Genomic DNA, 572,934 nt, shown 5'->3' on the forward strand with positions numbered 1-572,934 from the left:
AGTGGCCAGAGCTGGTCACTCCCAGTTTCCAGGGGGAGGCAGCAGGACTGGTTCTTCAAACAGCAACCCAGGGAAGTTATTTTCCGTTTAGGTGATGCTGATAAGGGGGGAAAGGCACCGGTATGGCGCAGTCCTCAGCTGGTGAGGATGCTCTGACCTCCTGCACAAGCCACAGGTGGGAACTGCCCTGGGGACTGGGAGAACTGGGAGAGCTGGGAGCAGCCCCAGTCCAGCCTTGGTGATCAGGGGTGGATTTAGTGGGTCCAGGAAGGAGCACCCGTCTCCATGGGGAGCAACTGGTGGGACTGGGAGTGCCCCAGTGCCCCCCTGCCCTGGGGAGAGCAGAGATTGTGGGGAGCACTCCCTGGAATTGGGAGGTTGTGGGGAGAATTCCCTTGGCTTTTGGAGATCATAGGGAGAGCTCCCTTGGCTTTTCCACACTGGAGGCAGGTGCTCTAAAAACACAAAAAAACCCCCAGACAAATTAAATGGAAAAAAAAAAATCAGTTTATTAATACTTTTGAATAATTGAAATTACTCGCTGGGTAAGGCCCAGAGGCTTTCCAATAATGGCAATCTGCATACTGTTAATTATTTATAATGTTCATTTGGGCTAAGTCATTGCTAACATGAATAGCTCTTGGAGAGCTCCATGAATCATCATCCTCGTGGTGTGACAGCAGTGTGGTTCTGTCACAGAGCTGTGTTTTGTTAACTTCACATGGAATACAAAACTCATGAAAAAACACTGCTTTTCCCCCTCCTCTGTTTCAGAGGAGAGGGATTTTTTACAGTAGCCTTCAGGAGGAAAAATTAACTCTAGAAGGAGTATTTAAATAAGCATTTTTAATAGATCAAATATCCCCGTGCTCGCAGACGCTGCTTAATGAGAAAACAAATTGTGTGGGAGCTACAGATTCTCTTTTTTTAATATTTATGTGCAAATGATTCCCTCTCCTTTCCTTTTGCTTCCCTCCCTGCAGCTGAGTGCACGGATACACCACGGCAGAGCCAGGACCTGGGGGAGCTGGTGGAGGGTAGGAAGGATAATGATCCATAATTTGGTGGCAGAAAAATCAGATTCAACAGAGTTGGAGCTGTTTGGTTTTTTTTTTTCCTTTTTTTTTTTCTTTTTTCCTTTGCTTTATTTTCCTTCTTTTTCCCTTTGCATTGTTTTCCTGCTTTTTCCTCCCTTCTTCTCTCCTTTTCTTCCCTTCTTTCCTCATTTCCTTTCCCTTTTTCCTTCTTTTTTTCCCTTTCTTTTTTTTCCTGGCTGGGAATGTGTGATAAGGAGAAGGAAAGGAGGTCTGATGTCAGATCTGAGATTCCCTGGAATTCAGGCCGTTGGGGTGTGAATGGAGGTCACAGAGATTTGGGGATAATCCCCTGTGTCCCAGTCCTGTTTTATCCACGGCCTCCTCATCCTGGGAAAGTGCAGATGGAACACAGGGGCAGAGCAATGATGGGTCCATCAAGGGGGTCTAGAAGGTACATTGAAAACATCAGAAATGCCATTAAAAATTTTTAACTCATTATTTTCATTTTATTCCTGCACTCTGTCAGCTGGACTGGCTATGATCATCAAAAATCACATTTTGGGGGACAAAACCACGCTCAGCCCATCCTTCCCCTTTCTATTCCAGCTTTCTCTCCAGCTTTACCCTGGAATGATTTCTCCTCAGTGCAGAGGAATGCTTCAGCTCGGTGATTAATTAGTATTGCTATTAATACAAGATGCAATTGCATTGGATTAATCTATCTTATTGGTCAGGCTTTAATTAATTAGGTAATAAAAGCAACCCTTAAAAAGCCCCTTTGAACGCTGGTTAATGAAACCCATGGATCTACTTATTAAGAATTAAAACCTTTCTCTCTTTGATACTTCTCTGCTTTATTAAACTCTGCTTTGCGTGGTTTGTCCCATCAATAACGAGGCTCTTTCTTCTGAATTGCTTGGTGCGAGCCAAGAAATCCCCTATTATCTAATTGGGGACAGCTCTGCCTGCTCAATAAATGCAGCAGCAGCAAAAGCCATTTGTTCCAGGCATTTTGTGTTGTTATTGTTATTAAAAAGCTCCGGTCTCGTACACCCCACACCCGTTTCCACATTAAAAAATCTTCTCTGCAGATGAAGAACTGGTTGCACCCCCGGGCTGGGAAGCCTGGGGCAGCTGCAGGCCCCGGTGGGACACAGCCTGCCTCGATCCCAAAGTGCTGGAGGAGAACGCCCTTCTGGGGAGTTTGCTCCGTTTGGATGCATCCATCCCCTCCCTCCTCTGCATTCTCTGCTCCACCACTATTTTGGTCCCAACAGGTTGTGAGCAGTGGATGGAGCTGTGCTGCCTCCTGTGTTCCAGGAGGGGTGGGATAAAACCATAAACCAGGCTCCTGCTTTGTTTCCTGCCATTGCCTTGCCTTCCTCCTGCCCAGGGATTCCACTGGCATTCGCTGTGAGGAAAGCTCAGGGAATTCTCCTGCAGGGGCAGCTTGGAGGTTTTTAATGCTGGAAGAACCCAGAGGTTCTCTGTTTGTGTTTCACCCTCTGTGTCAAAACATTTCTGGTTGTAGCGTGGAAGGAGCTGGAATTCCATGATTTCTGGCTGTATCCTCAGTGATTCGCTCCAGTTGTTCCCCTGCCTGGCTTCTCCAGCTTTTCCAGCTGATTTAGCCTGTAAATCCATGGTTTTCCAAGGCAGAGTCAACCCCATGCTTTGCCCATTAGGACAGATGGCAACAGGGGGTGCAGGAAAGCTTTTTCTAAGAAACAACGAATTTAGAGAAAGCCAAGGAGGCACAAAGTGATTCTCAAGATCTAATTATTCCAGGGAATGAAAGCCAGCCAGGCTGCTTGAACTTGCCTGCTCAGGGTTATATTAATATGAAGCGTTCAATCATTAGGGAGATGGAATTAGTTCACCCAAATTGATCTCTAAGCTGAGCTGGAAAGTTGGACACAGTAATAATTCCATAAACTTCCTCAGAATAATAATTTTCCTGGACAATTATGCTGAAGGACATCACCTTGAGGGGCTCTGGTATCCACGTGTGCTGCACCTGGGAAGAGAGATGGCAAATGGAGCTGCTGGTTTTGAGAGAAAAGAATGGGAATGTTTTGTCTCCCATGCTGAGGCTCAGACCTCGTGGGGAGTTCTCCTGGATTTTCAACGTTTCTGCCTTTTTTTTTGTTGTTTTTAATTGAAGGTTTGGTTGGGGAATATTTAAGGGAAGTGTCTTTCATCTCTCAGTTTTTAATTTCCAGGCAGGAATTGTGATTTTAGCAGCTCCTCTTCAGCTTCTAATCCCAAGTGTAGTCGGGTTCAGCTGCCAGAATTTGTCTGAAGGATGGAAAAAATCGGGATAATAATTGAAGAAAATTGTTGGAAGTTTTTACAATGAAATAATGAGAACCAGGAGACTGTGATTAACAAGTAATTATCAGAAGGTCTTTGCAGGTGGTCAGGACCTGCCCTTCCAGATTCTCTTGGCTTTGAGGGACTTTTTATAAAGCCTTTTTGGGTGAGATGTTGTAAAACTGCCCCTCGCCACTGCTGCTTGTTGCCATCCATCTGATACAGGTAGACTTGGCTGGACTCTGGTTTTCCCCACCTAAAATTTGGGAATATTACTCTGAGCACGGCAGATTTCAGAGCCTTTTACTGGCTTCAGTGGTTGAAATGGTGGGGAGGAGGTGGTGAGAATGGTTTGGAAAGGTGGTGGTCAGACAAAGGCTGGACTCGATGCTCTTGGAAGTGTTTTCCAGCTCAGTGAAATGAGAAGTGGTGCTGTCCATCAGCCAGACCTGGTGTTTGTGATCCAGGGTCCAGATCCTCACTGGCAAGGACAAGGACTGGAATTCAGGGCTGGACCCACCTGTGTGCTCTGTGGATCAGGAGAGGGCGACTGGGAGCCACCCAGTCTGCCAGTGGCCCATTAGGAGCAGAGCCTGTTGGTTACCTGACTTACTGAAGTGGTTTTCAGACTTCTCAAATGTGGAGATGTTCGGTTTTTCCTTGTTCAGTATAAGGGAAAAAAAAGTCATTTATAACCTAAAAATGACTCAAAGTTTTAAACAATGAATACAGGAGAATGCAAACCAGAGCTGGAAAATAAGGGATGCTGTTGCTTGCCGGGATCCCTTCAGGAGAGAACAGCTGTGCAATCTGCAGCAGCAGCCAAAATGGACCCCAGGTGATGCTCTGGAAGAGTTTCATTGCCACAGCGAGTGAGTTCAGGGAAAAAGGGAATGGTGGAGACAGAGCCAGGCACCTGGGTCGGAGGAGGCAGCCCCGGTGAGTGTTCCAGGGGATGTTCTTGTGTGGAGCTTTCTGGAGCAAACAAAGGAAGTCTGTAGCTGGCTATTGCCAGATGACTCAGGGTAATGACAGTGGGAGCAGTAAACAGTTTTAATTTATACAGGTGACATTTAAAATGCAAATCAGACCTTAAGATAATTGCTGGAAATAAGGCAGCCTCTGTTGGTTTAGGGAATATTTCCAGTTTCTATGGAAATTATTTATAATGCAGTGAGATCAATGAAGGAGCCTGTGCCTCACAGGGCTTGGCTGGAGCTGCTCCTCCGTGGAGTCACAGGATTTGTTCAAGGGGAATGCCTGGGGACAGGAGGGGGTCAAGGGAGTTTCTGGGGTAAAAATACTCAAATCTGTTGAAAAAAGATAATTTTTTTTCCTCTTGATGATGCTGATGGACCAAAGTGAGGTGATGTCACCACAGATGTGAGTGCCTAAAGCTGCTCCTGGAGTCTCAAATGTGTACCAGGGCTGGAGGGACAGGACAGGGGAACAGCTTCCCCCTGCCAGAGGGCAGGGTTAGGTGGGATACTGGGAAGGAATTCTGCCCTGGGAGGGAACCCTGAGTGGTTTTTGCTGTTTAGTGGATTATTTGAGAGCTCTGCCCTGACCTCTTCCAGAGCAATCATTTCAGTGAATGCCACCAGAGCATCTCCTGGGGACCTCAGCATCTTTATCTGATTTACAGGGGATTTCTGCTCTCTTTACAACCCCCAATCTTGTTTTCTGCTCTGATTCCACCTTCCTCTCCTGGAGCTGGACTTCGAACCAGAGGCTCTGAGGATTTTTTGATGGGAATTATCTGAGTGCTTTTTTCCCCCCGATTAACCTCCCACAAACCCTTTAATTTACCTGCTATTAATCCCCCTTTGTACTCAGCTTCCAGGTCTGTTATTCCCTGTTCCTGCACACTCACCCAGCTGCCTGTGAGATGCAATCTTCTCCTTCCCATCTGAGCGGTTTCCGTGGGTGTAACAACGGGTCTGGGGCTGCTCCCACCCCTGTGGGTGTAAAAAGAAACCTGTTGGCTGGAGGGAATGGATACAAATGCAATTCTGGGTTGCAAAAGGACGCCTGAGGTGATTTGGGGTTGCAGTTTGGGGTGTGCTCAGTGTGTTTGGGAAGTGAGGGGCAGCTGTGAGCGCACATGGAGCGGTGCCAGGGCACCTCCTGCATTCCCTGCAGGGGACAGGGATTATCCTGCTAGGGTTCCACAAGTGGCTGAATGATGCCAGCCTCGGGTCTTCCTCCTCCGCCTAAGCCCGTGCTCCCAGCTGGCTGCTCTGTGTCCCTGGAGTCCCTCTGGGGTGGCAGTGCCAAGGACACAAAGGCACTGGGAGCTGCAGCTGCCGCCCAAGGAGGATGTGCTGGGTGAGCCCAGCAGGGGCAGAGGGACCCGCCCGTGTGCCCACGGGGCTGCGGGACACTGTGCTACTCCAGTGAGGCCTTTATAGTCGAATTCCCTGTAAAAACCCATTCTTTTCCCTAATTATTCCTTTCCCAGCTGCTGTTGTATAAGGAAACGAACCGGTCCTTTTCCCTTGTTCCTGTGCTTGTGTTCCTCTCCACGGCCACTGACACAACAGGTTCCCCTGGATGTCACCCCCTGGATGTCCCCCCTGCCCCTTTTCCCACCTGGAAGCTGCAGCTCAGCTCCCACCTGTGGCTCTGCCTGACCTGAGCCCTCCCTCACAGCTCCTCCATCCCCCCAGCACTCCCTCAAGTTCTCTGCATCTCTCTGGGGCCAAGCCCCCTCTCAAAGGTGTGAATTGATGCAATTCCTTAGATTTAGTTTGGCTGCCAGCCAGTGTGGGCTGGAACCTGGCAAGTGCAAGAGGTTCTTGATATGTTATTAATTTTAATGTTATATTTAATTCTTTGACTCACCTATCCCGGAACTACAGCACAAGCTCTTATGACTTCTCTATCTTTAATTGGGCCTTCTTAGGAGGTTTGAATAGGTTTTCATATTCAGGTTAATAACCTGCAGTTGCACTTCACTTGGATGTTTTTATTCAGTGATCAGTTGTTGGTGAAGGTTTGAGGACTCAGCAAATCCATAAGTTATTTATAATAAACCCTGTAACCACCTGATAGCTATAACAGACTCTTTAAAATTAATGCCACCCTCATTTGCTGCTGTTTGTGCCAGACTCAAGTCCTTAACCACTGATAAATAATGCATAAAAAGCAGTGTAAGGAGCATATTGGTGTCTTTATGCACCTCTTCATGGCAGCCTGTGCTGGGGGCTGTGGCAAAGGTGGGGCTGGTGGGAGAAAGGCTCTCCTGCCCCTCGGTGCCAGGGAGGGGCTGGTTGGTGTCCCTGTCACCCACATGGGATGGTGCAGTGGCTGCAGAGCCTCCCTGGCGGCCTCAGCACGGGCACAGCTCACAAGGGCAAGGGTGTTAAACTTTGATGTGAACTTTTTACAGTGAGGGTGGGCAGGCCCTGGCACAGGGTGCCCAGAGCAGTGCCAGGGGCTGCCCCTGGATCCCTGGCAGTGCCCAAGGCCAGGCTGGACATTGGGGCTTGGAGCAGCCTGGGATGGTGGAAGGTCCCTGTCCGTGGCAGGGGTGGGGCAGCCTCTGGCCCTTCTCTCAGCACCTCTCATGGGCTGCGTGTCCGAGTTTCTCCCCACCTGAGCAAAGCCTGGATAAAAATTCCCAGGGCTGGAGTAGGGAATGCAGCTGTCCCTGGCTGGGTTTGGTGGCCCTGGCACAGGTGAGCAGCTCTTGGGAGCAGAAAGTGGAGCTGGCTGGGAGCTGCAGATGAGCAGGGGGTCAGGAGCTGAGCCCCAGCCCCAGCTGAGCCCCCCTGCCCCTGCAGGAGCTGCCAGGGCAGCACTCAGGGCCAGGGCCTCCAACACCTCCATTGTTCCTCTCAGCTGAGCACACACACTGCAAAAGTAATTTAATTCAGGCGTGGCAATTAAGGAAACAATTATCTCTTGTGTCTTGGGCTGATCTCCGGGTCATCCTAGCATTATCCCTTTTGATCTCATTATGAATTTAAAATATGTAATAAATTGGCTCTTAATTCTGAGGGAAAGGTCAGGCTTGCTTTCTACAGGAGACAGGGGTGGATTTAATGGGAAGATCTCAAGGACAAGGGAAACATTTGTTCAGGACTGAGGGAATGAGCACCAGCCCTCCCCCCCCCCCCCCAGGAGTGTTGTGCAGGACCTCTGCAGGTGCTCAACCTTTCCATGGGCAAATCCTGCCTCAAGACATTCCCAGGAGGTAAAATCTGCCCCAGGTGGCATCTAAAGGTTTGTGCTTCATCAGAAGTTCCTCTTTGGTGATCCAGTATTGGGGCAGCCTGATTGGGTCCAAAACGGGGACTTGGGACTGAAGAACCTCAGCACTTCATTCCCTCAGAGATTTTTGGCAGCCTGCTGGGGAAAGTGGGTGAACAGGTGGGTAACAGCTCATTTAGTGGTCATTTTAAGGTTCCCAACAGACTTGGCAGGTGCAGGAGATTCCACTGCACCCATCTGAGCTACACTGACTTACCCGTGTTGAATTCTGATTCATGCAGGTTTTGTTTGGGTTTTTTTCACATATTTATACCATTATGTCAAAATCAAAGCATCCACTCAAAGAAAGCCCCGTATAAGCTATAAACAACTGTGTAACTCTGGTTTCCTCTCTCAGATGTGTAATTACAGCAGAGCTGCAGTGCTGGGCAGGAATGGGAGGGCTGTGGCAGCACCCATGGCATCCCCACCTGGCAGTGGCATCTCTGTGAGTAAAGCAGGTGAGACAGATTTGATTCTCCACCTGGGGGATGCAGAGCACAGACTGTGGCTGCCCCTGGATCCCTGGCAGTGCCCAAGGCCAGGCTGGACATTGGAGCTTGGAGCAGCCTGGGACAGTGGGAGGTGTCCCTGCCCATGGCAGGGGTGGCACTGGATGGGCTTTCAGGTCCCTTCCAACCCAAATCATTCTACAATTGGTAGAACGTTTAATCATTTCATCAATTGTGTTTCTCAGGATGGGATGCAGGGAAGAAAATGGTCTGGTCAAAGCTGAGGTTGTTAAAATCATCTGTAGGGCTTGGTGGCTGCTGGTCTCCCTTGCTCTGGCTCCCAAGCAGAAAATACATTATAAAGAAAACCACACCAAGAAAGATTCTCTGGTTTATTCCTGCAAATGGAATTAGTTAATAATAAATCCCACTGATCAAGGTTTTAGTGTGAGCATAAAACCCCTTTGATGTGTAAAAGGTGCTGCTAAAATGCTGCATTTGTGTAACTGAGGTGAACTTCAATTTGAAGGAAAGAAGATGAGAATTTTTATCTTTTACTGGTTATTCTATTCACTTCTAGTTCTTTATGCTTTCCAGGAGGTAAAAAATAATTCAAAACTGGACTTACTGCAGAATTCTCTATTCAAACATTTTAATATACATTGCCTGGCACTGCAGAGGACAGATAATTACGGAGGCCTGCTTTTCTGCAGAAATGGATTGTTTGGGTGCATGTTTTAAAAAGCACAGAGCACACAAAATCTGGTGGGTGTGAGGAGCTGGGAGCATCCATCCCTTCCCAGGCCTGGCTGATGCTGGCTCTCCGTGGCTGAGCACAGTATTGATGGTGCCAAAGGTGTTTAGACAATTCTCTCTGGGGACAAACTGCTTTAAGGGAGTTAAAAATTAAACCACAGCATTTTTAAAAGGTTCACTTTTAGCCACCTTTTACATAAAACCTTGATGCATTTCCCCAAAGATGGGGTTGAGCCACCACTGTCCTTCAGGGGTGGAAGGAGGTTGGGCCACAGCCAGAGGGATCTGCTCTGTGCCAGCTCCACAACCCCCTTTCCATAAATTCTTTTGAAACCTAATAATAATGAACAAACTTATTCAGGAGATGTTTCACCAAGCTGAAAGCAAGGGAAAGCAGAGATGTGTTCCTACAGTGAGCCAGCCTTAAACCCTGCAGAGACCCTGGGATTTTTATTTTTCAGTAGTTTTTCTCTTTTCTAAAAAAAAAAAATCTAAATTCCTAACAAGCTGCAAAGATGAAAAGCTTTCAACCCCCATATATTTATCTGGAGAAATGCTCCGTGAGAGAAATGAACCGGAACATGCTCATGGACTCAGTTAGCATTTTCTGCTGATAAATATATTTATTGGCTGTGCCTGTGGGGGCCGGAGCACCTCTTGCTGCTGCAGAGGGCTCAGGGGGCTCTTGGCGGGCGTTTGGCTCCATGACCACGCCAGGCTGCTGCTCCGAGCTGCTCTGACAGCGGCTGTGCTTTACCCGCAGCCCCGGGCTGCTCCCGAGCTGAGCCGCTCTGGGGGCCGGGCTGTCGCTGGATGTTTGCTGTGATGAAAGGCAGCCAAGTGAGGAGTTTGCTGGGTGCTCCAGAGGGGAATGTTCTGGTTCCAGGCGGTGGAGCTGGATGTGGGATCATCCAACACCGAGGGATGCGGCCGAGCATCCTCCTGGTGCAGCCGCTGAGCCCCTCGGTGCCCAGAGCCCATTCCTGGGAACTCCAGGGTGGGAAAAGCCGGCACGAACGAGGGGTTTGATAGAACAGAAACACTGAACAGAGTAGGCAAAGCCTGCAGTGTTCTCCTTGTGGTTTCCAGGGCAAAAGGCAGGCGGGTCCTTCCCTCCTGCTGGGGAATGGAGCAGGAACTGGGCATTCTGGGAGGCCATTCCCGTGGGGGTGCAGCCACCAGCCAAAGCCTGGATTGCTTTGAAATTAGGGAGAAGGGTCTGCCCTGCGGGGTACCCCAGCCCTGTGGGAGCAAGGGTCTTGTACTGGAAGGGGGTCAGCTCCAGGAGGCTGCTGGTTTCCAGCTCTGGGACTGTGGCTCTGAATTCCTTGGCCTTGGTCACATTTCTGCTCTGGAAATCAGAGAGCACAAATTTGTTACTGTTCTCAATAGGGTAAGAAAAGTGGGCTTGCTCAGACCTCCAAGGGGCCCTCTAGGGTAAGGTGTCATTTATGTTAATGCAGAAAAATGTATTTATAATTTAAAATAATTTAGATATATTTTAGGCTCATACAGCAAATCACCCTGTTAAAGGTGGGGTTTGTTTTGCACCTGTTTAGCTTCCACAGAACTTCTGCCCCTCCTTTTGAACAAAATTAATTTTATTTTGTTGCTTTTTTAACAGACTTGTTGCCTCATCCTCACTTCAAACCACTCCTGACTCCTGATCACCTGGTGATCCTCAGGTGAATTTGGTGCTCTGTTTGTGCTGGAAATATTGCTCCCTCCATTCCTGTCCCCTTCCAGTGGAAAAACAGGAATGTTGGCAGTAAGAAGGAGAGAGAGCTCTGACATTTCGCCATAAACCCCCTGGAATTGTTTAGAGCCACAGCCCTGCACCAAAATGCCACAGGAAAATGAGAGCAGCAGTGGGTGACAAATATGAGATGCCTCTGTCCCACAGAGCTGATGGAAGGAGGATGCTGCCAGTAATTAGAGCCTCTCTGGCTGCTGCCTGGTGATCTGTGAGCCAGGGTTCCTGGCTGGGCTCTGCAGGGAAAATGGGAAGTTCAGCGTTCTGGTGCAAATCCTGGACACCAGACCTGAGGAACTGGGCTGGGAAACAGCACCTCAGGGAGGGCTTTTTTCACTCCATCTGCTTTCCTTGCTCTGCTGGCAGCGGCTGTCCCAGGGCTTGGCAGAGCAGGGCAGGAGGAGAGCTCAGACCCAACTTTGTGATGGATGAAGTTCTGCCTTCCTGCCATAATTCCAGAGGTTTCAGGGCATTTTGGGGTGGTCTCCTGGCTCCCACAAATGAATGTGCTGCTGAGTTTCTGCCTGTTCCTCATGGGTCTCAGTTCCTGGTGGGAATGAAGGGCCATGGCACCTTCCAGAGGGTAGCAAATATAGGAGAAGTCCAGGTAATTTCCATTCCAAGTAATCTCCATCCTCTTCCTAAAATGCTCTGGGGCACATTTAAGCAGTGCCCCATCTGTCAGGAAAATCCACCAGCGCCAGAGGTTTATGTCCAAAAAGGAGACAGAGGAGTCCTTCAGCTTTATTCCAATAAAGGGAGAGGCCACAGGGGCACAGCCCACGGGCTTTTCTCTCTGAGGTTTCCGAGGGCACAGCCTCCCTTTTATCCCAAACTCCTCTTGCACTCCTCCTTCCCCACTGCTGAGGTGCTGGGAAGGTGCAGCCTTCCCAATCCACCCACCCCATATCCCCCCTTGAAACTGGCATTTTCCCCCAAAGTTCAGAAGTTCAGGCTTGTGCAGACCCTTGTCTGGGCTCTGCAACCAACCTGCTCCCCAAAGGCACTGGGGACAGACAGACCATTCCAAAGACCTTAACATCCACGGAATTGTTTGTAAAGGCATCAGCACACATCTTTCCTCTCAATCCCTCCTCTTCTCAGTTCTCAAGCTGTCTTTACAAACCCACGTTGTTATTAACTTCACCCTTTTTAACAACCTGCAACACCTGAAGCAGCCCCTCCCCACTGTTCCACAGCTGGTCCCTGCCCCGGGGGTGCCAAGGAAACACAGAGAAGCAGAGAATACAGGAAATACAGAGAACAAGGTAGACAATGCCAGTTCATGCTAGCCCATCAATCACTGGAGCTCCTTGTACATCATCTGTGGCTACTGAGAGCTGAGGGCTCCCATGTTTCCTTCCAGCTGAAAAGTCCAGAGCTCCAGGGTTTTAGAGGCCTTGACCCAAGTGTGGTGGGTCCATCCGTGTCCAGCTGTCCTGGCTGCTGTTCCTGCAGTCCTGGTTGGATGTTCTGGACAGCAGAGTCCAAAGGCAGCATCCGTGCTAACGGGGCTTCCTGGTCATGTAACCCCAAATGACCTCAAGTAACCCCTGGATCAATTAAAAAATACTCAAATGACCTCAAGTAACCCCAATCAGGGACTGAAATGACCTCAAATAACTCCTATGACCTCAAGTAACCCTGATCAGGGACTCAAATGACCTAAAGTAACCCCAAGTAACTCCAATCAGAGACTCAAATGACCTCAAGTAACCCCAGTGTCCTCATTTGACCTCTGGATCAATTAACAGAGACTCAAATGACCTCAAGTAACCCCTATGACCTCAAGTAACCCTGATCAGGGACTGAAATGACCTAAAGTAACCCTGAACACAGCCTCAAATGACCTCAAGTAACCCCAAGTAGCCTAGATCAGAGACTCAAATGACCTAAAGTAACCCCAGTGTCCTCATTTGACCCCAGATCAATTAACGGAGACTCAAATGACCTCAAGTAACCCCGATCAGGGACACAAATGACCTAAAGTAACTCCAATCAGAGACTCAAATGACCTCAAGTAACCCCAGTGTCCTCATTTGACCCCAGATCAATTAACAGAGACTCAAATGACCTCAAGTAAGCCCTGTGACCTCAAGTAACCCCAACCAGGGACAAAAATGACCTCAAATGACCCCATGACCTCAAGTAACCCTGATCAGGGACACAAATGACCTAAAGTAACCCTGAACACAGCCTCAAATGACCTAAAGTAACCCCAAGTAGCCTAGATCAGAGACCCAAATGACCTCAAGTAACCCCAGTGTCTTCATTTGACCCCAGATCAATTAACGGAGACTCAAATGACCTCAAGTAACCCCAATCAGGGACTCAAATGACCTCGAGTAACCCCGAATGACCCCAAGTAACCATTTCCTTCCTCCCCTTTGTCAGGAGGATCCACAAATGCCAGAGGTTTATGTCCAAAAAGGAGACAGAGCAGTCCTGCAACTTTATTCCAATAAAGGGAGAGAGGCCATGGGGCAGTAGAGACAGTTAGACCATTCCAAAGATGTTCACACCCACACTTTCATCCACGGAATTGTTTGTAAAGGCATCAGCACACATCTTTCCTCTCAATCCCTCCTCTTCTCAGTTCTCAAGCTGTCTTTACAAACCCAAGTTATTATTAACTTCACCCTTTTTAACAACCTGCAAGACCTGAAGCAGCCCCTCCCCACTGTTCCACAGCTGGTCCCTGCCCCGGGGGTGCCAAGGAAACACAGAGAAGCAGAGAATACAGGAAATACAGAGAACAAGGTAGACAATGCCAGTTCATGCTAGCCCATCAACCACTGGAGCTCCTTGTAGATCATCTGTGGCTACTGAGAGCTGAGGGCTCCCATGTTTCCTTCCAGCTGAAAAGTCCAGAGCTCCAGGGTTTTAGAGGCCTTGACCCAAGTGTGGTGGGTCCATCCGTGTCCAGCTGTCCTGGCTGCTGTTCCTGCAGCCCTGGTTGGATGTTCTGGACAGCAGAGTCCAAAGGCAGTGTCTGTGCTCACTGGGGTCCCTGTCAAAGAGATTTCACAAGACACAGTATCCTGGCCACAGACTGGTTTAAATATACATCACTTATCTCCAACCCCCCACCACGCTGAGAATGTTAACAGGGTAAGGAATCCCAAACATTTGTTCAAAGGGAGATAACTGGATATCCTCTCTGAATCTAGCTCTTACTCTTGCCAGAGCTAATGGCAAAAGCCGTACCCATGGCATCTTAGTTTCTGTCACCAGCTTCAAAGGGTGTTTCTTTATTCCTCCATTCATCCTTTCTACTTGACCTGAATTCCCAGGGTGCTGGGGGTGTGGAGGTCCCACTAAATTCTCAAAGCAGCCACAATCCCTTGAAGGATCCCCCTGTAAAATGAGTTCCCCTGTCCAAGTCCACTGCCTCCACAATCCCATATTCAGGAATCATTTGTTAACTGATCAAACAGCTGCTGAAGCGACTAGAAACGCCTCTGGCCACCCTGCCAGCCAGCACACCACTACCAGAGGATATCTAAGCCCTCTCACCCGGGGCATCTCGGCAAAATACACCCGACATCCTCGGGAAGGATGTATAGCCCGAGGTCACTCCCCTGCCTTGCAGGCTCCTCTGCAGTCTGGCTATTGACTTTAGCCAGGCACCCCTCAGTAGCTCATTCTGCTAAAACAAAAAGACCCGAGGCAGCACATCTTGAGGAAGGTCTCTGCCAATCCCTGAGAGCCCCAGTGACTCCCCTCATGGAGTTAACATTTGCAGGGGCAAAGCTCCTGGCATCCACTATTTACTGCCCTCTGTAAATCAATTCTCCCCTCGTTCTTCTGCCCCACCGCCTTTAATCATCTCCAGCTCCTCTGGTGGGAAAGACAGCAGCCCTCCCCCGGCAATGGCTGAGCAAAGGGAGGATCCCCGAGGCCTCTGGCAGAAGTGCTGCTTTCTGACCCTCTCCACTGGCCAGTTGATCGCCTATGGTCTCTTCTGAGTACCCTGCCTGATGTCCCCTCACATGGATTATTTCTGCCTCTTTTGGTAAATTCACCACCTCCAACAGGTGAGTAACTGAGCTCTCGTGAGCGAATGTTTTCCCTGCAGGTTAACAAACTTCTCCCAGCTTTCTAAACTCATGAACCACCCCCCACACATACTCTGCACCTGTAAATATTCACCACCTTTCCTTGATACACTTGGCAGGCTTTTTTGAAGGCACACAGTTCTGTGGTTTGTGCTGACCAAATGACAGTAGCTTCTCCCCTTCTTGCAATTCCCTTCCCTCTACTACAGTATAACTGGTAACTTGTTTTCCTCCTACTATCCTTGAAGATCCATCAATAAACACCTTTTCCCCATTTGGCAGAGGGGTCCTGTAAATCTTCCCTAGCTCCAGTCTGGAGATCTGTTACCTGGATACAGCCACGAGCCTCCTTTAAGGCTCCTTCCTTGGGGCCAGTTAAACAGGCGGCTGGGTTCTCAATTCCGAATGCTCCTGTTCCATTTCACACTCTAACAGCCTAGTGCTGGTCACCCAGCTAGAACTTGGTGCCAGACCTGAACAATCCTGCCATCAGTTACCACCAAAGCCGTGGCTGCACACCTCTGCCAACAACAGAGCCTCAGGTAGCGTTAGACAAACAGTGGGGCCACCCCCTCACTTTGTGGCTCTTTTAGCACCAGAGTTCCTTCGGCACAGCCCTGCACCAGAGGACCACACTGCTTATTACAATTCTGGCTACCTTCGGCACAACCCACAGTTAGCAGAAATAGCCTGTGCATTTCCTCTGCTCAGCAAATTCCTGCACCCTTCCTGAGTTTGGGCATGGGATCACCAGAAAAGCAGTATTTCCAAAGAGTATTTCCACATTCATGAGTGATTCACACAGGAGAAATCAGTCCTTGCAACCAGTCCACATACAATTCCAATTCCTTTTCCGGGCCTGGGAGAGATAAAGCTGGGGCATTAGTCAACCTTTCTTTTAATTTTCTTGTAATACCCTATTAATCCTAGAAATTGTCCCATTTCCCGTTCAGTCCTGGGCAACGGCACCTCCAAGATTCCCTGGACTCCCTCTGGGCTAACACACCCCAAACCTTTAGTCCAAAATGCACCCCAAACATTCAACCTTTCTCTCCATACCCATGCCTTCCCTTCAGACACTCCAAGCCTCCCTTCCAGCCAGAAAACAGAACAATTTCACAGTGGCTTCGCCTACCCCCTCCTCCCGTTCTCCCGACTGCAGCAAGTCCTTCACGGGCAGCAATAACCGGATTCCTGGGGACGGAGTAAATTCCCTTCACGCCTTGCCCGAACGATCCCTTCTCCCTCTCGCTCCCAGCCAAAGGCAGGTGCTGTTCCCGATCTCCGGCAGCCCCAGCGCGCGGCCCTGCAACCAAGCGGGAGCGGGGCGAGGAGGGAACCCGGCCCAGGACGGTGCACGGCTCTGGGACCGCGCAGTGCCTGCGGTGAACTTCCCACCTGCTATTCCATAGGGAGGCTGTCCGTCCTTCTGTCCATCCGTCCTTCCTTTCTTCTGTCCTTCCTTCCGTCCATCCGTCCTTCCGTCCTTCCATCCTTCCGTCCGTCCTTCTGTCCTTCCGTCCTTCCTTCCATGTGTGCTTTCTTCCTTCTATCCTTCCTTCTGTCCTTCCATCCTTCCTTCCTTCCATCCATCCTTCTGTCCTTCCATCCATCCTCCCTTCCTTCCTTCCACCCTTCCATCCATCCTTCTGTCCTTCCTTCCATGTGTGCTTTCTTCCTTCCTTCCTTCCTTCTGTCCGTCCTTCTGTCCTTCCGTCCTTCCTTCCATGTGTGCTTTCTTCCTTCTATCCTTCCTTCTGTCCTTCCTTCCTTGCTTCCGTTTTTCCATCCTTCCTTCCATCCATCCTTCCTTCCTTCTTTCTGTCTGTCCTTCCTTCCTTCCGTTTGTCTGTCCTTCCTTCCGTCCATCCTTCCTTCCGTCCTTCCTCCCTTCCGTCCTTCCTTCCTTACCTCCATCCTTCCTTCCATCCGTCCTTCCTTCCTTCCGTCCTTCCTTCCTTCCATCCTTCTGTTCTTCCTTCCTTCTGTCCGTCCTTCGTTCTGTCCGTCCTTCCTTCCTTCTGTCCTTCCTTCCTTCCTTCCTTCCTTCCTTCCTTCCTTCCTTCCCTCCGTTCTCCCTCCCTCCCTCTCATGACAGAGGGTATGGCTTTTTAGACACCATGTTGTTCAGGTCACCTCAGAGTAGTGTCAAGAGGCTCCATATTCAGTTTGCCACATTCCCCTGGGACCGCCCACACCTCTGGGCTCACTCCAGCACTCACAACAGTGCCAGCCTCCCCATTACCCCCACAACACCAACTCGCCCAGCCATCAAATCCCCTCCCAGGAAACCACAATCACCAGAAACTCAGGCTTTTCAAACCCATCTCATACATTCAGCAGATGCTCACGGGTGTCCCCGTTTCACTTTCACACTGTTTATATACGTTCAAATTAACACACACATTCACCAGTAGTGGTTGAGTACAACACTCCTGCTCATCTTTCCCGCTCATGAAAAGAACATTTGAACAATTGTTCCCCCTTTGGCATAAAATTCAAATCAGACAGAGAAGTTCCCATGTCTACTAGGAAACACACTTCTCAGTCCAGCAGTGTGCTGAGCCCCCGTACAACAGCACATCCTGACACCCTTCACAATCCGTTCCTAATATTTTGTTTTACAAGTGGCGCATTGGTTCCTTCCCAATCGCTGTCCTGGCAGCCTCCCCCTTCCCTTTGGCCCTGTGGTTCCCTGCACCTTTTCCTGTCAGGGGTTGTAAAAACTGTGCCATTATCCTTGCCTGTAGCTTTACCTTCTCCTCATCCCTTCTTTCACATCTTTCATACACCTGATGTGCCTTCTAACCAGCTCCTGCAAGGGCCCACCCTGCCACCTCTCCAGCCCCTGCTCCCACTGCCTGTGGGCTCTCACCCTCCCACAGCCACCAAACAAAATCCCTTCATGGATCAGGCCAGGCTTTGGTGACACATTGTCTCTCATACCGTATACCAAAGCCAGTCCCTGTACCTTACACAGCACACCAGAGTTGGTTTTCCCTGTCCTGGAAGTCAGGAATCCAAAAGACTTGCAGCTGACCCTGTATTAGACTGCAGATTTTGAAGATAAGGCCAGTCCTCACTGTTCTTTACTGATCACGTAGCCTCCTGCTGCTATTTGCCTTAACCATATTTCTCCACACCCCCCTTTGACCAGTCCTTTCCCAAACCAACACCACACTGCCCATTCTGGGTGCCCATGTTCCCCACACTGCCCGCTCGGAGTGTCCATGTTCCCCACACTGCCCGCTCGGGGTGTCCATGTTCCCCACACTGCCCGCTCTGGCCATGGATTGCCGAGACCCTTTCTTGGTGCCTCTTATCTCTGGGCGTCCGTGTCCTTAACTGGCTCTGGGACAATGTGCAAACCATCTCAACATTCTCCCAAAGGACCCTCCAGAGGTATTTTGGGATCACCATCCCTACAGTCAAGGCCCATTTTTGACTTTCCTTTGCTGCCCACCCTGGGCTCCTGGCATGTGTTACTGCCCGAAGCTGTACTCACCGGTGAGATTTGCAGAGACGCTTCTGGACTTTCCCTTACTGCCTGCTCTGGGTGTCCATGTCCAATGGTCCTTTGCTATGGGCTCTTCACAGATTTGGATTTGTTCTGGGGTGTTTGTGGAGTGTCATCCCAGCCTTCTCCACCTGGATTTGGCTGAAAAACAGGATGGAAACCCTCTTATCTCTGATACCGATCCAATTTTTAATGCCTAACCCCAAACTTCCCTTCACTGTCTATCCCCCATGTAGCACGACCTGCCCTATATTAAGGCACTAATTAAAACAACTTGTGCAGCAATTTGGCAGAGCAGCGTTGATGGGCATCTATTTAGTGAAGAGCTCCAGTGTTTTCTCAACATTAATGAGTGATGGGAGACTCTTTGTGCCCTTTTCACAAAGGTCCTGCTCAAATCACTGCATTATCAGCCTTAATTACAGCGAGTTAATTTGCTGTTCCCTGCTTCCCAGATGTGTAGGCAAACATTCCATAGCTCACGGATTGGTGAGGGAGCCTCTGCAGCTGGCCAAGGGTGAGGGGACAGCAGTGCTGATGAATGGTTTTGCAGGGCCTTGCCAGCCAAATCCATCAGTGATTTGTGAATCCTCGTCCCCAGCTCTGTCATGGCCGTGTGTGCTTCTAGAAAAAAAAACCAAACCAAAACAACAACAATAATACTGATAATGATGAAGAAAAAATCCTACCACCGCACAGGATGTGTTCTTTACCAGTCCTGTGGCCCTGATGTGTCTTTGGGGATTCCTGCCAATGCAGAAAGACCTTCCAGCTATTTCTTGGTCCTGTCCAGCTAAATCATTCCCCATTCCAGTTCTGCTGTGTGAGATCCCACACATTTTCCATCTTTTCTTGTCCTTTCTGTGCCCTGGCTAACAGCAAATGGCATTGTGGAAAATCACAGGATCCCAGAATGGTTTGGGTGGGAAGGACCTTAAAACTCATCTTGTTTCACCCCCTGCCATGGGCAGGGACACCTCCCACTGTCCCAGGCTGCTCCAAGCCCCAGTGTCCAGCCTGGCCTCGGGCACTGCCAGGGATCCAGGGGTAGCCCCAGCTGCTCTGGGCACCCTGTGCCAGGGCCTGCCCACCCTCCCAGGGAAGGATTTCTTTCCAATATCCCATCTAAACCAACTCTGACAGTTTGAAGCCATTCCCCCTTGTCCTGGCACTCCAGGCCCTTGTCCAAACTCCTTCTCCATCATTCTTGTGGCTCCCTTCAGGAAAATCTCAAGTCCAGTTCACCTTGGGAGAAGGAAACCCCGCTGAGACATTTCGTGTTGTAAGTTCAGTGATTGTTTGATGAATTCCCTCCTGGGAGGGAGCAGAGCCCTCCTGGAATCACCTCCCTGTGGGGACAGTGACCCTGCCTCTGGTGCACAGCCACCCACCCAGGAGGAATTTTTAGGGTTGGTTTTTCGCTGTGGTGGGAGGAAGATGCTCACCTCTCCAGGCCAGGGAGATGCTGTGCTTTGCTGGGGGCAGAGCGGCCACAGCTCCAGAGCAACCCCAGCTCCCGAGCTGCAACATGGAGCTCACACCTCGGGGAAAATCCAGCCCTGCCACGAGGAGCCAAAGGTGCCACGTGCTGCCCCTGCCCTGTGCAGCACCTCCTACAGGGAGCTCAGGCTGACAAAAGTCCAATAATTCACATTTATAGTCACTTTCCATTCCCTATTTGCAAGCCCCAAAGTATCTGTACGCTGAATTAATGGGCAATAAATGGCAGATGTGTTGCTGCAGGGCCCAGGGCTGCGGCTTGAAGGGGCTTTTCCCCAGGCTCTGGGTGTCAGGCAGGCAGGGGGTGGAAAGCTGAGGGAACAATGACAACTGGCTGCTTTTTCCTGTTTTCCCCCTGTTCTGGCAAGAAGTCCTCTACATCTTGTAAGTATTCCCAGGGGAGAGGATGAGTGCTGTAGTCAGATTAAGTCAGCATGAGGAGAATCACATTTTCCGAGGGGTTCTGGGAGGCTGTAGCTTATTATAATTATCCAGAGGACACAGCCAAATTGTTTAAACACCCTGTGAGTGTCAGAGAATGAGCTGCGAACTCAAAACATGAAGACACAAATAGTGATAGCAGGCTATTCCAGACTTTTTCCAGAAATGGATGCCCCGGTTTTGGAAAGGGGCTTTGTAAGGCTTTCATAAACCTTATTTAAAAGTGAATTTTGAAAATGCTTTCAAATAGTCACTGAGACTCATCTATTGATAATCATGCTAGTGAAAAATGAGAATCAGAAGAAATCGGAGTTTTCCTGTGCTCTGGGAAGGGTGTAGGGAGGAGGTGGAAGGGATCCTCGCACTGTAGCCTGATTGGGAAACCACGAAGTACTTACCAAGGTGATAACAAAAACAAAGGAAAAGGGCTCGCAAGCTGTGCAGGCTCTCATCTTCTCCCTTTCATGAAGCGCAGAGAAGGAGCAGAGCAGAAAGGTTGCAGGCTTCAGTAAATCCTAATTATCCCTTGATCATGCCCGCAGCAGGGATGAAGTTTTCAAAAGTGCAGTTTCTGCAGTAATTCCGGAAATCTGGCTCTGTGGTTCCCCGGCCGCGGGGCCAGACTCAGGGCTCCAGAGATGTGCAGTGCCTGAAAAGCCAGATTGTACCGAAAATCTGCTCCGATTTCTGCCACTCCTTGAGCTGGAGGAAAGCTTTTTTCGCCTCCCTTTTCTGCCCTGCCCCAGGCAGGAAACCTGTTCAGTGCAGGCAGTGTCAATAATCCTGTTTATTTAGCCTGGGATATAAAACTCCTCATTATTTCTGGTTTTCCTTTTTTTCTTTCTTTTTTTTTTCCTTTTTTTTTTTTTTTAATCCTCCTCCTTTCTTTAGCATTCAGGAAACTCAAGAGCAATTTAGAACAAACTCCGACATTTCTGTCAGAGGACTGAAGCTCTGAACTCTTCGTCTCTTTCTCCAGGTACTTGAATTCTCTGGGAATCAGCGCCCATTGCCTGTAAAATGGATGTTTCATGGGTTCGACTGCAGTTCCCTCTGTTCTGGGTGGTTCAGCTGCCCCAAGTGCTCCGTGTTCGCAGCAATGTGGATTTTAGGAGGAACGGGGAGATGAGAGATTCGCTGTGCTCGGGCAGCCGAGGCAGGGATGGAATTCCCTGAGCTCTCCCTGCTGGAGCCCTTGGATTTCTGGCTTCGTGGTGCTTATTCCCAGGCAAAAGGCACTGAGACCCAGGCATCCTCTGCCGTCCTCGCCATCCTCTTCAAAGATCAGCTGCTCAGGCACACGGAACGTTCTCTCTTTGTATTAAAAAGAGAAAGTTTTTTATTAGAAAAAGCAAGTGGTTTATATGAATTTGATTCCCCAGGTTGCCCACAGAACGCAGCTGACTGAGATAAAAGTGCATCCTCCGTGCCCCCAGGGCCCACATCCCTCTGCCCAGCTCCGGTAAGGAATAGCCCATAAAAATAATGGCATTGGCATATTTTTTACAGTAGGAATTGCACAGAGTGGTGGATTGGGCTGGCTCCAGGAGCGCTGGATACTGTTCCCCATCTCCACTGGTTTCTTGCTTTGTTAGGCACCTCGGTTCCATGGGATTCCTGTGGCAGGAGTAAGATCGTGCCCAGTCTGGCAGCACCAGTTCCAGCACTAATGGGAGCAGTGCTCTGTGCAGGGCTCTTGATGAGGTTGGGTTTATTTACAGTCAGTGAAGATGGAAACAAACTGAAAAACCTCCTGGCACTCTTTCCACAGGGTTAAATAAATACATTCACTGCACACTTAAATGCAATAAACACGTACAAACACAGTTAACACATGGGATAAATACGAATTATCTCTGTCCACTGACTCCTTGGATGTCCAGGGAGTGCAGGCAGCTACTCAGGGAGCATCAGCACAAATAATACAAGTATTATTATAATTATTAGAGCAAATAATTACAAGGGCAGCGAGAGGACAAGGGAGAAAGGTCTCAAACTGACAGAGGGCAGGGTTAGATGGGATACTGGGGAGAAATTGGGTTGGATGAAACAACCAGCAGCAGTGCCAGCTCCTGGGCTGCCTGGAGAGGGAGGCACAGCCTCAGGAACAGCAGAGCCTGCGGAGGCAGGAGCCGAGCCCTTTCCCAAATCTCTGGGATGAGATTTGTGTGGCCGAAAGAGCCTGTTGTGGGTACTCACCTCAGGCAGGGCGTGTGCAATCCCTTCCCTCTGCCCACCCCTGGGACTCCACACCATGCAGGCTGATTCTGGCCAGTTTCCCCCTATCCAGCTAAAACAGGTGCTGGAATTGTAGGAATTGCCCCCTTTTCTCCACAGTGACCAGTTCTGACCAGTTCAGCCGTTTTAAGGTTGTTCTCCAGAGCTGTGACAGCAGAGCTGAGCAAGGAACATCCTCACCCCAGCTCTGCCTCCGGTGTCCACAGCTGCAGCCAGAGGGAACGAGATGAGATGAGATTCGTGGGCAGCAAGGTGAGGGAGGTTTGTGAGGGCAACTTAATGGAAAAAATCAGTGCTCCGTGTGTGGTTATGTCCTGCTGGTCCTTTGATAATAAAAGGAAAAAGCAGAGCTTTTACATGGAGAAGGAAAAGGAAATGAAGGCAGGTTTGAGCAGTAAAGATGACTTTTTAAAATAAAAAAATTTGTTGAGATCAAAATATTTTTGCTCAGTAATTAGAAATTTCATTTTTCCTGTAGCTAATGGTGTTTGCGAGGCAGTGCCTTGCTGGGTGATTTTTAATTAAAGGCTAGGACATGGAATCAAGCTCCAAAACTATCTTCTGTTTATGCCCATCCATTTTCTTGAGTCTTTCTGGAGATAATGAATCCTGCCTCCCTTCCTCACTGTCAAATTTGAGTTCAACCTTTTTGCTTGTAAATAGATTAGAAAAAATTAATCCCAGGCTGTAATAAGGTCTTTCATTATGCTGTGGGGAAGGTTATTCATGCTTTTAAGGCTTGTTCCAACCTAATAGGTGTGAAAGGAAGAGCACTTAAGCTCTCCACTGCTGACAAGGATGTTGCATCTGAGAAATGAAAGTCATGGTGGGTTCATCTCGCCGCTGTTATTTAAGATGAATATCGGCACCACATGCATGAACTGGAAGATATATCTTTAAAGATAAAGGAAGCAGGTTTTCCACTGGTTCAGACAGAATTACAGCTGCACATAATGGAGGGTGAGGAAAAGTGGGGAATTGGGAGTTTCCTTCCCAGCCGGCTTCTGGCAGCTGATGCAACCAGCTGGTGGGTGCCTGTTTGCAGCAGCTCAGCTTCTTGTGTCATTTCCCCCAAAATAAGTTAAAGGATCTCTCTAATCTCAGCTGATCAGAGTGATTAAAGCTGAAGGTGAGAGACGCTGGTCCGTCCCTCTGCAGAAACCAGCGCTGGATGGGGAAAGGGAGCGATGGGCACAGGAAAACAGGGAAAGTCCCAAAGGGCAGCGTGGGCTCGTGGCCACCCTGAACCGGGGGAGATCTGGTTTTCGTGGAGTGGGAAATGTCTGTGTGCTTGGGAAAGGGGAGCGCGAATCTTTTAGAGAGGACACCTTGCACTGGGAGGGCAGCACCGGCTTTTGGCTTCCGGATTCTGCAGTAAAAGCCTGGCTTGGGGTGCAGAATGGACTGATGGTGTCACCCCTGCTACAGTAACTTATAAAAGCCGGTAAAGCCAATTGCTGCCCCAGGGCAGGGGGAAGCTGAGAGGAGTGGAAGAATTAGTGACAAATGTGAAAAAACCGTAGCCTGGCTAAGCCTGGCTTGGTTTGGTCATTGTGACTTCCACCAGCACTTCTTGTTTCCTTCACAACTGTTCTTTTAAAAAAGATAATCGTCCTAAACTGTCTCCTCGAAGGAAAAAGGAAAGGCGCCCTTAACATAAACGTGATCTTGTCTCCCAAAACAAACCCCAGGTTCTCAATGAAAGCCATCAGTGGCCACTCACCACCCATTTAACCCCTTTTGTTGGGATCTCTCTGGGGGAAGCTGCAAAGTGTCTTTGGAAAGGTGAAGTCTCTGCTGACTCGGCTGCTCGGTGTGTTTTAAATTGGTGTGAGACGGTGCCTCCGCTGCTTCGGGGATGAGCCTCGTGTGCTTTGCTGGGGATTAATAACGTCACTGCCCAGGGAGAGGAAAAAACACGCCCTGCTTTATCTGGGGTAAGAAATGTATTTACGTCTTAACTGAGTTGTTTGGGTGTTGCTTAAATTATAATGAGTAAATTGAGGGTGCTTTATTAATATAATTGATGTCACCAAGTGGAATTTACAGTTACTGAAGCAGTGATAAGAAGTAACTTATAAAAACCAGACAATACTATATAACCTTTGAGATTAGATGGGCTTTAATGTCGCTTCCAACCCCAACCGTTCTACGATTCTCTAACCTTTGAGTGATTTGCTGACAATTTGCAGGCATGCCACCCTCTGGATAACCGAGATGTGCAGTCCTCGGACAGGAACAAACCCTGTGGAAGTCAGAGCTCCCAGGACAGGCTGGCTGCCGCCCCCGCCCTGTGTTTGTCTCAGCTTACACAAACATTCTGGCTCCCAACTGCGCCCGGGTTGTTGCTGTCTGTACCACCCTTGCAGCTGCGGACAATGAGCCCCAATTAGGCTTCTACCCCAGGGCAAAGCCTGAGGGGTGGCTGAGCCCAGACTTGAGCCCAGCTGGGCTCGACCCAAAGTCCAGCTTGTCCTCTGCTCCTGTTCTCCTCGCTCCACACTGCGGCTGGGTTCTATTTATACCCACATTACTTGATTCATTACGAAATTTCTTCCCTGGCAGGGTAGGCATCTATCATTAAATCAAAATCTGTCTTGAAACAGAGACTCCAACTTCAAAGCCTGCGACTGCTTTCCGTGGAGCTCTCCTTGCTGGTTGCCTGGGAGGCTTATTTGAAATTATGCACGGAGACGGGCAGAGAGGAATGAGTTCCAAAGTCGTCATAATTATGCCCTTGAGTGGGCGAGACTTGGAAACGCTCGGGTGCAGGAGGCAGCAGGGAGAGGAGAAACTCCACCCCTGCGCCGCCAGCACCCCCGGGGAGAACCAAAACCCCCAGGGATGCTCCAAACCCTCTGTGGACACTTCCCACCCTCTCTGTCTGCAGACCACCCAACAAGCCCTTGCTTTGTATCAGCTTTCCTTATCATCTCTCGCTGATTGGAGAAGGCCGGTGGGTACAGAGATAACAAAACAGTGCTGACAGAGTGCCCTTTACAGCCCTTTGCCAAAAACCTCCTTGCTTTGTTACTACAGCCTGGAATCTCAGCCACGCGGTGCTTAAAAATACTATTAAAAGGCCATTTTGCCTTGAAACATTGTCACTTTTATAGCCTTAAACATCCAGGTCTGTGCGTTTCGGTTCACGTAATCACGACGCAAGGAAATGGAAAGTGATTAAGCCTGAGACAGACAGACAGAGAGTTTTCCAGCGTCTGGGAGAATTCGGTGCCTGGGTAAATGCAGCTCAAAACCCCATCGGGTGGGGCTTGGGTCAGGAGGGTTTATTCCGAACAAGCTTTACGGAGCACGGGAGCTCTGCTGTGTGCTCCAAGGCTTTTTCTCTGGGATAACGGGGGTTGGCTGCCAGGAGCCGGTCCTGATGTGCTCTGTGTGTGTTTCTGAAGGGATGACGCTCCTGACTGGGGGGATTTGTTGGGGAAGTGTTGGTCCATCGGATGCGAACCAGAGACTTCCCGTGGCTCAGCGGGAGCTCAGAGGCAGCGTTTGGTTCAAGGTTCAAGTCCATTCCTCTCCCTGCTGCGGCGCCTGGGAAGCTCTGCACAAAAGCAGCTCCAGGTTTTGTTGTTGGGACATTGATCCTCAGCTCCCTGCCGCGGGGCTGGCGGTGCCAGGGGATGTTGGCAGCTTTGGGTGCTTCTTTTGTGCTTCTGAGCTTGCTGTGGGAGCAGCGATGTGAGGGGAGATGGGCAGGTTTGGGGACTTCCGAGGTGTTTTAAAAGAACCATTAATGCTGTGCAGAACAGCGCCGTGGCTGGGGACCGTGACACTGAGTGAGTGCCCGTTATCTCCCAGAAAAAAAAGCACCACAGACCACTCCTGTCAGGGGTTTTTGATCCAGCCCAGCCTGCAAATCCTGCAAGCTCCTGATGCCATGAAGATTTTTTGCCTTTTCTTTTATGCCGGTTATACCTTTCACAACTTCTATATTCTTAGTGCTCTTTGCCTGCATTCTTGGACTTGGTTGTTCAGCCAGGAGACTCAACATCTTAGAAGCTTCCTAGTTAGGGATCAGTGTGCCCCAGACCCCAAGGTCCTCTCCAGAACACATCCTGGAAACTAAGATAGAACCATCCAGGAGAAGGCTCCTTGGGGAGGGGGGCTCACTTGAGCCTCTCATTGGGGAATCTTTGATAGATCTGCTAATTAGTAACACCTATAATGACATACCCGATCTTTTGGGGTGGGCGTTTGGCGGGCTGCATTTCGGTGCATTTGACCTGGACGTGTGCACCTAAGGATCCTTAAAATAAATACCAAGGTAAAATCCCTTTTCCCTTCTAACAGTGTTTGACTCTTGATTTTAAGACCAGGAAAAGGCATCACTCCGTGTAGAAGGGAAATGCTGTGAAATCTCTCCTTAGGCCAGCAAAGGGGTTGTAGCTTGCTGATACAACATGAACCTTCTCTGTACCTGTGCTTTCCTGTTCACAATACACCTGTGCCAGCACAGAGGTTAACAATGGCTCTGGATCATAATGGAGGGCACTGCTGGGTGCCTTCCCCTCACTGATCTGCTCCCTCTCCTTGTGGAACTGGGGAACTGTTCACAGATATCAAGGGCTCATTAATTTAACCAGTGATCCAAAATGTATTTTTTAACGTATACAAGCCTTTATGTGTATTGTTAACTGCCTGCTGTAACTGTGTGTGTACACGTTTAATTTGGTTTCCATGGAATCACAGAATGTCCTGAGTCCAGGGTCAGGGTCACAGGGCCCATGGAAGCAGTTCCACGATTTTGCTGGGAGTTTGTGTTGCTGATAAACATTGGGTTTCCTGCAGCAGTGTGGCAAAAAATGGAATGGCTCTATCATATTTTCAGAGACTAATACACAGTCAGACACTGTCATCTAATTAATGTCTACTTAATTAGGCTCAAGTGAATGATTTCAGGCCATGAAGCCCAGTGGAGGTAGAGTTGATAACAGAGTTGTTTAGAAAATCCAGGGTGTCCGAGTTTGCCTGACTCCATCTCCTCACAGCACAGATCCATGAAATCACTCTCCATAGGCAGGGATAAGGAGTGCCTGGCTCCTTCAAATGATCCCTGCTGATTCATGAGTCAATTCTCAGCTAATACTAAAGTTATAAGATATTTATTCACTCCTGGCTACTTGGGCTGTCCCCAAAGTTCACCTTGGGGGATTGTGCTCTCACTGAAGGCTTTGATAAAAAATTGAAATGCCCTTTTTGTTGTCCTGCAAGTCATTATGTTCACCTGATAAAAATGATTTCAGACCTAACTCCACCCATTAATCAAAAAGGTCAGTACAATAAATAGTTTTCATCTTGCCTGCCAGAAACCTTTCTTCCCCGTGGTCTTAGGAGCTGAGTGCAAGAGAAGATGTAGACGAAGAATAGGATCTCAAAGAGTGGCTGATCAATGCCATCCAGAGACATGAATTATTGTTGAGAACTTAGGGGAGAAATGGAGTGCTCTGATGCCAGGGAGAGGCAATATTGCCTGAGTTTTCAACCTCCAGGCACTAAAGGGGAATGAAGTAGCTTCATTCATCTTAATAAATTTATGTCCAGCATCTGGTTCTGAATGAGATGGATTTTGCTTTTCTGGAGATCTATAGGAGTGAGAATATAGAGATATAAAATATGTATATATCCCCCACACCATTGCTTTCATAAACCTGACACTCCTGACTTTCTCCAGTGTGTCTGGTTGCAAAGCTGGGCTCAAGATGGAGTTTTTGCTCCTGGGCTTTGCACTGATTATCCTGCTCAGTGCTGACTGAAACCCTCCCAGTCCCAGAGCTGCTGCAGCCCCTGGTTTACAGCAGGGTTTGGCAGGGATGTGTTCCTGGGACATCTGACACTGCTGGAAACATGGAATTGGCTTCCCTGGGAATCTGCACCTCCTCCTCCTCCTTCTTCTGTGGGCTTTGTCCTGTGCTTCTTTAATGTTTGCTCATCTGCAGTGACCCGCCCCCCCCCCCTCCATTTCCCCGGAATTCCTGGAAGGCTTTAGCAGTTTGGATATGCAGAATACCCAGCCGTGGCTGCCCTGATGGGACGTGTGAGCTGGAGGAAGAACGAGCTACTGCAAATGTCATGAGAAGATAAAATCCCTCGAGTGGCATTTACCTTTGTGATTATTCCCTCTCACCCCTGGCGCGGGGTGGACGTTTCCATTACGGGTCTGTGTGTGACAAAGAGGAGTTAGATTTGCACTGCAAATGAATTTTCAAATGTCCCCACATCCTCTCCAGGAGCGGCTGTGCTCTCCCGACGCGGTGCCTGCCACCCCTCCTGGAGCACCACCTGCAGCCTCTCCTCTCTGCTCAAATGCCTCTCCAAATATCTGCTCTGCATCCTAAATCCTGAGGAACAGCAGCAAAACCGAGGCCACCCACAATATCTGAGGCAGATCTCAGCCTTCCTCGCCCGGCTGGGTGTCCCTTCATCCCCTAACAGGGTAACAAATCCAGTGCTGTGCTTAGGGCTCCAGCACGGAGTAACTTACTCAGAGCAGAGGAATCAGGATGTGTGCAGGTGTCCTGATGGATGCAGCGCTGCTGTGGCTGTACCCAGGTTATCTGAGAGCAGCTTTCTGCTGTGAATGTAAAACACCAGCTTGCACTGAGCTGTTGAGGAACAGATGGGGTTTTTGCCATGTGACGCAGCCTAGAAAACAGATTTGATTTAGTGCACCATGCCTGTCTGACTTTTAAACTTGTATTAACAGGATTTCAGGAAGGAAGACTCCACATAATACCCTCAGCTAACAGAGCACTGGGCAGGAGGTTACGGAGCTCTGAAAATTATCAATTAATTCTACTTTCATTCCAGAGGGGCAGATGGGGATGAATATTTATTTACTTTGACAGCTTTTATTAGAGGGGAAAAAGGTCTTCATTATGTGTTTTGATTTCACAGCACAATCAAGGAAATTAGTACAATGTATAAAACAGTAATTAAGGCCGTTAGATTTCTGAACTCACACTGACACGGGAGATCTTCCCCCTGTGCGAAGCTGCTGCTTTTCCTTGCAGTGCTCCTGGCATTCAGGCACCGAGATTATTATGTAATGTCAGTTCATCTCTCTTCAAAATGGATTTTGCAGGTTTAACCACTTATGAGCCATCTGCAGGTACCCCGGCCTTGCAGCCTTGGGAAAGGCTCCATGCTCTGCACTAATTACCTGAGTTTTGGGAGCTCTGTCCAGACCTGCCAGAATAATGGCCAGTTTACAGATGTTTGATGTGGGGAGGCCAGTGGGTTTTTACATCGAGGGCTGATCCAGCTGGGCTGAGATAAATGGAGGGATTGCCCCTGCCTTTGCCTGAGATGCTCGTTTATTGGGTTTTTTGGGGATCCCTGTGGTTCCTGGGCTTGTTTTGCAGACCTCATGTGAGAAATTCCTATGTGGTTACACAGGCACTGCTCAAAGGGCTTCAGACCCAGCTGAATACGTGGTAAATATATTAAGGTAGACAATCTATATTAATTATCTAATATATTATGTATATATTTATTAATTAGATAGCTTCCCAACAGGAAAAATGGTGTTTTAGCAATAATGTTGGCAGCTGGAATCAGACAAAATAGGAAATTATCACTGTAAAAAAGAGAGAGTCGAGACCAGATCCTTTATTCTTTTGGACAGTGTCACATTGGGAATGCACCGTATGTGGTTTTTAATGTTGCAGTGAAGTGGGAGAGAAGAGGAAGAGTGGATTGCCCTCGATTTGGCAAATCACAGGGCACCAGCATGACCTGTTTTTACAGCTGAGAACCTTCGGCCTGCAAAGTTCTTGTTTAAAGACTTTATCTCACTGACCAGATGGTGCAATTTGTCTGCCACGGACATTTGGGAATATCTGCTGAATTTTGCATAAGGACAAGTGTTTTAATCATCCAGTGTCTTGCTGTGCAAATCTCATTTGTCTGCAGTGACCAACTCTTCTCTCATCCCTGGCAATCCTGGACCTGTTCTGTGGGGGCTTTTGTACAAGCCCTTCCCATCCCTGTTTTCTTATTGTCTGTCCCTTGGGAATTTCTTTGGGTTTAACTCCTGCTGAGGTGGAATGAAACACTATGGAAAATAAAGCAGATGTGTAGGAGCCTGGGATATTTAAAACCTCTCTCCCAAGTTAATCCTTTCATCAGAAGAAATTCTCTTAGAGATGGAAGCAGTAGAGAAGATTAGGGCAGAGGAGGAGCTGGGAAGCTCCTGGATACAGATGAGGTGGGAGCTGGAGCATGACCAGTGCCCCTGGTCAGGAAGGATGGAAAACAAATATTTGGAGAAATATAAAAAAGCAGCACTGTGAGAGATAAAAGTCATTGACCTTCTAAGCATTATCTGAAGGAAAAAACTCCTAGTGAAGTGTCTGGTGCTTTCCCAGCTGTGGGAGGCTGCAGCTGCGTGGATGGGAATGCAGGAATGGAAGGGCTGGAGCTGTGAGCATCCCCTGCCCTCGGTGACACTCCCAGAGCCGTGTGTGGGGACAGCTGTGTCCCGGTCACACAGTGACCCTCAGCCCCCTCCTCCTCACCTGCCCATCTCTGTGTCCCCCAGAGATAAAGGGAAAAGCAGCTTTGCCCCACAGCCCCCTGTGCTGCCCACGCTGACCCATCTTGCCTTGGAATGCATGTTCCAGTTTCATTTAGGAGGTTCGGGATCAGGTTTGAGCTTCGTTGCAGTTTTAATTGCTGGGATTGCCTGGAGCAATTCTTGTGGATTGATACAGCACAGGAAAGTGCCACCCCTTAGAGCAAACCTCCTTGCCCCTGATTACAGTGGGAAGGTTTATTATTTATTATTATTTAATATTTAGGCTGTATTTGTGGTCATGCAAGGCAGGGAATCCTCTGGCTCCTGCTGCCACACCCCAGGGCAGCTCCATGCATGCCATGGGCAGTGGGGCTTGTGGAGCACCCATGAGGGACACAAAACATGGGCTGTGCTGGTGCTGGGGTGTTAAAGCAGCTCTCTCTGTGCAAAAGCCATGGAATGTCATGGCTGAGGATGTGTTTAATGCGGTGTTACCACTGGAAACTGTGATGGATTATGTGCAACAACTCTGGTGCACAACTGAACAAGCAGGCAGTTAATTACTGCAATGATAACACGTTATGGAAAGGAATTGCACTCGTGGCCATTCATTATGATGATGAATTTCCCACAGTTCCTTACTGGTCATCTGCACCACTTGCATGACAAATGGGCAGAGTCCCACGCAGAAGGAAATCCCTCCCCTTCCCTTCCCCCTTCCATGGAGGAGATGGTGTTGTTAATGTGACAGTGCCTAATTGCTCTGGCGCCCAAGCTCAATATTTATATTCATTTGTACATATTATTCACATCAGAGTGTGCTGTGACACACTGCAGAGCTGGCTTTTAGAGATGAATTTATTCCGGGCTTTCTCTGACCAGTTAAATACATAAACCACTGGTCTGAAATCTGGGGAGGGCCGAGGGAGGGAGAGGTTGGGGCAAATTGCATGGAGCAAGCGAAATGACAGGGATTGGGAGGTGGGAGTATTGCTTGGTACAAGATCCTTGGCTCTTGCTGAGTGATAAATTTTCCAGCACTAAACAGCTGGCACGTTACGTTACACGGGGTCGATGGGTGCAAATTATTGGTGAGATTGTTTGGAGACGGAATGCCATTAACTGGAGGGGAAGGTGGCACGGGGGAACCTCTGGGTACCTTGTGCTGGACTGCAAAAGCAATTGTGTGTGTTCCTGTTGGCATCCACACCAGCCAAGGCACCACCAAAGCTATACTGAAAGGGAAGAAATTGAGCTTTTTCCAATAAGGACCCTGATCACAGGTAGAATATCAGAATGCCTCGTTAATTACAAACAGCCTGTAATCAATAGCTCAGTTTCCTGCTGCGCTGAGGTCCTGGTGCTCAAAAAAAGGGCTGCAATGATGTGATACGAAAACCTAAAGGGATAAATATTTTAGAGAGGATATTGAGCTCTGTGGTTTGACCAGTCTGTGAAAAATCAAGGTGAGACCTCCTCAAATGCTTGGCTGACCCCCTGGCCTCCTCATCCTTTGGAGATCCCTGCACCTCCTCTCCACGTGCTGGATGCCTCCCAGGAGCTGGTGCTGGGCCAGTGCCGTGGCTGAGCTGGCTGCTCATGTTTCCCTTTCTTGCAGTGACCTCCAGAAGGTGCAGCCTTCCCCAGCTCATCCACACACAGAGCCCATTCTCACGGTAATTTATTTTTGGCAGCCAGTGTGCAGAAATTCTGAACCCAAAAGATTAGCTCAAAAACGCCCGTAGTGTGAATAATCAGCAACAGAAAATTTTCCCTGTTCTCCTCCAAGCTGAAGAACGTGGGAAGTCACTGGATTTTCTCACTCCTGCACACAACCCCAGGTCTGTCCTCATTTCTGAAGGTCGGTGCCTCTAGCCCCGAGCAGGTTATTATCCCAGGGATGTTTTATTCATGCTAATGCTGCCAAATGGAAATTATCTTTTTCATGTTAATGAGGAGTAATTTGAGAAATTGGAAAAATCCTGGAGCCCTTTGGAGATGGAAAAAAGTATCAAGAAAGAAGAAAACGTGTCCCAAATGAGGGAGTCGCTGTTCCATGGATCAGTGGTTATTCAGTGGCGTGGGCCACCTTTCCAGGGCCCAGGGATCCAGGACGGGCAGCTCCAGCTGCTCCCAGCACAGGAGGATGCTCTGCACTGTGCCTGCCCAGGGACGAGCAGCTCCAGGCTCCATGTGGGTTGGAAAAGAGACCGAGGCCACTTTTTCCTGACTCTCCTGGATGTGTTGTGCCAAAGGCACTGAAAGTGCACTCTGGGATGAATGTCCTGGTATCTCCTGAGTGCTAGAGGTTCATATTTATCAGTCTGCAGTCAGTCCACGCTTGGGAAGTGGCTCTGGGGTCTGATCTGTGCAAGGGGACAGGAGTGCTCAGTGTGAGCCTGGCTCCTCTTCCCACTCCAGGGCTTTGCTCTGTGCCCATCCCCCTTCCCAGGGCCGACTCTGATGCTTCCCTGTGCAGGTTTTCTCCTTCCCAAATAATGCTGGCTCAGCTTCAGATGAATTATTAACTACAGAGCACGGTGGGCACTGGTAAAATGGATGGTTTTCTTCCCAGGAGGAAGCAGAGCTGCAGCATCCTTAGGCTCCCCTTGGACTGAGGAATGCTGCTGGGACTGGGGTCTCTGCTGCAGGACCTGCTGCTCTGCCGAGCCCTAATTGCTGCGGCCATTTGGATTTTAAATAGACATTTGAAATGGATCATAGGATTCACAATTAAAGCCCCTCATTTTCCAGAGTGCTTGTGGGAATCACAACATTCCATTGGCGAAGGAATGGGCATGGAAGGAATGGAGCCAATGGGTCTCTTGCCCAGTGATGTCAGCAGTGACCAGCTGGATCCCGGGGAGCACACCTGAGGGTTTGCGCCTCCCTCAGACCTGGAATGGAGCAAGGATCCACAGAAATCCTCTGGAGATGGAAATGAAGCCTTAAGGTGGCAGCAGAAGATGCAGCTGGAACAGGGCAGGTGCTCACGGCGTGGGGTTCTCCAGGGGATGGTACAAGGTGGGTGTGCAGGAAAGAGCAGGATGGGGGAAACCTCCTGTGAGTGCTCTGTGTCAGTATATCAAAACTATAAAATCTATCCACAGATATAAAGTACCTGGGAGTGACTCTGTGCAAAGCCAGAGGAGTGAGGAGCTCTCCAAGTGCTCCACGTCCCGTCTGGGACAGTCTCTGAGAATCTGTGTCCCCTTGTTGGATTAACAGAGACGGTGACTCCGCCTGGCCCCATGGCCGGTGCCCCACTGCTCCCAAGGCCAGCAGCAGCAGAGCTGTGGCTCAGCAGCCCCTGAGGAGAATTCTCCTGGGGTTCCTCAGGCAGCAGACAGGAATTCAGCAGTGGGAGTGGTTGCTCAGAGGATGTCACCCCTCAGCCTGGTGCCAGCGGCGCTGGGCTGTGCCCTCAGACACCTCCTGGCAGAGCAGAAAACCTCAGCCCTGTGTGCTTGTGCCAGGCTGCAGTGCTGGTGTTCAAAGCAGTCAGGCAAACACTGACTGGCGTCAGTGAAGTCTGGGCTCGCTCCGTTTGCACACGGGGAGTTGGCCACGGCCGCTCCTCGGTGCCACCAGCACTGCACAAATGCTCAGACGCTGCATTGGCTCTGACAGAACTTCAGAGATCATTTTTCATCTCTACACTCACTGCCTTGGGAAATCTCTGGAGCTGCTCAGACTTCCTGCATTAACACTCTGTGCTGCAGGAATTGCACAGGAGTTGGCTTTCCTGGGAAGAAGGCTGGGTAATGGCTCTGTGCAAAACATCTTTGGGGCTTGAGGAAAAGTGGCTATAAAATCCTTTCCTGCTGCTACAGCAACTCACAGCCACGCTCCTCACTTCCAGGTTTTTAAATTGTTTCAATAATAACGATGTTTAATGTTTTATTTTTCATTTCTTCTGTCTGTTGCACCGTGTGAACATGTGTTGCTGTTTGCAGCGAAATTCAGTGTAAATCTCTGTGACAGAGCATCACCGCTCTGCTCCTCTCTGCTGAGACAACCCCACCATGGCATGAAGGGACTGGAGCAGCTCTTTACCTGCCCCAGGTGGGTAAAGCCCACCAGGGTTACTCCAGCTCACACCCAGGTGAGGAGGGCTGTGTCACACACCTGGGTGCTCCCTCTGGTCACTGCTCCAGGCCAGCTCCCCTTGGGTGGTGTTTTCCCTACACAACCCACTAATGGTTAAATAATTCCCTCTTTTTCTGCATTTATTCCATGGGTGGAGCAGCTCTGGAGCTGCCTGGAGCAGAGCAGGACTTGGCTCTGCCCTTAGTTCTCACCCCTCCCTGGTGCCAGGACCCACAGGGCCACTCAAGGCCACCAGTGAAGGGTTAATTACTGCTCAGACTAATTACTATGGGCAATGTGCATTCTGTTAATACCAAACAGAACTATAGAGGCTTTGCCGCAGGAACATTGCTTATGGCTCTTGTAAAAGGCAGCCTGTCTGCTGCATTAATTCCCCAATGGCACATTAATTCCCTTCCTTTATCATAATTACAGCCCTGTGCTCTGGGACTGTACAATTCATTTGGTCTCTCACTCCACGCCATGGAAAACTGCTGTGTGACCTGCAGGCTCCATCGGCTCCAAGTGTCTCACAACTATTTCAGAGTTATAAACACAGAACTCAATTTATTGTTTTATTCCCCTCCCCCCCCCCAGTTGAAATAGGAAAGGTGAATGGCAAATTAGGAGATTTTCTTCGTCCAGCATCTTATTTTGGTACCTAGACAGAAATTTAAGATTATGAAATTTCTTGGTCAGAAAAAGAACTGTAGGTGCCCAGCCATCATAATATAAATATAAAATACATCCATATTAAAAAAAAAAAAAATATAAATGTATAAAAAAATATATCCATATGTATGTGCAGGTGTCAAGCTGAGGCTTTGGAAATGCCCAGGCTGTAGGACAGAGGCTGATTTATCCCCCCTGTGATTGACACAGGTTTGGAATTTATATAAAAACCACCTCAAATGTTTATACAGAATGTGTTAGAGAAGTCTCTCTGGGAGTACTGAAGGTTTTCCAGCCTTACTGGGAAAAGTAAAGCTTTATTTAGTAAGTCCTAAAGTGGGATGGTGTCCCACATGGGTGTGGTCTGAGGCCACTCCTGAGAGAAGTGACACCTCTGGGCAGGGCCAGGCTCTTTTTGCCAGACTTCATATCCTGAAAAATTGGCTGGGTTAGGTCTTTACCTGAAAATTGTTATGGTTTGAATGTTATTAGTAGAAATAAATCTCTCTGTTGGCATGAATGAGGTGTCTGTTATCAGGAACTCCTTAGGAGAGCAGGTGGAATTGATGCCATGAAGATTTTTTGCCTTTTCTTTTATACCCCTGTTATACCTTTTACAACTTCTGTATTCTCAGTGCTTTTTGCCTGCATTCTTGGACTTGGTTGTCAGTCTGAGAGACTAAACATTTTAGAAGCTTCCTAGTTAGGGATCAATGTGCCCCAGACCCCAAGGTCCTCTCCAGAACACATTCTGTAAACTAAGATAGAACCATCCAGGGGAAGGCTCCCTGGGGAGGGGGGCTCACTTGAGCCTCTCATTGGGGAATCTTTGATAGATCTGCTAATTAGTAACACCTATAATGACATACCCGATCTTTTGGGGTGGGCTTTTGGCGGGGTGCATTTCGGTGCATATGAGCTGGACGTGTGCACCTAAGGATCCTTACAATAAATACCAAGGTAAAATCCCTTTTCCCCTTCTAACCGTGTTTGACTCTTGATTTTAAGACCAGGAAAAGGCATCAGAATATCAGAGTGTGTCTGCAGCTTTTGTTTTACGGCAGAGCCATGGTTGGTGCAAACAAACCTCGGCTGTGCTTCATGGGGTGGGCAAATGGCCAGAGGGAGGAGCTGGTCCTCACCGTGAGTGCACTGGCTTATGTGGGCAATAGAGCTTTCCTCCCGGTGCTCTGACACAGCATGTGCATCTCCTCGAGGGAAACAGGAGCACGCAGCACAGAACTCCTGGAGGGTTTGGAAAAGACCTCCGATACCACCAAGTCCAAGTTTTGCCCTAATACCTGCCCAAAACGCACAGGTATTTGTATTCACTGTGACAATTTCCATCAGGTGTGGTGACACCCCGGTGGTGTAGGGGGGACTGTGTACAGGCAGGTACATTTTGCTTTCGTTAACCCACTTTAAAAGGGGTGACACAGACAATTTGAAGTTCATACCAATGAATGGCCCCAGAGCTGGCTTCCCGGAGCTCTGGCATGACTCACTGTGCACTGCCTTAAAAGAAATAACAAGTGCAGTATCATTCATTCCCTCTGCTATTTTAATTATGTGGGGGAAAAGCCCTCATCTCAAACCTGCTGAAGTGGATGGGATGACTTCATTAATTTAAGGCAATTTCATTCTGTATTTCAGGGCTTTACGTAAGAGCTGCCTACGGGCTCCCCCTCTCTGAACAGCTGGAGCCTGACTGAGCACGGGCTCCCCTCGTGTCTCCTCTGGGTGAGAGGAGGGAATGAAGAGTTGGTGAATCCATCCTTTGGCTGAGAAAGGTTGGGTGCGTCACTGACAGGAGAGAGAGCAGTGGGTGACACCTCACTGGGTCATGCCAGGCTGGGAGAGCTGGGGGTGCTCACTTGGAGAGGAGAAGGCTCCAGGGAGAGCTCAGAGCCCCTTGCAGGGCCTAAAGGGGCTCCAGGAGAACTGGAGAAAGACTGGGGACAAGGGCTGGAGGGACAGGACCCAGGGAATGGCTGTAAGCTGAAAGAGCAGGTTTAGATTGGTGTTAGGAAGAAATTCTTTACTGAGGGAGTGGGCAGGCCCTGGCACAGGGTGCCCAGAGCAGCTGTGGCTGCCCCTGGATCCCTGGCAGTGCCCAAGGCCAGGCTGGACATTGGGGCTTGGAGCAGCCTGGGACAGTGGGAGGAGTCCCTGTCCACGGCAGGGGTGGCACTGGATGGGCTTTCAGGTCTCTTCCAACCCAAACCTTTCTGGGATTCTGCAATTCCAGAAGTTTTGCTGGTTCCAGATGAATACAGAGGACACGGTATTTTCCACATTTTTCAGAAATCTGACCTTTCAGAATCCATCCAAAGAAATGTTCTGCCTTTGATCTCTCCTTGTCCAGAGTAAGAGGGAATTTCTGCAGCTTTTAATGCGTTTTATTCCTCATGCTTATAAATGGAAAAAAAAAAAAAAAATTGAAGCCTTTTGAACTCGTTGTTTGAAGAGTGAGGTTCATTTAAAAAATGACTGAGATTAAAACAGAGACAAAAACCTTGTGGGCATGATTCTGAGCCTACTGCAGAGTGGGGGGATTTAAAAGCCGTGTGGATGTGGCACTTGGGGACATGGGCCAGTGGTAACCTTGGCAGGATTTGATCTTAAAGGTCTTCTCTAACTGAAATGATTCGATTCCATGGCTTTATGATCCATCAAAAGAGTCCTGCCAGTCTTGCAGGGCTGTGGGAGATGGGATTGTGTCTGCCCGTGCTGATGTCTCGGGTGCTGGACTGCCCAGGGACACGTCCTGGCCCCGGGACACTCGCAGCCAGCAGAGCTGGCCTGGCTTTGCAGCCACGGTTCCTGCGCTGGTGCCCCTGAGGAGTTTTGCAGTCAGAGCCTCAGCAGGGCTGTGCCATGAATTCCTTCTGATGCAGGAGGTATTTTTCAGCATTCCTCACGTGTAAACAGCTCCCCTGCTCCTGCCTCCGAGGCAGAGGGGATACTGCTGCCTGGGAGGCACAGAGAGAGGCTCGGGATGACTTCCACGTGAGAGATCCACTTGGATGGTTGCTGAGGTGGTTTCTAAATTCTGACTTTGTTTTCCACAAGTTTGCTATTCCCCTGCTCTAATTTCTTCCCTTTTCTTGGTAAATACAGATTGACATCTGCAAACTTTCTGCCTATGAAAATTGTGCCTCCATCAGCATCTCCTTCTGCAGGAACTTTGGTAATTTCTGTAAGCTTTTTGTCTTCCCCAAGTCTAATCTTAGACAATAAACAAAGCCAGACAAACACTTTTTCAGTCTGGAAAGGCACAAATAAGCAACCTGTACTTGTTAAATTAGGCACTATGAAAATGCTGAGCTTTAAATCATTGTCGCAGTAATTATTGTCATCATTGTCGTTATTAGATGACATAAGATTTTATTGCTGATAATTCGGAGGCTTGGATACATTTATTTGAACTGACTGCTCCTTTGGCTAAGAATAATTGCTTAAATTTCTCTCTTGGGTTTTTGCTTCTATAAAAAGATTGTTGACCTTGAAGCTTTTGCTTTATTTTGGATTCTTGTTCAAATGCAAATACTGAGAAAATACCTAGAGACAAAATGTAACTCAGCAAGCAGAACATGGAATTTGGGGACCTTGGAGAGAGAAGTCAGCTTTTGGGTTGCCAGAGACCCCCAGCTTCTCTCTTAATCCTTTTTATTATTATTTTAAGAGTAGAAAGTGAGGTTTGCTTTTCCATAAGCAGGTGTTGATGTGTTTGAGTGCTTTGACTGCTGAAGGTTTGCACTGGGGGGGTGATGAAGTTGATGGATCTTTTGTGGAGCTGCTCATGGGAAGAGTCCATGGCCAGGAACCTGCCCCAGCCCAGCTGTTTGCCCAGGAAATGCTGTGTTTGGGGGATGCACCTATTCAGCTGTGGTAAGAACAAAGAATGAGTAAGGAAATAAATTAAGGAGAGAAAAAGAGCCAGGAAACAGCAACTAACGGTGCCAGGCAGGGTGACAGACTCTGGAGAGCTCCGAAATGTCATGGTTTCATGCAGTGTGCAAATAAGGATGAAATTGAAAACCAGCTCTTTTAGGAGAGGTAACTCTTAATTTGCATGAAATAATAATCAAATCATTATCAGACCACCTTAAACTGCCACACTGAAGGTCACTTAACTGCACAGAGAGACACCACACAACAAGGTCTGTCTGGCATCCGTTTGGAAGGAGAAGGATAATTACCCGTGAGATTTGTTAATTTTTGTGTCGATTAATCAGGTGTGTGTTTCCAGCTAATAACTGACTTTAGTCTGCAAACAACGACAATTCTTTGACTCTCAGGAGGCTTTGTAGGACTGAACGATGTCTTAGCCTGAAAGAAACTGAGGCAAAGTGTGAATGGCACCTGAAATTCTTCAATCTTTTTAATCAGATGAGTGAAGATTAGAGAGCCCAAAGACAGAGACACTCCTTGTGGATAAAAGGCCAGATGAGTCAAAGACCTCCCATCCATAATTTTAAAATTCTCCATTTTTGTGGAAAAGGGAAGAGGGCACCTTTGCTGCAGAGAGCTGAAGTGTTGAGAATTGAGGAGAGGCTTCCCGAGGGCCGTTCTCAGAGCTGTCAGCGATGACATTCTCACTGAGCTCCTGCTTCCCTGGCCAGGAAAAGGTTGCAATCTTGGCAGCACACAGAAATAATCATGTCTGGTCAAGTGTGGCACAAAGGAGTTGAACTCCAACAAAGGGGAAAGCCACCTGTTTTTGGATGATTTATAGCAATGGCAGGAGAGGGTCAGGCTCAGCTCCGGAATCAAAACTGGAATAAGCACTAACCAAATGTTTTCTGTTTGTATTCACTGATTTAAACTACAATCCTTTATTAGGCTCAGACAGAAATGTGAGTGCTATCCTGGTAATATGGTCTAAGCAGTACATTTTCACTGTTATTCTTCCTATTCATGCCTCATATGATTTTTCTATTGGGTTAATGGCAAATACTCTTGGATAATAACTGGGGTGCAGGTTAATTATTCAGTAAGTGCTGCTAAAGACAGCAGTGTTTCCTCTCCTGCTACAAAAAGGCTTCATTTCCCACCATGTCATTAAACAACCTCACTTAAGAGGCTTGAGAATGAAACATTGCCTCTGATTTAGGATCATCAAAAAGCACATAGCTGCTGCCTTTATTTAATTGACTTGTGATTTAATGGAATTCACGTATCCCTGCTCTTAGATGTTAAAATGGAGCTTGTCTGGGTGATCTCTGAGCCAGTGGAACCCAGCTGGGGTTGGGTATCTCTGTTGGTGGCGATGTCCCACACAAATCCCAGGTGCCAGAGTGCCCTGAGAGCAGCACACTGAGGTGCACAATAAAGCCCATCCCTGTGCAGGTGTTAATTAAAAATCCCTGCATCCCTTCAGCTGTTCATGTTCAAAATCTGTATTTGGTTTGGTCAGCTAAAGGAAGAGCTGCTGTGTCAGGGTGCTAAAAGGTTGGACTTGATTATCTCAGAGGTGTTTTCCAGCCTTAATGATTCCATGACTCTGTGAAATGTGGTTCTCCTGTGCTGACCAAGTCCCTGGTGCCCATCAGTGCCTGGCTGTGTGCCTCTGGAGGGTGGGAGGCGTGGGGATCCTGGAGCACGGGCAGAGCAAAAGCTGTCCTGGGCCAGCTCCTGTGGCATGGGAGGTCTTGGCATGGTGGGGATGTTGGATGGTGAGCCAGGATCAGCGTTCTGTGGCAGAGGGGCAGTGTAGAGTTTGGGAGGAGCTTTGGAGTGAAGAAGTGGGAAATTTGGAAGAGAGAGAACTATTTGCAGCTCAGAAAAATGAATCAGTAAAACAAGAATGCAGTGGAAGTTCAAAGCAAGGTGTTCCCCCATCTCCCAAGGGTGAATTGTGCTCCTCAGCCCCACCACTGCTGACAGGGGGCACGAGGGGCTGTTCCATGACTTCCTTTGCCTTTCCTCCTCCTGGTGTCTACACAAAATTCAGAGGCTGCAGGAGTGCAACAGGGATTCTTCCCTTCCAGGGCCAGGCATTCGTAGCACTGTTTAATTAACAGTAACAGTGATAATAGTAATAGTAATAATAATAATAACGGTAATGCTAATGGTAATGCTAATAGTTTTTAAAAATCCTCTCAACCCGCCTGTCTTCCACAGCTTAGCTGAGCATTATCCCACAGCCAGACGGGGCACTGGGGTTAATGAACATGCTCTGGGCTGGTGCTCGAGCCAGAAGGGATCTTCTGTCACCATTCCTCACAGGCCTGGTGAACAGTGACCAGTGGCATCTCCAGCTCAGCCCCATTCCATCCCCAAACCATCCCATGGCTATGTCTGGAGTGGATGACATTCCATGGGATGACGATTTCTGTTTCCTCCCCTGAGTTATTATCAAAGTGCAACATTTGTTCAGATTAACATCTCAACCCCCTCTTCTATTCTGGGGGGCTCTGAAAGCTTGGGTGATACATCAATGACCAAATGTAATTGCTTTCTCTAAAATATGGCTTTCTAAAAGGAAATCTGACTGGGATGCACATAGTGAAGAATTTAATTTATGTAGAAGCAATGGGTCTGAAAAAGGAGGAGGAGGAAAAGTTGTGATATGGAGGCTGAATTCATCTTTGGTTATGAATAACAGATGATTCACTTGGGAATATTTTTTGCTAGATTTAAATGAAATCTCATCAAAAACATGATAATTAAATGTATTTATAAACCTGCACAGCCCACTCAAGGGGGTTTTAGTAATATTGTCAATACTAGAGGTTAACCATAAAACCAGTCAGAATTTATTGTTGCAAGGAGTTGTACCCAGCCGTGATGGTAATTCCTTGTAGGAATCCCTGGAAACTGAGGGTTTAACAGACTTCCTCATTCCGTATTTCTAAATTGTCTCCCAGAAATTAGGAAGCGCTTCTTGGCTCAAAGTTGGGAAAACTTGATGAAGTTGGCCAACAGATTCAGATGTTTGTCATATTTGCCCTTCTGATCAGGGAAAACCATCGATCTGAAAACACTTCCCCTGTGAGGGCGGGAAGGGTCTGGGATGGAATTCCCAGAGAGGCTGTGGCTGCCCCTGGATCCCTGGCAGTGCCCAAGGCCAGGTTGGACAGGGCTTGGAGCAGCCTGGGACAGTGGAAGGTGTCCCTGCCCACTGGAAACAGGATGAGCTCTGAGGCCTTTCCAACCCAAACCGTTCCAGGGTTCCATGACTTCAGCGTTCTGCTCCTGCCAGCAATGAGCTGCTGTGGTGTCCAGAAGGCCAGAGAAGAGAGAACAAAAGATTGATCTCAGCTTTCAACCTCAAGCACTGATCCTTCCAATGTTTTGTCCCAGGTTTTCTACGGAATCTCTTCCCCAAGTGGTACAGGATGTCCCACATCTGCCCCTGTTGCATTTTCCAGAAGAGAGTGATGGATATTTCAATGTGGTCTACAAACCTCTGGTTCTGTTAATTTGGCCTCTCTAGGTCACGTTTGCCTCATCTGCATGCAGAGAGGCACCTCCTCCTTGGTGTAAGGGCTGTAACATTCTCTGCTGATGAAAACACTTTGATAGAGGTTTTTTTTTTTCCCCTCACAAATTATCAGGTCATTTAAAAAAATGAGCTCATTTTAATCTAATTCTGCATGTGCAACTGTCTGGAGAGTTATTTTCAGCTCCAGTAGTTGCAGCTTGCAATTATTCTGCTTCCTTTAAGAAAAGAAAAGTAACAGCTCTATATTTTATGCAAATTACTGGCGATCTCTCAGAGCAACTTGTGTTTAGGATAAGTAATAGGAAAAATAAGAGGCCCAATGGATGGTAATGTGGATTTGAAAAAGCACAGGGGAAGCAGGGAAATATGTAAAGATCACTAAAATATTAACATTCGACCACTTAGGCAGGAATATTTCAATTAAAAGCTATGTAATTCTTATTGAAGTGAAATGAACAGTTCCTAACTAACTGTGGCTTCTGGTGGTGAAAAAGCAGCTTTTTTATTTCATTTCCTTAATTGCTGTGGTTCACATGTGCACTCAGACATTCCTGCATCTCCCACAGAGGTCACGGAGTTGAAGTGGGGTGTCAAGGAGTGCCTCAAGTAGCTTCATCCATTCCCAGCAGGGGTGTGGAGGTGGGAATTGGTATTTTCCTGTATTTACATCCACGTTTTGAGCCCTCTTTGAGTACAAGCTGCCAGTTTGTGTGCCTTGTCCACGTGCTGCCAGTACAGGCACGGCTGAAGGTCATGTCCAGTTTCAATGTGCTTTAAATTTGATGCTTATTTTGTGCATTTCCATGGAACCTGCACTGATTTGAACACAATTCAGCAGCATTTTGTTGGTTGATTTACTGGAAAAAAGCTGGTGACTGGAATATGTCCTTAAGGCTGCCTTACATGTCACAATTGTTGTTTAAAGGGAAAAATCAGCTTTTCTGTCCCTTGTAGAAAAAGGTTCCTCCAATAATTTTTCCCTTGGATCCATGGTTGACCTCTGTGCCTGTTGGTGGTTCTGGCACAGGTGCCCAGAGCAGCTGGGGCTGCCCCTGGATCCCTGGCAGTGCCCAAGGCCAGGCTGGACACTGGGGCTTGGAGCAGCCTGGGACGGTGGGAGGTGTCCGTGCCCATGGCAGGGGCTGGGATGGGATGATCTTTAAGGTCCTTTCCAAACCAAACCACTCTGGGATTCTATAATTCCATGATTCCATGATGGAAGCCTCATCCATCAAGCAGCAGCAGCAAATCTCCTGCCAGGGGCCAGTTGTCACCTCCAAAGGCTGAGGAATCACCCTCCAAACAAGCCCCATGGCACTGATACTGCAGAGAAACCTCTGGAGCATCTGCCCCAAGCTGTTGGAACACTCTCTTGCAGAGCCAGCTCCTGCCTTGCCCGGCTTTCCTCCCCCCAGCCCCGGGAACAGGGAGAGAAGGGACGTGAACACGAGGAATTAGGAGGCTTGGAAAGAAGGGAATGAGACTTTAAAGACTTGGGAGGTTTGGGGCTGCCACTGGAGGGGTTGAGTGCTGCAAACACAGGCAGTAAATACTTCTGGTTGCTCTGATGAGATTTAAGATTTACCGAGGAGGATTTTTTAAAATGTTTTCTGTGGTGGTAAGGCAGAGATTTTTGATAGCAAAGAGGTACTTTGGGAAATTTAATGCCCATTGTCACCAATCTGTCTGTGTTTAGCAGAGGGAGCGGGTTAATCCAGGGAGGACGAGACAGGAATGTGGGATGGGAAGTCCCAGAGCTGAGGGAGCGATGCAGAGCAGCTCTGGGAAGCAGAGGAGGCAGGGAAAGGCTTTTCTGTAGCTTTGCACGGGATTTTGTGGGTTTGCTGAGCCTGGGTAAAGCAGGTACCTGTTCCCTGGAATCCCTCTGGTGCCTGGTTGGAATGTGTGTCTCTGAACTTCATTCCTGCTCCTGGATTCTGGTGCAAAGCAGGAGTTCTGGTGTAGAACTCCCCAAAAGCTTGGCTGCACAGGGCTCTGTGCTCTGAAAACAACCTTACTGTCATCTCAGCCTGAGAATTATCCCCCCAACTCAGCCATAACTAAGTCTATTTTTCCTGCACCTCATCCCTATTTTCCTGCACCCAATCCCCCTGAGTTTGGAGCAGCAGGGCCTGAGAGGAGGCTGGACATCCCAAAAATGAGAGGAAACTCCAGGTGTGACCCTGCAGGCACCACTCACCGGAGATCTCCTCATACACTTCGTGTGAGCAGCAGTACAAATGAGCTGATGGTTTCTTAATTAGATTTGAGCATTCCGTTGTTAATTAATTTACTGGAATGTTTCAGGATGTTTTCCCCCCACATCCCTCTCCCTGAGGAGCAGCCAGCAGCAGTGCCACATAGCACAAATTAATCTTTACAACTGCCACATGTCATTCCCCCAGTTGAGGAACAGAAGCCACCATGGAATATTTGTTCCCTACAAAACACAAAGCAACGGAACATCTTCCTTAACAAATGAATAATCAAGTTTAAATAACAATGTCAAAATACCCTTTTGAAAAATTTCTATTTGCATGTCTAATGGTTGTAAATTTAGTGCTTTAGTATTTAGTTTTCCTGATGAGGAACTGGTTTTTGGGAGGTCATACAAGATCCCAAAGGTCTGATTTGGTTTTGGCAGGTGTGGAAGTTTTCCCCCATGGCAGGGGTTTGGAATGAGATGTTTTTAAGGTCCCTTCCAACCCAAACCATTCTGGGATTCTGTGATCTTGGAGGGTTTTGTCATCTTTCAGGAGTCACTGCTTCAATGAAATGGAGTCTACAAGTCTCCTGAGCATCTCCTCATATGACAAAATCCAACATGAAAGTGTTCCCAGGAAGGAATTTCCCAGAGTTTCTGAGAGGATTTCTGGAAAGCCACTGTTCATTGCCCTCATTATTCCGACTCCAGTTGAAAATCAGGGCCATGCACTCCAGTGTAGGAATGGGAAGTGAAATATTTAAAGGCCCTTTCTCTTGTGAAAGTTCCTGCTAAATCACCTCCTTGAAATGCAAAGACACTAATGGGCATTGAAACTCCTGCCCTATTTGTTGGATTTTCCTGTGTTCTTTTAGGCATGTGGCAAAATGAAAGGGTTTCAGGCAGGCAGCTCATACACTCATAGAATGAGTAGTTTGTTCTCTTGAGCTCTCCTTCCTTATCAGAAATTCCTGTGATAAGGAGAAATCCACCACCTTTATCTTTTGGGGAGCTGTTCTGCTTGTAGGAAGGGGTGAGGATGAGGAGAGAGGACCCTTGCAGGAACCCATTTAGTTATGGGTGGTTGGAACTGGCACAGCTGAAGGGTTTGTTTGAGGCTTAAAAGGCAAAAGTTAAAGACACTGAAACTTCAGGATGCCACGGGACCTCAGGGGTGAGGATTTGGGAGCCTTTGGGTAAGGTTTGGTCTGGAATCCCAAATGCAGGGGAAGGAGGAAGTTTCATGGGGTCCAGCACTGTGACAAGTGAAAGGTTTTAGGTCTGAGTTCCTGAGTTATGGCAACCTGCAATTAATTGTGAACTTCTATTTTAATTTACAAAAAACCCCAAACCAGTATTTTACAGCAGCAAGAACAATCAGAGAAAGGAAAAGCCCAGGTTTGGTTTAGGATGACAATGGACAAGAAATAAGCAATTTGTGGAATTCTAAATGGAGGAGCCTTGAGGAGGGGGCAAGAAAATGCTAGAAAGGAAGAGGCTTTAGGCAAAGGAGATAATTGAACTGCGATGGATATGGGATTTTTTGTGTATGTATCCAGGCAACTGTTTGCTTTAGCTGTAATGACTGCTATAAATCACAGAGTGAAGGCTCTCACCCCACAACGAGTCTGGGACAGAGCCGCTGACGCTGCCAGCTAATGGAGCAGATCCCTTGCAGGAACAAGAGTGCCCTCTCATTGTCACTCACCCGGTGGCACAGTGACAGATCATGCAGGGCAGCGTTCAGGACACCTGGGAGCAGCTGCACTTCCCTGCCATAAACACCAAAAAGCTGAAGGAACCCTATGACATCATCAAACAAATTCTGTCGCCTACCCTGCGACCTCCAGGATTTGTGAGGGGTGGCTGGAGCCCGTTCTCTGTCCCAGTGCTTCGGTCTGGGCTCCCATTCCCCCGGAGTGAGTGAGGGATCCAGAGGCTGCTCCACATGGACTGCAGCGGGAGGGGGGCGAGCGAGGCCTGAAGATGAAGGTTCTGGAAGAGAGGTGCAGCTACACTCCTGAACTTGTGTATTTTCTGTTATTATCAGGCCTTAACTCTCAGACCTGGATTGCTCCCTGGGTTCCTGGATTGCTGTGTGGCTTTGGGGGAGCCAAGCCATGCGACAAGAGGTGATGGATGCACGGGAAGCTCCACCTGGACACGAGGTGGAACTTCCCTGTGCAGTGACTGAGCACTGAGCAGGCTGCCCAGGGAAGCTGTGGAGTCTCCTCACTGGGAATATTCCAGAAGCCCCTGGATGCAATCCTGTGCCTTGTGCTCTGGGATGAGCACGGGGTTTGGACCAGGTGGCCCCCTGTGGTCCCTTCCAACCTGACCCACTCTGGAATTCTGTGAACTTCCCTAGGGCTATCAGAATTTTAGGATTTCAGAGTTTCCTTTTTGGCACTGTGCTCTGCCTGAATTTAAAAGACAAACAGCAGGCTCTGTGGCTACTCATAAAAAATATAATGTTCCTTTTCTTCCTTTTGTGTGTGAAAAATGAGTTACCCATTGAAAGAATAGCCTGTTCCACACCACTACATGTGTTTCATACATATTCACAAAGAAGCAGTTTTGAAAAATACACTGCTGTGCTCTTGCTGCTGGAGATAGAGGAGAAAATTACAAATTCCAGTTTTTCCCTACTGCTTCACTTCTGCCACTGTGTAAACACCGAGTGTTTGTTGTGCTGGTGGGATTAACTGGTGTTTGTTTAAGGTGGGAGAGGTGTTTTTAGAAAACAGATGGATTTGGACTGTTTGTTTCCCCCAGGAACTGGAGGAATGGAAGCTCATTTAGAATTGTTCTCTGTAATTTTTGCTGTTGGCTCTGAGGAAATGCTGAGAGTCTGCATTTACCTCTGTCCTCTCCACCTCCCCTGCCTCAGCTACAACTCCTGCCTGCTGCACGCTGCTTGTGGGGCACTAGAGAATGGTAAATACTCTGGAAATATGCTGAGACCTCAGACACCTCAGCCAGCTTGGGGGCATTTTTGATCTTTTATTCTGGGCTTTGGTGGGGAGAATAATACTACCTCAGCACACAGGGCAGTTGCACAGATAAATGCACTGAAGGCATATGAAGCACTGAGATAACGCCCTGACTGATGGCACAGGAAAAGGTCCACAGGGAAATTCCTCATTCAGAGCATGGCCAGAACATGAGGAAAGCTCTGGAGCAGGTGCTGAGCTGTGAGGATGCAGCAGGACTTGGCATCTCTGTGCTCGGCTGCCTTTGATTTCCAGTCCCCAGGTGTGCTGATCACCGCAGGTGTAACAGCAGCAGCATTGCCCGGGCTGCAGTCCAGGCGGAAAGAGCTCATTTTAAAGTTTAGTGCCCAAAACTCAGTGTTTGACTGACCACAGAGCTCGGAGAAAAACCTTCAGAGCTCTGTTGTTAATGTGCATCCACTGCCCTTTGGAGTCTTTAGGGGCCCCTTGGAGTTTTCCAGAGGTAAATCCACGTGTGAGATTAGGAACAAAAGGCCCTTTGTTAACTCATTTGTAGCAAAGTATTGAAAATATCCATGGTTTAAGGAAAAATTCCTTTCCAATGGACTAGGAGGGGAAAGCCCCTATTTGCTGTTTATTTTAATTATCAGGACACGGAGGGTGGTGTTGGGATTAACAGTCACATGAGAAGCCCACAAATCTCATCCCATCCTCTCCATTTCCAGTACAAACAATGAAGAAAGCGAAGAAATAAAATTCCAGGTTTCAGCAGAGGACACTCCAAGTGTCTCCTCTGTTGTGCTTTGGTTCTGCTCTGCCAAACGAAACAGCTCCTCCTCCTGCAGAGAGGGGTTGAGGGATGCTGCACATCAGTTCTGGGGGAAAAGAGAGAGAAGTCATTAACAGCAGAGCGAGGGAAAGTGCCCAGAACTGCGTAACTTCTTCCAGCTTACAGATACAAAAAAAAAGAGCTTCTTGGAGATTGATGGGGTTTGGATTGTCCCTGGGGATTTATTTGATGTATGATGTGACTGGGAGCAGGCAGGTACAGAGCAACACGGTAGATTTCGAGGGCAGTGGAGCATAGCCCAATAATTCATGAGAAGTTTAACCCTAATGGGAGTTGGGAAGTTGCAGGAGGGGCATGAGCTGGGATCCCTGTGGGTGTCGGAGGTTTCATTTCCAAGCCTGGAGCTGTGCTGCTCGGGCCATCGTCCCTGTGGGGCTGGAAGGGCTCTGTGCTCCGCAGGACTCTGCTCAACCTCCCCTGTGACCCGGCTGGCTGTGACCCAGACCTGCTGCCAGGTGTGGTCACCATCCCTCCCTGTGCCACTGGGCTTGGGGAGCTCCTGCAGGTGGCCAGAGGAGGCAGAAACGCTGAGTTAATTGATGTGTGGCACCTTGGCAGCCCCAGGGTCAATTATCAGCACTGCCATGCAATGGCCCTTTGATTTTCCTTGCTTTTCCTGGAAGCTTTGCACAGGCTGAGAAGATTTGCTGCCATGTTATTGATTGAAAAATTGTTTATCAAAATTTATCACCTGGGCTGGGACAAGAGTGCCCATGAAGACTTGAGGGGTGTCAGTTCAGCTCAGCACCGCCCTGAGACTCAGGCCTACAATTTTCAAGGAAACTTCCTGACTCCTGGATAATCTGGGATAATTGTTCTGTGTTATCACCCAGAAGTGATCAGGAGGGAAGGGTTTGCCCGAGGAGCTGATTTGTGGCTGCTCTGAGCTCCAGCACAGCCCAGCAGTTCCCATTTCAATTGCAGGGAAGTTAAGAATGGATCATCACATCTGTTTAAACTCCGAGCTCTTTGAGGCACAGAAATATTTATGTTACATCTACATCCTGAGAGAGCAGGGAACAAGTCTTGACTGAGATTCCAGGGACTGTTCAGGAGATATGACTGAAAACCAGGTTTAAGGGAAATATTGCCACGGGATTATAGGCCAAGAAATTGAAGGCTTTAGAATTGCTTGGATTTTTTTTTATGAGAGCTTGCTAAGAAAATGGCACAAAAGAGTGCAAAATCCTGTCTTTATTGTGAAGAGAAGGAACATGTATTTTAAGGTGCAATAAGTATATTCAGACAATTCTGACTTTCTGAAATAATCATGTTACACTGGAGTGCCAGCCACCTGCATTTCAGAATTGTGTGTGGGGTATCAGAGCTGGTGAGAAGTTTAGAACATTTATATTTCTGTGCTCAAACAAGAAGATATTTTTAGAAGCAGGAGGGGGAAGGACTTTGTCCCTGTTTGGCTCAAGGACCATACATTAGACAGATATAATTGTGCTCCTTCATTTAGACATGACAGCAATGCTGCTCTCACACTACTAAAAAAACCTTTTTTATTTAAATGAACAAAATAAAATTTAAATGGAGGAATTTTTCCCCAATATTTCTTTTTTCTTGGAGAAAACAATAATTCTAAATCTATCCTGATATTCAGCCAAGTTTCTCTTCCTTCTCTCCCATTTCAGCAGAGCAGGGGACTACAAAGCTCAGAGAGAGGCACTTCTTTGATCACAAATACGAAGATGGTGCATGACAGTAATTAAATTTTTCCTCTCAACTAATTTAATTTGTTAGCCAAAGAGGGGGAAAGGCTTTATTGAAAATGGGAAGAGGCAGCTTCTTCCACCTGACTTTACTTGTACTTGACTAACTACTTCATTAGAACCCAGGCAAGTCCAGTGACAGATCATTAATTTCCAGGGCTGTAATCTGGGAAGCCAAGATTAGTTGAGAGCTGCTCTGCCAAACCCAGCCTAACTGCATTAATGCTTATTAAAGCTAAGTCTTAAGTCTGCTTTCATGCTGCCTCTGTCATGTTACGGATTAATTGAATATATTAAGACAGCAAATGCAAAGAGAAGAGATCACTTTGGGTTATAATCAGAAGGATGTGGTTTCCTACTGGAAGAGGTGATGTCTGCTAAAAAGTGGGGCCATTGCTGATGGGGGTCTGGGCAAAAGCAATTTTACGTTGTGTTATTTGGCCTCCATCAAGGTGTTTTTATGCCCTTGCATCCAAGTTCCCATCCCTGGAGGGGTTTAAAGCTGTGTGGATGTGGCACTTGGGGACATGGACTCATGGTGGCCTTGGCAGTGCTGGGAAATGGTTGGATTCATGATCTCAGTGGGTTTTGGAGGCCCCACCCTCTGGGTTATTGCCTTTTATCACTGATTCCAACCCAAGCTCCTGCAGGATGTGATACCTCACTGACGTCACAGAAACCTGTGTAAGAATGAACAACTGTATTTAAAACTGGACATATTTATTCAAGACTGGACATAACATTTCCTCAGCCATCAGATCACTGGAGCCTTTGCTTGTTTGTTTTATTGCAGATCCATTATTGCAAGCTGGGAAATTGGTGCTGGCACAACCCTTCTCTGCAGTTACCTGTTGCTACAACCCTTTTTATTTCAGTTTGAAACTGTTTTTTCTCCGCCTTTATTGCCTGTGCAAGGATCCACTGCAGCTGCCAATAAACCCCTCAGTCGGCAGCGTTGAAAGGTTGTTTGCACAGAAGAGAGCACTCTGCCCAAACATGCTGTAAAATTAGGACAGATGCATTGTTTCCTGAAACACACAGACATGAAATTTGATGGCAGCACTTCCAGCTTCATTAAGTTCTTTCCAGGGTCTGATAAAAGTGGCATTCATGGAAAATGCTTTTGGAGGAGGTCTCATTGTTTGTTTCAGTGGGAGCAGTGTTAGAGCGGGGTAGCAGGGGCACAGCAAGAAGAAAATAACATTATTTCATGCACAGGCAATGGGTGAGGCTCTTTAACGTGAGGCACAGGAAACAGGGAGCATTTTGCAGGATTTTTACATCTCACAAGCCTTGCCAGCTATTCACACATTCAAAACCTAAAAAGCTTTACAGATTTTTGATGTTCATTGATTTAGGCAAAGTTACAAAGGCCAGGAGAGGAAAATGTGAATCACTGGGGATTCAGAGAGCTTCCATTATTTCCACAGTCATGCAAACCATAAACTCATGGAGAATCCGACAGGTTTCGAGGTCTCTCACCAGTGGGAGGGTGGCTTAAGTGCTTTACAAGATTGCTCTCAAAACTGTTATAAGATTATGTGTGATAGAAGCAAATCTGGTGCCCCCAAAGACTGGGGGTAGTAAACGTAATTATGTTTAGTGTTCTGCAGCTTCACAAAAGGATTTGTTGATTCCCTCAGTGGTTACATTGATTTTATACCTTTCTGAGCACACAAAATAGCAATTAGTCAATGCTGTACATTGTGTTTCTGACAGGTATAAAATTATAGTGCCAATTATTTTGCACAAGTTGATGAACAGCAGTAGAGGCTTCTGAACAGTCTCTAAGACAGTGCTGGCAGAGAAATCTGTCACTTTAGTGTTTGAAAGGTGCGACTGTAATTTCCAATAAAATTGAATAAAAATCTTTGTGATGTGTACATGCTGTACAGTTGTTATTATAATGGTGGCCACTTCTTTGCTGACACATAATAACATTTGTTAAATCTTAACCACTGCAGAGTAATTTAGTAGTGACTGCGGTCTCTCTGACTTTCCCCTTCCCAGAGGAATAATGTCGAGAGTTCTGAGCTTCCTCTTTAACGACAATAAATCTGTATCACCTGAGCACAGAAAATCTTTACCCATTTGTGGCACTTATCTCACTTCCAGGCAGCTGAAGCAGAACATTTTGCTCCAGGACAAGTGGAATTTCATGCCTCCAAAAAGGTGGGGTTTGCATAGAGGCTCAGTTTAACTTTAATCTTTATTTAATTTGAATTATTTCATCTCTTTGTCAAACGAATAAATGATGAGTCCAACAAGCTCTGCCACTTGCTTGGGTTGCTGAAAGACAGCTCACGAGTTATGCTCCATCCTTCAAGGGAAAGTGGCATTTTCCAAGCAGGAATGCATTGCACGGGAAGCTGCTGAACTCACACACCTCTCATTGTAAAGTTCCATCAATTACAGCAATTTTGGGAATTGCCTATTTCGGAGACTCCCCTGCAAGTTTGCTGCTCTGAGAGCAGGGTTTGACAGAACACCGAGTTCTGCAGGGCTAAGCTCTGGCTCTGAGAAAAGCATGCGAGTAACAGACACGTGCTAAAACGTGATTTCCCAGAGAATGTGGGGAATTGCCTTTATTTCTCCTGAGGAAGTGAGACACAACCGGGTGTGGTGGCAGAACAGCACTGGAGAAAGCTCCTGAGGTCTTTCTGCTGTGGGGTTGTCCCAGTACAGGGCACTGAGAATTCCCTGCACGGATGTGACCCAGAGCAGGAAGGAAAATCCTGCCACAGCTGTGGGATGTCTTACCCAGCGGGGGGAAACGCAGGTGGTGTTTCTGCGTTCTTCATTGCTCAGGACCTTGATTTGAGCCCCCTGAATTCCTCTGTCCCTGGAATCCTCACCCAGCTGGGCACGAACTGTCCAGCAGAAGGTGGGGCTGGATCTCACGCGGAGCTTTAGGTTGGGGCAACTGCCTGTTCTGAGTTCCAGGAGAGGAATGGAGCATGTTCCTGCCCTTTTTCCTGCCCAGGCCCCACGTGAAAGGCGTCTTGTGGTCGGAGAAATGAATTGGCAAAAATATTTGTGGTAAAAAATACAGAACATGCCATTTTCAGGAATAATTTCTCTCCTAAGGTTAAGCTCGGTTTTACCACCACAGCTGCTAAGGGCAGAGAACTTCGTTGCCTTTAAAGCGTCCGATTTTGTTACTGAGGCTTTTGAGTGCTCAGGATAGAACTACCCCACAAATGGTATCGTTTCCTTTTTGCAAACAAGCAAGGCCATTAGAGGCAGGATTCGGGATTACTCCAGAGGGTTTCCCTGGCTGGAATTTCTAACCACAATGCCCAATCCTGATAAACTTCATTAGATTATAATTAATGCACGTGTGGGGCGGAGCGACAAGGGATGTCTGAGTTCTCATTCTCAGCTGTGCGTGTTTATGAAGGAGAATTTCCCTGGCATGGCAGAGATCCCGAGGAGCAGCAGCGATCCCGCGGGGCAGGGCTTGCTCATCAAGGCGTCATTAACGCTAATGACGTTTAGGTGAAGGCAGTTTTAACAGCAGCCTCTGAAGGTGCTGGAAATGGGGGAAAAATTCCTGCCTGGTCTCTGACAGACCCTCTGGGACATCCCACGCACTCCCAGGTGTTGCCCATTCCCTTGATTGTCCTCACGGGATGATCCCTCCCAGGGGTGGAGGCAGAGCCAGTTTCAGGCTCCTAGTTTCCTCTTTCTCATTCTGGATTGGGACCTTGTTTGCTTCTTCCCTCTAGCTAAAGACCTCATCCACCTTCTTCCAAAGGTAATTTTTTAGGTCTTGGGTTGTGTCAGCCAACCCAAGTTCCAGCGTGGAATTATTTAACCCAAACTGAACAACAGCATTTAATTTCTGTGCCTTCAAAATCCATTTTTACAGCCTGAGGTTTACCTACTTTGCCACCCTGCAAGCAGCTCTGTGGTATAGGTCACCCTTCAGGGAAAAGCAGAAGAGGTCCTAAAACTTTCTTCTTTCTTGATGGAGTGTTAATAATTTGATAAAAATGTATTAGGTGGGGAATTTAGGCTGAAAATAGAGATGTTTTCTAAATGAAAGCTTTTTATAAATGTTTAAAAACCTGAACTATGCCTGTCACCTTTTGGTTAAGGGGAAAGTTTCTCTTGTGCCAATGAAAGTAAATTCTCTTTATTCCTTTCACCTTTACACTCCTTATTTTAGGAACTGTATTTAGCAGCTTGTTGAGTCTGTTGAGTTTTCTTAAAATCATTATTTTATTGTTCCTTTCGCTTTGGGAGCGTTGGGATTTTTGGGAAGAAATCTGCGTACTTTTGGCCTCGAATGGTTGAATCGGGTCCTGAATGAGGTTGTGCAAGGTTTGGTTGCGTTCAGGGTGGGCTAAATTTGACCCCATTTGTCCGTTCCCAACTGGGGACCCTGGCGATGGGGCTCCTCCTCCCCTCCAAGGGGAGGGATGAGATGGGATGTTCCCTTCCCTCCCTGGGGAAGAGCTGCTGGCATCGCCCTGGGCTGCTGAGATGGGCATTTTAAATCCGATATAAACCAGCAAAAGATCTATGTGAAAAATAAACCCCTATGAAGGAAATGATCATTTAGAGATAAACAATACTCTGATTTTTGCTGTTGTTCTCCCGCTGCATTGATAACGTGACGCTCGATCCAATGCAAGCCCCAGCTATTGTTTTTCAGATCAACTTCTGATTTTAATGAAGTGGAATAAATGGCTTTGAATCGGTTAGCACGCTAAAGAAAGAAAGGACATGGAAGTATTGAGTCGATTTGACGGGTCAGGTGAAATATTTCACAAATTAGCAGCACATTTAACTCTAAGGAGAGATGATGAGTGAAATTTTCCCTGCGTGATGTTGTCAGCTGGAAGGGAATTACACCAGCAGCACTGGCAGAGGAAGGCGGCAGAAGCTGTAGCCTGAAGTTCTTGTAGGAGCAGAATAGAAAAGCCAGGTGCAGAAAGAGACTTTCCTGAATTAAAAATGAACCTGCTCAGTCTGGGAGATCTTAGCACATCTGGCTGTGGGATCGTTCGGAGCTGCAGCTGAGCGTGGTGAGGGCAAATGTCTGTGATTCCTTTCCTTTTGCGGTACTCGGGACAGAAATGAAGGAATTGGGGATGTGGTGTGAAGTGCTTTGTTAACTCGAGCAATTTGCAAGTGCAGCCACCGGGGCCTTGCGTGGCTTCTGTGTGAAATCTTAGTACTTGATCGTTTTTCTACATTAACTGCAAAGACGTTTCTCACGGAGCTTTGTTCTCACAATGTCTTTTGCCAAAACAAAATCTTGGTGGGGAACCACTCAACGGGGTTCTTTTACCACTTAATGTATTTATTTGTATTTCTTTGTGTGTAACAACCCGTGGCAACACCTGTGCTTTGTCCTTGCAGCAGCAAAGGAAGAAGAGAATTGGCAGGTTGTTCCCTACCAACCCTGCCAGAAATGCAGAGTGTGGTGGGCACTTCGCTGCTCTCTCCAGCCACCAGATTCACCCTGGTTATGGATGTTCTTCAGCCTCCTTAGCTGTATCATTTATTTAGAAGTTTCTCCTTTAGGCAGCTGCTGCTTTATTGCTGAAAAAGCGTTTGTTTAGATGCCCGGTAATCTGTTAAATATTGTCCTCCTTATCCTCTGTAGGGAATCCAGAGTCTGGGTTCGCAATTCACATGAAATACTAGGGTTGGTGTGAAGAGAAACCGACCCAGGGACAGGCAGGGGGGTCTCTGACTGCAGCACCACATTCCCGGTGAGGAGGGTCCCGAGTGCTCTGTTCCCTCTGGGGCGGGAAGGCCAGGAGAGGGATGTGTGATGTGGGTGTTTTTGCTGGCTTCCATCAGAACTCTCTGCTTTTACTGCATCAGATGGAATCCTTCCCTTTTGTTTGCTGGGTCCCAGCAGTTCAATGTAAACAGCCTGTTCTTATTTTCTTAACAAAAACAATTTGAGGCACTTCCCAGAAGTTAGGGATCATTAATAATGAAAGATTTTATTTTTAATTTCCAAAACAAAATAAGGGTATAAAATGGTTAGAAAAACACTTGAATCCAATTAGGAAACAACTCTTTGAAGAAGAAAACCTTGACACTTATTTTGAGTATTTGATTCCCTACAATATCAATTTAAATGTAAATTGTGCTTTGGAGAAGAATGCTTCCATCAGGGGCTAAAAGCATGCGGTTTATGCTCAGTGTTTTACAACTGGATTATCTCAGACCTGGCTTTATAGTTACTGCCTGTGGGCAGAATTCCACCTTAGCACTTAGAGCACAGGCAGTAATACACTTGTGCATCTATTTTTCTGCAGATTGGTGATAGAATTGTGTGATTAAATAAGAAATTTTATTCTTTCTTTTGCCGTGGTAGATTGCAATCGGTATATTTAGGTTTGATTTTGGCTATAAAATTTGTAGCCTGAGAAGAAGTGGGATAAGAAGTTGTAGCTTGAATTGTTACTGGCAGAACTGAAGTGCTGAGATCTCAAATATTTAAAGATTAAAGGTCTCGGGGGAGCCTTGAACCGTGTTTAGTGCAGGTGATGAGGTGTGTTCATGGCTGTGTTTTATCATCTCAGAACTGGGCTCTGTCCAGCTTGACCCATCTGAAAAATTCAGTGTCCAGTGTTCTTCATGGTGGCTGCCTGAGATCCCCCTCAGGTGCTTTAGGTACCAGCAACAGCCCTAAAACTGCTCCAGCTCCTGCCTGGAGATCAGAGCAACCTCCAGGTAATTTGTGTTGTGAGAAATGTCAGAATGACTGCTAAGAGGTGCTGTGCATAATCCCAGGAGCACGTGGTGTAGCTGGAGATGGAAGAAATGTCAAATAAAATGACATTGACTGTTATTCCCAGAATCTAACGAGGTTTTTTAAAAGTATTTCGAGTGTTTGAATGCGTTTCAGACAAGCTGTTAGTGCAGGGCTTGTATCTCTTCAAATGCAGGTCTCTCACAAGCCTGCCTGGGCCTGGGTGTTTTGGCTTTCAGTGGGCTCATGCAAATATTAAAGGTAATAAAAGCTCCTGTGTAGCTGCACTTGAAAATAATCTTTTAAAGCAGTGAAAATATGAAGTTTCAATAGTTGATATTTCGTGTTTCTGATGTGAAATCTGAGTAGGTAATGCCATGGCAGGACAGGGTGGCAACCTCTGCCATGAACTGAGCAGCACCAGCCTGGAAATCTCCTTACCATGGACGTGTCTCGTGGACTCAGAGGAGATGTAGTTCTTCATATTTTCTTCTTTTTTTTTTTTTTGTAATCAGTGCTTTAAGCCTCGGTTTTCCTTGTATTTTCCTTAACGCCCCTGTGGCTGTTGGACAAAGGCACGGGTGGAGCTAAACGGGCTGGTTTAGAGCTGTTTTACAGTTCAGGCATTGCCTTGTGCTGCCCTGCAAACAGGAATTTGTCCCTTCTTATTTCCAACGTGAGTTTGTTGTGCCTTGGATTGATGTGTCAGGGCTTTTTCTTTTCCTTCAGAAACTTTTCTATCTTGGCATTTGGCAACTTCGCACTTCAGCCTTGTTGTTCTGCTCTGTTCGTATTTTTAAAATGTGTGCTCTACATCCAGAAAATAAATTCCGAGGTGGAGGGCACCCGTGTGGAACAGCCCCGTGTCAGAGGCAGATAAAAAAATCTCCCACTCACTGACAGCATTAGATTTTTGTCACCCTGTTAATGCTGGTTCCATATCACTCAGGAGGAGAAACACTTTGCTTCTTGATTTATGGGCCCTGACAGGGAAGTGTCCAGGATGATTAATTACAACCCTAAATGACAGTGCCCTCATTCACACCTCCCTGGCCCGGATGATTGAAATTAATAAATATATCTGTATGGGTGTGGAATTTGCCATTGCCTGTTCAAATATTTATATACTTGACATTCTGGGAAGGGATTTAGCGGAGGCAAAGCCTTGTAATCAGTACCTTGCTACATTTAATAGCAGTGTGTAGGGAGGGAAAGATGCAGAAGATTCTGGAACTGATTGGAAGGTTATGAATAATTTTTGGAGAAAATGTTATGACATTTCTTTGGCAGTTTAAGCCATCACTTTCTGCAAGCATTCTGAGGATTTTGTCTTTATATTTGTCATTTATTTTTGAAAACATTGGCTTTTAAAGTCTATAAATTACCTTGAGAACTGTATTTTCGGGGACTGTGTCCGGCACATTGGGACTCTCACAAAACTCTGCCTTGCCAAGAGGAGAGCACAGTTACTGGAGCATCCGGAATTATCTGTTCCTTGTCTAAACACCACCAGACACCTCCATTTACCCTTGTTTGGGCGACACTGTCGAGATTCACCTGTCCCAATGAATTTGGATGTGAGAAGGCTCTCAGTGCATGAAGAAGGAACAGAATTGTGTTTGGTGACAGAGCTGGGGAATTTGTAATGACACTCAGGGGGCTGTTCACAGCCGGGAAGAAGTGCAGCCCCACCTCAGGAGTTATGTTTGGCTCCATTTTTCCAGCTCTTCCAGGTTATTCTTGGAGCAGCTCTTGCCCATGCTGGGTAAAGATTCAAACTCCTGAAAATTTGCAATTTGCACATAAAATTGTTTGTTTTTCACCAACAACACCGGGGTCAGTCAGATGGTACCTCTGCCATCCTCTTGATTGCACCAGGGCTGGGAAGGTTCTATCAGCCTCTTTACTCTGGTGATGAAAACATGGGAAAGCTGAGGTGTGGTGATCCCGTCAAAGCATGGGAGCTCTGGAATGGAGCCTCCTCAGGGGTGTAACAGGTGCTCAGTGGATCGCTTGATTACCTGAACTTGGAGACCGAAGTTTGCTTCTTTATCAACACTGAAACCTTTAGCTTAGATCCCTTAACGTTGCTTTTTTGGGCCTGCTTCACTTCAAATTCCAGCTGTGCATGGGAAGCCCTGCATGGAACATCCAATGCATGGCTGGTTTTGACTGCTCTGAACCAAACTCAGAGTTTTCCAGCTGGAACTGTTAATCCAAGCCTTCAAAGAGTCAATGGAAGTTTTCTGTGTTCAGCCTGGTTTTTCCAGCGTTCACCTGGAGCCTGTGCCCTTGTGAGAGGCAGTGCTGCCTTTTGGAGCTTGTTTAAACCACAATATTTTTGTGGAGTTTATGGCCAGCTTTCCTTTCAACTTGAACTCTCTGCCTCAGCCCCCTGCGTGTGAAGTGGAGATAATTCTGCTGCCTTACCTTGTCAGTTTAATTAATGCTGTGGAGCATTCAGATAGCGACAAACAGCCGAGAGAAGCCCAAAGGAAATGAAAAATTCTTTCTTCGGAGCAGTGTTTGGACAGTCGGCAGGAGATAAGGCTCAGACACACACTGAAAAATGAGGCAACCCCAAAATATTAAATCCAGGCTCGTTTAGGAGGAAGGATTGAACTCGGTGTGCTCAGGGAGCAGACACAGGTGGGGAAGGGCTGATGATGTAATTAAAGACCTGTAAATCAAGGAGATGCAGGTGGGGCTGACAATGGAAAGACAAAGTTAAGCCACATCACTAATTTCTGTAATTATTGAGGGCCTTAAACGAGATGTTCTGGCTGGTTTTGCCCTGAGCTTGTACTAAAATCACTAAAAACACAAACAGTTTTATTTTTAAGAAAATTAGTCACTTTAACTTCAATTAGAAAAAATATTTTCCCATGAAACTCAATCTATTTTCTTATTATTTCTGTGTGGCTTCTGATAGGAAAATGTCTGACAGATTACAGGGCCAGGTGTTTTATGGGAAAAAAATACATGGTTTCTTCTCAATTTAATCTTTAAAGAGAAAAAGCAATGTAGACAGGCATTAAACCTGGGGCTTTTGATTGGATTTTCTTTTTATTAATATGAAAATATCCCCTGATGTGCCTGAAAACCCACATGCTTCAGGATGAATTAATCGGCCATGATTTTGTGCCAGTGACATCAGGGAAATGGTGTTCAGTACTCTGTGGCTTTCAGGAGGATTCCAGCAGCTGGGAGGTGATGGGATGAGTGGCTACCACATGTGTTAATTCCTTCCTTTTATTGTCTGCTGGAGCTTCTGGAAGCAGCTGACAGCTTCGTTTAGACGACTGGGCGGGGGAATTGCAGCATGATTAGGTACAGGTCGTCTGTTGCAGTGAGCCATGGCTCTTGCCAGGGCGTCCTGGGCCCCGCTGGACAAAAGGTCCAGTGGTTTAATTCTCAGGAGGCCCAGGAACCCTAAGACAGACAGCCGCCCGCCACAACACGGACACCTCAGGCTGCCTGGCGGGAAAGTGCGGCGGCCAAGGCGGGAAAGACGTGACACCCTGCGCGTCTGCAATGGCCGCCGCTCCCCTCCCCTGGTCACCGCCTCACTCGGCCATTGGGCCGTGCTCGCCCTCTCCGCCCACCTCTCTCCCCATGTGTTGTGTGTGTCCCCGCCTATGTAACGCCCTTTGTCTGTTCTGTTCTGTTCTTGGATGTTCTATGATTGCTCCGCCCTCAGCAGTGGGGTAGAAAACCACCTGTTAGAGACTTTTCTTCGCTCTTCTCGGCCCCTCTCTGCGTGGTTTCAATAAACTTGTTCCTGTCCTCCCGAGAAGTATCCCGCGTTGCTTCGTCTCTCCTTGCGCCTTTTCCATCGGCGTGGGATAAACAGAATTGCCCAGTCAAAATTTATAAAGAAATAACATTTATTATGCGACCGAAATACCAGTTTCAAAAGCCACAATCGAGAAAAGCAGCCCCGAGCCCGGCGTCGGAGCTGGGTGAACACGCACAGATCTGATCTCTGTCGCACCAGACCTCCCAAGTTCATGACTGCTGCTTCCGCTGGTCTCTTCTTATACAGTTTTTGGGCAGAGTCCAAATTAATTCTATCCTTCTCGTAATTTTAGCATATTCCTGAAGTTTTCTTGTCCCGGAGTTGGGCTGCCCAAAGCCTTTCCTGGGTCTGATCAATTGTCCATCCCGGGTGATGAGTGGGCCATTTCTGGTGATGGATGGGCCATCTCTGGTTCCTGGAACAGTTATTTTTAGTTCCTGGAATGTCCTATTCCTTATCGGATAAGATGTAGGTATCAGAAGGTGGTAATCAAGTCGTCATGGTGCAAATGTCCCGGTGATAAGATCCAACCCCACCTAGGTGGAATCCTCACTTATTGTGAGAGAACTACTTTTAGTGTTGTGAAATTTTTCTCTCAGCCACGCTGGTGGAGGGATTTTGAAACTCTGTCTCTCCATCGTCTGATTACATTCCAGTTTTATACATAATAGCACGAATTACATACTTTATTTATAACAGGTGGCTACAGCGAGCCTTGCCTGGACCTCGCTTAGCGTCCCACTATCCCTCGGCACCCGTCCTATGCTACTGTGGCAGGCAGGGCTATTGCCCGGTGCCCGGCCCCGAGCTAGCCACCCGGCCCCCCGAGCTAGCCACCCGGCGGGCACCGTGGCAGTCGTCAGAGGGTAAAACTGAACATCGAAGTTCATGTAAGGAGTCCTTGGTGTGGTAAAATACACACCCAGAGCCGTTGTCCTTCATCAGGGCCCTCCAATGCACAGGGCTTCTCCTGGAGTGGAAAAACCCCTGAGATTAATTGCAAATTCCATTCACATCGCTCCCCAAATGATTTTTAATTTTCCTTGAATGACAGGCAATTACGGTCTTTTTTTTAGGGGCTGCCATCGGGAGATAAAATGTCTCTCAAATTCTTTCAGGTATATATATTGTTAAACTGTGTTCATAATTGAGGGCTACAGGAATAAGTGTGAAGTCTAATTGTGAGTAAAGAATAAAATGAAAGATGCTGTTAAGCATCAGAGCTGTTGTTGAATTATGTGGGTTTAAATAGTGTGTGGCACTTTCCCTCAAGAACTTGGGAAAATAATATGGGAGAGACTGTAAACTGTGGAGGAATGGAATGAGGTTGTGTGGGGTGGTTTACATTTGTCTTATGGGTCTTGGAAAAGACAAAATTTGAATAAAATCTCTTGCTGAATCTCCTCTTTCTTCCGGGAGCCTTCCTGCTGCTCTTGCCTCCACCAGCTTTAATTCCAAGCAGAGGCTGGTTCAGCAATGTGTGTGGGACAACATAAAGCAATTGGCCATCTTCGAGATCTCCAGGATTTGGGGTTGGAGGGCCCTGTGCTGATAAAATAACCCTTTTCTAACAGCAGCAACTGTCTGAACCCTCTGTCGTTCTCAGCACTTCTCATTTGCATCTAGACACGAAAGGTGATAAATGCCAGGAGCCCAGTGTGGGATTGCTGTCACAGGAAAAGGAATGCTCTGTTTAGAGAATAGATCTGAAACGCTGGGTAAAAATCCCTATAAATCTGTACCTGTTCAAATGCACCACCGTGAAGTGACAGACGGCAGGGAGGGTAATTTAAATACTGGGTACATCCATATGAATGGACTCATTTACATCGTGCTCTGAAGTAATAAATTGTTACAGCACTCCCAGTCCCACTGCCTTTGTGTGCTTGCCAGCAGATCTAAGGGAAGGAACACAGCAGCCTCTGGATTGACTTAGGGAATGAGGGCTTTCATTGGAATAATGAGGAAATCACCCAGGAGGGGCTAAGGAAGGAGTTAATGGTGGCTCCATTCTACGGTGAAACTCTTTGGTGAATGGTGTTCACTGAATGAATTTTTATGCCTTTAGGTGCTGTGATCAGTGAGATCTACTCTGATGTGATTTGTGAACTGCCTGAGTCAGTGAAGGTGTTCTCCCTTGACAGAAATACAACCTCAAGGAATCTTTTCAGGCAATGCCTGTTACTCCTCATTTATCCTCGTGTGGGACCATTTGATCAGCAGAGGTCGGATTCCACTGTAAATTATGATTCCTCAGGCACACCAAGTCTGATCTGTGGTGTCTGCACATGGCTTCTGCTCCTCACAGTGCCTGTTCTGCCCCACTGAGGAGGCTGAACTCCCTCCAAAAATGCTTCACCTTGGCCTGAACAGAGGGCTCTGCTCACAGCCCAGCTCCAGCACACAGTGACCCATCCTTCAGCAGAGGAGAGCAGTGCAGGGAGCAGGGTCCTGGATTTCCTGCAGCTTGCTCTTCTCTTGGCTGTCCAGTGCTGGCATCCCTGCTCCTGCCAGTGATGTGCCTGGAATGAGCCCAACAGGCTGCACCCAAAGCACCCAAACCCTCCTGGCCCAGAGGAGTCCCTGTGCAGGAATTGTCTACCTGTAATTCCTGGGATATTGGGAAATTTGATAATTTCCCAAGAGCTGGAGGAAAACAGGGTTATCAGCCACTGCCCCTATCCTGTGCTTGGGAACTGCTGCTGGGATAAGCAGGAATTCTGACCGCTGCCTGGTTTGAAGGGGTAGGGGAGGTATTTTCTGTAACTTCTGGTACACGATAAATTGTGCTCCAAGGGTGCCTAGAGAGCAAGTGAAAGAGGGGAAATGGAGGTTATATCTATGAAAGGAATTCCTCCCTCTGAGGGTGGGCAGGCCCTGGCACAGGGTGCCCAGAGCAGCTGTGGCTGCCCCTGGATCTCTGGCAGTGTCCAGGGCCAGGCTGGACATTGGGGCTTGGAGCAGCCTGGGACAGTGGGAGGTGTCCCTGCCCATGGCAGGGGTGGCACTGGATGGGCTTTAAGGTTCCTTCCAACCTAAGCTATTTATGATTCTAAATAGAACTTCTTGCTTTCCCTGTCAGTGCTTTCACATGTTTGACAAACAGCTCAGCACCCTAATTCTTATTTTTACAGTTTGCTGCTGTTTCATACTGACAGTATCCATCTCTCCCTCCCTTTACACTGAACCTTTCATTGATTTATTGTGATGGTTCTGTAAATCCCTTGTGAAAGAACAAATAATCTCTTGGCATTTCACACACCTTTTAATTATAAATAAGTTAAAGAATGGAAAATCCCTCAGAAGCAAAAAAACCCAAACAAAAACTATAGTTCCATCTTTTAGAAGAGAAAAAGTAATTGAAAAGAAGAGTCTGTAGGATCGTAAAGGAGCTTACTCTGACTTGTTTATTCCCTTCTGTGCCTGATGTGATGTGTCAGTGAAGCTGAACTCGACATTTTATGGATCTCCTCCCCTGGATTGTCTGAGACACATGTCCATAAAACCCTGCTGTGTTACAGAAGTCTGAAGAACATCAATCCTGTTGTTCTGCAACTTTTAAATTCCCTAGTTCCTCTGTACAAACCAGCATCACCTGTGGTTTGTGCCTTTGGATGGAGGTGGGAGCTGGAGCCAGGCCCTTCCAGGGATGGAACTGAGCCAGGGATCATAGAATATGGAATATCCTGAGCTGGAAGGGACCCAATAGAATCATGGAAGGTGCAGCTGAAAGAGGTCCATAAAAGTAATACCAGCCATAACTGCCCATTATTTAGCCCTGAGCTGATATGCAGGGAGCTGGCAACCAAATGCAATTACAAATTCAGCTTGCCCATAGTTACAGAGTACAGCTCAGTGCTGCTCACGGTGCTCGAATGAGCTCTGCTGCAGGATAGATGAGGCTCTCCCCTGCCGAGACAACATTTGAGCCTCTTAATTGTCCTTTTAGAAACAAATTTCCTTGCTGTTACTCACCACTACTCCCAGTTATCCTGTGCACGTTCCTGGATGGATGGGAAGTCTCCTGCTTCAGTGTGATGTCTGCTGTTAGATCAGCACCTGCTCTCTTTTCAGGGAAATCATGGGGAATTTCTCTCTGGTGATTTGATATTTTCCTGAAAAATCTGCACATTAGGAGAGAGAAAAGAGCCCTGCTATAACTGGTTAACAGGTGCCTCACAAAATAATTCCTAGAACTTCTCTGTTTCCATCAGGAAATTGCTCTCAAGGAAGTTACCAGTGAGGCAGAGTGCCCTTGATGCTTCCATGAGCAAAGGGGCCTCAACATCTCCCAAGAATTCTGACTGAAGAGGCAGTGGGAGGGGGTGCTCTGGGCCTGCAGAAGGAATTATAGCAGAAGTTATGGAGAATGTAAGGAATGGAGCCTTCCAGCTGGGAATGGGGCCTTCCAGGTGGAGGTGGCAGGGAATGTGATGGGAGAGGGAGTGCAGGGGGATGAGTGGGATAAAGCAGTATAGGAGGGATCCACAAGGAATTTCAGGGATGTCCCGTCACCAGCCCCTTAATGCTGGATGAAATCCTGCCCTGCCCAGCTCTGGGAGCCATTTGATGAGAAATGTGCCCCCACACTGGGGCTGAGATGCTGCATTTCGTAGCCTGGCCCAAGCTGACATGTAGCAAAGCAATTAAAAAGGATGTAAGTGAGAATGACCTGTCCCCTAGAGCTGTGGGATGGGATCAGAGAACAACCAGCCAGAATCTCTGCCAGCTGAGCTTTTCCCTTCTGCTGAACAGGTATTATCCCATAAACAGCCCAGGGCTGAGCACTCCTAGGTGTCCGTGGTGCCTTCATTAGGATTTTGGCTGATCTCTAGGCTTTGTTACACCCCTGCCTTTCTGCAGAGGTAAAATGGACAAGTAATTCCTTCCAAAACCTTGCTTAGGTATTTGATCTCTCTGCTGTTCCTGACTGCACAGGGTCACTCTGTCAGATGTGAGGTTCTCCAGCATTTCCTATCTGTAATTTGGAGTCAAACTGAAATTTAGAAACTTGTGTTGTTGCTTGGATGAGTTTCTCTCTCCTAAGCAGCAGGTTTTAATCCCAGCCCTGCAGAGACAGGCACAGTTTTGCTGTGTAAATAAATCCGTGGGAAATCCCAAAAGTCCACAAAGTCCTGTCCATCTGGAGAGCCCAAATCCTGGATCACAAATCCCTGGGATCCCTCCCGTGCCTCAGTTTCCCCTAATACATTTACCTACCCCTGTGCTTGGGAGGTGAAGCTCAGCACGGTTTCCAAACAGTTTGGGACTCATTCACCGAGATAAATGAGCTCCTATAAAAATAACCCTGGTAAAATGAATCGTGCCTGGGAGGTCCACAAAAATCTTTATAGACATACAAGGTAATTAATTAGAAATAGTCCATTACTGGGGAGTTGGTTTAGGATTCAATTTTTAATTTAGTATTAAATTGCTCAGGGACTATTTTCTTTTACATTTTCCTTGTATCCTTAGCTTAGTCCATGGTTTTGGTACTCTGCTATCCTGCCATTGGAGAGCAGCCCCAAGCCTTGGACTCCCAATATGGGAACAAATCGGATCCTTCCTTCTGGAATTGCTCTGGGCTCCTTAAATGTCTCAGTGAAATACAAAGGGAGAGCTGCGGATTCTCCAAGGTCTTTCTAGAGCTTGCAAAAGACAAAGCTCGGTTTTTAAACAAAAAGGGATGGTTTTCCTGAAAATTAGCTGAGATAGCAGGGCATCCCTGAGGTTTCAGGCTGTGTTGGTCCAAAGAAAATGTAACTTGGTAGAGTCTTCTTTGTGTAATAAGTTTGACTCCCTTGCAGTTAAATCAATGTATAATTAAGATGACCCCTGTTCTCATTAATTATCTCTGCTCTAGGTTGTTACAGGGGAAGAACTCACAAGGACCTGGCTGCTCAGTCAGTTTAAATCACTTCTTGGTATGAGGGAAGATGGCAGAGAGCTGGAGCAAATATTTTCCCATTTAATTGTGCACCAGAGCACAGAGGGAGAGGAATTTCCAGCTCAAGTGAGTCAGGCTCCATCGCAGGCAGCAGCCTCCCTCTCCGGGGGATCCCGCTGGAAACCAAACACTCCATGCCCTTTTCCTGCAGCGCTCACTGCCTGAGGGTCAGGTGTGCATGGGCAGGGAACAGCATCCAGGGGGATGCCAACACTCCTGCAGTTGGCTTTTGGAGGAATATAAGCTGGGAATTTTCACCTTTGGTGTCAGCTGTGGGTGTGCTTTGTGAGCTGGAGAGGCTGCAGAAACCAAAGGTGATCGTGGTGTCACTCAGCCGGTGCCACCAGGTCATCCCAGCTGAGGGATGAGGTCACGTCTGCTCAGGGGTGGGAAATGCTGCTGTTCTGGAAGCTCTGCAACAACATAAAGATCCAACAGAATGTTTAAGAGAAGCAAAAGTCCATCTCTGTTTCCTTAAGGGGTTTTCTGTTAGAAAATTTAAACAGCTGGACACGATTTAAAAAAACCCTCAGCAAAACAACCTTGATTAATTTGTGTGGGTTTTAACACTATCATGGGCATGTTTATAACAATTAGAGTGATAAACTTGGCTAAAATATCACTTTTCACTCCCACCAGTTGCTGACTGACCTCATGTGACATCTCACTGCTGCAGTTCATGGTTGCATTTTTGCCAGCCACTGATGGTGCAATTGAAACACCGGACTTTTCTGCTTTGGACATTTATATTATAAAGGACATTCATAGCTGCTGCTTCGTGTATTTGCTTCTATTTATTTCTCTGTGACAGAGGGGAAAATCTTTCCTTCTCTTTGTGCGTCTCTCCCAGGTGAAAAGGAGGGATAGTAGTGGATAATGAGCATAAAGCTGCTTTATTTTTCTCAAATGGTCAGGGGTTAATGTGTTGGTAGTGTCTGCTAAACAGAAAAATACTGAAGTTTGGTCTAGGCTTAAAAGTTCTCCCAGTATGGGAGAGCTCTTAACTGGGAATTAAGATTATAATGAGGATAGCAGTGATGCTGTGTTTTGCATTTCTATGAGTGGAATTTATGCCACCAAAATAATTGTGTGTGTGGGACTAAAGAGGATTTAATGGAATACCCCAAAATACACATTCTAAGTGTAGACAGACTGTCCCACTGTAAAGATTTTGTCACTTTTTTTGTGCTCTGGGCACGTGGCTGGGCAGGTGCTGCTCTGGGACCCCCTCTCAGAGTGTAAAATGCATCCCTGAGACGCCTCAGGCTGAACATTCCACAGATTTGTGGGTCCAGAATCATGATTATATTTGAGCTAGAAACTGCTCTGCTCGTTTATTTCTGGGTGATACTGTAATTCTGGAGGTACAGCACCATTAATATTTCCTACAGATCCCCTTTCTAATCCGGAGGAGCAATAAATGTGGTCATGAGCTTTCCTCAAGATGAGGTATTCCACGGGATATAATTGCATGAAGCTGAGTGTCTGGATAAGCCGATCATGTGCTGAGACAGGGCAAATATTTGGATAATTGCTGAGAGGGGCACTGGGCTCCTCCACCTGAGTTTGTGTGGGGCCTTCAGAGAGGCCCAGGCAGCTCTGGGAGAAGCAGTAAAAGGGAATTACTCCCGGCTGGGGATTTGGAGTCACACCTCGTTAAATTCTCGGGTGTAGTACAAGTCATTGTTTCATTGTGTGAGGCCCAGGCAGTGCCTTGCTGGGGCTGGCTCATGTGGCACATGCAGCTTATCCCAAGATTTCCCTTTGGAAACACCTGCTCAAAGCTGCCAGGGGTGCTGAGGGGGCTTTGGAAGTTATTATGCAACACCAGAACTTACAGAATTATTCTCCTTTGTTTTCCCCCTCCGTATTGTGCATTATTGTCATTAATAAACGGATTGATGTTTTCCTGGAAAGATTGATGAATGTGGCTGGGATTTAACTGTAGGTTTTAATGCAGTTGTAAAGCCATACAAAGGTTTGGTTTGGAAGGGACCTAAAAGATCCCCTAATTCCAGCCCCCAATAAACACAGGTATTGTGTTCTGGCTTTTATGACAAACCACCAGATTCGCGACTCCTCCCCAGACTCCACTCCCCTTCCCTGGGGAGGACTAACAAGGTGATAGCTGTAGTTTTACTGTGTGCATTATATTTCCTGATATAAAGCTTATAAAAAACTCAAGATCTCCTGGCACAGTGACTGCACAGGTGCCACCTGGGGCTGCTGGCTGATTCCTCAGCCTGGGGCTGGGGACTGCTTGGGCTGAGTTTAACTGATCACAGCCCAGCTCGAGGGTAGCACAGCTGAGCAGTTTTCCTGTTTAAAACATTGATTTTTCTTTCCTGGAGCACCCACAAAGGGAGTCTCAGCATCCAAAGTTCTGCGGGATCCACTCTGTGAGTGATAAGCAAATGTTCAGTGGAGGTGAACAATTAATTTATTACATGGGAAACCCCTAACTTGGGAGATGGGATTTCTCAGGAGAATGAGAATCATGGAATGATTTTCACACCCTGTGGCAATTCCAGCTCTGAAATCTGCCACTGTGGCCTGTTGCAGGTTAAATCTAAGGTGCTTTTTTTCGGTGAGTCTTTAGTAGCAGGTTGATGTGATGCTTCTCAATTCCCAAATACTGAAAAAAAACAAAGCCCAAACCTTACCAGCAGAGTTTGTACATAACTGTTATTGGCAGGGCTGGAGTTGGCAGAGCAGTTTTAAATTCAGATGTTTTATTTAATATAAAAGCTATTTCTAAAGCATCAACAGAGCCACAAGCAGAACAATCCAGCATTCCTAAGGAATCCTAGTTCTAAGTACAGATTGAAACTTTGGGAGGGAGGCAGACACAGCTCTGTGTACATAGAGACAAATTCTTCTCTTCTGCCATTGGGAGCCAATTGCTGATTATTTGGGGTTGTTGCTATTTCTGTCCCCTTGTTCCATCATTAGTTAACTGACAGAAAATTGCCTGCTCTGTCTTCATCTTTTCGTAATTTTAACTGCTTGGATGAAGCTGATTCCAACCCTTTTTATCAAGGCTTTTCCTTCAGTTCTTGAGGAAGACTAAACCCCAGACACTGCTTTGAACCATCAGCTTCATCCTAAATTGCAGTTCTACGTGGGGATAGAAATAACAAGAACAATCTACCAAAGAGGCAAATCCGAAATTCAGCATTATTTCCACACCCTGGATTTATATTTTGTACATAATGTAATTTAGAGTGCAGCTCATTTAAACTGTAGAACACACATGGGAGCTGCTTAACACTTGATTGGGTTTTGAGATCAACTGAAGGAGTAAAACGGAACAAATAGTGACATTTTGGGTCGGGAGAGTGGCAGGGTGATGTTGCCTGTGCTGCTCAAGGATACAGAACTTCAGCATTAATAATACATACCAGGCAGCTCTAGGAATAAATCCCTTTATGCTGTTCAGTTCGGTGGCTCCTCAGCCTGAGCAGATTAGCTCTGTAAAGGTGTTCTGCAGCGGCGTGGAAATGATTACCTTTGGAGTGCAGTCCATTTACTGGGAGCACTGGGCAGGGCCAGGCTGGGCTCTGGCAATAGAGGAGAGCTGGAGGCACAGGACACGTTATCCTGCTGCCACAGCTCCCAAAATGAATACAAATTGCAGAGGAGCCCATTACTGTAATGGAGCCCATCCGTGGATCCTGTCGGACTGGGCAATAACAGCACAAAGTACCTTATTCCTTGTTCTGCTTCATGCTCCTCTGAGCAATGGAGATGGGCTGAATTTGCACTCCTTGCTGGGATATTGATACAAGCTGCTAAAACGTTTTCTCTGTGTTTTATTCAAGGAGCAGCAGCACGTTTTGGGAGGGGTTTGTGTGAGGGGATCTCTTAATGAATCCCTTCTGAAGAGATAATCAATGATTTCTGAAAAATCAGCGGATGGAGCGGTCACGCAGCGCTTAGGGGATGGAGCTGCGATCTCTCCCGGGCACAAATAAATCACCAGCAGTGCTCTTAATAAAGCTGGATTGTGCTTGGCAGCGTCCCCTCAGACAGGGCTCAGCTCCTCTGCTGGCTTTCTGTGGGAGCCACGGAGGACTCACAGGGAATGGGGCTCCTGGGACAGGTGATGATGGAAGGATGGATTCTATTCTCCATGGAAGTCGTGAGGTGCCCACGGGGGTCACAGCAAGGGTTGTCCTGCCCCATGGTTTGGTGTGGCAGTGCCACCTGTGGGAGCTGGGAGAGCAGGGGAGGAGGAAGAAATGTCCTCTCCAATCTCTCTGCCTCCTGCCACTTCCAGCTCAGTGACTTCCAAAGCTGGATCCATATGGATTCAGGGATGCTTTGGACAGCAAGGAAATCCCCTCCCACAAACCTCCCCTCTGTCCTGTGTGGCTCAGCAGGGGCTGGACTTGCACATCAACCACTGAAGTTCATCCCTTAAAACGGGATGATAGAAAATGTTTGGCAAACCCTTGTTCCAGCGGGATTTTCCACCATCCAGATGAAGCTGGGGTGTAAACTGCCCTTAAATAAACTCTGAGCCAGGGGCTGGCAGCTCCTGTGGGAGCAGGGGCAGGACCTCATCTCCAGCCCTTTGGTGTCCCAGCGTCTGGGATTGCCAGAGTCTGGATCTGATGCTTGGAAACCTTCCTGCTGTTCCCTGGCCCTGGGATAGCCCAGCAGCTGCCATAGCCAGGACTCCAGCTCTGCTTCTGTAAGGGAATTTGGAAACATGGAGATGAGTTTACTGTTTTCTGAACTCGTTTAGAAACGGAGATTTCTCTTTTTTTAAATTTTCTTTGAAATGCCGTAGTTCTCTCCTGGTCTCAGTTCTTGCTTGTGAGCTGCAGCAATTCCAGGGGAATGTTTTATTGGTGATGCTGTGGTGACCAGCAGATTCTCATGGGGGTCCAAAGGCCACTGCTACATCCCAATAATGTGGTTTGCTTTGCTGCTCTCCTGAGTCTTTCAGGCCCAGCCTTCTCCCTGTTGTGTCCCCAGTGCTTTCCCTCCCCCTACTCTGAGCGCCTCATGCTCTGCTCTTCTCCTAAAACACAGGGCACACCTATTCCCATGTTGTTTATCTTGGGGATTGGAATTCCAGTTATTATTTAATGACCTCTCTACCAGTCAGACCCATTTTTGGTAAGGTTTAGAGTGTTCAGAGCGAACCAGTGTCATTGACAGGTGGGATAGACTGAGGGGAGGTGTGGGCTGAAATGCCAAACATCCTTACAAATACAACCTTTGAACTCCCTGTGCTAAAGAATTCCTACCACAGTGTTCTGCACAACCTGCTGATGCCAGGGGGCACTGAAAGGCCCTTCTGGAAAAGTTACTCAGGGTAGAGCCAAAGAGCATGAAAATGTTTTGGAAAGAGCATTGCAAAACACAACAATCTGATTTATGAATCAGTGGAAATGGAAGTGATAGGCCATATTTTCACTGAGAAATATCATAACTGTCAGAGAACAAAATTGTCTTTTGATTGTAGCAATATGCATTGAAATCACTGGTAGGGAAGTTAATCTCCTCAAGGTTATGAAATATTTTTTTGGCTGAGGAGATGCTTCTAAAAGTTGTGTTTTTGTTGGGGTTTTTTCCCCATCTAAATTATTTAGGAGTGAAACGAAAGGACAGAGACCCGGGTGCCCTGGTGAGGTGTTCCTCCAGGAGCAGCAGGAGAGAGGGCAGGCTGGATAACGACCCCTCTGCCTGTTCCCTGTAAATCCTTGGATCTGGGAACTTGTTTATATCCTGTTATCTCCATACTGGAGAGTCAGGAGAGCAAAACATGCAGTGGTTTGTGTTGAACAGACTGATCCTTGTAGGTTTTCTTGCAGGACTCCTCTGCAGGGGCTTAAAGGCCTCGGGGATGTGGCACCTGGGGACATGGTCAGTGGTGGGATTGGCGGTGCTGGGGATGGCTGGAATTGATGGCCTTGATAATGTGCAGGGGAGCTTATTTTTAATAGAAAAAACTTATTTATATGCTTAGTTTGTTTATCACCCTGTACTTTAGGAGACTCTTAACCAGCTGAACTCTGAGAAATTCGTGTTCACCTGGCTTTGGAGGGCTTTTCCAACCTCAGTGATTATTCCATGCCCAGGAGCAGTTCCCTTCAGGACTGTGGGGGAAGTCCTGCAGCACCTGGTTTTACAGGGGTTGTTTCTGGAGGCCAGGGCAGAGCTGAGGATGTCCCAGCGCACACGAGAGGGATTTGTCCCCTTCCAGCCCATGCTGCTGCCTCGTCCCAGCCTGGGGCACAGGGAGAGGTTCCAGTATTCCATTCTGTGCATCCCTGGCCGAGTCAGGACTGGCTGACTGATATTCAACATGGAAATTGGATTTCCGAGTATCTTCAGGAGTGTTGCAAGGAGGCAGCTGGGCTGATGGGGAGATAATTCTGTGATACCAGTGCATGATGGAGCTAATGAATTAGATCCAACCACCTGCAGTTAGATCTGTTTGCTGTGTACAAAAATGAACAGGAAAATGAGGTTTTTATTAAAAATATCATAACTATTTTTTTTTCCCTTCAGCCAGAAAATGCAGCACATCAATACATCACCCATGCAGTTGTAAGGGTGAGGCTGTTACACCACAGACATTTCATCTAAATAACAAAGTTAATACTGAAATACTACTTTTACCAATGACAGGATGTTTTTAAACAGTCCATTGGTATCAAATCATATGAACAGTGTCCAATCCAGCTCCATTTTTCACCCCTTCAGGCAGGTGGGGAATTGTCAGCCTTCCCTTCAGGATCTCTCCTTCCCAGACAGGGATGGGCCATCGGGTCTCCTTTCCTCCTGGATCCCCATCTGCTGGGTGTCAGGAATGCAGGGGGATCCTGGCAGTGCCATTAAACCTCTCACTCTCTGTCTGGGTTTCAGAAGTGGGAAATTAAATATATAAAGGCAACTGAGACCTTTGCGTGTTCCTGGCGAGGCAGGGAAGCTGTCAGGGAGGCAGGAACTGGGCTTGGCTGGATGCAGGGGAGCTGGAATGTTGCTGTGAAGCAGAATCCACACATCAGGGGGAAGCTGGAGAATCCAAACAGGGCTGGCTGGGATGAGATTTGTCCAATAACCACTCACAATTATATTCCCATTCATGAAACCTCCACTGGGAGTGAAGACAATGATGCTGCAGGGGCTGTAGGGCTGTGAACACGGTACACAGGATACCCAGCAATCCCAAACGGGTTTCAGAGGCTGACATCAGGACTTGAGCTCTCACATGGGCAATACCAGGAATGTTTCCTTTGGAATCAGCAGTGTTGGAGGAATTGAAGGTTGAGAGAGCAAAGCAAGCAATGGAATGAATTTTTTTTTTTTTACAAGAGGCAATGCAGGGTGAAAGAATTCTTTTGCTCTCAGTAAAATTTCATTTGCTTATGGTATATTTTGCTGGAATAATCACTGTGGGTTCCTGATATATATATATATATATATATATATATGTATTTTTTTTTTTCTCAGCCTCAGTGACAGAACAGCAACCCAAAACATCTGGATGTAAACAATTGTTTTCCTGAACAGTTCTGCTGTGAGCTTTTAAGGTGTGATCAGACCTATTTGTGTTGTATTTTATAAACAAACGGCTGTGTGGGACACTTTGTTTCTGTGTTTTGTTCTACTGTGAGGAGTAAAACAATTATTTTGCTGTCAAGGACTTATTTCCTGGGCACATTTTATATTAATGTGACCATACCCACAAACATCCACTGTCAGCTCACCACTGGCTTTTTCCAGTGCCTTTGGCCACTGTGTTCAAGGGGGATATTGGAGGAGATTTGGGTGCTTGTCCCATAATGTGCTGGGGAGCTTATTTGTAATAGCAATAACTTATTTATATGCTTAGGTTGTTTATCACTCTGGGTTTTAGGAGACTGTTACCCCTGAGTTTCCTCTTAACCAGCTGAACTCTGAGAAATTCATGTTCACCTGGGCCCCAGCCAGGTGAGAATTCTCCTGTCTCACGTTATCCTGCTCAGAAACATCTCCTGACAGCATTTCACGGTCTCCATCTTCGTGTGGTTGCATGGAGGTGACAGATGGGCTTTGCCTGGAGGCTGGGCATGAGGCTGGGGACAAACCTCAGCGTGGCCTCCAGCAGGACGTGTCCCTCCGAGAAGGTGTCCTCTCCTCAAAGAGGTCTTTCCATCGCTGCCCAGTACCAAGTGCAGATGAGAAGAGCCTTCAGAAGGTTCTTTATTCCACTCCAGCAGTGCAGTTTGTTTCAGGGAGGGTTATTTACTGTTGAACAGCAGCAGCAGAGCTTCCTTTCTAATTAACCTGGGGACCAGGAGATTTGCCTTTATCTCTCCCCAGACAGGTGCTGAGACCCCCAGTTCCTCTCTGCCAGGAAAGGTGTGCAAGTGGGGACGCCAAATAGCCAGAGAAGCCTCTGACTTATTAAAATTCCAGCAGAGGCCTTGGTGGAACAAGCTTTTGATCAGATAACAATCTATTCTCAAGCTCAGTCTAATATCCCTTGATGGCAGCTTTTTCTTAACTCTCTTTTGGTTTTTTTTTTTTCCCCCTCTCTTATTTTATCAGGCAGTTTTCTCATAAATTTTCTCTTTTCTCCCTGCAGGACCTTAAACATGGAGAGGTTTTGTTACAGTGATGATCTTAAATAGGGAGCTGGGGAAGCAGCAGTGCCAGAGGAGGAATTTTAACTCATCCTGGAGCTCAGCCTGCAGCAGCTCTGTCCCTGCTGCCTCTCACAAATGCACTGACTGGGTGTTCTGGAGATGCAAAGCCTTTCCACCTCCCAGAGGTCTCCAGACCTTTGCTTTGTACCTGTGCAGCTCTACCACATCCAGCTGAAGTTCACGGTCTCAAAAGCAGGGAGTGATTTTGCCCAGTGTTTGAATTTTATCCGACATCCCTGCCTGGTGGTGTTCCCTCAAACTGCTCCTTCTGATCCAAAGGTCCTGGTGCATCCAGAGGGACAGGCTGGTGGGTACGTAGACAAGGCAAGTGTGTGGCTGCCATGGAAACGGACTGAAATTAGGGAATCAATTAAAGCTGAAAAAAGTGTTATCACTTTGGGAGACTAAATGCTTTTCTGTATCTTTTCTCTCTCTGTAGCATCTCCATTTTGACTTGCAGGTAATTGAAGTTTTAATTTGTTACCGTGTTCAGGTTAATGACAGAAGTTCTAAATGAACTGAATTCCCTCGTGTCCCCCGCGGTGAGTGCGTGCGGCAGTGGAGAGCTCCAGCTGCTTTGGGAAAGGCTGTTCTGGCACAATCCCCTTCCTGTGTGTCTGAATTCCTGGAAAATTTAGCCTCGAGGGCTGACTTTTGAAATGAACCTGGGAAAAATGCTCATTACCAGGCAGGCAAAGGGCATCCATGGCCTGTTAACAGCTCGGTCAGTCTGCAGAACAGTTTGGGATAAAAGAGGAATTTTCTGTTTCTGCTGATTTAAGGAAAGGAAGCACATGCTCAGCAATGGCAGTAATTGGCTGTAAGCAGGCAGTGATTCATTTATGACCTGTCTGGGTGTGGAGTGTGGAGCACAGGGAGCCCAGCTGGGATTACCCCGAGGTGCAGCTGCTGCTGCCCTGGGATGCATCTCTCATCCCTCCCTCCCTCGCTCCTGCTCCCTTTGGCACTGCTCTGTCTCACTGCCCACACCTGCACAACGGGAGCCTGCAGCAGCAGCCTCCTGGTTATCCTTTTTCAGTGGGTTAACAAACCCACTGGCAGATATTCCTGTTTCAAAGAGCAGTTTTAAATTAATGCAGGAGCTGGAATGTTTGATGAGCCTGCAGGTACTGAAGGGCAGGTCCAGGTGTAACTGTGGCATTCAAACCTCAGCCAAAAGTTGCTCCTCTTTGGCTTCTTTATTGGCATTCAGAATGGGATTTTCACCTGTCCCGGGAGATCAAGTTCTACTGACTTTTACACTCCTAATGACTGAAACACCCTCAGAAATCCCATCTTTAGGGCTCTAATGACTCTCATTTTCAGAAGTACTCGGTGGCTGTGGCTGGAAGCTTCTCACGTCTGCCTGAGCCTTTCTAACTCTGCTCCTTTAAAGGTGAGGAGAGTGCTGGGAGCTGTGCTTAGGGCACACCTTTGGGGGGGTTTAAACTACGTTTCTAAAACACTTGATAAAAACCTAGAGCGTAGAGATGGAGCTTTGCATTATTCCCCCATCCCTCTTTGTCAAGTTCTCAATTCCCTGTTTGATCTCCAGGATCTAAATAAATCAGCATGTTTGCCTGCCTTGTCCAGTGTCTAATTAAATATGGAGATTGCAGATAAGCTTGAACTGAACAATGAATACTTGATATATTTTCCTTGAGATCTGGGGTTATAATGAAATTATTTATTACTTCCAAATTAGAAGCATTAGAAAAAGTCACAGTGTTTGTGTTTGCTACAAACTGCTTGTATTTGGCATCTCATTTTTTTATGCCAATGCCTTCCGCCTTTGGTCAGAGACTGCTCTGACATGATGATGTTGCCCCTTTTTTGACTGAACCTTTTTCAGAGAGAGCAGTGCCTCAGGGAGAGGCTGAGCTTTAATCTCTCACATTTCTGGTTCCAGTAGCTGAACTCAATCTAAGGCTTGGAATGCCACAGTAAAAATAACATTTGGGGCTGCTACAGCTCTTTTCTTGCCTATAGTTTTAACTTTGGCTGACTTCCATAAACTTAATTTAACATCAGTATTTAGTAGGATATTTTTTCAGGAGTATTTTTCAGTTGTTCCATAGCTTTAGAAAGTGTGTGGAAGCCATAAATGAGGTTCTTCCCTCCCCACAGAGTTGCTGAGGTGATTATGATGAAATGATAAACTCGGTCATAAATCACAATTTATCCTCATGGCAGTGAGATCACCAGGGCAGAGGGATGGGACCAGAGGCTCTTTAAGGTCCCTTTCATCCTAAGCCATTCTGTGATTCTGAGAAGAAAAAAATACATCTGAACACTGATGGGGAGAACCCTTGTGCTGCTCACCTGGAATGGAGAGCTCAGAAGAGCTGAGTGTGAGTGTGAGCGTGGCCAGGATGTGGAGCTTTATTGCTTGGAGAAATTCAGGATTGCAGAAGAGGAAGACAAGGCTGTCCTGTGGGAGCAGGAGGAGTCCCTGCCTTGCAGTTCTTCGCATTATTCTGAGGCTTTTTCCCCTCAAAATGAGACCTCCTATGAAATAAATCTTAAAATTACCAGCATTAGGAGAGACTGCAGTCAGTTCTGTCCTGACTTCCATGTGTTATTTGCAATGTATACTGGATTGCTGACAAATGAAATAAAAAAAAAACCTTTTTAATTTAATTAAAACCCATATAAATTGTGGAATATATTAGTGAAAAACAGTCTTTGTTGTCTTTGCTTTGGGTTTCCCATGATCTGACAGAAAAATAATGTGTAATGTAAATGTTTATACCTTGGTGGATCTCGTTAAGCCATTTAAAGTTAAGTAATGTTTGCCTGTTTCTAAACTTTAATTAGCATTTAACAAGAAAGCAACAGTCTAGCCAATTAGAGATTTAAGCAATAACACACACTCACTTCCATTTTCTAGCAATTAATTGATAACTAGTTTACTGTGGGCTAATAATTAAATGAGGAAACATTCCGAGCAATTTGAAAGCATTGATGCAAATGAGTTCTGCATTTCTTCTTTTCAAATTCACTGACCACGGTATCTAATCTGCCGTGAACAGAGGAAGGCTGAATCATCCCAAATACACGCTCAGGCTGGCTAACCAACCCTTAAAGAGACATCAGGCACTTTGGGGGAGCTTTAATTGCTTTGCTGAGGGAGTCTTGGAGCAGAGCTGGAGTTGGCCATGTGGTGTAGAGGCATGGGCTGGCTGGGCTCTGGCTGCTGGCAGTGGGCTCCTGTCCCTGTGCTGGGGAGCAGGGCAGGGGGCACACGCCGTGGGGCTGCTGGGGCTCTGCACCCACCTGTCCCACCTGGGGTGTTCCCGAGGGAAGCTCAGCTGTGCCTGAGTCCAAGCGGTCGCGGTTCTGCTGTGAGCAGCAGGCCCGGCTCTCGCTCCTCCACCGACGGCAAGAGGAATGGAATGTTTAACAAAGAGGGATCTGAGTTGGCAAAATCACTTGGTACATTCTGGCCGTGGAAATTGAAGGCATTTTTCTCCGGAATGTGGCGGTGATCACTGGGAATAGCTCCTTACAAACAGGAAATGTCCCTGGCTCCCGCACTCGAGGTGCAGCAATCTCCCTGGATGGAGGAAAAGGTCTCATTTTGTCTCAGAGCTCACCCATTTATGAGCTCTTCCTCATCTGGACGGGCAGTGAGGTGAAATTGCTTGAGCTCTATTAAGCTTTAAACACGAGCCATCCATCCCAAGAAAACACTCCTCAAAGGATTGTGCTTCTCAATTCCACTGCTGCCTGTTGCCCACCTGCCACGTCAATGTGTAGAGAATAAACCCAGACCATTTCCACTGCTTTTCCAGCATGGTGGGGCTGTAAAACTGGGAGGTGATACCAGCAGTTCTATGGACTTCCCCCTGCGAAATCCCCGTTTGGTTATCTCCTCTAAGTTAGGAGCTGCTGTTTGTCCAGTGGGAACTCAGTGTATGGGACCTCCTGGCAGTACTTAGAATACAGTCAAAAAAAATCTTTAATCTAAACAAGTATTGCCCAAAATACTCATTTGTGTTCACATTTTAATGTATTGTGTTTAATATCTTGTGTTTTCTCTCACTAGACTGGAGATGATGGAGAAGTAAGAATGTCAACTCTGTCTAATGCCACGTTTGAGACCTTGTGTCCTTCTGCTTTCCCTGTGAACAGAGCCTGGGGAGAGGAGCTGAGGAGCAGCCCTGGGGGTGCCCATGGGAGGATGATGAGCTGAAGGCCTGCTGTGAGTGACCATCACCTGATTCCCCCAGGTACCTTCCCCTCGGGATGGGCTCCCCTTTGCTGGCTGTTTAATCCCCAGAGAGCTCATCCCCAGCTTTTCTCTCGACTGCTGTAAATACAGTTTCTCCAAAGGCTGCTGTGGCCATTCCTAGATGGGCTGAGGGATGGCCTGTCCCTTCCCAGTTATTTAATAACCAGCATTTACTGGGATCCCCAGTAAGAGTCTCTGGCTCTCCCTGAAATGCTTTCTGAGCTGAAAACCAGATAATACTGGAACTAACTCAGACATTTTGGGATATTTCATGTCACAGAAATAGGGTAGAATTACACAAAAAGTATTGATTCCCATTTATCACTGCTTCATAATACTTTTTTATTAAACTTTATTTAATCCTTGCTTTCCAACTCATTCCATTGTCGCCGGCTGTGCCAGACATTGATGATTTATTATGTCCTCTTAATAGATATACATTTGGAGTTCCAGAGGGGAGAGCCATATTAGTTCCTTCAATCTTTTCGAGTGCCCAGAGAGGATTGCTTTGGGAAACACTTGCTTAAAAAGCCTTCCTAAAGCTCATTTCCAGTTGGAAGTAACTCCAGTGATGGGTTCAAAGCAACTTGAGCCAGGGTTTGAAGAAAAGGTTCCTGTTTGGGAGCCTGGATAAGTGGAGATTTTAGAATATTTTGTTTCCTCTTCCTCCAGAGTGTCACATCCCATAGGATCAGGGGCTATGGGGTTGTTTTATGTGGAAATAAGGACAAAGCAAACCTCATCCTTACAGTTTTTCCCTTCTTCCCAGCAGCTGTTGGGAACACAAATATTACCCTGCTGTATATGCACAGCTATAATTTGAAATTATAAATAGTGCCTAATTTTCCTGGTATTTACTCCACAGACATAAATAGAGCTCAAACTAACTGGAAAATAAAAATAAAAGAGCACTTCTATCTCATGGAGATGTCAGTGCTAGCTTGAATTTACTTTGATCTGATTAAGTATTGCATATAATTTTTCATCACACTGTATATTTAACAAAATCAGTCTGTGATTTAATGTTTAGAAGAAAAATAGTGACAAATATAAATGCTATTTATTAAGCAGCAAATAACCATGGCCTGTCAGCAAAAGGGTTGCTTTTTATAGTAAGTGAGTGTCAAAGTAATTCAAATGGTTGGATATTTCAGGTCAAAATGTGTTGTTTTTTTTTTTTTTTTTTTTTTTTAATGGGCAGATTGAAAATTCCGAAATTTAGCAAAATAATTATTAGCCATAATGCTCAAGAAGCAATTTATTCAAGAAGTAGAGCTCCCTATTTGTGGAGTTTTGAAACATTTCTTGCATTTATTCCTATATTACAACTTACTTATGATTTATTCAGACTTGTCCTCTCTGTGGAATGAAAGGGTGTTGTGCCACTGCCATGTGCAGTGGAGACTTCCCCCAAAATCATCTGTGTTGGATTCATTTATTGATGTGATAGCCCCTGAATGCATTTGCTCTTATATTTTAAACTTACTCATTTCTCCTGGAGACACAACTGAGGTTTGTGATAGTCATCACCCAGACTGCAGCGTTTTCCAACCCAAAACACGTCCTCCAATCATTTCAGGGAGCAACTGAGACAGTTTGTTAACGAGCTGATGTCTGGAGTGGCTCCTCATATTGAGTAGCACCCTAGAGCATGGAAATTTTCTTTATTCCTGGCTGTTAATAAGTTATTATTCCCCCATTATCGTCACTATTATTTATTAATGGCTGTTCCAGTGCTTTGGTCATGCTCATCATCCTGGTTTCCAGCAGCAATTCCGGGATGTTGACGCTGTCCCACTTTCCCTCGGTGCCAGTAGGACTCTGCTGCAAAGACACCCAGAGGTTACTCTGCTGCGAGCGAGGAGAAAATCCTGGCTTTGATCCTGGCAACTTCTGGGGAGTGGAATTTCCTGGGAGGCACGGTCTGATCCACTGCTGGGTAGTTGGAGTTGCTCCTTAAATTCCAGAGGGCTGGTGAAAGCTTGGAATCCCCCAGAACCAGCTTTAGCTCCTGGAGCTGTTCCTGGTCTGTTCCTGGAGCTGTTGGTGAGAAATGGCACAAGGTTTTAAAGGCTCTTGGGGAGAAGACACGGAAATACAGAAGGGATGAAGGTTTTTTGTGCTTCTGCACCTCCTTTCTGGTTTTTATCACTCAGGAAAGGTTTGATCAGCTCCTGCCCCTCGCTGTGTGCTGACTAAGGTGGGTCCTGCTTCAGGTTTTGGGTGAATGCTTTAGGAAGGCAGCACTTGGAGCTGGAAGGATGGACCAGCTTTGCTCCAGCCAGCAGGGCTCAGGGGGTGCTGCCTGTGGCTCACGTGAGGGGGAGTTGCTCCACTGGCATCACCTTCCTTGGTGCCTCCAGCATTTCTCACCACTCTCCAGGATTTCTCCTCTCCTTCCAGCAGAGTGCATTGCAGCAGTGCTGTTCAGCTTTCCTAACCCTGCTCTCCCTCGTTTGCTCAGTGCTCTGTTGTTGATTTTATTTTTTATGTATTTTTTTAAAATTTCCAGTGGATTGCTTTCAGAGAAATGTTCACCAAACACACAAAGAGCCGTGGGGCTGTCCCTCCCATAAGATGTGCACAGCACCAGCTCCAGCTGAGATGTAATGAGCAGAAGCTGCTGCTGCCTCAGACAGAAAGAGCCTCTTTCATTCCACCTGTGGGAATCATTTCTCATGGTGCATTACGAGGCTGTGCCCATCTGGGCATGGGGACAGGGAACAGGGATGGGGGAAAAGGGAGCAGGATGTGGGGGCTGCTCTCAGAAACCCCTCTGCTTCCAGAGCAGATGGACAGCTGGCAAATCAAACAGGGTCCCAGATGTGGTGAGTTCCTATTTACGTTTATAAAAATTCCCCACTCTTCTGCCTTCTGCTGGAAATTCTCTCGGTAACTCAAAGCTTTTGGTGAAACTGCTGAGGTTCCACATAACCAGAGCTCCAGGGGTGGCTATCCCCTCCTGCCCAGCCTTGGATGCCATCACTCTGCCTTTCCAACCAGAAATATTTGTTTAAATAGCTTGATTTGTTTCTGCTGACTCACAGCTTAATGGGATTTTAAATCTGTTTGTCTCAGTGCCTCGTTCCAGTCTCTGGGTGTTCCCTGGGACAACTCCATCATCTCCCAGGGCATCCAACCCAAAGGGCAGGTCAAGGTCCATGGGCAAGAACCCAGGCTGCAGGGGGGAGCAAGGGCATGGATGGGGGGAAGAGAGCATGGATGGTTTGTGCTCTGCAGGAACCTTTGCAAGGCAGGAGATCTTCTCCCAGGTTTTTTCCTCTTGACTGCACTGGTTTTGTATGGAGGGGAAAAAACCCAAGGGCTTTTCTATGTTCTGTGTTAGTTTTTAATAGCTCAACACTCGCTGGATCTTTGCAGTGTTCAAGACCTCATGAATTTTTAAAAGAAACCCAACTGAAAACACAAACAGAACATGTTTGTACCCGGGAGGAGCTTTCACACCTTTTCTGGCTGTTCTGTGAGTTCCTTGGGGTCACGGCTCCTCCTGCAAGGCTGGAGTGCTCCCTGTAAATCCCTGGGACATATCCGTGGTGGTTTGGGCTGTCCCAGGAGTGTGGCATCACTGGCTTTCACCTTGCTGATGTGAAAACTCAACGTGGAGTACTTGGGACTTGCCAGCAAAGCTGGGATTTGCTGGGGGCCACTGAGGGTCCCTCTGAGGGACACCCCAAGGCTGTCATCCATAGGCACCCTGCTGGGCCAGCACTGCCAAGCACACAGGAGCAAGGAATGTTTCTTCCCATTAACCAACCTTGGTTCCAGTAACAATTTTGGTGGTTTCCTCCAAGGGAACTTGGGTTCAAAGGAGTTAGTGGTCTGTTCAAAGGGTTTCATGTTATGTGAGGCCCTGGCACAGGGTGCCCAGAGCAGCTGGGGCTGCCCCTGGATCCCTGGCAGTGTCCAAGGCCAGGCTGGACATTGGGGCTGGGAGCAGCCTGGGACAGTGGAAGGTGTCCCTGCCCATGGCAGGGGTGGCACTGGGTGGGATTTAAGGTTCTGTCCTATGATTCAAGGTTCTCCAAGGTTGTACCTGCACCAGGCAACTCCAAGGCCTCTCCTTTCCCTGAAGCAGTTCCCAATATTTCTGCCTTATATTACCATTCTTCAGTGGAGAACATTTTCTCTTTTCAGCAGTCTTTCTGATATGTTTTTTTTTTTCCGTTCCGTTCTGGTCCATTTTGTGAGAAAATTGAAGCACGTTTCAGGACATGTTGCTTCAGTGGAAGGGAAATAACCCTTTTCTTCCCTGGTGGAAGCAGCACTGTCCAAACTGGTGAGGTTCTTTCCCTCCCAGACATTTCTGTGCTCCCGGAAGGGAAGCTGGGCAGTCATTCTTTTGCCACATGGAAAATGAGAGTTCTGGTGTTGGATTTTAAAGCAAGAACAGCATGTAGATGCCTACATGCCATGGGAAAACAGTATTGCAAAATCTGCTACAAAAAGCATTTCGGGAAAAATTGCCCATGACAAAGGACAGGCACTTTTAATCTCATTTTCAGAATTTACAGAAAATCTGTTGTGTGCCTTAACTGGCTTCTTGGAATACATTGTCTTGTGCCAGAGTCAGGGAGAGTGTAGGAAGGAGGAGGGGCTAAGTGAGAGGTGCTCTGAAATGCAGCAGTTCAGCTTCTCTTTGGGTCTCTGGATCTTCAGAGATTGTCATCTTCTGAGCCAGATTCCTGCGGTGGAAGTTAGAGGATGCTGGGCACTGCCCAGGCTCCCCAGGCCATGGTCACAACCCCAAGGTTGCCAGAGCTCCAAGAGCATTTGGACAATTGGGGTTGCTGGGGTGTCTCTGCAGGGCCAGGAGCTGGACTGGATGATCCTTGTGGGTCCCTTCCATCCCAGGATATTCTGTGATTCCAAACCTTTCCCAGTTCTCCCTCCATCAGTAATTCTCTGTAGGAAAGAGTAAAATACTGCACTGATTTCAGGTGAGGTGATTTTTTCCCCTAAATATCCCCAAATCTTGCACCAGACACAGGGCAAACCTTGTCCCAGTGCAGCAGCAAGTCCTGTCTCTGTCAGGTGTGTGGATGTGCCTTGCTCCTGTCCCTGGGCTGTGCCAGTGGCTCCCCGGGGATGACACAAAGCTGCTCCTCAGTTGTTCCCTTCAGGGAGCCCTGCACTCCTTGTTTCTCTCATCCTGGGACTGCACAGCCCCTGGAGCCACGTGCCAAGAGCAGCAAGTAGGACTGGAGAGTTCTCATTCTTAAGCAATTTAATCCTACAGGCTAGAAACTCCTTGGGATAGCAAAATCCAGGAAAAATACAGCTTTTATGGCCTTTAAATCAAAGATTCCTGACAGGCTAATAATGGGCTGCTGTGCTCTTGGTGACAAGGATTTTGCAGTGGCAGCGTTAGGAATTGCCTTTGTCATTGCTCCTGGCTGGACATGGACTGGTTTATATATGGATCCTTCCCAGGGGTGGTGCAGAGCGGGAGGAGCAGGAATGCTGGTTAAATAAATCCAACCTCCATGCCTGGGCTGGAGTTGGGAGCTGTGGAGCCTTGGACAGGGTAATTACAAGGCAGGGCATTGCAGAAGTGTTGAGCAGCAGCTCATTAGCACAAGGGCTATATGTCTGTAGTGTAATGTGAGTTAAGTTCTCCTCCTTGCCAGGACTAATTGCTGAGTATTTCGATAAACATTAGCTCTGCAGAAGGAAAGGGGTCAGGAGCAGCTCTTCAGGGAGATGTTATGTTAGGAAGCTGCTTTAACAGGCTCCCTTGTACTTCTGAGGCTTCATAAGGAAAGGCTGGGGATACTTCAGCCTTGATCTCCTAAACCGCTTTGTAGTCCTGTTTACAGTGGCATTATTTGTGTGCTGGAAATGATGTGTGTGCTGAAGTGCTCTGCTGGACTGGGGCAATGGGATCTTGACAGGGAGAGGCTCCCTTTTCCCAGCAGCTTCTAAGTTGTTTTTATCAGCTCCCAAAGAGAATCTTGGTGAAAAGCTCTTGAATTTTCGCTGGCTGGGAAACAAACAAACATATATTTAGAATATATGGTGCTGTTGAAGGGGGTGAAAGGAGGGGATTCAGAATTTGCGTTTTGGCCCAGCCTCTGTGTGTGGGAAGGGCCATGTGTGGATGGGAAGGAGTGAGAAAGTGCCTCAGCCAGGTGTGTTTTCCAGGCCAACTTTGGAAAGTCTCCCAAGCAAACTCATTTATCCCATCCCATTGTATTTCTATTTCAGTGTGCACTGGAGGTGACGTCAGGTATACATCAAGCAAATGGCTCAGGAGAAGGAAACTGTCGGGCAGCCATAAATTAAAGAGAGTTATGGGCGAGTTTGTGGGTTCTCAACTCTTAATACACCTTGCAGCTTTAGCATAGCAGTTGAGCTCACAGTGAGACAAGAGTTGACAGGATTATATTTTATTTTAAGAAGTTTATATTTTAAGAAGCCCATTTGCTGCTTTCTTCCTCTCCTACTTCAGTTTTTGTCTTGGAAACAAACGATTATGGAACTTGGGCTTCCTTGTCACTGTCTGAAGTGCCCCCTCAGGTCACTTTTTTTTGGTCTTCCCTCTTTTCCTGCACATTTAGGAGCATCTGGTCCAGAAGATGAAGTGTGGGGTTTTGTGGGTGCTGTGTGGGATGCTGGGGCTGGAGCTGGCCTTGCCCTCTCCCATGTACCTGCAGTGTGGAAGGAGGGCATGGAACAGCTCAGACCTGAAGTTAAATGTGTGCCCCACGGCATCTTCACAGGATAAATTGAAGTATCTAAATGGCTTCATGATGTATTCCAAAATAGATGTCTATAAATATCTTCATTTTTTTATATATGCATAGATGGAGGGAGGTCCGCCCCTCTGCTCCACTCCAAGGACTGCTTGCAGCTTTTCATTTTTTCTGAGGAGAAGGGGCAGAGCAGGACAGGGCCTTGTCCCAGGGGATCCCTTCTCTGCTGGTGCCTGCAGGTGTGCAGGGCTGCTGGGGCCTGGGGCAGGGATGGCTCCCAGCCCACCACTTGTCTCCTGACAGGCAGAGATTTGGCACTCTGCTCTCATGGCAGGCTCCAGCTTCATTTGCCTGTGCTTTCAGCCACTTCTGACTCACTGGAACATCCTGAACAGCAGCAAAAGTGACAAAAAAAAGGACAGAACCCAAGGACTGTGTGTGGTTATTTACCCCAGTCTGTGCCTGGGGCCCCAAAGAACTCCAGCTTTCCTTGTTTTCCTTCAGCTGGGCCAGCTCCTTGCCCCTGGCACAGGTGAGAGAGGGCAGACCTGGGGTGAACCCTGTGCTGGGGGATGTGCTGGCCCCGAGCACGGGCTGACCCCTGGGGACACAGTTTAGCAGCTGCTGTGAGCAGGTCTGCCCGTGGCTGCTGGCAGATCTGCCAGAACCAGGAAAGCCTCTTTGCTGCTGCCTTTCTCTCTGCAGTACTCTGCTCCTCACTGCCAAGAAATGCAGTCCATTTTTACAGAAATTGTTTTGAGCCATAACAATATCCTGTAGAACAGCAAGCTCTTGGAGGTAGAGAGAAAGCAGCATTTAAAATAAAAAAAAAATGTATTCAACTAGAACAGTTGATGGTTTTCACATTCATTTATAATAGAGCAAAAGGAAAACCCCATGAATTCACCTTTCTGTGTATTCCTGCAAATTGGAATGCCTCGTGCCTTGTTTATTTGCAATTCTCCCCACATTTTTGCAGGATAAATCAGCTTGGATGCAACAAGAACCAGCCTTGTTCCTGCCAAACCCTCAGGGACCTGAGGACAACTAAACCGAGCTGGATCCTGCAGGATGGGCAGAATTTAGAGGCAGAACTTTGGTCCTGCTGTGCAGCCCAGCCCAGGGTAAGTCAAATGTTGATGTGGTCCAGCTCTAGCTGGGAACAGATCTGATCTGTCCTCACTCACTCACTCACTCACTCACTCACGGCTGGTCCTGTTTCCCTGCTCCCTTCCCTGCTGTGGACAATCCCGGGAGTGCTGCAGTGGGATTTGGCAGTGGAGGAGCTGCTCCTACAGGGCTGGTGTGAGTCACTCCCTTCTAAGAGACCTCCAGAGTGGTGCCAAATCCCTGAGCCAGGCTCTGGGGCTGCTAGAGCTGAGCTGCCCCATCCAGCATTAGATGGAAGGTTGGGGTAGTGGTGCCTTCAGCCCGGCCCCTTGCATAGCTCCTGGTCCCTTCCAGTCCTTCCCAAAGGGTTCTGACCATGCAGGCTGTGGGGCTGGCCCTTGCAGGCTGACCCAGCCCTGCCTTCAGTCCCCTTACACTCAAATTTTGTGCTGTAAATGATGTGTAAATAATTACCCAGAAATGCAGCTGCTCTGAGTTACAAATGGGAACTTCAGCAGGTCCCTGGTCCCAGGTGAAGCTTCTGAGCAGTGCTCTGGTAAAACCAAGGAGCAGTGCAGGAGCAGAGGGTTCCTCATCTTCAATATCACACTGGCTGGTGACCTTTTTCTGCCACTCCACGAGTGAGGGATGCTGCCAGTTCCCAAATAAAGCACTCTACAAGTGGATTTGCAGTCAGGAATGAACAGGGAATGTGTTAGAGGCCTGTCAGTGCAGCTGTGTGGTTTCTGTGGAGAAAGCACCGGGTAATGTGTTAATTATCCCATTTTTATCCTGTGTGGCCTAATGCCATTCAGAAAAATAAAATCCTGTAAGGGGAAAAGAGCCCATGGAGAACAGTGTGTGAAACATCCCCATTTAATGTATGGCCCAGCACAGCCGAGGGGAATGTTCTTGTTTGGTACTGGGCACGATAACGATGATTACCTGGGTGAGAGAAGCAGGAGCTGCTCCTTTAGCCTGTGTTTGCTGCCCGCCCTGAGTTTGAGGGAGGAGCTGAGCCCTTCCCAGCGTTTCTTTGCTGCTGGGTACAAATAAAAACTGAATTAATGGCAGAGCCTTCCCCAGCAGCTCCCATTTGTGAGGATGTCTTTGGGAACTCAACGGTAAATCAGTAATTGTGTGTTGGGAAATGGCAGAGACAAGTTCATACACATTTGTTATGTAGAGAGACCTCTCCAGGTGCTCCTCTGCTCTGCCATTACTGTAATACATGGTTTATTTTACCAGCTTGTGTATCTCACTGAGAAATGGATCTATCAATTTATGTGGGCATTGTGGTCCTCTTTCCATTCCTGTAATAGCTGCTGTATTTCAGCCATTTATGTACTGCACTAAACTCTTTTTTTTGTTCAGAAAATATTTTTGCCTTAAAACACAAGTTGCAGCAGATACAGTTATAGAAATGCCCCATTCTCTGGGAGCTTTCTTGGGAGTAAAAAGCTCATTTTAGCTCATATTTTTTAAGAAGTCTCTGAAGGCAATTAAAAAAGCAAACCCTAAAATTCTATGGAGTTCTGAGTGCCCACAGTGGGGGTTAAAGTGATTTTTAGCTGTGCCTGGGGTTTTTCTTACCTAGGGGTATGATTGCCTGATTTTCCTGTCTAGTCAGGTCTGATGCTGGTGGGTCTGAAGTGCCCAAGGCCCTTGGGGAGGTTCAGCCCTGGTGCCCCTTAGACTGACCACATTTCTCCCATTGAATTTTTCCATTTCAAATTTTTCTAGGCCCATCCCAGCACAACCCTGGGACTTATTTTGCTCCAATGACAGGCACAGTTGTAGAAAAGTCTTTAGAAATTGAGCTAGAGATGTACAAAACTAAGGTCAAAAGGATTTTGGTGGAAAAGTGGGATGTTGGAGTCCTTTAAAGAGAGCCCTGAGAAAAGATGGTCTGCCCAGACTTCGTTTGTTGTCTGTCTAGACTTTGCAGCCCTCAGGATGTTTTTGTTTCTGCAGCTCTGAATTGTGAATGGCCTTTAATTTTTCTACCTCACAATTCAACAAAAGAGCAGGAGGAATAAAACAGAAGGAGGAGTAATGGCAGTGGGAACAGGTAGAATTGTGGCATTCAGGGGGTGTGACAATCCATCGAGGACGTTTCTATTGTCTCCAGTGAGTTACTTCTAAGGAGACAAAGCACGGGTGCAGGCAGTGACTCCAGGCTGTCCAGCCCCCTCTGGATGCATCCCTTCCCTCCAGGTGCATCCCTTCCTTCCAGCACCACCCACCTTGGTGTCCTGGGACACCTGGAGAGGGTGCCTTGATCCCACAGTCTGTGTCCCTGTGGAAGATGTCAAACAGCGTCAGTCCCGATCCCAAGGAACATCCCTGGTCACTGCTCTCCCTGCACATGGACAGCACCTGGAGCAGACAATTCCTTATCCCTGAGTTGTCCATCCACCAAATCCAGTCTCTCCAGTCTGGAGACAAGGATGTCACGTGGGCAGCATCCAGTGCTTTGCACAAGTCCAGGTAGCTGACGTCAGTCGCTCTTCCCTTCTCCACCAACGCTGTGACTCTGTCCCAGAAGGCCACCAAATTTGTCAGGTCTGATTAACCTCCTGTCTCCTTCTTTAATCTCCCCCAAACAGTTTTGGGATAAAAGATGTGCTCAAGATGAAAGAAAGAGCACCACTACACAAAGGCATTAATGCTCACAGAGCTCAGCAAGAGAAATGGAATCTTTTATCCCAGCTGGAGCATTTCTCCGAGTGAAGAAGTGACAAACTCATGATCCACTCCAGCACCATCCCTGAGGAGCTGGCCAAGCTGGCTGCAGCCATCCCAAGCCAGTCACTTGGACCAGTTTGGGTTTGGCTACTTCGTGAAATGCAGTAAAATGACAATAAAGTGGCTGTTGCAGGAACTTGAAGCAATTCCCAGGGGATCTCTTTAGAGGCTGCAGCTCGATCCCAGGTGAACAGGGCTGAGCTGACAGAGCCCTTCCCCTCCGTGGAGCACTTGTGCCTTGCCCTGCTGCACTTCAGGAATTCTCTGTCTGCAATTGCTGCTGCTTCTTCACCTTTGGGCACACCCAGCGCTGCTGGGATGCTCCACTCACCACAGTTGTTGCTTTGAGGTCTTCCCCTTTCCCAGTAAATCCCTACAGTACCAGTGCTCATCTTTGCCCCATTAGCTGTTCAAAAAGGAAGCGTGATCCTTGGAAAATGGGGAATGTGGAGTTGTTGGTGTTAGAACTGGGGCTGGAAGTGAATGCCAGTGTCCCCCCATCAGGCAGGAGCTGTATCCAGACACAGCTGTCCAGCAAACCCCTGGAATTGCAGGAGATGGGGAGAGGTTTGGAACAGTCACTGTGGTAACAGCAGGGACTCAGGATTCAGCTGGAATAAAAGGTGTGTTTAAGCCAGGGAAGTGGATCACTGTCTTACACCAATATTTAACTAGAGAAATAGATTCCTTCAGGAATGTGTGTAACTCAGAGCTGTCTGACAACATTACAGAGCTGAGGGATCCAAAAGCTTCAAAAATCTCTATATAAATAGTGTTAAATAGCGAGGTTTTTTCTGTAAATTTAACTGATTTTTTTTTCCTTTGAAATTAGGGGATGTTCACAAGGCCATGCACAAAATAAGTATGAAAATTGTGGATATTTCAGATGAAAATCATGGAGATACTTTCTCAATGTGGAAGTGGTGCCTTGAAAACTATTTGGGAAAGTTCCTGCTCGCTCTCCATGGAGGATTTTGGCTGCTGTGCTTAAGAGTGAGTAGAGCTGCTTTGCCAGTTCATTCTGAGTTTTAACATGGCGGTGAAAAAATGTTTTGAATGATAACATTCTCTGATGGGGTCTTAACTTCCTTTGTATTGTTAACCAAAATTAAAATCTGCATTTTTATGCCAGCAAAGTCTCCACAGGTAAAACTTTAATGTACAACATATGGCATATGTATTTTAATAATTCAGTGCAATTGTGATGGAAAAGAAACCATTGGTGCTGGTATTTGAGCCTTAATGAACATTGTGGCGCCTTTAATCACCTTGATCTCGTTGGCATTTCAGAAGAGCTGGGTCTGGAAGAGGTGATGATAATATTTTAATATTAACATCAAATATTCATGAAGCAACAGCAGTAGTTAGTTCTCACATATTACAACTTTGGTATTGTTTTAGTACTTACTCCATTGCTCTGGAGGTGGCGATGGTTGGACTCATGATCTTAAAGGCCTTTTCCAATCTTAATAATTCCATGATTTATGACACCTTCTAAAGCACTGCCCTGATCCCTTCACTCAGTTCTAACAGTCCCAATGATATCTGTGGATGAAGTTGATTTATGTTTGAGTGCGGGGTCAAAGAGCAATCAAACAGATCCTAAATAGTGATCAGTTACTCAAGAAATACCCATGGGTAAATAATAATAAATAAATTAATAACTGGTTGTTTTAATCTTATTCTCAGGTAGAAACCAGTTATTCTTTATGGCTCATGAAACAAATGTGGCTCAAAAAACCTCAAACACTTGGTATAAAAAAAAATATATTTCACTGATTAAAGAAGAATTAAATTATAATTTGATTCTTTTGGACTTTGTGTGCTGTGCTACAGGTGTAAGACTAGGAGCTCCTTAGTTTACATTTGTACCTCTCACATTGACTCTTGGCTTCTGAGATGACTTTGTTATTCAGAACTGCTCCAATCAGTTCCTGATTTTACTGTCAGCCTGAAAGGAGCATATTTGAACTTCAAAAAGAAGAGTTGAGGGGGGGGAAAAAGATTCAAAAATAGATTCCTGCAGAAAGTATAATCAGGAGTAATTTTCTTTTTGCAGAAATACTGCAAAACAGACTCTGCTTGTTCTAAAGCAAGGGAAATATTGGAAGATCACTCTCTAGTGGTAGCAGCCAAATAGGTTTTTGAAAGTGTAGTGAGTCCACAGCAATTTTACATCTAATTCTGTGTTTTCCTCATAACAATTTACTGTTTGTTTTCCCCATATTTTCAGTGTCACTTGCAGGGCTTGGTGGAGCAATTTTCCCTTAAACAACAGTGGGATTGTGGTGCATGTCAAAGGGAAAGGAGGGCTCCGGGGGAAGTTTTGATCTCCAGAGCGAGCTCTGCTCCCTGGGATCAGCTCCTGCCAGGGAGAGCTGACACCCCCCGAGAGCCTCTGGGGCAGGAGCTCTCTGAGGGGGAGCAGACTCACAGAACAGCAAGGAGATGCTCTGAGCCTTCTCTTTGAAGCCATTGCTCTCAGGTTTCATTTTATTAATTCATTCTATTACTTACTAATAAAGTGATCTTCCATTGGAAGGTGGAGGGAAGGTGTTTATTCCGTGGGGGTGGATCCTGAGTCTTGTTCCAGAGCTGGCTCTTGTGGGAACGTGTTGTGCTTGCTGCCAAATTTGGGGGGTCAGCACTCCATCTCCTCCAAAGTGACATTCAGGGGTGCTGATTTAAACCAGCCAAAGCTCCAATAGTCTTCAGTCAAATGTGATTTTAATTTGCTGTGCCAGGCTGCCTCCTTGGGAGGCGTTAATTGCTGTATTTGGCCTGTGAATTCTGCCTGGGTGGATAATGGGAACTGATGTTGGTCACTGTGAGTGAAACTGAGAAAAGATCTTTTCTGACACGGCTCAGTCCATGCCTAACATTGCTGATGGAAATTTAAAGGAAGTCATCAAGGATTCCCAGTGCAATGAGAGAAATGCAGGAAACTCTGGCCACAATTAGGCTGGGATGGCAAAAGAGTTGGAGCCAGAAGAGACAACCTGTTTCCTAAGCACAGAAGGACTTTTTCCAGGTATAAATTCTGAATTTAAACTGTAATATTTAAAGCAGTTTAGTCCTGGTGAGGAGCAGTTTAGTCTGGGAGGAGATTTAGATTGAACTAAAAGTTACTGCATTCATCAAACCAGCTCCAGCAGACTTGTTTTTAAAGGCACCAAATATAATTTCCAGAAGTGTTTATCTAATCACATCAACGGGATAAGTGCTTGGGCACTTCTCAAAATACCACTGGGAACTTCAGGAAAAATCTGAACTGTCTGGAGCATGGATAGCTGTGGTTTTTTATGGTCATTAATATTGGGTTTCATACCACAGGAGCTGCTGGCATTGCTGATTTGTCACAATGTCACATTCTTGTTGTACCCAGAATATTTAAGGTTTGTGCCAGTGTCATTGTGGACACCTCAGTTTGCAACCTCATTTCAGATTCCCTTTGTCCAGTGCCCGTCAGTGAAACATCTGCTGCTCATATGAAATGATTCAGTCACTTAATCACCCCAGAGCATTGATCTGTCTATAACCTTTTTTAGAATAAAGATTTAATGTCACTCTTGGAGGTTGTAGCTGATACCTCCAGTCTGGTCTTGCTGCAGTTTAGGAAAGCTGTTAACACATTCTTATCTTTTGAGAGTTCTTTTTTAAATACGAAAGGTGAGCAAAAATATCTTTTATCTCCATTGTCTTAGCAAGTGTTTAACTTGCTGTTGAGTATTTCAGGAAAAAGGAGTCAGATATTATGTTGAAGACACTGATCTGCTTTTAAGACACAAAACTGAGTAAAGAAAGATGGTCAAACACCCAGAGCAGATCCTGACCCTTTCTAACCAGTGAGGAGGTGAAGTAACAGCATTCCCATTTCCCTCATTTTCCCTGGAGCTGCTGCAGGTTTGGGATCAGGATGGTCCCCAGCACTGGACTAAAAGGGTTTTGTGGAAGGCTCCAGTTAATCACTGGGATCTAGGGCATGCTTTTCAAGGCTCTGCAGCCTGGGAGAATCACCTGCATTCATCTCTGTCTCAATAAGGTTTGGATGGCAGAATTGCTCTGCTGCCCTGCAATTGAGTTAACTTGACAGCCAGAGTCTCATTGTTATTGGCCAATACCATTAATTTTGATGTGACATATTTCTTGCTAATGGGAACATTCATATTATCAGTATTTTCAAAAGGCAGGAGGAAGGAAAAAAGCTCTCCCACAACACTATCAATATTTCCCGGGCAGGCAGTGCAGGAGGGAACATTCTGCTTTCTAGAGCCTTGCTTTTATTGATTGCTAGAGGTCTTAAAAACATTTTCACCTTTTTTTCTGCATACTTTTCCCCTTCAGAGGCTGCAAGTGCACGTGAAGAGGAAAACTAACATAAACAGGTAAAAAAACATGGAAAAGCAAAAGCAACTGTGTTTCTGTGAGGAATCCTGAAATACCAGATCTGTTTGGGCAAAGGGAGCACTGTGCAATAGAAACAGCTCAGTGGGGAAGTGAAGTTTAAAGCAGACTAAGGAATAACTCCTGGACACAGGAGTTATCTGGATTTGTAATGGGTTGGAGTCCTGCTTTTCCTTGATTCTTGTGTGCTGGGAATAACTGGGCTGGTTTCTGTGGGGTGGCAGGGGCTGCTGTAGAGATGAGCACAGCTGGGAATTTAAACCCCAGAGCTGCACAGGAACTGTGGTTCCATGAAAGACCAAAGCAAACTTTCCTGCTGCTGCCAGGCAGGGGCTGGGGTGGGCCTGATGTTTATTCAGCTCCCAGGAGCATCCAAGCAGGAATTCTGCTTCAGAATGCCCTGGCAGGTTTGTGAGCTGATCGTGTGTCCTTCCCCCTGAAAGCTCTTCCGTTAACCTGGGCAATGGATTTGTTCTCTGCTCTTGTCTCTCCTAAATCAGAGTGGAGGTGACCTGGGAAACACCAGAAGAGGCTGGTGAGTCACAGCAAGGAAAATGGGAACAGAGCTGGTGTGTGGGGCTGGGAGGTTCAAAGGAGCAGCTGAGTGAGGTTGTAAGTTGTGCTCTCCATCCTCAAATAGAAGGGAAAGGAAACTTCAATACTGAAAGAAAGCAAATTGACTGAAAAGGGAAAACAAAAAAAGGCTGTGCTAGGAAATACCCCAGGGAGCAAGCCTGTGGTGTTCTCTGGTGGTGGGGAAGACAGAGGCTTTTTCTGGACAGAGGTTTGCTCTGGGACCAGGTAATATGGTCACTGGTATGGGTCTGATTTTTAAAGAATTAGTGCACCTGCCCCACATCAACTGGATCTGATTTCCCAGCTCTGGACTAGCTCTTCTTAAAATCAGGTAATAACAAAGCAGCAAACTTTGAGTAAGAAGAGTAATAAAGTAGTAAGCAGGCAAAGTGAAGGAGCAAGGTGACTTTGGAGCAGTGTGAGAACAGCTCTTTCCCTGCTTCCTTCAAAGGAAGTGCTGTGTTTTGGTGAACAAAGTTTATGAAAAGAAGATAGGTTTGAAAGACACCTAGAAGTCCTAAAAGGCAAGGAGACTGATTTTTTAGTTATTTTTATTATTTTCTCTATTTATAAAATTGGTGGTGGCTGATTTTCTGGATTGATAAATCTTCATAATGATCTTAGAAAATAGATAAACAGACTTTCTCTGCCCAGTACATTTTAATTTTGCAAGTACTACTAAAGTTCCAAATTTAGGCTGACTTTAGAGGCCCAACTTCCCTGAAATAAGCCATGACAAAAAGTTAACACAATCCAGCCAATCTCATACAAAACACCTCATCTGGGCTGATTTCACAAAGCTGAAGGAGGGAATAATTCAGTCCTGTGGGTGGGTTTGGGCAGAGATTTCGCTGTTATTTCAGCCTGTTATTTCTACCTCAGGTTTTCAGATTTGCAGTTACTTTATGCCAGTGTGAGACAGGCACATTTATTGCAACTGAATGGCCCCTGACTCTGCTGTGTCCCCGTGCCACACCCAGGGATGCTGAGCTCTGGCTCCCAATCTCCTCGGAACAGCGTGGGAGCGCTCTGTGCTCTGGGAATGAAAGGCTTTGGCAGGGCCACGTGAAATCAGAGCACTTCATGTCATGCTGGTGGAGAGGATTGTTATTTTATGAAAGGAAAACCCATTTCTCAGCAGAATTAAAGTTAACGTGTGACGCCAGAAAAGCCATGGTGGAGTTCTGCGTTGTAGTTCGCTTTCAGAATGAGATTTTCTAGGAAACATCAGTAGATGTCAAAGCTGTAGAACAAAAGGCCCTTCAGATGGGCACCTCCACACGTGTCAGGAAAAGCATCAGGCAGGTCTGGAAAATGTTGGAGAAGCCCCCAGGCCTTGCAGTAGGTCAGCCCCCACAGGTTGAGGGTCTGTGCCCCGACTGCCTCTGCTCAGGTCGTGCTTTGAGCTAAGAATCTTTAAATGCTTCAGCAAATTTTGTTCCATATATAAGATATTGTGTGTCTTGAAGCTCCTTTATGAGACAAGAAAATACTGAAATACCCAGGGATGACCTTCAGTAGCTCAGCCACAAATGTATTTAAAATGCCCAGACACCACTGCAGAAGGGCCAGCACTTTCCCAGCATCATCTGATTCGTTCCTAACCTTCGGCAGCCCCTGCATTGCTCTGGTGTGAAAACATTTTATATACTCAGCTTTTCCTAATGCACTGCCTTAGCTGGCCAGGAGAGAACATGGAGTGGACTCTCATGGAAAACAAACTCCCAAATATACGCAGGGCATCCCACGTCTGTCCTTTGTGGGAGTAGGGTTTGGGATGTGGGACTGCACTTTGCCCTCACTGCTCCTAGGGGTTAATCTGCCTTTGTTTTAAAGCCTAGCTTTAGGCGTTCCAGCACCTCCTCATGCTGGTCCCACACATGGAATGACAGCACTCCTGGTACCTGTTCCCTACAAAACTGTGTGTTGTGAAAACCTTCTAAGGATTATGATTTACCCTTTGATTTTTTTCTCCAGTGACAGCTCATCTAACTTTGTTTTCATTAAATAACATGATTCCGTGAAGTGCCTGGGAATATTATTTTTGAGAGACTGCAGGTTAATTATTGAAAATTTCAAAAAGGAAATATTAAGCTAATTATTAAATTAGAGTTGATTATTAATCCGGGAGAGATAATTACCAAGGCCTGAGGCAATTTGTCTTCTGTTTGAAATAGATTCTCCCTTGATTAAGTTGTATTTGTCACTTAGTCCCATAGTTGTTACTGCAAAGGACTTTATTATCCTGCAAAGTAGAAAACACTTCTCTGAAGTTGACCCAAAATATTTGGGCAACTTTTGAGCTGAATTCTGTGCAAGGGCACACCAGCATTGGGGAATAATCTGTCCTTGCTCCCCTCAAAGGCAAACTGCTTCTGAGTGAGTAGGAATTCTACCACAGCAGCAAAAAAGAACAATTTATATATGTAAAAACGCATAAAATGTGATTTTGTTTCAGAAACCCACAGGTAATATTGAGCATTAAATGCACATCTTGTAGTGTAATCAAATGATTGTAGTGAGACTTAAAATCTGCACTGGTAAGAGACAAGATAAGTGATGTTTGCTCTGAGGCACCATTAATATTCTGTGCTTGAGTAATGCAGTGGCTGAAGATGTTTTAACCCTTCAACCCATAAACTGGGAATCCCAGTACATTAAATGGATTTGACTGCATTATTCTGGATTTTGTGTTGGTTGGACTGTGTCACGCTAAATATAAGGGGTCTGGGAATGTTCTGAATGTTTGTGCTTAGATGTGGGTTTAAATCACTTGTGAAACAGCTTTTCTGGATGTTTGAGTTGTAAATCTCAATTTGGTTGCTGTGGAAATGATGGTGAAGCACTTTAGAGCTACGTGGCTCCAGGAGGGCAGAGCCTGTGGGTGCCTGGAAGATTTTCTGTGCTGTGGCAGCCCATGGGTTTTTGAGGAGGACTGCAGAGGACAATGAGGGTATTTTCTCTTTCCTATTTCTCTAGCAAGGTGAAAATGTACCCATGTTTTCCCTAAAGATGAGTTTTTCAGTGCATCCAGCACAGAGAGGATGAATGTTCTCTGCTTCCTTTCCTGAAAGAATCAGCTTCACAGAAGAATCATGATTCTTGTGCTCAGTGACTTTTCATCCTGGAATTCAAAGAGCATTATTCATAACCCCCTTCTGGAAATTCACCAAAAAGTGCTTCATTTTCTCCTCAGCTTAATTTATTTTGCTGTACGTACAGAAACAGTGAGGATGCTCAATGTCCATTGTGTCCTGTCCCTGCCATCCCTCCCCAAACCTGAGAGGAGAAACATTTCCCTCTGGGATCTGTAACAAATGCTGTTTGTTAGCTCAGATTGAGCAAATCCAGGTTTCTCTCCATGGACAGCATTTGTGAGGAAGTGCTGCAGTGGAGAAATGAGGTGCCAAGAAGGCTTAGATGGACAGGTTAGAGGAAAAATGGAAAAGAGTATTTTACTAAAGAAAGCAGAGTGCTGTTTATAAGGATTCTGGCCTGACTTTACCTTTCTGTGTTGGGAGCGAGCAGCATTCCTGCCAACAGGACAAGAGGAAACAGCCTCCAGCTGTGCCAGGGGAGGCTCAGGTTGGACATCAGCAGGAATTTCTCCATGGAAAGGGTGGTCAGGGTTTGGAAGGGACTGCCCAGGGAGGTTCGGAGTCCCCATCCCTGGAGGTGGCACTCAGTGCTCTGGGCTGGCGACAAAGTGGACATTGGGCACAGCTTGGACTCCATGGCCTTGGAGGGCTTTTCCATCCTTAATAATTCTGGGATTCTGTGATTTCTAGATTAAAAAAACCCCTAATCTAGAGCTTACCTTCCATTCAAGGACATCTGGCACTCAGGGCAATGTGCCCTTGACTCCTTTACGTGTCTATATTGTGGTAAATTCATCTTCATTTTCTTCGTGTGATGACACCACCGAACCCCTTTTCCATGATTTAACAGTCCTGGATTAGGGAACCTCCCAGCAGCCATTTGGAGCACAGTTTACCTGAGCTTTGCATTTACTGCTGTGCTGCTCCTCCACTCCAAGGCGATTCCACACTTGGCATTCCCACAGCCAGCCAACAGGCTTGAGCTTATTAAACCTCCCCCCAGCTGTGGGAGGGAGGCAAATATTTATTGTCTCATTTCGTGGCTAAGGCAACACGAGCAAAGACAACATAATGATAAATGATGAGCAGACCTGATGTGGTACCTGGCCAAAATACAGCCAAGCCAAGGAACTGGCAAAGCTCCCACTGAGCCTGAACTGTGCAGAATCAGAGCCCTGCAAAGGGCTTGTTCTCCTCAAGAGATTCTCATCAGGTGTTTTAAGTCCTCCCTGCATGGGTCTCAAACAAGATTTGGAGAACAACATACCTATTTTTTTATACTTTACAGACATTGAAAACCTGTTGGTTGGTTTGTTGTTTTTTTTTTTTTTTTACTTTGCTGCTTCATTCTGCTGTAGTAAGGATTTTATATCTTGGATCTTCCCAGATGTAACTACACCTGATATAGTCTGAATCAATCCTTAGAGGAGCAGTTTTGATGCCCTACGGGGCTGGGCCTGGGCACGACAGGAGCTGTTTGTCCCTCGTGTGCCAGCAAACACAAGGCACCCATGGGAGCAGCCGGGACAGGGCCGGGTGGGAGCTGGCAGCTTTTCCCTCTCAGAGATAGCAGCGGTGCTGTTGTTAATAAACCTGCCCTGCAAACCTGCTCTGAAGGGAGAGCAGAGCTTTGTTCATCAGCATTTATTGCCCCAGGCAGCGCTGTGTCCCCACGGACACTTTGTGCTTTCCTGGGGAGAGCACACCGAGCCCAAATTGCCGCCGAGCTCCCGTGGGACGGAGCCGCGGGCCTGGGCTGTGCTTCGGCTGCTCTCAGCTGCCAGCTCGTGAAAAATAACAACACAAGCAGCCAGGCTGGGGAAACAAATAGGATATTATAGAGTTTATTCCTGTGTGCTGCTTCCACCCCATTTGTCAGCATTTCATCCCACCTGCTGCTGGAAAGGATTCTGCTGCTCGGAGATGCCTGCGAGGCGTTGTCGGCATCTCGTACTACACGAGAATATCAATATCTGCTTTGAATAACCTCAATGTATTTTAAACAAGACATTTCCAAATGGTTGCTCTGTAGCTGTGCGTGAGCTCTGTGGAGCTCCAATTAAGAGTCTGTCAGCATTTGCAATGTGATCCATTGTGAAAATTTATTCTGGGTGGAAATTTGGCATGTAATAACCCAGACCTGGAATTCTCTTTTCCCCTTTCTTCCCTGTTTCACTGGTTTTCTTCCTTTTCTGTGTTGGAAAACAATATCTGATGCTGTGAGTGCTAAATAATGGAGATAAAAAATTGCTCTGCATGAGAGGCCAGAGCAAGGCACGGGAGTGGCTGGTCCAGGGGTTCTTTGACTCAGTGCAGTGAGGCAGAATGGAAAGGTGGTGTTTGAATATAAAAAGTTTCTTATGAAGTAACAAATAATGGCTTTAAGCTGAAGGAGGGTAGATTTAGATGGGATATTGGGAATTAATTCTTTTCTGTGAGGGTGATGAGGCCCTGGCACAGGGTGCCCAGAGCAGCTGGGGCTGCCCCTGGATCCCTGGCAGTGCCCAAGGCCAGGTTGGACATTGGGGCTTGCGGCAGCCTGGGACAGTGGGAGGTGTCCCTGCCTGGGGCAGGGGTGGTGCTGGATGGGTTTGAGGTCCCTCCCAACGCAGCCATTGTGGGATTCCATGTTTCTAAGTTAGCACATAACAGTTGGAGCAGCAGAGGCGCCTGCTGCTGAAGCAGAGCATCAGAGGTGATGCATGATTGCTGCTTAATGATCAGACTGTGCTGGTGTGAGTGGGACAGGCCACAATGGGACATGCACTTGGTGAAGTGCAGCTGGAGTTGGATCCCCAGCCCTGTTGGGTGCTGTGCCAGGCTGTGCTGCTTCTCCTGGGGGAGCTGAGTGCTGGGCTTCATCTCAGCTCTGTACTAAGCCATGATCTGTTGTAAAAAACTTAAAAACTGGAGCTGATCTCACTTGAAGATGTGAACTTTTCCTTCAAGGAGCCCATGTGATGCTCCCCTGGGATTGTCTGGCTGCAGAGGAGGATGGATCCCAGTGCCAGCCTTTTTGGGATGGTTGAATGGCCTCCAGTCTGCTTTGTGTGAAGACTCTGCTCCCTTCCAGCTCGTACTGTGCCAAGTCCATTATCCACCTTGGATGGCACTTTGCAAACTGCAGCCACCCGTTATCCCAAAATGTTGTTGCTGGATTTTTCCAGGTTCTCATCACTGGTGAGCACTTACAGAACATCTGCAAACAGCAGGAGCTGGCACAATGTGTTCCACTGGCAGATGACATCTGTAACGCTGGCACAGGAGAGCTGTGCTGAGCTCCTGGACAGCATCCAGAGAGCGGAATTCAGAGAGATCACCTCTAAAATTCAGCCAGGGTGCCACAAGGAGAAAGGAAATCCTGAAGAGAGCTGGCCTGCAGCAAGGTAGGACAAACATATTTCAAATGAACGAGGTCTTTTTCTCCAGCAGCAGCAGCAGCAAAATGGGAAGGTGTTGGAGAGAGGGAGTGCACATGGAGCTGCTGCAGTTGGGTCTCTTCATGGCCTCCAGTGCATCTGCAGTAAATGTTTGATCTGTGTTGTTAGAGGAGTGCTGTGAATCTTAGTATGCACCTCAGAACTGAGCTCAGCTCTGAAATTTGCAGTGAAGAGTCCCTGATTTCCTCCACATTCAAAAATTAATTTGCTTGCATGCTGTGCTTTTAGATGTGGTAGATCTCTGTGGGGGTGGGAATAATTCTGCGTCTGAGAATGGAATGGGCATGAAATGGGAAACTCGTGTTGAAAAACTACAGTGTACTCCTTTATACCCCAAGTTCCTGTTTGCTGCAATCATGGCTGCGTGGAGGTCAATGGGTACTGACCTCAGTACAGGACTAGGGCTGGTGATGTCTGGTTTTAACTTCTCATCGCTTAAACGATAATTGGCATTTCTTATCAAAATTGTAACAGCTGTGGAGGGGTGTCACAGTCAGGGTTTTTGCAGGTATTCTTTAATATATCTGAAATCTCTCTTCTTGTTACAGCTCCTTCCATTCTGTCCTTGTGTGTGCTCCTTTGGAGACCTGCGATACGCAAAGGATGCCCAGCGCTTTGTGTGTCTCAGGGTGGTTTGGAGTGCTGGGATTTATGGCTGTTGGCTGCCAGTGCTTTGCCCCACCAAAGAGCTCTGTCAGGAAGCTGTTCACATCAGGCAGCTCTTCTTTTCTGTGGCTCTCCAATCTCAGCTGAGCAAATTGCTGAGAGAAACAGCTCTGTGCTCCTGGGCTGCCCAAGGACAGGGTGGTCCTCTCAACTGGACTCTGCACGAGGGGCTGCTGCTGACCACACCTTCTGGGTGGTCACTTCCCTGGTCTCAAATTGGCTTTGTGAGTTGTAAAATAATCCCTTTGTGTTTTTCTTCCTGACATACTTGGTATGGTGTTTCATTCCATGAGGTAAATGGATCAGGAATCTGCTGCCTGTCATGGCTGAAAATCCAGTTTTACTCCCTCAAGGTAACTTCACAGGTTTTAGAAATACATTTTATACAAGGGAGCTCTGAATCTCTTGACTGTTTTCTCTGAGGTTTGTCATGCTGAAAGCTGCCATGGCACCATATCTCTATGGTCTATTTGAGGACAATTCCCATCCTGTGTTTCTGGGAGAAGGAAGGCAGAGGTCTCATGTGAGCATGGCAGGTTCAGTGATGGCACAACTCAGGGCTGAGCTGCTGCAGGGACTGGGCTGGTCTTAGGGGTGCAATTCCTCCTAGAGCTCTTTTACTCTGCAGTTCTGCTCTTATGAAACCAAAAATTCTCATAAAATAATTTTCAGACATTTGTCTGTGGGGAAAATGTACAACAGCAGGTGGTCATGGAGAGCTGAGTTAAATGTCATGGATTTTGCAGAGAAGACAATGAGATTTTAATGCCGTTTCCTGGTTATTATTTTTATGATTTAGATTTCAGATTGAATAAAGGAAAATTGTGGAGGAAGATAAGGATGCAGACCTCTAAGGATGTGGTAAACATCTAGAAGAATTTATTGTATCTAATGACTTGAAAATTATTTAATGCACTAAAAAGGCAAAGGAAAACCAAGTTAGAGAGAAAGGCAACAGAGCATTTACTACAGAAAACTTTGTGTAATGTATCTACAGGCACAAGTTTCAATAACCTTAAGGTAGAAGAAGAATTTACTGGTGTTTTTAATCCTATGTAACCTTCTGACTCTGAGCTTGGCACTATTTAAAAAGTCCAAAATTTCATGTTGTTAGAAAATTTGTGTGTCTGTCACAAATATATTTACAGGCGTGCTTGGCTTCCTTTTTCCCTTTTTAGCTCTCAGGGCACTGAGGGAGTTTTTGTCCCTTGCAGTAATTGTTTAGGGCAAAGTTAGATCTGCAATTTGTTTAGGGCAAACTTAAATACAGGTTGTGTAAGTAGAAGGAAAACGGAAAAACAACTCAACCTCAGCCTCTCCTCACAGCGAGGATGCTCAGAAAAGGAACAGTTCTCAGCTCCTCTGTTGTCTGGAGCCAGAGGTGCTAAATCGTGTCCTTGTCCCTTGGAAGGCCGGGCAGAGGGATGGCCTGGCAGAAATATGGCCCAAGTAGGCTCCTGAATCTCTAATTTGTGTCTCCTGGAGGCATCAGCCTCATGCTGTAAAATCCTTGTCGTCGTCCCTTGCCTGCGGGGACCTGGGAGTGCAGCGAGGCTGGCTGAGCCCTGCGAGGGGAGAGCAACCATAAATCTCTGCAGAGACGTCCTAAATGTAAAAATCCCTTCCCTGCAGCTGGAGAGAGGCGCAGCAGGATTATGTAGGAGCAAATGCGAGGCGCTGGTGGAAGTGACAGCAGGAAGCAGAGAGCCTGACCTGCTGTGGCTGGAAATTCATCACGGCCTGAAGGCGCCTCCGCTTTCATTTCTCATCGCTGCTGGCTCTGGCCTTTGTGGGGCAATGCTGCTCAGCATCAAACGGCGTTTGCTGAGCCCAAATGTGGTGCAGGCTCAGCACAGCAGGGAGGCTGTGCTGCTGGAACTTGGAAATGGGAACTTGGCACTCGTTCGGCTCTGGGGAAGTGAGGGCAGGTCCTGCCTGCTCCAGGTGAGATGCACCTGAGTACCTCTGATTAAGGAGTGAAAACAGAGGGTGGAACACTCCAATCTGCTTTCATGCTGGCTGAAATACCCCTAGTGACATCCCCCAGGGGAAAAACACATCCCAGTGCTACTTTTGAGACTTTTCTGTCGATCAGCAGGAGACTGAATTCAGAGGTTTATCTGCTGTAACTCCGAGAGCAGCAGCACATGTCTCTGCCCCAGCACTGTGTCCATGAGCAGAGCCAGGACTGTGTGCATGGAGATGGATTCTGATCCATGTGTTTATCTGATCTCTTCCTTAGCCAAGGTGAGCCCTGTGGTGGTCACTAAGAGATGAGTAAACCCCTTGTCCAGCATCCCAACCCAAACCAGCATCCTTTCAAATAAATGGCAGAAACCAGAGGGGTGGCTGAGCTGCAGCCAGCAGGGCTGGGCTCCAGCTGGGGATCCTGAGGGTGTCCAGCAGCTTGGCTCTCCCCAGCCTGGCTGGCCCCAGGTCAGGTGCTGGCATCTGCAGCACTTGAGTTTTCATCAACTTCTGTTAAGTACTCTTAGCTTAGACAGTTTCTGGGGAGAAGCCATTTGGACATCAGCAATCTGGACACAGAAGTTTGCAGTTCTCATCCCTGGAAGAAGATGCCAGGAATGCCCAAAGCGAGCTCATTAAATTTTTCATGTTACTGATGGGCCCTCAGTGGCCTGTTCTTTATAAGCAGCTGGTGGCTCCCAAAATCAGCTGGAAGACTTGGCTAGGTTTGGTTGCTTGGCTTCGAGGATATTTAGATCAGACTGATGCACTTTTGTTGCAATCCAGTGCTTTTGATTTCTCTTGGATTCTTATTTATTTCCTCTTATTAATATATGTTTCAAAAATTGTAGCCAGCATCCCTCTGTGCCTGTGGCTGACACAGGCTCTGTGTGTGTCCCTACACTGATGTCTGGGTACAGCTCACCACAAAGACCCCCAGAACCTCAGACTGGTCTGGGTTGGAAGGGACCTTAAGGATCTACCCCCTGCCATGGCAGGGACACTATCCCAGGCTGCTCCAAGCCCCATCCAGCCTGGCCTTGGGCACTTCCAGGGATCCAGGGGCAGCCCCAGCTGCTCTGGGCACCCTGTGCCAGGGCCTGCCCACCCTCTCAGGGAACAATTCCTTTATAGAATCCAATCCAAACTTACTGTCTTTCAGTTTAAAGCTATAAAACCATTTTCTTTTTTTTATTTCCTGATGCCATGTTTCAAAGTATAATCTAAAGCAGCAAAGGTTTTTTATTTGCATTTTGAATATTTGTGGGAGTGCTTGTTTTCCCAGAACACAATGTCCCACTGGGAGCAGCACAGGTGTCTCAGAGAAGAACAGAGAAACCCACTTTAAGTGCAGTTAGTCCAAGGAGAAGAGGAAACTGTTGCCTCTGCATAATTCCATTATTCACTATGCTGAGTAATACTTCATTATGAGAGGCTGTCCAGCATCCCTGGGGGTGTAATGGTATTATCAGCTTAAAGGAACTATAGGAATAATAGCTTACCTTACATTTATAGAATGCTTTCATTTGCAAATGCCTTGCAAACATCAGTTCCTCTTCTCCTGCCATCTGGAATGCAGATAAAGGTTATTGGATCTATAAAGCAGCGGAGGAAGAAAGAGGGAAATGTTGAGCTTTATTTAATATTAAATACAATGTGCACAATCTCAAATCTGCTGTTATTCCTCAGAGCTATTCATGTCCAAGACCAGGTTTTATGTCACAGTGGAAGGCTGAGATCAATGATGATACAACAGCAGAGTTTCAAAAGTGCCCAGATGTCTGTGCAATCACATGGAATTTCTCCCCCAGTGCACAAACCCCTTTGAAGAAGGGGATGTAACTCTTGCTGCAATTGTTAAAAATTTATGTATAGCCTTCACATTAGGTACATTTCATTTGGAATTCCAGAGGTAAACTTTGGTTGCACTTAGCAGAGCAGTACTTGCATGTGTAGCTGCAAATTCAGCTTGACCCAGTGTTTGAGTTCCAAAACTCTTGGGCCCCTCTCTCTCTCAGGTGTGCTGAGTGATCCCTGGGAAGCTGCTGCTCCGATGCTGTGTCAAAGCTCCTTCCCAAGGAACAAGTCAGGAACTCCTCAGCAGTGCCTTGCATGAAGAAGGAGTGATGTGAAGGGCTCAGGCCTTACACCACCATGCCCTATAATCCTGTCTGGCTGCATTTCCCTGAGCAAATGCTCCTCGGGAAGGCTGGGGCTGTGCCAGGTCACAGAGCTCTGGAATTGCAGAGGTCTAATCCATAAAATGTCCTAAGTGCTTCCTGAGGGGAGAACAGGACTCAGGCCTGGGGTGTCCAGTGCCTAGACACGTTTCTGAGCAACTCCCCCAGTGAAGAAAGCAATATTTTAATCAAGTTAAATTTAAGATATTGCAAATTAATACATCAGGATTTTATGAGCTGGCTTCCAGGCACTTGGGAATTTCTGTATTATGAGAGAGACACTTCTTGTGATACAGCTATTTATGTGTATGTCTATGTACATAAATGCATTTTTAAATATGTATATGGTGTGCCCTATCACACAGTCCTGCAGTGACAGGACAGAGGGGAATGGCCTGAAGCTGATGGAGACATAGATTTAGATTTTGGTGTCATTTCTGTCTCACTGAGAGTTGGTGACTTTTCCTTGTTAAAGCACAAAAGAGGAGGGGGCTGGTTGTTGTCTTGTGTTAGGTTTTGTGTGCACTGAATTGAGTGGTAGCTCAATAAAAACCAGGAATACTTCTGAGCTAGCAGCAGGTGTGTCTTCCAGGGACACCATTATATTTTGCAAGTCTCATTACCCTGGCACTAATTCTGCAATTAGCAGCCATTAGTAAATATTACATATTATTCATAGAATCCAGCCCTTCCATGCTGGCAGGAATGTTTTCAGGAAAGCCGTTCAGCACCATGGGGGATGCTCAGTTATCCGTGGGTGGAACAAGGACTCAGTGGTGTCACCAGCTCGGTCTCCAGCACCCCTGTGTGTTTTTTCCCCTCTGACCCCAGCTCTATTTGCCAGCCTGTTTGGAGGATGGCTTGCATGGTTTGGATCCAGCCTTTAGCCAAGGTCAGGCCTGAGCGCCAGCCCAGCTCCCTCAGATCCTGGCCAGCTCCAGGGAAAAACAGATTCCTGGTGGGGCACAAAGCTCAGGGCTGTAGAGGAACAGCCCAGCACAGCCAGACCCAGCTCTTTTAGTGCCTGTGAACACTCATATCTCACACAGTGTTTGTGCAGCTTTGCAGCATTTTAGCCCACTTTGAGGGTCCCACTCTGTTTCCTTCAGTTGACAGCCGAAGTTTCCAGGAATTCCCTTTGCCAATGCCCTGATAATTTGAATTACCTGAATAATCTGAGCAAGCATTTGTTTTGAAAGCCAATATTTAGACAGAGAGCTGCTCGTTTGGATTTTTTTCCCCCTGAGACCTCGGATGGGTTTGTTTGTCCCAGAACTCAGCCCACACCCTTTGTCCTTGTCCTTTGCTGCTGCTAATCCTCAGCCCTGGGACCCTGGAAGCTGGGAATAAACAAACTCAGTAAGTGCAAGCAGTGTTTGCAAGGTATTTCCTTCTGTATTTACCTTCTGCAGGACATTAAATAAGCCTGCAGTTCTTCACTGTCAGACACCTGTGTGAGATTTAAAGGTGTGAGACTGTGACTGCCTGGAAAATAGAAGGCTCCAGGGAGACCTTGGAGCCCCTTCCAGGAGTTAAAGGGGGCTTGGAAAAAAGAAGGAGAACATTTTTTTTCACAGGTAGAGAGTGACAGGACAAGGGGGGATGGTTTTAAGCTAAAAGAGGGTGAAAGGGAATGTCAGCAGGTATCAGCATTTGTCCAAAAAAGCACTTACCTCATGAGAAATAAAGACTGGCAGGAAGGTATTTGGGAGCTCAAATTGAAATCATTATGAGTTAAGAGTGAAATTGTTGCTTGTCAAGATTAATTAGTTAATGCAATTCCTAGAAGACTATTACAGATTCCCTTTTCCTAACATTTTCTCTCTCTGATAGTTACACATTAATTTTAATGACCATAATGAGAGTATAATGCAGAAAAATAGTTTTTCCAGTGTGATCTGGAGATGTGATGAATGCTCAAGGTGCTTTTAGTTTTTGTCCATTTCAGGTGAAGTTTACCATGTATGTTTGCTATGAAGGCAGAACTCCTACTTAATTTGCATGTTTTTAATTTACCAGTGTTTAATGCACTTTATTCAAACTTCAAAATTTTAATTCAGTTTATTTTTGGAACCTCATTAAGTAGATAATCTTGGCATGGTGTGTTACTTCTGGAACACTTCTCCCAGTGCCTAAATGCCTAATTTCAACACTTTTAAGATTCCTATCCAAAACCACATTTAGTTTCTCCAGTTTCATAAATAAAACCGTGTATCCAAGACTTTCTTTTTCTCAGCACTTTGTAAAGTAAACTTTGAATATTTTCTTTAGTTCTTTATGGGTTTTTTTGAGTTGCCTGGTGAGAAGATGCAAATGTGGCACATATAAAAGATCTTCCATTTTAATTTAATTGCTGAACATTTTCACTACAGTGCAGCCATTACCAGTTTGGCTTTTATTGCCTTCTCCAGCAACTTCCACCAGTGAGTCAGCGAGCCCATAACAACAGCAGGAATTATATCCCTGCCTGTCCCCTGGGCGTGCTCCCGGATCTGAGCTCGGCGTGTTCATGGAGCTGATGGAGAGCTTTAAGCACCATAAAAGGGGGTGTTAGAGAAAGGATTTTTTTATATTTTTTGTTTTTCTTTTAAAGAAAATAGAAAAATTTTTTTAGATGTTCTGAAAGCGGGAGTGAAGAGTTCACTGTCCCTACAGAATAAAAATGCCTCCAGCTTCACTGAGGGCTCCTGGCTGGGGAAACAGGGGTGAAATGCCTGGATTCTGCACCCAGCTGGGCAATCCAGGGATTTAAATATCAGATTTAAACATCCCAGAATATCCTGAGTTGGAAGGGACCCACAGGCATCCTCCAATTCCCACTCCTGGCCCTGCACAGGACACCCCAAGCACTTGCAGCTTAAATCCACTGACATCAGACACGAACAATTGTCTCCATCAGATGTTTGCTGGAAAATAAATGTGCTCAAAAGTAATGAAAAGAAATTTCCTTTTTTTTGGAGCAGTACTTGGGCTTGGTCCTGATGGCTCTTTTCCCCTTAAAGCCTGAGCTTTGTTTCAGCCAGTAAGAGAAATTGTGCTGAAACATTGCAGGCAGCTGAGATTGTTCTTCACAAACCAGTGCAGAGAGCCCCGTGTCTCTGTTGTCCTCCTCTTTTTACCAAACTGATTAATTAATATATATTTATTCATTTACAGGCACAGAATGGATAGTAAAAATCAAGAAATCCCTCCTCTTCCTTGGCTTGGAGTTGGCTGTGTTTATCTTCAGTTTTCAAGGGGAAAAAAACCCCAACCCATGGATTTTGTGCCTTTCTAAACCATTCCTTTGTGTGGTGATTTCACACCAGAGCAGATCCTGTTTCTCCAAAGGGGCAGGAGCAGGAATTGCTGGTCTGCAGGAAATTTGGGTGAGTACCCAGTGAGTACCCAGTGATACACGGCCCTCCCTGGGCTGGAGTGAGTCTTTTCACAATTTCCTTGGCAAAGTGTTGCAGTTTGGGGGAGTGAGTGATGTCTGGGGGTTAGAATATTATATCTGATACTTAGGCTAGGTTGGACAGGGCTTGGAGCAACCTGGTTTAGTGGGAGGTGTCCCTGCCCATGGCAGGGAATTGGAATTAGATAATTTTTAATGTCCCTTCCAGCCCAAACCATTCTATGATTCTGTTATTCTATAATTTTCCTGTTTGCTGTTCCCACCTGCCCTTGTTAAGGGAGACCAATATAAATTCCAGTGAATTCCAGTAATAATTTGTAGTTTTGTGGCGGTTTTATTTTTATGCCCTGTCCCTGAGCAGTTGCCAAGCACTTGGCACATCAGTGCAGGCCTTCAGGAGGTGCCCTTGGTGACAAATGAATGCCCAGTAACTCCTGGTTGGAGCAGTGTGGGGTTTTGGTGGTTGCCCAACCTCAAATACACATTCTCTGATCCCATAAGAAAGTCTCTGGTGACTAAAATGTTCTTGGGGTTTTGCTTCCTGCGGTGTTGGAATCCCCAGCTGGATTTGGGACAGTTTGGAAGGGGTTATTCCAGACAGGGCTGAGTTCACACACAGTTTTCCCGTGGCTTCAACAGGTTATGGGTGCTCTTAAATCAAACCCCAGTGACTTGCACAGCCTTGCAAGGGTTCTGTAAATTACAGCGGCACTGGGAGGAAACTCTGACTGTGGGCTTTTATACCTGATTTATTGCCCTCCTCAGGAGAGCACAATGAGGACAATGACTTTCACATGCTGAGTCAAACAAGAAACAGCCCAAACTTTGAATTGTTTTGCTCTTTGGCTACTCCAGAAAATCACAGCACATATTTAGGACCTGTCTGGGGTTCATATCTCTTACCTGATAGATGTTATCGGGTGAGAAATGATGTTCTGATTCAATAATGACTGGAAATTCTGGGCTGAGCCCACTCTGAGCCCACTCTGAGCCCACTCTGAGCCCCTGCTCTCTGCAGGGTAGTGTTTTGATTTGCTTTTTTAAGCTGAAGCTGCTTCCACTTGTGATGTCCTGTCCTGGCTCCAGCAGCATCCCTTGTCCCCAGGTGCTTCCCCTGACCTTCCAAATATTTTATGGAATATAAAATACATTTCTGTAATGTAGAGCTATTTTAGAAGGTTTATTAACATTTTATATAGTGTACAATGTATGAAAGTAATGGTCCAATTATTTATGTGACAAGATGTCCCTGAAAATGTTCCTATCTGTGCTGTTTTAACAAGGCACAAAAAAATACCACAACCCTCTGCTGCTAATGCCTCTCTGGGTAACAGCCCTCAGTTACAGCCACGCTGCAGTTTCATTTAACATCTGTACTACATCTATTTTGTTAAGGTTTTAAGAAATAATCTTAATGCAATTAAATAGCAACATTAAATCACAGGGACTTTTTTTTTTACACCCTCTCCCAGTGAGAAGTGCAGTAACACAGCAGAGAATGACAGGGACATGCTGCTGGTAACACTCCATGTATAACACCTCTGACAAGTGTATTTATCCAGGGGAGTGAGGACATTCAGGATCAGGGTCATTTGGAGCATGTGTGGCTCAAATTGGTGGAGTCCCCATCCCTGAGGGTGGCAAAGAAGGGACTGGAGGTGGCACTCAGTGCTCTGGGCTGGTGACAAGGTGGGAACTTGATGGTCTTGGAGGTCTTTCCAACCTCAATGATTCTGGGATTGTATTCAGGGCATTTTCACTAGAAAAGGTATCAGGTGATATCAAAGGTCAGATTTTTGGCCTGCTGCTCACATTATGTTGCAAAAATATCACTATTGTTTTTTAAAAAAGCCTTTTTTCCAGCATCTTCAGCAATTTGGAAGTTGCGTTATAACATTTTTCCTCAGGCAGTAATGGGTATGTTTGTTTATTTCATGCACAGTTGGATAAGTACCTTCCACCTGGCCAGAGGAGATAAATGCAGGCGTTTTTGTCTGAAAGTCTGAACATATTAACCATGAGAAACACCACGTGGAAAACTGAGGAAATCATTTTAAGTTTGTCCTTATAAATGCAGAAGACTGTGAAGGTGCATTTGTTTGACAGTGAGGAGATGAATAAATAAATGAAATGTAGTGGGTACTGATGGTGGATGATGAAATGATTTTGAAATTCTCTGAAAGGGATTCCTTTAAGCTCCAGCTTTAAAAATAAAGTGAGGAAAACTTTTTTTTTTTAATATATTGTGGGGTAAAAAAAAAAGAAAGAAGCAATAGCTATTAAGTGCTGGCAGATAGCTGGTGGGCTTGTGTTCAGGAATCAATCTGGATATCTCAGACAAAAATGAGCTCTGAAGTTATTCTCTTTAATGGATATTGGCAAAATCTGCAGCAGTTTTATATCACTGATAAAGGCAAAGTAAATGAAACACCTACAGCTCAATTAGCTATGAAAGGGTCTCCTGCACTGGCAGGAGGAATTGGCTCTGAAGAAAGTGATTGCAAAGTTAGTGATTGGCCTCTTGCCTTTGGTTTTTGGCATTGTCCCACTGGGCAGAGGGACCTGGCAGAGCTTCTGCTCCGTCTGGGAAGGGCCTGGACCTAAAGTGGGGGAGAAGGGAGGGAAGTAAGAGAGACTTGCTGCTGTCTGCTGCCCTCAGGGGAGGAGATTGGCATTTCTCTGTCTGTGAGAAAGGAGGAAACACTCCCAGAATGGTTGGGTTGGAAGGGACCTTAAAGCCCACCCAGTGCCACCCCTGCCAGGGCAGGGACACCTCCCACTGTCCCAGGCTGCTCCAAGCCCCAGTGTCCAGCCTGGCCTTGGGCACTGCCAGGGATCCAGGGGCAGCCCCAGCTGCTCTGGGAATTCCATGCCAGCCCCTGCCCACCCTCACAATCCCTTCCCAGTATCCCATCTAACCCTGCCCTCTGGCACTGGGAAGCCGTTCTCAGGAAATCTGAGGATGTGGGAGATGGGAACAGTTTTCCCTGCTCACTCCTGGCCTCCCTGTGGTCTGAGAAACATCTCTCAGAAACAGGAGGGCAGCACAAATTTTCCCCAGTCTGGAAGGGGCTCTGCACCAATCCCAAGGCCATTTTAATCTCGCGTGCAGGAAGCCTTTCCGGGCTCTGAGCAGCACCAGGGGATGCTCATCCCTGCCTGCAGCCCTGGCAAGAAGGTGAGACAGGAATAACAGCCAGGCTGCTGCTGTAGCACCGAGCTCTTCCTTCCCTGGCTGAGCCGTGCTCCTTTAGCGCTGCCTGGTGCCAGGCACCGAGGAGAAAGCAAAGAGTCCCGCTCCACTTCCTACAAAACCTCATTGTGCGCACGGCTAATTAGCCTCATCCTGGATTTACTCTCCTTTACTGCCATTAGTGAGCCTGCCTAGGAAAGAGGAAAATCAAAGTCCATCTCACCATTCTGGGGCCGTACTAAGCAGTGGAATTAACTGTGAACAGGAGTTTTAGTGTCTGATCCAAATCACTTTTAAAATTTAATGAGCTCGCAGCTGTCCCACCCATATGCTTGAGCACTTTTCCCTTCCACAAGTTATTTTTGTCCTCAGAGTCTGGTCAGGGAACAGCTGCAGGAGTGGTATCTCTGCACTGAAATACCTGAAAGCTGGAATTTTAGCAATATTTAACTGAGGATATTGGGGAGACACTTCTGAAGGTTTCAGTGTTTAATAAAGAACTACTGAATTTAGGATTGCACAGTGAATTTTTTTTTTTTTCCCCTCTGGAGGTTGTTGTGAAAATCTGATCCTGAAGTAATTTGAGTGGTTGTTGTAAACACCGTAATTCCATGTACGATGGTTAATGTGAGTATCTGAGGTAAGTCCATAATTCTGGTTATTATGGGAAAGTAGTGCAGGTAAGAAGTATTTAAATGAGACAGGTAGAAGGACAAATGCTAAATTTAATCAGTTAGAAAAAAGTAAAGACATGAAAGGGAGTTAATATGAAGTCCTGGCTGGTCTAAATGCAGTAAATCTTATTCTGAGGGGAAAAGCTGATTCTCTGAATGAGGGGCATGAACTAAGGCAGCTGAGTAAGAGCTAAATAAGAACCCATTTTCCTGCTTATAATTTGAGTAAATTCTGCAGTGTTTTCTTCGTGTGGGAACACAGGAACATCTCTGGGTGCCTGACACACACACACACAAAATTCACAGGAGTATTTGTGGCAGCAAATGAGGATTTCTGTGGGACACACTGGGTTTGAAGCTAAAATGGATTTTTCTGTGGTGATCCAAGGCACTACTGGTGTTAGAATAATAAAAGGACACGCCTGTGAGTCGCCAATAAGTTTAAATTTACCTAAGGGGAGAAAATGAGAAGTTACAATGTTATGGGAAGGGATTTTCCCTCTCTGTTCCTGTGCAGTAATGTGCAAATGGGAGCTGGCACTGGGGACAGGACACAGAACATCTCAGCAGGCACTGGGAAGGTTTGGCAGCTGTAAGAGCTGAACCTTGGGTGACTCGGAGCACTCTGCAAGTTTAAGTTTAACACAATTTTGGAGAAGTGTTACGTTGGCTGTGAGTTTGTGACCTTCACCTGCAGGTTTTGGCTCCAAACCAAATGCTCTGATTTCCGTGGCTTTACAATAAATCAGCACAAATGCAGTCAGACCATATCACAGCTGTTTAGAAACCTGATAATTCTATAATATTATCTGGTTGCACATAAGAATAGAATATTTTGAATGTAGTGTTTTGACACTGGAATCTGTTACATTTCTCTTGTAAATTATCATCCACCTGGCTGCTTTACATAGCAGTAATTTCGTTATTACTGGATTATCGATGATATTCTTCCCTTCATTTCAACCATGACATTGACCATAAAGAAAAGCCCAAATCAATTATTTGAAATGACTCTGAAATACTTACAGTGCATTTGTTAGGATGTTTCTGAGACCCTTTTTGTGGGCTTGAATGAGATGTCCTAACCACTAATAAAGTGTGTTTTCCCAGAAGATATCACAGCAAAAAAAGCAGCTTGGTGTGGAAAAGTATCATCTCTGGTGGAACACTGGGAAGCTAACGTGTTTAAAATTGTGCAGCAATTTAAAATCAAGTTACAAGTTAATCAGGTAACATCAGCTTTGCCTCATTTCAGTCCTGGAACAAGCACTAAATTGTGGATTTGAAACAAATGCAAGCACACGTCTGCAGCAGGTAATGTCCAACCTGGACATGTGTTCTTTGGCTCCATAAAACTTTCGTAATTTCCACCTGGATGTTGTTTTTATTGGAGCTCTCCCAGTTTCAGTTTGCTGGCTCCATAAGGGGGGCTGATTGATTTTTATGCTAATCCTAGGTGAAAAGCAGCTGTTGTAGCCACGGCTTGCACTCAGCTAATCCGGCTCATCAGGGCTGTAAACAGCCAGATAAAGCAGGGCTGCTGAGAGGGGATTTCAGTCTGTAAGGTGCTTATATCCCTTCGATCTGGGGGCTTTCCCTGGTGTTCACCTTAGCAGGGATTTGCACCAGTTTGGCCGGGCTGGGATGGGGCCCTGCTCAATGTCCCGGTGCTGATGAAGGATGGAGAGAAACGATGGAAGGGCTTTCCCACCCCAGCTCTTGCAAAGGAGGAGAATTCCAGTGGGATGGGAGGGAAGCACCCTGTTCTTTGTGCTCCCTGGCTGGAATTGCTGCTGGATTCCTGCTTTTTTGGGGGTGTCCCTCCTGGCCCTCTTTCCCCAGCCAGAGCAGAACGATGCCATAACGAGGGAGGGATTTACACCCGCTCTAAATTTGATTTGATACCACAAACATTGTATAAAGAGGAGCTTGTTCTTTTATTAAATACTCCCAGCCTGAGGGCACAGTTTATACAACATCATTACACCTGGTAGGAATGAGTCAGTCCTGTTCCCTTTCAAGTGATGGATGGCAGGGGGGGTGTGTATCCAGGAGAAAAGGGTTGTGCTGTTCATTCATCCACCAGCTAATGAGCACTAGTGGATTTTTTATATAGATATATAAATAAATACATAATTTGGTGATATTTAACCTGGTCTAGTGGAACATTCCCTGAGCGTGGAATGGGGTTGGAACTAAATGGTCTTTAAAGTGCCTTCCAATCCAGTCCTTCCTGTGATTCCATGATTTTCTCTGTGCCAGACTCATGGATGTATCCCCACACCCCCTCCTCTCCCCTCCGCTTAATTACCTCTGCATTCACTCACCACCTCTAAACTGCCACACACAACACTGAACGCAGAATTAACTTCCTTTAGTGCCTACAACAGAATTAAACCCCAGCTTAAGCAGGGCAGACTTCAGTTATTAATCCTCCCATGAGCAACTATAATTATTTTTGCCAGCACTAATTTCATTTGCATATGTATTGTTAAGTTGCAGATCACAGGGAAGCAAGGGGGGCTTTGGGTGCTTTGCTGAATGGAGCAGTTCTGTCAAAGCACAGAAGCTGGGGGGAATGAAGTGCTGATTTAAAGGAGGGGAAAAGCAGCAATGCACTGACATAAAAAGGTAGATTAACAGCTCTGAGTGTTTCTGATCTCTCTGTTTGTGAGAGGATTCCTGGGAGAGGTTGTTGTCCTACATCTGTCAGGAGTGACTGAGTTTGACAGTGAAGGTGACAGGGTGGTGGGGCTGAACAAACACAGCTCGGTGTCTGCCTTCAAACCAGCAAAAAGAATCACAAACCACTTCAGTTGCAGGTGGAAAATCAGTTTTATTGGGCTTGGCCTCGCATCGTGTGTGCCCAGAGTTCTGAGGTGATCCAAACACCTGGTTGTTGGCCAAAGGACTGGAGCAAAATTTCATTTGGGCCAGTGGATGTGCCACAGTTTTTTCCTTCACAAATTTTGAGGAAACTTCAATCTATGTCACTTTGCTTTGTTTTGCAGGTTGTTGTGGCCTTGGCTGTCAGAGCGTGGGGGTTTGTTGGTGATAATTCCTGTTCCAAGCCGAAAAAAGCGCTCACGTAAGTCAGCTCAGATGGTTCTTCCTCTCCCTCCTTTTTCGCAACTTATTTTTGGGTGCTAAAGTTGTCACTACCAGTTGGATGGGACAACACAGGCTTTGCATTTTCCTTGTGCTGTGGTAGGAGAAGTGATTTCCGTACTTTTTGCTGGGATTTGCCTGGAAAATTATTCTGTGACAGCTGATGAAGGAAGAGTTTGGAAAGGACATGGGTTGGCTGATGTGTGTCCGCCCTTGCCTCTGTGGGCTGTACAGCAAATAACCAGGTCCTCCTTTTCCCTGGAGCCCTGAGATTCATGGCTGTCTCTCCAGTTCTTGCTGATAGTTATTTCTGGCAAACAATCTCAGCACCAAGCTCAGTCTTTTGTGCTCAGGGGTGACCTCGAGGATCAAAAATGTGAGAAAAGAAGCTGCAAATGCAACGGTGCTCACTCACCAAACCTCTGCAGGGCACCCAGTGAGCACTGTGACACTGAGACACTGTAAAAATATTATAAAAATAGGCATGTTAATAAGGGAGAAGTTGCCAAGAACTTGGGAGGAGAAGTGGGGAGCAGCAGTATCTCAAAGCCACAGCTGGGAGTTGCACAAAGCTTTTTTCTTGCTCAACAGGCAGAGTGAAATAAATTTATTTTATTAATGGAAATCTCTTTTTCCAATAAGAGAGCTCAGAAGGCGGAGGGCAAGAAAAGGGAACGGTCAACTTAAGTTCTTAATGCATAGCATTTTAAACTCCTTCCTTTTTACGAATGTTTAATTCATCGCTAAATGTTCCTCTATTTAGTGCTGCTGAAATGGAGTCAGAAGTAAGAAATCCTCGAAGAGCTTGGTCCATGCAGTCATAAATGTTCCACATGATTTCTGTTTAAATCTTCAGTGCTGGACAACTTTGGACATTTAATATTGAACTCTTGATTTTTCAGGTTGTTTCCTAAACTGCACATTATTTTTAACAATTATCAGGTGGAGGTAATTTCCACAGGGGTGGGAAAGGCCCTCTTGTCCTGGGAAGAAAAATGTTACCTAAGGATGAGAAAACAGTTGTTGGAGGTGCTGGTCTAGCGAGCATGGGAACAATTTAATGGGTCAGATGAAGTCATGGAATGGTTAGGGTTGGAAAAGCCCCCAGGGCCATTGAGTCCAGGTGTTATCCCAGCACTGCTGTGGAAGTCGTGGCCCTGCCTGGCCCAGCAGCCAGCAGGAGTCATCCTGGGAAATGGAAAAGCTTCCAAGTGTCCTCTGGCAGCCTCCAGGCAGCTGGTTCTGAATTTCTGTGGACTGAGGGTTTCAGGCTCTTTATTTCCTCAGAGCACTTCCCTGCCGGGGTGAGCAGCCCAGCCCAGCCTGCTGGGAGCAGGAGGGGAAGGATGGCCACTAAATCTGTTGGGTTGTGAGCAGGCCCAGGAGTTGTCACGGGGACACAGAGTGTGTGAGCAACTGCAGCTCCAGCAGAATCGGCTCCAGCGCTCCCGAGGCGCCACCTGAGGATGGCATCTGTCAGGGCTGGAAGGGATTGAGGAGCAGGAACGGGCACTGGCTCTGCTCCCTCACATCCCAGATCAGCTGTGCTCTGCACTGCACAACTTCCCTGCTCTTTTTTCATCCAGCAGTGGCCTCACCTCCTCCAGCACTAACTCTGTGAGGAGGGAAACAAATGGGGCAGGAGCTGACTCAGGTGCACCAGGACAACTTTAATACTTCTGAGTGTTTTTATACCTTTCTGTGCCAACAAGAAAGAATATCAATGAAAGCTATGACTTGCAGGTGCCTGGAAGTGGCTTTGACATAGATATTCCAGAGTAAACACAGCTGGGATGTTTGCAATACAGAAATCTGTCCTAGCTGGGAACAGATGCGGTGCTACAGGCACCTTGTAGAGAGAATCAGGCGTAGGTGGCACAAGGTGAGACCCCACTACAAATACAGGGGGCAGAGAGATTTGTCACATTCAGGGCAGCTGAGCTCAACTCACATGTGTTTTGTGCCTAAAAAACAATTCCATTTTTTGCTCAGACTATTCTATCCATCTCCACAGTGGGAGAACAACAAGGGGAGGAGCAGCCCTTGGGAAGGTCCCTGTCCACTACTAGAGAAGGTTCGTGTAGCTTGAAATGAAGGGAAAAAACATCGTGGATGCCCTGGTCCAGGCATATGTGAGATCCCTGGAGATCTGGGGCCATCCCCCATGAAATGTTCCCTCTCTGAGGACCTGTAGCATTCCCAGCCCAGCTCCTTTCTGTCTCAGCCCATCCTGCACATTTTCCAATGGCCTCTTTCTTTCAGTCCTTGTTCCCACTTGGATTTATCCCTAGCTCTGTGGGCAGCAGCTCAGTACAAATATCCAACAATTCCTCCTTTTACCTGCTCTGCTTAGATGGGGAGTGAGTGTGATTCCAGCAAGGATGGGAGCTGTTCCTAAATAACCCAATCTCCTGGCTTGCAGCTGTTTGAAGTGACAGACTTGGTATTTGTGTCACTGTGGGGTGGGTAACGCTCGGAGTGCTTTGGTTCAGCTCTGACAAGACAAATCTGAACATCATTTTTCACTGGACATTTTCTGCACAAATCATCTTCTGTGAATTCCCTGCATGCTCTGGGATGACAAGAACGCTGTCACGATCCCCAGGATGTGTTCTGGAACAAAATTCTTCCAAAATCTCAAACACGACATGACAGAATACAATAGTGGTGATTTCAAACCTCTGTTACCAGCTGCTGCTCTCATGAGGCTGATGGAACAAGAATCCTTCAGGTAGAAGTTCTTCCTGGAAAGGGCTGTCAGGCATGGGAAAGAGCTGCCCAGTCCCCATCCCTGGAGGTGCCCAAGGAAGGCCTGGATGTGGCACTCAGTGCTCTGGGCTGGGGACAAGGTGGGCATCAGTCGAAGTCTGGACTTGATGGCCTTGAAGGGCTTTTCCAACCATAATTCCATTAGATATTTGGGTTTATGTATCACTCCAGTTCTCCCACACTGGGTCTAAGTTTATCCAGTTAATTTGCTCAAAGCAAAATGTTCAGTGTCTGGAGAGGTCCTGTTATTTAATTGAACACCTCCCTTCTATATTGCTGCTCGTAAAGTGAATTTAACATTAAAGCAAGGACCACCTTATTTTTGTCCCAAGAGCTCTCAGTGGTTTCTAGAGCTTCTGTGTCTGCAGTCACTGTGGAACCAATTAAAACACAATTAACCCATTTGTCTCGGGTTCAAACGCAGACCTGGTGTGGGCCCCGAATGCTGGGGTGGAAGCAGCTGGTGATGTGAAGGGAAAAGGGGAGAGGAGGGTTGGGCAAGGGGAAACAATGACAATAATATTGTGCAGTAAGATGTTAATGAATTTCAGGTGATGTTTACCATGTTTGCCATGACTGGCTTTGGCTCTGGGATGGGTTTCCATCTTCCAAGAAAACAGCCAACAATTCTGCTGGCCCATCCCTCACGGATGATTGACTGTAAAACGGATGTCGTCCCAGCTTTTATACCCCAGAGCTGCTTGCTAAGTGGGGAATTGTTCTCAGGCTGAGGAATTAATAGCAAAGTTTCCCTGGCAGGAAGAGCCAGGCATTCATCCCACAGCAATTGTTCCCAGAACTGGCAAATACAAATTAAGGCACTTTGCTGCTGCATTTGTTTTTTCTGTGGAGGTCTTTATTTATGACATTTGCTGTTTAGGTTTGAAATCTCAGCCCTATATAGAGTTACACACAAATTACACAGGAAAGCAGAATGTGACTGGAGACAAGAATAAACATTACCACCAAGAGAAATGATTGTTTTCAGAAATACATCCAACCCTACCCCTTTTTCTTGTATAAAACCTGATTTTTACTCCTCAGGACCTTTGTCAGACTAAGTAAAATTATGTTCTGCATTAACTCTTTTATGCTGAGGTTTTTTCCTGTTCTTAAGGGAGGCAAGAGGCTGCACCCTGAACATCTCCAGAGAGCCACACGCCTTGAGGGCCAGTGCTGGCGTGTGGAGCACCATCCCCGCTGTCTGAAGAGGGCACAGGGAGACTCTCACCATTAATAAAGGGTTCTTTGGAAACCTCTCCAACACAGCTGAAGTCCAAAAATTACTTAAAGTGCTCCGAAACGCCACTTAAGGGGCCATAACTCAGCTGAGACTGAGAGCTCCTGGTTTCTCCACAGTAGCTGGGAGTTGTTCGATCCCACCACTTTTAATGACTTCAGAGTAAAAGGAAAGTTACTTTAAAGTAAGAAAATCATTCTCCCCAGTGGGAAGCTTCCTGGCAAGGTCTAATTCATGGTTTGAATGAGCTCTCTAGACCAGAGCTCGTTGAGGTGTCTGCTGGGTGAGGGGAGAGGGGAACAGCTTTGACCTGGAAATAGCTGAACTTTGGTATCAAATCTGTATTTGCTGTTGCCTTCTGTTGAACTTCAGTGTGTGCCAGGCTTGGAGGGGCACTGGAAATAGAAACATACATCTGAAACCAGCAAATATTAAAGGTAACAATGCATTAAAATAATAACAGGTAAACACTGTGCAGGAGGAGGAGATCCCTGCACCAGGGACTGAATCACTTCTGACGAGGTTAAAACAGAACAACTGACAGGAGCTAAACATTGTCATTCCTTGTTCTTCAGTGACAGAGGCATTTGTTTAATTTTGGACCTGAAGTAACAATTAAATAAGCTTTTCTAGTTTTTGCAGGAGTCAGTTTTTCAAGTCATTTAAATTAATGTTTATTTGTCTAAAAGTCCCAAAGCCTGGCAAGGATCTGGCCATGCTAAACCACCTTTCTTATTTCCTTAACTCGAGGTGTAGAGGCAGCAGAGAGAACCTGTCTGTCCTGGTTAGGCTGATCTAACACCAGGAATCTGAATTTAGCTGACACACAGATGACACCCACACCCAGCTCATCCCTTCCCCACAGTGCTTTTTTCCATCTGTTTCTGAGGAGAGGAAAAGCAAATCAGGTGCTGGGTTGGTTTTGTTGCTGTTTTGTTCGGGAGAGAGCAGGCTCTGCTTCCTCCAGGTGCAACATTCATTTGCCAAAGCAGACAAAATTTATATTCTTTTTCAACATTTAGAATTTAATGTGGGGTTAGAGGCAGAATTTCATCCCTGTAGTGCTGTAGTTGTGGGAGCAGGAGCTGCACAGGGGTTTCAGCATCCCCTGCTGGAAATTCTTTATGAATATCCAGGTTCAGGTACATGTGGATGGTGGCTTGGCCACATCTGGACATGTCACCTTCACCTGCTCAGGCCTGAGGAGCATCAGTTGGTCATGGGTTTAGCAGAAACACAAAACAGCCCAAAATAAAGGGATTTCCAGGAGCCAGGGTGGCCCTGCAGCACCCAGCTCCCCCTGTCCCCTGCACAACCTCAATGTGAGACTTGGGAGAGCAAATACGAGGAGAGGCTTGTGAATATCTCACTGAAATTCCTCTCTGTTGATCCCCAAATTTCCAGTTCTGGTTATGCAGCACAGGGAAAATCACAGCCTTTATGCAGCACTGAAGAAAATAAGCAAACTTTTATATTCCTAAGCTGTTAAAGTAAGAGGTGGAAATCCTGGATGTGCTCCATACACTCAGAAAATCCAGGGTTCCATTTCTGTATTTTTTCTGATTGGTGCTGCACTTTCAGATGCTCTCATTTCACACGTGGAAATTGGTGATGAGCAGATTAAGGGATTTCCTACCACCTGTGGAGTTACTAGAAAAAGCAGGTGCTGGTTATGCTGGAAATAGAATTCTACCTTGGAATTTAGACTTCTTTTATTTGCACACTTCTGAGAAATGAAACATATGTGACTCCTAATGATCTAAGTTATTAGAGAGAAAAAGAAAGCTTTAAGGGATCTGGCCCCAAGACTGTGTCCTATTAATTGTAAATGTAAAATAATTTCTCTGATGACAATGGAAAACTGCACAGTAATTACAGTGGCCCAAGAGAAGAAATTACTGTGGAGTCTCAAGTTATGAAACAGCTCCAACCTTTTTTAATATCACAGAAATGCTCAGACTTCATGCAAGAAAAGCAAAATACCCCAAGGTAGTCTAATTTAATCTCCCAGCAAACAGAAATCCTTTTTTCTCTATATGCAAATCCATTTTTATTGCAGCAAAGAGCAATGTGTACTTCGTTTTTTTTCTTTTAGCTCATTGGAAACACAGCTGATGTAATTGGACAATTGATGTAATTGCAAACGCAATTGCAGTAATTGCACATGCAAATAAGGGATTATTCTCAGGGCTATAAAACTTTTGGGAGCAGGTACAATGTACTCCTGCATTGCTTGGCACATAATTGTATGGGTATTTTGCACCAAGGTTTTTATGCAGCTCCTGCCTCCTTATTTATTTGGGAACAGCTCCGTTCCCTAAATATGAAATATCCTTTACACAGCAAGCAATAAAAATAATGGGTTCCCCGTAATACTCAGGGCTGGGAATGCATTATTTCTAAACTGTGGTGCCTTTTACTTTATGGAGAGTGAAATAAACACTTATGGGAGATAAAACCTCATTTAAGCTCCACAGCCACGGGGACCATCGGGAATGTTTGCTGGTCCTGATGGCAGTGGAAAGGGGACATGGCAGGCAATCATTTATGATGTTTTTTTAAACCTGTTGTTGCTAATGATAACATTTTAAATGTAATAACTTTTCCTTTCACTCCTTATCTTTCCGTTTCCTTGTGTCAGGAGCTGCTCTGTGGTAAAATCCTCGTTTGTGTGTGAGGAAAAGCCATGCATTAGTGCAGCCCAGGTGTTTCATAGCTCTGCTTCCGAGCTGCTGGAGTTCAGCATGGAGCTGTGCATGCTCAGGTCGTTCCTTGGCATTGGATAATACCTCTTTTCCTTGTTTTCCCCTCCTTTTTTACCCCCTGACTGCAGTGGAGGCACCAGCAGAGTGTTCCAACAGCACCAGGCTTTAAGGGAGCTGGTAGAGCCAGATCCAGGTAACATGGGCTGAGTACATTGAATTTATTACTTTTATTGTCTTCTATTCCAGAGCAGGAGTGTCTGCAAGCTCCACATCTGCTATTAAAGGAAACTTTGAATTTATGAGGCAAGTAAAACTCCAGACTGGGATATCATTGTTGGTAAAAGCCAGTGGCACTACAGGAATAAAGTAGAAACGCTAGTGATGCCTCCTGACATTGGAGAGGGCCAGGCAGGTTTCTGTTGTGGACAGGAACATCCAGGCAGGTGTGGCAGAAAGGCAGGAAGGGAACAGTACCTGAGGGAGAACAGGGCCATGTTCTCAGCTGTGAGGATCAATAGAGATCAGTTTCAGTGTACAGGAAATGCTTTTCCATACAATCACAGAAATATCTCCCCCAATATGTATTTAAAGCCAGAGGGATCCCTAGGAAGAGCTACAACACTTTATTTCCAAGAGTTTCCTGGGCCAAGAAAGGGGCAGGAAAATGCACTTTCCCATTCATATAATTTTGGCCCAAGGAATGAATTTTTCAGATCAAGCCATTGTTTTTATTGTGGTTCTGTGGTGCTGTGGTTCCCAGAATAGCTCCAGGACTGACCCAGGGGTGATGTGAGCCCACTTCCTCCTCACTGTGAGGCCAATTCCTGTATTTGTCCATGTTCCTGCCTCAAACTCCATGTTCCTCATCACTCTCTGAACACTGGAGTGACTCTCTTGGGAGAATGGTAAAGAAGAGGGAATTGGATTCCCAAAGGCTTGTGCTTCCTCATAAATTCCTCTCTGTATAGGGTGGTGTCTGTATGAAAATTATGGATTTTTGCTTTGCAGAAGTACTGGTGGCCTGACACTGCCAGAGTCTGGGTTATTCACACTTTTACCTCAATGCAGTCTGACAGTTCTTGTTCCAAAGCCACGCTCTGCAAACACAGAGGTGCCCAGAGCCCCGAGGTTTGCCCTGCACAGACACAGGGGCATGATCCACAGGGCAAGTAATCCTGGGAATTGCCTGTCTCGGGTGGCCAGCTCCAGCTCTGGACAAGGGAAGGGTTGTGGCACTGCCCTGTCTGCAAGAATTAAATTTGAGAACAGGATTATTTGCAGGTTCTTGCTGTTTAATCTCCCTGAGAAGGCCCTGCCGTGCTTTGTTGAACAAACACTTACGTGAGATGGGAGCTTGATCTTCACATGACGTTTGTAGCTTGATAGGAAGAACCTCTGGCTTAATCTGTTCTACTAAGAGATGGGGATTTATTTTATTTATCAAATTCAAGTATGATCTTAGGGTTAGTTCTTCAGCTGATGTGCTCCAGTGTAGAATAGTGTTGGATCTGGTGGAGAAATTCTAATGCAAGTAAAGGCTTTATGCTTCCCTCATTTCACCTTCTCTCATTTTCTTCGTCTTAATTCCAGTAGAAAGACATTCTGTTTTACCTTGGTTCGTGTTTATTCTCAGAGTAAGAGCTTTCACTGCTCGCCCACTGCTGTCCATGGATTGGGAATGCAGTTCCTCTGGATCCAGGGTATCTTCACACTCCTGATGGGCAGGTGAGCTCATATTTCCATAGAAAAACTGAATGGCAGAATGGTTTGGGTTGGAATAGACCTTAAAGATAATCCACCCCTGTCCTGGGCAGGGACACCTTCCACAGAGCAGGTGACAAGATGAGGGAATAGAAGTCAGTGACAGCAGTCCTTCACCTGGAGCAGAACTGATGTTCCAAATCCACAGAGCTGTGTGTCACACAAACAGATGAAACACAGGTTTAGCAGTAAGTGCAGATTGTTAAAGGGGAAGGTGATTCGAGCCCTTTGTGGGACAGAGCTGTTTCTGTGTCACAGTTCCCAGTGTTGTTCCCCTCCTGGGCTGTCCTGCAGGGAGGGCCCTCTCGTTCCAGAGGCTGGGCTGAGGCTCCACGAAGGTCTATTTGCAAAACCCCAAACAAAGCCTTGTATTAAAACCAATCCCCCATATGGTGGCAGCCTTTTGAAAGAGATGGGGGAAAACTCCTTCCATTGAATGTTTGTTTTAATGCAGTCAGAAAGAAAAACAGATCATGTGGAATGGCTCCTCTCAATTCCATGGGGAAAAATGGGCATCTCTGAAGCACTTCCACGGAAACCTGAGAGAGGAAGAGGCTGCCTAATTCCTTGCTAACAAGATTATTTCGATTCTTGACCTTATATCAAGACAGGAGTGGTTTTAATCATTTCCATCACTTCTCAAGTGCTTATAACAGTCATAGTCTTAGATAAATATAATTCTTGCCTTTGTATAATCTTCTCTATTTTCATAGAATAAAACTACATTTTAGGCTAAAAAAAAGGTGGAATTTCAAATGGACAGTGCAAACGTGCAATTTTAATGTACTGAGAGATAGAAGGATGTAAACCCATAAATATATCACTAAAATCAACCATGTGTCCTCATGGCACAGACATGAAAAATGTCAGCTTCATTAGCAAGGTGAAGGCTTTGTGTGATTCCCCCTGGAGAGCTGCCAATATAACTAAATACAGTCAATGGTATAAATATAGGTCCCAATATAAAAAACAGAGGTCCCACTTCTGCTATCTGTGTTGTTGTGAATGCCTCAGCAGAGGCTGCACAGTGACTTGGTAGAGTTTGTTCCTCTTCCCTGAGACATTTCTGCTGGTGTTCAGCAAATTCCAAAATTAGGTGTTCAGCAGCATCCTCCTCGTTCCCAGCAGCTTTTCAAGAGCAGCGAGCCCTGTGCTGGCAGCTCCTCTGCTCTCTGCTGCTCCTGGCAGGGAGCTGTGGGTAGGGCAAATCTGTTTGCCAGAGATTTAAGTCCTGTAAAGCAGGGCCATGAACTGGAAAGCACGCCAGGGAAAGTGGGGCTAATTCCTTTAACTGCCCCGTTAGGCTTTGCTCCTCACTCCTCCAAGGATCCGACTGCTGAGGAAAAGCTGTTTCCTGGGAAGCTCTGCCACCACTGGAGGCTTTGGGGCTTTCCAAAGGGCCTGTTTGGCAGCAGTGCTGCGAGGGAGGAAAGGCTTCAATCTGAAGTGACTCAGTGCAAGGAAGAGCTTTTTTTTTGCCTCCTTTTCCCTTTGTTCCGTGGCTGCTGCCTGCCAGAAGCACTCGGCTCAGACAAGCAGAGGCGTTTGGGAGGCAGGAAAATCCCAACACCACAGCAGAGTGACACTGTTTGCCCCCAGCTGTGGCAGGGAAGAGCAGCCTCTCTGTGCTGTGGCATCCAGGCAAAGCACCAGGAGAGCTTTTTTTGGGGGGCAGGTTTAGAACCGTGGTAGCTGTGACAGTGTTTTGCCTTTCTCACTGCTCCGAGTGAGGCTGCTGTGCTGCCCTCAAATGACCTGCTCCTGCAAGCTTTCATCCCCCAGTGAAAATAAAAAGAAGGACAGGAATGCACCAGTGACCCACAGGTGTGAGGAGCTCTGAGGGGATCTGCAGTACCAGCTCCACCTGCCTGGCACCCTGGTCCTGCAGGAACTGTTTTCCCAACAGCAGCTGTGAAGGCAGGGCAGGATTTAAAATACAGTTCAGGAAAGAATGGAGAAATCCAGGAAAGATGGAGAAGGACTTTTTACAAAAACATGGAGTGACAGGAAAGGGGCAGATGGTTTGGAGATGAAAGTAGTAGGTTTAGATTGAATGTTAGGAAGAAATCCTTCCCTGTGAGGGTGGGCAGGCCCTGGCACAGGGTGCCCAGAGCAGCTGGGGCTGCCCCTGGATCCCTGGCAGTGCCCAAGGTCAGGCTGGACATTGGGGCTGGGAGCAGCCTGGGATAGTGGAAGGTGTCCCTGCAGGGGTGGGATGGGATGGGCTTTAAGGTCCTTCCAACTCAAACCATCCTGGGATTCTATGAATAACCTGAGTTGAAAGGAACTCCCAGGGATCACCAGCAGTGATGGGCCCCCCACCCAGGTAATGATTCTTGTCCTGGACCCCTCTGCCCCTCTTTGTGCTCAGCCCAAAGTCCCCTTTGTGCTCAGGGGAAGGGACTTGGTTTCTTGGCCTCTCTCCACCCCTGGCTCATGGAAATGCAGTGTCTGTGCTGACTGGCAGCTCGGAGAGTCACAGCCTGCTTATTGTTTTAGAAATAAAGATATTAGCATGCAAATGACTCTGGGAGGTGTTTCTTCTCATTAGAGAATGGAGATCATTTGATAAAAGATGCAGAGCACTTCATCTGTAAAAGGGTTCAGCAAATTTGTCTTGTCTCCACGGCTCTCTCACCATGAGAGCTCGGGGAGTGCAGCGGGGAAAGCTCGGGAGACAAATGGTTTATGACACTCAGGTTACCTTTACTGTGCAAGGTGGGCGTGAAATGTTTTATGGGGAGACAAAAAAGATGATGGGCAATTAACTACAAACTCATGCAGCAGGTTTATCATATGCTCAGCTCATCCATCTGTGTCTCAGTCTCCAGCAGACTCATGAGTTTCATCAAGAAAACCATTTTCAAACTGGCAGAGCAAAACCGATCGGTTTTGCCTCTGAGCTCCATGGAGGTTTGCAGTGCTTTTATCATACATTTATGGTTTACAGATGCAAAATACACATGTAAGGGAAAAGAGGGGGGCAGATGCTTCTCCCCTTGCAGGGGGCACGTTTTGAAATATTTCTCACCCAGGGACCAGTTCTGCAAAAGCTTGTGTGCATGTGAATGGCTTTACTCAGATTAATGGAATCCTTTGGGTTGAGATGCTAAACACGGTGTGTAACTGCATTTAAATTCCAGCCCCTGTCCTGTGATACTGAAAGAATGGCTCAGGGAATGAGGAGAGGAAGGATGAGCTGGTGGTTAATGACTGAATTGTTCTGGAAAATGTTGGTGCTGGTTTTGCCTCTGCTGCAGATGGTCTGTGTGACCCTGGGTCAATCACTTGGTCTGGATGTAACTCAGTTTTGGTCTGTAAAGTCACAGAATCATGGAATGAGTTGGATTGGGAGGGATCTCAAAGCCCATCCAGTGCCACCCCTGCCATGGGCAGGGACACCTCCCACTGTCCCAGGCTGCTCCAAGCCCCAATGTCCAGCCTGGCCTTGGGCACTGCCAGGGATCCAGGGGCAGCCCCAGCTGCTCTGGGCACCCTGTGCCAGGGCCTCCCCACTCTTAAAGAATTTATTCATAATTTCTAATCCAAACCCACCCCCATCAGCTCAAGGCCATTCCCTGTGTCCTGTCCCTCCATGCCCTTGTCCCAAGTCCCTCTCCAGCTCTCTTGGACCCTTTAGGCACTGGAAGGGGGCTCTAAGGTCTACCTAGAGCCTCACAGGGAACAACTCCCTCCCAAAATCCCATCTATCCCTGCCCCTGTCACTGTGAAGCTGTTCTCTCTTGTCCTGTCACTCCATGCTCTTGTAAAAAGTCTCTCTCCAGCTCTTGCTGACTCCCTTCAAGTCAGGATAGTTGTTGTCTTTTCCGTCTGTTTGTGCCAAATCAGTTAATACTTCACAATTGCCCTTCTCAGTATTATGCCAATGAATATCTTATTGAGACATTTAAGTACTAATCTTACATAAATAATTTTTTCCTTAACTAATTAGCTGGACACAGTCTTGCCAGATTGTTTAAAAAAGAAATTGATTTTTGGAATCAAAGGTAATTATTTTTATCCTCTGAATCTTCAAGGGCCTCTTCTCTTTTCAGCCTCTAAATGTAACTGCTCCACAAAAAGCACACAGCTCTTCCCTGGAGACCAGGCTGGGGAGGGGGTCAATAAAGTGGGAGTTTGGGACTAATCAGTGAGTGCCACAAAGCCCTGGGATGATCTCTCTCTCTCTCACCCTGCATTAGGGGAGCCCAGGTCACTTGGGAATAACCCTAATAAGTTTGATAAAGAATTAAGTGGTGCAGGTCCCTGGGTCTGCCACGGGGTCACAGGTGCACAAACGCCTCCCTGTGTGCTTCCAGCTGTACTTTCCCATGCCATGCTCCACTTTCCTTACAGGAAAACCGCTTGAACAAAGCAGTGCCCTAATTTTTTATTAATTTGCCGAATCAATGTGCATTCTTTATTGCTTTAGAAGACTGCTGTTGATGGAACACTGTGCAGCAGCGAGGGAAATGCTGCCTTTAAATTCCCTCCCTCGCCACTCGACGCCGCTGGAGGAAGGGAACTCCTGGAGAAAGATGTTGGCCTTGTGGACTTTACTGACAGTCCATAAATCGTAGTTTTGTCAGCCCAAAGAGGTGCCATAAAGGGAGCAGATTAGAAGAGATTAGTTCTGCCAGGTGGCCTGAAGGGAGAATTTACAGCTCCCCTCTGCCTGCCCGGGGAGCTGCGTGATATGGGGGCTCAGAGGTCGGGAGAATCCTCCTGCTCCTCTCACACCAACAGGAGAGCTGCTGTCCTGGGGGAAGGGGAAAGGAGGGATCAGGAGAGGCTGGGGGTTATTTTTCCCTCTCTCTATTATTTTTGGAAGAGGCTCATTTCTGATTTTTGTCACAATGTTTGTACTTGATAGAACCAAACACTGCTGGGATGAGATGGGTTGGGAGGGGAGGGACCTTAAAGCTGATCCCATTCCACCCTGCCCTGGCAGGGACACCTCCCTCCATGTGAAATGTGCCCAGGTGATGCTGATTGATCCCTCAGGACACTCATGGGATGCCCAGAAGAGTGAGGGGAGGATGTGAAGGCAGAGGAGGAGAGCTCCCCAACAACCACCAGCTCAGCTATCAGTCGTCAATGGGATTTAGCTTAAAACATCCCAGAATCAGTGCTGCAGTTGGTTGTTGCGGTACCCTGGAATCTGGGCACCAAAAAAGTTTTGGAAAATTGAAATTCACTTTGGGAATGATAATGGGGCATTGTCCCTGGATTTCTGCTGGCTCATAAAAGCTTCAGGAGCCTGGCTTTCACGGCTTAAACCCTGGATTCAAACAGGAGCACCTGGGAAGTGTGGCTCCTGCCAGAAAACACCTGGGGTAAAATAGTCAGGAATTCTGAAGGAATGAGGGAAGGGAAAGCTTTTACTGCAGAGTCCAAGAGGGAGTGAGGGCTATCACAGATTTGCTGGGTTGAAAGTGCTTTTAGCTCTGGCAGAGCAGAGGGGCTTTAATCCCTTGGCTGGGACAGGGAGTGAAGAGCCATTAACTCATGGAGCCATTCCCAGCTCAGGTAACACAAGATGTGCCTTTCTTCCCTCCCTGCTCCACAGAAAGGCAGGAAAACCTCGTCCTTTGATGGCCAGATTTTAATCACGCCTTGTATGATGCACCAGGAATCCGAGCTGTTTGTCTGCATTCCTAAACAGTGAAATAAATGTATCTGCTGTAATTTCACCTGAATTTGCATGGGTAAAATGCCTTCCATCTCAGTTTTTCTCCCTCATTTTCAACAGCTGTTTCCTATTTTCCAATAGAAATGCGGATATTTTAGAAGTCCTTATAATGTGATCCTGCAAATCTGTCACAGTAATGAGTTCTCTGCAGTCTGGAGGTGCCTCTGTGGTTCTTATTTTGATCACGGGATGCTACAGAGAGAAAACCTGCTGGAAAAAGGCACTGTGAGCCTGTGGGAGAGCACCTTTTCCATTTTCCTGCTCCCTCCAATGTTTTTTGTAAATTCTTTGGAAAATCCTGTTTCACATTATTTTAGAAAGGGATACAAGGTGAGGGCATGGAAGTTTAAATGCTTGTTGTTAATAAATAAACATGAAAATCAGAATTTAAAGAGAAATATCATTGTGTATCTTATCATTTCAAAAAGCCAGTTTATTTCTACAGTCACTCTGGAATAGTTTGAGATAGTTTTCCTTTAATATTTTCCATTTCTAGTCTATCATAACCATGAGAATGGTTTGATAACCTGAATTTCCCTGTGGTTTATTTATCTGTGGAGGAACTGGTCTGGAGAGAACAAGTTCATCTAGAAGTGCCTATTTTACTTGATGGGACATTTGCTCCCTCCCAGAGATGGAATATTCTGTCCCCGTTTTGTTCACTGAAGAAAACAAAATGCAAAATAAGCAGGGAGAGGGGAGCTGTGCTGATAAAATATGAGACATTTGTTAATGTGCATCATGCACATGTTCAGAGCCTTCAAATGGGGCCCTAAAATTTATCTTAGTTCTGCAGTCAGTGCTCCCTCATTCCTAAGGAATAACAGCCTGTGCCGAGCCAGCAACACAGAGTAAGGTGGGAAAGGTTCCCTCTGTGCAGGCAGGGCTGCTGGGAACAGAAATGTGACTTTTGGATGCAAACTCAGAGGGGCAGGGCTGGGATTATCCTTGAGCAGCACATGGCCCCTGCTCCGTGCCTTTGGGGTGTTCTGGGCAGTGCTGGCACAGGATGGGGAGTTTCCTTTTATCAGGAGTGCAGGGAGCGGCCTCGTGCCCAGGAGCACCAGTACCTGGCACTGGGGATGGTTCAATTGTTTAAAATTCAAAATAAGCAATCAACCCATTGTCAAGTGGTCAGGTGAATGTATTTTAAAGTACTTAATTGCTGGTTAATTGCCATGCAGGTTACTATGCTGGCCAATAAAATTCCTGGGTACGTCTGTTGCCACGATGTGAGTTTTTGTGTCTGGACTGACAATCCTAAGGCAGCTGCACAGCTTCTGCCTGGTGTACAGATCTCAAAGAGGTGCTCATCAATTTTTTAAAACATGAGCTGGCACTGGTTCAGTAAAAGAATTGAATTGAATGAAAATCATGAAATTGGGAAGCTTAATTAAAATAGCTGCTGATATAAAGTGCTAAGGGATAAGACCTGTCATGATGACAATAAAAAAATTAGAAGTCTGTAAAAGAAACTTTCCATCTTGCTGGCCACTGGCTTTTCCACGGTCACTCCAGCTCTGGGAATATGTCACTGAGTGTTTGGGCTCTGGTAGCCGTGCTGGAATAACTCTAAAAGAGCCTTCTTCAAGATGTGACAAACCCCTGATGTTTCAAACTCCTCCTGAAGCCAGGAACTGCTCCCCAGGGAAACTCTGCTGACACCCGAGGAGCTTCTGGATGGAGAAGACCACGGTGGAGCTCCAGGGTGTGAGCCTGGGCTCCAGCACAGGTAAAATCCAGTCTTCCCTCTGGGATGGAGCCTTGGCATAGGGAGGAGCTGTGCTCTGCCTGGGGAACATTGAGAAAAAGAGTGCAGACATTTTAAAGCCAATTCTGGTTGTTTTTCAAACCTGAGCTGTGCTTTTGTATGTCCTTGGATATTTGAAAAGCCTAAATTAGCATTCAGAGAGCTGTTGGCAATTTGGGGGCCAGATTTTGCTCTTATTTCCCTTTCTACAAAGCAGGAATGTGTAAAGAGGAATTGGCAGCGCACCCAGGACAGATTTGAGCTTGTTTAAACTGAGTTTCTAGAATTGCTTTGCTCTTCTTCAGGCTGTGTGAGCTTCCAAGCCGGTGCTTCACTGGGGGAGCGATGGCTCCTCTGGGCCCTGCTCTGAGCACATCCCCAGCCCAGCTCCCGGTGACTTCCAGGGTGAAATCCTCGCTCCTCTCGCCGAGTCCAGCCCTGCGTTCCTGCCAGTGATCCGGTGTTTAATGCTCCCCTCGCTGCTGCCGGCTGGGATGGATTCCAGGTATTCCTGTGCCTCCTGCCAGCTTTCCAAGCCGTTGCTGAGGGCACAGCAGCATCCCTTTGATGAGCTGCTGCAGGGCAGTGCTGGCAGTGCCGCGCTGTCCGGAGGCTCCCGCGAGCTTTTCCTGGGCTGGGCTTGTTCATTCTGTGTTTGGGCTGGAAAACAGAGAGAGGCTTTAGAAGCGAACTAAATTGCTGCAGCAGAAGGGAAATGGTGGAAGTTTCCAGCACCTCCATCCCTGGCAGTGTCCAAGGCCAGGCTGGACGGGGCTTGGAGCAGCCTGGGATAGGGGAAAGTGTCCCTGCCCGTGGGTGTGGGACTGGATGGGCTTTAAGGTTCCTTCCAACCCAAACCATTTTGGGATTCTATGATTCTATAAAATCAAAAATTGCAGGTTGTTGAGCTTTTTGGCACCTCCTTTGTGTCTTTTCCTTTCCTGTTTTGCTGCAAAAAGGATGGAGGATTTGTAGCCGCTCCAGGCGGAGGGGCCAGTGTGGAAGGGATGGGCTGCAGTTTGGCTCCAGGCTCCGGGGAGGCTGTCACTCACTGGCAGTTGCACAGATTTGCAATTATTTTGGAAAATGTTTGGGTTCTGAGACCCAAACCTAACAGACCGAAAGCCTGTGGGACATGGAATGAATTCAGAGCCCCTGAGCTGCCGTGGGCAGTGCCAGCACTCCCCAGCCTGCCTGCAGGGAACAGCCAGAAACGCTTTGTTCCTCAGGTTCCCCATCAGGAGTTAGAAACATTCCTCCTTTACAAGTTAATTTCCATTGTTCACAAGAAAGTGGTTAAATGTTAAGTTCATTACCATTGACATTCATCTGAAATGGCTTTAAAAATGCACATCTAGAACCAAAATGGAACTAAGGAAGTTTGTGTTCAGGTCTGGATCATTTCTAATAATGGAAGGGATAAATAGATACTTTCAGTGAAAATATTTCAAAATTAATGTTGATTTGGACACTTTCCCTATATCAAAGAGCCCCCAGAAGAAAATGTTGCTTGATTTGGTTTTTTTTCTGATGGATTTAACAGGTATTTAACAAATTGAAGCCGTTCTCCATACTGTGATACCTTCTGAAGCATCCCATATGCAACTCTCAGTAAGGCTTGGCTGTGTTTAACATAATTCACATTTTCAAGACACAAGGTTCTGAGGTAAATGTTTATTTTGATTTTCCCTCCTCACTCTGCAGCTTCTAGAATATGACAGGAATTAGCCCAGACCCCACCTAAGTGGAGCAAAAGGCAGAGCCATTCTGTTTGATGTCCGTGACAAAAAACCTGGGATGGAGGACAAAACTATCAAAAATCAATACTTCAAAATCTCTGTCTTTCAGAGAAGATTTAAAAGCCTCTTCCTCGGAGGCTTTCCTGAAAGGCTTTGTTTCAGGGGATGCCATTTTCAACGAGGGGCAGGAGAAAGCTGGGAGAAAAAAAATTAAATTGTTTTCCCAGTTCAGTCATCCTGGAGAGGAGCTCTGTGAGGAAACTCTGCCTTCAAAGGCCAGGGGGAAGCAGGACAAGTAAAAGCATTTGTTTTCCCCCATAAAGGCACCTGTTGGTGAAAACATTGACATATTTTGTTTAAATTTAAATACTTCTTTGGAGCTTTGGGATTGTGGGCAGAGTTTTAACCCCCTGCCTTGGCTCATGAGGTGCAGTAACTGAAGCTCTGCCTCTAATTTGTGTGGTGTTTAATTGAGGAGTGAATGGAGGAATTTCTTTGCCTTCTTAACTCAGCCTGCCTTGCATTTGCATGTTTTCCCCCAGGAACTGCCCATCTTGCACAAAAAAGGACAAGGAGAAATGTCATTGCAATGGGAATAAATGGGAAATGGTGGCATGAAAAGGGGCCTGCCATGAACTGCTCGTGATGTCACCTGAGACTTTTCAAAGGAGTGGCTTGAAAATAACGACTTTCACCAGAAAATGTGTATCAAAATGCAACCTGAAAAGTGTATCAAAGAAGAAAATGTAATTGCTGGGAGTGAGCTGCGCAGAGAGACCTCCTACAAGAGAGAAATGTGAGCTGGAACATGCAGGAGAAGCCAGGAGTTAGTCTCAGGGAAGTTTTAATCCTTTTGTGGATGCATTTTCTCCCTGGCTGCCTGCAAAGCCGAGGCTGGTGCCCTGGCACGGTGTCAGAATGGAAGAGCTGCGAGCAGAACTGAGCATTCCCAATGTGCAGAGTTACTCCTGGTTTACTCCTTTAGTAGGGACCCTCTGCCACCTGCCCTTCACCACTGCTTGTGCCACGTGGCCCTGGGCAGTCACTTCACCTGTCCTGCCTTAAATCCACCCCTCCTGAGGGAGGGAGTGACAGGGCTGGGCACCTCCAGGTGGGAATTGTTCCAAAGTGCCAGATAGGATTAAAGGAAAGAACAACCTGTGGTGGTTTGGAGGTAAAGCTTCTCCCTGGGTGTGCATCCATGTGCCAGTTCTCAGTCTAAAGCAAACATTTCAGGTGGTGGGGAAGGTCCCCCTTTCATGTTCCCTGCCTGAAGCCCCCAGGCTGGGAACAGTTCCTCTGGAAAGATCTGCAGGGTCTGGATGCCCACAGAGCATTAGGGCTGGAAAAGCCCTCCAGGATCATCCATTGGCTGTACAGAGAAAAGGAACTGGGGATCTCCAGGGGGTTTTATTTTCCTCTAGTTTTTGCCCCTTTATTGTGTTCTGACCTTGCAAAGTAGGGATTGTCCTGCAGCAAAAGTCACCTTTTTATCAGAGCCTCATGTGAAGCATTTCCCTCACTGCAGACCCAGGGCTCGCGTTCGAGGGCTGGGGGCACTCCCAAAGCGAGTCCTAAACCAAGAATTAGTGCAAGAAATGGATCATTCTTTGGTTTAATGCTAATAGAGGTTCTGGCTCCTCTGGGTTGTCATAAAGTGCAGTGACTGAGTTACACCCTTTCCTATAGTTTGATTAATTCTGGATCAATTGCTGCTGGGTTTGTATCTGTAGCAGCTTTCACTGGAGGCAGGAGGTTGGGGAAATACTATTGTTCAAACAGTTTAGGATTAAAATGGGATGAATAACTTTTATGGGAGAAGAATAATACATTTAATTTTGAATTTGTTATTCCTTGGGCTTCCTGCAGCCTGCTCTGCTTTCCTCCTGGGTTTCGTGGGAGAGGGAGACAAGAACTGCAATATCTGTTATGATTAATGGCCTGGAGGAACCTAATGGTTATGGAATTACTGCATGTTTGAAGGGTCTGACATGGCAGATAATTTCTCCCTGCTCCCCTTGCCCTGGCAACACAAGATTTAGACTTGCTGATGCTCCCGAGGAGCTGTCCCAGCCCCAGCTGCAGAGCTGAGGCCCAGAGATGGTGGGGATAAGGTAAATAACCTCTCTGGCCACGGGCAGCTTATCTAAATGAAAACCCAGCTCAACCCCCTCGGAATCTCTGCCATCACTCCTGCAAAAGCCCATATTTAAAATAGAAAATGAAATGTTGGAGTTTTCAAATTCAAGTGGGTGCAAGTATTTCAGTTCCAAAAAAATAAAAATTAGATGGCAGATTGTGAAAAAAATAAATGCTGCAGTGTCCAAAAATGACAGAGTGCAAAATCCCACATTTTATTCAGAGCAAACAAAACCAATCAAGGCCTTTCACAGGACATGAATGGAAGGGACCCGCCAGGAGCTCTGAGTCCAACTCAGCCTGCACAGAACCAGCTCTGGAGTTCCACCAGCACCTTTGTGGTAGGAAATGTCAGAAATACCATTAAAGATGTTCATTCCCAGCTCCCTGTTTTCCCTGGGATGCTCCCCAATTTCCTTTTCCCCACAGCAGCAGCAGGGTGAACCAGGTATCCCCAGCTCCCACGAGGGAAATAATTGAAGAATGGATTTTTAACCTGAATCAAACTTCTGTTATTTCCAGACTTGTCTGGGGCATAAATTGGAAATCAAACACCCAACAAGTTCCTTCCATCCCTGCTGAAAGGCTCCAGGCTTCATTTAGTCAAGGCTCAGAATTAATTTTCCTATTAAATGAATGCTTTCTTAAAACGAAGGGGGAAAATGTTTTCACTGATAAGATTGTTCTGTGAACCATTCCTAATGAGCTGCTGTGTCATTCCCTTCTGCCTCCTATTTATCTTGTTTAGATCTCTTCAATTTGAAGTATTCCAGTCCTTTGCTGCCTGCTAAGAGTTTGTTTTGTTTTATTTTAACTGGGAGCTTCAAATAATTTTTAAAAGCTATTAGAAAGTTCAATATTTTATTTATTTCTTTATATTGGCTTTTTTTTTTCAGGTGAGTGGCTATAACGTGTATATTATATATATATATATATATTAACTTTTTATCTATTTCTGTAAGGTTTATAATCTAAGTTTCCTTTTTAATACATAGCCTTGATTATTTCCCAAGCACATTTTCCTTCTTGCCCTGGGAAAGTGCTTGAACTCTGCAAGGATTTTGGAGGCCTGGCAGCTGTAGGACCACTTGTGGGGCTGCCTTTAAGGTGATTTTTATATAAACAAGTGGTTTTTGCCCAGCAGAGGCAGGTTTTTACCTGTTGTTCAGGAGGAGCTGTGTGGTGAAGGGTCTCTGGCATCACCACCACCCAGCAGTGGGGTTTGGCAGCTCTGCATTCCTTTCACATGGTAAAACATTCTTGTGGATAAAAAAATATACTTATGACTTCTGAGAAAATGTTTTTGGAGGTGCCTTTAAAACAGGAGAGATGAACACTGAGGGGGAAAAGAAATCCCTCAAGATCAAATCGAGTCATTTTAAAACACTGCAGGCCAAAACACGGCTTTTATTTTGTGACTGGCTAATTCAAGGTGACTCCCAGGGCCCTGAGCACCTTCAGACACTGCTGGGATTGGGATTTCTTTTGGACCGGGGATATTTTGTGAGTATTTTGGGGGATTCACATGGCCAGGTTCTGTTGTAGGGGGAGTACTGCTATTTATCCCTGTTTGTCCAGGCCAGTGCACCCATTTCCCATTCTGTGGGAAGAGCTCAGGGCTGTTGGTGTTTATTGGATACCACAGCATCTCCTCCCTCTCTTTTAATCCCAAGTTCTGCATGAAGCAGCTGTTCCACAGTTCCCACAGGGGCCCGTGGGTGCAGGGGGGGATCACCTGCGGGGTCCCTGGGTGGTGAAGCCCAGACTGGCTGGGGGACCACCAACAGCAGCTTCTACCTCACTGAGACTCCTTTCTGCCTCCATAAATTTCAGTCAGAGGTTTTCAGCTTCCCAGTGTATTTTAAGGAATTGAGCAAATTAGAAAAACTATTGAAGCAAGAGCTTCCCTCTGCCTCTGTCAGGTGACACCACACTCGGAATTTATCTGAGGAAAGAAGAACTTTCACAACCCAGTGATTCCACTTTTTATTCTTTCTACACTGTGAAGTATCATAATATTCTTTAATAGTGTCATACTTATATTTCACGGTCTAATCCACTTTTCTTCTCCATTCCCATTGTATTTTATCCAGTTGGAAGTCTGGAGCGTGCTCACGATCAGCTGCTCCCGGCGCCACGGGGCTGAAGCGCGCTCAGCCTTTCATCAGGAATTGTCCCCTTTTTATACACTGAAACACTGCAAACTTTGTGCTGGAAAGAATTATAATGTCCTGTGCATAATGTACATTTTCTTTGCCTTTTCCATTATCTACCTCACAGCAGAGCACATTTGTCACTGGTTTTCTTTCCTTGTGCCTTAATGACAGTCTCAGGTTTGGGAATGTGCTGGGTCTGTCCTTTGTGTCTAATCTGTGCCCTCTATTTCTCTCCCCCTCTTGGAGATAAAAGTGCATTTTGCTGCTGTTGCAGTTCCAGATGAATTTGATCAAGATAGAGGAACTGACTCATCACCTTTTCCTGAATCTTTAGGAACTGCTCTGGCACACGTGGTCTGGAGGAGCCGGATCAGCACCGGGCAGCGTCTGCCGTGGCTGCTGATGGGGAACAAGAGGCTTTATTGTTGTTTTCACCCACAATAAGTCTCCTTTGGATCCTGGCTCCCTTGATTTTATCTTTTATAAATGGAGAAGGAGGGAAAAAGCTGAGCTGATGGCTGGGAGAAGGACATAAAGTGTAAAGCTTCCTCCAGTGTTTTCCGAGCCTAATGGGCTGGGACAGCAGTGGCTCTCTCCAGGGAACTGTGCTGGGAGCTGTGCTTAATTCTCTGTCCCAGGCAATGCTGGATCCTTCACAGGAGCTGCTGCAGGCACTGCTTTTCTTCTGGCATCACAACAGGGCTCATAACTCCAGCTTCATCATTCCCTCACAACTCAGCTGGGATCGGTGGGAAGTTTCTAAAGGCCACTCAGTCACTCCAGGGCACGGGGAAGTGGATTTAAACAGAAATTTAAATCAGAGTGTTAACCTAAGGAGGTGCTGCTTAGCAAGCAGAGCCACTTCTCTGCTGCAAAGCCATCTCTGCGTGCAGGAGGGGGTGGCAGAGGTCAGCGTGGATTGCCAGGGAATTGGGACTTGGATTTCGGCAGAGATTGTTTTTGAGCACAGCTCCACAGCAAACAGCTCCTTTTATAGCCTGTAAACAACACATTCCCCTCTCGTTCTCAGCAGCAGCTCCTGGCTGGGATTTCCTGGGGGTCTCGTTGGCCCTTTCCTGGGGGTCAGGAATGGGGGAGTTTCCTGCAGGAGCGCAGAGTGGTGGAGCTGCTTTGGGCCAGCCCCTCCAGCAAGGAGGAGAATTGAGTCTTATGCAGGCCTGCAGGGATGATTTGCTGTAGAGCAGAGGTGTGTTAGCTTTGGGGAGCGTTCACATGTCCATGGACTGCAAGGAGAGGGTTTTAGAGCCCTTTTTACATTATTGTACAGCCAAGCATTTCCCCTCCCTTCACTCCCCTGAGCTCTGGGTCTGTGGGCTGCCCCAAGCAGTGATCCCGGAGAACGCCAGGACATGGCATCACACAGCCATCCAAGAGTTTGGGTTGGAAGGGAAAGTTTTAACTTGTTTGGATTCTGATCTTCCCAAGCTAACTGCTGAGTTTAAATGCATATAACTGGAATCTGGCTTTAGTGGGTCCATAATTTGATTTTTTTATCCCATGTCCCATTTGTTTTCCTGCTCCCCACAATGGGTATTTTCCTGTACTGCCATGGCACTGGGTTTGTGTCTTCTTTTTTTACTTTATTCCTTTATTCCTTTAAACCTCATCCCTGCTGCTCTAATTTTATAAATTACTGAAATGATATTTTCTGTACCCAGTGCCGGGGCAGGAGGAGTTTCTGAGCACGATGATGTTTTTCTGTGGAGATGAAGATCCCATGTTTTAATTACTGCTCAGGCCAGGTAAGCTGATTTGGGGTTTTTCCCAGGAAAACAGCCTTGGCTCTGGCAGTGCTGCTCTGCTCCCCGCCGTTGCTATGCAGCACCCTCCACCTCAGATGTTTTCTGATTTTATTTTGGGCAAACTCCATGAAATCCAGAGATTTTCCTTCAGTTTGTTTTTCTTTGCTGGGTCAGGGTTTATTGCTGCAATCTCTGCTACTGCAGGGAAATTAAAATGGGGGTTTTCCCTCCTCCTGCAAAAATCCTGTAAAAGAAAGTGTCTGTGTGGAGGGGAATTTGGAAAGGGAAAGGAAAAGCTGTTGTGTTGCAGAAGAATTTCCTTGTTTCTTTTAACTGCCTCTTGAGATTAGAATTCTCTGCCTTTATTTTTAGCAGTCAGGCTGGTGGCAGGAACAATTCTTTCCCTTGGCTTTGTCAGTAGGTAAATACCATTTTTATTTTATTTAAAGCAAAATCTGTATGCATAGGAAATGCACCAGTCCTCTGAGGAAGGCATGGAGAGCTGGAAATGCAGGAACAGCTTTCCTGCACTCATAATATTGCCATTAACACTGAATTCCTGAATGCCATTTTATTTAACAGTAACTTTGTGTTTGAACAGATGGGGCTGTGTAATGTAAAGACAATCAATTCTCATACAAAAATGATAAATGAAGAACAGAAAAGCGTGTCATATTTAGAAGAAGTTTTAACATATTTATCTCTGTAACAATGCAGGTTCTTCTAATGAATAATTGCAGATTAAAGCAGGTTTTATCACAAGTGAACTGTTTTCCTCCCTTTCCTCTCCAATAGGTAGAGAAATGTTCTTTTAGTTTTGATTTGTCCTTTTCTAACCCACCAAATCCCACTTGTGACTTGTGCTTTTGCTGAAGTAGAAAAGGATTAAGTGACATGGTGGAGCTTTAGATGTGCACCAAATCACACTGTCACAAACTGGAATAAAAACTCCCAGGAATGTGAATTTACATGGAGTTGGAGAGAGCTCTTTTGGGTTTCAGGGTTTAAATATGATTATGAAAGGGGGTGGAGAGAGGCAGAAAGAAAGAAGAGAATCAGAGGAATGCTGGGATTTAAATTTGGGTTATTTTCTATTTAAATCTGCAGGCAGATTCTCCTGAAGGAGAGCCCAGGCAACTCTGGCTGAGCCCATATGGAAACACTTCTTTTTCCTCCCCACGGGAATGTGCTCTCCAGCAATTCCCAATATTTATTGCCAGCACTGAGGGAATGAGTACAGGTTAAATCAGGCCATGGTTTCTCAGGCAGCTCCTGCAAGGAGGAGGAGGAGGAGAAGGTCCCGGCCCCAGGAGTGCCCAGGGTGCTCCCAACATGCTCTGAGGGGACAGGAGGTGACAATCTGGGAATGGGGGCAGGAAAAGGTTGGGATGCACCAGAGCAGCTTGGGCTGAGCATGGTCTGTCTTGCTGAAATGTGAAAGCAAACCACTCAGCAGGGCAAACGTGGTGCTCTCCCTGAATATTGATGATGCCTTTGTCCCACTCGCAGGAGGGAAAAGCGTTGGAAGGAAATTCCCTGCCGAGGTCACAGCAAATGTCAGCCCTGTGTGTGATGTCCAAGTGCCTCCAGCACAAGGAACAATAAAATGCAGGGTCTGGAAACTCCATTGCCAGTGCCATTGGTGCCATGGGCACCTGGAGCTGGGGAATGCATTCCTGCTGAAAGGCTGCACCTGGTGAACCCAAGCTGATCCCAAGTTTTCCTATTAACTTTTGCCTCACCTTTGCAAAAATATTGATTACCTGGGCACACCTGACCTTGCTTTGCACTTGGTGTCTGAAATTTAGAGTTCATACCCAGCTGCATCACAGAATTGTGACAAAAGGGATGAAGGTTTCAGTGGTGGTATAAAATCCTTCGAAATGTGTGGAGCCTCCACTGGCAAGCTAAATTCAAGTCAACATCCCAGTGTCTTATTAATCAAACAATTTCAGCTCCCAGCTCTTTCCATTGGGTTGGTTTTGTGGAGGCTGAGAAGACAGAATTGGAAATTACACCTAATTCCCCCCATTTTGTAAAATAAACAAGCAGATCCCTTGGATGTGATGCTGTGTGTCACATCCTGGTCTCAGCTCGACCTCCTCGGGGTGGGGACCCTTTGATGTTGTTCTGGATTGTTCCTCTCACACAGCTTTGTCTGGGAGGGGAATTCCTGCCTGACAGCCACTCACACTCCCACATATCCACGCTGTCAAAATATTACATTCTGCCCTAAATTATTTGGTAGCAGTGGGGAAAACACCTGCTTGCTGAGAATGCTTCTCCCTTTTAATTATCCGCAGGAATTTGGGGGAGATGCATTATTTAAAAGGGTAATGACAGCCCTGTGCAGGAGCAGGTAATTTCTGATTCTTCTTGTTCCACTCCTTGACATTGGTGTGCTTTTTTCTGATTCCCTTTTCATCGTGTGGGAGCAGCTTCCCGAGGGGAAGGAGGTGTATCCTGTTATTTATCCATTACATCTCCATAGCATATGATGCACAGAACCTTTTTGGGCTAGCTGTGCAGCAAAGGCTGCGTTTTAATTATAAATACACATCAAATATGCAGGAAGGCAAAACTGACAGGAGCAAAAGGAGAGCAGGAACAGGAGGAATGTCTGGGAACCACTGTGCTGTGGGAATTTTGGAAAATTAGTGTTATAATATTCAGAGGTGTGTTTTAATTTGATTGAAAAATGTGACATTTCGATTGACAGGCAGTGCTATTCTGAAAAGGCATTTTTCTGTCTGACTGTCTAAACAGTTGCTATGTAATATTTATATTTGTCATGTGTTTTTCTAGATACAGGGGTTCTTTAGATACTTAAATTTATCACAAGAAAACCCTCTTAAAATTCTTATATGTAGGTTTCAATAGTATTTGGTGATTTATAGGGTTGGTTGGGGGTTTTTTAGATGATTTTTTACAATATGATGGTGTCTGGAAAGTGAAATACACAAACAGTGGCACTCTCCTGCTTTCCTTGCAGATCCAATCCAAGGGAGGAGCTGAACTGGCCATGGAGCTTTTTCCATGGCTGTGTTGGGGATGTCAGGCAGAGTGTTCCTGCCAGGATGATGGTCCTGGGTGGGTGGGAAGGGTGGGAATGGGGGGCATGCTCAGCATGGAGCTGCCTCCTGTCACCCCACGGAGCGTCCTCTGTCCAGCTGAGAGTGACCACGGCAGGACAAGGAGGGTCAGGGTGGCCTTGGAGCTGCCCAGGCCGGGGTCAGACACACGTGGGCTGATCTCCAGGGCTGTCAGCAGCTGGAGAGGGGACCAGGACAGAAGTGGCTTGGCCAAACCCCAGCAGAGAGGGAGCAGCTCATGTCCCTGTGCCACCCCCAGCTCAGCTGCGACAGGCCGGGCCCACGTGGGGACACCGAGGTGCTGGACAGCTTCCCATGCTGGGAGACACTTCCACTCCTTGTTTCTCCCAGCCCGAGTGACATTCCATTATCCGCAGAGCTCTCCCTGTCCAGGACGAGAGCGGCTCAAAGCAGAGCCTGGAGTGAGGGGTGGGAGCAGCTCCCGCTGGCGAGTGGCAATGGAGATGTTTTTATGACATCTGGTGGCCATAAAATCTCAACTCCTTTGAGTAAAAATGGCACTTCAAAGCCTGTGGAGAAAGGAATTCCTTGTAGGACACAAATAAATGTATATCTGGATATGCAGCTTTCATTTACACACACATATAGGTATTTATTGTATTGGACTTTAACATTCCCCCCTTCTATTGCTTCAGGACTTTTGCATATTTATTATCTGCCGGTAAAAATGAGCATATTAGTAAAAAAAAAAAATCTATAAAATATTAAAGATGTGGAAAAAGGAATATTTACTTAGCCAGGGGATTTATTCAGTGCTAATGTGAAATATATGTCAGCACAAAGATGAAGTTATTTGGCCCCTGTTCAACAACACTTGAGGTTACACCACCAATTTTCACTGCCAGCATTGGCTGCATTCAGCCCCAAAGCAGGAGTCACGCTGCTCTTGTGCCTTTGGAGTCGTTATTTGAGGAGTTTCAAACCAGAAGGGGATTTTGATGCAGGCTGCAGGCCCTGGGAGGGGATGTGGCAGGGTGGGTTTGGTTTATTCCTGGCCCCAGGAAATGCAGATTTGCTGCTGCCTGATCTGATGCTGTGTAACAGTGATTTGGATATGGGGACAATTAGCTGTGGTAATTAAAAATGCTTCTAAGGCTTCATCAGGCTGAAATAAATGGAAATATTGGGCCAATAATTGACTTGAGCTGGATTGGGCCCATTGTTCACTGCAGTTATTACAAAATACCTACTCCAAACCTAAAGGCTTTGTAATGCTCATCACAAGGGGTTTGTAGGCAAATGATATTGTTGGTTCTTGCCTGACCTAAATTATTCTGATAGCAAGAAATGCAAAAACCCAAGTTAAATTACTCTTTAGCAGAAATTTCAGGCAATGGACACTTTTCCATGAATATTTCATGGCAAGCTATAAATAATTCTGTTGGATTTGGAAGATCAGAAAGTGACTACTCGGATGATGTAGGGCATTTATGTAAGGCTGATCGCCTCGTGCCTGCTGCAAGAGACAGATCCATTCATGGAATTCAAGTCATGTGTGGGCAAATTGGACATTTTTCCCTAAATTTCTTTGCAACTGCTCTTTGTTTCAATTTTTAAGACTGGAACAGACAAACACAGCCCTGTCATTCACCTCTGATGGTACCTGAGAGCAAACAGAGATGTTTCCACAAAGCTTTTCGTTTCAAGAATGTTTTATTCAATATTCCAGTGCTGAATATATTGTGCTGATAAAATACAAGTTTGGTGCGTACTGAGGTGTCGGTGCCTCTGAACCTTCACTCACATGTAAAAATCAACCCCGCTTGATGGAATGATCTTCCTTGGGAATGGTTTGGATGGGTTTTTTTCTGTAAATGCTGGGGATCTCTTCATGCCAACCAGGGGAAAAAAGAGAAGAATTAGAATTGTTTCTTCCATATGTCACAGGATGGATCTTATGCAAACAAACAAAGAAATCAAAATATTTTATCAGTTAGGGTGGAAAGGGCCTCTAAGATTTGAGTCCAACCAGCCCTGCCAAGGCCACCACTGCCCCATGTCCCCAAGTGCCACATCCACACAGCTTTGAAACCCCTCCAGGGATGGGGACTCCAGCACTGCCCTGGGGAGCCTGGACAACCCTTTGGTGAAGACACACAGTTTAATCCTTCTGATCTCCTTCTGGTACGTATGATTTGTTCCTGCTGAATTTTCCAGGAATCACAACGCTCATCCAGTTCACTTTTCCTCTGCTTAAAATCTTGCCCTGGTAAAACAAGGCTCCTTTATCCAATTTCCAAGCTATATTTAATTCCCCTTTTTCACAATCTATATGATCCCTTTTGTAATGCCAAAAGTGCTGCTTGTCCATGAGAAATCTGGAGAGCAGCAAAGAACTTTCCTGTCTCTCATCTGTTCAGGAAGAGCCTGGAGCGCGTCGGGCCTCGCATACAGATTCAGTGGATACGGAAAAACAGGAGAGAGGAGCAGGAAATCAAGAGGAGATTTTATATCAAACAGAAATTCAAATAGCTGGGAAAGCACATGGGGATGCAAGAAAACCTTCCAGGAGGAGTCTGGATGGAACCCTGAGCTCAGGTGGGAAGGATCCCTCCCCTGCCAGCTCCTCCCAAGGTGACAAGAGGAAAGCAGGAACACTGATGTGCTGGGATCGGCATCCCTGGGATTAAATTCTTTTCCATTCTTTGCTGTTGCCATTCAAGCTTCCCCTCTGCTCCTTTTGCAGCTGGGGTGTATTTGCCTGGCATTAGAGTTTGCCCAAATTCCGGTTTTTCCAGAGTTTTTCTGTTTTATTTAGAGCTTTTCCCAGCGGTTCCTTGTAGATGTGGAGCGCTTAAATGCTGATAATCCTCTCCATCAGCCTTGGGAGACGGTGACTATTCCTGCCACTGTGTGACTGAAACACCAGGCTGAAAGGCAGGAATAACTCTGGGACCAAAGCACAGTGGATGTGTTCTGGATCTTCTTTAGGGAGTACAGAAGGAGTTAAATAAACCAGAGCTGGAAGGACATTTCCAAATCCATAATGCACAAGATTGGCATTCTGTCTGCATACAAATAACTTGGATTAGCAGGATGTGCCATTGCTTTCACCATAAAAATACCCACTCTCACATTATTTTAAGATACTTTCAAAATAGAGTGGAGTTAAAATATTTGTTTTAAACTATCCAGGGATCCCTGCACAGTCTTTTTGATTGCTTTTTATAGCCCTTCTCCACCCTGAGTCATTTAGCAGTTCCCTTTCCCAAAATACCAGTGGTAACTCTCTCTCCAGTCTCTGTGATGGATGTTTGTGTGAATTCATTTCCCTCCTCAGAGTGAAGTCTTTCAGCAGTGCCTCGCCAGTTTGGGACAAATGCAGCCTGAACAGGGGATTTTAGACAAAATATTGGGGCAAAAAGGTTATCCAAGGCAACTGAGGCTGCCTCTGGATCCCTGGCAGTGCCCAAGGCCAGGCTGGACATTGGGGCTTGGAGCAGCCTGGGACAGTGGGAGGTGTCCCTGCCCATGGCAGGGGTGGCACTGGATGGGCTTTAGGGTCCTTCCCAACCCAACCCATTTGGGATTCCCTGATCATTCGCTGTGGGAGGTTTTTAATTTACCACATTTCACGTTCCACACCCTTTCTTTTGGACCTTGGCATTTAACTACTGATGCAAAGGGCTTTGAGTGGCAGGAGGGACTGAATGAAGCTCTTTCCATGTCACTCATAAAAAGTGGGAGCGTGTTTGGGAGCTGCTCCTCTGTACCTGGCCCTGTTCCCATTTCTGTCATAGCCAAAGGTAACATTGCAATGTGTTCTCTTCTTGCTTTTATAAATTGAATATCCAGTTCTCCCCTGCCTTCCCTCAGGAGCATCTGAGTGAAATTGTTTTCCTGTCCTGCAAAACACTTCAGAAACTTTCCCTCCCCAAACTGAGGCTTTATTGCTGCTTCTCCTGCAAGCAATAGGCTCAATTTGCTGGGCATTTCAGGGCACTTTGATCTGTATCAACTCTGAATTTTAACTTTCTTTCTTTCTATTTTGGAATGAAATGAATTTTTCAGCTTTGTGTTCTGCCAGTTCAGGACTTTTTGCATCAGCCCTTTCCCACAAACAACATTGGTTTGTGCATGTTGGATTTTTAAATGAAAATATTGGGTTGAAATTGTCACAGGTGTTTTTTGTACTTAACCCCTCCCTGGCAGGTGAGGGCCAGAGTATCTCCAGCTGTGGGGATCTTTTCCTTGGAATCTCAAGGATTTCCAGCTGATTTTGACCTCTAAAATAGTTTCAAGTTCCCTTCACACTCTTATTTTTTCCCTTTTGTCTCTTCCTGTTCTCCTGAATTTCACTTCTGTGCATTTTCTGGATTTCCCTCTTGTCCAGGGTTGTTTTCCATCTCTTTCTGACACATGGAGCTCTGGTAAGAGGTTGATAAACTCTTTAAACAGCTCAAAGAAATTACCACTTTTCCCTGCTTTCCATCATCTCTTAAATCTTTACCTTTTGAGCAGTGTAGAATTTTCTCCTCCACCTGTCAGGCTGTGTGTAATTAATGCTGTGCTCCTGTTCTCCAGCTCCCACATCCCTTCCCTCCCATCTCTCCATGGCTCTGTTTCCTTTGCCAGTTTTAAGACACCGATTATTCTGCCTAAGAGGCACAAGGAGTTCAAACTGTTTTTCATGTGACAGCAGCAACATCAGCTGAGTTTTGCTTGAAAAATGCTGCAATATTGCCTGAGAATGGATGGAAACTTTTCCATTCCAGTCCTCTCTGGGAGATGGACCTGGAAGGTGTCCATGGCATGGGGTTGGAATGAGATGGGCTGTAAGGGCCCTTCCAACCCAAACCACTCTGGGATTGTGGGATTCTGGGATTCTGGGATTTTGGACCCTGCTCCTGGAGGGAAATGCAGCCCCAGCCTGGTCCCTGGAGGTGGGGACAGTGCCCACTTCCCTGCTGCTCTCCTGCAGAACCCAGCTCACATTCCAGAGTATTTTGGGATTTGGAATAAACTTGCAGGTGCTGAGTGATGAGGGGTAGTAACAAATCTTCCTTTGCAGTATTTATATGAAATTACTGCAGTCCAAGGGGCAGGGAGCTGAAGCTGGGAGTTGGTTTCAGCTTTAGGCTTCTGAAAGAGTTTTTATTTCATTTTTTTATTTTTAAGAAGTCCACAAAAATAAGAATATTTGGTTTTTACTTTTAACATGGGTGTTAAAGACTTAGAGCAGGGAACCCATTTCTTTGTGAATCCCACAGTCAGGAGCTGCTGTGGCACTCAGACTGTGCAAACCCCAAGGTTCTTCACTCATCTGCCATCGCTGCCGAGGGTGGGGGGTGCCGCTCTGCAGTGGGATGGAAAAGGAAAATCTCTTGGCAAGAGCAGGCTTTTTCCTTATGTTTTCTGGTTTTCCAATATGTTCTCCGAGTGTTTCCAAGTAAAACACCTCCTGACATGTCTTCCAGCAAGCAGCAGAAAGGACGTGTGCTTTCAGTGCACGTGAGGATCAGGCTTGGGGGGAGATGCCAACCCCAGCAACAAAGGCAGAGTTGGGCACTCAGGTAATAAATTCTCATTGGTTGTAGTGTGATCATGGCTCCAGGAGCACTTGGACAACGCCTCAGGACAGGGTGGGATTGTTGGGGTGTTGGATTCTGATCCCTGTGGGTCCCTTCCTGTGGGGTGTGCCCAACCCCTGCCCTGGAGGGATCTCTGCTGAGAGAAAAGACTTTGCAATCGCCCAGCAGGACTCCCTAGAAAGGCAACCACTTCTGTGGTCACGGCGAGAAAAGACAGACCCACAATCCTTTAGGAGACCCTATGCAGATCCTTCGTAACCCATTGGCCTTCACCCATCCCCTGTATCCTTATAAAAGCACGCCCTCTGCCCCTGTGCAGAGAGAGCTGTCGTCCCTGGCTTTCCCCTTTGCCGGAGGGGACCAACAATAAAGCTCCTTGTGTGGAACCAGCCACACGAGCCTCTCGTCTCTCTCTCTGGTCTGGTTTTGGCCTGGAGGCTGCCCTGCAGAGCTGAGCTGGAATCACGAGCTGATAATCACTAAAGAGCTGACAGCCTCTGCAAGGGCCCCTCTGCCAGCAGCTGAGAGGAAGACACCGGGCCTCGGGAAGGCAATTCCTTTTGGGACCGTCTCCCTGGACCGGTCATCTCTTCCTGGGTCAGAGCTACTGACCCCATCACCAGCTGTAATACCTTCCCACTCAGGATATTCCCTAATTCTAGGAAAGACTGCTTGCATAACTTGCACCTCACTCCTGAGTTTAATCCACCTGACTCAGCTGCAGATAGCAGTCGTCCTGGTGTCTCCACATTCCTGGTCGTCCTGGACATATTGGGAACACTTGGTTACTTACTTTGTTCTATTAATAAACATAATTCTTGCCTGTGTGAGCAAAAATATGTATAAAAGCCCAAGCAAGAGCTGCCCCCTTGGCTGGACTCCACATGGATCAGCTGTGGGGGTGCAGCCAAATCCTGCTCTGTGTCAGCACCCAGGGCTTCAGGCAGGGATGGGAATTCTCTTCCCTGCACATTTTGGTGCTGGTGAATGAGATTTGTGGTTCATGACAGTGGGAGGTGTCTGGGGTGGGCCTCAAAGTCCCTTCTGCCCCAGACCATCCTGGGATTCTGCTATAAAACCATTATTTTGCAAAGAAAAGGTGACTTAATTCCCTTGCTGGAAAGAGGGGAAGAGGAGAGCAGAGCAATCTGCCAAATATTTTTTCATCAATTGTTTGCTCTGGTTCTGCTTTCCTGGACAGCATTGGTTACAGTCCTGGGATAACAAAGGGGGCAGCAGCTGCAGGGGTGCACAGGCATTAAAACGGCTCAGAGGAGAGCAAAGTACACAGAAGATTTTGGAAGGGCACTGGGGAATGTTATTTTCTGCATGGACAGAAGAACAAAGGCCTTGAACAGTAAATGCTGGTGACAAGAGCTCACAGGACAGGAGGTGCTGCACTCCTTTGGTACCTCTGCTCTCTGCTGCATCCCTTGAGTGACACTGGTAACCCATCACCCTAAAGTTGTGCCCAGCCCCAGCTCAATGCCAAGCAGAAATAATAAAAGCAGAAACAAACAGGCTGGAGTTTAGTGAGGAGGGAAAACCTAATTATATGAAGATATTTAATTTATAAATGCAACATCAAGGTAGCAGACACTCTGCTTCTATCAATGCAGAGTTTGGTATCAGCTCTTATTTCTGAGCACTGAGTGCCTTTGCCAGGGCTGCCCTTTATTTGCCGGGGGTTTGCACCAGTTGTGTTTGAATTAAAGATGAAAATAAATTATAACCTGGGTTTTTGAGAATCTTGTCCTCTTGAAAAGCAACAGAGAGCAAATCCCCATGCAGGCAGAAGGAGTAAGGCTTGAGTAAGAGTCAAGTGCTGTGTTCTCCAAGAGCCTGGCAGCGGATCAGTATTGATTAGGGCAAGGTGACCTATTCCAGCACAATACAGTTCTCAGGAGCTCAAAATAAAATTAGATTAATAGAACCAATTTGCTGCTGTCCAGTAACACTGTCATACAGATTCCCAGGATGGGGTTCACACTGGAAAATAAAGGAATAAACCACCAGGAGAGCACAGAGAGGAATTTCCAGAGCAATGCCACCCTCGAGTTCTTCACTGATGGGAGGTTACAAACCCCACCAGCAGCTGATCCCAAGTGATCCCATGTGGTTCTACAACATTTAAAGAGCTGCCACAGACTCTTCTGAGAGTTCAGTGTGTTCCAGGTGCTCTTTCACTTTTGATTTCTGCATCTGTTGCTCAGTTTGCCTTTGGTCAACTTCTGCCCACATAAACATCCTCACACCCACTGGGTATAAAATCAAAATCTCTCTGGTAATTCTTCGGAGAGAAGAATACATTTTGACAAGTCAAAGGGGGAATGGCTTCAAACTGCCAGAGAGTAGGTTTAGATGGGATATTAGGAAAAAATCTTTTATCATGAGGGTGGGCAGGCCCTGGCACAGGGTGCCCAGAGCAGCTGGGGCTGCTCCTGGATCCCTGGCAGTGCCCAAGGCCAGGCTGGACATTGGGGCTTGGAGCAGCCTGGGACAGTGGGAGGTGTCCCTGCCATGGCAGGGGTGGCACTGGATGGGCTTTAATGTCCCTCCCAACCCAAACCAGTCTGGGATTCTATTCTATGATAAGAAAGACAAAATGAGAGGTTAATGGTGTGTTGTGATGAATTTCCAGCATCTGAGAGATGAATTTACCAGGAGAGATTTTTATTCTTGTTAATTTGAACAAAACAGAGAACTTGTGGTGCTCTCATGCTTTAGTAGTTAATATAACCCCACTTGGCAAAAAAAGGCACTCTCTATCTTCTTAGAACCCTCTTATTTTTAATCTTATGTAACCTGCTCTCATTTCCCTGTGTTTTACACCCATTTCCTCTACTCTACCAGATTTCACTACCTCCCCTGTTCATGGCCTCTGGAGTGACGTCCACAGCTCATCAAGCAGCAAATGATGTTCTCTGAAAAAAGGGAAGAGAGCTCCTTATGTCTAATTACCTTCAGTGGAGCCTGTTGGACAGGCAGGGAAGGTGACCTGCGGTGTCCAGGGCAGGGCTGGGCCACGCCGAACCTCTCCCACACGGCTGCTTTGGATGAGCAAACAAAGAGGGTCGGCCAAGGTGGTGGTAAACAGAAGAGCTGAGGGATGCTGCGCCTGGGTAAACACGGGATCAGCTGGGCACTGCTCATCCCCTCACCTGCAGACCGCTCGAATTACCCTGGTATTTAAACCTACACAGCTCAGGGAAATGCTTATTGACGTTCCCCTCGGGAGAGCCGGATCGGAGCGAATCACTGCTGGATTTCAGGGGCCAGGCTCAGGCTGTGCGTGCCCGGAGCCGGGGTGAGCCCAGCCCTGGCACCGCGGGCCGGCTGCTCTGCCCCGCTCCGCTGGGATGGCACTGCCCTGGCTAACCTGGCCAAGGGAACGTGAGTCACACGTGAGCAGGGAAGGTGCTGTGCCAGCTCTCAGCCTTATTCAGGCGAGGCTTTTAGGCTCAGCTTTTAAGCTCCTGAAGCGGAGAAAGGATCCCTTGAAGCCTCTCATGCTGTGATTGCCTCTTGTTTCCCTCTGCTCCAGCCCTGCAAAGAGGCACCAAGTGACACCAGCCCCAAGGCTTCTGCCAGTGCTTCACCTTAAAACTGCAGCTTTCCTCCCCCTTTGAGGTGTTTGTCTATTCCTGTCAGTTTGGGAGAGATGCAGACTCCGGGGAGTGATGTACACACGTGGCACAGTGAGGAGTCACTGTGATGGGCACTCACACATCAGGCCTCTCCCAAGCAGATCCTGCTGCTGGGATTTTATTCCCTGACACATTCGTGTTTTATCTGTTTGCTTGGAAAGGTGACAGACAAAAGGGAGGGAGAGGGAGACAGAAATTTAAATAAATGCAGGTTATCTAGAAGACATTATTTCATATTCACTTCAAGCATATCAAGATGTTCCAGAGCTGAGAAGAGTACAAAGAAAGATGTGAGTGTTAGGAGCACTGATAAATTAATTGTACACAGCACTGAACCCAGCTCTTCAGCTGATTTTTTCTGTAATTCATGTTCTACAAGCACTGGGAGAACCATGAGAACTGCTGCTGGAGCCTGAAAGAGCAGTGAATTCTCCTGTAGCAGCAAGTTTGTTATGTATGGAATCTCCTCAGTGCAGGAATCATCTGTTACATCGCATTTGGCCCCAAAGGAGCTGCCAGCAAAGTATGACACCAGAATCTCCCCTGCAAAGGCTGCTGTGGACTAAATAACAACGCTGTGATTTAGGGCCTGTGCTGTGCTCGTGGTGTCCAGAGCACAAACAAGGCTGAAGTGCTTTGGGCACGGTAATTACCTCCTTTGTCTCGGCGTTGCCGGAGCTGGGAGAGGATTTTGTGTGGCTGGAGTTCATAAATCATTCCCGGGGAGTGTGGAGCTCTGCTCCCTGCACAACATCATTAACAGCCTCACCTGTGCCTGCAGCAGGCCTGGCTGCACGCACAGGGCCTTAATTAAAAGCAGGATGCTTCCAGTGGCTCTGAACTGTTTAGGTTACAATTCTAAGCATTTGCATCCTGGAAGGTTAATTTGGACTCTATAAACTGGAAGTCTTCAGGGGGATCACAAAGTCCTGTATCCTGAGGCAGAAATGAGGGATCTGCTTGGACTCCCGTGGAATTTTGTACTTCTGAGCATGATTTTATATCCCAGTTCAGCGTGTGTGGGGAGAAGAGGAAAAAGTATCAGTGGAGTTCTGTACTGAAGCCTTGATGTCACAGAATCATGGAGTGGGTTGGGTTGGGTTGGGAGGGACCTCAAAGCCCATCCAGTGCCACCCCTGCCATGGCAGGGACACCTCCCACTGTCCCAGGCTGCTCCAAGCCCCAATGTCCAGCCTGGCCTTGGACACTGCCAGGGATCCAGGGGCAGCCCCAGCTGCTCTGGGCACCCTGTGCCAGGGCCTGCCCACCCTCCCAGGGAACAATTCCTTCCAATATCCCATCCATCCTTGCCCTATGGCAGTGGGAAGCCATTGAAGTGATACTGCAGAATATTGCTCTATTTTATGAACAATTTCTATTCAAATGCTGGTTTATTGGACACAGCAAAAATGGGGTTTATGTGTTAAATTTATCCAGGGCTCTCTGCTATGGATGACTGATTTTTTTTAACAAAAATCGCTCTCTTGTGTTTTCCTGCCCTCTGCCTCCGTGTCCCTGCTCTCCCACTGTAATTACTCCGTTACTGACTCTGCACATCAGGTGTTTCATGTGGGGGAGGAGGGGGCCGAACAGTTCAATTAATTAAGGCAAGTTGTAGCAGATCATCATCATTTTTCAAGATGTCAGTTGAGAGATCTCTGGGAGAGATGCAGATGAGCTGGGACCACCTGGGAATTCAGGCTCAGTTCCCATCACAGCATTTCCCAGCCCGTGGAAATACTTGTCAGAGCTTCAAGTTAACCCCACAGTAGCTATAAAGGATATTTGCAGGAGTGTCCTAAAAGTCTTCATTTCCATCCCTGTAACACAGAAAAGCCCCAGTTAACCCCAGAATTCTTTGCTGTTGTGCAGAGAGGATTCTTGTGGGGCTTTGGAAAAGTCAGATGTAAACTAAAAATTTTAGCAGTAATTAAACCATGGGATGCTGCAGTTGCAGCAGGAAAGGAGGGGAAGGCAGTAAAGCAAATATCTCATCTTTATCTCATAGAGATAAATGTGAATTCTGTGGGGTTTTTTATGTGTAAGAAAACTCTCAGGGTTTCTGCCCAGCTCGATTAATATGAAGCCATACAAATTTCTGGTTTGCATCTATGCTTTATCACACCTGAAACCAGTCTGGACCCCAGTCAGTACTTGCTGGCTTCTAAACAGCAGCAACAGAGGCATTTCAAGCCCTGTGGCTCTGGAACTGGAGAGCTTTTATGAGGTGGCTGAGTGCTCACACCTTGGAGTGCCCAGAGAGCTGAGGGACACACGCATCCCCTGCCTGGGCACACCTCGTGTCTGCCTTTGGTGTGTTAAGGACTGGAAAGATCCTTAATTCATCCCAGAAGCACATGGGAAGCTCTATAATCTGTAAGGTTCAGCTCTGCTCCCTTTATGGAATGTTTCTGCACAGCTGTTTTTGACTATTTTGTAAATAAAATGTTATTTTATTGTTTATTTCTGTCTGCGAACGCTGGGAGTTCCCGCAGCCCCCGAGGCAGCCCTTTCTCTGTGGGTTGCACATCTCTGTGACACGGTGCTTACTGAGTTTATTGCTCTATCACCACTTACCCTGCAGCTGTTCGTGGCTTTAGCACCATTTATTCTGCAGCTGTTGGGTGGCAAATCAGGGGCTGGCAGGGCTGAGAGGTGGGGCTGGGGTCTGCTCACCTGGGAGGAGGGTGGGGCAGCCCAGGGATGCTCAGCTGGAGTTTGGAATCTCTCTGCAGTGAGGAGGGCTCTGACCAACACCCCGAGGTCACAAAAGAGACTTTCCTGGGCCTCTGGAGGCTGCTGGAATGAGCAGACAGCATGAGGAGAATGAAGATAACAAGCAGGTAGGTTTATTTATATGTTTTAAATATATTTTATCTTAGTAGAGTGCATTTTTTCCTCTTTGGAGAGTTCTGTTGCGGTGGTTTTCTGTCTTAACAGAAGAGACAGGAATGTCTTTGATGTCTTTCTATAAAGTTTTATCTCTGTGCCCTGGCTGACTCAGAGTCTTGTCACAGTGACTTTTATTTTGATTAACCCAGTATAGAAAGATTGGTTTCCACATCCTGAGGAGAGCAGGGCTTCCTGGCCGGGGGCTGCTTTAGCAGGATCAGAATTTGTTAAACTGCACCCCACTGGGTCTGAGCATCGCCTGCTCCTGGCTGGGGCTGTTTATCTGATCCCTGGTACCAGGTGTTCCTGCCTTTTAGGGCTGGGTTTTTCCAGATATGACACATTTTATCAAAGCCTTTTTAATTCGTGGGCTGTTTTCTGGTTTCAGCATTTCTCCTGCCTGGGCTGGGCTGTGTTTGTGTGTTTGTGTCTGCACCGACCTCCGGGAGCAAACAAGGAGTTCAAGGGGAGGCATTAAAAGGCCATAATCCTCCAGGTTTGCAGAGATTCTGTGTGTGCAGACAGCAGAAATGCAGGAGTGAAGTAAGGGGGTGACCAATGGAGCCTGGTCACAGAACTTCTTCACTCCTTTCCTCCTCCCCACAATGTGACGTTTACTCCAGAACTTAATTTTTGCCATTGTTAAAAACCTTGAGTTTTCACCCTTGGTTCTCAGCCAGTTCACTTCTCCTTTGTGTAACTTTGTCTTACAGTAGAACTGTTTCTTCCCTCTTCCTTATTTATTTACTGGCACAAGATCCAGCTAATTTCCTAGGCTAAATAAGCAATTTTGTTTTAATCTCATCCTCTGTTCCCACTTCTTGATCATCCATGCAGTCCTTGTATACACTGCAATTCATCTGTCTTGAGCAAAGACGTACAAAATTATACATGAGATTGAAAATTGAGTTCTTTGTGTTTCTGCCTATTGGAAAAAATGATGTGTAATAGGATTTAACTTTTTTAATTGCAAATTCCCATTCTATGTAAAGCACGCTTGGTTTCCTCTTCTTTTACTTCTAAGTTCCTGGTATTTAACAGAAATTCTTGTTGCCTCCAAAGAGCAGCATCTTTCACTGAGCTGCAGACAGGTTTTTGTGTCTCCACACAGAGCAGTAAAACTGAGTCACTCTGTGGCTTGGCATTGTGGGGTTTGAATTGGATTACTCGGGTTTGGAGAGGAATATTCTAATTGGATTTGAGGAAAATCTCATTTCTGCTGATTGCTGCTGCTAACCTGGTGACTGCAGGGTTTGTGCTGGGTGGGGAGAGGGTTCTGCATTTGGGGTGGGCCTTTTCAGGGAAGTGTGGAGTCTGTAAGAGCACAGGAGCTTCTGGGCTGGAATCATAGCATTCTAAAGGTTGGAAAAGAGAAATGCAGGATGTTTACAAAAGAGAAGAGCTCTTCCAGTATCCCAAGCAGCTTTGGTTTCTTGCCTTCTGGAAAAGGCGTAAACCAGCACCTACATTAAGCATTTAACAAAGGTTTAGTTCCTCCTGTGTGATCTCCTGTTCCCTCCTGGGCCAGACCCTGCTCTGCTCACCAGCCCAAGGACCAGCTAAGCCTGGCTCAGGCTCCAGGACTGTCCCCTGGAGTGTTACCAACACATTTTCTGTCTCCTCCTTCCCAGCCCAGGGGATAAGAGCTCACCTGTTTTGTAAACATCTTGCATTTCTCTTTTTATTTGCAAACGGTGCTGCTCAGTCACTCCCTGAGCGCTCAGTGCCACCAGCTCCCTCCTCAGAGAGGTGGAAATCTGCTCATCTTGCATCTGCAAAGGTGTCACCTCAACCCTGAAAGGGATTTTGCTGTGATTATTCTCCATGACAGACTTGTGAAGGAGTCCCTTGGCCTGTGACTCAGGAGGATCTGCTCTGCTTCAGCCATGGGTTTATTTGCTGCCTGGCAGTTTTTCACCTTTAATATTCTATTGTCTAATTGTGGTTCTTAATCTTGCTCATTACCTTAAATCATGCTCTGCCAGCCATCCTTGCCTTCAGTGGCAGTAAGGGGTTTTTTTTCTCCTTGGAAGGTGCTTGTAGTTGAGTGTCAGTGTCTCAGTAATGAAGATTTATTGGCTCAGGCCACACAGGGCTGTGTGGCTCTGTGGGAAAGCAACACCCAGGGTTATAAAAGCAGGGAGAGAAAAGTCAAGGCCTGTAAAACACTTCAATGATGGGGATGGCAGTCAGTAGAACTTTAAATTTCTGCCTAAATCAGAAATTGGTTGGGGGTAAGCCCTTAAATGAAAGGCATGAAGGGCTGTTGCTGGTACCTGGCTGAAAGGGGGAGCAGCAATTACACATCCAGTGCTGTGTTTGGCTCCTCCAAGGCCCTCCCACAGCAGTCAAACCTTCCAGGACTTCCCATCCTGAACACTTTGATGTCATTGCTGATCAGCTGGCCCATCACCATATTTATTAACGTGTATCAGCCTGGTCAAACGGGGTTCCAAGCCTTGTGTTAAACGGGGGGGATGTGAGGCTCTCCAGGTGAATCTGTTCTGGCCCAGCACAGCATTCCTGCAGGCTTTGGGATCTGAACAGCACCTGCACGGGTGTTTTTGTACTTGTGGTGGCACAGCTGGCTCTGAGGGTTCAGGTAATTCCCATGAAGTAGAAAATATTTGTGTTTAGAGCAGATACTGAATGGGCACACGCTGCAGAATGCAGATTTGCCTTGGGAAGATGAGAAGAAAGAATTGAGAAGTCACTGAAAACAGAGTCAGGCTGTGATGGGACAAGTTAGCAGCAATGGGACTTGTGAGGAGATGGCCGAATTCTCTCTTTGGTCATTAAAAGTGAGTGTATAACTGCTGGAGTTGTAATCCCTATCGCTGACGCTCCACATTGTGGCACAAATCACAGCTGTCTTTTGCATGTTGGAGAAATAGTTAGGTTTTACTCAAAGAATTAACATTTCTGTCCTGTTTTATGAGGATTTCAGTTCCTTTGGATAAAAGCCATGTCCACCTTGAACCTTTGCTTTCTGGTGAATGGATCTATCTGCTCTTCCTTCTGGAGTTTCTTGTTCCCACACGCCCCAGTTTGTGCACCCAAATTTGTTTTTCTGGCTCCTGGCTCGCTTTGGGCAAATACTCTTGTTCAGTGCATAAATAAGCAGAGATATGGAAACTTCCCTGTGCTGGAGCTGTGGCTGCCCTGCCTGGGGAGGGACAGATTGACAGGGGCACTGACATTTGGGTTAATTTGTCTTCAGGACCTTTGATCGTTACAGGCTCAACCTGTGTTAAATGTGACTTTTTGACTCAGGGAGAGGCTGAGAGAGGGAGCCATGGATAAGGGAAAGCTGCTGGTTGGAGCACAGGCCTTTCCCCTCAAACCACTGAGGAGATGATTTGGGGAACTCTGGATTCCCCAGGACTTAAAAGCTTTTTCCCTCTTCATTTATTCGTTTTCCCAACACCTTCCACTCTGGATAAAAATCTGTTTCTGCATTCATTATTTTATCATCCAGCCGGAAAACTGCTCAAAATCTTCAGTCCTCAAAAATCACTAAGTCTTGAGGAATTTCCAGAACAGTCAGTTTTATCTGTTTTCACTTAGTTGCAGAACCTCTGAAAGAAATGTGTTGTTTCAGAAAATGCCTACATATTTATAGTAATAGGAAATGGTGTTGGGAGGAGCACAGGGACCATGGAGAGCCTGCCTTGACTTGCTGGAGGGCACAATATGGCACTGGAGTAAAAAACAAAAAGAAATCTAATTGTTAAGTGCAGCTAAGACAAGGCTTTGTCTGCTTCTTAAACTAAGAAAAATTAGTTGAACCCACAGCAAATATTGAGGTTTAAGTGAAGTTGAGTCAGGAGACTTCCCCAAAGAAAGATCAACTTTTATTTTTGGAAGTATCTTGAATTCTTATTGAAGATGGGGGTGAATCCCTTGAGATTAAATATAATTTGTGTTAGTCCCAAACTAATAAACAGCTACAGATTTGAGCAAGAACTTGGGTATTGTAGACCCTGAATACTCCTCTGCCAGTTGGGAAGGTGCTGAGCTCCCTGGCAACCTCTGCAGCCAGTGCTGCCCTTTGGTTCTTCCACACTTCTGGACATTTGCTCACCTCGTGGTTCTGCATTATGAACACTTTGTCAATAACTTTTTTGACTCTGTGCAAAATGAATCTCCTAAATTACAGGGCTCTGGTAGAGTTTTCAATTAGACATTACACAAAAGCTAACAGCTCGCTCCTGTGATCCTCTGCATCCTCTCTCCTCATAAATCCTGGGATCCGACATGTCCTTGTGCAGACACTCTGCTGTTTCTGAGCAGGAATGATGTAATGGGGTTACTAAAAAGGGAAATAATATAGATTTTCTTTAGCCATTGTGTCATCAGAGGAGTGTAAATCTGACCAGTTTGAAAAATCCAAATCAATTTATTGTGCATTATGAAAATTCCCTGATATATTTTCTGTATTGCAGAACATTGTTGCTTCCAAGTACCCTGCTTTGAAAAACAGAGCTGTTCCTTGTGAAGAGATTTTCCTAAATCAAAGAATGGCCATAAAAAACAGAAGGTGGCAAAGGATATAATTTCCCCCCCAATTTTGGATCAGACATCTTGTGTTTTAAGAAAAGGAGACAGTGGAGAAATGTTTCCCCAGCGGTGATACCCATAAATTCTCCAGGAGTTATGTGATACTTGACTAAAATTATTACTTTGGATGACCAAAAAGAATCATTGCAAATCTCAGTGCATCTTGTGTTACATGGTCAGAACCCTGTGGCAGATTGTGGAGCCTTCAGAAAATGTCATTTTCACTTTCCAGGGTGGATTGGGATAAAATACACCATGTGAGGAGTGTGTGGCTCTGCAGGTGTAACAGGGGTGATGTGGGGACAGCCCTGTGGCACCAGGAGGTGCAGCCCCTGTGAACCCTCAATAATCCAAGTGTGGCTGAGTTCCCTTTGTCCCTGAGATGTGCTGGCTGGGACAGAGCAGCTGGATCCTTCCTCTCTTCCCCTCTCTCCATGTCCCTTCCCCCCTCAATGCTGGCTGGATGAGTAGGGCAGTGAGTGGAGATTACCCAGAATTAAGATATTTTGATATTTGGTCTGAGGAAGGAACTTGAAGTACAGTCAGGAGTGTTTGTGGTGTTTACGGAGTCTGGACAATCGAGTTTTCCTGGCTTTTTGCATTTCCTCTCCCACAGCTTTGCAGCTGCCCTTGTTCTGTGCTGTTTTCTGGGGCAGTCAGTGGTGACTGAGCTGAGGCACAAAGGATAATTTGCTTGGCATCCTCAGAAGGTGGGAGAGGAGAAGTCAAAGCCATGGGCTGGCTGGAAGTGTCTGTGAGAGGAGCTGAAGAGCCCAGGAATGGCCAGGATTTTGTCGCTCTTAAGCTCCAAATGACCAAATTGCCCTGGAAATAACAAAGTAATGGAGCCAGCCCAATGCCAGACGTGTGGAGGCTGATCACAAGCTCCTGTTTCCTCCTATGGGTTCCAGCAGCCATTGGGTTTCTTTTTGCACCAAGTTAAAGTTCCAGTCCAGCAAATGCTCAGGTGTGGCAGGAGACTCACAACACCGAAGCGTGACATCATCCTTTACTCGGGGTAAAGGTCTTAGTCTAGTTAATACAGGAATTTCAAAATAGGCAGAGTTGTGAATGTTATTTAGAATTTTCCAACAATAAAAACGTAGTTTTGATATATGGAAAATCCTGGCAGTAATTTACAGCATCACCATTGTAACAGTGATGTTACTGCAGTAATATTGAGGCAGCTGAGAACCCAGTTCAGCAGTAGGTAGGACTAATGAGCAAAAGCCTGGATATTTATCCATAAATTCTGTGACAGCATTTCCAGCATTACTTGTCTCAGAGATTCCTAAATGAATATTGATTTTTATTGCCCAGGAGTGTGTTGGTTGTTAGCTGTGGCTCCTTTCACAGCGTGTTGACAGAGTCTCAGCGGGCTGTGGGAGTGGAGCTGGGCTGGCCTGCGTGCAGGGTTTGGCAGTTTGAGGCTTTATAGGAGCTTTATAAATTCTCTTCTGACGGCGCACTGAGCCTTGGCCCCGCTGGAGGCGGCTCTGGTGATTTCCCTTGGAGTGCTGGCCTGGAGCTCAGGGATCTCCCCTGCTCCAGGTGCTGCAGCCTCCTCCCAGCAGAGGAACAGTGCTGGGAGCATCAGCCGTGACCATGAGGGGCAGCGGATTAAAACAATGCACTTTTGAGTAGAAATTATGGTGTTTCTGTGAGTTGTTCCTGTACCAAGTCCCCGTTCCTGGAGGGATTTGGAAGCTGGGTGGAGGTGGCCTTGGCACTGTTGCGTTAATGACTGGATTCCATCTTAAAACGATCCCAACTCAAATGATTCCACGATCCTCTGGAAGCACCGGTTCAGGAAGTTCTGCTCCCAGTGAAAATCCTTTAGAAATGAGATTTGTGAATCCCGGGGTGGGGGGGGTTTATTGCATGCTGGGGAACTGAAGGTTTTGAGGAATAATTGAATTTCACTCCTGGCTTCCCATCTCAGAACCAAAACCATCCAAGAATCGAGTGGTGATTTCTGGTTGGATGGGTGCCCATCTCACAGCTCCATCTTTTCACTTTAATATATCTGCTTTCTCTTCTGCTGTGTTCTGCACACTGGAAAAAATGGGATAGGGAAAAAAGTTTCCAAGCTGTCTTCTTAGGTGAACTCCTGAATGTTTTTTTTTTTTTTTCAGAAGATTAGCAAAATAGGTTAATTCCAAGAGTTGCTAACTGCTCAGCAGCTTTTATTGACAATTTTTAAATTTTTCAACTGTTTTGACTACCAGGCTTTTCCATTCCTCTGCTGTTTGAAATTATTTTATAAGGTATCTACTTAGGTGATTACTATAAGCTAATAGTTATTATGAACTGTTTACAATTCAGATTTCAAGGCTTGCAGATGGAATTTGAATTAAGCGATGAAGGATTTCTACCATGTAAGGATAATGGGGGGGGGGGGGGGGGGGGGGGGGGGCAAGAAAAAAACCTAGACCCATCAAATGAGATATTAATTGCAAATTATTAACTCAGATTTAATCAAAAAGGATTTTTTAATATCGGAAGAAGAAAGTATATTAATCTAGTTTTTAAAACTGTCTTATGGAAATGAATACAGAAATACGTTCTCAATGGGAAATTGTAATGTTTCAAGAATACTGTGTTGAGAGAGTAATGAATACATTATGAAAGAGTAATTGCATATTTTAAAGGAATTATCCAACTAATCATAAAATTCCTGTTGGAAAGAGTGATTAGGACAATGTTTAGATTTATTTAAGTACAGAAATTGCAAACTGACAGCAAAGGTCAGAATCCCCTGTAATGAGGAATATTTGACTGGTGGGTGACCCTTAGGGTTCCATAAGTAACTTTTAAGACTTCTTGTGGTTGAAGATGGAAACTGAAGAATCCATTTCCTTCTGTCTGGCACAGCCTGTGAGCTGCACTTGAAAGGTGAGGGAGGGATGAACTGGCAATTTCCTTGGGAAAATGTCAGTGCCCAGCCCAGGCTGAGCCTGCCTGGGATGTGCTTTGCCCTACTTCCAGTTGAAGATCCTGTTTTCATGTTCAATTACCTCCTCTAAGATGGAGATAATTTCCAGCCCCTGATTGCAGTGAAGGGCCTGGCACAGAGTTCTGTTCCCCTGGCACTGAACCAGGGCTCTCCTGGAGCTCTCAGTGCAGATGCTCCAAAACCTTTCATGGAACTGCTCTGGAATTTGGGGAAATTATGTGTCATTTTCTGCCCTAATGGTTTAATTGCCTGCTGGTGGCTGCTGTGATGGGCAGGTAAATAACCTGTAATTTTTGCTTAAAGAGCTGTTTTAAAAGCACGTTCTGTGTGTATTATGTGTGTATGTCACTTGTGCGTGGTTCATCTGCATGTGCTCCCTAAAACCATTCTGTGTCCCTCCCTCACCCCACCCAGTGGGAGTGGAAATGAGGTGTTTAAACATCAGGGTCAGGCCATCTGAAAGAAAAGGAGGTAAAAAAAAGGGAAGGGGGAGAACAGGGCTCACACCCCCAAAAGAATATTGAGTATTGATTTTTAATTGAATTTTTTTAGTGAACTTTGGCTACTTCTCCATGAGTGGATCACTCAGGAGAGGATCAGAAGATGAAATTCAGGAGTATCCATCTACAGTGCTCATAGAATAGATTTTTCTGCACACATTGTACAATTTGGCCCCAGGACCAAGCTCCAGATGTAGTTCAGAGCTGTCAGAAAACCCAGGAATTAGCTGGGATCATATTCACTTGGCTCTTATCTACAGCTTTAATATGGTCCAAAGTAACCCATTTTTTTAGCACTTTTGGAATGAAGATTCTAATTTAATTTCCTCTTCAAGAAGTCGAGTTGGTGTTCACCAAAACTGCTCTGCGCCTTGCATTAATGCCTGGTAATTGGGATTGATGAGAGGATTTGTTTCTAATCCACTCTGGCTCTCTAATCACAGCCCTGGTGCATAATGAGCCTCATCAGCTGCCACCGAGGTGCTCCCGATGAAAGACAAAGTAATGGTTGTGGGTAGTGCTGGGATTTCCTCAGGTCAAATTAAACCACCACGTTTTGAGATGACAACTCACAATATTAAAGAGGTTTAGCAGAGGACTGTGCAGTGCATTAATTGTGATATTAGAAAGCATTGTCCCCACATGGCTCAGGCAGTGGTGCCACTTCTCACACTGCATTGGCTGCTGAGAGCCTCCCCTGGCTGGGCTCTGGGCGAGCTCCTGGGTGTTCTCAGGGGCATTCCCAGGAAATACGGGCTCAGGAACGAGGTCGTGGAAGGGAATCTCATCTTCCTTTGCCACAGTGTGTCCCCACAGAGGGTTTTTATTTTTCATTCTTCCTCCTGTGACCTGGAGACCTGATCCAGGGTGCTTTGTCACTCTTAGTGTGGGTGACAGGCTGGGTGTGGGGGTGGCTCTGGGGCACCAGTGCAGGGATTGCCATGGTGATGGTCCCCACCGTGGCTGTTGGATATAACATCCAAGCCCGTGGGACTTTTTTAAGCCTTTGTATTTGCAGGATATTTTGGGAAGCATCACTTAACACCTTTCCCTCCTGTGGTCTGATGGTTGGAATTTTAGCTTGGATGGAGCTCTGAGCACCCTGGGACAGTGGAAGGTGTCCCTGCCCATGGCAGGGGGTGGGATGGGATGAGCTTTAAGGTCCTTCCAAGCCAATGCATTCCATGATTCTGTCTACACTGGGCCTTGCTCATCCCCAGAATTAACCAAATTCCGTGGTAGGCCTGAGTTTGCCCACGTAGCATTGTGTCATGGTTCTCTTTTCATTCCAGGCTGGAATTTGATCTCTCTTTCCCTAAAGTGAATTATTCAGCACTGTCTCCTGAAGCTCAGCAGTGTGTGCTGCTGTGTGCTCAGCGCTCTCATCTGAGAAATGCCGTGGCATTGTGGAATAGGCAAGTTAGGAGAAATCCTTTGATCAGACAGCTTTGTTGCTGAGACAAGAGAGCAGGGTAAATGCAGAGTAAAATAACTTTTTTTTCCCTAAAAATTTGCTGTCTTTCCAGATAAATTTAAATAACTCATTGCAGTTTGCTGTAGATTTTTATTTAGAACTAATTAGAATCACTGTTTCCTCACATGTGCTCTACCTCAGAACAGTTTCACCTTCTTCATGAGATATTTTTATATGAGTATTTTTGGCCTGTAATTAATGTGGATTTTAAAAATATTCACTTTTATATTCTCTGGGTAAAGCTTTAAAAAAATGGGTGGTTTTTGTCCCCAGGGACTCAGTGCTGTGAATCAGGAGCAGCATTCATTGGTGAAAGGTTAAAGCCTTTAAAGCTGTTCATGGGAACCTCTGGGACACCTCTGTAGTCCTCAAAGTGTCTATTTCTGTACTCGCCTCTTGTGACATGAATTTGTTAGAGCAGGCTGAGTTAATAACCTCCCAAAGCAGCCTCATTTGCTGAGCAGTACATCCTGACACATTTTTATCAGCAAAAGCAACACTTCAGCCTTGTTTGTTTGCACATCGTTGTCCTATTTCAAACACCGCTTTGCGCGCACCGTTGGTGCTTCCGTGACTGAGTTATTTCCTGCAGCTCTTGGAATCTGGAATACCAGAGCTGGGGCTGTGGTTGGGGCTGGGGAGGTGCATGAGGGGCTGCTCTGTGTGGCACTGCCATGGTTGTGTCCTGCCCTCCTCTCTCAAAGGATGGTGGAGCCAGGTGGGAATCGCGCTCTGCTCCAAGTCACCAGCAATGGGACAAAAGGGAACAGCCTCAAACTGTGCCAGGGAAGTTTCAGTGGGACATTAGGAAACATTTCTTCATGGAAAACCTTGTAAAACACTGGCACAGCTACCCAGAGCAATGTGGAGTCCCCATGTGGGTGTGGCACCTGGGGACACAGGTCAGTGGTGGCTTTGGCAGTGCTAGGGAATGGTTGAGCTCAGAGGGCTTTTCCAGCCTCAATGATCCTGTGATTCCAAGACTCTCTTGGGTTGGGTGTTGCTGGTTTTATTGTTAGGTACTGTCTGGGAGTCCAGCTGAAATTCCTAACTCCTCCTGAATTCTGATAAACCCATGTAATGCATTTATTCATTTAATGTATTTATTTAGCTTAGTCTTCTTGGTAGCATGGGATGAGCTCTGGTGTCTAGGTCTTTATTGTCCTTATAAAAGTAATGTTCACTCAGTCAAAAATAGGAGAGTCGTGTTGAATAGAATTTGCTTCTCAAATCAAAGAGCAAATGATAAAAAGGGAGCCTGTTCTATCACCCTTTTTCATTGCTGTCCCTGTGCAGTAGGAGGTATTTCCCCACTTTACTCCCTTTTTAACAATTATTGGAGTATAAACCTCGGGCTCAATGCCGGATGTGCTGCCTGGGTGCAGGAGCCTTTGGATTCTTGGATAAAAGCAGAATTCCATCAATGTGCATTTCCCCCGTGTGAGACTGGTGCCGCTGAACAACAATAATCCACTTTCATGGCCAGCAGTAGAACAATGAAACTGTTCTATTAAGTTTATTCAAGCGTAAGAACTCCTGCTAATAAATTAGAAAAGGAAAACGAAAAGGCTCTCGTGGAGGATGTCCAGTGGAACCGAGGCCAGCCATGTCTGAGGTTCTTATGGGCTGTGAACTGTGGGGTTTTCAGGATAAACTATTTAGTTAAACTGCTGAAGTCTGGACTGAAAATGAAAAAGATTTGAGCATCACCCTGGATTTTTATTTAGAGATGGGTGGAAACTTCCCCTGAGCACTAATCACAGGATGGCAGCCCATAATGTATGTGGTGGATTACTCAATTTATTCAGTATTCCCTGGATAAGGAAACGTTTCCAACTCGGAACTTCAAACAGCCAAGTTAAGGCCCAAGATGTTTTGTAGTGTTTATGGACTTAGCAAGATTTTTCTGTGGCTCACCAAGTGTTATCTTGGTTTGTATCATTTATACCTTAATGACCAACTCACCGGTGTTGTAGCTCTAACCTTTGATGGTGTCCTGGTGAGACAATCTGAGATAACACCTGCTATGATTTATTTCCTCCTGTCTGGTTATCATACTCTAATTCAGGTACCTCTTAATGTATAGATTTTGCTTCAGGAAACTACAGAAATTTTAGGGGGAAATTACCTGCCAGAAAGGCAGGGAAATTCCAGGGGACACCTGTCCTCTCCCTCAACTGGGTGACTAAGGTTCAAGAGTTTTCATCTGGTTATGAAATAAAGCAGCCATCTCCAAAGGGAGAACACTTAATGGATGTTGGGGTTTGTAATTTTTTTCCCCCTTTTTTCCTGTTCTCTTGTTTGTACTTGATTGGGAAAAGTGCCTTGAAAAAGTAGACCTCCATAACTTAGATTGGATTGCTCGTCCTCTAGCAAAGAATGTGCTCTGCAGCTCCCCGGGGCATTAAACAAATAAATAGAGAAAGATTAACACCAGCTTGTGTGGCTACCAAGAAGTTAAAGCATTACTTAAAGCAGTAAAAAGGATGTGAAGATTTAGTGCTGCGGTGCAGTGCCCTAAATAACAGCAAATTAACTCATAAAACATGTCAGGACTTGGTACTTCAGCCACTCCATCCGTGTGGAGCTGCCCCTGCAGCCAGGCCCCGGGAACGTGGCTGGAGGCACCTTGGGAGGAACTGCTCAGAGAGGCAAAGTGTTTGTAGGAGACTTACGTAAGGCAGAGATGGAGTAACTGTAAAGGACTTACTCCTTTTTACTTTTTAAATTTTTTAATGACCTTACTTTAACTGGAAGTGTCTGTTCTCCATGAGAAAGATTCTTAAATCAGGACTGGGAGAAGGAAAGAGCAGGAAAACACTGCTCATGTCAACTTGAGGTTTGTTGTATAAATCCAGCTCCTTGGCAGGTTGTTAAACACCAAAGTGATGGCTGTGGCTACTCCTACAAGAGCTGTTTAGGGTGTTTGGAAACTTTCACTGTAGTGTAGTTTTTCTAAAGTATTTTCAGGCTTTGGGCAGCAACCTAGCTGCTCTTCCCCTCTCCTGCCTGCCCTGGTGCTGTCTGAGGTCTGCAGTAACTGCAGCAAGTGTGTTATGGCTGAATTTATGTGTATTTTTCACAGTATTTTAGTGGCTCTCCGTGGCACAGTATGAGAGGGGATGCTGTTGGCTTTATCTTCTTTTCTGAGCCACCATGATCCTTCTCCTTTTGCTCCAGTTCTTGTACTCAGTGTGCTTCTTGTGCTGTGCCTTCCAAGCCCTGATTCAGGAGCCTCTGGTGCACAGAGGATCGTAACCCTCATCTCCAGCATGGACTTTCCTTCCACCTGGAACATGGACTGGAATGTTTGTGAAATATCCTGTGGCTACCTCTGGATCCCTGGCGTGTCCCAGGCCAGGCTGGACGGGGCTTGGAGCAGCCTGGGACAGTGGAAGGTGTCCCTGCCCACTGCTCTGGATGGGCTTTAAGGTCCCTTCAACCCAAAGCAGTCTGAGATTGTTTGATTTTCTCAGTGTCACATCAGGGCTGAGAAATGTTTTTATTTCTGTTGTGCTGAGCAATTTGACCCACGGGAAGAGGTGTTTGTGCAGGCTCCAGCTGCACCCACGAAGAGCTTGGCTTGTCCTTGGCAATGGCAGGTGGAAGGCGGCTCCTGGCTGGGATGGCCGTGTCAGGCAGCCTGGCCCCCACAGGGACAGGGCGAGCACTCAGCGTTCCTGTGCCACAGTTACTCGGGGAACTCCGCTCCAGGTGGGCAGAAAAGGGTGGGAATTGTTGGGATGTAGTCTCAAATTGTGTGTTCATTTGATGTCCATGTTGGTGTGAGCCCCGTGCTCTGCAGGAGCAAATAACAGGGAGGGTGTTTGTGCTTCACCTCAGAGAAGCTGATTCACCCGAGTAATGAGATTATTAATTCCCTACCAACTGGAGGTTATTTTGTTCAGCCAACTGTGGCCACTTGTGTGAACTCATTCTCTTGTCTGTGAATGTAAACACTCTTCTGTCATTAAATAATCCTGAAGTATTTTTGTGGTGATAAATTTTATTTAGGGCCAAAGGCAAACTTCACAGACACTTTGAGTTCATGATTTTCAATGTTTTGAGTTTATTTGTGGTTGGGTAGAGAAGCTGTGAAGGATCTTTGCTGCATTTTAGGATGGTTTATTTGCTGTTGGAGCACAGAGGAGATGGTCTGAGTGACCTGGTAGACCTTTCATCTCCTGCATGGGGACAAATTTGTCCCAGACCATCCCACCTCAGAGTCCTAAAGATCAAGGCAGTGAAGCTTTCATGGGAGTCTTGAGTTTGCTCAAGGCTTCGTGGCTCCCTGTTTAAAATTCTGGAGCTTTGCTGTTTTTCTCCATGGGATGTCAGATCCTATTAATGTTGTATCTGAGCATCTTATTAAGAAAGTAATTCCCGGTGTCTGTGTGGCACCACAGCTGTCCTCACAGCACCCTGGCAGGGCACTGCTGTGGCAGCTGGGGGAACTGGAATAGGAAGGGTTGGTGACAAAAGGATTTTGGGGGCCATGTGTGCCTCTGTGCCCAAAGTTGTGATTATAAAAATCCCTTCCTGGAGGGGCCTGAATTTGTGAATTCCTTCAGCCTCAGAGGTCCTTGTGTGCCTCCAGCTCTTCTTCTCCCTGCCCTGACCAGGTCAGTGTGGACACCGGGGCTTGGGCAGTGGGGCTGAGATATTGCAGTGCCTGCTGAGGACTGGGCTTCAGGCACAAAGCAAGGGGGATTTTCTCTTCTTTTAACCAAGCCCACAGGTCTGAGCGGGCTCCTGGCGATGCTGCTGGGACGGGTCCCTGCTCCTGCCTGCCTTGGCCACCTCCCTGGGGAGCACCAGGCCCGGGGCTCATGGGGCCCTGCTCAGAAGGATGTGGAGGGCTTTCTCCACTCCACAGGCAATTATATTCTAGATAGGAGCGAGCTTCCAGTCTCCATCCATTCTGTTCCCTGGGGTTTCAACTGAACGGGAAGAAGGATAAATTATTTAAAAACTGAAGAAGTTTATCTATGACATTTAATTAGTGTAAAGGGACTTCTCCTGATCCATGAAATTCCCAGTGCAGCATAAGCATATCCAGCCCTCATCGATGATGAGGTGATCCGTCAGCCCGCAGACTCTTTTCTATTACCAGAAGTTTATCCTGAAATCTGGCAAAGGCCATTCATAAATTCATTTGAGAGGAGTGTTGTTTGGAGCTGCTATTATCCTGTGTAATTCCACAGCTCCAAATCAAGCTGTGATAACAGCTCTCTATCTGACAGACCAAGCTTTCAATCACACTTTATCACCAGTGCAGATGTCTGTACAGGAACAGGTTTTTCTCAGAAACAATAGAGATAAGCAAAGGTGGCTGAGGAGTCATTTAGAGAGGGAAGAGCCTGGGAGACATTTCCATTTCAGTATCCAGAGTGAGGAAAAGCACACAAACCCCTCATATTAGAAATGGCTCGGAATAACTCAATAAGATGATTTTCAATCCCTTGGTTGTTTGCTCCAAAGTAGAAATAAAGGAATTAATGCCGTGTCAGTCTCTTGCAGAGGGACCTGCTGCGAGGGTTGGGGAAGGGAAAAATCTCCCTTTTCCATTCTGGAGAAAGAGATGCTCCAAGGGAAAGCAAAATGTGGGTCTCCAAAAGCAAAGAAGGGTTTTATTAACCTGGGCTGACCCCCAAGGGCTGCACTCTCCGGTCACTAACCTGCATGCCCCTCCTGTCACAGCTGCTCCCTTGGGACTGTCACTATTTGTGCTTCCCATTTGCTCCACGTCTATGGAGGTTTGTGGGTGCTGAAGTTGGCAAAGGAAATAAATCCCCCCTTATTTTGTTCTGTTAGAAAAGCAACTTTGAACAGAGTCAAATCTTTAAATAGACATGGAACAATTTCTGAGGCCTTTTTTTCCTTAAGTCTTGAACTGGAGTTTGAAATAATGCAGAATTTTTATTGCTCTAAATTAATGCTGTTGGTAGGTTGAGCCCTGGGTTTCCAGTGTAAATTTTAATCCTTCTGAGGTGCCTGTGTCAGTTAAGCTGAAACTGTCCTGGGTTCTTCCCATGACCCTGGGGCTCCTCAGTTTGCATGTGCCTGGGGCTGTGGGTTTTGGGGCTTTGATTTTGTGATGGATCATTTTGCAGGCAGAACCACCTTTACTAGGTCTGCAGCAGTTGTGCTGCATTTAAATCTGGTCTTGTGGGACCCCTGGGTTGTACTTGGAGTCCAAAGAGCCACTCAGGAAATTGTCTCTATTGCTGAAAAGTGAACCCAGCCCTATTTTTTGTTTGTTTATTGGAGTCTGAGGACCAGTTCAGCTCCAGCTACAGTATCTGAGAATTACAGTGTGGTAGGGTTGCCTCCTTATAGAGGAAGGAAAATATACAACAATTGGAAATGTATGGATCTGCTGGGAAGGGAAGCCCTGGAATTTCTCTAATAGAGCCCAGAAAATCCCATACCTGTGTCAGCAGATGAGGCAACAGGACATTGTCCAGGGCTTAATGCTGGCAGCTGTTGGGTCTGGAGCCATAGGCTTTCCCAGGAATCTGAATTCAGGCCTGATTTTTCAAGTAAAAAATGCCAATTTTTTGAGAATTGAATGTACGCTGCTCAATACTCCAGCATTCCTGGGTCACTGAAACTTCTCTAATGAGAAATTAAGAGTGAAGCAGCCCCTGGAAGTGAAAGAAATGTGGTTTATACCTCAGGAGGGTGAGTCAATATCCCTGGCTGAAATATGGACACATGCTGTTAGTGCCCATCACTGCAGACCTGGGCTTGGCCCTGAGAAAGAGACCTGCCAATGCACTGCCCCGGCCTTGGGGTTTCTTAATAAGAAAGGCAAAATTTATAAATCACATCCTGTGGAGAACAAAAGCAGAACTGGTTGCAGAGCCTGAATCAGAGCAGCATTGCCAGGTCACCTGCTTAAAAAAAGAGGTGGTTTCATGGCAAATGTGTATTTGCACAGAATCACTTCAAAGTGCTTTTCAGGAGAAATTTAACTTCTGTATAATTTAAACAGGGAGCTTTCCTTGGACTTAAATAGGAATTGAATAATGCCACGGGCACTTCTGTATTCATACATGATTTAAGAGTTATTAAGATGGATTAACACCTTTACAAATGCTGGTAAGAGGTGCCCAAGTCACGAGTAATCATCACTGGCACACAGAGCTCTGTAATTGATTTCTAATTATTGATCAGAGCAGAGCTCCTTTTATACCGTAGCAACAAATGTTAGAGGATAATTTCTATTTAGAGGATAATTATTGCCCAAACCAATGCTGGTGTGTATACAAATATAATCTGTTTAAACCCCTTTGTGCTTTACAGAGTGGAGAATATTTCTGAGGTGCTTGAATGTGGTCTTGTCTTGATCAGAACCAGCAGCTGTTCAGATGCTTTAGTGTGGCTAAACAATGATATCTCAGTTTTCCATATTGGGTTGATTTTGGGGCTAGATGTTGTGTATTCACCTGACCTGATGGCTGCAGTCTCAATTGCTGATGAGGCTGTTTTGGGGTTGTTTTTTAAGCTCACTTGGTGCAGGACTCTCAGCCCAGCAGGGCAGGATCAGTCCTCTCACCATTGCCCAGGCTGTGTTGTCTTTCTGGGCAGAGCCAGTTCCATCTTCCCTCCCTCTCCCCCATTGTCAGAGAGACCTGGGAGAGCAGAAGGATGATTCTGGAATATTTTTCTCCTGATTTCCTGCTTGCTGTCTGAAAAAAAAAAAAATTATTGTCTTATTGTAGAAAAGGTCATCACAATGCTGAGAAATTGCAGAAATGTTTGATCCTTTCTGTGAAGAAGGACAGAGCTGGATGGGAGGGAAGAGGAAAGGGGGAAATTCCCATCGCCTGTGTGGGAATCGAGACAAGCTGATTGAGGGGGAGAGAATGGAAAACAGGGTGGATCTGGGAGCTGCTGGAGCTTAGAACTGAGCTAAGAAAGAAGCGTTGGAATGGAGGTGTTGGACTGGCAGGAGCCCATCTGGAAGTGGCTCGGTGGCGGCAGGGCCGGGGGCATCCCCGCGGGGGCTCCCCGCACCTCCCACGCCGCTGCCGGCTCCTTTTCCAACCGGACCCGGGGGAGGAATTTTCCTGGAGCGTGGCTTCCAGCTGGCTGTGGGAGGTGGTGCTGCATCGCCATCTGCTCAGGAGGTGGGAGAGAACAGAAAGGGCTTTTTCCCTGTGCTATTTCAAGAAAGGAAAAAAAGGAATTCATGTGTTTCTGTGTCAGAGTTTGCAGCTTTCAGTAATCACAGCAAAACCCCGTGGAACAGCTGAAGAAGTTCTCATGTAATGGGAAATAATTATTACAGTCAATTCTTTCCAAGGTTATTGTAGCAGCATTTTCTTTTCTCCCAGAGCAATGCTCTGTTATGGATAAAGAGTTAAAAGTCGATTCTGGGCTCCTATACTAAAAATTCATTATTATTGCTATTATTATTATTGTTACTACTTTGAATTGGAATTGTTGAGCCACAACATAAAGGAAATGGCAAACAATCAGTCAGTGCTGCTCCCAGGCAAAGGCAACGAGTCCTGTAGTGAAGGGATTCATCCTTCCAGTGTTGGAAAGGGGGGAAGCAGAGAGGGAATCTTCACCAGGAACTGTGGAGACAGGACATGGAATAATGGGGGAAGCTGAAAGAGGGGAAATTTATGTTGAATATAAAAGATAAATCCTTCCCTGGGAGGGTGGGCAGGCCCTGGCACAGGGTGCCCAGAGCAGCTGGGGCTGCCCCTGGATCCCTGGCAGTGCCCAAGGCCAGGCTGGACATTGGGGCTGGGAGCAGCCTGGGACAGTGGGAGGTGTCCCTGCCCATGGCAGGGTGGAACAAATGATCTTTAAGGTCCCTTCTGATCCAAACACATTCACAGAAGCTGGGTCTTTCCTTCCATGGCCACCAGAGCCAATGGTGACCAATATATTCCATTAAAAAGTCACACACTGTTTATCTGCTCCTAACTGGTCTCTGAAAATCTGGTCATTGAGGCTACCCAAAACTTCATTGAAACCATTTTGGGTTTGTTTCTGCGCTTGTTTTTGCGTAGATGGTTTGACACAGTGAAAATTATTTCTGCCTCAGTACAACTGGTAATATTTGGAATGATTTTTCATGCTTTTACTAAGTCCTGGTTCAGCAAGACTTTTCTGGAGAAGGGACTAGAACAGAGGTTTGGCTTAAGCGCAGAGTGGTGATGATGATGTTAATGCCCTTCACTTTTTATTTTCTAATCCTAGCATCATTTTGGGTACCCAGATAATGGCTGGATATGCTTTTCCTGGCAGCACATTTGCAGTGCTCCATTGTAATGTTCTCATTTCAAGGTGACTATTCCCCTGAAATGCAGCACTCCGTGATGCCCATCTCCCCTGGCTCAGCCCTGCTTGCAGTGGACTCTCATTTCAAACCCAGGGAACCGGGGACTGAGCTGCTGAGCCCGCTCCAGGCAGCAGCGTGACACCACCCGAGTGGCCTCGGTGACACTGCCCCTCTGGGAGGGGCGGGCAGCTCAGTCGCCGGCTCCCTGCGGCTCCCAGTCAGCTGTGCGACCCCGGTGCGATGGAGCGGTGCCGGGCGTGACCCCGGTGCGATGGAGCGGTGCGGGCGTGACCCCGGTGCGATGGAGCGGTGCCGGGCGTGACCCCGGTGCGATGGAGCGGTGCCGGGCGTGACCCCGGTGCGATGGAGCGGTGCCGGGCGTGACCCCGGTGCGATGGAGCGGTGCCGGGCGTGACCCCGGTGCGATGGAGCGGTGCCGGGCGTGACCCCGGTGCGATGGAGCGGTGCCGGGCGTGACCCCGGTGCGATGGAGCGGTGCCGGGCGTGACCCCGGTGCGATGGAGCGGTGCCGGGCGTGACCCCGGTGCGATGGAGCGGTGCTGGGCGTGACCCCCGGTGCGATGGAGCGGTGCCGGGCGTGACCCCGGAGCGAATGGAGCGGTGCCGGGCGTGACCCCGGTGCGATGGAGCGGTGCCGGGCGTGACCCCGGTGCGATGGAGCGGTGCCGGGCGTGACCCCGGTGCGATGGAGCGGTGCTGGGCGTGACCCCGGTGCGATGGAGCGGTGCCGGGCGTGACCCCGGTGCGATGGAGCGGTGCCGGGCGTGACCCCGGTGCGATGGAGCGGTGCCGGGCGTGACCCCGGTGCGATGGAGCGGTGCTGGGCGTGACCCCGGTGCGATGGAGCGGTGCCGGGCGTGACCCCGGTGCGATGGAGCGGTGCTGGGCGTGACCCCGGTGCGATGGAGCGGTGCCGGGCGTGACCCCGGTGCGATGGAGCGGTGCTGGGCGTGGTTCCGGTGCGGATGACGCGGGCGCTCCCCGCCAGCCCGGGGGAAGCTCCTCTCTTCGGGGTGTTAGAGCTCTGCAGGTGTTTGAATCCCTCTGGGAACATTCCCGGTGCCGTGCTCGCGGCTCGGGCTGCCGGGGGCAGGGCTGGCAGCCGGGTTTGTGCGGGGCTCTGTGTCAGTAGGTGTCACCATCCGGTTGCTGTGCGCTGGAGCGCTGCTGGCACCGCGCCCGCGGAGCTCCTGCCAGCCGCTCCCAAGCCCTGCCCCGGGACAGGATCAGCCAGCCAGAAGCTTCTCGACACGCAAAGAGGAAAAGATACTCAAAGCTTTACTCGCTGTCCAGAGTGATGCTCTGCAAAGGTGAGCACCTGGCTCTGCCGCCTGGCACAGGTGCCAGTGCCACCAGTCCCGGCCACAGAGCTGGGGCTCGGCTTAGCAGGAATCAGCTCCCGTTACCTCCTTCCCCTTGGAGAGCGGAGCTAACTCCCGGCTGAGCTTCTGGGATAAATCTTTGCCCAGAGCTGCAGCTCCCGTGGCTGAGCCTCTCTTTGCAACCACGCTCCCTGGGCTGGTAAACCCGGCTTAGAGCTCGGCTGATGGGCTGGGGAATTAACGAGGGCGGGAGCTGGAACCGCCTTCCCTGGGGATGCTGCAATCCCATTAGGGCAGTGAGGAGACTTCCAGAAGGGGTTTGGAGGGGCTTCTGAGCAGACACTGTCTGGGAGAGTGCAGGGGCAGGATTATTGCTGTCCTTGCTGCTCTGCCCACTCATCTGCAGCAAATCCGAGCGAATTCCTGCTCCAAGGAAGAGGAGGACTCTGTGCTGCAGAGCCTCAGCTTGGGCCCCTTTGAGCAAGGGAACCCCATGGTCCCGTAATGACCCTGGAAATGACACAGGTACAGGGCGAGCTCTGCTGGCAGCCCAAGTGACACAGAGAAGCTCTTCTGCGTAACTGTGCAGAGTGTGAGCTGGGGTTTCACAGGTGTGCAGCTGTTAATGCCCTTAAATCACCATCCTGATGCTGTGTCTGTGACTGTGCAAATGCCCAGTCCTTGGTAAAAGCTCCAGCCGTGACCCAGGATCCTCACCTGCATGGCAATTTGGTGGAACTGATTAATTTTCCCTGTGTAAGTGGCTTTGTGAGGAGCAGAGGAGTCATCCAAACTCAGCTCCAGTGCAGCCACTTTCATATCCACCCTAATACTGTTTCCTCCAGTAGAAGTGGAGATTTAAGCTAAATCAGAAAGGCTCAGATATGCTTATACTTTCTATTCCTTCCCTCCTCTCTCTGTTCCCATTCCCTGTAACTGCTGACATTAGTTGAAACAGCAGGTAATACTTTTTCCACAGAACTGGTGTGCAAATGACACGGGATTTATAAACCTGAAGAGGGTTTGCTGGCCTTCCCAGGCTTGCAAACTCAGAAAAAATTCACCTCAGCTGCAAAATACCACTGCAAGAGGGGTATGTATCCAGAGGATGGTGCAGTGCTTGGACCGCCCCCGGTGGTGGCTGCTCCTCTGCCTGGCCCTGGAAGTGGACGAGACCTCACGTTGGGCAGCAGAGCCCAAGGCAGTGGCCCTCAAGCTTTAAGGTTTATGGTCCAATTGAGTGAATTCAGGATATTTTTGTATCTTTTCTCAGGAAAAGATCCTGGACTGGGAATCACTTTTCTGCCCCTTTATTCCCAGTGCTAAGGTGGATTTGCATGTCAAGAAATTCCAGCCTTGAGGGATTACCCCAAGTACATCCCCTGCCCTTGCCCTCCCAGCTCTGTTGGGGATGCAGCCTCATCCCATCAACCCCAGTCCCACGAAGAATTTGGTTGTCATGCAGGTAAAATGTGAGGGCAAAAAGTGGAGTTAATCGTGCAGCAGAGGTGAGGCAGTGCAGGGATTCTCATCATCATTACTCATTTACAAGATTGGTGAAGAACAAAATAATTACCAAACCATCCTGCTGCAAGAATGGAGCTGGTGCTGGCAACTAATGTGCTTGTAGGCTTTTGTGAAAAATGCAGGATTATCCCCTTCGTTTCACCCGCTCAGCTCGTTTCTAACTCATTTTGCTTTGCTGTTTCTCTAAAGAATGCCAATTGTGGTTCATGGCTCCATCCCTTCCTGGCTGACACATTGATCCTTCCTCAGGAGGCTCCATAGCCTGTTCCTCAGTAGCTCAATGTTATATTTTAACCTCAGTCTAATGATTTCATTTAAAACACTGAGACCTTCTCCTGCTGCATACTTGAAACCTGTGACACTTGGCTGTGGTGCTGCTTTGCCCTGAGCAGCCCAGGGCAAGCTCAGGTGGCTTGGGAACGTGTGCAGGATGAAGTCTGAATGGAACCAGTATTTTTAGGAGGGAACACAACAGTGGTGTGTCCTGCTGCATCTGGACTTTTCCATTGAGCTCCCTTTCTTAAGTACCCTCCAAGGAAGAGGAGAGAAGGGCCCCGTGAGCACAGAGATGGGAGGGGTGTTTGCCAGATTTAAGAGGCTTTGTGTCCCACTGTGGACTGTGCTTTAATGAGTGTGAAGACACTCCTGACTCCCTGCCTGAGGATCAGAGGTGTGTGCCAGGTTGCAGCTGTGAATGGCAACGTGGTTTTGGTAACAATCCACCAGTTTTGGCAAACGCTTTGTGATTAAATTGTTTATCACACAATAAAACCAAAGTCATGTGCAACTGAACATGAGGAAGTCAAAGCTTTGAAAGGAGGTGTGGGTTATGATTTGGATTCTCCATTTTTTTCAATCTCAAATTGGTTTATTTATGCTTTTATTTATTTATCCCTTGTTTGGCAATTACAGCTGAATCAAACAAGTGCTCTGTTTGTGGGGTTTTTTCCCTTTCTCCCTTATTTTCACTCAGTGAGAACTGGGAACTGGGCTGGGTTCTTCCCCTGCTGGGTGATGCCCCCTGGGCTCACTCTCCTTGCAGGGATGGATTCCACCTTTGGGAAGGACAATCACTGACCTTCAAACCTGTAGTAAATGGAACCAAGCCTTGGTTATAACCAACTTCACAGAACTGGAGAGGAGTTGCTGCTGTGTTTCCTTCTCCAGAACCCCAGAGTCCCTCAAGGTTCCTCAGCAGCTCTTCTGCTGCTCCTTAAAACACATCACTTCTGTGATATGCTGGTAAATCAAAAGAAAACTGAACAGGGACCTAAGAGCGAGCTCTTGTGGCATTTCCTCTTTTCCTCCCTCCTTCAGTGTTTTGGTTGTTGATAATTTTTGTGCTTTCCTCACCTTGCACAAATGCTGATGGTGCCTCGGGTTGGTGCTTCTGCATTGTTATTTCATCCTGTGCTCCTCCTTTCCACAAGCAATTTGCTGGCACGTGATGATTTGCTTTTCCTGGCACCCCACTTACATTTCACTTCTCTTATCAGTTGATTTACTGCCTCTAGACAGAAGATGAATAGTTTGCACTTTGTACTCTTAAATCAAAATGGAATGGGAAAGACTGGTTTAATCATATTTTATTCCTACCCCACTTATCTGTATCACCTATTGCTTAGCCCTGTCAGGAGTGATATGTCTGCAATTTCCTATCTTTGCTGCTGGCTCGGCACAGGACCAAGGCTCTGCTTATTCATGGCTCCAGCATTGTTCTATTCCAAAACTGGGAGAGGCTCTGAGCAGCTCCACGTGACCCCCATGGCTCAAACAGTGAGGCAGGGCAAAACCAGCCCAAAAATGGTTAATTTTGCCATTGAAACCACATTTGGAACAGGGCCTGTAAGCTGGGGCTTAGTTCAGCCTGACATTTATATCTGGGCTTCACATTAGACTTATTCCAAGAATTCCAGCCGCATCTCTTGTTTTACACAGAGGAGGAGCAGCCAATGTACCTGAAGGAGTAAAGTCCACTAAGCATTGGCCTAATGGTCATTTCACTGTGGCCTGATGTAACTTGTGCAATCTGGGGCTAAGTGCATGAAGCACTTCTGATTTCTGGTTTGAGGTTTATTTGTTTATTATAAGAGTCAAAAATTAAAGCAGCTTGGTTAAAATATTTTAACTGTATATAACACACCTATTTAATGCACCTTTTTTGGTGATGTAGTATTTTGTTCTTAAAAAAAAATGTTTGGACTGTTTTTTCAATGGACTTTGAATTTCATGGTTCAAGCTTTGTGGATACACCTCCCAAATGCTTGGCTAATGCATGTGGAAACAAGCAATGCATTGCTTTCATGGTCAAAAATAAATCATTAAAACGATTCCCTGTAGCCTGGTGATGCAAAATGGCTTAAATCTCAAAATACTGCAAGGTGAAAAAATTAGATTTGAAAATTCAGTCCTGGAGTGAGTAAGTTTCTCTCCATACCTCCTGTATTTGTGTGTATGTGGAGCATTCCAAGGAGTTGTATTCCAAGGGGAATCTGCTGGGGGCAGGATGGGTTTTGCTGCTTTTCTCTTGAGCTGGATGGGAGCTGACGGGGTGTGTGAGGAGTTGCTGACCTTTTCACGGGGCTGCTTTTCCACCTGAAGCACCTGACGGTTTCTGCTGGGCTGTGCTGAGCTCTGCTGTTACCACAGAGCAATTAAAGGTATCCTTCAGTTGATATCTGGGTGCAGTTTTCATTTTCCTCCTCGCCCGTTGCCAGAATCCAGAATGATTTATATGGCTGGAGCAGAACCACGTGTGCTGTGAGCAGTTTATTCAGAATTTCCCATTGCTTCCCCTGGAGTGGGGCTGCATAAATGATACTTTGTGGTTTTAACCTGTTTGCTACTTTATTGGCCGGGAATCAAATGACAGAACAGCTTTTGCCTTCGGCTTCCAGGGCTTGGGCTCAGGACAGGCTCTGGGTCATCACTTAAGGCTGTGCCCCTTTTAGGGGACCAAGCTCAAGTGAATTGTATCTTCTACAAGGCTAAAGCTAAAACCCAGAGTCCTGGCTGAACAAGGCTTCTCCAAGTTATGCAGTTCACTGTTTTGGTTTTTTTAAAATTTAATAGTATCTTTACAGCTTTTTCCACAGTCCAGTTAAAAATCCCATTTCTATTTCATGTTGTTATGTACAAATTCCTTTTCAGCTGCCAAAGGAAGTTATTGTAGTCCAATGATTATAAATGATCACAGTGCATTATGGAGATAAAATCCAACTTCCAGCTCAGGGAGGCCCAGTGAGACATTGCCCCCCTCAGCCTGGGGGCTGTGGGGAGATCCAGGAGGAGCTGAGGGGTGAGGAGAGGCAGCTGGAGGATGCCCAGCTTCTGAGCAGCTGATACTGATTTGAACCGAGTGCAGAAGCTTGTTTTCATCCCAGGTCTTGGCTTGCCCCATCAATAACATCCCTTTCCCTTATTTTTTAACATTCTTGGGCTTTACTCAGCCTGAATTTGCGTTTGGAGCCGGGGGGCTGCCGAGGCTGCGATCCCACTGCTCCGCTCAGTGCCCACACTCCAAGCCAGGCAGGGCAACCCGAGGTGTTTTCCTCTCCTGAATCAGTTAAAAGGTTCTAAAGCACACCCAGCCACCCTGGCAGCCTTTGGGAAGAGCCCCTGGGCTGTGCAGAGGGCAGGGCTGACCAGCCTGGTGTGCAGGTGCTGTTTGGAGGGACAGAGGGCAGGGCTTGGACCACCCAAAGCTCTGCTCAGGGGATGCTTCTGGCAGGGGAAACTGAGGCTGCTGGATGGACTGGGCTGCTTGTGCACCCTGAGTGTGGTCCCTGTAATGTGTAGGAGCACCCAGTGTCCCCCTGGAAGCACCAGCACAGCAGGAGCTGTGGCTGCTGGGACAGGACAAAGTTCAGGGCATCGACAGGCATCTCCTGTGTCCTCACTCTCACCATGGACCTGAGCTGCTGCTCTTCCCTTGCTGGTTGTCTCACTGGATTTGCTACTTTGAAGATTGATGTGGCACCGTGTCTTACCTGGGTGTATCAGGGAGATCTTACTGAGTGCTTCAAAATGGGGCTCATCCTTTTGGGCCGAGCTTTGCTTGGGCTCCCTTGGTGATAAATGAGGGAAATGTCCCCTGGTGGGGCTTGCCTTCCTTGGGAATATCAGCCTGATGGTGCTTCAGCAGCTGATTGGGGTGAAAAACGTCCTCCCTGCCCAAAGGCCACAGCTGGGAACTGAGAGTGGTGGAATCGCAGATGGCCCTGGGAATTATTCAGCCCAGGGAAGAAATCTTCCTAATTTGCATCAATTCCAGTCACTCTTGCTTTCTTCTTTATCGGGAAAGCAACAGTAGCTGCAGGATCCATGGCTGGTTTGTGCTTGCTGTCTCTGGAAATAATAGAGGACTTATGGAAATCTCAGTTAGGAAAGTGGCAGTTTTGAAGTGAATCCCTTCGATTCAGTTTCTTGCAGAACACATTTAAAGAACTCTCAGTGATCATTTTCATGCTAAAGCTCAAATTGTCTTGTTAGATTGTTGCTTTTGAGTGGAGAAATGGATTGACATTGATTTTTTTTTTTTCCCCCCCTTTTACACTGATATTCAAGTTTTTTGTGTCAGTCTGATTTGACAGAAACTGAGATCTGTCTTTATTATTTTTAGGCTACTGACAGCTCAGTGTTTTTGACAGATAGAAGGATATTTTACACCCTTCTGATAGGGATTACCCTGCTTAACATTCGCTCTTCCCCGCATTTCTCTTGAATGCATTACAGAGTTGCCCAGCTGGATCCTGGTTAAGACATGCAGAGCTTTAATACATTTATTTATTAATTATCCCCGTGATTTCTGGGGTTCAGGCACCACACCCCTGACCTTCCCCAGCCATGGCCACAGCACCACCACATTCCCCAAGCCCCTGCTGCTCCTGCTGCTCCTCGGTGCTGTTGGGACCATGGACACCGAAATTCCTGCCAGTGTACACTGCCAGTGCCCTGGAGCTGCAATCTTTTCTACATCAAAAAGTGAAGGCGAGGATCCCAGGCCCTCAGCACAGATGCATCTCTTGCAGTAAATGTGTCCCAAATGGGGTAAGAGCTTTGCTGGTAGGTTTTAATTTTCTCTGCAGGTAAAAGCCATTTCTGTGCTGCTTTGGAATGAAACCAAAAAGAAATCGTGCCTGAATAAGCTTTCCCTGTTAGAGCACAGCTCTGGCTGACAGAGACCTGAGGAACTGGAGGGAGCTGAAGCTACACAGATATTTTTTCTGGGTTTTTTTGGTTGGTTGGTTTTTTGGTGGTTTTGGGTTGGTTGGTTGGTTGTTTTTTTCTTTTGGCTTTTTTTTTTTTTTTTTTTTTTTTTGTTGGTTGGGTTTTTTTTGTAATTCTTTTTCTTTAGAGTTATTGAGATTAACTTGTGGACTTGCTGTGGTCCCTCAGACTGACCCAGCTCTGTCTCTGTTCCAGTTCCATGTCCTGTAACTCAGCAGGGGCTAAAGCAGCCACAGCTTTGCTCTGGGTTTGGCAGGGTTGGGATGTCAGCTGTCCCCCATCTGAGGGCAAAGCCAGGTGGCCCCACTGCCCAGAGCACTGGGGTGGGAACCAGTTAGTCCATGGGAAGTGACTTCTGAGCAGCCTTGAGGATGTGACTGTTTTGCAGTGTGAAAATGGTTTGATTATCCCAGCACTTTGCACTCCCTGTGAATGAGTATTTACAGTTAAATGGAGATGTACACTCAGTGTGTGACTGCCCAATAACACTCAGTGCAGTTCCCTTTTAATTTAAATATCTTCTGTCACCCTGGCCTTGCTGCATCTCCAGTGGGGTTACTCTGGAAAGCTCAGGTGATTTGCTGAAATTACTTTTGCCATCTGTATCACTCTTTCTTTCACCATTATAAAGGCTCTGCTACCTCTAATGTTTGACTTTGCCATTGCCTGTCTCCCTCTCTTTAAGATGCAGTTACTACAGACTATTTCAGATTCCTCAGTGTGAGTTTGGAAGTACAGGGGAAGTGTAAATGTGATTTAAACTGCATTCCTGTGGTGTTCGTTGGAAATTGGGATGTCAATTTTTCACTAGTCCCAAAACAAGCAAACAAAAGCTTTCAGCTGGTTCTTATTCCCATGCTTGGTGCAGAGACATTTTGATTTCAATTCTCAGTTTGTCTGGTGTTGCCCAGACACTGAGGTTTCCATTGAAAACACCAGGCTTTCCTACCACTTCATGCACCCTGGTTTATGTATGTACTTATAGGAACTTTAGTTATATACGTTTAGATATTGGGGATAAATCCTTCCCTGGGAGGCTGGGCAGGCCCTGGCACAGGGTGCCCAGAGCAGCTGTGGCTGCCCCTGGATCCCTGGCAGTGTCCAAGGCCAGGCTGGACATTGGGGCTTGGAGCAGCCTGGGACAGTGGGAGGTGTCCCTGCCCATGGCAGGGGTGGCACTGGATGGGCTTTAAGGTCCTTCCAACACAAACCATCCTGGGATTCTTCATTTGCTTTGTCTAGGAGCCCTTTAAAGCACCCAACCCCTCATGGACAAACTTGCCACAGAAAATTGGCAATGTCCTCTTTGACTGAATTTTTAATGCTTTTCCTTGGCTTTTATGCAGTGGCTGAACGTCTGTCTTGAAGCAGGGAGAAGGGGATGAGTCTGTTTGCAGGGAGATGCAGACGAGGCCTTGGGGTGTTAATTAGAAGAAGGCTGTCACTGCAGAGTCGTGGGCTCTCCCTGCCTCCAGCCACGGCAGCTCTGGGATTTCCCAGCCCTTTATCCTCTCTTTCAGTGCTCCACTTAGAACAGCTGGGCTCATTGCCCTTACTCCTGCACCTTGATCTTGACCCAGAAAGACAATTACTGAAAATTCCAGGGATCTGTTAACCTCTGCGCCCTCCTGCAGGCCAGGAGCTGGAACTCAGCCATCTGTCCTGTAGGAAATGCTCAGGAAACCAAAGGGCACCAGTGGATGGGGAGCCAGGAGTGATTCATGGAGCTATTTCTGCACTTGAGGTCTCCTTTCAGCAGGGCCGATGCCTTGGGAAACATGTCTGGGAGTTTGTGTGCTTTTCGTCCCAGCCTTGGTCGTGGAATATCTCAGGTATAAATCCAATCCAGCCTTTTAGTGACTGGTTTGACATCTGGGGTTGGTGTTAATCCATGCCATAAAATGCTGTCTGTCTGTGCAAGGAGCTGTTCCCTTGTCTGGTAGTCCAGCTCTGCCTCAGTCTGATCCGAGTTACATCAAAACCTGTCAGTGTTAGCTCTTCTTTTATGGAAAAGTGCACTGTTTCCTGTTCCATTTTATTTTTCCCTTTCTAGACCAGACTGAAAGATGTATTTGACCACCAGAAGTTAATTATTAAAGAAGGAAGGGAAGATTCATTCCAAAAGTGGATGGTTCTTAACGCTCCTGGCGAACTGGCAGCGAGTGAGTTTTCCTCAGTCTCACTGGACCTCCATCCAAATATAGCTAAATAACAAATGAAAGGAAGAATGGAAAGAAAGTTACCTTAACTATTTTATTTTCTGAGGTGGTAATACGGCCTTTTTTTGCCATCCCTTTAAGGAAGTTTTGGGATCCCTTTCTAGATCTGTGTCCTTCACTGATTTCCAAGCCCCGTTGCATCCATTCATCAAATTCAAGCCATTCCCATAGGGAATAATGCAAATCAGTATAGCAGAGAGCAAAATTTACCAAACCCAGGTATTTTGTGCAAGACAGCAACATATGTAAGTTAGTAAACATAGGTGAAATATTCCTTGAAAGAATAGAGTGATCTACTAGTACTTTGCTTATGGAAACTGTATTTAGTGTAGGGGGAAATAAATAATCTTGACTAAATGTGCCCCTTACTGTGCTTGTGCTGGGAGTCTTTGATAGGCTTTGGATAAAACTCCCAATTCACTGCACTCCAGATGAGTTTTGAGTCTTTCAGGCTTTCACTTAAAAGACTCATTAAGAAATATCCATTCCAGGCAGAGCTCCAACTAGCCGGAATGTTGGCTGCCAACCCTCCCAGAAACAGGATTTAAGGCCTCTCATGTGTTTGCAAACCAACAGCTCCAGATCTGTGGACTTTCCTTCCCTCCCCCTCCCATCCCACCTTAGGCATAAAAATATCAGCTATTCAATCCTAAAAAATACTGAGGCATTTTGAATTCTTGCTTCAAACTCCCTTTTCCTGGGAGAGCAGCAGAAGGAATGGGTGCCCCCATTGCTGGTGCAGTTCATGGGTGGCACCTGCAGAAAGGTCCAGCCTGGGCTGAATTCCAACCAGGCACTGCACTTCAGCAATAAATACAATTCCCACCTTGTTAAATACCCATCTTGAGTTCAGCTCATGTTTATACATATATGGGACACTTAAATGTTAAGTGGGATTAATTAAAACTGGAAGTGTTTCTGTCATAGGCAGAGATATAATAAATAAAGGGTTGCATCTGCTTTCAATATTGTAACTATCTCACTTCCTTTTAGAATTTGGGGAATCTCCCAGGGGAAAAGTGTGTCAAAGCCATGACAGTTCTGCACAACCAAATATTTCCACCTGATAGTAATACCCATGGAATCTAAGGTATGTGGCAGAGATGTCCCTAATGCAGAAGTTTTCTGCATGTGAACTTCGAGTCAGGTTCAATGTGTGGACTGGAATTCTGGTTGTTTTAGTGGCTGTTTTCTAAGGTAGCAGAGGCTGTACAGAGAGTTATTGTGCCCAGCTTCTGTGCCCATGAGTCACTGTGGGTTTGCCTCCATGCCCCCAGCACAGTGGAGCATTTGGAGAGGAGCTGTTTGGGAAGTGTGATCCCAAAAGCTCCATCCTGGCTACAGAAAGGGATAATTCATATTTAACAGCGTGGAGACAGAGCTGGTGTTCACTCAGACAATTAAAGAGGCTGAAAACTCTCTGCCAGCCCCAGTCCTTAAAACGCTTCCGTGTGCCGGCTCCGTCCTGTGCTGTGTCAGGCAGGTCTCAGAAGGAAGAGGGGAGGGAAATCTTCTCCTGTTTGTTTTTCCTGTCTTTTAGACCAGAGAGGGTTTTTGTTCCATTTCTGTCAGCCCCTGACAAGTGTTCTTCCCGCAGCCCTTCAGAAGTGCTTTGGAACATCTGTGCACTGTTGCCTTCCCTGGTATTTTCCTTTAAAGTTTTAATTTAATTGGGGTCCCGTGGACACAGGTTCAGTACTGAGCAGAGTATTCCTGCCCTGGATGTGCACTCAGGACAAGACTCCAGGACAGGGAGGTGTGCTGGAGACCCCTGCCAATCACAGGGAATTTCCCTTTAAATCCCTTTATTTGCAGCTCGGTGAGGGATGTGTGGAACCCGTGCCCTCTGTGGCTCCTGCACTGACAGCAATCGAGCTCCTCTGCCAGGTAACTCTGCCCCGTGGGGCCGTCTCACAGAGAATTTTCAGCTTCAAAGGCTCTGCTGTACCTTTAGAAGTGTAGTTTGCACTAATTTGCAAGAAATATTTGAACTCTCTTCCACGAGTTAAATTTTTGAAGCCAAAAATTGGGAAAGTCTGCTCAGAGTTATCAATGAAGTCGTTTCTGATTGATCACACAGATGTGCTCCCAGCCAATGCCTGTGCAAAGAAGGTGCCTCAGTTTGGGGTGATTTATTCTATTCAATAAAAGCTTTACAAGTAGCTTTAAGGATCAAGCAGCTTTAAAGATCATGTTAGCTGATAACTGTTGTGTTATTGTGTCAGAATTAGGACATAAAATCATTTAATTGCCCTATTCTGTGTGTTCAGCTCCTCAGGATGTTTTCCCTCTCCACCTCAGGAATCAGCACATTCCCAGGTGGATTACAAGGTATAAAATATAAAATATCCCTGTCAGAGGTGAGGGGCCTCAGGGGGCAGGAGAGGATTTTGGGTGGGAGGGGGCAAACAAAAACCCAAAGTAGAATTTGCTGTTTCTCTTTCTTTAAATTTGTCTTCTTCGAAGCCAATTCATTTATGAGGCAGAACCCTTGTGGAGACAGGTAATGAAGGTAATGAAGAATATTCATGGAAAGTGAGTTTTAAATTCAAACACGAATATAAATGTTGGAAAGTTGAATAAGTGAGTGGTTGGTGTTTAGTTTTTGTTATTTTGGGGTTTTTTGCTAACGAAGATACAGCAAACATTCTACTGCAACCTAAACCCAACTCTGTGCAGCAAAACTGAACCCCACTGTGAGATGGGAGAACAAATATTTGCATTTTAACTGCTCATAAACCATGGCTGCCATTTGGTAATGGTAGTTAAATCCACATACTGCCTAGTAAATCATACATTTAATCATTTTTACATGAGGCAGGGAACTCGAGGAGGGAAAAGGATTGCTCATACACTACTGGTAATCAAATTCATTATTATTTCACTCAAATAAGAGCTATATTTTTCTGTCCCATACAACTTCCATGGCTGTCCATATTTATTCCAGCTGTCTGTGCAAACAAAAATAACTGGTTTAATCCAGTGCAAACAGATTTGGGGCTTATTTGGTAGCTTTTTTAAAACTTTACAAATGGAGTCACACAATTCCAGGCTGGTTTGGGATGGAAGGACCCTCAAAGCCCCACCCAGTGCCACCCCGCCACGGGCAGGGACATCTTCCACTGTCCCAGGCTGCTCCAAGCCCCTCCAGCCTGGCTTTGGAGCTGTTGAAATGTGATATATGCAATTAGACCAAAAAATGAGCCAAATCTCTTGTTGGTCCTTCAAATGGAGGCTTAAGAGAGGAAATTTGGTCTGTGGAAAAATGATTTAGATTTGAGTTAAGAAAGGGGGAATGGATTGGTAACAAGTCCAGCAGCCGCTCCTTCCTTTGGTTTGTTTTGTTTTAAGGGCTGCTCCTTTGGGAGCTGGGGTGACATTTCAGGGTGATAAAATCACTTGGTCAGGAAAATTCCAAAGCCTTTGTGCAGGCAGCCTGGCCTCCTGCCCCTGCCCCACCACGGAGCTCACAGGAAGAGCCTCTCGGTTCCTCTTGACAGCTCTGGGGCTTTTGTCTGTCTGATTTTTGACACAGTCAGGATCCGTGTTCCACCACACTTCCTCATGTCTCAGAGCCTTCTCCAGGGACTGCTCTGGCATCCAGCAAGGTGGATGATTTATTTTTATCAATAAGCAACTAGAACTTTCAGCAGCATTTTTCCTTCAGCAAAAAATAACTGCCTCAGTCTTGTGCTGCTGTGAGGAGAGCTGGGACTCCAAAGCTTGTCATGGATCATCCAATATTTTCAGGAGTTCTTGGGGAATAGGGGGGCCCTTGTAGTTTTTGACCTCTGAGCATCCAGGAGCTGGGTCCTGCCATGTGAATTATGGGGATAAAGCCACAATTTAGCACCAGGCTGTTTCCACAAACTGCTTTGGGAATTCAAATTCATTTTTCACTATGGAAAACAGCCCAGCCAGCAGTGGGTGGAAGGAGAATGATCCTTTCCTGCAGCTGCAAATGTTTCTTGCTTTGAGTATCTCGGGGATACACAAAACCATGGAGGTGCCCAAGTGTCCAGGTGAGAGTGTGCAGGGACTCTGTGTGTGCTGGGGTTTGCTGTGTGCCCTGCCCTTGCACCTTTGCACACTTGAGATGGTTTGGAATGCATCCTGCTGCTTCCCAGGCTGGCTCCTGAACATTCCATGGCAATTTCAAAGGTGGTCAGACGTTCCAGGCCACACACAGACAGCCCATGTTCAGATGTATTTTTACCTAATAAATACATTTGCCTTTGGTCAGTGGAGTTGGCAATTGGGGCTCACCAGAGTGCCTGAAAGAAAACTCTCAGCAGCAGCGGTGGAAAAGTGATTTTATAGCACAGATGGGCTTGCTGGGACTGAGAGAGCATTTGGATTGTTATTTTCTCAGTGGAATAGACTGATGTGACACCTGAAATGACAGTCAGGAATAGATTCTGAACTGCCACCTTCATCTCTTAATTAGTACAAGTAATTCTTTTGAACAAAATATGGTTATCATCAAGTTCATCCTGTCCCAGTGAGATTAAAGAGTGCTTGAAAGTCACTTTTTTTTGTCCCAGGGGTGGGATAATCCCTGTAATTACCTCATATTATCCACTGATATTCATGTATCATCTCCAGTGATACTGGGATCTTCTGCAGATCACTTTGAATATTCAAACAAGTCATGCTGAGACACTTCTCTTTCAACAGCTGAAGATTCCTCTGGTGGAAATGGTGACTGATATGAAACTCCTCTCACTGCTTGTTAAAAACATGAAAACGTTGTTAAATGTTCGGTTTTAAACTCATTATATTCAAAATATTTTAAGTACCGGGATTTCAGTGTGTATAAAAAATTGTACCTATTTGTTGCTCCCATTTTGAATTTAGTGGTGCACACGAAGAAGTCTTTTCACAGTGGGCTTTAATGAGAGGAAGAAGAGAAGGGAATAAAGAGATTTTCATTATTTCAGGAAGACCAGGGAAAGGCTGCTTTGTTTCATGTATGGCCAGGAGATTTTCACCTTTGTAGAGAGAGAAAACAGAAAATGTCATATATGCATGAATTTCAACAAATATTTCTCTCTGAAACCATCGTGTTCTTCTCACAGTGGGTGTCATGTGAATTCCTCAGGAAGGGCTGGAAGTGTTAAGCTCATTTCATGCTGGTGAAATGTCAACATGTTCAAACTAATAAATCCAATATGTCCAGTCCAGACATGGGGACTGTGGTGGATGAAGAGGTCGAGCTGCTTCCTGAGGATTTGAAGGTGTGTTTTGTGTTGGAAGTGCTCTCATTTTTTTTCTCCAAGTTCTGTTTCTGACCTGCCAGGTCTGGGTTTCCCCCAGGCCCATCACTCGCTGGGAATGGGGCTGTGGATGTGCAGATAACAATTCTCAGCTGTTTGTCAGCCTGGCTTGTCCTGCACATCCATCACCAAAGGCTGGGGGAGCTGGGCTTTGCTCTGGGGTGTAACCTTGCTTTGCTGTCCACACAGTCAGAATGGATCTTCTAAACTCAGGGAGAAGGATCACGCTCCTGTACCGTGATGGCAGCCCAGGAGAGGCACCCTGGGACAGGAAATTCATTCCTCAGAGGTATTTTTGCACTGTGAAATGGGATTTTCCTGTGATGGATCCTGTATGAAAACCAAATCTCTCTGAAGGCAGAATGGAACGGTACCCAGGAGTGGGAGGGTTGTGGGGGCTGTGGGTGGTGCAAGGAGGAGCTGGAGCAGGGCTGGAGCTCTGGGGAGCAGAGTGGGGTGCCCTTGCCTGAGTTCCCAGCTTTCTGGAGGTCCCAGTTCCCAGGAGGAGGCTGCACACCCAGCATGGATGCACACAGGACTATTTTCCAAGTTGTGGTGTTTTCCACGGGGCACATGAAGGGATTAACGCCTGAGAATCCTCTTTAGCTGCTCTGGGGATCACAGCTTTCAGAGGGCTGCTGGAATTTCTCAAAACCTGTGATCAAGTGCCAAAGAAACGTGCTGGGAAGTTGTCGGGCTCTGCTGGCCGTTCAGGAGGGAAGTTTGCAAGGCAGCTCAAGAAGCTCTGAGGGATGGTGTCACTGCTCCAAGGGAGCTGCCAGGGCCTGCTGCTCTCCTCAGAAAGGACTGGAAATCTCCTCCTGAGACAGCAGCAATCAGAGTGTGATGGGCTGGGCCATCCCTGTTTGGTGCCTCATGGGGCTTGGAGGGCAGCAGGCAAACCTCCAGTGCTGCTGCATCAAACAGGGAGGGAAGAGCTGTTCTACCGATGCCAGGAGAGATGCCAGTGGTTCCAGGGCTCCCTCCCGTTCTGCAGGGGAGGGGATTGGCCATTTCCAGCTGCTGCAGGAATGTCGGAGCAACCTCGCCCCCCCAGCAGGGGATAAATCAGCACTTTGTGCCCTGCCGAGCTGACCCGTGTCAGTGGGTAACACACTGGTTTGGAGGGAATTTATCACACACAGGGGAAGGATGAGGGGATAATCTTGGACAGAGGTTTCACCTGTGCTGCAAATTAGTAAAATTTCAGGCTGGAAATTTGATAGTGACCCTGCCACCCCCAACTGAGTAAAAGGGATCTATTAAAATAAATGGGATTTAAGGCTGTCAGCACAACAGGCACTCGAGGATCCCCCCAGCCCTGGCACAGCTGGAGCTTCCACACTTTCCAGCCTTCTCCAGCAGTGTCTTTTCTTCCCCCTTCTCGAGCTGCCAGAGATTCCATCCAGTTCCACCCATCCCCTCAGCACTGAGCAGGGATGGGGGCAGAAATGAACTTCATCCAAAGGCTCCAGCTCTGCTGTGTCCCTTGAATTCCCAAAGGAAGCCACAGCACAGAGAGGCCCCTGTGAGCACTTCCCACTGCATGTCTGGGATGGACCTGGGGATTATCCATAGATCTGAGGGCTCCTTGGGCCTTCTGGGGCAGCAGATGCACGTGGAAGCGTCTGCAGGAGTGTCCCTAATGTGGGGTCAGGAGTAACTCACCCTGCTGGGGATGGGGTGACCCAAATCCTGCAGGGAGGGCAGCTCTGGGGTCAGAGCTCTGTGAGCTGTGCTGGGCACCTCCCATCAAAGGCAGCCACAGATGTCACAGGTTACTATAATTAGGCAAATGTTAAAATAACTCCTTCCCCCTCCTGGAATTAGCCTGGCTGCTTTTAAAGGATGGTTAGATAAGAGTGCAAGTCACAGAGACTCTTCGTACGCAGTCGCGGCTGCAGAGTTCAAAGAGCTCTGTCAAAAATGGGATGCCCAAAATTATGACCTACCTTTCCTTCTGTTTCACATTTCCAGGGAGTTGTTAAAAATTAAAGATGCCTTTAAGGAGCTTCCCAGAAAACTGTGAAAATGTAGGACATAGTGTACTAGTGGGTTACAGAATGAAGCAACTTTTATGCAATACATTGTGCTGCAAAGCAATTTGCTTCCAAGTGTCTCAAGTATTTCAATTAAGAAAAATAACGATCAAGGACAAACAACATTTTAGTAGGAGGGGATTGGATTATTTCTATGGTTACAGTGCTGGAGCTGCAATTGGAATCGAAGTTTTAAGATCCAGGTTACATTTATGTTTCTTAAAATATTGATGTTTATGGCTATTTTTTTACATACACAAAAAACTTTGGGTTTTTGTTTATTGTGGGTTTTTTTAAGGGTGGACAGCTCAAGCTATGAATTAACTTTTTTGGTTTAAAGTTTCACTGCTTTAGCATCAAACAAAGGGAAGAATTTTGATTATTCCACTCTTCTAAATTAACACATTTAAATTGTGATCGTACACCATTGTTTCGTTGTTTTTTTCTCATTGAAGTGAAACCCCAAAGAGCAAAGAAGGATAAAAGAAATGCATTCATCTACCCTCCTCCTGAACCCTTGCATGAGGGCTTTGAGGGTTGTTTGGCTGCGTGGGGGAAGGATGTTTGTTCCTTTTAAAGCTCCCTCTCCGAGCATCGCTGCCCCCGCTCGCAGGAGGGTCAGGAACGGGGTGGGTTTGCTTTCCTTCCTGCAGCAGCCAGGCAGCAGTGCCAGAACCCATCCCCAGGTAAGCCAAAAATGCTGCTTTGGCCTTATTTCAGCAGGGGAATCAGAATTGCTGTGCAAGTGGGTCTTGCAGCACCTCGAGGAAGCTGCTGCCTCTCCTAAAAGCAGATTTATCTGTTGGAACAGAACAAGGTGAAGCAAATTGGGGTGGATTTAAAACACTTGTGGGTTTCTGCAGTCGCCCAGACTGCCAGTCTGCCAGGAAATGGCTTTTCAAAGCCACGGGCTCCTCTCCCCACGTGTTTTCCCAGAGCTGTGGTGGAGTAACCACGATTAATAGAGGGGCATTGCCAGTAAATGGTTGTTTCTTTTTAGGGGCTGGGGGTGGACATGGCTGCAACAGCTGTGCTGGAAAATATCTGAAAAAGAATACAAAATAGGTAAAATTCTTGCAGACTGTAAGGAAAGCATTTTAGCGACGTCCTTATTCCTCACCTCTCCCTGTCTGTGGGATTTACAGCAGGAACTGCATAGGTGCAACACTGGAAATAACCAGAGCTCCCACGCTCTTTGTGAACAGAGGAAATTCCCTGGGCTGGGGGCTGCTCTTGTGCTAAACGAGCAGGGGCACAGGATGGAGAGCACAGAGGAACAGGGAGTGTCTCTGTGTGCTGCTCACCCAGCGCCTGCGCTTGGGCTCAGCTGCTGGGGGGACGAGCTGGGCTCCAGTCTGGACTCACTGCCCCTCCTTGGGTGGTCAGGGCACTGCTGAAGGTTTTACCTCAGTCAGCAGGAGCAGCCTTTGCCTGGCACAAAGGCAGAAAAGATACAGAACAAAAATTTAAGAAAAAAAGAAAAGAAAAAAGAAAATGGAAGGATAAAAGAAGGGGGAAGAACAGAGGAGCCCAGATCTTTCCCTCAGGCACTTGTCAGCTCTCAGCAAGGTGGTGATACAAGGACAGCAAAGTCCACTTTCTTCTCCTGCTCTATTAAAAGTTTGAGGGACAACATTTGTTTTCAGGTGTTTTTTTAGGAGAGGTACTGAAGTGTGGTATTGGTGTAGCAGCATTGCCTTGAGGTTTAGATGACTCTGCTTGGGTTTGGCAACGATTTCCTGAGATTTTCTGTCTCCTCAAGCCTAAGAAGGTCTCAAGGTCTCATTGCTCTTGCCCCAGTGTAGCCCAGCCTCAGCAGGAAAGAGCCAGGAGTTCTGCCCTGACAGCATTGCACATTCAGATTAACTTCATTAGAACAGGGCGTTGTTTTTACTGAGCTGCTGGAATTCATCCATTTCTTTCTGCCCCTCTTCCACAATTTAAAATTAAAAACATTTTCTTGCAATTACCACACCTGATTTGCAGCTTAATGTGCAGCTTTAGGTTGCCACAGCCCGGCCAGAAGCTTCAAGGCAGGCTCAGCTTCCCCGGTCTGGGATTAGGGCGTTTGACTGAATTAGAACTGGTACTAATTCCATATTTACCCAAGCACAATCCTCGTGGAACCATCAGCTCCAAAGGGAAAAAGGGAATGGGGCTGGAAGCCACCCTGGACTGGGAGGGTGGGCCTGGGGAGGTGGGGACAGCTCTCTCACCTCCAGGGCTTGGGGACCCTCATGACTGATGAAGTTGAATGTGGTGCCCTTTGCTCTGAGGGTGACCGTGACCTGATGGAGAATTTTTGGTACCCAGGGTGTGGGACTTGTTCTGCAGGTTTTCTGTGGGAATTTTTCCCAAAAGGGATTGGGAAAACCTGGTTCCCTCCAAACTGGCGAGCTCTGCTTGTATTTTGACAGTTTGTTTATTGTGGATGCTCAGACTTGTCACAGAGACTCAGGCAATGTTTCTTCTCTCTTGTCTGGCTACGAAAATTATTTGGATAGGATATTTGGGGGTTGGGGTTTTTTAGTATTCTAGTCAAACTAAAATAAATAAATAAAAAAGAAATTATAACAAACTAGGGGATTAGAAGATGTTCTTTGGAAGGTTTAGATAAGAAGTGGCAATTTCTGCCTTGCTGCAGTAGCTGCACCTTCCAGAGCACGCTTTCCCTACCCTGGGAAAACAAGAAATGGTGTCATCATCCCTGCACAGTTCCATTACTGAATTGTCAGAGCAGCGTCAGATTCCTGCCAGCAATGATCCAACTCCATTTTCGCTTCCCCACGGCTCAGCGGCGACCTTGATGTTCTTGGGCACTGCTCGTGTGGAGCTGGCTGGGCCGGCGCAGGTGCCAGGCTGTGGCAGATAATTCCCTGACCAAGTCTGGGATCTGGGTGTGGAATTGGCTGCTGCTCTGCCCAGCACAGCTACCGGGGCCTTGGCTGAGCCTCCCAGCTGGGAGTTTTTAATGACCAGCAAGCCCTGGGCCATCTGTTCGTGCAGAGCTGTTGTTGAACACAACTGTTGCTGGTTTATACACTTCGGGTGGTCCTCTCAGAAGTGCTTTAAGTGAGACCTATTATCTAATTTTTCAAATGGACTGTCAGACAAAGATGTATTTTAATTAGTGGCAAAGGTGGGATCATTATCATGCAAGAGAACAGTAAAAGGCAGAATTGCCTGGGCAGAGTCCAGCAGAGCAATCTGTACCCACGAGTGGTGCTGGAGCTCCCTGGGGATGCAGGGATGGAGATTAGGGATCTCCCTCTCTCCTTGCCCTTGCTGCTCCCTCCATTAATGCCTGGGCTGCTGCCTGTGGGGCCATTAATGCCTTTCCCAGGGAGGTGTGCTGGAAAGGAGCAGAATGATGGAATCATTAAGGCAGGAAAAGACCTCTGAGATCACCAAGTCCAACCCAGCAGCACCATGGTCAGCACTAACCCATGTCCTCAGATGTCGTATCCATGTGGCTTTTAGGGTAACACAGTCTGCAGAGTCTGGCTTTTAAAGTCTTTTTTTTTCTGTTCAATTTCTTCAACTTGTTCATGAAGTTGTCACTCCCCATGTCCTGGGCATAGAGGGAAATCTGGGGGGCATGTGAGATGTGTTCATTTTTTATTCTCCCAGTGCAGAGATGTCACAAATGCACGAGCCAGAGAGGACCAGGATTCACTGTCTGTCAGTGTGTGAACAGTTCCTTTGCTGGATGTCTTATTAATTACACAGGGCTTTCAAAAGCCATCTTTGACTGGTGTAATTCAGGTGTGGGACAATGATTCATGGACTCCTCCCAGAAACAGCCACTAATAAGATAATCACACGTGTGCCAGCTTGGCTTCCCCTCCTGCTCCCCGTGGTTTTCCTCCACGGTGTGAGGAATTCATCTCCCGCAGGCAGCAGAGTGTTCCTCACAAGGGCAGCTTGGGGCTCTGGGTGATGGGAGCAGCTGAATGCCCTGAAAGATCTTTGCCGCATTGAAGTGATATTTCCATCTACTACCGCAGGTGTTTGATAGTAAAGCTGGGCTCTGCTCTGTTTTCATTGGGATCTATAAAACAAAGTGAAACAAATCCAGCAGTTTACTGATCAGAGCTGGAGCCCTTTCTGGGTGCTCCTGGCAGTTACTGCCTCCTGTTCCCATCCCAGACATGAGCTGCTCTATCTCAATAACAGACATGGCTGCGCTCTTTAGTTAAAGTTATCGTTTCAGAGCCATTACTGCAAGCATCCCTCTCTGCTTCTCACTGCCAGGGACGGCCTTACAGGGGCAGATATCACTGAGGACTGGTGCCTGCACACGGTGATTCAGCAGCAAATTAAACCTTAGAACACTTAAACAGCTGTTTCTTTGTCAATTCCATACACTTGGGATGGTGATTTCTTTCCTTCACCGAGGACCTGCAGTAAGAGAATTCCATACCCAAAACCTGTGTTCTGGGTTTTCCGGTTTTCTTTGTTGGTGGTGACACAGGGAGCTGCAGGTGAGCCCTGAGGCCTGAAATCAGCCCCTGATGCAGAAGCTTTTGTTGTTTGGTGGTTTCTTGGTCTTGTGGAACCAGCTCCTAATCTCTCACCATCATTTAAAAGGGTCACACCTCACGAGTGACCGCTTAATTTCTAACACAAATAAAGTGCAAGTGTTACCCAATTAGTGCACAAGAGCTGCATACAGTAATGTTTATTTTCCCCTCTGGTGCATGTGCAGAAATACTGATCTGTTTGTGAATCCCTTTAACCCTCAGGTGCAGCAGCAGCTTTCTGTGCCCCAGGGGATGCTCTGAAGTACTTCAGGCTTTTTTGGAGGATGGGATTCTCTGGAGCAGACAGGCAAAACCAGGATCAGCTTCCTCCTCCACCCTCTGCACTGGAAGTGGCTCCCCATTTCCCATCAGCCGGTGGAACTGGAGTGAGACAAGGCAGGTACATGGGGTTTAAGTGTGCTTTTCATTTTAGGTTCTGGAAAATTCCCTGCGAGCAGCTGCAGCTGTGGCCGTGCTCAGTGGCCAGAGCTGAGCCCGAGTCACTGTGATGTTCTTTTCCCTCTGAGCTACCAGTTATGCAAAGTGAAGCTTTACCTGAGCAGGGATAAAGGTTTTCCATGTTTAGCTCAAAGCATTTAATGGAAAGTGATCTATCTGGGGAGAAAGGAGGAGGAGAAAGCACAATCAAACCCCCCTCAAACACAAGCATCTTATTTTAGTGCTGTGTCTTTCATAAATCCTAAAGGTTGTTTTGTTTCTGCCAACAGTGTTTTGTTTAAAATCAGCTTATGTTTAGAGTACAAGAAGGAGGAGAAAGAAGAACCACATTCAATAATTTTCTTCTGCTTCTGGTAGTTGTTCCTCACTTGATTACTTGCCAAAGTGCCAGAACTGACAAACTATGCAATGCCACAGAAGTGAAGGCAGTGCTGCAGCCGCTGTAAAGCTGCATTAGTTTATAAAGTGTCCGTGTTGTGCTTCAGAAAATGAATAGCAGGCATTCAGCAAACCTGTTGCAGGTCCTTTTCCCCTTTCTTCCTCTTTCTTCCTTTGCTTTTGGGCACTAAAAGGAGCGGAAAGTTACACATTTATTTACTTGTCAGCAGAGAGGAAGTCCTTCAAAAAGAAAAATTATGTGCTACCAAAACCATTTCAGGATGGGGAAGGGGATACATTGGATTTCCAGCCTGCCTGGTGCTCCTTTGGGGAGCTGATTTCCTGGGGTGAGGGGGCAAAGGGCTTGGAGGCTGGGGATGTTCAATACAGGCATTATTTTCCAGAGGATAACACCGAGATTTACTCAGTGGATTATTAAGTATTATATCCTGAATTATAACGAGCAGCTGATTTCATACTAAGCCTAGAATGTGCCGAGGGCTGCTGCAGGAAAACACAATGCATCAGAGCTGGTAGCTGAGGTTTGCCAGCGCTTTCTGCTTGTTTTTATTCGTATTTTCTCTGCTGTCCCCTGCGCGGAGGTGTGCGGGTCTGATGTGCCCTCCGGTGCCGCACAGCACGCCCGGGAAGAGCAGCATTCCCGAGGAAACCGCGGCCCGTGGGGGAATCCCAGCCCTGAGCCGCAGGAGGAGCTTTTGGGATCTTTTATGTTTTGCTAACTTCGCGTTTGAGGGAGGCTGAGCCGCTCCACAGGGAGCACGGAGAGAGCCTCAGTGGTGCGGGGAGGGAGCAGCATTCACTGCTGCTTTTGCAGCAATAAATGCATCAACATCGATGCACGTGGGAAGCACAGCTCCAGAGCAGGGCTGCACCTCTGCAGATGGAGAGAGGCTGTGAGAAACCCCAGAGCTGCGTTCTGCTCCCAGCAAAGGCAGCCTCGTGCTGGCCCAGCACTCTGCAGCTGAATAGTTACGCAAGATCTTGTGGCGTGGATACCAGCAGGAAAGAGCAAGAGCAGGTCATGGGGAAAGCACACGGAAAGCTGCATTTATCACACAATCTCAGAATGGGTTGGGCTGGAAGGGGTATTAAAGATATTTCATTCCCCCTCTGCCACAGGCAGGGACACCTTCCACTGTCCCAGGCTGCTCCAAGCCCCAATGTCCAGCCTGGCCTTGGACACTGCCAGGGATCCGGGGGCAGCCACAGCTGCTCTGGGCACCCTGTGCCAGGGCCTGCCCACCCTCCCAGGGAACAATTCCCTCCCAATATCCCATCCATCCTTGCCCTGTGGCAGTGGGAAGCCATTCCCTGTGTCCGGTCCCTCCAGGCCTTCCTCCATGCCCTTGAACGAGTGAATTGAAGCTGCTGCACCGTGTGCCACTGAAGGCTCACCCAGATCTTTGCCTGTCCCTCCCTGGGTGTTGTTCCCACCTGTGAGTGACACTTTGCAGTGCCACCAATGTGCCAGGTCACCCCTGAGTGCTTTTATGTGTGTGCCTACATAACAAGGCACCCAAATTAATGCTCAATGTGCTTGCTTACAAAGGAGCAGCATCGAAGGGTTGTTAATTAATCGGCCCATATCAGCTGGAATGTCCTGGTGTGCAACAAAATTAATTGGCCGAGTTACTCCAGGAACTGAGCCCACACGGTGATGGAGCTGTGAGAGCTGCCAGGGCCACCCTGCAGCCTGCCAGCACCTCCAGCACGGGCAGCTCCAGGCTAATTCCTTCTCCAGGAGCTGCAGAACCCAGGCAGGGTCAAAACAGAGAGAAGCCCTCAGTCGTTATCCTCAGTCATTTATATTTAGCACCTCTTTGGAAGACGGGGGAGACAGGCACGGTGTAATTAGGTGTGGTTTATGCTAAAAGCAGAGCTGCACTGTAGGGCTGGAGTTATTAGAGCTCATTAGGAAGGGCTGGGAGGCTGGCAATGAGCTGATGGAACCTGCAGTGCCACAGAAGCTGTGAGGAATTGCTGGTGCAGGGGAGGTTTGGTGGATGGGAGGAAGGATTTGACTGGGAGGGCTGTAGTAATGAAAATAGGATGGATAACAGTAAAAAGGACAAGATTACGTCCTTAGAAACTTAAAAATGACAAAATTCTGCCCTAGCTGGAAAATTACAGTTTTAGATGAGAGAGGAAGAGAAGGACTTTAATGTCCTTGTAGATCTTGCCTTATAAACCAGAACTCGGAGCAGCTCTGCCAACCCCAGCATGGAGAATGTGGTTTAACACTCTGGGCACAGCAGTTCAAAGTGAATGTTAATTAGAACAGGTGTGGAAAAAGCCTTTCTATTCTCCTCATCGGCATCACAGCCTGGCTTTCCTCAGGATTCCGAAAGGAGTTGGTTAAAACAGCCCAGCAGGACAAGAATCCCAGGATGGTTTGGGTTGGGAGGGACCTTAAAGCTCATCCAGTGCCACCCCTGCCATGGCAGGGACACCTCCCACTGTCCCAGGCTGCTCCAAGCCCCAGTGTCCAGCCTGGCCTTGGACACTGCCAGGGATCCAGGGGCAATCCACACCCCCAGGAAAACTCTCCAGAGATCAATTTCTTTTCTGCAGATGAATCAGGATGGAACAGCAGAAGTGACTCCAAAACCGCAGGGATGGTAACAAGCACAAATGTCTCCTGGGGGAATGGAGACCAAAATTCCCAGAGGATGAGGACCTGGCAGCCCCATTCTGTGGGAACAGACTGTGCCAGGTCTGCTGTGCCCTTTTGGGGGCTTCCAGCTCTGCCTGCCTGTCTGTCCCCTTTGTTAGCAGCAGAGATGTTCGTATTTAGGAGAGGTGTGGTCTGTTTTCTCCACATGGATCGAAAAGCAGGCAAGACAGACGTGAATAGAAAATCCCCAGGTGTCTCCAGGGACTGTGGCACTGGAAGGGGAGGGAAAAGCATCAGTTTTTGGGTTTTTTGGGATGTGATGCATTTCCAGCACTGGCATGGCTGAGTCCCTGAGGAGAACATCAGGCAGGTGAGGGTATTTTGGGGCTGTGTGAGAGCCACCACGTCCCAGGGCTCTGGGAAGAAATCAAGGAGGCGCTGGCTGACGATAGCTTGGCAAGTGAGCAGAAATTTTAAAAAGTTCCCTTTTAAATCTGTGCAAGGCTGGAGCTGCCCCTCAAAGCGGCCCCGACCCACAAGGAAATCTCCCATTTTCTCCTCACCATGTAATTTCCCAGCAGGCTGATTGCTCCTCCACAGCATTTTCATCACGCTGGACGAGAAAGGGGAAAATTACTGACAATTAGCTGAACTCTTCAGGCTTCACTCAAGCAGAATCCCATTGCCTGCAACTGGGAACGCTTCCCAGGACTGGATTCCAACTTTTCCCCCTCTCATCATTTAGGAGAGGGCTGAAGAGAACCCCTGCAGGGCCCAGCACAGTGCTGGAAGAAAAGATCTTTTCCTTCTTGTTACTGGATGCACTGAGAAATATTTCTGGAGAATGTGGTGTTTTGATCAGGGAGTCTATCACACCTGTGAATAGGTGTGATTAAAGCAGGATTTACCCTCAGCAATGATCTGGAGAGGCAGATGTGGGAGCAGCACCCCATGAGTGATTGGGAAGATCATTTCACTGGAGGTTTTCACTTTTCCAGTAGTTTTTTTGCGGAGTGTCTTTCAATGCATAATGTGAAGAAAGCACTGAATCAACCAGCACTGCTTAATTCAACTAAGAAAGTTGTAATGTGAAGGAGAAACAAACACACCTGGTGGAAAAGAGGATGGGATTTATTCTGCTACTGTGTAGTCAGAGCCAAATGCTTTGAGAGAACCTGGTTGTAAAGCACTTGAAAAGCGTTCATCCAATAAACCTCTGAGTGACAGCTTCCCACATCCTGATGCCTGATGCATTTGGGATTTCTTGTCCACAGGGATTTCTGTAGGTTAAGTAAATCCTCTGTGATAACTTCTGAAGAGGGAAGTACCTGAACTCCTCAAGGAACAAACAGAAGAGCCTGGGCAGGTATCAAATAATAACATTTTCTGAAATATCAGGAGTCCTGCATCCTGGGAGGGCTCGGAGGGGGACCCTGCATGCCCAGAACAGGGCTCATTCCATCCCAGAAGTGTCTGTAAGGCTGTCCCCTCCCCAGGGAATTGGAGCCAGCTCCATTTCAAGCCCTGACCCCGGTTTTACCCTTGCCCTGGGGAGCAGAGCTGCCCATCTGGCAGAGCTGCCAAGGTGAGCGGGATTTTCTCCATGTGTGGATCCCACTGCCCCCGTGCCAAGGGCCTGGGGATGAACCAAGGCAGCTCCTGATGCTGTGAGGCCCCCCAGGAGTGGGAGCAGCTGCCTCAGTCCAGGCTCTTCCTGGCACAGCGGGGAGCTTTGGCAGGCTCGGGTTGTGCCAACACCGCCGTGCAGCCCTGGCAGAGGCTCAGGGAGGTGCTATGGGGAGTGAGCGACGGTTCCTACCCCAATTCTTGAAACAATTGTGTTCAACAAGGTCCCAGTGGGCTCCTGACTCAGCTGACTCATCCCTGTCGCTCTCCAAACCTTTTGGAGTCCCCAGGGTGGGTGCAGTTCAGAGGAGCCTGCGAGCTGCCAGCGTGGGTGCCACGGGACCAGAGGGGAGTTTGGGACAGGTGAGTCCCCCTTTGGTGCAGTGCTGCTGCTCTGATCCCCTGCCAGCTCCCAGGGACAGCGACAGCCGTGTGTGCACAGCTGGGGCTGCTGGCTGGGGCACAGGTTTGCGTTTGGGAGGGCACCCACGGTCATCTGTTTACAGGAGCTTGCTCTGGGGTTCAGATGCTCAGCCCTGTTTGACCATGTGGTGGAGTGCCCATCCCTGGGGGGGCTGTAAGCCCCAGTGGGGACATGGGGTAGTGGTGGCCTTGGCACTGGAGATAGAACATTTGGACTTGATGGTCTTAAAGGTCGTTTCCAGCCTGACTGGTTCTGTGGTCCCTGATGGCTGGGGCACACTGGGGTGGTGTCCCCACACCGGGCAGGGCTGTCTGGGGGAGCTTTGTACAATTGCCTGATTAACTCTGGTGCTCTCTGCCCTCAGCCTGGAGCCCTTGTCCCTGTGCCTGCCCTTTACCCCGTCCCTCACCCTCCAGCCAGTTCTCCCCAAGATACTTCTCATGGCTCTTGCAGACAAATGAAATTTGTCTCTTCCCCCTCCATCTCCCCCCTCTTCCTGGTGCTGGGGCAGGCTGAGCTGGGCTCTTCCCTGAGCTGAGCTCAGCTGGGCCGAGGCCATGGACAACAAGCACATCCTTCAAACTGCAGCAAGGAGCATCCAGCCCTTCGCAGGCAGGCACAGAGCACTGGGTCAGCTCTGCTGAGGGGCAGCAGCGCTGCTCCGGGAGGTGCCAGTGCAGCTGCGCTCCCAGTTTAACCTCTACTGAGCAATGGGGAACAGAGTCTGTTACAGTAAATCTCTGTCACTAAAAAAACCCCAGAGCCTGTTCTGCTTTGTCTTCAGACAGAATGAACTGTTTCTGTCACAGGAGATGTTGCCTCACCCCTGCCAGTTAGAACATATTTGACTTTTCATTAATTTAAACTTAGAGGAAGAAAAATCTCTTTGCTAAGCAAAGAGGAATTTGCAAACGTGGGCATTTACAAACAGCTCCTCTTGCCTGCTCCAGAGCTCTGTGGTTTTTTCCTTTCTCTGTTTTCGAGTAAAAATGACAGGAAGGTCGCCGTGACCGTGGCTTAACAATTGGGCCTGTGAATTTGACAAATGCTGCAGCCTCACATGATTTTGCTTCCATGAGTAATTTTTTTCTTCCACCAAGAGCTCCTCTGGAGGAGGAGAAGGAGGAGGCTGACCCCGGAGCCCTCCCAAAGGCGCTCTGATACCTCCTGGTTTTCCCCTTCAGCAGGGCCATTTGTCTGGGTGCTTGACATTTGTCCTACGTTTTTGTGCCACCTACTCCAGCTGCCTCTGATTGAATCACTGCTGCTGTTATTATTTCTCTGTTCCTTGACTTTTGCTAGTGAACTGAAAATACTTCCATTCTTGTTTGCTATTGATCAGATAATTCACAGGTCTGAGCTGCTCTGACGTGGCCAGGACTGCGACTTCATGTGTTGGAAAATAAATACATATAAGGAGTAGTTTACACTTCTGTCCCTGTTCTTACACCGTGTTTTAATATTTGCAGTATGTTTTGGATGTGTTACAATTGGCAGTAATTCCATTACAAGGCATTTATTGTGTGTTTCCAGGAGGGGAATTGTACCTGGGAAAACAAAACAACTCAAAATTCTTTTGAAATTACTCAGCTCTGCTTTTATTTTAACTTTTTCTCCTTAAAAAAAAAAACCTGTTGTAGATGAAATAATTGCAACTGGTGCTTGCCTGAAAATTCACCAAGGCTTGGGAGTGTTTGCTCCTGTCCTCCTGCCCTGCTCAGCAGGGACTCCTCAGGAGCTGCTCCCACTCCCCCTGGAGTCCCTGGGAGCAGTGGGATTACCTTGACCTTAGAATTTGGGCTATTGATTAAACCAGGTGTCCATGCAAAGCAGTCTCTGAGTTATTTATCTCAGAGATCACAAATAACAGGATAATCCATAACCTATTCCACTTTTTCACGCATCTTCAACCAGGACACAAATATTTCTTTTTGCCTCCACCATTATTCCCACTCAGATGACTGCAGGGATACAGAATTGTACAACTATTTGCTTCTCCAATCGTGCTGCGTTTTTCCAATGTGATTTATAGACCTGTGACGAGGAGACCTTTCCCTAATAATGGATTTTTCCAAATGAATTTGCGTCGTTTTCATAGATCATACTCCTCACTTCAGTTCCTTTGCCTGTCATTTGCTCTGGCTGTTAAACAGCTTTAAAATTCAAATGTGATTATTCAGAAATCACTTCATAAAACATTATATGCCAGGAGTCACCGGGCTCTCCCTTCTGTCTCACCCGAGGAAAGAGAAGCTGCTGAGTTTGAATGAGCAGTGGAAAGTTCATTAGGGATAATTGTTGATGAGATAGGGAAGTGAATTACAGAAATGAGATCAGAAACATGTAATTGTCTCCACCGTGGGCAGGATGCTCTACAGAGGGGAGGATGTGCAGCTCCAGGGTTGTGGAGGCTCTGGGACTGGGGAGGGACCTCTGGCTAGTGCAGCCTGGCAAAGACGGGACAAATCGGGGACATTTCCCTCTGTTCGAAGCGTGGTCCCTGGGCTCAGGCCCTGGGAGGGAAGGAATCAATGGGAAATGGTGGATTTGAAAGACAAAGAGGTGTTGGTGAGGCCGCAGGGAGTGCTCTGAGGAGGAGCAAAGTGGGGCTTTGGCTGTCACAGATTCCCAGAAGGGTTTGGTTTGGAAGGGACCTTAAGGGTCACCTCATCCCACCCTGCCATGGGCAGGGACACCTTCCACTATCCCAGGCTGCTCCCAGCCCCAATGTCCAGCCTGGCCTTGGACACTGCCAGGGATCCAGGGGCAGCCCCAGCTGCTCTGGGCACCCTGTGCCAGGGCCTGCCCACCCTCACAGGGAAGGATTTCTTCCTAATATCCAGCCCAAACCTGTTTTCTTCCCATTTGAAGCCATTCCCTGTTGCCCTGACACTCCATGCCCTCTAAAAAGTCCCCCTGTGTGGATAAACAGGTTTAAATCATTCCTCTGACATTTCCTTCTCCAGGCTGGTCTGACACTGTTGGTGTGATGATGCGCCCCAGGTGAGGGACAGGGGCAGATTCCACACACAGATCCCAAATGGGGCTGGCTTGTGGGAAGTGCTTTTATGGACCAGGAGATTGTAGTTACCAGTGTCTGTTTTCCTCAGAATAATGAAATGCTAAAATAACAGCACCAGTCCTGGCTCTCAGTGTCACTATTATTTGTTTTGCTTTGAGCACAAATAGTGGAGTATGAGATGGCATTTTCTTATCTGAGGGGAGTCAAAGGGTGAGAAACGGATCTGGGAAAGGATTTTTTTATTTGGAGTTGAATGGTAGCGGATGGAAGAAAAAGGAAGGAATCAGAAGCAATACTTGCAGTTAGGGGAGAAGGAAAAAACCTCATTTCTGTGCCTTTATGTAACTGAGGTACTGAAATGAAGCATTCAGTAAGAAGTGATGAGGGATATTGGGAGCTGGAAAAGAGGCCAGGTCCTCCAGAGCATGGAAATCGGGAAAGGAATGGCCAGCCAGTAAAAGAGTGGAAATACTGATAAACTAAAGGTGTCTGTGGGGGCTGCAGAGTTAACCTTGAGGAGGGAACGTTCTGCTGGAGCTCTGTGCAAGGTTAAACCTGGACATATTTTTCTTGCCCCAAAGTCTGCTCTTTCCAAGCCTCATTAACCATTTTGCTGAACATTACAATCATTTCTCTTCTGCCAGGTTAGATCACATTTTTCAACCTTTTAGGTACAAGACCTTAGAATTATTGATCCAATGAATCATACTGGCTTAGGTGCTGGCTGCTGCTGCAAGCTCCTGGAGAAACCAGGATGTTGGCTAAATACTGAACAGATTTCTCTGAAACTCTTCACGTTGGGGGATGTTTTTCCATGTGGAAGAAGCAGCAGCACAGGGACATCACCTCTTTGCAGTTCTTAGGGTGCTGCATGATGTTTAAGGCTCCTAATGATGTCCAAAGACCAAATGAAAAACCCAAACAGGGATATTTTCTTTGTTATTATGAGGTCTTTGTACCACTGAGGCATTCTGAGCATGGGGATGTTATTTTGGTTTTTATTTGACATCTGGGTTCACTGGGTGTGCAGTGGGATGGGAAGGAGCAGGTTTGACTTCTTGGGTCTGCAACCTTCAGCCAGAGAGGGTTTATAAGGAAGAAATCTTCCCTGTGAGGGTGGGCAGGCCCTGGCACAGGGTGCCCAGAGCAGCTGGGGCTGCCCCTGGATCCCTGGCAGTGTCCAAGGCCAGGCTGGACATTGGGGCTTGGAGCAGCCTGGGACAGTGGGAGGTGTCCCTGCCCATGGCAGAGGTGGCACTGGATGGGCTTTGAGGTCCTTCCAAACCATTCTGGGATTCTAAGAATTTTCTTTCCAGTGTTTCAGGATCTGCAGGACCAGCAGGGATTGCAGCTTTTGGGGAGGGCAGAACCAACCATCTCATCCTTGGAAGAGCCCCAAAGCCAGGCAAGGCTGGGGAAGCAGGGAATGCTGCCTGCCCTGCCTGTGTTTGAAATGCCACAGGGAATTCCTGCCAGGGATAAGAACAGGACATCCCAAGCCTCAGACTTGTACTTGAACATCAGGTTCTTGTCTTCCAGCTCAAGTACTTCACGTTTGCTTTCTTTAAAAAAGCTTCTTAAAACTGCCAGAAAAATCCCACCTGGCATCCCAAGTGCTTCAGCATTAGACAGGAATTTTGAGTATTCCCCAAATAACAGAAATGAAATACAGTCTCTTAATTAGATAAAACATAATGATGTTTGTAAATACCAAATCATTATGCCAATATCTATTGGTAAAAATACTATTACTAATTGTATTTCCTTTGGTGTTTACAGAAGGAAATGCATCATTCATGAGCCTCACACCAAACTGGGATTACAAAGCTGCACGTGGATATTTAGTTTACCACAAAATACACACTGGCAACAAACTTAAGGCAACGCATCCTGCCAGGTCTGAGCTGCTCTCTGTAAGCTTCGAGAGAAATGAGCTGTGTGATTTAATTTGTAGAAAAGTGTTTTGGTAGAATTTGATAATCAAGGGTGGACTTGGAGATTTTGGAGGCCTTTTCCATCCGTAATGATTCTATAATACTGAACAGAAATTCCCAATTCACTTCTCTGTTTTGTAGGCCTAAGGAGATGGAAATAGTTAATAATTTTGAATAAAACCAACTTTCCTTTAGCAAAGCAAACAGCAACAAAAAGCTGTGGTAATTCTCCTGCAGCCTTCCAAAGCAATTATGCTGTAATGACTGCTGAAGAGATTTTCATGTTGTTTCAAACACTGGTTGGAACAACTGGAAGCTACAAATTTTTTCTCATTGTGACTTTATTATCTGAAAGGAAATGACTAATTTGGAGTTGGTTATTATTGTTTTATAGCCCATGAAATATAAGTATCTAAGTAAACATTTCCATGAATTTAAATATATAATACACATAATGTGAAATACATAAGCCCTCGGCTTCTGGGCCAGATTTTACTGTATTATTATTATTATATTTATGCCAGAAAATAAATGTTCTCTCTTCCTAGGCCCGTTTTTCACAGTCACTTCTTCCCTGAGGTCAGATGTGTGGTGAGCAGAGGAGAGCAGCACAGAGAATCGTGGAATCCCAGAGAGCTTGGGTTGGAAGGGACGTTAAAGGAGGGCTCATTGCATCTCCCACCTCTGCCTCCTCCGGCCATGAGCTGCCCCTGGAGCAAAGGTGTCCCTGGGGTGAAGCTGCTGGCAGAGAAAGCACTGGGCAGGTGCTGTGCAGGTAACACATTTTATAAAGCTGGCCACCACCAGTGCTGGTTCCTCCTGAAAAACACATCTGTGAAACACTACAAAGGCCCTGTCATTCATTCCAAGCCGCCCTGCGTTTGGGGATTGCTGGTGCTGCCTTCCAGCGAGGCAGCTCCCCGGTGCCTTCCTGCTCGGTGGGTGAGGGACGCTGCCGTGCGGGGGAGGCAGCGCTGTCCTCGCCTCGGCTCTTGGACAAAGCCCATCCATCCTCTCGCAGCGCCGCAACGAGGAGCGCTCCTGCCCGGCTGGCTCCTCTGGCCCGTGAAGAGCTCTGCATTTACAGCACAGCCTGTTCCCCCTGGAAATGCCGATATGACCCTGCTCCTTTGCGTTCAGCTCCAGCCCGGCCCCTCCACGGCATCCCCGATCCCTTCCCTGCCTCCCCTGCAGCTGCACTGCCCAGGTCGTCCCTGCCCACAGCCACCCCAGGTCCCTTCCTGGCATTCCCCTTCTCCTCCCTCACTGCCCGTGCTGCTGGCCCTGAGCTCTGCTCCACAGGGGCTTTTCCAGGCTGTTTTGGCCCTCATCCAGACCATGTGGGTTTCCGTCCCTTCTGAGCACAGTAAATCTGTCACTGGAAGTAGCCATCCATCCCTGTCGATCCAAAGCCCCATTTTCTCTGGAAAAGCTGGAAGAACATTCTCTCCATCCCATGTCCTGCTCTGCCAGTGCTTCCCCTCAGCCCTGGGCCTGCCTCCCTCAGCTCCCTTTATTCCCTCGTGCACAGGCAAAAGAATTCCCGTCACTTTTGTGACCTGCTCTGTCACCCTTGGCATTCCTTTGGGAATCTCTGCGTGCCCTGATGGCTGCAGCTCATCCCTCCTTAGGGAAATGACAGGCTCCAGCTCCTGTTCCCTCTCTGTTCCCTGTCCTGTCTCCCAACCTTTGCCATGCTCTGCTTTTCCCTCCTGACTATCCCAGGTTATTTGCTCACCACCTGTCTCCTCTGCTCTATTCCTTACAGTGCCAAGAAAAGTGGGATCCTGACTCCTAATTTCTAGGCTGGACCACAAAGAATCAGGATTATGATCATTGGTGCCATTCTGATTTATTCTGTACCAATATCTGTTTATAACACAGGAGCTTCATTGTGTGTAACAATGGAGATAAATTTTGGCCCCTTATTTTTCACAGCCATTTTCCAGCTGTATATCATCAATTTGCCTCTCATTTAGATACTTGCTCCTACTTCAGGAAAAATAAAAATATCCCAGTTGTGTAGGTAATAAAGCTGGGGAAACAAACTCGGAAGGGCATTTTACAATGGAATTTGATTGTGATAATTTTTCATGTGTTAAAAAAGGAGCACGCTGGCTTTCTCTGGGAACTGTTTGGGTTTATGCTTTGTTGGGATTTTTTTTCCATCCCCAGCTTGTAGTCACGTGGAAAATCTTTTTTTTTCCCAAGGGAACAGAGAAGCATCTCTGCATTTATTAGCTGAGTTCATTGAAGGACTGTATTTTATAATTTAATGAGGCTCAAAGTTGCATGGGTATCAGCTGAAACAAAAACTTCAGGCAGTGTGAATTCAGATTTTGGAAGTGCACCTCCCTGCAAGTCTGTTGTAAATATCTACAAAAAATACTGCAGGTGAATGGCTTGGCTCTCATTCGTTTTTGTGCCACAGAAATTCCCTGGTTCCTTTGGCAAGTTGGAGTGGGGGATCAGCAAAATTCTTAGAATCCGAGAATGGTTTGGCTTGGAAGGACCTTAACGTTCATCCCATTCCACCTTCCACTGTCCCAGGCTGCTCCAAGCCCCAGTGTCCAACCTGGCCTTGGACACTGCCAGGGATCCAGGGGCAGCCCCAGCTGCTCTGGGCACCCTGTGCCAGGGCCTGCCCACCCTCACAGAAAAGGATTTATCCCCAAGATCCCATCTAAACCTACTTCTGTCACTATGAAGCCATTCCCCCTTGTCCTGTCCCTCCATCCCGTGTAAACTGTCTCTCTCCATCTTTCCTGCGCCCGCTTCAGGTCCGGCAAGGCCACAATGAGGTCACGGCAAAGCTTCTCCTCTCCAGGCTGAACAATCCCAGCTCTCCCAGCCTTCCCTCCCTCTCCATCCCTCTGATCCCCCTGGAGCCTCCTCTGGGCTCTCTCCAGCAGCTCCAGGTCCTCCCAGTGCTGGGCCCCGGGGCTGGGGCAGCTCTGCAGGTGGGGCCTCACCTGAGCACAGGGGCAGAGGGGCAGAACCCCCCTGTCCTGCTGCCCCTGTTCAAACGATCCTGTCAGATATCCCTGAGGAATATCCTGTGGCTCCCCTTTCCTCACCTCCTCTTACCTCTCCTTTCCCAGTCAGTTTACCTGAATTTACCAACAAAATACTCTGAGTTTTATTTACTTTGTATGAGAGCCAGGAAATTGAAGAACTATTCAGATAAGCTGGAAAGGGCCCTGTTGCACAAGTGCTGGAAATGATCTGTGTGGTGGCTCTGGGATATTGTTCCTCAGCTGCAGTCCTTGGGAGCTCGGCACAATTGTTCCCATTCAAACAAAAGCAGCCTAATGAAAGTATTTTAATTTGCTGATCATCTATTCAGAGTGAAAGGAACGGCCCTGCAAGGTGTCCTTGGAGACTGGAAGTGAGTGTGGCAGTGGGAATCACACTATTCATACTGATTTACACTTCTCAGCGAGCTTCTGTGTGGGTAATGTTGCTGGAGGTTTCCTCAGCCTCACATTTCCTTCCCTCCACCTCACAGAGCCTTTTCCCTGGGCTTTTTGAAGGCCTCCAGGTTTAGTGGTGCTGCTGGTCCCGATGTCCCCGACCAGGAGGCTCCCTAAGCTCCCTGTGTAGCTCAGAGTGAGAGGATCTGCTGGAGAGTCATTCCAAGAAATTTAGATGCCTGATTTGCTAGTCGGAGAACCTTTCTGTTGGTGCAGCTTTTTTAAAAAGGATTTGTTTAAAGAGCTTCATTTCTGATGGGAATCCACATTTCAGGTGTTTTTTGGTAAGACCCCCTAGCGCACAGCTCCCAGCAGTTTGTGTCAGGGCAGCCAAAAACCAGGACAAAAACTCCTTTAGGAACACTGAGGGCAAATCCTCTGCTCCTTCCTGCCATGGAATGAGGATGCCTTGGGTGTGGGAACCACACGAGGGGAGATGAGGAGTGGATGTGGTTGCCTGAAGATAAGGAGAGGGTTGATCCAGCTTTGAGGTGGTTTTCAGCTGTACAAATCCATCAGTAATCAGAGTTATATTAGTTAAGAGCAATTAGCTTCACCCACATGTTCATAGCAACAGTAAGGGAAGAAGGTTTAGGGAACAAGACAAAGTATAAGACAAAAAGATTATATTGAATTTCTGTTCCATGTTGTGATTAGAAAGATGAAATATTTTTCACTGCATTTATTTTCTTACCAAAATTATATATTTTTAAAAATCTTTTTAAAACAAATATACAAACCAATTTCAAGTAAAGTCCCACCATCACATCAGACTTTGAAGGTGATGCCAGAAGAACTGACAATAACATCTTTTGCTGATATGATTTCATCCACATGTCAAAGTACAACAGAGCATGTAGAACTCGAAATTAAGACAAGCTGAGTCTTGTTGAGCACTTTCATTTCTGTGTCATTCCTCCCCCCAGTGCCCTTCCTGCAGTGCCAGAGCTGCTGAGCTGTTGCACCAAATGGCCGGGCAATATCACTTTACCCGAGGAACACGAGGTACTTACAGGAAGGAAGATATTTTTCTTTTGCTGAAATAGATCCTTAAAAAATATATTCTGAAATAAGTGAAAAGAAAGGACACACACTGCAAGAAAATGTCCATATTGAGGATGTAGATTCTGTTCCTGCTTTGTCCCTGTAATGCCTGAAGTCCTTGTGCTGCTGTTTGTGGTAAATTATATATCACCTCTTTCCTGACTCTTTTTATTAAACTCCTGTTACCTATTCTTCCTTACCCTACTCATCATCTTCCCTCCTCTTCATAAAATGTTCTGAAAGAGAAAATTACCAAGCTGGAGGGTCAGATGAGAAGAAAATTATGAGCTGTTGGTCTGTGTGCTCAGCCTTCACTTGTGATTGCATCTGCTGCAGGTGAGGCCAGTAATTCTGGGAGCCCTGGAACAGCTGCCCCAGAGGGAATTAGTTCTGATGGATGGTAAATACTTTGCCGGTCATTTTGACATTATTTTCAAAATTCTGGGTCAATTAATACTTCTTGAATGGATCGGAAAAAGAGCCACAGAACTCCTGGCGTTGTTTATTCTGTGTATGTCTCCCTCTACATATTGTGGAATATGGAGAGCTGGGGTTTGTTCATTTTCTTTAACAAGGAAATAAGATGGGTTCTGTTTCCCCAGTGGGGAGGATGTCTGGAGCTGCTGTTGTGCTGCTGGGGCCTGGCTGTGCCTGTGGTACTCTCAGGGCTGAATTCCAGCACTGCCCAGACCCCACGGGGGACAGCTGGGCCAGCACCCCAGAGCCAACACAGCCCCTGTGATCATCCAGAGACTGGAACGTCTGTGGGCAGGATGCTCTTGTAGCCATTTGAGGTGATGGTGCTGATGAACTCCAGGAGATGGAGAGCAGCAGCTCCTGAGTTTGCTCTGACAACCCCTTGCAAGTCCACAGCTGAGGGGGTCTCACTCCTCTTCAAGCTCATGCACCAACATTTCATGTCAGAGATATGAAGTGTCTCCTGTCTTTCCCTTTTAGAGAAGCACCAAATGCTGTAGCAGGGTTTCCATCGGGACATCAGAGGGGTAATTAGGGACACAGCCCTGTGGAGTGGGAGCCCTGGCACTGGAGAACCCGTGGGGAGAGGCTGCATATCCCTCAGCAGGAGGAACCATCCCGTGGTTCCCGAGCACAGAACTCCCACAGTGCCCCAGAGACATTTGCTAGATGTGTGTAATGGTGGTGGAGCTGGGGTGAGTTTCAGGCTGCACTCTTTCTCCCCTGGTAGAATAAATGAGAGTTATTTTTTGGGACCCTGCTGGGTGTTGGTGTGGCAGCAAACCCTATTGATTGAAAAACAGGTTGTGTAGTGAGTGCTGGGGCTTGATTTGACTCTCAAATAACACAAAATAAGCTGTGTCTTTCCTTAGAGCATCTCAGACTGGAAGGGTTAAGAGTGAATTATGTGCTTTTAAAGGGATGTTAACTTGAGATAATGTACCTTCATTGAGAATCCTTGGAATACCCTTTATACAGATTTTGTGCTTGGTAGCAGTCTCAACTGTATCTCATTACAAGTGAATTGAAAAGAAAACTCCTGTATCCTCACTGGAATGCCCACTGGAGCGTGGCACAGGAATATTGCTGCTTGTGGAGCAGTTGCTGCCTGCAGCCTCTTCCTGAGGCAGAGACACCAACCTGGGGATGGCTCAGTCAGAGTCCCAGGATGCCCATGTGGGATCTCTCTCCTTCCAGGGCTGCAGACCCCAAAACCACCCAGAAAAGTTCTTTCCATGGTGAGTGCATTAAGCCCCTCCTGTTTGCTGAGGATCACTGGATTGTTGCATGATTTGGGGTGAAGGGACCTCAAAGCCCATCCAGTGCCACCCCTGCCATGGCAGGGACACCTCCCACTGTCCCAGGCTGCTCCAAGCCCCAGTGTCCAGCCTGGCCTTGGGCACTGCCAGGGATCATCCAGGGGCAGCCCCAGCTGCTCTGGGCACCCTGTGCCAGGGCCTGCCCACCCTTCCAGGGAACAATTCCTTCCCAATATCCCATCTAACCCTGCCCTCTGGCAGTGGGAAGCCATTCCCTGTGTCCTGTCCCTCCAGCCCTTGTCCCCGGTCTCTCTCCAGCTCTCCTGGATCCCCTTTGGGCCCTGGAAGGGGCTCTGAGCTCTCCCTGGAGCTTTCTCCTCTTGAGGTGAACATTCCTATGTAATTAACATTGTTTGCAGGTGGAAGAGTGTTTTTGGGATTTGATTACACACCTGTGATCCCAGCCTCACCACGGACAGCAGGAGCACTCCCTGAGCTTTGCTCTCTCCCTGAGTTGCGCTGTTTGCTGTGGCTGCTCTGCATTTCTGCCTCTGTAACACAGCACGACCCCCTCCTCACCTCTGTGCCTTCACCCTCTTAGCTTTACTATTTGGGGTACTGGAGACTTTGTTTTTTCCTTGGGAGTATCCAGTGCGTGAAGGAAAGGCACCAAAAAAGATGCTATAAAAAGAAAAGAGTGAAAAAAAAGAAGACAATAACTCCGGAGATCTGTTTTTCCTATTGAAACACTGCCCGTTTCACGGCCTGACTGAATTCATCGTCTCAGGTAGCATGTTCTGTGCTGTACAGGAGGCGACAGCCGTGCTCTCCCCAGCTCCCCGAGGTAAGGGTTTGTGAGAGCTGTCACAGCACATCGCGTGGGGAGCCGCTGCCCGCGGCGCTGGCGCGGCACGCGGAGAGCCACCAGCCTGTGCCAGGTCCCGCCGTGCCTCGTGCCACCGAGGCTGCTGCTCCTGGCCATGGGGACAGCAGCAAGGCAGCAGAACCTCCTCAGGGTCACCGCAGAGCTCGGGGAGGGGGGGAGGAGCAGCTCGGTTTGTTATTCCTTCGGGCTGTTTCAGGAGAGGCGCAGTTTTTCCAGAAACCCCAGGAAATGTGCGCAGGGGGTGTTCCTCAGGATTCCTGGGCTATGTGTGTCGTTCCTGCTGCTCCCAGAGGGTCATCCCGGCCCTTGTGGCCTCAGCGGTGCTGGGAAGGGGCAGTGTGTGCTCCAGGCAGGAGGGATCACCTGCTGGGAGCCCTTCTCCTGTGCTGAGAAAAGGGAGAGGAGTCTGCAGCCATGAGAGGAGCCAATGATTCCATGTGCTCTGGGCCCTGCCAGGGCTACATCAAACACGGCTGCTCTGGATCAAAGCGCGGCTCCGGGAGGGATCTGTCCCCGAGTCAGAGCCATGGCCTGGGATGACCTCTGCTCTCCTTGGGAAATGGGGGGGTCCTTCACCTTCCTGGAAATATTCCAGAACTGGCTTTACTGGGACAAATCACAGGGCCACAGAATTGCTGATGTTGGACAAGGCCTCCGAGGTCACCAACTCCAATTATTCCCCAGCACTGCCAAGGCCACCACTGACCCCTGTCCCCAAGTGTTGCATCCACACAGCTTTTACATCCCTCCAGGGTTGGGGACTCCTCCATGGCCCTGGGCAGCTGTGCCAGGGCTGCACAGTCCTTTGGGTGCAGAAATGTTCTCAATATCCAACCTAAACCTCCCCTGGCACAGCTTGAGGCCATTTCCTCTTGTCTCTTGTTCCCTGGAAGAAGAGATGGACCCCTGGCTGCCCCCTTCTGTCAGGGATTTGTGAGAGTGAGAGGTCCCCCGAGCCTCTCTTCTCCAGGTTAAACACCCCCTGTCCCCCCCCACCCTGTTAGGTTTTCTTTTGTTCTACTCTAGTAGGAATTTAAACAATGCCTCACACCCACAAATTCGGGGCTTTTACATATTCCAGGCTCAAGTTCATCGCTGTTTAGGCTGAACACAGAACAAATAGAGAGAAGTGACTTCATTACTTGCACTCTGGAAGAGACTTGACAGCCATTTAGAAAAATACTTAACATTCACCAATTTCCTTGGTTGCTCCTGTCCCCCAGGAGCAGGCTGGGAACAGATCCATCTATCTCCGTCCCACCCGGCACCCCGGAGGCAGCTGCGGTGCCTGGGATTGGATTCCTGCAGTCAATAATCCCAAGGCTCTCCCTGCGAGGATGGACAGCGTGGGGACCCAGGGGCTGAGGGCTGGGGCTGTGCCCGGGATTGGATTCCTGCAATCAATAATCCCAAGGCTCTCCCTGAGAGGATGGACAGTGTGGGGACCCAGGGGCTGAGGGCTGGGGCTGTGCGTGGCAGAGTGCCTGGGCTACAACTTGTGTTGTCAAACAAAGCCTCCAGAGTGCAACCAGCTGATAAACAGACTTTTAGTTTGCATTTCTTAAATCTTTGCGTGAAAGTTGACCTTATTCTCAGTGGGAAATCTGGTCTGGTGCTGCATGAACAGAAATAGGTTTAAGCTGTGATTTATTTAGGTCTTTTAGCCTCCTTCAGAGAGAAGTTTATATTTGTTCATTCATTTCCTGGCTGTTGGTTGGTGGAGGGTCTCGTCCAACCATGGGATTCCTCCAGCCCTTTGGCCCTGCTCCTCCAGCCAGCAGTGGCTCTAGGGAGCCCCACTCCTGTGGCCCTAAAGAATCCCAGGATGGTTTGGGTTGAAAGGACCTTAATATATTATATTTTATATATTACAATATTAAATTTACATCTTTTGTGCTGGCATATCCCATTTTACAGCTCTAAGATAACACTGCAAGATGATTTTGCACCACAATTTGGAGTCCCGCTAATTTTAAACACCTTTGCAGCCATGCAGTTTATGGAAAAAAGAAGAGGTTTTTACTGCCTTACGCTTTCTGTGCATGAAAGCTTTGAATTAGCGTCAGACCCTGGTGCAGCGCTTCTCCCCAGCCTGGATTTAGTGCCTGCTGACAGCTGGTGCCCAGGGCTGCTGTCCCTGCCAGCCTTCCTGCAGCCACTGGGCTCCGGTGACTTGAAGTAAGTGCTGACAGATTGAATTCCTTCCTGGAAGCTGCTTCCTTGTAATGCTCTCCCAAGCAATCCTTGGATACACTGGAGGTCCCTTACATTTCTATTTGCACTTCAGGTGGTAGTAAAATAAATCATCTGTGGCTGCTGGCAGTGCCAGCAGTGAGGGATGCTCTGCTCTGGGGCTGTGCTGGAGACTCTTGGTCCCAGCAGAACAGGAGTGCCGTGAGCCCAGGGCCTGCCACGTGAGCTCCTCCTGTTCAGATGGAGTTATCCTGCCTGCCTGGGAGCCGAGGATCCCTGAGGTCTTTTCCAACATAAATAAGTCTGTGATTTCATGGGTTCTACCCTCACCTCCAAGGAAAAGAGGCGATTTCCTCTCCTGGGCAGCTGAACAAACCAATGTGTGTCAAACACTGCTTCACACGAGACAGCTGGGCTTTGAAACGTGGAGATTGGCTCTGCCCTGACTTCCAGGAGCATCCCAGTGCTCGCACTGCCCTGCCCTCACCGTGGTGGGGCTGATGCCCTGGCTCCTCTTCTGCTGTGCTTTCAACAGATAAAAGGAAGGGATTATTAAGATGTTAAAGGCTGGGATTTCTCTGTAGCCACTGACTGGCTGGTTTGGCGAGTGTTGCTTTATCTGGCAGCAGAATCCTCAGCGTCCCAACGCCTTCCTCGGGCACGGGCAGCACCCAGGGAAGAGGGCACGGAGATACCCAAGGTTTGCTTTGTGGGAACAAACAGAGCAGGCTGCACCCTGCCTTTCTGCTGCGAGCACGAATAAAGGTTAATTGCCACGTTCTCATGTTTCCCTTTGTTAATTAAGTGTTGAGCCTTCAGTGCTTTTCACCACAGCTCCTGGTAGCTGAAGTTAGTCTTTTTAATCACTGCAGGAGAGGGCAGGAACTCCAGGACAGATCCTGCACAAAACACAGGGCTTTTCTTCTCTGGGAGCGTGTCTGAAGCCAGGAAAAGCTGCAACAGTGTATTTGGAGGAGATGCATTCTCAAAACAGCAGTTTCCATTTTGGTTTCTCAGAGATTTGGTTAAAAGTTCTGGGAACGTGAGGTGATTCCAGCTGAGGCTGTCAGGGGGGAAGCAGTGGTTACATCCCAAGCTGCACAGAAATTGTGTTCTCAGAGATTTTATTATTATGGCCTGCTGTGTTTGCTGCTGTTTCTCTCTGTTTCATGTCTTTATTGTATTAAGAAATTTCCCTCTTTCTCCTTCATGCAACAAAAACTCAACCAGATCTACATCAGTGAAAGAAATTGGGTTTTTTCCGACTCTCCCACGCAGTGCCTGCTCTGGGGGAGCTGGGTGGGGAAAGCAACAACTCTTCTGAGAGCTGGGGGCCTGGGGACAGCAGCAGCCAGCAAAGCGTGGGGCCACGAGGGCATCGTCCACCTCAACAGCTTCATAGTGCCCAGACAGTGAGCAATAATTGCCATGACTTCACTGGGCTGGATCACGCTGGCTTGTACATTAGCACAGTGAGAACACGCTTTGTTGTGTTAATAAATAACTGTTAAGTTTAAGAAATGAATTCACATGGAAGGATTTATTGTGGTCTACAATTAGGGCAAGAAAAATGACAAATTTGTTCCTTAGAGTGCCTTGAAATAATTTCTATCTCATCTGATTAGGAGAAAAGGCTGCTTTGTCTTCTTAAATTATTTTTTCTCTATTTAAATAAATCTGAACTGCTTGCATGCCTGCAAGAATTACAAACGGCTGCTCAGACCTAAATCAAGTGTTGCAGGGTTGCTGCATGAATCTTCCAAGGCAATAAACTTTGGGTACCTTTGACAAGTTTTATGATCCCAGATAGGTGCACTGTGCTAAGGGCCATATTTCACAGCAACGCCTCTGAATAGATCATATCAGTTTTTATATGCTAATAATTTGTTTTGGTAGTTTAATACCAAGAGCTATAATTCATATCTATGGCTTGCCCTAGACTGTGGGTAATTTGAGTAACGGTTTGGGAAAATCACTTTAGGAACACTTTCAGGATTGCACTTTCCCATTGAGCCATTAAGGCAAGAATAGACCAGGCTGGAAATGTATAAAAAAATAAAATGTGTTGAAGCTCATCAGCTCCTGCTCAGGGTCATTCCCCCTGAAGTTTCCCTCTCCCTCAGTCACTGCATTTTCAGTTTGCTGAGTGTCTGGGCTCTTTTCCATTTCCTCTTGGGCTGGCAAATCAATCTTGTTATTTAGTCACTCTTTTTGCCTAGAACTAAAATCTAAATGTTTTTTTCCCTAAATTCCCTTCCAACTCCCGCTGATTTTCATGGTGTATTGCAAATTTCACCTGTTCTAGTCCGTGATGTGTTGTGGGAGCAGCTGAAACTCAATTTTGCTGTTGCAAACCACCCAATGCTGGCAGCAGGAGCAGTGTGGGAACGGTGGGAATGCTGTGGCAGTGCTGGAAAGCTGTTAAGCCAATTGGGAACTAGTTGGAGGGCGGGCAGGCACTCCCCAAACCCAGTCTCATCTCTGTAGTTTTGTAGCTACTCAAAATTCCTCTTTCTAAACACAAGATGTGCAAATGGAAGGGCTGGAGCCTCCCCTAGGCTGTCTAGGGACAGTAGGGACCCCCATCCTCCCCCTGGAGCCAGCAGGATCTGTGGAGACTTTGCTGTAGCTGCTCATGCTTTGGGGTAAGTGTTCCAGTCCTGCATTTAAGGCAGGCTGTGAAATAGTGTAAATTGGCTGTTATTTGGTTTTCTGCAGCTCGATAATTGAAACTAATAGAAGTAAATAGGTAATATTTCCTGGTGGGATGACCTTGGGAGCAGGAGAGCAGCTCCTTGTGTCTTCCTCCAGGGAAGAAAGTTAGAGGAATTACTGCCAAATAATAATAATAGCAGCAGCAGCACGGGCTGTAATTCTCCACTCTCCTACTCCAGCAACACCTGAACAGCAGCGGGAGGAAAACAAGTCATTTATCAGGGATAATTCCGGGTGTGTGGAGCAGGGCTGGGGAGAAATGGGCAGAGCCTCCTTCTCATCCCAGCCATTAAGGATCTTGTATCTAATTTTCCCATTTTGGCAATCTCTGCTTGCTCAGGCCCAGTGTGGCTGTGGACTAATCTGAGTTGTGAAGGGAGACGTCCCCGTTTCCTTTTTCAGGCTCTCTGAGGTGTGAGATCTGCTGCAGCCACCCCCACTTCCTAATGAGGGATCCGACCCCGTCGCTCTTCCCGTTCCCTGTGCCTCTGCTCCCCCAAATCACCCACCCCAGCTCACATTCTGTGCTATTTCCTCAGGAAAGCGAGGTTCATGTGATACCCACAGAAATGCTGAGCATTCTGCAGCTATTTTGGTCTCTGGAAAATCAAGGAGATTTGACAGAGGGAGAGAAAACTCAGAGATAATGAAATACTAAAACTCTCAGTAAATGGAATTGGTTAAAGGAAAGGGCTGTCCTAAAGCAAAGCAGGAGAGAAAGTGGGCATCAGCAACTGTTTGGCAGCAGCACCTGGCCAGGAAAGCAGCAGGGGGAGAAATCAGGGCATCAGGCACATCATAAGCACAGCTGGTGTGAGGGGGGGTTGTTAATTGTGGGGCTTATGGAAAAAAGTGGTTTGGACTCCATTCCATACAGAGAGTGCTGGAGGAAGAGGAATGGACTGAGGAGTTGGGCAGAAACCCCTCAGCAAGGGAGAAAGAAGCGAGTGGGTGAGAGGCACCAGGTGATTTCTGGGTGATAGGAGAGCGTTCCTTGCTAAAAGAGGGAATTCTGCCACAAATGAAGTGAGCTTGGTGTGTTGCTGTCTGAAGAAGGGGACTAAGAGCCAGAAGGTTATGCTGGTTTCTGGGGAAGGAAAGCAGCGAAATCCTGGGATGGCTGCACCTGCAGGGATGTGGGGGATGTGACTCCCAGCTGTGACACCACGGCTCGGCCTGGGAGAGGGAGAAAAGGTGAGCAGGAGCATCCCAACAAACAGAACAGGGAGCTGCTGGCACACACGGAAAGGGGCTGAGTGGGTCTGGAAGCTGCAGAGCTGCAGGTCGACTCCTCACCTGTAGGACAGAACAGTCTGCACCAAGCCATAAACCCTGTAAACCTGTGATTAAAACCACTGAAGCGATCTCGGCTGCGATCTCGGCTGAGCAGGGCAGCAGGAATGAGCTTGGCACAGGAGTTGGGCTGCCCTGCTCCTGCCAGCTGGGAAGATTTTTCACAGCCCCCTGAATTCCCACAGCTTGAGTGCTGTGCAGGAAAAATATTAGGGAAAAAATAAGAGTAAAAAATTGTCAAATGAGAATAAAGACAAAATAAGAGCAAAGGAAAGGATGAAATCAAATAAGAACAAGGGAGCCTGGTCCCTCATTATTAATCTACAAGCTGGAGAATATAAATAGCAAATGAAGGTATTTTTGTGGATTTGGTCCTGATGCCAAACTTGTATGAGATGGGCTCTAGGGAGTTCCTCTTGATTAGGGGAAGGATTAATGTAAAAGGTAGGGAAGTAGGGGCAAATCCTGTGTGAACAGCTGCCTTGTGCAGCAGAGTAATTAAATAAGATATTCCCAATGTATTTGTTGCAGTGGTTCAGTCATGGAACTGCTCAGTGGATGAGGTTTGTGCAGAACCCACACGAGGGATGGTTGTTTCTACATGGATTGCCTGTGAGTTTGTGATGTATCTCCAGAATGGCTGATAAGGGGCTGAGGTGGCTGTCACAAGTTTAAAATGCCTTTGGACTTAACAGCTTTGCCACTGGACTCAGCATTTTCTCCTACAAGTGGGAGCTGTTAAAGGCCTGAGAGGGCAGCACAACCTGGCTTGGTGGGAGTCAGACAGACCAAGGCTTGGAGGGAAAAGCAGGAGCCGTAAATGCAATTTCTCCTTGAAATCTTTATCCGGGACCAGTCCATCCAAGCAAGCTGAGACCGTGTGGGCCAAAGCTTGGAGTTCCCAAGGCTCTGGGCAGGAGTTTGCATCCCTGATGCAGCAGGATGTGGCTGTGCCACACTCACAATTGCAGCTGGGAAGCACAAGAGTTTAAACCATCGTGAGGACAAGGCTGGCTTTGGACATGAGTGGTTTTATCCTAATTTTAAAGCTCTGAAGGAGGGGATGTTGTTCTCAGGTACCTCTGAGAGCTGTTGTTCCCAGCAACCTCCCCGTGGTCGGGGGACAAGGCGGGGCTGTGACGGTGCCCGTTGGATCCATGGAGCAGAGAGGGGCTTCCAAAGGCGCTGAGGGAATCAGCCACTCAATCCCCACCCATAAATGAACAGCAGCCTTGCAAATATCCCTTCCCACAGCTGAGTAAGTCTCGGGTGAGGTTTATTGTGCCACAACACCCCCCTGAAGGGAGAATGTTCTGCAGGAAGTTTCCTGTGCTCCTATTCTGGAGGAGCTGTGTCTGCTGGGAAAAATAAATCCCCCAGGACCTTCTCAGGCTCCTCCTGCTCTGCTTGAGGCATTTGGTGCTCCCTGAGCCAGGGGCTCCTCTGTGCTGGAGCTGAGGGGTATGGCTGAAGGTTGGAAAAGCCTTCCCAGTCCATGGAGTCCCAGCTGTGCCAATCCCACCTTATCCCCAGCCCAGAGCACCAATTGCCACCTCCAGCCCTTCCTTGGGCACCTCCAGGGATGGGCACTCCAAACCTCCCTGGGCAGCCCCTGCCAAGGCCTGAGCACCCTTTCCATGGGGAAATTCCTGCTGATGCCCACCCTGAGCCTCTGTGCAGGGTGCTGATCTCTCCTGGGGAGGGCTGAACCCCTCTCCTGTGCTGGGCTGATGAGTGTCCCCAGGGCTCATTGCTCCCCAGCTACTCATCCCAGGATTTCTGTCTTGGTCCATTTCCCGAGCTGAGCAATTGGAATAAATCATTTAGCAGGAGCTGGGAAGTAAATCAGCTGGCACTGAGCACTGTGCTGTTTGTCACCTCCCCTCTGCTTCTCCTGAAGAAACACCAGATTCTCACCTTCACCAAGTCCTGTCTATTAAAATCTAGAGCTGAGTGATCACATGAAGGAGTCCAGGCCCTACAACGATGAAATGAATGTCTGGAGAAGCCAGTTGGTGACCTTTCCCTCTCAGCTTTCCTAGTGATTCACAGGTTTTATTTTTTGCTAAGCACAAAAGCATTTTCCCTGGCAAACACTCCTTTGCTGAAGGTGAAAATGAATAAAATAAGCCCACAACACCCTGAGGGGAGGGTTGGGTCTTTTCACAGCTCTCACTATTTATAACAGCCCCAGCTGAAGTGTGCTGAGCTGTCTGGAGCAATGCAGGCGATTCCCTGCTCCAGCCCAATTCCCCAGGTAATTCCTGTGTTAACCATTGTTTGGTGAGTCCTGTGTTTTCAGCAGGAAGCTTGGGGAATCTGGGAACTTCACAGCCTGAGATAGCAATGTGATCACTTTAAATGATAGGTCTGCTCCTGGAGGGCATTTGGCACTTGACTCTATTAAAAAATTCATCCAGAATTGATATACTGCATTTTTCATTTCAAAAATCGCAATCAGGTAGCAAAGTCTGAGTATTCAGACGAGAGTAATATCTTTTCAACGTTCATTAATCTGAGTCAGTAATGAACTGCAGGTAAAATGGAGGGATAATTCAGAACAAGTAATTTATTTGGTTATTTTTCTTATCTTCCCTATTATTAAATAGCCATGAACAGTTTAATTGACCTTCCTGAATTTTTCATGCCACATTCCAAGCTTTTGTTGGTAGGTGGTTTGCAGGTGTTGAGGGGTCAGTGTCAGCTCCTGACCGGGCAGAGTGGGCAGTGGTGGTGGGGTCCCTGTGTCTGGAGCAGTGCTGGTCACTCACAGCTCTGCCCACGGCCTGGGGGGCTCCCTGGGATTTATCCTTCATCTTCCTCCCTCAAGTCATGCCCGATGGGGAGAACAGTTCATTGTTTTGTCTTTACTGTTACCTTGACTTTATTTTCAGTTTCTAAGCTCTCTCCTCAGTGTCTGGTTTAAGGCTCAGTTCCCCAGCTTTGCTTCATCCACTGGGGATGTTTCCCAGACCTCTGATCTCCTTCCTTGCCCTCCTTTGATTCCCTTCACTTGCTCCACAAGTTCACTAGCACAGAGTGTATAAAGCAGATTATATTTCTCCAGTTAGGACTTAGTGGGGCTGAACCCAGGAGAAGGATTATTTCCCGAATTTTGATGGTCACAATTCCGTTTGCTGTGCCAGAGCGATGGCCTCTCATCCTCAGCTCCCTTCCCCACCCTGGAATGACACCATTGATTATTTCTGCCCAGGTGTGGGGTCTGCTTTGTCTCTCTTGAACAACAGGCATTCTTTGAAGGTGATTTCTGCAATGGCAAGACTTTTCTGGATTTTAATTCCGTGCTCTCGTGTGCTCGCAGTCCTTCCCTGTGCAGTGCCAGCAGCCAATTTAACCAGCACATCCCTCCTCTGTCATGCAAGTCATTAATGAAGGAATTAATAATGCTGAGCTCAAGGCAGGTCTCTCAGCAACTTGATTCATCTCTTCATTTTCAGCAGAGCTGTTTCTGGAAAGGAATGGTCTCCCAGTGGCTCTGTGAGCTGTGGAGATGGCACCACAGGCCAGGGTGGTACAGAAGGCTAAAGCCAAGCTCTGAATGTGTAGTGTCCTGTGGGAGGAGGTGCAGTTGGGATGGTGCAGTCCAGCAGTGCTCTTTGCAGCTGCCCACAATTTTGGTGTCTTGTTGCTTTTATGGAAAGTTAGTTTTTCTGGGAATGGATGCCTTTTGAGCTGGGATGTAAAGCAATATCCTTTCCTTTTCTGGAGAGAGACTACTAACAAGAGCATGAGTGCCAGGACAAGGGGCAATGGCTTCACAGTGACAGAAGGAGGTTTGGATTAGAGATCAGGAAGGAATTGTTCCTTGTGAGGGTGGGGAGGCCCTGGCACAGGGTGCCCAGCTGGGCTTGTCCCTGGATCCCTGGAAGTGTCCAAGGTCAGGTTGGAATTTGGGGCTTGGAGCAGCCTGGGACAGTGGGAGGTGTCCCTCCCCATGGCAGGGGAACAAGATGAACTTTAAGGTCCTTCCAACCCCAACCATTGGTGATTCTACAGATGTGGTTCCTTTTTCCCCGTCTTTTCCTCTCCGGCCTTCCCCAATAACAGTTAAAACACTGATATTGATTCAGACAGTCCTTTAAGTATGCAAAGATAAAGTTCATCAGCATAACCAATTTGCAAACATCTAAATTAGCCAGGCACTCTCCCTGCTGCCTTTGGAGGAGATTATAAACTTCCCTCTTTGTTCCAGCATTATTGTGCCGACCATCTGCTCTCAGTTAGCCTTTTCATGAAGATTGAAGCAAGGAAAGCTTATTAAACACTCAACTTCCTTGGTTAATGGCTTTCCCTCTCCTTTTTCAGTTTTCCTTTATTACTGATGCACTTATGGAATGATCTCCTGTTAATTGCCCCCCGCTTTGTCCCTGACCTCTCCGCCCCTGTGGCTGCACAGCTCTGGGGAGGAAACACTCACTGAAGGCTTTAAATGCTGGAGCTCGGGCTGTGCCTGAAATTCCTGCACAGGAAATCCATGGAGAACCCAGAACCAGTTCCCACCCTCCAGTGGCACTCGTGGGTCAGGACTCCCATGTGACAGAGCAGGGGTGGCAGGGTCCTGACCGCGCACCCAGTTGGGATCGATAGGTGAGAGAAGGCAAAGCAAAGTTGTGGAGATCAGAAATTCTTTCAATAGGCAATTTGTTCCAATTTCATTAACTTTCTTCCCAGATTCTCCTCTCCTGACTCACCCTGTTCTTGGTGCATCATCTACATTATTTCGAAGTTCTTTAGAGTTCTCTGGGGATTCCCCCTTCCTGATCCCCAGTCCACAAGTAATTGTTCTCCTCCCTGATCCCTTTAAAACAGCTGCTGCAGCAAGTTTCACCTTTGGATGTGTGTGACCTCGAAGGCACAAGAAAAATCCTTCTCAATTACACTGGACAGCTTCTAAACAGATTTCCAAATGATTCCAGCCCCGTGTACACACACCAGGGCTTGAAAAACCCAGCAGTCCTGGTCCCCGAGCTATAGATCAAGAGAGGCTTCTGGGCTGAATCCGCTCGTGGCACAGCAATTTAGATAATAGGATGGGGAACATAATAACATAACAGTTCAGCCTTGCAACTATATTTTTTTTGCTCTCACACCAGAGACTGAGGCAATGAAGAGAGCTCTGATTTGCAAAGCTGAATAAAACAAAAGCACAGAGGAACCTGGCTGGGCGTGCTGACCTTCTTTTCAGTTTTCAAGCAACTCGAAACTGAATCTTGCTCAGAACTGGCCATTATCCTTGTTTCCTCATGCAGAGCCATTAACCTCTAACTTACAGCAGCCAGCAAACTGTTATTTGCTGGTATAAAAAAACCCCTGGCCTTCCTCATTTTCTCCTGAGACATCTGAAAATGGGTAAGCTTTGGCAGATCCTAATAGTTCCAACCTGCCCTGGATACTGGGAGAAAATCAAAATGCATGCTGGGGGTTGCATAATGCAAAATGGCTGAAATGCAGCAGAAATTTGGACTCTTGTCTAAATCCTTGGCAGCTGGAAACAGGAGTGTTGCTTGCAGGGTGCTGCCTTTTTTGGGGGAGGGTTGTTGGCCTCATCCCAGCCCTCAGGTAACGATGTTTGGAGGCAGCTCTGGGCAGTGCTCAGGTAAAAACGGGGTTGTCATTACTTCCACTAAATTAAATGGAAATAATTTTTGCTTGCAAGCATTTCCCTTGTGTGGGGCAGTTCCTCACTGCATGTGATGCTTACATTGTGTGCAGCACCTTCAGGCAGGGTGGGGTTTTGGGGTTGCCCTGTGCAGAGCCAGGAGTTGGACTCAGTCCTTGTGGCTCCCTCCTGCCCAGGGCAGGGGTTCAGTCCCCGTCCCTGGAGGGTTTAAAAGCCCAGTGGATGTGGCACTTGGGGACAGGGGGCAGTGGTGGCCTTGGCAGGGCTGGAGCAGGGTTGGACTCGATGTCTCCACGGGCTTTTCCAACCTAAACCTCCTGCTGTGTCTCCTCCCTGCTCTCCAGTGCCCCGCTCCAATATTCAGATATTGGATGATCCCAATATTCAGATCCGAGCTGTGCGAAGGACAGCAGGGAAGGAGGAACTGGGGACCAAAGGTAACATTCTTAGCTGCAGCTCCCACAAGAAATCTTCCCTTCCAGCGCTGCCCACGGCTCCAGCCACTTGTAGCTTTTTCTTTCCCTGGCTCTTTCTTTGTCGCTCTTTGGTGGAGGAGAAGAAATGCAAAGCTTGGTCTGGAATCCCTAATGGTGAGCCAGGTGCCTGCGGGTAGAGTGCTCCTGATCGATGCTGTGGAGATGAGTGGATTTGCCAGACTGTTTCAGAGGGAGACGTTTGGGTAAGAACTGCAGCCAGTGCACTGCAAATTTCTGCCCAGGGGGAGCAGCACTTAGGGGGCTCTGAGAAAGAGGAATCCACGGAGAAATCAGGTGGTGTTTTTTCAGCAAGTCTCTTTTTTGACAGAGAATTGAAATACTGAGCCAATTAAAATGCCAAGGACTTTTCAAAACATAGACTTAACAGAGAAAATATGACTTTAGCAGTAGATGATGTAAGCAAATAAAAAATCCTGTTCACTGGCATTAACTAAAAGTGGTTATAGATGAGCAGGGTTTTCCTCCTTCTTATCCATGGCTTCAAGCAGCCACTTGATAAAAATGTAACTTCCAGCTCAGTGATAAAGGGTTTAAGGTCTGTGTGTGGTGGTGGAAGGGGCAGCTTGGATGCTCCAATACCTCGTGGTATTTTCTCATATATAAACTGAAGAGCCAAAAGACAGGTGGTGGTCTAAAGGTCAGCACAATAAAATAGCAGGATTTACTGATTCCCCTCAGCGCTTATGATCCGAGGAAGATCTCTTGTTTCAATTGATAAGAGTTCCAAAAAGCTGCATTAAACTTTGAGGGAAGAGGAGGTCGCTGCGGGGTCAGGCGTGGTGCGATCCATCCGCCGCTTCCTCCGAGCTGGGAGAAATAATTAACCCAAGTCTGGGGTTTTTTTGTGGGAACTCATTCAGGGTCAGGAGGAAAATGATTTTTTCTCCTCCCCACAGTGTGTCACTGGGGATATTTGCAGGCAGTGCAGCTTTCCACCTCCAGCCCAGCACCGTGGAAATGCCACCGTGGGCGCCCCAGCGCCCGGGCTGTGACGAGACACGTCCTGTGCCAGACAAATGTTGTGGAGCCCTCACAGCAGAAACGCTTCTGAGTTGTCATTTGCCCTTCTCACCCTAGAAAAATAAAGACCTTTGAGTTATTTTAGTTACTGAATTGGAAACTGTTAAATTGTGCTGAGGCATTGCTTGAAGCAGGAGGAAAAAAATGGTTGGGAAAGTGGTTTGCTCAGTAATCACCCGAGCTGGAGCTGCCTGTTCTCTGCATCCACCGTGGCCACCAGCCATCGAGAGGTTTTTCCTCCTGAAGGTCAATAAAAAAACCCTCACCTTTTTGCCAATTTTTAGTTTTATGTGATATTAGAAAAGCTGAATCATGGTTTAGTTCCAAAAAATCTTATTTAACATCTTTTGACAGGCACTTAAGGCCTCCTTCCACCCCATTGCTACGGGCCCTGGGTTTTTATCACATTTCTGCTGCCTCTGTTAAAGTCTTGTTCTCCAGGTGCAGGGGCTGCATGGAGAAGCAGAATGAGGTTTGTTTTCTTGTTTCCCTTGCTGCTAATGTTTTTACAAAGCTGTTGAACTACACTTGCTGGGTTTTACCTTGACACTTTCATTTGGAGGCAATCTAATCTGTTCTGACTGGAAATTTGAAAGTGGAAGTCCCAGTGCACGGCAGAAGCAAGGCATAAATTTCATCATTCGTGACCCATTATCAGTTTTTTTTTTTAATCTGCCACTTTAGAAACCGTGTGTTGTTCCACTCCAGGTGTTTTAACAGCTCATTTTCCTTTGGCTGACATTGCTGTGTCACGGTTCATGTCTTTTCTGACATGAAGCTATCAGGTTCCTCCATTTACTCTTCCATTTTATCCCTGCTTACAAATGAGGTTTAGAGAAGCTAAAACCCCTCTGTGTCTGAGGTCTCTCATTTGAGCAGTGTTGCCCTTTGCATTTTATAGTTGCTGCTGTACAGCTTCACTTGAAGGACTGAACATCCTGTAAAATACTCTGAATAATTACTGCTTTAAATAAATACTAGAAAGCCAAAGCTGTCTCAAATACATCAATGAGCCTTTCATAGATTTATAAATTCCTGCAAAGTGAAAATATTTCAAAATTTCTCGGTGTTCCTGTTATCTCCCAGTGCTCTTTGCCAGATTGGCTTCAAAGCTAGACCAGAATTTGGCCTGTCTGTGGTTTTTTAGATGCTCCTGGTGTTTCCTGGTGTGTCCCCTGCCCTTCCCACCCTCTGCTAAAGGCAGGGCAGGAACCAGGTGCCCAAAGGCCAGGCTGGCAGCTCTGCTGGTGCCTTCTCCAGGCAGCACAAAAACTGGAGGTGTCACTGTCTGCATTAATATCCCCTCATCCTTGTGTGCAATCATCTGGTGTTTTTCACAAAACTCACATACATCTTATTTTAAAATGTGGCAGGAGCATGTTTTTCTCTCTCTGCACCCATAAATAGAGCGGGGGGGCTGGAGCTGTGCCCCCTCTCTGACTGATGCACCGTGCCACGGGCTGCGGAGGAAATGCAGCACTTTGTCACTTCAGCCGGTGACAGCGTGAGTCACCGAGGGCCAGGCTCCCCTCCACGAGGGAGGTGTTGGGCAGCCCAGCCCACGGCGGCAACTGGGACCACTGGGGGGAAAGGCTGACGTCACTGGAGAGAGAGCCCTGCTCCGGGAAATATTCCAACATTGCGTGTTTCTGAATGCGGCCCTGTCTGCCAGGCGCCGGGGAAGAGCGGCCACGCGGACCCAGAGGTGGCCGCGAGTGGTCACCCCAGCCCTGCATGGATGCCACTCAGCACAGCTGAACTGGGCCCAGCACAGCTGAACTGGGCTCAGCAGAGCTGAACTGGGCCCAGCACAGCTGAACTGGGCCCCAGCACAGCTGAACTGGGCCCCAGCATGGCTGAACTGGGCCCAGCAGAGCTGAACTGGGTCCCAGCAGAGCTGAACTGGGCCCAGCAGAGCTGAAGTGGGTCTCAGCACAGCTGAAGTGGGGCCCAGCAGAGCTGAAGTGGGTCTCAGCACAGCTGAAGTGGGGCCCAGCAGAGCTGAACTGTGTCCCAGCCCCTGTCCCTGCAGGTCACCAGCCCTGGGGAGCTGCAGGAGCTCAGCTCCAGAGGTGGCTTCACAACTCTGCCTTGGTTTCCTTCCCTCCCAGATCCTCACAATTATTCCTGTTGTTAAAGTCCTTGTGAGAACAACTGGATTTTCTTTCTGTGCTCCAGAGAAGTGGTTTATGAGACAAACAGAGAATTTGCACCTCGTGTGGTTCTGGAAAACCTCATTCCCTTCACATCACCAGGAGCTGCAGACACAGAGGATCGAGGACACAAAGCAGGTTGGGGTAATTTGATAGTAAAGGTGTTGTAGGAATGTACAATACATCATAACGTGTTCTCCCAGGAAACAAGTGACAGGATGAGAGGACAAAACCTCCAGCTGTGCCAGGGGAGCCTCAGATTGGACAGCAGCAGGAATTTTCCATGGAAAGGGTGGTCAGGGCTTGGCAGGGGCTGCCCAGGGAGGTTTGGAGTGCCCATCCCTGGAGGTGCCCAAGGAAGGGCTGGAGGTGCCCAAGGAAGGGCTGGGGGTGGCACTCAGAGCTCTGGGCTGGGGACAAGGTGGGATGGGGCACAGGTTGGACTCGATGGGCTGGGAGGGCCTTTCCAGCCTCAGTGACTCCGTGATGTGTGCTGTGGTTTTCCTCTCACAGGACAAACTCTCCATGGGATACAGGTGCAATACCAAGTCCCAGTGTGGGAAAGAGCTGAGAACTTGGCCAGGCTGCTGCTATGGGGGAATTTCCCCTAAAAGCCCAAGGTGAGACATTCCTTGGCCCTTCTGAGCTCCTCACCGGTGCCAGAGAGGCCTGGCCCCCATTTCCATGCTGCACCTCAAACTGCACCAGGAGTTACACTGTCGTTAATGAAATAAAATAATTTTATTTTGAATTATGAATATTATAGACGTTGTCTCTTGTCCTGTTTCTTTTTTTTCTTTTCATTTCTGTGAATAATCTGTTTGCTGACAGTGTTTGATGATCCTGTTTGCCTGCAGCTGGCTGTGCTCTCAGTGCTGGTAGGTTTTCCCTGGGAATTAGATATCACTGAGATATACAAGTGCTGCTCCAGCCAGTCCTGCCTCTGACAACGGAACAGGAATGTAATGGAGTTTTTCAGTGTTCTATTATAACTCTACCATATATTACTTATACAGTACCTACCTGGGAGTAATATATTTATTTTATTCCCTGGCAATTCGAAATTGCCTGGGGAAGAAAAAAAAAGCTTTGTTTAAAGCAAAAATGATAAAAAATTGTTATTTCATCCCAGAATCAACAAAGTAACCAATTTGACCTCCCGTTAGATATTTCATTTTAGTTGCTAAGTAATTTACTATTTTTTAACACAGAAAAACATTCAAAATGAAATATTTGACACGAAGTATTTTGATGAGAAAGAAAAGTTACTTAAGTACTAAAAAATTAAGACAACTTGTGGCAATTGATGGACAGCTGTGCAGGATTTGTCAGCCTGCAACGGAGTTTTTTCCAAAAGAAGTTTTTTAACAAACTTTTCCCCAGCTCAAGGTCAGCCCAGCCACACACATATACCATGCTGAGCGTTCAGTCAGACCTGCAGAGATTTATGGGCTTAAGAGAGGAAATTTATCCTCAGTGCCTGCACTCCCTAAAATGTAGTAAATAGTAACCCCTGAGGGAGAGCTGCTGGGTGAAGCTCCAGAGGTGGAGACGTGATTTCCATCCCACCACCACCCCCAGCCACAGTTGTTCTTTATTTCATTTGTCATCAAAACATTGCTGTGTTTCCTTGGGGTTTTTTATGATCACAGAATCCCAGAATGATTTAGATCTTAAATTCTACCCCGTGCCACCCCTGCCGTGGGCAGGGACACCTTCCACTGTCCCAGGCTGCTCCAAGCCCCAATGTCCAGCCTGGCCTTGGACACTGCCAGGGATCCAGGGGCAGCTTCTCTGGGCTCCTTGGCTCTGTCTCCAGGTAGATTTACACCCTTTTTTCTCCCCTTTCAGCTGAGCCCTCTCCCCACCACGATGCAAATGAACACATTTGTGTGACCTCATCCATCAGGAGAGCGCTGATGTCGCCTCTCAGATGCCCCAAATTAAAACAATCCATTTCTGTGGCTGTGAATCCTCACCCAGCGTGCCAGGGAGGGCAGCTGGGGGGGAGGGACGTCCAACCCCCTGAATGGGATGTTTTGAAAGAGCCATCATTAAAATTGCAGCAAGTTGTGCTTCTCTCATGGCTGGGAGCTGGGACATGGTGACACCCTTAAAAGGAATTATTTTTCAGTGCTTGGGTATTTTAATCCTTTCTTTACATTTCCTTTTAAAACTGTATTTATAATTTAAAGCCCACCTCTGTGTGCCTTAATCCGAGACTCTCATTTGATTTTATTTTATATCTGTGATATAAATCTTTGATCCTTATTTTAGCTTTGTCTGGAATGCAACCACTAAGGAACATGCTAAAGATGTCTCTGATTTTCTGTCAGGATCAGGATTTTCACAGAATTCAGTGTAAGGTAATGCTTCTTCAGTCTAGTTCTCACATTTTAAGAATAAAAGTCAATGAAATGCCACTACAGATATATTTTTTTGGTGCTGTAAATTGCATTTTGATGAATCTTCACTCCTGAACCAGCCCTCCTTCAGCACTGCCAGGAAGCCTCTCTTGTTGCTTCTAGCAAGAATTGTCATGGTGATGCATTCTGTTGACCACATTTTTGAAACACAGATTGTTTCTAATTTTGTTTCTCCAGTTTACTCTGGGTACTGCACCATCTCTGTTTCTGTCCTCACTCTCTGTTCTTTGGAAGATTTTTATCACGACAAACCGTGAAAATCCACCCAGGAGGATCTGCCCTCGCCCTTTCACGTGTGCCAAACGTGTGGCTGGGGAAGGCTCTGCACAGCCACCCATGTGAGGAGCGGCTGAGGGAGCTGGAAAGGGGCTCAGCCTGGAGCAAAGGAGGCTCAGGGGGGACCTTGTGGCTCTGCACAAGTCCCTGACAGGAGGGGGCAGCCGGGGGGGTCGGGCTCTGCTCCCAGGGAACAGGGCCAGGAGGAGAGGGAACGGCCTCAGGCTGTGCCAGGGGAGGCTCAGGGTGGACAGCAGCAGGAATTTCTCCATGGAAAGGGTGCTCAGGCCTTGGCAGGGGCTGCCCAGGGAGGTTTGGAGTGCCCATCCCTGGAGGTGTCCAAGGAAGGGCTGGAGGTGGCAATTGGTGCTCTGGGCAGGGGACAAGGTGGGGGTCAGGCACAGCTTGGACTTGATCATCTTGGAGGGCTTTTCCAACCTCAGCGATTCTGGGATTGCAGAGGGTCCCTGCGTGCTCCCCTTGCAGGAGGGTGACTCTGCAGCCACTACAGAAGATGTACTTGAGATGGTGAATTGCTCTCTGAACGCAGGAGGAGAGGGGGACAGACCAACAAGGTGGGGAGTGCAGAGCTCCTTGGCCTTCCAGGGCAGGTTGTGCCTCTTGGGGAGAGGCCAGGCCGTGCCCTGAGGAGCTCTCAGCCCTCAGAAAGGCTGGCAAGCTTTTCAGTGAGATGAGAGCTCCACGAAAAAATTAAATTTGGCAGTGACAGTGCAGTACTTAGGTTCCTCTCAAGTAGTCTTGAGATATAAAAGCGTTTCTGTGGGAGTTCTTGGCTGAGTGAGAAGGCTGAGAGCGGAGTCCAGCAGCCTGTGGAGTGCTGCTGCTGTATTTGTTGCATCCTTGTGTTGATGGCTCGAAGAGGAAAGGGTGGCCTGAATTTGTGTCTGGGCATTTCTTGTGCATCCACTCACAGAGCAGGGGTTCTCCTGAGGGGCTGCTCTGGAGCTGGGAAGGGAGCCTGGAGCTGCCAACAAAGCCCTGAATGCAGAGGGAAACTGGGTGCACTGGGTGCTAAATCAGCAGAACTTCTGTTGGTGCTTCTGTCTTCCTCCTCCACAGCCCCAGACCTTTGGGATGGAGCATTTCCCATCCTGTCCTGATGGCTGGGATGGATGGGCACTGTGTCATGGAATCCTGGAATGGGTGGGGTTGGGAGGGACCTTAGAGACCAATTCACTGCACCCCCTGCCTCGGGCAGGGGCACCAGGCCAGGTTTTTAAGGAATGGGTAAATCAGATCATCTGGGCTCCAGGAAAGAGCTGCCCCAGGTCCCTGGGGATGGGGAGCAGGGAACAAGGGGAAATTTGGACAGCTTCCCATGGGTTAGGATGTGCTTCTCACATCCCTGTCTCCACATGGCTGTTAAGGAATGTGCTGTGTCCAGCCATGGACAGAAACAGTGGAACACCTGGGACAGCATTTGTGGATGTTGCTGAGAAAAACAGCTTTATTTCTGCATAGGGAATGTTATTTCTGCTCTCCCTAATCTCCAAAGGCGAAGCTGTCTGTGTTTTTCAAATAATAAACCCAAGCATATTTTGCATATTATATACCCAAGAATATTATGTTTTCTTCTGTTGTTCAAGCAATAACAAATTGAATTTGAGGAATGCTGTTCGTTTTGGCACAGTTTCAGAGAGAACATTCCAAAGGAAAGGAAATCCTTCAAGGAGAAGTGGAAGAGGATGAAAGCTGCTGGGTGCTTCTCCCCATTTCCACGTGCAGAGGTGTCCTTGCTCAGGGACATGCAGGGGACAAACCCCAGGGAGTCGGGAAGGCTGAGCTCCAGCTGCACGACAGGTAAAGCCAGGCTGTATGGAAACATAAATATTTTCTATGTGAATAGAAAAATTGAAGGGAAATCTAAGAATATGTGGGAGCAAAGGCTTGAAAGACATCTCAGTGGAAACTCAGCTCATCCGCAGGCTGAAGAACAAGCACAGAACATGAGGAATAATGTCCCAGGTTATGGAGGAAATCTGGATTTAGAAGAGGTGGCAATCCCCTATAGTTTATACAAATGTCACCAAGTTTTTTAAAAGTTAGGACATTTTGGCATCAGCTTGACAGAAATAGAAATTATTCCATCATTAATGCACAGCCTGGTTTGCCAGCAAAGAGGAGTCCGGAGGAGCTCCGTGTCCCCCTGAGCTCCTGGAGTGGTGACACGAAGTTCTGTGGTTTTATTGCAGGAACGGTAAATTGCAGGAGTCCTCTCGATGGGAACCTGCGGACTCTGTGGCTGCGTTCCCTGTTTTCTCCATCCCAGTGAGGGCTGTGCCTTCACGCACACCCTGTAGGAGCAGTACGAACTCTGCCAAGGCCCCGAGGTGCCAGCAGCGTGCGTGCTGGGAGCAGGAGCAGTGCGGGTCTGTCCTGCCCAGCCGTGCCAGCGCTGCCAGCATTCCCTGCTGGGTGAGGCGGGAGCTGGGAGCGCTGGAGCAGCAGAGCTGCGTTTCCAGAGAGGAGAGGAGGCAGCCCTGGTGCTCCGCTGTCATGGCAACGAGGCCGGGAACGCCGGGGATCAACTGCATCCGAACATCCCAGCCCTCACTTTGCGCTGGGATGTGCTGCTCACTGGGATGGCCTCAGCTGGGAACTGGGCTGGGTGCCAGCGCTCCCCGCCACGGAAAGGACACTGCTGGCAGCAGAGCTTTGGAGGGGAGTTGATGGCAGGGCTCTGCTCACCAGAGAGGAGAGGTACCGAACGCGCGGAGGGGACTGCTGCTCATCTGGGACCAGCCGCGAGCTCCCACCACCCTTCTGGCCATCACCAAACGTTCAAAACCACCTGAAACCCGGGATTGTTAATGCTGGGTGCTCCTGTTCGGAGGTTCCTCCTTGGATCCTCCTGCAGCTGTGCCCAGCTGTGCCCCAGCCGCCCCGGGCACCCCTCACCATCCCGGCTGGCGTGGAGGTCAGGAACTGGGAATTGCAGGAGCTGCTGGGGGTGGAGGGGGTGTCACTGGGACGAGTCCTGGCTGCCACAGAGGAAAACCTGACCCATCCTTGGGCTGATCTGGGTGGGCCTGCCTGGAAATCCCCGGAAATGGAGAATTAACTGGCAATTCCATCCCTTGGGAGTGCTGGGCTTTGCACCTCAAAGCTCTTTTCTCCACACTCTGCTGCTGAACTCTCCTAGATAAACACTACCATTAGGTAGTCCTTTAAAACCTGGTTTGGGAGCATTTTTTGTGATTCAAATAATTCTGAAGGACAATTTTTTATATATGGCATTGGTCAGCTTGTGGATGTGACAGCTTTTTTAGCAAGAATGACTTTTAAATTGAAAATATTGAAATGTTTGAGCAGTTGAATAATGGTCATAGTTTTCCACACCTGGTTTTTCCTTTGATCTCACACCCTGTCCTTAGAAAAGGGTTTAACACATTTTATTTTCTTTTTAAATATAAGGGGTTTTGATGAAGAGAGCATCTTAAATACGTCCCAGTGGTGAGGTGTGAGACCTCTGTGGCTGAATTTGACCACCCACACCCCCAAATCCCACCCTGGTTTCAGTTCCATCTTCATTCAGTGTGAGAGTACACTTGGATTTATGTGACACCCCTGAAAAAATGGGTTTATAGTGAGCACAAACAGAAACTCATCAGGAATTGATCCTTTCATCCAGAGCAGTCAAATCTTTTTCTCCTCTTTGCCTATTTTCACACCTTTCTCAGCTCAGAATCGAGGGAACCAATCTAAGCCAACCCAGACTGCCTCAGAACAAATGGCTTTTGTTGTCTCCAAGTCCTTTAAACCCAATTTCTAAAGCTGTTTTTTAATTTAGTTCGAAGCTGTTTTCCAAAAAAAAGGGATGTTTTAGGAAACTCCTGCAGATATTGAGAAAGGAAGATTTTCACATAGTTGGATTTTACATCTAGATTGGATTTTATTGGATAACCACTATCTTTCCTAGAAAACATCCCTGCCTTGTCCTTGTTTCCTGGTTTGGATTTTCTCACCTGTTGAGAAAGGAGTTGATGAAAAAATGTCAATATTTTAATTGTCAAAAGAGAAGAATCGGAAGTTTGTTGGGAGATATTTAGCACTTGCTGGGATGTTTTTTATTTGCTGGATGTTTCTATTGCTCTGTAAAGAAATTCCTGTTGGAGAGGTAACTCTGCAGAAGTGTGAGGAGCTAATTCACACGGTGATAAAATAGTTATGGAAATGAGATGGGGAGGGCTCATTTATCTGAAAGATTACTCGGGAATGGCATCAATCACCAGGATTGGATAATGAAGCCCTACTGGAAAAGCAATGCTGTGGCCCCTCATACCTGAGCACAGAGAAGGGGATTTACCAGCTTCCTGTGGGGATTTTATATCTGCTATAAATAGATGGCACCAATATTATTTTGCAGTTAGCTTTGCCTTTGTGCAGCATGGGCAAATGATTGGGTTTGCTGGCAAAGCTCGGTGCTCTGGAAAGGTCAGGACAACAACAAAAAAACCCCAAAAATTTGGCATGGAATTAAAAATAATATAAAGTAATATTTTAAGATTGAACATAATATGTATAATATGCAACAAGTAAATTAGTAACTCTGAGATGTAAATAGCACAGAGTGCCAGGACGGTTTGTGTGGGAAGGGACCTTAAAGATCCTCACGTCCCTCTACACTTCCACAGCTCACTGAGCAAAAATTGGATGGCAAAGGCCTGGAGCCTGGCCCTGATTTAGCTTTAGCCCATCCATCTTTGCCTACAAACCAAAGCAAAACTTGCTCCATGTTTTTCATGACAAGGGCAGAAGCCCTGAGCTGGCAGTGGGGACCAGTACAGCTTTTCTTTGGGATGGGGAGAGGCTCCAGCTGTGGGGCTGTGCTGCCTCCATCCCTCCAGAGCACAGGAATGAATCCTCTGGCAGCGAAATGCAGCCAGAGGCAGCAGCCAGAGCTGTGGTTAGAGGGAGGATCCTGCCCCTGGCTGCAGAGCCTGGAAACCACAAAACTCAGTAGAACTCCCCTCCTCCTCAGAGTGTGGCAAAAACACTCGAGGGGAGATTTAGATTGGAGATTGGGAAGAAATCCTTCCCTGGGAGGGTGGGCAGGCCCTGGCACAGGGTGCCCAGAGCAGCTGGGGCTGCCCCTGGATCCCTGGCAGTGCCCAAGGCCAGGCTGGACATTGGGGCTTGGAGCAGCCTGGGACAGTGGGAGGTGTCCCTGCCATGGCAGGGGTGGCACTGGATGGGCTTTGAGGTCCCTCCCACCCAAACCGTTCTGGGATTCTGGGAAGTCTTTGTCTATCAATCAGGTACACAAACATCAAGGGATGGCAATAAATCACACCAAACCTGTGAAGAGTAGATGGGATGTGCAGGACAGACCCAGCTGATGCACATGGTGTTTATTCAGCCAGTCATTAAACATCTGCCCCAGAGCAGCTCTGCAATACATCCTTCCTGCAGGCTGACCCACAAGATTAGCTCCAATTGCCTCTCTCTATTGTTTTTAAGCATCCCCCCCCCTTTAATTTCACATTGTTATGGGTTTAATAATTTTAAATTTAAATTTTAAATAGGTTTAATAATTGGTTTAATTAGTTACACCTCTCCAGCTGTAGAGAGAGGGAGATATGTGATTTTTCATTTTGTGCCATGCCGTGCTCTCAGGACAGTCTGAGTGCTGAGGAGAGACTCCTCAGAGATTGTTCTTTTGATTTTAATGCAAAACTCTGTGCTCACGTCACTGAGGAGCAAGTCTCCATAGCAAGGAGCTGTGCTGGCTCAGATCCCCTCTGCAGACGGCTTCAGGTGGAAAACAAGGCAGATGATCTAAATTGGAAGTAATAGGTAGGAATGTGGGATGCAAGAAGATTGCAGATGCACCCTGAACCTGCAGGATTAATGAGTTTGTGCAGCTGCAAAATTCTGCCTGGGAGAGCTGCTAAAAGCTCAGGCAATGAAAAGCACAGGTACTTGACCTTTAGGACCCCCTATTAGGTTGTAGCATTTTTAACGAGAGGGTTAAAAATGCTTATTTGTAGGCTGGGGGAATTTTGGCCTGAGATCTGAGAGACTTTCCTGGGAGGCCTGTGACAGCCTTTTCCCTTCTCCGCTCTGCACAGAACCCTTGCTGAAGCTGTTCAATTCAGGCAGCCATACATCCTTCCTCAGTCTCTTCTTTAGAAGGTAGGTGAACTTTAATATTTAAACTTACAGGTATCTTGCAAAATTCAGACTTTCCTTTTTATGGCAGGGGAATCCCAGAATCCCAGAGCATGGGTGGCCATCAAGCAAACCAAGGCAGTGTTCTGATTAAATCCCAAATCCCCCGAGTGCCCCTGCCCAGCCCCGGGCTCCTCCTGTGGCTGGGAGCCTCTCCCTGTTCCCTGTGAGGTGGGAAATTCTCCTTCTCACCTTTCTCCACGTAGGCCTTATTGATACCTGGCTGTTTGCAGCCCCATAATTTATGGCAAGCGGAGCACTCTGCTGGAAAGCCAAACACACAAACGCCGGCACGCCGGGCCCCGCTTCAGATGTTTTGCAAATACAGATGAGGTAAGGAAAGCCATAAAAGCTTCTGAGGCCCCTTAATTTTTCTCCTTTGAATCATCTATCATAAAACCTCGCCGGAGATGGGATGTGCTCACTCAGAGGTAGAGCTAATGTGCTCTTTGATGCTGGTGTTTGCGAAATCTCTGCCTTATTAGCAATAAATTCCGGGGCTGTGGCTGGCCTGGAGGAACGGAGACTTTTGCCAGCCTGTACATTGTAGGTGGCACTTGATAAATGCTGCCCTCGGCTTTGGGAAATGCAGGAATGCTCTGGAAGTGGTTGGGTGCTGAGCTTGAGGAGAGGAATCACCAAAAACTCGGATTTTGGGAGACAGAGTCTATCACAACAAAGCAGGGAACGCGCTGCTGGCATGCAGCTCCTGCCAAGTATAAGCTGAAACCAAACTGGCAGAAACACCAGGGATTAATTTTTTTTCAAAAAAAGCTCCACTCTTTGGGTGTAAAAACCTAGAAAATCTGTTTTTCTTGCTGTTTCCTGTTCATGGGACCTGCCAGGCTGCTCCTAAACGCGTGTGACACTTTTCCAGCCATGGGCGAGGTGTGATCCCGAGCTCACGTTTGGTTGTGCAGTGCAAACAGGGCCACAAGATTTCCTCCCACACAAATCTCTCCGGCTTTTGCTGTTCCTGAGCTTTTCCCAGCAGCATTTAACAACTGTGCAACGTCCCTGAAGCTACAGGGATTGAGATCCTCAATGTGGTGGAAGTCTTTCAGGGAGGGATGGAAGGGCCGGGCATCCCAGCAGTCTGAGATAGCTCAGGACAAGTAAATGAAGAGTTTTCCTCACTTCTTGCCACCCAGGCGGTTTTTGGCAGCTCTCAGCATCCCCTCACAGTGGGGGAACGTGACAGGGTGTTCTACCCCAGCGGTGGATGTTTCTCCTTGTGCAAAATCCGGGAGAATTAAGGTGAGAACGTCGTGCCTGACATTGAAGGGACACTCAGTCTATACTAACTGCATTCCTGGAGGTGTCATTTGGGAATAAAAAGTATAAATTGGCTGATAAATAGTGATGCATTCTCAAAAAAAAGAAAAATCATACTTTTCTTGATTCAGCTCTTGGAATTTTTGGTTGATATCTGAGCTCCATGGTCTGATCTATCTCCGATTCATCCTTTCTTGTCTAGATGGTTTTATTAATTGCAACATTCTCAGCTGTTGTTCTGTTTAGGCAATAGAGAATAATTCAGCCTGAAGAAAATTAATTTTCCTGTTTCACGTGGTTTTGTGTCTCTTTTTTTGTTTGTTTGTTTGTTTCTTGTAGTTTTTAAATGAATTCTAGAAAATAGCAATGAAAATATGGGAGGGAAGTCTGAGGTAAACATTGATTTTTACAGTGCAATAATTTATGGTACCAACTTAATAAGTGGTGTGACACGAGCAGCTCACCCCCCATTTATCATGCATTGATAGTTTGATTCCAGAACTTTTAACACCACTGCTCGCTGTGACATAATAAAGGACCTGCCAACATTCCCATTAAAACCATGAGATTTTAGGAGTTCTGCTTCAGCTATAAATATCAGTATTTGGAATCTATGAATTATTTTGCAGAGTAACAACCTCGGAATTACTTGTTCCAGCAACTATGAAGAAATAGGACTTTGACATTTTTGAACTTCAGGAGGACATCTCCCCCTTCCCAGAAGAAAAGGCTCAGGGTTGCTTTTCATTATGTCCACCAGCAAAAGTTTACCAACTCGGAGACAGCTCCTGAGCTAAAATAAATCACTTTAATTCCACAGATGGCAAGGAGGAGACAGCAATTTACATTAAAAGGTCCTGATGAGAGCTGTCTGGAGCTGGGGCTGGCTGGCATAATGGCTCCAGGCTAATCACACACCTCCAGGAGCCGTGCTGTGGTTCTGGGCAGGGAAGGGAAGGGCCAGAAATAGCAGCTGACTCCCAGGTCTGCTCTCCATGGCCCAGCTCAAGGACTTCCCAGACATTCTGGTCAGCAAGGTCACATGGGAGCCTGGTGACTGCCAGTCTCTCTGCAGATCAGGATGTCAAGTCCAACTATTTCTGCCTCTCACATCCCTTTCTGCTTCTGTAAGGGATGCTGTGGAGCAGAAGAGCCCCCCTGACACTCGGGGCTGGCTGCCCTCCCTGGGCTGTGCCTGGAAAGCCTGGCTGGCACACTCAGCCCTGCTCCAAAGGTTCTGGGGGATAGCCAGGTGCTCCACACCTGCTTTTCCCGGGGAAACCCACTCCAGGTAAGCTGGGTGTTAATAATTCCGGACACAGGGCTGGGTTAGAGCCCAAGGGCTGAGACTGCTTCACCTTCTGCAGAATCCCACTGGGACAGGGTCCTGTAAGCTCAGTGCTCGTTTCTCATGGAATCATGGACTTGCTAAGGCTGGAAAAGGCCTCTGAGATCAAGTCCAACTGTTGATCATCAATCCAGCTGTTGGGCAGCCGTGGCCATCCTGGTACCTGTGGGATTTGGTGGGGAAGTGTGAGGAGGTGGGGCTGTTGTTCTCACCCAATGGTTTCCCATTAAAACAGTTTGTTTCCATGGAAATTCCTATGGGAGAAGATGCATTTGTTCCCAGAGCCAGCCCACAGAAATGAGGTGCCCCCGGGTCCTTCCAAGGTGGGGCTGTGCTGGTTCATTGGCTCCTCACACTGTGGCTGTGGGGTCCACACGTGGCACAAATGCTCCCACAGGAAGGGGACATTCCTGGAAATCCACAGTGCTTCAGAGCACCAGGCTCTCCTGCCAGCATTCACCAGCAGCACCATGGAATATTTCCTCTCCTTTGGCCTCGGACCTTGGTACTCAGGAGAACATGTAATAATAAAGGAGCTCTTCAGCCCAAAACCCATGTCCTCCCTTCCATTCCTTCTGGAAAATCCAGAAATTCCTCTCATGACTGAGGGCTCAAACAGCTCCACCTGCCAGGTTTGTTGGTTCAGGAACCCCTCAAAAGGGATACATGGAAAACAGAACTTGTGGGTAATGGGATAATAATGAAAAATAAGTGAACTGGTGAGCTAAATTCTATTTATAGCCAGAGTTTCTAAAGAATTGTAATAAAAAGGGTGTGTGATTGTTTGTCTTAGCTTAGGCTGTAGGGATTTAATGTACATTCTAGAAGTCATTAAACAATTTTGTTGGGGCACTTGATCTCCATGTTGATACTTTATTACCACAGATCACTTGGAAATGGGAAAGAGACCTATGAAATTGGAAAACAAATTACAGTTTGTTGGGTTTTTTTCAGTAACTAGCTCATTTTAAACCCCATTTTTAGCAAGAAATAATGACTTGCTTTATTTAGAGACTATTTAAAATGCTCTCGAGGTATCTATTGAATATCTTGACATCACAGATAAATCAGGAGCAGACTCAAAATTAGCCCTGCACTGTTCTATATTACAGTATGTTCTGTATTACAGTTACATTATCCAGCCCTTGTACAACGCACCTCAGAGATGGCAGCAGAGACGGGGTCTGTTCCCAAAGCTCTTTCTAACGTATGGTCATCCTTACCCCTGAAAACCTGCCAGGATTTGTCTCTGAGGCACAGAGTTGGACATCTGTGTGTGAGGGGGTCTCCAGCAGGCTGAAGGTGCTGGGGTTTGCGGTGTTTTCTGGTTTGGTGTTGTCAGTGCATTATTTATATATCCAAAAGTAGCCAGGAGAGAGGTGGATGCTCATCTGAATTTTAGGGTAATTGAACTGACCTAATTCCTGTCAAAAATAATCAGGATAAAACCTGCACTATTCCAAGATGGAAAACTGGGCACCAGGGTCTGGTTGTTGGGGCTGCTCCAGGTGCTGCTCCTGTGACCTGGGGAGGCTGGTGGAGGGTCAGGACTTGCTTTGTGATGCCAGAACCGTTGAGCTGCTTCCTTGGTTAATTAAAATATGCACCATTAACAGTTGACTTTGTGCCTTCCCAGACTAGGCAGGTCCTTACTGGGATGAACAGGGTCCTTACTGGGGTGAACAGGAGCCTTTCCATCACTCCAGTGTCTGCTTCAGCTCTCGCTTCTCCCCTTTTCCTGCCTGTGATCCCTCATCTCCTCCAGGCTCTGGTGAGATTCCCCAACCCAGGGAACTGCACAGCCTTTGGGATGGCAGGGAACTTCGCAGGGCGTGGGTTTCCCAGCGATGGGCATTCACTACGGCTCTCCCCCGGCCAGCGCTTGTCCGAGAGCTGCGCCTTGGCTTCCCGAGCAGCTCGGCTTAGGCTGGGCTGAAGCAGCTCCCCCCGAGCAGGCCTGCAGGGTTAATCCGAGCAGCTGACTCCGGCAGGAATTCTCGAGCGCTCCTCGTGTTTGCTGCTGGAGAACATCGGTAGTGCCGTGTTAAACACGGAGGGGAGCGGGAGCAGCCGGGCTGGCCCTGCTGGGCTGGCAGCACCAGGCTCCGCTGCCGGCATTCAGCACCAGCACCACGGAATATTTCCTCTCCTTTGGCCTTGGACCTTGTTACTCAGGAGAACATGTAATAATAAAGGAGCATTTTGAGTGATTTAGTTAGAAATCCATCAGACTGTCAGACAGTCTGGTGGCATCAATAATTCCCTATTAAGCCCTCTACACCCATTATGGTTTGTGCTTTTCCTTTTCTTTTTTTTTTCGAAGTTAGTTTCCAGGCAACCAGTAAGAACTGAATTGCATTAAGCTATTAATTCAGCCTTGCACGCCAGCTCCAGCTTCTGCAGCCCAGTTCTTCCTCTCCTGTACAAGTTTCCTCCTAAAACCCTTTTCATTGGTTTAACCTTCAGTGGTGCCCAGCCCAGAGAACTGGTGTTGAAATGGCAGGGTCTGGGTTGGGTTTGGGTTTCAATACTGGCTGGTGGGGGGTGGTTTTGAGCAGAGTTCTGAGGTAGGTTGGTGTTGGTCACCATAAAATACACCATGATCCCCTGGTGTGTTCTTCATCACCACATCAGAGATGGCCTCAGTAAGGTCTGAATTAAGAAGATTCTTGGGATTTGAGGGTGGAGAGGCCCTGGCACAGGGTGCCCAGAGCAGCTGTGGCTGTCCCTGGCAGTGTCCAAGGCCAGGTTGGACACTGGGGCTTGGAGCAGCCTGGGACAGTGGAAGGTGTGGGATGGGATGGGATGAGCAGAAGCAGAGTCTCATTTTTGTAATTTGTAATTTGAACACAGGCAGATGTTATGTCAGAGATCCCTTCCTTTCAGGGGAACACGTGGATTTAAGAACGTGATTTATTAATTAAGCCTTGTATGGGCAGTGCCTGTGCAGCAACAGTGGAACAGTAAAGAAGCAGCAGTAATGAGATGGAACCACCCCGAGCGTGACATGAAAATCCTCGCAGAAGCTAAAAGGAGTAATTTGGGTGTTGTGCTGCAGAGTTAATGAATGTAGTGCTGGAGAAAGGAGCTGCACTGGCAGCTTGGGAATGAACTTCCCTGCTCATTCCCTGAAGCAGGGCAGGGAGGCTGAGCCCATTGGTTTTCCTTCCAGGCTCAGCTGACAGGAAGCTGCAGAAGTGGGATGGAGATCTGGGCTGCACTTGCAGTTGTGGCTGATAATTACAATGATGAGCTATGAAATCCAACCTGGACTGAGCTGTGCTGCGCGGTCAGAAAGGTCCTTCACCATTCCCCAACCTGTGAGCTTTGTCTCAGGCTTTCTACTGGGGTCAGTGACTTGTGGAAGTCACTGGAGGAGTTGTGCTGGGGATTTTTGATGGGGCTACAATTAGAAAAATCAATCTTAAGTAAAAGAATTTGTCTTTATTCACAGCCAAAAAATAACAAAGAAATTTAATAAATAAATGTAATACTCAAAAAAACTGAAAGTGAAGCACCAAGAAAAAGCCATTTCAGATCAAGCTGCCACAGCTTTTTAAAAATAGTTGACTTGGGATAGAATTTTAAAAAGTGATTTAAAAAGAAAAATTACTAAAAAAATAAACTACAGTTTTGAGCTCTTTCCAATTTCTGTCATTAGAGATCTCTGATATAATTCTGAATCACAGAGGTGACAAATCCAGGCCCCAAAAGGAAACCATATCTTCATCAAACTTCGCTGGAGAAACGAAATTATTAAAGGTCTGCTGATTATCAGCAAAGCACATAATAAATGCTCTTCCCTGCAGCAGCCATAAGAACTTGGATAGTTAAAAAGGGGTTTCATGCCACACTGGTTGCTCAGATTTTTTGGGACAATTACAATCACCAGTGTTTTCCCCTTACATTTATCACTAGGACAGGGATGTGTTGCCATCCTCAAGGGCTGTGGCTCTATCAGCAGATCCAAAAAACCCCTGTGGTCAAGATGCTGAATCTAATCCCATTCTCCATTTCTGGGCCATATTTTATTAAACATTTTCATCACTTTCAACTGTGCATTCATACCTCACCAGATTTATATCTGTAATTAGGGGATCGTTATTTACCAGCTGGTAAAAAGACACCTTTCAGCAACATAATTCAAATGTCAGGAGTTACTGCCAGTTCCAGATTAGTACTACAGTTATTTCTTTGGCTACAGGTTAGGAACGTGGCTGCTGTCAGAAACCTTTGGCAATGGTTCAGAAATACTGGGAAACAAATACTGGGAAACAACTATTTGTGTTTTTCTGAAGAAAATCAGTTGTATGTGAAAGAAGGTGCTCCTTCTCCAAGACCTAAGTTCGGTAATGAGTTGTTTTTATTTAACAAAGTCTCTAACAGATGGTGTTGCTAAATTTTGAATATTAGGGCTGCTTTTGCAAGAGGCCTCCACACAGGCTGATGTAGCACAGAGGAGGTTTCACACTTCAGCTCGAGCTCAGGGCTGATCCTGTGGTCACTCCTGGGGTTGGAGCCACCCCCGGGTGACCCCCCTGTGTCTGCAGCCACTACCACCCAAAGCACTGCCCCGGGAGGGGACCCTGGTAGTGACCCCAGGAAGACGGGGGTGCTTCAAAAACAAATATTTATTGTGTGTGCTCTGTAGGAGGAATCACAGAGTGATGGAATGGGTTGGGTTGGGAGGGACCTTAAAGGCTGCCATGGGCAGGGACACCTCCCACTGTCCCAGGCTGCTCCAAGCCCCAATGTCCAGCCTGGCCTGGGACACAGCCAGGGATCCAGGGGCAGCCACAGCTGCTCTGGGAAATCCATTCCAGGGCCTCCCCACCCTCACAGTGGCTGAGCTTTGTGGATCAGAGCAGTTTCTGGGTTATCTGAAGTTATTTTGCAGTTGGATTCTGGAAGGTCTGTGCTCAACACCACCTTTATGGTCAGTCCTCTAATCCCACCAAAAAACCCATTACATTGAGACACTGTGTTTTCCATAAATCCACATTTCCTGGACAATAAGAAGCAAACAGTGGTGCTGCCAGCTGAGTCTAACCAACATCCTTCTTGTTCCCTAGGGCTGAAATCCTGGAAACAACCAATCTCTCACCAAATCCAGCATCATCGGTGTCACCCCAGCACGGCCACTTTACAGATGTCACCCTTTGGTCACCTGCCCATGCCTTTGGTGCTCCAGCAGGAAGGTTTGGGCTGATGATGGTGAGACACTTCCCAGGCTTGTTCAAACCCAATTTATACCCTTTCTTTGGTTGGTACCACTGCTCAAACTCTTTGTTGTGCTTCTATAAATGCTCTGATCCTTTTGAAATGGGGGTCAGACATTTGCTTGGTTTCATTCCTGCAAAGCTCTCCCGGTATCAGAGGTCATCCCTGGCTGTTCAGTCATTCCATGCACTCAGAACTCACAGAAGGACAAAACCTTCATCATTAAAATTATTTTCTCCATAAGCAACACAAGATGGTGGGGTTTTTCCAACGTGGGAATGCAACTGATGGAAATGAAGGGTGACTGTGCACGTGTAATTCAAGGGAGTAGCTTTGGGGAAACATCAGCCAGGGGAAAAAGGAAAAGAAATTTGAATTCAATTGGATTTTAGTAACTTCAGCTTGGGTTTGAATCATATTTACATGCTTTTCCCTCTCTCCTCTGTTTGCAAGTTTTATTGCTATGGTTCTCATGTCTTGGAGCGATGTGAATTAGTGGGTTTGTTATTGCTGAGAGGGAGGGGAACTGCAGCAGCAAGAAATGAGATCGTTCCCTGGAGTCCTACACAGGAAAAGTGTGGAAAACCTGGAGCTGAACCCAGATCCCAGGAGACACTGAATGGCCCCAAAACGTATGGTGTGGTGGGCCAGGAGCTGCCAACAGGAAGCTCAAGTCAAGGTTTAAAACTCAATTAGCATGAAGGATGTGATGGAAATGGGGACATTTAGGGCAAATCCTCCCTGCCTCGCACGGAGACCCAGGAGCTTTGCAGCTTTCCTGTTTTTGCCTTCAGCGGTGCCCAAATGTGAGAATTTTGTGCAGTTTCAGAGCGAGGATGAAAGTGAGAAATCATTTAACAGCCAGAGCTCCAATGGGAGCATCAGCAGGAGCTGGATTGATGGAAATGCCCCAAATTGAGGGTGGTTTCAGGGTGATTGTTTTTACTGTTGGTTGCAAGCTTTCGGTGAAAGCTTTTCTGAGTGAGTATTTTGGGACAAGGCAAAGACTTCTTGCAGGGTGAACCAAATATGAAATTACAGTTCTTTAACAGTAACTGCACTCGTAAATGAAAAATATGATGTGGCACAGTAAAAATAAGACCATTGTCCTGAAGTCTTTGTCTGTGTCCTTTAAAGTGTACTTTGGGGATTAATCATCAAACAATTGTGTCACAGCAATTCAGCTCAAGTGGGCTTTTGCTTATATTGCAGCCTTAGATTACACACTCATTGTCAACTAAATAGTTTTAAATAATGCAGCTGTTTAACTTGCCTGGTTTGGCTCTTGGCTGGCCGGTGTTTGCTGGGTAATCTTTGCTTCTTCACCATCCTGTTCACATCCACGTTCTCTGGAGGCCTCTACAAGAGAGGTGCAGATTCTTCCTCTCTTTGTAAACACATGGAATCCAGCCCATTTCCATCTTCTCCAGACCCCAGTCCCACACTCCCACTGCATTTGTGGTCTGGAGCACTCTCAACACACAGCAAAATGACCAGGGAAAGGCACTGACTAAAGAAGGACTTGAGAGCCAACGTGGAGCCCTTGAGCACCAAGGACAGTGGTGGAGCTGGAACAGGTCTGCTTCCCACAGGGAATGTACTAATGGTCATTTTTCCCATCTCCTGATTTTTAAGACTGTGTTCATAGAATGATCAAAGTTGAAAAAGACCTCCAAGATCATCAAGTCCAACCTTAAGTGTTCCTGAGATATGAACGATGCCACAATTTTATTGGTATAGAAATGGAAAATGAACTCCAAAACACTCTGATCTAGAGAATTCCAGCCGAGTTCGGGTGGGAATTAAGCAGGAGAAGTTTCAAGTAATTCATGTTTGAAACGCCTTCATAACTTTTGCTTCATAAAAACAGAAAGGGACATAAAGTGATGGTAAAAATTCCCATTTTGGAGGGGGAAATTCTGCTTCCTGGCAGTGAGGATAAAGGAAATTTGCTGTGTTTGAAAAGGATTGTCAGTGGTTACTTTGATTTCAAATGTCAACTCAGGGCATCTTAATCCTGCCCACTCTAGAGCATTGCTTTGATGGGAAGCTGGTGATTTATGGGATTGAATTAGAGCTCCTGTTTAGAATTAATGTCTTGGTTAGAAGCACTAAAACCTCCTGCAAACTCCTGTGGTTCCCCAGAGCCAAGGCTGGGCAGGCTCTGCCCTCTGGAAGTGCAGGGAGCTGGGAGCTGCCTCTGGTGGCCTGGGGCTGCCTTATGTAACCCCTGCTGCTGGAGTTACCGAGTGTAAATGGAAAAGTTGCAGAGGAAACACAAGAAACACAAGAGATTTTTTTCCTCCGGAAGTGCTCTCACGGGTTTGCCTGTCTTTTACTTGTTCCTCCTTCTCCAAAATTCCATTTTTCTCTCTTTTTTCCCCCCTCAAAGAACATGAAAAGGAAAATTGCTAATGAGTCCAACCACCAGAAAAGTTAAGGGATGTGTTGAGGACATGGGTTTTTCTCCGTGGTTGTGGCAGAGCTGGAGCCCACACGGAGTCTCCAGCCAGCACTGCCCTGCACTTATCAGCCCTCTCTCTAATTAAATTAACTGTCTGCAATTAACACACAGTCCAGCATCACTCTTTTAATGCATCTTCTGGTTCCCCAAACTGAATTGCTTTTAATAAAAACCTTATAAAAAGCAAATTTATTCTTGTCTACTCACGCCAACCCTGAGCCACCATTGGTGTGTCTTAAATATTCAGTTTGATTTAGGCAGAGTTGGGCCCTGAGCTAATGGAGGAACCAGAGTGGGAATAGAAGACAACTTCTAAACTTAGAGATAATGCAGAGCACCATCAAGGTGGGTAATTAAAGAGGAAGGAGAGAAACTCTCCAAGTTTAATACAAAAATAAATGATGGGTTTAGCACTGCTTCATGAACATTGCATTTCCCAGTAGTAAAAGCTTCTTTGTATCTGGGTCAAGAGAAAAAAAAAAGTAGCTAAAATTAAGAAACACTTCTAAGTTTGGGGTTATTAGAAGTAAGAGAGGTTCAGTGAGAAATTCTGGATTGTCAGTGGTGCAAATGAGGTTTTCCTGATGGGCTGGTGAGTTTGTGTTGGACTTTTTTCTTAAATACTTGCAAGAAAATTAAGGGCAGCACCTTGGTTCTGCAAATATGGACATCGGGTTTTCCTCTTTCATTAGCAGGACCAATATTTGCTGAACTGAACCTGTGACCCCCAGGGGAATTCACAGAGAGAAGGGCCAGGGATCTTCCACTGCAGCGAGGGTTCAAACTGGGGAGAGTGGGAGCTCTGCACTGGGTGCTCTTAACAGAGCTAACGGGGGGAAATTATTGAATTGGGGACCTTTTCTATTAAAATACACCAGTGTTTGAGGCAGAATGTGTGTTTCACCCACGGAGCTCCTGACTGTGGCTTTCTGGCTGACATGGGTCTTGTTTCTCCTCCTGTCTGCCTCTGCTTTGGTGCTCTCAAGGGCTCCTGTTGCTTTTGCTGTTCAAGCCTGGTGCTGTGCCCCTTGCTAGCATTGCTCAGCTTTATATTTGGAATTTGATATCCATGGAAATATGTGGAAATCCTTCTAATTTTTGCAAGCCCTTATTTAAATGATAAGTAATTAATTCTCCACTGTGGCAAAGCTCAGCATCCCTTCCTAAAGGTGTTGCATGTGCCTCTGAGGGACATTCCTTACTTCAAAATTCCATAACCCAGAGGAAACACTGCACCTAAATTTGAGGGTTGGATTTGGTTGGTCTGTGAGCTGTAAATTCCCCATTACCATGTCCACAGATGGCATGAGTCACAGGCCTGGCTTTTCCAAGAAATTCCATGTTTCCCACCTGATGGAAAGCAGGGAGAACAATTCAGAGTGATTCTCAAAAGCCCCTACATGGACCAGTTCCCTTGGTTTGGAAGGGTTCTGTGTGATTTATTAGTCAGAAATTCCATCATATTTTGTACCATCCTTCACAAATCTCAGCTCCAATTTCTTCCCTTCTCAGAGCTGTCTTGTGAATAACAAACCCCACATTGTTCTTGTGTGTGTTCTTCTGAATTTATTTCATATCATCTTCTTACAGGAAAGGAAAAAAAAAAGCAGCTCCTCTCACTTAGCCCCCTTTGGGACAGCAGCCACAGATGAAGAGCAAGCAATCAACATGTCAGGATAAAATTAGATTGCCACGGAGTACAAGGTTTGATCCAATATCTGTATCAGATTTGGGTTTCAGCTCTGCATATCACAATAAAACAATCCTTGCTGAAGGTGCTCGGCACAAAGCAGCTCCTTTCACATCTGGGGAAAGCTGGGAAAGGGGCAGGCTGAAATTGCCTGTTTGACACTATTGCCTCAGTATTTAATTGTGGTTATAAACGAGGAATGGCTGCAGGAGGCCCCTCTTGCTGTGTTCTCAGGGTGAGCCCAGCTCTGGCTTCAGGGTAGGGCAGAGATGGAGCCAGACCAGGGCCTGCAGCAGCACCAGGAGCTCGGGGAGCATTTCCTGCACAAATCCCCCCAAATCCCCCTTTCCCGTGCTCTGCTTTTCACTGGGGGCTCATTTTGAAGCAAGGAAAATGGATTTATTTCAGATAACTGAGACGGGAGATGGGTCTGGCAGCATCCCTAACATGATCCATCATCCAGTCCGGAGCAGAGCCAGCCCAGAGCAAACCTTAGGGCTGTGTCCAGCTGGATGCTGGGTCCTGAGCCAGGCCCTTCACTCTGCAGCTCAGCCCCTGCTTGGTGACACGGCCACAGCCCTTGGGGACAGCTCCAGGAGGGCCAGGGGCTGCATTACAGCTTGCACAGAAAAGAGCAACATTCTGACACAGGTTTTCAACAAAATGCTAAGTAGTAATTCCAAGAAATTATAATACTTGTTTCCATTTAATTGGAAATTTAAAATATTCATTCAAATATGTTTGGTTTGGGTCAGACAAAGTGTTTTGGCTCCCCTGAAGGACCTAAAAGAAGCCAAGTGCCAACAAATTGGAGAATGAGAGCTCTGTGCAGACATAGCCACCTCTGTCCATGCTGTATTTCATAAAAGCCTTTTTCTAACTCTTTGTGCCTCTTCCACCAGGTTTGTGGTTAACAATAATTGCCTCCCAAAGGGAGTCATGAGCATGGCTGTGGTTTGGATGGAATTTTTGGGAGGGTATTGAGGCAGTTCCACTCTTTAACCCTCAGGCATTGCGATTTGTACCGCGGCGAATCCTGAGCCATCAGAACGCACTGCTAAGGGCAGTCCTCGATTTGGACTAATTGAGGATAAAATCCATTTTCTCTGGGTGTAAAAATATTGATACACACACACAGAGCCTGTTTGTAACCCTTGTGGCCCACTTAATCTCCTGTGTAAGGAATTTGACCTGGTTCCGCTTGTCCCCAGCGCCAGGATCCATGTGAGGAGACGGCCAGGATGTCCTCTGTCCTCGTGTTCTTTAATTCTCCACACTGGCTCCCCCTGCTCTGCCAACAGATTTCGAATTAAGGCTCCAATCTTTGAAATTAATGAGTTTTCATCGACCTCAGTGGAAGTGGATCAGCTTTGAGACTGGCAGCCCACCCCGCCGGTGCTTCACTAAAAGTAGTTCACCTACTTTCAGACAATTCCTGCACCTGGGAGCGCCTCCTCTGAAGCCCAGTCCTTTGGAGCTCATTAAAGCCTCCATCAGTGCCCTGCTGCTCCCGACAAAGAGGGTTAAATAATGACAGTTTTGATTTTGTCCTGCAGTAACTCCAGGTTATTTTGAGTTCCTTTCTCTACTCCTTTAGCTCAAGCAACCAGTCTAGAAAGCTCTTATTAGCCCAGAATTTCCTGAGAGAGGAAATTCAACACCTGCATTTCCCAAAGCCCTAAATGGGGCTTGAAAAATCTGATTTCAGTCATTACAATAAGGAGGCATCTCAAACAGAACAACATTATTCGAGCAGCTCATAGGCGATGGAGATGTTCCCAGTCCCTGTACATTGCTTTTTCTTTCTGTGGAAAACACAGTGAGTCTTGGAGAGTCAAACATTGCTGGGTAGACCCTGAGCTCAACCCTGTGCTCCCACACCACGTTCCCACCCACACCTTGGAGAGGCTTTTCCATGGCCCCACACGGTGTGGTTGGATGGAACAAGAGCCATCAAGGACCCAGCTGTCCTGTGCCCCAGCAACCTGGGGGTGATGCAGCATGGCACAGCATGATCCAGTGCTGCCTTCCCCAGAGATGAGCACCAGGATCTAGAGGCCCACAAGGTGAGCACTGAGAGAGGTGAAGCCAGGGAAAAATTCATTTCATGGAGTATAATGGGCATGGGCATGGAAGAAAGCCATGGTTAAGTACCAGAAAATGGGCAAAAGTCATGATTGTCTGATATTCAATTTATCAAAGCAAGTGAATAAAGGTAAAAATCTGTACCCTAAACCCACATCAACAGAAAGGAGCTGTTAGCATTACCTGGGGAGACAGGGCTGTCGATGTATTTTGCCTGAGTTTGCTGTTGTTGTACACAGGGGTAAAACCTTGCACGGACCAGGCTTGCTACAAAATGAATGAGGAAGGACATCGAGGGAATAAACAAAAGACATGAGGAGAAGATCTGCACTGGTACAAAATGTGCACAACCATGACGAGTCCTTAAAGAAAAAAAAGTGAAAACTTCATTTACAAAGAGCTCTCCTGACTTCTGTCATAAAATGTTCCAAAACAATCTCATGACTCAATTCCTGCAGCCATTGAAGTAGGAAGAATTACATAAGATCCTTGCTGTTTGCTTTATTTCATGCTTAACTCATATTCCCAATGATTCATTATCAAGGTTTGTCAGGATTAATTAAGCAGAGTGCCAGCTGTGATAGGATTGGCTACCACGGCACCTTCCTGGGTGGGGACTCCACCAGCATCGCTGCTCCTGGAGAATTAGGGAATAGCAGCCAGAGTTTAGTGCTTTGGGGCTAACTGGGCTGGGCTGGTCCAAAGGGGAATGTCTTCAGTGCCTAAGTTCCTCCTTAGCAGGAACCGGAGTTTTCTGTAACTCCATTACAGCAAACAACAAAATCTGTGAAGTTCCCAGGATGATTTTATTTCTCTGGTAAAAGCAACCTCTCTTCAGTTCAACAAAAATCATTAAATTCCCAAAAGGATACAGTCTGAAAGTCAGGAAGGTGTGAGTGTGGAAATGTGTGGTTATGGAAGGTGTCCTGTGGAAGATGTGCCTGCCATGGCAGAGGGTTTGGAATTGGATGGGCTTTAGAGTCCCTTCCATCCCAAACCAGTCTGGGATTCCATGGTTCTGTGACTTCGTGTCCAAGCTTTTAATGCTGATATGAAATGAGCAGTGGGCTCATAAACTCTGGAAGTAGTTTCCAAACCAAACCTTTCTGACCTGTATTTGGTACAAGCAAAGTCATCCCTCAGAGAATCCCTGTGCTGTTGAGCACACCATGCTATTAAAAAAAGAGTAATTAAGAGTAATTAATTTCTGGGCAGCAATGGCAAAATATCAAGGACTCCTTTACAGGGATGTGAGCCAGGGGGGTCCATTGGCACTGCAGTGACTGCAGCTCTGCCCATCCCAACGGGATCCTCTTTGGCAGTGTCCAGGCTGCAGCACGGGATGTGGGGGAGCAGAACTGGCCCAGGAACAATTCCAGCTTGGTGCTGTCCGTGCTGGGCTCTGCAGGATGGATGGTCCTTTCCAAGGAGGCACTGGGGCTATTTCAGGGGAATCCCATCCAGAGGCTGGCAGGAGGAGGATGCCTGAAGCTTCACAAGGGTGTGTTGTGTGTCCATCTCCTCTGAAGGGGACCAAGTGCCATGCCCTAATCAGGGGCTGGGACAGATGTCACCAGTTAAAGGCGTTTTTCAGGAATATAGAAAGCATTTTCTGTCTGACTTCTTTGGGGGAAAAAAATCTGTCAAATATTTTCAAAGTGTTTTGCTTAAAATCTGGCAAAGCTGTGAAGGACAGAAAAGGGGCGCTCATGGCTGGGAGGGAAAAGCCTCTCAAGAGCATCCTGAGTGATTCCACCAGCTTTAATGACACTTTGTCCCTTAGAAAAGTCCAGGCAGCACAGCCAGAAGGGGAGGAGGAAACCTGCCTGTGCTGGCTGGGCCCATTTATTGTCTGACATTACAACACTATTATTATTTGGAGAAAGCTGTCTTATTTAATTATCCTGAATGTGCAATTCCATCATTTCCAATTCAGCATTGGAGGAAGATGTTCCAAGCATCAAGCGAACCAAAATATTCTTAGTAAATAAGTAGCTGAGAGAATAATAAGTGTTTGGAAAGAAGAAGTTATTGTTCCCTGTGAGTGGCAGCGAGCTTAATGATTTGGCTGGAGTGCCCATCTAATAGAGCTGCCTGCTTGAAAGATTTGTGATCTCCAAGGAATGGTTTGAAAGTGTCTCCTGTGCAATTGATTGATCCATTCCTCTCAAATGCTTGGATGGCTTTCAGAGCCCGGGACAGGGATTGATGGGGCTGCAGGGGGTGGGAGCTCTCTGTGGGCTGGTGGGAAACGCCGCGAGTCTCCTGTCCCCGAGGCAGAGGTGACCAGAGTGACCTGAGCTCCTGTCCAGAAAGGGGGAATTGCTGAGAGCTCACCCAAAACTTCCTCTTGGGAAGAGCAAGGGCCTTCCTCCCCTGCCATTTGGATCTTCCCCTGGTGGTACCTGACCCCTGCACTGGGACTCTTTTGTCTAACACAGAGCCACAAAATCATTGAGATCTAGGTTCAGATCATCAATCCAATGGTAAACCTGGCTGCCAAGCCCAGATTGGATGTTTTGGTTTCCAAAACATGTTTTTGGCTTTAAAACTGATATTTACGAAATTTTTGATTTGATTCTGAATTTGTTTTTGGTCATTTCTGAAATGGTCTTGTTGATGGAGACAGTTATGGTTTGAAAACCAAAACAAATTAATGAAGAACCCAGGACTTGTTGACAATGTTCTCCCCTGGTTATGCTGCAGGTTCTGTGTAGGTCTGGTGGTATTTTACATAAATAACCTGCATTGAAATTACAAAATTCACCATCTCTGCACTTGCAAAAGCTTAGAGTGTGGGGTTCTTTTATTATTATCAAAAATTCCTTTTCCAGGGTGCCGAGCTCCTCATGCACAGGATACGACAGAACAGAGAATAATTTACAGTAAAGATCAGAGCAGTGGCACCTTCTGCCCCAGCTGCTCCTTTAGCACAGAGCCTGCTCCCATGGACAGACAGCTCTTGGAAGGTTCATCCCTTGGCAGCTTGGCCTGGTCCCATCGTCACCAGCTTGGTCTGGTCCCAGTGCCACCAGCCTGGCCTCAGCTCACAGCCAAGGGCTGCTCCTCCTCTTCCCAGAGCCTTTTGCTTCCCAAAGCAGCAGCAGCCAGGGCACAGAAGGCAGCAGTCGGGAGGTGCCTGGAAATGGAAAACAACTCTGTGTGTGATGTTGTGGGCCTTTGAGAGCATCAAATGAAGGGAAATGTTTCTCTCCATGGGATGGCTGAGGTTGGCTCTCAGAGCTGCTTTGGTCTTCCACAGGGTCACACCAGTGTTGCAACAGAGAATTAGGCCTGGAGACTTCATTTAGCACAACGTGTTCATTGCAGTTTTTTCTTGGAAACAATCCATAACGTCTTGTAGGTTTAATAGCTTCATATATTTTATAAATTACAATCTATTTATAATTTTAATATACTTTAATATTTTAATATTTTATAATTCAATAAGCTACAAATACAAAAATAATGTTTCTCTTACATAAATAAGGATCTAGCAAGGTATCTAAGCGACCATATCCTTGAAGGGAATTTGCTGTCCCCTGTCCTCCCTGGAAACCAGAGCCTCACTGACACCTTCTCTTTGTAAACAGCGACAACAAAGCCCCAAGTTAAGGATCTGAGCTTTTTGCTGGCCTCTGCTCCAAAAATCCATTATTTTCTGAACACCAGATAAGCAGGAGCTCTGGCTGCTTTCCCGAGCCTGACTTCACCCAACAAATTAATTGCTTGTACCACGTCCATTACAGTTGTCCAAGCTGACCTCTGCCTGCGCGGCAGCCTCCGCCACATCTCCAATATTTGAAAGATTGTTTTATTCCTCCTTCCTGCTGCTCCATCACTCTTTGGGCTGCTTCCACTGGTCGGCCGTAACAGGATTTTGTGTTTGCTCTGCCAGCTGCCCAGATAAAAGCAATGTTTAATTATACAGCAGCTCTGACAGGAGATCCTCCTGCGATGGAGATCACGCCACACCCCGAAGGATGCCAGCGACGAGGCTGCTTCCTTCCTGGCAAAGTCTGCTTATCCAGTAGCAATTTGGCTGAATCCATGATCTTATTTGACAGGCAAGTTAAGAAATGGTTGTGAATATTCTCTTGGATGTGTTTAACCAACATTTACTTCTAAACAAATTCTCTTGCTAAAAAGAATAGGCTTGGGTTGGGTTTGTTTGTTGGGTTTGGTTTATTTTTCTGGTGAATTTTTGGTTTGTTCTGTGGTTTTTAGAGTTTTTTTGGTGAAGGAAATCTCCACAGGGGACATGGAGTGTGTCCCCAGCATTGCAAAGCCTCAGGCAATGGGAGGGTGCTGCGGGTGGAGAGACACAGGTGGGACTTTGGTTCTGGGTGCCTGGGCCTACCTGGAGTGGTAGCAGTGCATCAAACCCCAGTGCTGAGCTCCCTGCAGTGTCGTTCTTTGGGTGAGAAAAGCAGAATTGCTTCACTCGTGTGCCAGGAGGTCTCCAGCCCATGCAGGTGTGAGGACAGAGCTCCCAAGGCTGAAGGTGAGGAATGTGTTCAGTCTCCTGTGCTGGGAGCTGGGTCTGGCACACGAGTGACTCACAGTGAAGTGAAACACAAACGTCACACTGCAATGACGTTCCCCATTTCCATATGCTTCTGTCAATATTCTCATTAAAGACATAAAATGCTGCTTTACTGCACAGCATCCCCTCCTGAGCTGTTCAGGATCACGGCTGCAGCTTTCCTGGGAGCATGTCATACGTGGAAACACTGCTGGCTCTGAGAGTGGCAGGGCTCAGGCTGGAGTGGACATGACTCAGTTTTCCTCAGGAACTGCTGGTTGAATGCTCTGAGTGTGGCTGCTGGGCTGGGCTGGGGGGGAGGGGAGGAATTCTTTAGCTGCAGTGGGACAGGGGATGTGGCTCAGCACAGGTGTGACACACTCACTGCTGGGTTTAGTCAGTGCTGCCTCACCCCAGGTATTCAGCAATCCCAATTAAATCGCAGAATGACAGAATCATTTTGGTTGGAAAAGGCCTTTCAGATCATGCAGTCTGATACCTCTCTCAAGGAAAACAGCAGTGAGAGATGCATAGGCTGTTATTATATTTAACTTCCTGTTGGAGAGGGCCAGATTGGGTGTAGGTAGCTCAGAGCACAGAGTGGATGGAGCTCAGGTACAATGAGAGGAAGAGTATTGCCAATTTGAAGAGTTCAACTTAAAAGGTAGGAAATTGAAAACTGATAAACAGGATTTTCCAGGAGATGCCCAGTGGTCCTTGTTAGCACAGCAGCCAAGTCCTCAGCAAGAGTGGGAGAGGGACTGGGTACTTTTATGGATATCAGGAGTATCCAGAGTAATGATTACCGTATCAATTTTTGTAATGTAATTAGAATAATCTTCAATGCTTCAGGGTTTAAAGAGATAAAACCAGGAAGAGATTAAAGATATCTGCATACTGCAAAACTTTGTCCTTTTCTTCTGATACCTCTGCTCCTAATCCAAGACAAGCTGCTGGGCTGGGCTGGACCCTGGGTCTGCCTTGATCAGCTGTGGCAGTCCCTGTGCTCCTTAGGGAATCTGGAGACTGGTTCTTTGGGTAAACCAAGGTGTGAGGAAGAGCAGGATGAAGTAGAGAGCAGATGGGTTTTCTGTGGCTTTGGGAGGACAGAAGTTTATGTGATTATATATGAGTAACTGCAGATTTGCCCAAAGGGAAAAAAAAACAACACAAACCAGGAAGCTTTCAAAATCATGGGGCGACTTTCTGCAAAACAGTGAGATTTATTAGAAGAAGTGATTTATCTCCACATCCTTTCTGAACTGGAGCACTTAAGGCAAACTTGAGGCTCCAGAGTCAGAATCTTTCATAATAACAAACAGAGGTAAGATTCTGATTGAGGACCTTTAAGTGTGCAAGAGGTAAATAAGCATAAAGAGCTCTCCCTGAGTGTGCACATTGAGATGGAAAAGAGGATGGAGCTGGTGTAACAAGGAAGAACTGGGAAGGAAATCCTACTGTGCAGCAGATGAAGTGATGTGAGGAGTTGGGATGTGTGTGCAAGGCATGGGGATGGGTGCTGCTTCAGCTGGGCTGAACCCTGCTGGCTGGGAGAGGAGTGGGAGTCTGAGAGCACTATGGAAAATCTCCGAGGAACTGGGTGGTCCTTAGGGTCCCTTCCAGCCCAACCCATTCTGTGGCTGCCAATGTAAAGGGAATCACCTTTTTAAGATGTGTGGGTGATTTGAGGGTGGGGAGGCCCTGGCACAGATTCCCAGAGAGGCTGTGGGCTGCCCCTGGATCCCTGGCAGTGCCCAAGGCCAGGCTGGACAGGGCTTGGAGCAGCCTGGGACAGTGGGAGGTGTCCCTGCCCATGGCAGGGGGTGGAATGAGACAATCATTAAGGTCCCTTCCAATGCAAACCACTCTGTGATTCTGTGACTGGGCTGTTATGACACATGGGGTGCTGCTGGCCCAGAGTGTGTTAGGGGCCAAATGATGAACTGCAGCTACATCTGGTCTGGTATTTATGAAGGAGGAGTTGAAGGTTGTCTCCAAAAAATGTGCTTGGTCTGATGGGAGCATCTGAGAGATGCATCCTGCATTAGTCTGGAATTGGGAATGTGGCAGGGTATGGATTGGCCAGTCAGAAGGGAATGGCAACAGGTGGTGTCCCTTTGGGTGCTACAGTTTCGGGGTGAAGGGAACAAAACCAGGATGTTCCAGCATCCTCGAGATCTGGGTGTGCAGAAGAAAAATGGGTCTGGAGATCTTAAAATAGAACGAGATCAGCTGCATTAATTCGGGTTTGGGAGTACGGGGTTACATCCAACATCCAAACTCCTCCTCCTCCCCACCGGCTCCACTGGCACCCACCTCGGCGGGCGGAGGTTCTCGTTCCCATGTCACAATCCAGATTGCTGCTTTGGATGCCCTGGGCTGGCTGGATGCTCCCGCTGTCCCCGGCTGTCCCCGAGCCCCGCGGTGGCACTGCCGGGCTCCGCGAGCGGGGGAGCCCGCGGCGCTCCGCTCCCCGCCGGGAGAGCGAGGCGGAGGAAGATGCTGCTGCTGCTGCTGCTGCTGCTTCTCCAGTGGGGCTGAGCGAGCATCCCCCACGCAGCGCCTTTGGCGGGCGCTCCCGAGCCGCGCCGCCCCGAGCCCCGCGTCCCCAGCGCCGGGGGTCCGGCTGCACCTGTAAACCCCGACCCGGCGGGGCGGGCGCAGGGGCCGGGACCACCCGGTTCCATCTCCATCCCCATCCCGGTTCCGGTCCCCATCCCCATCCCCGTGGTGCCCACCCCCGTGCCCGTGCCCACCGGAGCCGGCCCGGGGCGGTGCGCCGGGCGCTGCGCAGCGGCGGCGGCGGGGCGGGCGGGCGGGGCGGGGGCGGGCGGCCCCGGCCGTTTAAAGCGGCAGCGGCAGCGGCGCGCTCCCCAGTGCCGGTGCCGGGAGCGCGGCGGGCACGGCAGGGCAGGGCAGGGCGGGCGGCAGCGGCCGAACCCGCAGCCCTCCCCCGGCCATCCCGGCCGGCCCGGCCCCCGGGGAGCGCGGGGGCAGCGCCCGGGGGCGGCGGCGGCATCACCATGGGCCGGCCGGGCAGGGTGCTGCGGCTGCTGGCGCTGCTGGAGCTGCCCTGCTGCCTGCTGGAGCTGCTGCTCGGGGAGGCGGCCCGCGGGCAGGAGATGTACGCGCCCCACTCCATCCGGCTGGAGGGGGACATCACCCTGGGCGGCCTCTTCCCCGTGCACGCCAAGGGCCCCCCGGGCTCCCCCTGCGGGGACATCAAGAAGGAGAACGGCATCCACAGGCTGGAGGCGATGCTCTACGCCCTGGACCAGATCAACAGCGATCCGGACCTGCTGCCCAACGTCACGCTGGGCGCCCGCATCCTGGACACCTGCTCCCGGGACACCTACGCGCTGGAGCAGTCCCTCACCTTCGTCCAGGCGCTCATCCAAAAGGACACCTCCGACGTGAGGTGCACCAACGGCGAGCCGCCCGTCTTCGTCAAGCCGGAGAAAGTAGTTGGAGTGATCGGGGCGTCGGGAAGTTCCGTGTCCATTATGGTGGCCAACATCCTCCGGCTGTTCCAGGTAGGGCCGTGCCGCGGGGCTCCGCCGCTCCGGCTCCCCTCGTGCCTCTCCAGGTGCTCCATCCGCCTCCCTCCGGAGCAGCTGCTTCCCCTCCCCGCCGCCCTCCCCGTCTCCCTTCTCCTCGGTGCGTGGCGCTTTCTGGATTTATCGCCCCATTTGCACGAAGCAATGCCTGAGGGAAAGGAGGGAAAAAAAAAAAAAAAAAAAAGGAAGAGGAGAGGCGCTGGTTGCGCTGGGTTTGCGTTAGAGAGAGCCATGGCTCGGCGGGGATGGATGCGGGCACACGGCTGGGACGGCTCCGCGCACGGAATCCCGGCGGTGCGGGCAGAGCTGGCGGGGCCGCGGCCGCCCCGGCCCGGGGTCGCGGGGGTCAGGAGGGGCTTTCTCCGGCGGAGTCGGGGCTGTACGGGGCAGCCCCAGCACACAGCCCCTGCCCGGATCGGGTCCCGGCTCCCTCCCGAGCCCGGCCGGCCGGAACGGGGGAGACCGGGGCGGCTGCAGCCCGGGAGAGCCGCTCCGCGCCGCCCCAGGCTCCGGCGGCTCCGGGAGGAGCCGAGGGATGAGCAGAGCCGGAGGATTGAAGAAGCGTGTGTGTGTGCGCGGGGGAGATGCGCTGCAGCGCCTGCCCGTTCTCGCCCTCCTCGCCTCTCCCCTGTTTGCGCTGCGATCGCGCCCCTCTCGCCCCCGGCGCCGAACCTCGGTGGGTGTCGGGGCACGGAGACTTGGCACCCCCGTTGCGTCCTCCTGCCCCCGGTCCGTGCGAGGGCATCTGTCCGGCTCTGAGCAGCGTTGGATGCCCGGGGCGTGGGGGTGTCCCCCGGGGGCGGGATGTCTCCCCGGGGCGCTGCTGCAGCCGCCGGGCCCCGCAGCGAGCGCCGGGTGCCCCTCGGCTGCGATCGCGGGTGCGATGACAGTGACAGAAGCGCCACCAGATGCATCGTGAGCAGCGGAGTTCCTCGCTCCCTGTCCTACGCCTTCGCATGCGGAAGGTGGTGGAGGGATTTTTTTATTTCTGTGCAGCGGGCGGAGAGATCCCCCGCTTTTCCCAGCTGGAAACTTGTGAGGTTTTCACGGCAGATCCACTCGGTGCTGTCAGCAGCCGCCGAGCCTCCTCATTCCCATCTGGCTGCTGGTGCCATCTCCGGCCGCTGCATCCGAGGCGAGCGGGGCGATGCCGCCCTCGCTCCTCGCTGCCCTTTGCTCTGCCCGGCCGGGCTCTGCCCTGGCCATTTACCCGAAAGAACACCAAGGAGCTGCTTCTTTTCCTTGCTCGCCTCCCCTCTTGGCAGATTCAAACGCATCGCTGCCGGATTCAGCGCTGTGCCGAATCTCCCACAGTTTCTGTGGCTCCATCGTGCAGCTCCTCGTGTGGCAGCGCCAGCCCCGCTCGTGCCCGGCGCCCTCCTGCTCCAGCTCCCCGGGCTGCAAACCAGATGAGCTCATGTTCTGCATGAGCCCAGCAGCTCGGAGGGACGTGAGCGGTGCTGAAGTTGTGCTCAAGTACTGGTTCAGCAGCTGCTCGGGGCTCGAGCAGCCAGCAGGGTGGGATGAGGCAGCTCTTCCTCTCCAGTTCTCATCCCAAAGCAAGTCCTGGGCACTCCCTACCCAGATCCAGTTCAGAAGGGAAACTGAGGCATCAGGAGCGCTTTGGATAATGCCACAATACCTGCAAGGTCTTTGGTGATCCGTTACGTAATGGAGTTGGCAGAAAATAAGATATTTGGGCAGTTTGTCCATGTAGATATATTTATATAAACTAAATATTTTAATGTATTGTGACTAAGCATCTGTTCAAAACTGCAGTTTAGCCAAATCATCCAGAAAGCAGGAACTGGCCTGTACTGAGGGATTTTACTGAATATATATTTTGCAGCTTGGATGAGCTGCCTTGAAGCAGATCTTCCATGCCATAAAGCTGTTCCCTACTGTCCTCTCCTCCTTCAAAACACAGTTCAGAACATGTTCAGCCAAAGAGAAATAGAAAGGAACTATTTTAGGAGGAGAAGTGGACCTGTTCAACAACTAAGTGCCATTGTGTGTGGGTGGATGAGAAGCTCTAAGTTAGTGGAAGGAAGAAAACCAAGTACCAATCACAAAAAATCTTGTTAACCTCAGTACTCTCTGAAATTCCTGAGTGTGGCAGCCAGCTTCTTTCTCAGGGCTCGCTGTGGGTTTTACTGCCTGGGGTGAGGGGTGGGAGGATGGCTCTTGAACGCTTATTTGCATGCCCAAACTGGCTTTTCCTTCATGTCTGGTAGATATAAAACTCTCTCCATCTGTGGAAGCCCCTGCAAAGAGATCTTACTGGAGCCTCTGCTTCTCTGACAATATCTTGGAAGAGAAGTATTTGTGCTGTGCCTTAATGTAGGGAGAAAATCTGTGTGTATGTATATTTATAGATATATATATATCCCATCCAGAGCACAGCAGGGCTTCCTCAGCCAGCTCCTGGTGCTTCAGGCACTTCCTCCCCAGGAGGGGCACGATCCAGGCTGTTCATCTTCCGCTCTGCATGGGAGGTTCTGTTATCTCTGCCTGCAGCTCACCCATCCCCAATGCAGCACAGAGGGCTGGGAACATCCTCAGCTAAAGCCAACAGGTGGATCAGCAGGGAGAGGTAGTGCTGGGGTCCTCTGGCTGGGGTTCATCCATGTAATTACTGCTGGAAGTCTTGTAGGAGCTTTCCTGGGGTGAAAAAAATGGTGGGAGGGATCTTCATGACACTTGGGGTTTTCGCTGTGTGATCGGAGTGCCTCCCCTGGCTTTGTACCTCTCTCCTCACTTTTCCCTGAGTTGCTTCTTGGATAAAAGAGGATGGGATGGGAATAGTTGGGGTGGGAGGGTTCCTCCAGGAGCGTGGGGAAGGCATGGAGTCCTGCTAGAGCCCAGGGAAGCTGTAACCCTGCCTCTCCCTTTCTCCAGCTGAAGGGTTTGTGCTGATGGAGCCTAGCTGAGACTTCGGGGTGGTCGCTGCTCCTGCTGGGTCACACAGGATGTGTGGACACGGGGATGGTGGGCACAGGAATTGCTGGTGGGGACAGATGCCTCATCAGGCCCTGGGCAGGAGGGTTCCAGAATGAACTGAGGAGGGATGGATGTGCCCTGGGCAAGTGCAGGCTCTGAGGGAGGGGAGGCTGCACCCCCGGGTTCAGTGTCTGCTACTGCCAGGGACTTCGTGGGACCTTCTGGGTTAAACTGATGAGTGAGGAGCATCAACAGTGCCTGGTCAGGAGCAGGGCAGAGCCCACCCTGGGCAGGGTGGAGCAGGGCTGGATGTCTGAGTGCACAGGAGCTTCTCCAGCTTGGCCATGGCTTCCCTCGGAAGGGGTGGAGGCGGGAGGTGCCTCGGGCTGGATTCTGTATTTTCCATCGCTGTTCTTTACCTTCATCCCATCCAGCAGGATGAGTGCCCTGGCAGGAGTTACACTGACACAGCCCTCTGTGTCTGCATCCCTCGGGGCTGTGTCCCATCCCCATCCAGCTGGGAAGGGCTGCTCAGGCAGGAATCTGGGGAGGAGGGCAGGTGTGTGCCCAGCCCTGGGGGCATGTCTGTGCTGCAGCATTCGGGTTACAGGAGGGATCAGCCTCGGGTGGTGGAGTGTGGAGATGGCCCTGCACCAATAGTCAAGTGTGCCCAAGACAGGGACTTCTTCAAAACACAATTCTATCAGTGCACACCAGTAAATAGCAGGTCATAAATTAAATATCTCTCCTAAAAATAACACCGAAATAATTTGGAAAGCTGCTTCCAAATGCACCGGGGACTTCAGGCAGGATGTTTTTAGGCTGCTGGTTTTGCTTTGGAAGAAATGCTGTTCCTTTGCAGGGTCGTAGCTTTCCTTACAAATGGAACTCCATGACAAAACCATTGCCAGGTTGTTTCATATTTTCTGGGAGTAGACCCATGCCATATGGGGAATATCAGCACCCTGATTTCTTTTTTAGTGCTGGAAATCTGATTTTTGTGCTCCCTTAGAACTGCAGACTTCTCATGACAAGCTTTAATAATAAACAAATTACTGCTTCAGGCTCGTGTCCTCTGTGGATGCAATTTGAAAGAATCAATCAGCAATAGTTTTGTTCTTGTCTAAATCCCGGTGAGATTTTATCAGGGGTGGCTCTTGTGGCCCAAAGGAGGCTGTTCCTGAGCCCCTCCAGGGAACTTTGCAGCAAAGTGGGCTAAAGGAGTCAGTGAGACTGGGAGTGTAAATTGGAACATCCCTGATCTCCCTGGGGGTGTTGGCTGCCTTTCCTTCCTGCCGAAGGAGGCCGATGACAGTTGCAGTCCTGCCTTCTGCTCCAGACACAGTAATCACAAAAATGAGATTATTTGGAAAGGAAGGGAGCTTAAAAGTGCAGCTCTGAGTTGGATGCTGCTCTTTTCTCGGAAAATGCACACGCTTTTCCCAGGCTCTCCGGGGGAGGTTGTTGGGCTGGGACTGCTGGGGATGGGGATGGGGATGGGGCTCAGCTGCTCCAGGGAAGGAGGGGAGCACTGGAGGCTGCTCCTGCTGGGAATACCCCTCGGGCACAGGGAAGAAGGGCAGGGCTGTGGGAGAATGGCTGTACAGAACCATGTGTGATCCCATGGTTCCAACAGATCCTTTGGGAGTGTTTGGTTTCTAGTGAATTTCATGCTGTTGATCTGACCAGTTTCTAGAAACTCCTTTAATTCCCAGGAAAATGTCTGCAAACTGGTTGTTCCTCCCTCTCTTAGTTCAAGTTTCCTGAAGGAATGTGGGATATAGGCCCATCCCATGGGATAGAATTTTCATTCCAAAGCCTCGTGTTGAGCCCCTCCTGCTGACTTTGCCCCCATGAGGAAGTTTAATTGGTGGAACATACCTGGGCTCTCACAGAGGTTGGGAAGAAAACTGCCACACTTCAGCAGTATTTTTCTCTGGATGCTAATTTGTTGTGAACTCCTGACATGATTCCTGCATCTTCTTCTCCTCACTTTAAACAAGACAATAGTTTTTAGGCAATGGAGTAATGATTCATTTCAGAGAAGACATTTCAGGAGAACTCCACATTTTTCAGTTTCTCCCATAGAGAATGGAACAAAAAGCTGAATATAGGAAACAGCAAACTTTAATTCTTTGCCTCCTCTTAAAAAAAAAAGGGGGTTTTGTGTTCCTTAACGAGCTTTCATTTCAGCAGCCTCTCAATACTTGTTGTTAGTGAGGCCCTAATGAGTGTGAGCACCCTGAGCCACGCAGGTCTGATGTGCTGTGCCTCAGCTGTGAGGCTGCACCGAAGAGATGTGGAATCCCATTTTCCCTGTATAAATAAAAGGCCAGGAAAAGCCTCACTTCAAGAATTCCACATGGGGAGTCACTAATGAGAGGCTGGAGGTGCTGTGAATGTATTTTTCTGGAATGCTGTGTTTTGGAGGTAAAATTCATTTTCTTGACAAGGCAAAATTCAATTTCAGCAATAATCTTGGCTCTTAATCTGTTTTCAAGTGTCTCTCTTGAGGCAGAAGGGACTGCAAAGGGTCATTTGGAAGGAGACTGGTTCTGCCAGGAGAGGGATGCTCATCCATGGAGAGGGACAGGGAAGGATGCTGGGCAGAGGATTCAGGGATAACTGGGGCTGGCACAAGGGGTGCAGGAATGGGGAGAGCAGATATTCAGCAAGTTCACTTGTGTGATTCCCAATTTACTCTTTGAAACAAAATAAGGTGACCTCTCTGGAATGACAAATGCAGGGATCATTTCAAGGCATTAATTTTTATGAAAGAATTATTGATCTGCTTTGGAATCTCATAACAGTAATATTACAAAACTACATGTACTCTATTCCATATTTTATTCTATTAAATGAGTTTTGCTTGGAGGCATTAAAACCATCCAGCACAATACTCTGTTTCATAAGATCAGATGTTGTTATTTCTATTTATAGTCATATTCAAATTAATCTCAATGAGTGACAATGCTGACTGTCCCAGACGTTGGACTATGATGAATTTTATCATAATGTTGGGAGATACGAAGCATGTAATTAAGGCTGTTTGGAGAGCATGGAATCCAATATAGTCAGGTCATTAGTGTGGTGGAGAGGGTACCCAGGCAGAGAGAAATCTAAAGGAGAACAAGGATTTCCAAAGCTTTGCTTGTTACTGATGATTCACGAGGTCCTACCAGGCCCTTTTGCTGAAGGCAGTGCAGTTGTTCTGAACCATCACCAATTTAATGGGAATAAAGCCTGGTCCTATTCTGGACCAGGAAAAGGTGGTGGCCCTGCCCCACGTGAGGCCACAGGTCCTTCCTGGGCAGTCCCCTCGTGCTTCCCCCGGCTGGAGTGAGCCCAGCCCTCAGAGCTTGCAGAGCTCTCCAGCCCCAGGGGCTGCACCAGGAGCAGAGACTCTGACAGCAATTGGTGTCGGGGTGGGCTGGAGCTTTTTGACGTCCCCGTGTCCCCAGGGCCACCATGGGGTGTGTGTGACCAGTATTTTGGCAGTTCAGGGCATGCTGGGTCGGGTGCAGGGGGTGTCCAGCTCCATGGGCTGTGTTTTGGAGCAAAGCCTTTTGCAGCAGAGCCAGTGTGAGGTGCAGGATGGGGCACCCCGAGCACACCAGACCCTCCCACAGGGATCTCACTCCCTCTGTGGGGACAAAGCGCCCCTGGCTGACAGAGAGCCCAGCAGTGCTGCCCAAGGTCCCTTGGCTGAGGCCGTGGTGCTGAGGACACTTTTGCTGTGTCATTTGGGATCTGGAGAGCATTAAGATGCTGTGTGAGTGCTGGGCATTCTCTTATCCCTCGGCTGACGGTGCCGCCGGTCAGTGCCTCCCTTCCCAGTCCTTCTAAATGAGCTTGGCAAGTGTTCCCAAAGCCCTGGGACGTGCTCCTGACTGGAGATCAGCTCTCTGTGCCTTGGGATTGGTGAAGCACTTGGGCTCCCTGGCCTCTGACTGACACTGGGAAGAGGAGGAAGCTTGGAGACCTCTCCTTCCCAAGGCCCTGCACTGCCTGGGTGGTGCAGGTCCAATGATTTGACATTCAGGGCACATCCAACAGCTCTATTTTGGTCTGGGTTTTTGGGAAAAGGATTGCCTGAGCTGTAGGGGTGGAGGGCAGGGTTTGGAGCAGTCATAGGTCACAAGATTTCATCCTGATAATGGTTCTGCTTAATGCCTCTGAGCATGGTTGTGTATGTGGGTGTTTTTATATATAAATAGATACACAAAAATATTACTGTCGGTATATGCTTATGTTGTAAATGTGAGCTGTTTCTTTAAGGTCTTGCTCAGGGATTGGGCTGGGAAGGGGAGAGCAGGCTCCAGTGTGGGGCTGTGCTGGGTGAGGAGAGGATGGAGCACCTCTGTGTCCCTGTGTGACAGCCCTGTCACCTGCCTGTTTGGCTTTTGGATCCTGCCTGTCTCACATTAGGATGATGTTAGGGCTCAGAACAATCAATCATGGGTGATACATAGAGAAAAGATGTGGTATAGGAATACTGAGCCACCTCAGAGGCTTTAGCAGCACCAGCAACAGGTTGTGTTTGTGCTTGGCTGCTCCTGTGTGGGGAGTGAGAGAAGGGAGGAGAGGCCGAAACTGATGGAAAACAGGGCAGAGCATGGAGAGGTTGGTGTGTGGCTGTGCAGGGTGAGAGGATGCTGGCAGGAGGATGCTCTGTGGGAACAGCTCTCCTCTGTCACACCAGCAGAGCCTCAGGTCACCCCCTGACAGCAGCTGGAGCCCAGCGTGGGCACAGGGGATGGGCTGTGGTGGCTCCTCCCTTTGGGGCAGCTCCTGGCCATGCTCCGGCCACCTTGGTCTGTGCCCAGAGGCTGCTCATGGATCAAAGGCAGGGGCAAGGGCAGGGAGCTGAGAGCGGTCACTGTGCAGGGACAGCACTGGTCACTGTGCAGGGACGGCCATGGTCACTGTGCAGGGATGGTGGTGGTCACTGTGCAGGGACAGCACTGGTCACTGTGCAGGGACGGCCATGGTCACTGTGCAGGGATGGTGGTGGTCACTGTGCAGGGACAGCACTGGTCACTGTGCAGGGACGGCCATGGTCACTGTGCAGGGATGGTGGTGGTCACTGTGCAGGGACAGCACTGGTCACTGTGCAGGGACGGCCATGGTCACTGTGCAGGGACGGCTGTGGTCACTGTGCAGGGACAGCACTGGTCACTGTGCAGCCATGGCTGTGGTCACTGTGCAGGGATGGTGGTGGTCACTGTGCAGGGACAGCACTGGTCACTGCGCAGCCATGGCCGTGGTCACTGTGCAGGGACAGCAGTGGTCACTGTGCAGCCATGGCTGTGGTCACTGTGCAGGGACAGCACTGGTCACTGTGCAGCCATGGCTGTGGTCACTGTGCAGGGATGGTGGTGGTCACTGTGCAGGGACAGCACTGGTCACTGCGCAGCCATGGCCGTGGTCACTGTGCAGGGATGGCTGTGGTCACTGTGCAGGGACGGTGGTGGTCACTGTGCAGGGACAGCACTGGTCACTGTGCAGGGATGGCTGTGGTCACTGTGCAGGGACAGCACTGGTCACTGTGCAGCCATGGCTGTGGTCACTGTGCAGGGACGGTGGTGGTCACTGTGCAGGGATGTGGTGGTCACGGTGCAGGGACAGCACTGGTCACTGCGCAGCCATGGCCGTGGTCACTGTGCAGGGATGGTGGTGGTCACTGTGCAGGGACAGCACTGGTCACTGCGCAGCCATGGCTGTGGTCACTGTGCAGGGATGGTGGTGGTCACTGTGCAGGGACAGCACTGGTCACTGTGCAGCCATGGCCGTGGTCGCTGTGCAGCCAGAGCTGGGTCGGTGCCGGCAGGGCCGGGGGTGACAGAAGTCCCAGGGAGGGCACAGCCCAGGCAGCTGGCACGCTGCTGTGGCCCAGGGGCAGTGCCCTGCTGCAGTTCTGTGCTGCTGCCAGTTCACAGGCTGGATAAGCTGGACCCGGCTCGGTGTGATCCTGGAGCTCCCCTGCTGCCGCAGCTCTCCCTCAGATCCTGCTCTCGCACTGTTACAGCTGTTGTAGCTCTTCACTCGCAGGTAAAACAACTGCTGACAAAGCCAGAACTGGGCTGGAGCTGTGCTGAGAATGACTCAGGTCCAGGCTCCCCTCAGGTGGCTGACACAAACCCGGCTCTCAGCTCCCTCTGTCAGAGCTGTCCCATTCCCGTGGCTGCCACAGGGATGCACCAACAGCCCAGCACTGCTCCAGAGCCGTGGGGTCTGGCCACGGAGTCCAGGGGTGCTGCGGCCCTCCAGGACCTCTAAGACTCCCTGGCCCTGGGAATGTGGGACAGGTGATGATAATGTGGCAGTAGGGGCTATCAGGGCCAGCTGCACCAGCCGTCCTTCTGTCCCAGCCCCAGTTCCAGTTCCAGCAGGGCTGCTGTGACAGCGGCTGTTGGTCCCTGCAGGTGGCTTTATAGCAGCCAGTTATTCCTGTCCTGCACAAAGGCCCCAATCCCAGCTTTCCCTGGATGAATGTCCACATGGAAACAGGACAGGAAATGTAAAGGTGGTACAGGATGGAAACACACACCTGTCTGAGCACAGTTCTCCAGCGTTTCCTTTGGATGCTGCAACAGTGGCTGGGGTTGGTGGGAAGGCAGCAAGCTGGACAGGGAGCTGGCTCATTCCCTGGGACAGTTTCAGGCATCTTTAGGCCGGGTACCATCCCCTCAGCCTCCTTCCAGGCATCCAGGGGCAGCCACAGCTTCTGTGGGAACCTGTGCCTGGGCCTCCCCACCCTCACAGGGAACAATTCCTTCCCGTTGGATGGCACCCGTGGAGCCAGGCTGGTCCTAGCAGATGCCTAAGCTCTCCTGTAAACTTTCTGGGGAATGTTCTACAGCCTTCAAAAAAGACCTTTTTTTCCTCTTAACACTCAGCTTTTATCCTCTTTGCTAGAAGTTTTCCTGGTTTGTTCTGGCTCTATTTTCACAGCAGGCTTTGAGGCTTGAGTGCAACACCAAATGCAATAGAGATGTTCCTACTTTTGCTCTCCCCTTGATACTCGAAGATAGATCCAAAAAGCAGAGGTTTGGAGCTGAAGGTGCACTGAGGTGGTACTTGTGGAACTCCACCTCTGCATGAGCCAGGCTCAAGGTGTCAGCCCACATTTCCAGTGCTGTGGGTACCCGTGGTTATTTTAAATTCTATCTCATCTCAGTGGTGCATTTCCAGTCTGGACTACTTGTGTTCAAAACCAATCCAACAAAAGTCCCACAAGAAGTTTGCTCCCACAATAGCCCTTCTTTAAAGAACCAAAGGTTTTCCAAATTAAGAAAATAATAAAATTCCAGTTCTCTCTCTGCAGTATCTTTGATGACAAGGACAGAGGGATCTATGTCCCTACGCTGTCTCAGGTGGAAATGCCCAGGTTTGATGCCTTGCAAGTTTGTTTTCTCTCCTGCCATTTTAGGATTTGTGTAGAGCACAGCAAGCCCATACACCACAGATGTCCTAATAAATTCCTTATTTCATAAATATTTTAATACTGTTAATTATGCATTCAGCAGAATGGAGATTTGTTTCATGTCATTAAACTCAGCCTCATAATTCCATGCATGTGGTATTTCTGCACCCAGAACAGGCTGAGTGCCAGTGCCTTGTACAGCACTGGTGACACAGGAGGAATCTGCCCCTTTGCAGGATTGGCCTCAGGAGGCTCAGGGATGGAGCAGTGGGACAGCAGGAGTTCTTCCTCTCTGTGAGTGCAGGATTTGAGCCTCAGGAATGCAGCAGGTTCTGTTTGCAGTCACAACCACCCCTGGGGTTCCTGGTGTGAGATCTCAGATCAGATGCAGGTGGGGGGTGCAGCACTGGGGGGCTCTGGGACCCCTCTCTGCACCCCATGGCACCCCCTGTTTATGGGGCCATCAACATGGCACCAATCTACTTCGAAAAGAAATTTATAAATATGTGTTGTGGTCCATCAGAACTTTCTAAATGCACATTTATTTTGGCTATCTTGAGAGAAACCCAGGTTAGTTAATGTAAGTTCATGGGCAAGGAAAGCTTGGCTTGACTGACTCCAGGTGTCAGAGCAGAGTCCTTTTTCCCCATGGATGTGGCCTGGTGTCCTGGGACAGCATTTGCTGGTTTAGAAACAGCTCGTGATACCCCCAGCTTGGTGCTGAAATAATAAGATCCAGGTAAATCTAATGGATGGCTGCAATTTACCACTGGGATTTAATGACAGCTCCTAAGAGCCCAGACAGTATCTCCCCAGGCAGAGACAGGACTGAGTGCCTGGAGTTGTTCCCCATGTTGATCCCATCAAAACCAAGTCCTAATGGATAGGATCAAGGCCAAATTCCATTTAATAAAAAATGGCAGGAATAACTACAAAAAAAAGACAAACTGTCAGCTCAGATTTGGCAGGAAGTTGTTATTTTTGCAGGAATAAAATCCAGCACTAATAGAGATGGGTTAGTGATTTTTAAAGCAGGTAATTTTGTGGCAGGGCTTGAATGCACAGAAATTATATTGACAATAAAAATTAATTAAATGACTTTTTGTGGGTTTGTAGTTTTTCTATCTGACAGCAGTGCAGAGAACCTCCGAGTAACTGGATGATCCTTAAGGTCCCTTCCAACCCACTCCCTTCTATGGATGGTGATGCAAAGGAAATTATCTTTTGGAGATGTGTCTGCTACAGCTATAGTGGAGGATTTTCAAACGAGGAAATGGTGTTTTGATTGCCCAGCAAGCCTTGGACAACTGGAATGGACAATTGGCAGGGGCTGCCCAGGGAGGTTTGGAGTGCCCATCCCTGGAGGTGCCCAAGGAAGGGCTGGAGGTGGCACTCAGTGCTCTGGGCTGGGGACAAGGTGGGCATCGGGCACAGCTTGGATTCCATGGGCTGGGAGGGCTTTTCCAGCCTCAGTGATCCTGGGATTCTGTGAACTGGGAGCTCATTGCCTGTTCCAGTGCTTGACAACATCTCGTGCAGCAGAACGTTGGCGTCCCAGTGAAGGGATTTTGCACTTCACAGGATTTTGGAAGCTGACACAAAAAGATGCATTTTCCATCTGCCTGCAGCGCCCAGGGTGGCACAGCCCTGAGGGAGTGACAGCTCGTTTGCTCTTGTTTGGCTAAACTGCAAATGAGGAATGGCCTGGGTTTTTCCAGCCCTAGGGAGGAGGCCCAGGGCAGCTGCACAAGTCCTGTAACACACCAGGATCCCCAACAGCCTCAGTGTGAGACAGGAGCAGAGCAGAGGTACTGGAGTCCCTGGGAAAGCCACTTTCCTTCTTCAGGAATATTTTAGTGACATGGTAAACTGTGAAGAGCATTCAATCCATGAAGAAATGAAATAAATCCCAAATACAGATTTTCCCACCTGTGAAAAGTTTATTTTGCTGGGGAACCGAGCTGTTGTTAAAAAAAGCCTCCCCCCCCCATGCTTATTTTCTCAGGAAGAACCTCCTTGCATTTCAGAAGAGAATGAAATAACTCTGAGCACAAAAGCATCGAGGAATGGGGCTGAGAACTCATCTGTGAAATGTCCTGCTTGAGCCCAGCCAAGCTTGTGCTGCTCCATCTGGCAGTGAAACGCTGCTGGTGCTTCCTCAGCTGTGCCTCCCATGGCTCTGCTCGGAGAAATGTGGGCATGGAAGCACAGCCCGGGGTGTTCCTGGGTGTGCACCTCTGCTGGAGCCCTGAAGTTCAGATTTAAATGTGTAATGGCTCCTTCCTGAGTATCAGAACCCAGGAGCTGAGCCTGGCTCCAAACTCTGCTCAACACCACGTGCAGAACTGGGGTGGGGCCGTTCCTTGGAATCATGGAATCACTGAGGTTGGAAAAGACCTCCAGGATCAAGTGCAGCCTTTGGGGTGGATCTGGGGTTCCTCTGACCCCGAACAGGGCACTTTGTGTGTCAGCAAGGACAGGCTGCAGGAGGAGCTGAGATGTTTCTAAACTAGGAAGAAGTTGCAGCAGTTTATTACAAATACCAACAGTTCCTTGGGGCAGAGTCGCTGATTTGTGGGACCTCTGTGCAGCAGATGATGGGGCAGACTGCAGGCTATGCTTTACTGATAAATACTGCTTTGTTCTGCCCTTTGCTGCTTTCTCACGATGAATTTTTTAGCAATGAACGTGTGTGCTGTGTGTGCTTCTCCCTCTTCCCAGAGCAGCTGTGGCTGCCCCTGGATCCCTGGCAGTGCCCAAGGCCAGGCTGGACACTGGGGCTTGGAGCAGCCTGGGACAGTGGGAGGTGTCCCTGCCCATGGCAGGGGCGGCACTGGATGGGCTTTAATTCCTTCCCAACCCAAATAATTCCAGGACCCAGTGGCTGCACTGCAGAGCTCCCTCTTGCCTTGCAGGGAGCCTGGAAGGGAAGTATCCAAGTGCTGGGTGATTCCCTGGGATGCTGAGCACAGGGAAGGGGCAGGTTTGGGGAAGTGACAGCCTGTCACTGCACAGAACAAAACACTCTCAGGAGCTACAGCGATTTTAAAAATAGAAAGCAGGGAGCAAATGGCCTGGCAGGGAGAGGCAGCACTTGCAGAGATGGAACTGGCCCTAATGGGCTCAGGCTGTGCTGGGAATGGAGGGCTGCGAGCTGCAGGTGGGAGCACCGGGACTGCTCCCTCCTGACCCCCTTTGCAAAGTTATTTTGATTCTTAATTTGGACAGAGAACTTCTCAGACTTGTCTGGGTGCCATGAGGGGCTGCTGGTGCCCGGCCGGCTGCTGCTTCTCCTGGAGGTGCTGGGGAACCAACTGCAAACCCAGGGCTGCTCTAGAACTTGCCTTATATTGCAAAATCTCGTATCCTAGGAAATCTGTCAGGCCTGGATTAGATAATCCTGGATTTCCAAAAGCAATACCTGACCTGACTCCTGCCTGCAGCAGGTGACTGCTTGGTGTAAGCCCAGGGACGCAGAGAGGTGATTTTTATCTGATTTTTATCCTACTCCTTGCTCTCAGTCCCATGAGCTTCCCAAATGAATCCCAGCATCCCCACAGACCCTGCTGGTACCCAGGGACAGCCCAGTGGCTTCTCAGTGCCCAGGGATCCTCCGTGGGTGCTGGCCCAGGGATGTGCAGCAGATCCCCAGGAGCAGGGTCTGGCTGTGCCAGTGCTCAGCCGTGGGAGAGCTCCTGCAGCCTCTCAGACTTGGCAGGTTCATGAGCAGAACAGCAAAACAAGGTAAAAAAAAATTTTTTTTGCTTTCCAGGTTATTTTTTCCCCCTCATCCTTCTCCCAGTGCTCACATAAATCAAGCAAAATGTGGTACAACTGGAATCTGTTTTCCTTAACAGTTGGCAAAGTGGTGTCTGTGCTATTGAACCTGAATCCTTTGGCAGATGCCAAACCCACAGAGCCCTTCCCGTTTTATTTTAAAGCCATGCTGCTCATCCTCATTTCGGGCGTCACAGATACAAGAGATATATTTGGAAGACATTGTTTGGGGTTTTTTGATCCATAAAATACATCCTGCCATAGAAATGGGTGTAACTCAGCAGAATTCGGGTGCCATGTATAAATCCTTCACCATGAGGACTATGCTAAGGATTTGTGTTGGGAAAGATGACCAGGAAGGGTTTGACCTCAACCAGGGCTTCTACCTGCCAATATAACAGTAAAAATATACAAATTATTGTAGTGACAGTGCATAAAGAGCTGGGTTTTGCCTGGCATGGATTTGTCAGCACAATGGCAGGGCCATTACCTCGAGGTTTCTCTTGTATTCTTTCAGAGACAAACACAAAGTCTACCTGGAAATAACCAGCCCCACATTTTCATCCAGAGCTTTGGAAAGAGAAATTCTGTTAGACTTCTGGCAGTGTTAATAAAGTGTCTCCTCCTGCACAAGAGAACCCTGCCCGCTTTTCACAGGCATTATCTCTGGCTGCCAGCATTGCTGAGTTTCCAGTCCCATCCCCTGGCTGGGGAGTCCCAGGGGATGGGGAGAATGTGCCCAGTATTTTGGCAATGAAATAATGTTGGGTTTGGTCAGGTGGATGTGCTGGTGTTGCCAACAGCATCAAGGGAACAGGATCCGGGAATGCTTGAGGTGAAATCTGGTTTGTGCTCTGTCAGAACAGAATCTCTGCTGGGCCTGGCCCTGGACAGGAGCCAAAAGAGGCTGAGCAGAGCTGAGAGAATCCCACACCTGGCCGAGGATTAGAGCCTTTCCCTGGCAGTACAAAGGGGATCAATGAGATCTTTAATGTCTGCCTGACAAACCTGATCCCGCCGTGGCAGCAGGAAAGTCCTGCTCGAGCAGCTTCACAGAGCCTTGTGCTGGAGCCTCTTAGGCCTAGCTCACTGATGTCAACTTGAACTGCTGAGCCAAAACCCAGCCCAGCAGGATTTTGGGCATTGCTGGGATGGATCCCGAGAGCAGACAAATATATCCCAGTATTATTGGGTTTTCTTTGTGTTAGAATGAATTTCTCAGGTTAATGAGTTGATTTCCCCCTCCCACTTCGCACTTTATCATTCTGTCTCTTCAAATGGGATTTCAAATTCACACCTTGCTGACAGGAACATAATTCTGGGGATTGGAGATCACAGCCTGGCTGGTGACTGTGACCAGCAGCACCTCTGAGGTCCTGGGAGACAGCAGCCAAAAGCCACAAATAGAGAGATCCAGGAAAAGGGAGGAATGGGACCATGTGCTTGATTTCAGAGGTGATCCCACTTTTTGGACTTCGAGAACTGGCATTTTTTGTTAAAAAGCCCCCTACCCTGATAGAAAAAAAATACTTTAAAATACAAACTTCTTAAAACCTTGCAGACATAGACCTGCCTCAAACCCCAAAACACAAACCCGTGGTTGAACAGTTATTTTAATAAGAGTGGAGGTTCTCATGGTAACTCCTGGCTACAGGAGCTGGGACATTTAAAGTCACACAAATACTACAGCAGTAAAATGTGCTCTGAGATGCTCAGGACATTTCCCATGCCTTTCTCCAGTCAAGGAAAGAACCTAAGCTTGTGAACCGTATATTTTATAGGCAATTTTAAAATATCCATTCATTTTGGTGCTTTGAGAAGTGAAGGGAGACACGTTAAAAGTAAAGAGGTTTCCTGCTCTCTGATGTAAAAATACTCATTGATACAAAAAGCTGATGAATAAAACCTTAAGTGGTAAAAAGTGATACTTGTGTGCTGCATGAAGTAAAGCATGGAAAGATAATTCCCTGTGCTGGAGACCATGCCCGATCTCAGCTGGGGCCTGTGCCCCCATCCCGTGGGTGGTTTGGCACTTCCCAACCCTCTCTTGTGTTTATTCCCTAATCCAGCCTCTTGGCTGGTTATTTTGGCATCCCAAGTGCTTGATCCTCTTCCCAGAGTTTGCCATCCTCTCCGTGCATTAATTCCTCCCTGGCATTGTGGTGATAAGGTATTGATGTGAACATTTAGGAGATTAGGGCTGGAGCTGAGCGAGGGGAGGAGCAGCCTCAGTTAATGTGTGTTGCTGGTCCTTGTTCGTCAGTTCATCTGCTCTTAATGAACGTCCTTAAAGGGACATTAGGTTAGGGATAGGTGATTATGGACTTGTTTAGAACGCAGGGAGGTGCTGGGAGGCTCTGGGATGCAGCAGGAGCAGAGCAGCAGTGCCAGGTCTGGAGAGGGATCTGCACCCCAGCACAGCCCAGGTGGCACCGCATCTCCCCCTCGGGGGGAAACCCAACCTGAGCCCAGCCTGGGAACCCTTCCCAGCTCTCCCATGTTATTGCCTCTGGAATTGCCCTCATGAGACACTGCAGTTCAGTTGTCTCGTCTCTCCCACCCATGATTTTTTCTTTAGCTTTTCTCAAAGTTGATTTTTTTCCCATGTGCTGTTCTCACACGTGGTTCTTTACATTAACAATTGGGAGACAACAGTTCTTCTATATCTTTTTTAAAATGTTCCCAGGGGAATTGTACTTCAACCAGGGAAATTGGATGTTTCATTATCAAAAAGGTTTCAGGCTTTATCAGAGTCTTTTTGTTATAGTTGTCATGGAGGTTTTTATTATTATTGTTAAATTGAATAATGGGGAGGAACCCGTTCTTAAGCCTTTGCACAAGAACTAAAATTTAAATCCAGATAAATCTGCTCTGTTTGTAAAAGTGACTTTTTAAGGTTAACTGCATTTAGTTCCAATCACTGGAAGTGCAGCTTTGTTACTTTATCTGCATTAGGTAGAGAGGGGTTTTGCAGCTGTAATAAGGGAAGATTGAACTTGACTTTTAAATGCAGATGGAATGTCTGGGAGTTATTTTTCAGGGCTTGATTTCTTGGTAATCACAAGAAACCCTCCATGAGGCCTTGCAGGGCTGCTACAGGAGCCCAGCAGGGCTGGAGCCTTTTGGAAGTTACAGGGAAAGAGATCTCAGAACCATGGGATGGTTTGGGTTGGGAGGGACCATAAATCCCACCCAGTGCCACCCCTGCCATGGGCAGGGACACCTCCCACTGTCCCAGGCTGCTCCAAGCCCCAATGTCCAGCCTGGCCTTGGACACTGCCAGGGGCAGCCCCAGCTGCTCTGGGCTGCTTCAAACAGGGCTGGAGGCGGATTTTGTTTGTAGTAAGCAGCAAATGCTCCCATGTGGGTGGGACTGAGGTGCTCCCAGCAGGAGCAGGCTGGGCATGTGCCCGTATCCCATCCCTCAGCAAGGACAGGCTGAGCCCATGGCACTGGCACTGCTCATTCCCAGAACTCCATGGTTTGACCCAGGTAACTGTGGGCTCCTTCCTCTGGCTCTACCTGGCTGCTCCATCTGCATCCTCACCTGCATCCCGTGTTCCCAGAAAGCAGCACCCCCAGGGCAGGCTCTGCACCCCTGGAGCTGCCAGGCTGGGGACAGCCCTGCCCTGGTTGTTATTTTGCATTAAGGCAGCGTTACCAGAGCCATCAAAGATCCCTGGGATCCAACAGCTCCCGGATTCTTGGGGCTGGGATGAAACCTGAATGAGCAATAAGGAGATGAAAAACGTGGCTGTGAGCGAGCTCCTGCAGCTGGGAGTCACCACAGCAAAAGCAGCAGAGTGGAACCTCTTTGAAATGTGGGTCAGATCCAGCAAAGGGGCTTGAAGGAGTTTTGTCTAAAGGAGAAAAATAAAGAAGAGGAGTAGTTTGAAAATGTCAATAAAATAATAATTCATCTCAGCATATTCAGGCTGCTAGACTTCAGGGAGCTCCCAGTTCAGAGAAAGCATGAAATGTAAATATTTTATATAATGTTGACTGTGACCATCAGCCTCATTATGTCTCTGAAATTCATCATTTTTGCCTTTGGATGCTGAAATTGGTTGACAATCAGGAGGAAGAGGAGTCCCCCCGGATTGTTGTGGTGCGGTGCTGTGGGAACTTTCCGTCTAATTATGGCAGGAATGCAAATTGGAGGAGGCTTTTTAAAATAACAAGTGAAGATAGTGACCTTTTTTACAAAGGCTTTGATGAGAGATGTGAAAAATGGAATTCATTAGAATATTTCTAATTTTCTGACATTCAAATAGGAGAGACTTTCTCAATGTGCATCTACTCAAACATTTATTGTTAAATGTCGTCGCTTAACAAAGGTCCCTGGACTCTTTGCATGCCAGTGAACCCCACGATTGAATTTAGAAATACAAACTCTACAGAAGGAGAGAATTTCTGTGCCTACACTGCTGTCCTACAATTCATTACTGTGGTGTAAATGCCTGAATGAGTTCAGTCTAAAGGTGCATAAATGCATTTAAATGAATTTAAAATTAGGACTATTAAAATAACAGTGCAAATCCCATAAGGGCATTTTGGGACAAAATTAAATTCAGGGCACACATAAAATATATTAGAAAATAAATATATATATATAAATGAATGATTGTATGTGATTGCAACATTACCAGGTTTGGGGTCTGAAATTCATAAGGAAGCACAAAAATAAATCTTGAGCCATTTTCCTGGAGCACAGGGAAGGTAAACAGCAGCATCTGAGAGTTTGTTCTGAGGGGAACAGGCACCCTTCTGGTTTGGTGCCAGCTGGGTTGGGGTTTGTGGGCGGTGGTTTGGGGGGTTTCGTTTGACTGGAACCCAACCCCATTGTTCGGGGCTTTAGGGACACAATGGGCCCGTCCCTGCGCTGAAGGATTCCCGGGTAAGAAGGAAAAACAAAGGGATTGGGCAAGATGCGTTATCTGCCTCCTGCAGATGGAACTCGGAGAGGAGAGCAGATTAAGGGAATCGCCTCCTGCGGCTCAGACAAGCTGGGAGGGAACTTCCAGAGTGGGAATCCCTGGGAGAGCCACACAACATCCTTCCCCAGCTGGATGTGGGGACGCTTTCTTTTCCTCCTTCCTTGTTACCAAGGCTTGATATCCTTGCCCTGTTCTCCTTGGCAGGCTCCCAGCATCTCTGGAGCAGAAGTTTTCTCCTTGGAGGAGCAGTGGGTTGTGACAGCAGCTCCTGCTTGTTTTCCCAGCATGTTGGGATGCCTGGTGCCAGGTCCTTGTGTTGGGATAACGAGTAATGGGACTTCTTGATCACCTGTTGGTGTTTACTGACAAAACTGGGCTTCAAACTGAAAGGTTCAAAATACCAGTATAGGAGGAAATAAGGGAAGGGAAGGGAAGGGAAGGGAAGGGAAGGGAAGGGAAGGGAAGGGAAGGGAGACATAGCAATGTCCCCAGGCAGCCCCAGCGTGTCCAGGGAGGGAGCACAGAAAGGCAGCTGGGGAATGGAGCTGAGTGGGGCAGTCATGACAGGGGTGGGCTCAATTAGGGGGCTAATGAGGGAGGGGATAAATGAGAGAGGAGAGGGGTGGGGGAAGTGGTGAGAGGGGAAGAGCAGTTTAGGGGAAGGAATGTCCTTGGTGCAGGAAAGAATGAGTCCAGCTGGTCTGGGGTGGTTGTTGCTGGTGCAAGATGGGTTTTCAGCTGTTGTAATGTCTGTGCTTTTGGAATTTGTTCTTTGAATTGAATCTCAGCATGTTATTTCAAGAAAAAAACCCTTTAGCTTTCCTCTCCAGGGGTACTGCCAGTGCTTTTACATGGTTCAAAGTTCCCAAGGAATGTTTCTCTCCTGCTGTGAAGTGTCTGAGGCCTGACTTTGTCCCCAGTAATTACCATCTTTGCCCTCCAGATCCTCAGACCCCACAAATCTGTTAACAGCCCCTTGGATTGGAAGAAGGAATTTTTAGTCATCTCCTGCTCACTGATGTGAGGCTTTGCCAGGACCTTGCTCTGGGTCTCGGCAGCTGAGTAGAACTTTTGCCATTAATGAATTTAAATTTGTAGAAGCAACAGAAATCCAGGTGCTGCTTATTTTATTAGTGGAGTATGAAGTGTATTGCATACACATTGGAAAAGGTTTTCACTTCAGAGGAGGGAAAGCAGCACTTTGGAGTTCATGCTGTGAATTTTCTACAGAGAATGACTCTAAATGCACTTCTTGTAATGCATGACTTTGTTTATTTTAAAAAAGGGCTGCATTATTAAATTTGGTTTTGTCTGCGCGAACAAATGTGAATTATTTTGCCAGCTCAAGTGTTTTCTCAGTCACCCATAAATAAGAAATTGACTTGAAAGTACAATTGATCAGAAATGAGGCATTGGGTGTTTCCCTACAAGGAGGGCATTGAGTTGGGACTTCTGTCAGGTCATGGATTCCTCCCTCATCCACAGAATGCCTTTCTCCTTCAAATCTGCATTTCATGACAGTATCTTTGTTTTCCATGAGTGATGTGATAATTCAGATAAATCTGTGCTGGTTGAGAAAAAATAGGAATGAATTGTTGTGACACAGAGAGAGTTTTTGTTCTGAGGGAAGAGGTCAGTGGGGCTGAGGGCCAGCTGGTGACTCCTCCCAGGTGGAAAAGGGGCTGTTTGGGGTGTGCTGGGCAGGTCACGAATCTTTCCAAGGAGGCTAAAAATGAGCTGAGGTGGTCCTGGAGAGGAACATCAGGGATGCTCTTGTCCTTTTTTCCCTTTCAGCCCTCCTGAGGATTTGGGTTGATGCCCCCAGTGAGGACGCTGGGCTGCTGCTGTGCTGCTCCCACCTCTCCAGGGGAAGGTGCTGGGCTGGATCCTCAGCTCAGCTGCTTGTCCAGGCTGGGAAATGGGATGGATGGATGGATGGGTTCATGCTCAAGCATAGCCCAGCAGCAGCAGGGGAAGGCAGAGATGTGCCTCCTTTGGGCCCTTCTGTCCTCAAAGCGAGTTGGGGGCAGATTTTGTTGAAAACCACTTGTGTTTGCTTGAGCAGTGGTGTTGGCTTGCTGCTGCCCAGAGTACGTTCCTTTCCGAGCAAGGTGTGCAGGGCGCGGGCTGTGCCAGCTGGGCTGGCAGGGCCTCAGCCAGCTCCCCCAGTGCCAGGGCCCGCGGGGTGCCCTGGCTGCCGAGCTCCTCTGCCAGCCAGGCTTTTGGCTGCCCTAAGCAGCGCTTCAGCTCCGTTGCCTTCAGCAGTGAGCCAGCCAAGCATCGCTGCGGCTCCGTTCCACCCTGCAAGGGCAGAGCTCCAGGCGGAGCTGGTGCTGCCAGGGCCTGCTCCCCACTCCTGCTCTGTGCCCCCTGCCATCGTCTGAGGGGCTGGGGGCTGGCATTGGGAGCACCCAGGTGATTCTGGCAGGATCAGGTGTGCATCTCTAAGGAGATTACGAGATGTTGGCTGTGAAACCCGAGTTTGGGAAATGTGTCGGCCTCGCTCCTGTTGGGAGAGCCCTGGTGGCCCTGCCAGCTCCCTGGGCTGGGACAGGTGCACCCAAAGGGACGGGACCTGTGTGCCCTACATAGGCACCCCGGGTGCAAATAATGAGCAGTAAACAACAAGATCAGCCTGCATTACAGCAGGTCCTATTTTTGTCCTATTTTTTTTCCCTGCCTGGAGAATATTAATTTACAAATCAAAGGAATGTACTTAAAAGTGTTTGAAATAACCAGCCTTGTTAGGGAAAGAAGAGGGAAGGGTTTGTCATTATGAAATACAAAAGATCAGGATGATCCTGACACAGGGAAGGGGAAAACAAGGAAGAAGAGATTCCAGTGACCTCTCCTTTCCTAAAGGAAGGAGCAAACCCTTTGGATGGCTGCTCCAGCCCCAGAGCACCTGCACAGCAGGAAAATGTGCCTTTGAGTTGGTACTGAAAGATGTGGTTACCCATCTCAGCTAGGTTTTAAATGGTGTAAGGTGGAATAATTATCAAAGTAACAGGGGATTCTTAAAGTGAATTGCTGTCCAGGGGTTGTTCTGCTGTGAAGGTCTCCCAGGCTGCAAGGACCTGTAGCATCTGATTTACTGACTCCTTTTGCTCTGAGGGAGAAGAAAGTTAAAAATGCGATTTCAGTGTTCCCAGATTGGTTTATTTCTCAGGTTTCTGTGATTCTGTGACTCCTCTGACAGTTGCCATGCTGGGATGTGATGAGCTCATTCCCTACACCCCTTGGGTTTCTATTTCTGTGCTCAGAGATGCTCCCTCCCTTTCCCATGTTTGTGCTGCTCTCCCCCCACCCCATCTCCCCACCAGTCCAGGGCAAGGAGGAGGAATTCCCAAGATGTTGCCTCTTAAGGATCTCTGTTCATCCACTTTGCAGAGGATCTGGCTGAATGTTTTCTAGAGACTTCAGCATTTCTGCCTTCACAATTTTCTCTGCACGGAGAAGCTCCACTGTAAGATCTTTCTAATCTCTCAGGTTTCAAAGCTAATGGCACCAGGCTAAAATTACCCCATTAAATATCAATTAACATAAATCATCGCAAGATGCTGCTCAGATTAAATATGCTCCTACTGGGTCTTTCTGTCTGGAAATATAACTGAGTGAAGAAATGTTAAAATGAACTGACTTGGATGCTCCAAGGGGGTTTTTTTGGGTCTTGGCTGAATTTGGGGGTGTTTGCATTAAAATAAAATAACCCCTCACTGTTGCCTGTTCCAGGGGATGGGCTCAGACTAAAACACAATTTACAGGTAATAATTAATCCTGGGTCAGATAATTAAACCACATTGGCTCTTTGTGTGGGAGAGCTGACTGAGGTTTGGTTAAGTTCACTCTGGAAGTGGATTAAGCCTGATCCAGCCTTGTTCTGAGTGAGTGTTTATATAAAAGGCTGAATTGAGGTAGTTTCATTTCATAATTGACAGAATTAGGATTTGAAATTTTGCCATGTGAGCAAGTCCTGGATGGTTTTGGGGATTCCAGGACCACAACAGAAGAGTTGCTGTTGCATGTGTGTGTTTAATTCTGCAAAACAACTTCTAGTGTCTTAAGATGTGAAAGAAACTCATGTTAGAAAGTGAAGGAGAGCAATGGAGGGAGAAATTAATCTTTTTGTTTTCTTTTTTCTTCACTGGTAGCTGTTTCACCCATGTCTGGCAGCAGAAGCAACGATGAATACATGTCATGTTTTCCAGCTAATTTCTGGGTCACTTCTCCCATGGCTGCTGGAAATGACTAAGCAGTATTTAATCTGGTTTTACAGATATGCAAAGCAGGGATGCTGCTCTCCATGAAGCAGGGCTGGGCACACATCCCAGCTTTGCTGGGCTGCTCCTTCTCCACGTGTGTGACCCACGGGAGCCCAGGGCAGCCGCTGGAGGCTTGGGAAGCTCGAGGGGAAGCAGCTGTGCTGGAACCCCCAGGCACATCCTATTGGGGGGGTGGTAGAGACTGGGGGACGGCTGGATCATAATCTTGTCAAAATTTATTGCCAGTCATGGAACCCCAGAATGGGTTGGGTTGGATGGAACCTCAAAGCCCATCCAGTGCCACCCCTGCCATGGCAGGGACACCTCCCACTGTCCCAGGCTGCTCCAAGCCCCAATGTCCAGCCTGGCCTTGGGCACTGCCAGGGATCCAGGGGCAGCCCCAGCTGCTCTGGGCACCCTGTGCCAGGGCCTGCTCACCCTCCCAGGGAACAATTCCTTCCCAATATCCCATCCATCCCTGCCCTCTGTATCAGTGTCTGCTCAGGGAATTTGGAATGCCCTGACTGTGCCATGGGCCCCTGGTACAGCGCTGGGCTGGCAGCCGAGGCCCTGCTGACACAGTCTGTGCCTTTTTGGGGTGCTTTGTGCTCTGATAACAATCACCACATGCAGCTGCAGTGCTGGGGGAGCCTCAGCCACATCTGCCCCCTTGGCTGCTGCTCAGCCAGGCGTGTCCATGGGTTCTGAGCAGGCTGGGCTGCACAAAGGCTGACTGACCCCACTGGGCACTGTTCTTCTGTGTGACTCATCCCTGAGTAATTGGTGCCAGCATGAAGGGATTGTGAGCCCCTTGCAGTCCGTATAAACACGGCTGGGCTGGGACAGGAGCAGGCCATGAGAGGGACGTGCTGCTGCTCACAGCCTGCCAGGAGCCTCTGCAGCTACTGGGGTACCTCAGCTAAAAGGCACTCCTGAGACAAATGTTAGTCAGTGATTACAGAACAACAGCAAATTAATAAATACAAGGAAGGCACACACTGTTTTTATTGTCCATGCATTAATAATGCAGCAGCCTGTGCTTTTCAGAGGACGTGGCTGGGATGTTCAGGTGGCTCCAGTGACAGTAGCACAGACTTGGCACTGAGCAGGATGTAGACTCAGACTTCAAATTGCAAAAAGGAGGGGACTGGACCTCCGTGGCTGGAATTTTCCTCTGCTTGACTGAGTATTATGGTCTTTATCTTTGCATTAGTAGCTTACTGTGACTCTGCACCAAGGTTGCCTTGGGCAAATCTGTCTGGGAGTGAGTAAGAGGTCAGATGTTCCTCAGTTTGGATCTGTATCACTGCCTGGGATCTGAGCAACCCTGGAACAGGTACCAAGGGGGGAGATGTTTGTAGGGTTGGGTTTCTCCTTGCCTGAAGTCAGTGAGTTGATATCTGAAGGTCTGATGTAAATGCAGGTGAAACCAGGAAATGTCAGACTCCTCTCCTGGGCTTGGGCTCGTTCCCTCCCTGTCTGTTCCAGTAACAGAGCAGGGACAGGAGGGTTTGGATTGGAATTAAAGCCCATCCAGTGCCACCCCTGCCATGGGCAGGGACACCTCCCACTGTCCCAGGCTGCTCCAAGCCCCAGTGTCCAACCTGGCCTTGGGCACTGCCAGGGATCCAGGGGCAGCCACAGCTTCTCTGGGAATCTGTGCCAGTGCTGTTCCATTATAAGACACTTCTAATAATTGCAGGGGACTGAAAAAGAAAATACAGGGGAAAAAAAGACAAACCAGGTGAACGAGGACACATTGGAGCATGATTCACTTCTCGAAGACCTTTGGTGAGAGGCCAGGGCTCATCCTGCTTTGAGCAGGTTCGATGAGAGAGAGCTGCTTTCATCTCTATTAATCATGTAGTGGTTGGTTAGGTCACGGACCAGTCATTCCAGGATCTGTTATTTTCTGGAGGTGATAATTCAGAAAAGTGAACTGAACCCTTGCTCCCCACTGCTCCTGTGTCAGGCTCAGGTGGATCCAGGCTGGAGCTGGGAGTTCTGGGAGCAGCTTGCTGTGCAGCTTTAGGGATCTTGGCTGTGTGTTTGCACATTTTGTGCTTTGCACATTGGTTCAAATAACGTCAATTCTCACTCGGGTGCTTTTGGGATGGATGTTTCTGCTGGTTCCTGCTGTGCAAGGTGGGCAGTGCAGGTGTTGGCAGGTCCAGGCAGGCAGGAGATTCCTGGTGTGATCACACCAGTGCTCCAAGGAGCTCCACCTGCCCACGGGGAGCACTGGGGATGGAGCATTTCTCCTGCTGTTGTCCTGGAAAACAATTTTGCTTTATTTTTCCAAGGCAGAACTCAGCACTCAGCTTCTGTTCAGGTCGTTTCACACGCAAACTCCTTTTATTTCAGAGAAGCTGTAACTTTTATGAACTTCTGTGGGTGATGTAGAATATTATCACAGCTCAGTTATTTTCTTTCCTCAGTTAGGTGGGAAACCAGAGTTCAGCTGGCTTGGTGATGCATCCCTGTTATTTTGTGGTTTATTTTTTTTCCAAATCCCATGAGATTTGTGTTAAAAGACTTATTTGGTGAAATCTGCTGCATCACAGGCTTGATGCTGCTCAACAGGTCAGGCCAGATAAGTGCAATATCTCCTGAAACTCGGTTCCTTCCCCCCTCAATCTCTCCAGTCGTGTTTTCCATGCCCTGACATTTTTGTGGGGGTGAATCCATCACTGGTGTCGCTGCACTTGCTTCGTGTGTGGGGTGGATTTCTGGTGTCTGATGCGATGTCACGGAGGCACAACTGGGGGCCTTTTGCATCCCAGTTTTCTATCACATCTGAGTATTCGATTTCACAGCCACGTAAGATTAAGGCCGTCTCAGTAATACCCTTTAATTCTGCCTTATGATTGAGCTCATGCTCTGCTGTGATACAGATGCTGACTAATTTGCAATATTGTCTGAAGGAAAGATGAGGCAGAACAGGATCTGCAGGCATTCAGGAGAGTGTACACACTGATTTTATTTTGGTTCTCTCTTTCACAGTGCTGGAGATGACTTAAGAAAAAAAAAAAAAACGAGGACATGTATTTTGCTTGCTGTAAATGTAAATATAAATCCTCATCAGCAACTGTGTAATCCGGCAATGATCTCTCTTAAATTGAAACAAATAATAAATTTTGTGAATAGAGCCGAGGATTGATGGTGTCATCCTTGCAGGCAGTTTAGATGTAAAGAGTTTTATATTGACTATGCAAATCAACGTTGAAATAACACCAGAAGGGAGCCAAAGATAAAAGAGCTGTTAAACCTTCCTGTGAATTCTTGCAAATCAGCTCCTGAGCCTGCAGTAGCTCCTCGTGCTCTCCACCTTGGAGGGCTGGCTCTGCACGCTGCTTTTCCCTCTGCTCGGGCAGTTGGAAAGGCTCTGGAGCAGCTCCATGAGGATGGAATATAGGTCAGTGTTGTCCTTCATGCAGTGCTTATTTACCCAGAACGTCCTGAAAGGCCTCCCCAGCTCCCAGAACACACCCAGCGGTCCCTCTGTGCAGCTGTGCTCAGTCTGGCAGCAGCGGAGCAGCCCCTGGCCCTGCTTGCGAATGAGGGGCCCTGTCCTGTGAGCAGCCAGCAGCCACCCCACGCTCCTGTGCTCAGGGACGTGCACGTGGCTCCACTTCAGCTCTGCTTTCCCTGCCACTGAGTCTCAGAGAACAGCCCAGGCCAGGCTGGCTCTCTGATAAAAGGATTTCGTCATCCCTCGGCGTGTGCAAGAAAAGGACCTGGCGGTCCTGGCTGCTGGCAGGTGGAACAGGAGCCAGCAGTGCCCTGGCAGCCAGGGGGACATCCCTGTCCTGGGGGGATTAGGAACAGCATCCAGGGAGGGGACTCTGCTCTGCACTGGGGTGGCCTCACCCCCAGTCCTGGGGGCGGTTTGGACACCACAATATAAAAAAGACCTGGAGCCATTGGAGAGTGGCCACAGGAAGCCGTGGAGATGGGGAAGGGTCGGGGGGGCCAAATGAGGAGCGGCTGAGGGCACCTGGCTGGAGAGAGGAGACTGAGGGGAGACTCATCAGGGGCTGCAGCTCTGATCTCTGGGACAGGGACAGGACCCAAGGAACGGCTGGAGCTGTTCCAGGAGAGTTTGGGATGGAGATCAGGGAAGGTTCTTCCCCCAGAGGGTGCTGGGCACTGCCCAGGCTCCCCAAGGAATGGGCACGGCCCCGAGGCTGCCAGAGCTGCAGGAGCGTTTGGACAGCGCTGCCAGGGATGGCCAGGGTGGGGGTGTTGGGGGGTCTGGGCAGGGCCAGGGGTTGGACTGGGTGATCCCTGTGGGTCCCTTCCCACTCAGGATATTCCATGATTCCAAGAGTAATTGGTGCAGGCTTTGCCTTGCAGATCTGTGGTTGACTTGGGATCCAGCCGTGCCTGCTGCATCTGTTAATGTGGCTCAGCATAAAAAACCCACTCAGTTTTGTTTAAGATCTTGCTTTTGGTTCAAAACCAAATGATACAGCATGAAATGCACATGTGGGTTGGTCCCCTGATGATCCTTCAAGTAAATTAATCTGAAAAAATAAGGAAAAAAACTTGAAAAGACCCTTAAACCATCTACATCCCAAAGCACATTATAATGAGTCTTTCTCAAGCACAAACAACAGAAACCCAACTCCACCCTCTGCTCTTTTTACAAGAAAAGCAACATCAAAGCAGAGGAGAAAATGTCACCGCAATTACCGGCAGTGTCGTGGCTGGGGGGAGTTGTGCTCCTGGAGGAGTTTGGATTTGGGAGCAGGGGCCCGCTGAGGTTTGTGTGTCTGTGGTACCTCCCTGAAGGGGTTGCTGTGTTCCTAAACTGATGAGTCCTGAGTTTGAGTAGGAAAGGGATGGATTTGGAGCAAGGATTAGTCCTTCCCTTCCTTGATGGGCCCCGCTGTACCTGACCTGGAGCATCCTCCCCGACCGACAAAGGGCAAGAGCTGTTATTTTGGGCAGGGCTGAAAATGAAATCCAAGGGAATGCTGCAAATTACAGAGCTCCCGAGTGTCGGAATCTGGGTTACTGCACTCTCCAGGGGTGGGGTGGGGTTTTATTTGCCATGGACACTTTTTGACTGCTGTGTGCTACATCAGGGGGTGCCTTCTGGGTTCTCAGCGTGGTGTTTGGGGTGCAGTCTGGAGTATTGAGTAGCAGATCCCCAGGGCAATGGTGAAGTCCCCATGCCTGGAGGGATTGAAAAGCCGTGTGGATGTGGCACTTGGGGACATGGGTTAATGGTGGCTTTGGCAGTGCTGGGGTAATAATTGTACGTGGTGATCTTTAAGGGCTTTTCCAACCTCAAAGATTCCATGACTCTGTGAAGCTGGAATGAGAGATGTCTTTGGCCCAGGTGTACCAGGAGGGTGTCTCGAGCTCAGGTGAGGGTGAGCTGGGTGCTAAGAGGACATCTGCCTCCCCCACAGCCCTGGCCCTCCTTGTAAGGAAGCAGGGAAAGGGATTTAGCAGCCTCTGGGTTTGATGCCTGAGGTCGTTTCTGAATAGCCCAGTTCTTGTGTAATTACTGGGGGAGCACTGGCTACCTCCTGGTGGGGAGGCAGAACTCAAACCCCCCAGGCTGTGTGTGCCAACGGGCACAAGGGTTGGTGACAAACCCATGGTGGACCAGGTCAGTTGTGGGGTGCCACTGACCTCCCCAGGCCCGGCTCTGCCACCCATCATTGCTGGCGTTCACGGTGGGAGAAATCCTGGAGCAGTTGGCAGGATTATTTGTAGAGTTAGCTGCTGTTCAGAGTAAATAACTTCTGAAATCTGGCCCGATGTTATCAAAGAGGAGATTTCAAAGTGGTATTTATAGATTCCAAGTATTATCTGAGCAAACGTGTCGTCTGCGCCCCGCTCGCACCGTGAGCCTCTGCCACTGCCGGCAGGAAAAGTACCAGGCAGAAAATTCCCAGGTAAATGAGGATTTGCTAATGGAAGTGTGGGTTTTCAATAGGCCTCTCTGTATGTTGGAAATGTGCAACTAATGCTGGGATTGAAGTGACCCCCAGGGAGAAAAAGCTGATTTTAATGGGACAGAAATTACACTGTGAAACCTTTTTCTTGCCGCATTTCTGCAGTGCCCAGCCGCGGGATTTCCCTCATTTCAGTGTTCAGGGCCCTGCCCTCCTCTTCCTCGTGTGGAGAGCTCTTAACTGAAGCACAAGTGCCAGCACAGGGGTGGGTCACTCTACCCAGATAGAATAAATCAGGTGTTAGATCTTTGTTTCTCAGATCTTTTCACTAAAGAAGCCTAATTAATCAGCCCAGCAGAATGACTGAAAGGCAATTTCCTGGGCTGAATAACTGAATTTCTGTGGCACAGGCCTCCAAGGGAAAACGCTGCCAAACCTGGTGACTTTAAGTGAGACTGTCACACCAAGCACGGTGATATTTTAGCCTTAGTCCCTCTCCTGCCTGCGGAATAGAGATGCTCATGCATCCTCATCCATCAGCTGACAGCTTCCTGCTTACGGAAATGGTGATGATTTGCCATCAGACCACTTAAATTTCCTTAGTGGCTGGGCTGAAAACCTCTCACATTTTTCACCACTCTGCTGCATCTTTCTCGCTTTTTTTTTCCCCCCTCAACAAGACCGATACTGAATCCCACTGCAGTGAATAGAAGTGCACCAAGCTGGACAGCACATAAGAGAAGATATGCGCTGGTGCTTCCTAAATGACGTGGGGGGGGAGGGTGGGGAATGCAGGAAAAGAGAGGAGATGTGAGTAGAAGTAGCTGTAATCACTGAGTAACTCGGGTGGGAAGGTCTGGAGGTCTCTGTTCCAGAGGCCAGACCAGATTGCTCAGGGATTTATCTGTTTCAGTCCCAAAAACTTCCAAGGATGGTGTCTGAAAAGGTTTTCCTTAATGTCTCTATAGCTTTGCCCATGAATTTACACCCAGCCAGCATTTCTGGGGCACACTGTGGTATGAAGCTGCTCCCTTTGGGACTGTGAGAGCTGAGGGAAGGGCTATTTTTAGACAGAGGTGGATTTTTTGAATCAAGCCCTTTGCATTAGGCAGTTTCTTTGCTGTGCCTCACTGTGTGCCAGCACCCAGGGGACAGAAGGGGTGCAGGGCCACCAGCCCACCCTGAGAGGGCTGGGAAAGGCAGGCTGGCAATTAAACACTTACTGGCAAAGGGCTGAACTGGGGGGGACGCTGGATGGCTGTGGGAAACATAAAAGTTAATGGAAAGTAATTTGGCAACTTCATCTGCAGGTTGGCAGGGATCCAAGGGGATCATAATTGGATTTCAGCTGCTTTTGTGTACTCAGTCATTGAGATACCCTGCAGAAAGTCAGAAAGTCACCCTTGGCTCACACGAAGGGAGCAGCTCGTGTGTGGGGCTGGGGGGTTTGTGGGGCCAACACTTGGAGCAGTTATCAGGGGAACAAATGGAAGCTGGATGGGATTCATGGTGGTGTATGGGTATAAATCCTACTTTGCAGGGATGTTTGGTTCCCTGTTGTCCCCTTGTTGTGGCAGCTGGGGATGTGTCTCTTCCCTGTTTCGAGTGGGGTTTGTCAGAGCACTGTGCCCCCTCTGAGTGCCATCCCCACCAAGAGAATGACACAAGTCTGACCCAGCCATTCCTACACATAACACAAACTTAATCAAACTCCCAGCCTTGGGAATACACTGAGCCCTCTCACAGTGCAATTAAATTCTGAGGGTGCAATTGTTTTGCCCTTTCTTCAAGCTTGTGTCAGCATCCTTGCTGCAGGGTTTGGTGCTGTGTCACATGGCTCTGCCGTTGTGGTGCTGTTATGTTTTCACCAGGGATGGAGATTGCCTGGGTCAGGATGTGCTGAGGATGTGAACATCACCTGGGCTGCTCAGCTACACCTCACTGTGGTGTCCATCCCTTGTGTTGAGGTGCTTCTCTTATCTGTTCACAAACCCCAGCATGGGACACTGGCAGTGATGGAAAATACTAATTTTAGATATAATTTTGTCTTTAAAAGCATTTTTGTAGTACTGTTGTAATTAAGGCTCTTCCCATGTAATTTCAAGAGTTTCTTTACCATGTGTGGGCAGTTTATGGCTGGATTTATTTTCTTTATGTAATTGTTCATTCAAGTGAGTCCTGTGTACATGGACCCTGAAGAATCCAGTTGAATAAGTGGATGGAGATGACTGGTCAGCTCCTAACGTAGGTTTTCTAAGTCAGGTTTAATTTAGATATTGGGAACAAATTCCTGAGTAGGGATGGGCAGGCCCTGGCACTGGGTGCCCAGAGAAGCTGTGGCTGCCCCTGGATCCCTGGAAATGTCCAAGGCCAGGTTGGACGGGGCTTGGAGCAGCCTGGGACAGTTCCACAGACACATTCCACACATTGCTGGAGCCACCTAGCACAGAACTGCAGACAAATGGCTAAGAGAGGCTGTGGTGCTCCTAATTGTTTATTATATGTTTTATGGAGCCCTCTGCCTGCCCAATATAATGTCATTGGTAAGATAAGAAGGAAGGAAATATTAAGAAATAGGCTCTCCCTGCTCCTAATGTGCCTCTTCATGCTTTATGTGCCTCTCTCTCACTCCTGATTTCCTTGGCATCAAATTGCCCTTCACCGTGGTGAGTGATGCTGGGTGCTGAGGGAAATGTGGCTGTGGAGAGGGAAAATAAAGTGTCAGGAGTGAAATAGTGCCCTCATTGTAATGTATTATCTAATTAGTGGAACTGGCTGCAAACTTCCCTGTCTCAGCTGCACGGCTCTCAAACGAGCCTCCCCTCAGCTCTTATCTCAGCAGTGGAGTTATTTAATATAAATATAGCAGGACTGGCAGGCTGGGAGTGACTCAGGCTCCGTTTGGGATGTGCAGCACAGCCCTGGCTGGGGCTGAGCTCTGTCAGCAGTGCCACCGCCCTGGAGAGTGGGAAAGGCTCTGATGCCACTGCTGAACTTCGGAGAGGAGGAGTGTGCACAGTTCAGAGACTAATTAGTGCAGCTGGGTTAATTAATAATGGGCCCTGCTGCTGTGAGGGCAGTAGCAGTGGGTGTAAATGCCTTGCAGCACTCCCAAGGGAGGCTCTTTGCCCCACGAGCCAGGATCGTGCCTGGGCAGCTCAGCAAAGAGCAGTTATTTTATTCGCCAGGACTCCACCTTCTGAAGCAAGGCAGAGGGAGAGTGGCATTGCCTTTCTCAGTGGTCTGAAGATTAAACCTTTCTCTAAGACCCGAGGCAGCTCTTGCAGAATGCAGGGCAGTGAAAAGCTCCTGGTAAGGAGCTTAGGCTGTAATGCCAGACGGAGGCTGATAAGGGAAGCAGTGATCAAAGCACTACCACTCTTTCAGGCCTGTATTTACCAAGCTCCTCTGGCACCAGGCACAGTTTCCCCTGTATTTTGTATTTCTGTGGAATGAAAAAAAAAAAAAAAAGCAGGATACAGCCTTTAATTGTGAAGTTTTAATGCCCCCCATCAGTTAAACTTGAAATTGTAGAGAGGTGCTTGTCTTGTCCCACAAAGCCAGTGCTCCAGGAAGGTTTTCCCTGCCATTTAATGCAGCTACAACAGCTGTGGTGGCATCCCTAACACAGCAAGGAGGGGCCAGTGTGGCTCCCAGCACGCCTCGGGCTTGGAGCCAAAACAAACAATCCCGTAAACTTCTTAAATCCATTTCTTCAGGCTATAGAGGGAGCATAATCATTCAGATTTAAACTGTTTCCTTCTCTTTTGCAGTCATTAGTTGCAGTAGTACATTCCCAAGGTTAAGTGTAGAGGAAAAGAAATAAATGCAGTTATCAAAACTCCTGTGGTGTGAGCGCACTTATTTTTGCATCTTTTATGGATAAATCTCGGAATGTCTTTCATTAAGAGGACACTGTTCATCCATGTAGGTTATCATTGTTCTGTTGAATATAAAGCCCCTGAAAGTTTTGGAGACAGCAACAGAAATACGATCTCTGATGTGCCAAAAATAAAGATGTGACAGTGTTTGCCATCAGTGTTTGAGGTGTTGGTCCTGCAGCCCAAGAGCTGCTGGGACTCAGCTCTGGCAGGAGCACAAGCACCCTCGAGTGACAGCAATTTCTATGAGGAAAAGCAGCCAAGAGCTCTGGTCAAGTGTTTCTGCCAATATTATGTTTATAGATGGAGAAAAAAAATCCGTTATACTTAAAAATGGGGGGGAAGTCAGGTGGAGCAGGGGACGAAGCAGAACTGCAGCTCCTGCAGGCAGAGTTTGTGAGGAAGGGTGTTTGTGATCCAGGAATAAGAAAGAATAAGAAGCCATTCTCCCTTTGAACTGAGGAGCTGCATGAGAGTCAATGAACATCAAAAATCATTGTGCTCTTCCCGGCCGCTGTGGCTCCTGAAGCGCTGGCTGATGAATGGGAGATTATTTTTTGGCCATCCTGAGTTTCTTGCTCTGTGAAATCCATACTGATGATAAAGTGTCACATAACTCTCCCTGCTGTCGAGCGCTTGAGGCAACAGCCATAGATTCATCCCATCTATCATTCTTTGGGATCTGGAAAGCAGATCTGGAAGCCAGCAGGTGGGAGGCTGCACAGCCCCTTCCCACCCTCCCTCCCTGGGGATGGGATTCTCATCCCAGTCACTGTCAGACCCCAGGGCTGCTGTGTTTTGCCAGCCAGGCAGCTCAGCAGCTGCCTTGCCCTGCACTTGAAACCAGTACAGAGCAAACAGTGCTGTATTTTATGTGTGAGAGGTGTCTGCCTGTGCCCGTCCCCAGCTGATGCTGCTCACTTCAGCTCTGCACATCCACTGCCATCCTCCCTCCCTGCCCAAGGAGAGGGCGGCTCTGAAGCCAGGCAGCTTTTGTTGGTTTTGTCGGCCCTGTTTAGCCCGACTGCTTTGGATGGAGCAGGGAAATGTTCACAGCTGTAGTGCTGGTGACTGCACATCTCCATGGCAAACCAGCACAGACAGAGAGGCTTTTAAAGGCCAGGCTGATGCTGTAATCTCTCATACGATCCCGGGAGTCATTCAAGGCTCCTTGGCTGCTCTCTGAGGAGCAGATGTGTTTACTGGAGTCTCAGCTCTCTGCACCAAGTTTCCCTGTGAATCCTGTTTGATGTGTGTGTGGAAGCTGGGCGTTGGAAGTTGTTCTCTCAGTCTGAGGGGAGCTGCACTGCCTCGGTTTGGGGGAAGCAATCTGTCCATGAGTGTCTCCTCTCCTGCATTGTAGTTCTTTAGTGTTGGCAAAGCACTCCGAGGTGCCTCTGCTGAAGAGACTATTAGATCTAAAATGCATTATTGCTCACTTCTGTAACCGACACAAATCCAAAGTGCTGCTTTGGCAGGAAGAGCACTTGGAAATATTAGATTTATTGAGAATTGTGTCCTCCCAGTCAGTCAGTTGTAGCAATGAAGTCTGTTTGCATTATCCTTCCTGCAGGCTGAGTGCTAAATGGGGCTGTGCTGCCTGGAAAAGCAATTCCCTGGTGACAGGAGGCTGACTGGGTGTCCTGTGCTGTGGGGCAGCTCTGAGGAAAGGTTCAGTTGTTGCTGATGATAAACCAAGTTCAGGAGCTCTGTCCAGCACTGGAGTCTCTCTTCCTGTCCCTCCTCTTTCTGCCTTTTGCCTGCTTGCTGTGTCTCCAATCAGCCTCACTGGATAAATCTGATTCTTCCAAAGGGGAATTATTGTCTCTGCTCAGGGTGGGCAGCCAGGGACTGGTAGTTGGGTCCTGCCAGCTGGGTTTGGATCCTGGGAACAGCTTTACCGCGTGGAGCAAGTTCACTGTGATGCTCTCAGGATTTTGTGAGCAGGATTTAAGGCAAACCATTTTAATTTCAGTCAGGAAGTTTATAATTTCCATATTGTGCTGGAGTTACATCTGGGAGTCATGGTATCAGGTGCACAAAGTACTCGTGTATTGCATTCATCAGGTTTCAGAGCAGACATCATTCAGACTACCCGCTTTGGAAAGATAATTTTGGAGAAGAACCTTATTGATTTTGCATAATGTTACGGAAAAGTGACTTGTCTCTTTCCAGAGTGACTTACACTCTAACTGACTCCAGCATTGGATACTCTGTAATCTCTTCTTTCCCCATGGAATCAGAGACTGGGAAATCAGGAGTGTCGGGGAGCATGCTCTGGCTATTTCCCCCAGACGCTGGCCAGGATCTGTGCAAATATTAGGCCACATTTAGTCTTTGCCAATTAGGAGATTTGGGAGGGCTGGCTGGTTTCCTGAGGAGCAGGAAGGGCTGGTGTTTGCTTGGCTTGCTGCTCCCCTGGCTGTCAGAGCGTGCTGTGAAGGCAGAGCTGTGTGGGAGCTGTGCAGGACAGGGCAGTGATGGTCCAGCAGAGCTGACAGGAGCTGTTGTGTAACACATCCTGAGCTCTGCTGTGTCACAAGTCCATGTGTCAGCTCCGCTTATTCTCAGGCCTCCTGGCTTCCACTGTGAATTAATATGCACAGGGCTTTGGGTTGCCTGAAATATTCCTCCTCTGAACTCCTGGGTGGGAGCCTTGGCTCTTTGTTGGACCTGGGCTTGGGAATGTCTGCTTTGCTTCCTCCAAGATTTCAGTGTGTGCAGCCAGGTGTTTGTGGGAGCACAGGTGGCCTGGAGCAGGCTGCATTTGGGCAGGATTGCTGACAAACACATGTGTTCCTGGCAGGTTTCACCCATGGCAGTGTGGGGCAGGGCTGCAAAGCTGCCCCAGGTGCTCCCTCAGCCCCTCCTGGCTCCTGTTCTAATGCTGCTGCTGCTCGGTCGTGCCCAGCTGTGTTGGTTCCTCTGGAAGCCTGGGCCACCAGTGGCTGCAGCTGAAAGTGTCCCCAGGCACTGCTGGGGACATGGGCAGCACCCATGGGTGAGCCCAGGGGCACGAGGCAGGGCTGTGGGCAAAACCCTCCTGTGAAACTGCAGGAATTACTCCAAGCTGCGTGAAAGGGGGGGAAGAATATCTTCTGGGATAGTCAGTACAACCTCCTCCTGCTGAGGCTGTCAGTGGCTTTCACGTCAGCCCCTCTCATGTTCCAGCTGGGTTGCTGTTCTATATTTTTGTGTGTGCCTTGTCTCACAGTAAACTCCTCATCACCACGAGCCCTGCACTGCCCCAGACTGTAAGGAGCTCTCTGCTGGAGGCTGGTCAGGCTTTGGAACTGCCCAGGGAGGTTTGGAGTGCCCATCCCTGGAGGTGTCCAAGGAAGGGCTGGACATGGCACTCAGTGCTCTGGGCTGGGGACAAGGTGGGACTCCATGGCCTTGGAGGGCTTTTCCAGATGAAATGACCCTGTGACTGTCTTTTGGGATGGCAAAACCCATGTTCACCCTGGGTGACCAGGGCCTGACAGGGCTGGAGCAGGACTTTGGGGTGCCCCCTTGAAGACTGGGATTTCACCTGTTTATTGGCTTCAGTGAGAGCAGAGCAGACCCGGTCTGCTCACATATATTTGATTTACTGATGTCATTTCCAGGTCTGGTAGAAACCTCCTGCCTTGAAGCTCATCTTGCTCTGGCTCTCAGGACTTGTGGCAGCTCCTTGTGCTAAAGTTGTGCTGAAAGAATAAAATGAAATTTATTGCATATTTAATTGGAATTTCACTGCTCCTGTCCACCTGATAATGAATTGGTTTTCAGCACAGGGAAAAACTAAAACTAGAAGAGATTCTCTTGCAGAAGGCAGTTATTGCTGGGGGTAATTACAGGCTGTATATCCAGCTAATGGGAGCTGGGGCTGTGTTGGGAAGTTCACAGCTTGAGAGAGGTGTTTTGCACACGCAGGGAAAGAGCCCTGAGGTAATTTTTGGACTTAAAGGCTCCTGAGGTTTTAGCCAGAAAATCGTGGTCAGTGCCTGGAGGTATTGGGGGAGGGTGGCACTGTGCCCCAGGAGGGGCTGGGAGGGTGACTCTGTGTCCCACCAGACACTGTGGGAGGGCAGGGGAATGTTCTGGGCTTTGGGAGGAGCAGCTGCCCCGCTCTCAGCCGGGAGGGTGGTGGAGAAGGGCTCTGAGTTGGCTCTGGAGCAGATGCAGATGTGGCAATCCCTGCTGAGGACAGGTGACACCCTGTGACCCCTGGGCACAGGCAGCTGTGGTGTGCAAACACTGAATGCCAGGGGTTGAATATTCCAGCAGCATCTGGAATAAAACCTGGTCATACTAATGTGAGTTATAAATGCCCCTGCATGGCAGTGCCAGCATGTCTCTGTTAGAAATGACCTGATGGTCTCACAGCTTGTGGGGACTGCATTTACCTCCTTTTCCTGCTAGCTGCTGTCCCCGGGGGCACAGGGACATCCTGGCCAGCACATGGAGCTCATGTGCTCTACTTGTGCTAAATGGATAGAACCAAACTGAATGTAAAAGGTGTCCAGATGAGATGTGAGGCACTTTTAAGCCATTTTTATAGCTGAGTGTGGGTATTTGTGTGTTGGCACTGCTGCATGGGTTGTAAGTCCACTCCCAGCAGCAGAGGGTGGTAACTTCATGCAGTACTGACAACTAAATTATTTTTAACAGTCTTTTGGTTCAGTGAGAGAGATTTTTCAGGCTTAGCTGGTAGCTTTTCATCATCTTTTCTGAATTTTAGATACTCTCTAGTCACAAAACAAGGAAACAAGTAATTATGATCAAGTCAGGGGGTTAGTTTTGTTTATCCTTGTGTGAATTATATCTGGCAAATCTCTCTTGGGAAGCAGCTGACCAGCAATAACCCACAGTAGGATAAAATCTCTTGGGGTTATTTTAACAGAGTAGAGAAAATGAAGAGTTGGGAAGTGCTTTCCTTCTGTGGCTAATGCAGAGTCCTTTCAGGTGCTCACTTGTGGGGTCAGCCTGGAGCTGGATGAGATGCTGTGTGTGGTGACCTGGGGTCCTGGGGCTTCCCCACGGGGGAATTTTGTGGGATCCCATGGCTGCACGTTGTCCCTGGAATATGTGACAGGCACAGAGTGTCACTGAAGCCAGCACAGAGCCACTGACACCGGCAGAAGGGGACTTTCTGCCTCTGTCTTGCCCTTCTCATCCATCTGAGCAATAGAAAAATAAGTGTCAGGACAGGTCCAGCTTCATCTAATTAAATCCCATGTGCTCCATCAGCCTCAGGAGCCGAATCCCGAGTTCTCAGTGTGTCAGACCTGGCAAAGGGATGAGCTGTGGTAGGCACAGGGCTGGGTGCTGAGATCACTCCATCGAAGGCAATGTCTTCAGCTTGAAAAATTTACACCAATCGTGCCCTATGACTCATCAATTTAAATCAATTTCCAGAGGAACATCTACAGGAATTAAAGGATTATAAAAATGAATGAGTAATTTTTCTCAACCTTTTGTTGGTGTGACTGGAAAAGGGGGGATGATTTACTCCCTGGCAATCTGTAATTCTGCAGGTTAGTAGGCTGGGTGAAATCCTTCATATTTATGACAAGGGATTACAGGACTCTGCAGTGAATTAGCACAAACCCCAAATGAATCTATGGCAGCACAGATGAGGATTTATGAGGATCTGATCAAGGAATTTTCTGCCAAGATTTGCAATGACGCACTTGAGTTTGTGCCTATTTCCCTAAACTTCTGTTTAAAATAATGCTGATATAAATGTATTGACAGTTGTTATATTCATGGGAAGGGTGTGGAAATACTGATACTGAGAATGGTGCAACGCCTTTGAGTAAATTAATGAGACCAATGTATTAATTAAGGCCAGCTTTAACTGTTGCTGTTTGTTGGGCAGACTCAAAGAGGAGACAGAAGTTTGTGGAAGAGGGAGTTGTCACCATGAGTTAATTATGCACCATGGCAGAGGGAGAACATCTTCCAAGGATGAGGGATCATCAAGGCAGGCTTTGATTTATGATTAAAAACATGAAGGAGTTTGGGGAAATTAGCAGGTGTCTAAGAAGGGAAAGAAACAATGATCAAAACACAGAGGGGAGCAAAACCAGATTGCCCCAGGGGGCTCCACAGACTTGATGTGCTGCCTGTCCCCAGAGTGGCTGAGAAACAACCAGAGGTGGAAAAGAGATGGTGAGGGGAGTGAATGGTGGATGGATGGAGGCTGAGCAGGAACAGCCTCGCTGGGGCAGAAGGCATGGAGCAGCCCTGTAAAAGTGACCAGCTGCAGTGAGAGAAAAGAGAAAATGGCCATGAATTATTGGTTTGAAAAGGCAAAATGTTGGATGAGTTTATCTGTGTGCAGATGACCTGGGTTTGCTGGGAAGGGAATGGCCCCAACAGTCCCAGCAGCTTCCCTGGAGCCTTGTTCTGCCTGGGCTTGTCTGGGCCAAGGCCAAGGGGGGCCTGAAAACCTTTGCAATGGATTGAGGGAGGTTCCCTGCTGGAAGGGATCTGCTGCTGGAATGGGATTGGGGAAAGCATCCACACACACTTGGATATGCAGACATACCCAATCCTGGAACTGTTTGGGTTTGGAAGGGACCATAAATCCCATCCCATCCCACCCCTGCCATGGCAGGGACACCTTCCACTGTCCCAGGCTGCTCCAAGCCCCAATGTCCAGCCTGGCCTTGGGCACTGCCAGGGATCCAGGGGCAGCCCCAGCTGCTCTGGGCACCCTGTGCCAGGGCCTCCCCAGCCAGGAATTCCATCCCAATATCCCGATGTCTCTTCAGAAATGTGGCTGTGATTCCTGTGCACATTGCCTATAAAGGGTAATTTAATTGTCCAGCTGTAGAACGTGGAGGATGGAGAGTGTCTTCATAAAATAACAATGGTTCTGGAAAGCAATTAGAGAATTTGCTGATGTCTTAAACTGCAGAAGCACAATTTAAGATTTTTTATGAGTTGTAGGAAAAAGGAAAACAGATTAAATTGTACACTGCTCATATTTAATTTGGGACCCTTTAGCTTTAGTTACAATGCACTCAGCTTTTTTTGTAGCTTCATTGCCAACTTTGTCATCAGGGGACAAAGATGAGGACAATGCAGAAAGCTTTCAGTGAGGGGGGGAGGACAACAAATGGCACATACCTGACTCAGTTTTGCTTAGAAATTGTCATAATTTTCCAGGATGGGGCAATATCCTGAACAGAATTTGCTGTGTCTCACACACACTTTGTGAGGATAAAGGGAGGAGGTGGTGACATCTGCTTGGGGTTTGAACTCAGAGGAATAAATACAGGGAACATTTAAATACAGGGAAAATTTAGGTTGGATAGAGGGAATGACTTCTTCCCTGAGAGGTGGGGGAGGCCCTGGCACAGGCTCTAAGTGTGTTCACACCTAACTGAAAGGAGTGAGGAGCAGAGAAGGCACCTGGGTCATCCCTGAGAAGCTGCAGCCGCTTGGGTTGTAAAGAAAAGCTTTTCCAAACTACAGCGGGGTTTGGCAGCTCTGGAATGATCAGATCTGGCACCCACAGAGGATTTGGAGGTGGGGGAAGGAGTTTCTTTGGCTAAAGCAGAGCAGGAGCAGGGTGCATCCCCGTCTGGCACAGGCCTGCGCCGGTGCTCTGGGCTGGGCTCTGCTCTTTGTGTCACTCGTTACCCAAAGCAAGATGTACAGGCAGATCCTCGGGCCAGGCCAGCCTCTGAACTGGTCCTGTGTGGCACTCAGACTGGCAGTGCAAACTCTGAGGCACTGCTAACTGGGCAGGACCTGTTGCTGCTCCAGGAGTTATGGCTGCAGATTCCAGAGCTGTGGCAGGGCTCCCTGCGGGATGGATATTGATGGAAAATTCTGCTGAATTAGACCGAGTGTGAACACTCATCTTTCTGCAGGAGGAAGCATCCCATTCAAGCTTCATGTTATTGCTTTTTATGGAAAAAGAAGTCCATAAATGTAGATGTATTCCTGGAGCAAGCAGCATCTTTACGCTGCCTCCTTTGGATTTGGTTTGGTGCCGGGAGAGGAGCTGAGTCCTGAGCGGACAAAGCCACATCCCTGCAGTGCACAGCTGAGCCCTGGGCCACAGCCCCACTGGCACAGCCCAGGGGACATCACAGCCATCCTTGGGGCAGGGGCATGGCTGGGAGCACGGAGCATCCCAGAGAGCCCTGGGTTTGTGACAGGGAATGCTGAGCAGGGGCAGGGAGGGCTCTGCACAGGGATGATTCCAGCTGACCGTGAGTGTCACCGTGAGTGTCACCGTGAGTGTCACCGTGGTTTCCTTCCTGGAGAGTATGGAGGGCTCTGCCTGTGTGACTCATTCTGTCACGAACCTGCAGCAGTCCTTCCTGAAGCTGCACGCTGCCTTTCCTCACAATAGTGCCGTGGTGGGTTCTTTTTCCTTTTAGTGTTAGTTTGTGTTTTCAGGATTTGCTGAGCAATAGCTCAGCTTGGGGGTTTTGTAAGAAAACTCAGATTTCTGCAGAAGCTGTGGCTGCCCCTGGATCCCTGGCAGTGCCCAGGTTGGACATTGGGGCTTGGAGCAGCCTGGGACAGTGGAAGGTGTCCCTGCCCATGGCAGGGGTGGGATGGGATGAACTTTAGTGTCCCTTCAAACCCAAACCAGTGTGGGATTCCACAACAGCAGGCTCAGGGTCAGAGGGACACCAGAAGCTGCACCCACAGTGTCACCAAAACTGGGAGAACAACAAAAACCCTCCAACAACATTATTAATGTTAGCGAGTCAAGGCATTACTTTATTCTCTGGCCAGGATCTACCACAGAAATCATCTCATCCACACATAGCCTGGGTGTGCAGAGAGAATCATTCCATGACACATGACCTTTACTAGAATTTTCAGATCTTTTATACAGTCAAGAGTCATAGAAATGAATTGGGTCAGTGTTCATTGGTCTCAAGTTGTGTAGTTCTTAGTAATTGGTCTCCTATTGGATCCGGATTTCTTTGCTTCTGATGTTAATTAGATCTTCATTCCTTGATTTCCTTACCAGTCTTTTCCGGAGGAGATGTTCCCGACTCTGGCGGAGGCAGAGTCTGGGGTAGATGTGCACAGATGGCCGCTGATGTTCTGTTGATGTTCGGTCCTGCCCTCATCTCGCTGGGGCTGCTCCCAGTCTGTGGAAGTGCTGAGCCCATCAGGCCTCACCTAGAGAAACAATGCCCTGGAAAGAAGCTTCAGTTCCCTTCCCCCGGGGCAACGGTGAACAACCCTGGCTAAAGTTGTAAATAAAAAATTTCTAAACTGGTATGCTTTCCAACAACAGCACCAAGTTACTGCCTCCCACAAAACCCAGGTGCTCATGCACTTCCTACTGCACTTAGCAACAAAACAAGTTCATTGCTGGTTTCCTGGCAGTTGTTTGGTTTTTGTGACCTGCTTTGCCCGTCAGCATCTCTGGCCCGCAGTGTTACAGGCCCTTCCAAGGGTTTTAGCTTAAATGTAGTGTAAGGCATTTCATAACCTTTGGACTCTCCCGAATTGATAGAGCATCACTTTATATCCTATTGAATGTTCCTTGAGGCTTTAGGATGAGGCAGAGGGCACTTAATGCTTTCACCAGGTTTGGGAGAGATGAGGGCTCCTTATCAGCAAACAAACCCTCGAGGGATAAAGATGGGGCATTGTAGCAGAATCCTCAGTTTTGGAAAAGACAGAAAGCAGTTTTCTTGTACATCCATGGTGGGAATTGCAATCCATTATAAGAATGGGAGGTAGTAAAACACCAATGGTAATCACTGTGTGTAAATTCCGTGCTTTAATTTTGTGCATAATGGGCAATACAAGGCAGTACCAATTATCCTGTATTCTCCATTTGCAGAGGTAGCACTAAAGATAATGTTCCTCATTGCAAATTCTGTTATCTCGAAAAAGAAACAGTTAATTAACCCCATAAAGCCATTAGTAGATCATTCTTAGTATTTAACAGACATCTGGGTTCTGGGGGAGAGCCTTCTGCCAGTAAAGCCAGTGAGATGAGCCCAAGGTTGCCCAGAGAACGTGGATTCATGAGGGCAAATGGTAAATAAGAAATAAATAATGTGTTAATGATCAGTGTTAGGTGGGAAGGGAGCTCTGTGAAGATGCAGGTCCGACCAAGAATCTCAAAAAGTGGAACTCATTTTACTGGTGTGGTGCTGGATCTCTGCTGAATTTCCATGCAAGTTGGTGCCCCTTTGGAATAACACACTCCTCTGACAGGAAACCATCTTGCAGTCAACATGAATGATACCAGCACTGAATGCTGGATGTTTCTCAACAGTGTGGAGGGGAAGGCTCCTTGTGCTTAATCACCCCCTGCAGGAAGAATTTTATGTGTGGTGTAACTTCACTGTTGTATAAACAGATGCTTCATCTTAAGGGTTAATTCATGTCAGGCAGACAGAGAGGATTTCAGAGTTGTTTCTTTTTGCCGAGGAATAAAAGTGCCCAGAAAAGGTCTCTGTCAGAGAAGGGAAAGGCAAACTCTAAAATTCTACTGGGCAATGCTGATTATATGAGAAAACAGAAGCAGACACTGCCTATTTCTTGTGGACTGTACTCACAGCTCTCTCAAAGAGCAATTTAAGGATCCCATGGTGGGCCTGGGCTCTCTGTGCTGCTGCTCTGGTACAACAATGCTGGGCTCCCAGGGAGGTGCCCCTGGATTCTCACTGGATGCCCCAGTGAGCCCAGTTCCCCCAAAGGAACTGGTGGATCAACCCTCAAGGTTGGACTGGATGATCTTGGAGATCTTTTCCCACTGAAATGATTCTGTGAGAGCAGCCCCAGCCTGGCTCCCCTCAGCCCGTGCTGTTGATCCCATTAAGTTTCTCTCCATGGACAGTGAGGCTTTGAGATGTCAATTTGAACTGATTTTTCTTTTCTTTTTATTTTCTAAAGCTGCTATCAGCTATTTATAAATGATTACAGAGATGCTGGAGGAAATTAATCTGCTAACCAGATAAAGAGAGTAATATGTGCCTCATTTACTCTGCTCTTTCCTGGCTTTCTCCAAAATCAATTGGACTCTGCCTACTGATGCCTGCTTAATTCCCAGACATTTCTGAGTGGATCAGATATGTCACTCAGAAGTTATTACAATCCATCCAAAAAAAAGATGCAATTTCTCAAGGTTAGATGATCACTAAGGCCTGACTTGACTGAAACTTTCTGTAGCAGAAAGTGATTTTCTAAGGGATTTGAAAAGTTACTGTGTTTAGTGCATTTTGGGAAAAGATGTTGGATTTCTGTAGAATAGAGATCTCAAATCTGTAAATGAATCTCCCACCTTGTGTGTAGTGCCTGCTCTCCCAGGAACTCCAGATCTGTAGGTTTTTAGGGTAACACACAGAATAGGTTCAGGGGGTTTCTGTTTCTTGACTACATCTCTTTAAATTTTCGAGGTTTTGCACTTAATTCTGTGTCCCTCCTCATGGGCCTTCCTCATGCCCTCCCAGGCTCTGCATCTGCCACTGAGCCCTTGTCCCTGGGTCACTGCTGCTTTGTTGCTTCTCCCTATCATTGGAATTCAATTCAGTTTAGTGTCAGTCACTTCTCCTTGAGGAGGAGTCTGGACTTGGTGTGTTCAGCCTTGACCCCTCTCCGTGTGGATTCAATCTTCCTTTCCATGAACAACCTGCCAGGCTTAACAGAACAGGAATCCTGCGTTCAGAAACAGCTGCTCCAACAACCCTGACTGTCTGTCCCCTGCTCAGAGCAGTGCAAAAACATTTATTTATTTATGTATTTATTTATCACCTTTCCTTTGGCTGTTTGCCTTCAAGGTGCTTCTCAGTGTAGCTCCTTTCACTTTCCCTTTTCCTCCACTGCCCCAGGTTTGAGTGTCCCCTCCATTTTTCCTGGATTGGGCCAGGCTTGGTCAGATTGAAGGAGATGCAAGCCAAGATTTTCAAGTTCATCAAACCATTATCCCAAATGACTGGTAACTATCCAAAGTCACAAAAAATGTAAAAATCAGGGATTTACAGGTGTTCACAGGGAATGGCTCGGACCTGAGAGACAAGGGGGTGCCAGAGGAGAGAGAGGCAGCAATGAGGATGAGGGAATAATCCCAGGTCAGCACAAATCCTTGTCCTGTATCCACCCCTTTTCCCTGCACAGACACATCCCAGGGAGCTGGAACAGGACGTGCTGATCCCACCCATCTGCTTGAGGATATTATAAAACTCTTCCTCCTACACAGGGAGAGGGAAAAAATTGATCAAGGGCTGATGGAAGGAGGAGAAGCTGAATGTGAGCGGGGAAAGGGTTCTGGGGCAGGGTGGTGCCGCTGGGGCTGTCCCAGCCATGGATGCAGCACCTGGAGGGAGAAGTTCTCCCCTGGATCCGCTGGGATCCTCTCTGAGGACAAGGACTCACCCTGACAGGAGCTGTGGCTTTTACTGATGCTCTCAGAGTCTCTGATGTCACAGGCACTGGCTGAGCTGGAGATACCATCACATTTTTATCAGCAATAATAATGTTTATTTATTGAAAAGCTGCCTGCTGTAGCCAGACTGGAGATTTCTGCCACTGCATTTTCAGGGAGGATTTTCACGTTATTTGGGCTTTAATCTATTAACTTTGTCTTTGGGGTGCTGGCCTGTGTATTCCATCCAATTTATGTTGAAAGAGCCCTTCAAAAATTAAAATAATGCTTAAAAATGAGAATCACAAGCAGTAGGGAAAAAAAGGAATATTACCAGAAAAGAATAACCATCTGGATATTTCTGCTCTACCACCTGTGTGTGATTTATGTGGCCTGCTCAGTAGAAAAAGGCCATTTGTGTCTTTTCCCACTTCAAGATGATGGAAAAAACCTGTTTACATCCAATGTTTACTTTCCTGCAGAAAGTTTAGAAATAAATGACTGTTTTAGTATCGAGTAACATGCTCTGTTATAGTTGCAAAGCAGAAATATCCATGCACGGAATGACTTGAGTTGTGCTGAGCACTTGTTGGAGTGTCTCTGATGAGAAAAGCATTTGGGAAGGCACTGGAGGGACATTTTTTCCTCTCTTTTTGCTAATCTGGAGGAAGGAATCCAGTGTGTCAAATTTTACGGGCCAGGTTTTGGGAGAGGGATCCCATATGGGGACAGAGGTCATGGGAGCTGCTCTGCAGGGAATTGTGCTGGTCAATAGAAGGTTTTTAGGTGGATCAGGTGATGGCAGCTGGGGTCTGGCCCTGCCACAGCAGAGCCCAGAATGGGGACAGGCATCAAGTCACTCCAGCCCATTCCAAATGGGAATTAATGGAAATCATTGGCTTCAACAGAGATATAATGTGTTCAGTTTACATGCGTCTTAATGGGAATTGATGATCCTCATTTTGGATTTAATGGAATTCCCGCAGTCTTATTGCAATGTAATAGAAAATAATATTCAGTAATTGCAAATCAATTCAGGTAATTCCTATTAATAATTAACACTCCTATCTCAGAATTGTCTAACATCTGTAATTTAGTGCAGGGGGAAGAAGTGCATCTGACAGGGAGGAGAGGCTCAGCTTTGGGTTTCAGATGTTCAATTTGCTGAGAAAAGAGCAAATTTGGGAGCGGGGGTGGGAGGGAGCAGCTCCGTGCTGCAGTCACTGGCTCTGAGTTGTTTTCCTGGCTGCTCCTGGAGTTGCATCTACCTTTTGCCCTGTGACATTAATAAAATCAAGTGTGTTTGGATGGGATGTGCACTGAGGTGCTGGATCAGGGGAAGCCCACTCAGAGCTGCTTGACCCCAGTGCTTAATCTGGACACGGCCTGCATGAACCGAATTAATCGTGGCTCTGAATGAGGGGTGTGTGAAGGTGCCTCTTACTGTGCACAATCCCACCATTACCAGCAGGCAGACCCTGCTTATCTCTCTCGTGGGTGCCTTGAGGCCCAGGCTCCCACTGCTGGGGGTCCCTGGGGTGCTGGGTGGGCTGGGCTCACCAAGCCAAGCAGCAGGAAGAGAGCAAGGACTTCTCCCTACGTGTGCTTTTCGTGGCTTTGGAAGGATGATGTTCCCCTGCTCTGGGGGGAGGATGGCTCTGGATCCCCTGTCCCAGCTCCAGGGAAGGTCCCTCAGGGCAGGTGTCTGCACCAGACAAATTTAACACCACTGAGCCCGTCCCAGCCCCCGTCTCGCTCCTGCCTCTCCTGGCAGCTGCTCCAGGTGTGAAAAGCCATTGGCTTTCTCCAGAGAGGTGGCAGTGCCAGCACATGCTGCTACCTTCCTGTCCCCAGGACACAGCCTCGCCACCTCTCCCAGGGACTGTCAGGAAGGGCACCCCTTACTTAAGGTAGGATTTGATTTCAGAGTACTGGAGGAAAAGCCTCTCTGGCCTTTCTGACTTTCCTCCTCTCTGAGGCCCACTGTTGTGCTTGACTCCTGCTCTGGAAACAACATGTTATAAAAAGAACAAAATTCTTCCATTTCCCACCACCAGTTCATTCTTTCCAGCTCATATTGGTGGGGCAGAGGATGCATGTGATGGTCCAGATGAAAAACGCAGCTCTTTGGAGCATTACACAAAGCCCAGGGAAGCCCTGGGACCTGGTCCTGTAGGAGGAGAGAGCCCAGCAATTCATGGACCTGGCTCTTAATTTCCCAATTCATGAACAATGGTGTTCCCAAAGAGAATGGCAGCACAAAAATGCATTTCAGCTGATAAGTAATGGCACTGTATTGCAAGTATTTTAAATGAGAAGCCTTTTTGTTCAGGAGCCTTGTACATTAGTGCGGTTTAACAGCACAAGCACCCATTTTCCTTTCATTTTCCAACTACCAATTCAAAATAATTAAAAAATAATTCCCCTGAACACAACTTTTCTCTGTTTTTACAATGAGATTATTAAGCAGTGTCACTTCAACAGCAGCTCCCTTCCTCATTATTCATTCAGGTTCACAGAAATCCTCCATTCTTTTTAATTACTCTTTGACATTTGCTCTACAGAATTTCATAGCTACCAGTCCTTGGTTGTGCTTTTTTTCCCCCATTTCCTTCATTAAGCTGAAAGACTGAATTGCTGCTGTCAGAAACTTTCAGTGTTCTTGACTTTTAGAATGGCAAAATCTCTGTTGTTACTCTTGAGCTGGAGAGGGGGCTCAAATCCTGAGTAGCCAAGGCTGGGGAACTCTTGGTTCTTCTGAGGGTGAAGTTGGTTTCCATCCTCTGGGCTGCTCTATCAAGGGAAGAATCATGGAATCTTGGAATCCCTGGATGGTTTGGGTTGGGAGGGACCTCAAAGATCACCTGTCCCACCCCTGCCATGGACAGGGACACTTTCCACTATCCCAGGGTGCTCCAAATCCTGTCCAGCCTGGCCTTGGACGATTCCAGGGATGCAGGGGCAGCCACAGCCTTGCTGTGGTATTTAGTTATCGAGGTGCCTCTTTGGTACCTGAAGACCACTGAAGTTTTGCTTTGTATTTTTAAAGCACTTAAGATTTAAATTTAAAGGAATTTACCAAGAGCTTTCTGGTGAGCTTGCTGGTGTCAGGGAAGGGTTCATGAATTCCAAGTTAAATGTTCCTTCTGCATCCCCAGACAGGTATTTCACATGCACCTTTTCCTGTTTCAAACAGCAAATGGCTTTAATTTCATCTTGAGAGCTCAATTCCAGCAGGTACTACTTAGCAGAGTTGGTTGTTTTCAAATAAATAAGGTGCATTATCCGTTTGATCAGCAGGAGGAAGGATGTGATTTTAATCAATGAGATAATTTGAGGTTTCTTGCCCCAGCTGATGGGGATAATTTTGTCAGTCTGAAACGTGTGCCCTGTTTGGAATTGTTTCACCACTTGTTTCGTTCCAAGGCACCCAGACATTACAGAGAACATTTTTGCATGTGTGTGCTTAATATAGTCTGTGTAAGACAGCCTCAAAGTAGGGCAGCATCAAACACTGGGGAGGGTGTGATGAGCCTGCTCCAGACTAGCAGCCCTATAATATCCCTAAAAGCTTATCTGAAACCATAAAATAAACCGTTCTGAGGCGAAAACTGACATTCCCTGAAAAACAGAGGGGAAAAGAAGAGAATAATTGAAATGAAAGCGTAACGTCTGCTTTGAAATGTTCACCACAGTGACAGGGAGAGGAAACTTCAGAGGGAGATGACTCAGGAGGAAGTTTCAAAGTCTCTGGTAGATGGTGAAGTTATAAACCCCTTCCCTCGAGGATGCTGCTGAGCTGCCAGCCCTGATCACTTCTGTTGTGCACTGTGGCTGTGTGTGGTTACACATGAGGTTTGCATCCACACCGATATTTTCAGTGATAGATGTGGGCAGTGAGCTGATCTGGGATCTATCTGCTGTTCCTCATGCATCACATATTCATGTTGCATATTTCAGAATGCTGGAGATGATTTCTAAGCCCACACATTCCTGCACTGCCTTTCATCTCAGGTCATCCCCGGGAGTGTTCACAGAACAGGTACAGGGAGCTTTGGGATGGGGTTTAGTGGCCAGTATGAGGTGGCACTTGATGATCTTGGAGGTCTTTCCCAACACTGCTGATCCCTGTGATCCACCAACAGTGCATGTGGATGAGGAACCAGGCTTGATTTGTCTCCTAAAATGTGTTTACCAGTGGTAGAGAGAACAGCCAGAGCCAGGATCCAACACTCTGCAATGCAATGGGGCAGCTCCACTTCTGCCCACCAGGGAGCTGCTGCTTCAGGAGGGTTAAATCGTCCACAAAAGCAAACAGAAATAACTTAAATGTGGTTGTTCATAGAGCTTGGGAAGCCTCAGCTGATGAAGGCCCTCTCCAGGGACTGATTCTTGCTGCCTGTGGGGAGCTGTGACCCAGGGGCTGCACAGGGGCCCTGTGGTGACAGTGCCAAGCTGCTGGTTCTCCATTCAGGCTGTGCCCTCTCCCTCTCCAGCCTGGAGTGGAGGAGCTGGGTCTTCACCTGGCCAAACCCTGGAGTCCCAGCTCTCCAGGTGGGATCAGTATCTGGATGCACCCAGGAATTTTTACAAGGAATGCTGTGAGTGCAGCCCTGGTGAGCTGCTGTGGCCGTGGGACCAGGGCAGGGCCATCATGTGCTGTCATCTTTAAAGCAAATTAATGCCTTGGGCACAGAGTACAGTAGGAAGCAACTGATTTAATTTCGAGTGAGCTGTTTTTATAGGGGTTTGGAGTACACATTTTCTAGCAAAACACAGCTGAGATGAAAAGTGCCATTTTTGATACTGTTCTTTCTGAAGTGGGTTCAGGTACAGAAAAACCTTCATTATCATGCGAGTTGTAATAACATTTCCTCTTCAGGCTGGGCTGAGCTGCAGTGAATAATAATCCTGCGAGGTGGGAACGCTCATCCCTGGGTAGGGAAAATCAGTTACATTCTTATTTATAGTAACATTTTATGTTCAAGCTGCAAAGTGCAGTGAGGGGTCAGTGAGCCCAAATGAGCTCATTATTGAGAACGCACTGACCTGGTTTTTGTGGAATCACAGAATCATTAAGGTTGGAAAAGACCTCCAAGATAAAGTCCAACCTTTTTGCTGGTGCAAGAAGAAAGGAAGGAACAGCATCATCTGCCCTGCTCTGGGCTGGTAAACAGGAGAGCTGGAGAGGGACTTGTGAGGGGACAAGGGATGGACACAGGGAATGGCTTCCCAGTGCCAGAGGGCAGGGATAGATGGGAGATTGGGAAGGAATTGTTCCCTGGGAGGGTGGGCAGGCCCTGGCACAGGGTGCCCAGAGCAGCTGGGGCTGCCCCTGGATCCCTGGCAGTGCCCAAGGCCGGGTTGGACATTGGGGCTTGGAGCAGCCTGGGACAGTGGGAGGTGTCCCTGCCCATGGCAGAGGTGGCACTGGATGGGCTTTCATGTCCTTGCCATCCCAAACCAGTCTGGGATTCCTTGAACAGGGCTCAGCTGGGCACCAGCTCTCTCTAGCCATGGCAGGTGCATCCCACAGCCCTCAGGGGGTGCTGGAATCTGGGGGCACCAGGAGGAGGTGATGACACAAGCAGGGGTTAACAAATAAAAGTGTCAGTTCAGAACCTTCCACTTTTCTCCCAGGAAAAGTCAGTTAACACAATCAGAGGAGCTGCTATTAGATTCAGTCCCAGTCGCTGTGACTGTGATAGTCCTACTGGGAGCATGCAGGGGGAGGGAATAAATAAATAGCTAATTTTTTACCCACTTAGCTGCCAGCCCTGGCAATGCCTGCCCAGCAAGACACAAGAGATTGAAATATATGAACCTGTGGCAGCGCTTCTTTAATATTCCCAGAGCCCAGCTCAGGAGCTCTGCTGCTCCTGGGGTGACAGATCCATCATAGGCAGCAAAATGCAATTTAAATACTCTCGTGGCAGGAAAGTTATACACTCTGAAACTTCAGTGTTTGTGAGTTACCTTTTCTTAATCACATTTTTAAAGCTCTGAAGAATATCTGCGTTATTGTTTGGAAGCTGAAGGACTGAGAAAGGCCTGAGGATGCACAGCAGAGGAAGGCTTGGGGGAGATGCCTCACAGGGAATAATTGCATCCCAATATCCCATCTAGCCCTGGGAAGCTGTTCCCCCTGTCCTGTCCCTCCATCTGCAGCCACTGCCCCTCTTCAGGGATGAATCCATAAAAGCATCAATGCAAAATGCTCTGATTTTCTCATCCGTGGTTATTGATTGCTGGGGGATTGCAGCAGGATTAGAGCATCCATGGATGAGCCTGGCGCTCAGGGATGCACAGCCCAGGGACCTTCCCTAGCAAGGAAAAATGCCCTCCCCGTAATCTCCAGCAGGAATTGTTTCCTTCCTTCCCTCTCATCTGCCAGATCTCCTCGGAGCTGCCTGTGGCCTGCATTCCCAAGCATGTAACCTTTTATTTTCACTTTTAAAATTCAAATTAGTCATTCTTGAGCATCTCCAAGCTGAATGATGACTCACCAGCTCCTGCACTGCTCTGAGCTGTCAAACAGAGCTGCTCTTGTTGAGGCCTGATTTGGGAGATGCATTCTTTCCCACATAATTATCATGTTGGAGAGATTTCCCCCTTTCTCTGGGAAATGTCATGCTTCTGCAGACTAATCCACTCTTAGTTGAGAACTGTTTAAAACCCCATCAGAATGGGGACAAATCCAACGACCAAAAACCTGGGCTGTGTTCTGGTTTGGAAATGCAAAAGCCTTGGAGCGATTTATCATCTTCTTTATGGGAAAAAAGTTACTGTGGGGAATGAAACGAGGAGAGGGTGCAAATTGCAGATGTTTTGGTCAGTATTTCCATATCCATATGTCCCATTTTTCACGACTGGGATGTTTTCTTGGTGCTCTGGGTAAGATTCACCCCGGGGTTAAAGCTTCCCTTTGGGAACATTTCCACATCACTGTTTTTTCCCTTTGCAAGTGTAACTATTGATTTTGGACTGAATAATATTTTTAAAAAGGCTTCTAGGGGCGTAATAAACCAGGAAGGAGCTTTGCTGTGATATATCAACCTGTAATCTGTAAATCAATGAGAAACTTTATTTAACGGTCTCAGAACTAAATGAATTCAATGTAATTAGTGCTGCAAGCTGTAAAAGATATTTATGAGTATTAAATTTTAATATGTATTTCCTGAAGGCACCATAAAGCTGCTTCTCCCTTAAACAAAGGTGGCATCCCCTGTTTGTTTGTCCCCCAGCTCTGGGAGGGGGGGAAGGAGCAGAGTGGGGACAGATCTGTCAGGATTTCTGTGATCCCAGCTTCCCTCTCCACCCCAGCACTGTGGTGTTCTCAGAAGGATGGTTTCTGCTATTGATATTCTCAACAAGAGGTCCTGAGCTTCCAGGGAAATATATTTTAATATAATACATTGTCTTCTTTCTCCTGGAATTTTTCCCATCTCTACAGCACCAGGGAAACTCCTTCCCTTTGCTCCTGGCCTCAGTGCACACCTCCCACTATCCCAGCTTGTTCCAAGCCCCACCCAGCCTGGCCTTGACCAGGATCAGACCTTGGCACCCGTCTGGGCAGAGGGAGGAAGGGAGGGAGGGAAGGGTCCCCTCAAAGCTGTTCATTTGTCCTGCTTTGTTGGCTCTCCTGCCTGGATTGCTGCTTCTGTTTGACCCTGCTTGTTTGGGGTTTGTGGGAGTTGGTTCAAAACACTTATTTGATGTTGGAAAATACTCTGATGAATTCCATCAGTGCTTTGAGAACTGTAAATGAGGAGCATTGCTCAACAGCAGAATTATTTTATTGTCCGAGTTTCAGAGGAAAAGCTTCATTAGTGAAAAAAAAATGGACAACAAGAATTGATGCAGTTCAATTTTTACTGCAAAATTTGTCTAGAAAAAGATCCCAGCAATTCAGAGGAGCTTTTCTTTCTGGGTGTATGTGCTGCAGAGCAGTGAGGAGGGGACGGAGGGGGCATCATAATTAGGGTTTAATTGGAATAATTGGGGTTGGAAAACACCTCTAAGAACATCAAGTCCAACCTTTGACCGATACTGCTGTGTCCACTGGACCAGATCACAGAGTGTCTGCTCATTGCTTGAAGCTTCCAGGGCTGGTGCCTCCACCCCCTCCCTGGGCAGCCTGTGCCAGTGCTGGGCCACTCGTTCAGGGAAGAAATTTCTCCTGATGCCCAGCCTGAGTTCCCACAACCAAACCTGGAACAAGCATTACCTCCCTGTGGCTCTGTTCTGCTTCTCTTTTTTTTCTTTTTTATCTTTTCATCCTGGTGTGCTTTGAAAACATCCCCGCTGATCCTGCCTCTTCCCCAGCTGTGAAGGCTCTGAGCTTCCCAGGCTGCACACCTTGCCCAGCTCAGTCAGAGCTCCTTCCACTTCAAGATTTCAGTTCCATGTTTGAAGTGCTGTCTGAAGGACTCAGGTGGGGGAAGATGTGCAGTCCTTGGCATTTCTCAGAGTTCTCCGAGCTGAATCTCTCATCTCCGTTCTTCCTTGGGTTGCTTTTGGGCTTTCTTTGAGTTTAGCAATTAAATATATATCAAAAGCCTCTTGGTACTCTGACATCTCTCAGAGCTGGTGTGCTCAAGCATTCCTGCTTTCCCTGGAGGCTGCTGGATTCAGCCCTGGCTTTGGGAAGCAGTTCAGCACTCTGCGTGTCCCGTGCTGGGTGTTCTGCAGCAGCAGGAGCCCGGGGGCTCCGTGAGCATCAGCCCTGCACCCCTGGGGAGGGATGGGGACTGCAGTGGGACCAGCACAGCCCTGCTCCTGGGCATCTGTGCCAGGCTCAGCCTGGAGCAAAGGAGCTCAGGGGGCACCTTGTGGCTCTGCACAAGTCCCTGACAGGAGGGGGCAGCCAGGGGGGGTCGGGCTCTGCTGCCAGGGAACAGGGACAGGAGGAGAGGGAACGGCCTCAGGTTGTGCTAGGGAGGTTTAAGTTGAATATTAGGAACAGTTTCTTCCTGGAAAGGGCTGTCCAGCCCTGGCACAGCTGCCCAGGTGGCGGAGTCGCCATCCCTGGAAGTGTTCAAAACCTGTGGATGTGGCACTTGCTTGTCATGGTTTAGTGGTACACACAGCAGTGCTGCCGGCTTGACAGGGATCTTGGAGATCTTTTTCATCCTTACCAATTCCATGGTTTTATTGCTCACTGGTGTCTGATTTTCCCCCAGGAGTAGCAGGACAGTGGCACCCTGGGCTGTGCGTGCTGTTAACTTTGAAAATTGTATTTCTACTCCTGCTCAGCTTTCCCCCAGCCACCATAGACTGAGGTAGCTGCTGGTTTTCTATAGCACACCTGGGGCACAGTAACCAGATCCCTGATATTTGTGGCTGTGGGTTTGGGTCAGTCAGGTAGCTGAGCACATTTAATTTGGGGTGATCTGTGTCACAGACTCCCAGAGTGGTTTCGGTTGAAAGGGACCTCAGAGATCACCTTGTTCCATGGCAGGAACACCTTCTCCTGGACATGGCCTTCAGTGGGATTTTTGTGGGCCAGCCCTGGTTCCTCAAGGTGCTTCAGGTGCAGAAGGACTCTGGGCATTAGTTGTGTTTCTGGTCCTTCAGTGACAGCAGGGAATTTTGAAGGAACAATTCAGCCACCATATGGACAGAATAAATTTGATAACATAATTTTTATGTATTGGAATTATTTTAAGATTTCTGCTTAATCTAAACCTGGGCTGGCAGTGACTGAATGTGGAGCTGGTGCCTGGTGCAGCTTATGGGGAACTCACACCTGGCTGGGTTTGGAGGCAGACTGTGGTGTGAGGCTGCAATAAAAGAGGTTTATTGGCTTATGAAACTTATGGAGCGGGGAGAATCGGTACCAAACAGAGATTTTTGGCAAGTCACCTTGCAAACTTTGTGTGTTCCTTTGTTTGCAGAGGAGCAAGTGATGTGTTTGCAAATGCAGTAGATTACTTACCCTGCAGGGAGAGTTTAGGGGACAGAGAGTCCTGAGCTGCTGTGGGATGAGGAGAAAAACGCTGCTTAACCTGGGCAGTTTGTGTATTTCCCGTGAGCCACGACGTGGTGGGAAGCTGCAGATCACGGGCACGATGTGGAACAAAGTCATGGTGTTTGTGGGCAGCAAAAGCTGACTTGCATTTTCTTTATATTGAACCTATAAACCTTCATGATGAGCCTCAGCCCAGCGCTTCCAGTGCCACTTCCTGAGCCTGGCACATTCCAGGGAGCCCTGAGCCTGCTCTGGGGTGTCCCAGCCCCTGTGGCTGGGCTTTCCCTGGGCCTGCAGTGGGAACATCTCACACCTTTTGCCAAAGGGGTTTGTGGCACCTCCTGAGGGTGCCCTTTGCTGGGTTCAGAGGTGCAGCCTCCCCTTCCCTTCCCCCCGTGCTCCCTGTGCCCATGGCCCCATGCCAGTGGGGCACCTGCCCTTTTTTGGGACACAGAGAGCCTGGACTGCAGCCTGCAGAATGGGACAGCCTGCCTGAAACCTCCCTTCAGTCTGGCTGGCTGTGAATAACCCAGCTTTGATGGTCTTTCTATCAAAGACATGTTTTGTTTTAAGTGGTGGTTTTGTTTAAAAAATGCAGTTTAGCGATAAGTAAATCGCTCTCATTTTCTCCTAATGATAGAGTACAGTAATATTGTTAAATTTGCTTTTCCATTTATGCACCATCATTTTGAAATCAGATCTGAAAACATCTTTTACCTTCAAACCTCTATTTTGCCTTCCCTTTGATTCCTGGTTTTTATTATCCGTATCATTTAATTACACGTGAGGCACTTTGCGACAGAACTTCTGTGAAGGAGGGGTTTTACAGCAGCTTTGGCTTGGGCTCTACCCGAATTGTGATTTTCTCTTCTCAAAGCTTAATTCAGCATTTAAATGCACGAGGGCTCGTTCTCACTCCTGCACAATTACCTGCTGCCTGCAGATGCAGCTTTTATGGGATTTGATAGGATCAGTCTCCGTGTGCCTGGGGCGTGAGGGCTGCTCCGGGAGGGACAGGGCTTCCCATTCGCTGTGCTCTGCTGGCACTGCGGGGTCCCACTGTGCCCATGGCCCTGTCCACTCTGGGCACTGCCAGGCTCGTTCCAGGTGCCACATTTCCCTTTGTTTGCTGATCAAACTCCTGTTCCTGGCTAGGACAGATGGCAAATGGGTGGCTCTGGAAGATGAGCAGGAGGCTGAATAAATTCCCAGCGTGTTCTTGGCCAGGAGGTTTTGCTCTGTCCTGGAAGGGGGGCTCACCCCCAGGCTCCTGCCAGGGGTGAGGGGCTGGCATCTGCCCAGTGCCACTTGCCAGTTGTCACAGGGCACTTCTGAGGACAAGGGGTCAGTGCCAGTGTGGGAGCCCAGGGTGGGGTGGGCTGGGCTGGGCTGGGCTGGGCTGGCTCCACAGCTGCTGCCCCAGGGTCCTGTGGCCACTCCAAGCCTGGGATAAATACTGATTGACTTAATGAGAATTGCTCCAGTGGCTGTAAAGGGCTTGTCCCCAGCTGTGAGGGTGGGCAGGTGTGGGTGGATGCTGGAGGGAATGAGGGTCTGACCTCCTGGTGCTCCAGAACATTCCTCTGGGAGCTGCAGCTCCTGAATCCGTCCTGGCAGCAGAGGGACTGGGCGTGGGTGTGAGCAGGGGAATCTCCCTGCATCCTTTGAATGCTGCTCATTTTCCCTCTGACTTTACTCTCTCTGTGGTCCTTTAAAAGAGAGCAAATGCTCTTTAAGGCTCCCAGCCACTGAAACCCCTCGGCTGTGTGACGAGGGTGCATCCATAGCTGTGTTCTGGCAGAGCTCCCATGAGGGCTCGGTGCTGCAGGACTATCCCAGAGGGGCACAGTTCTGGGGAAACCTGCAGGGTCCTGATTGCCTGGGAAATCTCACCCTGCTGGGCTCCTGCTCAGCCTGGATATCCCAGCTGGCACCAACCCACTTGGAATCAAAGCCCTTGAGGATGCTCCTGTGAAGGTGGAGCACTCCATCCTCCTCAGCATCCGAGGTGCAGCCTGAAACCATCTGCAGATTAACTCAGCCTCTGTTCCAGTTACAGAATTGTTTTTTATGAGGAGTTGAAAAATCAGCAGCACTTGAAGCACCGTAGGCTCGGGTTGGCTCTTTGGTAAGAGGTTTGCATTTAAAAGTGGGAAGGATGAGGAGTTTGATCGATATTTATTGCAGCACACAGGAAGGCAGATCAATGCTGCAGCACACCCTCGCTATGCCCAGGAGCCAGGCTGGGAGTCTGGCTTGAATTACTGATGGAGCTTCCCAGGAATGATCGGCAATAATCGGGGAGATGAAAAGAAAACAGAGAGAGAACAGACGTAGCTCAGTAAAGCCAAGCTGAATCTGCTGAGTAGGCAGTGGTGAGCGTGGAGCTGAAGTTTGTGACTGATGCCTCTGATAATTAAATATTCTTGGATCTCTGTGAGTGTTGCCATTGATAATTAAATATTCTTGGGTGTTTGTGCGTAAGTGTCGTGCCAGCAGCTTCGGAGGTGGTTAAAGATGTGTAAGTCCAAGAGCTCCTCAGCATCCCTGGGACGTGTCCAGGAAGGTTGGAGGCAGGCAGGAGGGGCTGAGGCTTGGGCTGAGCGTCCCCAGAGGAGGTGACGCCCCATCCTGGCGGTGCCTTGAGCTCCTGCTCCTCCCGGCAGCACCAGGGACAGCTCGAGGGGAGCTACTGCCTCAGCCCTGCACTTGAGGGATGCTAAAAATAGGGGAGGGTCCCTGTGACACCCACAGGAGCTGTGTCAGGGATGGGGGACCCACCTGCTGGGTGGCACCTGGGCCTTCTGGCAGTGGATGTGGTGAAGGAGAAAACAACAGAGACAGAGAGAGACGGTGGCAGCAGAGGATGGGAGAGCAGATGGGATTTTGTTTGTAGGGGAGGGAGGATGTGCCACGGATTGGGAATGAGGAAGACGGGAACTGCCCAGGAGCCCTTGGTGGCTGTGCCTAGAGCCTCCCAAAGAGCTGTGACAGCCCCAGTCCAAGTGCTCCATCCTCCAGCAGAGCTGGGAACGCTCCTTGGTGAAGAGGGCAGGAGGGTCTGGCAACTCCCTCCTTCCCCATCAGTGCAGAAGGTGGAAGAGACATTGTTTAAAGCATCTGCTTCAGTATTTCTGAAGCTGTTGCTGGATTCATTCCAGATGAATCTAAATTGGAAGGTGTTGCAAGTGCCAGATGGAGCAGGGATATGTAAAAGAGAAGTATGAAAGGCTTGGAAACACAGGCAGTGTCTTTGAAGAGAGCCAGGAAAAGAAAAGCTTAGCAGGCCTTGAGGGGCAGGAACCAAAGTCCTGGTCCTTGGTGGGAAAGAGGGACATGAAAGGAGCCGTGACAAAGGACGCAGGCAGCTGCAAGGCAGGTCAGAACAATTTCAGTGCTGGTTTTGGTCTGGATGTGGCTGGTTTATTGTTCTTGAGCACTTTTGTTCAATTTTAGCCTATTAGCCCTGCTGCAGCTTTGATAATCAAGAAGAGGGAGAAACAAATCCACTTTTCTGCCTCAGCCCTGGCCTGGGAAGCTCCGCTTCTCATCCTTTCCTCTTCCTGCTCCTCCTTGCTTGTTCCAAATCATGGAATCCTTTTGGCTGGAAAAGCCCTCTAAGACAGAGTCCAGCCATCAGCCCACCACTAACCATGTCCCCAGGTGCCACATCCACATGATTTTTGAACGCTTCCAGGGATGGTGATTCCACCACTTCCCTGGGCAGCTGTGCCAGGGCTCGACAAACTTTTTGTGAAGAAATTTTTCCTAATGTCCAATCTGAACATCCCCTGGCACAGCTGGAGGCTGTTTCCCATTGTCCCATTGATCAGACAGTTTAGGGAGTACCATCCAGGGTTTCACCTGCTGCTGCCCCTGCTCAGCTGTGTCTGTTGGAAACCTGGTCTTTGGACAGAATTCCTTGGGAGAAGGTGTGAAGGATCTCGTGTTGTTGGATGACAGGAGAATTCCAGTTTCTGTGAAAACCATCCCTGACCTTTATGTGAGTGATGATAAATTGGACCTGTGGGTGCACATCTGATTTAGGCACTTGAGTGCACATCACAACAGAACCGGCTTCTAATGCGATGTTCATCCTGAAGGAAAGTCATTAATAGCAATTATCTCAAGGAACAGCTTCCATGAGCCTCTTCCAATTTTCAGTCAGTGTCTCTTCTGGAAAAATAAATCTTCTGAAATATAGTGAGACCGCTTTTCACCCCCAAAATCGTTATTTGTTAAATTCTTCTTTGTTGGCATTACCACAGTAATGATGGTGCTGCATTCCACGAGGCTGCATTTCAGTTTTACTTTCTGTTTCTATCATGTGTCCAGCATTTGCACGGGGATTTGTCAACACCACCACCAACGGAGTAAATGTGTCATTATTCAGACAATAATTGTAAACCATGACACTGGGACTGCGTTTACAGAAAGTCAAGAGCTGCTCCGTGTCCCACTGTGCTGCTCTGGGAATGTCCCAGAGCTCCAGTGCAGCCCCTGGGCTTTGGCCACGGGCACAGGTTTAACTCGCCCGCAGTGCCGATCCCGGGTGAATTGAGGGTGGTCTGACCAGCAGGTGGAAGCAGAGAAAAAAAACCTCTCAAAGGCTCCCGTGTGTGCACGCTGCTCCTAGAGAAGCTGGTGTTTAACACTGCAGCCCGTGGCAAATCCTGTAGCATTTCCTGAGCTTTGCACCCGCTCCAGCACAGCCTCGTGGGTGTGGTTTTGAACGTGATTTTTAAATCTTCCTCTGTCATTGATCATCACCAGAGGGCTTTTTGCTTCGTTTAGTTTTTCCCTACTTCTGTACATCGTAAGCACCAGGAAAGCAAATTTGTGCTAAGCCCCTGTGTTTGTGTTGTTGTTTATTATGTTGTGCTGTTTCCCTGGAGCATAAAAATCTTTGAGAAGCATGAGGCCCAGGGTTATTGCAGGTGCTCAGTGTTCAGTCAGGTCTAGGGGTAGAACAAGGTGGCAGGATCAAAGCCAGGTTTGGTTGTTTCAGGAGCCAGGGGTATCACTGAAAGCTGGTTTTTAGTAGGCACTTGACTATAAACTAAAACACAACAAGTTCCACCTCAGCATGAGGAAGAACTTCTTTCCATGATGGGGCAGAGCCCTGGAGCATCTGCCCAGGGAACCATGGAGTCTCCCTCTCTGGAGACATCCCAAACCCACCTGGACACATCCCTGTGTCACCTGCTCCAGGTGACCCTGCCTGGCAGGGGGTTGGACTGGGTGGTCTCCAGAGGTCCCTTCCAACCCCAAATATTCCGGAATTCTGTGGTTTGTCTACTGGAAAAGTGAGGTTGCCTTGTCCTGCTCACTGCTCCCTTTAATCTTAATCTTTCCCTTTGAATTAAGAAAGATGAGTGTTTGCCTCGGTGTGAGGGTGTGGTGTGAAGGCTTGCAGAGGTTGTGGTCACTGGGCCTGAGGTGGCCTTTGGGTTGTGGTCATGGCCAGTCAGAACTGGGAGTTCATCTCCATAACCATCCATGTGTTTGTTTTCTTTGCTGAGAGTTCAACTCTTGCTGCTCTGACTGGGCTGAGACACTTGGTGATGTCTCGCAGGGCTGTGAATGGGATCAGTTCTGTGTACCTATAGGCACTGCTTAATTAAATCATAGTGGACATCAAGCATTGATCATCTTCAGGAGCAGAAGGGACGTTTTACCCTTGTTCTGAATCAGTATCACTCAATCATGTATCTAAATGTATATCATGGTTCCTTTTCCTCAGGAAAAGGTTTAATTTCTTTGTCATTGCAGTTTTTAGCTTTATCGTTTCCAAGTATTGGCAGTATTTGCAGAGGGGTAAAAAAGCATTGCAAAAGGAGATAAATACAAAAGAGTAATGCTTTATGCATAATAAAAGTGCATTTAAGCTCTAACATGAGATATAATCATTCAGCCATGTCACAGCCTGATGAATTCCTGAGCTCAGACACTTCAAAGGGGAGTATCAGTGTGGAATCTGGAATAAAGATCCAAACCAGGAGCCAGCTCATTGGTTTAATGGCTCTTTCTGTCTCTCTCAGTGTTCAATGCTCCATGCTTGGGAGTTCAGGAGATCACAAACTTCCCTGAGCTCGAGCTGTGGTGGAGGAAGCTCCGTGCGGATTTTATAGCAGAAGATTTATACCAGGAGGGAAAGGCTTATTGTATTTTAAAATATTTGCAGATTTCTATTATTTTCTACAGGGGAAAAATTAACCTTGTTAGTGTCAGCCAAGGCATGGTAGAGCTCTCCAGCAGTTGTTCTCACTCCCTTATTAGGGAGATCTTCATATCAGTCCCGGGTTTATGGATTGTAATGGAGCTGCTGTAACAGCAGTAATTGGGGAAATTAGTTTGGACGGTGGCATTAATATTCATGCATCCCTGCAACAGCTCCCTGCTAATTAGTGTCTCTTCCTGCTCGATTACGGTGGCAGAATGGGATGGGATAAATCTCTGGGGTTAACTGGTGCTCAGAGTGGCCACAAGTGTGAGCTGCAGGATGCTGGGGACGCGTCATTCCCGGAAGGAGCAGGGCTGGGGCATCCCATCCCAGTGCGATTCTGTGGAGCCCCAGAGCCCATGGGGCTGGGAAGGCTGGCAGGTTTGCTCAGGGGGAAACAGGAGTCACGTTGTTGGCTGTAATTATTCCGCAGGAAGCGGGAGAGCGGCCGGGATCTGCCGGGAATACTCCTCCGCGCTGGCCTAGATCTGGGAGAGGTGGTCGGAGAGAGTTTTCTCCATCTCTCATTTCCATAGCCCTGCAGGGTACCAGTGGGACAATCCTGCCTATTTAATGAGCTTTGCTGGGATATTTTTTTCTCTTCTCATTGAGAGCTGTAAAATGAGCATGGTGAGGTTGGTGCCTTCAGTGTGGGGACAGCAGAGAGAGGACAGTTGTCCCTCCCTCCCTCAGGATGTTGTTGCTGTGTCCTGCTGGGTTTGTGATGGATCTGTAGCTGTGGAGCTCTGACACAGAGGATTTGGGGGCATCTTGTTTGTACACCAAGGCTGTGGGGTTCAGAGGGTCCCCCCTGGAGGCAGCCATGCACCAGTGTCTCACTGAGCCCCCTGGCTGGGTTTTTCCCCTGGGAACGGGCCAGTCCCACTGTCCCCCTGGCACATGTGCTCCACTGATCGCCTCCGCGTTCCTGAGGGCTGGGGTTGTGTCAGGGACACCTTCAGGATGCTGGAGGGATGGAGAGGAACTTGTCAAGAGATCTGCACAGCTCTTGCTGTCTCATTAAACAAAAAACTTGTTGAGAGGGATGGTAAAAGAGCAAACACAGATAATTCCCATAATACCCTGATCTGTTTCTCTAACTGGGGAAACAGAAGGTGGTGGAGTGGGGAAGGAAGGGAATCTAAAGACCATTTGTCTCTTTAGTGCTGTGCTGTGCCAGGCACCTTTCTTGGGGTGATGGAGGGATTTGCCATTTCCCTGTGGCTGGGATCCCTGGGCCAGCAGGGCCCCTCTCCCCTGGCCTGGGGGCTGTGCCAGCCTCGCTCTCCGGTGTGCAGGTGATTAGAAAAATGCAGCAGCATTGCAGTGACTCTTCCCCGAGCCTGGATGTCTGCACTAATTAATCCAGGCTCTCCATAGGATTGCTCTCAATTACACAGTGCTCCTTCCCTTCTGTCTCCGTGTCTCCCATCCCACCTGGCACATGGTGCCGCAGTCTGGAGCTGGAGTGGGGTGAGGAACCAGCCCCCAGGGATGTGTGAGCACCCACAGGTGCTGGGACCCTACAGCAACACAGACAATCCTTTTAAATGCCTTTCCACTGCCCCTCGTTTTTCTTTCCCTTTCCTTGGCAGAAAGGTAAGTGATGTGCTTCGCTCAGCCTCTTTCACAAACAAAGGAATAAATAAAATAAAGCCGTAAAGGATTCCAGCATGCTTCTTGAAAGCCTGGAAGGAAGAAATAAGGAGAAAATGCTATTAGTTCTATTTTTAAAGAGTTGAGAGCTCTGGGATGCCATGGTGATAGAATTGGTGTAAGCACCGGGATAGATACAAATCTCCTGCATGTCTGGGATAATGCAGATGGACCAGGACAGTATGGAAGTGGAAAGGATTTCTGTTTATCGAGTTTCCCTGTCAGCTTTCTGTTATTAAACATGGTGATTTCTAAGCTGTCAGAATGGATGTTAAAATCTTCTGGCATTTCTGCCTATGGAAAAGTCTGCAGGAAGACAAACCCCACAAATGGTGTGGCTCCACATTTGTTCCCAAGGGCCGAGTGGGGAGCACGGGGAGTGGGGCAGGGACCCCACCAGCTGCCAGCTGTGCAGCCGAGGGTGTGTGGCACCTGTGCCACTCCGGGGAGGTCCTGCCTGTGCCCACAGGTGTCACCTACTGCCCGAGGAGTGTCTGGGGTAGGTGCTGTGATAGTGGAGAGGGGCTCACACCCGTTCTGCAGCTCCAGAAAAGCCCCGTGAGCAGCTGGGTGAGGGATGTGGGGGGATCGGTGAAGGTTTGGAGCCCAGGGAGGTGGCAGCACCCTGGGCAATGGGGGAATGGCTGCTGGGGCACGGGGCAGAGCTGCTGCCCCCACACTGCCACTGCCACTCCCCGGCCAGGGACAGTGATGCTCCTGCTCTTTAGTGCTGGCAGCAAGGCTCAGCTAACTCAGGGCACTCCCGGAGCTCTGGTGTTTAGGAGCGGGGGGAAGAGAAAGAGGCTTGAGTCACTCGGCTGTGACCATATAATGACTCTGTATACAAATTAGATGGATTCACATGGTGCTTATCTAAATGAGGTTGCCATTTTACAATGCTAATTTTCCTGTTGGTTGCTTGTGATACCAGAACACAGCGTTTCAAAAAACCATTCCTGTGCTCCTGGGCTCCAGAGCCGGCATGCTGCAGAGCCTGGGCAAACTGCAGGGTTAGCACAACCTGCCGAGCTCCATCCTCCGAGCCGAGGCAGGGCAGAGCTGCCACTGCAGTAATTAGCAGCGAGTCTGCAGATCTTGATGAAGAATGCACAGGGGGCTCGTTCCTCTGCGCCGTGCTTTTGCCCTCCAGAGGAATAAATAACTGGAGGGAAGGGAGTTGAAAAAAGATGTAATGAAGGAGAAGGAAAGAAACCCCGTGTGCTCATTTCTAAAGCTGGCAGCGAGGGCTCTGACAGACACTCGTGAGATCTGAGGGTAAGGGGGTGGCATTTCAAAAGCCTCCAGCATGCCCATAAAATGCTGTTGTGCCACGGAGGGGGAGCGGGAGGTGCAAAACGTGTGCCAAGCGTTTGGAGCAATGTCTGGGGTTTCATTTGTCACTTGGGTTTGATTCTGGCTATCACAGCGAGATGAGACAGCCCCGGCTTGCCTGGGAAAGCTCACACTAGCATTTAGCGTTCCTGGAGGTGCTGCTTTCTTTCAAATTCTCAAAATATTTTCAAGTGGAGAGTAAAGACCCCTTCTCACTCCCCCTTCTCCCCGTCCTCTCCTCTCCCCCCTCTCCCGGGTTTGTGGAATGGGGCCGAAGGGCCAATCTGTTCTTGCAGGGAGCTGCAGCCCTGCGGTGGCTCCAGGCTCCTGTAAGCCGGGTCGTGGGGCTTGGCTGATTCCCGTCAGCGAGGCTGCTGTGCTGGGATGGCCCTGCTGGTCAGGGACTGATGGGGGACATCCCATCCCATCACCGCATCCCAACGAGCGCCCTTCCCACGGCTCTTCCGGCACGGCTCCATTTGTTCAGGGAGAGCTGATGAGGACCTGTTAGAGTCAGTTGTTCAAAATGATCCGACACCCGACATTCTGCATAAACTTCCTTTCAGAAATAGCTATTCAGTGAGAAGTAAAAAAAAAAAAAAAGCGGTGATTTAGGGTCTAAACTGCGCATGCATAAACATGAGGTGATCTCCAGAGCCATGGTGCTCATTCTAATGTGATAAATACAGATGCAGGAGTGTTTGCAGAGCCATTCATTGCCGTGTTAATTTTGTGCATCAGCTCTTCCAGCTGTGGGATGTTGTGGAGCTCCATTGAGGCCCATGGCAGTTGGCACCAGCTGAGGATGTGATGCTCCACGTACAGTTTTCTTTCATGAAAGGAAAGCACATGATCTCACATCATCCCTTCTTGCCTGCAGCTGCTGCTGGGCTCTGCCTCCATCGCTGCCTCGCTTCATGTGGCTCCTGAAGGTAAACAGGTTGTTCTGCTCTGCTGGCTCCGTGCACAAGCCCCTTGCAGGATCAATCCCTCAGCAGTTCCAAGCACTCCCAGCATTAGCAGCCTTTACACAGAGCAGGGATCTTGAAATATTTAGTGCTTTCCAGAAATGGGTTCTGTACGTTTTATCTTCAGGGCTTTCCAGGGTCAGAGCAATCGCTTTCATCTGCCCTGTGCATGGACCAGCTGGAGAACCTGATGGAGCTCCAGACAGAGCTGCCAGCAAAATCCTCGGCACTGGGAGTCAGACATGGGAAGGAAGGTTAGGGAAGCAGGGCTGCCAGGGAACCCTTTAGTTTGATCTCTTGGAGCTGGAAGCCAGCTTGTAGGTGCTGCCGAGAGAGCCACAGAGCCCAGGTCCTCAGGCTGTTGAGGACAAAGCTGTTCCAGATTTTGATGGGAGGCTCCTCCAGCTGCCATTCACATTTCCAGAGCACCTGGATTTTTTTTTTTTTCTGCTAAAGGAATTGCAGGGAGAAACCATCAAGTTTGGTTTGAATGTGTTTTGGAACCTGAGTGCGAGTGGCTTCATTTGCTCTTTATTTTCTACTCTTTTCACTTCAAGCGATAAATGAGGCCAGCTCTGTGCACCATGGCAGGTATAACAGGTTAGGTCTGCAGTAACAGTTCTGCTCTCAGGAGAGAAAACAACACACACCTGGTTTACTTGAGGTGTGCACCAAGCCCAGATGTTTTCTTTGATGAACAGTTGAACATCCCATTTACTGAACACTGACAGCAATTTACACCACGTTTGACACATGGAACTTCCAAAGGACACTTGATGGAGAATTGTGAGCCTCTTTTAGTGACTGAAAATTGAGCTAATGATGAAATAACATTGCAAAAGTAAGAGGAAGGCAGGTGAGGATGGGAAAGGTTGGTTCAGTCAGTGGAAGTGGCTGTTGGTGTGGCTTAGGATCAGTTTTATCATGGACACGGGCTGTGGGCTGGGGTCGGTGCTGTTGGTGAAATCAGCACTCGACACTTTTCTCTTTTAAGGAAGACCCTGATCAGGCTGGGCAGCTTTTCCTGCAGGTTTCCTGTTGGTCAGGATTCATGGGGCTCCTCTCCTGGCTCTGGGCTGGCCCCAGGCAAGGGAAGGAGCTGCTCTGGTGTGGTATTCATCAGGGTGCTGAAGAACTGAGCTGTTAGAGACCTTTAGAAAAATAAAAATATTTCTATATCTGGCTGTTCCTGCATGAGTCTAATAACATGGCCCTTAGAAAGTAATTTGGATTAATTAGAATGTCTGGGCACTTTTGTGATAAAGACATGCAGAGTAATTATCCAGTGTCCAGAATAATCTATTGAGCTTGTGAAGTTTAAGTCTGAAAATTATTCTCCCCTAAGTATTCATCTTTCTGGCTGTATTTCTGTTATTAAATTTGTTTTCCCACAAGTTAGATAAGAAGAAATGTAATTATTTAGCTGGCAAGCTTAATGTTGAGGTGAAGAAAACCAGGAAGGTAAAAGTGTGATTGCCTTGTGTTTTTTCCTGTAATAATGCAGAAATATTTAGATATCTGTAGAATTACATGGTGATAATGCACTTTGTAAAAGGCCAGAGATGAAATATAAGGAAATAAAAGGTATAGATATTCACTGGAACTTCATTATACCCTATAACTTTTGGATATGTAGTGGAAGAAATGTCAAATGCAGATTTCTCCCATAATGACAATCCATTCTCCCTCACATCTCTCCTCACTGCATTTTCTCACTCTCCTTTATACCCAGAGTCTGTGTCCTGAAGGACCTTGTTCTGTTTCTGATGCTCGAGGACACAACAGGCCTTTTTACTTGTGATAATGTTTATTTTGGATTAAAGAAATATGAAATCAAAGGCAGTCTAAATATAATCCCTCAGTGTCCCTGGTGAAACCATCCCCACGCCCGGGTCAGCTGTGCCTCCCACATGTTCTGAAGGAATATTAAATGCCTGGGATCCAAAGGAGGAAATTTTTGACCTTGCAGATGATGAAGGGGAAGTGGAACAATTTGTCCTCTCTGAGCCCCTCCTGGCAGTCGCTGCTTCTCCCTCGGTGCAAGGGAGACCTGGAGGGGCTGGAGCGTGTCCAGGGAAGGGAATGGAGCTGGGGAGGGGCTGGAGAATTCCTGAGGGAGCTGGGGAAGGGGCTGAGTCTGGAGCAAAGGAGGCTCAGGGGGGACCTTGTGGCTCTGCACAAGTCCCTGACAGGAGGGGGCAGCCGGGGGGGTCGGGCTCTGCTCCCAGGGAACAGGGACAGGAGGAGAGGGAACGGCCTCAGGCTGGGCCAGAGTGGGTCAGGTGGAACATCAGGAGGAATTTCTCCGTGGCAAGGGCTGTCCAGCCCTGGCACAGCTGCCCAGGGCAGGGGTGGAGTCCCCATCCCTGGAGGGCTTTAAAAGCTGTGTGGATGTGGCACTTGGGGACATGGGGCAGTGATGGCCTTGGCAGGGCTGGGGAAGGGTTGGGCTTGGTCTTAGAGTGTTTTTCCAGCCCCAGTGGTGTTTCTCTGGTGGAGTCATCCTTGTTGCAGCAGGTGGTAACTTTGACTAGAGAGAGACAGACAACATGCCAGGGGTGTAGTTGGAGAAGTGAACTCCAATATTCTGGAGTGTGGCTGCAGCAGCAATGAACACCTCAACTAAAGGCTGTTCTTACCTGAAGCAAATAGTTTTTTATCTGAGAACACGATTGTGTCGTGTGTTTGCTCAAATTCCATATAGGAACTTGCTGTTGAGCACATGAGTTGTGGTGATTATGAGGTAAAAACACCCAGCTGGGCCCTTGTCCACACAGTGGTTTTCCCTCGCTGTAGGACAGAGCTCTGTGCTGGATGTGCTGCCTCAGTGCAGCACAGATGCTCTGAAATGCTGTTCTGCGTTTCATCATGTAAAAGAAGATGATTTGTGTTGGTAGAAAAAGGAAAATAAGAATGCATGATGTAGATTTTATCCTTGAGTTCATTTAGGCTGTGCCACGTCTCTGGAATCAGTTTACACCAGGAAGTCAAACTCGCCTGTCTACGCAGACCCAGGATAATCAGCTCTGTGCATTGTCCCACCCGGACTGATGACAGTATCACACACCTGGATGATGTTCAAGCTGTTAATCTATAGCTGTGACAGGTTTCTGGCCCCCCTCGTTCCCACACGTGGCTCTCTGCAGGTCCCACCCTCCCTGCCAGCGTGTGCAGCGTCACGGGCCCATCAGGAGGCCTCGGGCTCAGGGGGAATTTATCTCCTTGACGTCACTGGGATGCTGGCAGCAGTGATGCTGTTCCCGTAAGGGCAGGCTGAGGAGGTTTGTGGCTCTGCTCATAAATTTGGATTAATTTTATAGCTCCTGGTTCGTCATCTCCAGCTGGAGTTACGTGACCACGTCTCACCCTGAGCTTCAGCCGCCGGATGCAGAAAGACCTCAGGGTGGAAGGAAGAGGTGGGACAACCTGTTGAGGCTCGTAGGTGTGAGTGACCAGGGCTGCAGGGAGGTCAGACAGCAGCTTACACATATTCTTTATAATTCACAGCTTTCCCCTTGCCTCAAGCTTTTAATAAAGTGCCAATCTGAACCAAGACAGTTTAAGCTCAAGCAGAACCGTTCAGTCAACCACAGTGTGTGAGCACATTAAAAACCCAGGGGTTTTTATTATTTGACACATTTTTAAAGTCAGAAATACTTCCAATATTGCACGGAGGGAAATGAGCTCCAGAAACCCTGTTTAAAACATCATTTACTGCTTGAAATGCAGCTGGTACTCTTGGGGGTGTTAGAGGATCCAGGGAGGGGAGCTGGAGGAGATCACATTATCTGAGCCTCTCCCTTAACGTGAGACCTCTTGGGACATTTTAATGAGAACAGACTCCTACTTTTGCAATATCTGTTCAGTGGAAGTCGTTCACAGGAACTCAGTTTTGCTCCTTGTGGTATTGAGCTGCTTGCCCAAAGTTTAACTTTACACTGAAATTAGAAATAACCGCTTCATGTAGCTAAATCTGTATTTCCAGATTTTGAATGTGTTACTCTGTCAGGGCAGGATGGCCAGAGGCTTTATTCTCCTTGGCTGTCAGACTCCTGGCTATATTAAAAATTTAGGAATAAATATTCAAATCACAGCCTTATTTTCCACAACATAAACATGGATGCCCTCCTAGAAATGCAATTATGAGATATGCTCAAACCCGAGCTTGACAGCTCTCATTTAGCCCAATAACTCGGCTCAGAGGGATGATTGTTTCCCCTTGTACCACACTGCAATTTGTTTCTGCTGGGTTTGCGTGTCTGTGGATTACTTTCACAAAACTGTGTTCTGCCACCGAGAACATTTTCTGTCTCAGCCTGGCTGCTGAATAAGTCGTTACTGGTGGTGTCTTTATCAGGCTACTTTCAAAATCCATGAGATTTATACTTGCAGATTAAAAACCTTTTAAAATATGCATAGACAATGTAAGGTTCAATTATCTGTTTGGGATGAATGGAGCAATGTGTACACATAAATAAAACATAAAAGCTGCTTCACTCTGTTTATATTCTGCTTCTGATTTATTTTCAGAAGAATTAGAATTGGTGAGTCCATATTTGGATGTGGAAGCTCCAATTGCTGCAAGAACATTTGTGCTTCTGTGTGTGTTTGGTGTCCATACATTGCTTCTCTGCCTCCTCACAGAGAGTGGCTTCTCAGGTTTTGGGAATGCAGGTAGGGATATGGGAATGGTGCACGTGGAAGGAGATGAAAACAAATCTACCCAGTGCTACCAGTCCCGTAACTGAGTGTATGGACCCTGATTCTGTGTTCAGCACTTTGGAAGGTGACAGGACCCTGCTGAGAATGCCCTGATTGGTGTAACTCTGAACACCAGAGAATGGGAATATTTTTTGGCATCCAGAAGACATTGCAGGGTGTGTTCAGGCCGTGGGAGAGGCAGATGTGCCCTTCATGTCCCTCCATTGTGCGTAGAATGGTCACAGAATCCCAGACTGGTTTGGGTTGGAGGGGACCTCAAAGCCCACCCAGTGCCACCCCTGCCATGGGCAGGGACACCTCCCACTGTCCCAGGCTGCTCCAAGCCCCAATGTCCAGCCTGGCCTTGGGCACTGCCAGGGATCCAGGGGCAGCCCCAGCTGCTCTGGGCACCCTGTGCCAGGGCCTCACCATCTAAATCTGCCACCTCTCAGCTTAAAGCTCTTCTTGTCCTGTCAAGGACATGGGGATGGAGGGAGCAACACAAGGACGAGACTGTCCATATGTGAAAATCCTTATGTCAGCCCTTCTAAAATGGGACCACAACATCCTTTCCATTCCCAAGCCCTGAGGGTGCTGGGCAACCATTAATCTTGGTCTTAGCAGTGGGCTGCAAATACAGCTGCATTTTTGCATTTTTGGCACAAGTTCTTTGGTTTTCTGTAGCATTGGGTGGCCAGACCTTGGTTTGTTCCCTTCTAAATCCCACTGTCTGTTCTGTCTGCTGGAGGTGGTGCCTGTGCTTCCTCAGGTTGTGGTAGGAGGCAACAGCCCCAGAGGTAGATTTGGGCTCAGCACAAACTCCGAGAACACAGAACGTGTCTCTCTTGTTCCTTCTCTCCTCCATACAATATCTCTGTGATTCTGTGACCTTGTGCTGTGTCATGGGATCAGAGTGACAGAATATCCCTGTGTGTTATTCGTAGGCTGGATCTGAGTCCGAGCAGGAGGCTGAGCAGAGCCTTGCTGCATAAGCAGCCTGGGTGCAGCACCTGATCCCAAAAGCAGGCCCATTAAAGGGCTGCAGGGTCCCCGTGCTCTCATCACCTTACACGAGTTCAGCTCAAAATTGGCTTCAAGAATTGGCTCCTAATAGCCAAGATCCTTTGAAGCTTTGTTAAGATTTCAATTTGCCTCTAGCAAAGTACCATCTATTAGTTTAATATCACTCTCCAGCTCTCAGTCTATCAGGGCTGGAGCTAAAATACGAAGAGCTGTGCATTCTTGCATTGCAGTGGATGGGCCATCAGCACTGATGTTTTAACTGATGCATCCTAGGAGGAGTATTCTACTCAGTGCTGTAAAATCCCAAGTGCTGTGCTGGCCATAGCTCATCCCCAGGATCTGCAAACCAGGAAGGCTTTATTGCCATGCTGCTTTATGGGCAAGCCAGCTAAAATTCTTAACAAGCTGAATATTTCACTTTAAAATATTAAATAGGGAAGTGTCATACCTGTACCTGTGCCTTTGCCTTCAGTATCAATAATCCCTCTGGTGCAGGAGATAAACATCCCTCTTTGGGGATGGGAGAGGTTCTCTGTGCCTGGATGTGTTTGTTGTGGCATGCAGGGAACATTGTGGCTCCTGCATGTGTGTCACAGTGTTTGTGCCTTGTCCTGCCTGCTCGGGGCTGAGCAAGGGCACCTCTGCCCTGCCAAGGGCTGGGGGAGGTGGTGACTTCAAGGAGCCTCCCCTCCAAGAAGGGTGATTATTGATCAAGGGCTTAGAAATAGTAATTAACAATTATAGATTAGATTTTTGCTCCAATATTACTGAATCACAATGCAGATAAACCAAGATAAATTAAAATGGGAGCAATATAAATACCAGTTAATTTTACTTCTGAGATGTGCTCACTCAGGATCTTGGTGATTACATAAACACAGCAAAGAGGAATTTGCACACACAGATTAGGCAAGTGTGTATCTAAAACTCTTTTTCCATGTCACTAGAAATTCAAATACTGCTTTCTGGACATACTTTTCGAGGAGGTTTTTTTAAACAGAGTAAGTCCCAGGGTATGGCAATTTACTGGAGCAATTAGCAATTCAGATGGTGAGGGCTGGGCTTGCAAACACAAATAATACCTGCACACAAGAGGAGCCTATTTTTGCAGTGCTGTGGGTGTGCTGGAACACAGCAGGGAGGGAATGGTGAGGAACACGCTGGCTTTGGTGCTCAGAGAACAGATTTTCATCTCCTAAAGCAGTGTTCCATATGCAGGGAGCTCTGTGTCCGAGATGCAGCACTGGTGGGGAGCTTGATTTCATCATTCTCTGAGGGCAGGGAGAGAGCAGCTGAATTCCTCATGGGCCTCACCTATTTCTGAGCCCGTGTGTGCCTGGACAGGGGGCTTGGAGCCTGCCCTGCCTCCTCCCAGGTGCTCTATTTCTGTCTCAGCAGTGCCCTGGGAGCTCTGCTGCCTGGCACAGCCTCGTCCACAGCTTTCAGCGAATTATTTTAAAGTATCAGGAACGCTTTGAACTGGTTCACCAGCCCAGCTCAAAGGAGCTGGACTCTAAAGAATGCTTTTTGCCAGTGGAAAAGAATCACAGAATCCCAGACTGGTTTGGGTTGGAGGGGACCTCAAAGCCCACCCAGTGCCACCCCTGCCATGGGCAGGGACACCTTCCACTGTCCCAGGCTGCTCCAAGCCCCAATGTCCAGCCTGGCCTTGGGCACTGCCAGGGATGGAAAGTAAAGCATTCCAGTAAATAATGGACTCCTAAGAAAGTATAAATGGCCAAGTCCTAACCCCCAATATGTGAACTTGTTGAGACAGGGGTTATGTCCTTGTTTATTCAAAGACAGTTTTATCCACAGTTTTAGAAGGGGGTAAGATGCTTATTTTTGTGCTGTGACTAATTTTCATTACAATTTTGGGTCCTGGTTTCAAGTCGTGTGTCCAAGGTTCTTTCAGCATTTAAAAGCTAAGAAATCACCCCCTGTTTTTCTATAAAAAAGCAATCTATGCCATAAGCTCATCACTGTCACAAGCAGACCTTGGTCCAGGCACAGGTCATCAAATGAAATACAGGATATCTCATATTTATGGACACATCTCATTTTACTGGGTGTTTATGATTTTTTTTTTCCTGCTTTCTGAGCTGGTAAAGTGCTCCCATGAGCCATGTGGACAATACTAATTGCTGTAATTATTGTTCCCTTAATTGCTACAATTATTTTTTCAGGAGTGCTTTCTCACTCTAGAATAAAGGAAGCAGGAGAGACCTTGTAGATATGGAAAAGACTCCCAGCTTGCCAATATCACTCAGGATGTCTCTCCACCTTAGTGCCATGACAGTTGTGGTGGGGATGAGGATTGATTTATGTGCCTGGAAATGGGCTCTTTCCAGGTTTGAAATTAATTAAAAAGAAATGTGTTCAGTTAGAAAGACAGTTGTTTGAGAAACCCAAAGTAGCTTTGAAGTGTTTGTTTCAGTAATGGACTCCATCCTTTATAATAATGGTCATGAGGAGTTGGGAATTTTAAAGGGTGTTGCTGAGCAGCACCGTGGCTGCTTAATCCTAATGCTGGTCAAGGAGAGGAGATGGAGCTCACCCAGCCTGGGAGGATTGCTGGAATGAGCCAGTGTAGGTATAAGCAAAGTTCATGTACATGAACCATCTCTGGGTTTATTTTCTCAGTGTTCCTTTCGTTGCTCTTGAAGACATTTCTGGTTAATTAAATGCACTTTGTCTCCCCCAGACTCAGCTTCTCCTTTGCACTTGGTGTTGTTCATGTCTGTGTCCCTGTGCCCTGTGAAACACCGAGCCAGTTCCCTGCCAGGCGGTTGTGCTGCTCCCTAAGGCATCATCAGGAATTCCCTGTGGGGTGGCAGGGGAGAGGGGGTGATGGGGGCAAACAGGGCCAACACTGGGGGCTTTAGTGATTGGTAAACAGAGAGAAACTGAGGGGAACTGTACATGAGTGAATGGTGTGAAAATGTCCTTCTCTGGGTGTGCTGCTCCTGTTCACTGCTCAGACTTTGCTCGTGGTGTGACTTCTGTACTCAGCAACAGGTTTGTCATCTCTGAACACCTTCAGCACAGCTGCACAGAAATATTTTCTGTTGCTCCTAAAATGGATTTACATGAAAACTTCCTTAATTGTTCTTCCTCATTTTCTCATTGGCAACATTTGATTCTTGAGTGTGAAAACCACCTCAAAGTGCTTCATCCTAAAACGTCGTGGTAAGGAGGGATCATCCAAGTGCTTTAGAGAAGGCTTTGTTCTCATCATTACCCAGGGCTACTGGGAATGCTATTCCCAGGTCTTTTAAGAGCCCTGGAGCAAAACTTGCAGTAATGGTGGTTTCCATAGGGACCTTCCAGGGCAGCGAGAGGGCACTGCTGCTTGATGGACACCTTGGGAGAATCCTCCCAGGGTTTGGTTGCTGGCAGGGCTGGGCAGGAGGGGAGCAGGAGGCCGAGATATTCTCTGTGCTGTGCCCCTGTGGCTGGGGACTGTGGGCACCACCCCAGGGCTGGCAGCTCCCGAGGAAATGGGGAACTCGAGTTCCAGGCACTGGAAAACAGCAGGAAGAGTCATTCCTGTCAGCTCTGCAAGCTTTTAGCCATGCTCTGGTCTTATTTGGTATGTTGGCTAAAATTTCCATGGAATCGCAGCATGGTTTGGGTTCCAAGGGACCTTAAAGGTCTGTTCAACCCCCTGCCAAGGGCAGGGACACCTTTCCCTGGATGTCTGGATTTCTAAAACTTCCTGCCAGATTTCCTTCCCGTTCGGAAGGCAAAGTGAGAATCAGAAGAGTCTGGAGGAGTTTTGCTCAGAGAAAACAGCCAGGGAGAAACTTCAGACAACTTGAGTTCGAGACAATGGAACCAATTCTCTGCAGCTGAGGGTGCTGGAGCTGCTTGTTCTGCAATTTGAGAAGTGGATGGGGAACAAAGAGGGGCTGTGCTAACTGATGATTAAATCCTGACGGGATAAATTCCTACATGAATAAAACCCAAGCCCTGAATGAATCCCAGGCTGTTACTCATCCATCAGTTCACTCCAAAGAGTTTTGCAGCCGAGTGCAGTCTTCAGGCACCTCATTTTTGTGAAGTTGGGTTGTTGGGAGGGATTTGCAGTTTTTGTAGCCTGACACTGCCCTGCCAGATGTGATGGGTTCCAGAGGCTCTGCCAGAGCAGGGTGAGGTTTTCCTATTGTCAGGAAACCATATCAATAAAACTTAATAGGAAATTGAAGTAAAAATGCAGCAAACTGTGAACTTAATATTGCCTTGGTAGAAGCTCATTAGTATCTCAATAGGTGCACTCCTGCATTATCATAATTGCACCAGGTCCTCAGGGAAATTGCCTTTTCTGAAGTTTCCTGGCTGCTGTCACTTGGTGAGGTGGGTTCAGGCGCACCATTTCCTTAATCTTTTAATAAGTGACTGGGGAGGTGGAGCTGAGCTCAATCCCACTGGAGGCAGCACAGCAGCAATAATTGTTTGTGGTTTGGGTGCTTTGCTTGGCCTGGGGGTGAATCTTGGGTAGAGGTCAGAGGTGGGCAGGCAGGCCAGGGTTTGGCAGCTCCTGCAGCCTCGGGGAGGGTTGGTTTGTGCTCTGGAACTGGGGCTTGTGTGTTCCAGGCCGAGATACTTGGCTTTGGTGAGGAACTCGCCACATTCTGTCATTTTTCTTGGAAAAACGGTGTGTTGAACAGGGAGAGGAGGAGGATATGGGATCGGATAATAATGCAAAATGAGTTTGAAATGAGAAATTGGAACAGCAAGTTTGTAGTTCAGTGGGGTTTTGCTCTGAAATGAACTGTTCCAAATGTGCTGTTGGAGGATGTTGGATGTTGGAAGGAGAGGCTGAGGAGGCTCCTTGCTCTTTGGTGTGTTTGTGCTGCTGCTCTTGGTGCAGCTGCTCTCAAACAGGAGCTGCTTTGCAAGCAAGACAACAAGTGGGACCCAGAGACAGCTCTTCATTAGCCAAAGAAAATGAAATAAATGAAGAATAATGGTCAATGTTAAAAATGAATTAACATTAATTAATCACTGACTAAGACAGCGTTCCCAGTATTAATCATTGCCTCTTGCTGTAATCAGAACATCAGCCAGGCAATCCACATGTGAAACTCCTGAGTGTGGTGTTTGCCATGGTCCTGCAAACACAGCAACTTGAGGCAAATCTGCTTCCCACGTCCATGAGATGCTCCCTGGCCTGCCAGCACCGCAGTGTCCTGCAGAAAGCTCCAGCTCAGCTCTTGCTGTGCTGCTGGAGGCAGAGGCAGCTGGGAGTGTGTGCTGGGGCAGGGCCAGGAGATTGGGGTCCCTGGGGCTTTATGGATCCCAGCCCTTCTGCCAAGGTGTTGGAGCCTTTTGGAGAGCACACTGTGATTTTCTGGAGCTTCCTGGTGTCTCAGAACAGAAAATAGGAAGAATGTGATGGAAGAGAAATCTTGCTTCTTTCAACTCCAGTTTTGAATTGATGATAAAGAACAGATTTTTACCCAAATGAAAGAAAAATAAGTCAGTGAAGAGGCAGAAAATATTGATCTGGATAATCAAAAAACCCTCAACAGAGCAACCTGATTTAAAACTCTCTGCTTCTCCCTTGGCCCTGCTCATCCTCCTTGCACAGTGACACCACCTGCAGCATCACTGGGGACAGAGAACAGGGACATTGCCCAGCCTGGGCTGGGTCTTGCTGACCTGGGGCAATCTGGTTTTATTTTCAAGTGCACTTCAGTGCTGGCAGGAGCTGGAGGTGCCTGTGTGGAGCTCCCTGGTGAGCAGCAGTTAGATTTTAGCTGGTGCACGTGGGTGCCCAGTTTGGACATCTGGTGTGGGACGCTGCTGGTGTGTATGGGAAGCTGGGCAGGAGGAGAAAGTGTTGTTTGTAGGTGTCTGCAGCGTGCTCTGACTCCCAGGGCAGGGTGGAACTGTGGTGGCTGCAGTCCCTGGCACACCCACTGAAGGACTCTCCTCCCTGTATTCACACAAAACGTGAGGAAAATTCTACTTGGCACATATATGACTTTATGTTGCTTTTAGATGCCCTGTAAGAAACGTTGGTAAAACCCCTAATATCTGCTTTTTATACTCCAAGTTATTGAAGCAGCCAGCAGTAGTGAATATTTTATGAACAGTGGAAAAAGATTTAAAGTCCAAAAAGTCTCCTAAGGAATATAAGCAATGCAGCAAACTCTGTAGAAGCTTTGGTTGTTGTAAAAGTGCAGAATGGGCTCCTTTTGATTTTTAGTTGAAAAAGCAGTTGTTGGCAAGTTGGAATACAAAGAGTTGCCGCAGATAAAAATGGATATTTCAGCCTGACTTTTATTATAATTGCAAAAAGCAGCACTTGGCTGTGTCAGCACTGCTCTGTGTGGGGCTGGGGTGAGTGCTGGGTGCTTTCTGTGTAGTGGTGGGTGACTGGTCAAGTGTCCACAGAAAGGTCACCAGGCACTGGCTACAGCAGCAGCTGGAGCAGGGACAAATTAGAATTTTCCTCATTTTGCTGGCCAGGATGCCCAGCAGTTTCTGTGCTCTGCAGCAGCTGGGGTGAGGGATCAGCACCCGGGGAGGGAGCTCCAGGTCAGGCTCAGGGTGGGATTGTTGGGGTGTGTGCAGGGCCAGGGGTGGCACTGATGATCCTTGGGGATCCCTTCCAGCTCCAGGGATTTTAGGGTTCTGTGGAAGTTTGTGTTTGTTTAGGTTGAATTGCAGCTGTTGGGGTAGTTAAAATTTTTTCCATGCAAAGTTCACTTCTCTGTTCACTCTTCTGGCTCTCCAGCAGCAATTTGGCTTTCAGTGTCTGCTTTTCCTCTGCTCCGGGGGTTGTAAATGCCTGTGTAGATATAATGTTAATTCTGGGGAAATTTGCTCTCCCCTGCCCCTGCTCTCTGGAACCAAAGGTACTGAGCCCTTTGCAGTGTTGATCCTGGGGAAATACAGTGTTTATTTTTCTGAGGAGGCAGGAGAGCTGATAAATACTTGTAGAATAATAAATACTCATAGAATGCTGTGCAGAGACCAAATGTGAGAGTGCAGAAGATGCTGGTGCTGAGGCACAGAGGGCTGCCCTTTGCTCAGGCTGCACGGCTCAGATCGTTATATACAATCATGTTTGTGTGGATTGCAAATCTCTTCTTTCCCCTCTGTGGCATCTCAAGTGAGAATTATGGCAGGTTCCTTAATCTAAGGAGCAGTCCCAGACTGTTACTGAAACAATTGCATAATGGGCTTGGGGATTAACATCCTGTCAGCTCAGTAACTGCTCAGGGCCCTTGGTAACCGGGGGAGAACAGCCCTGAACACTGTTGTGCTCTCTGTTGCAAAAGTCACTGTCAGACTCCTTCACACTCTGCTGAGAGGAGGAAAAGCAGGGGCTGCTTTTTGGGGGCAGAGCTGAATCGTGCCCAGGCTGTGTCTGTGGGACAGAGATGTCCATGCTCAGCAACCTCCACACTGTTCTTCATCAGAAAGAATAAAAAACAAACCTACTTTTCCTTAAGTCTGGAGCCTCCATCCTCCAAAGGCTGAGGCAGGGTCTTCCTGGCTTTCAGCCAGCGGTGGCAGGTTTAGAGTTAACCTCACTTTACACAGGATCCCAAATCCTGGTAAAACCAGAACACCAGGACAAGGGCAGTGATTAAAATGATTTGTGTGCTGTATTTGATTGCCTTGAAGGAAAGAATGATGGATGGGCACATACAGAGTTGTCTTCAATTGATTCACAATTTTTATTTGGGTAACTCGAAGCCAATGAAAGGATTGTTCCTTTGGCTTGGACGTTGTAAAGGAACGTGGTGGAGAAATGCAGCTGGATACAGCGAAGCCAAAGCTCAGCTGAAGCCAAGTGCTTTGGCTGCTGCTGCAAGAAGTGCCATGAGTATGTGAATGTGTGTATTTATCAGAAATTGTTTTTTTCTACAGATCCCACAAATCAGTTATGCCTCAACTGCACCAGAGTTGAGCGATGACAGGCGCTATGATTTCTTCTCACGGGTGGTTCCTCCAGATTCCTTCCAAGCACAAGCAATGGTGGACATTGTGAAAGCTTTGGGATGGAATTATGTATCCACTTTGGCATCTGAAGGGAATTATGGAGAAAAAGGAGTCGAGTCCTTCATGCAAATTTCCAGAGAGGCAGGTAGGCAACGCCCGTCCTCCCTCCAGAAAGCGCTGCGGAAGTAATGAATGTCGTGTTGTACCAAATGTGATCGTGTTTTTCTAGAGCTGATATTTGCTTCTAAAGTTGCTCCAGTTCTTTGCAATGCTCTGCAATGGCTCCGGGATACTGTCATTCCTAATTTGCTCATGGAGCTTCAGAGAGTGGGAACCCTCAGTGGTTTTTAGTCGTTTCTGGGGAAAATCAAAACCCTCGAGTCGTACCGAGCTCCTCCTGTTGCTCTGGCTCAGGTTTCCTTGTGTTGGCAAGGGGAGGAGCCAGATTTGGAAAGTCTGAGCTTTTCTGTCTCCACAGCCTGGAATTCTGCTGTGACTGCTGGTTACAGACACTGACTTGTGTCACTGTTGGCGCTCAGCTTTCGAGTCCAGCCTGGTTTGTGTTGCTTTGCTTTGGCATTTCTCTGCCCAGTTCAGTGGAGGGAATTCAGAACCTTTCCCTTGGAGACTCAGGGGTTGCTGGTGTGGGATGTGGAGCCAGCAAGCCTGGTGGTGTGGGATGAGACACGCCAGAGTCTTGGGTGTGAGTCCTTGGCAAGCTGCTCTGCAATCCAGATTCGTAAGGGTTTGGAAACTGAAATGTTTGAAGTTGATTCCTGTGCTGGGAAGGAAAAAGAAGCAGCTGATGGAATTCATTATTGGTGGTGAATGCGAGGGCTGTCTCCAGGAGGCTTTGGTGGTAGAACCCATTGTCATGGGGCAAGGACAAGCTCTGCTGTGTTCCCCAAGTGGAACTCACAGATCTCCCACCCGGTACCTGCCTGGCATTGCCTTAAATAAAACCAGCACAATCCCCAGCTCACAGAACCGCGTGAATCCCAGCCAGGGTAGTGCAGGACGGGAGCAGGAGCTGCTCTGGAGCAGCCTCAGGGGTTCCCACAGCCATGGCTGGTGCAGGGCTCATCCCACAGCATCAGCTCTGTCTGCAGGGAGAGGCCCCAGCTGGGTCCCACACTGCCCCAGGGGCTGATGGATCCCTCCTGGCAGCATCTTCCAGGGAGCAAGCAGGGAAAGTGCCTGGACTTAAAGGAAGGGGCTCTGGAGAGGGGGATCCAGAATTGCTTCCTTCTGTTGGTGTCACAGAAGAAACCCACATTTGCATAAATTTGTCTGTTCCTACGAATGCATATTTATGTGGTATTAAAGCAAAAGGGTTTGGAGTTAATACAGCAGGAAGTGGCAAGTGCCAGTGTTCATTAGAATTTAAAACTGACTTTATTTGCAGATATCCACTGTTGCAAAATCATACCTGAAATGTGCTCCCCGTGTCAAGGACAGGCTCTGGCTGAAGAACAGGATCCCATTTTATAGACCTTGTGCAGAATTAGGTTTATTCTATGAGCTGTTCATGTAGTCAACACATAACTCAACATCCTTCAGAAAAAGCAAAGCACAAACCCAAAGCAGTGCCCTGCTCCCAGCAGCTCTGCATGCAGGGTGATGAAGGTTCTGCCTGGGGGATTAAGGCACTAACAGGGATAGTGCCTAAACTTCTTCCACAGACCCCGAGACGGGAATAATCCGATCCCGGGTGCTGCTGCTGCTTAGGGCTGTGCTCAGCTTCTTGTGTCACTCAGATAAAGCTCAGGTGAAGTTCTGATGGGATTTAACACCTGTCAGCAAGTTCTCCGGGGGTTTAAAACCCTGGGAGGTGCAAGAAGATCCTGTTGTCTGGAGGCTTAATGGAGCAGTGCTGCCTGGAGATGCAGGTCCTGATCTTCCCTATGGGGGAGTGGCACCTTGTGCCCCAACTTTGGGTTGTGAGCTCATCTCCCAGCGGGCTAAAGCCTGTGGTGTTCATTGGGAGGAGCTGTGCCATTGCTCCTAAAACCCCCTGGCAGAAGTCTGGAGCCGGGGGGGGGTCAGGCTCTGCACAGGGAACAGGAACAGGATGAGAGGAAACGGCCCCAAGGTGCCCCAGGGGAGGGTCAGGTTGGATATTAGGGAAAACTCCGTCCAGAAAGCCCTGTCAGGGGCTGCTCAGGGCAGTGTGGAGTCACCAGCCCTGGAAGGGCTCAGAAAAGGTTTGGCAGTGGCACTTGAGGAGCAGAGCTGGGAGAGGTGTGGGAGCAGAGTCCCTGTGTTGGCTCTCCCTGTGTGACCCCATGGGACCAGGCAGATCTGCCAGAGCCGGAGCAGCGCCGGGGTGGAGGGAATTCAGCCCAAATCTGAGATGTCCCAGCAGGGAGCAGTGGTTGTCAGCTCCCAGAGAACTGTCTGGCGTCTCACAATCACTTTCCTTTGGCAGAAAGGAAGGTTTAGTCCGTAGGTACCAACACATTTCCTGGCTTTGGCCTCGAGTCTGTAGCAAGCTAATTATCCTAAAGTGAATGTTTTATCCAAACTTGTTTCTGATCAGCCAGGATCTTAGGAGATCTGAGGATCGGTAGAACGTGCTACCCCTGCTTAGTTTTCAAATATGCTTTGGCATATAAAGACTTTGCTTGATCCTCTGAGTTAATAATTCTTCACAAAGTGACTTTTATTATGAGCACTTCAAGCGAGTTTGAATATGTCATTGTGGCAGGAGATGAAGGTTTGAAACATGCTCTGCACTCTGTGGGATTAATAAATTAGGGGAATGGTCTAATTATGGGAAATCTAAAGGACAATTTCAGATTATTAATGAAACTACTGGATACTTGAATTTCAAAGATTAATTCATCTTTGATTTTTTTTAAAAGATTAATCTGTACCAGAAGGTTAATTGCTATCTGTAAGAAATATATATATTGAAGTCGTTAGCAAAAGACCACTTGAATGCCTCCTAACAGATAAATGAAAGATCTGGAGTGCATTTATTAATGTTCTGCTCTCCCCAAATGGCCCATTTTCACAGCTGAGTTTGCTGGCTGCGTTGCTGGTGGGGTTTTGATGCTCTCTGACTCCTGGGCTGCAGCTCACGGGGGTGAGGAGGGGGCTGGAGCTGCAGGATGTGTGTCCCTCCTTCACCTCCCTCCTCTGCCTTTCCCAGCTCCCCATCCTGATCCCAGCACTGAGCCCAGGAGCTCAGCAGGGCCGGTTCAGAGCCGGGTTCTGTGTCTGCACAGGGCAGAGCTGTGGCCGTGTGCAGAGCAGGGTGGCCAGAAGGGAGAATCTTCATGGCCAAAGTGCAGCTGATGATGTTCTCAGCCATTGGGAGGGCTGGAGAGGGGTTCTGGGGAAACTTGCACCCTTCCCTGTGTGCTACAGACGTGGCAAAGGGGTTCCAGTCCTGTACCAGCGTGCTGGTGTGAAGGACTCCAGTTCCTGCTGGGGGTTTGAGTGGCAGTGGTGTGGTTGTCAAAAACCACCACACCCTGACACAGAATCACCTCTAAGCCCCTTTTACATGGAAAGCACAACCCTTGCAGCAGCCTCCTGATCTTCTTTCCTCCTGCCTTCACTGCAGGCTTTTTGCAGATCCTGCTCTCTGTAATTCCTCAGTCTCCGTGATCCCACAGACACCTCTTACGTAAGGTGGGAACATCTCTGTGCAGCAGGGCGGGAGCTGGACTTGCTCAGAAACAGAAACTCCAGCCCCCAGAGAGGGGACCCTTCACATGGCTCCCTGCCCACAGCAGGTGGAACAAGATTGTTTAAGGTCCCTTTCAACCCAAACCACTCTGATTTTCAATTCTTCTGCCCTCATAAGCTGAATTTTTTCCCAGCGGTGTTCCTGAACAGCATTTCTCAATATAAACTTGAATTTCTTTATCTTGTTTTTCCCTTTAGCTTTGTATTTGCTACAAAGCCCCTGTGTATTCACACAGGCACAAACCTGTGTGAGACACATTGTCCTTGTGTCTGTCAAGTGAAACTGTGCTGGGGGGGGTTGGGATGGACATGAGGGAAAGGTTCTTCCCCCAGAGGGTGCTGGGCACTGCCCAGGCTCCCCAGGGAATGGGCACGGCCCCGAGGCTGCCAGAACTCCAGGAGCATTTGGACAGCGCTGCCAGGGATGCCCAGGGTGGGGTTGTTGGGGGGTCTGGGCAGGGCCAGGAGCTGGATTTTTATTCCTGTGGGTGCCTTCCAGCTCGGGACATTCTGTGATTCTGGGTCACTCCACCGGAACTATGAACCACTGCTTTGCACCGCATCACCATCTGTGCATTCAATGTCATCCTCTCCAAATTCACTGGTTTCTTTACAAATTAATGGCATGCAATTGAGTACTCACTGCACAAGCTATTTTCTGTGGATTTGTTATCTGTAGGAGACTGTTTTAAACCCTTTTACCCACCGAAAACTGTAAATGCAACAACTTTTCCTAGAGCCTTATACTTGTTTTCTCCACTGACTTGTGTTTCTCACAAGATCTGAATCTTTTTCTAGGGGTTGGTTTTGGGGATCTGAGTCATGTCCTGAGGCTCCCTGACCCTCTCAGTGGTATCAGAGTACCCTGCTCTCACTCAGCCCTTGCTGATGGAAGCTGACACTGATAAAAGCGCAGAGCTGCTGCTGTCATCCCTCAGTGATTCACACAGCACTTTTGTAGGCTCCTGTAGGTCTGTTCAGCTGCCTGCTCTGATCCTGAATCTGCATTTTTGTAATAGAACTTAATTTTTATGCTGTCTGTTGGGAATTCCATTAGCACAAATTAGTGCTGGATAACATGAGAGAGTGAAATCACTGCTAGGAGGGAGTTGTACAACTGTCTGGGGTTGAGAGGAGACTGCTCTGTCTGCGCATCTCAAATGCAGTGCTGATTCCTAGTGCCAAGTAGAAAATCCTGATTTATTTCCTTTTTGTCCTACGTTCTGATGCTAATGAAACATCTCTGTTTTCTTCTGGATCCATTAAAGCCCTGCTGAATGGGTTTAGAGCACTCATTACAAGGAGCAGGCACTTTACTGCACGCCCCAAGGTTAAAAATGAGAAGGGAAGGTGACAGAAGTGGTGGGCAGAGACTGCTCCAGCTGTCATCATAAACCCCAGAGTTTGTTCAGTGAAGCTTTGCTCAGGATGGGTGCTGCCCATCATCCAAGGCTGCCCCAGGTCCGTGCTGGCTGATCTCTGCTCCCCGTGGCAGCAAACAGAGCCCAGCTGGGAGCAGCTCCTGCTCAGCCATCCCTGGATGAGTCAGTGTCTGGGAGAGGATGGGGTGAGGTGTTTGTGCTGCCCAGCCCGAGGGAGCAGCGTTTGCAGGCTGAGCTCAGTGCATCTCCCTCTGCACACCGCGGCCGCAGAAGCCTCTGCAGCCCTTCAGGCAGAGCAAGCACACAAATCTGCCTGCAAACTCGGGTTTGAAGTGCAGCCTAGGAAAACCAGACCTGTGGGCATGGGGGGCAGCATGTCTGGGCTCTGGGGCATTCATGGAGTTTGAGAGTGTAGAGGATGGGGCAGGTTTCCCAGGGAATTCCTGGCCCTGCAGACCCCTCCTGGGGGGCTCAGTGCTGGCAGGAGGGGCTGCAGGGCAGGGCTGTCCCTCTGTCTTTGGCTGTGTTCAGAGATTCTGCTTTGATGGGCATAGCCTTTATTCAACACTCTTTGGAGCCTGTTTTCTGGATCAAATACAGCAAAAACAAATGTATAAACCACTCATAAAATCAAGGAGTTTATATCCAAGCACTTCAAGTGTTTTCCATTTTTCTTTCCACTTTTCCCAAGTACTCAGGCATGTGTCCTTTCAGTGTGCAGTGATGTTAAATAACAACATTATGAAGTCTATTGTTCTCCTTCCTATTGTCGAATAACAAATGTTCTGTCATTTCAGAAAAAACAAACAGGAAGAATTGCTGTCTGAGGTAGCACTGACTTGTGTGATGTGCTGCAGTCTGGCAGGGTTAATGAGATTTCCTATTAATTGTAGCTTAGCTGGGAGAAGATGCCCTGGCCTTTATCCGGGTGGTTGGGGTTGCATTGAGAGTTGAGGTACTTCTGAGAGTGGGAAAAAAAATCTGTCCCTGTGAGTGGTCAGTGCGGCTGTGGCTCTTTTGGTAGCTTGTGAGCAGTGATGCTGTGCAGAGGGGAGGGGTGAGGTCCTTAAGGTGCTGACTTGGACTTTAAAACCCCTTTTGTGCCTGGCTGAGGTGTTGCAACCCCCCCGAGGCACCAGCCTGTGTTTTTAGATCACAAAAACATTGTGGCTGCAATCTTCACCTCTTCAGCGAGGCCTCTCCCACCTAAGCCATAACAGATGTCCTGAGCTGGCTGGCACTGTTCCCTGCTCAGTAAAGAGGAGTGATGAGCTCTCAGCTGCCCTTTGGAAGCATCCATTTCTCTCTTGACTACACAGGCAGTGTTGGCACCAAATATAAGCACATCACTAAAGAGCTTGAATTAAAAAAAAATCCAATCATTGGTATCTAGTGATAGATGTATTTTCTTATCTCTTGCCATCACTGGGAGATAAGTACCTGCTGTGGATTTACAGGGTCCTTGTGATCCTGCTCAGGTGAGCAGGGAGGCTGATGGGCACTGGCAATGAGGGGCTGGATGTACCCTGCTGGGGCCTCTGCCCGTGTTGTCATTCTGTGAGGGAACCTCAGCAATCCCTCCTTCTCCAACACACTCATGAAAAATCAATCAAATAGAGCTGTGGAGAAGGAAAGCAGGTACGGATCTGATGGGATGATTGCCTTTGTGGCTGTTCTGTGGAATGTGAGAGCAGTTCATCCCAATCTGCGCAGAAATCGGAATGTCCTCCGGAATGAGCTCACCCAGCTGCTTCTTGGGGAGTTACTGGAGAGCTGTAACAGGCTGCTGTTCCCTCAGACCATCAGGCACTTTAATGATAAATATCTGCCTTTTTATGGCGCTTATTGACCATGTGGAGATTGCATCTCAAGGACAGAATAAAATTGAAACAGGCAATTCCTGCTGCTGAACAAATAACTGCCAGCGTCCTTTCAGAACGTTACGCTGGCTTTAATAGAACATCGCTGGCGTGGCTGTGTGAGTGTTGTGTGGATCAGCTGCAGAGAGGGGATCTGTTAAGTCCTTCTTAATACAAGGTTGGTACTTGGTTTCCCCCAGTAAAGCTGGACACCCCCAGGAGCGCTCCTGCTTTTGGCCACGCACACCCCGCGGGGTGCAGAAGGGAGGGTGTTGGTTTGCTGCGGGCTCAGGAGGTTCTTCATTCCCATCCAGGTGTTTCCATTTGTTCTTTGGCAGCATTTCTGCACCTCAAGGGTAATGGTTCCTCCTGGTAAGGACGGGAGCAGTGGTGTTCGTTCTGCAGCCAAGTGCTGCTGGGGAGGATGGAAATTGGGGGAAAAAGCTGGAGATATTGAGGAAATGGACACAAAGGTTGTTATTGTGCATTAGGAAGCTTGAGGAGAAGATCCCTGTGAAGTGCAGAGACTGCTGTGTTGGGGAAGAGAGGGGGGAAAGGAGAGAGTTTGGGGTTAGAGAACAATAAAAGGAACGAGTCTGTGGAAAGAGCAAGGGAAGAATGAGGCTGAGGAGAGGGAGGGATGGAAAGCTATAGAACAAAGGTGGATAGAAGTGGCTGGGGTTGCAAAGACTGAGCCATGGCAGGGAAAGAATATCCATGAGTAAAGAAGATTTGCCATAGAGAGCGGGCTGGAAAATCACATTTGTTTCATCCAAAAAAACCTGATTTCAGGGGCAGAATTGACTTTGATTGTGTGAAAACCTAAAACTTCTGGAAGATGAGACAGGAATCCTTCCCAAAGTCTCTCTTTTGTGCCGAGGGCAGGGAAACCAGCCTTTCTAGAGGTTTGTCTCTGGGTGCCTTTGCTCTTCAGCTGGCTCTTCCCTGCCTCCCAGCCTGCCTGGAGGGACACGTGGAGCCTGTGAATCCTGAGAATCCTGGCTCCCAGCTCGCCTCCGGCGCCTGTCCCCCCGTGCACACTGCAGAGCAGCTTGCCAGCTTTCCTGGAGGAATCCAATGGATTTCCTAAGAACCTGCTGCAGAGGAAGCCCCTGCTGTCACTTTGACTCTCCCCTCAGAAAACAGAAATATTGTGATTACGCTGAGGTCTTCCCATGGGATGTGTCTGTTGTGCAAAGCAGGATGAATTTGTTGGGACTTCGCTTGGGACCAGCTCTAAATGTGCCTGTGCATCTGAAGGGGAATAGATAATGGGATGCAGTAAGTTATTCCAGTTTCTGTCACTGAAACCCTGTGTCCCAGGAGGAAACACAAAGTATTGCCTCAGCTTGTACCCTCCATACTTCACAGTGGCTCTTCCCTTTGTGCTGAAGCAGGGAACAGCTCTCCCAGCCACGGGGGAGTAGCAGCACATAAATAATTCGGAGAAGCCTCTTCCATCACATCCTCCCCTGCCTCCTTCATTCCTCACCCTTCCTCAGACAGCTGAGGATGACAAACAGCCTGAACCCTCCACTTCCTTGCTCTTGGAAGATGGTTTTCATGCACTCCTAGTGATCTTCTGGGCAGCCAGAAGCACTCCCCGGTGTGTCCCCAAAGGTGTCTGAGCCTTCCTTGGGTAGGGAGGAAGGTTCAGTGTGAGGAGAAAATCCCGTCTGTTCCCACTGTGCAGAGTCCTGGTGGGTAGGGAATGTGGATCAGTGGAGTTTTTAGCCTTCCCTACGTGTTCTGAGGGAAGTTATCTGTCAAGGTGGTGTTTGAAATTCTATTTGCTGGGCTCTGTCCGAGGAGATACCTGAGCTGGAAACACGAGCTGCACTATGGCATTTTAAGTGGTTTATTCCCAGAGCCAGGATGTTGGGAAGATTTACAGGATTGCAGGCTGGGCTTCAGTGTTCCAAGATTTACGTATTTTCAGTCTCAAAGGAATCTTGTGGTGGAGAATTTCAGCATTATTTTAACGTGTTCCCAATGTCCCTTGTTTGAAACCAAACCTGAGGGGTGCTGGCAGAGCCCTCCCTCTCCTCAGGCAGGGACCTTGTGTAGGGTGATGGGGAATCATGGGGCTCTCAGGAGTCCATATTCAGAGCATTTCTGGCTGTTAATACCAAAAAGCGGGTAAAAAAGCAAATTATTTGGTTATGATCAGAAAGAGTCTTTGCATGTGTTTCATTGTGTGAACACAAAGATGGAACAGGTGGATTTTGGGCAATGGAAATGCAGCTCAGGCATTTGGGCTCTGGTGCCCCAGCGTGTCCTGGTGCTGCTGCTGCTGGGTGACCTGGGGCTCTGGGCACCAGCACATCCTGCAGGTGACCCTGCTCTGGGACAGGGGAAAGTGGCTTCCCAGGAAAAACAAAGCAGAAATGTTTTAGAGAGCTGCCTTACAATGGAAGATTCATCGTGGAAAGGGCTTTCTCAGTCTGCGACGGGCTATCTCAGGCTGTGATCACAGAAATTCTCTTTAAGCATTGATTAAAGATACCCTGTAATTTAATTCCCTGGGTGTATTTTGTTGCTCCCCTTAATTCACTAATCCACAATGTCTAATCAGCCCTTTCCTTGTCCCTCAGTTTGTATCTGTATTTTGTTCCTTTTCCAGCCTAATGCTTTTTCCTCAGATGACTTGGTTCTGTGTCCCTTCTGTTTCCTCACAAGTGTCCCCTGTGCTGTCCTTTGGTCCCACACCTGTCCTGCTTGCTTGGAGCAGGCAGGGACAAACCCAGTTGTTCTCCAGATATGGCTGTTCTCAGTTTTCATTATTTATAAAGACTTGGCTTCCTCCAGACAAAGGCCCTGTTGAGCTGTGCTGGTCAGAGCTTTCCAGGAGAGCTGTGCTCCTGTTGACTTTGGTAGCAGCAGCTCAGGGCCTTGAGCTGATGGAGCTTGCAGTGCACTGAGCCCAAATATAGCAGCTTTTCTGCTTAAAATCTGAGGGATTTCACATAAATGCTCATGTTTTAAGAAGAGCAGGGTGCAGATGTAGAGCAGCAGGGAGCTTTTTTTGACAGCTCTTCATTGACGTTTCATTGCTGTTTATATATTTCTTTTAAAGCCAATTTTATACCCAGGCAAAAGCAAGTCTAGACAGATTGTCTAAAAACTTTTATTGGCTAATTAAGATTATACTGCTGGTATATCACTGCTGGATAGCACGGACTCTGCCTAAGGAATGGCCTTTATTTCTTGCAGCAGGTGCCTTTTGCCAAGTTTCCTGTTATTCCTTGGGAGGGCTTTTTTCATATCTGTTTCAATGTCAAAAGCAAATGCCTCTTGAAGTCTCATGTTTGGACATCTGAGCCTGGATAAAGGAACTGGAGCACCTTGATTTTTTTCCAGAGTACCAAGCATTTGTGGCTTCTGTTCAAGTTGATTGGAGCTGCAGCTGCTCTGTGCACAGAAATCAATCCAGCCTTACAGAGCTGTGTCTCAGTGCTGTGGCCTCAGCATCTGTGGGAGGTGGGAGGGGGTGGCCCTGGGCCAGCAGCTCTGGTGCCGTCCTGCAGTGACCTGGGGCTGTGTGTGGTCAGAGGCAGAGCCCCAGGAGGGGCTCCCAGGGTGATGCTCTTTGCTGTGTGGGGAGCTCGTGCATGGCCTGGGCCGGCTGGGTTATCCAAACCCAGCATTTATTTGGAGTTTGGGGTGAGGCAAGTGGCTTTGGACACTTGGGTGTCAAAAGTGGTTCTATTTGCAGCTCGTCAGAAAGGTTTGGGCTGGAAGGGACCTTAAAGCCCATCCAGGGACACCTTCCACTGTCCCAGGCTGCTCCAAGCCCCAGTGTCCAGCCTGGCCTTGGGCACTGCCAGGGATCCAGGGGCAGCGACAGCTGCTCTGGGCACCCTGTGCCAGGGCCTGCTCAAACTGTGTGATAAGAACAGTGTCCTGCTTACCCCGAGCCAGGATGAATTTGAGCTTGGATATTCTCATCCTGGAATTTTTGCCTCTTAATAATCCCTGTGCCAGTCCATTCCTGATGATGTTTGTTCTCAGGAAAGCCCAGCTCCTTCAGTACAGCCAGAACTGACCTCAGACCTCCAGCTGCTGTAATCAAAGAACTTTTATTTATTAGCATCAGGAGGGAAGGCAGGGAGGCAGCCTCACCAAATCAGAGCCAAAGTCTGTAGGGCCCAAACTGTTCCTTGGAACAAACATTTCCTTTGGAGAAACCTCTGCAGGAGTTCTGAGGAAGCCCAGCCCCTCTCCAGTTCCTTCACACACAGCTGCCCTGCAGTGCCCCTGCTCTGTAGGATGCACTAAAAAAGCAATTAGCACTTTTGAGGGATTTGCAAAATGTTCTTAGTCTCGTGCCTCTGGAGGCTCTGGCCGGTAATGCTGCTGTGCACGGGGTTCTTTGATGCAGTGTTTTCCCTCAGACTTTTCCAAGAACAAATGCAAGAGTTGGGGTTTCAGTGCAGTCAATCCAGCAAATTACAGCCCTGCTTCCTGAGAACTTCCCAACTCATTAAAAGCACCATCTCTTTTTAAAGCCTCATTGTGTTCTCTCCCTGCTTCCCTCCCCTTCCTTCCCCGGTGTTACTGCCTCTGAGATCCTGAGGGAAGGGCAGCAGGAGCTGTGCTGTCCAAGGAACCCCTTCATTTAACTTGAGAACAGACACACCTGGGCCATCTTAATAATTCCCTCAGATTTCCCAGGTGCCCCTGGATCCCTGGCAGTGCCCAAGGCCAGGTTGGACATTGGGGCTTGGAGCAGCCTGGGACAGTGGAAGGTGTCCCTGCCCATGGCAAGGGTGGCACTGGATGGGCTTTGAGGTCCCTCCCAACCCAAACCATTCTGGGATTTCACTGGGAAACAGCGAAAATCACTGGCACTCCAGGACTTAGAAAAATACCACAAAAACCCCAATAAAACAAAACCCAGTTGCTTGCAGGAATATTTATGGCTGGCACAGGGAACCTGTGGGCAGCAATTGCCACCTCCTGCACGGGGACAAAGGCCAGCATGGCCTGGCAGGGTGGCACTGACACCTCCCTCCAGAGCCTCAGACCTGGATTTGCCACTTTATTGCTGCTGAGGGGGCAGCCCTGGATGCTGAAGGAGATTCTGTGTCGGTGACCAGGAGCAGAGCATGTCTCTGAGAAATGCAATGACTGAATCCAGAGATTATCATCTTCCCAATGCTTGGTGGAATGTATTTGATTATATTTTATTAATCTCTGATTTCTGAGTGTTCCCAGGCTCTGCAGTGAGTGCAGAGCTGCATCCACAGTCACATAGCCAGCGTTTCCCTGATTTCAGCCGTGTTGCACATCAGCAGTGAGATAACATCGTGTTTGCAGTTGCTGTTTGATTTCCTCAGAAATCTCAACAACCTCCCCAGCATGAAAAGTAAAGCACTTTCTTTTTATCGTTCTTCAGATTCAAGCAGGTTCTCAAAGCAAAACCTGTGCAGTTTTGTCAGCTTCAGAAGGCCTTTCTCCGAGCAGAATGCTATTGATTAAACTCTAACGACATCTCTTACTTACAAAGGAGCCAAGAATCATAAACATCAAAGATAGCAAAGATATAATTTGGATGTCATTAGTGCTTAAGCTGCTTTTCTCTTCAGTAGGTGAATGTGCACAGGTGTATTAGCAGCTGGCTATGAATGCACGATTTTGTCTGTATCAACAAATGGGTGGAATTATCTGGTACTGAGAGCTGATGTGCAGATCTGTCCTCTGCTCATCGGAGCAGTTGTGTCAGGAATCGATCTCAGCCACGAGGAGCTCTCTCTTTCTCTGCTCTAACCATCCAATCCATGGATATCGTGTTGCTTGTGATGGCAAATCCATGTGTGAAAAATCCTTCCCAGCTCAGCTCTCAATTCCAGTGTCAACAGTGGGCTGAGTCCAGGGGCTGCACGCTGGGGACTGAACTGTCCGAGGCCAGGGGGCTGCCTAGGGGGCCCCAGCACAGATTTGGGGCTGCCTGGGGTCCCTCAAAACCAATTTTGGGCTGCCTGGGGTCCCTCCACACAGATTTGGAGGCTACCTGGGGGCCCCCAATGTGGATTTGGGGCTCTCTGGGGCCCCCCCCACAGATTTGGGGCTGCCTGGGCACCACCAGGTTTAAATCCCTGCTCTCCCCTCCTGCTGCCCCAGAAGGTCAGGGACTGGCTTAGTGGTATTGGCCATGGGCTTCAGAGTCTCTTTAAGGGATTTGTGTCCAATCTCTGTTTTAAGCAGGAAGCAGGCAATTATCCAGGTTTGAGACCTCTCTGCCCCAGTAAGAATGCCACCTGTGGGAAGCAGTGACGTTATCCCATGCTCCAGGAGCATCTCCGGTGTGTGATTTGTGGTGGATGTGGCTCAGTGCTCCTGCAGGAGACCCTGAAGGGTGTTTGTGTGGGACAGCTGAGGTTCACACATGATGCAGTTCTCAGTCTGGGTGTGGAAAAAGGAAAATATCCTGCTTTTTCATAGGAATGTTTGTTAGTGAAGCATCAAGGTAAACATGTATGAGCTGTCTGGAGGTGTGCTTGCCATGGTGCAGTTTCCTTGTGTGCTGGGTTACATGGAAGAGCAGTGCTGGGGAATCAGTCGAGCAAAAGTGAGTGACAGCTCCAAATATGCAAAAAAAAGTCATATCAGGAAAACCAAAGATTTGCAGACAGGATCAGAAAAGTGCAAAATTTGAAATATTCAAGGCAAAGTGTATGACAATGACACAATGAGACAAAGAGTCACATTATTTTAACTAAGAGCCAGATTTAGAACAGCCTGGGAGAACGTTTTCTGGGGAGCTGAGTCTGCCTAAGTGAGAAAAATGAATTACCCTCTCAATTTCTGCTCTTCATGATTCAGTCAGTGTATGGACTTGAAAATGGTTTCAGAACAAAGATCAGCCCTGTCATTCCATCAGTATGACTTACTGGAAGTGCTGGACGCTGGGGCTGGGCATGGAAAGGTTTCCAGGCTAAATTAATTAGGGGAAAAGCCTGGAGAGTACTTGGCAGAAAGAGCTGCTGGCTGTGGTCAGTGGCACTGTGGCACAGGGGGCAGGGTGCAGCTGTCAGAGGGTCTGTGACAGCCCCCAGGCCTGGGAATAACCTCTGATTGCATAAAGACACATCTGTGAGTGAAGGGTGCCCTGGCTCTCTGAAATCAGGGGGTTTATTGGAACTTGCAGCACTGACAGCAGGCAGGGAAGGTGGGCAGTGCAGCGGGGGATTCTCGGGGCGGGGGGAGTGGGAATTCTGCTCCCTGTGGCACTACCAGGCCGGGTGTTTGTGTCCAGGCTCAGGTCTGGGTGTCCCTTAGGAGATGCCCCTCTGGGCTCTGAGTCCTGGGGGCTCCTGGGGAGTTACTTGGAAATGGCTCTTACAAACCTGGCGTGGAAATCCAACCCAGTTCCTCCTCCATGAGGTCCAGGCCATTTCCTCTCCTGTTCAGGGCACTGCTCCAGCTCTTGGAGCCGTGTGAGAGGTTTCTAATCCTGTTGTAGGAGAATGGGGAAAGTTTTCTTGGTGAGTCTTTAAACATCCTTATCAAGTGTAAATGTCTCATTGCTTTGGCAGCTGATGTTTTCCTTGGAAAATTAATTCTCCTCTAAAAATGACACACTTGCACTGAGAGAAGCCATTGGATTCTATCCATTCGTCCTCTCAGCTTCCAGCCCCAAATCCAACTTGTTTAAAGGTCATCAGTTCAGGTATTATTCATTGCTCATTTCCATAGTGTTCAGATATTGTTCCATTCTCCTTTGCACTGATGCAAGCATTTGAGGATTCCTGTTTTCTCCGAAGACAAAACAAGGAAATGCACTGGCAGCAAAATGGAACTTGGTCAGGAGGACACAGGAACAGGAGCAAGACCAAAGTGTGAAACTGGGGTTGTTTGTGTTCCCTTTGGTGTTTCCCCAAAGCCTCAGTGGGGAGCCTCTCCTGTTCTGTAACTGAATCTTCTCTGTCCATTGATCCAAGTCTTGATCTTGGACAGGGCTTGGAGCAGCCTGGGACAGTGCAAGGTGTCCCTGCCCATGGTGGAGGGCTGGAACTGGATGAGCTTTAAGGTCCCTTCCAACCCAACCCCTTCCCTGGTTCTGTGACGATTCTGTGTCCATCTGTGTCCCCCCCTCACTGGGGGGAGGATTCCAACATGGGAAATAACCTGAAGGTGTGATTCTTCCTGCTACTCAATGACTTTTTCCTTTGCTATGTGATCAGTCCTGGTTTGACCATTGCAGGGGCACTGGGGATAAACCCAAATTACCCAAACAGGACCCTGGTGGTGGAGATGGGAGTGAGTCCTGCCGGGCTGCCTGGGGGTGTCAGGGTGGCTCTGAATGTCTTGTCACACCATTCATAAAAATGTTTCTTAAGAAGATGAGGAATTGGAAAATTGCTGCAAATAGTGGTGCTTCTCTCCTGCTTTCCTTTGTATGGAGAGGAGCTGTGCTGTGAGGTGGGATGGAATTACTCAGCAATGGACAAAGCCCAAGGCTGCTTCTGGAGATGTGTAATCCTCCCCAGGGACACCAGTGTGTTGAGAGAGCATATTGCAGTGAAACTTGATTACAGACAGCAGCTCAGAATTTCTGATAAAATCATTAATCTCATTTTTGTCTAATTTTTCTATTCTTCATTCACCATTACAACCACCCAACATTACTTTCAGGCTGGTATGGAGGCTGATTAAATTGCAAAGCAGACTTTTAAGTGAAAGGATCCGTATCTAGCTACGCTCGTTATCAGCTCCAAGAAATTAAATCTACCCTCAATGATTTACTCTAAACCAAATCAAAAAGGCATTGGGAAGACAAAGGGCACGGTGGGCATGCAGCTGCAGATGAAAGGGAGCCAGACAAAGCCCAGGCCTGCCAGCACAGCCCCAGCTCTCCCTGCAGCACCTCCGGCTTTGACAGGGAGCCTGTGCCTGTGAATCCTCGTGTTGACGTTGTGCAAGAAAGTTTCTCAGAGAACAGCAAGCGTTATTTTCCTGTGAGCTTTTCTTGCTGCCTGTTACATAAGGTGCTCTAACACTTACGTTAGCTGTACAGATTGCTGTTCCCCTCTGCAGGTTGGTGTAGGCATGATTCCCTCAAGGATGGGATTAAAAAAAGCTCTGGCAGCTCACCTTTGCTGTGGCTGAGCCCACCAGAGGAGCCCCTGGATGGGCTGGGGTACAAAGGCAGCAGTGACGCAGCCCTGCCCCAGCTGTGCCTCAGTGTCCTGGGTGCTCTCAGGAGGGCAGAGCTCTCTGTCTGTATAGATTTATTTATATTGGTGTGTATATATTTATAGCATATGATGGATCCTAAGCACCAGCACCTGAACAGCCTGCCCTGGTGGAGGTGTCCCTGCCCACGGCAGGGGGTGGGACTGGGTGATATTGAGGTCTCTTCCAACCCCAAACCGTTCAGTGATCTTCAGCTTGATCCCTGCTCATCGACACTCCCTAAACCTCATGGATTAATGGCATTACTGTGCCCAGTTTCTGCCCCAGCAGGGATGCAAGGACTGGGGTTATTGTCCCTGCAGGTGGCAGGGGCTGGCAGGGAGGGACAGGCACAGGCTGTGCAATCCTGTGCCACGTCTAGCCCGTGTCACATTTGCCCTTTGGAAGGAGGATGGCAGAGGAGAGGAGTGGTTGCTGCTGTGATCCTGCACCTGCATTTGTAAACACCCCAAACACAATGCTTTTCTGTGGGAATAATCAGGATCACTGAAGTTGGAAAAGCCCATCCGGCAATTAACCCTTGTCCCCGAGTGCCACATCCCCCGTGGGTGTTAAATCCATGCAGGGAAGGGGACTCCGCCTGCCCTGGGCAGCCCAGGGAGGAGCTGCGTGTTGTTGTGCTGCCATAACCCATTTGTTGGGATTTGGAAATCCTTAGGAAGGAGCTGCTGAGTCAGGATGTGTGTGACAGCAGGAATGTGCCGTGGCTGTGTCCGGATGACGGCCTTGGCCCCGCTCGTGTGCTGCCCACCCCGCTGGCTGAGCCTGGGCCTGGCATGCTGCTGGGAACAGATCTTACCCTCATGTTTTAAATAATAATTTTAAATGGTTTTTTTTAAAAAAGGCAACTCCCCCAACTTCTACTTTGTTCTATGTAAAATGACGAGGTGGATGGTGTGCAGAATGTCCCTGGGCTTGCTCAGGCTGGGCAGGGACACCAGGCTGGGCAGGGACACCAGCTGTGGCAGGGTTTGGTTCAGCCCAGGGCTTTGGCTGTGGGTTCTGTGCAATATTCTGGGGCTGAATGGGGTCAGAAGCTGTCAGTGAAGTTTTTACCCCAGTGTTTGAACCTCCTTGAGGACAATGTGAGAGCGAGGTACATTTGCTGCAGGTTTAGGCTTCTGAATGTTTTCAGGTAGCAGCCCTGAGATGTGCTGGCAGAGGCTGCAGAGCAGGCGAGGTCTGGTTGTTACCTGGACACTGCACACGAGCTGTGCTCAGCCCCAGCCGCGCTGTGCATGGCCCTGCCCTGTCAGATGTGCTGCTCCTGGCCTTGCATCCTAGCATCCACCCAGATGGCTGCTTAACTAACAGTTTATTTTGGGATTTAAGTTTCAGCTAGCCCTAATTCACACCTTTATAAAAAGTACATCATTTTCCACCTAAGTTTTATTTTTCAGGCAAAAATGACGTGAATGTGGAGCTTCATCTTATCTCAGTTTGTATTGATGGGAAAAGTTCAACCTTGCTCTGGCTGATCTGGAATTTTAAATGAGCCCGATGGAAAACTCAAGGCAGGAGATTTATAGGCTTTTTACAGGAAAGAAAAGGTGGGACTTGTTCTGAAAACCTTTCATGTTCTTAGACTGATGCAGTCAGGGAAAGTCACGTCACCTCTGGTGCCCAGTTTGTCACGATGGGCTCTGGCTCTGGAGCAGAGCCAGCCAGATCAGCTGCACTGGCTGAGCCCAGAATTCACATTCATTTCATTGTTGGTTGGGTTTATTAACTTCCAGTTTTTGAGTCAAAGGAAAATACAGTAAGTTGTTTTCTGGCACAAGAACTTTCAGACTCATAGTTTAATTGTGCTCTGGGTTTGTGAAGTCTTCAGAAAAGCCTTTCAAGGGCAGTCCTGAATTCTCTCCTTGCATGAGTGATCCACAAGACAAGCTCCTTTCCAGTTCCTTGCTTTTCTGGTTTTTACTTTTCGTGAGATTTATGAAGATTTTGAATTAGTAGAGGAAAAAGAAGGGTGGAAGGTGGCTTGGCACAGGTACAGTCACTGATGGACAAAGACAGCTCTGCCATAACAACATCCAGTTATGATTTGAATAAAGAAAAGGTAATTAAAACCACATGATTCTAAAACTTTATTTTCACATATGTCTGAAAATTTGTAAACATCTCCTGCAGCCAAACTGGCAATAAACATGGCAGTGCAGGGAAATCTGAGGCGTGCTCCTGTGAGACATAGAACTCGTTAACCCAAACCCATCAAGCATTTCAGCACGGAGCAGTGCCATTAACTGTGGGGGCCTCTGGCCTGCTCAGTGGCACAGGCAGGGTTTGGGGTGGTTGTTACTGACACCTCCCTCTGTAAGGTGCCCCCTGTCCCCAGGAGCAGTCAGGGTGGGCTCTGTTCCCAGAGCCGAGCCCCAGGCAGGACATGCTCTGTGCTTGCTGGCTGTGGTGTTTTTCATGCAAACAGATCAAATACACAAATTAGGGTGTAATTACCTTCATCATCATCTTGAGCTCCCATAACGTTGCCCATCACAAGGGCCTTTTTTCCTCCAAATCAGGGGCAAAAGCCTCCGCTCCCTGCTGCACCCTCCTGCCCTCAGCACTGCCCTGGGGCCACACTGCTGCTGGAAACAGCTGCTTGAGCTGGCACCTGCATTTGGGGAAAAAACATTGGCATTTTTTAGGTACAGATGTACCTGAGGAGTGTGTATGGCTGGAGGTTCAGGGAAATTTGATGTGCTAGGAAAAGACCTCTGGGCACAGATTTTTATACCAGTATTTGAAATACAAAATGCAAACCATTCAGCTCTTACCTGTGTTCCTTAACATGCAATTGTTATGTATTCTATACATATATAGATGTATAACTTCATAGCTTTACATAATCTTCTTCTGGCTGGTGTTAATTGAATTAGTCATGCTTTTGGAATGCTAAAAAGATTTGCCTATGGGAATTTCTCTTCAGTTGTGAGTCAACAGTCAATTCTCAGGATTTTGTTTTAGTCAGTGATTCTTTATTAGAATAAACAAGATTACTGGCGGGGGAGATGTTTTCTCTGTTGTATTAAAAGGAAGGGTGGGGAGTGCCAAGGTGAGGGAATGGAGATGAACAGGGATGGATTAAATTTGCAGCACAGTGATGGGGCACACATTTCTTTGGCAAGCAGGGCCTTTTGCCCTGTTTGTTTCTGGATGGTTTTATCCCCTTTGGCTGCTCTCCTCCCAGGCAGCAGCGCTGGGTCATGGCAGGTGACACTTTTCTCCTGTTCTCCCCATTCTCTGACTCTGTGGTTTGGAGTCTGGTGCCATTTTTGCTCCCCCAGTGATGAAATGCATTTATTTATACAGCCTCAGGATTTGCAACAGGTCAGGATGGATGCAGAATAGCAGGTTTTAAGCTCTTCAGTAATTTCTTTATTAAGATTCATTTTGCTGTTGTGTTTTACATCTCCAGTTGCATGGCCAGTTTTTAGGGTTTGGTTTGCTCAAGAACATCCTCTTCCTTAATGCCTACATAAACATTAGCTTCAAAATGTCCATGGACTCAGGAGCTGAGTGTCAGTAACTGGGACAGAGCAGAGTGCTGGGAGCCAGGAGGGAGCTCCTGGGTCGTCATTGCCATCTTGTGTTTGTGACTCCAAGGTTTGTCTCCTGTGACATTTTCATCTCTGCCCTGCTCTGGGACAGTGTGGACAGTGAAAGGGACAGACGCCTGGAGCAGGCTTTGGGGGACACCCCACGGCTCGTCCCTGGGGACGTGACCTTCTTTTTGATGGGTCTTGTTGTTCCCAGCAGCTCCTGCTCTGCAGGAGGGCCCTGGGGCCGCACTGGGCTCTGCCGTGGTCCTGCGCAGCTCCGCTTTCCTCCATCCTGGAACAGAGATTTCCTGAGGCTGGCACAGGAGCTGGGCTCCCCTTCCCACCTGCAGGGGGGCAGGGTTTGGTTTGTTCAGACAAGGCTGTGCTGAGCTGCTCTGGGGGATGCTGCTCTGGGGGATGCTGCTGTGGGGCACAGTGGGGTGGCTGCAATGGGTCTGGGGAACGTGCGTGGGCCAGGAGCTGCACGGGAGGGCTCGGTGCCGGGCTGGCCCCACACCTGCAGCTGGAACCATCTCCCAGCAGTGCTCTGCTTCCTGCAGGGCTGCAGGATCCCACCTGCCTGGCCTTTGCAGGGCCAGCTCTGCAGGGACTGCTCCGGCCACAGCCTCGCCCCGGCCGTGTCCTTCCAGCAGGACGGACGCTCGCCCTGTGGCGCGGAGGGAATGGGGCTGGGGGAGGATGCTGCAAAATGCAGCTCTGGAAATGCCTGACTGGCAAAAACTGCTCTGGGACTGCCAGCGGGGCTGCATGTGCAGCTTTTGTACCTTTTTAGATCAGATGTGATTCAGCCAAATAACCCAAGGGGGTTTTCTTTATGACCTGCTGACTGAAGGCCTGGGCCTGGAAGCAGTGGCTGTGTGCAGGTGAGGCTGCTGCTGAATCCCAGGGAAGGGAAAGTGAGACAGCCAGAAAGGAAAACAAGAGGTCTGTCATGTGGCAGGGTTAATTCAGGACAATTAAAGGGTAACAGAATAACAGGAAAAAGGCTTGAAATTACTTTGATGCATCTGCCATCCTGTCTCCCCATGTTGGGTTCTTCTGCTGAATTGATGAACATTGACATGGAGAGAGGGAGAAGCTCCATCTCATCCTCCCGGGGGCCAGTGCTGGCTGACCCTGGAGATTGAAGTTCCCCGGTGCCATCTGAGCATGGAGCAGGGAGATTTATGCCTTGATATGAAATAATCAGACTCTTTTGCGTTGCTGGGCCCTTCTGTTGGAAAAAGAACGCATCTGTGAGTTTCCCTGGCGAATTGGACAAGTCTGGGACATTTGTTCCAATTTGATTTTTATAGCTCTGGAGGGACATGATAACCAAGCAAACCACAGACATTTCCATTTATGTTCTCCAAAAACAGTGGAAGGCAGTGTGTGCTGTTGTACTAGAGGGATTGTGTAGGTCAGCCTGGTTCTGGACCTGGTATTAAAAGTGACACTGCCAAAGAAAAACCAACAGAAAACACAAGAAGCTTTGAGTAAGAATGTCACAGGTACCCACTTGGTGTTTCATCCCAAAGGATTCCTGAGGCACTGCTCAGCACTCTGCTTTCCTCACCTCTCCTCCAGGCTGTCTACCAAATGATGGTGGTAAAAATCCCAACTGCCGTTCCCCTGAAACAAACAGATGTGTAGAAGTAGCCTAAAAATGGATAACTGCCATAATGCTGGTAATTTACGGGAAATTCAGTGCGATTTTTGTAAATTATCTTTCATTTTCCTCAACTGTTGGGCTTGGAAGACCTCTGCAGCCTTTGGAAAATGTTCTGCCTTTTCTGAAACCAATCAAGACATTGGAGACATGATTGAGCTGTGAGAGGCCCTGGTCCCCTCACAGCAGGATCAGGCTGGGATCCGCAGTCCCAGGAGATGGGGTGAGGGCAGGGCAGCTCCACCAGGCAAGGACGGAGCAGCTCATCTCCATATGGGGCACTCGCTGGTGAAAGGAGTTGCTTTGAAGGAAAAGTACCTAAGAATGTGATTGAAACAGTAACAGAATTGTCAGAAATTCCCGGAGATTTAACTGTGGCATGTTCTGGACCCCGTGAGTGCTGGCATCCCGCACTGCCCCTGGGCTTCCTGCAGAGCCTGCTCCTGGAGAGGAAAACTCCGCTCCCTCCTGTCCTTGGAATGCTGGGGTTTGGGCTTTGGGGAGCTCTCAGCTGGTGCTGCCTCAGGTGGATTTGGAGACAGGAATAATGCGTGTCTGGAACTGAATTTCAAATGCAAATACCAAGGGTATTTAACACGGTCAGGGAAAGCTCTGCCCTTCTGGGGAGCAAACTGCTTCTGTTGGTTCCCATTCCCTGCTAACACCAGGTCTGGGCTTCTGGAAAGTCACAGCCAGAGCCTCCTTGATATTTGTCTTTTCAGACCACTTCTGGATGATTTGCTGTTGTTTTGGGTTTTTTCCAATGTGACAGGTGCTCCAGCTGCAATCAGGCACCACTTCCAGAAGGCAGGAATGTAGATCTTTAATGAAGCAACAGAAAACCCTGATTTCTGTGGGGCATGATCAGATTCTTTTCCTTTTGGGAAATGTGGTGTTAGGACAATTACAGTAAATTCCCAATAAACAGCTTTTGTGTTAATGAACAGGTTAAATCCCTTTGGATTTACCACATTTGAAAGCTGCCTGTGGCCTCATCATCCTTTGTCCTGATTATTGTGTCTTACATTTTATTTGGATTTTGGAAAAACAGTTCTTGGAGTGGATGAAAACTTCCATCAAGTGGCAGGTTGTGAAATGCCATCTGTTCTGTGTGCCATAAGTGTGGCTCTGTGTTACCTTTTCAGGCCTGGTTGTCCTTGCTGCCTGCAGAGCTCGGAAACTCTCTCTCAAGGACTACACCATTCATTTACAGGCTCCTAATTTTGAACTTTTAAAAGTTTTACCCTGTGTCATCACTGTGCAGCAGGACTTTGGAGAGAGGTTCCTAACGAGCCTCAGGTTCCTGTGGAGTTGTGTAAGCCTTTTATTGGTGTAAGCCTTTTATGTGCCTGCTGGGGCTGTAAAGCTCAAGTGCTGACAGTGCTGCTCTGTGAGCCGGGGGTGGTCCTGGAGTCCTGCGGGTGCTGAGGGCACGAGGTGACTCCTGGAGGGCACCCAGGATGCAAACCCCAACTAACTGACTTTGTAGGGTGACTGGTAATTATAACATTTATAATGAATGTAGTGACTGCCTGAATGTTGGCAGTTTCCAGCTGGAAATGCTCTGAGCAGGGTGATGTGTGTGACAGAGCCTCTGTGGGCTGGGAGGTGCTCCTGGCACCGTCCCCTCAGGGAGCAGCCTGTGACCCTCACCTGCCTCCGCTGACCACAGCTCCAAACACTGACCAGAGCTGCATTCCTGTAATCTCTGAAATCTTCCCCAAATTATCTCTAGTGGCGACACTTTCCGTCAAGGCAACTCAACAATTGTCTGAAAAAGTGAAGGGACGAAGGGATTGATCATGGCCTTGATTAGGAACGTTTTCTTCTCATGTTCTCCGTGTCTGACGGACTTCTCCACGAGCTGGCTGATGTGAAGGTGTCTTCTTGAAAATTGAGCTTGTATGGAACCATAGAATCAGTAAGGTGGGAGAAGACCTTCAAGATCATCAAGTCCAGCCTCAGACCGAGCACTGCCATGCCACCAAGCCATATTGCAGATGATCTCCCATGTGGTGCTGCTCGGTGATCTCAGTTCCCACCCCGAGGCGATGGCCCCAGTGCTGGGCTTGAGGATGAGTTTGAGGAATCAGGAAGTTTTGAGCTGTAATCCAGTGATTTATAAGGAGATAATGAGGAGCACAGTTGGTGTCCTGAGCTCTCCAGGGAGCAGGAGCCTCTGCTCTGGGTCAGCACCAGCTCCAGGTGCCACAGAGGGATGGGACCATCCAGCCCCCTTCCCCCTGCCCCACTGCAGAGATTTAATTATTGTTACACACATCCACAGCTTAATGAGCCTAATTCTGGGCACTTCTTGTTACTTTCTCCATAATGGGGTTTCTTTCCAGATTTCTCTCTCCTGATTTCATGTTGTTCATCCCAATTTACCGTGGAAACAGGAGATCCCTGAATTATATTTCCAGCATATCTTCTGTCCAGACAGAGTTTGAACTGGCTGCATCAACCACCACTTTTAAGATGATTGGAGAACCTCAGTACAAAATTATGGGTATTTTGCTATTTAGGTCTGAGTTTTGTTTCTGTCAAATAAAGGAGGAAAAAGCCAGAGAGGAAATTTGTCTGCAGAAAATACACTGCAGCCAAGATGAAATCCTCCCATGAAATGAGGAGGCACAAGTGGCCATCCGCAGTAAAATCTTTAGGAATTTAACCCATCAGAGCATTCCAGGAGCACGGGGCTGACTCCTGGGAGTCGTTTCCAGCTGTTAGCAGGAGGGTAATTTCACTTTAGTTCCTATTCCAGCTGGCAGACAAAAATCCAGATACAGCCACTAGAATTTGGAAGTTACTGCCACTGAGTTCAACCTTTTCACCTTTGACAATCTCATGATAAACTGAAAGCGATTCAGGCCTGCTCAGGCATTGAGCTGGTCTGGAGCCTGAGCGCTGCAGTAGGTGGGGATTTTACTCTTTACTTATTCTAATGAATTTATCATTTTTTAAAGAAGCTTTTACATTTTTTTTCCAAGGAAATTATTTCTGCTGGGTGCAGGAATGTGGCAAACACTGTGTAGCAGCGAGTTCTGACTTGACAACAGGGAGCAACCCCTGGAAGGATGAGCTAGCCTTCCTTCCTTGCATTTCCCCAGGAACAGGAGTGATTTTGTGAGCGCTGAGCTCTCCCTTGTGCACCCAGCTTTGCTTTCACCCAGCAGCCAGCTGCAGGTGGTTCCTGGAAGCACTTCCAGAAGCTCCTCCTGGGTTAGAGCAGAGAGCACGGAGAATGGTGGCCGGGGTTCCATGCGGCTCCTCCCGAAGATTTCTGGGATTCAGGGGTGGTTTTGTTGGGCATCCATCACAGGGAGCTCAGCAACTGCTTTCTGGAGCTGTTTAGAATGGGCAGGCAGCAGAGAGCTCTGTGCGAGGGCTGCTTTGTGTGCAGGTGCAGCTCAGTGAGGGGAGCACAGGGGGATGGCTCTGGGTGGTGGTGTTTGGGAATTTCATTTCCCAGTCGCTGCTCCCTGGGCAGAGCCGGGCCCTGGGCAGCCCCAGGGAGCCCAGGACTCCTTAAAACACAAAGGGGATGGAGAGAGCCACGTTCTGCTGCAGTCTGCAGCAGCACACCACTGCATCCAGCTTGATCCTGGGAGAATTCTTTGGGCATTACTCTTAGGGAAGGCAGCTCTTGTTTGCTGAGGACTTGGGAGCTGTTGGGAGGAATGGTATAAAAAGCAGCAAATGAAGCAGGAGATCCTAATGAGATATAATCTGTCTCAAAAAGTATTGATCAGGATGTGGTTTTGCCTGGCCAACTTCAGAGCAGAGTTACAGCCTCAGGCAAGTCTTGCTTGTGCATTTCTACCCCTGGACGTCACTCTCTCCCTCAGTTTGTCTTTTTTCCTCTCTTAGTTTAGTTTTTCCTATCTAGTTTCATTTTTCCTCTCTGGTTTAGATTTTTTCTCTAGTTATTTTTTCCTCTGTGGTTTAGTTTTTCCTCTCGAATTTAGTTTTTTCCCCTACCCAGTTTTAGTAGAAATTTCAAGCTGTTCTGAGTGTCTGCTTGAAAAACCAATGCATCAGTGAATCAATCTGCTGTTTTGAAGCAGGCACTGCATCCCCTGCTTTGGAACTCTGGTTATATGAGTGAATCTCAGACCCATTCTGGAGGCAGAGCTGATTTAGGGAATTTGTTGAGCCCGCAGAGCAGTGTGAGGGGTTTGCTCAGGGCAGGTGTGGCCAGGCACATTTCAGCAGTGGCTGCTGCTGCCTGGGGACCTGCAGGCAGTGGGGTTTGGGGCTGTGCTAGAACAGATGTTCTCGTTCTGTTCCTCCCACTTCTGAATTCATCCTTGGTTTTGTTCCTGCATCTTCTCTTTGGGCTTGTGCCAAAATAGTCCCTGACATCTGTGAGGACTCAGCTCCGAGCACCCCATCCCCAGCTGCCCCGAGGGTTCTGTTCCCCTTCTCCCCAGTAAATGTCTGCCCCACGGTTGTTTATTTGGTGTGGAAAGGAGATTTTCCTTGGGCTGGAGTTCTGTGCTTGCTCTGGAATGCGTTCTGTGAGGAGATGATGTGACCTGCACTATCTCTGCACCTGCCTTTAGACATTTAATGTGCAAGTGCAGCTCTCTGCTCTGTTTTAGGTGTTAGTGACGCCTTCAGCTGTGGCAGGGGGAACACAGAACAGTGAACTCCATACTTTGCTAGGTAAAAAGTGTTTCCATTTCTCTTTCAACCATTGGTGAAATGCTTTTATTTCTTTTTAAAGATGAAGCCCTTCGTTTTCACACACTGTAACTCAGATTGCAGCAAACTGTGCATCTCTTAAGTTGGTGTGTTGGCTGGCTGCTCAATTAGTAGGAATGTTCCATGCTAGTAATTAACAAGGATCTACCAAAAAAAGAGATGTCTCCTTGGCAGTGTAACTTTTCTAGACAAAAATAAAAAATATTGCATGGAAGGCTGAGGGAACTGCTCCAATTTGCTTCCAAGATCTGTAAATCAGGCAGAGGATTTACATGTTCTGCTGTTTCAGCTGGAATTTGCCTCCTCCGTCAGATTATTTTTGCATTTTGTGGATAGTACTAATTAAAATTTATCTTCAAGGTAACTTTAGATTTAATAGGACTCTTTTCCCAGTGTAACAGGAATCAAGTTTACATCTAAAATCTTTACTGAGGCTCTCGGAGGGAGCGGGGCTCCTCCATGGCTTTGTATCTTTGAAAGCACAGAAAACCAGGATTCTCCCTGCATGGTGGACTGTGTTGTCCTTTGGGAATTGCAGGGGTGCTGAAAACGGTGCTGCACCAGTGCAGGTGTGGGACGGCCCCAGTGCCACCCAGTGCCTCCCCCACACATCCCCTGCTGGGGTTTGGGACAGCCCTGGGGCTCCAGGGGACAGCAGCTTCCAGCCTGGATTCGGGGTGGTTGGGAATTCCCCTCCCAGCGGCACTGCACTGCAAACAAGCAGCTCAGTGGCTCTGTGGTGTTTTCCAGGGATTTTAATAAATGCCTGGGTTTCGGTGGAGCAGCTGCTGCTGGAAGGTTTTGTGTTGTCCATTGTGTGTCCCAAGGACTCTCCAGGAGAGAGAAACCAACAGCTTGGCGGGGTTTTTTTTGCATTTTCTGTGTTCCCAGAATGGAGGAATTTGGAGACCTTCCTTCCCCTGTGTCGTGGGGTTCTCTCCCCCACCTGGGAGAGCTCCTTCCCTGCTCCTTGCCTTTGGGAAGCGGCATTTTCCCGGATCCTGATCTGACACTGGCCTACTGCTGCCTTCCTTCAGTGCTCTTTTATCCTCAGCCTTGTTTCTCCCCCGGTTTCACTTCACATCCCATCTCCACACAATCATCACCTGGCCTCGAACTTCCCAGATTCCAGTAGCAGCTCTTTCATTAATATTTGAAGCGTCTGATTCTTGCTTGTTATCAGCAATATCCCAGAAGATGGCAAGAGAGACTGTGTAGGAGGGCGCTTTAAAAGCTTATCTTTAAAGCCACGATGTTTTGTGATTTAAAAATTAAATATGGATTAACAAATGGAGAACTGACACTGTCTGGGGAATCAAGATGGGATAGAGGGAGAAGAGCATGACTCAACAAATTGTTCTATCAGCACAAAGTGAAGCTATCGGGGTGGATGTGCAGGGCCTGCTCCAAGGCTTTGACAGACAGCTCTTGCCTCAGCAGCTGTGCAGTCAACGTAATTAAAAACATTTATTTCCCCAAAATACGAAGTTTGCAGAACAAATGAAAGCAACTGGATTAAACAAGACTCGCTGGAATTTTGTGGATATTCTTCTTTTACCCTTTATTTTTATGCAGGGAACATTGCTTTGCTCTGAGAGAGGCATCCGGAAGGGCAAAAGTCAACTTCATGACTTGTAAATAGAGGTGGTTTTTCAGGAGAGTTCCCCTGTGGATGCAGGGTCTGTTCCATGCCTGGAGTGTGCTGGACACGGCTCTGTGGGGTGAAACAGGGACCTGTTCAGGGCAGGGAACGGAGCTGGGAAGGGGCTGGAGCCCCAGGAGCGGCTGAGGGAGCTGGGAAAGGGGCTCAGGCTGGAGCAAAGGAGGCTCAGGGGGGACCTTGTGGCTCTGCACAAGTCCCTGACAGGAGGGGGCAGCCGGGGGGGTCGGGCTCTGCTCCCAGGGAACAGGGACAGGAGGAGAGGGAACGGCCTCAGGCTGGGCCAGGGGAGGCTCAGGGTGGATATTGGGAACAATTTCTGTGTGGAAAGGGTGGTCAGGAACTGGAGGGGGTGGCAGTGAAGTCCCCATCCCTGGAGGGCTTTAAAAGCCATGTGAATGTGGCACTTGGGGACACGGGACAGTGGTGGCCTTGGCAGTGCTGGGGGAATTGTTGGATTCTGATCTTAGAGGGCTTTTCCAGCCTAAACCATTCCATGATTCTGTGAGTTGACAGAGTTCCCAACCAGCCGTGGTTTGCCAGAGCTCTGTGGGTGTCACAACCCCAGATCCGAGCCCTGAAATGAACTGCTCTGTGTGTGAGCTCTGAGAAAGAGAATTTTACATTGAAAAATCCACATTTTCTGTTAAAATAGAGGTGGTAACAAAGCAGCTCCTCCGCAGTGCAAGTTCCCTGAGTAGGTAGACGTGGAATGCCAGAGAGGAATTTAATCAGTGGTGGTTGAGCTCTCTCTTCACTCACTGTTTTGGAATCAACCTAATCAAGTTCTTTCAATATGCCGTAATATTGGAAGAAATGATTAATACAAACCTTGGGAACTGAGACCAAGCTTTGAAATTAATTTCAAATATTAAAAGTGTTAATCAAAGTGTTAATTTCCCCCTCTCACATTGCCCTAGTTTTTGCAAAGTAAAGATAACTTTGGTCATCTTTCCGAACACAAAATGAATTAAAGATAAAGGAAGTGGATGTCTTATGTGAAATAACAGTTAACATCTGTTTTCTTAGAAGTTACATTGATTTAATTACTTTTCATTTATGTAATACTCAGAACATCATTTAAATTCCTCCATACAAGTCAGACTCTTTTTAAGAGAAAATGTGTTGACCCTTATCACTCATTCCAGATTGAAAGAGCTGCAGCTTCCAAGGCCAGTCCTGATGGGATGAGGCCCTCGGAGCAGCTCTGGCAGGGAGATTTCAGTGGGGGAGCCCCATCCTGCAGCCCAGGGATTTACAGAGCAGGCAGAAATTCCTCTGCATTTTCATCAGTCACACATGGAGGTTGGCAGCTCTGGAGTGGAGTTCCTTGTCTCCTCAGTTCCCATGGGATATGAGGAATGCCGTGGGATGATGGCTGCACAGCGGGGCAGCTGCAGGTGTGTGTCAGGGGGTGGAGGGGGGACAGTGTGAAATTTGATCTGTAAATACTACAAGGAATTTTAATTAAGCGTAGACTAAGATGAGGAGTGCCCCACAGTAAGGGAAAGGGGCACATCCAGCATACTAATTCTTCCTTATCCTTTTTTTGGCATCTCTCTTTGGTCTTCTGAATCCCAGATTTCCTGGTGCTGCCTTTCCCTGTCAAGATTCTGCAAAAACGTAGTGATAAAACTTCTTCATGGCATAAAAATTGTTTAAATATTGATTGATTGATTGATTGATTGATTGGAGGCTGTGACCTCATTTCTGATGCATTAATATTTTGACTCTCCAAAGTTCTTGCTGTAAAGTGAATTTCCTTGGGTTTATTCTTGGTGTAGCACAGTGCAGCTTCTCCTACACTGTCACTGCCAGTTCATAAACTCAGGACTGCAGCATCAGGGAAAATGGAGGCTTTAAAGGTTGAGGATGTTTTTGGAAGCTTTTAGGGCAGTGTGGGCTTTCCTGGAGGGATGACTCCTGCAGCAGTCTCCATTCAGTGAAACACTTTGGGCACCCTGAATATTGGCAAATACTTCATAGGTCTCTCAAGTCCAGCATCAAATGAAGAGAATCACTCTGTCTTTAATGGGCTGTTCATTGAAAAGGCTCTTTGGAAAGCAGTCAGTGAAGAGCTTTGTGCTGAGATCACCCAGGGATATCCATATTCCATCTCTTTTCTGGGGTTCCTGGGAGAGGTGAACACACGTGGCCAGGGAGTGGGGCTGGAAGAGACCTTAAGGCCCGTCCAGTTCCACTCCTGCTCTGGCCAAGGATGCTTGCACTGGCCGAGGCTGCTCCAAGCCCTGTCCAGCCTGGCCTGGGGTGTGACTGGGTGTCCCCTGGCTGAGGTCCTTCTCTCAGTCCCTGTCTCCAGAGTCCCCAGCTGAGTGTTGGTGTCTGACTGGGCTCTACCGTGGTCATTTTCCATGAGATAAGGCACTGCTGGGGTGAATCCTGGACTGCCTTCCCAGGGCTTGCTCCTAACTCCTGTGCCTTTTACAGCCGCCTGTGGCAGAGCTCCATTAAATCGAGTGGCTCATGCCCAGGCAGTGCAGGGGGTGGGCTTTGCCAGGCTGCAGGAGTGGTTTTATTGAACTATATTGCATTTTTAGTACTCATCTGAGAGAGGGTCATTAAGGCTCAGTCGAGTACATTAAGAACATTACTCCAGTGTGAAGGAGATGGGGATTATGAGAACGACAAGAAAAGACCAAGGAATTATAGAGTTCTGTTTCTATTTTCCGTTTTACTGTCCAAGGGCTGGGGACAGAACCTATTTCTGTAATTCCCAGCTTTGCTGAATGTGCCCATTTTGAGTCCCAGAAGAACAGTGGTCACTGTATGAGCTCCCAGCAATGACCTTGGGTGTGAATCTGGAGGGAAAATGTGCTGCAGCAAGGGAGGACTGATCTGAGACCCAGGTGGTACCTAACAAACTGGTTTGGTATCTCAGTCATCCCAGCTGGCACCTGCAGATCTGACCCAGGGACCACTCGGAGGGATGGGGACCGGTGTGTGTCTGGTTATAGAAGTTTATTCTGGGGTTCAGCTCTTCAACCCTATTTTGACCCTTACTTTGTGGGCCCTGTTCCAGGTCCCTGATCTGTTGCAGAGCTTTTGTAAGCCTGGCACTGGGCTCATGAAAGAATTTTATCATGCTGTAAATGCTGGTGTCTTCTTGGGTGGAAAAACCAGGAAACATGTTTCCTTCCAAAATTATATATGAAAGATTGCTTCTCCTCCCTCCCTTCCCACTGGGATGTCTCATGGTGTCCTTGCTGCTCTCTGGATTTGTCACTCTTTGAAGAAGTGACAAGTCTTTGCTTGCCCTAACAGACACATAACAGCCAGAGCAATGCCATTATCTGGGAGCAGGCTGAAATGCCGTGTTACTGCTCCGAGAAAAAACGGATTGGGAACATGGGAACACTCCAAACCCGAGTTAGAAAAGCTTCATCATTAGAGATCATTTCGTGCTTGCAGTTTATAATGATTCGTTATCCAGAGGTGGCATCGTTATTGCTGGGGGGGGGGGGAAATATCCCTGCAGGAACAGCCCAGCACGGAGCAGCTCCCTAAATTACAGAGTGGAGCTCCAGGAGGCAGCTGCCACCAACAGACCCGGCTCTGGGTCCGTGTGCGGGGGAGGCAGGAAATTGCTTCCTGCAAGGAGCCAGAGCAGCTCCAGGGCTTGTCTGGAGCAGCCTGGCACTTGGGGAGGCAAGGACTGGAGCTGAGGGGTGAGCCTGGCTGCCCTTGCCCGCCAGGGGTGCAGTGCTGGGAGGTGACACGTAGTGACCGGCAGAGCTCCATGGAGGGGACGGGGTTGCTTTGAGCCACAGCTGGAGAGACTCAGCACGGACTGAGGGTGCCTGGAGTGAGTCCAGGGCAGGGAACGGAGCTGGGAAGGGGCTGGAGCCCCAGGAGCGGCTGAGGGAGCTGGGAAGGGGCTCAGGCTGGAGCAAAGGAGGCTCAGGGGGGACCTTGTGGCTCTGCACAAGTCCCTGACAGGAGGGGGCAGCCGGGGGGTCGGGCTCTGCTCCCAGGGAACAGGGACAGGAGGAGAGGGAACGGCCTCAGGCTGGGCCAGAGTGGGTCAGGTGGAACATCAGGAGGAATTTCTCCGTGGCAAGGGCTGTCCAGCCCTGGCACAGCTGCCCAGGGCAGGGGTGGAGTGCCCATCCCTGGAGGGCTTTAAAAGCTGTGTGAATGTGGCACTTGGGGACATGGGGCAGTGGTGGCCTTGGCAGGGCTGGCGAATGGTTGGACTCGATGACTTTAAAGATATTTTCCAACAATTCTGTGATTCTGCCTTAATCATAGCACTTATTTACAGAAAAACAGGGAATGTTTTCCCAGTCTGTCTCTTTCTTTGTTGATTCCCTGGAATCCAACCTGTTTCACATTGATCCCATGTCATTTCAGGACCAGCCTCTGCGGGGTTCTCACTCCTGGGGTTGGGACGTCGGGTGCCACTGGTGGTGCTCCAGGAAGCGTTTGTCACCTCGGTGCCAGGCTGGGCAGGGCCTCCTCCTGGGTGTTCCAAGGGCATCAGCAGGGGCTGCCTCCCGTGCTTCTCCTCCAGAATTCCAGTTTATTGCCACCTTTGAGGATTTCTGCAGCAGCTAGAGGCCTGGCTCGCTCAGCTGGTGTTGTGTTGGAGCCCAGTCCTGCTGGTGCCACGGCTGGGCGGGAGGTTTGCTGTAACCAGGGTATTTTGGGTGCTTTGTTTCTGTCTCTCCCCCAGCCGGAGCTCGCACCGCCCACGGCTGTTCCGAAGCAAATGTGTCTCAGGGAGTGTTCTGACACTGCTTGGGAGGACTCTGCCTGGGCTATTTTTGCTCAGGATGCTGTAGAGCTGCGCTCAGGCTCAGGGCCGGCTCTGCAAGGACAGGCTGAGGCTTAGTGGGGCCCACGGGGGTGGTGCTGGGTTCCCAGCTGGGTCTTGGAGGTCTGCTCCAACCTTGCCAACTGTGTGATTCTGTTTTATCATTGCACTATTTGGGGATTTGTGCTGTTTGAGATCAGAGGAAACATTTTACCCCCTGGGGTGGTGCATCCCATGGCTCAGCAGGTGCCCCCAGGATCGGGATCTCACAGAATCCCACAGGTGTCCAGTTCCACCCTTCACCTTAATCCAGATGTCTGAATCTGGGGTCTCTCCTTTCTCTTTGTTGTTAGGAACAGCTGAATGACGAGATTCAAAGCATGAATAAGGTCCTTCAGCTGAGGAGCTTCCTGTTCTGGGTCTTTCAAAGAAAACAGGGAATGGTTTATCAATTTAGGGGTTTTCTTCTCTATTCCCTGCAATCCAATCTCCTTTCCAGTGGGTAACATTTCATTGTTAGGTGGATCTCAGAGCCCTTCTGAGCAGGGGTTTCCCCTTTGCAGGGCTCTGCTCCAGGCCAGGTCATGGCAGCGTTCTTGGCATGGAGCTGTAACAACAAAAGTCATTTAAATGTTTGAAGCAGAAGCAGAAGTTCTATTTTATATTGCTTTTTTCTACATGGTTGCACTGTGTGGCCCCAATGCACATTTTGTAGCAGATTTTAGGAAGCCAATAACTCCCAGTCCCATCTCCAGCCAAGCCTGGGCTGAACCTGTTCTCACTCATCATTCCCAGGCACAGGCAGCTCTTGGTCCTACAGCACATCCTCATTTTCCTTCTATTCTGTCTCACAAACAGAACTTTCCTACATCTTTCAAAATGGTCTTACGCCATTCTTATAATTTAATTTAGTGTTCCCAAGGAGAGTCTTAATTTTTTGTATGTTACTGGAGTTTAACTGCCATAATAAAGGACAATTTTGAGGTGGTAAAACACACCGGGAATGTCATTAAATATGCAGCAAAGGTCTGACACAGTGGAATTAAGCACTAATGAATAACATACTAGAAATATTAGTCTTCCATATTAGTTTAGGTGTTCTGCTGTTGGGTTATGATGAGGGCTAATGTGAAAAAATGAAACAATAAACAAGATTAGTGAAAATAAAATTTCAAAGTGATTCAGTAGCTTCTTCATGTGTAGAAAGTTTCTAAGTTAAAGCTGTTGAGTATCCACAGGGATCCTTTTCCTTGGATAAATTGTTGTCATTCCAAGTTTTAATGTAATTTTATTATTGGTGCACTTTCCATTTTTACAATTGAATTACCATACTGTGGAGATGTAATTTAAATTCGAGCCCATCTGCAGATCAGGGCAGTTGTAAACTTCTTTTACTGCCATAAGCAAGGACTTTGTAGCTCTTGGCAAACAGGGGAGTGAGGATTCCTAGGGAGTAGGATATTAATTGTTCTAGTAAAGGAACAACCATCCAATCCAGAGCCTCATTAGGACTTTGATTTAGGACACAAGGGCCCAGCTGGCATTTCTGGATCTCACTACAGGCTGGTTTTTTTAACTCAAAGTTCCTTTTTCTTGAGGATTCTGCACATTCTGTGCTGATTTGGCCTCTCCATTGATTTTTTCCCTTGCAGTATGATAGCTCCATGCCCAGGGTGTTCTATTTCCCAGACCTGTGTGTGGTGGGTGGAGTGCAGCAGAATGAAACCCACCCAGCTCTCTCTGAATATGCCTTGATCTGGTTTAACTGGGGGGGCAGAATAAATCAATTTATTTCCATTTCTGCTGCATGGAATGGCAGGAGCTTTTCTATCCATCAGCTCATTTCCATAGACTGAAATTCCTTTGGAGTGCCTTGGGCAGAGCTGGTGCTGGGACAGATCACCCTGGGCATCTCCAGGCTCTGCATCCCAGCCTTTCCAGAGAGATGGACTGGAGTTCTTGGATAAATCCCTGGGGTCTTGTGTTGGGAGTGTTCTGGTGGGCTCAGACCAGCGCCTGGTGAACTTCCACGCTGGTGGCACCTTGTCCCATGATGGCACAGGGAAAATTGGACTTCCAGGTCAGGATTTGCTTTGCTCACTTGTTTTACTGTGAATGGGACTGGAAATTTTGGGAATGGGGCTGGAAATCTTCCTGCACTTGATTAACTTGCTGAAAATCTGATTGTTTCTTGTGGAGAAACACACAAGAACATGGACATTGAGGGTTTTTAGTTAAACATAAACCAAAGCTTGGGCCTAAACTCCTCCCTGGGATGTGGCTGCTGCTGCAGAGCCATGTGGGAATCACAGATCGATTTCCAGCCTCTGGGCTTTGAGGATTTGGTGGGTTTGTGTCAGTTGTTTGAACAACTCTGTCCCTGCTGAGGAGTTTGGTGCTAGCTGGCAGCCCCAGCTGTATTTGAGGACCATAAAATGATCTTTTGTCATTCTGGTTCTTCAGGATGTGATTCTGCTTTATCAGGGAAATCTCCTCAGTTATGCTATCTAGGTTTTCACATGGGGGGAATCCTGACTTCTTTAAACTCAGTCTTCAGTGATACTGCCACTGGTTTCTTGTCTTTTCTTGTTCAGAATACAGGAGGTGCACCAGCCAGATCCAGTGCAGCTGGTAAATTGTATATGCAGGGTATGGCAGGAAATCCCAGAACCCAGCAGTGATGTGGAAAATGTGCAATGAAATGAGAAAACCTACTGTGTGCCATTGAGGTCTATTTGGTTTCTTCCCCAGTTAATTCCTCTCCTTTGGCTCCCCCAAACTTCAGTTAAAGTGTTTGACTGATTTATTTCCCCTTGTGTGATGGGGGATCCTGCTTGTTGGAGCATCATGGGGCCACAGCAGTTCTTCCTGAGGGATCAGAGCTCTCCTGCACTTGGAGACTTTTTATTTTTATTGTTTGCATTACAAAGTCTAGGTACCATCTGTACTTAACCTGAGCTTTTCTCACCCTTCCCAACAAACCATCCTTAAAATCTTCATTTTGGGGTGTTTTTTGTACTGGTGTGCAGGGAGGAAGCTCTTGGAATCGCTGCCAATGGAGGAGCAGCTGAGCTGTTCCAGGGGCTTTGTCTGTTGTTCCCATAACTCTGATAAACATCCAGGAGGCAGCTCTTGGCAGCTGCTAATTTTAAAGGAACATGTTAATCAAATTAATTGAGAGTTCCTTTTAATAATCATCAGCACCAACATAACTTCGTGACATGATGTTTTCAGTGTTGCTAAAAGTGATTCCCCCCAAAAGAGGATCTCTGCAGATAAATCAGCTGAAAAAGTGTTAAATTGTCTCTTTCGCTACCTGATAATCCAATTAAGTGGTGATAAGAAAAATAGCTCCTGGAGAATTTCAGGGAAGCAGAATAATGTACTTAGTGTTGTAGCAGAATCCAAATAGCACATAATCAGGGGTATCCATGGCTACTGGAGCAGCACTTTGATTCCCAGATCCGTGCATCACCTTGAACACCGGCGTTGGGTGTTCAGTGCCCCGGCCAATTTAACGGTGGCTGCTCCAGCTGTGAGAATTCCCCAGGGCTCTGCCTGTCACAGGCATGGCTCAGGGGCTGCCAGGGGTGACAGGAGCAGCCAGGGGATTGTTCAGGCTCTGTTGTGTCCCCAGCTCCCGTGTGCTCCCCACCCCGCTGGCTCAGTCCCTGCCTGCCCCCCGCTGCGGGTGCTGGAGCGTCCTGCGATGGGGCCTGACCTCCATCCACGGCTCTGACATAGGACTGGGATCCCCAGGGCAAAAATCCTCTCGTGCTCATCCTTCAGAGGGCTTGTGCTGTTGGATCTCACTCCACAGTGGGTGGATGGGCTCTGTGTGTCGACCCTTCATCCCAGCAACGTGAGCATGTTGGTTATTTCATGGTGTGGGATCCGCAAATTCATGGGATCATAAAATCCTATGATGGTTTGGGTTGGGAGGTGCCTTAAGGATCTTCTTGTTCCACGCTTCCTGCCATGGCAGGGACACCTCCCACTGTCCCAGGCTTCTCCAAGCCCTGTCCAGCCTGGCCTTGGACACTGACAGGGATCCAGGGGCAGCCCCAGCTTCTCCGGACATGTCATCCACTGCCAGGGCACTTTGTGCTGCTCAGAGCATTTGTCACTTCTCCAGGCCACCAGGGGTAATGAATTACTGCAGGAATCCTATGACAGGATCCCGAATTTGCAGCTTTCATGTTTTTACCACTTAATTCCCTTGGAGGTTTTTCCCTCGGAAGTGCTGTGAATTAACCTGACAGTTTCAATAACTGTGCACGTTTCCTGTTGTAATGGGATGTGGGGTGAGGATATGAAAGCTGAACTTACTCCATTGTGCCTTTTGGAAAACAAACACCCAGTTCCCTGGGCACTCTGCTTGCCGAGGGGTGACAAAGTGTACTCTGATATTTGCCATTTATCCATAGTAATATCCATTCCTCTTATCCATTTATCCATAATTCCTTTGACCAGAGGCAGTGCCAAGGCTAGCAGGGTACCAGGTCATCTGCTCCCTTTGGGAAAGCTCTCCCACTCCCTGGATTGAGAGCAGCTCCCCATCCTGAGGGGCTGAGCCCATGGTGTCTGCCCAGGCCACCCTTCCCAGGTGGGCAGCTTAAAACAGAGCTCTGGTTTTCGCCCTCCCCACTGGACAGCAGGGAAAGCAGGAGCTGACCTCCCAAAGGGAGTGGAAAACTGTCACAAACAGGGTCTGAGACAGCCCTCTCAAATTCCAGACTGTTTCCTTTCCCCACCCTGGCTCCTCTTTCCTTTCAAAAGCTCCTGGAAATCGCAGCTTTGGCAGCATATGCTGCATTAGAGGGTTTTTGCTGGCTGTGGAAACCTGGCCACAGCTGTGGCTCTGTCCAAGGCTGCTCTGTTCAGCTGTGACCATTATCCACAACAATGGGAGCTTTGGCTTCTCCATGCAGGCCGTGGGTGAGTGACCCACACAATGGATGTCATTGCTGCAGGGTGGCTGCAGAGCCAGCAGCCTTCCAGCCATTCCAGCCCCTTTTCCAAGCACTTTCTTCATGTTGGTCACATTTACTTAATACGAAATAATTTATTTTTTTTTAATTATAGTTTTGCAACAACAGCATGTCACCTGGTTGGGAGGGTTGTTCTTTTCCCCTCTGGATTCACAGATTCTTTAATGTAGGTGGACTCTTATCTGCAGAGATATCACTGTCCTGGGTGTGGGTGAGAGACCCTGTTGTTTCCGCCTCTCTGCACACCGGGGCTGGTTGTTCATCAGAATCACAGGCTGATAGAAGGGGTTGGGTTGGGTTGGGTTGGGTTGGGTTGGGTTGGGAGGGACCCATCCAGTGCCACCCCTGCCGTGGGCAGGGACAATGCTCAGGATGCTCAGGACCAGGGCTGGCTGGGGGTTGTGCTTTTAACCAGCTGGAATTCCTGCCAAGTGAGATGCTTTAGGAAAGCTGGAGAGCACTGCTTGCGGGTTTGGGTTCATTCCATATAATTTTGACTGGGGAAAATAGAAAGAGCATTTTAAACTGTTCAGGTTTTTGAATTCACTGGCAGTGAGACTTTTGATCTTCATTTAAAATGAAGTTTATTTTAAAAACTCGGTAATGTTTGCTTTTAAAGGAAAAAAAAAGGCTGCAGAAAGCCCAGGTTGTGATAATTGCGAACCAAAATGAATGTTTTATGTGAGTCAGAGAAAAACTTGGGGGTTATTATTCTCCTTTATTCTTTCCCAGCCTTTCCTTTTCACTGTTTTATTTCTTCCCACTGAAACAATCGTTTTCCCTCTGAGTGTTTGGAGCAGCCGGTCCAGCAGAGCTCCCTTGCCTTCAGGCAGCCACTGCAGCTCAGCTTGTCCCTGACAAAAATCAGGGAAAACGAGCCTGATGTGCCTTGTGAGGAGCTCAGGGATGTGCACAAGAGCCGGATTTCCCCATTTCCAAGCAGGAGTTTGGTTTTCCTGGCTGTCCCGTGGTTCTCTGTGGGTGCTGCCGTGGCTGCTTTGCCCTGGGATGGAGAGGATGCTCCAGAGTTGAGCCGCCTCCTCCTCCAGGTTCTTCACCCACCAACACCTCCTCAGGTGCTTCAATTACCAGGACTTTTAAATCTGGGTTTTAAAGCCTATCTGTGAATCTCTGCCTTTTAATTAACTCATCCCCACTGCTGGTTTTTATTAAGAGCTCTGATATGTTGTTAATTAACACACTGTGCACTATGGTGAGGAGGTTGGTATCAAAGATGCTGCAAAAGATGAAAGTGTTTACTACTGAGAAACAAAATAATTAAGGCAAAAGTTGTGTTTTCATCTGCCAGCAACAACCAGAATGTCAGTGGAGATGGGATTTTTTTTTATTTTATTTTTTCTAAAACAAACTAAACAACTGTAGTATGGGAACTGTGCTAAAAGTGGGCATTTGTTGGTCTGGCCATAGGTATCTGGGGCTATGCTGATGCTCTTTGCTGTGTTCCCTGGGTGTTTCTGAGAAGTCCCATTCACACACCTACTTTATCTTGAGGCTTCAGTATTTGGGTCTCTCCATCCTATTTGGTGGTGGGCACTTGAATGAGTAAGGATTTTCTTGCACAATGTGGGTTTTGCCAATATCTCAACTTTGGCTGTTCCTATTCCAGATAAGTCATTCCAGTGAAAGCATTTCCCCCCAGGAGCCCTGAAGTTGCAAAATCAAAAAGAATCTCAGCCCTTCACTGAGATAAAACCTGCCCAATACACTGTCAGCACCTTTTGCCTCTCAGCCTGTTGTTTTGGGGGTTTATTCATCAGTTTAAGCTTGTTCAGGTTGCTGTTGTTTCCTTTTTTAATTCCTCTCATTTTCATCCTTCCACTGCCCATGTCTTCGCTTATTTTGCTTTTCTCCCGTGGGTTGGGCACAGCCTGTGTAATCCCTGACCCTCCCCAGCCATGCAGGCTGTAGGTATCAGAGAAGGAATTGCGTGGATCCCTCTGGAAGCTGGCCATGGAGTGCCTGGAAGGGCAGTGATCCCACGGGAGAGTTCCTCCCCTGCCAGGCTCCCCTGTGGGCTGTGCACTCCCCAGTGCCTGTCCCGTGCTCTCCCCTGAAGCTTCCTTTCCTCCTCTGAAGGTCCCTTTGTCCTTTTCTCTGGCACAGGTGGGCTCTGCATCGCCCAGTCCCTGAAGATTCCCCAGGACCGCAAGGACAAGAGCATCGACTTCGATAAAATCATCCGGCAGCTGCTGGAGACCCCCAACGCCAGGGCCATCGTCATCTTCGCCAATGACGAGGACATCAAGTAAGGGTGGCTGGGGCACCCATCCCCTGGGGCTCTGCAGGAGAGGGAGAGCAAACAGAGCTCGGGGGGAGGGAGGGAGGGACAGGTCTGTTGGTGGGAGCCATGGGGGGATGTGGAGTTGGGAATGTGGGGGAAGCACCAGGCACGAGGCTGCTGCTGCTCTGGCTCATGGCGTGCCCAGACCATGCTGGAGGAACAGGAATGGGGGCCAGGATCTGGGAGCTTTTCCTGTCATGGGGTTGTTCGTGTTGGATGGCAGAGCTGACCCTTCCTCTCAGAGGAATTAAGAACACGCTCCCCTCTCCAGGCTCATTCTGCTTTGTGTAATTCATTAATTCAGAGTCTGTTTTATGGCAAATGAAAGTTAATGGTGATAAAGTGACTTGGATGCTCAAGGTTAAACCACATGGAATGGGCTTATAAAATAACACAAAGAATATTTTCTATTTCATTACTCACTTGTGTATTCTGGGTCCAGAATTTGAAATTAGCTTAAAATTGTGATGGAATCATCAGTTGCTGAGAGGCTTGGTCCCACAAAATGAGGCAAAAAGAATTTAGGAAAAAGTTTCAGTAAAGTCAGTGGAAAAACTCTTAAGTTTTAGTGGAATCAGAAACTCAGTCATGGGGTATAGGGTGAATTTAAAGAGAAGTCCTGTTGGTGCTGCATGGATCATGGGGTGGTTTGGGCTTGGAAGGACCTTTGAAGATCATCCAGTTCCATCCTTCCCTGGCCCAGGCTGCCCAGAGCCCTGGTGATGCAGAGTGTCCCAAGCCCCTGAGCTGTGCTGGGTTCAGGAATGTGCTGTTCCTGTTCATCACAGAGTCAGTCAGCTTGGAAAAGACCTCTGAGCTCATCGAGCCCAGCCCTTCTGTGCCATTGCCACATACCATTTTCTGAAGCAACTCCACATTTAAATAAAATCATGTTGCAAACCAAATGTTCCTTTCCACAGGCAAATCCTGGCGGCTGCCAAGAGGGCGGATCAGGTGGGGCATTTCCTGTGGGTGGGCTCGGACACGTGGGGCTCCAAGGTGAGCCCGCTGCTGCAGCAGGAGGACGTGGCCGAGGGAGCCATCACCATCCTGCCCAAGAGAGCCACTATCGAGGGTAAGAGCCTGTCCTGCCCCTCCTCCTGCTCCTGCTGAGTGTGTGGGGATCAACGCGTGCACGCACACAGGGTCAAGCCCATGGAATACGGCTCCAGCTCCTGATTTTCCCCTGAATGTCCCTGTTCCTCAGGTGGAAACTCGAGGCTGTTTCCCCAGCTGGGGAGCTGCCAGCAGCTGGTTCTCAGGGGCCTGATTTCAGAGCTTGCATTAGGCTGGGGGGATGTGACAAGGCTTTATCACTGGAAAGAGAAACCCAACTGATCTGAGCCTGTCATGTGCATACAGGGGAGGGAGAATCTTGGGCAATTTATGTCTCCTCTCTGAAGCAGAGAAGTTTTCTACTGAAGGAGTAAAACTGTTTTTCTATCAGTGGTTTCCATTTAAACTCAGCTTAACTTTCATTTCAGATCAGGCACTGTGTTTATCCATATTGCTTGTGTGCTTCAGAAATATCCACACTTGTACGAGTGCATGTATATGCCCAATTTTGGGAAACTTGTTTTATTTAATCCCTTTGTTTCTCAGCTTTCCATTGTGCTCTGAAGTGTCTGTTGTCTGATCTCGCCTCAGTCTGTTAATCCTGTTGTGTGTAAAGATGCTTCAGCATCCACATGGCTTCCTCTGGACAGCAGAGAGGTTGATCAGAGTCTGTGTTCTCTGGAATATGGAGGGAAAGTTGTTTCCAGGGCAGGCACTGAGTAGGGAAACCCAACTCCTCTGCTGGCCCTGGTGGGGCAGGGTCTGCGGGCAGTCCTCGAGCACATCGCCCATATTAAAGGGGGTTCTGGTGTCTTCACTGCCTGCAAAACCAAATATTTGCATTTTCCCTGTGCCTGCGCTCCCTGCTCATCAGTTATTCCTCTCAGGTAGATCATCTGCTTCATTCTTTTACATTTTTAACCCCCCGAGGCACTCTTGGATGTTATTTCTCTGTAAATACAGAAAGTTGACAGACAATGAAGTGGTTTGTTTCTGAAAAGCAGGATATTTTAATAAGCTTTTCACACTGTCTGTATTCATCCCTGAGGGTTTCTGACACAGAAACGAAAATTCTGTCAACAGTACACAGAAACAAAAACTTTCCACGTTTGTTTGTTTTAAAGTATTTTCTTTTTACGTTACACATTAAACCTGTCGTGGGAAGCATGAGGGGGTTTTGGACACAATGAGTGAGGATGGTAGAGTGGAAGAGTTCAGGTATAGAAAGTCAGTTAAATAAGAGTTGTAAACATCAGTGTGTTTGATATAGCTGCAAAAAAATTGTGTTTATTGAGCCTGCAAATATCTCCTTATTCAGTGACTCTGCTGGAGAACTGCCTGAGGTTGGCTGAGTGCGTTTTGCACTCGTGGCCACATAGGCTGGGGCGTTACTGTGGTGCCTGAATTGCATTTTGCCTACAAATCTCTCTGACTGAGGTATCCTTTAGCAGCAGACACACATTCTGGGGTCTGTGTGTTCCATGAGACTTTCTGGGAAGGAAAAGCCTCGGGCAGGAGTGGGTGCTGTGCCTGGGGGAGGGAGGCAGAGCAAGGCATCCTTGTGCAGAGCACAGGGTTCCTGGCTGCTCCCTGGCCACTCCAAAGGCTCGGGCTGGTTCCTACCCTCCCCAGTCCCATCCAGCCGTCCCTAATTGCCATCTGGATGTGCCATCTGCTCCTGCTGTCACAGGGGCAGAGGGGTGGTTAAGGGAACAGATCCTGGTGCTACTGGAGCAGTTCTCCAGATCCCCCATTTCTCCTTTTGGACTGGTCCCATTTCTGTGTCATTCACCAAGAGAACAGCCAGTGAATGTGTCAGGAATCCTCAGGCACTGGTGTTTCCAGGCTCAGGGAGGCCCTAATCCCTCTGGATTGCTGCCTTCCCCGTGCTCAGGCTGCTGGAGGTTGTTATGTTTTCCTTTCTGTTGTTTCATTTTCATTTGGCCACGAGACACAAAGAAAGGAATTAGACATTTTAATGTCATTCTTTCATTGTCCAGAAATGGAACATTTGCTTCCTAAAATTCAGCAACACATTTCTTTCGATGAGGGCATAAAATAAAAGAAATAAGGCACCTTGATTTTCCCTGCAAATGGAAGGAAGCAAACTGCATAAGCAGACTGGAGCCCATTGCCTTGAGCAGATCCCAGCCCAGGCCCCTTCCATGCAGCATCCTGGGGCTCCCAGGCTCCAGGTCAGGGCCACAGTGAAGTGCCAGCTCAATTCCCACTGGATTTAGTGAAAATCTGTGTTAAGTCATGAATGAGGGGGTTGCCCTTATTTTACTCCTCAAAAGCATCTCTTCTTTTTTTTCCTTTCCTTTTATCACTGTCTTAAGTAGTATTTGGAATATGTTGGAAAAACATTCCTAAGAAACCTTGCTGGAAGCAGAGAGATCACTGCAGCTCCCGTGCCTTGACCTGAATGTTGACACTGCCTCTTCCCACAGCAAAGGGAATAATGTTTGGCTAATCAGCCAGGGAATGCTCAGCTGCACTGAACGAGGATGTGCCTGCGAATTCAGGGTGCATGGCACACTTTGGATTAGCAGGGCTTTGTCTGTAGAGCTGTTGGTCACACAAGTCACAAACTGAAACACTCATTGTACAGAGAAAAAATCATTTTTCTAGTCATTCTTCACCCCCAGGCGTGATTTCAGTTCAAAACACAGGTGAGAAGTGCGGGTGTGCTGTGGTTTTACACCTGTGTCTATAGGTACCAGCTGATGGTCCTGGTTTTCTGACAGTGGGAATATCCCAGCAGCCTCTGACTCCAGAGGGGGCCTAAAGTGTTTGGCTTTTTGTAGGATCAGGCCCCAGATCCAGAGTTATTTGTCTTGGTACTTGATGTCTGTCTTGGTACTTGATGTCACTCTTGGGACAGAATTTTCTTTGCCACAGTCCCATGGGGGGGATTTAGGAAATCATTAGATGAACTGAATTCATTCATCTTAAGTCAGTCTTAATATAGCCTGATTGTGTTTGATGTAATTATGCTGAAAGGATAAAGTTGCATATTATTTGCATAATTGCAGTAGACAGTGAACCAGAGAAGTGCACATGAAAGAGGAATCACTCCTTGGGAAGTTGGGAACACACTCCACTGGCAGCTCAGCCAGGTACAGGGAACTTGAAAGGCTTGAAGAGGCTTTCAGAGGAAAAAAGCAGATTTTATTTATTTATTTATTTACTTACTTATTTACTTATAGAGCAACGTGGCAGCAGGATGTTGTATCCTGGTTCTTGGTGCTCTGAGCTCTTCCAAAGCAGAGCTGTGCTGGGCCCTCCTCACGTGAGAAACAAGCCCTGTTCTGAGCCCCAGAAGTTGTTTTCCTCTTAACCTCAGCTGTGAGGAGGGTGAACAACGATCTCCTCACCTCTTCCTTTCTCTTGTTCCCACACCTTTTCCTGTGCAATATTTATCAGAGCGGGCAGTTCCCTGTGGTTCCCCGTCTGTGGTACTGGGAACAGTTGTTACAGTCAGTGTTACTCACTGAGCACTTCCAGAGCTCGGGGTTTTCCGCCAGTGCTTTTCTTTTGAAAGAGTCTTCCTTGCCTTTCTCAATTGTGTGTGCTCTGTCCTCATGGACACCAGCTCCCAGGGAGATGGAACCAAGGAGGGGAGCAGCTGTAAGAGAAATACGGAGGATAATGCATAGATTTGGTCTTAATTATTTAGAAAGTCTGGCAAAAGCTTTGCTGATGTGGAAAAAAACAGTCTTTACTGTCTGAGCTCAGAATTGATGCAACTGAACAGTAGGATTCAAGTAGATTTCAGATTAATGATTCAATTCCAGAGGCTGTAGATGGGGCTGAGGCTGGAGTTTGTGAAGCTCCGGGCTTGAAGGTTGAGGGATGGCTCAAATCCAGTACAGGGATGTGCTCAGATATTTTAAAAAATAAAAACTGCAAATGCTGCAAACCAACAGAACTGTCCCTGGAATTTTCAGTTGTCACCCAGAGAGATGGTGAACCCTGTTTTGTTTTTGTTTCCAACAAGAGCTGGTCTGCTCCTTTTTTGTTTGGGCGGTATGAACTGAGGAAAAACCAATGAAAGAGTGGTGATTTAAGCAAAATTGAGAATGAAATTCTCTGTCCCTGTTTAGTGCCTCTGAAGTGTTTTACCTTCCCAGCCCCAGTGTGGCAAAGGGAAGGAGCTCGGGGTTCATTCTGCTCTCTTAGAGACAGTGTTGGGTTGTGTGCAGTGTTACAGACAGGGTCACCCTGCCCTGCATTCCCCCGGGATGTTCCCTGGGAATGAGGTGCTGCCCACAGCCCTTCCTGCCTCTCCCTCAGGAGAGCAGCGGGCCAGCGTAAATTGCATAATCATACTTGTAAACACTTCACTTTGGGTATTTTTTGTTTGTTTACAGCCTGGTGCAGGGTCTTTTCCAGTTCTCTGTTGTTCTCCAGCTTTTTCTGTGTCCCTGGGGCATGAGCCATGTGCTTTTGAGAGAGGAACTGGGATGGAAAGATGTGGCTGCAGGGGTCTGTTCCTCCAGGACTGTGGGGCTGCAGCCTGGCTGGAGCAGAGCCCAGGAACACCAAAAGCCAGAGGGGACCCCAGTCCCGAGGGAAAAGGCATAAGAGGTGCAGCTTGGACTGTCAGTCCCTTGGACCATCACTCCCAGATTTGCTTACTCTCCCCATTACCTGCCCTGAATTCCCTCCCATCCCCTGGCCTTCCCCCCATGAGCTGCTTTCCTTCCCACTCAGCTGAAGGGCTCCAGCTCTGGGATCTGTCCTTCCTTCCTTGGCCCTTCCAGGCTGGCTGGGACCAGTGGGGCCATGTCAGTGTTGTGCAGGTAAATATTGGCTTAAATACGTGTGTGTGGTGGTGCCCAGTGTCCTGAGAGGATCTGTCTGTAGACTGGGGCAAACAGGGCCTGTTCCTGCCAGGAGAATTGCCCATTCCCTGTGGAATTGCAGTGCTGAGCTTCACAGGGCTGCAGCAGAGGCTGGAGGCAGCACTGCAGGTGGGGTCTCACGAGGACTCCTTCCCTCCCAGCTCACACATCCTGGGGTTCTGCTGGAGTTTCCCCCTGGCCGCTGTGTGGGGCTCAGGCACTGGGGTTCACTCGGGGCTTGTGAGACAGTTTGAAGGGGTGGTGGTTTCAGAGTATTAAAGAGAATTTTCTGCCACTGCTCAGTGCAAGGCACTGCCCATAACCAGCACAGCATTAACAAGAAATCCTGTCCCAAATGGGGCTTGAACCAAACGCTGCTGCTGCTTTCAGCACATAAATGAGGTGGGAAGCTCTAATTGGACCATACAGAACTGCTGTAAAATAGAGATTTAGGAGCTTTCTCTGGGGCTCCTTGAAATGAAATGAGCTGCTCACCCAACCCCCAGCAGATCTGGCACTGCCAGAATCCAGGATCTCTGCTGGGATCCAACTGCTGCTCATCGTGTGGGGTTTGTGTCTCTAGGTCTGTGGTGTGGGTGCTGCTCCCCGAGCTTTGCTGGCATTTTCCCTTTGCTGTTCCCATTCAGCTGTGATTCCAGGACACTGGAGATGGTGTGGGTGTTCTGAGAGAGGGAGGTGAGCACATGGAGACACACAGGGAGGGCTGGTGCTGTAGGAAGAGATCATCCCCAGAGGAACACACAGCTATTGATCACCCTTCAGATGGATCATCACTTTTGAGATACCCTGAATTGCGTCTTCTCAAGACCAATTTTCCTCTCGATGATGTGACACGGGAGCTGTCAGCTGGATGTGTTTGGGCAGAGTATTTCCAGCCAGAAAGGAGGAAGGACTGTATTTTTAGGAAGCTGCTGTTTGTGCGTGGCAGCTCCAGGGGACCCCCAGGCCTGTTCTGCAGGGGGCTCTGATGGGTGCCTGTGCTGGGGCAGAGTTTGCAAGGAGCAAATGTCTGCATCACACACCAAAAGTGCTTTCACTGGGCCCGTGTCACATGTTTATCGTGGCTGTGTGCTGCCTGAGCAGCTGCTGGTTCTCATCCTGGCTCTCACCATGGCACCCAGAGCATCCCAGGAAAGTTCCCTGCAGGCTCCAGCCCCTCTCTGCTGGGGCTTCACACCCCCAGACACACCAGGAGTGTATTACTGACATCTCTGGGTGAGGCAGGCTCAGGCACAAAGGGAAATGTGCTAATTTTAGGAAGTGAGCAGAGGTTTGAAAGGCTTGTCTTGTTTGTTTCCCTGTGCTTTTTTCTTCTAGTCTGTATTGTTAATGCTTCACTGATTATAGGCTTTTGAAAGTAATAGTTTAGGAAAGAATGCACATAATAATACACATAATTTCCTTAAAGATGATACAATGAGTGCAGAAGTGCCCACTTCACTCCTGCTGGATTTGCAGATCTGTTTCAGGAGCGCGTTTTCATTCTGTTTACTTGACTGCATGACAACAAAGGGATGGGAAAGGATTTAGGAAAAGCTCCTCCTTGTAGCCCCCTGTGCTGGCTCCTTGGAAAGGGAAGCAGGAGTCAAGATCGATGGCCTGGGTGCCCTGCTGAGGCTGGATAAACACAACCCTTTAGCCTCTCAGCCGTAGGGGCCGGGTGGTGAGGAGCTGGGAGCCGGCCAGGGAAGATGCTGCTCTGTGCAGCTGAAGGGAAAGGCCTGGGAAGGGGAGCTTGGGCTTTGTTTCCATGGCGTTGTCCATCTGAAAGGAATTCCCTTGTTCCTGCCCTGGTGGAACCTCTCACTCCAGCTTGGCTCTGAGCCCTCCCGTGCACACCCAGCCACAGCTTTCGCCGCTGCGGGGTTCCCCCGTTAGCACACAGTTGCTGAGGTGATTCACCGGGCCGGCTATCTCAGAGAGAAGGGCCGGGCAAACCGAGGCAGCATAGAAACATAAAAACCATAGAAAAAGGGTTCCAGAAACCCCTGCCAGAGGGCTCTCCCAGCTCGGTGGGGCTCAGCAGTGGCTGCTCCTGGTGCGTCCCACCTTCCAAAGGTGATTGTGTTAGAGCTGGTGAGAAAGAAGTGTGAAGCCAGAGAGGGGCCAATAATCGAGCTGATTATTGCTGCTGAAAGAAGGATGGTGTAATTGCTTGTGAATAACGATGAGGCCTAATTAGAGCCGGTGTTGTGCTGCCACACTGGGCACAAGCACCTGCAGTGGCCGGGCAGGTACAGCCCCAGCACCTCTGTGTGTCTGAGCAGGGGGATGAGACTCGGCTTCTCCCCACAGTGACGCTTCCCTGAGCTCCCCCAGGGATCCCTGAAGGGGAACCAGGCTTTCACTGCTATTTCTCTCTCAGATTTCTTCCCTGGGGTGCTCGCAGTGGTTCACCTGTGCGGAGTAGCCCTCAGGCCCCCTTGTCAGTCACAGAATACCCTGAGCTGGAAGGGACCTGCAAGGATCGAGTCCTATATGTGACAAAGAAATCCTTCTAATCTTTGTTTTCAAGCTTGGCTTTTTGTTTCTCTGTTTAATTACTGCTTCCCATAGCATAAATTTCCAAAGAAAGATATTCCAGATCTGATGGGATGAGTTGGTTTTTTTGGTGGCTTTGGGCAGGTTTATTGTACCAAAGCTGGGAAGAGGTGAGGCCACATTAGCTGGGGCTGCTCTGCTGCCATGGGGTGCCTGACCCAGAGCTCTTCAGCTCTCTCACAGCAATTTTCAGTGACGTAACACTGCTTCAGGTATTTGTCTTCCCCATTTCAGGTAAAGTTTGCATTGAGCACTTCTTTTACACAGGGCCAAGCACAAATGATTTAATACAATACTGCAGCGACTTAATTTTGTGGAATCAAATTGGTTTGCTTTATCTAAAAAACCTGAAATCTAAACCACACCTGAACTGTCTTTGACCTCCTTAGAATTTAAATGATATTTTTAGTTATGGCAGTTATTTGAAATGCTGATGTGTCAGTCCCCAAAGAGGGAATACTTGTCTCGAGTATTGCCACTTGAAATTTTGGGAAGCCACACAGATGTTCATCTCCTCATTATGGAAATAATGTATTTGGTTAATGTGTTGGTATGAAGAGAGTGGAATACAAATTATCTTGCAACTTGAGAGCCATTTAAAAGTTTCCTTATATTTAGGCAGCCTCAGGCATCTCCCCAGCATCTCTGACACAGCCAGGCCTGGGGTGGCTCTGCCAGGGCACTCTGGGTTCAGTCTCCCCTCAGCAGCCAGGGAGGGGCTGTTGGATATTGATCCTCTTGGAATTTCTGTGTTCTGCTCCTTGGGGTGGGCTCAAGGGTCTCTGGGTGCTGTGGTTGCAGCTGGATGGGTGACATGAGGGGAGCTCTGAGCTAGGAAGTGGCCACAGGACTTGCCTGGTGGTCTCCAAGGCCAGCCAGGATCCCAAAGGGAATGCTGGGGGTGGGATACCCCTGCAGAAAAAAATAGTGGTGGAGAATGAGGGATGGGTGCTTAGAGGATGCTCTGCTCCTGAAATACTTACATCAAATTGGAAATGGATTTTGCTTTCCCTGGAGATGCAGGAGTTCCCAGGAGGAGCCCTGGGGGTGCTGTGGGTGTCCCTGTGCGGGGCCCCATGGCCTTGGGGGCAGCCTGAGGGAGGGTTCCAGGCCTGCCAGCCCCAGAAATCCCCTCCGTTTCTCTGCTGTGCCTGTCCCGGTCTGAGCTGGTGTTTGATGTGATTGCTGTGCACAGAGGGAGCTGGGTTGGGGTGAGCAGCCTCAGCTGAGCAGGGAGTGGGAAGGAGGGAGAGAACAGTAATTATCTCCCTCTGCTCACCTCCCTGCACACTCTGGCATTGTTCAAGCTGCCTGAGAGTCAAGAAATCAGCTGTCAAATAGCAAGGAATTTGTATTTTGTAAAAGGACCTAAGGAAAAAGGGGAGGATGTGATGAGGGGGCTGGGTTCTATTTTGAGTGAGTTGAGGTTGCTCAGAGAGAAGAGGAAGCTCTGGGGAGATCTTGGAGCCCCTTCCTTTATCTGAAGGGGGTTGCAAGAAGGCTGGGAAGGGATTTTTCACAGGGGCATGGGGTGACTGGACAAGGGGGAACAGCCTGTGAGGGAGGAGGGGAGGTTAAATGAGATATCGGGGAGAAATTCCCTGTGAGGGAGGGGCAGGCCCTGGCACAGGGTGCCCAGAGCAGCTGGGGCTGCCCCTGGATCCCTGGCAGTGCCCAAGGCCAGGCTGGACATTGGGGCTTGGAGCAGCCTGGGACAGTGGGAGGTGCCCCCATGGCAGGGGTGGCACTGGATGGGCTTTCAGGTCCCCCCCAATTTTCTTGGGCATGTCTGTCTCGAGGGGAATGTGCAGTGAGGCTGGCAGTGTCTGCAGTGGTCTGAGCTGAGCCCTGGCTCCTGTGCCAGCCTGGCTGCCTGGGCCCAGCTCTGGCTCTGCAGGACACAGGCACCACCTGGAGCAGCACTGGACAGAGCTGTGGCTGTCCCCAGCAGTGTCCCCGTGCCAGCAGTGGGGCTGGGTGTGCTTTGGGGGCTCTGGCACACACATTCCAGGCTGCACAGCTCTGGGGACACTCACTGCAGTTCCTGCTGCTGACATGGAAACACTGCAGCGAGGGACGGGGCAAATGAACTCTGGGGGTGAAGGACTCGATGTGTGAGTGCTGCAGCCGGGCTGGGCAGAGCAGCCCCTTGGGTTTTCATTGCATTATCATTCTTTATTCTAATTTTAACCTGTTGAGTGTCTCCAGGAGTTGCTGCAGTTGCTGCATCCCAACAGAGAGGGATTTCTGTATTTTCACCCTCATTTAAATTATGCAAGTGGGTGACTGGAGTTTAACTGCCTTCAAGGAGCTGCTCAGAGCGTTTTGTTGGTGGCTGCTGTGCAGGGAGCAAAAGCACTCTCGTTTTCTGCATTTAGACCTTCTGGATCTCGGGTTTTGCTGCTCTGCATTATTAAAAGGGAACAGGCCATCTGTGGAGCAGCTTCTGGTAAGAAGAGTGGGAAGCAGGAACTTAGGAAACTGGTGGGAAGACACATCCAGTCGGTTGGAAGGGACCCTAAAGCCCATCCAGTGCCACCCCTGCCACGGGCAGGGACACCTCCCACTGTCCCAGGCTGCTCCAAGCCCCAGTGTCCAGCCTGGCCTTGGACACTGCCAGGGATCCACAGTGCTCTGTTATTTGGTGAACAGCTTTTATAAAAGCTTTTAGTTCATCTTCAGGTGTGAGGAAAAGGAGTTTTTCATGGAGAAAGGTCCTGGCAAAACAAATTGCCCATTTCCAATAACTGGGCAGCAGGAAAGGATGATTTCCTGGCAGAGGCATTCTGCTCCAGGAGGTATTTTTATCTGTCTGGCCTGGCTCTGGTGATGCTGGTTCCAGCAGGCTCCGCTCCCTGCTCGCAGGGGTGGGTTGGTGAGCAGTGTTCCTCCCTTGGCTGGCACTCTGCTCACTGCAATTCATAGGGAATTATTCATTCCCGCAGCAGGAGCCCTTTGAGGGAGAAGTGCAGTGTTCAGCTGAGCTCAGAGCACTGGATCTGAGCTGTGTAACCAGCCCAGGTGACTTTCTACCTGTGCCATCCTGGGAAGTCTCTCTGGGGCTGAAAATGCACAATCTCGGTGGTTTTTGGGGCCTGGGCCTCTCCAGAGCATCTGTGGCAGCTCTGAGGCCTGGATTTGGTCCTTTTGTTGTTCATTAACAAAGGGAGGCTTCCCCTGCTCCAGCTGGGGGAGGATCCTGGGGCCATCCAGAAGCCCAAGGCAGCAGGAGAGTCCGGGGATGGGGCTGAGCTCCTGGGTGTGCCCAGCACCTGCTGCAACAGCTGAGGGGGTGCCACTGAAAATGGAAATAGAGGGACAAATTCAGGGGGTTGTGCTGCTGACGTTGATACACATGGGAGCTCTCGGGGAGTGAGAGGTGCCTGAGGGCTGTGAAATGTAGAATAATGAATAATAAGGCAGTTGTACATTAACCTTTCCCTGACAGGGCTGCCTCAGACACCGCCTGGGTCATGATCTCACTGCCCTGGCAGCTGTGTCATTTTATGAAGCGATAACAAGGATGCTTAGCCAATAGCTAGCTGTTTCCCTAATAGAACCTTTACAGCCTAAAATCCCAGATTCGCCCAAAGTGGAATTTCCTCTGTATGTGATTTGTGTCACGGATATAAAAGTCAGATGTGACACCACCTGAAATACCCTTTTGCACAGTTATAATCAGCAATTATTAAAAAAGAAAACAACTGCAAAGCACTTTTATGGCATGATGGAAGTTAATAAAATAATTTCTATTACGGCTTTTTTACCAAGCAAGAAGGTCAAAAAAATATCTGTAGATGGTCTTAATAACAGCCCATAGTGTGTGGTTGGGCAACATCATGAAATCTGCAGAGACACTTGCTGCCCTAAAATTGATCTTGTCATTCCACACCTAATGCCTTTATCCCAGATTTAATGCCAGTAAATGAAACTGCTTTGGGTTAAATGCTAGGGAAATTGGAAAAGTGTTTGAGTAGCTGCTTTCAACTCATTTGGCCTCAATAATTATAGCAGGTGATGATTTACTACGTGGGGAAATAACTGGCTGTCAGTACTGGGGACATCCTTGGGACTAAATAGAAGAATAAAAATATCATAAACTGATCAAATCACTGCTCGAGTGAAATTGGGGGTCAATATGCTGGATTTGCTCTCGCCTGGGCTGAGAATGAAAGTACTTGAGGTACCTTGGAAATGCAGTGGGTCAATAATTTTGTGGTTTAATTAGGCTTAATGATTTTCCTTATTAAATAACCCCTGAGCCTCTGAAGTCCCTGGTGACACGAGGGGATGGTTTGCAGCGCGTGCCGGTGACATGGCAAACCAGAGGTGACACAAGTGCCTCTAAACTCCTGCTGTGCTCATGCTGATGGCACCTTGGCTTCACAAGCCACCCCTGCTGTTCTTGCTGGAGGTGCTGCGAGCTTCCCTTGGCTGCTGCTGGTGTCACTGGTGCCAGCCCAGCACTGGATCCCCTGATTTCATCTTTATTCCCACAGGGTGTTGCTTTTCCTGGGTGCCCCCAGTCTGTCTCCTGCAGCCGATCCCTTCCCTTTGGGTGTGCTCCTGACTCTTTCCCGGTGACAAGCCCCTGCTGCCAGGCTCCCTCTGTCCCTGTCCCGTCCCCCTGGGTGTGTTCCTGACTCTTTCCCGGTGACAAACCCCTGCTGCCAGGCTCCCTCTGTCCCTGAGGTGCCCGTGGCAGAGCTGGAGCCTGGTTTGGCCTCTCGAGCACCTGCAATTGCCAGCACTGCCAGGGAGCCGAGCCCTGTGCTTCCAGCCAGAAAATGGGCAGCCCAGGGAGGCAGGGATGCAAGATTAATGTTAGAAATCAATCATTTGGGGTTTTTGGAGTGGGGTAAATACAGCCCCGGGTTAGCAGGGCTTATTTCCTGGTGAATAATCAAGAGGCTCCCGGTGGTGCTGTAGCATCCTTCCTGCTGGGACAGCCCTGGCTGGGAGGAGCTGGGAGAGGGTTCTGAGTTTGGGGGGCTGGGAGTGAGTGTTCCCTGGGCAGGCCTGGATCCATGCAGACGCTCCAAGTCCAGACAGCTGCCTGTGAATGTGGAACAGAACACCTGGATCAAACCTGACTCCAGCCAGCTGGGGAGGAGTCATTCCCATCTCCCCCAGGAATTTCTGATTTCAGTCACTTAACACTGCTGATAACTCCTGGCCTGATCCAAGGGGCACCCTGAGAGTGGCAGGAAAACAACCTGGAGTGCTCAGATTTTGATGGCCACAGAGCCAAGGAACCCTTGTCCCTTGCCTAGATTTTCCTGGCCTTTCCATAGGGTTTGGGATCAGGTCCCTTTCCCCCACTCCCCCCTCCATGCTCCCCTTTATTCCCTCTGTCTCATCACTATGTAGTTCGTGTACATATTTATCCTGTGGTGGAAAATAAATGAAGCCTTGAGGTAGTATCATCTTTCTATGTGTAAAAATAACGATTTAATCAAATCACAGTGATTTGAAGTAATAAGAGATTCATTGTAATTTGGAAAATCTCATAAAAGAAATATTTATATCTCTTAGAGGTATTTGCTGAAAAAGTAATTTGCTAAAGTATGAAATATGGAGAACATTGGGGGATCACTAAATCTTGTCACACCAATGCAATGCTTGGTCACGAACAGGGGTGAGAAGTGATTATTCCTGCTTTTGCATTTAAGCATCCAGTGGTTTTTGTTGGGTCATCTAATTCCCAGAGCTTCTGAACCCAAAACTCTTAAGTTCAGCCCTGTGCATGTGAGTTGCTTTCATGTATCAGGTCAGAAAGATGGAGCACAGGCTGAGGTCTGTCGTTGGTGCAGAGAGTGTTTGCCTTGTTCACCCTGAGTGTTTGAGTCAGGTTCAGTCCAAAAAAGTGTCTAAAATTAGAGAAGCATTTGAGATTCCCACTGGCACAGAGGGACCTGCCACTGTCAGGTGTGTGCAGGACAGCACTGTGGGAAGTGTAGGAACAGTCCTGCCTGGGAAAATAATCCCTGGAAGTGTCCAGGGCCAGGCTGGACGGGGGCTTGGAGCAGCCTGGGACAGTGGAAGGTGTCCCTGCCCATGGCAGGGGTGGCACTGGATGGGCTTTAGGGTCCCTTCCAGCCCAAAGCATTCCAGGATTCTTGTTCCCAGGTTGGGAAGGAGGGCAGTTGCCAGGGTGGTGCCTCTGGGAGGGGTTCTCCAGGACCTTGGCTGTGTGGGAGCAGCATTCCCAGGGTCTGCACTGCGGGAGGGGTGGCTGCACAGGACTGACCCCTGGGAATTACCAGGAACTTGTGCATCTCTGCACCCCGTCCCACTGTCACTCTCCTGCTTGTCCTGATCAATAGAAAAGAATGGTAAAAAATGTTCCCTTTTTAATAGGGATCCATATTCCAGCCTGCGAATGCAGGGGAATCATTAAACAAATCAATGGGAATGTTATTATTTGTTATTAAATCTGGAAAGGTTTAGAGTAATTCATATGGAATTCTATTACAGTTTTATCAGGACTCATTGATTTTACGTTATTAAGTTATAGAGCACTTTCCCCAGAGGTCAGTGAGTTTGGCACGTGGGGAAGGTTTATTGGTGCTCTTTCTGAGCCATATGGACATTGTAGATCTAGAATATCCCATTTGAAATGCTCTTTTAATTAGGAGGAAAACCAATATACACAGGTTTACAGGAAAAAGTTTAGGTTGTGTGTCCCTAAAACTTGACTGTTTTCTGAATATTCTTCTGACCCATCCATGAGAATCTTTTCCTTAGGAAATTTAATCCTGTCAGTGGCAATCATAGAATCACAGAATGGTTTGGGTAGAGGAATAGTGCTGGCCCTTCTAGAGACTGCACAGAAACATTCCTAAATCACTAATTTATTATTAATTAACTACAGCAGGTGTCCCAGGAGTTCTAAGCAATTGTTTACTTTAGTTTCAACAAATTATACATTTAGGGTGTGGGAGGCCCAGGTGAAGTCCCTGTCTCAGGATAAATAGAGCAGGGAGAGATGGGGGTCTCTGCCATCCCAGGATGTCTCTTTTCCTGCAGCTCGATCCATTTTATTCTGGGAAGGTTCAACTTCCAGCTGCAGTCCCCACGTGAAGGGCTGGAAAATCATGTGGAACTTACAGAGTGCACCCAAGTACTCAGTAAAACTGCAGTCCAGCACTGAGGGCTTCTCCCAGCCCGCTTTGGTGCTTTACTTGCATTTTCCCACGGGTTGCTTGCTGTCCTTCAGGCTCTGGCTGCTGCCTGTGCAGCAGGGCATCCCCTCGGTGGGGCTGGGCCTCTGGGCTTGGCACCCTCCTCTGTCATAGGAGGGACCTACTTTTGATTCTAATAAACTGCATCATTTGCTGGTGAGGCTGCAGGTAAAATTTTAATTAGCTTTCCACCTGTTCCTGGAAGGCCTCAGTGCTGATTTTCCTGGTTGGTTTTTGGAGATGACGTGGGCTGTGCCTTCTGGGCTTGGGATGTGAGCTGTGAACAGCAGACTCAGCCCTAGGAAAGCACACATTAGAGCTGGGTCACTGGCACACAGAGCAGAGAGGAGAAGAGGGATTGACCCCAGTCCCACTCTCCTTTGCAATTTTAAAACAGCTGGGTTTGTGCTCTCTATCTTATCCCCGGTGGAAGGGTTGTTGTGCTAATTTAACCATGCCAGATGGTTTTCCTCAGACTCTTCTCCGTGCTGTGCCAGCCTGTGCCACTGTACCCACCTATTGCAGGAGGGAAATCATTGGCTGCAGTGCCAGGAACATTCCCCCTTTCAATGGAATGTGCATCTGCAGCCATTTCTGACTGCAGACCCGACAGGCCCCTGTGATGGTGCAATAGCAGGGGTGGTTTGGGCTGTATGAGCTCATTGCTTCTGTCCTTGCACCCTCTTCTGCAGTGCTAGGGCAGCTGTAGCGCCCAGGAGTGGGAAAACATCTTCTGAGATTCCCATCTCCAATGGGTGTGCACTTGTAGGATGGCAGATAATTCACCTCTGAGCTCCTCTGAGTGCAACCAGCATTCTCAAGTCCTCTTTACCACTGGTCTGCTTTATCCAGGTTTCAGATTTGGGTAGTTTGAATTCCTCCACAACTTTCTTAGTAAAAGGAAAAACTCCTTTTGTACCTGGACTTGAAGTGGGGTTGCAGTTGTGGAAGGTTCCCTGAGGAACAGCATCTTTAGGTGTAGGCAGAGCTCTGCTGTTGCTCACTGCAGCTACAGCCAGGTGACCCCAGCAGCACTAACACAGGTGAGGGTCCCAGTGCTGGAACTGATCTGCTCCTTGTGGGACTGGCACAGCTCCCTGCAGGGAACAGGCACAGCCCCCAGACTCCAGAGGGACGGTGAGGTTTGGGAAGAGACAGCTGGGTTTGAAAAGGTTGAAAATCAGCAGGGTTTGGGGTGCCAGGAGCCTGTGATGGGGCTGCAGGGGTGGAACAGCATTGCCTATATCCGACACCTCTGGAGCACAGGCGACAAACCTCCCCTTGCTGTGTGCCAAGAGCACTTGGCTGTGCCACTCCAAGCACTGTTCCTTCTGAGCACATGAGTGGATAGAGCTCCTGCCAGCTACACAGGGAAAAAAGACACGAGAAATGACAAAAGACTTTGTGTGTGAGCGCACAGACATGCACTGATTTTTTTGTGCTCATGCAAATCTTGTTTGCAGGGATGGTAATAGGATATGAATGCTGTGGGAGGGTGGTGCTGGCTGATGGTCCCAGTGGAAATTTGTATGCACAGGGGTGCTGGTAACAGCCTGGTGAGGTGGAGCTGCCTCCTCTGGAGGTCTGGGCAGGCATATAACTACATTAGTTTTCTTGAGCTCGGCCCAATATCTGCTGCACCATGTCATTTATTTCCATTCCTTATTGGTACATCTCTAATCCATGCTTTTTCCTTATAACTTCTTTTATATTGATCTGTTTCACATTTGCCTTGCCCAGTTTTATACCTGGTAGTTAGAAACAGAATAATTTTCCTGCAGGATGCAGCTGATGAGAAAATGTGGATTTTCTCTCTTCCCACGGTGACCTCACGTGGACAGAGATGTGTGCTGGGTACTGAGGGGGGCACAAGGGCACTGTTTGTGTCCAGGCTGCAGCTCCCCAGAGCAGAACAGCCAGGCCTCAGCTGTGCCCTCTCCCCCCGCAGGGTTCGACACCTATTTCACCTCCCGCACGCTGGAGAACAACAGGAGGAACGTGTGGTTTGCAGAGTACTGGGAGGAGAACTTCAACTGCAAGCTGACCATCACTGGCTCCAAGAAGGAGGACACGGACCGTAAATGCACAGGTAACTGAGTCATCCTTCCCCCTCCTCGTGCTGTGGGAATGTTTGCCGTGGGACCCAGGAATGGTTTTATTGGAGTGAAGGACAGCTGGAGGGTGTTTTGTTCGTTTATTTTAGAGGGAGGATGTTTCACAACAATTTAGGAAGGAATTCCTCCCCTGTGAGGGTGGGGAGGCCCTGGCACAGGGTGCCCAGAGCAGCTGTGGCTGACCCTGGATCCCTGGCAGTGCCCAAGGCCAGGCTGGACATTGGGGCTTGGAGCAGCCTGGGACAGTGAAAGGTGTGGCACTGGATGGGCTTTAAGGCCCATTGCCACCTAAACCATTCTGGGATTCCATGATTCCATGATTCCATGACTAGAACACCCTGGAGAGGCGTTGGGCAGAATGTGCCTCTGTGACATGGAAGCCACGGCCAGTGCTGTCACCTAATGGCCACCCCGCCCTGGCCGCCCCTGGCCTTGCCCCCCCAACCCCTTTAGATTTTCCCAGCAGCTGAAACATGTTATGTTGGATAATTGCCTTGAATTGTGATCAAAGGGAGGATTTATTTTACTTTGATTGAAAATTGATGGAAACTTCCCAGACTTCATCTCCTCTGCTGTTGGTCCCAGTTCCTGGGGGCAGTGGGAATGCTGTGCACAGGAACAGCACAGATTCCACTGGGAATGCACTGCTGTTAAATTTGGCATTGGGGGTCTCCCCAAAAGGCTGGGATTTGACCAAAAATTGCTGAAGCCTTTCCAGGATGATCTCTAAAGCATTACCATGAGTGATCTCCAGCGTGAGAGCCGGAGTGGCCTCTGATGGGATAATGTTGTGACTGATCAGCACCATCCTTTTAAAGGGGGTTGGTAATTCATAGCACAGGAAGGTAGGAGGCTGCAGGCCCTGGGTCCCTGAGAGCAGCAGTGCTCCCAGGCTCTGGGAGGTGTGGGAAGAGCTCCCACCTGGAATGTCCATGGGTGCCAGGGAGCAGCTCAGTGCTCCCAGCCACAGATCCCCAATCAAAGGAGAGTGCAGGGAGTTTGGGTTGAAGCGTTATCCGATGCCTTGTGTGGTGAGCAGGAGAAATTTAAAAGCTCATCTGCTTTCCCCAAGAAATTCCATGGGGATTGATGGATTCTGTTGAATAAAGGCTTTTGTCTCTAATGAGATCTCATGGCTGAGGCTGGGCTGGGGGGATTCTGTCACTGCAGAGCTGTTATTGGATCCTGGAGGGCTTTGTCAGGTGACAGTCCAGGGATTACACTGCACAGAGGCCTCACTGTCATCCTCTGCTCCCTGAAATCACAATATTTACCCTGGCATGTCATTGGTGGCTCTTGAGCCCTGGTTCTCAGCTACTTTCACATAAAAAGCTTATGTGGAGAAGCCTTCAGACTTCACACCTGCTGTGTGTGCAGTGTCTGTACCGTGACTGAGTATCCAGGGTTGATATCTGCAGAGCCCTGGGTGCAGGGACTTGTCTGTGGAGGGTGGATCCGTGGGGCTGGGGCAGTGGATATCCCTGTGCCCCCAGGCAGGGGGTGTGTGATGGTGCTGGGGGTGGATGAACAGTGGATATTTTTCTGCCGGCACTTCCTCCACTGCTGAATTCCACCCTGTGCAAATAAGAGCTGCCTGTTTGATACTGTGAGCATTCCACAATCTTTAAATTAAATCTCTTGTTAATGATGACTATCTCCAGGTTCTCAGCAGCACTATTGTGTGAGACCCTTTGAAAATGTGTTTAATCCTTCAGGAACTGAAGCAGAGTCTGAATTCATCTCGTGCGAGCACCGATGGAGTGGGATTTTGACGTCTGTCTGTGTGAATTATATGCCATAAAAATTGTCCTAGAGATACTATTTATTCATCCTAACACATCCCCTCTGTTGTGTGATGATAACAATGAGTGCAGAGGAATCAGCTGAAGGAGAGGCACTGAGAACACAGGACATGCGGAGTTGTGCCGTCTGCTCCTCTCTGCTCAGGGACGCGTTAACGCTGCCTCTGTGGAGATGAAGAAGTGTGACCAGGAGTTCTCAAACCTGCATTTCACTTCTGTCATCTGAAGGAGATGGAACAAGTGGGATTCTTTCTCTGTGTTCTCACCACTCTGGGTTTGGAGCTCTTTTTCCTGTCTTTGTTGCAGCGTTTTTCTCCTGTGAGGATGTGCCTGAAGCAGGCCCTGGCTGCTCCGTCTCTCAGGAATCAGGATGATGAGCACTTGAGGCTCGAGAAGGAAGGGGGGTTTAAATTGTTTGTCATCACCTTCAAATAGATCCTTTGGAAGCAAAAAATGCTCATGTCAATACATTGCTTTTGTGTTTCATCCTTCTCCTGACATCCCAAGGTACTCATCTCAAACCCATGGGACAGAAGTGTGTTCTCCTGAAATCACGTTGTGTTCGAGTGTCCCAGGTGTCAGCTGCTTCAGTGCTGAAGCAGATAATGTTGTGTGGCTCCTGCAGATCTCCAAGTTAAAAAAAAAGCCAACAAAAAAGCAACTTCTTCTCAAAGACAAGCAGAAATTGTGCAGATGGGGTTTGTTCCTCCTTTCCATGGTTTCAGTCTGACAGCACAGGGGGGTTCGTGGTTTCTCGTTGCACCCAACATGTGAATTTTAGGTTGGCTCTCCAAGCTTCCCTCCGTGGCACACCCAGGATGTCCTGACACCTCTGTGCTGGGGTTCTCTCCTGCCCCTTGGCCAGAGGCACCCACAGCGCTGCTCCTGCTGCTTTCATCTGCAGGAACTTAATGTCTTTTGGGAGCTTCCTTCTCTTCCAGAGTAATTAATAATTGAATTTCTATACTCCCATTATACAGGAGCTATTCCTGAAGCCTGTAGTAGAACGTTCTGCCTGACTTCTTCAGCCTAGCCTCAGAGGGGGAAATATTTCCCACGATAATGCTGAAGTTGGAATTAAAATTGTGCCCATCACTTTTGTTTTATTCCTGCCTGAAAATGGACTTTGGGCCTGATTTGCTGCTTACTGGTTACTCCAGCAGGAGGATGACACAAACTGGAGGGAGCACTGTTCAGCCAGGCCTATTAATTTGGATATTTGCTTTTTTTTGAAGTCTGAAGAAATTCGACCCATGTAAATCATAACATTTGCTTTGCAGGTTCTCTGCTGCTTCAGATTTGGATTAAACTTCCAATTGCAATAGAATCTCTTTAGAAGGTAACAGCCTGTGTTGTGGTGAAGGACAGCACACTCCCAACTGTATAAATTCACATGTTTTGGGTGAGCAGTTACATTTGTCTCCACATCTGGATTTATTGTGCACAGTTCTTGATGTTTAATACCCAACCAAGTGGCTGTTTCAGCTCAGGGAAGCATCCCTGTTCTTGGAAATTCTATTAAGACTTTAAAACATTTATTATTTTCATCTTCGGACACTCTGACATTGCTCTTGGGTTTTTTCAGGTGGGTTTTGCTTGGGTTCCTCTCACAGATCTCTTCACTGCTGAAGGTTTTTGTCCTGCTGTGCGTGTGCCCAGCCATGCTTCTGGAACTTGCTGTGGCTTATCAGTGTTGTTTGTGTGCAGCATTTCAATCCCAGATCCCTTCCCTTGGCACCCATTCCTGCTGCATTGCTCATTTGGTTACAGAGCTGAGCTGAAACCACTTAAAAGCATTTTCCTTGTCAGGGCTTGAAATCCTGATAAGTTCTGTAATCAATGAGAGGGAGTGAAATAATGAAAAGGATCCTGCCTGGAACTTCACCAGCTGGAAACTCACTTTTTCTGCTCAGTTCATTGCAGGATTTCAGTGCTTCCAGAGGAGCTGAGATTTAAAACTGAGGGGTTTTGGTAGAGGGTGTCTCAACCATCATGGAATCATGGAAAGGGTTGGGTTGGGAGGGATCTTAAAGCCCATCCAGTGCCACCCCTGCCATGGGCAGGGACACCTCCCACTGTCCCAGGCTGTTCCAAGCCCCAATGTCCAGCCTGGCCTTGGGCACTGCCAGGGATCCAGGGTCAGCCACAGCTCTGGGCACCCTGTGCCAGGGCCTGCCCACCCTCCCAGGGAGGAATTTCTTCCCAATATCCAATTTATCCTGTCAGTTTACAGCCATTCCCCCTTGTCCTGTCATCCCAGGCCCCTGTGAGAAGTCCCTCTGCAGCTCTCAGCTGGGTTGAGCAGATCAGGCATCAGTGCTGCATTTGGTGAACACAGGGGGAACCAAAGAAGAAGGAAAGCGTGGATAATTAGAGATCTGCATTGGGGGGATTCTGCAGGACATTTGAGGCTCTGCAGGCTGGGGAGCAGGGGTGACAGTGGCAGGAGCTTCCCGAGGTGCCGTTAATTGCCAGCGAGTTCCTCAGTTCTCTGGAGTGCCCCTTTGGTGGCATCTCTGAAGTGACTCTTTCTTCCCTTGATCTAGCTTTGACTTTCAATTAGATCCTGGGATTTGCAGCAGTACAGAACACCAGGCTTTAAATACCAGCTGTGCCTTACTTTAAATGCTTTCCTGCTTCAAAGCCAAGCTTTGGGAGCATACGGAGACTGGAGTTGTCTCTCTAAGGTGGTCCCTGTGGGTTCGGGATTCACGTTGGTGATCAGGGCAGGATTTGTTTCTCTGGATTATGGAGAGAAACTTGCAAGAAGTGTCTGATTCTGGTAGCAGTGACAGAGGTTTGGTTGTGTTTTAATTAATAACGTTCCAGCTCGGAATGTTTTATGGTACTGATTAACGGCGCAGTTCTGTCAGCGTGCTCGGAGAGGATCGGCTGGTGTTTGGTGCCAGGAGAGCGCTGCCCCCCCGTCCCTGACTGTCCCTGTGTGCCCTGCAGGGCAGGAGCGCATCGGGAAGGACTCGCACTACGAGCAGGAGGGGAAGGTGCAGTTTGTGATCGACGCCGTGTACGCCATGGCCCACGCCCTGCACCACATGAACCGCGACCTGTGCGCCGACAGCGCCGGGCTGTGCCCCGAGATGGAGCACGCGGGGGGCAAGCGGCTGCTCAAGTACATCCGCAGCGTCAACTTCAACGGTGAGACAGAGACCCCCCTGTGACCTACTGACCCCCCTCAGTCACCTACTGACCCCCTCAGTCACCTACTGACCTCCCTGTCACCTACTGACCTCACTGTCACCTACTGACCCCCCTCAGTCACCTACTGACCCCTCAATCACCTATGACCTCCCTGTTACCTACTGACCTCCCTCAGTCACCTACTGACCCTCCCATCCCCTACTCACCTCTCCATCCCCTACTCACCCCCCCATCCCCTACTGCCCCCCCATCACGAAGCTGGGGCTTGGGAAGGCAGTTTGGTCTGTGTGTAGATCCCTGTTCCCTGGCGTTCCAGGGGACTTGTCCTGGGTTCCGAGGGCGGAGCAGTGGGAGCTTTGTCCAGCTCTGTGTGAGAGAAGCGCCGCCTGCTCTCCTCCTGTTCTCGAGTGTCCCGAGCCCCGGAGCCTGGCATCTTCTCAGTGTGGGGCAGCTCTCCTCGGCCCCTGGGATCCTCCTGCTGGCCCTGCTTTGGGGCCGTGTCCTCCGTGCAGAGGTGCTGCCATCGATGCAGCCAGAGCGGTGATGAAGAGAGGCTGGATCTGAGCGAGGAGCTCAGTGTGCATTTTGTGATCATTGTTGCCTGGAGAACAAAAGGCCCAAAATATGGAAAACTTTAAACCTCGAGTGCTCACGCAGTGAGATTCTGAAAGTTTTGAAGTGCAATTGTATTTTTGCCAGTGAAAAGCTGAAGATGCTGTTCACAGGAGCCCCTTGGGTGCTCAAACTGCCGTGAACGTGCCCTGAGTAACAAACGCCTTGGCTGGTGACACCTGTGTAACTCCTGTCCTCCTCTTAATAATTCATTTCTCATCTTTTAGTGATTAAGAGATCGAGATCCTACAAATTCAAGTCAGATTGTGTCTGGGTTTGAGGGTTTCCTGCAGGTGTCAAGTGCCCTGTGTCTGTGTGGGGCGAAGGCAGCTCCTTTGTTGGGAACTGAATTAAATTGTCACGGCTCTGCATGAGCAAGAAGCTGCAGCCTGGAGACTGACACAGGTTCTGAACTGCTTACTGGGCTCAGCAAAATCTGCTAAATTGTAATAGAAAGAAAATAAATCCTAAATGATCAAAAACCAGTGAAATAATGACATGTTTTAATGATTGGAAGATCAAGGGTTATTTTTGAAACCGCTGTTTCCTCTCTGTGATAAGGTTTTCATACATCACTTTTTATTAATTCCATTATTTTATCAAAGGAGCCTGAGCTGGGGCTGGAATGCTGCGGTGATGTAAACCAGGACTGACAGACCCTGCAGACAGGTGGCACAGAAAGGGCTCCAGAGCCTCACCTGGCCCACGCAGAGGTTAAGGAGGGCTTGCCCCTGCTGAGCAGAGCCTTGGCTGGAGCCCAATTACTGCCACTTCAAAGTCAGGAGAGGGGACACGTGTGCCTGACCCGTGCCCCGAGGTTAGCAGTGCTTCCCATTTCCACAGCTGCTCGTCCTCCCGATGGAGCACGGGCTTCTCCCAGCCTGTCTGTGTCATTTTAGCACAGAAGCAGTGATGGGCCTGGAAACAGTGTTCACTTCTGCCCACACCGTGTCCAGACCCGTGTGTGAGGTCCCAGGGATGTGCCTTTGGGGCCTCTGCAGTGACCCATCCCACGGTGCTGTGCAGCCCTGCTGGATCCAAGGGATCCTTTGTTGCTTTAAATGGCTTTGCTGGGGGATTTGGGGTGCTGTTCCCGTGACGGTGGCCGTAGGTGTGTTCTTGGCTGCGTCCCCCAGCGTTTGTCCCAGCACTGACTTTGGGGTGGCCGTAACAGTGGTGTCCATCCTCCATCTGCCTCCTGACGAGCAGACCTGGACCTCCCTCTGTGTTCTGGAGCTGTGTTGTGACGTGGGCAATCCTCAGATGTGTCTCTTGAATTTTGGGAGCCTCACTGGAGCTCCTGCCATTTCAGGTGTCCCTTTCTTGTCAGCTCTGACAAACCCAAGCTTAACTCACCCTAAGCAGCCCTAAGAGTCGTAATTAGCCAAATCCCATTTAGCACTTGTGCTGCCTTTCCCGAGGAGCCGAGGAATTACAGCCATTGCTTCTGATTCACTCTGAGTGTTCCCACTCAAATGTATTCTGGCTCCATGAATCTGTAATGACAATTAAATATCTGCCTGGTGCTCACAAGGAACCAGCGAGGAGAGATTTCAGTGGCAGATTTTCTGTACCAGCCTTTGAACTGAATTTGTATCTGATCTCAGAGGATTGTAGGAGAGACAGGAAACAATTTACCAGGGCTAGAGTGGAGACTATGCTAATTCACTCCTTCAAATCTTTTTTTCACTCCCTGGAATTCAATGAAGAATGAGAATCATGAAGAAAACGATAATCTTAAAGTTCAGTGCTACAACAGGAGAGATTTTTCATTGCTTTAGGGAAAAAAAGTTACGCAGGAGGAGGAAGCTTTGAATATAGATATGCTGGAGGATTGTCATAATCTTCAATCTTGACACAATATTACTCTACCCTACCGAAACCTATTTTAATATGTCTGGAAATAAATGTCACCCTGGAAGGTTGCTCCTGGAGCTCTGAGGAAATGAGGCACCGCTTTGAATTCTCCTCTCGGGAAGGTTCCCGTCCAGTGCTGTGGTATTTAAAATGCAGATGTCCTGCTGGGAGCTCACTTGAGGCTGGGGCTCTGGGCAGCTCCAGGAAAGGTCGGGGGTTCTCTGGCCCTGCACTGCCCCGTGTTTGTCACTTCAGCACAGGGTAAATAGAGGCAATCCAGTGGTGGTGCCACAGAGCCCAGATAAGGAGGACACAAGGAATGCTCTTCCCAAAGCTGCCTCTGTTCTTTCCCACCCCAGCGCACGGCGATTACAGGAATGGAACATGTTGTGGAGGAGGAAGCTATTTCTGCATGCTAGTCAAGACTCACTAGACCCGGGCTGACTTCTGACAGCAGCATCTCTCAGACGCAGATGGAACGTTTTCGGGGGGGGGGCGGGGAGCAGCATTTAGAGGCTCCATTCACAGGAGTGATTTTCACTGGAGAACTCCCTGAGGAACAGGAGATGGGAGGGAGGCTGGAGGGTAGGAAGAAAAGCCTTCTGATATTTCTCGTGTTGGGCGGAGCAGGGTGAGGTAAGGCTGGTCTAGGATTGCTGTGTTTATTTTCAGGCAGTAGGGTCAGGCAGAGATAATGGATCTGTGGAGAGGGCCGGGTGAGGGCAGTGTCCTGAAGTGCCTGGTTTGGATGGCTGGGGGGCTGGATGGCCTTGGCCTGGAATGTGCTCCCAGTGTGAAAGCTCTCACCCATGACCAAATAAAAGAGATTTGGTAAAGGTTTGGTGTTGGTTGGTTGGATTTTGTCTTGTTTCCTTCCCCCAGGCAGTGCTGGCACTCCAGTGATGTTCAACAAGAACGGGGACGCACCGGGACGCTACGACATCTTCCAGTACCACAGCAGCAACACCAGCACACCCGGGTACCGCCTCGTGGGCCAGTGGACAGATGACCTCCAGCTCAATGTGAGTCTTTCCTGGCTCCTTTTTGTTGGCTATGGGCACTCAGTGCTTCAAAACTTAGCAGGGATCTTTGCTATTTCCTCACAGCTCCGTAGTGGGGTTTTTGCACATTATCTCCTTCTCCTCTGTCCTGCAACCTTCTCCCTGTACCCAGAGAACCAAAGCTGCTCAGACTAACAGAGACATGAGGTGAAATGCAAATTTTATTACTTCTGCGTGTCTGCAGTCCCGAGTTGCCAGCTTGGAAAATGAAGCTGTGATCTGTTGTAGTTTGAAGCCACTGGGCTTTCATTTGCAGATGCTTTTCAGTTTTTCTTGTCTTTGGAAAGCTGAAACGAAATGTTTTTGGAGTGAGTCACTTTTCTGGTGGTACTTTCAATCCGTGTGGATGAGGTGGCCTTTCTGGGATGATGCCTAAAGGAAAACAAGCACGTAGGAGCAGGTGCGCAAATACACTTTGATGTTTCCCAGAAAAAAACCCCGGGACTGGTGGGTGGGAAAGCTGGAGACTGTGTCAGCCTCACCCATGCCAGCCTGGTCTGTGACCTCGCTGGGTGAGGATCTCTGCTTGGCTCTGGGCACTTTGCTTCAGCCTCGAGTTCCTGCAGAAGTGGCGCCAGTTTTGCCTCAGGGTGGCTCCCTGCAGAGTGTTATTAACACCCAAAGACAGTGATTTCAGTTCGGTTTGGCTCTTCAGCCCCACAGCCTGAGGAAGATCAAGGTACTCCTGAAAGAAAATGGGTATTTGTAGAAAAAAGGTTTCCTCTCTCAGTCAGCTTTCCCACCCCAGGAACATCAGGGATTCTGGGTGCGTTGTGGCTCCTTCTCTGCCTCTGCTGCCAGATCTCCTTTGGAAGCAGGGTGCAGGGTGAGAGGACAGGCTGTGTGCCGTGGCCCAGCCCTGACACCCCTCCAGAGGTGGCCAGGACACACTGTGGGTGGCACAGGGGGTGGCACAGGGGGTGCTCCCAGCCTGGGGCTCTCTGTGCAGCTGGCATCACTCGCTGCACTTGGGGATGGCCCCGTGACCTGTGGGGACATCTGAGCTCCCCCAGCCCCCTGGGGACACAAACCACGGGCTGCCCACAGGGGTCACAACCATCACCTGGGGCGGAACCAAAGGCAGGACACTTTCTATTTTTAATGCTTTCATGGTTTTTGTTAAATCAAGTAAATAATGTGGGTCACCGAGGGTCCAGTCTTGGAGTCTGATCACAAACAATATTTTGCTCTCCTTGAATTTTGGCTCATTTTTATTTTCTGTGTTTGATTTGCTCTTTCAGGATTTTTCAACTTTTGATGTCCTATATAAGGAAACCTATATTTACTTGCAATTTACAGTTCTTTTAGCAAAAAATATTAATATTTTATTAAGCAAATCCTTCTTTATGTAAACTACACATACTGATTCATTAAAATTTAAAGCAAAATTATTGGAGCTTGATTTGTATTCCTGTTGTTGTGTTAAATGTTTCCATAAAAAGACCTCTTTCCTCACCCTCATATCCTCATGGCCACAGGGTCATATCAGTAGCTGAGATTCTCTCACTAACTTCCCTTCTAATCACTCAAGTGTCCTAGTTTCTCACACAAATGTATACAAGATAGTCCCTTTTCTATTATTGTATTATTTCTTACAATAATAAAGAGAATTGTGGGGTTTAGAGAAGTCAAGGATTCCTGGAAATAACCAAAATAAATACTATTAAATACATCCCAGGGAAAACTACCGGAGGATACGACTTTGTCTTCAGTAATTACTGTGGCAGTAACTCTTCAGGGGATGTTTCCCCAGTTCTTATTTCTAAATACAACACAAGAGGGGAAAGCAAAGGATGTTTGGTGCAAGTGCTGATTTGAATTTGGCAGCTGCTGCAAGTGGGGCTTTGTTTCCCAAGAGCTTTGTCACTCTGGGCAGTCTCGGTCAGTTCTGTGAGTCTGCATTGCCTGGGTTATGAATGGGAAAAGCTGTTCACACAGGCCTTAAAGGTAAGGACACTCCAGATCCCAGAGGGATCCCAGAGGCAGGAGGGAAATAACTGCAGGAGAACAGCATAGGTGAGTAAATATTTCTTTATCATTGTCCTCATTCCAAAAAGGAACAGGAATGTTTTGGTGTTTTATTCCTCTGGCAGGGGTGCTGCCGTTCAGTCTGTTGTGGGTGTCTTCTACAATGGTCATCTTCCCATTCCTGGTACTTTTTGGAGTATGGTGGGCACAGGCTGGATTAATCTGGAGAGCTGAACCAGGTTTTTCACGTAAGATTGCAGAGTAACTTCTGCTGCAGTTTTCTCTCTTTTGTTTGTGTGAGTAGACAGATTGAGGAGAGCTTTAACAACTTACCTGCAACTCTTCAAATCTGCTCTGTTTCTTTTCTTATTGTTTTCCTGGGTTGATAAACCCAGGAATTAAACTGTCTGTTCTCCTCAGTCCCGATGGCTTCTCCCCACCTTGGCATCCCTTTTGCTGGTGGTGGTGGCAGAACTGCTGGGCCGAGGCAGCGCCGCTCCCTGCGCTCCGAGCCCGGCTCTGCTCCCCGGCACATCCGTGTGTGAGGAGGCTCCTCTCGCTGCTGTTCACTCACCTGCGCTGACATTTCTGTATCTCAGGTCAGATAAGAAAATATTTAGTGACTTTTCACTGCAGCAAACTTGGGACATAACAATTTATTAAGGTGAGGGCAGTACAATCGCCCTGTTTTCTTTTGCCTGCTTGGTAGCAAACAGCTGGGCACAGCTTTGCCCAGCACCCAGTGCATGGTTTAGTAACAGTTTTGGCTGCATTTCAGGTGTCTATGCAAGGATAAAATGAGCAGATGTCTAATTTTAAAGGGCTTGGCCAGTATTCCATGAAAAGGCATGGCAGTGCTTCGTTCTCCCTGCAGTGAGAGTGTGATGATGAGGTGTCCACCCATTTCCCACAGGAGGCCAGGGAAGGTCGAGTCCCACCCCTCTCCTTGGTGAGGATTCTGCCAAGCTCTGTCAGCCCCTCCTTGCCCCCAGCACGCAGATTTGGGATGCAGTATTTATAGTCCACATCCTCCTGCATTTGAAATGCTCTGCCCTGGATTTTAGGATCAGAAACTTGGCCAGCTGCATCCCTGTTGAAATGCAGCACTGTGATCCCAGCGCCTGCTGAAAGGCAGAGATACACCTAATGCAATTAGGATAGAAATCCTCTGGCCACAGGGACAGCTGCATTTGAGCCGAGGACTGGAGCTGGGTGAGGGTGCACTCTGTGCTGCAGGGCAGCTCCATCGTTACCAGAGCTGCTTGGGCTGGCTTTAGCTTTGATGTGTTTCAAAAGCCAGAAGTCTGCCCGTGAAAAGGAGCCAATCTGCCATGGGGAGGAGGAGGAGTGTTGTGCAGCAGCTGGTTTTGGGTTGGTTTGTGTTTCCAGTGGGTCATTTCAGTTTGTTGTTTGGTTGGGTTTTTCCTTTATATCTAAGGCTAGCATGGTTCAAGCAGGAAATCATGAGGATGGCTGAAGGCAGCGTGGCCAGGAGACAGGTCCTGCCTCCATGCCTTGTGCTTCTCTTTGGATCCTAGACAAGGAATTAACCCCTCCGTGCCCTGCTCTGCCCCCATCTCCCATGGATCCAGCTCTGGATGTCTCCTTGCTGTTTGTAAGGCCCTGTGCAGCCTCTGGGGCTGCTGGATAAGAGGCGTGGTAGGAATGCGAGGAGCTGGCTGAGCAGCTCCCATACGTGGCTGGCTCCTAAAAATGCAGCTTCTCATGCTTTGAGGTGTCTGACACAAATACCAACACATCTCTGCTGGAGGAACTGATGTCCCTGCAGGGGGAAGAAATGGATTGCTCCTAGAGGAAGCACAGGTTCTCCTGGGAAATTTGGTGATATTGCTTCTCTTTCTCGAGGTACACTTAACTCAGCAGGTCTCAGGTTTATTATGTTTTCCCATCCCATTCCCTGTGCAAGTATCCCAGAACTGTCAAAATCAACAAGGAAAGAAAACAATCCCTGTGAAATTGTTGAACCTGCTTTTTCCAGGTGTTTGCCTTGTGCTGAGGTTGGAGAGACCTGTCCGGGCTCCTGCCTATGGACACGAGCTGCTCCCTGGCATCCAGTGACAGCGAGGTGTGGGGTGTTGGGATCCTGCCTGATGGGCTGGAGGTGCTGGCTGGACACCAGAGGGAAGCTCTCCCTGGGGAAGGAATCCTGCCCCTGTTCCGTGTGGGGTCACCTTGGCCATCCCTCCACAGCCCCCCCACGGGCAGGACAACGCCCTCTTCCTTCACCCTCAGCTTGGAAGAGTGAGATGCTTCCATGAAACCTGGTTATTTGCCATTGGAGAGGGAGATCTTCCTGGAGCAAGCTGTTGTGGGGTTGTTTTTCAGTCTGATTGTCTAATTAATGCTGTAATAAGGCCATTAGTGTCTGCATAGGGTGCTTCATGTTGTGTCTTAATTGCATCGGCGTCTCCACCGTGTCAGACGCTCTCTTCCAGCGCGGAGCTCTGGCTCATAACGGTGCCACTGGGCACTGGGGCCTGCAGCACATGTTCAGCGTGGCTGCAGAAAGTGAATCCCTGACTGGGGATGGAAAACACCATGTCCTGTCTCTTGTCACACCACGGAGATTTCAGGCAGCTCGTGCTCCAGACGTGCCTCAGTTCCAAAGCACCAAGCAGGGCCGACTGTGAGTGCCAGATAAAACAAAACCATTCCTCTAATTAATTTGTTTGCAAACAGAACCAAATACATATTAAAGATGCCTAAATGAGCTGCATGTAGGGATAAACAAGAAGATCTGCATTGTTCTCTGGGTGTGCCCTGGGACTGGAGGTGGCTCAGTGGTGTGGAGCAGAGCAGGGTTTGACACAGGGTTCCACGGAGCCCTCGCACGCCCTGCTGGGGCTGCTGCCGATCCCTCCCTTTTATGGATGTCTCCCAGCAAAAAGTGATCTGTGCCTGCAGCCCTGCCAGACAAGTGCCTGGGAGATGAATGGTACTGATAATCATCAGGATGGTTCCATGAACACGGCTGTTCATGGCTGCAGCTTCTCTTATCAAGCCCGGCTCGTGCTGTATGGCCCCAAGGCCGTGGCGTGGGCTCATTAATAATTTCCTGCTCCCTGGGCAAGGAGCTGGGAGCTGCTGGTTTCCTTGGGTAGGGTCAGGCCTGCATTTTAGCAGAGTGTGAAATACAGTCTTGCTTGAAATGAGTAACATCCCTGTAGCTCAGGGTTTGCGGATTGGGGCAAGCTGGGGGTCAGTGTTGCCCTGGAGCAGGAGGAGCCTTTGCTGGCAGGACAGCAGCAGGGACAGGGACACCATGGTCACTGACACGGAGAGGGTGGCACTTCCACACTGCAATTCTTTTTTCCCCACAAATAGAAGTACATTGAGTAACTCTGTAATCCTCTGTGCAATTTATGCAGAACCTGCTCACTTCAACAGCTCCTGAATCTGTTTGGGCTCAGACTAATCAATTTACATGCCATAAACATCTCTGTTAGGGAATTTGGAAATAAATGTTATGAATAGTGAGCTGGTGAAGAGAGTAATTAACTGTCTAACCTGCTGGCAAGAGACCTGGCTGTACCTGCCTTTTTTTGATAAAATACTCAAATTGGAATTGGATTCAAGCCCCTCTTCAGCGATGTTTGTTGCTCAGGAATATTCTGCCAAGAGATGGTATTTTTCTAAAATAACATGTTCAAATTGATTTCTGTTCATTGTTTTCTTGGGTTTGTTGCTGGGTTTGGGGTTTTTTCTTTGGAGCAGAATGTGTTCAGAGTAGATGGAGTTTCTTTTCTTGGCACTGTTAGGGACACTCTGCATCTTCTGCTGCCGTGGTCCTGTCCCTGCAAGTGTCACATCAGTCACTGGGTGACACGTGGTGACAGTCCCACTCACAGGGATGCAGTGTCTGGATTTATGGGAATTATTTCCCAGCATTAATGCTGCTCAATGCAGAGTCCTTCCAGAAGGTTCTGCAGCCTGTTTGCACAGCCCCTGGCATGGCTGGGCCTTTCTGAGCTCTGCCCCTGTTACCCCATCAGCCAAACTGTGGCCCAGTGAGGAACTGAAAGGTAACTCCGTGTGTGGGTTCCTAAAACACCTCCCCGTGACAGGTTCTGCCACCATGGCCACCGTGGCAGCAGCCCTGGTGTGTGCTGCAATAATGGATGTTGTTTATTTTGTTCCCTCATTACACTCTGCAATCTTTCACTGCTCGTGCCAGCCGTGACCGGCACAAACACCTTTAATTATCTTAACTTGCAGAATTAACTTGCAGCCAAGTGGAAGGGAATTTTTCAAACCACTGGCCCGCTGAATGGCCATATGCTAATTCTTCCCTCCTCCACAAGGGATGGTGGAGCAGGCAGCAGGCCGAAATCATGCAGGTCCTGCACAAGCTGTGACTGCAGCTGGACTTGGGGAGTGCCTCGGAATGGAACCAGGGGCTTGTGGGACAGCACATGGGTTTGGCTGCTGGAAGTGGATTTATCAGAGAAGGGCACAGCCCCGGTACCCCTGATGGGAACCACGTGGGCCAGGCAGGGTGGCTTCTGTGCCGTGGGCAGGAGCTGCAGCACTCGCTCAGCCAAGTCAGGCTGTCCATGCAGATTGGTGCTGTATCACAGTAGCAAGGCAATAGTTAAATCTTACCCCTCTCTCTGCAAAGCAGCTCAGGCTCCGAACTGAAGACATGAAATGTCATCTCCTCTCTGTTACTGACCCGCTTGGCCCAGGCAGTGACAACACCGCAAGTGCAGCGGCCGAGGGATCTCAGCTCCATCAGCTCTGGCAAGGCAGAACATCTCTGTAATTCTGCTGCAGGTCTGGGAATGTCACGGGGGAAAGTGTTGGTGGGGATATAAATGCTCAGGGAAAGCAGGCTGAGAGTCTGAGATGAATCACGTATGTGGTTAAAGACAGGAGGAAACTGGAGCATAAGGAGCTCATAAAAGCTATAATGGCAAAAAAACGATGTAGCAGAAGACTTGACTTGAGATTTTGCTTTGTCTTGTGTTGTTCTCTTCCATGCCCGTGAGCCTGCGGGCAGACACACTCTGAGAATGAGTTATGTAAGAAATAGGAGTTAAAAAATAAATCACCCAGTCTTCAAAATAGGTGCTGGTTCTGCGCCTACACATCCCTCTGTAAAGCCTTTTTGCGAGGCTAATGTGGTTTTGTCAGCAAATATATTCAAGAGCAAATGCTTTGCTGGGATATTTTATGGCTAATGAACATGTTTGGTTGCTTTTGGCAGGAGTAACAATGTCAGTTTGTGTGTTATTGAGGGTGCAATATTCTTTATTTAATATCTGAAAACAGGAAGAGGCTCTTCAGTGACAGATGTGCTTTGTTGTGTTTGGAGAAGTTCACCCAGCTATGGAGAGAAAGCACTTCAGCTGTGCACCCGAGCTGTCCTGCTGCCCCAGCTCCTCGTGCTCCCAGGGGAATGTGGGGTACAGCAATCTCACCAGCATGGGAGCACTGGGCCCTTCCCAAACACCTCCCAGCTAACCCAGCAGGGAACTCAGGGTCCCAGTCAGACCCACTGGGATCTTTAGCTGAGTTCTGCCAAGTGTTTCCATCCCTCTTGCCCCTCGTTTCAGCCCAGCAAGGGCCCCCATAACTCCTGCCCAGCCTCAGCCTCGGGCAGCCCTGTGGCACCTCTGTCACCAGTGGAGGCTGCTCCCTCTGGATCATCTCCAGGGGTGTGGAGATGGCAGCAAAACCTGGGTTTACATTTGTGTCTCATCCTTGCCCTGGCAAAGGAGGTTGGGTGGAAAACATTCTGTTTGTCCATGAGCTCCCCACCGAAGGTCTGTGAGACGTGTGGGTAGTGCTGCGGGCAGGGGCAAGGCTCTGCAGAACAGGGAGAGTCCAAGGAGTATCAGCAAAATAAGGATTGGATTTCTGCCTCTAGATCAAAGACACTTTTGCCTTTTCCCTTGCAAGGTAAGTGTGATTTCTCTCTGGGAGGAGTGGTCAGCTGCGTGGGGGTTTGTGTGGGGTGAGGCCAGGGCACCCCTGAGACACCCGTGCTGTTCCCTTCTCTGGTGTCTCCTTTCTCACCTCTTTGTGTTTGTCTGCTGTGGGAGAAGGTGTTTGCTGAATATCCCTGCCCTGGGCATGGTGACTACCTGGCATTCCCTCCAGGTGTGGGGCAGTCAGCAGGGTTACAGCTTTGGGACTTCACCTGCCCGAGGTTTTAGTGGCAGATCAGGGGCTGGCACCTTCCAGTCATGCTGAGAGTCTTGTGACAGTTTACAGCAGCCAAAACTTGCCGCCTTGGCTCCATTTTTGTTGATCAGATTTGCATGTAAACTCCTTTAATAAACTGTATTAACAGCTATGGGAACTCTTGGCTTAGAGCTGCTTCTGTAGATCCTAAACATAACCCAGCTGTGTTTTGCAAAATGAAATTTTGGTCCCATACAGATACCAGTGCCAAGGGTGGTAGAGTAGAAATGATGACAGATGTATCATACTGTGCCTGTTTGCTTTAGGGAGGAGAAAGAAATCCCACAAAGGGTGATTGAAAGCTCTGCTCACATCAGGCTCGTGTGAGCAGCCCTCAGATTTTCCAGCATTTAAGCAAAGCATAAAGGTTCCTGACAGGTCACATGTATTGAGTGGGTCAGAAATAATCGCAATTTAAATGCCCCTGAATACTGATTTCTGAAGGAAATCGCTCTGGCTGCTGGCAGGACTGTAATATCAGATGTATAATGTGGAATTTAATGTGTCTCCAGCTAATTGTTCACATGATGGACAATAATGGCCCCGAATAAACAGCTGCAAAGGGTCTTTAGTCTGCTCTAAAACAACTTGAGGGGAAGCCTTTATTTGCTTTGTTTTCCTGTTTTATTTGCTTTTTCTTCCACTAAACTGAAAATGTACATTTTATGAAAATGCTGCCTAAATGATTCCCATGAAACAACTTTGTTTACTTGTTAATCCCACCTTTAACTGGCAAGGGGATCTGGGATTGACTCTGAACAGCAGCATCCAAGCAGCTGGTTCCCAGTGCTAACTGGAATCAGGTATTTCGTTCTGCTTTAGCACTGCCTGCACTTTGACTGACTGGGGAAGGGTTGCACAGACATCAGCCTCCCTGTGCGAGACTAATCTTGCCCTTTTCCTCCCAAAAATGCAGCTGGAAGAGGTGGTACAGGCTTTTTTCCTCACCTGTGTACCGTGAGGCTTGAGCTCAGTCCAGCCAGGGAGCTCCTGGACCCCCTCACCTGGGGGTGAATCCCATCTCCCACTGCCAGGTTTCCTTGGAGAGAGATTGCACTGAAGGCCTTACCCTGTGTGTGGGGACAAAACTCCCTGCCCTGGGAGGCACTTGCTCCCCTGAGAGTGTGTCTTGCCATCAGCCACTCCTGATTTTCTGTGTACATCTGCAGTTCTTTTAGGGCCCAGCTGACTGAGCATAACCTGAGCAGGATAATTTAATATTATTAGTATTATTAATATCACTGCAGCAATTTAATTAGGGCCTAAATGAGCTGGGTACTGAATTTCCCTCAGAATTCTGTATTTCTTTCATCTTCCTTCCCTGCCCTGTGTTGTTACGCCTTGCACATGAGATGTGATGAGGAAATTGCTGCCCCATTGATGCTGAGGCTTCAGAAAGGGAAAATCAGCACCAAATAATTTGACTGGAAAATGCTGGTCTTTGAATCAGCTGGGGAATTAGGAGGATAAAAAAATGCAGGCATTTCTGAGTTGGCAGGCACTCAAAGAGAAATGCTCTCCAAATTACACACGCATGCTTGGTTCCCTCTCCTTACTCCCTTTTCTGGACTGGGAGTTGTGTGTTGGGTTTGGCAGAAGCAGAACTTTTTCACAGTCACAAATAGCAGAAAAAATAAGAAGTTAGTAGCCCATCAGAGAGATAAACAAAGATAAAGGGCTAATCCTTTCCTCAAACCTTAGGTAAGGTTGACTCGTGGCTGTGCCATGAAAAATAGCTCTGAAAAGGAGTTTCCAGGAGAAAAAACAGAATTCCTTGATTTGCTTCTGGATGTGCCATTGTCATCCAGGCTTGTTCTTGAGGACTTGAACTTGCCAGTGTGGAGCATTGTGAGTGTGTTAGAAAAAAGTGTTGGATTTCAGCTGCCAAACTGCTCTGCCCTCATGCTGAGCTGGGGTTATGGGCTGTGTTCATGGGTTTGGGGCTTTCCCATCATCCTGAACAATAAAAAACTCTGTTGTCCTGAGCAGCTGGGGCTGCCCCTGGATCCCTGGCAGTGCCCAAGGCCAGGCTGGACATTGGGGCTTGGAGCAGCCTGGGACAGTGGAAGGTGTCCCTGCCCATGGCAGGGGTGGCACTGGATGGAGTTGAATGTCCAAACCAGTCTGGGATTCTGTGATGATTCAGATTTTCCCTCATTCTGGGCCACTTCAGGATAAAAAGTTGCCTTGGATTAGCTCTGCTGTCAGAAGATAGTTTTGTCCTAACGTATCCATTTAAAGAGACAAGAACTGTGTTATAAATGCACATTTGGAAGCACATGCTCTTTTTTTAATTAAAAAAATACTGTGCAGGCACTGCAGGATGAATACTGAAGATGCATGGTCCACCCCCTTCCATTAGTGAGAAGACAACACAAAGCTGTAGGCAGATATAGAAGCATTAAAATAATTAATTTTCCATTTTATTGTGTGTCAACAGAAGTGTATAATAATAAGCATTTTTGCAAAAATTGTGGATTAAGCATTTTTCTCTACATCAGTGGTGTGCTGGAAATGTCCTTGTTTTAATGTGGAACAAATGGCCCTTGGATCTCATTAAAGATGGTGTTCTGAGAGCTCAGAGGAACTCTCAGTGCTGCTGGGGTAGAGCAGGTAGGGCTGCTAAAAACCAGAGTCAAACATTAAGTGAAAGAGAAAGGAAGAGTAGAAATGAAAGAGGGAAATAAATGAAGGTTAAGAATTGCTTCTTGTGAGAGCCCCAAAGAGGAGCTGCAGTGTGGGAGCAAGGTGCTGGGATTAGTTGGAAGCTCTCAACCATAATTAATTGAATGTGTTAAATAGGATGTGACACAGTGTGACAGGGACTGCTGGGGGCACCTCCAGTGCTGGGTCCAGTTCTGGGCCCTCTCCCTGCAAGGAAAACGTGGAGGGGCTGGAGCATGTCCAGAGAAGGGAAGGGAGCTGGGGAAGGAAGGGCTGGAGGGTCAGTGCTGTGAGGAGTGACCCAGGGGTGGCGTGGGCAGGGCTGGACTCCAGGGCCCAGCCTCAGTGGGTCTGTGACTGCGGGATCCTGCTCAGCTGAACCCTGTGTGGGACAGGAGTGGGACAGCAGGGGCCTCGCCCCACTCCCTGCAGGGAGGGAAGGGCTGAAAGTGAAATGTGATTTTCTCACTCAAGAAACACCCAGCTGGAGGTCTGACCCCACTACCACAGCCCAAGCCTCCCCAGTCCCCAGTGCAGCACTGGTGTCCCAGCCCGAGGGCACTGGGGTGCAGCCTGGGGCAGGCCTGGCGGCATTCCTGGGATCCCCAGGCTCTCCTGTCCTGCTCACTCGGGAGCAGCTGTGGGAGCTGGTCCCATGTCCTCCAGCAGCCGCAAGGAGCGTTCTTTTCTGCACAAGTTCCTGCAGCTCTTGGCACCGTGGGCTCCCTGCCCACGCCAGGGCTTCCCAGGAGCTGTCACAGCACTAATGAGAGCCAGAAATTGGAGCTGAGCAGTCCCTGGCTGAGACTGATCCTGGGGGCATTTTCCTCATTAATCAGGATCTGAATCAGCGGGTGGGAAGATGAGGGTCTGGCGTTATGGGAATGTCGTCACCATCTTCTGACATTTGGGATTTGTGCTGACAATGAAAATTGCAGGTATTTTTTGGCTGGAAGCCTTTGAGAAGTGATGAGTTTCTATCATTTTCAAGTCGGCAGTTGTGATTTGCCTGATCAGTGTGTGTTTGAGGACAAGACTCAGTGGCTGCTGTGCCAGGAGGGCAGAAACTGGACAGGCAGCAGCAGGAGAAACCAGGGCAGAATATATGTGATGACATTTAACTTCTGTTTATATGGAAGATACATTGGAGGGATTTAAGATAGCTAATGCAGCAGAGCAGGAAGATTCTCGGAGGTTTTGCTTTTCCTCTGAAGCAGCTTTCTGTCCTCAGAACCCCAAACCACTCACCAGCCTGAGAGGCCTCGTGTGGGATCAGGAGGCAGCACGGGGCTGATGCTCCATCTCACCGGTGGAGGGGCTGGGCTGGCACCGTGGTGTTGGTCCCCAAGGAGGGACTGGGCTGGGGCCGTGGCACTGCCCCCCACGGAGGGGCTGGGGTGGGATGGGAGCAGTGCCAGCTCCCACAGCAGGGGCAGGGACACAGCCGCTTCCCGAAGCTCATGTGCTGCTGCTGCAGAAACAATCCTTCTGTTTGAAGGGAGGGTTTGGTGTCTCTGGGAATTCTCTGTTACCCTGCAGAGGTGTTAAGGCTGCTCTGCTCAGTGCAGGGGTTTCTTTGGCACAAGGCAGAACTGGTGGGGTTTGTGGCTCCACCACCTTGCAGGCAAGGTGCTGCCCTAGGGCTCCCTGTCAACCCCTGCAGCCAGGGAAGTGAAAGGGAGTTACCCTGTGAGGGGAAACACCGTGTCTGGGCCAGGCACTGGAGCAGCTCTGCATCCTCTCTGGCACTCTGGCTTATCATCACTGTTATCTCTTGAAGGGATTTCAGTTGATATTTTGCAGAAGACTCTGCTGAGGATGTGTTATTGACATACTCTTAGCTTAAAACCATTATCATGGTAAATCCCTGGATTTAAAAACTAATTACAAGACATTAATAGCTGAGCCTAAAGAGCTAAGTCATGCAAATATTGCTGTCTGCAAAGTGGAATATATACAAATGTTTGAACTGCTGAGTTAGGAGCTGCAGTCTGGAGGTGGCAATAAATCTGAGCCCAGTCCTTGCTGCTGGCTTCTGTGTGTCCATGAAATTAATGGCACCGTCATTATGAAAGTGGTATCAGGGAACGTGGCTGTTTTCTTCCCTGAGTAGGTTAATTACCACTAATGTAATTATTTTTGTACTGATTTTTATTTTAATCAAACATTGAACAAAACAATTAAGTTCAGAACAAATGGCTTGTTATGGAAATGTTTGTGGCAGAGGGAAGCAAAGCAGCAATGTTTGAATTACACACAGATACTGAGTTACTTTATTCATTAAAATGAGCAATTACATTAGGCCTTATGAGACAGACTAAGCATTTCTTGTTAATGCTTGTTCTATAGTGAACATAATGAGAATATATATTGTGAGTGGATCCAATCCCTCTTGCTCGAGGCATTCAGGAACTGGGGGATGTGTGGAAGCAGGGAGAAAATCCTTCCCAAATCTGCCAGAACTGCAGCACAGGGGAGGCTCCTTGTGTCCCTGGGCACTGACTTGGCCAAGTGTGAAGTTCAAGGTGTGGCATTGTTGGCTCGATGTGGGTACAATGTCTGGCTGCCTCTGGCAGTGCTGTTGGTTTGGGAAGAGTAAATTCCCTTATCCCTGGGCTGAAATTTAAGGTTCTACAAAAAAAACCCCAGATTTTTCTACTAATTGCAAGAGCACTTTCTCACAATGCATGAAATTTTTTGCTTCCTGCTTTGTAGGCCGTGATAGGCATTTTCAGATAATCCTTGGAGGTATTTAAAAGATGTGTAGACATGGGACAAATTTTCTTTCAAAAATACACTTTTCTGAGAGGGGAAAGTGTCTGTAGTTTGACTCGGGTTCTCACCCCCTGCTGCAGGTGCCCAGCGCTCCCTCCCAGGCACTTTGCATCCTGAATTTTCTCCAGAAACAGCAGAACTCTGCAAATCTGTCCAAGGCCAGTGCTAGAGCTGTTGTCATCCCAGGAGGCCAGGAAAAGGACCTCCCTTAATTCTGCCTGATCTCCTTCCACAGAGTATCTGTGCAGAATGAAGTACCTTTAGGCTGTCCCTAAGGTACCAGCAATGCCATGGAATATGTTTGAGAATATGGAAATTCATTCTTGTGTAGCCATGAGGGAAGCAGGGCTGTGATAACACGTTAATCAGTCTGTGGTTCTGAAGATACTCACATGTGGGAAATTGGTGAAAATCATTTCACTGATGCAGACTGGGTCAAAATCCGTGTGGTTGGGGTGATCTCATTTTATACTGGTGCCTGCTGCAAAAAGGCATCAGGGAGTGGCTGTGGATAGCAATGAGGATAGGAAATGCAGGCTCTGCACTGGATGGAGGCCTCGCTCTCAGGTGTAAAAACTCATGTAAGTCACAGCTGCCCTGGAAAAGGGACACAAACCAGGGATTCAGAAGAGTAAAAGAAGCAGCAGTGTCAGTCAGCTGCTTTCCCAAGGAATTGCCATGACATTTTCCCACGTTTTGTGGTTCAGCAGTCTCAGCCCTGGTTCCCCTCTGTGCCCCTTTCCCTGGCTCTCTCTGCTGGCATCGCCCTCTGTGCCCCTGCAGTGAGGGAGTCACAGGGACACGTCCGGGTTCCTCAGCCCCTCCTCCTCGCTCTCACAGCCCTGGAACTCAGCTCCTCGTTAGCCCGTGCTGGAGCAGGGATGGAGTCAGGCATGGAAATGCATTTCCTGGCTCCTTGCACTGCCAGTGAGACCAAAGCACCATTTTCCAGTGCAATTAAATGAATCTTTGTATTTCCCTTTATCATTAGCACTCCTTTGCCTCCTGCAAGCTGCACACCTTCAGCTCAGCGGAGTAGGAGAGAGGAGTTCATGGATCTTTTCTCTTCCCCAGAATACTGAAGGTTAATGAAGTTTCCCAGGCAGTGGCAGACCTCTAGAATATCTCTTACTGAGGGATTATTTTTACAGCGTTCACAGAGAGACTCTTGGTACTTCAGTGTTTGAGCAGAGTGTGACTTCAGGGTTTGGTGTTTTCACATACACAAAATGAAGATGATACAGGATCTATTTTGATTTAAATTAGGAAAATGCAACTTAATCCTTCAGTGTAAGATTTGCCCACCCAAGTCTTCCTGTCTACATGGATAATTAAGGCAGCCGATTCAAGAAACTCATCTTAGAATTTTAACTTGTAGGGGAAATCGTGGAGCTTGTCAGCATTTAAGGGACCTACAGAAAAATAGCTGAAATGTTGCTTTTAATAACACTTATTCACATCTATCCCAGGGGATCAGGTTTTATGTTTGGAACAGACACACACACACAGAGCAGCTGCTGGAGCCACTGAGGTGTGCTGGGAATGCCAGGACCTTCCCAGGCTTCCAGTCTGGACTGTTTCCCTGGGGCTCCAATGCTAATCCTTCCTTGTTCTTGGAAGCTGGTGAGTGGCTTTAGTCAGGCATAGTTTGAAATGATTTGTGAGTCTAGTTCTCCACAGTACTTGCGAGCCTTTGTCACATACCTTGGAGTTCAGGATTCTCCAGACTGTGGAGCAAGTGAGACTTTCCATATATTGAACATAATCATTTATCATTTGCATTCCCAGAAGCACATGTGGTATTTCAAAAGCTGAATGTGACTTTGAAATGAAATATTATCTAATTATTGCGTTTTTCAGTGATGACCATTTTCTTTGTCCTTCATATTTCTTACCTGGCTTGTAGAGCAGACCTTCCCCATTCTCACTGATCCCATGCCCTATAGAAAACACATTTCCTCCTCATTCCAAATCTTCCCCTGGTCAGTAGCAGTTCCAGGAAGGAAGATCTCTGTTCTGTCTCTGTAAGAAGCCCCAAGGTTTTTGGAAAGTGGCCTTGCAAATGTAAGTCCTGCCTTCCCTCAAGGATTGCAATGTTCCTATTAATTTTCATGAAACAACAGGTTTTCACTCTCCTGCTTTATCTGGGCTTGTGTGTCATTCCATCAGACTTACACACGTCTACTTATCTACAAATAGAAACAAAAAATGGAGGCAATAAACACAGTTCGGCACCAGAGCCCCACACAGAGGCACCACTGTGTGGTTCCAGGAGTCTGCCAGAGGAGACGTTCATCCAGTTGGGTTTTGCGTGTTGGGGTTCCCCTGGGTCCCCCCTCTTCATTCCCAGCTCGTGTCTGTGGCTGCCAGCCCTAACCCAGAGTCTCTTTGTGTCGCTGTCCCACAGAAGAGATGCAGTGGGGAGGAGGTGTGCGTGCTGTGCCCCCCTCGGTGTGCAGCCAGCCCTAAGCCAGCCCTAACCCTGAGCCTCTTTGTGTCCCTGTCCCACAGATCGAGGAGATGCAGTGGGGCGGGGGCGTGCGCTCCGTGCCCCCCTCGGTGTGCAGCCAGCCGTGCCGGCCGGGCGAGAGGAAGAAGATGGTGAAGGGGATGCCATGCTGCTGGCACTGCGAGCTGTGCGACGGGTACCAGTACCAGGCCGACGAGGTCACCTGCCTGCTCTGCTCCTACAACGAGCGGCCCAACGAGAACCGCACCGGCTGCCGCTCCATCCCCATCATCAAGCTGGAGTGGCACTCGCCCTGGGCCGTCATCCCCGTCTTCTTGGCCATGCTGGGGATCATCGCCACCATCTTCGTCATGGCCACGTTCATCCGCTACAACGACACGCCGATCGTGCGGGCCTCGGGCCGGGAGCTCAGCTACGTGCTGCTGACCGGCATCTTCCTGTGCTACATCATCACCTTCCTGATGATCGCCAAGCCCGATGTGGCCGTGTGCTCCTTCCGCAGGATCTTCCTGGGCCTGGGCATGTGCATCAGCTACGCGGCCCTGCTGACCAAGACCAACCGCATCTACCGCATCTTCGAGCAGGGCAAGAAGTCGGTGACTGCGCCCAGGCTGATCAGCCCCACCTCGCAGCTGGCCATCACCTCCAGCTTGATATCGGTCCAGCTGCTGGGGGTCTTTATTTGGTTTGCAGTTGACCCACCCAACATCATCATAGATTATGATGAGCAGAAAACTATGAACCCCGATCAGGCCAGAGGAGTTCTCAAATGTGACATTACGGATCTACAAATCATTTGTTCCTTGGGTTATAGCATTCTGCTCATGGTGACGTGCACTGTGTATGCCATCAAGACTCGGGGGGTCCCAGAGAATTTTAATGAAGCCAAACCCATTGGATTCACTATGTACACTACCTGTATAGTATGGCTTGCCTTCATTCCAATATTTTTTGGCACGGCCCAGTCAGCCGAAAAGGTAGGTGAGAGTGCACAGGTACCTCAGGATTCACTGTGGTTGTAACGACGTGCTGGTGTCAGCTTTCCGTGGATTTCCAGCTGAGCTCTCCAGTCAGCTCGTTCCTGACTCACGGGCAATCTATGGCACTGTTTACCTTCCCCGTCTAGCTCGTGGGCCATTCGTTTGATAAACTGGCAAATGATCAATAGCAATCACATTAGCTGTTAGTTTCATTGTTGCATCTATTTCAATTGTTTCTTTTCAGCAGGATAAGTGGGAATTAGCTGTCATATTATCCACAAAGAGGCATCTCCTAACTCAATCATTTTGAATACAAGATGTAAGCAAGAAAACTGTCAAAAAATACTCAAACAGACTCCTGTGCCTCTGGACCTGAGCCCTGAGGGCAGTGTGGAGTCTGAGGAGTGCTCTGCTCACAGAGCAGCCCCAGGACACATTTACACCATGGTGTAAAGGGCCTGTCCTGAGCTCCTGTGGCTGAGCCCAGTGGCTCCAGCTGATGCTCCATGATGCAGATTCACTTTTACTTCTCTCTGGAGAAGAGCTGTCATTTCAGAGGGATTTGGCAAATACCTCCAAGCCCAGTATTTAGAGAGCAATGGTGATACTGGGCTGTCCTGAGCTTCTGTCAGTCTGTTTTACCCCTCCACCCCACCCCAGCCTGGAGGAAACACCACATCCTTACCTGTGGTGTGCTCCTGAATCCAGGCACCACTCACCTGCCTCAGATGCTCCCCCCAGCCCTTGCATGGATGTGGTAGCATGCTGTTCTCCCCAGATCCTGAACCCACGCTTTCCTGTGCAGGAAAGAGCTTTGGCTTCTTGGTCCTTTTTTCACCTCTATTTTCATTTTCCATTTGTTCTTGAACACGGAACTGGGGCAGGCTCAGTGCTGTGGATGGAATTATTGTGTCTTCTTAATGGGTGAGCCAGTTTCTCATGCCAGCTGGCAGGTCTCACCTTGAGCAGGGCTATCACTCCCAAAGAGGCCGTGGTTAAACCCGGGGGCTGCTGGGCTGAAGCTGCAGGAACACAACGGGGTCACTGGGGCAGGTCCTGCTGTGGCTCCAGGGCTCTTCCCTGGGAAGGGGCTGCACAGAGCTTTGCTCTCTGCAGCTCAGGAGGTTGTAGAGATCCACAGTTGCTTTGGCCCTCAGGGGAAGAGGGGACCACCCAGGACAGCCAGGTAGGAGCAGGGGTTATGGAGAAGTTTCCATGGATCCTCTCACCTCTGCACTGGGCTTTCCAGAGCCATTGCATCCCTAAAGGGAATTAATTTCAACTGGAAGGGAAACCTGCCAAGGCTTATGAACACTTCAAATGCCTCTGCTCTCCCTGTTGAAGGTGAGATAAGGAGCAGCAGAAGCAGCTCTGGCTGCAGTGGGGTCTGTCTGTACCTGGCTCTGACACGGGGGGTGCTCAGCAGCTCTCAGGCTCCCTGCGTGGGAGTGGGGCCTGCAGGAGACTGAGCTGAAGTGCTTGGAATTGTTGTCTGCAAAGATTTAACCAAGTGATATTAAACCACAAAGAATTCCAGAGGCTGCTGCCAGCACTCAGAATTGTTCAGCAGCAAAAGCTTGAGGTGTCTGTGTACTCCTGGGGCTGAATTAAACCTGGACTCTGGAAGCACTGGATTCTCATACAGCCCTTGTAGGACAGCAGAAGAGATGATGATGAACTTGATCTCACACAGGGCACAGTGGAGGGTACAGGGCAGGAGAAGCAGCCCCTCAGTGTGCTGTGCCCCAGCCCGGGGGCATAGGGGACGCTGGGGATGGGGACAGCAGTGGCTGCTCTGTGCTGCTGGGGCTCATCCCCATTCCTCGGGCTGAAAGCTGCTCTGTCCAGTCCAGCAAAGCCCCCAGTGTGACCCTCCCTGTGCAGTGGCCATGCGTGGATGGCCCCAGGTCCAGTCCCTGTGTCCCTGCAGGCCTGGGCAGGTCCTGGGCTGTGGGACCAGTACACGGTGCCGAACCCCAGTGCTGGCCCTGCTCCTGGGGCTTTCCCCCTCCTGCCCTGCACAGAGCTGCAGCTGCAGGAGCTTTGCTGCTTTTCTTTCTCTTCTGTCGCTCCTTTTGGGTGGGGGTGCAGGGATTGTGCTTTTTTGTGCTTGCTACTGATTTCCTGTCAGATATTTCCTCTGGAAAATATTGTGCCTTAGCTTAGCCACGCATGTCTGTGCTGGAATGGAAATTGTACCTGCTGAAAAATCTCATGCAGCACAATCTTTTAAACTGAGGAATGGGGTTATATACAACACTGTGGGTTTCAGTATATGGATTTATTTTATTTTATCAATAAATACAAGCATAATGTTGTTTGGTAGAAGGCATATTGAAAACACCTGCCTTGTTCAAGGTAGAGAATAACACCTCCAACAACAACAAAAAAACCCTGGCAATGTGCTGCAGGTAATTCATAAAAGGTGAATAATTCAAGCAGGAGCTGTTGCAGCAAGTGGAGGGAGGCAGGGCAGTGTGAGGAAGGCCAGAACCCAGAGTTTCTCCAGGATGCAGATGAACCATGGGTTGTATGGGAGGTGGTAAAAGCAGATTTCAGATCTTTTTACAGCTTGAGTTTACTCAACTTGGTTCTTTGTCCACCATCAAAAGTGGAGAGAACACGTGGTTGGTTGTGATTTATGGGTCAGCTGTGGTCTATGGGCTTGGCTTGGTAATGCAGCACATGGATCCCGTGGATGTGGAATGTGCTCGTCCTTCCCACGTTCCAGCACTCCCGGAGTTCCCTTGGCTGGGACACAGAGCTCTCAGAGCTCCATGCCTGGGCACTGTGCAGCTTTGGGGGGTTGTGTTCTCCTGTATCCGGTGGATCTCCTAAAAATGCTGTGTAACCTTTGGGGGAGCAGGACAGTTCTGGGGGCAGGAATTGTGCTGGCTCTGCTCGTGAAGATCCTTCCTTCAGCGTGTATTTGATAGAAAGCCACTTAATGGCTTTTAGCCAAAGGAGGGGAGATTTAGGCTGGATATATGGAAGGAATTCCACCCTCTGAGGGTGAGGAGGCCCTGGCACAGGGTGCCCAGAGAAACTGAATATTCCCCTAAAATCTCATTTTCTCAGATTATGTCACTGGGCTGATAGAGAGAGAGATGTCATCATTATATTTTCATGTTTCATACAGGTTCTGCTGCCTCAGAGCTGTGATTGCTTTTATTCAGTAATTGTGCCAAGATTAAAATAATACATTTCTGGATGTCTTTACAAGCCAGTGAGAACTGTCAGCGTGCTCCTCAATATATCCTGCCAGTGGGATTTTTTCTTGAATGATTTTCAGGGCTTTTTGCAAGTTAAAAAAGTTCTAATCATGCCTCTGAGTGAGGGGTGACTGCTGTTCAGCCAGTGTGGCCATCCTGCCTGGGATGCTTTGTTCTTCCTGCAATGATGAGAAGTAGGGAAAAGTTGAAATAGGGAAAAGAGTTGTGACCTTCCATCAGCTTATTTCTGCATGAATTTTTGGTTGTAAATTGTTGGGGGTTTTGGGGGGTTTTGTAGGTTTTTGTAATACAACTACTATGCAATTTGAAGTCCCTAATTCCATCAGCTCTTCCACCTTCTTCCTTCTTTCTCTATTTTTTTTTTCAATGTCCCTTTTATTGAAGTCAATAAGCAGAGCAAGTCAGGCATATTTGGCAGCAACGCTTTTACTTATCGTGTTAAGTGTTCCATAAATACTGTAATTTGAAGGCACATGCAAAATGGGTCCTTGTTCAGATTAAATAATGTCACATTAGCACAGGAGCACTTCAGTCTATGTTCTATTTTTTGGTGAAACTAAGTTACCCTTCAATTCTCTGTAACACAAATACCAATTAGCCAGGTAGGACACACTTTTATTTTCTCCCTTGGGAAGGCTTGAGCTGACAGTTGCTATAGCAACTCTACATATATGGATTTGGGAGTTATGAGGAATTTAATGCAACATTTGTTGGAATTTTACACTGTTGTATCGTGGAGAAAATCAGGCTTCAAGGCTCCAGGGAATGTGACTGAATCTGCCCAGATTTGGGGCTCACACAGGGACAGGGGTGGATTGCAGCTTTCATTTAAAGGAGGATTCTGATAACAGGAATTTCTCTCATTGATGCACTTTCACTTCACCCATCACTGCATTATCTGCATGTTCAGGTGCTGAAGTTGCTGATTTTATCCAGCCTCGACTGTATCCCTGAGAACACCCCGGAATTTAAGGATCTGACATTAGAGTTGTCATGAGTCAAGCCTGAATTGAAGAGCAGCTTCACCTCATTGCAGTTCAGACCCTCCAGGCTGGAGCCACGAGGTCTGGAGATCCTCCAAGCACGGGGTATTCAATAAAATCCACTTTTGTGGAGTACTGGAGTTCTGCATTTTAATTGAGGAGAAATTAGGTGTTCTTTGAAATCTAGAAGTGAAATAATCAGTGGAATTTTTGGAAGGCTGATAACCTTCACTACAAAAGTGATCCTGGCCTAGGTTTTTATCAGGTTATATAACAACACTGCTGAAAAGTGCATAAAAACCCTTGTGAAAACCTTTGAGTGCCTATAGAGCTTCAATTCTAGTTTCTGTAGAACTAATCAAAAATTTTAAGCACAGCTTCTGGGTCAAGTTCTCAGTAAGATTTACTTTATTACCCTCTGCATTCATTTGGCCTTCCCAGTGGGAAGGGAGGCTGTGACCAGTCAAACCACAGCCAAATTAGAAGGCTTTTAAGGTGTCACTGCTGCTAAAGGTGTAACCCTAAACAGGAGCTCAGCATTTCCATCTGTGTCGTTGAACTGGTGAGTGCTGCAGGAGTCCCGGGTTCTGGAGTTGTTGATCCTTGGCCACATGCCTGTTTTCCTCTCCCTGCTGCTCTGGGGGGAGGTTTGTTCCTGAAGAGACACTCACAGACCCACCACCCCCTGGCTAGAGTTGGGTTATGGCCTCTGAGGCTCCTGGAGGAGAGAACACCCCAGGAAATAGGGGAAATTACTGACTGGGTTGGTTCCTGGTGTTTGCTGAGCGCCTCAGGGAGTCAGGGCTCAGCAGGAGCTCTGCCACAGCTCCCTCTGCCATGGAGGCTGGAAAAGAGAAAGAAAAATAGCAAGGAAAACTTGGTGCCTAAACTTGGGCACCTGGGATTTGTGGGTGTCCACAGCCTCACACTCGGGTGCAGCAGAGAGAAGGGGGGGATTTGTCACTTGTGTTTGATGTGACAGGGATGGCTGGGAAGGAGGGAATGGCCTCAGTGACAGGACAGGGATGGCTGGGAAGGAGGGAATGGCCTCCTGTGACAGGACAGGGATGGTTGGGACTCGTGGTGGGGGAAAGGCAAACCAGAGCTTGGGTAGAGAACTCGTGGGATGGGTGAGTGTGGAAAAAGGGCTGAGATTGATGCTGCAGGGCCCTGCTCTGCCCTGGCTCCTGCCGGGGGCTGGCTGAGGGTTGGCTGCTGGCCCTGGGGACACAGAGGTGGCTGTGACATGGGCTGTCCCTGCTCCCGTGGAGCACCAGTGGGGCTGTCACTGGGATCAGGAGAGGCGAGAGGGAACACAGGTGTACTTCAGGGTCGTGGCTTTGAAGAACCCTTGGAGCTGGTTTAGCTTGTGGCTGTGCAGGACCTGCCTGAGGGGAAGATTTGGCAAACCAAAGTGGGCAGAATTATTCACCCAGGATCTGGCCAGGCTGGGGGAGGTGACACCGCTGCTCTTCAAGGTGGTGTCTTGAAAGAAGCAAACACATTTTGGTAATAAATAATTACCCACAGCACTGCATTGTACTCCCAAGTCAGGGCTCTCCTGGGAAAGGGATTCCTACCTTTGCTTGGTCCTGTCTGGGGGATCTCCCACCCAAGCAGCTGCCTATGTTCAGACCCATGCTCAGCCAGGCAGTGGGAGGCTGCAGGACCCCTGAAAATGAAGGTCTGTGCTGTCTCTATTGTCAGTGCAGGTATTTAAAGGCAGGGAACAGCACACGTACACACTCTCAGTGAAATAAGGCCTGATTGGAGTAATTAGATCCTCCTCAGAAGACCATAAATTAATGGTGATTATGATTCTTGAAAGAACAGAAGCAGAAGGTACACGTAACGTCGCTCTGGTTTATCACATTTGCTGCATTGTAATGCTCCTTTAATGTTAATATGTACGTTTGTAGTAAAATCTAATTGCAAACACTGAGCAGGCAGAGCCCAAGGCCACAATCGTGTTCCACATAATTACCTGGGGAGGGGGGCTCCCCCAGCGAGCGGTGCCACCAGCAGAGCCAGGTAGAGCAGGCACTGTGCTCCGCTCAGGCAGCATCCCTGACAGCCAGGGAGAGGGCAGAGCGGGAGGATAATTAACAATCAGTTCATTCAGTGAAATTTGCAATTATTGGGGCAGGTATCTCTGTCACGGAGCACTAATACCACGTTTGGGTTTGTGTGCTGTCTCACAGGGGAGATGGGTTCATGTAAGCAGAAGTGACTTGGTTCCTGTCCCCACGGTGGTGCTGCGTCACCCAGGGACCCTTTGAAGCCTCTGAGTGGCTGCTTTGATGTCTGATGTTGGCAGTGAGGGATCTCTTTGCTGTGATAATTCCAGCCTTTTTCATTCCCAGCTGTGCTGAGGAGACAGAAAAAAAATTGTTTGGAAGATGGGAAAATAAATGGAACCCAGAAAGGAGAGGGCACTACAGCAGTGAAAATCACAGCATTACAGACTATCCTGGGCTGGAAGGGACCCACAGGATCACCCAGTGCAGCTCCTGGCCCTGCCCAGACACCCCAACACTCCCACCCTGGGCATCCCTGGCAGCGCTGTCCCAATGCTCCTGGAGCTCTGGCAGCCTTGGGGCCGTGCCCATTCCCTGGGGAACCTGGGCAGTGCCCAGCACCCTCTGGAGGAAGAACCTTTCCTTGCTCTCAGCCTGAGCCTCCCTCCATGGCACTGGTGCAGCACTGGGAGCTGGACCCAGCTCCTCCTCAGCCTTCTGTATCTCTATTTTGACCAATTCACCAAAAGCCCCAAGTCTGGACAATCTCTGTTTGACTGGAGCAGCAGATTTGGGAATATTTGTGGTGCTTTTCCACCTGTGAGCCCAGCTGTGGCAGAGGCACTTGCCCAGGGCTCTCGGCATCACCACCTCTGGGCAGGCCACAGCTGCCCCTGTCCTGTGCACACACTTGATGTCAAAAAAAGGACAAGTGGGCAACGAAGGTCTCTTTTTCCCCTGGAATTTCTGGTGCATACTTAACTGCCTCTGGCTAAAAAGCAACACAATTTTTAAAGGAAAAAACATGTAGGTGTTTAATGCATAGTGTTGACATGTACTTTTTTTGTTCCTCTTTTTTTTTTTAGAAAAGGTAGAATTGCCAGGAGGGTTTTACATCTGAAAAGCCATCTCTGCACGGGCCCCTGGCAGCCCTATCAACAGTTTTTATCTGCAGCACAAACTGACAGCCCCTCACCGGGAAATAATTGCGGCTCCGTTGAGTCCAGAGCAGTAATTACTGTGTTGATGAAACTTTTCTCTTTGCTTGCATTGTGGTATCTCTGAATGTCAAACTCGCTTGGGCTGACAACATAATTTCCCCAGCAGAGCTCTTGCATCGACCACGCCGCTGCTGGGCGGGGCTGGGGGGCGTTTTCCACTTTGCTGTGTTCCTGAGGCAGCACTGGGAAAATCTCAGCCTTGCAAAGCCCTGTCATGGGATGGGTGTCACAGAGAGTGACTTCCCACGGGCAGGGCCAGGGCATCATCCTGCTCCAAACCAGCGTGGAATGAAGAGAACATTCAGCTTTGGAGTCAGCTGTTCATGGAATCATGGAATGGGTTGGGTTGGAAAGGACCCTAAAGCCCATCCAGTGCCACCCCTGCCATGGCAGGGACACCTCCCACTGTCCCAGGCTGCTCCAAGCCCCAATGTCCAGCCTGGCCTTGGGCACTGCCAGGGATCCAGGGGCAGCCCCAGCTTCTCTGGGCACCCTGTGCCAGGGCCTCCCCATCCAGGAAGAACAATTTCTTCCTGATATCTAATCTAAATTACCCTCCTTAAACCAAAATTTTCCTCCAAAATCAGTGAAAGATCCCAAGTTGCAGGCAGTGATAAGGGAATCTCCCCTCCACAAAGCCAGGCCTGTGTGGATCATGGAGATGGCTGCAGTTTGTTTGGGAGAGATCCTCTGACACCAAACATCAGCTCCTCTGTGCCCACCAGAGCTAAGCACAGCTGGGTTTGCAGGGGCAGAGAAGAGCTGCTCTGCCAAGAGCATTTTCAGTCTTGCAAGGGTAGTGTAATGCAGAGCAAAAGTAGGATTCTCTGTACATAAAAGATGGACCCAAAAATATTGACTTGAAGGATTTATTTGTTGTTTTAAACGGTTTAAGCAGGCATGTAATAATAATAAAAGTAGAAACCATCATACTCAGTCATAGAAATTGCCTCGTGTTTTGTCTTTGAGGCATAAGCTTAGCAGAAGGTTAAAGAGAAACAACAATGAATTCTTGTAGACTGAAGCAAAAAATTTGTGTCCCAACTGTACTATGTCAAAAGTGATTTGGGGCATGTTCATATTTCTGCATTTTGAAATAATAGCTTTTTAAACTCTCTGCTTGTTTCATCCAGGAGAATGGGGCAGAAGCAGCCAGTGGGGATCCTTCCCTCCCGCAGCAGAGCTGGGGGTGTAAGGTCTGGCGGGGGTCAGTGCTGGGGAGGGGCCACAGCCACCAGGGACACGGCTGGGGGCCCTGACCATGTCACCCCCGATGCTGTTTGGCCTGGCTGTGTTGGGAGGCGGGTCACTGTCCCCAGGTGCCGGTCCCGGGGTGGCAGCAGGTCCCTGTGTCCCCGGCAGCTTCAGAGACCCAGAGTGGTGTTTATAGAGCAGAAAGAAGCTGGCAACTGCTGTCAGGGGATTGATGCCAATGACAAATGGAAAGGTTCTCAAAAGGTAGGAGTTTAGCCCATGAGAGGATAAAGGGGTGAGGAGACAGAGTGGAAGAGAACAGGGAAGCTGGGGAAGAGGCCAGAGATTGTGTTTGTCCTGGTTTTCCCTGTTAAAGAAGGGTCTCAGTGGGGCAGTGCTGCCCTTGCCGTGGGTGGTGTGAAAAAAACCAAGGCAGACTTTTTCCTTCAGCACTTTGGTGGTTTGACAGCATTTCCAGCGTTGCTGTTGGTGACGTGCCCGCTCTGTGCTGTCTCAGCAGCAGAAACCAAAGATCTGGACGTTTTCCTTCCCAGAGTGGGCAGCACCTGGACATGAACCCACAGGGTGTTTTACAGCACAGGCTCCTCACCTGGACATTTCCCAGCCATGCCCCTGGTGATGGGGCAGCCCGTGACCTGGTAATTGTCAGGCCCTCCTGAAGGGCTTTTCAGGTTTAGCAGGGCCAGTAGTCAGAGTTTCACCAAGGGTTATTCCGTCTGCGGTGGCACTTGGCTTTGAACGGCTGGAGTGTCTGTGGTGACAAAACGCAGGTGGGGGAACGAGGTGAAACGAGGGGTTGCTCACTCAGCAATAACAGCTATTCTTGCACTGTTAATTGCTCATTAAACACCATCCATTCAGCCCTTAACTGCCTGTGCCACAGCACGGAAAGCTGAGGTTTAACCCTGCCCAAGCCTCATGGTTTCACTGGTGGAAAATAATGTGTGTATTGTAAATTGATTAACTCGAGCGTTCACAAGATCTGCCTTGGCCTTACCTCTAGAGACACTTATTTAAGAGAGTGCAGAGGGAGTAGGAGGACAAAACATGTGATGAACAATATGGTCTCATCTTCCTCTTGTTCCCTCTGATTTACATCTCGAGCATCAGAGCAGCCTGTAATGTTTAATGGAGATAATTAAATATCATTTGGAGACAAGATAGCTCTTTTTAGTAGTGGAACAGATCCTGCTTAACAACGGAGCTCGCAGCAGTAATTCACCAGTAAGCTGGAGAGGAGATGCACTGGAAAGCTCAGCACAGACTCTCTTAGGTGGTGGGAAGGAAAAGCAGTGGAAATCAATTAGTTTAGCCAAGGTGCTTAAACGTGATTACAGCTGAAGAAAGTCTTGTGAAAACTGGTATTAGGGAGTAGTTAAGATTTATTCTGGTGCCTTAATTGGAGGACCAAGAGAGTCAAGTGATTTGATTCTCCAGAACTTCAAAATCAATGTTGTTTTAGCAGCTTTTATTGACTGGAAGATGAAATCTGATAATGACTGAAGATAAGAAGGGGAGGTCAGGGCCTGTGATGTCCCCGTTGGTGCTGGCAGCGTGCGCGGAGCGGCGCCGAGCCCTGGCTCCGCTTTGGCCCCGAGCGAGGCGTGCCTTGGGCGCAGCCCAGCGCCTGCTCCGGCCGCGTGTGCGGGGCTCGGGGGCTGCTCGGAGCCCAGCCCGTGGCCCCGGGCTCGGGGAGCGATGCCCAGAGCAGCACCCACCGGAGTCAGCGCCCTGCGGGAGCGGCGCGGCGCGGGCGGACCGCGATGCCGGCAGAATGAATCCCTGCTCGGATGCTCGCTGTCCCGGCGCTGACGGGAGACAGAGTTTGTCACAAATTCAGTTTGTGTTCGTGGGCTTCCTCGCGGCTCCCTCACGCAGAGATAAGGCAGCTGCGAGCTGCTGCACGTCTCTCCCTTGCCGTGCAATAGCGGCAGCGGATCGCTCTCGGTGAAGCTCCACGGCGCGGCTCTGAAGGCAGCAATAACCAGGCTCGGGGGTTTATCCTGTTCAAAGGTGTTTAATAAGTTACAGAGTCACATCAGTGTCTGCGGGTCGCTAACTTCTGTCAGGCCGTGGATGAGTTACACATGTGAGCTGATTTGGGCTTAAAACCCGGGGTTTTCTCCCCCTGTAATATTCCAGATTGCTTTCAGTTTGAGTATCCCAAATGAAGGTGCTGATAGGGAGCTGTGAATAATTCAGAGTGAATTGCGGTGTTATCTCTGAGGTATGACTGACGTGTGGGAGGCAATTTCGGAGTTAACTTGGAGCTGGCAATGAGGAGTGGGAGCTGCGGTGGGATGGTGCAGGACAGGGCATCGCTCCGTCAGACCGCGCTGGAGAATGGTCCGGATATTGCTGTAATTTGTCACCGCGGCGTCTAATTTGAGATGGAAATTTGGTTTATTCTTACAATAAAAAGGCAGTGTTAGATAATTAAGAGAGAAGCTCTTCCCTGATGCTCTGGATTATCGTTGATGCACACGGCTACCTCCCAAAGATACGGAGGATCGTGGAACGACTGGAATTTGGCAGGTCCTAAAATGACAGACTTTTTGTAATTAAATCTCGTTTAAATGAGCACCTAAATGATCTTGTATTGTGGGATTACCCATTCCCAGTTTAGCATAACAATAACCGCTCGTCTGCGTGTCACAGAGCCCAAGGATTGCGCAAAGCAGCGCCGGGGTTGGAATTATGATGCACTGGGCAGTTGCCATGGCAACGGTGTGTTCTAATTGTGATACATTAGCAGCAACAAGAATTGGCTGGCTCAAGTCACCGAGTTAATTAAATGCAAACTCGCACCGCTCTGAAGGAATAATAGAGAAGATTAACACCTCCCAGTGCCCCCGTGTGCGGCACGGGATAATCCCAGCCCTTTCCGCGCTCCTGCTGTGCCGCCCGCCCGCTGCGTTCTCCCGTGGGGTGAGGGATGAGGAGGCGCTGGCCGAGGTGTGGAGGGGTCAGGGGAGCCCCTTTGGAGCCGGGCCGTGCTGGATGTTGGTGACAGGAACCCCCGCGATGGGCAGGGAGAGGGGCTGGCACAAACCCGGCTGTGCTCACACGAGCCTCGGAAAGGGCGCCTGCACCGAGGAGATGCTGCTGTTTGCCGGCAGAGGTGAACTGCTGGCGTTCATCGTTCTTGCAGGGACACCTGAGCTGTTGTCAGCAGCCGTGTGTGGGTCCAGCCTGTGTGGGGCTGGGGCTGCTGCCCACACCCCATGTCTGACCCTTTTTATTGATTGTTTTGAGGTTTAAATTGCTTTTCTTTAATACAAGGAGTTATTTTCCTCGTGCCAGGGTTTAAACTCCTCATGGTGGCTGGTCAGAAACAAAGGCTTTGCTGCCCTGTCCAGGAATCTCCCATTCTTTCAGGCAGCTCTGCCACACTCCCTGTTCACCTTCATCCTTCAGAAAATTAAATCATTTTCACAGAATGGTTTTGGTTGGAAGGACCTTAAAGCCCATCCAGTGCCACCCCCTGCCATGGGCAGGAACACCTCCCACTGTCCAAGGCTGCTCCAAGCCCCATCCAACCTGACCTTGGACACTTCCAGGGATCCAGGGGCAGCCACAGCTGCTCTATTAGCTGCTCTGGGCATGCTAATAAATAAATAAATGAATAAATAACCCAGTTATAAGAGTAAATGAATTGCCAACTGCTCTGGGTACTTGACTGCAGCCTTTAGTTCCCCAGGCACACTCCACACTCTGTACCCAGCACTGTGGTGGCAAAGAACATGTCCAGCCAGAACAAGTTTGTTTCTAAGTAGCCAAAGCAATATGTAAATGCTCTGGTTTAAGTAATAATTCCATTATCATTTCAAAAGTCAGTGAAAAACTGGCTTGCTTCATGTATGTATATTTGTCAGTGCTTTTTATTGCCAGTGTTCTACTCCAAAGGTCTTTAAAGAGAAATTATAAGTGTAGGATTATCCTTTCCCTCTCCCCCTCCTGCACTGACACCGGCTTGCACTTCAAATTCCCCTGCAGGTCTCCAAGCAAAATTAGATTTTACTTTGTATGCAAATATATGGAATATATTCTCAATATGGGCCTGGGTCAAACTTCACTGACATTGAAAGATTCCAGATGACTTTTTGCAATTTGTAGTGATGGGGGAAGTGAGGTGACCACAGTCAGTGCTGGGCACGGGCAGGGCTGGGGCCATCAGTCACTTCTTGGGCATTCGATGGGCAAGGAATTTTTTGTGGGATTGGTTTGAGGTTCTGCACACTGGTTGAGCTGGGAATATACTGGGAAGAAATACTGGGAGTACTGGGTTGCCTCAGTATAAAGGGCAGTGGTGGAGTCACCCTCCCTGGCCGTGGCACTCAGGGCTCTGGTCTGGCTGACAAGGTGGGGAACAGCCAAAGGCCAGACTCGATGCTCTTGGAGGTCTTTTCCAACCTCAGTGATTCTGTGACTGAAGGGCCCCCAGGGAAGGGCTGGGTGGAGACTCCTTCCCCGTCAGCCTGGTGGAGTCTGCTCGGAGGGAACCCTAAAGGAGGGGCAGGAGTGTGTCAATGAAGTACATGCTCCCAGAAATTAACACCCTGGAGTGGCCAAACCAGGAGGAAATTGCATGGATCCTCCAGACAACGTCCCCAGCTGGTGACTGCCGAGGCTCTGTGGCTGGGCAGCTCCTCACTGCAGTGTCGGGGTGCAGCCCCGTAGGGATCAGCTGCACAAACCCAGAGTGCAGCCAAGGTGCATGGTCAGAATGGTGTGGTCATTGAAGATACTGCATCCAGCTGTGCAGGGGAATAAGTTCTGTTCTTCTGGGAAGGCCAGAGGATTTCAGTTTGGATGGGGGAAGGTTTGGGGTGAGTTTTTGTAAGCCCGGCGTGTTGGGATATGGAGGATGTTCAGTTGCTGAAGCACATGGAGGCAAAGGGAATTTATTAACTGGAGTGTCTCAGAAAAAGAGCAGTTTGATCTCAGGCAAAGCCTTCTGAGTGGGCCAGGCTGGCTGGGTATAAATCAAACATTCATGTGGCTGGCTCAGGGGAAGCAGAATTGGAGTGAAAGGATGGAAAAAAGGTGTTGAAGCTTGCTCTGTAAGATCAGCCTTCTGTGGGGATCTCTGCTCTTTGTTGGGGGCATGGCCTGGGGTTTCATCCTGGCAGGACTGCAAATGGACAGCTCAGGAGAGCCTGAGTGTGATGGGCACTCGATTACAGCTCGATTTGAACCCCAGTCGAGCAGGAGAAACCCTGGCCTGGGGCTGTCCTGCACTGCTGGCCTGGATCAACCCCTCTTGTAAGGCTGGCTTAAGGCTTGACTTGTTCCTTTTGCTGTGTTTTCTCAGTGCTAGCTTACTGTGTGTGATTGGGGAACTCTAACAATGCTTGTATTTATTCTGCATTGTGGATTTAATTTTGCAGGACCTGAATATCCTAAGTGAGAGGGCTGCTTGCTGTCATAACGTGTGGCTGAGTGATTTACTGGGCAGTAAAACAAAACTGCAACCCCCAGACTGGTTAAAGAGCCCGAGAGGAGAGAGAACCATCAGGGCATTTGTGCCTCTCCTTTCCAGGCTATGAATAATTTTGGCAGCATTTTTCAGCGCTGTCAAGGCAAAGCTGCAGCTCCCAGGGGCTGCACTCGCAGAGTTCCCATTGCCATGACAACCTCGGGCACATCCAGGAGCTGCTCCAGGAGCTGCTCTGGCTCTCAGCCCGGCCTGGATGTGACCTGGACCATGGCCCAGGAGCCCCTTGTGCCACACCCACCCTGTCACCTCACCTGCCCCCACTGATGGAGTGTCCTGGGGGTGCAGAGCCAACCTGAGAGCCAAAGGGGCTTTCAGAGCTGCTGCTGCTGGGTTTCCATCTTGCTGTTCCTTAGAGGATGGTTCCTTAGTTTTGAGATGCTTCCTGCCTTGCCTTTCTCGTGCAGCTTCCAAAAGGCTCCGTGCAGAGGATGGCAGAGGAATGTTTGATCCTCCTGACGTGTGTCCCTGTAAGTTATGGCGATGAGTTTGGAATATCAGAGTCAATTCCTTCCCATGTGCCCCCTAACCCTGCCCTCTGCAGTGGGAAGCCATTCCCCCTTGTCCTGCACTACAAGTTCATCCCCAAACTTTGGGGGTTTTCACTCCAGGGAAAGGCACCTCCAGTGTGGGAAGACAGAGAAGCCGAAGTGTTACTGCAGGTTTTCCAAGGAAACCTAAACACCACTCCAGGTTCTCCAAGGAAACCCAAACACCACTCCAGGTTCTCCTGTCTTGAGTACTAAATGCCAGCACCTCTTTTGTTCTGATGGAGACTTCTGGGAAGAACATTTAATTCCTTAACCTGGTGACCAGAGAGATTTACCTGAACACATGATCAGCATGAGGTTAAGCATCTAAAGTTGCTTTTTAAACAATACCTTTCTATTCTTTGGGATTTTCTGACTATTTCTTAGCTCCATGTGTCCTGGATGGCTGCAAAGTGGAATTCTAGAACACCGGGTGTTCCTTAGCGTGCCAGATTCTTCAGAACTGATTCATTATGCACAACCATTTCTGAAGGCCATCACATTTTTATTTGCCCATTTCCTTGCCCATCTGTGTGTTTACTTACACATCCACTTGCACTTTGTCTCTTTATAATCAATACCTTCCACTGATATTCCTCGTGCTCGTTCCTCCATCTCAGGTAAATGGAATTGTCTTAAAACCATTTGACCTGAGTTTATTTTCTGTCCTGGGATGCTTTAATAATTTAAGAAAAATGGCAGGAGAGCTTTGCCTGGTGTTCAGTGAGCAGCTGCTTGGGTCAGGAAGGGGGATGTGTGTGGGGAGGCTGCCTGGGCTCCGTCCTTACGAGCAATATTTGATCCTGGGAGTGTTTCTGGGAAGTTCAGGGCCCAGTCAGGAGTTTCTGCTGTGCTGGATGGCCATGGTTGGTCTGATGGAATGCTCTAGAAGCTTCCACAGCTTCTCTCTTAAAACTGAGGATGGGGATTTTGGTATTTGCAGATGTTGGTGATTGCAGGGCTTGGAGGACCCTGCTCTGGTGCCCCAGGAGCTGTCCCAGTGCCACAGTCCCAGCATTGTGCAGTGCCCCCCATCCTGCAGAGACACAGCCCTGGACTCTCACTTTATTTTCCTCAAAATCTCAAACTGAGGGTTGCAAGGTTGGGTTTTTTCTCCTTTTACATTGAATTATTCAATAGTTGAAGTGAGTAAAATTAAAGATTTCTAGACTGGTGACGTTTCGAATATAAGAAGGATAGCAAAATCTGTTTCATTTGAACTCTAATCTCTGGTCATGTATAAAATGAACAAAATGCAATAAGTGTGGAGAAATATGATTTACAACAGCAGCCAGAGTCTGGCTCTGAATACCTGAAAATGCCAAGATTGTGTGTCAGTCAATTTAGCAGTGCAGTGGCAAGGGGGAGCGATGAAATGAAGGCTTTCTCTTTTTTCCTTTCCTTTTTTTTTTTTTTTTTTTTTTTTGGAAGAAGTGACAGATGAAGAATTATTTCTAGCTCAAAAAAGCCAAGTGCTCAGCCTGTGAGAGAGGGAAAAGCCATTATTTTAATAGTAGAAGTTGAGGATGTACATTACTTCTGCTGCACTTTGTGTTTGTCTCTTTTAGTGATGTGTAACTTATTTTAGAGCTATGATCACAAACAGCAATGCCAAGCAAGAGATGTTAGATGGTTCTGAGGATTGATAATGGGATTTCTGGAGCTCTTCCCTCTGGCTGTGCCTGAAATACCACCAAGCCCTGCTGTGGCTGAAATTTCTGATCACCTTTGGTGAGCCGGCAGCAGGGAGGTGGAGGTCTCAGGACGCTCCTGGTGTGGGCAGACCTGCTCTGGGTACCAGCCCATGGCTGGGATCCTGTGAGGAAACTTCATCCATTTCACATTCTGTCCATCACCTGTGGACATGTAATTAGCAGGGAAGAAAAATCAGGAGAGGGACGTGCAGCTGTTTTGTGTCCCTCTGTTGTCACCACCTCTGTTAGCAGGCACAGGACAGGGAGGGCTCATTCTCTCCCTGAGCAGACAGGGATCACAGCCCAGCCCCTGCCTCTGGCTGCCCACCCCTGGATCCGCAGTGGGACGCAGGATCCCCATCCCCATCCAGGGGCAGCAGAGTGCCGAGCTGTGCTCAGTGTGCAGGGGCACAGAAAAGAGCAGATGAACCCAAAGGGAGAGAGAACTTATCCTGTTCATGGTGGGGATGCACACACCTCACTCCAAAGCCTCCTGTCCTTGCAGGATGGCTTCTTCCTGGCACACCCTTAACGGTGCCCGGTTTCCATTCAAGGACAGGGAAATCCAGCAGCCAGTTCCAGGGAGGCACCAACTCCAAACACCTTTAATCCTTTGTTGGCTTGAGCCAGGGCCAGTGCTGTCCTTTTCTTGGCTGAGCAACTCCCAAGCGATTCCAAGCAGTTTTTGGGCACCTTTGCTGTCTCTGTACCTGCTTCAGAAAGCCAAGGCAGCTCTTCTTGCAGCAGGTGAGGAATCAGCTGAATATTGTCTACACAAACTGTCTGACTGGTGGGATTGCCTCTGATGCTGCTTCAGTTTCTCTGTCAGACATCAGATGCTGTTTGAAAGCAGCACTTGCTATTCCATCACTGCTTTGTCCAATTATCTGCCTAATTTAATTTCCTTCCAGATAAGCTGTTAGAGTTTCTCTCGCAGGCTGGAGGGACAAAATTCCTTCTCTTCTGCATCTGCATCAGAACTCTCAGAGCAAGTGCTTCAGCGTTTGCTATTTTGAATTATCACACAAGTTATAGATATAACCCATAAACGTTTATTTTTGGCGCATGCAAATTTCTTGCATAAGGAAGTTCCTAATATAAGAGAACAAGCTGTGTAAGATATTTAGCTGGAATAACCAAGATATTTAAAATACAGACATTCACTTCAACTCTCCTCCACACGTTTGCCTGAACCACAGGCTGAAAAACTCGATGTGCTGGGTGCTCTTGGGACATGAAAATGAACAGTGGCTCTGACAAGGTGACATCAGGAGGAACAGTTTCACCGTGCAGGCACAGGGAATTGGGAGTTTGTCCTTTTAGTCCTGTTTACTCCATGCTGGCTGCCTTGCACGTGGCCTCTGCAGGTGGGAATCTCTGGGAATATGTCTGAATTTTCCTTTTGATGGCTGAGCCTTCTGCTCCAAGGAACATGCTGGGACAGGATCCATGACAACACTCCTGCATCCCAGGATGTGCAATGCTGCCACGGGGCTGGGACATGATCTTGCCCTCAGCAAGTCGGTCTTTTAGATGCTTCTATTTGAGGAATTCTCATTTTGTTGGTATAAACTGGATATTGGGAAGGAATTGTTCCCTGGGAGGGTGGGCAGGCCCTGGCACAGGGTGCCCAGAGCAGCTGGGGCTGCCCCTGGATCCCTGGCAGTGCCCAAGGCCAGGCTGGACATTGGGGCTTGGAGCAGCCTGGGACAGTGGGAGGTGTCCCTGCCCATGGCAGGGGTGGCACTGGATGGGCTTTGAGGTCCCTCCCAACCCAAACCAGGCTGGGATTCTGTGATGTGCAGCCCATTCCCTGAGCCTGGCCAGGAGCAGCGGGGTTCTTTGGGCACCCAAGCACTGCCAGGCTGCGCAACAACCAGACACTGAAGGGACATCTTCTGATGCTAAAATCCCATCCTTTCCTTCAGTGTCACCTTTCATATGATTGCCAAGCACAGGATTTGTAATTAAATGGTGTGACTGATTTCCTGGCATCCCACAGCCATCCCGCAAGGGCTCTTTGCCTGCCCTGCTATTCATGCTGTAATAACTGTGACCAGCACAACTGCTGTGATTTGTTTATCCAGCGTCCCTTGGGCAGCTTCCCTTGTCACTTATCAAACGTCCTGAGCATCCCCCTTCCTCAGGGCTGCTGTCCCAGCTGGCTCTGGGTTGGTTTCTGAGGGATTGCCAGCACCTCAGCACAGGGATGTGGTTGTGTTCCATGGGAAAAGTCCACACTGAGGGGCACAGGAGGGCAAAGATCGTGAATATCTTGATGTTAAAATCATCATCATCATCATCATTGATGCCATGACAATTTTTTGCCTTTTCTTTCATACCCCTGTTATACCTTTTCTGCAACTTCTGTATTCTCAGTGCTTTTTGCCTGCATTCTTGCACTTGTCTGTCAAGCTAAGAGATTAAACATTTTAGAAGCTTCCTAGTTAGGGATCAGTGTGCCCCAGACCCCAAGGTCCTCTCCAGAACACATTCTGTAAACTAAGATAGAACCATCCAGGAGAAGGCTCCTTGGGGAGGGGGGCTCACTTGAGCCTCTCATTGGGGAATCTTTGATAGATCTGCTAATTAGTAACACCTATAATGACATACCCGATCTTTTGGGGTGGGCGTTTGGCGGGCTGCATTTCGGTGCATTTGACCTGGACGTGTGCACCTAAGGATCCTTAAAATAAATACCAAGGTAAAATCCCTTTTCCCCTTCTGTGTATGACTCTTGATTTTAAGACCAGGAAAAGGCATCCACATCAGGGAACAGGTTGGCTTGGGAAGGGCCTCAAGGATCCCCTTGTTCCGAGCCCTGGCTGCCGAGCCGGGCTGGGCCGGGAGCTGGCAGGGCTCCTCCCCACTGCTGTTCCCATTTCCCTGTGCAGTCCCCTGGAAGGACACGGCTGTCTGGGCAAAGCTGCCCTGCCTGAGCCTCCATAAATCACCTTGGCTGAGGGAACGGGACCAGTGTTTGCACGTACAGATGGGTTTGGGGTTTTCAGTGAGGGTACAGTGCTCCTGAAGGAAGGGTGGAGTGCCCTCCCCCACCCACTGGACACCAAAATGTCTGAGGACATGTTTGCATTCAGGTCCTTTCACTTCCCATGTTGTTACAAACACATAACGCAGGGGAAGCTAATTTTAATTTTTATTTAAAAGTGGTTTTCATTCTTGTATTTGCACAACATAATGTAGAGAATGAGATAGAATCTTCAGATGACCTGGAAAAGCCTTCTGGGAGATTTATAAACTGTCTGCTTCATCTGTAAGGACATTTGTTTTAATTCCCATATAAAATTGAGATAAATTGGCTTGTAATAGCACAAGTCCAAAAATATCTCAAGTTACCACTTTATTTCCATATTGCAACGTAACACAATTCAGTGCACAATTAGAAAGCTGAATTAGAAAAGAGGAGCAGTTGCTCCTGATTAGACTGAAGGCAAAGCTTTAGCCTACAAAAAGGATTTCTGACTCCTAAAGGGACTTTTCAAAGCCCTGCAGCTCTGAGTGAAGTTGTTATATAAACTGTAAGTTCAGTTCTTCTGGCCCAGCAGCTGGAAATCTCTCCTGGGTTGGCAGAGACAGAGGCCTGATCCTGCAGTGCTCTCCTTCCCAGAGAAATCACTGTTCATGCAGAATCAGCCATTGATGTATTTTGTTCTATAAAAATTGCCAGTTATTAGATGTGTGTATTCCAGACCAGTCCAATTTTCTCTCAAGGTTTTGAAGGTAATTTTTGCAATTTGCATGAATAAAGCAAGAATCTGGAAAACACAAAAATCTAAAATTCAAATGGAAATCACTTATGTAAAAGAAGTGATAAAATCTAGGTGCTTTTGCATGTGAATGATGTCCTCAGGGTTGGGTTTTCTCCAGTGCCTGCTTCAAAGTCGGTGCATTTGCAAAGCAGTGTGTGAAGTTAAAATTTGTCAGAATTCAGTCTGCTTGAGAGAGAAGGAGATTGGAGTGAGGGTGACCCTTCAGAGTGACTTTGTCCTTCTGTCATAGCAGATGTGGCTTCAAGCCCTCCAGGGGAGTGGCCCTGGGAGACCAACACCACTTGGTTTTAGAAAGCCTTGATTTCCACTGGCAACAGTTCCAATCATGGAATGGGTTGGGTTGAAAGGACCTCAAAGCCCATCCAGTGCCACCCCTGCCAAGGGCAGGGACACCTTCCACTGTCCCAGGCTGCTCCAAGCCCCAATGTCCAGCCTGGCCTTGGGCACTGCCAGGGATCCAGGGGCAGCCCCAGCTGCTCTGGGCACCCTGTGCCAGGGCCTGCCCACCCTCCCAGGGAACAATTCCTTCCCAATATCCCATCTAACCCTGCCCTCTGGCAGTTTGAAGCCATTCCCCCTTCCCCTGTCCCTCCAGGCCCTTGTAAACGCTCTCTCTTTGTGTTTCTTGTAGCTCTTTCAGGCACTGGAAGGCCACAATTGTGTCATCCCAGAGCCTTCTCCCCTCCAGGCTGAACAAGCTCCATCCCAGTTCTCATTCATGTCAATTTCGAGCATCTCTCACTAAATCTGCATCTTAATTTCTTAATTTGATCTCAGGTTTGGGAGCTGCCAGGTTCAGCAGCCAGCTGTAAAAGGCACGCATGAGTTATTAGAGTCCCATTGTCAGTTAAATCTGATCCTTTGTACTTTAAGTCATCCATTTGCATTCATCTAAAGTCTTCCAGAGAATTTATCAGAAGAAGTGAAATAAGAAATGAAATAGTTTCACGTAAACTGCATTTTTATGTCTGGCTGGTAAAACCACAAAGCAGAGATAAAACACATAAAACTGAGACTCTGCATAATAAGCATATCTATTAGTTTCCCTTATCTTTACACTGCTCCCATTTGTCATGAGAAGCTTTGTGTGTCACTCATCCCTCCTTGTTCTACAAACGCTCTTTTCTCCCTTGCCTTTTATCTCCCATCAGCGTTTGCAAGGTGGGAACTCGGCTGGGGAGGTGCTGCAAAGACCCCTTTGATTAAATAATCATTTCACCTTCAACCCCTTCCGAGCAGGAAAAATTAAAATGAATACCTGAGGCACCGCTGGGCTGCTGGGTGCAGCCTTTGCAGCAGCCCAGGATTAAGGGGAAAGCGTTGGATCAAAGGATGCCCAGGGTGAGGCAGCTCCCAGCAAGGCAGGAGCTCCCACTGGGGCAGCCCATGGAGCACCTCTGGCTGCAGCGGTGCCTGGGGAGGCTCTGGCGCTGGTGCAGAACGCCCCTCATTAAATGCATAAGCGGCAGTAACAGAGGTCTGGGGCCACCTCGCTGGGCCACCTGCAGGGACAGCAGCACAGGGGCAGGGCACTCCGAGTGCTCTGGGGACGATGGCAGCGGTTTGGTTGGCAGGGGTTTGCTGCGGAGGCTCTGAAAGCTCCCCCAGAGGTGGCTTTAGGACGCCGTGAGGGCAAGCCTGGAGACATTTGTGTTGTTCTCAGGGTTCTTCCATCAGAAGTTCAGACTGATGAGCGCTGAATGGGAGGAGAAGAGGAAGTAGTGTTCTGAAGCAACCAGCCTCAGTGCGTGATGATTTTCCCATCTCTCTGGATTTCCTGTATATTTAATTTCTGAAGAGGATCTGCAGAGATGCTGCTGCCTCTTCAGCTCCCTCACACATGTATTGTGCTGTCTCTGTGCCTTTTAATTGTGCTGAATCCTCTTAAGTCGTGACAATTGTTCTGGTTTATCTGTTACGTGTGTCCTCTGAAAAGACAGTTAAAAAAAAAAAGGGGTAAAAAAGGCTTTTCTACCCCTGTATATTTGCAGAGTACATTTTTTAATCCCTGTGGTTTCTTTGAACACTCATCTCAGTACCTGTTGTCTGACTTGAAAATATTTTTTCGCAATACTGAGCACAGCTGAATGTCACGAGCACAGAAATCATTGTGTACCCTCTGCAAAGTTATTTCAGTGAATTGTAAAGAATTAAAGTGCAGTAAAAACAAGAAAATCCCACCTTCCTCAATGTTTTTAAGTCAGAAATTTCTACTAACCTGTATTATTATAGTTTCTCTTCTATAACTTACAGCTCAGCTAAACCTTAATTTATATCAGAATTATTTCAATCCAAATCTGATCTGCACTCTTTAAATAAATGAACAAAAGCTGTGCCATAACTTGCTGTGGGAATTGTGTTAAGGCCACCGAAAGTCTCCAGCACTGAGGCTGTTGGTGGATCAGGCAGGGGATTGGTGTGGAACATCACGGTGGCTGCAGTGCAAAGGTCTCAGCTCGCACATCTTCACTGCAAACTGGTTAAAAATCAGTGTAAAATGGGTGTTTGTGTGTGAAGTGCTGCAGCCCAGCCAGGCCTGTGGTGTGCAACACATGCAAAGTGGTTCAAAATCACTTCACAGTGGGTGTTTATGTTTGAAGCGCTGCAGCCTCCCTGGCCCCTGGTGTGTAACCTGTCTCTGTTGTCCCGTAGCTCTACATCCAAACCACCACGCTCACCATCTCCATGAACCTGAGCGCGTCGGTGGCGCTGGGGATGCTCTACATGCCCAAGGTTTACATCATCATCTTCCACCCTGAGCTCAACGTGCAGAAGCGCAAGCGCAGCTTCAAGGCCGTGGTGACGGCGGCCACAATGTCCTCGCGGCTGTCCCACAAGCCCAGCGACCGCCCCAACGGCGAGGCCAAGACCGAGCTCTGCGAGAACGTGGACCCCAACAGTGAGTACTGGGGCTCTGCAGCACCCACCGGCCCGGGCCTCCACCCTGCTTGCTCTGCTCCATCACAGGGTTTTCAGCTCTCGTGTGTTTTTAAAGTCTCTATTTTTATCTCCAAGTTTTGAGCTGTGCCGTTTGGCAGCAGCGCCTCATGAAGTGTTTGGGAGCTGTGAGTAACTCGTGCTCCCCCTGCTTTCTCTCTGTGGGTGAGGGATCAGCACATCCCTGGGCACAGAACCCTGCAGCCCGTGTCCAGCTGGCCCTGGCAGGGACAGGTTCCCAGACAAGCACCAAAAACTCTGCTAACCCGAGTTTTCATCCTGATTCTTGCAAAGTTGATTTGCAAAAATCTCACAATCCCTGAAGATTCCCATTTAGGGATTTTATCTGGTCTTAATGCAAATCTTGCCACCGATTTAAAAGGAAAATAGATGGCAAAGACACTTCTAGTTTCCTTAATGTGCATAGCAGAGGATAGCACAGCACGAAATTACAGACTGAGGCCATCAAATTTGATTTGCATTTGAATCTGGAAGGAGCTGAGGAAGGAGACAGCTGCACAACTCGCAGCACACTGCAAAGGTTTGGGCATGTCTGCAGTTTTTGTGAGAAACCAGATCTGAATGCGGAGAAATGCCCTTTCCCTGCCCGTGCTCCGCTCACCCCTTTGCTGCTGGAATCCCTGCCACTTCTTGTCTGTTCACTGCTGCTGGAATTTCTGCCTCAGAGCAGCAGCTCTGCTGTCAGAGTGGGAACAGGCAGCAAATCCCTGACACAGCACTTTCCCTCCCCTGCTCACCCCTGCAGGATTTTTCTCTGATGTCTGATCATGCAGGTGTACAAAATACATTGCAACTGGAAAAACTAAATTTGTCTTTGGAGGCTGGACTGGGATTCTGACATGAGACAGGGAGGGAATGGTTCTCACAAATGAAGGACTGTATTAGGCCTCTTCCAGCGGTATTGGACAGAGCCTGAGTGCAGGAGGACACAAATGGAATTCCTGCACTGGGGTGTTGCCCAGTGACACTCAGGGCCCTCTGCCACGGCAAATTTCAGGAAGGGAAGGAAGGAAAAGAGAATTTGAAAGCCAGCTGGGCCAGGGCAGGGGAATGTGTTGCTGGTGGACTTCACTAATCACTGTTGGGATCAACTAAGCTGAAATTAGTTTCTCCCCCACAAAATCCAAAATCTAAAAATCTCATCCCAAGATTTGAACAAAGGGAAAACCACCCAAGCTGTGATGCTGCAGTGTTCCCTGTGGGAAGCCCAGCCTGGGGCCTTCCCTCCCCTGGGTCCCCTCCTGGTCTCATTCTCCTGTGCTGCCTCTTATTGCTGGTTTCAGGCTTCTGAGAATGTTTTCCCCTCCCACCAAAGAACAGCCAGATTTTTCTTTGGGAAGGAAATATTTTTGCTAAAAATAAATACTGCCCACCTAGCCCCCATGTTTCTGGTCAAACACCCCATTTTTAGTCCAGGGCTATAGACCAGAATATGTTTTTAAGAGGCACAAGGGGCAGAGGCCCCTGGCTTGCCCAGATGTGCCACTTTTGCCTTGAGCCTTCACTGAGTGGGATTTTAGAGCACATAAATGTATTTGTTAGGAAATGTGCAATCTCTGAGTTTCTGGTTTATAAACCAAGTACTGGGCTTTTACCTTTTCTTTTATGGTTTGTGAAATACCGATTTTTAAAAACATTTGCACTGTTTATATAGAGTTCCATCTGTTCATAGTCTCAGCTGCACCTAGCACTGCTCGTTCACTCCCCAGGTCTGTGTGTTCATAAAAATTATTAGAAAATCAAATGAAATAAACTTCTGCTGTACTTAAAAGGTTTTGGGTACATTAGTCCCAGTGTAAGTGCTGCAGTTACTGTCCTGTAGCGTTGATTAGGTTATTGATCAACCCCCTGATAAGGCATCGTTCATGAATGTGTATAAAAGTAATTCCTTGAACACCTGAACTGAGTTTCTTTTTTTAAAGTTTGAATATTCTGTTGAATAGAAGTTTTTTACAGTTCCATTTTTAGGTGGAAAAAAATGAAAATTGAACTAGTGAGCTTAAAAAAAAAGTCTCAACATCCAAGCAAAAGTCCTCAAACATAGTTTTCAGTAAAATTTTGAGTATGGTGTCCATATATAAAAATGGGTTTGAAGTTTTTATAGCAATTTCACTTTAAAAATATTTTATATTGTGAATAGGGAATTTTCCAGAGTTTTACCAATCAGAAAATAGGAAATGTGAATTACAAATCACCCTGGACGCATCTTGGAACAATTTTTTAAAAATTTCAAATATCTTCTTTCAAAAGAAAACCAAAGAATGTGTTTTCAGTATTTCTTTGCAAAATTGGCTTTGCTCCCCTCTGATGCGCCCTGGTGGCCTCTGGCTGTGGGGCAGGGGGTGCCTGGTCCCCCCAGGGCTCTGACCAGGGCACAGGGTTTGGTTGTTGGATCCATGCCAGGCTCCTGTGGAGCTCAGGGAGGCAGGAGCAGGGGAAATTCCTGGGGAGGATCAAAATCAGCACAGCACAGAGCGAATTCAGGTGCTGGCTCAGCTCTCAGGGTGTGCAAGTACAGTTGGGGTTTCCAGTTTGATTTTCTACTGTGTCTCACAGGGCTGCTGCTGTTGCTTGCTCAGCTTCTGGATGCTGGAGTTGCCATTTCTGTTGGAAAGCCATGAGTGTTTCATATCTCCCGAGACCCAGGGAGCACCAGCACAGGATCCATGTACCTCCAAACACTGGAAGTTTGGGGACTGAGCCCAGATTTATGGCCTGTCCTACTCACAGGCCACAGTCAAACCAAAAGCAGAATGTGGGTGCTTTTACAGAGAAATAGCCTTGAAAGAATCTCCATGCTTTAGTAGAGCTTTAAAAGAACAGAGCAGCTGGGGCTGCCCCTGGATCCCTGGCAGTGTCCCAGGCCAGGTTGGACACTGGGGCTTGGAGCAGCCTGGGACAGTGGGAGGTGTCCCTGCCCCTGGCAGGGGTGGCACTGGATGGGCTTGAATTCCTTCCCACCCAAACCCTTCTGTGGTAATGAACTGAGGATGTGCATGTCAGGCTGGAAGTCTGTGAACTCTGTGAGCAGCTTCCCAGGAGCAGGTGATCCTCGTCCTGTGGAGCCACTGCACACAGCTCTGGGGCAATCTGCTGGAATTTAGGCTCAGAAGAAAATGTGCAGAGCACTTGGGAGAGCTGGGCTCAAACACTGGGGGTTTGGGGTGAGTCTAAAAGAGGACACTGATTAACATGAGAGGAGAATCACTTGAAATGCAGTGACCTCATCTCCCACCCCTCAGGGGAGCAGGGACTCACTGTGTTACACATTTCCTCGGGATCTCTGGGAAATCAGAAGTTTCACGAGGAGCTGAGCTCCCCAGCCACACCGTGGGAGGGCTTTCATGCTGAATGGGATATATTAAGGCCAAGCTTTCCATTCTATTTAGGAAAACTCTCTTAATCACTCCTGTTTGCCATCTGGCATGTGCCTGCTGTCACTCACTGCACGGCTTTCCCTGCTAGTGCACGGTTGGGATCAGCAGGATTTGGTGCACAGCAGCTCACATCCCTGGGATCAGTTTGTTGTGCTCTTGTGTGTCTTTGGGTGAATTTCACACTGGCTGGGAAGATGTTTCTCATGGAGCCTGAGGTGAAGCAGGCAGTGAGTGCCCTGCTGGGCTGTCTGCTCGAGTTTCTGCTGCAAGAGCAGTGTCAGACTGGGAGAGGAATGTTGGAACCTCCAACCCATACTTAACTTATATTGAGATTTACATGTAATTACTCCTTTTCCCAAGCAGCTTGTTTTAATTCTTGGCTCTCCCCAACAGAGTGACAGGAAATCAGGCAATCAGCAGTGTGGTTGTGTGGTGATGAGGAGGTGATGCCTCCTGAGGGCTGGGTCCTCTCAGTGTTTGCTTTCATGGAGCCACAGAATGGTTGGGCTGGGAGGGACCTTTGACCTTCCACTAGCCCAGGTTGCTCCAAGCCCCATCCGACCTGGCCTTGGACACTTCCCCTTTTAGCAAGGAAGTGGAACTTCCCTGGCAGCTGCTTGAGTTTTCCTAGGGAACACCCCAGGCACTGTGTCCATGTTCCCTGTGCTCCCTGTGGTGCTTTCCCGTGTGCTGCCAGCCCCTCTCCATGCCAACGGCAGCCAGGGCACTGCATGTCCATCCTCACTTCCCTCCAGCCACGAGAGTGGGCACTGACTGCGTGGGTCCCACGGGGATCTGGGTGGTGGATCACAAACATCTCCTGCCTCAGACTGCAACTGCTCCTGTGCTGTGTCTGTGTGTCCATCCCTCCTCATCCTCCCGTGCTGTGTCTGTGTGTCCATCCCTCCTCATCCTCCCTCTTCTCCCCCAATGTCACTGAGCTCATGGGGCCTCTTCCACCTTCCTGAGGAAAGAATATCTCCATCCAAAGTACTAAAATGGCTGCTGATGATGCCAAGGAACCTGTGAGTGACTCTGTGGCTGAGCAGGGATGGGGGGGTCTGAAACTACAGCCAAAATATCCCCGTGTTGGTTCAGGGGAGAGGAAGGAAAAGTCTGCTCAGCCAGCCCTGCTCTTCTGTGAGCTGCTGCTCCCGTGGTTGGAGGTACCTGAGCTCTGTGACCTGGTTCATTTGGTGCTGACCAGAGCTGATTTCCTGTGCTGGTGCCTCTCAGCTTTGCAGTGCCCCACTCTGAGTCAGATGAACGGCAGGGCCTCACGGCAGGGCAGGCTGTGAGTGTTCTGGTGCCCAGACCTATCCTACATACAATGTATTTACTTTCCCTGTAGACTCCATACCACCAGTAAGAAAGAGTGTTCAAAAGTCTGTTACTTGGTACACTCTTCCACCTACTGTGTAGCTTTTGCCTGCTTTCCAAAAAGGTAAGGAAAATCGAGCTTTTATTATTTTATTCTCAAATTATGATTATGATGACGGTGATTATTATGATTTACTATTATATACATAACTATATGAGGAATGTTCATTAGTGCAGCTGTGCTAAAACAAATATCTCACTTAAAAATCGGTCACAAACCCATTGCCAAAGGCTGCCATGGGAGGGTTTGCCCGGGAAAGGGGAGACCCCTGACATGGGTGGTTCCAGTGCCTGTGCTGGAATCCCTGAGCACCAGCTCTGAGGGCTCTCCTGCTTCCCACCACTGGAGGTGGATCCCGATAAAGCCTTTGAGGATGGAGATATTTGCTTAAAAAAGAACAAACAAATGATCAAAAGTTAATTCTGGCCACCACATCTGACAACTAACAAAGTGTTTTCTGAGTCATCCCCAGCACCTCTACCCAGAGGTTTGCCTGGCAGCAAAGAGATAACGTTTGCCAAAATGTGATCAACCCTCCCTACTCCAAAACTATAAATGGCTCCAAAGAGTTTGGAAAAGCTTCTTCTCCCCATGGGCAGCCCAGTGCCCACTGACTCCGTGGAACCATGAGTGAACAATTTTGTGGGCTGGCTTTTCCTGGGTGTCGTGGCTGCCTCGTGGTGATCTGGTGATGGGTGAGCTCCTTTGGTATTCGTGACTGCATCGGCCAGGAATTCCTGCTTTCCTAGGGCAATGAGAGGGAGGAAGCCTTTGATACCGGAGAGAAGTGATTACCAACCATTAATAAGTATTTCTCACAATTCCGTGTGTGCTCAGGGGACTTTGCCCAGGTACAAAAGGTTGTACCTGACCTGGTTCCTGTGGTGCTCTGCACTGGGGGCTGGAAAAATCACTGTATTCAGCCTTCCGAATGTTTAGCTGGTCCTTAATAGGCGAGAACTTCTATCAGCAAAGGTAGGAATGTTGCTTGAATTGAGTCTCTGAGTCACAGGGAAAAAAATTACAGATATCTCTGGCTGGTGTAAATTGCCCCAGCTCCAGCATCAGTTCAGTCCTCGCTGAGTGCTCAAATTGGTTTTTATTGTATTTGAATCAGGGCCATTATGCCAACTCCCAGCTCAGGCAGAAAGGCCGATTGAAGGCATGAAGCTCTCCATGAACCCCGGGATGACCCGGAGCACCCAAGAGCTGGAGGCGGGAAGGGCTGGGCTGCAGGGAAATAGAACAAAGCAGGCGAGGAGAAGGGGCCACTCAAAGTATTACTGCAAATGAAAAAGGAGACAGGAAAGGGCAGCTGTGTGAAGATGAAATTTTTAAAGGAAGGAAATGAGAAAGAGAGAGATGGAAGACACTTAAATCTCAGGAGAAATATTTCTTTTAATAAAACTAAATTTTTTTTTAATGCCACAAAAAATTTAAAATAATTGGGAGCTCACACCGATTCTGGAATATTTTTTTTCTGTGTAATAATGGAAATAATACAAGGAATTGCTGTCCGCAAAGGCACACAAATGTCATCTAAGTCCTATAAAAAGCAATTGGCCACTCAGATTCTTTAAGCAGATTTTAAAATTTGGCCCAGAAAAGCTGTGAAAATGCTACAGCCAGGGATGGGCTTTTCCTGGTCCTGCCAGTGCTCCTCTGCTCCAGGTTGTTTTCCATCTCTGCCCCAGTGTTCCTGCTCCATCTGGGCTGGCTGCTGGAGCCCTGGCTCCTGGAGCCCTGGTTGCTGTTTTGATTTGTTCTCCCAGGAATACAAAACAAAAAGCAGCATGAAACAATGCAGTTTATTAAAAACAAAGCAGGGATAGCAGGAAAACATCAGCCCGGCTGTAAATTGACACTTGTTTTGCTGGTAAGGTGTTTGTAGTAGGAATGAACACAGAGCTGAGCCCTGACTTGACTGTATCAATTTCTGCTTGTGATGCACAGAGAAATGTGTTTGTAATGCTTTAAATTGTTTCCTGCGAGTGACAAATAGGGCTTCTCTGCTCCTGAGGCTGATGAAAATACAAGGCTTGAAAAACTCTTTGTGGAAGAAATTGTCCATCAGAGAGCAAGGCAAAGGAACATCTGAGGCTTCTGCAGAGCTGCAGGGTCACAGCTGGCACTGCAGGAAGGTCTGCAGCACTTTGCACCTCCCCACCTGGGCTGGGCTGTGGCTGCCAGGGCTGAGGGCACACGGAGGAGCAGCTCCCTGTCCTGGCCTTGGCTTGGCCTCTGCATTCCTCTGCGTTGGGTGTCCCGAAGCTGGCCTGGGGCGCTGCTTTGGGCAGGGAGTGCATCTCCAGTGCTTCCTGGATGGATTTGGATGGGCCAGTGGCTGTCTGCAGGGTTTGGGGAGGCTGGCTGGACATGGACACCCCGGGAGTGCTGATTCCAGTGGCATTGGGAGCCAGCCCGAGGCAGGAGCTCCCTTCCTGGCTGGGCACAGGGTGCTGCTCCCAGAGGGGCTGCGTGGCTCCATGAGGCACTCCTGGCTCGATCTGCATGCAGGGGAACTCCAGGTGATTGCCAGGGGCTGGCACAGTCTGCAGCATGTGCAGCACCACGTGTGGAGTCACTGCCTGCCTTGGGCACAGCTTCCCTGGAATATAAATGCAATTACATAAGTACTCCGTAATGAAGCTGTTGTGATAGGAGTCATGACATGGTTTCAAACTGATCTGGGGCTGGTGTTGGAAGAGGGAAATAGTTCAGGTACCCCCTAATACCAAGGATTTTCCGTGCCTGTTCTCCTCCTGCTCACAGCCCTGGGAGCCCAGGGTGCCCCAGGCCATGAGCAGCCCTGGCGACAGGCAGCTCTTTGAAGGCTCTGGGTCTGAGTTGTGAGATGCTCTGTAGCTCATCACGCCTCCAGTGTGTGCTAAGGAATAATTATTTGCTAGATTGAAGTGTCATTTTTGTTTTAAATCTGGCCAGTTTCATCCTGAGAAAATACTCTGTGTTTAACCTCACTTGAGGGATTTTCTGTTCAGTGAAGGCTGCTAAGAAATGAGAATGATAATGGAAAGACTTTGACAGCGCTTCACTGCATCTGTTTTGATTCTGGAATGGCTGACTGGAAAACTAAACATCCCAAATTCCTTCTAATGGTGATGTGCTTATTTTAAAAGTATTGCACGGTGGTGCATCCTGGCCCTGGACACTTCCAGGGATCCAGGGGCAGCCACAGCTTCTCTGGGCACCCTGTGCCAGGGCCTCACCACTCTCCCATCCAGAAATTCCTTCCCAATATCCGATCCAGCCCTGCCCTCTGGCAGTGGGAAGCCATTCCTTGTGTCCTGTCCTTCCAGCCTTTGTCCCCAGTCCCTCTCCAGCTCTCCTGGAGCCCCTTTAGGCCCTGGAGCCTTCTCCTCTCCAGGTGAGCACCCCCAGCTCTCCCAGCCTGGCTCCAGAGCAGAGGGGCTCCAGCCCTCGGAGAGAACCTTCCCTCCTGTCTGAACACTTGGGGGTTGTGTTACTTTCTTTTTTACATCTAAAAGTAATTACTTTTGATGGTACATTCATATAATTGCCTGCTCCCCTATTAATTATTTGCAGACTGTCTCACACCTTCCATGACTTACACAATACGAGACTTGTAAATATGCAGGGAAGTGTCAGACTCTTTCCTTTTTAAAAATTGAAATTCTGAGGGCACTTAAACCATCGCCTTCGAGTTTGATGTGTGAATAAAAACACACAGCTAGAAGTGCCTTGGCTATTAAAAGCTGGGTAGTAGATGGATGTCTGTGAGCACAAATTAGGATTAATTAGTGTGTAAGTATTGATCGTTCATTACTTTTTTTCTGTCTTCTTATGTGATCTTTTTTCCTGGGAAATTTGGACGAGGAGTGAGCAGATACAGTTACACCTCATGGACCAGTCCCTCTCACTTTTTTGCTAAGCAAACTCTCAGTAGCTCTGAGTTCTCCCTTTGACTAATTTATCACTCCTTACATCCTTTCCGGGAGATTCTGTCAAATTTATAAATTGTAGTATCAGGGAAAAGACACGGCTTTTGGCTCTCTTATCTTCCATATATTTGTAATGGCTCCCTTTCTCCCAGGCAGGGCAAATATCAGTGCTCACCCCATGCTGTTCTCAGCTCCCTGCTGGGGGCTCTTACAGCACTCACTCACATCCTTCTCCCCGTTGGGGACATGACTCAGGGAAGGAGCTGTAGGAAATCAAACTTCACATCCTCCCCTTCATTCCCCTGAAGTCCCTGAAATCGCTGGAATTCAGTCTTTAGGGAACAGCTCACAGCTGCAGAGTTCCCAGCAGCAGCAGAACCGGGGGCTGGAAGCACCCTTTTTGTTCACAAATCTGTTGAAAATTTGGCAAGTGAGTTCAAAAAGGAAATTGTAGTAATGATGGAGTGAAAAGGCCAGGAGAACAAAACCCAAGCAATATTGCAGCAAAATTAATTTCTCAAAGACACGAATCCAGGCAGTTTTTGGTGGACATGATTGCAAGGATGGAGAGAGAAAACTGCTCAGATTTTGTAAGAACAGCAAAAAAATCTCCGTTCCTGCCTCATTGTGTGTCTTTGGTGATGCTGTCCAAACCTTGATGGTTTTTGTCACCTTGTGGGAAACAAACCATAGAAAATCCCAGCAGCTCTGGGAAATGAGGTGCTGATGGGCTGGGGAGGGTGGGAGCACAGCTCTGCTCTGTCACTGGCAGAAAATCACATTGGAAATGAGGGAGATGTTGGTCTGTGTTGTCACAGAGAGCAAACAGAGAATATATTTGTGCAGGGACCTGGGTTTGTTTGGCTTTTGAGGCCCAGGAAGCAGCAGCAAATCAAAGCAATGGCCCATCAGAAATTGGGCTTTCTGGGTGCTCCTCTCTGACAGGCACTGCTGTCACACCCAGGGCCTCTGGAAAACATCACAGGGGGTTCGTTTCTCTTTACTGCCTTCAGGGAAGGAAATGTGGGGTCTCCCAGTGCGGTATGGGATTCATTAGAGGAGAGCATCCTTTTGGTCTTGAAAAGAGGTGTTTCGACTTCAGGCTGAGATTGTTTGGCTTGGACTCTGTCTGACAGCAGGGAGCAAAGGCAGGGGGTTGTTTTCTACCCATAGAGAAAAATGAAAAAACAAGGAAGGCAATTAGGTCAAATACATGTAAATGCCCACGAAACACACTGTGGAGACACATAAGAGGCAAGAAAGGCAGCCCGGTGCTGGGATCTGAGGTTCGGCTGAGTTTCCCCTCAGTGACCCAGGGCTCTGGCTCTCACCTGGGAGCAGTCTGGCACTGCATCCAGTGAGGTGCCTGTTCTTGCTGTTCAGGGGAAAAAGAAATAAAAAAGGTAAGAGTTGCCATAGTCACACCACTTTGTCACGATGCTTATCATGTCCCTGGGATAAAGAGCCCTGCAATAAATCTGGGGTCTTATTAATATCAGCTGTTAAACATTTCCAGGCTATTTGAAATCAAGACTTTCTGCTAAAAAATTAAATGTTGATTGCAGCAAAATTGGGCTGTTTAACAGTGCAGCTCAGAGTGTAATTTTGTCAGACACTGTGTAACAGAGTTGTACACCAGGAATACATTTTCCAGTGAATTGAGTCTCTTTGCACCTCATGAACATGCTTGATTTTCCTGTTAAGATGTTTGTTACTTGCAAGTCTTTGCCAAGGAGTTGGAGCAAGCCAGCTGGCAGGAAGGGAGAGGAGTTCCTGGGTGTGAGTAAGAAAATATTGCTTGTGTGATTGCTGTATAACCATGGAAAGGTTTGGAGAATTGGGAGTGCTGAAGAGAAGCTTCAGGGGGACATAACTGTGGCCTCCTGGTGCCTGAAGGGGCTGACAAGAAAGGTGGAGAGAGAATATTTCCAGGGGCTGGAGGGACAGGACAAGGGGAATGGGGAATAGCTTCCCACTGCCAGAGGGCAGGGTTAGGTGGGATATTGACAAGGAATTCTTCCCTGTGAGGCCTGCAACACCTCCCAGGAAGGCAGGAGAAATAAAGGCTGGAGAGATGTGCTGGAACAGGTCACAGCAGGGCTGGGAGGGCAGGGCAGCCACGGAGCCCCCGCCGGGCCCAGGGGCTGGGGACAAGGCACTGGGGACATTCTGGAACCAGTTCAGCAACACAGTCAGGAGGCAGAGGTGAATTGTTTTCCAACAGCTCTGACTCCAGGCCTCCTTGGGGATGTTGAAGCCATCACTCAGGTCATAATTTTAATTATGTTTCATGCAAACTGTTTTCACACTTGGCTCTAACAGCTCTCTGCAGAGCCTGGCTTTCCAGGTAAGATAACCAAAGTGCTGTTAATTACTTTGTTTTAAGCACGTGAAAATAATTTGCCCCCATTTGTTATCTTTCCAGCCCATGGCATTCACACAGAAGCAGTAGAAATGGAGTTGGAATTAGCAGGTTTTCTGTACCGCCAGCTCCAATTAAGGAATATGAGTTGGGTTTGTTTCTTCCCTGCCATAATCTCATAAACATTTGGAAACACATTTCCTAAGATCCTGTGCATTTCTCCAGCTCCATGTGAAGCTGGTGCAGGTGACACTCTGGGGATGGATGGGTGTGAGGGTTGTACAGTGACTCCCTTGTCCCCTGAGAACTGGTTCCATCCTCACATCCTCCTCCACTCAGAGCAGGACTTCTGTCCCCCACTCCCTGACCACGTCCCACTGCCAGAGCACAAACACAGCTCTGCCTGTGCCCCTCTGCAATCCTTCACTGCTGGAGGTGTTGATAAGCCTTCCTGCTGTGCATCCTCTGATCCTGGTGGGGCAGATACTCTCAAGCTTCACCTGACGCAGAAGTTTTTATCTGCAAAGCAGACAAGGAGGAGATGGAGATAGGAAAAGGATGCAGCCAAACGTGCTTGAGATTGATGTTCTTCAGCAGTGCCATACTTTGCTGATTTTAGCTTTTATATGGAAGGGTACAACTAATCCTTCCCTATTACAGTCTTATTTCCTGACTCAAAATCTCAATCCCACAGTTCTCTTTCTGGCAAAACCCTGATGATCTTTCAGGCTGCAAACAACCTGGCTCTGTTCTATGACTGAAAGTCGCATTTATTTTGGTGGTTCAGGTGGGGAGGTTCATCTCTGGATTGGTCTTTGGAGGTCCCACTCCAATAACTCCTCAAAGCCGAGGGGTGGCTGGTGGAGCTGATCCCTCAGCCCAGCCCTGGGGAGCTGGGAGCAGAGTCTGTCACCACAGGCACTTTGGATCATCTCTGCAGCTTATCAGGAGGAGCTTATTGAGGCTGACAGAGGTATTGGCGCGAGCAGCTCGGAGGCAGGAGATAAATGATGTGCAGTGTTTGTGTACACAGAGCTGTCACTGGCCTCTGTAAGTGGAGCACATGTGCTGAGTGCCACCTCTCTCCAGGGAGCACTCTCACAGCCCAGCTTTTAGGGATATCCCAGCATGTCCCCCATCCCTGGTTACAGCTCGTGACAATTCATACAGGTACAAGTCTATGTTGCGAAGGAGCAGATTGCCTCCAGCACTGCCTTTTGCCCTTGCCACGGGGATGTCTCCTGCTAGAGGCCATTGGAGTTTGCTAACATTCCTCAGGCATGTGTTTTGCCCGGGAAGGGCAGCTGCCCCCAGGGTCTGAGCTTACTGCCCAGTGATGGAAAACCATGACAAACCCAAAGTGCTCCCTGTATCCACGAGGGAAATCGTTATAGAAGCATCATAAGAAGTCATTAACTTTCTGGTTTATGGTTTTCTGTAAATTTTCAGGGCTGGCAGAGCTGAAATCCCCAGGTGCCCTTGTCTCGAGCAGGAGTTCAGTGGCATTTCAGTGGGTTGCAATCCCTCTCCAGGCTGGAGAGCTGGAGTTAACTGGCAGTTCACCATTGCTCTCTCCTGAAAATAGGAAGTGCATGTTTTGTGCTGTGTTCCATAGGATTTTTTCTTACTTGTCTTTGTAGACAGCTTAAATTTGCTGTCCACGGAGCAGTGTTAGGGAAGTGTAATGGTTACCCTGTGCCATGAGGAAAAGCTTTCCAGCACAGCAGCTCTCTCTGTCCCCCCCTGCCAGAGCTCTGTGTGTGAGCCCAAGTCCATTATTTATCTGTACACAAGAGGAAAACATGCCCAGCTTTCCAACAGTCCATTCCTTCTTCTTTCCTCTTTCCAAAGAGGTGCCTCATGCACAGGGACTGCACAGAATAACCTTGACATCATTCTGTGGCTTCTGGGGTGACGGAGATGATGATTCCATCCTTTCTGGGATTCACTGGGGGAAAGGCTGCTTCACCAGAATGAATGGGAATTAATCTACTGGAAACAAAGTCAGAGTTGTCTGGCTCTGTGCTGCAGTGCAGGCGTGTGTCTGATAGAATTGCTGTCCCTGTGTTATCTGAGCTCTGGGTTCCTTCTCTGGAGAGAGAAGTTCACCAGCAGCTTGGGCTCAGTCCAACACATTTGCAGGACACCAAAGCAAACACTTACTCTATGTACTCAAACCCTCCCACGCTGTCTTAAGCTCTAAGAGGGTCAGATCATTGCCACTTTGACCTGAATTGATGCTATTATTATGCCATTATCTTATCCAAGAACTGCTTTTATTACTCTTCCTCTCGGATACATTCCCAGTTCTCACAGAAAGAGCATCATAACCAAACCTGAGGAATTAAAAACACACACCCCGATAGCTGCTACTGCTTGAAAGCTTTTAAAGCTAAAACAGACTTTTGAAAGAAAAATTGGCTTCAAACCCCCACATGCTCTGGGGAACCGGCGAGGTCGGACTCTTCCTTCCCATTAAATCCTTCTGGGAACTTCAAAGCAGTGCTCATTAAAGGAACCCGGGGTATTGAATATTTGTAATTGCTCCTTGGCCCGGTGCTGCTCTGTGCGGGGTTCTGGCAGCACCCTGAGTTCAGGGCTCACTTCGAGGGTGCTGCCACTCACTTGCTGTGCTCTGCAGGCTGGGTGTGCTCAGGGGCCGTGTGACAGGCAGGGGAAACAGCCGTGTCTAAAAGGGATAATAATAATAAGGGAGCTCTGAAGGTAAAATGGAGCCCTGGATAGAATGTGAGGAATTTAGGAGTGGAAGCTGTGTGAAGTGACAGAGAGGAGAGGGCTCTTTGGATGAAAATACACCTGCAGCATCTGCCCAGCCCTGCTCTGAGCACAGTATTTGCATGCATATGCATAAACATCATTATTCTAATGAGCTGAAGTAACAGTTTCATTATTTAATTGCATTCTGAGCTCCTGAGGTGAGCCAGGCGTGTCCAGGCTATCCAGGGTGTACAGAGCAGGATGCTCTAGCTCTCTGTTCTGGTGCTCTCCTGACATTCATCACTCACTGGTGAGCTCTGGGTGCTGGTGTCACCTCCTGGGCCCCTCTGGAGCAGGAGCTCACAGATGTTACCAGTGCTCTGCAGATGGGGAGCAGAGGCACCGGAGTGGTGTTGGGGTGGGACTGGACAGCCTGGCTGGACATCTCCTCCTGGCACCCTGCTCACATCAGCTGAGCTGAGTCGACAGAAAACCTGGCCTTGTCCCCTCAAATCCGTGTCTGGGCATGTGGGGGAGGCTGCTTTGGTTTCATCTTTTGCAGCATTTGACATTTTTGTGGCAGCTCAGTGGATTTCCAACAGCAAGCACTGTGTTGTGTGTATTTATTATGTGCATGATGTGTATTATGTGCCTATGCCAGGTCAAAATGTGCCCACATGGCCCCACCTGAGGTGTCAGCCACCTTTGGGATTTTCAGTGATTCCTAAGGACAATCCATCCAGTTATCCTGCTGGAGAACCTAAAGGGCCGTGTCCATCAGAAGGGATGTAGGGATGGCCAGAGACGGTTTGTCACAGGACAAGAGGAAACAGCCTTGACTTGCACGAGGGAAGCTTTAGGTTGGATCTTAGAGAAAATTTCTCCGTGGCAAGGGCTGTCCAGCCCTGGGACAGCTGCCCAGGGCAGGGGTGGAGTCCCCATCCCTGGAAGGATTTAAAAGGCGTGTGGATGTGGCACTTGGGGGCATGGGGGAGTGGTGGCCTTGGCAGGGCTGGGGAAAGGGGTAGACTCGATGATGTTGGAGGACTTTTCCAAGTTCAGTGATTCTATGATGGTGTCACCTGAGCACTGTGTCACCTGAGCATGTCCTGTGGCTGGCACATCCAGAGCCTGTCCAGCTCGTCACCAGCTGCCACCTGACCAGTTGTGTCCTAGAAAATCTGAAATCAGGAAAGAGCAGAAATGTTTTTAGCACCTTGCCCCGCCCTGGTGCTCTCTGGGATCTGCTGAGGCATCTCCCACACCCGGAATGCCACCGCTATTCCCAGCTGTCCCCAGTGCCCAGGCACTGGCTGTGCTGCTGCACCAAGAGTGACAGCTGAAGATGATATAATTTATGAGGAGAGAAGGCTGCAAAGCAATTAGGGAGGAACACACTTTTCCTAATGTTATATTTGTTATTTCATATATTCACATTCTGTTATTAAAAGAGGACATTCCATTGCTCATCTGCATCAAAGCCACGGGGTCCAGGCTGGAGGCACCCACCAGCGTGGGCAGTGAAGTGGCTTTGTACAATGCAGGCACTGAGAGACCTGATAAGGTGCCAGAACACTGTGGTAGCACAACAGAGAGATGTCAAAATGTGAAAGAACAATCCATTTACATTTAGATACCAAATTTAAAATTATTTTCTGCAAGCTTCATTCCATTTGTTGGGGTTTGGGCAAGCATGTAGAATCATTTAGGCCTGTTGCTTTCATCTCACTCTCATCTAAATTCCCCAATTTAAAGGCAGCAGAGCATGGGGATAGCTCTGTCTTTCTGGCAGAGATGGAGGAGAAGCCACAAAGCTCCATTTTGATTTTAGATGGACTAGAAGTAGGATTTAATAATCAGCCTCTGCTCTGCCTGGCACAAATGATATGGGTTGCTAAGCCAGAATTAAAGAAATGAAAGAGAGGAGCTAAGAATTATCTGCCACAGTGACTGCAGAGGGAATCAGAGCAGGGGTTCCAGGCTCAGAGCCATGCCCATGTCCATCCCTGCTCGGAGCTGGGAATACTGAGATGATGTTTCATACATTTGATAGCTTGAGATGCCTGGGGGCTGCAATAAAATTCATTTCTTGCACTGTAAATCTTTTCTCTTTAAGCATGGAAGAGGTTACAAATGTGCATAAAATTGAAGTGCAAGTGATTACATCTCGCTCTGAGTCAGTATTGACAGCTCTGCCTTGCTCTGGGGTGCTGTGGGAGCTCCTTTCTTTGTGACCTGTGCTCAAGATAATGAAAACCAGTCAAGTGATGAAACTTATAAATCCAAAGAGGATTTTTGCTTCTGTGTATTTGTTTTTAATGTGTTGTTGGCACAGAGGTGCAGCTGTTTCCCATCCTGTTACTCACTTCTGGAAGGGGATGGGTGTAGGCTCTCACTTCCCCCCACTGCTGGAAAGGAATGAATTATTGTGCCTGGACTGAACTGGAGACGGTGCAGAGGTCCTGCCTGTGTCAACAGTCTGTATTCCTCAGGTGTCCCTCGTACTCATCTCCTGTTGGCATTGTCACTCTTCACCACTAATTAGTGGAAAATTAGCAGAAAAGGACGCTTATCTCTCACTGCGATAGGAAACCTCTTTTTAAGGTGCTTAAGGCTCTTTTGAAAAGTCCCCTTTTTTTCTGAGCAAGTTACACGGTGCAAATGCCTCCGGAGCACCTTTACTTGCAAACAGGCAGGCTGGGGCCGGGATGCTTCCTTTCCACACCGAATTTGGTACCCAAAACCGAGAGCCCGTTCCTCCCGCGGCCCCTTGGCGTGGTGCTTCACCCGGAGCTGAGGAAGGGGCGCAGATGCAGCAGGTCCGTGTCCCCCTGGGCACAGGCAATGGCCCGGCACTGCAGATGCTGCTCTTGGCTCGCTGCCAGCACATCTAAATCAGTGGCCAGCTGAGGCTGACATAATTATATGTATATTAATTAACATGATGTATATTAATTAACATGTATATGTGGTTTGCAAGAGGCCAATCTGTGTTCACTGTCGGGGAGCCGTCACCCTTTAGCAGAACAGCAGCAGAGAGTGTGAGATCTGTATCTGCTTCCCGTGTAAAGAGCAGGGAATGCTCGTGTCTCATGGATTAAAGCTTGGCAAAGCCTGGTAACGCTGATGTTTCATTAGCGTCCCCCATTTTCATGTAAATTAATTTCTTTGAGGAAAATCAAATCCATACCTGGTGCTAATTGCCAATGATAATGATGAGCTGTGACTCAGGAGAGATTCATTATCGAGGTAGACGGTGTCTCTCCTGAACTCTCCAAGACTGGAATGTGTCTCGAAGTTGCACAGAGGCTGGGCTGCAGATGCTGGAGTTAGTGCAGGAGCAGAGTGGGGAAGAGCGCCAGCAACCATCAGGGGACATGATCCCCCCTGGCCTAACAGCCTTTAAACAAGGAAGGCTGTTTTTCCTCTCCAAAAATAACCACAGGGTTTTATTGATCATTTTATCTGAATTATGGATGATGCTTTTGTCAACTACATTATCCTGGTGAGGCAGAGCCTTGCCAAGGATTGTGTCACTGTCTCAGAGCCCATCCAGGTACACCTTATCCACAGCATTCCTTGGCTCAATCCATACGTCACCAGTGGGTCCTTGTCCTGTTGGAAATGAGAAAGGAATACTGTGGCTGAACTGGTGAGAAAACTCATCAGCAAAATGACTGGTTTTGCTGAGAGCCCCAGTGGTACCTGGGAGGCACTGGAGGGATGACATGATCTGAACCCACAGTGGGAGCATCTAAATCTCTGTCATAGGAACGCTGCTGCTCTTTGAAATTGGAGCATGTAATGGGCAAAGCTGAAGTACATCACAGAATAATACATGGAATTACTTTGCAACCTGTTCCATGATGACATTTTTTTTTCCCAGGCTCATTTTACCCTTCTTCAGCGGTTAATAGCATTCCCCAGTTTATTGGATATTTGTAGTGTAGCCTTGAAAGATAATGAATTTTATCCTGGCAGATGCTGGACACCTTCGTGTCCAAGAGAAGTTAATGGGGGTTTCAGGATAATACTGCAAAGGGCTGCAGTTATGCACGGGGTCCTTACATGCCCATCTTGGAAATACCTGGGACTAAAATCCTTTCTTTGTCAGTGACACAGTGAACACCATGGGAAATATTGATACTGGGCTGCACTCTGTGGCTGTACTCTGAATGGTCTGAATTGCTGAGGGAGGGCAGAGCAAGTGTTTCTGAAAAACCAGCAGTGATCTCAGTGACAGTGCTGGTGACAGTGCTGGCCGGGGGACACCCCCAGGGGGACACCACAGCCTGGGTGGGGAGCAGAGGGAGCTGTGTGTAGTCTCTGAGGTGAGAGGATGATTACAGGACTGGCAGAGATCCAGGGGGATGTTCAGGGGCTGGCAGAGATCTGGGGGATGCTTGGGGGACACAGAGCTCTGGGAGGGATGCTCCGGGGGCGGGTAGAGCTCCATGTCCTGTCTGGGTGTGGTTCTGCAGAGGGACTGAGAGGAGCCCTGGGATGCCCAAACCCAATGAAGTTTGAAAAGCAGATTTGCAGAACAAATCCAATTGTTGGTCTTGCCTCTCCCTCTGTAGTGTCTCTTAAATCTTCCTGAGAAAGTTTCAAAATGAAACACACCACGTTAAAAACATCATCCAAAGTGTGAGTGGAGTCTGCCCCAGCTTAGCAGGCTGGAAATATTCAGCAAACTGCTTAAGTTATGCCAAATTCTCTCAGAAACTGTGGGATTTAGATTTCAGTGCTTTAGCAAACTGTAAATCCAGGCTCTTTTTTTTGGTCTCTGTGGAGCACTGCCCAGTCTCCCCGGGGAATGGCCACGGCCTGAGGCTGCCAGAGCTCCAGGAGTGTTTGGATACCACTCCCAGGGATGCCCAGGGTGGGATTGTTGGGGTGTCTGTGCAGGGCCAGGAGCTGGATCAATGATCCCTGTGGGTCCCTTCTAGCTCAGGATATTCCATGATTCTGTGTCCTGGATCTGTCAGTGTTGCCGAAGTACTGCAGAACATTTTGCTCTGTGTTCAGCTGCAAATATTTGCAGTTTTTCCTGATGGGCATGTGTAGCAGCACTCATAAAGTTCTGACTGGTTTGATTTCCTTCTGTTTGCAAACAGATTGGATTTGAAGGTCATAATTAGGAAAGCTGGTACCTTCATCCCCATATTGAAAAATTCTCAGAAGTCACAAAACTTGAATAAGGATCACTTTATCCGTGAGAAAAGCCAAGTTTAGCCCGGGAGATTTAAGAAGTTGGAGGAAGTGTCACTGTTTTTATAAAAAAAAGAAATCTTAATAGGATCTGGTTGTGGTGCCTCGGCAATGCAGTCACCCAGACTGCGGGAGCCTGACAAAATCAATCTGTGCTAATTTTGTTGATAGTCAGAGCTGGAGCTGGAGCTTGGGCTGGCCTGGGAGCCGCCTGCCCGGAGTCCTGCGGGCAGGAGCTCGGGGCCAGGAGCCGCCTGCGTGTCCCCATTCCCGGTGCCTCCGGAGCAGCCCCACGGAAGGGCTCGGCCCGCAGGCTCTGACCTCTGTCCGCTTCTCTTGCAGGCCCTGCTGCAAAAAGAAGTACGTGAGCTACAACAACCTGGTGATCTAGGCCCAGCCGCCGTGGGGCGCGGGCCAGGCCCGGAGCCCGCCTGCCTCGCTGAGCTCCCCACACGGGGGGCCCTCCCGGGGGACCGGGGCACGGCGGGGCCGCGGGAGGCGAGAGGAGCCCCGTGCTCCAGGCTGCTCCTGGGATCTCCTCCATCGCTCCCAGCTCCGGACGGCGCTGGCCTGGCCGCGGCCTCGGAGCCGCTCCGGCCTTGGGGCCGCCATGGCCGCGCCACAGGAGCGGCTCCCCGGGCCGGCTGCACTCGGCTGCTCTGGACTCTAAGGGGCTAATTCTGTCTTTCTATGTACTTCCAGACGGCAAGTTTTTGAACTCTCTGTACAGTTTGTGAGGATTTTTGCATATTGCCATCCATGTTGTTCCGAGGTCACTGTTTGTTTTTTGGATGCACGGTTTCATTGAGGCCCTGTGCTCTCGGCACTTCTCAAACCAACTGACAACTGAGGATCTGAGACCTGTGTACATGACTTGTATTATTACTCTTGTATCACTGCAATCCATACACCTTATTTTTTTTAACTAAACAAACAAACAAACAAAAAAAAAGAGTTTAAAGACCAAAAACTGTGCTGGCGAAGTTTGTCCCCCCCCCCTTCACACCTCCGATGGGCTGCAGAGGAAGCAGGAAGGATTTTTGCTGAGTTTTAGTAGAGGTCTTGATCTTTGGAATGCATGCCAGTAATGTATTTTATGGTACATGTTAATAATTTATGTTTGATATTTGTATTTGTGTTCTATTTTGTTCTTTTCTTTAAGGTATATGACTATTTTGCAATAATTTCAATGATTCTTATGATATTTGGAGGAAAGAATATGGCTTTTACATGTCTTGAGGTTTTTCTTTGTTGATGCCCCACCATGATTGACCAGTGTGATAAGGACTTACAGAAGCATGTATGTTTTATACTGTTTGTAATAAGTAATTTCGTTAATCTTGCTGCTTATGTGCCAATTTAGTGAAACCAATCTTTGCCGCAACCTCCTCCCTCCCTTTCCATTCTCTCAATCCTGTGGTATTATCCAAGAATGTATCAATAAAGGATTTTGGTTAACTTTTTTTTATTTACTCCAATAAATATATTTTTTCAGTTGTTCCCTCCCCCTTCCCCCTTGTGACTTAACATTTATTTCATGACATTGTCAGACATCCAAAAACCCAGCACAGAGGGGCTTGTGCACAAGGAGCAGGTCTGGAGAAAGTCCTGGAGGAGCTGGCAGCTGATTGCAGGGGGAAAAAGTGCTTGAAAGGCACTTTTAAAGATCTGTAACAACCCCAAAAGCCAAGTTGGAGTCCCACAGTGCCAACCTCCTGTCTGTGTTTGATATCTCCAAAGCTGCTGTCAACTGCTGAGACTTCTGATGCCTTTGAAGGACATTACGTTCAACAGCACACCAGAAGGTAATTAAGCGAGCAATTAATCAGAGTCAATCTGCCAGGCACGGGCTGGGTGAGCTGGGGCAGGAAAAGGGAGAAGTTTAGGCAAGAGGAAGCTCATTCCCTTTGCAGCACAGCACCTTCGGCATAGCAACCTCGGCTTGGCTGCTCTGACGGATCCCCGGGAAGATATTTAGCCTCCCATTTTCTCCAGACAACTTGATCAATTATACTGATGAGGTTAATCAGCATCAAAAGAAGCTGTGACAGCTGCAGCAGGGCCACGGCACATAGAGATGAAGAGCTGCGTGTCACACACAGCCTGCTTGTCTCTGCACGGCCGTGGCTGGGGGGATGTTCCTGCACCTAAGAATGACCTGCAGCAGACAATAGATTAAACTCCACCCAGGTCAAGGCTTTGGTAGCAAGAAACTGATCACCAGCTCAGCTAATAATGAAGGCAGAGGTGCTGCAGCATTTTCCTTTTCCCGTAAACACAGGGACAGAGGCAGCGTTGGGCTAAATAAGTATGTTGCTATCAAACAAATGTTTCTTGCTCAAAGACTCTCTTTTTTTTTGTTGTTTTTCTGAATGGGAAAAAATGGTTTGTTCGTTTGGTTTCCACTTTATTTTGGTGAAGGGGGACTGAGGTGCAAAGAGTGAATGGTGCTGCTGAGAGGGAGTGATGGGGAATTAGGGTTTTTTAATTTCTTCTCCCAGCTCGTGTTGCATCAGAGCCCACAGAGAAGAAACCCTGAGCCTTTCATTTTCCTGCTTATTTTATTTTTATAGGGGTCGCATGTGAACCACAACACCCACATGAAGTGGGTTCTGGTTCATGAGCTGCACTGTTTGCTAAAGGTTGGCCACTGATGTTTTCCCCCTCTGGCTGCAGTCAGGGCCAAATTTCCTTTGATCATGCACAGCCTCAACATCCCTGTTCCCCCCTGGTTTGCTCCATGTTGACCCAAGGCAGCCTTACAGGATTTATCCATCCTGAATGTCTTTCTAGTCTGATCACAGCCTGAAAACATCAGTAAATCGAGGTGGCAGGAAAAGCCTGGGAATATTTCCATGTATCAAAGTGCCACGTGGAATCTGCTGGCTGTGATTTGTGTCCTCACTGGTGCCCATCCCAGTGGGATCACTGGTGGGGCCGGCACAGGCAAAGGCAGGTGGTGGCTGTTCCCCTGCTGTGACCCTGGGTGCATTAATGGCTCTCTTTAGCTGTACCTACATATGTACATAAATATATCTGTGTGTATATATATACACACACACGCACGCATATGACCACTCTGTGTCACCTAGCAGATTGGGAGCCCCAGGCAAAGTCGTCCCCAGTTTTAGGGAAGCCCTCCTGTTCAATCACGAGGGGCAGAAGGGGCCCCCCAGCTTCCTAAAGTCCTCAGAGAGGAGTCGGGGTGCGGCTGGATCCAACCTCAGCAAACTTTGCCAGCCCTTTGTGTCTAACAGACTGTACAGGTGTTACTGACTCTAACACAACCCTTTCCTGCAGGATTAAGGGTGGCAAACCACATATATTTATATACAACCAAATTGTTTATTAGGATAATAATTAGACAAAGAGATCTTAATCAGAGTTCTTTACTACTCAAAGCACTACTGCAGCAAAGTGCACTCTTTTTAAGCAATATTAAGACAAACCAAATTATTGAGCAGAGGTCGATGTTACTCACCCAGACGAAGGAATTGTGGGCAAATCTCCAGCTCAGCCTCGAGGGGGGACCTCGAGGAGCATCCCTGCTCCAGGGAGGAATCTCCACACACATTCCAGAGGGTACCTTAGGAGTCCCTGCCATTAAGAAGTGGGGCTGGGCTGTTGCAGGACTAAGGCTGCACTGTCAGATGTGTCCAGGCTGTGTCAGCTCAGCAGCTTTGGATCAGTAGTGGCACTTGTTTGTGCCTTAATTGGGTACTTCGCAGCTCTGACACATCTTCACTCCACCTCGGGATATTTAACTTCGGGATGGATTAGTCAGGCTGGTTTCAGCATTATTCACCCCAAAAGCAGCGTGAGCCCCCTTCATCCAGCACTGACAGCTTTGCAAACTGGGCCTTTCTGGAGTTGTTTTACCCCATTCCAGGCAGAGCATCCTGCTACAACATACACAAACAGAACTGATAATCACCACATAATCGTGCTGGTTGTATTTAAAAAATATTTATTTTCTAAATATTTAATAATATGAATGCATTAGTAATTTTTTAAATCACTTCCACCCCCTATTTCTATGCATTAGACTCTGAAGCAAGTCCCTGAGCCCAGCAAGGCTCTGGTTTAAGAGCTGACACGAGGTGAAGATGTTGCACTCTGCACTGTGGATCAATGTTTATTTTCTATTTCACAAAGTACACCACACTATTACACCCACACAGCTCCTTTCAAACACAAAACCATGAGCCTTTAACTCCATTTAGAGTCTTTTATTTTACAATTGGCTGCACTTAGCATCAGTGCAGTGTTACCATTGTTTCCATATCAGCTTCATCTCATTCCCCGCTGAGTACGCTCTGGTGTCGCTGCACTGGTTTGGTCCCTCTCTGGGGTGTTTTTACACCTGGGACCTGAGCAGGTGCAAAGGGCCTTTGCCTTAAGGCTGCACATTTTATGTCCTGTAAATGGCCACCGTCAGTGCTGGGCTGTTTCCACTTTGGACAAAGAAAGCTGGAGGATTTTCCCAAAAAAGCCCATGCCGTGTGTTGGTAGGTGCTGCAAAGCCCAGGCTGCAGCAGGGAGCCCTCAGCCGGGCAGAGCAGGGGATGAGCTGGAGCATCATCCCCTCCCCTCGGGCTCTGCTCTGGGACCCACAGCACAGGCTGCAGACAGGAAATGTTCCCCTTCTCATCGTGATGAACATGCTGTCAATAACGCCCATGTGATCGTGAAAGGAAAATTTCCCGAAGAATGGGAGTGATTTTTTTTTGTTGCCATTTATTATTGAGACTGAATTACACCAAATTGTTTTGGTATGTAAATGCCAAGTTTATTGTTCATAAAAATCATTGCAGAGTTAAGCTTTCTGGGCATGTTATATGATAGATAATGACAATTATTCAGCCTGAGTCAGAGTTTAGTCTTAATTTGTGACATTAATTGCCTTTATATATAATTAAATGCACTATAATGCTCCCATATGCAGAATCTGTGCACCCATGAAAGTGCTAATCAAACATACTTATTAATTTCTAAGAGAGCTTTTTGTCAAGGCTTTGACACAGTTGAGTGGTTTTTGGTAAATAACATTTTTTTAAGATGTTTAGCAAAATATTTTGATAATTGCTTTTTGTGCTAGTGGCATAATTAATATTATTTCTAATAGATTAATAAGAGCTGAGGGGTGAAATGCTGCTTCCATCCAGCTTGGCGCTGCTTTGCCTCTGGCTCCCATGAAGTCAGAATTCCATCACCAGCCCTCAGCGTCCCAGGCCTTTCCCAAAACCACTTCAAAAAGGCAAATTTGGAGTGTGTTGAGGGTGGCTGAATGCAGGTTACAAACCTGGAGTCCCAGGAGATCTGGGCTGTGCCCTCTGGGCTTCTTTCTGTTCATGACTCACCCTCAGCCCACACTTGGGAGCAAATGGATTTGAACTTCCACCTCCCCCATCTGGGGCTGCCAACTTCAATTCCCTGTTCCACTGTGAGCTTGCCAATCATCAGAGCTTTATTTAATATGTACTGAGGAGAGAAGAAAGGAGGGTTACGGGGGGAGGTGGGGGCACAGCTGCACCTGCAGGGTTATTGCTGTCTCCTGGGAGTGCAGGGGGAGCAGGGCTGGCTCTCTGGCATCTCCCTGGCAGTGTCTGCCCAGAGGAGTGGCAGAGCCAGGGCAGGGGTGCTTGGACCACCCTCCTTGCTATGTGCTGGTGAACATTGGCCTTCAGCCTTCACACGGGTCTGGAGAGCTGGTACCCCCCAACTCCCTGTCATGCTCAGGAAATCCAGGCCCCCTGGGTGGGACAGGGTTAAGGCCTTCACTGCCTTAACAACCTGACACAGGAGTGCATTGATTTTCCAGAATTTGCCTGTTTGCTGGCCTTGATGCAGCCACAATTATTTATTATTAATAATTTAAAGTGATTTAATGTTAACAATTTAATTTTATAATTAAATGATAAATTAAAATTAAATTAATATTTAATCTAAACAATTCTTTTGCTTTAATGAAGCTTTCTTCTCTGAAAGATTGGTCAAGCACTGGATCAGGGAAGTGCTGGCATCCCCATCTCTGGAAGTGTTCAAACAATGAGATGTGGCATTTTGCAATGTGGTTGATGGACAGGGTGGTTGACAGTTGTACTTGATCTTGGAGGTCTTTTCCAACCTTAAAGAATCTGTGATTCAGTTCTACTTGTGCCACGCATTTCTTTTCAGTATATTTTATTTTTAGCAACTGCTGTTATTTTATACCACCCCAGAAGAATACTCCTTTTTCTTTTTTCCCTTAAGAATGATCTCAACTTTATTTTTTCTCCAGTTTTTTGATGCCTGTAGTACACTTGGCTGTGTATAATGTACAAACCCCAAACCAGCCCCTGTGCAGAAAATGGACCTGCAGGGGACAGGATCAGCCTTCCCTTCCCACCCCCTCACTCAGAATGCTCAGCAGAAAGCTGATGAGCAGCACACATCAGTGCCTTGTTCCTCTTCTGTTCATCAGGACCAAGATAAAAATCCCAGTTTAAGAGGTGATCCATGTTAAACGACTTCTGTGGGCTCTTGTCAGCTTCTGTTCGTTATTTATTTTATATCTCTTGGTTTGGACCAAATCTTGAGTAGATCTTGGGCAGGTGTTGACTGTTCCAGGTCTGATCCCCACTGACAGATGCATCAAGGGTGTTTGAAGCAGAGAGTTTGCTTTCCTTTCATCTTCCCTGATGCTCCTGTTGTCCTCCAAAGTTGGCAAAAGTCTTCCTTAATCTCAGGGACAAAGCAGGAAAAAAGGGAAGAATTCCTGTGCTCTTTGTGCTGTTAAACTCACGGGATTGTGGCTGTGTTTGGCTTGGGACTCTCAGGTGTGTAAGAGTCACGATCAAGCCATGAAGTGCCTTTGAACACACACTGGTGCCACAGGGTGGCACTGGGCAGACCCCCAGCCAGTCCCTGGCTGTGCCCAGGGAGTGACAAAGCCTCTGCTCTGACTCCAGGGAAGGTTCCAGCAGCCCGCTGACGTGCACAGTCCCAAACCACAATGACAGAATGTCCTTCCTTTCCACCTGCCAAAATAACTTCCAAGCAAGAGGCTTTGTCTGGGTTTATCGCGGGCTTATTGTCCCTGCAGAAGATTTATTAAATCCAGCAATGACAGCAGTTCTTTCTCCCAGTCACAAGCTCTTATCTTGTTGTTAAAAGTTTTAAACAGCATCTCACACAACATGAACATCACATACATTTCAATGAGCCCCTTCAAGGCAGAACCTCAGCTAATCTGTGATGAATGTATCTCAATCTAGTGCTCTTTAACTTATAAAAATGACTGTCTCCCACTATATTTAATCATAAGATAAGTGAACCTTGCTCTTAACTTTTCAGTTGGTGTAATCCTGTATCTGTTCTCTCACATGTCCCTTTGGAGCAGACAAATCATAGTGCAAGTGCATTTCCTAGTGCCTAGAAAGGAGGGTCAGGGACTCGAGAGATTGCTGGACATTCAAGGCCAGGCAGCAGAGCGTGACAGGAGAGAAGAGGATTTCTGGCTCTGCATGTCCTCTGGTTGGTGCTTCCGTGCTCTGGTTTGGGCTCCCATCAGCACAAGGGTGAGCAGCCAGAATTACCCACAGCCAGGTGTTCTTTTCTTTTCCATCACTGCACCATTGCTGGGCCTTATCTTCTCCTCTGGAAACAAGCAGGACACCGAGAATGAAATGACCAGAACTGTTGTTTCCTTGCACACACCCCCCAAACATGTTTGCTCAGCCTCAGGCTGATGCACAAACTGCAGACACCAGAGGGCAAGGACCTTTCCTGGGGTCTGGCACAGCAATGGGACAAGGAGGAACACCCTGCGCACTGAGCCTTCAGTCTGTCCCCTCCAGTGACACTCAGGGACCCCATCCCTGGCTGCAGTCCCACTCCACCCTGCCACCCTCCCTCCATCCCATCCTCAGCTTTGATCTCTACCTGTGCCATCATTGTGTCTCTTGAGTACAGAAGATTCTCGTTGTTTCTTCTCTGGTCGGAGCAGCAGCTCCACACAGTCTCCTCTCCGTTCCCACACTGATTTTTGCTGTTTTCCTGAGAATCCCTCCAGCTGCAGGAGCAGCCACTCGGGTGTTTGTCCTCACCCCAATCGACAGTGTCTCCACCACCTCTCCCTGCTTAGCACAATTACCACTTCAAAGCCCTTGCATTCCCAACTCCGCAGAGCCGTGCTTATTTACAGTGAAAAACTGCAACTTTCCTTCACAGGGCAAAATGTGCCTGGAGGAAGATGCGCCACGAGGAAACACCTGAAGTCCTGCACTTTAAAGGCTGTCAAGGCTCATGGAGAAGGGAGGCAACTTGAAAAGACAGATAATTTATCTCCAAGTATGATTCTTCAAAGAGCTGGAGCTTGCCTTCTCCGTTCTGCCCAGCAAAAGAAAATGAAATAAAATAAAATAAGTAAAAAAATAAAATAATTGTATGGGAGGAGGTGTGTATTCATGGCCAAGGAGCACATCCCTGCATATTCCCAGCTTCCTCTGCACAACCCAGAGCACTGGAAGCTGTAAATCCCCGGGGTGTCCCTTGGCATTAGGGGCTGTCCCCGGGAGCACCAGCTGCACCGAGCTTGGTTTGTGCCCTGCAGTTTCCCTGCTCAGCACAGCACCTGCCCTGCTGGCCCTGGTTAGCCCTGCTCTGTCACAGCCTGGATCTAACCTGACATTGCCGGCCTGGCAAGCCCTGGCACAGGTGGTGCTGCTGCAGCTGCTGGAGGAGGACAGCACCAGCAGCTGGGAATGAGCAGCACTCACCTGTTGCCGTCCTGCTGGCTCCTGGAGCAGCTCTGTCAGACCCCCAGCTCCTCTCACAGCCCTGAACTGGTTCCACTCCCCAGGGAGCCTCAAGCCTTTCAGGATCCTCTGTCCGTGCAAATACAGATGCAGGCGACAGCAAAGTGCAAGGACTGGGAACCCAACTGCTGAGGAAAAGCATTTAAAACACAAAATCCCTCAACCTGGTGACTAAGTGATTACCATACAATTTCTGGGAATGAAGTTGTCTTCCTCAGGTTTTTAAGGCAGCTTCCTTCAGCCATGTGGGTTTCTGGGTTTGTTTGCTTTGCTTTCCTTCAATATTTACATGAGGAAGTTTCATTTGCTTTGCTTTACTTAAACACTGAACCTTTACTGGCATAAATATTTGTTTTATTTAAAATCTACTTAGCTGAAAGATCAACAACAGAGGAGGAAATCAGAAATTACACTGGAATTTAAGAGGAAGAACAGCAATTAGTTCTGCTAAGGTGTTAACCTTTTTAAAATGCTGCCTTTGATGGGTGATGCACAAACATGTATGAATTGTTCAAAAGTAATTTTCTCCACTTCAATCCATTTTTTCCTTCCCCTTTTCTCATTCCCTTCAGGTGTACATGATCCCTTTCCAGCCCCACTGCTGTGATGGAGGCAGGAATCTGAGGCCAGGGCAGCCAGGAAATCCCAGCAGCCCAACAAGTGGCCCCAGAAGGATTTAAGTTTATTGTCTGAAGTCTGCAAAATCTGCAAAGTCTGCCTTCCTTGGCATCACGATGGGTCCCTTCCAACTCAGTGTATTCTATGAACTTATTCTACCTTCCCTTTATAATTCCATTAAAGGGTGGAACGTTAATTGGTGTGTGCCCCAGCCCTGCACTGTCAGGAATTGGTGCTGAGACTCTTTTCTGTCAAATAAAGGCATCTGGAGGCCAGGCTGAGCTCCCACTGCTCCTTGCAGACTGTCCCCTCTCTACTGAAATGAGGCAGAAGTCACATTTCTATTCCTGCCACAGAGTTTAAGCACTGCAATTATTTCTCCTCTAACAGCAGGTATTACACCCATTATATGCAATTTTGGAGGCTTGGTTCCCACTGCAGCCTGCAGTACGTATCCCTGCACAATGTCAGGATGGAATAAAAGCACACCACCTATTTTTTCCAAGATGAAAAGATGTGTACCTGAAATACCTTGGCTGTTTTTCCCAACAGAAATGGTTGAATTAACAGTAAAGCTTTCCCCCCTCACTAGGCAGATAGAGGATGTTTTTATAAAGGTTCTGATTTCACAGCAGCAGTGCAGCGTCTGACCAAGGCACTGACTGGTGTTTACAGGCTGAGAAAGCCTCAGAAGGAGGGGTTAGCTGTGTACAGACCTGTCCTCCATCACCTGCATGAGGAGGAGCCAAGGGGCTCTGCCGGGGCACCCCTGGGGCTCCACAGGCATCTTTCCAGGCAGAAATGTTATTATAATTCCATCACTGGTTTCATCATGAAGAGACTCTCAATACATTTCATTTTTCACATTTTGGGTGCTGCACAGGCCCACGGGACCTCCAACCCCACGGCAGGAACGGAGCCAAGGGCAGCACCTCCCCTCTGGAGCAAGGGCAGCTGTTGGCTGGACCAAAATGATCCCTGAGAGCAACAAGAGGGATTTCGGACCCTAACGAAGGCAAGAGCATTGGCAACCTTGCTGTGAGTGAGCAGCTGAAATTCCAGAGGCCTTTGGGATTAAAGGGCAGCCCCCTGGCCAGCAGCAGGCTGCCTCTCCCACCAGCAGCCCCAGCTCCCCCTCTTTCCCTTTTCCCAAGGGATGCTCCAGGAGCTGCTGGTCCCCAGGACACTTTGTCACCTGCATGTGGTGAGTGCTGCTCCTCCTCCCCACAGCCTTCTGCTGAACCCCGTGGGGAAAGCATGTGGGAATTCACCAGAACAGCTCAAATGCACAATTAATGCCAACCTGCAGGAGCTCTTTAAAACACTTCTGGGCCTCCAGCCTCAAATATAAATTAGCAGGTGGGTGTTAATGTACTTTTTCCCTTCTGTCACAATGATGGATTTTTCACTTTAAAGATAAGACAGTGCCTGATAGAGCCAAATATTGACAGAGGAGATAAAGAGGCCTGTTATGATAATGGGCATAATGAAATGCTGTTTATAAAAGTATAGCTGGGAATACATAACTTTCTCTACTGTGGAATATTGATCCCCTCCAAAGAAATAAAATTAGCTTTCTTCTGCCTGCTGTACCTGTACCTGTGTTTTATACCTGCAGCAGAAACACCTTTTAAAAACAGAGATCTCAAATTTTGTCACTTGATTCAGTGCTGCTTGGCTCCAAGTTCAGAAATGGGCAAATACACAATTTATGGGGGAACTCCACTGCTGACAGCCCCCTCCCCATCCCTGGGGCTGAACAAACCCCAGTGTCCCTCCTTGCTGGAGCAGAACAGCCACACCAGTGGCTTTCCCAAGACTCTGTGCTCAGCCTTCCCACACAACTCCTGTATGTAAAATGGTTATATAAAATAAAAAGCATATATGGTTATAAATGGTTATATAAAATATAGAACATAACCAGAACTGCCTAATAACTCCAGAGAAAGAGTCTGCCAGGCTCTGTCAGATGAAACTCCATCATCTCCAACCTCCCTGGAGTTTTCCTGTGTAATCCATCACTAAAATGAAATTATATCAGTTACCATAGAAACATCTTGACCAATAGCCTGTTGGGTTTTTTTTTCCCCCAGGAAGTGAAATATTGTTCTATTCACACCCAAAGCTGCCCCTCTGCCAGGGCTGGTTTGGGTGAGCTGATGTTCTGCTCACTCACCCACTTGGCAAAAGGCACAGTTTTCAATTTTCCTCCCATCCCCTGTTAGTGCCATTATTTCTGCTGCTGCTCCTTTTTTTCTCTTTATGAATAAACTGCTGAGTAACATGGAACTGTTCAGAGAAAAGTAATGAATGGCTGAAACACACACAGATATATCCACGTAGGGCTCTCCATTTCCATTGGAAATTGTTTGATCTCGGGATCCTACTCACATTTCATAGCAAAGAAATCACATCCAACAGCAAAGCTAGTCCTGGGAGGAAGAGTAGAATATTTCCCCTCAGGCTGAAATCTTTGAAGAAGGCCCTGGGAATGAAGCCCTGGGGCCAGAGGGACCCAGCCTGAGCCCCGGGTTCCTCCAGGGAATTCAGAACTGGAATTTTTGGGGCAGTCAAACCACACCAAGACACTTCCTTCACCTTTTTAAGCCATCCTGGGGTCCCTCAGTTAGTGGCAATAAAGTTTCATTGTGGACACACATTCATTTACATCCTTCATCCCAGCACACGCTTGGCCAAGCTCTCCCATCGGAATTCCTGGAGCTGATCCATGCAGCACTGCCTGGGACACTCCTCATCTACATCAGCACGTTTTTCATCTCACACAATTGTTCAGATTTATGGTGTGACTGCAGACATAAATCGTCCTCATTCAGCAAACCCAGCTTGCAGCCATATGTTATCACAGGAGGCTGAATTTTTATATAGTTGTATTTTTTATGTCCAAAACAGTACAAAACTTCTGTTTTCAATCCAAACAAAGCCTGTTCTGAACCTTTTTTTGCTTAGACATTGTATTTCAACAGCTTGCTAAAAATTAAAACCTAAAGGAGGAATCATAAGACGCCTGATTTATTATTAATCATGGGGGAAGATAAATGTTTTCAATCACTTTATGTCTACAAAGCACTGCAGATCCCACAAGGAACTTGGATGGCTCAGGCAGCTTCTTGGGCATTTTAATCTTCAATGTAAATTCATTCTCAAAAAAACCCCAAACAAAAAAACCCCAAAAAAATGACAGCCAAACACACAAATATAAAAATCCCGCACACAAAAATCCCCAAAAAACCAAAACCAAACCAACCAAGAAGCAAACCCAAGGGATCAGCAGTTGGGAACACCAACGAATCAGCACAGCCACCCTCTTCAGGCATTCACCAGCTGTAAAAGTCCCAGTTCTCCAACCTGTCAGATTTATTCCCGTTTTGCCTCTCCTGCCATCTGTGCCTCTGCCATTCCCAGCACACACAGCACTTAGCAATTCCATTCATTGCTCTCTTCTGCTTGGGGCTCCTCAGCCCCGTTGGAGTTTGGGTCAGAAGTCCCCAGTGGTGAGAGAGTGGGACTCACACAGAGCCACCACACTGGGAGCAGGCAATAGGAAGCCCCCTGCACTTGCCCTATAAAGCAGAGCTGAGCCTCCCCAGGTGTGCTGCATTTCCTCTGCAGTAACGGGGCTGTTTGAGCGCTGCCATGGGGAGGAACTGGCTCTGGGAAAAAGGATGAGCAGCTGCTGCTTCCTCTGGGAACAGCAATTGGCTGGGAATGGCTCCTGCTCCCCACACTGACACCAGGGCTCCTTCACTGTGCTGGTGCTGCCGGCTCCTGGAAAGGACAGAGTTAACTCCCCTTGGGTCTAAATTGTCCTCTTTTCCATGACTATGTGCCCCGTTTACTGCCCAACCTGCAGCATTAACAGACTGGATTATTTTAATTTCCCCAGAGCTGCTTATTTATGCATTAGGTGAGACATTATGGTCATTATTGGGCTGATGCTGCTCCAAAATTTCCTTTTTACCAAGTAGCACTAAAACTTCTCCACATGAACTACATGTTCCCAGTGTCAGGTGTGTCATCCACAATGCTTAAAATATTATTAAGTGGATTTATTTTCAAATACACACTAAATGCTGACCTGAAAGGAAACCAGGAGACCCCAAAGCTGTTTGCTGACATGAGCAGGAAGCACAGCAAGGATGGGCTTTGTTTCCATCAAATATTCTGCAGTTTGTGAAACTTTAAAGTGGAAAAATGAGGGAATACTCCTAAATGCAGTATTAAAAGGCAAGGTCTGAATTCTGCTCTGTGCCCAGCAGCCAGAGTGCTGGGATGAGCAGCTCCCTGTGGGCCCAGCAGCATCTGGGGAGCCGGGACAAGCAGCTCCTGTCACTGCCATGTGGCAGCCCAGGCAGACACAGCCTGGCTCAGAGGCACCTGAGATTGCTTCCCCCACCTCTTGCCAGCCACCAGCTCTCATCAAAATGAACTTAAATCACCATAAATCCAGGCTGAACTGCCAGCTCAACCCAAGCACTTGGAACATCCATATCCTCCTGCCCTAAAGATTCCCTTGGAGACAGTGAGTAACAGCAGAGATCCACCTCCTTCTCTCCATTCCTGCAGAACAGCCAGGGACACCTTCCATGAGACCAGGCTGCTCCAAGCCCTGTCCAGCCTGGCCTTGCACACTCCAGGGACGGGCAGTGCAATAGTTTTGAGACTCTCATAATGATATTTACATTAAGACTTGCTTTAGCAGCACCATGAACAGGATTTAATTTGCTCCTTGACGTGTGCTGGACACGGGCCATTGGCTGAAAGCAGCGTCCACGAGATAAATACCTGTGAATGCCGTGTCCAGCTCCAGTGACCCCGCTCCTCCAGGGCTGCTGGATCTTTCTTTATAGATACAAAACAGAAGTTACATCTCTAAGATTGGGCTCCACCGCAGAGCAGGCAATTAAAACTGGGCCGCCGTGTTTGATTTTCAATATCTCATTTAAATCTTGTAACGAAGTTCAATTAATGACCTTGGAAAAGTTTTCTAAAATTTAGTGCTGCTTCACTGCAATGCTTTTTATGCCTTTTCCTCCTGCACAGCCTTTCTTCTTCCTTTGAATCCAGGCAATATTAAGGAAATATTATCTTTGTAAATGCAGGTGAAGTTGATGATATTATTGATTTCAGATAGCTGCCAGTTCAAGACAAATTTCTACTTCAGTCTGGAGGCACAGAACAAAGATTTCCAATGTACTAAATTATTCAGCACAGTCCTTCCTCACTGTGGGGTGAGAAATGTGTGTGGGGAGGAACAGGGCCGTGGTGCCGAGGGCCTGACCTACCTGAGAGAAAAGAGGGCTGTGGAGGAGGAGCGGGTGGGAGCCGAGCACACGGACACAGCAGAACTGGGAAATCACAGAATAAATGAATTTTACTTCTTATTCAGCCTCAATCCTGTCCCTGCCCCAGCCATTCACTGCAACCATCCCAAACACCCTCCAGAACAAACACCATTGGCTTTGAGACCTGATTTGGGTTATCTGTCCCTAAAATCTGAAAAGCTTAGTGCACAAGAACCTGGTACTTCCCCTGCCAGCACTCGGAGCCACCTGCTCCATCCTGGGGTGCCCTGAGGTGTCCGAGACCTTAAACCTGCTGCAGGTCAGGGTGCCAGTGGTTACATTGGGAATTCTGTTCCCCAAATAATTATAAATCCCCTTTTTGAAGAGATCCATTCCTCACCACTGCAGTGGTGAGACACTTCCCAATCTGAAAGCACTTAATGAGATAATTTGCAGAGAGCTTTAACGAGTTCCAGCCATCTCTTGGCTCCATCCCACCACGACAGTGCTGACTCCCTGCAGCCACTTTCACAGGTACAATTTGGTCCAAGAAATTGGGTAGTTTTTTTAAAAGCACTGCAGTCTAAATCATGTCATATTCTCAGTGAAACATTCGGAGAGTAAATGTAGAGTCCTGGAGAGAAAAATGTTACTCACGATTTTCACATAATGGAGCTGCAGCATAAAAACACCCTGGGCTGAGTAATTGTGAAAGTGGAGCCAAAAATAAAACCCTGAATTTTTTCCCAAAGTGAATTTCAGACTCCCATATCCATGGCAAGAATAAAAGTTTAATTTCCATCAATATAAAAGGATTAGAGCTTAGATTCGCATGGATTGTCACAGTGCTTGGCTCCAACAGCCCAAGTTCCTGGCTCAGGCCTTGGTGGAGGTTGGCCCACACAGTCAGCTGCAACAGCAGGAAACGGCAGAATCTAAAATCCCATATTTTTTTCATTTGTTCTGTCCTCTCTGAAGTCTGTGTTTAGGTAGAAGTTACACATTCATTAAAGGATTTAATTCCTTTTTTTTCCAGTGGCCATGAAAGAACTGCACCCAAGAGCAGAGCCATTGCCCAGGAGCTGCCCGGCTGACACAGGGCTCAGCCCCTCCTGAGCCTGAGGAAAACATAAACCAGAGAAAGCTTTAAGAAATTCCAGCACAAATTATTAAACAGAGAATTAGTGTCACGATCTGAAAAGGCATTTACCACCAGAGCTGTCCCCACACCACCACAACCTGCAGGCCCAGGCCTCCAAGAGCTTCGCTGAACATCATCAGCTTGTGCAGGTAAGTCACAGAATCCCAGAATCATTTCACCTGGAAAGGCCCTTCCAGCCCATCGAGTCCCAGCTGTGTCCGATCCCACCTCATCCCCAGCCCAGAGCACTGAGTGCCACGTCCAGCCCTTCCCTGGGCACCTCCAGTGATGGGCACTCCAAACCTCCCTGGGCAGCCCCTGCCAAGGCCTGACCATCATTTCCGAGAAGAAATTTTTCCACATGTCCAACCTGACCCTTCCTGACACAGCTGAGGCCATTTCCTCTCATCCTATCCCTTGTTGCCTGGGAGAAGAGGCCAACCCCCCCCTTACAAGGTCCCTGGTTTGGCACAGGTGCCTGGGCTAAGGAAGCTCTGGTGGCTATTTTCCCTCTTTTTATCCCTTTGTTTCCTAAGCAAAAGCAACTCTCACAAACCAGGAAGAGCTTTTGCCATGTTTCAAGCAAGTACAGAGACTCCAAGCTCAAATTGTTCTAATAATTTATTCTGGTCTTGAAATCCCCGGGGTTATTTCACAGAAAATGTATTTTAAGTTGTTTGGCTCCGAAATGACAAGATAACAGACGATACATATTCATTTGCTCCCCCAAGATGGTGATGAGATGTTACAAAATAAAGCAGCAGATCCTCCCTCCCCCAAACAGGCGACTTGTGGCTTTATCTCCCCAATAGCACCCGAATTGTGCTGCCATTTATCTTGAGGGGGTGTTTATGGAAGGGATTGTTTGCAGCTGGAGCTACAAGGCATGAAACAAACTGATAATGGAACTTTCTTTTGAAGCTTATTCTTCTGCTGTGGCATTTTTCTTTTTTCCTTTATGAGCTTCATGACAGGCGAGCAGTAATTTCCTTTCTGTATTTTAGCACAAACAACAGATTAGTGTCACACTGTTTGCTGGGAGCTTTTGCTCGCTGCTCGTATGAGCACTTGTTGGTGTTTGGCGTATTCCAAATAAATAATGTGGTCATTCATAAAGATAAAAAACAGAAACATCTTCCTGGCACGGCAGAACGCGCTGCAGCACAGCTCCTGAACGTGCTGTGGAACCAGAGGCAGAGGTGAATAATGGCCTTTGCAATCTGAATCACAGAACACACGGGCCAGGACTTTGTCTTCTCTAAGAGACACAACACAGCCCTCGGCTCTGCAAACACGACAATCCAAAGGCGACAAACATGTAACACAAATTAACTGCATAAATCACAAAGAGTAAATTATTTATTTGTAGAGTATATAGAATACAGAATATAACCTCCTATAAAAAATTACTTTAATTTTTGCCCTTCTTCATGCAATAATTAATTATTTTTTCATACTTTTAGTAATATCACTGTGAGATGCCACAAGGAAACATTGCATGGCAGTTCCTTCTGTTTCCCTGATGTATTTCCTCCAGGCAAAGTTTTCTATTCTTCCACTCTTCCTCCAGCATTGGAAAATCAACCTCCTGTTCTGTTTTCTCCAGCATTTCCAAAGCAAATGCACCTCACCCACACTTGGGCTCCATCCCTTGCTCACCAGGCTTTGCAAGGCTTTGCCTGCTCACCATGAACTGATCCTGCTGTGATAAATCTCTCCTTCAGTACCCGATGCCAGAGGATTTCCTGGAGCACAGCCAGGCCCTGAGGCTGCCCCAGCCCTGCCCTTGATGGCACAATCTGCCAAAAGCATCTACAGCCAGCTCAGCTGGAATGAACGGCTGCCAAAGGAACAGCCTTGGCTTAGAACCCCACATTTCAAACAAAATCCTGAAAATGCCATGTTCTAGCGTTAAGGCAGAAGGATGACACATCATTTCAGGGGTTTTGTGAGAACGTGGCCAATGCAGCAGCTCTGGAGTCCATGAGAGGAGCTGATGACACTGGAGTGGGGACAGCCGACTGCTGGGGAAACCAGCCAGTACCAACCAGCAGAGCAAAAGAATCCCACAGTCACTGAAGTTGGAACAGCTCTCCAAGATCATCGATCTGTGCCCGATCCCCACCTTGTTACCAGCCCAGAGCAGCGAGTGCCACGTCTGGGCACTCCTTGGACACCTCCAGGGAGGTGAGGATGGACATCACTCCAGGGAAAGGGCAGGGCTGGGCCGCCCAGGGATGGGCAAGGCTGCAGGAAGGTGGGAAGGATGGCTGTGCCCAGTGCAGCAACCACAGCTGCTGTTCCCACACTTGGAGCTCATTTAGGTAAAAATCCCATCAGGAGACTCCTGAGGTGGAAGCACAGGCACAGAGGACGCCCTTAGGAATGCACAGGTTTTAGGGGACCTCTCCCTGCCAGTCTTGTCCCTTGTTTTGGCGAACACTCAGCTTGGAGGGCTCGGAGCCCTCTCTGCACAGCAGCTCAGCAGCTGCTCCCACTCCAAGCAACACTTCCAGCGAATGCCAAGGCATTCAAGTGACAGGAAATTTGAGCAGTTGATTTGGGAAATGGATATTTCATTAGAGGCACAGCTCAGGATAAATGGAAGCTTTCCTGCTGCCGTTCCTGGGAATACCAATGAGCTCCAGATCCAGGTGCCTGGGCAGGGGGGACAGAACTTTCAGGTTGGTAAAGATTAAGCACCTTTTTGGCCCAGGTGCTCTCCCGACCCCTCCCAGGCCGCCAGACTTGGGCTGGGTTCAGACCAAATCCACAGTTCTGTGCTACCACGAGAAACTACAATTTAAAAAATTGATTGATCTGCAGAGTGAACTCTTAATATCATCTGAGATCAGATTACTTGAGTCTTGATCAATAGCCAGGATGCAACTGCAAATGTGTTCCCACAGTGGAGCCCGCTGTGCTCCCAACGCCCCGACACTCGGGTGGCTGTGACTGATATGAATGAAAGGGAAGCAAATGAGCCACCATCTGCACACAGTTGTTTGATGTATGTGGCTTTATTACGATCCAAACCAGCTCCTTAAAGCAGGGTTTGGGTTTTCTCTGCACACCAATGTGAGACACACACGTAGTGATTTGAAAAAAGTAGAGCAAAAGTCTACTTTTAAAGACCACCATGAAAAATTATTTCCAACTTCCACAAACTTCACATTTTAAAAATCAAGTACTACAAAATTCCTCTTGAAGTAGATAAAAATAAATTAAGAATAAACATTTATCAATTTCTTCTGCATTGAAGTAAACAACTGAAGTAGGTTTTTTTTCAAAAAAAAATTTAAATAAAAATCCAAAGTGGGGGTCAAAAGGCTCCACCAACACCTCGGAGGCCCAGAGGAGCGGCTGAGCCTGGCAGGGGCTGCAGAGAGGCAGTGATGGTGTCCCCTCATCCCGATCCGGCTGCAGCTCCACACGGACATTGCCATGGCAACGCGGCGGGAGCCTCGCACCAATTCCCAGCAAACCCTCCCCAAAACCCGAGCGGATCCGGGAGCACTCCCAAAGCGCCTCTGAATTAAAGAGCAGCCAGATGAGCTCCTCCTTTCCTCTCTGTCCTCCCGGGAGCTGCTGCCTTGCCAGCCATTGCCCTGCTGCTGCTGCTGTGCACTTTTAACTCACTCACGGAGCCTCCCCCTTCCCCTGCCATCCCCGCCGTGACCAGGGAATTCCAAGGCACACCTGTCACCCCTCCTCACCTGCTCCCACAGCCTCCTGCAAGCACAGCCGGGCTTTCCCTTCATTAAAGTCTGCCCACTTCCCGGAGCACCAGCATCTCACACTCCAGTGCAGCACATGTTTGTCCCTATTATTTCTCACATGTGGTGGTTACCCCAATGGGACTCAGCCTGGAGACCTTCACTGAAATCCTGCTGCTCTGCACAGACCAGGGACCCCTGGCGAGAGAGGGAAATGCTCGTGCTGCTGACACTCATGACAAGGGTCACCCTGGACTGTATTTCCAGCACGATTCATTAGTCTGGCTTTGATCAAAACAGATCCTCTATGTGGAGCTTATCTTCTTTGATATAAAAGTATTTTATAACTATAAAGTATAGGCCAAGAAAATCGCTACAAAGTGGAAAATTACAATTGGGCAATAAAAATAATCTGATTAATTGCTTTCTGATCACTGTGTACAAAGATCAGGATATGAGAATTGCATTTTATTGAGTTTATTCCTTCTAGATTCCCACATAAAAGTTGGGTTTATCTTTTAATTGATCGACAGTGCATTTACATATAAATCTGAAAATTTGGGTGTGGGAAGATGGCTTTAAATGAGCAACAGAGGAGATCCACACTGCAGCAAATTAGGAAAAGGGAAAGGCTCAAAAACATTTTTTAGTTACCCTTAAGGAATGCTAGTGGCTCTGCACTGGGGTGTGTTGTCATTTATCCTCTAATTAATCAGGCTTTTGTCTTAATTTCTATAATTTCTTCACAATTTTATGAGAAACCAAAGTATTCGTTAAGAAATATTTCCTGGTAACAAGGAATGCAGCCCCGTGCTGCCTCCTCAGAGTGCCCGTCCCAGAATGAAATAAAATCCAGCAAAAAGGGGATATGGAACAGCTGCCAAGGCTTATAAAGATATTCCATGGCAAGATACAATGCACTGTTATGGCCCAAAGTACGGTGAAATCCAGATTCATTTCCAGTTAGTTAAGTCTGGGAAAGCCACGGAGGTGATTTAAAAATGGTACAAGTTCCGTATCACAGGTAACTGGGATTAGGGAATGGCAGCTGGGCTGGAGGAGGCTGGGAGGGATCCGAGCTCCAGAGGCCAAACCCAGCAGTGCCAGCAGAGCTGGGGCTGCCAAAGAGCTCCTCGAGTGCCTGGGCAGGGTCCCTGGGCTGGCGGTGGCGAGGGGACCGCCTCGCCTGGCACAGAACCCAGACTGCTCAAACTCGGTGTGAGCACCTTCCCCGCGCTCCCAGCAACAGCCGGCACCAGGATCCTGCCCAAGGAATGAGGAAAAGCTGTGAAAACCTCGGAATTTGTGCCACAAGTTCTGGTTGGGAGGGGCCTTGGGTCAGCAGGGCATCCCTCCCTCCATCCCTCCTGGCATCCTCTCGGGGCACTCCGAGCCCCCCAGGCTGTAGCAGAGTTGCTGGCAGCAGCAAGTTCAGCAGTGAGTGTGAAAACCGCCTTTAAAGTCCAGGGAGGGGGTGGAGAAGGGCTCTTTCGTTATTTTAAGTGCTGCTTTTGGAGCAGCTCGAGGCACTTGGGGACTCGGGGGCCTGCCCCTGCACACACTGCTGCGGTTTGTGTTAGCCACCAAAGGACCCTGCAGCTGAACCGTGTGCTGCACAGCTCTGGGGAACACTCTTTCAGTTAGCAGAGGTCATTTGTTTCATTATTTTCATCTCAAAGGTGCTCAATGAAGCAGCAGCCACACACGCTTTCATTTAACACATTGGTATATTTGTAGTAACATTGAAACTCCTGAAAGGCCTTTCAAGAGCTCGTTTGAAAGCCAGGGGCTCCAGCAGTGATCCCCCAAGTGTTTGTCACCCCCATGTCCCTCCCTGGCCCCAGGCTGGTCCGCAGGTGCTCCTTGCCCGGCATGGAGCTGCAGGGACCAGGAGGTGCTCCCAGGAAGCTGTTTGGGGTCAGGAGGGGGATGCTCCCCAGGGACGGGCAGCCCTGCCTGTCCCCTCCAGCTTTGAGTGCCACAGCCTCCCGACACGAGTGTTTTCCTTGGGGAAGGGCACCCCCTCCACCCGCGATGGCCACGTGCCCCTAACACACCCCCAAAATCCAGCCCAGGCTGCCCGCCCCCTGCTCTGCACCTGGGGAAAACACTCCAGGCTTGTTCAGCACGCACCACGTCCCACCTCTGCACCCAGGGAAGTTCCCTGAATTACCAGGTAATGTTGCAAAAATGTTTTATTCATAACTCGTTTCACGCCTGGCACTTGCTTTTCTTTTGGTACTTATTTAACACACATTTAATTTACCTTATTTGAAAGCACCGACATATTTCCTAATTACCTGGAGTGCTTAAACGGTTTCCACGCTGTTAATAATTCCTTTCTTTTTAGTTGTGAGGGCTGAGCTGCTGCTAAAGCAGCCTGTCCACAGGGCTGGGCATCCCCCCCAGCCCCACGGGGAGCCAGGAGCCCACGGCCAGACAGCCCCAGCTGGGGCCCAGGGAGGAATGGGGACACCAATAACAGGGAAGCAGCTGCAGAAGCACGGAGAAGGTCTGCATATTTACTGTGCTGCCACCTCTCCCACCCGCGACATTCTCCTGCAGATGACTTTGCTTTGCTTCTTATGAGAATACAAATAATCCTGTCAGAGCTCTCTGTTCTACTCCATTTACCGGCTTTACTCTGAGTATTTCTTCTATAAATGTGGGGTAGAGAATTACCTCTGTGGGGTACAAATTGCTTTAAACTCAGGCTTTTTCCAGAGGAACTTTTTTTGAAAGAAGAAGGAAGAATATTTGGAATTATTTTCTAGTGCATCTGATTGTGGCCTTCCCTAGAGACAGATCTGAGCAGATATAAATATTTATCGTTACAGTGGCCTCACCTCTTCTCAAGCCCTGCCCAGGAAGGGGAGCAGAACAATCCATGTCTAATTACACAACATATTTTCCCAAATAATTAGCCCCATTTTTCATGGTCGATTTTTCCAGTGCAGCCAAGCAGCTCAAAGTTCACTCTGGTGCACGTTCACACCGAAATGCAGGGAGGGGACACCACAGCCCCCCGTGCCAGGCTCCGGGTTTGGCTCTGCAGCCACACCCCTGTATCTGAGCTGATTACACCATCCTCTGGATGAGCACAGCAGAGCTGGGACAGTGAAGGATTGGCACAGGGTGCCCAGAGCAGCTGGGGCTGCCCCTGGATCCCTGGCAGTGTCCAAAGCCAGGCTGGACATTGGGGCTTGGAGCAGCCTGGGACAGTGGGAGGTGTCCCTGCCTGTGGCAGGGATGGCACTGGATGGGCTTTAAGGCCCCTCCTAACCCAAACCATTCCACAAAATCAAGATTAACTAAAACGTCTGCACAACCCAAATAATCTCAAGGTATTACTGTGAAAACACAATGTACTTTTTGGAAATTTAAATAAGAGGAAAACCGAGGTTGGGAAAAAATAAAAGAAAAAGTGAGAGACAGCAGCTGGACACATCCGAGGATACCTTGGGTACTCTGAACATGGACTATCTTCCTTTCTGAAGGGAAGAGATGCTCAAACACCTTCAAAAGCTCAGAGATAAGCTTTGAACATCATTCACTGCAGACCCTGGGAGGTGCTGAGTGCACAGAAAGGAGGGAGAACCCCACACCCCCACCCTGCAGAGGGGACACTTCAGACCAGGGACCCAGGATGCTCCTGGTGCCAATCATCCTTTAGCAAGGCACTCCCAGGATTCCCACCCACCCTCTCCAGCTCAGCTTTTGCACTGGGCTGGTGTCTGTGTCCCTGAGCACCTCCTGCTCCTTCCTGCAGTGTTTATTCTCACTTAGGCTTGACAAGCTTTGTGCTTGGGCAGAAATGGTTTGGTAATTGGGCTTATAAATGGCAAGGACTCAATGCACTCTTACTCTCATCTCTCCCAGCAACTCAATAACTGCAGATGACGGACGATCAGATCCACCTAGAGATTGCAAGTGCAGCTTCTGTCATTAGAATCAGCCACAGAGCATTATTTAATAACTGCCTGGTTCCTGCACTTCAGAGAGGCTCTGCAGAGAGCAGGACTGCTGATTGCCCTTCCCAAAGTGTGTGGCTGATCATCATCCCTGGATCCCAGACTGGCTGGGGAGTCTGGAGCAACACAAACACCCCAGAGCGGGGTGGGAATGGGCAGCACCAAGCACGGGGCCTCTGCCATGGGAGGGTTCCTCTGCTGCGGCTGAATGGGGCCGTGCAAGGCCCAGTGTCCACGGTGCTGGCACCCAAAGCTGTTCATAGTTTTTGTAATTTCTTGGGGAACAAAGAGGCATCACCCCAGCAAAGAGCCCTGTGGCTTTCAGCGGGAGCAGGGATTCACCAGGCACAGCTCAAACCTGCTGCACGCATTCCTTCCAGCTTTTAATACTTGATGAAGGCTTGGGACACTGAAGGTCACCCGAAAGCTTCAGCAGTGGATAATTGTAATGCCCACAGACAGCTCCAAGTGCCTGGAGCCCTCTCCCCGACAGGTATTGATGTTCCTCAGGTTCTATTGATCCCTCAGCTCGGGCTCTCCTGCTCCAGGCTGACACAGGGGCTGTGCCTGAACTGTACTGGGGCTTTGGTAGGAAGGGGTTAAAATAAACCCAGAGTATTCCCTCAATATTAGTGGAATTGGAAATGGAATTTTCAGCAAGACAGAGCTATCACGTAATGCTATACACACCAGCGCTCACCCCTTCCCTGATGTTATCTGACTTGGTATTTACTGGATCCAAAATAAGAAATACCAGATTCCTGGCGGGAGCTCCGAGTCTCAGCGCAGCACAAAGGTTTAATGAACTGCTAAGAGGGGGTAGAGTTCATAAATGGAGACCTAAAGGAAACAGTGCAGGCTTGATCCTTATCACCTCCCAAGGTCAGGGTGCTCTGGCTCTGTCCTAACTTTGAATTCACATCTGCCTTAGCAGCTCCTGATTTACTAAAATTCAGGATGATCCCACCTCTCTGCGTTAGCGCTTTCCAGCCCGGCTCCCAGGGCTGGCTCAGCTTCACTTAACGTGGAGCCACACACAAAATGCAGAGCTGGAAGCCCAGTGGCTTTGGGCTTTGTGGGGAACGACCAGCAGCTCGGGGGTGCCCAGTGCCCATGGCCAGAGCGCCGGACACTTGGCCAGAGAGGGGACGCTGCCAGCCCCAGCAGCAGCCAGAACATCCCCCCCTGTCCAGGCATCATCACCTCTGTCCCCCGTCCCTCCGGGCAGCCTCTCTCGGGTGAAAGCTCTCTCATCCCTCTGACAGCCCCACCAGGCACACTCAGGCTCCATTTCCAACCCTCTCTTTGCTGCCTCTGCACAAATCTTAATGCTTTGGTGAGAGTTCTGAAAGCTTCTTTCTTCGGTATCGATCTTCTCTGAGTGTCATTCCACTGATTTCCAGGTAGATTCCCATCTCTGCTAGACGGCTCTTCCTCTGCCAGAGAGCCTCACAAAGCTGTGCTCTCCCAGGGACTGATCAGCATCAGCACAACATACTGAACTTCCACCCTGTGCTTGCTCCTCTCATTAATGAACACCAAGGGGGATAAAGTAAGCATGGGAAATATTACAGATGCACCATTTTTTCTAGGCTGTTTGTTTAAAAGTTTCATTTTGTACAAGTTCCAATGCCTAAAGGGGCTCCAGGAGAGCTGGAGAGGGCCTTTGGAAAGGGCGTGGAATGCCGGGACAAGGGGGAATGGCCTTCCACTGCCAGAGGCTGGCCCTGCCCATGGCAGTGGGTTGGAACTGGATGGTCCTTAAGGTCCCTTCCAAGCACTTTGTGATTCTGTGATTCCCTTTCCAGAGCTCCCATCAGCACTGACCAGCCCAGCCATGGCTGGCTGTACCTGGGCTCTCATCTTGAAGCAAATCTCAGCCAAGACCTGGAGTGCAGCCCTGTGGGAATGCTGCGCCCAGCACTCGGGCAGTTTCTTTTACCAAAGGTTTGAGAGCAGAAGGACATCCAGGTTGGACACCCAGAGTTTCCTCAGGTGGGGCCTTTTTTCATACGCTGCAATGGTTTCCTTTACAGCCTCAGGGGAAATTCTGCCATCCTTACACAGACAAGGCAAAGACGCTTCTTGTTCTGTGCCAGGCAGGAAGGGCTGGTTTTGCCCAGGTCACCTGTGCTTGGTGACAGACAGGGAGAGCAGCAGCACCTCCAGCCTCCCCCCAGCACAGCCCAGCCCACGGGGCAGGAGCCCCTCAGAGCTGCCACAGACAGAGGAGGCTGCAGGGGCTGATGTTCCTGCTCTGTTTTAATAATTTACACTCTGAATACCTTGTTCTGCCCTCTGTCTGGAGCGGAGACACCACAGCTCTCAGCTTCTTCCCCCACATCCATGGGGAGTGGAGGGTGGGACAGGAGGCACGGCCCCAGCTCAGCCTGTGCTCACTAAAACTAAGCAGCCCATCAAGTTATCCCTGACCCCTCAAACCTCACACCCCTGCTCTGAGAGTGAAGCCATTCCTCTGCTGGAGACTCGGAGAGGGAACAAGAGCTGTCATCATGGTTCTTTGGGTAAAGGGGAAAAAAAGATAAGCCAAAGATGCCAATTTATGTGTGGAAAGGTCAGAATTTAAAAATTCTCTCTTCTTACACTGTTACATATCTTAAAACTGAATAAATTTTAAGTGTACCATAAAACTATATTCTTCATCCCATTTACCATATAACTGGTGCTCCTTCTCTGCCTGCACAAAGACAAGCCTCGGGCTCTTTTATTAATATCCATGAGCATAATTTAATGGCTGCTCCAGCACTGGAGACACACATTTCATATCCAAGAGTAAGGCTGATTTGGAAGGAGCGTGGAAGAACTGTAATGAACATCTTGGTTGCTCAGTCTGCTCCAAATGCTCAGATCAATACAACATCATTTACTTATTGCAACTTATTGGCCAAGTCATTTTTTGTCATCTTGGTACTTGTGTGCAGCAACCAGAAAAGTGGCAGACAAAAGCACTTAAAATTAATTATGTTCACGAGTTTAATTCATGTAAAACCTGAAGGTCCACTCTGCAATAGAGACCAAACAGTTCTCTCTTTATCTCTCTACAAACACTCTTACACGTGTGATATTAAAATAGCACATGCCAGTCCTAAAGACCAGGCCAAAGCTGCAGAGCTGCTTTGTGCACAGCACCCTGCAAACAGGCAATAAAGTAAGATATCTTTATCAACTCTAGCACCAAGCTAAACCTTCAAAAGGAATAAACATCAGAAAGACAGCACTGCATCCAGCACAAGCTGCCAGATATTCCAGAGGCAATTGAAGGTTATAGCCTGGCGCTGTGGAAGATAAAGCTTGGATGGCCTTTATGGATAACACCTTTTATGTGCTCTCTGCCCAGAGCCTGGCTCTCTTTCCAGTTCATTCCAGCTGTGCTCTGTCTCATGTGTTATTCATGCACCTCAGGATTGAAAAAATGAACACGTTGCCCAAGCTGCCAGAGCACATTATGGTAACATCACATTTGAAGGCTCTTATTTTCCCCCTATATCCAATTATTTTCCCTCCTAGGTTCCAGAATCAAAAACACAGGTGAGGAAAACACCTACTTTAAAGTTCAAGCAATGGAGCTCTGTGTGTGCCAGAAGTGCTGTCAGCCCCAGATCCCATAAAGATGGGTGGTGCTGAATATGGATCATGGCCAGGCTCTGCTGCCCTTCCACACCAGCCTTGCTCCACATCCAGTCCTTTCCTTCACTCTGAACACAGAAGGAATTTTAACATGTGTAGGCTGATGATTCTGTGCCATGGTGCATTGTGAAATGTCACAATTACACAGATTCCCTTGTGGCCAACTCATCCAAAGTGCCAAGGTTTGCCCACCCTGGCTTTGCTTTCCTCTGCCCCTTCTCCCAGCTTCTCAAGGCTAAAGATAGAGATAAAGACAGAACTGTTTGGTCTCGATTCTCAAGCCTCATCCCATAGCCCTTCCTCCACACCATCCACCAGGGGCCAACTCCAGCCTCCAGGACAGCAGCATCCACAGGAATCCCACCTGAGAGTCCAGAGAGATTTAATTAACCCCCTTGGTGCTGCTTCTCCAAATGGCCCCACAGCCAGAGGTTTTAGAGCTCCATCTCCCGTTTCACAGGCACACGGAATTTAAAACATGCCCTGGCACCTCTTTCCTCTGGAGATGGAGATGTTTGCACAGAGAAACCCTCAGATTCCCTACCAGCAGCAATAAATATGATTTTGCATCCCATTTCCTGAGGGAATAACACATCAGCTCACACTGCCTGAACCATTTTAAATGTTTCTCCTTGGAAGTGAAATCTAAAGTCCCCACGTATTAGACTCCAGTCAGGTTTCACTCCCCACCTATTCCAATCCCACGCCTCATTGTTTGTGCAGATAGACAAATAGATGCAACATGCGAATGTTCTCCCCACTGGTGCTTAATGGTATTTTTTCTTCCTTTTTAAAAATAAACAAATACATAAATAAAGCAGAGTCTCAGACTGCCTCTGCTGCAGAGGCTTCTCAGAGCACAGATCCAGCTCCCCGTCTGTTTTCTGACCTTAGTCAACACTGCCAATAAATCAACCTCCCCCCACTCCCAAAAAATAAAAAGCCTGTAAAACTGTCCTCGTCCTTCTCTTGTTCACCTCCACCTGATGCTCAGCACAGAGATCCCCACATTTAACAGATTATTTTTCCTCCTTCCACCCAGCTTTGTCCTTTAGCAGATCTCCACTGCTCCAAACAGGAGCAAACTCTGGTTCTCGCCATCTCCGCTGTTTCCCAGACACACAAATCCTCAGACACCAAAGAATAAGTATTCTCCTCTGCCCCTGCTGCAACACAAGGCAGAGAGTTCCTGCTGGCAGCTATTTACACCCAGCAGCTCTCAGAGCACGAGCACAGGAACGTCGGAGCACGAAGCAGAGCTCGCACCGCAGCCTCTCGGAGCCTTGCGCTCCCTTCCCAGTGCTGTGCAAGCCCCACTCCTCTCCTCCTGACTGAGGATGGAAGGCTAGAGGCTAAAATAAAATCGAAAAATAGCTGCTCCATGAGCTCTGAGGAGCTGGAGACAGTCTAAATGCTATTCAACACTATTAAGAAAATAAATCTTCAGGAATCAAAGTCCCCAAACAAACAGATTTATTCACGTCTCTAGACCCCCCTTCTTTCCTCTCCTTTCCCCTCCTCAGAGTTAAAAAACCCCCCTGAACCTTTCATGAAAAGCTTTTAAAAATCCATTCTGGGATTGGCTATTCTGCATTTCATGCAATATATATGGACTTGGGAAATTTTACAGAACAAAATGATTACCCTAAATTATTGATCAAAGGAAGCAAATGTATACAGTGGCCTGAAGAACGTATTGGCTGCTCCGAGGGAAGAGAGCCCTCCATGGTGACGGCACTGACAGCGTGCATGGATCACGATGAAGGCTTATTCCTAATTACATGATCTTACTGCACATTAAATATGAAAGGCATCTTTTCATTTTTATGCAAAGTTTGAAATACTGCCTCAGAAGTGAGCAAAGGGGCATCAATTTAGGGACAGAAAAAGAAGATGTAAATATGCTCATCCAAGCCAGCAGCCACAAACTACCATGTGTTCAGGGCCTTCAAAGACCTCTCATCAATTAAACTTCCTCACATGTCTCACAGGGCAGGGGAGGGATAAAACAAAAGTAATGGAATAAACCAGCAGAAATGGCAACCAGCTAGGCACACACCATTCCAGGGATGGCAGCTCACAAAGCCAAACCCGGGCAGAAGTTTTCCAGAGGATGTTCTTCAGACAGTCTTCAACAAGAGAAAAATCTGCCCCCTCAAATGAGACAGATTCAGCAACACCCTCCCATAAGAGGGAGCCTGCAACAGCAAAGTATTTCACCAGCCCTGGGAAAAGCCAGGCTCCTGCTCAGCCAGCAGCAGGCTGTGGCTGATAGAACACAAACAGCTGCGGCACAGAAGAGATCCCCTCAGTGCCTGGCACTCAGGCTGGGCACCACTTACCTCTCTGAAAACTTCAACAGCACTAACAGGACTTTTCCACCTTCGTTGATGTCCTTCAAGGACCCCACCAAAAGCCCCACACCGGGGCACATCTTGGCTTTATCTGCAGCAGCTGTTCACTATTCATCAAAACAAATTGAGCTGTGAATGAGGAGCATGTGCAACAGGGCCTTAAGTAGAGCTGTGCATTCCCCGCTAAAATCCTGATAATTAGTGGCACCAGAGATGCTCATTTCACTGCTAGAAACGAATTTACCACAGCGAGTGCAGTAGCATCTGATTTCCAGGGGTATTTAAAAGCGTGGTGCCTAGGGACACGGTTTGGTGGCAGTGCCAGGTTTATGGTTGGAGTTGATAATCTTAAGGAGCTTTTCCAACCTTCATGATTCTGTTCTATTTCTTTTCAAAGCAGGTATCTGCAAAGGCAGGAATTTTGATCATTTTATGGCATTTTATTTTTGCTACTTATTGAAATATGGGATTACCTACAAATCATGCAAAACAGGTGTGTTGTGCAGCACAGCCCCAGTTCCCAGCCCTGAACTGAAAGTACAGTGCTTCACTCCTATTACCTGCTTTTTTTCTTCACCCTAATAACCCACCCAGAGCCGTGTGTGAGGTGTCAGCAGGAGGTGTCAGAGCACACCAGGAACAGCAGAGCTAGAAGAAAACTGCATTTCTGATGGAAAAAGTGCTCCATCTTCCCACTCTCCCACAGGTACAGATAATAACCTTCATCCAACCTGAAAACTAAAACCACAGTGTGTGATTTATAGTGGTCAAAGAGTAGAACCAGTAGTGAAATGGCCACCAGTTTGGGAGTTACCCTGGCTAAGGCTGGGTTTAGAGGACAAGAAGATGAACAAGTCAATTACAGAATGTCCTGCTCCTCATCTCCCCAAGTAATTGAAGATTCAGTATCATTTTTACTGAGTTAGTTATTTTTAATTGGTCTCATTTGCTGCAGTAAATTAGGTGTAGCACTGTCCACAGTGTGATGTATGCTTCTGTGCAAATTGGGACCAAAATGTGCAAAACATTCCAGCCACTGCCACGGCAAAACAGCCCCAATCAGATAAATGCAATTAATTTCCAAGCCTGGTCTTGAAATATTATGATACTAATCTATTTCTTTGACTGTTAGTGATGGTCTCCATCAAGGTCAGGAGAAATTGCTCAATTAATAAATGCCTGCTTGCTCCCACAACAACAAAGCTCTCCCTGCAGCATGGTGGGCGCTTTGACACAGGCAGGGAGGTGTGTTTCTGCAGGATTGACAGCAAACACGCTCTTGTGGGGCCACAGTTTGGGGTTTGGGGCTGCCCCGTGCCCCCTGCAGATGCTTTGGGGGGCTCAGGGCCAGGTTTGCAGCCCCTCCAGCTCCTGCCCAGTGCCCACCTTGGCAGGGAGGCGTGAGGAGGAGGAGGAGGAGGGTGGTTCAGGACAGGCAGGAGGGGGAATCCCGGCCTACAGCGATTCAGGGATTTGGTTTTGCTGTCAGAGGGAGCTGCAGGCTCCTCCCAGCAGCAAGTCCCCCTGCGAGAAGAACCCACAATAATTTTCATTCCATGAATCCTACAAGGGGCTGGATTTGAAAGGACCCTACAGACCATTTCAGCCCAAGCCACATCCTCAGCAAAACCCCAAGAAATCCATGGGAAGTCTTGTATCCCCTTTTCATTCCCAGCCCCACTGATTTTGCCACTTTCTTTCCCTCACAGTTTCAGCTCAGGCCAAACAGCCCTTCCACGTGTGCGTGACACACGGGTGGGTTTTCTCGTGCACCTGAGCAGCTGCACAGCCAGGAAAGGCTGGCAAAATTAGGTTACTGAAGTACAGTTACTGTAGCTGCTTTTATCCCTGGAATTGCTTCCCTCCAGGACTGGCCCAATTTGCAGCCCTTTCATTAGAGGTTCACCTGCCCTGCAGAGATGTGGAGCGTCCTTTCAGGAGCCCAGTGGTGTCTGGAGAACGGGATAATCTGCAGAGGGCAGGTGATTGTCAAACAGCCAGCCACATGTTCAGATAATCCAGGAAAATAAATCCAAATCAAACGGGATTTCAGCTTCAGTCCAAGGCACAATAAGGGCCAAGTGGGGCAGCCTTTCCTCAGGCAGACTTTTGCTTTTCTGCTGAAATAAACCATCAATTACCACACGAGAAGCAGAGAATACAGGGGTGGGAGGGTGGCAAGGGCCTCCCAGAGCGCCCTGGTGGGGTCCCAGCAGTGCCCCCTTTTCCTGCCTTGGAGCAGTGTGCCTGCCAGGGAAGAACCCCAGGAGGGGATCCCAGCGAGCAGATTTAGATAACAATGCCCTTCCAGAGGCCGGGTCCAAACACAAACCCTTCCACCCTCTCCTTGCTGGAGCTGCATCCCCCCCACTTCTGTTTGCTCATCAAAACTCATCTCGTTAATTTATTACACCCTGACAGCACCAATTTAATTCCTTAGAGAACAGCAATGAATATATTGGATAAGCAAGTTTCAGTTCCTATTTTTCCTTTGGGGAGAGAAAAGGGAACTTCAGGGGGATCACGAATCTGTTCACAAGCACTTTCCCAGCGGAGCCAGTGCAGCCCCAGCTGGTGCTGGAGAATCCCCTGGCCCAGAGCACTCCACCAGCCAGGCTTCACATCCCAAAACTGTTCAGGAACCCAGAGCAGCAGCAAAGCTCCCTCTCCAGGGACCATCATGAAATGTTTCAGGTACAGTGGGTTTTAATCATCCCTACAACAAACTTCTACTAAATCTGAATTATTACAGCTGGGTGTGCCTGTTCCTGCAGGGCCCTTGGGGCTCTCCCACCCAGCACCTCTTGGGGCCTCTGTGCTGTTTTCCCCAGATTAATTAAGGTCTGGATTAAAGATTTTTGTCAATGTCTTGGCAAAGGTTTATGGAGGTCCTTAAGGTTAATTTATAATCCCCTCAAGAATAAGTAAATATTTAAACTTCCCCCCGTGGTGTAATTGAATGTTTTAATTCATGCTGGTAGACAGAGTCAGGCAAATGCTTCTATTGCTGGAGTTACTTATTAAATAAATGAAAATAAGAAATCACTCCTGTCACTTTGCCAGAGTATGTAGAAAAGTGCTGCTCCTGCCAGCCCTGGCCCCACATCACACCTGCTCAGCAAAGGGCCAGGTGAGTGTGGGTTATTTTATTTCCATTTTAGCTGAATGTCCAGATAACAACCAAGAGGGAGGGAGGCAGGCAGGAAGGAAGGATGCTCTCCCTGCCCATGCTGCAACTGCACAGCCATGACAGCACAGAACCAAAGCAACAGCATCAATGGGATGTGTGATAACACAACTCAGACACAAAACCTGCTGGGAATTTGGAGTCTTGTGCATCCAGGAGAAATGATGAGTGTTGCTTAAATATTCATTTTTGTGTTCCAGGCACCACAGACCACTCTAAATCACAGCTCCCTCCACGGCCGTGATTGCGCTTGGATAAATACTGCTCACACTTTCTTGGGCTTCTGTCTCTGGAACCAGCATTGCAGAGTTTTGGTGCTGCAGGCAACAGACAGAGATGAATTGAAATTAAGGCACCTAGATAATTAACCCCACTCCAATTGTCTTGGAGGCAATTTAATAAAGCGCTCTTGGGGCTGTGGCTGATAATGAATAATAAACATTGTCACCATGTCCACGCAGGCTGCAGCAGCAGGGCCATGTTGCCATTACACAGCAGTGGTGAGCTTTTGGTGCTCTTGGACAGGGAATGTTGTCCTGAAACCCAGGGTAGGGCATCCCTGTGCACCTGGGACATGAGATCAACAAACCTGGGCTCTGTCCTTCTCCTGAGGCAGAGCCACAGCTTATTAACCCCTATAAGTCATTGATCTAAAATCCCACTTTGGCCCTCTCCTTTGGAATTATTCAGGAACAACACACTTTCCCCCATGTTTCCCATCTCCATTCCTTAGCAGGTGCTGGCAGACAGCTGGGGCAGGCTGGCACCCGGAGCAGGGGTGCCACAGTGGGGTGTGTGCAGGGGGTCTTGGTGCAGTCCCAGCTGTGCTGGCACAGCTCCCGCCAGGGCACTGGCCAGATGAGCCCAGGAGCTTGGCAATGCCTCATCCTGGCTCTGGAGCAGCTGAGCTGCCAGCCCCAGAGGAGGCGTTTTCCAGGAAGCTCCACTGTCCTGCAGATTCTCATGTGCTCTGGATTAATTATGCATGGATTTTTGATTGCAAATATGGTATGGAGAGAAGTGCACAAGCTGGGTGAATCAATTTGTCCTAAATAACATCCATCCACAATTCCTGGATTAGTTTTTTTGCCTGCAAATTATGGGGATGGAGAGACAGAAATTTCCTTTTTGTGTTTGTTTTGGGAATTATTTTTCATCCTGACAGCCTCTGCAGTGTGGGCTGGGTTGGAGACAGAGTTCACACAGAGTTAGGAAAGCTGAGAAAGCGGAAAGCTGGGAGCACTGAGCATGCCACAGCAGGGCTGGTACCCGGGCACTCAGCTACAGCAGCTGTTTCCCTACACATCCAAGCCCTGGATCTGTCTGGTGAGAGCAGCCAGGCCCTGACCACAGCCGGGGCTCTCCCTTGGCACTGCTGGAATGCCCCGTGCCCTCCCTGGCTGGCACAGCCCCCACATCCCGACAGGGACAGAGGCTCCCCAGGGAGCCCATGGAATTCTCCCACCCCTTGACACTGCAGGGGACATTACTGTTTATGACGTGAAGCTGAGAATGGTGAGAACTGGCAGAAAAATCTTTCCACGGCAGAAGAATAAATGCTGAGGGTTTGTGCGGGGACAGCTGCGCCCGCACAGGAGCGGCGAAGGCCGCGGCGCTTGTGCCGGGAGGACGGGCAGCAGCAGCTCCCTCCACAGCCACCCCTGCGCTCCGAGCGCTTTGGGCTTCGGAAACAACACACAGGGCCACTTCTGAGCCAGGACATTCCTCCGTCTCTTCTCCCCAGGGAATGTGCTCCGGCCCAGCCCCTGCCCCGCCCCAGGGCTCCCCACGCTGCCCCTGATGGCCCTGCCCGTGGTTCAGACGCGGGAGACGGCGCCTCTCGGAGCAGGGCGTGCTCCGTGCCAAGTGCCAGGCGCAAATGCCAGCGCTGAGCTCACCTGCAGGGACCTGCGGGTACCCGGGAGATACCAGGGGCCCGACAACCCTGAGGGCACAGCGGGCTCTGTCCCTGCGTGTCAGCAGCATTGCGGGAACTCGTGCCTTCGATCAACGAATCAAAGTGATTACACAGAAGCTTCTTATTGTTTAAAATACACTCCACTCACACATCTCACAACTTTGACATAATACTTACTTATACACCTTGCTTATTTATACATTCTACCTACTTATACATTTCACTTGCTTATTTTATGCTACTTATACATCACTCATACATTTTCTTACATACATAATACATTACTTATACATAATACACTACTTAGACATTTTACCTATCTTTACATACTACTCTTCTTATGCATTTTACAACTTAACCATAATACAGTACACATGCATTTTGCAACTCCTGTGCATGAGACCTCACATTGTTTCTCCAATTTGTCCATGAGCTCCGCACGCACTTTTCTGATAATATGATTGGTTTTAACCCAGTGCAGCACAGTCCTTTTTATCTATTCCTTGCTGTCTTGGTATTTAGTTTTTCAGCCTCTTCTCTCCCAATTCAGCACAGTTTACCTTTCAGTCCTTGATGAATTCCTGAGGGCTCTGACAGGTGGGGCTCCAGATCCAGGCAAGCAGAGTCAAGATGATGACAGCAACAAAACCCATCCAGTGATCAGCAGCCAAGTTAGTCCAGGAAATCCAAACAGCAAGACAGCAAAGCACAGAAAGCAGCTATCAACCTGCCCCACCTCTCTTGCTTCTCCCCTTGAGCCTTCAGACTGGCGCTTAAAAACCCTCTTGGGGCTGATGTGCTGCAGCTGAAGGTGGAAAGGCCAGGTGAAGTTGGTGAGGGTAATTCCAGCCTGGTCCCACTCTGAGGGCTCTGACGAGAATAACTAAAGATGGTTTGGCTGGGGCACGCTGTCAAGGTTCAAATACCTTACAACACAGCATCGCTTGTGGAGCTTCGACGGAGTTACAAAATGCCAGACTGGGGGAATCCTTGGTCACTATTTAAATGCCAACCCAGGGGATTCCTTGGTGGCGGAATGACAGCAGAACAGGAGCAGGGCAGCCAGGCTGGCTCTGGCACGGGCTGGCTGCTGCCAGGGAAAGCAGCACACTGGAGCTCCCAGGGAGCACTCATCCCAAAGCAGTGCTTTGTATGCTGTGTCTGCAGGGGTTTCCATCTCTTCCCAGGAATCCTGGTGCCCAACCGGGGCCTCAGACAGCTGAGAACTTCCTTATGTCTAAATCAGGACAATTATTTAATTGAGACATTGGGTAGGCGCTGGGAGCTCAGGGAGGAAGTGCAGGGGAGGGGAAGGAGGAATAAATCACTGAGCAGTGTTAACTGTGTGGGCCTGTTATGAACAGCTCAGACAGGAGAGACTGAGCCTGCTGTTCCCCTGTACTTCAGGAAAACCTGTTCCTCTTCCTCTGAGCAGCATTCTCCAGGAGAGCATGCAAGCAGGCAGGCAGGCACCTGCTGGCTGTGGCCACCAGCCAGGGCCACACCGAAGATGTCAGGATTTTGGGTTGAAAATGTGATGTATTTTCCATTCCCATTTAGTGCATGCCACACACAGGGCATCCCTTGAAGTTGTCCCTGTTAAGCTCTTGAATCCCAGGCAGCTACATGTGAATTGATACTTCCTGGGTGGGAAATGCTTCTTGTTTAGTTAGGCTGGAGGAACCAAACCCAGCCGGTGTCTGAACTGATAACCCCACTCTGAGGAAGGGCTCCCAAACACCTCCTGACCCCTGGCAGACCCTTCCTGCAAGTGGCAGACACAGGGAATTTTCCAGTGACCATGGACTGCTGTAGACAGGTATTAAAAAAGGCTGCAGGACACTTTACCAGGCCTCAAAGAGGAAGCACCTCAGAATGTCCCCATTGCCATGTGACCCCCTGCGAGGGGCTAGCTCCTGGGGTGCAGTCCTGGGAATGGGAGAGGCTGTCTGAGGGAGCCGAGGTTGCTCAGGTACAGACACCTACAAAGCACAAAATTCCTGCCCCTGGCTCGCTTGGAGCAGGGAGGGAATCCAGCCTCGTGTTCCTTGCAGGGAGCAGCACGGGTGACTCTCTGTCTCATCTCACAGTGACAACTAAAGCTTCCTCTGCCACATAATGCATTTCCATTACAGTATTAGGGATCTTTCTGACCCAAATACGCGTCCTGAGAACAAAAATAACTGTAAGGAATATAGTATTTAATCTGCCTAGATTCAGCCCTCAGAAAGATAAAATCTATTACAAATGTTATCCCTCGCCTTGCCTATTAATCCTGAAGGGACTGGTGATTAAATACCATTTCTAACTCTCCAGTCCCTGGTGTGCCTGTGGCTCCCAGAGTTCCAAAGGCTCCTGCTGTACATCTGGGCACAGCGATGGGCAGTGCTGGGTTGTTACAGTGAGCTTTGCTGCCAGCTGGGCTGCACAGGTGAGATTGCATTCTGCACATTCCTGGCCCTCTGCCTGAATTAACCATGTCAGCAACATTCCCTGGCTTGCAGAAGGGTTACAGGGAAAGCACAACCCAAGGCAAAAGAAGGGTATGAAGTGCAGAGCTGAGAGAGGATGAGGAGACACAAGTGAAGTGAGATGCAGCTGTGGCAGGAGAAAAGCTGTGACAGATCTGAGCAAAGCCAGCAAACTGCACAGAATCCCAGAGAGGTTTGGGGTGGAAGGGACCTCAGAGCTCCTCTCAGTGCACGGCACTGCTGAGCCCCACACAGGCAGGGAGTGCACTCCTCTCCCAGCTTACACGATTCAGTGATAGCTAGTTCCAGGGGTGGGGGTTAAGTCTATCAAATTAATTTTAATTACAATTCAAAGAAAGAAAATCCACTTGAACATTTCTAATCAACAGGCATCTAATGAGGCCTGTTAGTTCCTGTAGTCTGAACACAGTAGGGAATTTTCCAAGATAATTTACTTCATTAATATTCAGCTAGAAGTGGATCATCCAATACTTTCCATGGTGGCATTGAGATAAAATATGTCAAAAGAAAAATTTTCTATTTGACATGGACTTTAAGTTTCATAAGTTTTGTCCTATCTTAGGAAAAAACATTTCAGAGTGAAATAAAACATTACAGCCCAGATCAACCAAAATGATTACCAGGACTCTCTTAACCAGGAGAGTGTCCATGTAGGAATATAGCAGAGCCAACCAGGAAAATCAGAGGAATCCCCTTTTCAGACTTCTGCAGGCTGTTGCTGTATAGAATTCTTGATACAAGAAAAGTCAACGGCCCTTGGCAAGCTGTCAGCCTTTTTACAGAACATCAGCTTTATTGTAACAGGTTTCACAGCTTCCAGCTGAGACTGGGTTGGTTTGCTTGGTTACAAGGAGATTTTAAAAAAACCAAACCAAGGTGGATGAAAGAGCCCCAGAGTGACCAAGGTCCAAGGTTTGTCTGGTGTTCTGAATAATAAAAGGATGAGTAGGAAGGCAGGGAAGGAGGATGAGACCCGTCCAATGGAACTCCGGAGTTCTGTGCTGCTGTGCCAGCCCTGCCTCCTCCTCTCAGCAAGAGCCACTCCAGCCACCAAGGGGACATTTGTCCTGTTACTGACCAACGCCTGTGTCCCACTGGGAGCTTGACTCACTGCCCCTTCCAAACAAAGCACCACAGATCCCAGGATGGAAATGCCAGAGGGATGTGTCACTGATTCCTGGGGAACAAGCAGGATTTTCCTCATGGGGACGTTTGGGTTTGCATATCTGCAGAACATGTGGAAGTTACTAAGAAATCCAACCTGACAGAAATAGTTTGTCCTCCTGTAAGCATCAGTCCTGTTTCTCCTTCTTTCTGCACAGCATTGTAAAGGTTATCCTCACCAAAGGTGTTATTCCAAATAGACCATTGGAATACGCTCCAAATAGATTCCATCAGCGTTCATTCCAAACACACCATCAGAAGTGAGAGGGAAAAGATGAAATCATCAATATTTGAAGGAGCATTTTTGGAAGAGCTCGGTGGTTGGGGAGGGGAGGCTGCAAAAGGCACTGGCAGCTTCTTGGGCTCTTTTCTGTCCTGTGTGCTGCAGCCAAAGTTTATTTATCTGCAGGGTGAAGTAATTCAGGGTGATTTGGTCACCACAGGTGTGCATGAAGTGTACATGCATAAAGCAGATACACACAGAGCCTATACACCAAACATAGATACATAAGCTCTCTCCTGTTTCCAGACCTCATCTTAATTTTCCAAGACTGCTCTGATGAAATGCTGTAAAATTCAATTTTGAGCTCATAAGATGCTTGTTAGTGCCTGTCTCTGTGTGACTCAAGGGGATCAAAGTTCGATTTTTTAAGTGTTTTTTTCCAGTTAGGAAACTGAATGTGCTCATAAACACCAACCTCCTCAAGCAGACTCCAAGTGGAGACCAGATCCTATTGCTCTCCATCCTATACAAATGACAAGCCTCAATCCCAAAAGGGTGTTTGCATGTAAGGGAGATCAGATATTGGCCAAAATGTAATTGCTATTATTTCACTGCTGATGTCTGTGTAAATGTTCCTGTGCTACAGCCACACAGAAGCTGCACACCTGCAGCTCCAGCCACTTATTTCTGCTGGACTTGTTCTGCTCCTGTTCCTGTCCCACCAAACCTCCCTCAGCTCATGGATCAGACTGTGACCAACTGCATTTGGCTTCTCTGGAAACTGCCCAGCACTTCTGCCCCAGCTTTTTTCAACTGTGACAGTAAAAAAGACTCCAAGCCCCCCAAAATGAAAACTTTGGGTAGATATTATCCCACCTTAGAGCAGGCAGGGCTCTGACAACACCACCACTATACATATCATTACTTCCACTACTGAAAATACAAGGGGAAGTAGGATTCAACTTTCATATTGTTAATGGATTAAGTAAATTACATTCTCATGATTCAAAGACACTTAGGTTAATTTAAGAACATATATTTTACCCAAAACTCACTTAACTGCTGTGTAATTTTTTGCTATTTCCTTTTCCATTGCTGATTAACAAGATCCTTGGAAATAAATAGAAGTGCTCTCTGCACTGCAATTAGCCTGTCTGTCCCTCTGATTAGCTGATTCCTATTTTGTGGCAGGGAATTTGGAGATCCTAAGTACTCTGGTCTGACATCATCATTCCAGCCACAGAGTAAAATGGAAGTTTTTTGGGAAAGAAAGGCCTTGGCTCTGTTTTAATAGATGTTTGGAAAGTCACCAAGGTCCAGCCTAAGCATCCCTGAAACAAATGGATTTCACTGCACTGAGCTAGGAAAGGAAAGCCCAGAAGGAAGATTGGAGCCAGGGTAAATTCCTCAGCCAAATCAGCAGCAGAGCTGGGATACAGTCAGGCCAAAGCTCTGCCCAGTGGCTTCCACTGCTCCTGCCCCACAGAGCAGAGCGTGTCTGGGACACCCCCTCTGTCCCCCCTGCCTCGGGGTGCCCAGCACACTGGGGACACCCCCACGGCGTGTGTGTGACCCCCAGGGCTGCTGGGGGACAGAGATGCACCAGCTGGGAAGTGCTGACCCGGCCCAGAAGCCAGGGGAGCATGTGGCCATCAGACCCCAGAGTCAGAGTGGTTTATCCCAAGATGTTTCTGGCCCAAACAGAATGGATTTTTTCAGGACATCAAAAAAGGATAAAGTTTTTTCTGGGCTTTAGTTGCCTGTGCATTTGTAGAGCGGGGGAGGCACAGGGCTTTTAAAAAAATATTAGAGTTTTTGAAAGGATTATTTTTCCCAGCTGTCATTAGAGTGAAGTGTTATTTACAAATTTTTAGAGAGTTCTAAACATATCATCCTACATTTTGAAAGGTTGGAATTATTTAAATTTATTAATGTAAAGGCAGAAAGCTCTTTATGGAGGTCAGATCATTTATTCTGCCCTGACTGATTAAATAACACATTGAGACCAAAAAGGTGGACTATCTTTAGGAAGAGACCAAAAACCCAGAAATTTTGGGAAAGACACACGTTAGTTTAATTCACCCTGGCCCTTAGTGAATTCACTGCTCATTAATGAGGTTGATGGGTTTTCAGAGTTCTTTCCATCCAGGGTGCCCAGAGCAGCTGTGGTGCCCCTGGATCCCTGGCAGTGCCCAAGGCCAGGTTGGACATTGGGGCTTGGAGCAGCCTGGGACAGTGGGAGGTGTCCCTGCCCATGGCAGGGGTGGCACTGGATGGACTTTAGGGTCTGTCCCAACCCCACCCATCCTGTGATTCCGTGATCCTGTGAAATCATTTCTGTGGACAGGAGAGAGCTGTGCCTGCAGTGCCATGAGAGCTCCCAGCCCTGCTCCTCTGCAGAGGCAACGTGTCCTCGGCACAGTGAGTGACTGTCACACACCCTCTGGCCTCTCACCAGCCCCCACTGCCCAGAGCCATTCGTTTGGACAAACTGGAGAGAGTTCAGAGACAAGCAACAAAATTAAGAAGGGCCTGGGGGTGTTGCCTGGAGAAGGGAGGTCAGCAGGAACAGATTTGGTACCGTGGAGGTGAGCGGTGGTTTTAAAGAGGTCACTGAGAGGGAGGGGTGTATGAGAGAGAGTCAGGCAAAGTGTAAAATAGCGCTGTGAGACAAGAATTATTCAGAGGTCAGGAGGAAAAATTTGGGGTCACAGTGTTTTCATGCCAAATAAGATTTTTCCTGAGACAGAATGACCCCATCCAGTCCCTTTTGTCACCTGGGCATACACGAAATGATTTCCTGAGCAGGGTAAATTGCTTCTCGATAGTAAACTTGCATTGGCAATAGGTAAGAGCCTGAGTGACCTCTGCTCTTCTCCATCTCCCATTTCCATGACAGAAAGTGCAGGTACTCACAGAGATGTCACAGCAGCCGGGCTGGAGGCTCCAGGGGAATTTCAGCACAAGGGTTTGCATGGTGCTGTGTTGGAGGTGGGGAGCTGCAGCAGGATGGGCATGAGCAGATGGGAGGGGAAGAAAAGAAGGAAAATGTCAATTAAGTCTGAAAGTGAGAGGGATGTTCTCCTGGTCAAGGAATTTATCTCGCTGTCTGTCTGGGCAAAATACCCATGGGCTGGGAGAGTTTCTCTGGGTGTGAGCAGGGCCAAGGGAGCCAAAGCAGGAGCCCCATCCCTGGCTGCTCTGGCTCCGGTGGCACACAGGTTTCTTTGGAAGGATCCCATCTGCAGTGACCCCCAGCCGGGTGTTATTCACACCAACAGTGCAGCCACGTCCATGCCATCGCTGTCCCTCCACATCCCACTGCCACCTGCCCTCACCTGCCCCAGCCCCTCCTGAAAGCAAACACCACCTGAGGGACAACAGATTCTGGCATCAGAGAGGGTCAGAAACAAGGTTTAAAATACCCCCCCTGCCCTTTGCTGTGGGAAGGACGTGGAGCAGCTTTTCCTCGGCCAGGAGGAGCTGGATTAGAGACCTGATCAGGCAGCAAACAAATGCAGATGTACAGGACTGAACAAAACCTTGCCTGTGATCTCCATGTCAACAAATTAGACAACTATGTTGGCAACTTGGCAGGCTTCTCTTGTTTGCAATGGTAAATCAAGTTCAGAGTCTTTGCAGTTGCATGAGAATTTCTAATTTTTAAAATATTTTTAATTTTAATTTTTTTTTTCTGGCATCGTTCCAGAAAGCTGATTATATGGGGATCTCCCTTTGTGTCAAAAACCTGGTTAGTTCTGACTTTCAGAGAACAAACAGCAACTGCCAACCCTGGGATGGTTAAATGTATCTGCCAGCCAACATCTGCTGCACCCTCACAGGAACAGAGAGGGGCCCATTCCATGCTCTCCATCTCCCGTGGTGACTGCTGGGGTGTGGGGGGTCCTGGGAGGGGAACAGCCCTGGGGTTAATGTGGGAAGGGGAACCCCGGGAAGGGCTCCCATCATGGAGCATCTGCACAGGGGGGTCAGGCAGAACCATCTGAAACTTCCCATTTGCTGTCAGCACAATCCTGTGTATTTGGATTCAAGATAAAAACCTGTGTGGTTTGTGGTAACTCTCTTCTCTTCCAAGGAGTGCAGGGAAGGGGCCCCTGAAATCAGGGTTTCCCATCCCACCTGTCTGTGTGCTGAGATGAGGGTGCCGCTCTGCTCTCTGTGCCAAGGCTGGGAGCAGAAGATCCTTTGGACAAGGGCAGCCAAACTACCCTTCAGCTGCTGACAGTCTCGAGGGAATTGGGAAGCTGAGTGTGATGGATTTTATCGTATGATTGATCAGTGGTTTTAAGAGCAATGCCCACCTTGAGGTGCAGCCGAGGGCAGGGCTTTGTTGAGCAGCAATTCCCAATTACCCTGCTGTGACCTTGCAGGGGTCTTTGAGCACTCACCAGGAGCCTGAGCTGACCAGTAAATAGAGCCCTGTGGTAGAAGCCTATTCCTGGCCGTGGGTGAGGATGGAGAGCTGCCCAATGTTAGTTACAGCGGCTCTGACAGCAGCTCCCGGCAGCGCTCTGGGCCCCTGCATCTCCTGGGCAGGCAGATCAGTCCCTGATAATGGACAGCTACACCTCTTGGATGAGGTCAAGCTGTATGGGGCACAGGAGTTATGTTCCCCCAGACCTCAGGGCTGCCGCTGCCCACGGGGTCACCCTGCCTGTCCCCCCGGAATGCCTTCCCTCAGCCTCCTACAGCAGCAATTCCATCAGCACAGCCTCCATGCAAGCACCTCCTAATGAACCGCCCAGGCAGGCAACAGCAGCTTCCCACAAACACCTATCCCCTCCAAGACTCTCCTCATAAAACTTTACAGTACCTTTTTCCTTATGATAATCCAGTGTAAACATGATTTAATGGCACTAGGAGGAAAACAAGCACAGCAACAAGGCCAACAGGCAATGATTGTAGTCTCCCATCTCATTGCTTTCCCTTTCCTTTCACTCATTCTCTCTGCTCTGGTTTCAGTGTGCACTATTTTGGTCATGCTGTCACTGGATTATTACGTGCTCTCCATTTCAGGGCTAGAAAGCCTGAAGGTCTTTTGTGGTTATACTTTAAAGGTGGCTTTGTGGCTTTTTTTTTGCTTGTGAATTTGTTTCAGCTTTGCTCTGGGTTACTGTTATGCCTGCTGAACCACTACAGAGTTTTGAAAAAGAAACTGTGTCCAAAGGAAATGTTGGAGACAACCACGCAAACAATTCCCTCGAGATGTGCCCATTTTACCCCTAATCTGAATTTGACTCAGTTTGCAGAGCAGAATTCCCTGTGTGCAGCCCCACGGGTTATTTATCAGGGACAGTACCCTGGTGTTTCCTCTCCCCCAAAGCCATCACACTTCACTGCAGGCTCGACCTCCTTCGGGCACCCCCAGCCTGGGGGGTCTCACCCTGCTCTCTCTCTGTCCCTCAGCCTCACAGCCCTCCCTGGGGTACCAGCTCCCTCGGAGCAGTGCAGCTGGAAGAGCTGTGCCAGACCACAACAAAAAGCAATATTCACTCCTTTAATTAAATTTACCACCATTATTACTTATTGGCATGAGACAAGCTGGGCCCAGCCACAACTACAGAGATGTAAAATCGGCAGCTGCACAAATATGGAACAAAATAAGCAAATAATTCATAACCTTGCTAAACAAAGACTTCACAGGGCTTGTTTGCTTTCACAAATGCAAACACATAGAAATACATTTAAGCAAAGAGATTCTGCCAAGATTTTTTGTGGAAAACTTGTCCTGGCTGGTGCACAGGCTGCTCCAGATGGAAAAGCGGGATTTGGGTGGATGTGAGAGTCCAGCAGAAAGCTGAGGATAACCAATAGATGGTTCTGCCCCTTGCGAGCTAAGATGTAGTTGGGAGGGTAAAGGGATATATCTGAGAGAAGAGAGGCTCTCTTTTGAATGATCTTTGTTCGAGGGAGGCCTCCCCTGGTGGGCACAGCAGTGAATTCCCACCCTCAGCACAGGTCCTGCAGGCTGTGAGGGGTGCTCTCCTCCCAGGAATTCCTGGTAAATGCACAAACACGTAGAAAGTGCTCCATTCCCCCCCTTACTGCAAAAGGAATAACCTGCATTCTAAATGAGATTAAAGCATCGCTACAAATCCCACTAATTCCCTCACAGGAGCCACAGGAGGGCCCAGTGAGTTCCTGGGGCCACTCAGTCACAGGCCTGGCACCACCTTTTCCTCTCCAGACAGTGAAGCTTGGTCCCAGCTGGACGTGAGGAGGATGTTCAGCCTCTCTGGTGTGCCTCTGTGCCACCTGCTCATGGAAGGGAATGACAAAAGAAGTCTGGCTATGTGGCTGTGCCTCAAAAATAGCCAGGCAAATAGAAATGCACGGGAATACAGAAAGCATTTGGGATTTTTATGTGAAAGAGCTTTACCCAGGTAAACCCTTTGCTGCCTAAGGGGGAAGGAAGAGAAGGATGCGCCTGGACAGAGGGATCCTTCATCCCTCCTCTTCTCCCAAGCACGACACCACTGGGAAATGCTGCTGCAGGATTTGGGATGTGCCACTGCCTTTCCTGGGCTCCGAGAGCGGGAGCAGATCCACAGCACAAGGAGGCACTTCCCAGTAAAACAGAGGGGATGGTGCCCTTTGCCTACCCACAAAGGCACTGGGATGTTAAGTCTAAACAAACAGATCCCCAGCCAGAATTAGCTGTGTAAATTCAGATTATCAGCTCATGCTGCCAGCAGCAGATCCTGGCTGGAAACCAGGCTCCGAGATCTGCTCCCTTGGGAACTGAGCTGACACAGCACAGAGCACAATCCCATCCCTTGGCAGCGGGGCAGGGATGTGACAGGGATGTGATCTGCAGGATCACAAGGGCTCTCCCACCCAGTTTAACTGATTCAAAGCCATTTGCATTTAAATGATTGCCCTTCAGAGCCCTGGGAACACACATCGAGCACAGCAGCACCTGGGCCCCAGCCACGCTCCCCACCAGTCTGTGCTTCAGGAGAAACACTAAAAGTAGTTCTGAAGTGCCACTGCCAGTCTGTGCCCTGTGTGCACTGAATCCCTGAGAAACCCTCGCACTGCCTCGTGTCCCCTCGCACCGGGCACACGGAGGTTCCTGCGGTGCTGCAGGAGCAGCCGGGGGTCAGACACGGGGCCAAGGGTTCTGCAGCTGGAAACAGCACAGAGGCATTTCAGGGCCGCTTTCAGCAGGGCTGACACACAGATTCCTTCCTCTGCCTCACTCCTCACTCGGGAGAAGCCCTAAGGAGTGCACAGAAGTCAGAAAGGGTGAGAAGGTGCCTCAGAGGGTGGGCAGTGCAGGCAGTGCTTTTCAGTGACCCTGCCTGGTGTTTGGGTACACAGATCCCAGCCCTGTGACCAGCACATCCCCAGCCCTGTGACCTGCATGTCCCCAGCCCTGTATAAATAAATAAAATAAATAAATAAATATATACGAGAGAGTTGAGAAATTGGGGGTCAGTGCATCAGCCTGGAGATCCTCCAGCTCCAGGGGTTGGATGATTTCTTCAATTACAGCTGTTGTTTCTGCTTCAGGAGAACTGGTTACGGTGCGAAACCAGATTCCCTGCTCACCTGTTTAGCACTTATTTAAAGCAAACAAGAAGTGGGAGAATCCAATAATCTTTTTTCCATATGAATTAACAAGTCAGGAGGTTCCAGCAGAATTCAACCAAATTTTTGTGATCAGGTGATTTTCAGTTTTGATTGCTGTAACTACAAAACAAGCCAACAGCCTGACATGAATCTAATCCATAGTGAGGAAAAAAGGGACATTTTTCGTGCATGCAGAAGGGAGATTAAAAGATGCATCTTCTCCATCAAAACAATGCAAAATCTGATTTTTTTCACCCTATCTTGGTCCAGTGCACAGTAAACCAAACCAAGCTGATCATATCATGTGCCAGGTGTTGCTCTGGAGCAGCAGTGACATGATTAATTAAACAGTCACTGGGCCAGAAAAAGGACTGAAAATGAATATGATTTTCTGGCCATCCCAGCACTTCATATTAGAGAGACATGGATTAAATACTAAACCTTTGGACAAAGAAATGGGCCCTACATCTGCTCCCTGCCCAGGTCAGGCACCTGAACAATCACACGAGGGCGCAGAGCAAGGTCAAGGCGAGGGTTCCCAGCTTCCAGGGCCTGCATCCCCCAGCAAATGCCCCCATTCCATCCCCCCTGCCCGGGTTCTGCTGCCTCTGTGTGCTCACACTGGCACCAGTCACTGCTTCAGGCACCTGGAATGCACCAGAGCACTGCTGCAGTACTGCAGAAGGACCAAAATAAATCAGAGCCAGGGAAAGTTTTGTACTTTCACTTAATTGTACATTCAGGGTATTTCTCTGATGATCTGCAGGAATATTGGTATCTGCTCACGGGGAATATCAAATGCAGGATACAGACCTGCTGTACACACATAAATCACAGAATCGTTAAGGGGGAAAACACCTCCAAGAGCATCAAGTCCAGCCTCTGACCAAATACCTCCCTGCCCACTAAACCACATCGTGACCATAGACCCCACGGAATTCCAGCTCTTTAATTCCTTCAGCATCAGCACCACAGTTTTAGAATACAGTATCTAACAACAGGTGATTGATTTCAGTGAACTTCCACCAGCAGGTTTTCGCCTTTATGAACCTCACTGAATCATCAGGCATTTGCTCCAAGTGCTGTTTGCTCGGATTTAACAACTGCAGGGAGTTTTGTTGATACCCAGAGTTTTATTCCAGGAGTGGGAGCTTCAGCACAGATCTCCAGAGGGGCTGCCACATGTGTTGTGTGGGCAGCTGGAGGACACCCAGCCCGTGCCAGAGCCAGGTCTTGTGCAGGGCACGCTCCGGTCAGGAGCAAAGAACATTTTTTGAAGTGAGTAGGACAAATTTTGGGTGGTGTGACCCAGAATCATGGAATGTCCTGGGCTGGAAGGGATCCCTGGCCCTGCCCAGACACCCCAACACTCCCACCCTGGGCATCCCTGGCAGCGCTGTCCCAACGCTCCTGGAGCTCTGGCAGCCTCGGGGCCGTGCCCATTCCCTGGGGAGCCTGGGCAGTGCCCAGCACCCTCTGGGGGAAGAACCTTTCCCTGATCTCCAACCTAAACCCCCTGACCCAGACCCCAGAGAACTCCTCACCTCTGAGCAGGCACAAGCCAGCATTCCCACCTGTGCTTCCAAAGGTACCTTATTCATTGGAGTTCTCTTCAAATGTCACTGCTGTTGTTCTCATTTGCATATGCAAATCACTGTGAGCTTCATGCAAGGAGAGCACAAGTCCTAACACCCCTTTTAGCTAGACCATATTTCCTGCTATTTCTGGCTCTCCCCGCTTCACTCCTGGCCTGTGTCTGAGAACACAGAGGTAAACAAACATGAAAAATGATGAGAAGGAAGCGAGCCACCTGCTTTCCGCCTCGGAGGGCTGGGATTCATCCTGAGCAGGAGCCTACAGGGTCCCCAGGCCTTCTAATTGCTCCAGTTGGTTCAGTTCGGTGCCATGGCCATCTGGCTATTTGGGGGTTGGCAATTAAAACCGGTGAGAAACAGCTGAAATTGTCACTGTTCAGTGTACTGAACTTGTTTCTATTAAAGACTAAGAACAGGCACATGAGAAATCTTCAGTGCAACTCAAACCATGCTGTGGAGAGCCAGGTATTCCTGCTGATCCCGTGGATACCAGTGCAGGCTTTTCCAAAGGCATCTCCATAGCAAGGTGAGGATTGGCTACACTCAGGTGAGGAACTATGGCTGGAGAAGCCATGTCTGAAGGGCCCAGGACAAAGGCAAAAACAGGGGCTGATCTCATCAAGAAAGGCCTGAGGAGAAGCAGTTGCTGGGAGCTGAGAGTTGCCCCAGCCAGAGCAGAGCACAGGGAAGGGCTGCCCAGGGCAGCAGCTCCCAGCTCTGCATGCCCAGCTGGGCACTTTTCCAAAGGGGATTCCATTCAAGGCAGCACTGGGCTGGGAACAGGACTAGGGATGAGACTTCCTTCTCTGGGACACAGAGACAGCACACCGAATGATCTGTGGATCTCTTCTGCCCTTATAAACCAGGAATAAAAGCAGTGCTTTTATTTTATTTGTATTATTGCTCTAGAACTGGCCTTTAGAGGGGAAGATGTTCCACATGGTCCCTCCCAGAAAGTCCTCGAGCCCTGTTCAGCACCCCACCACCCCCTCCTGCCACTCCACCCAGATCAGCGTGAGGCCTCGGGGTCAGCCCAAGCCTCTGTGGAAGATTTTCCAGTTCCAGGCAGAACTCACTTACAATCAGGCGTTGGATTCTGCAGCGTGCAAAGCCTTTCCATATTTATGACGGATACCAGGGATTAACTTCATTTACGAATTTAACAATGATTACACTTCATTATCCTGCACACAAACAAGTATTATCAGGAACAAGTGAGTTACACAGAATGCATTCTTTGGGGCTTTATTTCCATATCCCAAGGAAGGCCCCGTTCCTGGGGTGTAACTGATTGCACACCCCGCCGAGCACTGCGGGGTTTGGCGGCTCCACACTGAACAACACAACCACAGAGCCAGGAGGGGATGAGCCAAGCAACCTCCCAGCACAGTGGGCATTCCTGGGAGGGGCTATTCCGCACTGACATCTTCATTTCTGGCAGTGTCACCTATTACTGAGCTGCTCTCCTGTGCTGGCTCTGGCTGCAGGTGCAGCTCCCATCTCTCCAGGTCGCCTCCTGAGCTGGCCCCTGAGGTGCCACTCACCCTGGGCTGGGGCCAGCCTGGCTGGAGCTGGTTCTGATCCATGGTGGAGGCCAGAGATCCCACACTGGTGGGTTTGCTCACACAATGGAGGGGCTGAGTTAGGGCAGGCACCTCTGGCAGTCTCGTCCCTCCCGAGTCAACTCTCTGGCCCTTCAGCCCACGGAAGGTGGGCACAAAGCTGATCATTCATGCCAAGAAACACCCAAAACCCAGGCTGATGCAACTTGAATCTGACAGGAACTTCCCTGGCAGTTGTGTCCTGAGCAGCACCTTGGAGAAGCCAGAGCCTGTCCCACAGCCAGCACGGGGAGTGTCACACCCAGGGGACACACGGAGCTGCAGCGGCACCCAGGCCTGACCTGGCACTTCACCTCTGCCTGGGGACAGAGCTCTGCAGGTCCACATTCTGCTGAGAAAGATCTTGTGCCAAACTGCCAGTGGTAGAGTGATGGAGGAAAAATAATGAATCTGTTTAGAATTTAATCTTGTCTGATGAAGGGGGGAAATAGAAAAAAGGGAAAGCAATGTTTGACCCAATTTTAGCTCCACTTAAGCCTTGTGGATGTGGCACATGGGGACATGGGTTAGTGTGGCCTTGGCAGTGCTGGGGGAATGGCTGAGTTCGATGGTTGTGAAGGGCTTTTGCAACCTACATGGTTCTATGATTCTAAGATTGTTAATATCACATTATTTATTCCTTTGGTATTTCCAAAGCTGAAATTATTAAAATAGCTGAAACCTCTCCAAGAGAAGATTTGTGTTAAATTCTGAGATTGTATCATGTATTCCTATTTTGAGATGAGCAGAAATGCACTGCCAGTAACTGCATCAACAAACAGGGGAGAAATCATGGAGCCACAAGTCCAGGCAGGGAATTAGGAAATATTGACAACCACTGATGTAGCAAAAGGTCAAAGTGGTTGGAGGGCAGAGGCTGTGATGGTCATCACCACCATACCAGAGCTTTCCATCAGCACAGATTCATTATTACAGGATAAATTAACTTCTCTCCCCAAGAAATAACTTCTGGCATCTGGGGAGAGTCCATATTTTGTTTTAAACCTTTTCCTAAATGCTACTAAAGACTTGTCAAAGCTTGGTGAAGACCCCAAACCTCCCTGGGCAATGTCCAGCCATTACAGGTAGAACAGCTGACTTGAACTTCTTTTGAGGCAGCTATAAAAGAGCTGGAGATGGGAGAACTCTCCACACACTCACAGCTGGGAGGACCTGGCATGGGTGGGCTGTGCCATCACTCGAGTCCCATCAGTGTCTGTGGTTTGTCAATATTCCTACAAACACCCAGCGATGGGTGCAAAGCCAGCCCAGAGAGATCCGAGCCAGCAATAAACGAAGTTCTGGAACAAGTGAGGTAGCTGCTGATGAATTAACTCTATGACAGTCTGGAAGGACCTCAAAATAATTCATCTGTTGAGAACAACTATAAATCTTGCTAGTGGGGTGTCCTTGGTGAGCAATTAGATGAGTAACTGCTATTTGTTTGGAGACATTTTCTTTTGAAGATGTTCTGCTGGCAGGTAAAGATGGAGTAGACAAACCAAACCCAAGGAAAACTCCACCACAGCCCAGTTTGTAACTCAGATTAGGTTCATGAGTGTTATCAATTTTCCTTCTCTTTCCTGAAAATCAAGGATTCTTTTACTTTCAGATCTTTAAATCTTGTGCAAAGGTAGCTTTTTCCTTTGGACTATTGCAGAAATGAAGGAGTCCAACAACATTCATTCCATGGCTTTTCATACAGAGATGATAGAGCACTGCTGATGTCTGAACGCCTGACTTATTCGCTAATTTATTATTCATTTACTTCTAGATTTTAATGTCTAATTTAGTCTCTAATGTATCAATTTCTCCCCCGATTTAGTCCTTTGTCATCCAACCTGGATTTTAAATATAAATAAGTAAATAAATACGCACGTTCTGTGTGGCAGGTAAGCAATAAGCCATCATCATTTGGAACAGCAAGAGAAAGACAGAGTACAAAGGAGGAGGGATGGATTTCTGTGCAAAATTCATTGCTCCATCAGGCATACAAGGAGCACGTCAGAGGCAAACCAGGCTGTAGTTATAGCAACCATATGCTTCGCTGGAATAACACATTCCCAGGGACACGGCAGGCTCCAGCATGGGTAGGAAAATAACAGCTCACATCTTTAGTGAGAGAAATCCGAGTGTGACCAGATCCTGTGTTGGCTCCAAGGAGTAGTGGAGATTCCAGAGCCTCTGGTGAGAGAAGCCCAGAGCTGGTCAAACAACCAACGACCAGCACGTGTGAGCCAGTGGGGCTGGGTTTGGTTCCTAAACGTCCCCCTTGCAATTCCCATTGAAATGAACAAACACTTTCCTCATTCTCATGTGGACTTTTGATTCAAATAATACCGAGTGCTGCTAATTTTTCGTAGGACCACACTTAGTATGGGGTTTCTAATAACAGTGCTTTTTCCAGGTGACTGAGCTGGACTGCCTCCCTCAGGCTCACGTGGCAGTAGGTGATCAGTGCTCAGCTTTGGGAGCATCCAGAGAGGGCTTTAAGCAAGGACCTGACCTGAAAATTGGGCCCAAACACAGGAAAGAGAGAGAATTCTGTGGGCTGAGAAAGGAGGACCAGTGCCCGGGCCCTGGTGTCCAGATCCCAAATCCCACCAAGCCTCCAGGCCTGCCAGGCTGGCACATCCTCTGGCATATCCAGGCTGAGCCAGCAGGAATGAGCCCTTGCAGAGGGAGAATGAGGAAAAAAGAATTCCCAGGAGCTCTGTGAGCAGTCCAGCAGTGCCCTGAGTCCATCTGGGCAGCCCCAGCTCCTGTGGCTCACACGGCACAGCTCCGAGGTGGAGCGTCTGCACGGGGAAAGCAGCTGGTGGAGGCATCTGCTTGCAAATTAAAGAGTGTCCAAACACTGATGCCAGAATTTGGGTCGAATCAATAGGCCAGATAAAATGCTAATTGCAATTACATCGGTCACTGCGCCATGCCTGGGACTCTTGGCTTGACTTGGTTGGACTTCAAAAAGCATCGCAGCTGAATGAGAGATTTGCTGCCTGGTGCTCCTTGTGTGCCCTCTGGGGCCCTTCGTGGTGAGATGAGATCGTTAGTGACAATCACAGAGTGCTCCAGGAGATGGCCCGAGGGTCCCCCATCACAGTGGTGTGGTCACCTCGCACCTCCTGCAGGGACCCTAGAACCGAGCCCCAGCCCCAGGGCTGGCAGGAGCAGAGCAAGAACACACAGCTGGTTCTCCAGAGGCACCTGGGAAAAGCTCTGCCAGGGCAAACACTCACAGATCATCCCAGTGAAAAATGTGGGTTTAACTCTTTTCAAAAAACATTACTTATCAATAGCAGCCTGAGGTAGCAGGGAGCCGTGCAGGCCGGAGCCTCTGGCAGCACATTCCTGCATGTCTGGAACTCCCGCTGCTCTCCTGAACCCCAGGTGGGGACAGGAACAGGCTGTCAGCTCAGGCAACACAAACATTCTCCCCGTGCTCACACCAGACTTTGTACTAACAATGATGCCAAGCTGGAACCTTGGCAGGAACGTGCTTTGCCAGGCCTGGAATGCCATGGATGTGCCACGGGCTGTCCAGGATGGGGCCTGCGGAGCCTCCCGCGTTGTTCCGAATGGCTGGAAACCTCAGCTCAAACCTGGGGAAGCTGATGCAGCCCTTGCTTCCATGCCCTGCTTCCCACCATATCCAGGGATCTCGGTGGCTTTTCCTTGCTCCACATCCGACCCTCAAACCACTCTGGACTGTGCAAATAAAACCCAACTATCTCGTGCCAAGCCTTTCCTGAATAAAAAAACCTATGGTGAAAAACAGGCAAAAGAACTCATGTCGGCTGTCTGCACTTGTACCTGACAGCTGAACCCACCTCCACCACGAGAGCATTGCTGGCGCTTGGGCTCCTGGTGCTGGCCCAGCCCTGCATTTGTCCCCAGGTGTGGATTTCTCCCCCTGTCCCAGCTGCATGCCTGGGGCGTGGGGCAGGTGCTGGGTTTGGTTCTCTGTCCCTGCAGCAGCTGCAGCCCTGGGTTAATGACCTGGCACTAAAGCACCCCAGCACTGATTCACACAAAGGGAGAGGGATGCAGATTATTCTTCTTCCACACAAATTGTGCACCGTTCATTAGGTTTGTATCAATAAAATCAAAGCACATTAGAGGCACATTAGAGACAGGAGAACAGGGCAGCTCGTGGCACAGAAGGGGGGAAATGCCCTCATTGTGTTCCTGCTTCTGGGAGCCAACACTCTCAGTGTGCATCCTGCTCCTCACCCGCCAAACTCGGCCCATCCCACAGGATTCAGCTTCACTCTGCCAGCCCATCAAGAAACCCCGGACCAGAAACCCCATTTGAGGAGTGACTGGGATAGCAATGACAGTGTATCCCACTAGAGCTGGGCTTGCATTGCTTTCTGGCCCAAGAGAATAAAGATTTAAAATCTCACCAAAAGAGATGGGACTTACAACACTTCAAACAAGTCCAGATTGAGTAAAAAGTAGTGGAACAAAAAATAAATGTGGGCAATTAAATTTATTAAGGAAAGCAGTTTTGCTGTGCTGGAAGAACCGACCTGACAAACAGGATCCAGAATGAGCAGCCAAAGTAGAACAAAGGCTCAGCCAAATTTCAAAGTTGCTAAAATTCAGCCAGGGAAAGTTTCAGCGATCTACAACTGAAAGGAAAATGGATCCAAGTCTAAAAGAAAGAAACAGAGAAACCAGGGAATGCTGGAAAAAAAATAGCAGGAACACAGCAGAGAATGAGCGAAAGCTCCTGTTCCAAACACACAGATCGTGTTTGGAGCTCCAGAACAGCTCCACCTGCATCCCTCACCAGGCACAGCCCGGAGCATTGCTGGTTTCCCTGCTTTCCTCCATCAGCTGACGGAACAGCTCCACTTTGATTGTGAGCACAGTCATTCCCATCTCCACAACAGTTTTTCCTTAGAGTGTTCCCCACACATGTACTGAGCACCCCCTGGCCGACGGGCTTCAGGGGAGCCACGCAGTGAGCATCCACCCAGAGCTCTGGTGCCGAGCTCACGAGTCCCAAAGCTCAGATAAACTCTATTCCAAGAGGCTCCCGGGGCTGCAGGGAGGCAGCAGCCTCCTCCCGAGCCGTGCTGCAGAGCAGTTGTGATTTCATTCACTGGGCATTGTCAGTCTGGGCACAGGCAGCCAGAGCTGCAGTTGCACGGAGACAGCAAATTCCCGCTTCAAAAACCAGATGGAGGAAGGAAGTGAAGCTGTCACAGCTTCGGGAGTCGCTCTCTGCATTTACTCCTTTTTCCCCAGCTGTAAAACATGGAGTTAATGCCGGCCATCCTTCACCTCCCTGGGCTTGGCCATTACAGAGATTTTCTAAAAAAGGCAAAAATGATCTTGCCTGCATCTGTGTTTTTGTGTCCACTCCATTACATCCCACTGGGAACAACCTCTGTGGGCTCCTGATCCAATAAAAGCCTGTGCTGGGCACAGTTTCTGTCCCCATCCCCATGGCACTGCACGGCAACGTGGGCGACGCTGCCCCGCCAGAACACCAACCTCCCGACCCTGTGGAAGCATCCCAGCTGGATGTGCTGGGAGCTGCAGGGTGACCCCACAGTGCCCACCTGGATCCCCCCTGTCCAAGGGCAGCCCCTGAGCTGGGATCCACCATGGCCAAGCTGGCATCGCCCCAGCTGTGCCAGCACCAGGCCTGGGGGATGGGACATGCAGGGGCAACTCCCCAAGCACAATCTGGAAAAACACAGGAGAGACTTAGGAATGAGTTACACAAAGTTATTCAAGACTTATGACTCGAGAATCTCAGTCCTCTCCCTTTATCCAAGAGGCATCTGAGTCCAAAATCTCTGCACAATAGGAGTTTCTGAGGAGACGCAGCTTTGAAAACCAAAGTAAAAAGCATAACAAGGCACAGGGGAGCAAGAACTAAACAAACCCAGACTAGAAATAGGCACTCGCTTTTGCCAGGCAGGGAGGTACCATGGGAGCCACTTAAAAGGAACTCAGTGTGGTGTGATTTCTTTGTATCTTCTTATCGATTCCCTTTAAATTTCTGGCCAAAGAGAATTAGAGTCCTGAGCCGGCAGTTCATGAGAATTTTGTAACTCAATCTGCAAGAGGTCAGTTTGGAGGTTTGTAAGAACGTTCCCCAGCCCAAACACCAGCACAGTGAGCTTGTGAACTGCAGAGGTGCCCTCGCAGAGCTGACCCCACACCAAGTGTCCCCACAGCACAAGGCCACCAGACCAGGTGGCTCCAAGCCCTGTCCAGCCTGGCCTTGGACACTTGCAGGGATGGGGCAGCTGCAGCTGCTCTGGGCACCCTCTGCCAAGGCCTCACCTGCCTCACTTCTTCCTAATGTCTGACCTCAATCACCCTCTTTCAGTGTTCCTTGCAGTAGGTGCTTGTTACACTTGTCCATTTTCATCCCACACGGGGCCATCTCCATCCCTTGCCAAGTGCTGACAGCACAGGGACAGACACTTGGGGCTTCTCCTATTGGTTTCATGGAATTATTTCTGCTTTTCTTGCTCATTTTTAGAAAAGAAATAGATTAATTCCCATAAAAATATTTCAGTTATTATTCCCAGGGTATTGTTTGCTTTCCCCTTTCTTTCTTTTTGCAGTTTCAGTAGCAGTGAAAAAGGGATGAAGAAAAATAAATGACATTATCAGCCATTTTGAGAACAAAACCGAAAGTTTTCAAAAGTCTCTTTATGCTGTTCATTACTTCCATGACATCAAAGTGATTTTCTCTTGAGTAAACAGTTGACTTTTAAACCATGGGACAGATGAAGAAAGCAAATTTCACAGAAAATAATGATAATTTAAAAGTAATTTTTCCAAGTGAAAGCATTTAAAAATGAAATCCATAAAAATAAATCTAAGCACTTCTTAGCTGAACATAAGATGATTTAAAAGACACAAAAGAGGGATGTTCCTACTGCCAGGAAAGGTTGGAGGTCACACTGGAAGCTTCCTTCTCTCTTCCCCATTTCTGTATTGGAGCATCTCTCAAAGCACCTGCCAAATTTTAAACAAAGTGCAGGTCTAAAGGTCTGGAACTGAGAAGCACCAATGGGATGCTCAAGCACAGCTGCCCACACCCTCTGCCAGGAGCTGCCAAGTGACACTTTGATGTTTGGTTAGGTTGGATATCAGGGAAAGGTTCTTCCCCCAGAGGGTGCTGGGCACTGCCCAGGCTCCCCAGGGAATGGGCACGGCCCCGAGGCTGCCAGAGCTCCAGGAGCGTTGGGACAGCGCTGCCAGGGATGCCCAGGGTGGGGTCGTTGAGGGGTCTGTGCAGGGCCAGGGGTTGGACTTCAATGATTTTTGTGAGCCCCTTCCAACTTGGGCTATTCCATGAGTCTATGGAATGTTTCTAATCCCACCTACTGGCCTGAAGTGCTTTCAGGAAGACGCGAGTGGGAGGGAGGCAGCTCACTGCAGCACAGCTCCTGCCCCATTCCCAGCCCCAGCATTCCATGGAGCCAGCCCTCGTGGTGTACATCTCCTCCCACTGCAGGTGTCCTTAGGAAATATCAACACCAACAGCACTGAATATAAATAACCGTTCTGCTGGATATCAGGTTGCAGTGGAAGCAGCCCACATTGTCTCCCCATCAACCACCCGACCCCACCGCCGGCTCTCTCACTATTGCATAAACCAATTTATGGTAATGGACAAATCAATACCAGCTTTAAATGGCTCAGTGAGCCAGGGAAGCACTGCACCAACTTCCCAGGGTGGTTTGCCCTGCTGGTCTTCAGGCAGCACGGGGGACTGGTTTGAATATGGAATACAGGAGTGTTTGTGTCATTCACAGCTTGTTCCAGCAGTGCAAAGACTGGCTGCTCCTGCCCCTCCATCAGCAGCAGTGTGGAGCTGTGCAGGGATGCTCGGCAGGAGCAGCACCCCACCCCCTCAGCCCACAGGTGCTTTCCTCCAGGAAATCCAAGCCTTGGTGTTGATTTACTGTGGTGCAGTCCAAGATGTGGCAAGAACGTTACTAGAGCAGAAGAGGACGAGGTCCCCACGTGTGGGGCTGGATGTCTCCACAGGGATGGACACAGACAGGCACTGCTGGAGCACAGCTCATCCTGCTGGGCTGAGTGGCTGAGGCTGCACTTGCTTTGTGCCAAACACAAAAAGAAATCTTGTCGCTTCAGTGTTTCAATCAAATAAAACGTTTCATTCCACATGAGATCCCTTTTTCCCCCTTCATTCTTGGGTCAGTGAACTGTCACCCTGCTCCTGCTATAAAGCATGAAGCAGTATTTAGGAAGAAAAGCACCACTTCAGAGCATCAGGGCCAGAAGTTCCCTGCTGCAAATGTCAGCACCCAGTGTGTAACGTGCTTTAAAAGTTCTTCCTGTCAGTCTTCTGAGTGAAATCCCATTTTTCATGTATTTCATGAATTGCCAAGTTTCATCTACCCCTTCTCCCATGCTGGCAGAGGAAGGACAGCTCTGCAGAGGGTCAGACAGGCCGGGAGGGAGGATGTGCTCTGAGCCCAGCAGGAGCTGGAGCCGTGCCTGGGCTGCGGAGCAGAGCAGCCAGGGCTGCCCGATGGCCCCAGGTGTGTCCCGGGCAGGAAGGCTCGCAGGACTCCTGGCGTTGTGCCTCAGAGCTGGACAAACATCCCCGCAGGCTCCAGCTCATCTTCTATCACTCCTGACACCTGCAGGAGAAGAGAAGAGGTTGTCAGCCCCCTGCCTCTCACCACGATCTCATTGCCCACAGATCAAGTAAGGTGAGGGCATCACCTATACCTGAAACCTAATTATTTTGTGAGAAGGGCTGCTCTGGGGCCATGGGGATCTGCAGCTGGGTATTCCCCACTTCTGCCACAATTATTAAGGAGTCTCTTTCTCCAGATCCTGCCCAAAACTCAGCTGGCATCTATTATTGAAATACCAAAGGTTCATCTCTTTTCCTCCAAGTTCAGTATCACCCCATGAATTCAGAGTCAGTGAGAACTGCACTTACAAACTCCAAATCCAGCTCCTCCCGTCATCCCCTGGTTAGGTTCCATCCAGAGTGCAGTGATGGAAAAATAGAATTCCTATTAACTTTGGGGGCTTTGGAGCAAACCTATTGATTAGTGACTTCTCCCTGCAAATATCCTGTTGACTTCAGAAGAGCCAGCTGTGCAGCAAAGTTTTATTTCATGTAAAGAAGCCTGACAGGATCAAGCCCAGCAGCCCAAAGACAACACAGAGCACACAGGATGGGGCTGTTCAGGCAGAGCAAAGGCAGCTCCAGGGGAAGGTTTGCTCTCTGCAAACACACCAGGGCTGAGCCCGGGGACAGGAGGAGAAGCCTGAGACAACACTGGCCAAGAACTGGTAAATATGAAGTGGCCTTCAGTGGGTTTGGGCTGGGAGCACAGACATTGCCAAGCAGCTTGGCTGGGGAAAGCTTTTGGGAGCAAGGCTGGCAGCGTGTGCTTGGCTGGTTTATTGAGGGATGGAGCCCTCTGAACACAGCAGAGCTGCCCTGCGGGAAGTGTCACACCTCCACCTCCTACAGCACGCCTGGGACTCAGTGGTTCTAAAACACCGCTGAGTCGCAGAAGGGAAGAAGGGCAGGTGAGAAGGAAAACAGCTGGGAAAGGCTCGTGGCCACGCCTGCCCACATGCCCTCGAGGCAGCCCAGCCAGCCCCTCGGGGCTCTTGGCCACCGCTCCCCTCGCAGCAGCATTCCAATACTGATGTCTCCAGCATTCAGCTGTTCCCCTCTCCTGATCCATGGGCAGCAGATGGTACAAATGACACCCCTTTTATTTTCTGGATGAGTTCATATCACCCTGCCAAGATGCTGGGGTTTTTGCTAGTTGTACATTGTGTTAGCAGTCACAAAGACCAGCTTTGCTTTGAAATGGAGCAAAACTGCAGCCACAGACAAGGCAAAGTGGCAATGAATTAGCAGTTAGAGCCGGTTATTTAAGAGGTTTTAATAACTAGTTTTAGTTTGAGTCCCCGGGTTTGCTTGTGGCTTGCTGAGTTTGTTTGCAGCAGCATGTCTGATGCTGCACATCATCACAGCAGCACTTCTTCCTAGAGCTGATTTCATTATCATTTTGGAAATTGAATCCTTGTTACAAATTTTCTAAAGACGGTAAATAAATGTCTCCTTGCCCAGACTTCTGGTGAGTTGAAGCCATGGCCTGACAGAGGCTCAGGACATCTCTGGGTGTCAGTGCCCCACGCAGTGCTGGCGGGCAGAGGGAGCAGAACTGCCCCGCTCTGCTCTCCCCAGCCCTTCTGATAACAGCTCCAGATGGACTGCCCCTCCTTGACAAGAGGCTTGCACCACTTTTTAACTCAGGCTTAATTTCTCAGCCACTCCAAGCTGAGTCCTTTTCTGTCTTTCCTCACATACATTGCTTCGTACTTCACATCATTGCATTCCAGCCTGGGGTTTTCAGGAACACCTCCCTTTTTCCAATCCTTTTTATTGCAATTCTGACCTCCGGAGTTCCTGTGTTCCCTCTCTGCTCCAGGTCACCTAAAAATTTTACAAGTTCTCCATCATATAAGTTGCTAATTAAAATAGAGAAGGGACTGGAGAGCCAGACAGGTCCCTCTGGGACCCTCGCTGGAAAGGCTCTCCCGGATCTTCAGGCAAATACTGACAACTATTACTGAAATAAATTTCTCAAACAGCTCTTTGTGCATCCTACACCAAGTCACACCTCCCTGGCTTGCCTGGAAATGCAAAAAAGGTGTATCATAACTATTTGTTTCCCTTTAACCACCAGGTTGGTTAATTAGACTCATCTCACTTTCAACCAACCCATGATGGTTGTTCTGTTTTGATTTTAGTTGCCTCTTCCAAGTGTTATGGGCTGATTTTTTTCCCACTGATTAATTTCAGAACCTTTCCAAGAATTTGTTAGGCTTTTTAGTCAATAATGAACTGGACTGGTTATTCCTTTTACATTTAGAATCTGTATTTGCATTTTGATAGTTCTGAGACTTCCTCTGAACTCCACAAGCTGTTAAAAATGATTGCTCCTTGTTCCAAAATAGTTTTGAGTAATTCTTTCTAATTCTAAAGAGAATTTCCTCAGATCCTGTGGCTTGACCTATCCAGAACATCCAAACTCTCATCTGTTTGTTCTCTGTCCTGGTCCCTTATCCTACCCCCCGGTCAAAATTAACCAGGCTATCAGGGCATTTTAGATGCTTCTGTAAACTAGACTGGCATTTCCTCTCCTCTCTTATTTCTGATGATAAAAGCACTGTTTCCTCCTGCTTTTGCCTCACTTGCTAAACAAAACACACACTTTGCTTCAGGCTCTTCATTTTACCACGACGTGCCTGTGCTCTGCCCTCACCTTCAGTCCTTGTCAAGTGCTTTTTTACCTCTTCAGACTTTCACATCCCAAAGGAGCTCCCGATTCTGCCCTGAGAGTCTTTGCCCTGTCCCTGCCTCCCCTGTGGATGGAAGGTACCCACCCACAGGGGGCTGCTCAGCTGCTCTGTTTGTGGGTTCTGTCTCGGCGCCTGCCCTTTCTCATCCAGAACTCATCACACCTAAATTGCTGCCCTTCCTCCTTTCCTACAGGAACACCTCTGCCATTGCCATCAGCCTCTCCCCAATTTCCCAGCCACCTGCAGTTCCCAGAGCATGACATGTCCCTGACTCCAGAGCTGCTCAGGTCCCTCTGCCGCCTGCCTCTGGCCCTCCAGTTCCTAAAGCTCCACGATCCAACTGTCCAGGCAAGCGCGTCCCACAGCTTTTAGAGCCAATCCTGTGAGTGTGAAAGGGGGAGAACGAAGAGAAGTGTCTGAGGGGGAGTTCCGAAAGCCCCAAAGCCTGGCACGGTGTTTCTTTCCCATTAAATCAGTGACGGGTACTTCGCACCCTGCGAAGCTCAGTCTCCATCAGGGTGGATAGCAGTGAATAATTCCTCTCCTTCCCCCTCTGCTGGCGTGCTGGGAGCCGCGACTACAATCGATAACAGAGGACCGGAGGCTTTCAGGTACTAATTCTGAGTTACAAGCAGTCAGTTTCTCTCCCAAGTCCTACAAATCCCCTAACAACCCAAAGTTAACCTCCCAGACGTGAGGCTCCGGGAGATTTGCTGCTCTTGCCCTCTCACATTTTGATCACTTCCCCTCCCTCACTGTCAAAGTCTTGAGTGCTTCATTTTCTGAGATAAAGAACAATGTAAAAGAGATGAAGCAAAAAAAAAAAAAAAAAGCACCTTGCAATTAAATATTTTAATAGTCTGCTAAAGAATGAAGTGTAAAAATAATACCCTGTAATATTTTGTACCAGCACCCCTTCTGCCTGTCCCAGGGGCAGACATCCTGGAATTGCTGTGAACAGCAGCCTGCACCCCCATATTCACAGGTTCATGACAGCTTTGGTGACCCTCCTTGATTCCTCGGGTCTCCAGGTTATCCTCTCCTGGAACGTGCCTGGCACAGCCCTGGCACCACCACCACACCAAGCTCAGCACCCCAGGACATTCTGGTGCAGTGTGGAAGTGGAACATCCCCCATGCCACCAGCTCATCCCCACAGCTGAGGCTAAGCACACTCTGGCTAAGAAAACATTATTTCCATTACATTTGGCTTAAACCCACTTATTTATAATTAAGTTACTGATCCGTGCGTTGGTGTAAAACAACTCTACAATGTAAGTGCAGCAATAACCCAGAACTAAATCTTTAAATAACAATTGTCTAGTGAGAAGATATATATAGAATATATCAAAACTAATAGCGTTCATCCATCTTTCAAAACAAGTTAAATGTGCCTGTTTCTTCTGGAAAATGTGTGTTTGCTCATTGAACATTTTATTTTCATTACATTTGAACCTTTCAGCAGAAATAAAATACACAATCAAAGTAGGATGGTTGTTTTGATTGGTTTGCAGGCATTTATATGTTAGAAGAAAAGGAAATACATTAAGATTCCTAGAGACATTTGTGCTGGTGACCACTGGGAAGAAGCAATATAAACAGGGAAACATGTAATCAGGGATGACAGCTCCAGCACGGATCTTATTAACCAGAGAATGTAGAACAGGCTGCTAAAGAAAGGAGAGTCCCAGCACTTGGGACATTCCTGGGGAGTTTGGACTGAGAACTCAAACAGCATGCAGGGAGCAGGCTGCTGAGCCACAGGAGGGGAAACTCGGTGACCTCCTGAGGCTGGGACTCGCTCCTGGAACATCCCACACAGTCTGCACCAAGCACAGCTGACCTGGAAATCAAAATACTCCTCTCTGAGCAGGTGTCCCATGGGCAGGGACTGCTTTTCCTCAGAGCAATCAGGAAACAGCCAAAAACCCACTGACATTGCACTCACAGCTTGGAAGAGCTGATTCCCAGTGAATTTGGGCACCTCTCTAGTTCTGCACCCACAGACACCCTTAGGGGGAAGGACCCTCAGCAGTCAAACTGAATCCAACAGTGATAACCCAAGTTCTGGAAGGAATGAATTCCTTTAAACCACAGGGAATACATCTGAAGGTGACCATTCCTGGGTACAACACAACTGCCCATCCCTCCACTGGGGACCCATCTTGAATGAACAGCTCAGTGACTTACCTGTCTCAGGAACAGCAGAAACCTCTGGTCACCACTGACACCAAGAGACCTGAACGGGAAACAGACTTTGTTGTTCAAAAAGCACATTAAACACATTGTCCATGAGGAATTCCACAGGAAGCTGAACTGTTCTTTGTCAGTGCTTACTGCACACTGCTTGGCATCAGCTTCAAGCTACTACATTATGCACCCAGCTCTGGGGCTAGACAGGAACACAGAGAATCACAGCCACGAGAATTTGAAGAAGTGTTGCTCCTAAAGCAATTAATTTTCTTAAATACTTCTAAGCCTTTGTGAACAGATGTAACCTCATAAAGGAGCCATCATCCTCAAGTTCCCCAACTCACTGTATCTTCACATTCATCGCTGACACTACTGAATTTCCTTTTGGATCCTTTAAAGACATCTCATTTATCTTTATTGGATTTCCTTTCACTTGGGTTTAAAGTTAAGCCGTGCAGGAGAAGTTAAGCTGTAGCAGAGGAGAAGTAATCAGTGCATAAAGTCTGAATCTTAAAGAAGGGTGTCCCAACTTGCTGAAAATGCAGAATATTGTGCAAAATGCTGCTCTTAAGGGGCTGCCTCAAACAGGGCTCTGTGTGTGCGTGCAGTCACAGGTGCCAGAGCTGGGAACAACTCGTTGCACTTCAGGAAGCCGACTCTGGAACACCTGGAAGTTACCAAGTTCTGCCACACACCCAGGACTCACAGAAACACATGAAGTATAAAATCAGGAAAACAGAAGAGTGTTTGGTTCTGAAGCACCAGAACTGATCCCTGGCAAGCAGGAGCCAGAGGTGAGGCCAAGGCTGGGAGAGCAAACACATGGAATGATACAATGGTTTGAGTTGGAAGGGACATTAAACATCATCCATTCCCCCCCTGCCATGGACAAGGACACCTTCCACCATCCCAGGTTGCTCCAAGCCCCGTCCCCCTGACGTTGCATCTTACTTAGCACATGGACACAGGGCTTTGGGTCTGGGGCTACCAAGCTCGGGAGGAGACTCCAAGGAAAGCCAAATAAAATGAAATACATTTAAAAAGCAAAGCCATTTTTCACTGTCACTCTCCCCTTGTGCCTTTCCTCTACTCAGTCCTGCCACATCCCAGATGATTTTGGACACAACCCTACAATAAGATTCACCTCCCCCTTTGACTCCTCTTGCAGCTCACCACAAGGGCTCCCTGCAGATGCAACCACAAACACTTCACCAACCAAGTGCAGAAAGTAGATTTATCAAACTCTCTGAACCCCACGAGAAGTCCTTGCATGAATAACACAAACTGACAGCGCCCAGAGAATTAAGCACACATAAAATAAACAGATTTGGCGGTGCTAAATCAAGGATTAGCACTGCTCGTGCAGCTCGGCTGCTGGTGCAGCCCCAGATTTGCAGAGCAATGAATCAAACAGCGCCGGGAAATCGCCCATGGTTTGCATTTTGAACTGCCAAGGAGCTGCAGCTCCTGACTGCACTCTGCCATTTGTGCTGCTGGAGCAGATCCATCACAGCACCAAGTGGGGAGTGCTGGGCGCTCCCCCCCTCCCCTGCTGTAAATCTCCCTGCTGAGTTATGGGAGGCTTCACATTTAAGAGAGCCAATTAGAAAATATGGATGCTCAAGGTACACTCATGCTGTTTGCCTAAAATTGATTAAAGGCTGGAGCAAATAACTCCTCCATCATCTGTCCCAAGGGTGCAAATATAGACACTGCCAAATGTTTGGGTTTACTTCTACCACTACATTAAAACAGCTCAGCTCATAAATGGCACTTTGAGGAATACGGGCTCAGCTGCAGGGCTTTGAATCTTCCGTGATACACTGACATTATTTGAAGTTTATCTTCATTGAGCTTCGAGTATGGTATGGAAAAAGGAAAAAAAAAAAACAGTAAAACTTCCATGAAATGAGTTACAGATGCAGCTGCTTTAACAGAGATTGCAAAATCATGCAGTTATTCCACATGCTGCTGCTTAGAGTGTGCTTCACCCTGCACTACAGCACTCGAAGGAACAAAGGAAATGGAGCAAAATCCAAGATGAAAACATCCCCAAAGGAGACATATCGTCATCCTGTGCCATAACTTCTTTGTGGATGCTCTCCACCATGACTCACATGTTTTAGCAGCTCCTTTGATGCCATTATAGTCATTTTTGAAGTCTCCTTATCTCAGTGGTTCCCATAAATGAGAACAGCTGGAATAACTTCACTGGAATTACAGGGTAACAGTGTGCAACTGACTGCAGTGAGAGCCTGGCTGCAGGTTCCTTTTCCAATTATTTGTTTAATCCACCTGTGATCCGTTTGTGAGCACAAATCCATCCCATACTACACACACCTGCAATTTCTTATCACTGACACCGGACTTTGTTGCCACAGTTTCAATTTACACTTCAATATCACAAGAAAGAGATGGAGAATGTCTCTTCACCTGACCAGCATCTCAATGTTCTGGATTACAAAACTGTCTGCACAGAACTGAAGAACTCACTTCTGTTGCCCTGGTTTCCTGTAGAACTGGGTAAGGGAAAGATATTTTGAATCACTGATCATCCCAAGAAGCGTTAAAAGAAAAAAATTTTAAAAGCATAACTAAAATAAATGTTAACACACTGATGAATCAAAAAGTTCAAAGGTCTGGTCCGGGATAAATAAATATATATATATATATATATATATATCTTTTTCTCTTGGCAGTATTCAATCTTACACCTATCAATGTGATACTAAAGGTTTTCAAAAGAAAATGGCAATTTAAAAAATTCTGAACAAGCCATCAAAAAATCAAGCAAAATAATACAGTTTTAAAGCCTCCATCTGCTGTACAGCTCATAATTAATGTTTCTCAAATCGTGCTGGGATTACATTTATATTTCTATTGAAAAAATCTTGTGCAAAAATGTCCTCCAGTCCCAAATATTAGAACAAGTGCTAACAAATTTTCCTCCAATCCTAATTTCTAACGTCCTCCTTGAAATGAATTTTTATTTCCTGATTTCCTTAGGAATGTCACACACTTAAGTGGCTGAACTGAGGCTCCTTGAACACAACCTTGATCCAAACTGAGGGGCAGGCAGAGGAAACAGCTCCTGCCAGGAATTCTCTATTTCTGTTTCAAAGCCATATTTTACTTTTCACCCAACACATTTCAGAACTGCAGTTTTCCATCAAGGCCTTGGCTCGTTAGCCAGGATTTCCTGTGGGATGGGAAGAGCCTGGTGGGATCCCCCCAGACCAAAGCCACAAGCTGCAATGAAATTGTGCCCATTGTGTTTCTGTTCGGTTTGTTCTGCCAGCCAGAGCTCCCCCTGACTGCCCTAAATTCACCTGCTCAGGTGCCATGACCACACTCCAGGCTGGGCACAGTTATTTCCCCCCTGTTGGGTGGAAGTTAAAGAAAGAGCAGGAAAACTACTTCAAAAAATGAAATGCAGCAAGGCCAGGAGGCAAACGCAGGTACAAAGCTCTCGGCCACTCCCGAGTTAATCTGGGGTTTCACAACACCGTTTAAGATGTCTGGGGGAAATAATTGAGTGGAAATCTGTTTAAAGTCCTGCACTTTGATTTTATCTAGGAATACAGATAATCAATCTCTGGGCTGAAAGCTGTGGATTACAAAATGTACCAGAGCAAATGGGAATTTTATTGGCTCAGAAATAAACACGAAGGGGCCAGGCCAGAGATGACCTTGTGGTGGATGGATGGCAGCAGGGGAGGAAAGGCTGCCAGCCCCACTCTTTAATCATCCAGGACATCTTCCCAAGGAGGAATCCCAGCTTCCAAGATGCAAACCAGCCCCAGGGGATGAGCTGAGCAGGTACTTCAGCTTTGGACGACACTCTCAAGCACATGGTGGGATTCTTGGCATGTCCTGTGCAGGGCCAAGAGTTGGACTCTGGTGACCCTTGTGGGTTCCTCCCAGCTCAGGAGATTCTGGGATCCTGACAGATGAGTGGGGAGCCTGTTTCCCACTGCCCAGCCATGCTCTCCTGCTCTCCTGCCTCCCCTCCAAGGGTGCTGGTTCCCACCAGCTCCTGCAGCCAGGGGCACACAGAGCCATAGCGGGTCCAGCAGAGCCCATCCCACCATGTGCTCACCAATTCCACTGCACTCACACTTCAGCATGTAAGAAACTGTTTGTGAACTTCAGTATTCAAATCTGTCCAACACTAAAAAAGGCTTTTGAAAATCTCTCCCCTTCTCAAAAAATTTCTAAGCCCCATTGGGCTTTTTTGTGAAATAGCTTTTTCCTCCTTTTCAGTAACACAATACGTTATTCAAGAGCCAGAGAGTTGTCAGTTTTTCTGTTATGATAATCTTCTCAAGCATCCAATTCTATTCTGCTTCTTCCCATCATGCTGTCACTCACATTCCAGCCTGTCACAAAAGAAAATGGCTGAATACATTAATTACAACTTGTTAGACCTCCATATAGTTAATGCTATTGAAAAAATCAAATCACTTGGAAAATAGCTAAAGAGAAACAGTTGCTGGTATTGCAGAATCTTTATGTGTCACACTTCAAAGCTGGAGCTTTGCAAGACAACAAAGATGATTATTATAGAGAATGAGAAAATCAAATACAACTTGATCCTCTACCCTTGGAATGTTTTCTGAATGCATTACAATATATATTTTCTATCCTGGCAAGAGCAGTTGAGCACTTTTCACACATTACCTTCTTTTATGGACTAATTACAAATACCAGTTTGGAAATTACAGTATAAAAACTTTCTGAAGCAAGGAAGGGATCCAAGCCCCCACTCACACAAACATCCCAGACGACAGCAAGGGCTGCATTAAAGTGAATAAAAGATAATTCTGTTGGGTCTAAGAAGACAAACAGTTGCCCTGGGGTTGGTGAAGGGAGGTGTTGACATGATGCCCTCAGTGATACTCTGAGCCTGACTCCTGTGGCTCTGCACAGGACAGAGCTGGATTTTTAACTGAAAAACCTCAAACACACACCTAACTATTATGCTTTAAAATGATTCATTTCTAATCTGAGACCCTAAGATCGTTGTTCTGTACAAATCACAAAGCCCTGACACCCTATCAGACTTCCCTGGGAGTCCAAATGAGTTAACCCCAGGTTTTACACATGGCTCACCCAGAGAGGCAGCTCTGCAGGAACTCCCACCAGAACATCTGTGAGGACTGTGCTGCTGATGAAAAGTGACTGCACTGAACACCGAGCAGGCAAATTCTTCCCAAATCTAAGATCTGTTATCTTTCTACCTTAGGGACATTTAATTAGTCTTATATTAGAACAAATAGCCACTCTCCCATGCATGAAACCATTGTAGTAGTGGGGAAAGACAATAAAATCTTTCCAGCTCTGAAGAAGTTACCTGAACAGCAAGACAAAAATAAAAAACACCTTTGGATGATGCTGACCTTGTCCCTTTGTGCTGGCCCCAGTTCAAATTAATCTCTGGCGTGGCAAAGTGGGAGGAGTAGGCCCAGTACCAGTTGTGCTCTGTGCACAGTTCTGGGCTGAGACGTGGCCACAGCCAGACCTGCTGCAGCAGGAGCTGTCAGAGCTTGTCCGAGCTCTGAGGAGCCCACGGCTCTGGGAGTGCCCAGAGGCTCCAGCAGCACCTGCTCCAGAGTGCTCCTGGCTGTCAGAGAGCTCTGACACACAGAATCCTCCCCCTGCCTGGGGTTTCCTCCTCTCCCCCTTCCACCCCACGGGAGCAGCGAGACTGAGGCACAGCCTGACCGGGGCTGTGGGACCCATTGCTGCCCAGAGCAGCTGTGCCTGCCCCAGCCCTGGCAGTGTCCCAGGCCAGGCTGGACACTGGGGCTTGGAGCAGCCTGGGACAGTGGAAGGTGTCCCTGCCCATGGCAGGGGTGGCACTGGATGGGCTTTAAGGTCCCTCCCACCCAGACCAGTCTGCAGGTGTCTGACTAAGCAGCTGCGCTGGTGGGACTGGTGGAACTGGTGTCAGGGAGCTGGTGCTGTGCCCCAAGTGCAGCTGGGATGAGCCTTGGCCTCACTTAAGCACCTTTTGGGCATTTCCTGCAGATGTTCGTCCTCAGAGTGGCCCTTGGGATGGACCTGCCACAGCAGTGTGGGGACAGTGACCCTGTCCCTCCCCCAGAGTGCCCTGTGGGTGACAGCCTGCCCTCCCTCCAGCTCTCCCAGCCTCAGCACTGCTATTCTTAGACTCCCCACCTTCTCCCTCACTGCTGTTCTGTTACAGCACAGCCACCTCGGGACCACGAGGAACAGAAACAGAATAAAAATGAACTGGAAGCAAACAGCTTCCCAGCCTCCTGCCACATCCAGCAGGTCCTTCACACTGATAACATTATGTAAAGAACAAGGCACAGCTGCCTTCTGAGCTGAAAGGCTTTGCAGCATTACTGAAGCCAAAATCTCACCAAAAGTCCCCAGACAGGTCAATGGCACAGCGAGAAGAAGCACTCGGCTCCTTGGGGAGAAAAAGTAACATAAACTTGTGAAAAGGTGAACTGCATGCCAGGCCAGATCTACAGGAAACAGCAGCAGGGATTAACCAAGGAAAGGTCCCCTCAAAGAGTGGAGCCCCACCCTTCCCGAGCTCCTGAGCTGTTCTGGGTGTTCTGGCATGCAGAAATCACCGAGTAAATTGGCACCAAAACGTATGGCCCAATTTGCCCGAGCAGATGTCAAATGGCCATTAGCATTACAGAGATTAGTAAACTGAAATTACATCTTATGGGTTTAGTGCCTTGGATCAAGCATTAACCTGCCTTAATTAAATTGCATCTCGGTAATTGATTTCACAGGGCTGAACTGTAAGTAACAAACTGCAGATGATCTGGGGTTTTATCTGGCAAGATGACATAAATCAGCCATTACACCTTGCGTTACATCCTTGTCTCCATCCCTTCTGTGGGGCTTGTTCACCCCACTGCCTTTACCTCCACACAGCCTCCTCTGACTTTACACCTACATTTAATCACTGCGGCTTTTTCTGCTCCAGCAGAGGAAAGTCAGAGCTGGGTATTGCAGGGTAGAAAGCACTCAACATCTGATCACTGTGTCCTCTCTCCCCATGAAGCTTCTTTTCGTGTGGAGAACCACAAGTGTTTGTCCCACTCACCCAGCCACAGGCAGTGAGTGAATGACTGAGTGTGCACAAGAGGATGGGACTGGGGCAGTGAACCAGCCAGGGCACAGTGATCCCGATGTAACCTGGGCTTCTCCCAGCTCTTCCCACACTGTGCAACAGCTATTTAAATAGAACAACAACACAATTATAAGTTTCACTTGCTTTTGGCTACACTGTTCAATATTGTCAAATACATTAGATGGGAGCAGTCAGTGTGATCAAATACTGATCAATTCACTGTCCCAGTGCACATCCAGCTTCTTCCTTAAGTGAGGGACTGGCAGATGATCTCGGTGCCAATTATAGCCTTTTAAAACAAGGGTCATGAGCAAAACCAGGAGCTTGGGTCTCGGGGCTGAGGAGGAAGGAGAGGCAGCACAAACTGCCCTGAGCCCAGGCCCCGGAGCTGATGCAAGGAGCTGCAGCCCAGCCCTCAGCCTGTCCCAGCACAGTCACTCCTGCAGCACCTGCAGCCGCTGCACAAGTCCCGGCTGGTGCCAGAGGAATCAGCCTTCCCTGGCCCTGAGGAGCACGGAGCAGCTCCAGGGCAGGGTGCAGAGCTCCAGAGAGCCATGAGCAAAGCCCTGAGCCCCAAATGGCACCACATGCTCTCTTGTGCCTGGGCTGTGTTTTACCTGACGTTCCCCTTTGCCTTCCAGAGGAGCTGTCAGTCCTAGTGCAGCTCAATGCAACCCATAACAGGCTGAAAAATGGCTTGAAGCACATTTTATAGTGCCTGCATTGGTGCTGCCGCCTGGCAGGAGTATCTGGGATATCTACTCATGCAAAGAGCCCTCCATGTCCACCGAGGCACTCTGCCAAAGCAGCTCCCAGTGAAGTGCAAGCTCAGAGATGCACTGTGAGGGAAAACTCTGCACAGGAAACACATCTTGGTTGGGAGGATTGTGGCATTTTGCAAATATCATACACACCCACATTTGGCATGCAACACATGTCCCTGAGTCGTATTTCTGATCCAGGTATTTCTGTAATGAGCAGTGTCAGGCAGCCCCAGCGAGAGGCAAAGCTATCAGAGCTCCCTAAAGCCTCTGCGATAACCCAGGCACGCTCTGACTGCATCCCTCTACAATATGAGCTTAGAACAACACACTAATTATTCATGGGCTATTAGTGCTCCTTCTCCCTGCAGCACAAGACACAGAGAAAGCCTCAGAATCCCATTTTTCTTCACTTGCAAAGAGCAGGAGCAGAATGTAGCAAATTATTCCAAAAAGCACCTCTGAGAAAGAGGCAGCACAAACAAAACCCCATTAACAGAGCCCACACCACACGTTCCCCACAACACATGAGCAGCAAACCCACTGCCGGCCACTGGCTGTTAGGGAAAGCACGGCGACCTTTTCATTCTTTTTTTCCCTAAAATGATTTACAGCTGCATCATTCCAAACCTTCCCACTGTGTTTGCTCTTGAGCTTGTACTGAATTCCTCCATGTCACATTTCCAGCAGCTGGCTGACACACAGCACCCCGAGGATTCACACTCGGGAGATAAAACACAGGAACACCAAGGGGAAGGGCAGAACATTCCCAGAAGGTGCTGCAGGGATCCCACCACTACAAACCAGAGCCTGGCACCAAGCCCTGCTGCTGGATCCTCCCACTCTGGTGCTTCCTGGGCTCCACACCAGTTTTTGGGTTTAGTCACATGAGTTATTATTGCTAGAGTTTGTCAGTAGTTGTTTCAAGCATGTTTTAACTTCTTCCAGTTATGCAATGGAACCCAGACACTGAGGCTTGCCCTCTTATTTCAGGTGTTTTTATACTCCCCAGGCTTCCAAGGAAGCTGGAGCTTGCCAGAGACTGACTGCTCTCCTGGTGGCAAGCAGTAATAAACAGACTAAAGTAAATTTCATTAACAGTAATTTTTTCTAAGATATCCATTAAAACACACACTTGTCATTGTTGCCAGGTGTTGTCACCAGTGCTGTGCCAGCAGCCCATGTCACCTGTGCAGGGGGAGCCAGGGGAGGAGGAAGGAGCGAGAGCAGGAAGGAGAGCAGCTCTCCAAGGCACAGCAGTCCAGGGAAGGGAGGCTGAAGTGGGCAAGGAAAAATCAGACACCACAGAGGAGCTGAAATATCATTCCCTGTGCCTGCTGACACTGCTCCATGCATCAGCTTGATCAAACCGTCCAGACGCCTGACAGGTGACACCTCTACTGGATTTCTTGAAAATCAGTAGCTGTAGAAAGATACAGCTGGTCCCACCAGCACACAGGAGATTTGCAAGATAAAAGCCAAACACAGATGTACAAGAAAAACACTGCCAGACGCTTGGAGGCTCTGTGATAAAGTGACAGCAAGAGGCAGTGAGGGCTGTGCTGCACCCCTCCTGCAGGCAGCACTCGGGGGCTTGGGATACCCCAGAGCCCCTGACCAGAGCCGAGCCCACACTGCTGCCCCTGCAAAACCTCACTGAGCACAACTGCTCTGGGCCTGGCAAACACAAACCAAATTACTTCTTTCTATTGAGTTACCCTAAATCACAAGGCCTATCCAGCTAAGAGAAACCAGCCCTTATTCAATTGTTCCCAGATTAATTGCTGCCACAGTAGCATCACTTCCTCCAGCTGTACAAGTACAAGGAGCGTCTCATCCAACAAGAAATGAGGATGGATTGAGTAAAAAAAAACCCTTTGGGTTAGAGCATGTTCTCCATCCAGCACTGCAGCTTGGGAAGGAGGTGCTGAGGAAATTAAGGAAAGGAGGCAGCAAAGGCAGGAAGCAGATCCACAAGCTGTCACCTGGCTGAGAGCTGTCCTGCAGGACAGGGGGGGCCCAGTTGGTCCCCAAGCAGTGACCGGGGCAGCGGTCAGTCTGTCACTGGTGTGACTGCAGAGAGGGGATAAGGTCAGCAGGAGGTAGGGTGAGAACACACGGGGACATTTGCTCTCCAATGAAATACAGGGACAACCTAAAAATGCCTCAGTGTGTGGCTGCTCTGCCAGCAGGGGATGGACGTGACACATTGGGAAAAACCAGAGGGATCCACTGAGCAATGGCTCCTGGTACCCTGAGATCATACCCTGCTGTGAGCTACTTCCTCCTGTTAGCAGATTATTATCTGCCCTGCTGGTTATTGCCAGGACACTTCTCCTGGATCCTACCCTAGATCAGTTTTCTGCACTCGTAGCCCCAGTGTGCCCAGTGACTCTGTACACTTGTCTCAGTGACAGCACATTACCACCTAGAATTACTCTGTTACACAATAAAGTGATGTGCAAGGTGATGTGAATTGCTGGTTTAATAGACTTTCATTGTCTTCTGTCCGTGTTCATAAAATATTCAAGCATCTCTTTCCTGTTCTGGTGCTGCAGGGGAACAACTGGTGTGCACACAAGGAGAGCTGCGTGCGCACACGGAGCTCCTGCTGATTAACAACACAGAGCTCCCCTCCCCTCACCCACCCTGGGTCATTAGGGGACCATAACCATCCTGCTCACTCCAAAGGACACTGATCGTGGCCCCTGTTGTCGGGGGGAACATTTGGGAGCTGCAGAGCAGCAGGGAGTGCAGCCCTCAGCTCCCCCGAGTGCCAGTGGAACTCTTGGAGCTTTTATTAGCTCTGAGATGGCAAGGCCTGGTTATTTGTACTCTCTGCTCAGCTCTTCTTAGCAATTAGGCTTCCCCCCCCAGCAGAAATGTCTTTATCACTTGGCATTTCCCAGCTGAGCACATGCTCATCATGCAGCTCTGGTTTGTTTATTCCGCTCCAAACTCAGGATCATTATAGTTCATCCCACAATACACATTCCTGGGTATTCTAATGAGCAAACATCGACTACAGCTGCTTGCAGCACAAACCAGGGCTGATCCTCAGGTGCTGCAGGGCCAAATGCACTGGCTACACCCATCTAGATGCACTGCCAGTCCAGCAGACAACCTGCAAGGAATGGCTCATCCCAGGCGCGGCTCAGAGCCCAGCAGAGTCAATGGTGAAATCTCTCATGTATTTAAAGGATGTGTATCCACTACTTACAGTTTCAGTAGAAGGCTCATGAGAGTAGAAAAGTAATTGGGGAGCTGCCTGGGACAGGATTAATCTTGCTAACACATCTGGCCTTAGACAAGGCAAGATCCAGGGGACAGTTTGATTGCAAATGAAATCCCCAGGTGACCACAGCGCACTGGGCTGGGGCTACGAGGAGTGGGCAACCCCCCATGAAACGTGGTGCCTTTGCAGTGACAGGAGACAGTTGAGAGATATTTTTTTAAAATGCCTTTGGAGTGATTTTAAGTCCTATATCAAAGTTGCTTTTGTTTATTTCTTCCTACCAATCGCTCACAATGGGAGATTTACCTGCTATAATATATGCAGGTGTGGGGGACTAAGAGCTTCAAAAAATGAAACCTGCACCGATTAAACACTTTGATTGGGAGAGTTTGCATCTCTTGTTTGGTTTTAATTCTGAATCAAGGCTGTTAATGCATAATATCCTGTTGCTGTCCCTCTACAGGACAATAAAGCCTTCTTGCTCTGACTAAGCAAGAGGACCCCCTGTACACCGAAGCTGGGGATCTGAGCGTGCTGAACTCAAACCCAGAGGTTCCTGCTCCCACCCATTTTCCATCACCCGTTATTCAAACTCCCACTGCACTCAATAATCGGTTTCACTGAAGGAGTGAAAGAAAACTAATAGTGCTGATATCATCCATTCATGTCTTTTCTTTCACCTCAGCAGATCATATGGAATTTTACCATCTTCCCACTCCTGCACCAATGCTCCTGCAGCAGCTTAACCAGACAGAAGGAACACACAGCACAACAAAACCCCAAGGCTGCTACTCCAGGCCTGCTTTGAGCCCCTGCAAATGATTATGAAGTTTATAAGGCACTATCTGCATGGCTTGTGGTCATTTTCAAGGGATGTCCACCCAAGACTTTACTGCTACATCATCTTTGGCCTTCCTCAGAGAGGAGATTGCCAGTTTGTGCCAAATCTGCCACTTCCTTCAAACAAACTGATCAGGACCTCAACTGAAAAAATTCACCCAGCGAAATTACCAGAAGTCATGTAGGAAGAAAAGGGAGATTTGCTTGTATGAACATGAAGAAAAACTCTAATATAAAAATGAAAGAATCCAGAAAGGTCATCTGGTCTGTGTAAAGCCGAATTTCTTTTCTGCATCCAGCACAAGCAGCAAGCCATGTCTCCAACACACTCTGACATTATCACCTGCAAACCACTCTGCACTTCAACATAATTCATCATTTAGGATATTGGGTGTTTTTAATTAGCTCTTCTCTGTTTCTAAAGAGAAATTCCTACCCCAAGTAAAAACCTCTGTACTTACTGGCAAGTTAAAGGAAGGTAGAAAATAACTCATTGGGAGTTTTTTCTTTTTCTTTCTTTTTTTTAGTCATTAGATGATTGAGATGATAGAAGAAGGAAGAATCTGACAGATTAAACAGTTCTTGAGGAGACATGACAGCTTCAATAATTTCAAAGCATTAGAACTGTCAAGCTTTCAAAACAGGAAAGACTGTATCTATAGAAAACAAGGTTCTCCTAATTGGCATGCGTGAAAACCTAAATTGGGGCTAAAACCCTGTGATTAAAGGCTTTTGCTGATCACAGATATTTGCAAGCAACTCCACCTGTGGAGTGGTTCTCCTGCTCTGGGGGATGGTCAGTTCTGGCCGTTCCTTGGGCTGCACAGACACCCCAGCTGCCACAGCTGGACATCAGCCCTCACCTGGCTGGGCTCTGGGTCTGCTTTACCTGATGCAGCTCCCAGCACCTTCCAACTGTCCTCCTGTAACACTGCTGCCTGCATATCCACAGTTCATAAAACTCAGCCTGAGAAAACCAAGCCTGCACAGCATATTTTTGGTCATTTCTCTGTAAAATGGTTATTAGATAAAAGGGGGCTCAGACAGGAAATTGGGGGAAATTGGTAACAATGCTCTCAGTCAAAAGGTGTAGGTCAAACTACTGCCAAAATTAATTGTTTCCAAGAGCACGGTGAGGGAAATACCAGTTTGGGCTGAAAACGTCCATGTTTTGCTGCCTGAGATAAAAATATAACATCTGATACTGGAACAGTGGGTAAAAGATCCAAGTGTCTGCCTACCCTGGTGTAAAGAGGCCGTGGCTGCAGCCCTCCCACGCTGGGATCCCCTGGCAGGCTCCAGGCAGGCACTTCCTGGCCTTCTCCTCCAACAGGCTCGGAGCCCCCATCTCCAGGGCAGGGTTTGTTCAGCAGATTTCCACCACAGCTCCATCACACCAGCTTCGTGCCACTGACTCCACCGCAGCTGGGGTCACCCTGCAGGGAGCCCACCAAACCCCAGAGCTGCACACACACAGACAAACACAGCGTGACTCAGCTGCCTCCGAAACGCAAAGGCAGAGCTGAGTAACAAAAGTCCAAGTGGCTTCCTCTGAGATGCCATCTGTCCCAGGCCAGCAGAGTGATTTCATTTGTCATCCCTGCACTTCCCAAACCTGACTTTCATGGAGAAGTACATTCCACAATGCATGTCAACCTTTATTAATCTGATTTTCTTCTTCCTCTCCAAAGATATTTAATGGTTTAGTAATGATCAATATTCTTGCTCTGATGATAAACAGAGACAAATGAGCCTGTGCAGCCTGGCTGGGATTTGTAATTACCACCTCTGTAGGCATCCAATTCCAGCTGATGGGAGGGTGACAGGGCTGCCTGGTGGCTCTGACAGAGATGCATCTGCAGAGGGCACTTGGCATGCAGCTGTCACAGGCTCATTTCCTCCACCACACCCAGTCCACTGCTACCAGCACAGTCCAGTGTGGGTATATGAAACAAAATGCCCTGTGTCCCCTCCTAATGAATTCCTCAGGGAATAGTTCAGAGGCCCAGCAGCTGCCACCTCACCCAGACACCAAGAGCTTCATTTACCAGAGTGGCTTTGTCTAGGACAACGTGGGATCGATCCTCAGCATCCAGAGCAGGGGGGCCATGGCAGAACCAAGCAGTGCTGGTGGTTTTCTTCACTGCCAACCCCTTCCTGGGCATGGCCAGCCTTTGGGCAGGGAAACACCCGAGCTGGGGCCTGGGGATCCTGGGAAGGTGACAAACACTGCAGCCCTTGCCATGGCTCAGTTCCCTGCTGCAGATCCCTGCACCAGGGGAAGGTGTCCCTGCCCATGGCAGGGGCTTGGAATGAGATGAGCTTTTAAGGTTCCTTCCAACCCAAACCATTCCAGGATCCTATGAACAGAAAAAGCTTGGGATGGGGGAGAGGGAAGGACTCAAAATACTTCAGCATCTCAAGGGAAAATAAGCCAGAGCTGTGCCTCCAGTGGGTTTCGATGGAATGAGTTGAAAAGCGGGGATTCTTTCCCTGGCTTCCTCTCAGAAAAGACAGCTGGGATAGCAAAAGCAGGAGACTGGCAGTGGGTGTAGAGATGCAGCAGGAGACACACCAAGGACAGGGCCCTGCCCTTGTCCAGCACCACCCAAACAAAACAAGGCACAGAAAAATCTCATTCCTGAAGCCACTGAGTCCCCATCAGAAATGAGAAATTCCTCTTATTTCCCATTGCTGGGTGATTTCAAGAAAGAACCTTTGCTTGCTGTATACACCAGTGCACATCGTTGACTTTTGGTGCTGCAGAGGACAACTGAATTTCCTGCCCTCAGCCATTTGTGCTTCTCCTTTCAGCAAAATCCAGCAGCCACAGATAATCGAGGTTATTACAGCCCAGTATCGAGGTATCATTCCAGCAGTTAAGGTTTCTTTCAGCTACTGTGTCTTCAACCATTTTAAGTGCTTTAAGTATAATTGTGTTCTCATTATAATGTTAAAACAAAGAGGAGATTCTGATGCCTTTGATCTTGTTTAGGCGTGATCAAAATTCATTGTTATTGTTATAAAGAAGAAAACATCTGTATTAGCAGATTTTCACTAAAATTATTCTGATTCTTTATGTATGCATACCAGAGTGCCAACTTCAAAGGAATTTCACAAACCTACAGCAGTTAAAGATGCAGACTCAAGATTTTTCTTTCATATTATAAACCAAATAGGACAGACAAAAGCTTTACTAACCTTGGGACGCTCTTCCTCACAGTGCCAAAGGCTCCCTGACATACATAAGGGAGCAACATCCAGCTCACCAAGAACAAACACAAGATGATGCTTTTCTCCCAGATCACATAAAGGAATTTGAAATACATGGTAAGCCCTTGTTTGGAATCTGAGCTTAAAGAACTCAGAATTTTTGAGCAGTGACAGAGAAAAAATGTGCAAGCTCAATACTCGCCTAATGTCCAATCTTGCCTGGGTTGGCCAAAGAAAGGTGAATAGTGGCAGACATGTCAATATACTGAAATAAGAGCTGTTATTCTCTGTTGCTATGCAAGATAAGATCTGAAGTGTAGGTACTGAACCAAAATCCTGCTCCAAAGGAGAAGGAGCTGCCTGTGTGAGGAGGGAACCAGGAGCAGAACTGTCAGGTGGATTACTGCAGTTCTGTGTTACAAAGACACCACGGCGCTCCAGAGGAAAGGCCCATCCTGGCAGCAAATTCCACTCTGTGAGAGCTGTTCCATCGCACCTTGAAAGCATCCTGGTATCTGTGCTCCAGGGAGCTGCTCCTGCCTCGGCACAGGAGCTCTCTGCTGTGCTCCACACAAGGCACCGTCCCAGGTGTGTCACTGCAGCTGCTCCCTGAACAGAGCTGCGGAGCAGCAGCAGCTTCTGCCACCTGCCTGAGAACACTGGCACATCCCAGAGCCCTTCCTGGTGTCCGGGACTGCCAGAGCACCCAGGCACTACATAGGCTGCCCTGTGGAAGCAACAGGTCTGTGGCAGGACACAACCACTTCTGACACCAGTGGGAGACTTGCAGAGATTCCAATGGCTCCTATTTCTGATTTGCCACATCAAATCCAGCCTCTGAGCCACACAGCCCAGAGTCACAGCCCTGCTCTGGCCACTGCCACACCAAAGGGCTCCCAGAGAGGTTCTGACACCCCTCCACGCACCCCAAACCCTCCTGTCCACTCCTCCACGCACCCCAAACCCTCCTGTCCACTCCTCCACACACCCCAAACCCCTCCCACCCCCTCCTGCTGAGCCTCAGCGTGAGTTCTCTGTACCTGCTAACACACAGGCTGCACCTCAGCTTTGGTAAATCAAAACATGCTCAAAAATCCAATGCTTCCAAGTAAATGTGATGCATTTCCTGAGGAAAAATGAAGAGATGAATTTTAAGCAATTATTCAATTAACAATTGTTATGTGTACAAGAGAAGCTGATTTATGGGCAGCTGTTCATTCAGGCAACTGCTTTAATTGGACAGTGTGCTCCTGGCCTCTCCCCAGCCCTGGCTGTTTAATTAATGTTAAACAGTTCAATACCCATTTAACCTACCAGCATATGGAGAATTTAACTAACACTGCAGAGGGAGGAGAACTCCATTCATTTCTAATTGTGCTGTAATAATAGAAAGATGTCTGAAGTGCACTGAAGTGCAAACCTGTGAGGTGAAACAGATTCAACACCAAGAATACACCCAGATATTCAAAAACACAACTTTGCTTTCACAAACTGTGCCCAACCTCCTACAATTGTGTCCTTATTCCTGCATTTCCAACAGTAAGAAAGAGGGGAGATCAAGAGAAAAAAAACCCCAACACAAATGGACTTTGGAATACAACAAGATCAGGCATCCTGCAAAGGCACCCAGGAAAACAGAGCAGAACCAAGGATCAAACCCAGACACCTCCATTTTCCAGGCACAACACTAACTGCAGAAAGGATCTTATGTGCTGCTGCTGACACAAACAAAGCGTTCTGAAGTTCTGCTGCAGAGAGTAAAAATTAATTCTGGCTCCATTTTTACAAGGTCAGTAAGTGTAAATATCTCATCACACAAATCCAGGTACGAGTTGAAGTGTTAAGCACTACAGTGACTCATTCAAGGTCAGACAATGGGTCCCCGTTGGGCTCTTCCATTTCTTCAATCCATTGGGACACTTTTGAACCCAACTCTTGTTTGAAATTCAAATCTCACAGAGCACCTGTTTAATAATCCACAAAATATTTTGTTTCAACTGAGAACAAAGGTTTCAGAGGTACTTGCATTTGCTATGAATAAATTCCTAATGGCAAATTTCTTAAGTAAATAGCATCCTAACTAATATTCTTAGTAAGTGAAAATTAAACCTGACACCCAGCTCAAATACTCTGGTTTTAAATCTCCCCATTGCAAAACCTTCAAAAAAGGGAACATTCTGTTTGAATTTACAAATGATTTGTGTCCAATGTATGATTAACTATGAGGGGATTTATTTACTCTGAGTTATGTGTGACAGACTCTAAACTCACAGACTGCCTGGGTCACGCAGCCAAGATATAAATAAAGGCAAACTTTGTCTCCTGACAGTGGAGCCAGTGTGAGCCCAAGGTGCTCCTGCAGACACGAAGATAATTTATCAGTGAAAAGGGGCAGGTCTGTAAGAAAGGTTTGTTCCTTCTGGCCACACTCCAAGCCCTCTGGAAAAGCCAGCACAGCCCCTGAGGCTGTTCAGCCCCAGCAGCACAGCAGGTCCTGCTGAGGGAAGGAGGTTCTTGACTGCAAGGAACGGGGCATTGCTTGGCTGTGGCACCAGGAGTCACCCTGGCCTACCTGGGGTCTGGGAAGAGACAAGCACGAGGTGCCTCCACCCAGCACAGCCAGACATGAGCTAAACACTGTATGTACACCTGGGGCATCACAAGAGAAGTAATGTATAACAGCACTCTTTCAAATACTCAGAGTTTCAGAGGTGACTGCAGCTGCACTCATTTACCCCAGGGCAGGGTCCTCTGGAGGAGCAGAGTTGGAGTGGCAACAGGGAGCTTTGGTACAGGATCGTGTCCTGAGCCCTGGAATTCACAACCAACCTGCACCCAGGAGCTCCTGGGCCAGCATGCAGAGGGCTCACTGCCAGCAGCACCAGCCTCACTGTGTGAGCTCTGCAGAACTGGCAGTGCCCAGCCAGAGCCTTGCAGCCCCTTGAAAAGCCTGGGTTCCTTCCCAGGCACGGATATAAACTGCAGTGACCAGGCTACTGCCTCTGGAACAGCCGAAAGGGAAGCACAGCTTGCAAGGACAGATGACATCAACACTGCTGAGACAGTTGGAGAAAAAGGCTCACAGTCCCTCAGACCTGAGCCTGAGTGCATCTGCTCCCCCTTCAGTGGGAGACGCTCCCTTCTCCTGCAGCTGTGCCTGGCATTAACAGGAGCAGAACTAAACAGAGGACGCGACTCCTGAGCGAGTGCCAAGCGCAACGGCACAAACAAAGCAGATCTGCTGGCAAACCGTTAGAGTTATTTATTTGTTCAAGTGCCGAAAGAACAATCATTTCCAGCTCAAATGGGCAAACAGGGCAGAGCTGAGCAGTAACACAGCACAGAGGGATCATCAAAGCTTTGCTCTTCTGATCTATGATAAACTCAGCCATCAGAAACCTTCCACCTCAGCGCTTTCAAGTGCAACAACACATTAAGCACTAAAACACAGATTACAAGGGAAATACACTGGGTAAGACTTATTTTCCTCTCTCAAGCACAGAGACATTCTTGCAGATGCACAGAGTGATGCTTTTGTTTGGACTAGAAACGACGCCAGCTCAGGGGGTCCAAAACCAAACCTCCATGAAACAAAATTGGTTTTGCTTCAGGGTGAAAGAATGCAAAAAGGTTTGAATTCAGCTTCATTTGAGCACCTCCTGCTGAACTGTCCTCTCCAGCAGCTGAAGCAAGAAACTGTTTGTGTCACCTTAGCAACAGATCCCACAGGCACCAACCTACTGGGGCTCATTTATGGCACAATGGAAACAGCCACATCCAGAGATCCCAGACACCAATTCCTGGTCTGGGGGAAGAATCTCTTCAGATGGGGAAACAGATTAACCTCAGTGAGCCATCCCAGCCTTGCCTGCTGTCCTCACTGAGCCCCTGACTCTCCAAGAGCAGAGAATGATGTGCCTGTGTCCCAGGGAAAGGCAGTGGGTGTCACCTCTGTGCACACAGGGACACCCAGGGCACCCACACCCTTCCTGCCACTGGCAGGTGACTTTGTGTCACTCACAGCCGAGGTTTCATTATGCCAGCCTGTTCCTAGCTTTGGACAGGGGGGATATAAACATCAGCCAGCCGGGGGAAGCAGCCTGGCTTCAGTGCCACCTGTAGGTGTAACTGTGGGGCACTGAGGGCAGCTCTGATTTGGACCCCTCAGTCTACAAAACACCCCAGACCCAACCACGAAGGGAGGCAGGCAGGGCTTGTCTGTCCCACTCACATCTTGATGTGGCGAAAATGGAAGAATTACGTGAGGAAAATGAAAAGAAGTGATTTTTTTTTTTTATATCTATAAAGTTTGTGTCACACTTGATGGCTTCTATGAACAAAAAATGTTCATAACATTGTGAGTCTGAGAAGAAATTTCCTTTTAGCTATCTGCAAATGAGGTCAATTTCTTTCTTAGGTGGTTTTTGACAGGTTAATATTCATGCTCAGCTGATGTGAGAGCTGGGGATGTATAGCTCATCAGGAGCCCTGACATCTCAAGTTTCTCACAAGCCAGACTGAAGCACCTGTGCAGGCACCTTCCTCCTCCCCAGGACACTGAATTCCCCAGGAAGGTGGACACAGAGCCCACCTCCTGCCTGGCCAGGTACAGCTGCACTGCTGATGTGGGAAACGCCTGGAATTGGGTCAGATTAGGGGATTTCTGCCTCTGCACCAGGGAGGGGTGAGAGTCAGACACACTCATGAGCAGTGAACATCCACTGCAAGCCTCACACTGTGTCCATCAGCAGAGCAGCTCTGACCCCCTGGGGAGAAGAACTGGGTCCCCCTGCCCTGTGCACACACCAGGTGTTTTATTTTATGTCTGGACACCTCTCCGTGGTCAACACCAAAGTCATGACAGCATTTCTAGTTCTCTTCCTCATATTCTTCATAGAAATTCACCTTTCACTTCTGCAGCCCTTCCAACACCATCTAAACTTCTTACATTTTATTTCTGTGTTTCCATGAAGTACCAGACAGAGAAGTGCATGAACCTGCTGGTGGCAATAATTATGTCTCCTGTAAACACAGAGCTTTCTGGTACTAAAGCCCCTGCAAACATCTGACAGTTTATAAATTCCAGGTGGTCAATCCTCTGAAGCTTTGTCAATACAAACTGAGCAGCCACCTTGGGGTCTTTGTATGGCTTGTTTGTTTTTCTTTAAACCCTTCATTTTCACCTTTCTCCAGATTATCTCTTCCATCTTAACAGAAACATAATAGAACTTCATAAAATACTTGCTGAATGCTATTTAATATTGCAGATAATGGGCCCAAAGCAAGTTATCCCCTGCTATGCTCTTCAACATAACACTTAATTCTGTGCACAGCAATAAGACTGTACAGTGTGCACCATCAGTGCACATTAAACTGGAGATTGATAATCAAACTTTTGCCAGCATTCTCTGATTTATCCATCTACCTACTGCAAAACTCCTTGAAAAGAGGTTTCCCACAGAAGCTGTGGCTGCCCCATCCCTGGAAGTGTACCAGGCCAGGTTGGAGCAACCTGGCATAGTGGAAGGTGTCCCTGTCCCTGATGGGGGGTTGGAACAAAACGAGCTTTAAAGTCCCTTCCAACCCAAGCCATCCTGTGATTCCACAAACATTTCACCTAAATCACTTCTCATGATTCTTCCTTTCTGTAGAAGCAGTAGCTGCTCTCCAGAGAGTCACAAAAGGTTTTCCAGCAAAGACAATACAGCTGCTAGACACAATCTGAGCTCCATAACAGGTACAGAGCAGGACTGCAGCTCCTGGGAGCACAGGGAACTCCCTGCTCGCAGCTCAGCCTCTGGGGAGGGGTTCTGCTGGAAAACCCTGATTTCCATCAGGCCATAGAAGAGATGATAAACTCCCCTGTGCTGCCCAGCTGTGCCTCCTGTGCCATCCCCCCCTTCAGGAGCAGCTCGGGCTCTCTGTGGCTCAGTTGCTGCCCACCAGAACGAGCCCTGGGAGCAGCAGCACCAGCCCAGGTGTTGTCCTGCACCGACTCTGCCATGGCCCCAACCCACAGCTCTGCCACGGCCAAACCAGGCTCCAGACCCGCTCACAACCAGCCAGATTTAGGGCTTTTAAGTACAAAGGTGTTTCTTTCAGTTATGTTCATCGGGGGTTTGAAGCAGCAATGCCCAGCAGCACCAGAAGCAGAGGGCAGTGCCCAGAGGCACAAGAGCAGACTGTTCTGTCAAAGACACATCCCTGGTGTAACACTTGACCTGCCGTGCCTGGATAGGGCAAAAAAACACACGTTCACTTCAGATGAAAGCTCCAAAGCTACTCAATGTGTGAGAAATATTGCTGGCTCTTCCCTCTCCCATATCTTAGATCAATATGTTCCTTTCCCTCCTCTGTACTGTCACACACACAAACCAAACTATAAATTTCTTTTGCAGAGGTAATATATTATTCCTTTTCTCAGCCAGCCTCTTGCAAACAGCATTTGTTGTCCTACATGTATGAGACATAAAAAGGTCCCTAAGGCAGCCAGAGACTGGTTTGATGTCCGGGAATGTTATGGATGGGGCGCAGTGGGAGGCTCAGTGCAGGCAAGACAAATCAGATGCCAGCCCCCCAATGACCCCTGAAGGTGGCCAGGCCCCAGTGACGCTGACGGGGACATTGGTGTTTGTCAGCTCAGGCTGCAAACGGGGCAGCAGAGACAGCCCAGCAGTGATGCACTGGGCTGGAGAAGCTTCTCTTCAAGCAGAGTATGCAAAACCAGGGGAGACCTTCTCTGGTAATTAAACAAGAACTTTATCAATCACTTTGCCAGGTGCCCTCTGCTTATTCTTCATCTAAGGAGACATCCCATCAATTTTTCTTTTTCCTAGTTCAGTACATGTCTTCACTATGGGCTTCCAAGGCCTGTAGTTTTAGGAGTTATAGTCATCTCCTTGTCAATGGAAGATGATGATAAAACCAGCTGGATTTCATAAAGTACTTGGAGTATTGGGAAATTAATTACATGTTGCCTTTTTTACTATTTATTATTAATATTCAAGAGGATCTTTCAAAAGCTTCACATAGTCTGTGTCTTTTACCAAGACACCAGAAATTTAAGCTCTTTTCAGTGAGCTTCTGCCTTCCTGATCAAAAGGCATCTCACCATATGGGAAAAAAATCCAGGTTCCCACTCCTATTTACAATTATAAAACAAGGAGTCAAATTCCAGCTAAGCTCTGCTTCACTGACAGAAATGGAACTACAGCACGTGAGAACAGAGACACTAATTGTCACTTCCCTTAATTACACCTATTTTCTACCCATCCTGGTGGCTTCCATTGCAGAATTCCCAGTTTTCTGGCAACCACTTGGGGTTGTACTGGGGACGTATCGGCCTCGGCATGCAGTGGAGGAGCAGGACTGGGATGGACCTGGAAGGGGCTGATCCCAGAGGGGGGCTCCTCTTGGGTTTTTCCCCCAGTTACCCCCAGAGTTCCTGCAAGGGAGCAGGGCCCTGCAGGGTCTGTGCACGCACTCAGGCCACGCTCCCAGCACAGCTCACACCTTTCCTGCCCTCCCAGAGCCCACAGGCACTCCAGGAGAGCAGCTCCACCCTCCCCTCCGCTGCCTTCTCCTCCTGCTGAACATGCACCAGGCATTAACATCGAATAAATCACATCTTCAGAAAGGGAAAAGGCAGATGGAGCAGCTGTTGCATTTTTAAACATCCCATAATCCCAAATCAATATTTCAGTTAATGAGTGTCTGATAATGAAGAGAAGCTGTTTGTTAGGAAATATGTCTCTATTTTTAAAGGTTATCATTTGTAATTGTTTAGCTTTGTGCTTCCCTCACTTCTCCCAAGCAACTTGTGTCGAAAGACAGGGATTTTCAAACTGTTCCTTTCATCTACAAAACAAACACCTGCTTCACAACATAGTTCCACAATGTTTGGGTGCAGCTTCCATATTTCCTTCTTCTCATGAAGGAAATTTTCCTTGGCCACAAAAGAAGAAAAGTCACTTCCCAAATTACCATGCACATATCTATGTGTGTTTAACTCTACACAGTCTCATCCTCCCAGCAGCTTCATTTTGATTTAAAACAAACTCCTCATGCACTTCCCATTCCAAGAAAACATGAGCTCAGTAATGAGGATGCAGCGCTTGTGATGGAACACAGCCCTGGGCACCCGTGGGCAAGGACAGACCACCCTTCAGAAAAGAGAATGAAGGTTTCAGGAATGCTTACAGGGGGGTTCATCTTCCCATGGCTGGGAATTCCCAGCTTGCTGTAAGGAATCCACCTAAAATCAGGATTCAGCATTACAATTTCTCCTCACTACAAGAAAATGCATTGAAGAAAATGATGACTATTATTGTAACACCAGGAAACCCAACAAAAACACATATATCCTCTATTACTCTAAACCTTTATATTCTTATTAAATATTCTCCCCGGTTTTATATGACATTATTTTATATTAAAACAAAGACCAAGATTGCTCAGTTCTCAGGGATGTTAAAGGCTGGGCAGGCTCTGGGGCACAGCACTGCTTTGCTCCTCTCCTCTGTTACTCTCGGGCATCTGGGGAAAAGGAAGGCACGACCTGCCTGAAAGAAAGTGAACGTGTGAGGGGGAACTGAGAACAGTTTTGTTGTTCTCTGCAGGGAATCCAGCAGATCACACTGGATCTGCTGGTCAGATGTTCTGCCTCTGATGCCTGTGATTGAACACAGGCCAGGGAGCGCGGGTGGCAGTGCTCTGAGCCACTGGTGCAGCGTCACCGTGCTGGATCTCCAGCACCTTCCTTGCCAGGGACACAGCCCTTCCTGCCCCACACTCTGCCTGCACCAGCTGGCTGAGGAAAAGCGCTTCACAGCCAGTCAGCAAACTGCTGGGGAACGGAGGCTGCACACACCCCTCATGCTCCCTGACTCGCCTGCCTCTTTCCCCTGCCAGTCAGGATTCCCACCGTGTGCTCGGGAGATATTCCTCGTTCCTAGAGTAATGATGACTTCTGTGCAGACAGGCAGAGCCTAGAAAGAGCTCAGGCCAGCTAGGGGAGCACCACCTTCTGATCCGAGGAGTCAGAGAGGTTGAGCATCTCCATGAGGGACATCCCTGCAGCCTCGCTGGGCTCTGCTCCCTCGGAGGATCCCACATCCCCTGTTGTCAGTGGAGAAACCTTCCCAGTGATTTAAGGAGGCTGGAATGTACCAGCCCCAGGGACATGTGCCAGTGGGCATGAACACACCAGGAAGGGAAAGAAAGGACAAACCCCTGTCTCACCGTGCAGGTCTGACACCCCCAAATGCACGTGGGCAAGTTAAAGTAAATGGATCAATGAGAGACAAAGTGTGCCACCAACAAAGCAAATTCTTAATTATTCAAACGCCGTTGGTTTTGTTCTAATGAAATAAACAGTTCAATAATTAGCTACTGAAAGTCTGCAACAGGTCCAAGTTCTCACAGTTTGCCTCCAGCCTCAGCTTCCATTTGTGTTTCCATTCGATTGCTCCTACTCTGACATACTTAAATCTTTCTACAGATCCATAAACATGCAAAGCCCTTTAGAAGAAAAATACCACATTTGCAAAGACAAGCTGAAGTCAGAAATTCAGGGGTAGAAAATTCTCCTAAAAACCAACATGCTTGTTTTATAGCAACTCATTCCAGAATCCATTGCAAAGGACAAGACCAAGATCAAATTCCATCAGTGAAGGCTGCTGGGTGCTTGGTGAGGGTTGTAACCCTGAGCTGCTGCTGGAACACAAGTGTGGGCACAGAGACCTCAGCATCACTCCTTGCCCAGGATCAGGCCTGGAAAACCACAGCCCTGTAAAAGTCATCTCCAAATCAGGTAATTCTCACACAGATTATTGCAGATGGTCTTACAACCACTCCGTACTTCATATGCCCAGCATAATTCCAAACCAGCTCCAGGATCTTCACTACTACAAGATCACAGAATCGTAGAACTTAAAATAAAACCAAATCAACCAAATCAAACAGTGATACAATCATAAGAAAAAACCCATACACTTTCCATTCACTCAAACCATTTTTTTTCATCTGCAAAGATCCCAAGGTTTTTGTGACCAAGCTAAGCAACATTCAAACAGCTCCCATCTCCTCCTCAAGGTCTAAATAGCCTCACTTTTAAAATTCAAAGCTTATTTCAGTGTTTACAATTCCAATTAATCTCCAGAGAGCTGACAGAGTTAATAACATCTCAGCTGGGCAAAAGGGAAGGAAAAAATAGAAGCTGAATAGCAGAGCTGTCTGTGTCCCCAGCCTTCCCTGCAGGGGCTGGGGGGCTCCCAGAGCCATGCCCTCCCCTCCCCTGGCAGCATCGCTGGCTGTGAGAGCAGGAACAGCCCCAGAGCAGAACCAGAGCACGGCTCCCCTGCCCCTCGTGGCACCCAGAGCGCGTCCCCATCACAGAGGGGCCACCAGGGCCTTCTGCAGGGACAGCCTCAACCATGGAGCTGCGCAGAACAACAAAGGCTGCAGCACTTCTCCTGCTCCTCTCTCCCCAAGCACAACAGGAGTGGGGATTCTGCAGACTCCCCAGGATTCTGGGTGCAGTTCTCTGGTGATTTGCAGCACTGCTGCACACCTGCCTAAACACTGATAGAAGTTTATTTAAGGCAATGTTTATTCTCCTTGTAGCAGAGATATCCATTTGAAACACATTTAGAACATCAAAGCACAGACAACAGAAAACAGAGACAAATCACCATAGGAAGCACCAAAATCATCCCCAACTACTTCCTGCTCATCCAGTGCCACCCCTGCCATGGGCAGGGACACCTTCCACTATCCCAGGCTGCTCCAAGACCTGTCCAACCTGGCCTTGGACACTTTCAGGTATGGGGCAGCCACAGCTGCTCTGGGCAATCTAAATTCAATTAAACCAGCAGGTTTTGTTGCTTCAAGAGAAAAAATGGGGAAAAAATTATACTCAAGTTGGAATTTACAATGTTTCACCTCAAGAACTCTAAAAGATAAATTCAGATTTATTTTTAAAACAGTGATGGATGATGCCAAGGTTCATTTAAGCAAAATCCACTGACAGCGTGATCTGTGTTGTTGCCCTGGCCCAGCCTGTCCACCAGCTCCACCACTGTCAGACTCCATTGTGGTTACACAAAGTGAAACTAATGCATTCAAACATGCTGCCATATTATGTTAACAGAGCTGAAGTTGAGTGCATCCCATTCCATCACATCTTAAACTGATTTCATACTGTGCAACACAACATGGCAAATTAGCAAACAAAGGGAAACCAGCCCATACCTGAAGCGTAGTTAGCCTGCAAATTAAGGTCATTGTACACAGAAGGAAACACTTCTCTGCTGACTGGTCCAGAGCGCTCATCTGTGTTCCTGGCCAAGGAATTGCCCCACAATTTGCATTTCTCTTGACTTTCTAAGTATATATTCTTATAGAAGCCCACTAAGGCAAGCAGAATCATTTCCCATGTCACAGACAGGAGGTTAAGTGACAAGGAAAACCTAACAGTACATCCAAAGTCAAACAAAAACCCTTTGTGAATACCTTTCCTTCCAGCCTCTGGCCAAGCCTTCACCCCCAGGACAATCCTGTATCAAGTCTTCACATTGCAAAAAATCACTCACTGCAGCAGGAGAGAATTGGCTCAAAACAGTGCTTTGAGAACAGAAAGGATTCTCCTCAAATTAAACTGATTTCAGTTGAGATGCTCTGGCAGAGCCAGGAGATGCTCTTACAGCCCCCAGCAAATGCAGCCTCTCAGATGAGGGAGGAGAAAGACCCCCCCCAACTTTTGGCACTTCCCTCACTCCATGCCGAACTGGGCTTGAAACTAAAAATCCAACTGCCCGGTGGCTTGGAAACAGAAGCAGGGAGAGAGGGAGGAGACAGCTGGGCAAGACCTTGCAGTGGTGGAAAGCCATCAGTGAACTCCAAGCAAAGCAGTTTCTGCAGCCTGGGGACGCGCTGGGACAGCTCCGAGGGCCGAGCCTGAGGCACTAAACCCGGGCACACGTGGGCACATTGAACCCTTGGCTTGATCAGCTCCAGGAAGGAGAACTCTGTGTGCTTCAAAGCCAAAAGCAGCTCTAAGACAAGCTCAGTCCCACTGATCCTTTCCCATCTGGACCGGAGCTTTAGCCTCAGCCCATAATCAGCATTTTAAAACTCAATTAGAAACCCAGATAAAGCTGTAAGATAAGGACAGACACATTCAAAGCCAGGGTCTCTTCTGTTTGCCTTGTTTCAGCCAACAGTTTGGTCACTGTGGAGTCTGGCTACCCAAACAGGGTTTAAATCTTGCAGGCTTTGAAGCCTTTAGGTCACACTGAACAATTCAGAGTGGAAGTTGTGGCAGTTTGTAATTATCTGTTGGGGTTTCTCTCAGAGATAATTATATGAGATTCTCTCTAACAGTTCAAGTAATTAACACAACTTCCTTCATCCGTTAACATCGCTGACACTGTGGCCTCATCCTCATGGGCACAGGGAAGCTGAGGAAATCAAAAGGATCCCATTATCTCCAAATGCCTTGCAACAATCTCCACGACTCCTGTTCCTTCCATCAGTTTTCCTGCACTTTGGTTCCAGGCCAAGGCATCAATTAATAGCACACTGCTACTTAAAAGCTTAGGAATAACCAGACTGAAATTAAACCAAACTACCACTCTAGCAAGTATAAAAGCAGAATTATAGCGTGGACACAGCTACATCTCCTCCCAGTGTAGAGGAAGGGGGTTTTATCTCTTACAGATCAAATAGCTTCAAACTCAAGAGAAGTTTGAATGAAAAGAATGGAGAGGGTTTTAAATTTGTTTTGTTATTATGGAAGCAATTACTTCAGTTTTATTTGCAAAGCCAGGTAAACCCACAACTCAGTTTTCTGTGGAAGACTCCTAAACATTCACAGACACTGCAGTCTAAGGACAGAACTTTTCTGTGTGGAGTGGCCATGACAAGCCATTAAACGAGGTAACAATATTAGGGAACTCTGTCTGCTGTTTTATTAGCTGTTCTGAGGCAGACATGATGATCTGAGGCTGGAAGATTTATACAGACAGTGCATTTTATTAGATCAACTGCTGGGACCTGGGCAGGGGAAAAAAAGTGGGACAAGCTCTCAGACACAGCAGCCATGAAGACTGCTGTCCCTGTTCCAGCAGTCAGACTCATAAAATATATTGCCTCTTACTAGAAACCTTCCCTCTGTCATTTCACCCAATGTCAATATAAAATAACTTCAAGTGACTCGTGCTTTTTTTTTAAATATTCTTCATTTCTGAGGAGCAGTTGCACCTCAGCTATAGAGGAGCCCAGCTCACAGGAGGCTTCTGGAGCGCCTCAGCCCCTTGAGCAGCACTCACTGAGTCAGCAGGAGGATGCCACAAGCCCAAGGCTGCTCTCAGTCCTGTGACTGCCACAGCCACCAGAAAAACATGCACATCTCTCCCTGATATCAGCACAGTGGCACCCGAGTGCCTCTCTCCCTGCAGGTCCTGGAACTCCTCTTTGTTCCTCCCATACGAGTCCTGCCAAGACACTGTGCCTCAGCAAGCAGTGCAACAACCTCCCCCGACAGGGGATGTGTATCTTGCATCACAAGTTCACTTAAGCAGCCCCTCTGCGACCTTGATGCAGATTTAATCTGTCATTGTACACTCAGTTTTAGCTCCATTCTTGCCTTTTTGCAGTCTGTCCTAAAAAAGTCAGCTAGATATCTTTTCCTTCACTCGCAGCCTATTGAGTGACCTTGGCAATAGTCTAATCTGTCTTGGCAGATTCAAGATAGAGAAAACAAGCAATGGAGACAGACCTGCTGGGCTCCGCTATTGATCAGCCCCTTGAGTGAAAGCTCATTATGAGCAGCAGGAACGTGTCAGGTACAAGTTCTCCTACAGAGCAGCAGCCAGTGAGATGAGAAACTCTCAAATGAAGAAGGGGTGGCTGGGCTTTGCCTTCTGGGGTGGGAAAGCACAGCGTAGGAAAGGGGGAAAGGGCAAGGGGACAAAGAGCAGACAACACCATGTCCAGTGAGGCTGTGCATCAGGGAGTCCCAGTGAAGTAAACTAAGTTTATTTATCAAAAAAATCCATTTATGTTCCAATTCACACGGTTACATTGGCAAACTTTACAACAAAAAAGACCAAGCTCTTAAGAAAATGTTGATGTTTAGTGGGTGTAGATATATACACAGATACAGGCACAGAGTAATGCACCATTTAGAGTATTCCTTCTGCTGCTCACAGAGCTCAAAAAGAACAGCAACAATACACTAACAGCCAAATGAACTCCCATTGTTTTTCCCTGGCAATCAGTGTGTAGCACAAGGTTATTGACATGATTGTTTGAATAGCACTGCCTCGTCTCCAGAAAGGTCTGTTCTTATCTGCAGACAATTATTCTGTGCTCTCCCTGCAGCACAGGGAGCTGGTGCAGCTCCTGCAGCCCCACAGGGCAGTAGCTGGCACTCACACCAGGCTGTTTGGCACTCCTGTTATCCCCCCTCCTTGGGGAGGCACAGAGACAGGAGACCTGCCTGTGTCTGCATCTTACAGGGGGGCTCATAACCAGGCCCCTTTACAAGGTGCCCCAAACAAACACTGCCTGGCCGCGGCAGGGCGGGCACCAAAGCCTCACCCACTGCCAAGGCTGTAACTGGGCACCAAAGGGAGCAGCTGCCACTGGGAGGGGGCTGTGCCTGCACTGAGAGCCAGAGGCAGCTCCTGGGGTCTCTCCAAACCAGCCAGAAGGGGTTCAGGTGAGCAGCACCACGGCCTGAGCTCTGCCCTGGGTCCCACCCTCCGAGTCAAACAGCCACACTCAAACACAGCCCTGCTTTCACTGTGGGGTGGCTGATCCTCCACCCTGCACAGGGCAAACCCACTTCACATCCGTGTCAGATGGTAAGCTGAGCTAGGTGAAGAGGAAGATTTCCAGCATCCAGCTGAGAGGAGGAATATCTGACCCTGAAGGATGTTTAGAGCTCACAGACCTCACACCAAGCAGAAGTGTGCAGGGGAGCAGACAATGGAGATTGAGAGCAACCAGGAGTAGGCACACACAAGGAGGGGGAAATCACAGCACAGGATAAATCCTGCACAGGAGACCTGATTTCCTTCCCATTCCTCAGAGTTAGACACCCAACCCCAGCTCAGTGTTGTGCCTGCACAGCTCCTTCGCAGGGACTGTGGGATCACAGACTCAGGCATCCTTCCTTCAATCATTCATCCAAGAAAAAAAAGGTCAAAAAAACCCCCTCAAGATAAAGGTTAAGCAGTGCAAGGCATCCAAAGGAGAAGAATCATGAAGCAAAACTCTGGGGAGAATTATGAGGGAGGTGAGAATCACTTACAGGGTGTGCCAACCCCCCACAAATATCAGCCCCACTAAAGGTGCCCAGCTCTGGTTCCTCAGCACTGGCACGTGGGTGGTTCTGTGCAGCACCTCTGCTCCTGGCACACCAGGCAGACAGACAGCTTCACACACTGAGGGAGGGGAGAGGGGACAGAGCAAACCTCGGGCTATTTAAGGGGCTGCTGGGATGCCTGGACAGAAGTGCCACCAACCCACGAACACATCCATACCTGGGGGTACAAAATGCTGCAGTGACTCACAGTCCCATCGATCCAAGGAATCGATGATCTCCGACCTCATGGTGGTCATCACCATCACAAAGAACGCTTTGCTGCAGGAAGATCTCACTGCCATTAATACACCGGGGGCTTGCAGAGCAATGTAAAGTGTTCAGCCTTTATTGCTCATCACCACCTGACAGTTTAGTGCCTGAAGCCAACCAGGACAGCCACTCCTGAAAACCACAGACCTTTTACCTCCCATCAACAGTCAGCAATAAAACAGGGCCCAGTGAGTGTGTTCCCAACACAGCAAGAAATAGAGATCACGAAGCACCTGCCAGAGCAGCTCACCCCCCCGAGGTCACACTGCAACAGCAATTAACTGGGACATTTCACACTCTAGCAGCGGCTTCAAGCTTTCCAGGCGAAAAAAGTGATACAGAGTTATTCTTTGTGGTTACAGATTTTGGAAGATGCTGCTCAAGGCACTGGAGGAGGAGCCGCCATCCCTGGGAGCATTAAAAAACGTGGCTGTGGCACTGGGGACACAGCTTAATGGTGAACATGGTGGCAGGCTGATGGTTGGACCTGGTGATCTTAAAGGTCTTTTCCAACCTTAACAGTTCTGTGATTCTGTCCTCAGCTTTAGCTGATCTCACTGAGAAATTTTAAGGTATCTCTGTTTCCTCAGGAGCATTCTGCATAAGGGAAAAACCAGTGGGGAAGATGATACAGTGTAGGAGGACTGGAAAAAGCAATTGTGATGTGCCTAAAAGCCTCAAAAGCTTTCCTCTGAAGCAAAGTGTTAATATTTTTCATAAAAGATTTATAAAGTGGTACATGATATTTATAAAAGAACATCAGCATACTTTTATAGAGAACTGCGAAGTTCTCAATACTGGATTTAGCAGAAAGAGGGAACCTCTCTTTCAGAGTACTTTGCATCATTTCCTTGACATGTTGGGTTTTTATTAAACTTTATAGGATGATTTCAAGAAGTTGCCCAGTGGTTATAAAGCTATACCTGATTTGAAAGACCTTTTTCACAACAGATAATAGAGGCACATCTCTTCTTATAAAACTCTTAGAAAGGGATCCATATTTTTTTCCCTCATAAATTTCATCAGAAGCATTTAGTTTTATACAACAGCTAAAACCTGTGCACCAAATCCCAGAATAACCAGTTCAAAATAGAAGCACTGGCAGGAAAAATCCATGGTCTCAAGAGACAGCATTAATGTCAATTGCTGTCTACACTTGTGGAAAAGCTGCTGGGAGACAACTCCTCCAGGTGTCCCATCCCTGGCAGTGCCCAAGGCCAGGCTGGACAGGGCTTGGAGCACCCTGGGATAGTGGAAGGTGTCCCTGCCCAGGTGGCACTGGATGAGCTTTAAAGTCTCTTCCAACCAAAACCATTCCATGATTCTCTGGCAATTCTGAGCCATGTTGGCACTATCATAAGTTGTTTAATCAAAAATGTCCTTATTCTTGTTGGATTAGCACAGGGAAAGCAGCCCAGTCCCTCAGTCTTTTCTAGCCTGAAGGAATAGATCCTGTCCACAAAAGAAAAGGTCTATTTCCTTTTGCAGTTGTGGATTTTCTGCCAAATAACAGAAAAGGTCAGCTTTAAAATTAAAGCAATACTTCTGGTGGGTTACTCCTGGTCAGTGAATAAAGCCATATTTCTGCAGCACATTAGTATTATTGGATTTCTAAATCACATTTCAGAAGCTGACAAAACACAGACAAAAAAATCCAATATCAGTAACAACACAGATATTGAATGGACTCAGGTAAAACAGGTCAACACCACAAGAACATTTTATTTAAACAGAGCACATGTACAAGAATCACTCTGGATACTTACTAACTGTGATCGGTATTAAAACCCCAAACATTAAATCACTTCCTACAAGACTTTCTACTGGGCTTATATGCATAAAATTGTCATAAGATCATAAAAATCAGTGTAAAATCTTTCCCCAGTCCATCACAATGACACAAAGCAGAACCAGCAATGAGGTGTGCCAACACAATGTGTTCTCTCCCCCAAAAACCTATGGAGAGGGAGGTGTAGGGATCATACAAAATGCAGTGACTATTTATTGCAGTATTTAACTCTCCTCCCACTTACAAAGTTTTTGCTATTAGCAGGTATAAACCTCCCTCTTGCAGCAGATGCTTTTGTTCTGTTCTCTTCCCAGGGCACAGAACAAATACTTAATTACCACCCCTATTGCCACACAAATCTGCACCCAAACACAGGAAACAATGAAAAGCTGATTTAAATGCTGCGTGTGCAATATTTAATAGCAGTTGTAAACTGTAGAGGACCGGGCTGTGTAATGTTTTACTGGCAGTACAAACTCCCTGAGCCTTTCAAGGCAATAGGAACCCTGGGGATTCATGTAACTGTGTGTGTTCCCCACACTGGGCTGCCAGACCACAGCCTCTGCCTCACTTAAACTCACTTCTTTCTGTAGTTCTGCAGTGAATCACAGAAAAAACCCCAGATATTATAATATAGCCAACACCTTTGCAGCAATGTCACCTTCTTGAATGGGACCTCCCTCTAAACCATCAGGTTTAATTTAGACCCCTGATTCTACAAAGAACTTGGTTTCTCTTGTTTCTAAAAGGCACTTAGCAGCAAACTCTCATTATCATCACTGCAATACCCAAGAAATTGACTGCCAGAATCCCATACTGCAAAGAATTACATTTGTTGACTCAAAAATTGCTGTCTAGTTTGGTTGCTGAACACGTGTGGCTTGTGGAAGGTAAAGATGTTACAGCAAGGAAATATAATTAGCACAACGAGGATCATCAAACTGCCAGGACATTCCATTTGGTGTGACAAGGCTGGTTTACAAGAAGAGAACAAAGTGATTAGGGGAAGAAAAAACAAATCACCAAACAGATATTGGGATGAAATCCTTCCCTTTGAGGGTGGGGAGGCCCTGGCACAGATTCCCAGAGCAGCTGGGGCTGCCCCTGGATCCCTGGCAGTGCCCAAGGCCAGGCTGGACATTGGGGCTTGGAGCAGCCTGGGACAGTGGGAGGTGTCCCTGCCATGGCAGGGGTAGCACTGGGTGGGCTTTAAGGTCCCTTCCAACCCAACCCATTTAGTCTGGGATTCTAAATAAGCCAAACAAAAAGAAAAGGAGAAAAAAAAAAAAAAACCACACAAATAAAAGCTCCTTCCTGAGAAGTCAGCAAACCCTCACCTGCACTTCCCAGGGAACTACAACAAATAGGGAAAGGCACAGTCAGTGCCCTCTCTGCAGCTGGAACAGCCCAGTTATTCAGAGGCATCACAAAATTCCTATTGGGGCAGGATTTGCACCACTCACCCCTACCAGAGACAGAGGAAAGCCGGCTAAGTCTTGGCAAGACTGGCAGTGGAACATCAGACCGTGCAGTGATGAGGCTCGGTGTCTGAGGGTGTCACTGCTGTCACCACCACATGGCTCTTAAAAGACAAAACTCTGCCTGTAATAAGACAGATGCTACTTTTAACCTTTCAGAAATGCAGCTCTAAGAAGTGCTTTGTGCTCAGAGAGTGTGAGGTGGTGAAAGAAAAGACCCCTGCTCGCCATCTTCTTGAGAGGAGAAAAGCACTTCTGTGTGTGGAGGACTGTTGTCACCCCACGGATGTTCCCAAGTGCCTGGGACTGCTGCCCTGATCTGCCAGGTGACCTGAGAGCTGCTGAAATGCCACTGAACTGAAGAAAGCAGATTGTTGTGAGCAACAACAAACGGGCCTCCCGGGCAAAGGCTGACCAGGAGAGGAAAGCCTGCAGTGAAAAGTCATGTTGTAAATGCTAATGCAGCCTTCAGAAAGGTACAGTGGGAAAGGTAATAAAGGTGGTCTGGGGGGGGTTGAACAAAGAATTCCAGTTAACTCAAACCACATCAATCTACCACATTAATACAACTAAAGCCCTGTTTGAATCCTGTGTGTTACTCGAGAATAACAGTGATTGGAGACAAGACAAAATTAACAACCAGGTTGAGGACACGGACTCTCCAAGTGCCAGCTGTTTTCTGAAACAGGTCATTCAAAAGTATCCAGCTCTTAGCCTCAGCAATATCAGCACGGGGAGGCTATTTAACCTGAAGATAACACATGAGACTGCAGTGCATTCCTCACCCATCCTAGGCAGTTATTTCATTCTCTAGATGGCACTTCCAACAAGAAATGCTGCTTTCACATCAGGTTTTCCTGAGCCCTGTGATCTCCAGCATTGGAGACCCTCAAAGCTCAAGTGGATGTGACCCCAAGCAAACTGGTGTAACCTTAAATTGGATTTCCCTGGCCACGTGGGGCCCAGTCAGTCTCCTGAGCTGCACTCCAACCTGTGCCACAGCTCCAAAGCTTCACTTACACAAAAATCCACATTTTGTTTCAGAAAAAGGCTCTCTGCATGAAGACATTTAACTGGTCATAAGTGATTGTGTTACAGCAAATTTATCTGGTCACAAACACACAGGTAGTGTCAAAGCTGTAGGTGAGAGACAAGAAGTACCAGAAGGAGGAATGAAAGAAGCAAGAGAGAATCAAAGAGCTGCTGGCAGGTGTTTTCAAGCCATCCCTGTAAGCAGCACCTCTGCACATGCACACACACGCGGCCAAACAGGCCCAGCAAATCCCTCAAGTGCCACTGCCCATGAGCTCATGTCGGCAGAGAAATGATTAAACAGAGGGTAGTGATTATTTCTCCATCTCATGGCAATACTGGAGGCACTTAATTTGATACAGTCCCAGCTAATAAACAGAAAACAGATGAGATAATTTATCTCTATTTACTAGAAATTCCACAGGGAAAAGAAAACCCTGTCAAATCTGTTTGTGTCTATAATATTGCATGGAAGTATCTGGTAACTACTTTGCACACTGATCCCAAGGCAGAAGAAAATTCATTCATATGTTGGCTTCTAAAAGCAACACAAAATACTCCCTCTTCCTTCTGCTTTATTGCCCTCATTAGAGATCATAAAACAGCACCAAAATCCTTTGATATTCTGTGCCTATTGGCCCAAGTGAAGGGGGGGTTATCTGTAGACTCCATCTTTAGATAAATAATTTCAAGCTTTTCCACCCCAAAAAACCCGGAGAACAGCCTGGTTTAGAGCACACAACAGGCCTGGAACAAAAGCTTAGCATAGCTGACAGGACTGGCTACATCATCTTAATAACACAACACATTTTATAACCCCCTAACACTTGGGAGCCATTAATGCAAAGTGATTTTTGAAGGGGAGACTCCTGCCCAGCACTCACACAATGGTAACTCTCAAACACGCTCTGGCAAACTTAAACTAAAAAAAATCACAGCCTTTGAACTGTCCCCCGTGCCTGGAGGTGTCACTGTGCAGAGCAGGCAGGGCATTGTTAGCCCAGTCTGGGGCAGCACTTACCCCACATGTGGCTTTCAGGCACATATGGTTAGTTCTGTGATCCCGAGTGCTTCAAGACAGCGAGATAATTTTGACTGTGCATTATTCATCCTGCTGACGTGCTGTATTCCTCCCACTACCCCACATCCATCGCTGCCATCAAATTGCAGGCTGGCTCTGGAGCAAAGCACTACTCCCACCCTGTCTGCGTGCAGCCAGGCACACCCAGGGCCCCCTGCCAGGGGCTGCGAGGCAGCAAAAAACACTCCCAGGTTCGTGTGAATAAGTGAATAACTGAAAATGAAACCTTTGACTCAGCTTTAGAGAAGAGAGTTTAAAATAGCATCCGAATGAGAATGAGTTTGATCAATGCCTTCCACCCATCCAGGCCTGCGTGGTTCTCGCTGAGCAGAAGGCGCCTTTGCCCACCGGGGCCAGGACAAGCCCCTTCCCTTCCCTGGAGCAAGCCAAAGGCATGGGAAAGGTGTCTGCCCCAGTTGCACCCCGGGGCCATTTGCACCCCGGGTCAGCAGCAGAGCACCCTGCTCTGTCCTAGAGCCCCCACAGCCCCTTCCCAGGGGGGACAGGGGTGATTCCCCCGGCAGCCCGAGGGGACCAGCGCTGCACCAGGCTCCTGGCTTTACCCAGCAGACCCAGAGGGGAGGCAGCAGCACCCTGTCTCTCCAAAGGGGTGCAGCTGTCCCACCCCATTGCTGAGGAAGGAGCTCCTCCCCAAGCTGAGCTTCCCCCACCTTCCCTGGGTCAGCGTTAGCTCTGGACAATCAGCACCCAGCATTACAAGGATCAGAAACAACACCTCCAAGCAAGAGCAAGTTCTGTGCTGCCCCTGCTCAGAGGGGCTCTCCCTGCAGGGACTGATGTGACCCTGATGGTTTCCAAGCAGGTGTCACACCAGGCCACTCCTAGGTGCATCCCTAAACCATCATAACTGAGCAAAAGTTCATTCTGGGAAGGATTTGGGGAAACAACTAACAACTAGAATCCCTCCAAAAAAAGAAGTTCTCACTAGGTACGATAGAACCATAAAGTATTTTGGCATCAGTGTTACAATGATGCATCATCAATGCAAAAACACCAAACCAAGGGAAATGGGACATGAATTCTTCATCAGGGCAGTTCACTTTTCAAGTCTACCACAAACACCGTTAGTCTTCATTTCTACAATTCAGCTTAACCTTTTGGAAATGTTACAGCTAATAAACTTAAGGGAATAATAAAGAAACATTCCTTTCCTTGAAATTTCTATGCCTGACTTCTTCAGCTTCTCCCTCTCACTTTCCCATTGTTTTTAACATTACTGCTCACCGCCCCCCCCAGTGTCTCAGCTCCCAGATCTCAGTCATGGCTCTTGTGTTTCTTCTCCTTGCTCACACATGTTGGGGGTCTTTAAATTCCTGAAATATTCCCCACCACAGCTTAGGAAACAGAGCCATTGCCCACTCACCCAAAGGCAGCCACACTTCTGCCACAGCCCCAGGCAACAGCACCAAAATCAAACCAGTCCCTGGCTGAGCTTTCAGTCTCCGGCAGCCCCAGCACCTGATGCTTCCCCAGCTCAGAAGGGAATTTGTCATCACCCTGGGACACCACCCCAAAAGCCAGTTTCCCTCGGACACAGCAGTGTCCCGCAAGAGCAGCTCCCAGGACAGGGAACAGGGACTGCTGCCAGGAGCTTCCCTGCAGGAGCTGCCATTTTGTTGTTCACACAGTTCATCTGTTTGGTCTTCCCTTGTTGCTAAAGGTTTAAAATAGATGCTGAACCCCAAAATCTGTAGATGGAAGACTCTTTTCTCTGTCAAAACTCAGTTTACATCTCTGATCAAAGCCAGTTTGAAAGCACCTTACAATACAGTTCAAGCACTTTCTGTCAGGTTTCTTCCTGCTGTGAAAGCCATCATCTGAGAAACTGCTCCTTCAAAACCCCATGTGCATGGCAGTTGCATTTGATTCATTATGCTTAATAAGGAAATTGATGTAACATCATTAAACAGTGCAATTAACTGTCCAAATGACACAATTACACATGTACCCTAAGTACATGAAGAGCCTGGTAATTGCCTGAACATTAATTCAAATTATTCAATAAAATTATATTTAAAAATACAGATGCTTAGTGCAGGAAAATAATGACAGGAGTCCCAAACCAAAGGAAAGAGAAACAACCTGTGCACATTGGCCAGGCACCTGTGCAGGCTGTCGGTCAGCTGCTGACGTGGCCAGGTGCCATTGTCACACCTCCAGCATCAGAACAATCCTGCACAGCAAAGGCTCACCCCTGAGCAGGGACAAGGAAACAGGATCCTTTCCACAGCAGCAGGACGTTTATTTTCAGGAGGCAGACTGCACAGATTAAATTTTAAAGCCACTACTAGCTAAATCTTTTAGTATTTCTACAAAGGCACACACCTGCACTATCCCCCCTCGGGGACAGAAAATAAACCCCGGTTATTATTTCTATAAACCTGGATCACATTTTCTGCCTCTATTTGATGGCTGAGACCTCCCAAAGAATGGCTGTATTTAAGGTGAAATTATGCTTCAATAAACAGTGTCTATGGGAGGATCACATCAACTTGGAAGTAAAACACAAGCCTTTGTTCTTCTACATGAACCACAGAGAATCCAGAAAAACCAGGTCAAATTTTTCATCAGTCCAAAATCATATGAAATATCACTGCCTCAAGCCAGGCTCACCTCTCTCAGGAAAGAATTCAGCTGAATCTTCAGCAAAATAAGTAACTCTGAAAGTGGCTGCAGCTGTAGCAAGTGCCCATTCCTCGCCCTGCTGGAGAAGCAGCAGTTGGATGCTATTTTTCCAAGCAAATACAAAAAGTAAAACCCCTTACTGGAGCTTTAAGAAGAAATTCTGTAGTCCTTAAAACTTTTTTACTCTTTTTTCTTACAGCTTTTGGGGCCATCCTTCAAGTGTTGAAAGTGCTCATAGCTCACTGCTTCAGTGCTGCAGATGCTTTACTGTTAATGAATTCAGGCTTACAGCACATTAAATGCTACAACAAAGCGTGCAGGGGGCCATAAAAGCTGTGTAACCTTGTAGTTCAACTCGGATAGTTTGAGATGCACAAGGATTTCTGCAACAGACCAATAAAAACCTGATCTGGCTTTCACAGGGGTACCCAACACAGAGTTCCAGGCCAAACTATCAGCAGCCAACCATAGTACCACATCCTTCACCTGCTGGGCAACGGCCAAACTCCTCCTCCTCCCAGCTTAAAATGCAATTTTCAGCTGCATCATGGCCTGGATTACCAGAGCTTCATCTCCTCTTGGGCCCCCCAGATCACTACTGCTGAATACTCAAATTTCCTGCAATAATGTGGGGATTAATGAACCCTTGTTTAACACTCAATAGAAAAGTTGTTTATAAGGTGCTTCCAGAAAAAAAGACATTCAGACATGTAGCTCTAATAAGTGTTATGAAAATATGAAATCCTCAAAATACTCATTGAAATGAATCTTAAATTAATTAATCGTGCTAGAAAACAAATCCACTTTTTCAAAAAATGGACTGCGTTATACACACATACATCAGGTTGCCACTAAGAAAAATAATTTGCTTCTGAAGTGATATTTGTCAACTAAATGAATAAGTACTTTGACATTTATAGAAACTGTGACACTGCTAAAGCTGTACAGTACTGCTTAATGTTATTTTCCTTTTATATAAAGAGAGTCACAATTTGAGCATAAAAATTGCTCTTATTAGGCAGAGAATGTCAAGTCTCATTGCTAAATTTACTGGAGTGATTCAGCATGAAAACAAGCATTGCCCTTTTGGCTTTCAGCAGCTCTGTTAAAGTGCCCATTCATTACCCACATTAACTTTACTGCAGTGGCATTACCAAGGCCGACCAAGGGGGATTTTGAGTCAGAAAATCCCAGATTCCTTCTAGCACTGACACAAACTCACACAAATGCAGTGCCCAGGCAGCCCAGCAAGGTCCTGACAAGTGCTGGGAAAGCGAGCACAGACTTGGGCACACTTCCTGCACGACATCCACAGCATTTCCAAAGTCCCCGTAACCCCAGGCAAGGCAGGGGGATGTCCTGAAGCCACGGAGCTGAGGCAGAGCCAGCTGGGGGACAGGGAGGAAAGAGATCAGTGGAGGCTGGTCTGGGAGCAACCAAGAGCTGAGGCAGATTTAACACTGATGAAGAATGGATGACAAATGGCATTATCCACCAGAGAGAAACCAACAGATGAATCCTACCTTGGATCCCTAAATGTGCCAGGACAGGGCTTATCCCCGGATCCCTCCCATCACAGCACAGCTTTCAGTCCTAGAGGACAACGTGCAACAACTCCTCAACACCACTCAGAAACCCACAAGTGTTTCCCTCAATGTTTAAACACTTCAGAAGCTCCCACACAAACCAAGGCCCCTTTGGAGACCAAAACCAAAGCGATACATTTTTCCAGATGCTCCTGGTTGCTCCAGCTGTAATGGCACACTTATAAGAAACTGTAATAAAGAAGACAAAATGCTCATGCAATACAGCAGGAGCAGAGCCAAAGAGCCATTAATATTGTTCTCCCAAAGAAAAATGGCTCACTGAATAGCCCGAAAGGACACCTGACATGCATCTTTCCCTGCTTTCACGAAATATAACCATACATAAAGCTGATATGATTACTTGCTAAATCTAATAAGTTTCTTTTTCTTTGATGGTTGTTTGCTCCTTAATGTGCTTTAAATGCATAATAAAAATATAATGAAAAACATACATTTATTCTATGTGGCAGCTACTGCATATTCCATAAAAAAAGTAATCTTATAAAGTTTAATTTTACAGTGTTTCTTAAATCTATTTCTACTTATTCACTATATGCTGACGGTATCTGCAAAGGAATTTAATACTGAACATAGCCCCTTTCTTCACTGATATTAATGCCAAATTTTCTTTTTACAGTCATTGTCTCGTCCCTTCTGTAAGCCTAGAAAAGGAAAAGCAAATGGATTTAAGGTTTCCAAAGAGTCTCATTAAAATGTAAAGTCCAAATATCCACATAATTTTTTCCCTGATTGCTTTAGGGCTGTTGTGGGATTTTTCCTGTCTGGGCATTTGTCTTCCATAACATTTTAATTTCCTTGAGAAAACTCTGGACTGAGCTTATCTCCTTGCCACTGGTGATATCAGAGCATCTGTTTTGCATTAAGGGAATGCAAATTTGAGCATAGCTGAATTAAAGACCACTTACTTTTCAGAGAGCATTTGTCAGAAGAAACACCAGAAAATAAAAGCTATTGACAGGAAACCCTGTGCAAATCTTTGGGATAAGGCAGTCCAGAAAAGCCTCCTGGGACAGTCTCCCTTGCTTCCCCTTGCAGAAGAATTTACTGCCAAAATCAGATTTGCAGCCAATAGTCAGTCAGTCTATTTTAAAATACTCCTACATTACACACACTTGGCTTTCATTCCCTGCCAATCATTTAAAGCAAAAAACCCAGCCACAAAACTCTTCAGGATGTCAGCTCACATGAGATCTTTCACAGACCTCAGGAGGTGACGGGCACTGAGGACCTTCCTCGTTCCAGCCCTGTTCCCACTGCCAGGCTCAGCCTGAAGCCCAGCACAATCCCCAGCTCCTGGCTGGGACAGGGGAAGCTGCTCCCCTGTTGTGATCACTTCAGCTGCACTTGATCCTAATTTAATCAAGTTACTCATCTTTTTAACTCAAGCTGTGTGGAAAACCCCCCATCTGTGGTGGCAGAAATGCTGTGCCCCAATTAATTAGGATATCATCCCCCTCCCAAAAGCCAGAAGGACGTTTTCCAGTGAAGTTCTAGTCCTTCCACAGACAAAAGGCTCTGCATTCCCACAATCCCTCTGACAGTCCTCCACTGCATCTATCCCAGTTTCCACCGGCCCAGAACAGTCCTGTTAACTCAGCAGGAATTTGGCAGAGCTCCTGGAGCAGAGGGACTGTCCTGGGCCTGAAGCAGAGACATCCAACCCACCAAGATGCCCTGGGGTCACTGGTGCTGGCAAGGACCAAGCCCTATAAGGCAGAATTCCCTTCTGTCCCCCAGTGACGGGCCCAGGTGCCCTGACCCACGGCCCTGGTGCAGGTAACCCTGGCCAGGGGCAGCCAGACCCGCATGGAACACGGGCAGGGCTCTCCCAGCACAGCCAGGGCTTTCCAGGAACATCAGGTGAGCCATGAGCACCCACACACAGCAGCTGGGCTGGGGGGAAAGAGGCATCTCCTCTTTCTCTAAAAGGATCCTCATGGTAGAAACCACCCCGTGGAGTTCAGCTCTGAGACTGCCAAGAAAACTGTGGGAAATGGGAAGCTGTTCCCACTGAGGGATGGGAGTTACAAAGCAAAGGAAGAAAGATGGGAAAATATTCCCTGCAGATGTCAAACAAAGCCCAAACCCTCAGAACAAGTTTGTACAATTTTTCAAACACGGGCTCACAGTATTTTGTAATATTTCCACACCAGTACAGCTAATTGGGATTTTGGTTGAGGATCCAATAACAAAACATTCCTTTTCCAAGAACATCCCTTGCCAGAGCTGGTGATGTCAGACTTCACAAATGCAAAGCAGTGGCACAGCTAAGCCCTGCCAGGCTTCAGTAATGTTTATTTGGTGTCAGAATCCCCAGAGGAGGAAGGATGAGCAGCAGATGAAGCAGGGCAGCACATCTGAAACAACAAAAAATCTGCCTTGAAAGCAGCTGGACTGCACCAGCCTCGTGGCACTTGCAGCTGTGCAGCTTCCACCCCGGCAGCACTTCAGTGCCAGGAGCAGCCACCACCAAGAGTTCACCTTCCCTTTCCCTCAAACAGGGCATACATCCTCAATAACATCAGCAGCAACTCCCAGATGCTGAGGTTAAACCAAAACAAAGCAGATTTCTTCAGTCCTCATCTGAGTATGAGGAGGGTGACAGAAGAGGTAAAAGCCCAGGGACCACCAAGAGCACAGCAAAGAGTCACTCAGGATCTTCGGGACACAGAGGGAACTCCTGCCCTACAAAGCTCCCATCTTTAGGGCCACTACAGCAACTTCCAGCCTTGCTAGAGTTGAAGGGCTGGTAAGTACAAACAAGGGCCAGAACCTCTCCTTCAGAAATTACACTTTGGATCCCTCCCCAAAGGTCTGCACAGAGCTGCTCTGCAAACATCTCACCTGCTGGCCCTGGGGTTCCCATCCCTTTCTCTGCATCACACCCACAGCCACCCAGAGGTACCACCAGAGCTGGGGTAAAATACAGCATCCTCCAGCTCCCTCAGAGCCCATTATTCTGTCACCATAAAAATGCCACTTTAACACACTCAGGCAGGAGGCTTTACTGCTTACAACAGGCAGCAGAACTAAACATGCTTTAAAATGGTTTGAACTGGGAATAATCTTCCTCTCTCTGCCCATCAGAGAGGGGTGCTGCTCCTACAAACAGCATACTTGGTCCTAAGGAGAGCTTCAGGGATCCCTCTGGAATCACCCTCAGGGCTTAAAGCTCTTCATGAGCCATGACTTGAATTCACTTTCTTGCACCTGTTTGTGCACCTGTTGCTCAATACTCTTACCATGCTCCTTCTGCCGTGTGTTTTCTCTCCATCTTTACCCTTAAATGCAAAATGCAAGAGCCACTTGCTCATCTCAGCAACGCTGACATGTTGAGTTTGCTCAAACAACAAGGATCAATAGCACACAGAACTCAAGAGACCTGCCAGAACATGGAAAAATATAATAAAGATCAAGGTGACAGCAGGTTTTAATTACATGAGAGGAGAGGAGAAGGTGTGTTCTGCAAGGTCTTTGCAATTTGAGACTATAATCAAAATGTCATCAGCCTGCCTCCTGTATTTTCAATCTCTTAGGAAAATGACTAAAATGGTATAACATTTTCAGATTAATTTTGATGCCTCCATCAGAAAGTCTGACATTTGGCTAATGTCAGACATCACCTACACTGTCATTTGATTTCTCTCTTCCCCCTCGGGTG

At 48.2% G+C, this 572,934-nt stretch overlaps 1 protein-coding gene and 6 long non-coding RNA genes across 14 annotated transcripts; 5 read left to right on the forward strand and 2 right to left on the reverse strand.

Annotated features, from left to right (window-relative positions):
- Positions 1 to 13,002: 13,002 nt before the first annotated feature.
- Positions 13,003 to 28,908, reverse strand: LOC109143318. Of its 4 annotated transcripts, XR_005602992.1 has the most exons (6): positions 28,822 to 28,908; positions 28,443 to 28,497; positions 20,480 to 21,395; positions 18,624 to 18,764; positions 18,129 to 18,281; positions 13,003 to 13,575 (listed from the first exon to the last, which is right to left on the reverse strand). It is a non-coding gene; the product is annotated as an uncharacterized LOC109143318 (long non-coding RNA). The 4 variants fall into 4 exon arrangements; XR_002043384.3 differs by lacking the exon at positions 13,003 to 13,575 and having other exon boundaries at positions 16,640 to 18,281; XR_005602991.1 differs by lacking the exon at positions 13,003 to 13,575 and having other exon boundaries at positions 16,640 to 18,281; positions 19,586 to 21,395.
- Positions 28,909 to 79,961: 51,053 nt separating this feature from the next.
- LOC120409639 lies at positions 79,962 to 91,698 on the forward strand. The gene is made up of 3 exons (XR_005602943.1): positions 79,962 to 80,138; positions 87,833 to 87,977; positions 91,544 to 91,698. It is a non-coding gene; the product is annotated as an uncharacterized LOC120409639 (long non-coding RNA).
- An 18,311-nt stretch (positions 91,699 to 110,009) lies between these two features.
- LOC109143313 lies at positions 110,010 to 137,349 on the forward strand. The gene is made up of 7 exons (XR_005603005.1): positions 110,010 to 110,411; positions 114,185 to 114,273; positions 117,319 to 117,395; positions 124,376 to 125,854; positions 133,638 to 133,837; positions 134,876 to 134,998; positions 135,614 to 137,349. It is a non-coding gene; the product is annotated as an uncharacterized LOC109143313 (long non-coding RNA).
- Positions 137,350 to 230,259: 92,910 nt separating this feature from the next.
- LOC120410698 lies at positions 230,260 to 231,156 on the forward strand. Its single transcript, XR_005603013.1, has 2 exons — positions 230,260 to 230,529; positions 230,905 to 231,156. It is a non-coding gene; the product is annotated as an uncharacterized LOC120410698 (long non-coding RNA).
- Positions 231,157 to 238,804: 7,648 nt separating this feature from the next.
- LOC109143311 lies at positions 238,805 to 251,300 on the forward strand. The gene is made up of 3 exons (XR_005603011.1): positions 238,805 to 239,249; positions 246,981 to 247,122; positions 251,183 to 251,300. It is a non-coding gene; the product is annotated as an uncharacterized LOC109143311 (long non-coding RNA).
- Positions 251,301 to 254,154: 2,854 nt separating this feature from the next.
- LOC120410697 lies at positions 254,155 to 260,591 on the reverse strand. Its single transcript, XR_005603012.1, has 2 exons — positions 260,209 to 260,591; positions 254,155 to 256,506 (listed from the first exon to the last, which is right to left on the reverse strand). It is a non-coding gene; the product is annotated as an uncharacterized LOC120410697 (long non-coding RNA).
- A 288-nt stretch (positions 260,592 to 260,879) lies between these two features.
- Positions 260,880 to 467,467, forward strand: GRM7 (glutamate metabotropic receptor 7). Of its 5 annotated transcripts, XM_039558869.1 has the most exons (11): positions 260,880 to 261,425; positions 340,691 to 340,907; positions 380,365 to 380,506; positions 381,463 to 381,617; positions 398,140 to 398,280; positions 403,063 to 403,263; positions 406,618 to 406,757; positions 422,922 to 423,857; positions 446,694 to 446,940; positions 451,728 to 451,820; positions 466,311 to 467,467. In XM_039558869.1, exons 1-10 carry the CDS (start codon positions 260,916 to 260,918, stop codon positions 451,796 to 451,798), a joined length of 2,760 nt encoding a protein of 919 aa, XP_039414803.1. In that variant the 5' UTR covers positions 260,880 to 260,915; the 3' UTR covers positions 451,799 to 451,820; positions 466,311 to 467,467. The 5 variants fall into 5 exon arrangements, with proteins under 5 accessions (XP_039414803.1, XP_039414804.1, XP_039414805.1 ...); XM_039558870.1 differs by lacking the exon at positions 451,728 to 451,820; XM_039558871.1 differs by lacking the exon at positions 422,922 to 423,857.
- Positions 467,468 to 572,934: the final 105,467 nt, after the last annotated feature.

Source organism: Corvus cornix, chromosome 12 (assembly GCF_000738735.6).
Source record: "Corvus cornix cornix isolate S_Up_H32 chromosome 12, ASM73873v5, whole genome shotgun sequence".
Classification (NCBI taxonomy): Eukaryota; Metazoa; Chordata; class Aves; order Passeriformes; family Corvidae; genus Corvus; species Corvus cornix.

Excerpts from the sequence above, each read along its gene's own strand:
- GRM7 (XM_039558869.1), top strand. The coding sequence starts at position 260,916 with ATGGGCCGGCCGGGCAGGGTGCTGCGGCTGCTGGCGCTGCTGGAGCTG. Across the intron at positions 403,264-406,617 it reads CCGCAGCGTCAACTTCAACG|GCAGTGCTGGCACTCCAGTG; the intron begins GTGAGACAGAGA and ends TCCTTCCCCCAG. Across the intron at positions 406,758-422,921 it reads CAGATGACCTCCAGCTCAAT|ATCGAGGAGATGCAGTGGGG; the intron begins GTGAGTCTTTCC and ends CCTGTCCCACAG.